The 576,716-nt window shown below is 36.1% G+C and overlaps 3 long non-coding RNA genes across 5 annotated transcripts; 2 read left to right on the forward strand and 1 right to left on the reverse strand.

Annotated features, from left to right (window-relative positions):
• The first annotated feature begins 13,914 nt into the window (after positions 1–13,914).
• On the forward strand, positions 13,915–148,474 carry LOC108396156 (uncharacterized). Of its 2 annotated transcripts, XR_005061839.2 has the most exons (4): positions 13,915–14,070; positions 14,588–14,877; positions 72,552–72,628; positions 148,275–148,474. It is a non-coding gene; the product is annotated as an uncharacterized lncRNA (long non-coding RNA). The 2 variants fall into 2 exon arrangements; XR_001852878.3 differs by lacking the exon at positions 72,552–72,628 and having other exon boundaries at positions 148,275–148,473.
• Positions 148,475–154,910: 6,436 nt separating this feature from the next.
• LOC108396155 (uncharacterized) lies at positions 154,911–223,977 on the reverse strand. Of its 2 annotated transcripts, XR_001852877.3 has the most exons (8): positions 223,464–223,977; positions 223,140–223,294; positions 219,080–219,124; positions 216,765–216,855; positions 214,009–214,126; positions 204,191–204,303; positions 158,835–158,955; positions 154,911–155,738 (listed from the first exon to the last, which is right to left on the reverse strand). It is a non-coding gene; the product is annotated as an uncharacterized lncRNA (long non-coding RNA). The 2 variants fall into 2 exon arrangements; XR_001852876.3 differs by lacking the exons at positions 154,911–155,738; positions 158,835–158,955 and adding an exon at positions 179,015–179,888.
• Positions 223,978–231,869: 7,892 nt separating this feature from the next.
• LOC140845001 (uncharacterized) lies at positions 231,870–239,531 on the forward strand. The gene is made up of 3 exons (XR_012123622.1): positions 231,870–232,839; positions 235,620–235,743; positions 238,921–239,531. It is a non-coding gene; the product is annotated as an uncharacterized lncRNA (long non-coding RNA).
• The last annotated feature ends 337,185 nt before the right edge of the window (positions 239,532–576,716 follow it).

Below are 576,716 nucleotides of genomic sequence, written 5' to 3' on the forward strand. Positions count from 1 at the left end.
TCTCCACCCGCCGGGAGCCGGGGGGAGGGGCGCTCGGGTCCCGCCGGGCTGGGGCTTGTATCTTACCCCCTTCACAAGGCGCTGGGTTCTTGCAGGTGTGGATGTGGTCTGGATGTTGTCCTGTGTCCTGTGGTCTCTATTTTAGGAAGATTTTTCTTTGTTATATTTTCATAGCTCTATGTGTTTTTGGGAGGAGATTTCCACTGCTCTACTCACGCCGCCATCTTGGCTCCGCCCGCCAGATGTGTTTTATCCATTAATAGGAATTGAGGTATATAGGTATTTAGTGTGAGGACTTATGCAAGCTGACTAGGAGTTTGGTGTTTAATATCTGCTCTAGGTGTAGGTGCTAGAGGCTTCAAATTCCTCTAGTGTCTGTGTGTTTGTCTCCCTATCTGATGTTGGACTTCCCTAGGTATTCCTCCTTTCAGAGTTTGTGTCTTGCTGATCTTTCAGCTGTAATCCATTGTTGTTATCCTGGAGCCCTGTTGGTCTGGGAGGCGGAGTATTCTGTGATCCATTTATTCAATCTCTTTTACACAGCTGTGTCTTGGGGCTGTGACATTCAGGAGTGTTTTTCCAGGGGGGTAACTTCTAGCCCCCACCCCCACCCCCACCCCCAGCCTCCTACACCTTTTTCCTGGCTGTTATGTTCCCAATCTATTTCCTTGAGTCCTGGACCCATGTTCACTATGTTTTTGTCTTCATAGGTAAAACTGGAAGGTTAGCAAGGCTGGAGCCAGAGGATTGTCCATCTCCAGTGGGTGAAACATCTTGGACATCTCTAGTCCCCTGGAGTGCAGGCCTTTATTATGGAGAAATATCTGGTCTCATTTCATGATAGTTACTCTTTTATTCCCCTGGGAAAGTCATGAAGATGATCTTTCTTAGATCTTCACCATGAGAGCCTGGTGAGTGTCTCAGTGGCAAAACCTATGAAAGAGCATCAGCCCAGCCCCAAGACTATACCGCCTTCAGAAGTTTCTCACTCTCCAGCCAGTTCACCCTCAGCCTCCAGCAACTGCTCAAAATTACATTTAAGTATTCCTATCAGTTTATGGCTTCAGTGGGTTTCTGCTCCAGATAAAAGAACCTTGGCTGTATTTCTCTGGATGAGCCTGTTTCTCCAGTTTTCAGAATTATAGTTTGTCCTGAAATGTCAGTTCTCTGATGGTTTCAAAAAAATAATTTTCAGTTTTCCTAGGTTTTACTTATAATATGGGCTAGGAATGATGACTTTATGCTCCTTACTCTGTTGGAGTTGACACTGGAATTCTAAAGGGATAATTTTCATGTGGCTGGAACATAAGTATGAATAAGGTAAGGGAGGCAAGGCTGGAAAAATAGGTGTGGTCACACTTCTCCAGGGCCTTTTATGCCAGGCTGAAAATTTGGATTATATGCTGCAGACCAGAAATGTGCAATTATGGAAGAGTTTAGCTGGGTAGTGACACAGCCAGAAGGACTGCACTGGTGGCAGAGTGCTTCCTTGGGGACTGGAAGCACACACATGATCTGGTCAAACTTACACAATGGCATAAATGCACTCGGCCCATTTAGATGTCTTAAGTTCATTCAGCATTTTTGTTTAGTTGTCATTTCAACAGGATGCATGCCATTGTTTACTTAAATTGGACTCAAAAGAAAGCTTTTTGTGTTGTCTTTTTCCTCACTGCTTTCCCAATGAACTGGGCATAGCACATAGTTAAGTAGCAATTGAACTGAGTGAACTGAATCATTCAGGAGTTTCAATGCAATTTCAGCCCAAACTTTGTCCAGCAGTTATGTTGGAAGAAATATAGGTTAGAGATGAAGTTATATATTATTTTCTATAAGCCTTACAAAGTCATGTTAATACCATACTTATAGGTAAAAAGGAGGCAAAAAGGGGATAGTCCCCGCCCTATTACTTTTGGGGGGATTATTATGTATAAAGCTATAATGAGAGCAATTTACAGCACCATATATATGTACATTGTTAAAGCAACACACGATGTAATACACATGAATCAGCAGTTATGAGGTAGTTATACATTTTCTCAACAAAGCTCAAGACATCATGTGTCAAAGGCTAGCAGACTTGACCTAGCAAGCAATGTGCTGGTTCCACTGGTGAGTCATGTACTGTGCTGGACACCCTGGATAAAAATATGAATGTCATAGACTTACCTTATACTCGAAATCTGGTGGGTAGGAAGGCATGCAGTATCTGTAATAGCAATCAGATTGTGATATATGAGGAAATAATAACAAAGATGATACAAGCAATGTAAACACTTCCTTTGAGTTTCCTATATAGCCAAGATCTGTGTGAAGCATTTCATATACATGGACACAGTCAGTCTTTACAGCAACCCTGATATCACTGCCCCCACTTTATAGATGAGAAATATGAGACTCAGAGGTCTTAAGGGTTTTTCCCAAGGTCACAGTGAGGAGAGGAGCCTGGAAAGGAAATGAGATCTTCCTGGCTCCAAAGCTGTCCCTTCCATCTGTTCACACTACATTAAGGTATGTGAACATGGAAAGCGTGATTTAATTCTATCTGGATGAGTCAAGAAAAACTTCACAGAGAAGGTGGCATTTAAACTAGATTTTGACAGACGAGTTTGGATACCGCCAGGAGGAAAATGAAGAAAGGAGCATGTAAGACAGAAGAAAGAGCAAAAAAAAAGGTATGGAAGGGTTCAAAACTGGTGAAACCTGAAGGACGGGAGGAGTACTGCACATGGATTTGATCTGTGGGTAAAGAAATCTGGCCCGAATGGGGCTGAAATTTAAAAAGGTAAAGGGTATTTCTTGCCACGTGAAGGCATGAATTCTCAGCCATGAAGGGATTTTAGCACAGATTCGTTAGCAACCTGAACAAACCTGAGTTTCACCAAGGCTATGTTGGAAGCATGTGGAAGGCAAAAATGTAGGGAAGCAAGCCTGGAGGCAGGGAGATCATTTTGAAAGCTGTTATGAAATACAGGAAAAAGAAATTAATGACCAAATTCTTAGTATGAAGTCAAAACAATTTTTATACACAGGATCAGAATATTTTAGATTCATTTATAAGAAAAAACTTTTAATTCCCTTGGGATTTCTAACAATTCAAGCATTTAACTATGAACTGAAATGGTTTCAATGCCTGGTTTACAGTAAGAGTTCATCCCAGGCTCAGTGTTCTGAATTCTAGAGCCATGGCCTCCTTTTTCTTCTGAATTCATCACAGGAGGAAAAATAAAAGCAGAACAATGTTTCAACTAGTCATGCCCAGGGTATTTGTCAATGTTCATTTATTCTATGAAAGAATAATTATTCAGTTCCTACCATGCATTAGGCACTCCTCTAGTCAAGGACATTTATCACAGACCTACTAGAAATCAAGCACTATGCTAGGTGTTAGAGATAAAATGATGAACAATACAGATATGGATTTGGCTTCCAGAAGAGTTGTTATCTAACAAATTTTGGATGTGTTAGGAAAGTGCCCAACTTTAACTGAGAAAAAGCATACTGAAGTTTACAAGAAATACAGGGTCCAAATCTCCATTTTCTGAGATTCCTTCCAGAGCTGACCTAATTCTGCATGTATATATCACGTCTTTTGTGTCCAAACCAAACTACTGCTCTCTTCTTCTTTTTACTATTTTCTTCAGGATTTTCTCCAGTTGTGGCAAGCTTTTGGCCCATTAGTTTGCTATGTAGCTCATACCTTGTTCCAAGTTACTCAGGCTATTTACTATCATGCCCTGACTGACATGGTCCCAGGATCTTCTTGTAAACAGAAAACTCCCTTCTCTTCTCTCATGTAGACCCCTGGTTCTTGGCACTAGACATTTGCTCTTGATGGTCATCCTCAGACTCATATTATTGTTTTTTTCTAAATAACACTGGAGCTCAGGATCCTTTGCTTTGAAAGCTAAAATATGCCTGCTAATCATAATATACTTTACACTTATTTTCTGTAAACTTAAGTGCATTATTTCCCCCTATAATGCTGCAATCTTAAAATGTGTTTAGAAAGAGTGGTTAACAAAGCTCACTTTTGTGGCAGAAGGAAATCTAAATAATTCTCTTAGGTTTAATCCATCTCTTTGAAGTTCTTTACAAAGCATGGACACATATCTTAATGATTAAGCTGGAAAGGATCTGAAAATGAAGTGTAGTTTGAAGTTAGGGTGGGAGGTTTGGGTGAACTCCAGACATTAACTAGTAAGTATCAATGAAATAGTCCACAGGACTGGCCAGGAGGGACCTCTTCATTTCTGGAGAGGGCCATGATGGAAGTGAGGGTTAGGGGGAGCAGAGTCTGAAGAAATGGATGAGCTGATTCTGTGTCACAGGGAAGTGCAGGTCCCTCAGCCAAGACCTCTTTTAATTGGCAAGTGCTCTGCTTGGGATTGCAGTGGCCTCTCATCAAGTGAAGGCAGACCATCATAGCTGGGCCATCTGCTCCAGTTCCTCAGCAATGGCACTTGTTCAGTTCCTACCTTTAGAACCTGCTCCTATTGATGAGATAAACAATATGTTTGAAGCACCAGAGATGCTGTGCAGCTTAGCAGAGAAATGATGTTTTATGAAGTGTCATCCTGTGCAGCCATCTGCAGAGAATCACATTTGACCATCCTTGGGGACTATTCCATTTATCCTAGAATTCTGATTCCATCCATTGAAAGCTGTCATTTTTTCTTGGTTAAAAGATAGCATACTCCACTGCCTCTTTTCTTAGAGAAAAGCTTTTCTTTTAAACAGTGATTCATGGATAAAAGAATTATTAGAGATGAATTATTAATGGAAATCTGATATAAAAAATGATAATGCTTGACACCCTAACAAGTTAGTTATAAACCTGTTTCCTGCCTTTTGTAAATTAATTATTCAGAGCTGTAAAGTATACTACCTTAAGATTAGCTAGAAATTGAGACAGTATAAATAAATATGTCATAAAAGGAATTTTATTAGTTCTAACACATAATCTAAAATATTCAAAATTTTTAATTTATTCAAAATGATATAATGAGACATAGACAATATTTAACACTGACAATAAGTACATCATATTTTAATTCCCTTTTGTATGTTTATTTTTAGAACAGATATTTTCTCAAATAACCATACCATTATTATACCTAAAAAAATTAACAATAATTCCCTAATAACTTAGAATGCCCAGTATATGTAAAATCTTCTCAAGTAGTATCAAAAATATATTACTACAGTTAATTTTCTCATGGAAAGTCCGATCACTGCATATGGTTGCTATGCCTCTTATGTATCTTCTTAAATATTAGTCTAGAATAGTCCTCCCTTTTCTTTTTTCTCATATGCCATTGGCCTGTTGAAGGAATCGGCCTAGCTGTTCTAAGGAATGTCCTGTATTCTGTACTTACTTCATATGGTGTAATTTAAAGTGCTTCCTGATGCTCTACTTATTGAAGAATAGACTTAGATATAAGTCTTGATTAGATCACATTACATTTTTTCCCCCAAACCTCATAGATGATACTGTGTACTTCAGATTCACATCTGGAGGCATATAATATCTGGTTTTCTCATGCTTGGTAATGCTGAATGACTATTGACCACCTAAATTTTTCTCCTAATAGTGTTAATGCACATTCATGATAACTGTTTATGAAGTATTTTTATGAGAGCTTGCAAAATGGTGAGTTTCTAATATTTGTCATTCATTTGCTAGCTATAATTACTCTGTATAGAAAAGCTGCCACTCATCCACTAGGTCAAAAAGGATATGACCTATGATGGACTTGGTTTTAAACTTTCTATAAGGAACTCTGCTCCTTTTAGTAAGAAATGGGAAGTAGAGATCACAATCTGAGTTCTAGGAGTGCTCATTGCTCCTGACTTCCCAATGCTTCCAGAACTTTTTAGTAGATAGAACTAATCAATATACAGTTCAAAAATGAGAGAGATGAAAAAATAATTTTACATTAATATTTCTAATTTAATTTTGAGGTGTAGGGCTTTTTACTTCTTGCCCTTGCACTTTCCACCTTTTCCCAGAAAACTGGTTTAGTCTGCGCTCCATGAACAATCAGCTTCCTGTCATAATGCTGCTTTTCTTGGGCATACAGAGAATCTTGCCTTTTCTGTACTGTCTCACTTTGTGAGGTTGGTATTTGCCACAATTATATACAGTCCAGAAGGTTTTAGGAACATTCACCATATTTGTGGGAATGCTGTAAGTATGGAAGGAAAACTCATTTATTTTTTTACTTTTTCTATAGTGTTTTGTGATGCAAAATTTTTGGTTTTAGTTTTATGTAGTCAAATTTATCAAGTATTGCTTCTAGATTTTGAATCAGAAGACAATATTTTCTACCCTCAGCCTGTAAAGGAATTCATCCATTTTTTCCCCCACAATGTATGTGGTTTCTTATTCTGATCCACTTTATATTCATACAGGTATATAGTGTGAAGAACAGGTTTAGTTTTATCTTTTCTCCATATGTCTCCTCAGTTGGCAAAACACTGTTTATTAAAAAATCTATCTTAGAACTCTGCTTCTGGATGGTATGGACTAGCTTGTATGTGTATGAGACAAAATAGAAGCAGATAATAATCATACAAAGTGAATTGTTTGCAAGTATTACTGAAATATCATGTCCTTGAGGTCTTAGAAGGCCCAGTTACCAGAAAGCAAGGAAATACTTTGAGATGAACCAAATGTTTGCTGTTGTCCTTGCCTTTGAGGAATTTGCTAATGTATAAGTGCCCAGGGCTGAGAGGCTGAGAAATCAAGCATAATGCTGATTAAAAGACTGAGATCTTGAATTTACAATTTAGTGAGCTTTGAAAAATATATACTGTCTTATAACTAAAACTTAAACAAGATATAGACTATTTCATCACACCAGAAAATTCTTCTTGTTTTCAGTCAATACTCTGTAGAAACAGCTACTATTATGATTTCTTTCACTGTAGATTAGTTTTGCTGGTTCTTGAACTTCTTATAATGGAATCATATGGCATTTACTCATTTAGGTCTTTATTATTTTGCTGAACATAATGTTTTTATACTAATCTATGCTGGTGTTTGTATCAGTATCTTTTTCTGTTTTAGATTGGCTAGTTTACTTTTGGGGAATAGAGCTCTATCCTAAATTATAACCCAGGTGTGTAAAAAGTGAGAGGAAGCAACTGATGAGAAACCTAGCCATAAGAATGTTCTGTAACTCTGAATTGCCAAACTCAAGGGAAAGATTTAGAAAAATATGATAGGCTTCACTTACAGGGAACTCAGTTTTCTCAGCAAATGGATTCAGTAATTGGAATTTTTGTTCATTCTTTTCCACTGGGAGTGTGTGGATGAAAGTTAATTAATGTGCTAAAGTGGTACAGTATCTTTGAAAATTATAACTTGTTAAAGACCCAAATTGCACTACATCTGTGTAATTTGGGTGATGATATGGGAATGGGTAAAGAAAACCCTGCCCTACTGGATCTGTTCCCTCTGAGGTTTCAGGTCCCAGATTTAAGATTACATAAACTGAGAAGGAATAAAATGGAGGAAGGCACATACTACTGATTTATAACTAATGTTTGTAAGCCTAATTGCACAACTTTATGTATAAACTTCATCTGTGAAGCTACTGGGGACAACTTTCAAATTTGCATACTCAAGATGAATTCCACTGTCTCTAAATCTCCATCCATGTCATTATGATTTCCTATCTCTAATATTTTCAGGAGTTGTTCAAGTAACTATTGTAGAGTAACAAACTATCCCAAACGCAGTAGTGTAAAACAGCTATGTTAAAATACTCTCAAATTCTGTGGGTTAGGAATTCTGAAAAGATGCTATGGGGATAGCTTGTCTCTGCTCTGTAATATCTTAAGCTTCAAATCACTGGGGGTGAGGTGAATCGTGAGTGGGGACCAATGTCTGGAACCTTTGTTACTCACAGGTCTGATGTCTGGGTTAGGGTGACTCAGAGAGAGGCTTAGTCAGGACTGTCTCCGTAGCTTCTCTCAGTATTGTGGCTGGGTTCTAAGAGGGAGAGTCTTGAGACCAAGCATTCCAAGAGAGCAGGCAGAAGCTTGTGGTCTTTATGACCCAGCTGCACAAGTTACATGTCTTCACTTCTTTCACACTCTTATCTTCAAAACAGGCAGTAGGGCACCAAGACTTAGGGGAGAGAAAGGACATAGACCACACCTCTTGATGGGAGAGTGTCAATGAATTTCAGTCATTAAAAAAAACCCACCACATCTATATATTAAAAAGCAAACACAAATAAACAAAAGATGGTATTTTATTAAGCAGACTTGCTTGGAGGAAAGGTTATGCATTGGTTTCTGGCCCTTTGCTGTTAATAGTAGTAAGCCCTGGATAATAGGTTTTAGATTAGATTCTGCCAGTGAAGCATTTGCATGGTATTTTTAAGTTGGAAGAGAGGCCATTTTTATGACCTGACAATGGTGAGCAGATGGCAAGTCTGTGCTTTAGTGCTACTGTCACTGAGTTTGTGGCAATTTCCTTAAATCTCTACAACTTCCTAATTTCCTAAAACCTAGCAGTCCTTTCCCCTGCCTTTTTCCTTCAGCCCTTCCATCAGTACTGTAAACACTAATTCCTTGTATTAAATTCCTTCATCTTTGAAATGCCTAGAGAAATTCCCATTTTCACAACTGACCCTTTAAACTGTATTATACGTCTATGTATTTATATTATTTACACTGAATCAGGGGATTCTTCGGCAATTATCAGTTTCTAGTGGTCAGACATATTCCACTTCAGAATCGGCAAAAAATTACCCTTTTTATATGATAATAGCTAATTTTATTTACTAAAGTGTTATATTTTGAAGATATGCAAATAATTAATTCAAAATAGAAAATAATTTTTGCAATCAAATTATTGAGTCTAAGATAATTTTTAGTGAGAAAGAAGGAAGAAGAGAAGAATATTCTGACAATACCCTATTTTGGGATAAAAAATGCCAGGAATACAAAGGAAAGCCTTGTATAATAATAAAAATAAACCCCTAAGGGATGTGATCTATACTGAATAAACTATATCAAATACTCATGGAATTCTGACATTTAAAAAGACATTTGAGATAGTGAAGAAGAAAATGTGTTCTAATTGAGTTTGTTTTGTCCTTTTTTTGGTGTTTTCTTCTATTAAGAGTTTTTTATCAGAGTATTTGTCTACATTAAACTTAGAGGCATACATATCTATGACACTTCATCTATATTTATAGAACAGAAAGTGGTAATGAGATATTTCAAATATTTCATCAATAAATACATATTGAATATGATATACAATATACAAGTACACTGCTAATTCTGTGGGAGTCAAAGATAGAAACAACACTGTCTTTGCTCCTTAAGGGCATGTTACTGTTCCAGCAATTTCAAAGAAATAAGAAAAGGTTAAAAAAGATTACTGTCAAGCTTGAATTTAACTGGGAATAGGGCAATGCAAAGATAATTTTGGGTAAAATTTCCACGATTACTGTCTACTTGAAGGAAGTTCCAAAAAGTAACACATTGTTCTTGATCCTCTTTATATCTAGACCAATTTTCAGTTGAAAATTTTCAACTTGGAGTTTGCCAGGCAAATATCCCTTTGTTAGTTGAGACAGTTTAGCTAAATTTAGGCATCCTACTTTGATAACTATTATGCATCAAACGCTTTTCCCTGTGATGTCAGCTTACAGACAAATCTGAACCCAGGGCCTTGAAAGCATTACCTGCCTCGCTGGTTAAGAACATGGGTTATTATTGGTTTGTGGGTCATTTAGACCACTTGGATTCACATTGCTGCCTGACCACATTCATAATCCTTGCTAATTACCTTACTAATAAATGCTTTTGATCATTGAGAGAATTGAACAAAGACTGTTAAAGGTTAGGAGAATTTTACATTGCTCAAAAACAATTTCCAAATTCATGTTTGCAGAATGATATTTGTCTTTACAGGACAATGTTAACAAATTTCTTGGAACAATATATCTAAAGCCAAAGATAGTCTATCATGCATTCTGGGTAAAACTTGATTTGCATCTATCTGTAGGTCTTCAGGGAGACTTACAGAGACATACAATGTAAGCAAATGGACACAATAAAGAATTATAAGGGCCCCAATAAAAGTCATTATGAAGTTGATTAGGGGCACAAAGCAAAGCTGTTGGTGACTGGATTCAAGAAAGTCTTAAATAGAGGAAGTGACAAAAAATATGTCTAAAAATGAATAAATAGGGAGAAATAGGGGGAAAAGAAATTGTACTCAGAGGGAACAATATGTGCAAGAACACAGGGCCATTTGGGAGCACTGAATACAGAAATTGAATATACAAAGTAAGCAGGCCTGGAAGAAGAGGTGCCCACGACAGGAAGAGGTCCTGAGAAAGGAAAAGACCAGACATGAAGAGCTGGTGTGCCTGTCTTGAGTTTCACTTTGTATTAAAAAAGAGAGTCAGAAATGATCTGAATCATCATCATATAGAGAAGCCAAAGTTGTGTTTTAGAAAAGATTGCTCGGGCTGCATTAAGGAGAATGCATTAGAAGTCTACTGCAAGATGGCTTGAGATAACACTAATGTAGTCTACACAAACGTGGTCCAAATGGCCTTCTTTAAAACAGAAGGTGAGGGGGCACTACCTTCAGGGACTTCGCCAGTCCTTTCCACCTTTCACCATGTGTGTGGTGGGTATGTGTGTCCACAGAGAAAATGATTCAGGTTATGGTGCAGTTCTGGTAGCTGCTTCTCTCTAAACATAGTTCAGACCCCTGTGCCTGCCTGTTAATACACAGCATAGACCAGTGTGAAGAGAACAGAGGGGAGGAAGGAAAATGGAGTATTTAAAAGTAAAGAAGGGTGGAATGGTCAAACATGAATTATACAGATTCCACGGTCTTCCATTTTGACAATTCATGAAATTAAAAAAAAATGGCTAGAATATATATGAACTAAAGGTTAACAAGATTCAATGTGGAGAGAAATCAATAAATGTAGGAGGATCAGAAAAAAATCTACAGTAGGAAAGAAAAGCCCAATGTACCTGCTGAGGTAGGTCAATCTAACTTAATTGGTGATGCCTTGAAGAAAGAGATTTTAAGTAATGATTTGGAAAGAAAGATTTAAGAAGAAAAGAGGTAATTAGAAATATGCTATGTTTGCCAGCAGGAGACATTGCATTGATTTCTCCTTAATGTTAACAGGTTCCTCAGAAGAGTTTCTGGCTTAAAATTTGGAGGACATGTTATGTTTTGTGAACAAACCAAGAGTTCTGCAAATTTGTTAAATGATCACGAATGACTCAGGACTTAAAAAATGCCAATAGTAGTTATAAAGAATTCAAAATGGATGAATTCAAAGACAGTTTCATTCACAAGTGTCAGTGAAATGAATAGAAAGTCCTTTTATGCATGTGTGAACGTGTGAGTGAGTGTATAACTGTTTTGGTAATTGAAGTTGAAAATGAAACATAAAAAACCCAGGTGCCCAGTTGTGAGTTAAGGAATTCCCAAGAATATAGCTAAATTGAGCATTTAATCCTGGGTACAGTATATATATATACTGTCCAACACCAATCCCATGGGGCACTCAGAGGTGGGAGATGAACTACAGCATCTCGGAAACACTATGAGGACCCATTAGTGGCAGATATTTTGCAGAGCATGTTGAGGGAAGTAAAGGCTTCCTTTGTGTTTCTAGGAAGCCTTTACTTCCCTCAACATGATATATATATATCTGAAGATATGTATATATCTTTAGAAATCTCTAAAAGCCTGAGTTTGGGGTGAAAAAATTTTATGCCCATGAAGTTGAATGTTTATATTTTCTAGAAGTGATACATTCCAGGTGATGAGCTACACTAATCAGACTCATAGAAGCATAATGAACAAACCAGAGTAATGCATAAATTTATAATGAGAAATTTAGCTTCCAGGCACAGTGGTAGACTTGTGTCAGCTGATCTGCTTAGTGGGGGCAAGCTATATAGGAAGGCAACTGATGATCAGATAACTTCTTATTGAACTGGAATAGGAACAACCAGAACAAGGGGTATAATCCAAATGGCTGGAGTTTTAAGGGCATGATAATTTAAGATTCTTAAGTAATACAAATAGACCAAAAAACACCAAACCAGGATTACTGGTTCTTTAGGATGTGTTCTTCCCTGAATGAAACTAAGGATGTGGTTATAGATACTCTCCTCTGGGTTCTCTTTTGGGCACTGTGCAGACTATTTCCCTTTCTGTTTAGGCGAATGTTAGAAGGAAGGAGAGGAAATCCAAGATGTTTTTGATGAATTTAGTACAAACTAGAGAGAGGGAAGAGGTAGGAGTTTCCTGGGGCTAGCACTAAGTTAAGCTTGAGGAATCTGAGGAAGTTATAACTTCAGCAGTTTTGTCCTGAAGCAAGAATGATGACTCAAGTCTCCAGGGACAGGCATCAGGGATCTAGAATTTCTTCGAGCTAAGGGCAACATGGCCTTGTGACAGTCGGCAGCTGTGATGCCAGTGATTTTGACCTGAAGCCATAGAGGTAGATGTGGAAGAAAAAGTCTTTTTCTGCTGGAGAGTGAATGAAAAGCTTGAGGGTTAAAGGAAGATGAGAAGAAGGCATAACAGCCTGGGTCAGAAAGAAATATTTGAAGAAACCTTGAGTAGGTGAGCATCTGTAAGGTTTTGATTAAAGTTGATTTTAATTCTGAACAATGTGGACTATTTTTAAAATTCCTGAATTTCTCAAAGTCTGTGTGTTGAGCTCCTGCAAGGAAGGGCAAACCTGGGCAGGAACCGGAACATCAAAAGACTGGCCCTCCTATGAGTGACCAACAGTCTAACACACACAAGTCTCAGGTTTACAGAAACTTCACAGGTGACATGACCTTGTGTGGATATATCTCCATGTGGGGCCCAGGGGAGATGGCTGCATGAAGTACTTGCTCACCTTTTTGAAAACTGATTTTTTGTTTAACGTAGTCCAGTGGGACTTGTGAATTCTGAGTCCCACTGGCTATCAGAGCCAGGTGATTTGAGGATCTGTGCCTTGCATGGGAGCTACAAAAGTTGCAGTGTTAGATGTGTGGACAAGCTCTTTCTAGGGAAAAGCTGGAGAACTGGTTTTATTTTTGGAGCTAGCCAGAAGGGGATTTGGAACAAATACTAATGGTGGTGTAGGGATGAAATCATCATGCCCACATTACCATAAAGTAGGTTTGAAACCCCATTCCAGAAGCTATTTTCTCTATTAAAGGGATCAAAATAGATCTCAGTTCCCATTGGAGCAATATGCAGAACTCATGTCCAACACCAATCCCATGGGGCACTCAGAGGTGGGAGATGAACTACAGCATCTCGGAAACACTATGAGAACCCATTAGTGGCAGACATTCTGCAGAGCATGTTGAGGGAAGTAAAGGCAATTATTAAAGCTAGTACTTAAATTTAACTCTGAGCAGTTTTCATAAAGAGACGATGAATAAGTACTGCAATAAAAGCCAACCTTTTTTTCAGCCTAGACTGGTATGAATAAACACAGCATGGGGCCCATAAAAAGGCTTAGCAGGGCCTGCATGTTGCAAGGAGAGGAAACCATGCTGGATTAGAGCTCAGACTCCTTTTTAACACCCTGGCAAACAGTTTTCATTAACCTTTTAGTGGAGAGGCTCTGAATGTGTATTCCAGACCTCCGACTATAATAATTGCATGTAAGTGTGCTTAAGTTAGCAACAATAAATTGCATTTATTTTTAATTGCATGGTATAGGTGAACCATTTTTAACAAATTTCTTCATCATTTCCCAAAGTCTTAGTTAAAAACAGCAACAACACAAACAGCCACAACCTTTGGTACTGATCTGATGAGAACGCAGATTGAGCAACTTGACTGATGATTGAAATCAAGATACTGGATCTCAGTGGAATAAACTAGAGAGGACACAACAGCTGCAGAATGTTGTTTCTTTCTCAGAGTGCTACACATTGAAAAGACCGGGCTGTCAGGAGCAGCAGTTGTCCCAGCACCACAGCTGGGGACCTGTGAAGGGCAGTGGAGGATGGACCTAGATCAGAGCTAAGGTCAAAGTAATGGGTTGAATGGTGAGTCTGCTGTATTATGCATACATGATGGAGGCGTATGGGCTTTCAAATGTGTTTCCAGGGTTCAAGGCACTGAAAGGTAAATAATCACCTCACCCCTAAGACATCCACTACCAGCTTTCACCTGGTTTGCATAGGGTTCCCACTCATCTGCTGGGTCTGGCTCTTTTTAGCTCTGGGTCTATGTTTCTGGAAGCTATATAAAGTGGTGGCTATCAACAGGTCCTAAAAACGTCCATTCCAAACCATACCTTTCTGGGGGGCTGAGGATATGGACTCAGGTGCAAAATCTGAAGTCCTCAGATTTTACCACTGAGCAGGGCTGGGAAAGCTTGGTCTGACAGCAGATGTGAGTTTTTATAAAAACTGCCAGATGCCACTGATAGAATAGGCCAGTGTTTGGGAACTGATTATTTACTTCTGGTATCAAGGGCTCAAAGCCTTGCTATTTATTATTAACTGTATTCTATAAAACCTTTTGTTTACAAATCACTTAAATTGGTTTTTTTCTCCCAAGGGCTTCTGATTAACTCACAAACTATGGAGGAAAGTACAGCTGAAACAGGTTAAAAGACTGCCCGGGGTTATGTGGCAGGACTGTGAGGATAGAGCTGTTATGAAAACAGAAATCCCTGGAGCCGCCTCGTAGCCCGCAGAGCCGCTGTGCTGCTGCACGTCTCCGTGCTGCTCCCTCCAGCTCAGCTTGTGATTCCTAAAGTAACTCTCGCCACAGGCAGTTTACAGATCATCTATTTGGTGTCCACAACTATAAATAATCTCTTGGCAAAAATGAATTTGAGCTGCACGGTAAGTAATAGAGTTAAGATGCCTTCATTTGACTCTTGAGTATGGTAAAAACTGGTTTTCTTAAGCCTCTCATATTCAGTACAACATCTCTGGAGGCCTGTCATACCTCGAGAGTAGTCAAGGAAGGAGAGTTTGTATTTGAGTGAAAATACATTCATTTCCGGCCTTGGCTGACTGGAATAATGGCCTGGGAAATGGAGGCATGAGACAATGAATTAAGACAATGCCCCACATTCAGCTTCTCTATGTGACTCTACCTGCCTCCTTCAACAGGTGTGCCTTTTGTGACTGACTTTATTTTAAATCATTAAGGTGAATGGAAAATATCAGGAAAAGTTGTCATTCCTATTAGCTGTTACCACAGTTTGGAATATACAGATACGTGGAGGTTTTTAATCACATAACTGATGAATTTTGAGGTGCTCTGTTTCTACGTATGAAGTGTGAAGAGATAAGCCTACTTTTAAGGCTGGTGTAGACGGTTACCTTATCTTATCTGAATAGTCAGGAGGCAGTATTACCCTGAAACCTGGGAGCAGGCCATGCCTAGTGTAGGACACAGCTTTGAAGTATTTACCCTTAGTGTTCAGGACCTTCCTACTTGTCTGTCTTTATCCCCCTTCTGTCTTCATCATGCCTCTGGCTGTGCGAGCCCTCCATTTTTAAGTCCTACCAAAGCACGTCTTTACCTGAAGCCCTTCTCCTCATATTCCAAGATTGCTCTTCTGTTTTCTAAGTCTCTGCTATTAAAGTACTCATTACTCTTGGGATAGCTCAACTGGAGTTTAAGAGGGAAGTAATTTAAGGCAGCCGGTGCACTCTCCATAAAGGACTTAATTGTTAAGCTAATTCTCTTAAGAGTTATTTACCTTTCAAAATGGGCTTGTTAACCCAAAGGAGTCTTGATTTGGGGGAATTTCACACCTGAGAAGAGGAATGAGGCACAGTCGGAGTGTGGAGCAGAGAATTTAGGGCAGTGGGATCCTCTCCCTCCTTGTTTATCATATGGGCTTATGCCTGAGGTTAGATAACTGCAAATTTTGATCAAATTGATCATCGCTGCCCTGTAGAATAAGCTCAATTCAAATAGATAATTTTGTGATGACAGATGATTTAATAAAAGGCACCGGGCTTGTTGGTCTCCTTCCCTGCCCAGAGACGGTCATGCATCTTCATAAAGTAGATTATTTGTTTGGACTCTAAGACGCTCATAAGTGTTCTGCTGCGTGATGTGGTATCCTTCTCACCTTGCCTGAAGTTCACTTTATACATCACTAGGGGGTTATAAAACAAATAGAAATGACCTCTGTGTGTAATAGTGGTTTTCTGTCTCTTTTTCTGCTGGTTCCTGGCTCAGTTGATGACACTCTCTTCAGTGAATCAGATTCTATAGGGGTGAGATATAAAACAATTCTAGGCTATGCTTTTCTCACAGCTGGGGTAGGACGGCAGCATATATTCAAAAGAACTGGCTGAGAGCTGTCAACTAAGGGGAGGTGGAAAAAGGAAGGCTGATGGCAAACGTCAGTCAGTCCTTTCATAGCCCCACAACAGGGACAGGCAGATTTGTCTGAGGTGAAATGGAAAACTTTTGGTGTTCAATTCATTATTCATATTCCCTTGAGTTTCTGGGATAACCAATAAAGAAAAAGACCAATTTGGTTTCCAAGAGCTTGAGAAAAGTTATGATGTTTGTGAAGCCAACAAGCCTCATGGGAGACAGGCAATTAGACAACTAAAGATTATTTTAAAGCTATGCATATTGGCTAGAAGACATATATAGGTTACACAAATCACTTCTTAAATTAGTCTTCCTTAAATATTTCCACCTCCAGACAATATTGTTACTTGAGAGGGTGTAGAGGAAAACATTTACAAAAGAGATAGGAGGAGTCAATGAATTTGACCTTCACTGGAACGTGTTTGTCCCAGCAAGTCCCCATCCATGTTTGCCCTGTGAGCTCGTGGCACCTTCCGGTGTTCAGTTCTCTCCCATAAGGCCTAGGTGTTTCTTAATATCCTGGCAGCAACCGCATGGTTTGTATGCTATCTTATAGGCAACAATAATAGGTCCCATGAATGCTGAAATTGCTTAAACCTTAGTTACCTACTCTAGGAAAGTGAAAACCACTGGTTAGCTTTGCTTAGTGGATGATGAAAATAAGACCTAAAGTTGTTTGAGGCTAGATGGCAGAGAAGTTTATAACTGTTCAATTCTGAAGAAAATAGGGGCAGTAGTTTTAATTGGTGGAGATTCTAATTCAAACCGTAGCTACTTCAGGTAGTTGTCCGGGATGGGGTTCCTAAAATAAATCTGTTGCCCTACACTCTGCTACAGAACTGCAGGTTCCAGGAAGACAAACTCTGTCCTGCAAGAAAAGCTCATGGCATAGCTTCAGGTTTCTGAAAAGCATGCTCACACCTGGTGGTCACTGGAAGAAGTGTTTGCAAACTTGCTCCACCAAAGGCAAACGTGTGAGGCTGCTTCCTGCCACGTCTCCCTCCGCCTGGGTCTCCAAGCTCCTCTTTGAATGGAAAGGCCTTCTCCAGGGTGGGGACAGACACAAGCAGTCTGGGAGGAGGGATAACGGTCAGAGTACAGAGCAAATGACATTTCCTTCCTGTGCTGCCTGGCAGACTGCCTGCTTGGAACACACACGGATAGACAGTTGTCACACGTCTTAATTACATGGAGCACAACTGTAGATGACACAGAAAATATATTTGCTTCTCTTAGAAAATATTGGATGGAAAACATGTTAACATCAATCTCAACAAGCCCACGACTCTTGTGATATGCTGGAAACAGCCTATGGAGTTAGTATCTAGACAGCTCTGCCATGTGCTTGGGACTGCCCTTACTTTCTTTTCCTCACAGAGCTGGCACCATCTAGGACCATCACAAGTGCTGCCTGAAATCACAGTCAATGAACATACCTCCCACTATGGTCTCCACTCACATTGTCTTAAAAATTTTAAACAAAATCATAATTGGTTATCCTTCAACTCAAGGAGAAAGAGATTTTGTTTATAATTACATGTTGCCAGGCATTTTGATGACTTGTCTATTCCTAGACCTAAAGCAGGCCTAGTAATACTCTTTAACATTTGCCTTTCCTCACAGCATTTGCGCTGAGATTATCTTGTTTATTGTTTGTATGCTCCAAAGGATTTTAAGACTCATGGAGGCAGACACCATGGCTGTCTTATGGGTCACCATATTCTGGGAACTGTGGACCATTTTTGGTCCACAGCAGGCAAAGAATAAATAATATTGGTCCAATGAAAGAAGGAATAAAGCCGGAAGAATCATCCTGTACCGAATGGGGAAATGAGTGAATGACTGTAAAGCTATTGTTTCTAATCTGACCGATTTGTCCTAACCTGACTTGACCTCTTCCAGGAGCATTTAACCCAGTTTATCATTCTTCCGTAAGAAGCACCCTCTGCCCTTGGACTCTGTGCTAAGACATTGCTTTGTCCTTGGCTGATCCTCAGATTCTTTTGCCAGTTCTTCCTCTACTTACTCTAAATATTGGGGCTCTCCAGGACTCTGTCCTGAGCCCTCTTCTCTTTCCTACATTCACTCTCCAGGTGGGATATCATTATTTCCTTGGCTTTAATTACCTCATATGTGCTGACGACTCTCAAATATATCTAACTAGCCAGGATGTCTCCTACATACTCAACATAAACATGCAACTTCCTGCTTGATCTGCTTGTGAATACCTCACAGCTTTCTTAAAATTAACAACTCAAACTCTTAAAATCTCATCCAGTCATTCCCCCTAACCAACCAGCCAGCCAGACACAACATGACCACACAAAACAATAATCAAAGAAACCAGTCCTTTCCCTATCTAAACCAGCTTCGTAAATGATGCCGCCTGCCACACCATAGTTCAGATCAGAAAACTAGGAGTCATTCATGAGCCATCCTTTCCTTAACTCCTGTAACTACTCTATCTGAAATATCTTATTGTTTCTAACACCAAAATATATCTGGAAGTTTTTTGATGTTTCTCCAGTGCTGGTGGGTTTCCTCCCACCTTAAATAATGCTGTACCACCACAGTGCCCACTCTTGACTTGCATCCTTATATTCTACACAGCAGCCAAAAACCAGAGGGTACCATGCTCTGGCTTAAAGCCTTCCTTGGCTTCCCACTCCTCACAGAGGCATGCGAAGCCCTGAAGGATCTCATCCCAGTCCCTGCCTCACTCACCATGCTTCAGTCATGCTGATCCCTTCTCTGTTCTTATAATTGGTTAGCTCTTGCCAGCCTCAGGATTTTCACCCATGTTTATTCGAGCAAGAATTCTTTCTTCTGCTCATGACTGGACTGAGTTCATCTCATCTACTCATGTCTCAAGAGACTCTTCAGACATCCATGTAAGGAGTTCCTCCCCCATACTACTGCTGTAGTCTCTTTCTCTAGACCCTGCTCATTTGAAATCTAATGCTTTGGTAATCGTTAGAGCTATTCACTAGATAATTTTGACCTTCTTTGATCTGAGCATATTGTGGTGGTGTACTTCTTAACTGTCCTTGAATTCAAGTATAGCCGTGTGACTTGCTTTGCATAATGAAGCATAAGTAGGAGGAATAGAAGCCATTTATGAACAGAAACTTTAAGGCCGCTGTGGGCTTTGCCGCACTCACTTCCCACTGCCGTGGAGAATGTAGGAAGCACATGTTAAGACAAAGCCTCTATCACCCTGAGTCCCTGAGTGACAGAGATGCACAGACCCTTCCTGCAGACTTGCAATGAGCAAATTGCATGAGCCAGGAACAAAGATTCGCTGATGGAAAGCCACTGAGATTTTGGGGTTGCTCATGACCACAGCATACACTCGCTTGCTTCATTTTTTAATCATCTTAGTCCCACTAGACAATTAAATCTGTAAGGGCAGGAACCATGCTTATTTGATTCATCAGTGTATATTAGTAAGTAACTAAGTGCGTAACAATAGGCTCTTTAAAAATAATTTTGAGTGAATGAATGAACAAATGAAAGTTTTCTCCCCTTGATTGCTAAAGGTGACTCAAAATCATGTTACAAATATTTCCATGAAGTTATTAGAGAATAGTAATGTTAGCATGTATTTAGATAGTACTTTGTAAAATGCCATAAAATATACTCATTTATCCATTTATTCCATAAAAGATATCCACTTAATCTCCAATGTGTTAACATTTGGTATATGTGGTAACCGCCAAAAGTTCACAAAGTTATAGATAAGGGCAGTGGTGGTCACTTGAATGGATTGTTAAGGCTGCAATATAGTGTGTATGAAATAATTAATTCCACGTAAATTCTTTAATATATATGCCACCATTGCTTCCCTGTTCTTCCATGCCGACTGTGTAGTGTAGGAGCACTTCTGCTCCTGATCAAGGGGAATAGGACACCTCCTCTTTCAAATGATGGTAACAGGGTTGTCACTGAGTGGTTCAAGGATGGTGGTAGAAAAGGGAGTAAGCCTAGTGCTTCGGTTGGGTGAGAGAGAGAATATTAAATTAAAGTGCTGCTATTACCAATAAAGTTCTTTTGCCAGGATTATCTCAGCTGCTTCTTAAAATAAAAGAAAATCATAAAGTTAGGATTTATAAAGACTACTATATGGCACATAGCACAGCTGAAGCTCAAACCTTGACCTCTGCCTCTAATCACTCCTATCAAATATTTTGGTGACAATACCTAATATTTTACACGGATTCATTTGATAGAAATAGCATTCCTATTTTACAGGTTAGGTAATTGTGGCTCATTTCCTGATACCATACCAGGTATCCCAACTCTTTTCTACATTAGGGCAATCTTTTCAGTTAGAGGTACTTTCTCAGGAGGAAACATTAGCCTTTGCTGGTATTAATGATTATGAAGATCTTGGGAAGCGATCAAACCTAACTTTTCTCTTTTGAAAAAAGGTGATGATAATAGTATCTATTTCACAAAAGGGCAAGTAGAATGATGAATGTGAAAGTATTTTGTAAAATGTAAAGGAGTCTATAGTTTTTATTAATACAGCAATGTGTTAAATATAGAGATAATAATGACTATCTCGCAAGCTTGTGGGAAGTTTAAGAAAACTAATGAGATTATATTTATAACACACTCAGGCTTCTTCACAAATAATTGGTATATAATGTCATGCATAATTAATGATTAGCTATTTAGTTTGTATTTGTATTCCATTTAGGGAGGCAGTGTCTTTACTGCTTGATTTAAAAAATGGATTTGAAAATGATCAGATTGAGAAATAATTATTAATTTGATAGACCTCACACCTGGGCATACCAATAGTAGAATTCCTAGAATGTCATATTATCTTTGAGATAGTGGGCTGAAAGAAAATCTAGTTCTTGTCTCATATTTCTCAAGGATCTGTGAATTTAACAAAGTAGTCTCAGCTAGTTCAGCATAGTAGAATAGAACTGTGAAGCTGATTGTTAACCTTGTTCGAGTGACCAAATTAAAGTCACTATTTTAAAAAGGGAACCTACATTAACTGGAATAAAACTTAGAAATCCTAGACCAAGTCTGTATTATGCTGATCAATAGGGAGAGTTATGAACACTAAGAAGAGTTGGCAAAGGATGTTCTGAAAACCTTCTCTTTGTAGATATGAAAGAAAAAAATAGGTAAGATTTAAGAAGTTTTTATATTCAATTTTACATAGAATAAGCTGTATTAATGGTCTCTTATAGTCTTCTGATTTTCTAATCTTCACTATTTAATAGCTATTCTGTGTAAGGTACTGCACCAGACTCTGTTTCCTCAAAAAATTGTAGCATACTGTTTACAATTTTAAAGTGATCTTTCTGAATCTATAGACCAGCTTAATAGGATATGCATGTATAAGGACAGCTGATAACACATGATAGATAGTGCTAAATGGATAATATGGTAAATAAATATACTATGAGAGTTTGAAAAAGAGACCCTTCTTTTGAAGGGTGTGATTATTATTATTGAGTTGTAACTGTTCTATACTATAGGCACAAGTTGTCTATCAAAGATATTATTTGTAATTATTTTTTCCCAGTCTGTGGCTTATTTTTTCATTTTTTCTACTCATTGAAGGACAAAAGCTGCACTTTGCTGATGTCCAGCTTATCAATTTTTTTCTTTTGTGAATCATGCTCTGGCTATTGTATCTAAGAACTCTTTGTCTAACCCAAGGTCATGAGGATATCTTTCCTATGAACTCTTTTGAAGCTTAATAGTTTCAGCTCTTACATGTAGGTGCATTATCTATATTGAGTTAATTTTTGTATGGCATGAAGTAAGAGTCTAAATTCATCTTTTAACATGTGGACATTTAATCATCACAGCACTATTTGTGGAAAAGACTATTTTCTCCCCATTGAATTGCCTTGGCACTTTGTTAAAGATCAATTAACCATGAATGTAAGGATTTATGTCTGGACTCCCAATTGTTTTATTTTGATTTATGTATCTTTTCTTTTGCCAGTACCACTCTATTTTGATTACTGTATAATTATAGTAAGTTTTGAAATGGAAAATATAAGTCTTCCAACTTTGTTACTCTTTTTCAAAATGGTTTTGGCTATTTTCAGTCCTTTGCATTTTAATATAAATTTTAAGAACAGCTTGTCAATTTCTGCAAAAATGCCTGCTGGTGTTTTGATAGAGATTACTGTACAGATCAATTTGAGGAGAATTGCCATTTTAACAATATTGAGCGTTAGCATAGAATGCTTTTCCATTTATTCACATTTTATTTCATTTTTCTCAACAATGTCTTATAGTTTTTGGTATATGGGAATTGTACTTCTTTTATTAAATTTAATCGTAAGTATTTTTTTTCACTTTTGAGGCTGTTGTGAATGGAATTGTTTTCTTTAACTTCTTATGTGGGTTCATTGCTGATATGTAGGCATGTAATTGATGTTTCTAGGTTTACCGTGGCTCCTATGACCCTGCTGACCTCATGTATTTATTCTACAATTTTTTATGTGGATTCCTTAGTATTTTCTACATACACAGTCATGTTGTTTACAGATAAAGATGGTTTTCCTTTTATTTACATTGCTTTATTACACCATATTGGACCTCCAGTATAAGATTGAAGAGAATGACTGAGTGAATGAACATCCTTGTCTTGTTCTCAATATTAGGAAAACCATTCAGTCTTTTACATTGAATATAATATTAGCTGTAGATTTCAATAGATGCTCTTTATCAGATTGAGGAAGAACCCTTATGTTCCTAGTTTCTTTAAAGTTTTTTCATGAATGTTTTTCAAATTTTTTCTGTGCCTACTGAATCATTTTTTTGTCATTTATTCTATTAATTTTTTGCAGTAAGTTAAAATTTATAAATTATTAAAAGAAACCAAATGGAAACTTTGTAGATAAACAATATAACTTAAAGGAAAATTTTACCAGGGGCCTCAGCAGCAGATTTAAAATGGTAGAAGGAAAAAGCACAGCAAATTTGAAGAAAAAACAAAATTGGAAAGAACAGAAAAGGAAAAAATGAAGAAAAAGCAACAGCACCTCAGAGACCTGTGAGAAACCATGAGTATATGCATAATGGACTCCCAGAAGAGGATTTTCTCTGGGATTATCATTGATTTTAAGCAATTTGATTATGATGGGCCTGAATGTGGTTTTCTCTGTGGTTCTCTTCCTGGATGTTTGTTCATTTTCTTCACTCTACAGGTTTACATTTTTTCATCAAGTTTGGACAACTTAGGTCATAATTTCTTCAAATCTTTTTTTTCTGTAACCTCAAAACTCTCCTGAAAGAACTTCCTTCCAACTACTTATATGTTAGAGTGCTTGATATTATCACATATGTCACTGAATCTTTTTATTTTCTGTTGTTAAATCTTTAAGCTCACTAATCTTTTTAATTCTGCTGTTGTGTTTAATTTGTTGTTAACATGTACAAATATTTTTTAGGCATAATGCTTTTTCAACTCTCAAACTTCCATGTGGTTTTTTTAAAAAATGTCTTCCATTTCTCTCCTTAATCATATTAGGTGATAGCCTTGTACAGATTGAGCATCTTTACAATTACTCTGTAAAAATCCTTGCCTGCTAATTGCATCACCTCTGTCATTTTTCAGTCTGTTTCTATTGACTGGTTTTTCTCTTGGTAATAGGTATTTTCCTGCTTCTTTCATGTCCAAAAATATTTGATTGGATGCTCAAGATTTTTAATTTAACATTTCTGAGTTGTAAATTTTGTGGTATTCAGTATTGATCTTTGGTTTGGTCAGCAATTAAGTTACTTGTACGTGAATTTGATTCTTTTGAGGCTTGTTGTTGAACTTTTTGTGGTACATCTAGAATAGGATTTACTTTAGTGTTAACTTTTTCCACATTATTAAGACTGCATCCTTCTGGAGTTCTTACCAGAAGTCCATGTATTAGTGGAATCTTTCTAGTCTGACTCATAGAAATTCTAGTCCCATACGAGCTCTGCAAATTATTTAGCCTACAATCCTTAATTATTTTCCTTTTTTCAGCAGTTGTTTTCTCTACCTCATGAAATTTTATCTTAACCAATCACAGCCAAGGACTCAATGGATATTGAATTTGTAGAGCTCTGTTTCCCTGTGGCTCTCTCCTCTGTGGTACACTGTCCTATAAAGTTTAGCCATATTGGCCTCCCTAAACTCTAGTTTTTGCCTGCACGTTCACTTTGGTTCTGGGTCACTTTGGGATCCCTTACCCTGAACCGTGGACCAGAATTGCCTCTAACCTGAAAGCTGGGTCTGACATTGGCCGACCTCACTATTTTCCCTCCTCTCAATATTCACAGTCTTGTGGCTGTTTTCTGAAGTATGCAGGATTGCTTAATTTAGCAAATAAAAATATAGGGTATCTAGTTAAATTCTAATTTCAGATAAACAACAAACATTTTTTTTAGTATCAGTATGTCTCAAATGTTGCATGTCATATACTTATACTAAAATTGTCTGAAATTCAAATTTAGCTTCACATCCTGTATTTTATCTGGAAATCCTGAAAAACAGTTGTTTCATATATTTTTCACAGCTTCTAAATGTTTACTGTGGGAGGACATTCCTGTAGCAGTTACTCCTTTATGCATAGAAGTCTGGATGTCATTTGTGAATATTATACATTGTGAATCTCACTTTGCTGATTTTCTTGAGTTTGTTGTCTTCTTTTAAAGAATGTTGAAATTTATTTATTTTTAACAGTTAAGTAACTTGTGGCTCAGCTTGATCATTTTGAAGCTTGCTTTTTTCCTTTTACAGATTTCTTCTGGTATTTCTAGAGTAGCCTGTATTTTAAGGCTGGTTGATTTCACTATTAAGATGTGACCATTCTGGAGTTTCTATTGAATGTCTTAGTTTTCAACAAATTTTCTTTACTTTGCCTAGTCAGAGCTCTAGTATCCCCCGCCCTATATGGGCTCTGAGAATTGTTCAGCTCCAATTTGTCTGGTGTTTGTTCTTTTCCTGCCTCATGGAACTTTACCTTATAGAAACACAGCATAATATTCAGCCAAAGATACAAGAAGATCCCTATGCAGATAGTTGGAGTTCTTTCTTTGCATAACTCCCTCCTCTCTGGTACTCTGCCCTACAAATTTTTTTTTTCTTGTCAGTCATGATGGTCAATTTTAATTTAGGTGGCAGGGTTTTTTTTTTGAGAGGGCATCTCTCATATTTATTGATCAATGGTTGTTAACAACAATAAAATTCTGTATAGGGGACTCAATGCGCAATCATTAATCAACCCCAAGCCTAATTCTCAACAGTCTCCAATCTTCTGAAGAATAACGAACAAGTTCTTACATGGTGAACAAGTTCTTACATAGTGAATAAGTTCTTACATGGTGAACAGTACAAGGGCAGTCATCACAGAAACTTTCGGTTTTGATCACTCATTATGAACTATAAGCAATCAGGTCAAATATGAATATTCGTTTGATTTTTATACTTGATTTATATGTTGATCCCACATTTCTCCCTTTATTATTATTATTATTATTATTATTTTTAATAAAATGCTGAAGTGGTAGGTAGATGCAAGATAAAGGTAGAAAACATAGTTTAGTGCTCTAAGAGGGCAAATGTAGATGATCAGGTGTGTGCCTATAGACTAAGTATTAATCCAAGCTAGACAAGGGCAACAAAACATCCACGGATGCAGAAGATTTCTCTCAAAACAGGGGGGGGTGAGGTTCTAAGCCTCACCTCTGTTGATCCCCAATTTCTCACCTGATGGCCCCCCTGTGACTGTGCCTGTCTTAGGTTGTTCCTCCCTTGAGGAATCTTACCTGTCTCTGGCTAACCAGTCATCTTCCGTGCCCTACAAATTTTAGCCACCCCAGCTTCCCCAAATTCCAATCTCTGTTCCCTTGACTCAGCAAGGCTACCTGACTATGCCTGTAGAGTACCTGTCTCATACTTACATTGGTAACCTCATATCTATTGGTTTCTCAGTTGAAAGTGAAGCCAGAAAGAGCCCTATGCAAAATATTGTTACATGTTGTCTTTCATGCTCCATGCTTTAGGCAAGTGATTTCTTACTCTCCAGGATCCAGCATAGTGTCAGGATCAGAATAAATGTACAATAAATGCTTAATGATTATAAGAACAAATTACTAAATGGCAAGGCATGGGAGTGGAAACTGGCATTTGGTTCCTGATTTGCAGACAGTAAATTGGACATTGCTTGTGGACTGCTGAAACGAATGTGAATAGGGATCACATGTTCAAAGTGGTGCTCTTTAGAATTGTGATCTGGAAGATTTGCTAGAGAGAGCCACACTAGTGGATGTGTTCAAATGACAAAAACAGGAGATGGGCAAATGAAAGATGCCCCAGTGAAGAATACTCAACATATCACAAATACCAGTTTTAAAAGCTGGTTTAGGATGGACTTGATTCTGACACTGGGTGAAGAGGGTACTAGTCCTGAGTGTCCTATCACGGTATAATGAGAGCCAAAGACCATTTGCTGGTTTTGCTGTGGAAAGTGTTCTAAAAGCCAGTGGAAACTAGGGCTCTGTAATCTTCAAGATTCCTTCCATTTCAAATATTCATTCATTCATTCATTCATTCAAGTATTTATGATTGCACCTGTCCTGTGTTCCAGCAACTGACTAAGTGAAGCGAAAAACATGGAAACTTCCCCCTTGTATTAAAGGAGAACATATTATAGGAAAACAGATGTATAAATGACTAATTGCAATGTGGTAAGAAAATTCTTGGTTGAAGTCTTTGTTTTCCCTTTGATGGTCACTGCTGGTGCAGGAAAGAGAGGCCGTAGTTTTAAGTAGAGCCTGTGTGGTTCTGAAGTAAAACTGCAGTGTGGTATGTGGATTAGACTTGTGTGCTGCCATACTTTAGAAACACTTGAAGTAACTCTTAAGAAATCAGCACAAAAAGGACAAAACTGAGCTGGAGGGTGGTGAGTATATACTACTAACTATTGATGTTTGTTCTGTATTTGTTAGAAAAAACGTGTCTAAGTCACATTAATTATCATACTATTTAGTATTAATCTGTGTAAGGTTAACTGACTTATTAAAAAGTTGATTAGATTAATGCTATTTTCATAATGGCTATATTCATTTGAAAAATACCTTATTTTTAGTAAGTAAAAAAAAAATGGCCAAAATACCTTGCTTTAGACAGAGTATGAGGGTACATGTCATGGGCAACAGTGGGTTTGCCCCACCCATTATGTAGGCAGCATAACAAACAGTTCATGGAGTAGTGCATCTTTAATTTAGTGTGAGGATTGTTTTTCTGAGTTACTAGTTAGTCCAGTATATTTTGCTGTCATTAATGAGAACATTGGAATTTCTTTTACTCTAAAAAAGTTTCTTTTCTTTTTCCATGAAGTTTGTTTATGTTTTTCATTAGGAAATTAAATATTAATTATACAAAGATTGGGAAACCAAACAGTGAAAAGGATAAATAGCCATGTTTTCTACCATACAAAATAGTCACTATTCATACCTATATCCTTGCATTTCTTCTCTGTTCATATTTATGCATTTTTATTATTTTACTGGTTTGATATTGTTGAGATTATAGTGCCCAAAAAATCCTGTATCTTTTTTCACCCTCACTGTTTTTCACATATGAAAAGGCAAATACCTAAGAGTTGTATCATGCCTTTCACATCTCCTATTACTAGCTCACTTAGCAGAAGAAGAAGAAAGGGGAAAATAACTAAAATGAATTCTGTACTTGTTGTATCATGTGCCTCTTTAATTAATTCACTTAATTACCATAACAACCATATAAGGAATATGTTCTCTCTACTTTAAAGAAATGATACCTTAGAGAAGGACTTGGCTGAGTTTATAGAGTGATCTCATAAGGGTATATACTTGAGCTCTGAACCCAGGACTGCAGGACTCCTAAAATTGTTCTTACACATCTCAACAAAAGCAAGAGAGAGAAGAAGAATGAAGGAACCAGTGCGGGAACTATGAAGTGGTTGGCAGAGGTGTAATGGGATTACATGGTAATAGGCTCATTTCCAAAGAACCAAGCTTTCTTCAATTTAACCTTCTTGACCTAAAATTTAAGAAAATGCAATTTGAGCAAGGGGAAAAATGGGAAGGAGAAGTAGTCCAAATTCTACTCCCATAAAATTTCTTTTTTAAGCTTGAATTATATCTTTACACTCTCTTTGGAACCTGGTTATTTTAATAAGCACTGTCCAGTTGTGTTATTTCGAAGGAAAGCTTTTTACATTTCTAATTAGTCTTTATTTAAAAAATACCTGTCATCTTAAGGACCTGTGAAGATTTATTTCTCCAATCTATAAAGATAAAATATTTTCTTTCTTTAGGCTGATTCTGCTCAGGTACAGTCATCAGAGGTAATTTAAATGTTATTGTTTTATTGTTGGATGGTCTGAATGTTAGTCTGGGAATCTGAGTTGGTAATAAGCGATTTTCCTGAAAATGTAACTGAGAGATCAACCAATCCACCGTGCATATCTTAAGAATTTCAGAGAGAAGTGAGGTGAAGACCATGCATCTTTTCTATAGAATGCGTTAGCTTGGATTTCTGCATACAGAGGAGCTTTGAATAGTCTACCTCCAATCAAACCTAACATTTATAAATATCCAAAAACCCAACCGATGATTGCTTTTGCCACAATCATCCACCAAACAATTTTTGCTTTTTAAAAAAAATCCTAACAATTTTTATGTGTCAGTCATAGGACAACTGTGATAATCTTCTATAGGGAAACCGAATAAGATATTTCTTGCCTCTCTCGTTTCCACTTATCCAACTACTTACAAATGTTCATCATTTTTTCAAATTCATTCTCAGTTGATTGTTTTCATTCCCAGCAATCATTGTTACTGTAAAAATTTGTTTTTTATGTCAATTGCCTCCTAACTGGTCTTCATGGCTCCCAAATTTCCCTTTGTTTTCCTCATACTCAATGATGGCCAAGTAATCTTTATAAATCACCACTTTGATCAGCTTGTCTATCTGCTAACTGCTCTACGGTCCCTCCAGTATTACTAACCTGGAAGCTGCCAGAAGGTGGGTGCTTGTCCCAGTCCTCCTGGGACAATGTAGGGTATGTAGCAGAACATGGAAGTTTATTTAGTGATGAAGAGTGAATGTCCACTAAATTAGTGGAGGTAGGAGGTTGGGGAACCTGTCTAGCTACACATGGATTTTCCTATTCCTCAAAATTTCAGGTAGAAACACTAGTGCTAAGGACTGCAAAGAAGAACTTCCACAGGTTAAGAGCACCCTTCTGCAACTAGTTACCATCCCTTAGTTCTCAGCTGGGGGTGATTTTGCCCCCATAGGCTATTTAGCAATGTCTGGAGGCACATTCGATTTTCATACCTCAAGAGGAAGGGAAGCTTCTGGCATCTGGTGGCTAGAGGGCTGTGAGGCTATTAAATATCCTGTAATGCTCAGTCCTGTCTTCTCAAACAAGAAAAGGTCTTAACCCATAGTGTTAACAGTGCTATGGTTGAGAAATCTCCTGTAGGATTTAAGGAAGCCCTTTGAGTTCTTCTCTATGTAACTTATGTAGTCAGGTGATAGAAATCAAGAAAAAATTCAGAAGAGTAAGGAGTAATAGGCTTAGGGGCCCTTTTCTCTTCTCCTTTTCTTTATCTCCAAGTCAAGTGAGGGAGGCTCCAAGAGAAACTCTCAGCAATGTGAAGGTGGTTGCAAGGTGGGAAAATGGCCTCTCCCACCCTAGCTGGACTTCTGCTGTGCTGCAAGGACTATTTTACTCATTTTATTCTGAGACAAGAGTAGGGTAAGAGGATAGTTCTTGGAAGTGCTTGGCATGCATTCAGGGAGTTTTAGCACCTACGTGAATAAGGAGGCTGCTATTTGGCTTCTGCCTGGAGAATTCTAAACTCCGTGGAACTGTCTGTGACAGCAGGCCAAGAGGGGAGGGCAGCAAGGAGCAGATGGAACCTTCAACTTTTGGTTGGAGAAGAATCACGAGTGTTTGGTGGGCTATGTGAGCACCGTAAAAGGTAAGTGGATTTAAGAAATGTTGATGGAACCATGCCCATGAGGATCACCTGCCTGGGCAAGGAGTCCTGGGCAGTGTGCAGTTAGAGAAGCATTTGCTGGTAGCAGGAGATGGATAGTGAGGTGTTGTAAGAGGTCAGGTGATTATTGTTTTGTTGATAGAGGACTTGGTATTGTAGGAAGGTCACAGCAGGGCCTGGGGAAGAGCTGCAAACATGGTCTAGGCTTCAGCCACGCTGAGGGAACCAAGAGTCAGATGAAAATGCTCCTTTGTCCTTGTTTCCCAGCCCCATGCCTCCTCCTGAGGGCCCGGAAACAGAGGAGTAAGATGTCCAGCGAAAGAAAGGAGGGGAGAAGAAGTGAAAGAACTCTGAGTCAAAGCCCATTCACCCCACGGGAGGGTCTGGGTCACAGGTAAATCTATAGGAGGGCATCTGGGACCCGGTGTGGAATGGCAGCCTTGGTTCGGAGCGGACTGGGCTGTGTGCTCTCTGACGGTGACCTCTCAGTTAGCAGTGGGGGTTCTTCTTTCCCCTCATGAATGAAGGTGACCGGAAAGCTGAAGGAATCACGCAAGGTGCTGCCTGGGACCCGAGAGGAGATCCAACAGGGCTCCTTTGCAAGAATCATTTGGAAGACAAGTGTTTCTGGCTTGTTTCCCATACAACTCAGCCTTTTTAAAAACTCGGTTATGTTAGCCTTTGTTGCAAACTTCATAAAGGCCAATATCGTGCTTGTTAAAACACATTCAAGCCCCAAATCATTTACTCTTTTTAAGAGTCCCAAAGATAATAATCATTATTCCCATTTGAAGATGAGAGTTTCATAAAGTTTAAATAACATATCATAATAAAGGGGGTTTAAGGTTTTCTCCAATAGCTAATAATTAAGAAACTATAATTTCTATTAGTTTCTGGGAGATTTGAACAACAGAATAGAATTTTATCATCATCATTAATAAGGAGTTACTTCCTACATAGAAATTGATAGGTGGGTATAAACATAAGAGCCATCATGCTTGCTCTGCCATTTGTTGTGCTGTACACTCCTAGCCACAGGTTCCAGGTGAGCACCTGAGATTTTGCCCTTCTCTAACAGATTTAGAAGTTCTTAGTTTACATATTGGTATTGCTGTGAACTAAAGCATCCTGTCCTGGAGTACTGAAACTGTCTCCATTCTGAATTATGAAATATCTTGACAGTTGAGTGAGAAATGAGTTTTCTGAGTTGCATTGAAAGCATAGAAGAACTCATTCAGGTGATGATCTGATAATTTAACATACACAAGCCGATGCCCAGTTCTCCACCACCGGTCAATGTGTGTGCACATATATGTGTGGCTGTAGAAGTTCTAAATGCAGCAAGTTAGGAGTTAATCTTTGTTAGATTTTACTGTTTTCATTCTTTGGATCTTAAAACTCCCAGAGAGCTCTGATTCCAGAGGTGAAATGAAACCACTTTGCTACTTTCTGTTTTACAAATCATACTAAAATGATCATTAAATAAGCATGTATGCATCCAAGGATGTGGTAAGATAGAAGTCAACACTCATTATGCCAGAGTCTGAAATCTAAATCGGGCTTTTTTTAAAGCATTAATGAGGATACCATTATTTATAACTGTTCATCTCCCAGGGATGAATCAATACCGCCGAAGTATGCAAACCTCTGTTTGCAGTCTCAAATGAAGCTTTCAGGACTCAGTGCTGTTTCTGTTACGGTTTTTATTTTTGTTCTGCATTTAACATCTTGAGAACTAGACTCCCATAAACTGGGAGACTGACTTCATTCTGAGTATCAAATTTACCATTCTTGCTGATGAGAAAAAAGATCTTCTCATATTTCCTTGTCTCTCTCTTCTTCCATGATTTTTCTCACCTTTATTTACTCATTTATTTATTCATTTGTTAATTCCCTCACATCCATTCTGAAATTCAATCATTTGTTCAATAAACCTTTATTGCATTTGTTTAATGAGTAAATATCTACATAAGGAGAAACTCAGAAGACACAGGACTGTTCAGCTCAGTCAACAAAACTGTTGTAAAGGATTTATGCTTCTTGGAATCAGGAAGTTTGATATTCTTGACTTGCAACTCTCTTTCGGATCCCTTTTAGATTAGTTAGAAGTGACACCAATCTGCCACACTGTACAGATAGATTGCGGGTGTCACACTGATCTCTCCGAATCTAGTCAAGCACCGAATCCCGTTGATTCTTCAAGTTAATGTCTTGAGAATATCTTTCTCTGGGCTCACTGCTACTACCTTGTTGAGACATCTTCTATTGTATAGTTATTACAAGAGCTTCTTCATTGAATTTGACACTGTGAAGTCTTCCCCACTTTCATTCACTTTACAAAGAGTGATATTTAGACAATAAAAATTGTGCAAGTTGTTCCCCACTGAACCACTTTTTAATAGCATACCACTGCCTGGGTTGTGAAGCCCTAAATCCACAGATGTGTAGGTCCCCTCGTGACGTGGCTCTGCTGTCCCCTACAGCATCCTTGCTCAACACTTTGTCATATGTTGTGCTCCTAGGTACAGAGAAGGACTTACCGTAAAGCAAAAAAAGCCATACTCTTTTGTTCTGTTGTGCCTTGGACATCCCCTTTGTTTCCTTGCAGCACCCCTCCATTCCTTCCAGTCTTTACCTTGTCTGTGTTCAGCCATTAAGTTTTCAACTCAGACGTTACTTCCCTCTTGGCCTGAGTTGGGTTTCTGGTTTTGTGCTCCTGCAGTGCTGCACTTCCTCTGGCACATCATTTACTGTGCACTCCATACTCTGTAGTCTCAGTTGTGTGTGGCGGAGGCTGTGTCTACATTTTCTTTTTCACTGAAGTCCCAGTATCTGACAAATAGTAGGTGCTAAATAATATTTGCTAACTTAATGAATTTTTATGAACCTAGTACTTTTGTGGATTTCAAGCCTAGATTGGAGAATATTTTAGATATTGATAGGTAGATGTACACACACACACATACCACATACACCCTCCTACCTATTCCCTGGCTATTACATTTTGTGTACCATGCTCAGGGACCTTGGGTAGAATGCAATACAAGCCTAAGGATTAGATTGGAGAGTAATTCTTTACTTCATTGGACTGTTAATCCTACATGCCTGTGGTGATAAACCCCAGAAAATCTGGATAATCCTATATAGTATTCAGAGAGCGCTGGAAACAGCCATAAATACTATGTATCAAACTGTCGAATGCCATTATCATTTAGACAACTCTGCAGTCCCTTCCAAATTATATTAGGTGATTCTTGCTTCACAAAGTCTTTGCAAACCTTTTCCCATTTTTCCCATTATTCACTTCACATTCTATGTTCTTGCTCTATTTAACTTGCCCCCATCTCTCCCTTCTCCTTCCTCGCCTTCATTTATTTTTGACACTTTTCCCCTTTCCTTTGATGATCTGGCCTTTAGGAATCATCCTGTCCAAAACTGCTCTTCCTTACTTTTTTCTCATGCCCTTCCTTCCCTCCTTGCATTTTTGTTTTTTTTTTTGTTTTTTTTGGAGATACTTCTGTTTCTTTCTTCTTTCTCTTCCTTTACATTGTCTTCTCTCTGTCTTCTTTTCCAGTTCAAATCTCTGCTCCTAGGGAGCACAGTGAATGCTTGACTCTGTGTGTGTGTGTGGCAGGATGGGGTGGGGTATGGCCACAGGAAGCCCCCTGTTCTCCTGTGCAGCCCTGTTTATTCCAGACGAGCATCCTTGTGACTCACAGGCAGGGAAAGTAGTTGAATTTCTACAAATAAGCAAATAATTCTGGGAAGTTCCCAAATGAAAGCTACTGCACTGCCAAAAGGTTTCTGTTTACCACACAAAACAAATGTTGTTACTATTTCAATTCCAAAAAAGCATCTTAAAAGCATCCTTTCAAAAGAACATTGTTCTAGCCTTTATGTCTAATTAGATGTAAAGAAAATCTTTTGTTATTTTTGTTACACAATTTAGGCTTGGCTAATAACCAGAGATAAATAATAGTTTACCCCCGCTGGGTTCTCTAGCAGCACTCTTCTGAATAAAATAAGTGCACGTGTGCAGTGCAAACCCTGTGGAAGGCCTTTCTTTTCTACACTTGTTTTCTTTTATCCTCAGCCTGATTCATTTCACTTCACAATAATTCTCTTTATTTTTCCTTGAGTTTTGCAGCATGACTTCCATAGATATTTGGGGAAACATAACCTAGTTGTTTTCTTACATCCCTCATTTTGCATGTTTTCAACTATAACATGCCCCGAGTCTGTTAGCCTCTTGAGTTGTAACTCAGTTGTGCTATTGAGACTGGGCGGGAATAGGTGGTAAAGGCCGACTGGAGAGGTGGGTGGCCCATGCTATAGTACTGGCAAGGTAAGCTACTCTGGTGGCTGGGGGTTTGTTTGGTTTTTTTCTCTCCATATACGTGATATTTTTTTTCTCTTTCTGAAACTAAGGTAAATTTCCCCTGGCTTGTGCCTTTGTTGAGTTCCTTTACTCACTATGCCATTTGTTCTCTCTGCTTACACAGTTTCAATTTTGTTTTTTTACACAAGCAACACATTGTGTCTGCTCTGAGCAATTCCAAAAAAGCATCTTGGGTTTGCTGGGGCTCTGATATTCAAGTGCTGATAGGAGGGCTAATATGTGGCAAGCACCCCAAAATCCTGGGCTAGATACCACTGGGAGTTAAGGAGGGGTGCATTTTAGCACATAGCAAAAAGTCAGGGGACCTGGGCTTTTGTTCTGACTTGACCATGGCCACGTGGCCTTGAGCAAATCTCTTGACTGATCAATGTCTTTAAACTTTTATCTGCTTTACCTAATTTGCATTCTCATTATGGAATCAAATGACATGATGCTGTGCCTGATATTTTTGAAGAAAATACTTAAATATTATTTTAACATAAGTTTTGTGCTTCTGTAAGGGTAGAATTTATATTATATGACCCTCTGTTAATTGCAGAGTAAGTTGGCTTCCACTTTCCTTTTGAGAAAGAAGTGGCCTAGCAGAGCCCCGTGTGCCCCAGGCTGGCTGGACGCTAGCATTGTTTCTGCGTTGTTTTCTCAGAGTAATTACTTAAAATACATCTATTGTGCCTCTTCCCCAGATGAAGAAACTAGGGCTCCAGTAAATTTTGGAAATGGTTCATGAATTCACAAGTAAGTGGCAGAGCTGGGATTGTACCCCAAGGTTGTTCAATTCCAAGGTCAATGCTTTTTGCATTACACTAACATGTATACACTCAATTGTGAATAATTCCTTATTCACCTGCTAACTCTATTTTCGCTCTGTTTTTGCTGCTGCTCTGAATAAGACCAATCCATCAAAATAAGTTTATTTAGCCATAGTCCTTTCTTTATTTTTCCAGAATCTTTTTACACTTAGTTTCTTTCTCCTTAGTGCACCAGCAAAGTGCCCTTCAATGAGTGGAAATAGTAAAAGCAATACTAGATCATTCATGTTAATTTCGTACTTCCTAGTTATAATTATCCCTTATAATTATTTATTCAGGTAAAAAATTTTTTTTATCAGTATTTACTCAGGTAAATACTGCCTGAAAGTGTTTGGCAGTATTTACCCAAAGATGCACTCCAGCCATGGCAATTTACTTGTTGAAGTAAATAACGATTTAAAGGAACAATTTAATCAAAATTGGAGGGTTTAAATCTACTTTAATTGAATATTATTTTATAAACACTAGCTTGCAATACTGTGCTAGGTAGAGGCAAAAATAATGTGTAAATTTAATGTTTATAGTGTGCTGGGTAAAGTCAAAATAATGTGCAAATCAGAAGGAGTAACAAAAATCTCTAAAAGCTTTATATCATTGTTATGCATTTTTATTTCAGATTTGCTAAGGGAGTCCCTAAAGTTCTCATTCTATGTCTGTGAATAGAATATGTCTTCTTTAAATTGATGAAATTAAATTCCTCTAGATAACTATTATTTAATGTGTTTTTTTTTTCCTTATTGTATCACAGGGGTTAGCAATGATGATTTCCAACTCTGCATGATTTGTGGGGCAGAGATTTTTGTTGTGTTTGCTATCTGGCTTCTCATTGATTCTAGGTGAAGTGCTAGAGTGGCTTGTTAATAATAATAAAAAGAGATGTAACCGCAGTCGTAGAAGTAGGAGTAAGAGTAGCTGTTGTAGTAGTAGAAGACAGCATTGAGAGGGCCCCTAGTGGTTACATCTGTGGACGCCTGTTCTTGGCTCATTGACAGAGGAGTACTAACTATCCTGAACCATGCTGGAGCAATGAGGTGTGCTTTCTCCTCTAATTTGAAACTTGGAATGGAGAGAGAGAATGCATTTGTGGTTGTGCACCATTAATGCTGATGGTACTAGACACCTGCAGCTGTGGCCCCTATGTGACCCTAATTGCTGTGTATCCTAAGCATTGATTCTCAAATTCTTCCACCAACTGTCATTCAGACACTCTGCCCTGCCCTCCCCTTTTAGAGTTAATCTAGCCACTTCATTGATTGCAACCAAAAATATCTTAACTATTCCAGCAATTATAACACTATTGACTTTTTTAAAATAAGTATTGGCTTACTCCATATTCTGTTTCTACTTATTTTCTCAGGAAATAAAATTTCTACCTATTAGATTAGGAATCTGAGGCTGACAGAAGTTAAGTAATTTAGTTAAGACTTAACTTATAGTAAGAGTCTAAACCTTTATTTCTGATCCTACACTGATGATCTTAGCATATATGCTATATTCATTTAAGGTAGTTTATGCTAGCAAATGTATGACAACAATTGGCATTAGAAACAGAAAGGAGAATATAAAGGAGTTGTATTTGTTAGAGAAACACGGGCAAGGGAAAGGGAAGATTAAACAAGTCTTATAGAATGGTAGGGAACATGGAATGGAAAATTCACATTAGCTCATGGGATGAATTTCTTGACCATAAGATTTGTAAGCAGGGGAATAAGTTATTGAGGAGATAGTAAAATTAAAAGCTCTAATAAAATATTAAATAACAATTAATATGAGCAGCTTATGTAAGCTTTAATGTAAAGGCAGGGAATTGGAATTGAATTCAGCCTTGAGAACTGCTGTGGACTCTTACAAGCATAAAAAATTTAGTAGCTAATAAAATTTTTTAGCACAATAAGGAGATGTACAACTTGTAGTTTTACAAATATCAAAATTATTTATTTTACTCTAAGCATGGATGATCAGAAGTAGCTGATTATAAAGAATGAGATTAAATGAAAATATAAATTTGTTTGCATATATATAGACATGGAATCAAAGTATTTGAGAAATACCGAAACACCCTCAAACTGAAAGTGAATAAGTTCTTTTGCAGTTTTTCAAATGGGGTAATAGAGATTCTTAAAACTGTGCAAATAACCTTGATCTCAATCCTCTTTAATATTTTAAACCATATTGAAAAAAAACCTAGAAAAGACTGCTGTAATCCCCAGAGATCACCATAGTTTGACTAAGAAAAATCAAGTCTCTATTTTCTCACTTCTTTTTTGGGGACTTCCTAAGTTTGTGCCAGGAGAAGGCCAGTGATGTGGAATATAATGATCATAGCAATGAAATAATCAAATGGGAAAATATGGCCAATATTCTATAAAATTGGGAATATCGATTATCATAAAAGTATATTATGAGGCTCTTAAGTACAGAAAGAAATCTTTAGTGGATTTCCACCTAAAACATTAACTGTTATCTTCAGTCCAAAAATGTCATTAAATGATTGACATGCTAGTTTTAGCATATATTAAATATTCATATACATGATACATGATTTTCTCTCTTGACTCTATTCATCTCTAACACAAACTTTGTAAATGGAAGTTTACAAATAGACGTTATAATACATCCAGCTAAAATACCCCACACATAAACATATAACCCAATGATTTTCATAAAGTTAATTCACTCTTGTCACCAGTGCCAAGATCAGTTGGTAGAACTTTGGTTTGTTTCTATTTTGGGGTTTTTATGCATAAATGTTCATGTCCAAGTTTTTGTGTGGACATATGTCTTTGTTTTCTTGAGTACATACATACCTAGGAGAATTGCTTGGCCCATGGTAATGTTATGTTTAACCTTTTGAAGAACTGCCCAACTTTTCCAAAATGGCTACACTCTATTACATTCTCCCCATCCATGTATGAGGATTCCAGTTTCTCAAATCTTTACCCATACTTTTTTATTTTCCTTTTTTTCAATTGTAGCCATCCTAGACAGTGTGAAGTGGTGCTGCATTTTGGTTTGGATTTGCATTTTCCTAATGGCTAAGGCTATCGAATATCTACTCATGTGTGTATCTTCTGTGGAGAAGTATCTAAACAAATCCCTTTTCCATTTATTCATTGGCTTGTCTTTCTATTGTTGAGTTATAGTAGTTCTTGGTATCGTCTATATACTAGATCTTTACTGGGTGTAATTTGCAAATATTTTTTCTCATTTTCTGAGTTGTCTTTTAACTTTCTCGATTGTATTCTTTGTTGTACAAACCTTTCAAACTTTGATGAAGGCTAATTTGTCAAACTTTAGTTTGGTTGCTTATGCTCTTGGTGTCTAATATTCAATAAACTATGGCCTAGTTCAAGGTCATGAAGATTTGTACCTGTGTTTTGTTTAATAATTTTATAGTATTAGTTCTTCTATTTAAGTCTTTGATCCTACTTTGTTGCATGATTTTAACTCTCTTAACTGATATGTATAATATATACTATTAAATAATAGACTTTTATTGGAGTATTTAGTTTACTTATATATGTGTTTATTATTCCTACCATCTTATTATTTATCTTTAGTTAGTCCACTTGTTTTATGTTTCCTTTTGTCCTTTCTTGCCTTCTACTTTTAGTATTTATATATTTTGTCATTCTGTTTTTCTTTTTGACTAATTTGTTAGAAATCCTTTCCATTTTACTTTTCTCCTAATACTTTCCTGGTTAACCTGGATAGGACAAAATGCATTCTAGCTTATTGCAGTCTAATGAAAATGACTTCTTTGACCATTTCTTTGATAATGTTAGGACCATGAGACACCTCAACTTCATTTACCACCTGCTGCCCAAAATTTGTGTTGTCATATATTTCATTTATACATATTAAAGATATTGTGATGCTCTTTTTTTAGTTGATATATTTTGATATAATTCATGTGGTTACTATTTCCATTGCTTATTATTTTTTCCTAAACTTCCATGTTTCCCCCCCCGGGTCCTTTTTCTTCTGTGTGAAAAACTCCTTTTATCATTTCTTTTGCTGCATATCTGGTGAATACACATTTTCTCATTTTTTGTTAGTTTATTTTGCCCTCACTTTAGCCTAGTGAGGATCAAATGATATTACCAATCCTCTCTTCCCTTCTACTTATTCCCTCTAGCTGTAGAAGCAGCCCACCTGAGGGAGGTTTTAATTCTGCTGAGAAGATACATTTCTCCCGTGTCACTTTCTCATGGTCACAATCTCATGATAACAAACATCATTGATGTTTTGGCCTTTCAGTAGATTCAGTGTGAGTGAGTAAGAGAGACCAAAATGGCTATCTTTCAACAACAGGTATCGTCCTCCCCTGGTATAAAAAGAGAAGAAAGAAGTTGGACAGTGGTCAGGAGTGTTACTTCAGTAAGGGGACTCCACATGGGAACTTGAGGAACGAGGGGAGGAAGTGGTCCTCTCCTGCGCTATTCAACGCACTGTTAGCTCTTGCTTCTCTCAACCCATTTGTCTGAAATATTAAGCCTGTGGGAGTCTTGCTGCCATTTGCAAGAGATGTCTCTCCTAATAACTACCAATTGCTCCCCTGAGGATCAAACATTTGACTATTAACTCCAAAATTTCACCACTTTATCAAAAAAATTTTATCACGAAGTATGTCAGCATCTTCTCATGAAAATGTTAATTAGAACAATGCATTTCCTACTTCTTAGGGAGAGTGGAATGCTTCCTTAGTCTGTACACATTTGTCTGAGGAAGTGGTGGAAAGAACTGAGTAAGAGCAGGGGAAACCAGAATTGTTTAGTGTTGAGAAGAGCAGACTGGAAAAAACAATTGTATAATAATGGGTCTTTTAAGTTCCTTAAAAGCTATCATATGAAAGAGACAATTTATTGTGGGTAACTAGAGAAGGCAGAATTAGGGCAACATGATAGAAAGTTCAGGGAAGTAGACTTAAACTCACTAAATAATTCTTTTTTTTTCAAAAGTAGAGCTGATAAAAATGGAAAGGGCATACTTGCAAGCTACTCATCTTGTATTTGTACATCATCATTTGATATATGTGGGCAGAGGCTGAGTAAATCAGGAAAGCTAGAGCTGAAGATATGGCATGGTGTGGGCAGTGGACTGCATCACTCAAGAGTCCTCTGACTTCTGATCATATTAGGAGGTTGTCATGGTAACAGAACATTACACAAGTGCTGTTCATGGGACACAATCATAAAGCAACCTATTTGTTCTTCTGCAGTTCCTTTCCATCTGCTTACAGGGGCTAGTTTTACTCCTGACCCTGAAATGAAAACTTGGGCAGGCAGCAAGATTTCTTTGTTCACCTTTAGGAAATGCAAAGGTGTACAGTAACTTCAAGTTGAAGAAAAAAGCTCCAACATTCTCTTCCATGTCTCTTTCCTCCTACCTTGGGCTTTTGCAAGTGGGATGCCTGCTATCAGGGGGAAATGTCAGCCACCTTTCCTTTAATTCACCATTCCACCCTTCTTTACCCATCTTCTGAAGGAAGATTTCTGAATTCTTTGGGGTGGAAGCTGGGAGGGTAATGAAGTAAAGAGAGCTGGAACAAAGTTATTTGACGGGGATGGTTGTGGTGATCTGGTTTTGACATTTGTTGAATGAGGCATATCCCACAGGCATTCTTCATCCTGTGAGAATTGGCCCTGGCATTGCCCTTTGGAGGGCAATAAGATCAGCTTCAGCTTCTTGCTTACTCCTTCCTCATTCCCTAGGAATCTGGGGATACCTTTATCAGCCCTCTGTTGATATCTGTCTTCATCTTTTTAGTGCCCTGTTGATAGGACATGACAGGCCCATCATCAGTTTTGCCTCTGCTATGTATGCAGGCCATGTCTGGCCCTCAGAAAACTCTCAAGGATCCTTTGTTTCCACAAATTCTGGAGTTAGTTACTTATCAGTCATAGTCTTCAATTTTGCTTTCACTAGCTCAGGAGGTCTGCCTCCTAATTAACAGTTCATTGGTCTGCAACACTTTAGGAGACATATACGAAGCTGTCCACCCAAGTTTTAAGGCAAAACCCCCACCCACTGGGGGTCAGGAAGACTAGAATACGTCCTTTCCAAAAAAGAGCCTCATGTATACCTTTTCCACAATTTTCATTCTTGGCCCTTTTATAAAACTGAAATGGAAGTAAGAAATCTTTTATACCAGGAGTCTCATATATATTCTTCACACACCTGTTTTTGAAAGTCTTATGGGAAACTGTATTATAAATGCCTTTGGTATCTAATATCTGAGTCATAGGGTCATAGTAAAACTTCAACTTTAATACTTTGTTGTATAATTGACTGGAAAATACTGGAACATTGGCAAAGAGGGGTTAACCCAACAAAGATGATGAGGTAGTACCTACCAATGCAGGAAATGACAGGTCACCTAGGATTATTGCAGATCCATGAGTTTCAAATGAAAGGTTGAAGTTATACAGACAATATTTTCTTCCCATAACAGCACAGCACATTTTCCAGCTTCCTAATAGTCTCCGCACTGCTGCCCCAAAGATGTCTCAAACTCAACCTGCTCAACGAATGATCTCTCACTTAATCTATTTTACCTTCAATAAATGTGTTTCTTTTCCTAGAATCTCTCTTTGAGCTAAAAGCATCACCAACTACTTTAAATTTAATGTGATGGCTTTAAATTCTTAGAACAGAGATAGGAGGCCATGGGAGAAAACATATAATTTTCTAGGATGTAGTCCTGCAGGTGCACCGATGGTAATTCTCTTTGTGTCACTAGACTGAGGACATGGAACTGTATTGCTACATTGTCTAGTATCTAGTTGCCAGGTAACCAGTTGTTACATGATGATCAGTATTGTTTTTTACAGACCTAAGTCATCTGCCAGTAGGGGGCAAAATGGTCTCCCTTATTCTACATGTTATTGAAATTGCCTATTTCAACTTTTCTTCCAACTGTATGACATGCAAATATATGTGTATACAATGTGCTGGAGCAAAGTACATCAAAAAAATTCTACCCAGCTACATAAGCATATTCCAATCTACGGAGGATGAAGCAGGAGAATAACATTATTTTCATTTTTATGAAGCCATGTGTAGGGTCAGTGGACTAATAAATGAAATCTGAATTATTCATCAGTCTTCATGTCATTCGTATCTTTAAAAATCAATGCTGATGGAGTAGTAGAAATGCGTCAACTCTCACCAAACCAATATAATTGTCTCCTTCCTTCTCTCTCTTTCATTTTAACCATTTACTTTTATTTTGGATTTTGGAATCTGGATAAATTTCCATACATTGCCCCTAACAACTGTAACACACATTAATAATTTATGGACTTGAAGTGTGGGAGGCATTTGTGAAGGAGCAATTCACATGCAGTGTAATCTCACAGAAGTAACCTCTTATTTCTCTTTAGGTAACTTAATCAGAGACTAACATGAATTTTCTATTTAAGAAGGTATCAGTGAATTCTTTGGGCTCTGTTGGGCAGGGATGAACAGGGCTTTGTATGTACTTTTAACAAACAGATTATTTGCTTTCTTTTTTGCTTTTAATACAAATATACATGGAGAAAATGGAGTAAGGTGATTTATTGATTAATTTCTTTCCATTTTCACTTTTTTGCCTTTGCTTTCACCCCATAGATACATTTTTCTTTTTTTCCTTTGTACTTTTAAAAATTGTCCATAATAAATGCTCAGTATTCACTGAGCGATTCTTTCTCCTTGTGTTGCATCAAAACATGCCAAATTAAAAAGAATATTCATGGCATTGGAAAGATTAATCCTTGAGGAGCTGAAATGTTATTTCCAGATTAACTCAGTTTTTTGAAAGCTTACTTTCAGGAGCAGCTCCAAAAGAAAGAATTCTAATTTATTGAATTAGCAAGAATATGAATAGAAGAGGGGGAAATCCCTTAATGCTCAAGCACTCACTGATTTTATGTTGTGAACTTAGATTAACAATAAGTCTAGATTTTAATGATGGTAACTGACATTTATTGCATATATACTATATGGCACATACTGTTTCAAGTATTCTACATATTGTACTTAATTTGCACAACAACCAATGAGAAAAGACCTATGCTTACGACTCCTCTCTTCCAGATGAGAAGTCTGAGACACAGAGGGGGTAAGTGACTTGCCCAGGTTCACATGGCTTCTAAGTGGAGGAGTCTGATTTCACCCCAGTCTGACTAGAGGGGGGCTTGCATTAAAGGCTGCTGCTCCTTGCTGCCTGGGCCCTGTGAGTCATGCAATGATACAGTCCTTTCCTTCCCAATTAAACAATGTGAATGTCTGTGTAGGATATTCTTCAGCATGTAAACTGGAGTGTTCCATTATGCTGCACTCTCTGTGTCTGAGGATGAGTAATATGCCCATGAGTGGCACTTTTGTGCAGTCTTTAAATGTTCAAGATCTATATTTATTGGGTGTGGGCCTTAGGAGTTATCATTTTCATAAGTTCTCCAGGAGATTTTGGTGCAGTTCCTCTGCAGATAAGCTTCTAGGAACAACTCCTTTAAATCAAACCTATGCAAGAATATGCCCATATCTGCACAACAACATAGAAAACTTTGGCAAGGAACCAAATGGCACAGATGGGTGTAGGTTGTAATTAGTGTGACTAGAGCTGCCCTCTAAAACATTTCATCACACTGTTGGTTCCAGAGCAGCATGTCTTGTCCCTGGAGGGTTGAAGGGTGGACTGCCTATTTTCTGGTAGCTCAGCTCAGCTACCAGGACAGTTCTGTTCACAATGGATATTTGTTAAATGATGTAATAATACTAAACACAAATTTAGCACTTAACATGTATGACAGGTGACATTCTAAATGCTTTACATGCATTCACTCTCTTAATCCTCTCATCCTTCCAATGTGTTAGGTAGGTTCCTTCTTCTGCCCTTTTTTTCTCATCAGGAAACTAACAACAGAGATGTTAAGAGCAAGTAATGAGTAGCAGAACTGGGGTAAGATTGACTATGAGTTCCAAGAAAATGTCTCAAAATGATAGCTTGAAGCAAATCACTACGCTCATCTTTCCTCTGCCAACCAAAAAATGAAGATAGGGATTTTGTATCATTGCAGTTTTAAGACATATCTGTCTAGATTTAATAACTTCCTCCTGAGAGGCTTCATCCTTTCTCTCTGTCTCTCCCCACTCTCCATTTCTTTTCTCCCTTTTTTCTCTTTTTCTTCTGTTTCCTTCTTTCTCCTTTTGTTATAAGCAAACATGCTTATTGAGGCACACACATTTAGTAAAATAAAAAGGGAAATGATTCTTATCCAAATACATTCTTTATAATCAACATATTTTAAATTATTTAACATAAACATAACAGTTTAAATATTAGCATGAACTTCTAAATAAGTTTTTGAGACAAATATCCATATGAGCAGAGCCATCAGTTTTGCTTGGTGAGTAAGAAAGAACTGTGATTTTCTGTACTTGGCTACCTGTGTACCTCCTAGGAATATTCGAGATTGGAGGAAGTATTAGGGCTTGGTAAGTAGTTCAACTTGCCTGGAGGCTGTTTTAGGCTATCGCCTCTTATATTTTTAATATTATAAAGGACATAGTGACTGGCAGGTAAAAATTTTTCCACTGTTTTAGAGAGAAACAATAAAACTATTCTCTTGAGCTTCTAATCATCTGGGTTTTCTAAAGCAACTCTATGGAGAAAATCCTTGAGCAATACCAGCTGTACCTCAGATTGTGATCATCAAAGAATAGAATTTCCATGTTCCTCAGGGTAGAACTATGGCTTTTATCTCTGTAGCCTTTATACTGAAGACAGTGGCTGATGTACTAGGAGTAAGCAATAAGAGATGTTTTTGTTAGACATAAATAAATGAATTTATTCACCCAATTTCCCAAGCAATAATATAGCAGCATTTCCAACTCTTCCCTAAACATCTTAATTTAAACCCTCATCTTTTCTCAAGCAGGCCAGTGTTTCCTAAATTTCAGTAGTATATGTGTCAACTTTTAGGGAAAAAAAATCCAACAAACACTAAATGTCTATTTAAAATTATTTTTATCACATTACATAATACTAAGCATATACTCCTGTGCTTAGAATTTTTAATTAAACCTCAAATCAAATCAATTAAATAAAAACAAAACATCAGAACAGTAGAATTTGAGGTACTTTTCTTGCTGAAATCAAAGTGCTAAAGGAAGCTTTACTATAAAAAATTTACTATATATTATTCAGCCATAAGAAGAAAACAAATCCTACCATTTGCAACAGCATGGATGGAGCTAGAGGGTATTATGCTCAGTGAAATAAGCCAGGCAGAGAAAGATAAGTATCAAATGATTTCACTCATACGTGGAGTATAAGAACAAAGAAAAAAACTGAAGGAGCAAAACAGCAGCAGAATCACAGAACCCAAGAATGGACCAACAGTTACCAAAAGGAAAGGGACTGGGGATGATGGGTGGGAGCAAGGGATAAGGGGGAGAGAAGAGAAGGGCCATTAAGATTAGCATGCATAATGTGGGGGTGGGACACAGGGAGGGCTGTGCAACACAAAGAAGACAAATAGTGATTCTACAGCATCTTACTACACTGATGGACAGTGACTATAATGGGATATGTGGGGGGGTACTTGGTAAGGGGGGGAATCTAGTAAAAATAATGTTCCTCATGTAATTGTAGATTGATACCAAAATAAAAAAAAAAGGAATGAGGAAAAATTGAAAAAAAATGTACTATCAAGTACCATGTTTTACTTATTGTTCACTTAATTCTTTTGACTCTAAATGTTTAAGTCATCATTTATATCACAGACACCATCATCATGACCATTTGAGGTACTTTTTCTTAACAATAGTATTTTAACCACGAAATATTATTTTGATGGGTTTATCAACTTTGATGGTGTATGACAGAATTCATTAGTACCAAAATGTAATGGAAAGTTCTTTTATTGTATATTTACTGATAACCTAATTGGTATATATGATGATTGGAATTGTACAGTTGATGCTACAGCACTTTGTTACATTTAACACTACTATATGCTACATGTTAACTGGATTTTCTTGTCACCTTTTCTCATTTGAAAATCTGTCTCCGTTCTTACTTGCCCTTGACAATTAAAATAGTACATAGTTTCTCTCTACTGCATGGTTCTCATGATATCAAATCTAAGCCCCATTTTATTAAATTACTTAAGAAACTAAAACCTTCATCTATAAACAATGTTTTTAAAGCAACTGCAAATTGTAATGGCAAAAGAGAATTTTACCTTATTAATTTGTAAAAGAACAATAGGAATATGTGCTGTGCCTGTGACCATTGTGATCATTTTGACATTAGAAATATAAATGCAGCAGTAGGACTCCAAAGATTCTTTCATAGGCTTAAAAAAATAGATATATTTTTAGACTTCTCAGATATCTAAGAATTTTCCACTTTTAAAATCTATTCTGGTTTGGGCAACTTTGGCCATCTTGTCTCCCCGTTTGTGGTTTTGATCCCATTGTTTTAGATTAAGACTTAAATTATCTATCTAAATTGCCAAGTCTGTTCAATTCCATTGTATTATTTAAAATCCTTCAATAGTTCCATCTTGTCTAAAAATGAAATTTAGAATTCCTTACATAACCTACCAGACCATGATCTGGCTCCGTCTATCTTTTAAATCTCATCTCCATTCATCTCCTTTTGAGGGACCTTCATGCCATACTTCATAAATTCACCTTGCTTCTTTCTATCTCAATTCCTCTCCATGTTCTGTTCCTTCTGCCTTAAATGCCCTCTCCCTTCTCAAACCTCCCCTTCCTACTCCACATCTCCAAAAATTTGTCCCTTCGAAATTCCAGATTGGCTTCCTCAGGGAATCTTTCCTTGTCTCCATCAGGCAGTTAGGCTACCTTTGTGTTCCAGTAGTAGCCTGAGAAAGCTTTCCTCTCATCAACTGTATTGTATTATTCCCATTTGTGTCTTCCTACATACACAGATGTCCTAGGAGATGGTGACTTTGTATCTAGAGTTTAAATACTAGGTCAGTGTTGACAAAGGAATGGCAGCAAGCACCTCCCTCCCTTTTTTAAAGAAACTCTGCAGTAAAGAGAATTTGATGTGTTCTTAAGTGTTAATTAATTTCATGCCTTTTTATGACTTAACCTTTCCATTTTTACCCTGACAGGCCCAATAAAGTAGCTGAGAGTAGAGGTTTGGGATTCAAATACACTTAGATTCAAACCCATGCTCTTTCACTGCTTCTCTATAAGACCTATGGCTTGTTTATTTTTATCTATTGGTTGTGTAAGTTGTTTTAATGATTAAATGAGATGACATAATGGCTAGTACATAGTAATCATTCACCATGAGTTAGCTATAATTCGTAATAAGTATTCATAGATAAATTTACAAATCAAAGAAAAAAATCGCTTGGCAAACAATGACTTGGAACAGAAAATAAGACTACCATTCCAGAGATGGCAGGAAAATCCTTTTTGCTTCTTTGGCATTCCAATTCTGGTCTGATGACAAACTGGAAAAACAAGCTATGGATTTATTTTGTGTTACTTAATCAGTCAATTCTTTTACTCCTCTCCCTAATAGCTTCCCTAAGACAAACTCACACCATTTTTAATTCTCTATGTACAATAGTCTGTAGTGTTAAAATTAACAAGTAATTAGTTAAGAAAATATGTCTTTTGTCCTCTACCTTTTGAAAAGATATAATGAATCCCTAGTGTTTTTATGACTTTTTCTCAGGAAGTGAATCCAAGGTGCATGTAGAATGTATCCATTTTAAAAAAGAAGAAGATACAAAGTTGTTGTTCCTCTCTGCCTTATATCAAGAAGGTGTCATTTGGAATCCTGGATGAATCATCGTTGCTGAATGGCAAGATAATGGTCTTATGTTAGTAAAGAGAGAGACATAAATGATGTGTTACTAAGTAATAACAGAAGATTGCTTAACAGGTATGTGAAAATGGCACTAATGCTTACAGATACGAATGCAGTGTGACAGCAATCTGTTAGGACATGGTGCTACTTGTAGGATGCACATATGCTCATGCAACGGATATATTCTCTATGAGTACTGTGTGTCCATATTTTTGTGGGATTTATAAACATGGTATAATAATAGCTTCTGAGCATTCTAGTTTAACATTAACATTAGTTTAATACCTTATTTCTTCTATATAAAAACAGTGAGCTAGATAGCCATAGAAAAGAACCTGAGAGATCAAGGGGCATGTGTGAGGTTACACCAGTAAATAATGATGGATAGATTTGCCTTATCCAACTCTGTGTTGCTTTTTTACTATATAACAATCTGTTTCTACCATATAACAATCTGTTCTCTATACAAACACATTTGGAGTACATAAACTTACAATTGCACTGAGTCATGTTTACTCAAGAACTAATATAAAGCATTTTCCTCCTTTTTTACTCCCAGAAACATTTGTAATTTGGTTTTTCCTGATGACCAGGTTGCTTTGTTCTTCTGGAAGGATATTATTGGAATGCAGGACAAATCAATTTTCTATACTGTGTCTCTAGATTTATGACATAATACTCAGATGTGCTTAATGCTCCATAAATGAATGCTTTTTGGTGATGGACAAAAATGATGAAACCATTGTGTGGCTGTATTAAGACATAATGGTGGCTTTATAAATATATATATTTATATATATGTATGAACCGAGAAGTTGATTTTTTTCCATTTGTTTTCAAGATACTTATTTTCCCATTCAGTTTTTGTTTTTGTTATTCTTGAATTTGATAAACATGTCTTAGTTTCTCTTATGTGCAAAATATTGGGCTATCCCTTGGGAACTTTATAAGGAGGGCTAAGATCAAGAGTTTTATAGTCTAGTAAGAGATACTGATACATAAACTATGCAATACTAAGCCAAATGAAATGAGATTAAGTACAGTATTTTATTGCAACCCCTACAAAACTAAAACTACTGTGTAACAATTTACATAAGACTTATGATGATGCAGTTAGTGAACTTTGTTTCATAGATGAAATTTTAATAGTAAACTATGTTTGGACACATTAAGACAACACAAGTCCAAGGTTAGTTCAGAGAGAGAAATTTACTTGTAGTAAAGGCAAGCTCAGTGTGTCATTTCTGTTGTGTTTCTAATCACATGGCATATGAGTCAATGCTTTTAAAAATTTTGGTTATTTTGGGGGTTACTAGAACTATTAAAATATTTACCTCTTTAACTTAGTTTTTGCATACTTTACCCATCTAGCTAACAATAGTTTTACCATATATATATTATTTTTAATGTTGAGAATATAATGTAATTATAACCTATTCTCTAGGGTTTGGTTTTGATGGTAATATAAAATGGACAAAAGTTAAACATCAAGTTTTTCTTTGCAAAAATCATGTGACTGCACATGTGAAAGGAGATTAGGTATAAATGGACTTGCTTTTGCAGGACTCTTTAAGATCCGTGGTTAATTTCACCGTGCTGTTTGCTTTCTACCGCGCAGTCTTAACTCCATTCAGCAAACCTTTGTTAAGTGTCAGGCACCAAAAACAAAAAAAGGAGCAAAAGTGAGCTTCAGTCATCAAGGAATTCTTTGGCTGTCATTGAAGGCAGAAAAATAAATAAATTCGCAGTAGTATCAGGACAGATATAATGGAGGTATTGTATAAAGAGTTGAGGTATTACACAGAGAATCAACCACCTTGGTGTAGTAAGGAAGGATAGATTGAGGAACGGTGCAGGGCTGCACAGGAAAGAAAAAGGGCAGGTTTAAACTGAATTTTAAAGGCTGACTGCAATGGCAGAGATATGGAGAAAAAGTATTTTAGGCTCAAAAGCAAGCACAATGACATGGATATTGTGACATGGGAGAAAAACTGAAAAGTGTATTTATTTTGATCAACTTTCTACATGTTTGTGGATAGAAAAAATTTTTTATTCCATTAGAGTCAAAAAATTACTTGATTTCCTCTGGAATCTTCAAAAACATAGTTCAAGCAAAATCATAATTCAATGGGATTCTTTTGATCATAATGCCAAGAAAATTTCTACCAGGCCATTTCATCAAAAGTGGGGATAGGTAGGACTAGGGAGAACCAGGCTTCCGTATTACAATCATGGTAATGTATCACTTCTAAAAGTTTTCCGTCTCTTATTGGTCATTTTTTAAGAAAAATCTGTGTATCAGTCAACTCATAAGGAATATTATTTAAAAACTCACATGAATGTGTCTAAAGCTAATGTTTTAATCTATATTTTTGCTGGCTATATTGCACCTCTATTTAATAAGCAATGGAACCAAGTTCAAATTTAGATTTTGCTTTGCCCTGTTAAACCTACAGTTATTTATGTCTCTGACCCTCAATTTCTTCATATGCCCTTAGAAGGAATGATGCATATCTACTGACTTGTTATTAGGACAAAGTGAGGTTTTCTTACAAAGTACTAAACAGTTGATATTTGGTAAATACCTCTGTTATTTCTTTTGTGACATGGGAGAAAAACTGAAAAGTGAGGTTGAATAATGTGTAATAAAAATGTGTAATAAAAGTGCTTGAAGTTACAAATTGCTATAATGTATTATAGATTTGTGGGAAAGTTTGGGTTCCTATGGCCAGAATCCTCACTGAACTTAAACCTCTTGATGATGTAACTGGCCTGTTGCTAGGCTACCGCTTCCACACCCATAGGTGATAAGCTATTATTGCACTAAACAGAGAGCTCGGCCCAGTGTTCTGGGCGGAGGCAGAGATGCTAGTGTTTGACCTACTACCAACAAGCCGGGTAATAAACCCTTTCACCCTAAGGAAATGTCCTACTGTCATTTCTTTGGCCACACTGAATCCATAGTGACCTTGCTGGGGGCTGAAACCCATTGGCAAGACAAGAAACTTTCATAACTTCTTTTCTCTAGAAGAGACTTTGTTCCCATAAGCAATTTGTTTTTTGCTTTCTCACAGCTTGGGGAAAGTGAATTCATTGGTTTGTTTGCTTGTTTGCTTAGGTATCATATGAAAGTTCAGTCTCGATTCATCTGTTTCTATATCCTGAAATAGGAGTATATTAGACCCAACCTTGCTATACTCTGGCATTTTATTCATGACAGAGAAAAATTCATCATAAGACAGATGTTTCTTGGATCCCGAACAATCTACTGAAATTTCAAAATGACCTCCTAATAAGTAAACTTCCCTGGAAGTTGTCCTCCCTGAAGGAGCCCAGCAATAGAGCAATCCTAAACTTTATAATAATTTAAGGAAATAGTATGATGTAAGTATTTATTTTAGAAAGAAAGTGCAAGAGGTGGGGGAAGAAGAAACAGTACTCTAGATAATTTTGTTATATGGTATAAATTCACAAACGAATCCATTTTAAGTGAATTTCCTTTCCAGTTGTCTTTTAGGACTGAATTGAGGCAGATAGACAAGGTGTGAGAAGACACTGGCTGGGTCACCTGAGACGCCTTGCTTTTCAGTTTGTTTATTAACAAAACATAGATTTTTCACAAAAGTTTTGGAGAAAGAAATAAATGACATGACACATCAGAAATACTTAACAAAATACAAAACACAAAGTCAACTTAATAGCTTTTGGTAAAAATATAATCTGGGACAAGAAGGTGAAATTTCTCATTAAACTTAGAAATTAAATACAGTCAAGTACATACTTGTCAAACTGTATTATCAAATTAGGATAAAATGATTAAATGAAGCAGTTGTTCTGATTAAAAGATAAAGAAGTGTGGAGTGGGAACATTGGTTGAAATGAAATAGTGGCCTTGAGAGAAGAGGTTAATTTTGTTCTCATGGTTTCCACTGTACACCTGAGTTTAATGACTATTATATATATATACAGCAGCATAGAAAACAGGATTGGAGGCAAGACACCTGTGTTTATTAAAGTCTCGCCTTTAATTTTATTACAACTTTGGGTGAATCAATTAATTGCTCTTCATCTGAGAGTTCTTTTTACTTGTGTATGTATCTTACCTCCTCAATAAGTGATTGCTGATTTCTGTCATTCATAGAAAAAGATACTGAGTAGGAAAACCTGGGTCTCTCCTCTGTGTTTCCTTCACTATTCACATAGAAAACTTTACTTCTGACACTGCTGGTCACCAAATGTGTGGGTTATTTTTCTCACATGGAGCAATTCTGTGACATGAGCAGGGTGTCCTACAATTTATCTTAAATCTGACACTATCTACCTGGAAATGCCAATCACAAGTCCAGGTTGTTACCTGTGTTTCTGACTTACTAGATACAAATCTGAAGTTCCCATGACCTCTTCCTGGGGTTCTATTGATTTGAGAGGGTGGCTCACAAAACTCAGGGAAGCATGTTTGCCAGTTTATCAAAGGATATGATAAAGGATACAGATGAAGAGCCAGGTGAAGAGATGCATGGGATGAGTCTGGGAGGGTCTTGAGCATAGGAGCTTCTGTCCGTGTCAAGTCGGGTTGCATCGCCCTCCCTGTGTGCTGTGTTCACCTGCCTGGAAGCTCTCTGAACCCTGTGCTATTGGAAGTTTACAGAGGCTTCCTCAAGTAGGCATGATCAATTATTAATTCCATTTCCAACTGCTCTCCCTCTTTGGAGAGTGAGCGGGTGGTCTGAAGATTCCAAGCCTCTAATCATGGTTTGATCTTCCTGGTGACCAGTCCCGATTCAGGAGCCTGCCCAGAGTTGCTTCAATAGAACAAAAGGTGTTCCTAATGCTCTTATCACTAGGAATTTATCAAGGTTTTAGAAGCTCTGGGCCAGGACAGAGGTGAGGCCATTTAGGGGCAGGGACCAATATATATACTCTTTCTATTATCTCACAGGTACGATCTAATAACAAATTCATGGTAGTAATGGTGAAAAACATTTTACTCTTCACTCTCAACTGTCCTCAGTGTTTAGAGTCTTCCAGTAGAAGATTAAAAAGAACCGCTATTATTTCGGTGCTGCAGCAGCTTATCGCAGTGAAAAAATATAGCCCGGGAGTCAGGCATAGTCTAAGTGAAATTCAGGCTTCCACATTTTCTAAGAACTGGGCTGGTTACTTGATTTACTTGAGGCTTCACATAGTATTACCTTCCTTTCTTGTTTGGCGTGAAGACTAAAAATAATTCTGCAGACACAGCAATGCATGATTTTCATCCCTCCTCATTTCAGTGAACATCATGAAGGCCTTTTTTGGATGCCTGCTCGTCGAGCCTAGTTCTTCAGATGCTGCATCACACTCAGTGAGCCCTTAGTGAACATCTGTAGACTTGAATACAGATCTTTAAGGAGTGGAAGAACCTGGTGTCTGGGATTCCACTCAGTGCGAGGCTGTCTAGCTGGTGTAACATTGTGTTTAAGACACTGGCTGTGTCACCTGAGGCACTTTGCTTTTCAGTTTATTTATTAACAAAACATAGATTGTAGTAATACCTATTTCATAAAGGTTTTGGAGAAATATATGACATTATACATCAGAAATACTTAACAAAATACAAAACACAAAGTCAGCTTAATAGCTTTTGGTAAAATAATCTGGAACAAGAAGGTGAAATTTCTCATTAAGCTTAGAAATTAAATATAGTCAAGTAGATACTTGTTAAACTGTATTAGAAAATTAGGATAAAACTTGAAATGAAGCAGTTGTTCTGATTAAAAGATAAAGCAGTGTGGAGTGGGGACATTGGTTCAAATGAAAACGATAGGCTCTTCATTACAAAATAAATGATATGGGTGAATTAATCCTAAGTGAAATTTGAGTCAACAGGTCTCTCCAAAAATTTATATCTCCTAGATATCTCCTCTTAATTCTGGAATCCTATTATCCAATTGTCTGCTTGACAAATATGGAAATCTAACAGGCTTCTCAAACATCACATCCAAACTAAAACTCCTGATTTTGTCTCCCACACCTGTAATTGCCATGGGCTTTCCTTTCCTGTTAAAAATTTTAAAAAAGTTGTACTCTGTATTTCTTTTCCTTTACTTGTATACTTTGTTGATTGACCATCTCCTCTCACTAGATTGGTTTTAGACTTAAAAAGTAAGGGGTTTTATCTGTTTTGTTTCCTGCTGTAACACCAGTTCCTAGAACTACTATAATTTATAGGCGCTTTCAATGAGTGTTTCTTGAATGAATACAAGAGCCCAGAATGTAGTTTATTTGCTTAAAGGAATGCATTTTTTCCTAATTCTTGCTATAGCAATGTGAGGGCACAAAGCAGTGGTGTTGACTAAAATACTAACATGTGGAGCTATGAGGAAAAGGAAAAAGGAATGGGGTTATTGGGCCTACTGTCTGTGAAATAGCATAGCATGATTATCAGAGGATTATTAACACATGTTGTCCAACTCTGTTGAACCACATGTGGATAAATAATTTTAAATAAAAAAAGATAGGGTATCCCTTTTAGGCATTAGGTAGGCAACATGGGGTGTCTATACATTAGAATCTCTGAAAATTTCTTCCCTCCGGCTCTAGAAGACGGGTTACACATTCAGCTTTCTTGATAGGTTTTGGCAGGGCCCTGCCTGGAGGCAGGGTTATGTACTTGAATTCCGCAGGAGCTCTCAAGCCTACGGCTCCTTGCCCTGTGAGTCTGTGAATTAACACATCTCTTTGAACAAACTTGTTTGATAGTTTGTGAAAGAAAACAGACTTAAAGACTAGTTTAATAAAATTTGAAAGCATGTGAAAGATCTATTTTTTAATAGAGAAGTCAGGAAAATCTCCAGAGTCGAAGAACAGTTACATCCACAGACAAATTGTTTCTCAAATCTGATCTAACGAGTAACATGTTCTTTTCTAAATCTGCCAGTTTAACCAGTTGGGCAACTAAATCTAATCAGGTGCAAGTGATTTAGAGGAACAATGACTGGAAGTGAAACATGGCTTCCAAAGGAAATGGATATTTTTGCCATAATGGTGACATTTATAGTGACATAGATTTAGACATATATTTAACCTAGGCTGAATATGAATGTTGCCGAGATGTGAATCAGCTAAGCTCTCAGACAATCTGTAAGCTGGAACACTTCAAAGGGCAGGATTGTTTCTTAATTTTAGTAAGCATTATTATTTCTTCTACTTTGGCTTTGCTGCTTAATCTGCTTGCCCTATATGCGTTCTGTCTCTGTGTTCAGGGCAGACTCTCCTCTGGGTGATCAAAAGGAGGTTGCTGTGATAGTTTTCTCTCTGTTCTGGCTATAAGACAATTTTTAAGAGTGCCTGAATCAATCTTGTCCACAGGGATTCATGTCCCCTAGGGCCACACTGCATCTCTAAATTGAAATGTCTTTGAGTGAAAAGACCCAAGAATATTCTAAAAAAGGTCTCTCATCTAAATTCTAATTTAGTGTGCTGCTGTAGACACCAGTTTTGGGTGAGCCAGCTCAGCATGTGTCCCTACTATTTAATGTCAGCCCAAGACTATTCTTAGCCTTGACACCTCCAAACAGTTTACCAGAATGAACAGATTTCTCCAGCCCATCACATTTTCTATCCATTGAGTTGCAGATGGAAGATAAAAAGGATACATATATGAAAGGGAACTGGTACACGTTTCCCCCACCCTCAGGAGCTAATCTCAGCAACGGAGCTAGCGTCAGTTGCATGTGAAAATAGGCTTTTATTTTTTTATTTTTCCCCCTGTGCTGGAAAATGAGACAGGGATGACAATAATGTATCTCTGCCAGTTTTGGGTACTTTAGCTTTCCAAGTTGGCAGATATTTACCATCAAGGAAAGACTTTCTAGCTAAAGAGGAAGGACAACTATAAAAAGATCCAAGTAAAGGGCCATTGACTTTTTTGGAGGAGAGGAAAATCCATTTTCAAATAGGAACTAATTGATGATATTGAGATATTGAGTGTGAAGGAATTATTGGCGTATTTTCTAGAGTACATTCTAAGAAACACTGTGCCCACAGACTCTCAGTGAAGGAAGAATGGAAAAACTGGATGGATGGCTTTTCCATTTTTGTCACTAATAACTCTTCAAGCTCTGACAAACCACTTCACAGTTTTGTGTTGTTTTTCTCTTTTGGGAGAAAGAGGGAGCTGCCTGTCAAGTAGAATCACAGAAATATCAGGACAATATCCAGACAGCACTTGAGGCGGGGCTGTCATGGAGGAACCAGCGCTCTGGCTCCCACTCAGTCCCCTGCCTCCTTTGTTAGTCCCTGTGGGTGGGAACTGGAACTTTAGCCCCTTGCCGCCCAGGGACAGGGGGGTGTGGGGTGGGAGTGGGGGTGCCTGATCAGGCTTCAGAGCAAAACAGAGCTCTAATAGATGCTTTTTGCTAGGAAGAGTTAGAGGGGAAAAAAGTTGAGATAAAAATGATTTTAAAAAAAAATGAAAGTACAGGATGCTCTGGGAGGGGTGGGGTGGCCAGCAGAGGGATGGACAAAAATTTTAAACAGAGAGGAAGAAAGGAAAAAATGGAAAACCTGGGTCAAGATAAGAACTGTCGAAGTAATTTCTGGAAAGATTTTCACCGTCTTGGAATTGGAAGACAATTAAACCCCTACCCCCACCCACAGGCCCTTTCATTTCAGAAGCTGCTCACAAATCAGCAAATAGGGGTCTCTATTACTCAAGAGAAAAACGTAGGCTGAGAGCATTTGAAACCACAGACTTGATGTTTCGGAGCTCTTGGTGCAATGAGTATTTGTTCCTGAGTCTGCATAGCATTAGCACTGCTTCATAGATTTACAGCTCAGAGAGTCAAAGAACCAGCCCAAGACCAGCACAGAGAGGTCAAGAGTGCTAGCTCCTGTGAGGCCATCCCCACAGTGAACTGATGCCTTTTCCCTAGCAACTCCACATGAAGTGTGGTTACAGCCTTTACTTGGGCTTTTCTGTGTATTCTGATGCTGAATCCCCAGGGATTATGGATGTGGAATTATGAGATCTCAGCAAGATTTTTGCATTTACATACTTATGCCTGGCTCTGCATTCTAATTCAGTCTTTGGGTTTTCAGTTAACTGAGTTTACAAATCAATCAGGTTTGATGTTTCTAAAATATGCAGGAAGTTTTAGAATGAGGTGTTTTATTTTTAATAGAGAAACAAAAATTTCAGCCAATTCCTTGTTAACACTAGGAAATTAATAATGTAAAATGTGAGGGAATCAGATTTCCAGGAAATATCAATACAAATTAATGCCATTTATAGGATCCCCATGTATATGTATACATGAAGTCACGATGAAAAGATAGATGATAGTAGAGAGATTATAAGAAATACACAGTTTCCTCTTCAAAGTCAGAGATTGCATATAGTTCCTCATGTGTTTGAAAAAGTATAACTATCTTGTTATATGGGAAAAAATGTTATTTCACTCACACCAAGTTGAATATTTTACTACCACAGCCTTATGAACAGTTTTTCTAACATTTGGACCATGTTGCATTTGTAAAATGTCACTACTAGTTATATGCAGATCTTGCACACAGATGACTGAATTCTGTTTAAGTGCCCAAAAGTTTCAGAAGCCTTGTAGATAAGTATCTTTGATTTTTCTGTCTATACACTTTTTTTTTAAAGGTTCACACTCTTCACATACCACACCCCCAAAAACTAGGCAAACAGAAGAAAAAGACTGAACTTAAAACATAAAACTTAAGTTTGGAGATGGGACCCGGATATGTGGCTAATCTGTGAAGCTACCTGATAATAAGTTTCTTAAAAAAAAAAATATGGAGAACACTAAGATACAGAAGAAAAAAGAGCCATGTAATAGGAAACCTTAATTACATTTTTAACTATTTAAACTCTAATGCCATAAATTCATCATACCCTACAAGGCATAAACAAAAGTATTACACTGTGGGGGCCAAAGGTTTTCTCTAGGATGCTGTAAACCCTCATTACTTTGGGCTTGTTCTGATTTAGAATTGGTGATTTACTTTAATGGGCTTGGTGCTAGCTCTGAAAATCCTTTTTCTCATAGAGGAAACTATGAAGAAGACTGTAAAGTGGATGCTAAAATTCTTAAAACAAATAAAAAGGAGAAAAATGTTGGGAGGCAGAAAGTGAAATGTCTGACATTGGTTGCATTCCTGTGGTGGAATTGCAGTGATTTCCTGTTATTTTTCCCTGTTTTTATACAATGTATATTATTTGTAGTGAAGACACACATTTAGAAAACCAAAATATGTAGAGCTTTTTGGGTACTTTATAACAGAACTGTCCAGTTATTTGCAAACAATTGAAATATATGCATTGAAAATTATTCTGATCTGTCATAGCAGTTTTTCTTACTCTACCCCATATGATTGAAATCATTACAGCGATTTTTCTCAAAAAATGATAAACACACTCATTTTCTCCTCAGTAAATATTAATTTGAGAATAGTTCAGTATAGGTCTAACCCCACATGAAGCGTGTTTTAAAGGGTGCTACCATCTTGGCCAAAATTGAACCTCATTGCAAGGATATTTTAGGTTTCAGGTATGTGTTTTAGGTATGTGTCTCTTATTAAGTATAAACTTTGTTAAATCACAATAGAGATTTGGGATTATTTAAAACATATATTTCAATATAGGAATGAATGTTGTTTAATGGAAAGCTTAGAACAGTGCAGGGCACCTAGTTCATCATAAATTAGTGTCTATTGGAGTGGTTTTCTTATTTTATTAACTCATTTTATTTTCAATCCTCACTTTCTCATTTCTATAACTTATGTATGTGTTTTGTGAACAGTGAACTATTAATAGATGTATATGTATTTTGAGTCACCTCAAATATTATTTGGTATATAGGTATTTCTAACTAACTGCCTAACTGGATTTATTAATTTATGATGGGAATTTTGTCCTAGAGAATATTGTAGTTTTTTTGTGTAGTGGAACCTCACTTTTTGTCATTAAAAGGTTGGTGTCATGCTTAGATGGGCCTCCACTTTAGAATCATAAGACTAATGATCTATGTTTTCTTTTAGTACTTTTTGTGTTTCATAATGAGATTTTTTTATCCATCCAGACTTCATCTTTAATATTTTATGACACAGGAATTCAAGGTTATTATCCAATCGTTACCCAGTTGGTCCTCCTCATTGTGTAGTATGGCCTTTCTACACTGATTCATGCCACCCTGTATTTTATACATTTCCATATTTTCATTATTATCTTCCACTGGTGTACCTGTTTATCTGACCTTAGTGGGTGCTTTCTAAATTGGGTTTTAATCTCGCACTATCTTTCCAATAGGTGTGAGTGAAATGGCCATCTGGAAAAACCAGGTAAGGAAAATGCAAGCCTAAATAGATTATCCCCAGTAGCTTTGTGCTGAGTTTATGGATGGTTGCTTTGTTTCTTGCTTGTCTTTGATCTTAAATAGATACTCATTCTCTTAAAGCTGGTATGTGAAAAGACATTTGTTTCTGACATATGTCCAGACCAGTGTGCATAAGCCTTGGGTAACCATGATGCTTCCCCTGGCTGTGACTTGGGTGAAGGATGGGCTTATTACAGAATGTCACTGGTGGCTCTAGTTACCTACCATTTGGAAGTGCTGGTTCTGCAAATTTAGAAGTTGAAGAACTGCCAAGCTATGTGCAGAGGCTGTAAGAGACCTGAAGTTTATGGTGTCAATTTTGAGTTATGCAGGTATTTCGGAGATTTATTTCAAGAAAGGTGTAAATAAAAGTAAAAATAAATACTTAACTTCCAAGAGACAGAATTTGTATCCGGGCATCAATAACTTGAAATTTTAAGTGGAAATGACTGTTTGATTATTTTACATTTTAGACATTGTGAACCTAAATGATTTATTTATTCCTTGATATGTGTGCTGATTCTTCTGTCAAACGGAAAGATGGATACTTTCTTTTGTACAAGTTTCTTTTTATAACCCTATACTTAGCTCAGATTCTCCAGTGAATTTGGGATGTGATTAAATCTCCTGTGGAAATCTCAGCTCTGCCTGCTGTAGTTCCAGGATTGTTCCCCTTGTGGGACTGCTGAATGAGATCTCTTACGTAGACATCATTCCCAGAGCCACTGAGGAAAAAGGGCTTTGCAGTAAATGCTTGATTTTCTGATAGATGATTTGAAACAATAATTTAGTTACACAAGAATATACAAATAGACCAGTAGAATGATGTAGAATCCAGAAGCAGACCTAGATACAAAATGACACTTAATATATGACACCCTTCTCTGTCTCCAGTAGGTAGACAGCATGAAAGATATAGAAACCCTTTAAAGAAGACTGAAATGCTGCAGAGCTATTCCAGAACAGAAAAAATGGAAAACCTCCCAAGTCGTTCTAAGAGAACATTATCATTTTAATCACAAAATGATAAAAGAATAGTTAAAAGGGAAAACAATCTTGTAGGCTAGTTTTGCTTATGAGAAATTTTAAATAAAACATGGACAAATCGAATATAATAGTTCATTAAATTATTACATCTTCAACCAGTGTTTATTCCAGGAATTTTAGAATTCAGATCTCTCAGTTCCCAACTCAAAGCATGGGGTTTTATGAGGCACCTTCCCTTCCCTGATGGGCCCTGGACTGTAGTCTTTTGTCTCCTGAGCCCTGAAATTTATCAAATGCCCCACTAAGCTTCTCAGCCTCTCAGATCCCTCTTCTCAAGTAGGCAGATGCCTGCAGGGTAAAAATGCTACCAAATGCCTACGTGACCTTGCTGAGTTTTCTTTCTTCTCCCAGATGTTGGCCCTGTAATTCTTAACTGCCTTTTTAGCTTTGTAGTATCTTTGAACAGATTTAAAATATATGTTGTCTAGGTTTCTTGGTGGTTCTCAATGAAAGCATCACTTCACCTTATCTAGTTGCTTTTTAAAGGAAGTGACCACTTTATTTCTTTTAAATCTCTCCTCCTCCCTTATTTGTCAAAATTAAAATCTGTAACTCCCTAATAGAAACACAAGAATTTTAGAAAGCTCTTACGTTTCTTGGTCTTGTTTCTCATCCCATTGTGCTGATGATGTTTTTAAATTTGGGGGCTTTTATACCTACGTTTTCTGATTTTTCTTTCCCTTGGTCTTAGCTACTTTTAAAAGACCACAGCAAACATGCTAGATATTTAGTCACTTTTGCTTCATATATCTCCTGCAGCAATTGTATTTATTTTTCTTCTTTCTTAAGCACTTTATCCAGGACTTTTTTTTTACAAGAGGGTATTTATGTAGTAAAATTCTGAGGTTGTTTTTATAGATTTTTATCATTGCCCTCCATTTGAATGTCACTTTGGCCAAATATAAAATTTCTGGTTCAAATTCTTTATTCTCAGTATTTTGAAAACATTACCTCATTGTCTTCTTGCATCCAGTGTTCTGATTCTTTAAATGTGGTTTGCTCTTTCACACTTGAAATTATTAAGATCATTTAATTTTGTCATTAATCATCTTAAATTTTCTATAATTACATATGAGTTGAAAAACATTTTTATTTATGCTTTGGCACTCTATGGGCTAAATCTGTTTTATCTTTTTTTTAATTATGGGAAATTTACTGTTCTATTTTAAAATTTTCCTTCTTTCTCCTTCTATATTCTTTCATTCTGAATCTCTTATCTTCTGGATACTAGCACTTTTCTTCTATCTTCATTATCTCTTCATCTTTTATATTGTCTATTTCTTTTTCCTTCACATTTTGTTCTTGGAGAGTTCTGCAGTTTTTTCTTCAAACTGCTAATTTTTTTCTCATTTTAGCATTTCACTATTTGTCTTATCTACTGTATTACTTGTTTCAGCAAAAATTTTTTCATACCAAGTATTTCTACCAGAATCTGTTAGAAATATATTGTGTTATTTTATAATTTTAACATCTTCTTTTATCATTTATAGCATGTTTAGAAAAACTCATTTTAAATTCTGGTGCACCTGTTCTAATTTTAGACTTTGCTAGATCCACTAATCCAGTGTATGTTTTTTATTTCAAAATACTCATTTCCTCACATGTCAGCTTTTAGATCTGTAAGCCCATTTTCTCCTGGGCTCGTTGTCCACTCTGATAGGCCGTGTGTGTGTGTGTGTGTGTGTCTGTCTGTGTGTGTGTGTGTGTGTGTGTGTGTGCGCGCGGGGTGGGGGAGCTGGGAGCTCAATTTTTAACCAGATGAGCAGGACAAGGGGTAGTGTTAAATGTGCCCTAAAAGAGAAGCTGGCCTTTGGAAACCACATTCAGTCACCCCTCATCCCACAGAACTACTCCTCAGGTAGGGCTTCATTCTTTGCTCTAAAAGGCAGAAGCACAATTGAAAGGAAAAACTTTTAACTGGGAAATTGCAGTCTTAGGAATTCCAGGGGGACAGAACGGGGAAGCAACTGAACTGCCCTAGGCCAGTCCTTCCTTTTAGTCTCTCAACTCCCCCATAATACAGAGCTCTTATTTTTCCTGTTTTTTTTCTCCTCCTGACAGCTGCACTGTTGAGAACAAGTACTGCTTCTCATAAAGCAAAGTTGGAGGAAAAGCAAGAAAGAATGCCAACACCTCCTTTTGCGGGCCCCATGGCTCCCAAGCTGCCTCTACTCCAGCCCAGACCAATTAATACAGCTAGCCCATTCTCCCAACCCACCTCTGCCCTCCACAAGGCTTTAAAAAATTTTCTTCCCAAATGCGGTTTCCCTCTGTATTTCTCCGCGGTTAATCTCAGGGACAGGAGCTGGTACTCTTGCTAATTCAGCATCTTAGTAGGCTGTGTTTTGTTTCATAATGTCTCATTCCCAAACAATATTCCCTTTTCTTCTTTCCCTTTATTTCACACTCTTCTTTCTCCTTAATTTTTTCTACCATAGTTACTGTGCCTTTTATTCTCATTAAGTCTCCCTGTTCTGGTTTCCAGTGTGTGATCCTTCTCTTATCAATCCACTCTGCTGGGCTCTATCTGTTTCTTTGCATAGTCCCGCTTCTTATTTCTTGCGCTTCTGTTTCCTCTTGTTCCAGAGGTTTCTGGTTCCCATTTCATTCTTTGCTCTTTCTTCTTGGCTTATTCAATAGCTATTGACCCCAAATTTCTAAGATGCCTTTTTCTTGCAAGATTAATCATCATTTTACATGAAAAATTTTACTTGGTTAAGACCCTTAGAGATAAAAATCTAAATATTAGTTCATCATTGCTTCTCTAGGATTTTAATGCCTATTAAAATGTTAACATTTAATAGATTATTGATACAAATTTATTGGAAACACAAATGGAATGAATGAATGGCAAAGAAGATACGTGCAGTAGGGAAGAAATAAATGATGACCTTTTGAATAAACATCATATAAATGGCCATTTTCCTTAAGTTTTATCTGGTTTTAAGCATTTTTGTTTATCCTGTCCGTGAGACCTGCTATTGAATTATTTTTTAAACTATCCATAAATGGAGAAGTTATTTGCAATTTCAGGCTGTCTAGATATCTTAAACTCTGATTCATGCTCTTCCATTGTGATTTTTTTGTCACAGCTGTGGATCCATTCTAAGAGAGACACACAAAATCTGTACTATGCTAGGTCCAATAAAATACAAGACCTTTGGATGTGGTTAAGAAATTCCTACCATCAGAGATATAACAACACCTCCGTCCCTGGAGAGGGACTCTTGCCTCCTAACTTTGATATGCATTGACTGTCAGATGTTTCTTTTTAAGCACTTATGCTAGTTAATGTATGATGTTCTGCAGCCTGCCAGCTTGTTCTGTACTCTGTGAAACAGTTGATCTTGAAAGATGTCATTTTTTCTCATTTTTTGACTAGTTTTGTTACGTCAGCATTGATGTATTTTGCACTTTTGACAATCTGAATTTTTTAAAAAACAGATCACATCTCAGAAACTTTAAATTAATGAATTGGATGCTATAAGCAGATTCATAACTTATGAACCTCTCTATTTTCTTTTCTTTCCCCATCTCATCTATTTTCTCTTTTCTCCTTCCTGCCCTCCCAAAGTATAAATAGCTATATCTGTATTTTATCTACCTTAGATGCAAATGTTCATAGAGATGCACAATTGAAGTAGCTAGTTATAATGCCTTCATTTAGTATCCATTTGTGGTATATATTTTATTTCTGAGGCAGGAATCTTGTATTTACACTGAACTTAGTTATGATGAATTAGGATGAGCAAAATTAGGTTGATGTTGACTGTGACCTTCTCAAGTTTAGTTGTAGTTTTAGGCCTGTTCATTGTAATTTGAATGTGCATCCAATAACATCGTCCATGTAAGTTCATCTTCACATCAAGGAGGAATCATTACTTGAAACAAAAGGACACTTCAGAGGATTAAGGACTGACCAGCTCTCTGTTTGCAAAAAGCTAGCCAGAAGTAAGGTACAGAATCAGTGCTGGTTGCACAGATTCTGTGTTGGATAAACCTGCATGTGATTCACTTTCTACTGCTGGGTTCTTAGTTGAGCTTGGGCAAATTGAGTGATTCTGAGCTTTACGTTTTTGGGTTTTTAAAATCTTTACTATAAAGGTAAAAAAATACCCCCGAAATATTCTGAAGATTATACATATATGTACATATATGTGTATATATGTAAATATGCATGAAACATATAAAGTGTTTAGCCCCGAGGAAAGTATCAATACATGGCAGTTTGATTATTCTTGTTGTCTTGATGGTTTATCATTATATAGTTGGCTTTTAGTGCCACTGAAAACTAAGTAAGCATGAGCACTAACTTAAATCCAGACTCAAGTTTACTGAATGAAAAAAAATATAGACCTTAGGTCAGATACTATTCCCCTCCAGCTCTATTAATGATTTTTAGTTATTCTCGGATGGACAGTGTTCTTGATGGAAAAGCAGAGATCAGAATTCAGCCTAGGCCTAAAGAAGAAAGTGAAAGTAGAGACATTATGAGCCATAAATAATTTTATGTTGTATTTCATGTGATTTTGAAATAGTTTCATTAAAAACATCCACAGAGAAACAGAAACATAGAAAAAAGGGGAAAAAAAGTTGAAGTGGGATGAAGTTTTTACTGATTTTCATTTGTCTCATTTTTCCCTTTTCCTCACTCTTCCAAATTATAGAAAGTTCTATATCTGCAGTTGTCTGTTTTAACAATTGTGTTAATGGTAACTAATAGAACTTGGGTTAGGTTATGTATTTTATCATTTTACTAGTTTAGGCAGGTGAGATCAGTAAAAATTCTTATTGAGTAATTGAAAGTACAGTTAAAAATATCCAATAATAGCTTATTTTTTATGAGGTTATTTTTCAGAAATCTTCAGACTCACTGATTTTTGGAAAAAACAGGCAGTTGAGATCTTTCTGTCATTTGTCATTTCTCAGTTTACTACGTAAGTAAAAAAGAAAATTCTGTCACCCAAAGGAAGAAACACTTAACTTTATGTGAATATCCTTCCTTTCAATATTTTTTTTCAAAATACATACTTTCTAGAGCTTCAGGTTAGACTTTTTTTTTCCTACTAAATGTAGATGAGACTAGTAGTAAAATAATCCTGTTTTGTAGTTTCAAAATTGGGAATAAGCTGTAGGTGTTGTTTTGTAGTCTGCTTGATTTGCCAACAATATATCATGGACATCTTTGTAAGTCATTATATATTCTTCTAAGACACCATTATTAATGTCCTCAATAGTCACCCATTGCATGACAGTGCCGTAATTCATTTAACCAGTAGTGTTGGCACATTCTTGGTGCAATAATATTGGGAATATTGTAAATGGGGTCATTTGGAACAATTTATTCGTATCTGCATTTCCTCTGTAATTCTCAACTTGATTTATCTGCAGCCTTGAGAAATGGAACAGGTTATGTTTTGCTCTGAGTATGTTGAACATAAACTTATGCTCAAGTCTCAAACTGTGTATGTACATGTGTTTCAAGATGTACCCATGTGTGAGGTGGAGGCAGAGGACAGGTTGGGAGTAACTTATGACCATAGTCAGAGCAGATAAAGATAAGAGCAAGAACATATTTCTGCTAATCCTTTCCAAGCTTCTAATTTGATCACAGTTTCAGGTTGAAATCTTGCAATGAAATACCAAAAGTGTATGGCTGTAGCTTTTTGTCATGAAGATATTTTAGAAAGGGAAGAGACAAAAATAAAGGAACTCTGAGTTTAGAGAGTAACTTCTTGTAAAGTTATTATTACGTGGAAAAGGAAATTATATTCAGCCCCCAAATCATTTTGCTCTACTAAAAAATGGGAACTCTGCCTGCTCTCTTCTATTTTAAATGCATAGATTTAGCACTTGCTTACCTTCTGGAGGCAGTTAGCAACCAGAAGCATAATCTCTCTATAAACACAATGAATGCTATAGGTTCCACAGTTCTTTTCTTTGGCATTTTCATCACATTTTCTCTTTGGCATTGAAACATTATCACAGATGAAAGAAAAATTGTTCAGGTTTTTCCTTTTCTTTTTCTTCTTCTTCCTTTTAGATCAACTTCAAAAAAAAATCAGAGGGGAAAAGTTAGCCTTGTTCAAAGGTACAATGGCATCCAGGGATGCACAACTTTTCTCCTCTAATCACGCTTCTCTTTCTCTGAATGTTCTTGGCTAACATTTCCAGCCAAGAGCCTACACTTGCTCATCGTTCTCTAAGCCCCAAGCAACAATCAGTGTGTACTCAGGCGGCAAAGCCCTGGCCTTTCCTATCAATTCTTTTGACAAGAATGTTGTCAAGTCTCGTTTGTTCTTTTCTGAGTTGACGAACTTATTTCAGGAGGCTGGTAGTTGTATTTCACATCTGGCTGTGATGAGACCATGGGCCTTGAGGCTCTGCATCTTCTCGAGTATTTGAAGAACCTTTGCAGAGATTATGTGAGATATGCTTTAATGACTGCCAGCATAGTACACCCGTTCTCCATTGTCCAAGTGGTGCAGAAAAAGCCTCTTGCATGTGGTGGAGAGGCTTTAATATGCATGATAACTTCTGCTCTCTAATTTCCCTTGCTTTTTTTTGGTGAGTGGATAACCATGCAAGAGAGAGAGAAGGCAGCTCTTTTTTTGAGAGTGTCTTCAAGTAGGTAGCTTTTTGCTACCATTGGCTAGATGGCTGCCACAGAGCCAGAGGAATATGTCATGGGCTCTCCAGGTTGCCATGGACTCAAAATATTGAAAATTCCTAAAATGCTGGCAAAATTGAAGATCCCAATGGTGACGATTCACCTAGTTCAGTTAACAAGCATTTATGTGCAATGCCCATATATTAGAAACCATTTCAGGTGAATAAGGTCCTAAATTCAGTGGTGTCTAGCTTCCATCAGTTTGATAAGATGACAAGGGCAAATACCAGACAATCTCAGTGTAAAGTGGTGAGTCTCTGATGAAGGAATAAATGGAGGAGGGTTCTCAGCCAGTTTGGAGATTAAAGAAAGATATCCCAAAGGATGTGATTATATGATCTTCCATTTTTGCTTCTGAGATTTTTCACTTTGGAAGTCAGAATCTGTTTTTTCATTTTGGTGTGACTATATTGAATTTCAATTTCATATCTGAACACAGCCTATGTGACCAAAAGAAACCTGTTGTGGGGCTACAGGAGTGGTTGGTTGAGAGACAATTTGCATTGTTGAGAGTACATACTTTATGTCAGGCATTACTTAGGAATCCTTTAGAATTCAGGAATTAAGCAATTCTCTGAATTTTATTAGTTCTGGGACCTTAGAAACTTAACTAACTTCTCTCATCCTCCTTAGTCTCATCTGTTAACTGGGGATAATATCACCTTCTATACAGAGCTGTGGGGTAGAGATGAGTCTCCTAGCAGTGTGTTTTCATATTTTGGGGATTTCTTGACAGAGTTTTTATTTTATACATGTGAAGGGAAACATTACCCTTTGAATTTCAGGTGAGTGATATCTCTGTAGCTCATGTTACATGCTCAAGTAGTATCTTTCTTCATCTCATTGTTTTATCATTATTTCTTAAGAATCTTATCTGTATCTTGGGTTCCATTCTGTTTTTGTAATGATGACTGTACTCCTTTATTGCAGCATAAGAGTAGCAATTAAAGAAAGCACATCAGACAACTAGAAGCATTAGTAGTATAGCCAGTGATGATAGTACATGTTTGGGTCAGAAATACATTGTAGGCAATATCCACAGTAGGATGTTGGATAAAGGCATTAAGGCTTCAACCATCAATTTTGCAGAAAGAATCCACTTAGGAGGAAAACGTGCTAGTACAATGGCAGATGAGAACAGTTCCACAAAGTGATGAGGTTGAATAGGTATGGTGGTCCAAGTCAGACACATAGCTGAAATCCTGTCTCTGCTGCATACTCACTGTCTCTTCCGAAAAATCCAAAATTTTTTACTTAGTAATATGTGTCATTGAGAGTTTTATTTAGGATTAGAAAAATGGAGTGCTTGTTTTCTGCTGCTTACACTTTGTTCTTTGTCGTTATGGTGCCAAATGAGGACTCATCACTATGCAGCAAAGTGACGTTTGTCTGCTTACTGACTGCTCTGCCACTCAGATTTCCCATTTAGATCCTTTCCATTTGGACTTTTTGTGTGGATTCCTAATTTTATGTGTGGGTTAAGGCATTTGTAATACCATTGATTACATGTTAATTAGTCCTCACTTGAACCCAATGCGTGTGTTTATACAAATTAAATGCTTGCGAGGGCAGTCCTGATTCAAGTAAAAATAAACAAAAACATAGTGCCAATCTTTCTCTTCATGCCAATTGAATGCCATTCCTGGCTCTAGATTTTTGATCTTGCAATTTGTAATTCTGAAGCATTGTCTAAAGATTACAGTTCACTTTTAAATGCCTTTTTAATGTAATGATAAGACATATTCATTGGATTGCACTGTCCTTTCATTATGGAGATAATTATTTGGTGTTTAGTCTACCTGTGTTATCCCATTTTCTCAGCACCTTTTATAGGGGTTGGGAGAGGAAAAAAGGGATTGTGCACAATTGTCTTCAGCATTTATTTAAAATTCCATGAATGTTGTTCAAATGTCTGGTTAATAAACTTAAGAAAAAAAGCCCAAATGATTACTTTTCCTTCTTCTCTTAAAAGGAAAAATAGGAGGAAAGAAAGGAAGTAGGAAGAAAAAAAGAAAAGAGAATCTTTCTTTTTAACATCTAGGAACTTTGGGAATTGGACAGAAACAGAGTCCCAAGCCATTTGATTTCTTAATGTGCCATTTAAAATAAAATTGTATTCTCTAAATCTGTTCCATTCTGTTATGCCTTCTTTTATTCTCCTAATAAACATGACTAGAGCTTTAAAAAATAAATATATGAAAAACGTGTGACCTGAAAATCTGAGATAATATGTAAGGTGTATTTTGCCTAATACACAGAGTTTAGGTTAATTTTGTATTATCGGTGCACTTTGCCTTTTCTAATGTGTCTCACTCCAAGTACTGAGCAATTAAGCAGTTCACATTTTGTTTGAATATCAACAACTACATGTGAGCTTAGCATCCACCAGTTGTCAGACAGGGAACAAGTTAGGAATTTCAGTGTTACCTGAAACTTCAAGATTTTATTCTGTTGGTTTAAGAGTAAAACATTGCTTTTTAAAAATAAGTAATAATGTTTTAAAATGCAGGATATAACCATCTATTACAAAGAAAACCTACATACTTCAAAATCATATTAATCTGTATTTAAATTCTGACTGGCATTTCTTTGTATTGGTTTGAGCATGTCACCAATTCTCTAAGCCTCAGTTTCCTTTCCTGTAAAGGACAAAAGTTGTTTCCTCAGTGGGTTACTTGAAGGATTAAAAATAATGTGTGTAAATCCCCTAGCACTTTGCCAGGCAAGCCATAATGGTAGTGGGCAATGTAGTGTTAGTCATCTGGTAATTAGTAGTACTGTTAAGTAAATGGAACTCTTTTCTCTGAGTTTAAAAAGAAACAAATCTACAAATACAAAGAACTGACCATCATTAGTTGTAAAATCTTACATATGGAATCAACTGAAGCTTGGAAGAGCCTTAAGGGGGTTTAATTTTAAGAAGCTTACCCAAACAGACCTGTAAAGAAATCCTCATTGCTTAATCCTAAATGTCCTAGCCTCTTAATGAATCTGACTTAATGCATGGAACCTAATTATATTAGCAGCCTTTAAATATATGTAACTTCTTACCACTGCCAAGTGACAAAGTGTGTGCCTTTCCTCACTTTATCACATGTCCAGTAATATTGGTCATGACAACTCATATTATTCCTTCCAAAACTGGAAAAGACATGCGGAGAGAGGAAGAATCTTAATCTGAGTTTGCATGGAGGAAATTTGGGGAAAAAAATTAAGTGTATATTCTGTTCATCTCTGATTATTTTCAGGTATTAGTAAGAATTTGTTTTCAGATAGTTTTAGAGGAGTAAAAACAAAGAAATAAATGGTACCAGACCTAAAAAAAACATGGCAAATAAAATCATGCTATACCTTCAGTGTGGTTGTTTGACCACAATGCTATCCTGTGTTTGAGAGCATCTTACTTCGTCCCACCTTCCTTCCCTCCCTCCCTGCCATCTGTCAATCAGGAAATGTTAGTGTCTACACATCAAGCATTATTCAAGGTTCTGGAGATACTGTGATGATGAATATGGCAGAGTACTTGCCTTAATGAAGATCATCCTCACTTGGGGGAAACACGTTATAAGACCCTCTACTACATTGTGCTGTTAGGTTGCAGTAGGCACTGTGTGTTAAGGAAGTATACAGGTGAAACCCCTCATTCAGGGGGAGTGTATCTGTGCCTTTTGCCGTAGGACTTTACAGTTCCTCCTTCTAAAGGGCAATGCATATTTCATTGCCTCTTGAATTTGAGTTTGGCCTTGTGATTTGTTTTTGGTAACAGAATGGGACTGGTGATTTATTTCTGAAAACAGAATGAGCTAGAAACCAGCCTGCCAGTTTCCAGCCTCAGCCTTAAGGAGCCTAGCATGTTTCTGCTTGCTGCTGTGTACCTGTGCCATTTCGGGAGTGATACATGCCCTGATTAGCCTGTTGGTCCCAGGAGTAGGATGAGAGATGCACGAGCAAGTTCAGCTAATCCCAGCAGAGCTACTCAACTGAGCCCAGCTTAGATCAGCCAATACCCATTTGATCCACAGAGGTATGAGCTAAATAAATGTATATTTTAATAGGCTGCTAAGGTTATCTGGTTGGTTGTTACTTAGCATTATTATATCAATAGTTCACAGATATAATCAGTGAGTTAAGGAGATAATGTACAGGTCAGAACCATAGTGTAGAAAAGACCACGGTCTGGAGAAGTCTGAACAATGCTATCATCCATATCACTGAAAGAGCCTGATGGGCCAAGATGCCAGCTGGACTTTGACCAGATAGTGCGTATGATACGATTTAAACAGAGTTAAATAAACATTGGGGATTGAACCCCTTTATGTGTTATTTTTTTAAATATGATGACCCAAACCGTAAGTGTATGAAGTAAACAGTAATCAGGGAAGAGAAACACATGATCTCAGTAGCCCTGGCTTCAGGAAGGTCTGGGAGGACGTCTGGGGAGGACTCTGTATCAGACAAAGGATGTACTCACAGGAAAGTGGTTGCAGTTTGTCTGCTACACTGATTTCCCTGAGCCTGTGAGCTTGTAGATTTTCTGTAGACCTTATGGAATCTCCCACTGACAGACAGGGTACACATCTCAACGTTGCTTTACCTATGTTACCTCACCTCTTATACTTACTGCCCACTGATGCATGGTAAAAGGTCATAAGATTGGGCAATGGTATAATTTATTCTTCCAGTACAAGGATGTCTGTAACTGGCAAGGGTTGCAAAATATTGTGGCAATTTTCTATTTGCTTGGACCTTGTCTTCCACTAAGGAGACTGTGACACAGCCAAAAATGTTAGGGGAGGGAGAAGGAGTTGTCAAAGCGTTTGACTTTGAATTCTCATTCCCTTGTCTAATTGGTCAAAATAAATTTCAAATGTGAACGTTACTTGGAGACTTTCGTAATTCTTTTGCATTCCAAAATAGTCTTGTTTTTCTGTGAAATCCCCTTGCCTTTTCCCCAGGCCTCCTTTACAACATTTCTCACTTTCCATGTTGTGTCATGCTTTTCCTCACTCACAGATTGTTGTCTCCAAGAGAACAGAGCCCATGCCTTATCTACTGGACATCATCCAGTGCAGTTCCTCATCCAACACAGGGTGTGTATGTGTGCAATTAATACCGGTATTTAATGGAATTCATCTGCCCCTCTGTCAAACCTGCAGTGGACCCATATGCCACAAAATCAGAACTTAATTTTATTTCCTGTTTCAGTTTGGAAGCATTGTTTTCCACCATTTGTGGAACAGTTTTTCTGGGGAGAGTGAGATAACGAAATCAAAGTGTAATTTCACTTCTGATTCAATTTGGGCTTCCTCCCTGCTTATAGACTCAGTTCAAATTCATTCTGTATACTGTTTCCTCCAGAAATTTGGACTTGATTTAACACATTCTAAAGTAAGAGATTCAAAAACTGCAATTTCTCATCATAGAGGAAAAACACAAACCAGTGAAGACTTGATAATTTGCCCTGCGCAAAGAAGATGCCTGTTATGGAAAGCAAAACAAAGTGTGAAAAATCTAACATTTAATTTCTTAAAGGAAAGGCTATACTTGTTATTGCTGGCAAAATTACCCAGACATGAGGAGTTGTGACATGTTGCATCAAAATGTATATTAACGCCCTTTTATTTCCATACACAAAGGCATTTAAGTGAAGTCATTCATTCAAAAGGAAGATTCCTGGCAAAAGTCATATAGCTCTATTATTTTTGCACTAAAAATTAGGAAAATTCTGACTTAATTTAAACATTCTTTTCAATGCATTTTGCTGTTTTCAGCAGCATGATTCTACTGTAAAATCCATATCGATGGTTCTTAAAATTTCAAGGACATAAGCTTCAAGTGGAATGTTTGTTAAAAATGCAAGATTCCAGATAACACTTGAGATATTCTCTATTTGCCCAGGAAATGACATTTTTTAACAAGTACTATGGGTGATTCTGTTATAGGTTGTCCATGAACTGTACTTTGAGACAGGCTAAATTTCCTATAATACATGTGAGTACAGTTAAGACCATTATCTGTTGAAAGGGACTCCTCCTTGATTAAGTATCTGACCACTTCCTTAGTACAGTAGTAGCTAGTATATAAAGAGACCTCCTGAAAATGGTATAAAAGTATGGAATTCCAGAAACCATTTAGCTAGAAACTGTTTAGCTTCTAGTGTATCCAAAGAGGCAAATAAATTCCCATCTTCTGTCTTCCCACCAGCCATTTATTGTAGCTTTGATCAGATAAATTTTATCTTATTTTATTTTAAATAAACTCTCTTATATAAAATAAAGTATTCTTAGCCTAAATTTGTTTGAAAAAAGGTATAATATGACAGTATGGTTAGCAACTAATATTTATTTATTTATTTATTTTGTTTAAATATTTATTTATTTTGTTTAAAATTATGAATACCCCTGGGAAGAGTGTGTGTGTATATACACACACACATACACACTCTTTCATATATATATATATATACTATAAGAAATATATATATACACTAAAAAGTATGTATCAAAAATATATTACCCCGGTGCCATGAGGTCTTATTTTTTGATATTATCAAGTTTCTTGCCATATATTTTTGTGTGTGTTGGCAAATTGGCTTCGAGGCTAAAACTCAGTACAGGAGATCCTCAATTAATTAATTATATTCTAAAAGTAAATATATACAAACAAAATAAGTAACAGTTTGCCATAGAAGAGGGAAGGAAGAATGTTTCTCTTAAAAGCTAAATTGAAGACTATCTAAAATGTGAAAAAAAAGCTGAAAGAAATATTTATTGAGCACCTAGTAAGTGTGAGGGGTTGTGGCGAATAGAGATAACTTCAGACCAAATGCCTCAGTGTGTTTAGAAGTCAGAGGGAGATTGTTTGAGACTTTACACCATTTACCAGGCTTGGCACCCACTTAGCCTAGCTCATTCAATGCTCACAGTCATAGCAAAATGTATGTAACATGATCTCATTTATGTAATGCAAGTCATATTTGTTTAAGCATGTCTCATTAATGTATTTCCTATATATGATTCGATATATATTTTGGCAGTTATATTCTGGTGCAGCGATGTCAGAGGATGGAGCTATTCTACTTTGGTTTGAATCTTGGTTTCGTTGGAGTTTAGCTTCATGCCTATGGACAAGTTATTTAATTTCTCCAAGTCTTAGTTCCTTCACTGGTGAAATGAAGATATTTATGGTCTATAAAACAGGGTAGCTATGAGAGTCAGTGAGATGGTCTGATTAAAACATATGCCTAAGTGTTCTGTACAAAACAAATACTCCATAAATATCACCATTATTTTACAGCTATATAGAAACCCTCCCTGGGATAATTCACAGAAATTATTGACAGAAGCTTGCCCTGGGAAGAGGATTGTAACGAGTAGAAGAGGATGAGGAATTTGAGGAACACTAAATTATTAGTCTTTAATGTCTTTGTTTAGTAACATCAGTATCTTTGGCTTTTGCAATATGAAAACAATACATTTTAAAACATCAAAAACATTTTTAAATTCAAGATTATTATGACTATAAGTGATCATCTAAAAATCTTATAAATCAGTCTTCTTAGGATTATATTATATCAAAATACACCAATGCTTTTCTGTAGGTATCTAAATTCTAATTAGAGAACCTAATTTTGGATTTAATTTTTGATGTTTATTTTATTTCTCACACTGGATTAAAAGTTTCTTTTGGACATGGGTGATATGTATCCTGCATATCTATACACAATAGGTACTTTGAGAAACATGAGGACCGAGGATTATGGGTTCCAAGAATTTATGTTTCAACATCGCTGCCATTGAACTTGGAATTCATTAAATCATGATAAATAGAGATATTAAATTTTTTGACATGGTTCCAGAATTTGCTTATGTTTCCCTTTCACTCTATTTGGATTCTTTAGGTTTTGTTGTAGAGTGATATGATAGAAGGCATGGGAAGGATGAAGTATCAACTTAATTAATTTATAAATTATTGGTACTGTTAGTGTAGTCAAAGCACTTGACTAAGTTAAATTATTTAGTGAGACAAGAGAGAAACTTGGGAATATGTTAATTACAATGAGATGCATCAATAACATTTCAATGATATAATACAGGTAATGTTTAAAAAGTGCACAGTTGCCATATGGGTGGAAAGAAAAAGTAGTTAGGCTCTCTCAGAGGAGAGAGATTTCAGTGGAAGCAAGTGAAGACTTTCAGTTGATTTTGATGTATGGATAGGAGAGGAATAAATATGGATGGGTAGGGAAGGCCTTCTATGAAGAGAGATGATGAGGGTGAAGATGCGAGTAGAAGAGGGTATACAAACTACCTGCTACTTGTTTCCCTTTTACTCTGTTCTCCACGATCTACATCATAGCTGGGGGATGGGCAAGTACTTGTGCAAAATGCATATTCCTAGGTCTCACTGCCAGCCTACTGAATCAGACTTTCTGGAGCTTGTACTTAACTTTTTCATTTGGTCCTCCAGTACTCTGTGAACAGTTACATTTGAGAATCTTCAATTCCCTAATTTTTTTATGAATAATAAAGTTTGATAACTATTAGGTTAAATACATCTGAGATAAGTATATATACCATTTAGTAAAAAATTCTCACAGATGCCATTTCTCAGTAAATCACATGACAATATGACTATTTTAAATTTACTCATTCTTCCTTTTCCCCACTGTCTGCCAGTTTTGTCACATCTCCTTGGAGAAGAGTTCTCTAATTTCTGCTCAGAGGCCAAATGCCATCAGACTAGCACTCTGTATGCGTGCAGGATAGCAAAGTGGGCAGGCATCTTTCAGCTGTTCTGCAGAAGGCCTCATTACTAATTATACTGATTTCAGCTCCATAGCTCATAGTTGCTCTACAAATCTGCCAGATACAAGGTTGGCACCTCTCCAGGGCGCTGATGGAAATGGTGACTTTCACCTTTGATGAAGTCTTCTCGTGCAAATCCTGAGCTCTTGTTTTCTCTGCTATGGCATGTTCTTTAAAAATGATTCCATCCGCAATCCATCCTCCGGAAGTCTGTCAAATCTCTATCTGTTTATGGTGGTCACTCCATGGCTATTACTACTGTATATCCGTATGTGCACATCTCAACTCTAATTTCAGTGGGATTTGGGCTGAGAGGATAGACACTGTACGCCCTCAATCTTGAACCTGAAAATCAGATCTTCTTTTAAATTATTCAAACTTTATTGATTTGATGGATGTCAAATGGACTCTCACTATGTAGTTCACATGGCTTTACTAGGGAGGCTGAAAGTTTTATTACTTTAGTCTTTCCTATGTATTAGACTTCGGGAGAGGCAGATCAGCTTCATGGCTGACGCAGGCAAAGCAGCTGTTCACAGCTACAAAAAAATATGTGTTGCCAAGATCAGGTTTCACAAAGCCTTTCTTTAAGGATTTCTATTCAGACAAAAATCCTTCTGTATAAAGGAGTATTTCTAAAAAACAGAGAAAGAGTTTCTTTTCCTAGTTAATATAATGTTCTCCTCTTCCCTTCCTAAAATTCTGTAGGCAGTCTTAATGTTCTTTGCAATTCTTTCCTTTCTAGAGCACACAAAGCAAGTCTCTGGCCTGTCTAATCCTGGTGAGTCATCTTAAATTCTGAATTAGTTGATCCCCAATCAATATATTTTCAATGGCCAGCTCCAAAGAAGTATCATTTTCTTATGTGTGAAAAGAAACCTGGCTTTTGTCATGTAGATTCTGGAAGCAAATTTTCCCAAAGTAAAGGGCAACTACATCCGGCCAGAGTTCGAAAGACTTGAGATCATCCTTAAATTCTTTACTTCCCTAAGACTTCCCACCCAATCCATTAGCACGTTCTACCATCCAAATATATCCACAATCTCCCATATCCCCTCTCCTCTGACTGTACCTTTTTTCTGTTCCCATCGTCTTACATCCTGATTAGAGTAATTAGAGTCACTGTGTCCAAGCTAGCCTTGCTACCATACGATTCTCCATGCAAGAGCCAGAGTGAAACTTCAACAGTGTAAGTCAAATCACGTCATCCCTCTTCTAACACGCAGCCGTGCCCCCATTCCATTGAGAATACAGCAGCGTGCAAAATCCTACAGTATCTGGTGCTCCATTCCCTCTCAGTCTTCTCCCCCTCCTCCCTCCCTCTCCTTTAACCGCTGTTCACTCTCCTTTGAAAACGAGGCGTGCTCTGTCAGTTTTGCACTGGTTATCTCCTCTACCTCGCTCTCTGATTTCAAGTCCATGCCCAATGAGAACCTTCTCAAGGTGGTCAGACCTGACCATTTCTCCTTAACTAGAACTCCCCAAGCCTCTTCCCCGACATGTTCAATTCCCTGACTCTTCTATTCATCTCTTCTATTCACTAAGATGATTGACACTTTATCATCTTCGAATAAGGACAGGAATTATTTTATTCACAAATATGTCCCCATTGTCTGGAAGAGAGTCTGGCAGATAAGAATTCCATGAATGTTTGTATAAATGTGGAACCAGATATTTGATATATATCCTACAATAACCCCAAATACCTTTGCTAGATAGATGCGTATTAAATTTTTTTATTTCACACACACAAAAACAGATGTACTGTCATTTTATGAGCTCAACAGAACTTTTGCCTCTGCTCAGCAAATCAAAGTATTTATCTGACCAATGATGATTTATAACGTTGAGATGCCTTTCACTTGAAAAATGCTAAGAAATAGTGGGCGGGGTTTTTGGTACTTACCAGAATAACAAACTTCCATGTAATAATAGTATTTTTGAGTAAATGCATATATTGAATTAACTTTATTGTCACATATGTAAAATGTATTTTGTAAAGCCTTGGACACATGTCATCTATTAACCTGTATGTCATAGTGTTTAAAGCATAGTAATACAAGAAGAACAAGATTGTTACTTTTGATAAAAAAGGAATAACTTATTTCCCTCTTTCTACACATATCATTTGATTCATGCAAAAAAGCTAGTGTAAAAAAATAAAAAGAATTGAGAGTATGTGGTTAACATTTGGATAGACAGTTTCTTGAAGCTAGAAATTATATTTGGTAATTACATGCCCTCAATTTTTATTCAAATAGACTAAGTGGCAATTAAGCACTTTGGATTTCAAGATTCAAAATGCAGTTTTGTTGAAATACCTCTGTGTGTGCATTTGTGTGATCCTTTCCTATTTCTGTAAATTCTCTTTTCTACTATTCCATCAAAAGCTTTTTCCATTAATAAATAGAATCAGCCCCCTAAAATAACAGACCATCTCTTCCACAGAACATGTAAATGACAGTGATGGCACTTAGAAACTTGATGAGGCCACGTCAGAACAGATATTGCTCTCTGCCTGTTTTCAGTTCTCTCTTTCTCCATATTTATATTACCAGAATAACCCTACCTAACCATGTCATATGTTTATCTAAAATCCAATAAATACCATTTAGTTTTTATTTTAAGGAATGCCACTTAGTTTGAAGAAGATTAATACAGGATAAACCAGAATAAATTATATGTACCTTTAAAGATATATTTACATTTTAGTAATGTTTACTAGACTCAAGTGAACACTTCTCCTTAGGTAATAACCTTCAAAAAAGGTATTTAGAGTACACAGCTGTTAGAAAATGTTTAGACTCTAACAAAAAATATTCCTGTGACATGAATTTGCAGGACATCACAATAAGTATGGCAGGGCTGAGAAAACACATCTTTGTTCAGTGTGAAGAGATCTTTCATGACTGTAATACAGTCTGGGTGTCATGCTCATGATATGTTATATAGATGAGCTTTTTATTCCATGATTCCACTGAAAACTTCCACTTATAGTTTAAAAAATCCTTGCTAGAGAAAAATGAATATGGCTGAATTGAGGGATTTGTTCTGCCATTCATACACTGTGAGTTTGCATTCAGAACTTAAAAAGAGAGGAGAAAAAAAGAAGTGGATGGCTGAGTATGATTCATTCCCTTTCATGGAGCTGGGAGGCACCTTTATTTGCAGACAACCATTTAACTCTAAGACTTGTGGGGCCTTAGCAAGAGCTGCAAAGAAATGCTAGTTGAGTGGTCATATCAGTTTAGACATTTTTATTCCATTTCTGTGTTAATACTATACCCATCATATATCATATTTTCAGTCCTATATTGTATTTTACTTTCTTTTTTTCCAACTTTTTTCCATCTCTGGTCTGTCCCAACCTTTGTCCCTCATCATCTCCACAATCTCCTTCCCTAGCTTATTTTTGTACTCTTCATCTTCTTTTAGTCCTAACTCTCCACATTCCTTCTCCAGCTCTTTGTTTAACCTTCATGTTCTATTATTCACTGCAGTAGCTTGGGTCGATCTTTGGTGTGTCCCTCCCCATTCCCACATCCAGGTATTTGCTGAGTCCAGCACAATGTAACTCTGCGATGCCTCTCACCTCTGTTTTCCCCTTGACTTTCCTTTTGGCTGTTCTAATTTATATTTTCATTACCATTTGCTGAGAATGATGCAGTTAACTTCACAGATGGTCTTTTGTCTCTATTGTCTTTGCCTCAAGAACACAAACAAAAAAGAATAATAAAAACCCTTTTACTTGATAACTAAATAACTACTGAACAGGATACATAACCTTCAGCTGTCATTCAGCCTCTTACATGGGACAACTTATCTTTTAGTTTTTCAACTCTCTCTCTCTAATAGAACTTCTCTGTTTCCCCAAATTCAGTATATTTGAGCTTCCACACCATGGAAATTTTTGTTGTCTATTTTTCTGAGTCAAAATTGTGTTCCTCCTTCCAAGGCTTAGTTCAAGTAATAAATTTCATGCTCTGCCATAAATATGGGCTGGACTTGTCCTTCAGTCTCTCACTACATTTGTGGTGCCTCTCTGAAGCCATGTGTAATGTTTTGTTTTGTTTTATAATTCCTTCAGTTCTTACCCAAACCTTCAATTAGAGTAGACAGTTCAAAGCCAAGCACTGTATTTGCCAACTGTTGTTTTTACCTTCTTTAACTTAGTGCTGTACCTTTTACTAGGAGAGAACTCAATACATTTTTATTTGAATTAACCTGCCGTGATTCAGTCCTAGATCCATGACGTTAAGTCCATGTCACTTAATGCTTCTGGCTTCAGGAAAACTCCTGATGGCCACTTTCACACCCTGGAGTGTTAAAAGACCAAGGCGATGGGGACGGACAGTTTTGGTCTCTTCTCAGATTACTCAACTTTGTTCAAAGTTTGTGCTAAGTTCTATCACTAGTGGTTCACAATCACAGAATTACTAAACTGATAGACTACCGAGGTGTTCCTCCAGCTAAGTCTTTTTGCTAGGGCAGTTTCTGGCCCTAACAGGACACTAAATTCGCTTATAGATTAGATCCATCCTATTGGGCCCAGTAATACCCTAGCTCCTGAGAGACAGGCAGAGTAGCAAAAGAGTTTTGACATTTTTGCACACAAGACTGCTATGGGTTTTAGCAGGAAATTTCAACAAATTCAAAGAGTATGTGCTCTACTGGAGTTCAATTTTTTGTTCTTATTCTTCAGGATAATCTGTGAAGCACTATGTTTCTCATTTAAAAAAATTCTTTTGATATAAATGTATATACAGTAATATTTGACCCTTTCATTAGTACTTTGTGATCATCAACTTAAAAAGAGAGGAGAAAAAAAGGAAGATTACATGTATCTACAGGCCATTAAAAATAAGAAAAACAGCTCAAAAAATTAAAAGGCATTATGGCATAGGTATTGCAGTAAAGGGGAAATGTTACAACTTGGACTAGCAATGAGCGAATGAGAAAAAACTGTCTTATTTAAAAAAGAAAAGGAAAACAAGGGACAATTTATTTTTCTCACATTTGACTAATTAGTTGTCAATCTTATACCTTATTATACTTAAATCAGATGTCAGACCTGTGTGTAAAAAGACATTTGATTGACAGGTCAATTTTTTACACATGGATGTGATGTTCTACTCATGTTTAACTAGGTATTTGATTGACATATGAAAAGATCAATATATCCTTGTATTTCCACCTAAAGGTTGGTATTATTCAAAAGCAAAGTGGAAGATGGTCAGCAAGCATTTAATTATGCATTAATAGCTTATTTCTTTTTTTTTTTTGGTTACTATATAATGGTCAGGAAATCATTTTTACTTTGGAATTTAATTTAGAGCATCTCCTTACAGTATCATATGAGAACTATACTTAACCACTGAAATACATATACTATAGACCTTGATCCCAGAGTCATTCTTATATATACTAAGAATCTCATTATACTATAACTTGCTACTCTATAGATTCATACAGTAAACATAAAGCTCTGTTCTGAAGTAGAGTAGTCAATCAAATGGGGAAACAATAACAGACTGAGACTTGCCAGTAATTCAAGGTTACCATTATATTTCTTCATGGTTATCATTTTAAATTGTATTTTAAATGCTAATCACTAAGTAAGTCATATAGATCACATTGTTTTGAGTAACAATCTAGTGTGTTTTCATTTTATTTAAACTTGGATACTTTCAAATTATTTTCTAAAGCAGCAAGACATGTTCTAAAGCTTGCCAATGAGTATTATACTAAACGTTATGCACTGGCTAATAAATGTTGACCTAAACAAAATTAAGCATGTTTCCCTAGTGCTGAACTTCTCAGAGTCTTTGAAATGCTAATATGAGCTGCAACTATCAGAGTGTGGGAAAGAATACCATGTTCTTCAAACTTCTTTGAGGCAAACCCTTTCTGGGCAGCATCGAGTGAGGGCAGAAGAGATTTGTTCAACATTCTTCAGGAAGTACTGCTCTGAGCAATTTCTCTTTTATTATTATAAGTATATTAGGATTGGATAATTCTATAAATATTTCTAGAAAAATAGTGCAGTTTGGGAAGATGTATGAAACATGCCCTTTTTCTTTTCATATGTCAAAACGTGATATACTTTTTTAGAACCAGGATTTCACTTTTATTAAAATGTGGGACTAGTGAAGGATGCCTGTTTATGATAGTAAAGTACTGACCATAGCTAGATTTCTAAACATAAGGAATAGTTCAGGAGATTAGGCCAACTATAATATGCAGCAAGAATAGTATGTAGCAACCAAAATCAATATGGTGAGTTATATTTTATTATTATTATTATTTGTTTTTTATCTTTTACATTTTTATTTACTTTTAGAATTACTGGATATGTTTAGAGTTATATTTATTGATACGAAAAGATGGTTCCAAAATATTATTGATGCAGGCAGGTTACAAAATGGTGTCTTCAAGATGATTTTCTATAAAAATGTATATAAATGTGCATGGAAAAAATAGACATATCAAATTGATCTTGGTAGTTTCTCTGGGTGGTGGAGTTTCAAATATGACTTAAAATTTCTTTTTTGTGCTTATATTTTACAATTGACCTACAGAAAATTAAATGGCACCAGATGACAAAGGAATACAAAAGTTTAAAAAAAAATAACATTATCTTGAACTTTAAGCTTCCTAAGGCAAGGAACTTCCAATTCTTATGACCTTTACCAGAGGCTGCCTGATGGTTAGAGAGCTCAAATCCTGCATGTTGAACTGGACTAAACTGAACTTACTTGGATGATGGCCCTCCTGATATAAAATAAATTGAAAAATAGAAATGTTTCCGTAGGTTATGAAATGTACCCAAAATTTAAAAATAGACTACCGGACACTGATCATGGTTGGCAGGCCATGATTTCCTCATTCCTTGATCTCTGAAAAGTCTGTGACATTCAGAAAAGAAGAAGGAAATGTATGAAAAATAGAGGGGAATCTTTTGCAAGTAGTTTGTGTGGGTTCATTAGAAATTTCTAAAACAGATTTATTGATGTATAATTGATATGCACAAAGCTGTACATGTTAATGTGTTCAGTTTGCTGAGTTTGGACACATGGATATACCCATGTTACCATCGCCATAATGAAGGTAAATAAACATCCTTTACCTCCCAATTTTTCCTGTGTCTGATAGGCAATTTTAACCTACATACAAGGTTATATTACAAAATTAATTTACAGCGATTTGAGGATTTGCCTATTCACAATTCCTATTGACACTATATTTTTAAACACTTGTGCATTTGAAATCAGTTGGTAAAATTTTATGTCAATACAAATACAGTCTTTCAAGTCATAACCACAATTTTTTTCAAAGTTTCCCTTTCCTTTCAGATCTTAGGATCAAAGAAAAGATTCAAAAGAGTTCCTGCCTTCAGGTAGGATTATGTTACATCATTAGTGACAGAAATCATGAATCTAACTTTGATCCCTAATTAGTTTTACTCCCCCAAGTGAATTATTCTGTCCTCATGCTCATCCCTGATGAATTTCCTTCTGGGCATTCTAACCACCTCCTTATAGCCTCCTGTAGTCTGGCATCAAATTCTGATTCAAGCCTCACAACCAGATTATGGTGTCAGGATCATTGATGAGCGGAAGCATCTTTGGTCCACACCCAACCCTGTAAAGAACACACTATATCTGCAATTCTCTCCCTTCCCCTGTAACCAAGATTGTCTTTGTGCCAGTCATAAACACATTTGAATAAGATTAGGAATAGATGATTCCACACATCAAGATGAATAAATTCTTGTCATATCAGTATGCAAGACATTGTCCTATTTTTATTGCTTTAACTAGTGCAAAAATTCATGATGTGGCACTTACTCCATAATCCCTCCAACCTTTAGGACAGTCCAGAACCATGGGCAAACATATGGGAGATCTCTGTAATCCAACATCTGATAATCCTGCTAGTTAATTCAGACCACTGACTCTTGTAAATGAAAATAAGGTTTATGGAACGTCTTAGTTTTGTGTCTTAATTATTTCAAATTTAGAGATCTGTGGGTATTTTTTTTTTTACAATTCAGTGAGTACTTATATGTTTTATATGATGTCCACAAGGTTTTTGAGAAAATTTTATATCAGTAGAAATGCTGCCAGCTTTGACTGAAAGAAACTAACATAGTATAAAACAGACAGTATAATTGAGAGGCCATTGTATCTGGAAATTCTATGGTCAGGAAGAAGGCAAAGAAAATTACTTAGCTGAAAACATGTTCTAGCTTTCATTAAAAAGGAAATATGACTCAGAATGTAGAACCAAGAACCCAGAGGGTGGACCTGAGAGCCATGGATAATTATTTTTGGCTGTGATAGCTAACCAAGAAACTGCCAACATTTTTCCAACTGGATTTGGAATTGCTATGAACCAGTGACTACTTTGGTTCACTACCTTTGATGACTACCATTTTCCCCTTTTTGAACAGAAATGTCGTAGTAGATGCAGTGAACAGACTTTAAGGTGGTCCCAGGACTCTTGCCTCCTGGTTATTCATTCCTTTGTGTGAACTGCACCCAGAGTGTGAGAAGCTTCCAACCTGTAGGGTAAGGAAAATACATGGGATGTGACCTCTGTGATTATGTTATTTTTAAAAAAACTCTTCTGCTAGTAGCTTATTTCCTCCTTCTTAGCTGGATTTGAAGAAGCAGCGTGTCATGTTGTGACCTGCCATATGGAAGTCTATGTAGTACGGAACAGTAGGCAGCCTCCAGGGGCTGAGGTGACCCCCTGTGGTGAGTCCTACGATCATGTAGCTGCAGGGAAGGGAATTCTGCCAGTGTCTGAGAGAGATTGGTAGGAGAGCCTTCTCTAGTTGGGCTTCCAGATGAGAACTCAACCCTGGTCAACACCTTGTTTGCAGTCTTGCAAAGGGTCCTTTTAACTCATAACCACCTCCCTTATTCCCTGTGTCTTTCCCCTCTATTTTTGTCCTATCCTTATTGCATTCTAACATTCCATATATTTTCTTATTAATTTTATTTATTCTCTGTTTTCCATCTAGAATGTAAGCTTCACCAGGATAGTGATTTTGTTTGTTTTATTCACTTTGTGTTTCTGCTACATGAGAGCCTCTCCATAAATATCTGTGCAATGATTGAAAGAAGCAGTTTTTAGAGCTTTGTTACTGAAACTGACCCATAGTTTGCCTTCTAATTTCTTGAAAGGCAAGGTAACATTTTTCTAAGGAAATTTTAAAGCCTGATTTAGTAAAACAATGTTTTTCTTTTAATAGTAATTGTAATATCCTCAAAATCACAGTCAAATTCATAGCATTAATCCCTGTATGGTTCAGGTACATTGTTAGAGTACAGGAGTTTAATATTTGTTGTTAATGAACATATACCTTGAAAGCCAGAACTATTTTTTAAGTTTAGATTTTTTTCATGGATCCTCCTATATGCTATTAACTATTTTCTAATTAATAACTATGGGCTAATGTAATAACTATTTTACAATTAAAAAGAAGAATTTGAGGGAGATTTCTTTGGCATATCTATTGCTTCATTTTTACAGAAGCTTGATCTACTAGGTATATTTAATTTTTATTTCCATGTGACATGTTTTCTATTTTATGACTATTTTGACATTGTTAGGCTTATGAATCAGTTCACTAATATGAATTTGCCCTAATGTTTATTGATTTTATTACAGTACACTTACTTTATTCCACATATTTCCCATTCTTTTTCTTAAAGCTTAGTTTTTCTCCTACTTGCCAAAACAACTCATGCCTGTTGTAAAAGGCAAACAATACAGAAATAAAAAAATAAAAAGTAATAATTGCCCTTATTCCTACTACACAAAGAAAGTAATTAACTATTTAACATATATGTTATTTATACATTTATATGATTTTCTACCAGACACATGCAAACACATGCTATTGATATTTTGTATTTTCACATAGGTATGTGTGCCTTGATGGATATAGTACTGTTTATTTATTTATTTATTTATTTATTTATGAACATTTAACATGAGCTCTACCCTCTTAAGACATTCTAAAGTGCATAATGCAGTATTGTTAGCTGTAGGGCAGTGTTGCACAGCAGATCTCTAGGACTTATTCATCTTAACTGATACTTTAATACTATAAAATTTGAAAGTAATAATAAATAACACATTGAAGAAATTGAAAGTTCCTTTTATATTGATGATTATCATCAGACCTGGATGCCATTTCAAATTTTACAGATGCTGATTTTATTTGTATGTGATTTTGTATATAAAATATTTACCTACGGTTATACATCTATTGAAGGATAAGTATTAAACTATGTATTTTGAAAGGCATTGAGATAACTGAAAAAACAGGGTGTCCTATGGTATTTGACACTTGACTACTAGGAGAATCATGAAGACTGGAGAGAGGGAGAGTGGGCATAAAATATAAAGAAATCCCAACCTCTCTTGTAGCAATAGTCTTTATATGATGAGTGAGAAGAAGTAACTTAAAACTAACATAGCCATGAGCAAGTCATCCCATCTTTTCCTTCGTAAAGATACATGTCACAATAGATCAGCATTCTTCCTCTGTTTTATATAGTCACTGTACATTTTTTCCCTCCTCTCTTCTTTGGGACTGCAATTACTTCAGAGAGTAGTTGGAGAAAATTGTAAGTGTTTTGGAACATGCAGGAATAAAGAGTTCAGACTGCAGTGAAACCTTTAATAACTTGTGAATTATGTCATCTGTGAAATAACAATAGATGACAAACTCAGCTGGGAGCAGAATAAAAGCATCCTTTTTTTAAAAGAAAAAAGGCCCATTTCCCTTTATGATCAGCATTAGATTTTCAGTGTTCTTTGTGCAAAGTTTCAGTGCACCATCAAGTATATCTTAAATATGATAAAAGATCTTATCTTAAATATAGTCTGGGCTTTAAGTAACAGTTACTAATGTGTAGTACCTACCTGGGTGGTCTCATGTTGGGAAGGAATTTCGTTCGCATGTACCTGAATTGTTTTATTAAGGCACTAACTATGTCTGCCATATGTAAACTAGATTTTCTGAGAAACAAAGAGGTTTCTTATCAGAAATTCACCATTTTCTTTATTGCTAATACTGCCCACTTGATATTTAAAGATTTCCTTTTGCATGACTAAAAAACATCTCCTACTTGAAATCTCTGAAACAGATCTCTTTACACCCCAAATCAACTTGACAGCAGAATTCAGTGAATCTTTAATATTTTGTTTTCAGAAATATTTCCCTTTGTGTTGAATATGAAGTTCAACTTTTAAAAGTAATATACATGGAACATTCTAAGACATTCTCATTCTTTTAGATTTTAATTATCAGACATTCTCACTGCCTAAAAATATATTTCCTTTATTTATAGTTATGTGCTCAGTCTGGCAGTTAGATTATACATATCTGTTAGTACTATGTGGAGAGTAAAATACCTCATTGAAATGGCAGGTTAGAAGCAATCCAAGTCATGTAATATAGTAAAAAAAACTTATGCTGGTATGCAACAGACTTCAGCCTTCTTTGTGTTAAACATTCATCACAAACTTGTGTGAGCTTGATTTTTTTTTAAAATCTCAATCCAAATAATCTGTTCACTGTTTTGAGTCCTATCTTTTTTCTTCTTGGGAAAAATTACTCCTTTTTCCCATGAAACACTAGGGTCTGTAGTATATGATGCAATTTACTGCCTCTACTCTATAATTTCATGATTAATTTTCCAAATTCAGTATTTTGCACTATGAATCTTCAAGTAGCCATGTATAAGTCTTAAAGAATACTTCTAAAGGGTTCTATTATTTAGAAAATAAAGAAAATTTATCCATAATTCTAATCAATCAAGTTTATATAACGGCATTTATTTTTTTAACATGTTCCCTTCTTATCTTTTTCTCATGTAAATCTATTTACATACTGTCACATTTGTATCCTGAGCTTTGATTTGGCAATGTTTAACATGCATCATACTATAATCTTTATAATGATCAGTTAACATTTTAATAACTTCCTTTTGATTTAGCATTATCTAATTAACCCAAGCTTTATAATAATCACTTGAAATGTTTTAATTCCTGTTTAGTATTCCATATAGTGGATAAACTGTAGTTTAAGGAATCATTTCCCTGATGTTTGTTATTTAGATTTCTTCCTGTTTTCTCCATTATAAATTATGCTCCAATGAATAGCTTTTCATATCTATAGACACAGATACAGCCAGAGAAAATGACAATGTGGTAAAGTGCTAACATTTGGATAACTCAGGTAAAGGATACATAGGAATTCTTTGAACTATCTATTCAACTCTTCTGTAACTCTGAAATTATCTCAATTTTTATAAATACATTTGAATAAGTGGAATTAGTAGATCAAATGTTACACGTTTTGAAAACGTTCTTTTTATATTGTCATTTTATATCAGTAAGTGGTACAGCAGTATATGAATAACTATTTCATTGCTCATTTAGCAAGTAATCTATGAGCAATCCATGTAGAGAATAGAATACTGCTCTTTGCTAAATTCATCAGCAAGTTCTGCATTAGAGATGGAAGGCTGTGGCAATGTCAATACTGTTAGAGGTAAGGGGGAGAGGGAGAGATACTGCATTTAGAGGCATATCCTTGTCAAAATTTTTTTCCTGTTATTTTACTCCTATAAAAGAACAAGAATGGAAATGACAGTAAATTGCTGTGGTTTTCCTGTCTGCACTCCCCACTCTCATTGGTGAGTTTCTGTTTGACATATATGCTCTGTTAAAGTAACTCCATCATTGTTAGAAAGATTTGTAACATTCTATATGCAAAGTTATAGAATTAAATACTTTAAAGCTGGAAGGAGACTCAGATTCTCCAAACCAAATCCTGCAATTTACAGATAAAAATATGGAACCAGGATTAAAGAGCATGGTTAACTTATAAAACGAATAATCAATAAAGCCATTTCTACAACAAAATTGTCTTTTTAAATATTCCTGGATTTTTTCTATAAACGTCATTATCTTAGTAAGTCTATAGAATGAAAACAGATCCTACCATTTTCATGTAAAACTTCCTGTCAGTTACTTTGACTTTCTTTTATTTTTTGGTAGTTTTTAGGCAAACAGTGGACTACTGAAATTATCCAAAGTTCTTGAGATAAATATGTGGAAATGTACACAGGCAAGTGTGCATCCTGGGCAAACATTGTTTTAATTATTATTTTGAAGAACAATGCATTTCACATCAGAAATATTTGCAACTTAAGAATTTCATCAGAGACACTGTATATTCAGCAAATGTATATTGACTGCTTATCATGTACCACTTGTTGTTCCTTCTAGGTGCTAGGGACTGGGGACATGGCATAATCAAAACAAAATCTAGCTTTTGTGCAACTTACATTTTATTGAAAATTTAGATTTAAGTGGGAATCAGTTTAATGTGAACTAAGTTGCTTTTGTGCATAATTGAAATTAATTATGGAGACAACTTCCATCATCTTTGTCCTGAGGAAAAAATCTATAAATCTTTGGGGATCACAAGTGTTAGGATCACCATTCGCAGAAATGTAAGCATGAGAAGGAGAGATTAAAAATATCCTTTCATGGTATCCAGGTGTACATTTTATAACTTGACATTTACCAGGTCAGCACTAAAAAAGTGCTAATTCGTTCATTCATTCACTCATTCCATTCATTTTTAGCATTTTGAATTCCTTCCATCAGCTGTTTGGGAGTGTGGCTTACTGTCTCCTAGCCAAAAAGGAGGATATTTTCACCGGAGAGTCTTTTGGTGACTGAATGCTTAACTCAAGCAGATTTACACCTCTGCTTAATGACTCCAAATTTATACCCATACACTACACACTGGATAGTGGTTTTTTCTAGAGCCTCCACTGTTTTGCTTTCCAGAACAATTGTGGCAACAGGCATTTCTGTGCTCACAGGCACAAGTATATTCCCAGAATAAATCCTTAGGAAAGATTCTAACTTGGAAGGTTTATAAATTATTAATTTAATAGATATTGTCAAAACGTCCTCCAAAGGATTTGCATCAGTTTACATACTGAAGAAAGTGCTGGTTCCTCCCCAAGCTTGCCAATAGCGTATGTGCTAAAACGTTGTCCTTCTTATAATTGAAAGTGGTTTTCTAATTTTAATTTTAATTTTAATTTGTTTTACTTTTTATTTATACAATTATAAGTAAACACACATGTCTCTCACTTGATATTTGAAGGGATCTAGATTTTATACTTCTGGATAGTTAGGCAGCTTTGGGAAAAAAGTAGTGTTTTTAGCTTATGAATGTGGGGACTGTATTTCCACTTCTGTTAGCAAAAGAAACATTGTCAAATTAGAAAAATACAAAGTCACTCGATGTTAAGAATACTTTGAGCACATCTCTCCCCTCTTTGACAAAAACCCTTATTTTGGGTATGTGGATATTTCTATTGACTTTGGTTTCACTGAAGTATGTGGGTGTTTTGCTTCCATGAATGAGAATGAGATTAGTTCATTTAAAAGTATTGCTTTCTGTACACAAAACCAGTCTTTTAATTTTCTTGCTATCTTATGCTGAATCAATGTACTGAGGCTGTGGAACAATGTATGAAACTTTGGGATTTCCTGGAGGTGATTATTTTCTGAGAGAATTATATTCTACTTGGCATGTACCTTCTTTTGGGGGAAAGTTTAGAATAACTCTTTTGACTTTTTGAGTTAGGGAGTGCCTTTCTTTTGCACAATTTGAAGTCTCATCTTCAAGTAATGACATCTGTTGTATTCTACTATATACTGTTTTGGTGGCAGACAGCTAACTACCTCGAGAGTAAGCTAAAATACACAGGATACAGATATCATATGGATTAAGTTGTGAATCTTTTAACTAAATAACAATTACAATTTAATATAGTTCATTACACCATGTTTAAAGATAAACATTTATGTCTAAAATGTACTAATTGGATTTCATGTCTCGTTTATGGATTTTATGAATTAATATGAAAAATGTATTACAGTATTAGCTTTAGATGGCAATTGCATTATGAAGGCTACTTTTCTTTTTTTTTTTTTTTAATGGTGCAAATTATCTTATAGTCTGTAGAAGCCCAAAATGGGTCTTACTGGGCTGAGATCAAGATAGGGCTATGTTTTTTTCCAGAGGTTTTTTTTTTCACATTCCACGGCTCATGACCCCCTTCCTCTTGTGAAACCAGTTAACCTCTAACCATCCTTCCATAGTCACATTTCCCCGTCCCCCTAAACTCTCTACTGATGAAGGCTGCTTTTCAATAAATTTAATGGGGTTCATATCAACATTCAGTGACAGGAATTATTGAGATTAAAGGTAGCATTTTGATTGACAGCCAGAAATCAAACTCAATGTCATTGTGACAAGTGGCCACCTCTGACATTTTGGGGTGTCGCATGGATGACATAGCATTTTGCCATAATATCAGTGATAGCAGAGGAAAATATGTTTCTTTTGATCCAGGTGTTTTTGAAGTGAATTCATATTTACCTGATTAATACCTTCATTTTCTCTTTTGGTCAATGCCCTCTGTTTAATGTTCTTTTTTTCCTGATTAGCAGGAATTTTCAAACTCTACACTGATATTAACTGATCCACATTAACTGATTTTTTTTCCTTTGGAAAAAGAAACATTGGAGAAAACATAACACTTGTTGGATGTTTTCAACGTACAATACAAAGCATTACATTTAGCACTTAACTCACTTCACAGATGACAAACCTAGGCCTCAGAAAGTATAGGTAACTCGTAAATGACTCAACAGTTATGGTGATGGAGCTGTGATAGAAACTCATGTGTTGGACTTTAAGAACCAAGCTCTTAACACTGTACTATGTTACTTCATTCAGGCTAGTTAGTGGGGAAAGGTGGCCAATGGCCAGCTGTTTGAATCATGAATACAACTATATAAACTTTTTTATCTTCTAGTACATTTCAGGAACCTCCTGATTTGTAACTGGGGCAGAGAATCACAGTAATTTACTCTTTTACTAATCTTCTGTGTGGTGATGTCCTTGGAATTTTTTCACAAAGCGAAAGGGAATTTGCATTTATCTGAGGTTCTTCTACATAACGGAGAAGACCATACTATTATGTATACGAGTATGTAGAAGACTGTGCTATTTATGATCACATTTTAATCCTCATTTTAAATCTGTGAAGTAGAGATGTAGAAATTTAGGCTTATTAACTTGCCCAAGCCTGACAAGGGGTCCAGGCGCAGGTCTGACATTCAGTTTTCCATGATGCCCATGGATGACATAAAGTGAATCAATACATAATCATTTGTTCTATAGAGATAAATATTTTAAAAGGGCTTGACTGTTTCTGTACTTGCCCCAAATCTAAAAAACAATCAGGTGTTTTTAAATGCTTGCCTCAAATATAAAAAACAGTAAAGTTTTCACTCACTTTCTATTTTTGAAGACATTTTAACTTGAGTTCTTAAATGGGAAAAATGTGGCATTTTTGCTGGTATCTTAAGATTTTAGAAAATACAGAAGCGATGATCTTATGACTGTGCCTTTTCCCACCAGAGTGGACCTACTTTTCAGAACCAAAATATCATTATTTTTACTAGTGAGAGATTTGAGGAAATGTTTTAGGTAAGAGAATAGCCTATTTTGACACATGTCTCCATTATTCCATTTCAGATATGCCTCAGGTCAAACATATTCTTGCAACACCATCTTTCAAATAAAAGCCCTTTGCAGAATACCCAAAGAAGAATTTGATGTCATGTTTCCCTAAAGCTAATACCAAGGAGACTTTATATTCTGCTTAGATATCTGTTCATGAGGAGAAATGGGCTAAAACCAGGTCTAAGCTTGAATGTTAACCACATTATTTTAAGATTTCCCAAGAACTACAAGCAAAGGAATTATAAATTCTCAGGTGATTAGAGTTTGAACTTAATTTAGTTTTACAAATTTAAAAGAAAGAGATATTCAGTTAGTTTTTATGGAGGAGCTTAGTTTTTATGACCTTGTCATTCACATTAAAATAATTAAGCAGTCCAATTCCATCCTGGTAGGACTTGGAGATAAGAATCATTACCTTTCTGTCACTTAGAACTTGAATATCTGGAACAAATGCAGCTTTCTCTGTACAGTCTCAACCTATTTTCCTTCAACAAGAATTGCTCTGTTGCGTGGCTATACCAGGTTTTTGAATTTGTTTAGGAAGTGTGCTGTATTTACACCATTTGATACATGTTGTCTCAGTGATGGGACAACCATTCAGAAATATCCTCCTACCACAAGGTTTGTGAATTTCAAAGACCCCCATATTGTTTTCTTAAAATAGAAGATTTTCATGGAAGAAAAAAAATTAAGATGTAGTAAGTTTGAGATGTCGGTTTAACATGTCCTATTTGGATACAAATTTTATTAAGTGGGGTATTAAATGGTTTTCCCCATCCAGGATAACCAAATTAGAAAACTCCTCTCCTACCTTACAAAAGAAAGAAATCGGTGCTTCAATAAGCGTTTTGCATGACTTATTTTATTTCTTCATTAAACAATACTATGAGATAGGAATCGTTATCCACAGTTTGCAAAGGAGCAAGCCGCAGCTTAGTGAAGTTCTGTTAACTTGCTCAAGGCCATAAATAAAAGCAGCAATGTTAGAATCCCCAAATACTGAATAAATGCTTAGTAAGATAAAAGGATAACAAAGAAACTGGGTCACGTTTATCTTATAGTATATGTAAATCCAAGACACAACTTTATATTGTGAAGTGGTGGTATAATTTGTACCCCTAGGCCTTCATTCATGTTGAGAATATGCAAGCGAACAGAGGAGAGACAAATCCAGATCAGTCTACAGGCCCATTTCCCCGTTTGTTTATGGCAGTTTAATAAAGACCTGGCTTAGCTGAGTTGTGTTAGTTTAGTGGAAGGTTGAGCTGATACCAGAGACCTAGCCCTGGAGTCCCTCTCCCAGCACCACCCCCTCTCCCTCTCTGTTCTGGGTGACCGAGCCCGTTGTTGCGTCATTGGATAGGTTCTCCATGCCCCACTGGTTCTTAAAACATGTGACATTTTTGAAGGGCAGGGCCCCTCAGTCGGACAGCAGCCAGCCCAGCTGTGCTTACCTTAGAGCATATGTCTGGGGAATAATGAGGGACTTGGTGGAGAGGGGGATCAAGTGTTCTCTGTTCTTTCTCTCTTTATCAGTTTTAATCCAATAACCATTAGTTAACACTTACACCATGTAGTTTATGCAAACATGTTCCTTATGCATAGTACTAGAATATCCTGTACCATTTAAAACAAAGCTAATGGTGAACACATCTTTGTTAATTTCATAAGCAGTTGCTTTGGATGAGAATTATTTGAAGCTGAACTGTGTAAAGTGTATTGTTATCATTCATTCTCATATAAACATTTTGTTTTCTACTGAATTATATCCCTTAATCCCCCAATTGTGAACCAAGTTTACTCAGGGCCAGCTTCATCAAAATCAACCCAAAATTCAGAAGAAAATGTTGTGTCATACACTGAAATTATTCCATGTGAATCTTCTGTGTTCAAAAGAAAATCTTTAGGCACGTAAAGGGAGTCCCACAAGGAACTGAAAATAGGCCATTTCACACCAGTGCATTTCTTTCTCTCTCCCTTTTCCTCAGAGTACTTAACATCTTTTCCTCTCCCTCCCCAATCCTTCTCTCTTCTTCACTCTTTTTACTTCACTGACTATATGCTTTTCAGGAAAGCACAAATATGCAGTAAAAATTATTTCCCAAACTCAATGTAATAGAAGCTTCATGTCAATGAAATAAATCTTATGATGTGGTAAAATGTTGTATTTATTATTTTTAAGTTCATTTAACTATTCTTAGTGACTATGTCATTTTTCATTTCCAAGACAAATATTCAATTTTCCAGACAACTAATATTTGGGGTTCTTATATAATTCCATGCTGATTTGTTAAGGTAGATGTGGAAAATACACAATTCATAATAGGAAGAAAGCCTATCTTCTTTCACTTAATTTCAAAGGAATCCATAGTGACTTTTTTCTCACGTTTTAAATACCCCAATATCATATTAGGAAAAAAAACATAATCCATGAAACATAGAACCATAATTTGAAATTAATAAATAAACCTGGTATACTCATCTGTTGCTATTATTATTATGTTTGAAGCCTTAAATTCCTGCCATTTATTACTGATACTGCTTATTACCACATAGTAATGTTTTAGTTGATCAGTTAAATAAGAGTTTTAAAGGTTAATAATATCAGTCCTGTAAAGGAAAGAAAGGCTGTCACATGCTGTTGGTAAAACTGGAATCTGATGAAACCTATTGTCAAATGAAATCTGGCAACATTAACCAAATTCAAAATATATATAATAAAGTGCACCAAGATATAAGTATACCAGTGTGGTCATAGCTCTCTTTGTAAGAACAAGCATAATCACAATAAGTTACTGTAAATAAGGATCTTGTTAAGTCTGGTATGGTACATCTCTGTGATATAGACATTGCTGAAATGTAGATATGTATATATGACTGGGATAGAAACCTTCCAGATATATTATTAAGTGAAAAGTAGGATATAGAAAAGTGAATATAGTATGATCATATTTTTATGGTTTAAAGGGTTTTTGTGCATGTGTCTAGATAAATGTATGTGCCATATGCATGGAAACTTTCTGGGTTTACAGGCAAGTAAATATTAATCATGGCTCCCTTTAATAAGAGAGGGACTTTAGGGTGTGAGGTTACAGAATTCTTTAATTTCTCATTATATACCCTGAGCATTTATCATATCTAGTTATGTGTATGTATAACTATTTTGTTTTTTAAATATGAAGAGGCTAATGAAATTATAGGCTGTTTTGGTATGAGTATACCAATAACTGTCCTTTGAAAAGTGTTAATTTGTGGCTGACATTAGTAAAACATTGCAGTAGAAATCCAGAACTTACTATGCATCCTCTATATAAAAAGGAATCCAGAGTTTAAACTAGATGCTCAGGATTCCTGGAGCAAGTTTTAGGATGACTAATTGGATAAGCAGAGCTCAGTGACAGAAAGTAATGAACAATTCCAAATGTATGTTTGCTCAGGCCAGACCAGCCAGAGCAATTCAACGGGGTAGATGGGATAATGGCAGAAGCCATCTCCTGTTCTCCATGCCTCCTCCTCCTCTAGGCAGGCCCCTGTGAATGCTTGCCCAGGCACAGCCCTCAGTGGTCTCTTGGCCATGGGAATGTGTCCACTGTCCCTCGTTCAGTGCCCTGGTGCTCACCATACGGAGTGCAGGCCATTGCCTGTCCCAGCCAGTGCTGTGGCCTCAATTACCTTTACTGTCATTACCTACACCAAGAACTTGGGGATATAGTATCTGGATTTTTCAGTGTTCCCCGATGAAATAGGAGTAAATGTACTTTTTTTTTATCTGTTTTGAGTTGGGCTAGTATTTCCGGAAGAGAGTTCACAAAATAATTCAGATGCTACCACACTGTGAAACACTCAAAATATTTCTTCTCGTCTGGCATCATCCCTTTTCTTCCCTCTACACTAAAACCAAACTTGCATACCATTTGCTCTCAGTGTGAATTATACTGCCTGAGAGGTTAGAGGTGAACTTGAATTCTTGGCATGTCAGCTCTGCAAATCTGCTGTCAGCATTAATATGTCTCTCATTAGATTTATTGTACTTTCCTAAAAATAAAATGGCAGCTATTCTGTCTATACAAACAGAATGGAGCATGTCCCCTATTCACATGGCTTCTGTCACTACCTGGATGCTGATGTTCCTGAAGGGCTGTAACTGTTTTCTGAAGTCCAAAGCAGAAGGTTATTAATCTAGATAACATGAAGACACCCCACATTCAGCATAACTTAACTTGGAATCACTATTTTTCCTTAGGATAGTAGCAAAAGGTGCACGACTTTGGGGTCCTGGGCCTGAATTCTGGCTTTTTCATTTTCTAGCTGCATAATGTGGTGAAAGTGTGTTATCCAGTGTCTTTCTTATTCATATCTGAGAGCTGGTGCCAAAAATAAAAATAATAATGACTGTGAACTGTTTAGAATACACTACTTGCCCCTCAAAGAATTCTACAAAAATGTGGAATTTGAGTGGTTAATATTCCTTCTTATACCTATTAAGTGGTCTCACCCTATACTGGTATTCACAGCTAGAAACATTTGAATATTCTCAGATTCCTTCCTTCCATCTTCTAAATCCAGTCTATCATAATGTATTCACCAGCCAGCTCTTCCTCTAACTAGCTGTGTGAGTCTAGGCAAGGTAATTAACCTCTCTGTTCTTCAATTTCTTCATTGGATAAAGTGAGCTTTATCCTAGTGCACAGGATCATTGTCTTACTATGATACGATGTTGTAAATATGTGCCATTGACTTTTTGCCATAAAAAAGCTAAAAAAATTAGCTCTCATTTACTTTTAAATTGGACATGGGACCATAAGAGAGTATCACTACATTCTTATTAGAAGGCCAAAATTAAAAAGACTGACCATATCAAGTGTTAGGATATGAAGGAACAAGAAACCTTATTTACTGCTGGTGGGAATGTAGAATGATGTAACAACTTGGAGAGTAGTTTGACACTTTATTACAAAATTAAGCATGCATCTGCCATATGAGCCAGCCATTCCACTTCTAGATATGAATGCAAGAAAAGTAAAATTTATGTCCACCCAAAAACTTGTCATTAATGTTCATAGCAGTTTAATTAGTATTGGCCTAAAAAATGGAAACAATCCAAATGCCCATGAAGAAGTGAGTAGGTGACAGATGAATATATGTACATACTAGGGTATATCCATACAGTGGAACACAGCTCAGCAATAAAAAGGAATGAATTCTTGATACACACAGATACATGGATGGGTCTCAAAATAATTATGTTGAATTACCATTTCAGACATAAAAAAGGTACTGTGTAATTTCAATTGAGTAAAATTTTAGAAAATGCAAGCTACTATATAGTAACAGCATAAAACATATCTCACTATCCACAAAACATTCTTTGTGCCTCTGTAAATCTGCCCTTTAACACCTCCCCATCATCCTTTGCCAGGCAATTGCTTATCTGCTTTCTGTTGCTACAAGTATTTGTCAAGTGATTTTTAACCTCTGTTTCATTTTGCCACATTTTGACTACTGACAGAGTAGCTAATATTTTTATCACAATTATCTGACTTTTTTATGAATAAGAGAGCTAATTTTCTAAATAACTAATACATTTCCATAGAATTTTAGACATAAGAAAGTAAACAGCAAAATTATGAAAGATACATGCAGGATTTACATGTTTTAAAGATCTTTTCTTTTTCTTTAAAGCCAGTTATCAGGGGAGAGTTGTGATGCTTATTTCTTGAAAATAATTTTTGAAAGTTGAAATGGATGACATATTCACTTAGAATCCAAGAATTATAGCAAATCAACCATTTTTCTTGACTGTGTTCCCCAGTGGACATATACCCAAAAACAAAACAAAACTTGTCCATGGCAGCATTACATTATCCAAAGTCTCTCAGAAAATTAGTGGCTGAATTAGAATTAAAATGTTACTTATAAATAGAATTAAAATGCTACTTTCTGAATTTATAGGATAGTGTCATGCTACTTCTCATATATCAACATATAGTATAGATTGTCTTGGATTTAATATGCAGTTAGGAAATTTTGAATGTATGATGAAAGGACACAAATCTGTTGTTTGAAGGCTGATGAAAAATGTGCATGCATGTCTACACAACATGCAGCCGAGAAGACAAATCATTTAATTGAGCTTGTAACATGTATTTGTATGATTGGAGTGAAATCTCCTTATCTCTTACCTAAAGAAAGGCTGCAAAAAGTCACTTTAGGAAGAATTGTGGAAAATAAGATAATAAATTTTATGGGAAGAAAAGGTAGAGGAAAACAAAGTAAGAATGAGCAAAAGTTGCAAAAATGCTGTGTAGAGATTGGTCTTGCAGGGGAGCAATTAATAACCATATGGTCAGAGAATTAGCTTTGAGTCCACAGATGTATGGAAATGGAAGCCACAGAGATCATTTTAGATGCATGAATGGAACAAAATGTACAAATAAAGCAAAGCAAACTCATAGAAATAAATATACACTTCTGCAAATCAGAAGACCAAATAGAGACATATTTGAACATAACAAGGACATTAGTGGTTTAGTGAGTGGACTTCAGGAGATATTGACACATGTCATGGAATGGAGCAGTTTTATAATCACTTTTATTTGTGATTCAAATTAAAATTAAGAGGAAGCAGGAAAATTGAAAAGGATTGACTTCTCTATATCCCTGACTTTCAAGCTTTTCATTTATGTGGGAATTTATTTCTAATGATGATTAGTTTAGATTCAAGCTGGGTCATGCTTCCTTAGCAACATAAGTTACTAAAGAGTAACATAGGCGTTTTCTCTAGTATCAGCCCAAATATTGCCTAAAAAGTTCCCATATATCATTATATCATAGAGGATTCAGTACCTTAGACATATTAGCATAGGTATTAATTCAGTCCTTTGCATTGTCAGGAATGCTGATAGTAGGTTCGGCTTTGATGCGTTATGGCTCTGTCCATGTGGAGGGAAATAAGTCGGCTGCTGATTGGTGCTGGTCCATTTCCATCACAAAGCACAGATTCTCTCATTCCCTTTTGACTTTGACTCTCATCCTTGTAATTAAGACTCTTTTGATTTTGTTTGGCAACTCACCAGCTGCAGCAAAAGAGGGCAAGCCCAGAAAACTGGTGCTCTCACAGTTTCACAGGGTCCTTGATTAAACTCCGTTTAATTCTGAGAATCTTAATCAAGGCAATTATCTGACTGAGGGTGTCCGCGTCTGCACTTGCTCCTCTTGTGGGTTCCTGCAGCAGCTGGAAGGTGTTTGAGATGTGACAGCCCTCCACAATGGGCCCACTGAGGAGGAGCAGCATGCGGGTATGAGCAATTCTATTTAGCATAGCCCTGAGTGTATGGCTATATTGATTTGTTTTTGAAACCTTCCAAATGTGTACAAAGCAGGCTGCTTATTTTGTGCCAAAAGACCAGATTAGCTAATTTGCGATAATGCTGAATTCAACCCTTTAATGTATTTATCCATAATTCTTTTAATTTTTCTACTAAAATGTACTAATTACTTACCCAGCATACTCACTGCTTTCCCAAAAATACAAGAAATTCAATCCAGAGATAGGCCAGAGGGCATGCTCAGTTCATGCATCAGGTTTATGCCACTTCAGGTTTATGAAATGCTAAACATTTTAACTTTGTTAACTTGCCAACATTTCAGAAAGCACAAATAAAAATAATTTGTAATGTTAGAAATGTTCCTGTCTGGGAAGTTTAAAGTTCTGTTTGTCAAAACACTTCAGAGAACTAATGTTAGGTGTAACTACGGAGTTTAGCATTTTGTTATGTTAAGAGTGTTCTGTCCAAGAAGGTTCATGTGGGGTTGGGGGTTCATAGATTTTTCTTAAAAATAATCCAGACTTTTCCCTTTGATTATACTTCATCAGTGAATTGATTCGCCAGAGCAATGATGTATCTTCCTTTCTCCATTTTTTTCCACTAAGGCCTTCAGTTAGTGGGTGGAGAGATGAAAGCTGATCCCCTAGTCAGAACATTTCAGAATAGGGAGGCCTAGGGAGCCTCCAGTCCTGCATTTCTCACCTTCTGTTTTTCTTTTTTTGTTTTCCAACTTGCTGAGCTCTTCCATAATATTCTAACATCTAGTGAGCAATTGCAGAAACCTCTCATTATCTTCAAGCTTAGTATGAGTTAGTTACATAGCTTAGGAGCTGAATATTTCATCACATATCAGTAAGCTTTAATATTGTAAGTTTAGTGTAATATTCAATATTATATTATATACACATATTATATTACACATACATGGCATATACAATTACATTAAGCCTCTTCCATCTGTTAATTTACATTACATAAATAAAGTATTTTTGGTAACAAAGAAATATAAAAGGCTGTATTTTTTTGTGTTTAGACTAGACATGTTTTGATCAAGATAGCTGCAAACTGCCTTCATGGCCTCATGTTTGGAATTATTCAACAAATTTTAAAAATACAAGTTCCATATGTTATTTTAGATAAATAGTAAGTTCAAAATTCTTTTTGCAAGCATGTCTCCTCTAATAATGTACTGCCAGTGTGAATCATTTTGAATTCTAATTTTTGAATCTATCTTTAATGTATTTATTTCTAATAAATAAAAACTCCAAGAGAATAGCAATGTTAATATGTGTTTGTTTAAACATTAGAATTACCTTGGTGTGCCATATAGGAATTTGCTAAGATGCCTTCAATTTATGAATCTGGCTGGGATCATATTAATTGATATGAATTTCCAGCAGGGTGTCTCTTCTGCATTTTTCTCTGACTGGTTGCTTTTCAATATTGGAGTTCTTCTCACTGCTTCTTCTAAACAGTTGTCCATTTTTGGTGTAAAAATATATGACTACAGACAAAAACTTCAAAATTATGTAATAGATTTAAAAAGTAAACTGGAAAGATAGGCAACATCCGTGATAGCAGCTTCTGCAAGCAGGAAGATGAGGTAGCTTGTGGGTAAGGGAAACTGTTGGTGGAAGTACTTTATTTCAAATATTTTAAAAAGCTTCAAGAAAATATAACAAAATCTTAGTGATGGTTGGTTCTTAGCGGTCTGTTCAAACTTCTAAAAAACCTTTTTTCACTGGATTTGCTTTGAAGATCTGTCCTGATAACTTTGAGTCAGTACTATGAGAAAATGGTTGTGTTACTTAACACCTTTGTGTTTCAGTGTATCACTGTGCTTTATAGAGTGATTGTAAAGATTAAATGAGATAATATTTGGAAAATGTCTAGCACAGTGCCTGGCCCAAGTAGCAAATCAAACTATTAGTTCCTTATCTTCCTAATGTTCTTATCTCCCTCTTTCACCATTATGCTTACAAAATGTCCTAAATCTCTAGGGCTTCTTGATCCTCTAATTCCTTCCTATGGCATTTGGTCTCCCTGGTACTCTCCAATAGTACATTCCAGAGAGATGCTAGTTATCTTCTCCCAGCATCTTGAAATCTCTTCTCTATGAGAGGTCCAGCAGGAATGGTAAAATCCTCTTTCTCCATATACAAGACAGTGAGTCAGAATACTTTGAAGACCAGTGAGTTTTTTTCATCCAATGAAAAAAAAGAAACAACCATTTAGAAGTTGATTTTTATGTGTCCCAAACCAATAATTCTTCATGTCCAACTATTTAATTTCACTTTTCACCTTTTCTACAGCAGAGTATTGGCAATGCCTGGGGACCTGAAACAGGAAAATATAAGAATGCTAATGGAATAAGGAGAACTTACATCAGAAAGTCAGTGCAACACCAGGATATTTTTTTTAGTAGTAGAAGACATGTATTATGTAACTACTTGAACATAAACCAGTATACTCTACTTTGAATACATTCTTATCACAATTACATTTACTAATACACAAAACAAAAGCCTGTTCATCTTACAGATTACTGGAAAGATAAACTTTTATGTTTTAGTGGGAGTCTCAGGATATTTTTCTTTCTCTCATATTTGTGAATTTTCAAATTTTCTATAATTGAGCTTGTGTTCCTTATGTATAGGAGAAATTGTGTGAATACTTAGAGTAAGAAAATGAGTAGCATCTTAAACGACACATTTGTGCACACAATCATAGGAGGTGTCACTCATGAAAAACAGCAAGGGGACTCAGTATGGTGCATATAGATGAACTTGGGTGCCACTGTCAGCAGTTTTTGCTAGAGATCCTACAAATCTATAAGAAGGCAGTGACGGTTCTTCGAATAAGCAATCAAGGTTATTTCAGCAAGAAGCTGTCCCACAAACACCTCCAGGATGCCTTTGAAAGCTGGAGGATGTTGATCAAAGCAAAGTCTCTTGTGAGGCTTCAGAGACATTTCAGCAAGACATTAAAACAAAACAAGGGAACTGACATCAGCGTAATTTCCCACCCTGATGTGTTCTGTCCTATTGGCACCAAGCCTGTGATGCTGTGCCTGCACAAGGATTTAGATGACAAGGCATTGCTGTTGCCATAGCAAACACAGCATAATATCTGTTCATGTGAACTCCATGGTCCACAAATACCTAGGAAAGAAAGCACCACATTTACTAGGATTAACTTCTCTTCTATGGGGCCAATGGAATTCACAGTCACCTCCATGGCTGCCTTTAAACTTTCCCTTTCCCCAAGGAAGGGCTAAAGACAGGTTATACAATAACACTACAGAATTAATTCTGCTCTCTATCAGCTTTCCACACAGGCACAAACAGGACACCCCAAATTGCCCATCTCTATCTTAGCCTCCTGAAGAAAAAAGATCACTGTGTTAACTGGTAGTACTCAGCAAGGCAGAAAGACATTGATTTTGGAAGGCTAAGTCTTAAAACTCTCTAATGAATAGATTTGCAAAGGTGAAAACCATTTTCCTATCCACATTCTATAGGAAATATTTAAAATGTTATGGAATTCTGTAAACAGAGACCAGTACAGTTGTGCATTACAATATTCTATCAAAGCATAACATTCTAAACCAGCCAAGTCTCAGGATATAACATGGAATATAAAGTTATTTCAATACCCATAAAATAAAATCTTTAGTTTTAAAATTCCTATTTCCATTATCTCCTGCCTCACCTTTTAATTGTTTCTCCGTACAGAAAGGTTATTAACTCTGAAAGCAGAACATACTGACCATCCAATTACGGCACACTTGGCGTGCTTACATAACAGGAGAATGGGGAACCCACACTCAGTGCTTGCTCACCCTCTTTCTCTCGGTCACACACGCACAACCCTGACTATTTATGTGTACCAAAGAGCTCTCTGATGGACCTAGCCCTCTTTCCTTTTCTTGCCCTTCTTATCCTCTAACATGTGGGAACAGAATCAGAAGGCTGAAAGAGCTGGATTTCAGGGGCTCTTTTCCATGAAATCCCCGAGAACCACTGGGCACCAGTGCAAGAGCACAGCTGTGGCTCGTTACACCTGGAAACCTAGAATCATGTGGGATTGTCCATGTGATTCAGTGAAATCTAGTCTGTTAACTGGGTAGAGGGAAGAAGATACACAAAGTAGAAGAAATTTGCAGAACTTCAGTGGTCCTTTATTCATAGACAGTTGTACACACTGATGTGAGACACTGGATCAGAATTTTGAGTTTTCCTCGGGTTCTGGCTGGTAACTTCAACACATTGGTGTTTTCTAGTTGTGACTGTAAGATTCAAAACACTTCTTGATTTGGCCTCAACCTGTATTTCCAAACATCATACTCACCTGCATGCTTTTCTCATAGTGAACTACAGGCTGTCCCAATGTGCCCGTGCACCTTGTTGCTTCTGACCCTTTGCCTGTTCTGCAGTGTTCACTCCCCCAGAACACTGTACCAGTTTCCCTTCTGCCTGAGCAGCTTGCAGCAGTAGCCAGTGTCCTCAGTGAAAAGTGCAAAATGTGGAATGGTTTTGATCTGTCTTGCTCATGGATGTTGATTATGCCATTATGATGCACTTGGTGCATACTGATTTTTCTTATATTGAATTCTATCCATCTCTAAACTGGGTAAGGGCCAGAACCATTTATTATTAGACATATAAGAGAATGGATCCTGGAATCACATGGACCAGAGATGATATTTAGCTTTGCAATCTAGAGGCAAAATTGTTAACCTGTCTGAGCTTGTTCCCTCATTTGTTCCACAGGGATCTATCTCATTTGGTTGTGGTGAGAGTTAATCATAAGGGGGAATTTAAAGTCCTTAGCACGGTGGCTGACACAAAGCAAACACTTTAATTAAATACTATTGTACTGTCCATTTCACCTCAAAGTGCCTACCACAGGGCTAATACTGAATTCTCAACAAAAACATATTAATTACTTAATGAATGAACAAATGAAAATGTCTTCTTTTAAAGTTACTAAAGTTTCTTACTCGATTTTTTTAACTTTATGAGAACTCAGGGAAAGCAACCAAAAAAGTTAGCTCTGTGTGCAACAAATAAGCCTGCTAAACACCCACCCACCAATTGGGGAGCATTGTTAATGGTGACCTGGGTGGATTTTCTCCTGGAGGCAGTTCCTTGGAAGAACAAGGAAATGCAAAGATATGCAGAGTATCATCCCACTGAGACAAGCTTATTAGTGCTCTCATCGACTCCACCAAGAAGCACACCTGCTAACACTCTGTCTGGGGGCCCTCCAGGGCGCAGACAGCCTCAGATGTGCAATAACAGCCCATGTACACAGCTAACCAGTTCATCAGCCTGGGAATGGCCCTCATTCAACCCACCTGTCCATGTTTGGGCTGTGGTGGCACAAATATGAGACAGGAAAATCGGGCTTTATATTTGAAAGAAGATGATTTATTTATGTCCCTTGGAAATATGTCATTACAATAATTGAAGAACATCCTGAAGATTGAAAGTAAACCAGAACAGGAATCCTGCATCCAAAGTAAACAGACTTGCCCACAGAGAGAGGAAGCTCCTTGAAAGTATCCTTGTTTATTATTCTTACCTTAACTTTGAAAGTACTCATGTCATTTCCTATCATAACTACAAATGGGTGCCCATGGTATTTCTTGAGCTGGCAATGGTGTGCCTCAGAACTGAAAAATATGATCCCCCTCTCAATTTATAATGGAGGAAACAAAATAACTTTCTTAACTTAAAACGAAATGCAAATACTAGTTGGGAGCACCCTTCTTCTTGTGATTTAGGAAAGATTATTTGAATGATAATTCCATAATCCAGAAGTCCAAAACCTGATCCAAGATTTCTGAGACTACCTGAGAATATGATTTACTGATCCCGTTTGTTTTTGAGCTCTTGCTTTTTGTTTGTTGTGGGGTTTCCTTGGCCCCCTGTGAAGATCTCTGGGCTGTGCATGAACCCAGATGTGAAACTCTGGACTCTGCTGTTTTTTACAATACTTAGTAGTTTTAGATTTACCATTGATATAGGAGTCATGAGGAGGGGGGTCACCATCCATTAAAAAAAAGTTACATTTCATATTAAATGCTCCGCTTCTTAAAAAATCCTTTTTTTGTCATACTGCCACCAAAAGTAGAGCCCACACTTCCTCCTCCTCCTGCTTTTCGCTGTCTCTCTAGTTCCTTTCTCTTCCTCCTTCATTTTTTCTGTATTTCCTCCTTTCTTTATCCTCGAACACACAACTACGACAAATAGCTACACAATTCCCACAGTGGGGTGATCTTGTGTAAGTCACTTGCCCTCTATGCCTATCTCATCATATGTAGAAAGGAGGAGGGAAGAATTCATTCCTCATAAAAGTAGTTATGATGATTAAATGGATTAATATGTACAAGCACTTAGAACAGTTCTTGGCACCAAGTAACAAAAATGTTTATTAAAAAGTCTTCTTTTGTTATTGTTGCTTGGACTCTCTCAGCGCCATATCTTGAATCTCCAGTGATTTATCAAGATGGTTTCCAGCAAAACGATTCTTATTCCTTAGAGGAATTCTGGTGTTAGCTGCACAGGGAATACTGGTTTTATGTTACTAGAAATATTTTCATCAAAGAAATAATTTGTACAATTGTGGTGTCTGCTATTATGTTCTTCTATCAAGTGCTAAAATACTGTTAAGGAACACATATTTTCAGATGAGCTAGTAACCAACTTAAGCACTTTATAATTTTGAATCTATAGAACATGATCCCACTGGACTTCTGATAATTAGACAACGGACATTGTATAATTTCTTTCTGTAAAGTTTATTAAAGGAACAATGCTTTCCAAGTTCAAAAGCAATACCCAAAAAAGTTTTTTTTGTTTGGGCTCTACACATAAACATTATCACCCAAAGCAAAAAGATTTTTCTTGTAATGTTGAAATGAAGCTGTTAATAATTTCAGCAATGCAGGGGCAATGTTGAAGACCTATAGGCCATTTAAACACCTCTATAGTAGAGTGCTTCCTTCAGCGAAATGATAAATAGAACTATTTAAGGCCATCTCCTGGGTGAGGGATAGCAGATAAACAGTAGTTCCCCGGACATTTTAAAACAAAAACTGAAGTAAAAGGAGGTATTATTGAAAGTAAAGGAGAGGGCCAGAAGGGCAAAAACTGAGTAGGCAAAGATTAATGACAAATTATCTAAGGACCAAGAAAAATGAAACTGGGAATCCAGACCTCTAGCTGCTCTAATTGGCTATCAGCATTACCCAGTACCTTGTTAGAAATGCAAATTCTGGACCTGTTCATGTCTCCTAAATCATACTTAGAATCTTTGTGGGAAGGATCCAGGAATCTGCATTTTAAGAAGCTCTCCCGGTGATTCTTAGGTCACTCCAGTTTTAGCAGCACTGAGGAATATGCATTTTTGAGTTTCTCATATTCTCTAAAATACTTTAAGTGAAAAGTCTGAGAGTAAACTTAATTTGGCATTTTAGTCTTTTTATTTGAGATTTGCTGTTCAGTCTCCTTGACTAAGTTAGCATCTCCTTTAGCGTACCTGCTCTGGGAGTAAACTGGTCACATAAAAGACAGTCATTTCATTTGGAGCTCTAGAATTATTTGAATAAACTATTAACAGGAATAAATTAATTTCCATCAAATTTAACATTAGACATGGCAAGCACTGAGCAATTGAATCTCATTTCTCTAAAATGATGCTATGTCCCCTTTATTTATCTGTGACATTTTTGGCAATCTAAGTGGCATCTGGATGTATAATCTATAGGATGTATAAAATAATTGAGACAAGAGGATCATTTTACCAACGTGCCTATAGATGCAGGTCTTAATCCAGGTAGACAGAATGGGTGTTTCCGTAGGTTGGTGATAGTGCATTAAAGGGACAGTGTGGAATGAGTTCCCAATGCCAAAATTAGAGCAATTTTTATATATTGAACAACAAAACTAGTGTATGTCAGAAGCAGGAATTTCAAAATATCTTCTTACTGGAATCTAAGTTTGAATGAAATGATATAGAAGTCATTATTTATTTTGAAAAGGAAAATGTAGCAAAAATAGACACTTTTGAAGATGTGAATGCTTAGCATTTGTTAAGCACTACATTAATATGTATAAATTATACATATAATTAATTCACATGTAATAAAATAGTATGAATTATGGATTTCAAATTCAAATGCTAAACAAACATTTCATATACTAAGATTTTCCACTTTTTTCCACAAAATTAGACACTCAATCTTTGATGTGTCTGAAATATTGCCATGTGTATTGCAGTGGATGTAGAATATGAGATTTTTTTTCAGAATAAAACTTAAAAATATCTATGAACCATCCTTAAGATTAAAAAAATGCAGGAACTAATCTGCAATTTTCCTGAAAAGGTGAGATTGTAAAGGGATGGAATATAAACATTGCAAGAAAAAAAAAAAAGAGAAATTTTGGTCAAAATAACCTCAGTTAATAAGAAATCATTTAAAATATTCCAGGAATATATATAGATGATTATTTCAGTCTGCCGGAGTCTAGAGATGATGTATGGCATTTTTTATAAAATTATAATAAAGGTCAGTTTAGATTTTCATTATATTCCTTATAAACTTATTGGGAATGAGTCATAAAACTGAAGCAACGTAACAAAATTATCAACATATTGCTATTTATTTTTCTAAAGAATGCCACATTACTGATAGTACTCTTTCACTAAAACTAAATAACAATCATGTATATCAGTGTAGGAAATAGTGTCTATTCCATCCACATCCTACATATTAAAAAATAGTTACAGAAAACTGCTTTCCAGTTTCTTCCAAATTAAATGATTTATTTTCAGTAAGATTTTTCAATTCATAAAGTTCACTTTCCTTTTCTCTTTCTCTTTTAGGAAAGCGTATAATTTAAAAAGTAATCTACATTGTTACTGTAACTAAGCAATAGAAGTTGTTACTATAAGCAATAGAAGAGAAAAAGTCAAATTATGTATGCACATTAAAAAGGCGGAATGATAGCAGACAAAATTGAAATCAAAAGAAACACGACATTTTCAATAAAACTATCACTTATATTAGAATTTAACAAACAAATAGAAATTAGAAATCTACCAAGGATATTTGTTTTCTCATTCAATGTAGTAGTTCTTTAAAAAAAAAAATCCCTTAAGTGTTAAGTAAAAGCTGATTTAAAAGTTTTCTGACTAAAATTGTTTGAAATCTTTGGCCAATGAAATCTTTGGCCAATGAAATCTTTGAATTGGTTCATGGGTTCTTGTGATATAATCCCAGTCGTCTTTGATAAATTTGTTTCCTGGTGTGACATGCATTTCTTTCTTTCACATGGAATCAGACAATATTTTCCCTCAGTAGTCCTGATTCTTTTTAATGGTGTATAGTTTTTAGAGACTACAACTGTGGTAGGAATTGCTATGAACAATTTTTTTGGGAAGTATTTATTTAAATTTTCAACAGGGATTTTGTTTAGTACTTCAGAATTAGTACCTCTTTACTTTTATTTGCTCACATCTGAACTGGTTATTGTCATTTTTAAGAATTCCAGTTATATAAAGATTTATTAGAAGATTGAATGTTTTGTTAGGGTTTTTCCAGTTTTTTATATTCTTTTGTGAATTGCCTGCTCATGTTACCGGTTTGCTGCATTCTTTCTCCATATACCAAGAAGAGAGCCTCCTGTCTCTCATAAAACAAATATTTAATCTGTGCCACACAAAAGATATATACACCTACTAGGTCCTAGTGATAGAGGTGAATAAAACAGAAATAATTCCTGACCTCTTGGGATACAATTTTAATGGGGATACTAAAACCTTTATTATCTCAAAACTACTCATATAAAATATAAAATCGGCAACTATTATACATAACTTTAAGGATAAATAAAGAATAAAAGTCTTCAACTTGGATAATATTTAAATCTTATCTTTATTTCAGTATAGCTTATACCTATATCAGAACATGATGTGATTTGGGATTCTTAATATTTTTAAGGACTGATAAGTAGTCCCTGAAATTCAAGTATTGGAATTTCATTCCTTTGAGTATAGTAATACTTCCTATTTTGAAAATACATATTAGATAGGTTTAGGTATTATGGTACAAATATTATTACACAATCATTATGGTAACAAAATAATAATGAATATGATATTACTCTGCATTGCCATATAGATACATATGCTATTCTATTTTTTAAATAATATTTAGTATATTATAAAATTATTTGAAACAGTTATGTTAACCATGGCAGAACTGTAATACGATGAAATGACATTTATTGTGAAAAAAATCTTGCTTATCTAATCAAACAATTAGAAATGCATTTGTTGGTTTATATCATGCAATCTAGCATGCAGCTTGGGTCTTAGTCATGATTTTCAACATCCTAGTCTATTGATTCTAAAATCACATTCAGAAGTGGCAAAAGTCATTCATCCAATCTTTAGACATAAAATATTGGCATTATTTGTATTTAGGAATCGTTATGGGGCTAGTTTGGAAATTATGAGTAGATGGAAATAGATGCTTTCATTAAAAAAAGGAAACCAGCTGAATATAGTACAGGATTAAATGGATAAATAGTAGAAAATTTTCTTAAAGGAAAGCCATGTAATTTTTATAGAGACCTGGACTAACACAGTAATCAAGACAATTTGGTACTGGCACAAGAACAGACCCATAGACCAGTGGAACAGAATAGAGAGTTTGATATTAACCCATGCATATATGGTCAATTAATATATGATAAAGGAGGCATCGATATACAATGGGGAAATGACAGCCTCTTCAACAGCTGGTGTTGGCAAAACTGGACAGCTACATGTAAGAGAATGAAACTGGATCACTGTCTAACTCCATACACAAAAGTAAACTTGAAATGGATCAAAGACCTGAACTTAAATCATGAAATCACAAAACTCTTAGAAGAAAGCATAGGCAAAACTCTCTTGAATATAAACATGAGCAACTTCTTCATGAACATATCTCCATGGGCAAGGAAAACAAAAGCAAAAATGAACAAGTGGGACTATATCAAACTAAAAAGCTTCTGTACAGCAAAGGATACCATCAGTAGAACAAAAATACATCCTACAGTATGGGAGAATAAATTCATAAATGACATATATGATAAGGGATTGTCATACAAAGTATACAAATAGCTCATGCACCTCAACAAACAAAAAGTAAATAATGCAATTAAAAAATGGGCACAGGATCTGAACAGACACTTCTCCAAAAGAAGAAATTCAGATGGCTAATAGGCACATGAAAAGATGCTCCACATCACTAATCATCAGAGAAATGCAAATTAAAACCACAATGAGATATTGCCTCACACCAGTAAGGATGGCCACCATTCAAAAAACAAACAACAACAAATGTTGGCAAGGTTGTGGAGAAAGGGGAACCCTCCTACACTGCTGGTGGGAATGTAAATTAGTTCAACCATTGTGGAAAGCAGTATGGAGGTTCCTCAAAAAACTCAAAATAGAAATTTGACCCAGGAATTCCACTCCTAGGAATTTACCCTAAGAATGCAGGAGCCCACTTTGAAAAGACATATGCACCCCTATGTTTATCGCAGCACTATTTACAATAGCCAAGAAATGGAAGCAACCTAAGTGTCCATCAGTAGATGAATGGATAAAGAAGAGGTGGTACATATACACAATGGAATATTATTCAGCCATAAGAAGAAAACAAATCCTACCATTTGCAACTACATGGATGGAGCTGGAGGATATTATCCTCAGTGAAATAAGCCAGGCAGAGAAAGAGAAGTACCAAATAATTTCACTCATCTGTGGAGTATAAGAACAAAGCAAAAACTGAAGGAACAAAATCACAGCAGACTCACAGAACCCAAGAATGGACTGACAGTTATGAAAGGGAAAGGGACTGGGGAGGGTGGGTAGGAAAGGAGGGATAAGGGGCATTATAATTAGCACACATAATGTAGGGGGGGCACAGGGAAGGCAGTATAGCACAGAAAAGATAAGTAGTGCCTCTATAGCATCTTACTAGGCTGATGGACAGTGACTGTAATGGGGTATGTGGTGGGGACTTGATAACGGGGGGAATCTAGTAACCACCATGTTGCTCATGTAAGTGTATATTAATGATACCAATAAATAAATACATAAAAGAGACCTGTTCTAGAATGGAGAATGTTAAGAAATTTTGTAAAAGATTGTCCATCCCCACTCCCACATGCTGACCACCATGATTTACACTGATTATTACAGGGTTATTTACACTTTTGAATGAGTTTTAACCACATAAGTTGGCAGGGAATTGTTTATATGTGTGTGATAGAAGCAAGGTGCACACTGAAAGCATATAAGATGATCCCCAGAATATAGATATTAGAAGATTATTTTTCTTTTGCTATTTGACCTAATAATATTCAATCAAATTATTCTTGAGGCAAAAAAACTTCAAATCCTCCTGTAAGTGATGTAAAACACTAAAATATGACCCATTGTCATGTGGAAACACACAATTCTATAAACTGAAAAGATGGAAGAGGATTATCTTAAATATTAAGCTTTTACTACTTTCTGTGCAGTCATCAATAAAGATCTATTTTTGTATGTATGATTGCACAAATCTATTACTTATAGTGAAAGATAAGTGATGCTTTCTTCTCCAAATCATCAGGCTAATGAAAAATGTGTTTTTAAAGGTTTTTTCTTAATGCTCTGCAGTGGGTTCAGAACTGTGCTACTTTCAAACTATGCTACTCCCTGCCCTCCAAAAGCACAATCTTGACTACATAAAAAATAACACTTAAAAATGTCACTTAGTTTTTGAAACTTCATAAACCTGTAGAAGAGTATGCCATCTAATACCTGAAAGAGACATTAAGTATCAAAGCAGCAGCAAACGCAAACAAGGCAAGTGTTGATTTTCTAATGCCCAGTAATGCTGGTATTATTAAAAGTGCAGCAAGTGAAACATTAGCAGGCAGGATTTGAATGATCACTACCTACAGCAGAGCTATGATGAAAGGAGATGGAGATCTGGATTACAACTAGTAGAATGTTGCATTGCTCAGGCAAACGATGATAGGGAGCAGAGAAACAGCAATCATATTATGAACAGAGAGAGGGGCACATGTTAGCACAAATAGTTCAGGCAGGAAATGGTATCACTGTATTATCAGTAGGCTCCTACTGGAGTGTAAAAGCATTGTAATCTTTCAAAATATACCCTTTAGTAAATAGACACTAGTCCAAGCCCTTGACTCACACTCCAGCCCATTTTCTGAAACCTCCAGATTTCCCTATAAGCCGAAAAATGTGGTTTCCAGGAATATTAGCAGGGACATCCCAATCCTATTTAAACACTAAGGCTAACATCCTTCTGATGCCTTGGTGTCCATGTCACACAGACTGTTAAATATTTTTTGTGTCACTATTGTCTTAAGGAATAGATGTGGATGTCTTTTCTATTTATCCTGCATAGCAGTTGACATGCACTTTGAATATGAGGATGCATGTCTCTGTTTCAAGAAGATGCTTAGCAACATCCATCTAGTGATTTTTTTTTTCCTTTCCATTTTCTCTTTTTTCTTCTTTTGCAACCCTGACTGGACTATTTTTTAACCTGTGAATCTGTTCTACATGTCTCTTAGCAGGATTTTCACATTTTTAATAGAGCATCATTTTATATTATTAATATGACACTCTAATAATATGTACAGTAAAAAAGTTATTTTGATTACTTTATTATTTCTGCTCCTACTAGAGAGAATCCATCTTCTGGTTGCTTTCATTGACTACTTCACTACAAGGTTTACTCATGTGTTTTGAATTGCTCATCAAAAAGAAAACCTTTTCCTTCCTCTTTTCATTCTTCCTCTATCTTTTCTCAAACTCTAACAATTTTGTAAACGTTTTACCTTTCTGCCGAGAGGTCCCAGTCCAAATCCAGTCATTCATTGGTAGCTCAGAGGTCTTAATTAAGTGATAAGTTGCTAAGTTGCAGCCACTGAGAATTAGTAGTTTTGTCTCAAGTGTTTATTTGCCAGGGTGTGTCCACTACCTTCTCCCCTTGGTTTTCTGCTTTATATAGGCAGCCGTAAGTCAGGGTTTACATGAGAGGTTGTCTCCTGGCTCCTTCAGTAGGTTGAGAGGGGAGGCCACAGCCGCATGTTCCATGGAGGGAGTCTAGGTCTGATCCGCTTTGTCCTCCTCACATGAAGAATTTTTAACCTCCATTTTCCTGTAGGACTAGAACTTTCAACTTGAAGTCCTATAGATCTGCTTTTCAGGACAGATTACTCTTTGTGTCCCTCTTTCAGTATGGGACCATAGCAGTACTAATCTTCCCATGTGAACACCAATATTTCAGTCTACTATCAATTTATACTTTATCATTTCTGTGGACTTAGAGGAAGGAAAGATGGGGCTTTTATTGGTCACAGTTCCAGCAGGAAACAGATGGCACACTCAAATTAGGATAATTCAAGACAAGTTTTAAAAAGGGACCACTGAAAAAGATGTTGTTAGGATATAGGGAATCTAAACTGATACTGTCATATTCCAGAGCTGGTTTGCAGTAGGGCCCGAGGACCTGAGGAAAGGGAATGATCAGTGGGGGCAGATGCAGAGAGGACAAGGTTGCCCTTTGTATGGACACAGAAAACAAATCCAGCTGTATCCCCTTTCCTTCATACAGACACACGAGTTTATGAAATGCTTATTTGGGGTAGTTTTTGCAATTTGCATCTTACCCCTAACACCGGTTTATGGATGGGTCCTACTTATGGATCCTTAATATAATGACACATGAAGGAGAGACAAGCTGTGTAAGCTTTTAATCTAATTTTTGTGTAATGTAATCAGAGGTCTTTTACAAATATATTCTTTATAAAAATTATTTTTCTATGGTTTCCTTTTTCTGACTTATGCTTTAATCTGTTAACTTCTATTTTCCTTTGGGCTTTTTCCTAATGATTTTTTTTCTATAGTAAGTAATTATATAATTCACTTTTTTTTGGCCTTTTAACATTAAATCTTTCTGTCTTAAAAATATATATAATCTATGCACAATACATTTATACATACATGTTTACATGCTATTGTACACACATGTGTATACATGTATATTTTTGTGTGTATATATATATATGTACATGTATATGCATGTATACATTCCTATATGTACAGTCAAGGTTTATTACAAGTAACTGATTCCTCTTGTCTTCTTTCCTACTGCTTCCCATCTCTAATCACTCTGATACCATTCTCATCACTTTCAGATATTTCTTCTTGTATTTAATTGATCAATTCTAAGTAATGTGGTTAGATTGTTACACCTGATTTTTCAATATCAGACATAATGACATAATTATTAATACCTTATCATGAAAAGTTAGGATTGACTCATAACACCATCTTCTATGTTTCTACATGCATACATGTCATACTCTCACACACACACACACACACACACACACACACACACCTGCCTTCCCCTAAGCCTCTCAAAAATATTATATCTAATATTTTGGTTGAATTCATATTAATTGCAGTCATTATTATGACTATATAAATATGATTTAATGCTAAGCTGCATAGTAAACTATGCCAACATTTATTTCTTGTATAACTTAATTTTCCTATAAAATAAAAATGGTCTTGTTTTCTCTTGTGACATTTTTCTATGGATATATCATAAAATATTCCTCAAAGCTCTTTGACAGGACAAACTCTTCTCATTTAGGTCAAAAACATCAATAAACTGAAAGTTCCATATTCTTCTCCAAGATATCCCTTCCAGAGCCTTCCATATTTCTTCTCCAAACAGGATTTGTATTTTGGTAAGCCTAGAGCATTTATCCCATGATTTCTCTTTGTCATATTTTAGGGACTTCCTTTGCCTTTTTTTACTGTTGATGGCCGTTTTTCAGGGATCTCATTTCTTTCACTTGCTAGATTTACTCTTTCACTTTACTTAGTATCTGCTCCTATAGTTAACATAGAACAGATAAAAGGAGGTAATATTTTTTATCCTTTGCAGACTAAAAGAATCTCTATTCAACCCTCTGATTCAGTGTTTGGTTATATACAGAATTTTATGTTGAAAAATAATTTTCCTAAATAATCTTGAAGTGGTATTCTCCATTATTTTCTATCTTCTATTATTGCTTTTGAAAATTGGAATGTACTTTTCTAAGTTTTGTATCTATCTGCTATTTACCTCTGGAAATCTTGATTTTCTTTATGATGTTACAGAAATTTTCATTGATGTGTCTTATTGTTAGGTCTTTCTCATTCATTATGTTGGCATTGGACAAAACCTTTAAATTTAGAGATGCATGTCTTTCAGTTATGTAAGAAAATCTTATGTAATATTCTTAATATTTTTCTCTCACCTATTTTCTTCATGTTATATCTTTTTTAGAACATGTGCAGTTGGGGATTAGACTTCCTAGGTTGTTCTTTTAATTTTTTTCCATATTTTTCTGATTTCTCTGAATTTTGTGTTCATTTTCTATGAGATTTCTTCAACTCCATTTTTCAACCACTCTGTAAATGATATTTGTTTCTGTTATCATATTTTTAAAAGCTATATATCTTTTTGAGAGCTATATATCTTTTCTTCCCTTAAGGTTTCTTTTTTAAGTATAGCATCTTATTCCTGTTCTCTATTTCTGAGAACATTAAAGGTTTTTACACATTTGTTTCTATTTTCTTGTCTCTATTTTCTCTGAGCTTCTTTTGGGGATATTTTGCTGTTAACTTTCATTTTTGAAAGTTGTCAAATGTCTAGTGATATTTGGCTATTTATTAATGATATTATCAATAAGGCATAAATAAAATGCTGTATATTAATAAAAAATTAATAAAAGGTTTGTTTATCAATGAAGCATACAACATGGGTTGGAAGTCCTGAGCATATTGGTGACACAGGATGAATGACAGGCTCCATTCTCAGATAATCAGATAGGAACATGGCTCTTTTATTAGGCTATTTTCACAAATGCCTGGATATTTTATCTCAAGCTGTCCGGTTTTTTTGGAGAGAAAACCAGTCTCCGGTCTGGCTGGGAGGAAGGCATAAACCTATCTGCTGATGGGCACTGAGCTCAGAGGAGGAGATGGACGGCCATGGCAGGTCCAGAGTGTATGTGGACAGAATTACACTACATCTCTGTTTTCAGAGTGGTACCTTATTTCTGCCTTCTGTTGTGGCTGGTTACATGTGCTTTATTCTCTAACAAATACATATATACACTTTTCATTTCTCAATTATTTCTCAATAATGCTGGAAAATTTTTTGAAAGTTTTGGAGGATGAAGGGCCCTTAAAGACATGGGCAGTGCATCCTATCTTATGCCCTTGGCAGAGGAAACGGAGGCCTTGTGTATGTGTGGACTTACTACTTCCATTAAGTCACCTAAATTAATACATTAGCTCCTATTTATGAGTGCTTAGTGGGCCTTTTACTTTCCATGCTGGTAAAGCCTGTTTATTTTTGAAAGAGAAAAGACCTATAGTTTTACCTTCTAAGAACATTATCTGCTCATGGTAAACCCTGGTGTTCTAAACCATTTTTACTGACAAAGATAAGAAGAAAATCTTTCAGTAATAAAGAAATTAATTTTCATAAAACATGATAATACAGGGTTTAATGTTATTAACTGAGGGAAACAGTGACATATAGGTAGAAAGTGTCCCAAGTAAAAATATTGCCACTCACCAAGCCAACTCATGCAGTTATTTTGATGCAGACTTTAAAGTTATTTTATGTTGGAGATTTTACTATAAATGACATTGTTTGATAGCTAGATATTCTATGAGTTTTTGTTAATTTTTTGTAGGGGAGGAGCGTGGTTTACTTAGGCATTTTGGTTATACCTGCCTTAAAACATCTTTAGACTAAAAGTGTTGTAACTTTGCTTATGACATAAATCCTTGGGCATCAATTGCATATGTAAAAGAATCAAATTTGTTGACAACTAGGGATATAGATTGAAATTTTGATATATAGAATAGTCATATTTTCTTTATCTAGTTAATTAACTCCACTAGCAAATTATCATAGGAAGAATGACTGCTAATTTAAATCCAACATTATTTATATATTCAGGTTTACAGTTCCTGGACATATGGAATCTGTGTAGAGTGCACAGGATATAGGTCATAATTTGGAACACAGGACATTTTGAATAGTTGAATTGAATTTGAGGGGTCTGGCTAGGAAGTTAGAGACTGGGTTGGGCACCCCCAGTGCCACCTTGGTGATTTGCTAGCAGGACTTGAGAACTCAACATGAAGTTGTAGTCATGGCTAAGATTTATTGCAATGAAAGCAAAATCAACATAGGGAAAAGGTATATGGCCCCAAATCTGGAGGAAACCAGGTACACTCCCCCAAGACTTCTCTCCCTATGGAGTCACTAGGAAGTGCTTAATTCCTCCAGCATTAAATTGTGACATGTGGCCTATTAGGGAAGCTCATAGAGACTCAGTAGCCTAGGTTGACAAGCAACTTTGGCCTGGCATGTGTGAAAGTTTGAGACCCCCAGAAGAAAAGCAGTGGTTCAGCATAAACCATACAGTTTGTACAGTTTAGGCACAATGAGTCAATATAATCAGTTAGGAAATGGTGCAAACCCTCATGAAATCTAAATTCTCAGATGCAACACAAGGACCAACCCTGCAGGCAGGCCCTTCTAAGGACAGCAGACTCAGGCTTGTTTGTTAACATTTTTCTGAAAGGAAAAAAAAAAAAAAAAAAGCAAAGTAAGGAATTAAATTTCATCCAATGTCTCTGTTACAGTCTTCAATGGGCATTTTTACATACAGTAACCTTTTAATTTTCATGAAATCTCCCTGAGGTATAATGGCGGAAGTGCCGGGCTAAGAGGTGAGGAGATGTAATAAGAAGCTCCCTTTGCCCCCGCCCTTGATTGCCTTAAGACTCTCTTTATATATTATGGCAATGACAAAAGTTTGGAACTATCACTCACTCCCACCCAGTGTGCTTCAGGATTGATATCCTGATCTGGGGATTCATTTTCTCCTGTGACTGCATTGGGTCACATAAATTTTTCCTTGAAAATTTTAAGTTGGTTTCTGCACTGTCTCCATCCAGTACAGAGGGCATGGATATTCTGGGTGTGGTTTCTAAGTTTCCTGTGCTCTTTCTTTGCTTTGAGACTTCCCACAGGGAATGTAAACACACAAAAGGTAGTTTTATATTTCTCCTTGGAATGGGTGCATTTGGTAAGTGGCAGAGAAGTCAAACACATATGAATGTGTTTAATTTGATGAACAACCAGAGCCTGTCCATTGCACAGGAAGATGTAGCTGGGGTCAGTCATCTGCCATCCCCCCTTCCCAGTTTTCTTCTGATAAGCACACAACCAGTTCCTATGGGGGATTTCTTTCTCCTTACCTTTCATATGTGGTTCAAGGAGGGTCTGACATTTATACTATATTACCTCATTGACCAGAGTTGAGTCTATGCTCAAGGTAAACCAATCAGAATCCATTTCTGTGCTGCTGAAAGTGGAGTGGGTACGAAGAACCTATTTCTCTATGAAGGATTAGTGGAAGGAGGTGAGCTTTGAGGCTGTTGACGGTAAGTAGGAGGGAAGGAAGAAATCTGGTGGAGAAAAGCCGAGGCAAGAAATAGCATGCTGTTCCTGTCTCCGTTCTGCTCCATCCTTCTCACGTTCATGAAACCTTTTTATGGACTCACTTCAAGTTGCATTTCTGCCTCTACAAACCACATGACCCTTTCCACTAGAAGGGTCTATTATATCTAAAGAATATTCTCGGAGAGAAGAAAATTGAACTTAGAGTCCAGGCTCTCTCATTGAAGCACTGGGGAAAGTTATTCTAGGAATACATATTCATATGGAGCCAAATGTTATTTGATAATGAATAAGAATGCTTGTTTTCTAAACTTAAGACTGGAACTGATTTTAAATAGAGAGAATAGGCATAAATCAATACCATAGGCTTGGGCCTACACTACCTAAAATATCTTGGGACAAATTCCTTTTGTTTGGAAGTCTAAGTCAGAAACTTCATTGCTGGCCTGCCTTAACTAGTCCACCTGGTGCTGAGGAGGCGGTCAGATACCAGACAGCTTTTACCCTGTGGTATTGGGGCCCTGTCTTTCCTATGAAAAGTCTGTGTCCTTGGTAGGAACTTCTGAGCATGTGCCTTAAAAATCACAAGAATGCTTCTCAAACAAGATGAATGTCTATTTTTATTCTGTTACCTTTATGATCTTTGTTTAGTATCTATCTCTATGATAAATCTGGAATTTGTTTTGTTGCTGGGTGTAGGAATCTAAGTACTAACAAGAAGGAAATTCAGGCATGAGTATATGTCAAAAAGTATTCTGAATATTTGCTTTCAGAAATATTTAAAAATATTATTTCATATGTTCTCTCCTGAGATCTGAAAGAATATATTGTACAACTCTTTTCTAAGTAATAGGAAGAAATTACCCAACTTTCTTCTCATGTCTATTAATTTGGAATATATCATACAACAATGTGTGTCTGCCTCTTGGGAACATATTGATGATGATTATTTCCAAAGAATGTTGGTTTTTGCAAAGTGAGTAAATATTCTTTGGCTCTATTTTTTTTCTTAACAAAAAGAGTTGGTAAATGCAAATTGTGTTTAAGTGGACATCAATATTTTACTGGGATAAATGCTGGAAGATTTAATTTCTCTTGGAAAATTACAATCATATGATATTTTGCACTGATTAAAGAGAAATTTGATCACTTGGAAGTAATAGTAAAAATCCATCTTTAATTTCATGCATTTTGGTGAAGAGTCAAGCAGTTTCCATGCCATGTTTATGGGAGTTTTCTCATCTGAATGACAAATCTGAAGAGGCACACTTTAATACAATCAGAATTGTGCAGATAGCTTTCCATTCACAAACTCAGAAATTTAGGTGGTCAGGCTGAATTCTAAAACTGTTGTCAACAAGTAAATGTTATTCCAGTTGCTAATTTTGCTTTTGCTTTTATTTTGCTATATGTTCGTTCTCCCTCAATTTCCTAACCCAAATTACCCTCCTTTCTGTTAGTTTCATTGAGCATAATGGACCACACTCTCTGCCAGTCTGTGAATGATTTATACATAATTACATTTTCACAGATCCACGTGGATGAAATCACAGAATAATGAAGTGAGATTATGGGCAATAAGAGTTTATTTCCAAACTCTTTTGACCTCTGTGTCCTTCTGGAAGCCACTCTCTATGGCTGTGCCTTTTCCTAAGTAACTTGGCGAACTGCCCTCTTTCTTAACTGATGTTCAGGAAAGCAATTTCCCCTGTAATGTACTGATGCCAAGTAACTGGAGCTGGTTGCTGGGGGACGTTTGTGTGTTTGCATGGTGCACATTTCTCCCCTGACGACTGCTGTCATATCGACTCACTTTGATAGTCAAAATAAGTCTTTTAAAATGTTTCTCTCTACACTCCAGACTAATCCAAACCTAAAACAATCAGGCTGACTTTGTTTGCCTCTCTCAGCACCACAACATCAAGCTCGCAGACAACACTTCCAGCTTCAAGAATGATTACCGTTGCTGAAGATGTGAAAGCCTGATAGAAGGGAGCTTAGCTTTCATAAAAGAAATTGTCTCTGGAGGGCTTAGAGTGGCTCGGAAAGGGCTTGCCTGGGGAATCAGGAAGACACTCTCAATGGCACAGACTCGAGTTGCTATTTCACAAAGAGCTTCGTTTTCTCTTTTCTCGCTCTCTCCACCCCCGCTAATGCTGGCAGAAATACTTGCAAAGTTATAGAATGAAGGTGAACAGGACAAAATTAGTAGATTCCTGTGAGTCATGACAGTTTCAACACAACCCCTAGCTGTTCTTCATGTTAAATTATAGTGTGGGGTAGTTCAGCGTGTACTGAGATGATTAACCCCGGGGAAGGCTCACCTCCAAAGGTGGTACTTTATGTCACTGTGCAACATAAATTGAGGGAGAAATAGAGACAGGGTAGGGGCCAAATGATTTGAATTTATACCATTTTCATCTCATTATCTTAATGTATGGTACAGGCAGCAGACTTACTAACTTCAAACCTTCCTTTTAGTAAAAGGGACTGGGCTTCACAATGCCAGTGCTCAAATGACCCTAGACACCTTTCTTAAAGACCTGATATTAACTATGGAGTCTTGGAATGGCATTTAAAACAAAAAGAAGAAGAAGAAGAAGTATCTTTCTGGAATCAAAATGATTTCTTATAGTCACTGGAGTTTAAGAAGAAAGGATAAACCGAACCTCTCATACCTTCACTACTTGAAAGAGACTGTATTGAGACAGAAAGGAAGAATTTTTGGTTTTGTTATCTTAAAGCAGAGTGGGATGACTTCTCGATAGCAGTAGCTAACAATTCCTGAGCTCTTACTGCAGGCCAGATGCTGTGCTAATTGTTTATATAGGCATACCTTGGATGTATTGTGAGTTTGGACCACCACACAAAGCAAATATCACAATAAAGTGAGTATCACAGTGAAGCCGAGTCAAATGAAATTTTTTGTTTCCCAGTGCATGTAGAAGTTCTGTGTACTCTATATTGTAGTCTAGTAAGTATGTGATAACATAATGTCTAAAAATGTACATACCTTAATTAAAAAATACTTCATTGCTGAAAAATGCTAATGATCATCTGAACTTTCAACACATTATAATCTCTTTGCCAGTGGAGGGTCTTGCCTCTAATATTGATGGCTGTTGACTGATCAGGGTGGTGGTTGCTGAAGACTGGGGTGGCTGTGGCAACTTTTTGGAATAAGGCAACAGTTTGACCCATCCATTGAATCTTCCTTTTATGAATGATTTTTCTGCAGCATGTGATGCTTTTTGATAGCATTTTACCCATGGTAGAACTTCTTTCAAGCTTGGAGTCAACACTGCTGCTGCTTTATTAACAAATGTATGTAATATACTAAATCTATTCTTGTTAACATTTCAACAGTCTTCACAGCACCTTTACCAGGAGTAGCTTTCATCTCAAGAAACTACTTCCTTTGCTCATCCATAGAAGCAATTCCTCATCCCTTGAGGTTTTATCATGAGATTGAAGCAATTCAGTCACATCTTCAGGTTCTAGTTTTAATTCTAGTCCTCTTGTCATTTCCACCACATCTGCAGTTACTTTCTCCACTGAATTCTTGAACCCTTCAAAGTCATCCATGAAGGTTGGAATCAACCTCTTTCAAACTCCTGTTCATGTTGATTTTTGACATCTTTCTAAGAATCATGAACATTTTCATGGCATCTAGATTGGTGAATTGTTTCTAAAAGATTTTTCAATGTATTTGCCCAGATCCATCAGGGGAATGTCTATCTATGGCAGCTATAGCCCTACAAAATGTATTTCTTAAATATTAGGTCTTAAAAATTGAAATGATTCCTTGTCCATGGGGTGCAGAATGTATGTTGTGTTAGCAGGAAAAGAATGTTAATCTTGTTCTACTTGTCCACGAGAGCTCTTGGGTGACCAGGTGCATTTCAAAAGGAATCTTTTTTTCTGAGCAGTAGGTCTCAACACTGGGCTTAAAATATTCAGTAAGCCATTTTGTAAATAGATGTGCCATCATTCAGACTTTCTTGTTCTATTTATAGAGCACAGGCATATAGATTTAGAATAATTCTTAAGGACCCCAGGGGTTTCAGAATCATCAATGAGCATTGGCTTCAACTTAAAGTCACCAGCTCTATTAGCCCCTAACAAGAGAGTCAGCCTGTCCTTTGAAGATTTGAAGACAGGTACTGACTTCTCCCTAGCTAAGAAAGTCCTAGATGACATCTTCTTGCAATAGACAGCTGTTTCCTCTGCACTGAAAATCTGTTGTTTAGTGTAACCGCCTTTCTTAATTATCCTAGCTAGATCTTCTGGATGACTCACTGCAGCTTGTACATCAGCACTTGCTGCTTCACCTTGTATTGTTATGTTATGGAGATGGCTTCTTTCCTTAAACCTCATGAACCAAGCTCTGCTAGCTTCAAACTTTTCTTCTGCAGCTTCCTCACCTCTCTGAGCCTTCATAGAATTAAAGAGAGTTAGGGCCTTGCTCTGGATGAGGTTTTTGCTTAAGGGAGTGTTGTGGCTGGTTTGATCTTCTTTCCAGGCCACTAAAACTTTCTGCATATCAGCAGTAGGCTATGTTATCATTCATGTGTTCATTGGAGTGGCACTTTTAATTTCCTTCAAGAATGTTTCTGTTGCATTCACAACGTGGCTAACTGATTAGCCTAGGAGGCTTAGCTTTTGGCCTATCTCTGCTTTCAGTATGCCTTCCTCACTAAGCTCAATCATTTCTAGCTTTTGATTTAAAGTGAGAGAAGTATGATCATTCTTCTCACTTGAACATTTAATGGATGTTGTAGGGTTATGAACTGGCTTAATTTCAATGTTGTTGTGTCTCTGGGAATAGGGAGACCCAAGAGAGGGAGAGAGGTGGGGAAATAGCTGGTAGGTGGACCACTCAGAACATACACAACATTTTTTAGTAAGTTTGCCTTCATATATAGGCATTGTTCATGGCACCCCAAAACAATTACAATAGTATCATCAAAGATCACCGATCACAGATCACCATAACAAATACAATAATAATGAAAAATGTTGAAATATTGTGAGAATTACCAAAATGTGATACAAATGAGCAAAGTGAGCCAATGTTGTTGGAACAATGGGACTAGTTTGACTTGCTTGATGACACGTTGCCACAAATCTTCAATCTGTAAACAATGCAATACCTGAAATGCAATAAGAGGAAGTGTAAATAAAGGGAGGTGTGCCTGTATTCCTACACAGTAGACTCACATCCACTCTATGAGTTAAACATGTACTTATTACATCCATTTTGTAGATGGGGAAACTGAGGCTTAGAGAGATCAATTTCACTGCTAATGAGTGGTGACACTTTGTAGGATTTTTTCTCTCTTACTAGGGAAAAAAGTGAGAGCTGTCCTGACCTTGGCAATGTGAAATCTTTGATATAAGTGGGAAGCAGGACACTGTGGTTTTCATCTTGCTGGGCTGAGCACCCTAACTAAAATGGGGCCCCAGTTGTCTGAGGCAAGCTCAGCCAGCATCAAACACCACTTTTGTTTGGCTGCAGATGAGAAGTATGAATGCATTTGTTTCTGTTTGCACCCTTTTCCAGCTGAAAACCTCCCTTGTTAGCTGTCAACAATGTCACTTCCACGTTTTCATGTGATGGGTTTCTACTGCTGCTTATTTTGAAACAGAGGTGATAATTAATCTTCCCACATTCAAGCACTGCAAACATATTTCAATTTCAAATGAGATAAGGCCCAAGCTGAAACACCCACACTTATATTTTAGATAGCTTTGTGCCATGCATTGTAACTGGCCTGAATTTTCTCTGTGGCAGTTACATTACCAATGATGAGTGTGGAACTATTATTTCTAAGGGGCAGTCTTGGCAGAATAAGGAGCTGACACATTAGCAAAAGTTGGAATGAAGAAAGGAAATGGGAACCAGGTTGATGTTAGTCTTTTTAGCTGACCCTATATACTTCCCCTCCTTCCTCCACTTGTCTTTAAATAGAGGCATAATTTTGAAACTCCCTGTAGCACCAGGTAAATACATCTCTTCCTTTATTCACTGTCACCCATTTTGAAGGATGGATCTGGTCACAGGATATTAAAATCAGGACTAAGGCCACATAGTTTATATTTGCATGTGGGTATTGGGATACTAATTTCTGGATTGGGATTTTAGTAAACATTATGTACAGGTGACTTAGTATCACTAGTTAGGATAGGTTTACCTCAAGTCATAAGAGTAGACAATAAGAAATTTTTAAGGTGTTACATTGTGCTGCCTTCTACGGAACTTCAAACAATACTTCTACATATATGTATGTTACATGGTTCATTTTTTTTCTCATGGGATTTGGAGGGAGAAGGGAATTGTGGGGTATCATGATTGGTGCACATGGTGTGTGTGGGGTCACGGGGAAGACAGTGTAGCTCAGAGAAGACAAGTAGGGACTCTGTGGCATCTTACTACACTGATGGACAGTGACTGCAATGGGGTATGGGGTGGACTCGATAATAAGGGTGAATGTAGTAACCACATTGTTTTTCTTGTGAAACTTTCATAAGAGTGTATATCAATGATACCTTAATTTAAAAAAAAAGAAATCACAAATCCCACTTGTAACACTAAACTATGAGAATGTTATTATTTAGGTGTTCTTAAAGAGGCCACCAGGGTTCTTGGATCATAAAACATACAGTTCTTTACAGGCACACATTATGGGCTTGCATATGTCACAGGGCAACCATGAAAAATCTATCCCTATTTTTCTCACTACTTTGTGTTTCTTCTCATCTGTTATATGCTTCCTGGCTGAAAGTGGCTTCTAGCATATCTGCAGCCACTCACGAGTCATGCATGGTGCTTGTCGAGGTTTGGGGATCCAGCAATCCGTAGCAACCCATAGCAGGAATTCTAGAGAATTTCTGGTAAATAACTTTTTTCTTCATATTATAGATATACACACATACATATATAGATTTATGAATATTTATTTTCCAAAACAAAGATGTTCATTTACTTTAGCAACCATAACTGAGTGAAACAAAACAGAAATAGAAAGCAAAGGAAAGGGGAAGGAAGCAAAATAAAAGTCATGTACTGCCTTGCCTTAATTTTCCTGGGACCCAGTATTTCATCTGTCCTGCCTCTAGTAGATTGAGTTTTATGATATTCATTTAAAAAATATATTAGTAATGATTTATTTAGGTATTAGGTTTTTAACTTTCTTAAAAAAGAAAGGTAATTCTAAAGAAAAAAACATCCCATTTGGGAGAGTTTTTATTAGCATCTGCAGACTTTGATTTCTACACCTAGAGAACACTAAAAAAAAGGGATGATACAAGGGGACAGATAAATAATGGAGTTTGGGACACAGTAGGCAGAGATACTAGGTTTTGATCTAGAATGACCTTCTCAGCATAAATTTGGAAATTTGAAGATAAATTGTAAAAGTGAATTGAGAACTTGAGAAGTTAATATAAAAATATGTAATCGACAAGAGGGGACATTTAAGGGATAATAATAATGGCTAACAGACATGGAGCATGACTTTTATGCCAGGGATTGTTCTAAATGCATTGCATGAATTAACTCATTTAAGCCACAACAACCCTGGAAGGTAGGTATTGTGCCTTCTTGACAGACAAAAGAAGAAAGGAACAACAGGTTCAGTAAATGCCACAAAATCATTCAGCTAAGAAGTGTTAGAGTTAGGGTTTCAAACTCAAGCAATTATTCACAAAGCCCAAATGTCAGCAATACAGGGTATGGTAGAAAAAGAAGACAGGTGAGCCACAGAACATTGTGAGATAAGTCACAGTGATGAGCTAAATGAAGTCAGGGAATTTGGAAAGAAGAGAGCATCGCTTGGAGAGCTATTAGGAAAATCTGAATCACGTAGTTTCTCAATAGCCAAGACAGAAAAGCATTTCATAAAAAGTAAATTCAACCGTGATGGGAGATCAAGGAAAATGAAGACCTAGTAAGGACCATTAGCTCAGAAGTGTGGTCTTTGCAGGAAAGCTACTCTGGAGCATCTTGGATTGAAGAAAAGTGACCTTTTCAATGGCCACACCGCCAATAACACAATGTCTGCAGTAGTTTCATAGAACTAAAAATTCTAGTAGTTGTAAGCAATTAAAAGGATAGCCTGGTTTGGTGGGGAAGTGCTGAAAAGAAGGGAGGCAATAAGTACATGGCCCATTTCTTTGTTTCTTTGTTTCCACTTAAAAGTTAGCAATGCTCTCCCTGAAAACAGTGTAACAAATAGCAACTTTCCGTCCCTCCGTATCTCCCTTTTCCTTTTCCTTTATTTTTCTTCATTGCTCCAGATATTGCCTGGAAATCCTTTCTCTCACTCTTCTTTTGTGACTGAACTTTAAACAGCTTGGTTTGTATTTCAGAGGAGCAAAAAAGAGAGGGAGGAAACAGGGGACCTGTTTTCTAGAAAAGATAGTTAATGTGTCTGTAACTATTTTCTGCATATGAAAGGCAAAGAAGGATGAAGACTGTGACATCACCAGGTGATTTTATGCTCCTTGTGAAGAACAGAGGAAAGTGGATTTTAATCTGGGTCCTCTGGGTCTGGAGAAAGGATATCCATCTTCCTCGATCCATTGACATGATATTCTGGGTATTTCAAAAACATTTGATTGGTTACTGAAGGACAAAGTAAAGAAGTATGGAGTAGGGACTGAGGTGATTAGGAGGCTCTGCTGCAAGTTAAAAATCATCCAAAAAGTGTTTTTGAAGAAATTAAGTCACTCAATTCAATAGCAGGGTACAAATGAATGAAGAAAATATTAATGCCATCTTGGAAGATATGTTCAGTATGGCAGTCCTTAAGCCAATTTTACTTATATGCTTAAGACTGTGACTAAAGACCTAGAGAACTGTATTGTGATTATCTGCCCTACTAGATAGAGTCGCTCAATAGATGGGACTATTTCTTGTCACACTGGAATTCCTGGTACTTAATATGAGTGATTTTCACTAAAGTACCAGTATAGGCAGTGTGTAAAGAATATGGAGCTGGATAGTCATAGCTCAGCCTTCATCAGGAAGCCCAGTTTAAGAGGGACACCTGGCTGTTGTCCATGACATTAGGCGCATCTTCATATTCAGTGTAACATTTCATAAACTCCCAGCAATTTCTGAAATGTGTCACCTAATCTCTTTGTAAGAATGAAAATACAAGGAAAATATAGCAAAGCAGCAAGAGAACGAAAAAGAACAAGTAATTCCATTTCTAACTTCAATTCTTATGCATATATTGGGGAAAATTACTATGTTTGTCAAAGTCAGAACAACAAAATGATTCACTAGCTTAACCTTTTTCACTTAAATAGAATGTTTCCTTCCTCTCTTTGTGTTCATCTTCAACCAGAGGAAATTAATTAATCTGAATGGCAAAATAAAATAGTGCCTTGCACTAAAATGGCATTGCTTATTGATAACATATTTTCAAAGGCGTGCTCCAAAAGTGTTTTATTTCCACTATATACTCTTTAGAAGACATTTTCAGGTGATCAAATACCTCATTTGGACTTTTTCTCCACCTTTCTCAGTGAAGGAGCTAGTAAACAAAATTGGTTAATGGAGAATAGAGAATGCAGGGAAATGACTATGGGAACAAGGCAAAATAACATTAGGCAAAGTAGGGGGAAAAGTTTACATCAGTTAGTTAATGATGTTCCGAATCTACCTCCTTGATTTGCATGGCAGTCCTGTTTCAACTTTGACTGTAGCAACTAGTAAATAATTGCTTGCCTTAGAGACTTGCAAGATACGGCCAAAGTAGCTGGGCACTAAGGATATTTTCCCGTGCACACAGTTACATGCTATCATTTACCCCAATAAAATCCACAGGGTAGCATCTGTAAGTCTCCAAAAATCACAGCCCTTCCCCAGGGAGAACCCACAAGGAATACATTTTTAGACCTTTAAATGGTAAGAAGTGAATAATTGAATTCATTTCTAGATGCCTGTGGATTTGTACTGCCTAAGGTTTTCTGGGTGGATACCAACAATATTCTTATGTATATATGAGGAGAAATAATATTTTTGGTAGTGTTAATTATAGAGTTTACATGAGTTACAAAAATTTTACCTGGAAAAAAATGAGGCTGCTGCACTTGCTATTTCTGGAGTTTTCCAACAGTCAATTTTGGATCAGTTCTGAAATATTTTCAAAACATCAAAGATGGCAAAGAAAAACACTGCTAAGATGGAAATGGGTATCATAGTTTCTTTAGTTGATTATCAGTTCATATATTAATTTGCTACTAGATCTCCTAAAGATTATTCTGAAACTCTTAATCTATAGTATTTGTTTACAAATACATAGGAAAACAATAAATGTCTCAAACACCATCTGCCTGTATTTTCCCTGAAGGGCTTTGCATATTTTCAGCAAGAAGCAAGTCTAAATATCTTGTAATTTTCATCAAAATGTTTCATAATTTCACAGCAGCTCTGCTAATGAAGTACAGTATGAGCCCTTATAATAAGCCAAAATGATTCCAAATTGAAGACAGTGCCTCCTAATATTGTGAAAACATAGCGAGAACTGCTGGGGAGCAGGAGAGTTGTTTCCTGCTTTGGGCAAAGAAGAAGGCTTCAAAGGAAATTTCATTTTGAAAGGAGAATGAGAAAGTCTGATATGTGTATCCACCTTAGATGAAGTTCAAGGAACTCAGAAAACTTGGAGAAATGAGTCTGAGAGAACTCTTAATATTAGCTGTGAGCACTGAGATCTAGCAACAATTTTGGAGAGAGATACCAGATCATTTCCTCATCTGTAGTGTATGAACATCAGTGTTGAAAATCAACATGTAGATACCTGAAGAAAGGAACACTGGACATGGCAAAATTGGATCTGAAATTAATTTCCTGGTTTGCCACAGTCATAAATCTGAGCTTTCAGCACAGAAGGGAGATAGGACAGAATATGAAGGCTTATTAAGGCTGGATTCATGCCATCAATATTAACTGAAAGTTCCTCTGACCAAATGGCAACACGAACACAAGGTCACTAGCAGTTACAGCCCAGCCAGTAGTTCTAATGCACTGAGTGCCTACTATGTGCTTAGCACTGAGGTGGTTACACAGCATCACATCCTCAGGACCCTCCTTCAGGTTGGTAATTACTACCTTTGCAGTGAAACCTGAGGTTCAGAAAAGGTGAGTTATTTGTTTAATGACCCAAAGCTAGCATGGGACAGAGTTAAGAGAAAGACCTCTGACACATCGTGTGTTCACTGTACACATGAAATGGGCATTTTGTGTTAATTAATTTGAGTATGTAATGGAGCATGAGTACTGAGAGTAAGCGAGGAGGATATTTTAGACATTATTGGCTACAAATTATTTATATTATTTTAATTATCTTGATGTATATATACAAATGTTAATAGCACACTGTAATTTGTATCTTTCTGGATCAGTTTGTTAGGACAAAGGGAAAAATAAGGTAAGGGCCATTATAATCCAGTTTACATGGATCACACAGGTTACTGGTGTGGGACAGAGGATGTCCGTGAATGTTTCAAACGCTTACTCCCTAAATTTTAGCTGAAAGTCTTCTGAGAAAGATGGTGATCTAATCAGTCAATAATAACTGTCTGTCTATCCGTCCATCCACCCATCTATCTGTATCACCTATCATTTATCTAATAGAGGTTTTCATTTGCTGAACTTCCAAGCCCTTAATTCTGTCCTTTTCAGCAATACATTAAAATTACCTTTAGTGATAGTTAAATAGTTCAATACAGCAAAATAGTGTATGTCTGGGGGGAACTGAAGTTGGAGCAAAATCCATCTAGTCCAGTGGATTCTGGACTCTTGAGTGTATACCAATCAGGAAAATTAAATAATGATAACTCCTTATAAATATATTATGTATTTTATAGACATACACAAATAGATAACTTAATAGAATGTAATAATAAAAAGTGTGAAAACTGTGATTTTTTTTCTAGCCCAGTGGAAGCTTTTCACTCTTTCCTCCACCAAAGGTTTGCATATGCCACTTTACAGACCACTGACTCTAATCTGTTTCATAATTAAGGACAGAAGATACTGGTTTCATAATTTTATTTATATTTAAAAATACAACAGGTTTATTGTCAAATCTTTCTCTCCTCTCAAGGTACAATTAAAGAAAAGCTTTCTAAGTATCTCACTATTGTGTCGAATATTCCACTCATAGGTGGTGGGTTAGGGATGATAGTTATTCTCCAAACTGAATAAAGGTAGACATTACAGTTAAAGTTGGAAAAAAGACATTAATTAGCATGAGATACTATATTTTGGATCACCATAGAAGGAAGCATAAAGTGAGAAAGCCGAGACACTTGCAATGTGTAGGAACTATATACATTCCTATAATGAAATCCTGAAAATGGGCAGCTTGAAGTAAGAAACAGAACATTTGAGTTGAGCTTCTAAGAAGAGAAACATCTATCCCATGGTGGGAGAAGCTTCCAATCCCATATTGTTTGGCTTAGTAATTTAATAACCAAACAAATCATGGGAAGAATATTATCACCATCGTTAAAGATTTGCTGATCGTTCTCTCTATAGATGCACCTGTGCTTCCAAAACTAGGAAAACTCAATAGCAATTTCAAACATGTCAACATAAGAGCTAACTGATCTTCCATAAAAAATTGTTATTTATTCTTGTTTTTATGTTTATTATAATTGTTTTTATTTATTATGATTATTAACTATGAATCAGAATAATTTAAAAACTCAAAGTGATTTTATAATGTGCAAAATCTTCCATGGAGTTTTAAATGCAGAAATATCAGAGCTAAATGGTTTACTTTTTCATGGGAAAAGTTAGTGAAATGTGCTGCTTCAGTCTGTGATGGAAATTTTGCACATGCCATTCTCCAAAACCATTGCAAGCTCTAAATAAAAGATTAAGTACATGCCAGCTGCAGACCGAAGTGCTGAAAGAATCAAAAGCCCAAACAGTGGGAAAATTGTTATGTTTGAAATGTATACACAGAACTATCCCTGCCATAAATAAAAAAGACAGTAGGCAGCAAAAGGCAGAGAGTTCAATTGTAATTATGTTAAGGGAAATTAAATCTCTTCCAATCTTTTACTAATGCCGACTTCACTTCCCACATTCTTGAACCTAGTTTGTTAATAGTGATGGTGGTGAAAATAATGGTATTATATATAAGAAATGAAATTCAATGAATAATCGTGTCTAAAAGAATAAATCTCATTCTATTGTTAATGAAGATGAGCATAGAATACAGTCTAAGGAAGGAATTTTTAATAGGTGTGAAATATCACACGGCCTCCTGGGTTTAGATTTGATTTGCCCATCTCTTTCCTCATACACCCTGTGCATACATCCTTGTCACAGTACTTACGAAATCGCTGGTGTAGGTTTATGTGTCCATAACCCCTATCAGTTTGGGACTCCCTGAAGCTGAAACTTTGTTTCTGTAACACACAGCAGAGGCAGAAACACAGGAGAGTGGTGAATAACTGCATCAGTGTTGGGGTAAAAAAGGTCAACAACCTTTTGCTGCCAAAAACTTCAACACATATTTGTTCAGTGCATTAAATGGATTTCTCCAAATGCATTCTGAAGAACTGAGAACATACAAGAAGGGCTGGCTTCTATCTATCTGGAACCAACTTTTGTACCAATTCACTCAAAGCACATAAATACATTCTTTTTTGCTTTAGAGGAAAAGAGACTATCTTGAATATCTGTGGTTTAATTCAGTTCGGCTGCTTCTGTCATCCAAAGGCATTTTGTTTGAATATAGAGAACTGAGAAGAGAGAGAATAAACAGAGGTTCACCAAAATCACATTGAATAATATCAACCCATCAAAGCAGGAGTATGAAATACACGAGAAAGAGAACTCCTTGTCTGAAATATGATAAAACGATTGAATTGTTTGAGGTGACTTGAGTGGCACTGTCTCAGACTGAGAAACCATGGAAAGATCTCCAGCTTCCTCCTGAATCAAGTAAGATGGCTAAATAAAGTCAGTTATAAAGGGCAAAAGAATTACCCACAAATTTAGGTCTATTACGGCAATACAAAGAAGTCACTCCATTGAAACAAAATATAAGATAACATGAAAATGAAATCTAATTGTCAAACTTCAGTAAATATTGAATTGTGACATGCTGTGGATACAAAAAAAAAGCAAAATGGCTCATTTATATTTTACATATCACAACGTGACTGGTATGCCATAAGTCTTCTGAAAGTATTTCATTATGTAAGAGTTAGGGTCTTTATAAAACATATGAAATTTTTAATATAATTATATAAAAGTGGTTAAAATTAAATTACCAAGAACTGATTACAAAAATAATATCTACTTTCATAAAAAAATGTCAAAATACAAAAAGAATAATACATACCCACTATGATTCTATTAACTGTGGAAAATTCTGTTAACATTTTAGGGTATGTTTTCTTTCAGAAATAGATGAAAAGTAAGCATACACATAAAATTTATACAATATTATATAATCTAAAAATCGTGTTGCATATTTTGTGCCTGCCATTTTTATTCAATATTAAATGGTGACCCAATTTCTTGTATATTATTAAACATGTTTAAAACATTATTTATTTATTTATATTCTCAGATCTGTCATTTATGAATATATTCTCCCATACTGTAGGATGTCCTTTTGTTCTACTAATGGTATCCTTTGCTGTACAGAAGATTTTTTGTTTGATATAGTCCCACTTGTTCATTTTTGCTTTTGTTTCCCTTTCCTGGGGAGATATGTTCATGAAGAAGTTGTTCATGTTTATGTCCAAGAGATTTTTGCCTATATTTTTTTCTAAGAGTTTTATGGTATCATGAATTACATTCAGGTCTTTGATCCATTTTGAGTTTACTTTTGTGTACAGGGTTAGACAATAATCCAGTTTCATTCTCTTACATGTAGCTGTCCAGTTTTGCCAACACTAGTTGTTGAAGAGGCTGTCATTTCTCCATTGTATGTCCATGGCTCCTTTATCATATATTAATTGACCATATATGCTTTGGTTAATATCAGACTCTCTATTCTGTTCCACTGGTCTATGGGTCTGTTCTTGTGCCAGTACCAAATTGTCTTGATTACTGTGACTTTGCAGTAGAGCTTGAGGTCAGGGAGCATAATTCCCCCTGCTTTATTCTTCCTTCTCAGGATTGCTTTGGCTATTCAATGTCTTTTGTAGTTCCATATGAATTTTAGAACTATTTGCTCTAGTTCATTGAAGAATGCTGTAGGTATTTTGACAGGGATTGCATTGAATCTGTAGATTGCTTTAGGCAGGATGGCCATTTTGACAATATTAATTCTTCCTAGACAAGCGCATGGGTTGAATTTCCATTTATTAGTGTCCTCTTTAATTTCTTTTAAGAGTGTCCCATAATTTTCAGGGTATAGGTCTTTCACTTCCTTGGTTAGGTTTATTCCTAGGTATTTTATTATTTTTGATGCAATTGTGAATGGAATTATTTTCCTGATTTCTCTTTCTGTTAGTTCATCGTTAGTGTATAGGAATGCAACAGATTTCTGTGCATTAATTTTGTATCCCACAACTTTGCTGAATTCAGATATTAGTTCCAGTAGTTTTGGAGTGGATTCTTTAGGGCTTTTTATGTACAATATCATGTCATCTACAAACAGGGACAGTTTGAATTCTTCCTTGCCAATATGGATGCCATTTATTTCTTTGTATTGTCTGATTGCTGTGGCTAGGACCTCCAGAACTATGTTGAATAAAAGTGGGGAGAGTGGGCTTCCTTGTCTTGTTCCCAATCTTAAAGGAAAAGCTTTCAGCTTCTAGCTGTTAAGTATAATGTTGGTTGTGGGTTTGTCATATATGGCCTTTATTACGTTGAAGTGCTTGCCCTCCATACCCATTTTGTTGAGAGTTTTTCCATGAATGGATGTTGAATTTTGTCAAAACTTTTTCAGCATCTGTGGAGATGATCATGTGGTTTTTGTCCTTCTTTTTGTTGATGTAGTGGATGATGTTGATGGATTTTTCAATGTTGTACCATCTTTGCATACCTGGGATGAATTCCACTTGATCATGATGGATGATCTTTTTTATGTTTTTTTGAATTTGGTTTGCTAATATTTTGTTGAGTATTTTTGCATATATGTTCATCAGGGATATTGGTCTGCAATATTCTTTTTGTGGTGTCTTTGCCTGGTTTTGGTATTAGAGTGATGCTGGGCTCATAGAATGAGTTTGGGAGTATTCCTTCCTCTTCTACTTTTTGGAACATTTTAAGAAGGATGGGTATTAGGTCTTTACTAAATGTTTGATAAAATTCAGCAGTGAAACCATCTGATTCAGGACTTCTGTTCTTAGGTAGTTTTTTGATTACCAGTTCAATTTCTTTGCTGGTAATTGGTCTATTCAGATTTTCTGTTTCTTCTTGGGTCAGCTTTGGAAGGTTGTATTTTTCTAGAAAGTTGTCCATTTCTTCTAGGTTATCCAGTTTGTTACCATGTAATTTTTCATAGTATTCTCTCATAATTCTTTGTATTTCTGTGTTGTCCATAGTGATTTTTTCCTTTCTCATTTCTGATTCTGTTCATGTGTGTAGACTCTCTTTTTTTCTTGATTAGACTGGCTAGGGGTTTATCTATTTTGTTTATTAACTTGAAGAATCAGCTCCTGCTTTCATTATCTCTATTGTTTTATTCTTCTTAATTTTATTTATTTATGCTCTAATCTTTATTATGTCCCTCCTTCTACTGGCTTTGGGCCTCATTTATTCTTCCTTTTCTAGTTTCAATAATTGTGAGTTTAGACTGTTCATTTGGGATTGTTCTTCTTTCCTGAAGTACGCCTGTATTGCAATATATTTCCCACTTAGCATGGCCTTCACTGCATCCCACAGATTTTGTGTTGTTAAATTATTGTTGTCATTTATCTCCATATATTGCTTGATCTCTATTTTTATTTGGTCATTGATCCACTGATTATTTAGGAGCATGTTATTAAGCCTCCATGTGTTTGTGGGCTTTTTCATTTTCTTTGTGTAATTAATTTCTAGTTTCATACTTTTGTGATCTGAGAAGCTGGTTGGTACAATTTCAATTTTTCTGAATTTACTGAGGCTCTTTCTGTGTCCTAGTATATGATCTATTCTTGAAAATGTTCCATGTGCTCTTGAGAAGAATGTGTATCCTGATGCTTTTGGATGGAGTGTTCTGTAGATATCTGTTAGGTCCATCTGTTCTAATTACGTTGTTCAGTGCCTCTGTCTCTTTATTTTCTGTCTGGTTGATCTGTCCTTTGGAGTGAGTGGTGTGTTGAAGTCTCCTAAAATGAATGCATTACATTCTATTTCCCCTTTTAATTCTGTTAGTATTTGTTTCACATATGCTGGTGCTTCTGTGTTGGATGCATAGATATTTATAATAGTTATGTGCTCATGTTGGACTGACTGCTTTATCATTATGTAATATCCTTCTTTGTCTCTTGTGACTTCTTTGTTTTGAAGTCTATTTTGTTGGATACAAGTAGTGCAACTCCTGCTTTTTTCTCCCTGTTAGTTGCATGAAATATCTTTTTCCATCCCTTTACTTTCAGTCTGTGTATGTCTTTGGGTTTGAAGTGAGTCTCTTGTAGGCAGCATATAGACGGGTCTTGTTTTTGAATCCATACAGTTACTCTACGTCTTTTGATTAGTGCATTCAGACCATTACATTTAAGGTGGTTATCGACAGGTATGTACTTATTGCCATTGCAGGCTTTATATTCATGGTTACCAAAGGTTCAAGGGTAATTCCATTACTATCTAACAGTCTAATTTAACTCACTTCATGTGCTATTACAAACACAACCTAAAGGTTCTTCTTTTTTTTTTTTCTCCTTTTTCTTCCTCCTCCATTCTTTATATGTTATGAATCATATTCTGTGCTTTTTGTCTATCCCTTGGGTGACATCTATTTAGCTTTAGGAATGCTTTCATCTATAGAAGTCCCTCCAAAATAGACTGTAGAGGTGGTTTGTGGGAGGTAAATTCTCTCAACTTTTTCTTATCTGAAAATTGTTTAATCCCTCCTTCAAATTTAAATGATAACCTTGCCGGGTATAGTATTCTTGGTTCAAGGCCCTTCTGCTTTGTTGCATTAAATATATCATGCCACTCCCTTCTGGCCTGTAAGGTTTCTGTTGAGAAGTCTGATGATAGCCTGATGGGCTTTCCTTTGTATGTGATCTTTTTTCTCTCTCTAGCTCTTTTAAAAGTCTGTCTTTATCCTTGATCTTTGCCATTTTAATTATTATATGTCTTGATGTTGTCTTCCTTGGGTCTCTTGTGTTGGGAGATCTGTGCAGCCCCCATGGCCTGAGAGACTATCTCCTTCCCCAATCGGGGAAGTTTTCAGTAATTACCTCCTTAATGACACTTTCCCTTTTTCTCTCTCTTCTTCTTCTGGTACCCCTATAATATGAATATTGTTCCTTTTGGATTGGTCACACACTTCTCTCAATATTCTTTCATTCTTAGAGATTCTTTTTTCTCTTTGTGCCTCAGTTTCTTTGTATTCCTCTTTTCTAATTTCTATTCCATTTACCGTCTCTTCTACTACATCTAATATGCTTTTAAATCCCTCCATTGTATGTTTTGTTTCAGATATGGAATTTCTTAGTGATTGAATCTCTGACTTAAATTCATTCCTGAGTTCTTGACTATTTTTCTGTACCTCCATAAGCATGTTTAAGATTTTTATTTTGAACTCTCTTTCAGGCAGATTGGTGAGTTCAGTTTTATTAGGAACTTTTTCTGGGGTTTGTGAGATTTTGGTCTGAACCATGTTCTTTTGATGTTTCATAATTCTGTGTGGTTCCCACTAGTGCCAAAAAGCTCCAGTCTGTGGAGCTGCTCAGCTCCTGGAGTGAGGCTGGGGTTCATAGGGGAGCAGAGCTGGTGTCTGGTGGGAGGAAATCTGTTTCCTGATTCCCATCTGTGGTGCCTGTCTCTAGTGTCAGAGCCAGTGGGCCAAGCACACAGGTGTAAGCCTCTGTGCTTTGCATCTACAGCTGTTGTAGGCTGAGCCTCCTTCTGGCTGGCCTGATGCCAGCGCAGTGATTGCCAGTTTGTGAACCAGTGCCGGCAGGCCAGGAGGAAGGCACAGCAGGCTGCATGTCACAGTGGGGGGCCTCGGAGCTGACTAGGCAGCCAGAGGGATGGGGCTACTGAAGCTCCTCAAAGTTCCCAACCAGCTGGGCAGAGCTCACCCAGACAACCTTGTTCAGCTCTCCCCTCCCCCACAAAGCAAACTCCGTGCAAACCCCACTCCTTCAACAGCCCTCTCACTGCTAGGAAGCCACTCAAACCGGCTGCCTTTCCTTTGTCCCAGAGTGGCTGGGTGTGGATCTCCTCCCCCACAAATGGCTGCAATCTGTCTCTCAAGCACTCCACTTGTCTGAGCTCCCCAACATCCAGAGCACCATACAGTGTAGGTTTCTGCTCCCAGTGCAGACCTCAAGGGCTCGGTGTTCAGTTCTAGGCTTGGACCCTCCCTCCCCGGCTCCATTTCTCTTCCTCCCGCCAGTGAGCTGGGGTGGAGGAAGGGCTTAGGTTCTGCCTGATAAAGGCTTTCCTACATTACCCTGTGTTCATGAGGTCTGCAAGTCTGGTTCAGCCCTCTTTCTTGTTGCTGTTTTAGGGTTAGTTGTAGCAATTAACTGTATTTTCATACTATTTGTGGTTTTGTGAGGAATTCTCCGTCTCACCTCTCATGCTGCCATCTTGAATCTCCCTCTAAAACATTATTTTTAATCACAGCAAAATGTACCATCGTATGACTCTATCATTTATCTACTCATTTCTACTGTGAAATTTACATTTGTTTCCAAATTTGTGCTATTACAGTAGCAATGAAAGAGATGTCCTGACATACAAACCTATGCCACATCTCTGATTATTTTCTTGGGAAACATTCCAAGGATAGGAATTTTTAGGTCAAAGGATTTAACAAGTTCTAAGGCTCTTTGTACATACTGTCAAATTCCCTTTCAGGGCACCTTTATGTAACACCCCTTCACTTGAATTTATTATGAAAAAAATTCAAGTACAGATAAATGTTTGAATTTCTTAAGGGTGAAAAAAATGAATGTCCAAATGCCCTCAAACTAGCTGAAACAAGAGTTAATTTGCTCCATGTGAAAATGTATATAACTTTTTTTGGTTGAACCATTTTGAAAGGTAGTTGCAGAGACATCATGTCACTTAACCCCTAAATATCTCTTCAGCTTGCATGTCCTAAAAATATGTACCTTCTATTCCATAATCACAGTAACATTATCATAGTTGAGAAATAATGCCTCATATCTTCTGTTTTCCAGTCCATATTAAAATGTCTCTATGACATCAGATTGTTCATGCATCACATTTGTTACCTTTCTTTAGTCTCTGTTAGCTATCATGTTGTTACTATATTTCTTTAGGCTCAGTTAATCATTTTTTCTCTATTAATTATGTATTTCTGTGTAACAAATTACCCTCAGACTCAATGGCTTACCACAGCAAACACTGGCCGAGCTCAGGGTCAGTAGGTCAGGACTCTGGGAGCAGCTCAGCTGGGTGACTCTGGCCCAGGGCCTCTGTGGGTCTCCAGTCTAGGTGTGGACAGCAGCCATCTGGTGGCTCTGCTGGGGTGAAAGGCTTCTCTTCAAAGTTCATTCACATGTCCACCCATGTAGTTGTTGGTAGGCATGGTGTCTTCACAAGAGGCATCTATTGCTAACCACATCAGGCTCTTCATAGGGCTTCTCAAAACATGGTGGCCGGCTCCCCCACAGCAAATGATCAGAGAGAAAGAGAGAGAGAGGGAGGGAGGGAGGGAGGGAGCCTGAGATGTAAGGGAAGCTGCAGTCTTTTCATAACATAATACCTGAAATGGAATCCTATCACTTCTTTTGTATTCTGTTAATTACAAATGAATCACTAAGTACAGCCACAGCTAAAGGGTAAAGAATGAAGCTCCACCTGAGGAGGAGGTGAATAGCAATGAATTTGTGAGCATATTATCTTTACAAGCACTGCACTGACCATTTGAAGAAACCGGAGTGGTTACCCTGAACAAGACCCTCAGTGGTGCGTTTGTTCTCAGAATGTCACAGAACACCAACATCGGGTGTAACTCTGTGACTATAATGAAACAGGACAAAACAAGATCATGGCATAATCATGGTGGAACACCAAAAATAGGGGAAACAGTGCAAATCATAAAAATGACCAAGTATCCCTGTCTCCCATGTGTCATGAGTGACTGACTGCTCCTTCTATGCTAACTATAGTGAAGTCTAGTTAGTTTCTCCTGCCTCCTAAGTAAAAATTAAGATACCTAATCATTAATTTCCCCTGGCTTTCTAATAGCACTCAATCCTGAGAAAACTGCTTCTTAGAACATTTCCCCAAATTATCCAACAGAGCCAAATCCTATAACAAGTCATTCCCGATACCCTCTCATTGAGACAGCGCATGGTTTCCTCTGGTGTACATACTTCTTTGCTGAAGTAAATAGCAAAACTAATCTTGTCTGACCACAGCTTTTTCTGATTATCTTCAAGTGTAGGCATCAAGAAAAGCTTATAATTTCTTAGTGTAATTTTTATTTTTAGAATATATTCCAGAATGCCAATTTTGATATATATATCCGTAAGTTAGATCTCACTAATTAAATTGTTTAGGTCTTCTATATCCTTGCTATTTTTTTTTTTTGAGCAGGGAGTGGGTATCAAAATATCCTATTATGATAAAGTTTTATATATTTCTTCTTTCATGATCTTCAGTATCCTCTTTGTGAAATTTGTTGCTGTGTTGATTTGAGAGCAAAGGGCATATAAATTCATAAATATATAAATATAATTTATAATTTAATTTAAATTATATTCATAATTGCTCAGTCTTCATTGTGAATTGTAGATCTTGTGTTATGGAACATTGTTCTTTGTCTTGCTTACTGCTTCTTGCCTGATTATCAATACAACATTGCAACCTTTGCATTACTTTGGTTGAATTTTCCCATTATTCCTTTACTCATGTTTTTAATTTGCTTTGAGTACTTTTTTCCTTAGATTTGTCACTTCTGTTCAGCATGGAGTTTTTTGAGCTATGACTAGTAAATCAGTTAAAAAGTATTTTTAAAAGGAAATGTAGGCCTATTTACATTAGTTAATGTGACTGATGTATTTGGTCTTGCCTCATATTGTTTTAAGTTGAAATTACTAAATGCATTATTTTTACCATGTTTCTTTCACTATGTGAGATGCTTTCTCTTTTTTATTTTTATTTTATGTTTCTTTTGATATTTACAAAGTTTTATATTTTTGTTTTAGTGTTTATTTTCATATCAATAACTATAAAATGAACACAGCCCCTTCTTTCTCTACTTAGGCTTGTATTTGTTTGTTATTGGCTTTGATTATCAAATTGCTTCATGTCCATGACCTTTGTCATGTAATTTTATAGTACTCTTCTTTTATGTTGGGGCACACTTGCATTCTTCCCTGCATTTTGACTTCAAGTTTGGCTATGTGACTTTATTTGACCAATAGAATGAGACTAAAACAATAGTATGACATTTTTAAACCCAAGCTCCAAAAGGACTTTGGTGTTACCATGGGCTCTCTTGCACTTCTCCCATTGTCATGAGAAGAACATGCCTGTCTAGCCAGAAAGTCCCAGGATGCAGAGGAGATACAGGTGGAGCAAAGCCCAGCTGCCTTAGCTGAGCCCCCCACCTCATTGAGATTTCCCCAGGAAGCACGCAGATGGAAGAATGAGACAAGCTGAGATCAGTAGCATTGCCCAACCAAGTTTAGCAGGTTCATGAGAACATGAAATTTGTTTTAAGCCACTGAGATTTGTGGTATTTTTACATGATGCCTTATTATGCAGTTAAATGATACAGTTTTTCAGTTTTAAATGATATCCTTTGGCTAGCATCTATGTGGCAATCAATGACTTATTCTTTCTCTCTCTTTTCTTTTAAAAATCTGCATTATTTCCATATTACGATATAGGATTTACCTAGTATCTTTCCACTGTTAACCTTTCAAATTTATTTTAATCTTAGATTTACTGTTAAGTATTTATGTTATTCACCATTAGTCATTTTGCTATAGTTATTCCAATTCCGTCTTGGTTGTTTAAAGTCTCTGTGGGGAAAATGGAAGTTCCTATGACCAGGATCCTCTCTTGACCCTAACCTACTTGTTGATGTAATTGGCCTGCTACTAGGGTAATGCTTCCACACCCGTAGGCAATGAACTATTACTGACTGAGTCACTGTATGAAGAGCTGGCCAAGTGCTCTGGGTGGAGACAAAGATGGAGGTGGATTATGGACCTGCAGACTGCTGGGTGTGATCCTAGTGCTCCACCTACTGCCCTGAGAATAAAGCCAGGTACAACCCTTTTTCCCCCAAGAACATTCTGTTGTCATTTCTCAGTCTCTCACTGAATCCATAGTGAACTTGCCCAGGGCTGAAACCCTCAGGCACGACAGTTTGCCTCTAGGATGTCTCTCAGGAAGAGCTCATGAGTCCAAAATTCCCAGTTTTTCATGTTAAAACTGTATTTTTATAGCCTTGAATATTACTTTTTTCACTGATTCTTTCTTTGATATTCTTAAAAATATTGTTCCACTCCTTATTGCATAGTATATTTTTATTGAAGAGTTATATACCAACACTTTTTTTTGCTTGGTAATTATTTCATATTTGATGGTTGGCCAAAAGGTTTTTTCTATAACTAAAATGGTTAACTATAATTGGTCTTATAATTGATGGAACTGAATTTTTTCCCACATATTTGATGGGAACTTTCAATATGACATTAAAATCCTCTCTTATTTCAGTAAAGTTCCCTTAGAGTTTTTTTCTAATTTCTTAAGTTATGGTTTTATATTATACATTTCAATTATTTTGTTTTTCTTCTTCAGGGACTCCAGCTAGATAATTAAAAGATCTTCTTTGCTTGCCTTTTATATGTATAACTTCCTTGCAGGTCCTTTACTATACTTACAGTCATATGTCCCTTGTCTCTCTTGGATCTGGTGATTTATTTTTCCCCTTCTGAAATGATTTTGTTAAGCCTCTCTCAGTAATTCCCCACTAAAAATAGAATCCAGTCTTTCCAAGGCTGATGCCAATCAGGCTCTACCTTTGATGGGCCATCACCACAACCCCACTGTATACCACACCCTGTGAAAAATTCCCTGCCTCTCTCTGAGGGTGTGGGCTCTGGATCCAGTTCTGTGGGTATCAGGTATTCAGGTGATCATGTGCCATCTTCTAGACTTGGTCAGGCATGGGTGTTAACAGATGCTTTGATCTCCTTGTACTACTGTAGTGTTTTTGGAGGATGTATGGAGGGATAAATTATAACTAGTCCTATCTGTCCTGCAGAGACCTAGAAGCCTCACAGACATTTTAATAATGACATTATTCTGTTTGGTTAATTTCAAAATCAGTAAAGATAGCTTTTGCAATTGATCTTAGTAAACTATGACATATTATTTGTACCACAGTTATTACTCAATTGAACTCTGAAAAGATATTTTAGACATGATAGAATTGTACTTGTTTTTGGCTTTTTCTTCACATATGATATTTTCTAGGCAGCATTTGTCATAGTATAAACTTTTGATGGCACAATCTATATATCACCTATGGTGCTTTAGTTTATACAGAGTGAGTCTGCTAACTGTATAGTGGTGAAGAAAATGGTGGTAATTCCTTTAAAAAGTAAAAATTCTGCCAAGTAACATTCTGTGAAGCAAGTCTTAAATAGTATGGTAAAATTATCCTCACAAAACTATTTTGTGAGTCTGTTAGTGACTGAAATGTTATTCAGAAGTGCATCACAGACTCCTATTTTCTATGTTCAGTATCCCAGACCTTTTCTGAGAGCGCAGAGCGCATTAAAGTTGTTAGGCTATCCAAGGAAACATATATGGTAATTTAATCATATGTACCTGTTCTCATCCAGTTCTTTTCACACAGGCAGAAATTTGATCTTTGCTTCTCACTTGTGCTGAAAACAATGTTAAGGAGGTCCTAGTTTGCTTTACAAGAATCATATTTTTACTACTATCAGTTTGTATGATAATGAGAGTTGGGGTAGAAAATTGTGATGGTTCCTTTATGTTTTATAATAACACAAACAACATGGAGATGTCCTTAAAAGTTCTATGTTGCTAACATGTTCTATACAGTGTGTCTTCCATCAAGGTACTAATTTCCTTCCTTTCAGTGAAAAGAAAAAAGAGAACCTATAAAAGTGACATTTCCTTATACCCAACTGTTAAGTTATCAAAGGAAGCAAAATAAAAAGAAGAAATAAAGTACAGTGTATAAAGAGAAAAACACACAGAGTGATAATGAAATGAAAAATTATAACAACTTGGAAATTAGTAAAGAGAAAAAAGATGACAACTAAAATCCATGTGAGCTCTGTGAGTCGTGTCAATGTGCTGTAAACAATTATTGTGGTTGGAGAGATGTTATACTTAATCACTAAGCCCAGGACTATCAAGAAATATAGATGTAACATTGAAGCCATTATATACTGTGGCTCCTTGCACTAAACAACACCTAGAAATAGGTGCTCAATACATTTTTTCCACTATAATATTAAACTAAATATTAGTAAAACTAATTCCCCAATCGCATTTTATGGTAAACATAATAGATTATAAAATTCACGATAAATAACCCAGGCATTATTCAGTTTATCTGTTTTTAACAATCACATTGATGACTTAAAGAAAAGAAATAGAAGAAATACACCAACATAAAGTCATCTGTAACTCAAGTGATTAATGATATTCATTAGGTATCAAGGTATATGATTTGTAAAACCAAGGTATGTGATTCAAAAAATATTTCTATGATCACTTATTTATTTTGTCCAATAAATATATATTGAGCACCTATCATGTTTTAGAGATTTGTCAATAGGGACATAGTAACAGCTTAAGCAGACTCATTTCTTAGACCTACTCAGTGGAAAATTTGTATAAAAGAGGAAAATAGATACACCATGAATACATAAACAAAAATATCCCTATATAAGGATACTGGTATATGTACTGTATCACCAAAAACCTACCAATAAAATTTTAACATATCCAAGGAGGGCAATTTAAGGATTAACTAAATTTTAGTTCCTTATTTTCTGGTTTTAGATAGATATTTTTCTTAGGAAGCAGTTTAGCATTTCGATTTTGTGATCAAAGAGAAATGCACTCAAATTTCGATACTGTTTCATCTACTAGTTATCTTATTTTTAGAAATTTGTTCAGTTATATTGAGCCACATTTTCTCCATTGTGTGAAATTTTTCAATATATCCCTTTTATTAGATTTATATTATGATTAAATGAGCTAATATGTATAAAGAAAAACTGATCCTTAGTAAGTCTTCATTATTAGCTCCCTTCCTTTTGTTAATGAAGGCAAGAACATATGATATTCTAGCAAAAGAAAAATGCCATGTTCTATTTATTTCACCCAATTCATTTCATCCATAGAAGTGAAATGCTTTCATGCTAAATATTACATGTTTTAAGAATTACCTTTCAAAAGTTCAGTGTAGCAGGCTTTTATCAAGTAATTTTGGAGTTCCAAGAGTACAGGTAATTGTAATCCATCAAGTTCAATAAATCTCAATATTCTATGCAAATAATCTTAATTCAAATCCCATGTAAATCACACTATTCCTTTTAAGTCATGAGCTACTAAAAGTCAGGGATCATCTCTCTTTTGCTCTATCACTAACTGGCATCTAGAATACATCCAAGATAATGAAATAATATTCTCTTTTCTCTCCAGTTATATAGATATGGATCTAGATTTACAATCACTGATTACATTGCATTTCCCCCATATACTCCAGCAACATGTCTATAAATTTTTATAATAGCCTATAAGGAACATTTAGGAGAGAGAAACAATACTTGGAGTTTTACAGTAAGTTATTAGCAAACCAGATACCTAAATTGAGACCCACGATGTCCTACTGTAACAGGTTGCTAGTGCCTAGCCCTGTTGGTAGACAGCGCTGGAAGCTTGGCCTAGAAGATATGTAGATATTCTAGATTTGTTCTTTTAGGCTTGGTGCCTTGTCAGGAAGACCTTTAAGCAGTTCAGATGGTTTAGGAAGGGGCAGTAAGCTGAAATAAAGCTGACACATATATGGCAGATGAGAATAAAGGTAGGCAAGGATCTGGATGGAGAACATTCATAGACACTAAACAATCCAGTGGACGGCATGCAGAGAGCATGTGAAGTAATGATCATACAGATCCTGGTACAGAGGAAACATGCTATCCCCACCAGGAGGATTCCTGCTGGGCATGGAAAAAATGTCTGGGCAAGCTGACAGTTTAATTCTATAGGACGGGCTTTTTGTTACATGCATCTTCTTAGGGAAGCCAAATATTCAGACATAACTGGAATGCTTTGAGCTAAACATCTAGGTTGAGGAACAAAGCAATTATAAAACCTGCTAAGTTCCCTTACCTTAATACTCTTAGCCAGAAATACTCAGGGAATTAAAGAGTTATCTGCAAGATCAGTTCCATTTCTAGAATCTTGAGGGCCTTCTTCTAGTTTCTTTCTTTTTTTTTGTTAAAGGTGTTTTACTTTACTAAAATCTCCATGACGGCACAGACTGAAACTTTCCATTCTCACTTTTTATTATGAGCATCTTGTATGATGATGTTCGATGTAGTCATTGCTCAAAACTTTTATTAAATAGGATAATTATTTTTGACAGGGAAAATCTCTTATCCTTTGTATTTTCTGCATCTAAGTAGAAGTCTTGGGTTGGTTTCAAGGAGTTCAAAATGGCTTTTCTGAGTGTGTTTAGGTTATCATAAAACACTGAGACACTAATCCATCTTGTTATTTGTATAAGTGTTCATGCTTTTTGACATGAAAACTGCACATGGGTATTCTGATGTATAGGAAGAACGAGGTGCACTTATATCTTACTTGGTAACAGTATAAATGCTGCTTATGCTGTTAGATGCTAAACACTCACACACAAAAAAGGTAAAAACCTTAAAACCAAAAGTCCAAAAGAACTCTTAAAGGATTTCTATTCTGCCTCTCTAAAAGAAAGGTGTTTTTAATTGTGTTTGAGAATTGTCTTCGTGGTGAAAGGAGATAAAAGCTGGAAAAAGAATGGGGCATATACAACATAGGCATGGGTGTCATCTCTTCCTGTGAATTATATCACTATAGGGATAGGAGGCAGACAGGAGGGCAGATCACACAAGTATTATAGTAATGTTTAAAATTCTAATTTATTTCAATCTCCTTTTTAAATACAGATTCTTTTCTTCAATCAGAAAGTGAGATGTCATGCAAACAAATTAGGAACCAGATGATGCAATTTTTCAAAAAGAAACAATTGCCACAGACTAAATAAATGCATGGATTCACTAACATAGTTGTCTTGTGTGTTTTCTAGTTACGCATCTAACTCATCTTCAGCAGGTATTATTTTTTTGGTGGGAATTCCTTATACACTGTGGTTTTGAATCCAAAGTGTCCCTATAAGGCATTTTCAAAGTTTTCCTTTCAGAGCCTAAGTATTTTTTCTGGTTCCAGACCAGTTTTTGTATTAAGCTTTATCCTGGGATGAATAATATTAATTCAGACCTCATACTGACACAGACCCTTGGCGTTTTTCCTCAGATGACCCTATTTCCATCTCAGTATATGCAGCAGTTAGCCAATTTCTCCCACAAAAATCAAATGCACAAGTGGTACACAAATAAAAAATGGGCATACAACTCTACATATTTCTTTTTGATAAGGGATATTTCAGAAGAAGGGAGTGGGGAACCTTACACACAAGATACCTGAGGTAAGAGCTCTATAGGCAGAGGGCACTATAAATGTGTATGTATTTACATGTTTATTATATATATGTATATGTATTTGGAGTGTTGGAGAAGTAGCAAGAAGCCAGGTGTGGCTACAGCATAGTGGGAATGAGTGTGAGGATTGATTAGATGATGCCAGAAAGGTAGTAGGAGCCAGTTTATATAAGATCTGGTATGCCATCCACGTATGCTAGAATGGAAGCAGAGTGAGAAGATAGTGGCTTAGAGGAGGGTGGAAACAGCAGAAATGGTGAGAAATTTTCAGATAGTGGATACATTTAAAGTTAGAATTGGTCATGGGCTTTGAAAGAAAAAGAGGGTTTAAAATTAGGAGTTTTATAGCTATGTGACCTTGGGCTAGTGTAACTTTAACTTTTGTAGATATATTTCATCATGTAGAAAATCCATTTTACAGTAGCTACCAGCTACATGAGTGAGTGGTATTAGGCACATTTTAAATGCTCAGGAGCCACACATACTGAATATTTCCATCACTGCATCAAACTCTACTGGCATATGCTGAACTAGAATATTTCTAAAGACCATTCTACTCAAAACAATAATTGAGTAATATTAGTGGAAGCATAGTGAGTTTATATTGTTCTACTTGCCAGTTAAGTCATTTTGGCCAATAGGCAGTCTTGTTTAGGTTGACAGTAAATGCTTACAGAATTAAATCAAACTGAGACGAGTAGAGAAAACCCTATGTGATTCTTAGTGGCCTGAGTTGGGGGCCAGCAGTTACCACAGGAGAAAGGCGTGGGGAGGTATGAGACATCAGAAAGAGTGGTCAGGGCTTGAAACTGGTTATGGGAAGTTGAGAAAGAAGTGGAGGACAACTGTAAATTTACAGTCTTTGTGGAAAGGAGAAAAATGGGTTAGAAGAAGGACCAGTAGGGGGCCAGAGGGAAAGTTGTCACACTTACAATGCAGGCATGCACTCTGAATGCTCAAATCCCATCTTCAAGTTTTACTGTGTTCAAAGAGACAAGGAAGACTAGAGACGAAGAAAGAAAGAAATGAAACAAAGTTATCGATTGATTTCATGGAGATCATCATAGTTATCTGGAATTGCTCTTACTCTAATGTAGTTCCCAGAAAATACATTTCCTCTTATAATGGGGCATTTGATATTCTACAAAAGAAACGTTGAGGTCAGCTAACAGATCTCACTTTATTTCAAAAAGGAGCAGTTCAGGCCTTAATAATGACTGTAGTAGTAACAGGATGTAATATTAGCAAATAATTACAACTTCTTCCTTGTTGGACGGATAGCTTTTCAACTACATAAGCCATTTCACTGCTCCTGTTTTATCACACCCTTGGCCTCCATATTAAGTAAAGTAAAAGCTCTAGCATTTACCCATGTCCAGCCTTAAAGAATATTCTACCTTAAAACTACAAACAAAAGGACTAAATTAATACAGGAGATCTTTGCCTACACAGTCAAAATGAGACTAAGGGATGGAAGAAAGCTGAGCAAAAATGTTCTCCATTTTCCCTTCATTTTTTGGATTATTATTATTTTTCCTGGTTCCAGACCAGTTTTTGCATTGCTTTTTCCTAAGACTCAGGAAGTGAAATATTTTACAGAGGCTACCTGGTGAGTTCATGTCAGGACAGAAGCTAAAACTAAATCTTTTTCACATCCACCTACTCAAATAATTTGCTACTGAACTACCTAATCAATGAGAATAGATGTCATCATCACTATCCCGCTTCTCTGAGAGCTCACCACATGTTAGTACTGTTCCCTTCCAAGTTTTAACTCTTCAACTAGTTCCAGTCCACTTTTTGAATTAACTCCTTATGCGTTTCTCATTTTATTCTCATAAAATGTTATGAGGTAAATTCTGTCATTATAAGAAATTTTTAGTTTTTAGGGATAAGAAACCGAGGCATGGATGTGGGGGCTAAAGTTTAAGAATCCCCGTTCTGTGTATTTTTCTGCATATATTCATAACCTCATAATTCCCTTCACTCCATTTCTCACAGTGTTTACTATTTCAGTAATAATAATAATAATACTGTGTCCATTTCCTGAGCAGAATAAGGCATCTTCCCTAAGCCCAAGGAAGAACTTACATGCTATTGATTGACATTTTATCTAAACCAATTGCCACACTCTGTGATATGTTTTATAATATATTTTTATCAAGTGCATATATTAAATATAATAATCAACTCAGTAGCTGGGGAGGTGAGAAAAGTGCCTGTGAATTGTGCTGTGAAGGAACATTTACAGGGCTGAAAAGTGGGGAGATCCATTCCAGACCCCAGAAATGTGAAAATATGGCCAAAAGTAGCTTAATGTAGCAAGGCAAGCATTATAAGATATTTGGTGAAAGAGATGAATCTGGAAAAAATTCTTGGTGTTTATATATTTGTCTTCTTTAAAGTCCTTTGTCTTCAATTATTTCTGTACCCCTCAAAACACCTAAGAAAATGTATATATTGTATAAAAAATTGTTGAACTAAACTGAAAACTGATTGAATGTGACTATTTCTGCACAAATGTACAAGGTTATATGGGAATATTTTAGTCTAGCAAACAAGGAAAAGCCTTGGAATCCTTATACTAGCTTATGCATATTAGCAATAAATTATGCATTTCCACTTGGCATCTGTTTACTAAATAATTCAGTAAATTTAAATTTCGTCTAAATATCTTTCCCCAGTAATTTATAAAATCTCCTGACAGTCAATGAAGTGAAATACACCAAATTCATTTTCTCTTTCTCCCTCCCTCTCTTCCTATTCTGTCTTCTTTGCTTTGAGCCACCTCTCCACACTCCAAGAGATGGTAATCGCAGGTGTTTGAGATACAGTGAAGATGTTATTAATTTATTCTGTGTTATGTAACAATATGGAACATTTTAGATGAGTGAAATACATGATTCAGATGTTTGAGAGCCCTGTAAAGTTTTTAACAGAGCTCTAATTTTTAGAAAAAGACTGTAAGTCGCCTTCCTTCTTTGCCATATGCTCCCCAATCCTTTATGCTGACAGTGCCACAGAGGCTGTGGAAAATGCTTTCTCCCTGAGATCAAGCAGGGCTCTCTTGTACTCTCCATTTCTATTGTCTTGATAGCACAGTTCTTGCACTTACCAGGTGCTTCTTGTCATCAGTGTCTCTGAGTGGAAGCACACTTGGGGAATTGAGTGTCAAGTAGTTTTCAAAGGAGCCACTGCTTGTGCCCTAATAGTGATGAGAGGGCGAGACCCAGATGGTAAATATTAAACAATGGGGGAATTCTCCTTGCTTGTACTCTGGCACAGATTTGTAGTACTAATAATCGGCTTTAATTAATAGGTGGCTGTGCTTGAAGTCAGAGCTCTGCCAACAACAAATTACATACACATCTTATTAAACCTTTTACCGCTGGTGGCTCTTTTCCTGCAATAAGGCACTCATCCTTTGGTATGAGCACCAAAAACATTGCCTGACCCAGCAGAGATGCTAAAGAAATATTTGTTGAATGAACAAATGTACAGTCAAATGAGAGCTGAACTCTTCTAAATCTTTCTGTGTGATTGTATTCTATTACTTATGTAATAATAATTTTGCCAAGTTTGATGAGGATGGTAATTATAATAATGACAAAGCAAGTCCCCTGTGTTTTAGGGTGCTTTGAAATTTGCAAAACTTTTTTCGCATATATTGACTTAACCAATTTTTATAGAGGAAGGTAAGAGGAATTGACATCACTTACATAGAGCAGGTGGTTAGTATTGGTGACTCTCATCCAGGTGGCTGTCCTTCAGAGGCATCCAGTTCTGGTGCTTCTTTAATTATACTGAACTGTGGCCATAATGGTTTTTCCTGAATCTAAGGTATTTAGGAGCCAAGGAGGTTTCATGATGTTAAACATGTAAGGTTTTAAAGAAGGCAGTAGGAGAAAAGAGGGTATCATAAAAAAATACTGTCTACTTCTATGATGTCTTGTAAATACTATGCCAAGCAAATACACTCCTTGATTAACTTACATTATATTACCAGGAACATACTACTGGGGACAGACACAAAAGAATAAAAGCAAAGTTACATCTGAGAGCAGTGGTCATGGAGTGCAGTGTTCTATCTCTGGCAGCTTAATTAATATTGGAGAGATAACTTCTTTGCTCTTAAAAGTTTAAAGCATCCTTTTCTAAAGTGTATTATGCAGCATAGAAACTGGTGTAGCCAAATGTGATCATTATGGAAATCCACTCTCTTTAAGGAAGAACTGGGGCTGAGCTACAGAAGTGTGGAGAGCAGACTGAGGTCCTCAGACTGCCTTCAGCTCTCAGCTCCTGCAGGGGGGCTTCAACTGTGGAGAACCCCCTTGTTGGTTTTCCTCATCCAGTGACTGATGTATTTCCCTGGCACCCAGAACTCCATCTCAGTGTCTACATCAGAGAGCACAACCCACAACAGGAAAAACCTGATCCAGGTTTTACTGTGAAATTCTTAGAGCCTATCATATGCCTTTGTGCATAGTGTATCTCTAAGCCCAGATTGCTGGGCAGCATTTCCCAAACTTTGATAGTCTCTTTCATCTCCCTAGGAACATTTCACAGACTACTGTTCTGTGGAAAAGTAGGTTAGAGAATCAGCTCAGCAATTCCAACAATCCACTGCACGTTAATTTCTCAGCCATGGACTCAGATAAATATTTTGAACATACTACATTTCACTGTACCACCTGTTGGGAAGTGCTGGGTGTCTTGCTAATGGGTTTCAGCCCCAGGCAAGTTCACTATGGATTCAAAGAGAACAAAGGAATGACAGTAGAACATTCTTGGAGTGAAAGGGTTATACCCAACTTTATTTCCATGGTGGCAGGTCAGCCACTAAAATGCCATTCACTCAGAGCAAGTCTGCATGCAGCAACCCGGTCTCTGCCTTTGGGCCTCTCTGCTCGCACAGCCATCCTCTCGGCCTCTGTCCTCGGTGCTGCTACCACTCCAGCCTCTGCTCTGCTCTTCTGCAGCCTTGCAGCAGTGTCACCATGTCACCCAGAGCACTGGGCAGAGCTTTTTATATGGAGTCAATAGCAATGTATTGCCCACACATGTGTAGTGAGCTAGCCAACCAGGGCCAGGTGAGAATCCTGGCCACAGGAACTTTCATTTTATCCACAATGGGTAAAAATAAATATATATATCTGACTTTATTTCCTATATCTGTATTTGCAAGCTCAAGGGATATCTTCATCCTATCCCTCTCCTATTTCTCCAGGATGAATATAGATTCTCTGTAGGTGCTTCTCAGATTCCAAGCCCACTCCCTTCCCCACCCATTTCAGCACCACTGAACTATAGCTATATTTACTTTGTTTACTGTAATTACTTTGATTTAGCTTTGTAAATTTTAATTTCAAGCTTACAGAGAATTACAAGAATAATATAAAAAAATTCATATACTCTTTGCCCAGATTCACCTACTGTTAATATATTGCCACATTTGTTTGGCACATGCCCTGTCTTTTTGTATATTGTATGTAAAAAAGTTTTGACCAAGCAAAAATTGTGAAATGTCCTGAATTAAATAACAGAAGGTTCTGAGAATAAGGAAGAGAGACAGGGGAAGGTCATCAGACAATACCAGACAATAGCCACTGGCCATAGTGTTATGCATTGAGTTTTTCCTTGGTCCTTGTCCCCCTGCAACAAAGAAAAACAGAGACACAATAGTGAAGCACAGTGAAAGTTTTATTTGAAAACACTCCAAGGGAGGAGCAGGCCAGAGCCAAGGTAGACAAAGGCCTTGCTCACAGAAGGCTTATATATTGTCTTCTGGTTAGGAGGCACCTTTTTGACCGACAAGGTGGGGTTATTTGCTTTACAGGTCTTTCTATAGTCATCTCTCTCCGTGAGCATGTCCTCCCCCCATGCTGAGGTGTGATCTGGGCAGTTCTTAGTTCTGTTTGATCATGTCCCCATTGGGGAGGAAGTTATTTCCCTATAAAGCCTTTGTTGCCCTCACATGGGGTCCCCGACCTGGGCAGGGCTTGGGCAGCTTTTTCTTTGAACCTTACCTGGGCATCTTTTTCATTGAGCCTTAACTCCCCCTTTTTTGGCTGCTTACATCTGTCTTTCTAGCTAACATTCCTAACAATAGCTAACCAGAAATCCCAAGTTCCTGGATGAAGACACTTCAACAGTCATCTAGACTACCACATCCCCTTTGAATGAGACCAGTCTCTGACCATCATCAGCAACCAATCTACAAGCCTTCTCTATGGGCTAACCACCTTCCCTGGACTTTCCTGCCTCTGGTTAGCCTGCCTGCCTTATCTGTAGCCAATGTGAATGTAATGAACTTTCTTTCCTTGAGGCCCCTCATAAATGTGCCCTGTTTCTTGGATAGTGGACAAGTTGTTTCAGTTAACTGGCCTTGCTGCTGGTATAGCAGAGACTTCCTGTCCCAGGACTCAGTATTTATCTGGCTGCATCCATAAAGGTTCAATAAACCCGTTTATTTTAGGGATCTCTTGGTCTCTAGAGTCTTTGATTTGTCTGCTTATACATGTATGTGTGTATATAATTTTTTTCTTGAACTATTTGAGAGTAAATTGCTTATATTATGGTTTTTTACCTTACATACTTCAGTGTGCATTTCCTAAATATAAGTATATAGCAATATAATGATTTGTAAGTGTAATTCTGGAGGAAAGGGTTTTCCCAACCCAGGGCAAATCCCCTGTGAAACTGGTAAAACTGAAATAAGTCAAGGGAAAGGATAGGTTGGGAGCAACCATTTTTTATTGCTCACAGCTTGCTCAAATCCGCTAGCTGGGCCCTGGCCCATCAGTCTCCTCTGGTCGCTGCTCGCGCACAGCACCTCTCCACTTCCCATCTGCTCCTTCTGGGAGGAACTCTGTTGGCAGGTCTGTGGTGACAGGCAGGCTCCAGGCCAATTACCTACCAGGAATGAAGGGAAGGAGAGAATGGCCATTATCTTTCCACCCCTTTCCCCAGAGGTTGCAGGAGACTCTGCAGTGGTAAACACCTATTGATATGTAAATGGCTAAGAACAGACAGGAGATCCTGAAAATTCTGCAATTTACCCATAGTAAGTATATATTTGGTCATTCAGATGACCAAAATGTATTTCTCAGATACATTTGACCTTTATTCACAATTCCTGAAAATGTTTCAAAGCCATTAAGGTGAAATGGATGTTTTGTTATGTCAATGAGGATACTTTTGAACCTGCACCCAAGGGCAGGGGGTAGTTGCCAGGAGAGGAATCATGTGATTAGAGGGTGGAAATTTTCAATCCCACCCCACCTCCTACCTGGGGTGAGGGCTTGAGGTTGAAACAGCCAATGTTCAATGGCTTAGTCAATTATGTAATGAAACCTCCATAGAAACCAAAGAGAAGAGCTTTTTGCCCTTTTTTTCTTTTCCCCTTTCTCAAGAGCTTCCCTGCTTGGGGAACCAGAACACTTCTATGTGCCACTCTGCTGTGCCCCAGGCTCCATGAGGTTGGAAGCTCTTGTTTAGGACATGCCCTATGTATTTCTTCATCTGGGTGTTACTCATTTACCATATCTTTTAATAAATCAGACTGTCCCTGAGTTCTGTTACCCAATCTAGCAAATTAATCAAACCTGAGGAGTTAAGTGGAACCTCCATTCTGTGGCCTGTTGGTCAGAAGGATAGGTGACAGCCTAGGGGCTTGTAGCAAAGGGGCACCTTGCTGGTGTCTGAGAACTGCCTGATGGTGTGTGTGTGGGAACCCTCACCACACACACCCTTTGAAATTGGTCTCAGAGCCTATTACACATTCTTTTGCATACCCACAGTATAGTTCTCAATTTGACTAAATTTAACGTTGATCCAACAAGTTTTTAATTTACAGTCTCTAAATTTTGTCAGTTGATCCAGTAATGTCCCTTTATATTAAGTGAGAAGGTCCTTCTTGGATAATAACACTATATTAACTGTATGTGTGTGTTTGTTTTTTAAATATTGAATCTGGAGTGACAAAATCACCAGCTGTTATTTCTTGAAAAGTTGGTGTATGCCAGCACTTACACATAGATAATCTCATTTAATCCTCTCTCTAAGGCTATACAGTAGTATCCCCATGCCAGAAATGCCAAAATGAGAACTCAGGGACTTGAAGTGATGAGGCTAGGTTCAGAGAACAAGTAAGAGATGACTAATCCATGCATCTAGCCCTCAGGGACTTAGTCTTATTATCTTTGCCCATGGCACAGGCTACACAGGTATAAAATTTTCAAAATTATTTATTATGAATTTACAGCTAGATGAAAAGAGAGTACCAAGGTAAGGCACCAGATTCTGCAACTCCAGACTTAGCGGTAACCTGCAGTTAGAAGAGGCTTGTATGCCATCTTCTGGGTGTGTTGGAATGTTCTGGGATGTAATGAATTTATTCCCTGGAAAATCTCCATCAAATTGTGTTTCTTGGATATGCCTTTATGTTTTATGGAGAATTACATTTCTTGGACACTGGATTAGCGTGGTGTATTTGTGATATTCATGTTTGTACATGCTCCAGCCCTATGGATTATGAAATTCCACTAAAGAACCCAAGAAAGAGGAAATAATAAAATAAAATAAATTGAAATTGGCATTAGGAGAGAAAAAAAACTAATGAGACTATTACAAGGGGTAAAACTTCTTGAAATGGAGAGCTTTTCATTTTTGTAAAAGGCATCATTAAGTATTTTAATCATGTGTACTCAAAACATAATATCCAAGAACCTTTTAAAAGAGGGTTTGATCAAATTTTTATATTATTTTTTCTCAAAGAATGTAGAAATATGAATTAGCAACTCTTAAAGTATGTGTGTGTGTGTGTGTGTGTGTGTGTGTGTGTGTGTGTGTGTGTGTGTGTGTGTGTGTTTACTAGGGTAGTTTGTACAAAGCACCATGATTATTGACGAGGTGACAGTGTTAGTGTTGACTCAGCCAGGGATTAGTTGATCAATGGGAGCTCTCTGAATTTCCAGAAATTCCCCTTCTGCTCTTGTGTCCAATCTGGGTTTGCATTTCCTTACATGAGTCAGAAGCTTTGAATTCTTTTCTTTCTATTCCAACTCAGAGTACTGTAAAAGTGAGTGGAACTACAGTCATTTCTCCTCCACTGCTCTGAATATGAGTAAATTGAATTCACAACCCCCCACCCCCCATTGTGCACCTCTGGGGCCTTGTCCCTTAGAAACAACACTCAGGAGCCCTTGTTTTTGAGACTGTTTTTCCCACATTCAGATCGGGTACAGCAGGGGATGGAAAGAAGCAATTTTCAGATCCCATGGTGTGCTGGATTAAATTACTCCACAGGCCGTATGTCTCACAGATCTACTAGAGCAGATTAAGTGTTTTGCTTCCTCTTTGCATTTAAATATTTTTTGTAAAAGAAACAAAATGTTAATGTACACCTAGTAGGCAAGGAAGAGACAAACAAACAAACGTTCAGTTAGCAAAGGAGCATCCTGAATATTTCCTTTCAGTGCAGGTCAGCCAGCACTAGATGAATTTGAAGATGAAAGGGTTCAAGCCAGCTATTCTGGGTGGATTTCATTAACTATTTATATGTTCTATCGAGGACCAAGAGTGACTAGCAGGTCTGGGGGATTTTGTGGTTGTTCATTTGTTCTAAATTCCTTTCTAGAGTTTGATGACCTAGCGTATTGGAATTAAAAAAATAAATATACTAAAAAATTGCATACAGATGGAAAACATACTTTGGAGTTAAAAAGACGTGGCTTGTGATTCCCCAGCCATATGAACTCTGACATGATATTTAATACTTTAAGTCTCTATTTTTCTATAGTAAATTGGGAATAATTTACTATGTACTTTTGTAGGTAATAGTAATATAAGTTATTGTGTAATCACTACACGCCTGGTTCTTGATTGTCATTTCATCCTCACACAGCACACTGAGGCTTCTTACAGTATTTTAGAAACAAGAGAAATTAAGGTTTAGTATTGCATCCAGGGTTATACAGAGAGACTGGAATTTGAGTCCTGTCTTGTTACCTCTTGAGCACGGGTTCTCAACTGCAGTTTTATACTTCTACTTCTCTGGAGAATGAGAAGAAAGCCTGAGAATTCTTGGTGTTGGAGTTGTTCCTTTTCTCAGATTTAAAATGGTAGAATGCTGTCGGGGGGAAAAGGTGGAAGGAAAGTTAATAAAACCGAGGAAGATTTTGAGATTGCTAGATGTTCTGTTATTCCTTTTTTTTTTTTTAATGGCAGGAGAAGGGAGTAAAGAGAAGTTCATCCTTTATAAGGAAATAAATCTCAAATAGCAATAAAGCATTTTCTCTGTGGCTCTCGTGGCTTTTCAAGGTAATTGAATCTAAAGTGAAAACAGAACCATATTATAAATAGAAACTAATAGACTAAACAGAAATAGAGTTTGGAATTTTTTGAAGAGAAATACATATTGATGGAATTGAATGTGTTGAGTGTTTCTATTCTTACAGACAAAGTCAACCAATCCATGGAAGGGTTCTCCAGTGTGGCTGCCTCCAAAATTAGCATAGTTGTAACACATCATACTTCAAAAATGAACCTGATCGAGTTGTTTAGACAGACCCTTCCTGTGACCACCAGACCCTTTGGTAGCATAAATGCTAAGTCTAATTTTTTGATCAAGAAGTCTTCCCAACATTGCATAAATTGGAAGGATATTTACCCCTCCTGAATACGGTGTCTGGGCTTCTCTTTTGCCTCCCATATTTAGCTCTCACCCAGATTGTGTTATGTCAAAAAATGTAAAACTTCTCTTCTGGTTGCCCTGAAGAGATTAGCAAGGTCAAATGTATACACCTAATTAATGGAATGTGAAATAAACACTCTTCAAGGGCTCTTAGCCCTATGATGGGGTAAGCTGCCAGCCAGGATAGCGTGCAACTGGAGATACAACTCAGCAGAGCATCTTCGAGGTTCTGCACAGCAGCAAAGGAAGTACTAAGTGAAGAATTTTAAGCCATATGCAGATTAGACCATTAGTCAAAGAGGTGGTTAAGTAGGCAGAGACACTGACTCTGCATATATAAGGATTTTTACTTTACCACCAGATATCTTGAATCTTCCTTCACTTTAAATTTAATAATTGGGTTGAACTTAGATAATGGCAAAAATCTGACATGACAAAAATTACATGACATTAATGTAACGTTAAATACTCAAATAGTGAGTATTGAAAGTAGCGCACATGGCTCCTTATCACTCATGAAGCACATCTGGATGCCCCTGGAAGTGTTCATCACCCACAAACGAAGTGCACAGCACATGCTAAGTGCCCTTCCCTGCCTCTTTCTGTTCCCCAGCCCTGAACCCAGCTGCCCATACATTTGGTTGAGCACAGTCCTCCTTAGACTGAAATCCAGCTTCCTTTAGCAAAGTCCCAACTGCCTTGTTTGATGGAAGCTGGCCCACCTTCTGCACTCAGCTGCTGCTGGAGGATCATGCTGAGAGCACCCCTGAGGAGCAGCGAGACTGAGTAGTGCTTACTCTGCCTGCTGCCTGTGAGGATTTCAGGGTGCTGCATCATTCCACTCTCCAGGAATTCCTTGATGAGGCTTTTTGTAACAGGTTTTTACCAACATAGGTTTTCTGTCTGCCACAAGCCCCACCCAGCAGCTCCAAACACACACTGGCTCAACATCATGTGCCACACCTTTCAGGCATTTGCAGAACGTCAACATGAGCTCAGATCACTTCCACCAAACGTCTGTTCTGCATCCTTCTAAGACCACCTTAAAGCCAGAGTAGTGCTTTCAAGAATTAGCAAGTAAAAGCAGCTCCTCCTATCTGTTCTGTCCCATAAAGGATCTCTTGTACTTAACATTCTGTGAGGAACAAGAACAATGGCAGTTGCAAAGCCACATAACTTGAAACGGGTTCAGGTGAAGGAATACTTTCTGAATTGCTTCTATTATAGCATAGTAAGCAGTATGTCACCAGAACCCGACAAGGTCAGGAATAATCTCATAATTTACACTCCAGGAGAACCACAAAAGCATTCTGAGGTTGAGAGTTCATGGGAACAGAGAAATAGTTTCACTTATAGTGATCCGAGTAAAAGGGCTATAAATCACTGTAGATGTTAGCAGATTATTTTCCAGAGTATGTCAGTTCACTCAGATAACATTTATTAATAATAATTTTCCTAAGTATAAGAAATTGTGTGAATAAAAACTAAAATTAGATATTACTCATAATCCAACCACCTCAGAGCAACTATCATAGATATATTGAGAATATCCTTCTAGTCACTTTTTTCATGAACACATAATTATTTACAAAACATTAAGATATGTTGTTTGTAAGTGAAGGTTCTAGTAATCAATGCCAGTGTATGGGGAGGGGGTTCTCTACACCACCAAGCAATTCTCCGATGCCAGCCGGGTGTCATATAATTCCATTCAATGCTGAGCCTATCTACCTGGAGATAGCCTCAGATTCCACACAGTAAAGACTCCGTTCCCCAAGACGGCCCACCTCCAGATGCAGTCATAAACCCAGGTTATCACTCGTGCTTCTGATCGAACAGCCATTGATTAGAGGTTCCAACAACCCCCTTCATGGGTTCAATGTGCTAGAGTGGATCATAGAATCAGAAAAACATCTTACTTATGAGATTACAAGCTTATTGTAAAAGGATATAACTCAGAAACAATCAGACACGAAGAGATGCACAGGGTAAGGTATGGGGAAAGGGCAAGGAGCTTCTAGGCTCTCCCTGGGTGAGCGTTCTCCCCCCACCTCCACGTGCTCACCAACCCAGAAGGTCTCCAAACCCAACCCTTTTTTTGACTTTTTATGGAGGCTTCATCACATAGGCATGGATTAAATCATTGGTCTCGGGTGGTGACTGAACATCTCCAGCCCCTATCTCCTCCCCGGGTGGTTTGGAAGGAAGGGGAACACAAAGTTACAACCTTCTCATCACATGGTTAGTTCTCTGTCAGCCAGCCTTTGCGTTAGATTACCTAGAGGTTTTTCAAAATCCATTAACATAACAAAAGATACCTTGGAAAAACCCAAAAGTATTAGGAGCTCTCTGCCAGGAACAGTGGATGTAGACCAAGTGTGTATTTCTTATTATAAATCACAATATTACACTAAGCTGTAAGTGTTGTGGACATTTCCCTTTCATATTACTTTATAATAGTGCTATGAGCTGAATTGTGTTCCCCACCCCGAAATTCAAATATGAAACCTTAACCCCCAATGTATCTGGAGAAAGATTTGTGATTCCAAAGTAGGGAAGAGACCTCTCTCCAGAACCTGGCCCTGTGGGCATCCTGACCTCAAACTTCCAGCCTCCAGAACTGTGAGAAAATAAATTTTCTGTCATTCAAGTTACCCAGTTTATGGTACTTCATGATGGCAGCCCAAGCAGGCTAAGACCAATAGACTTCATTTATATATAGTTTCTAGTCATCTTTGATCATCTCTTTCCCTATTTCCTTTTCTTCCCTTTGTCCCTGACTGCCACACTGTCCTGATACTTAGGTGCTGCAGGCATTCTTTTTCTCAAAGAACCTTCCCCAAACTGCTTGAGGTGATGAAAAGGCAATCATGGACCTTGCAAGAAAAGGTCTTGGGTGTGAGTCTCTGGTAGATGAGATATGGCTGTTTGATATGGCACCTAAAATATGAGAATGAGTCTCTTACATCATAGATGGTCAGGGCTCTATGCTTTAGAAGCATAGCTGGCAGATAAAGGGAAGGGGTTAATATGTTAAACTTGAATCATATTTGTTAGGTGAAGTATGAAGAAATGACATATACATTGTGGAACATGTGAGAAAAAAATGAGAGTGACTTCAGTTGGGAAATCACAAATGGTAGGACACAAATGGTCGAGCTTTCTAAAACCTTCAATCCTGCCTGAGATGATGGGCTACAGAGCCAAGAATAGTCCTAAACTACTTTTCTAAATTATGATTTTCTTATCAACAGACTACTGCCCTATTTGTATTTCAAATACAAATATTTCAAATAGTGAATTTCAATACATATTGAAATAAGTTTGCTTCCCTTGATTTACATCAGGTGGCATTGAAGGCGAGCAATTTCCAAACTGCTGCAAGAATGGGCAAAAGAAAATCATGCTAAGATTTTAAAACACCCTAGAATAAGGTACAAAGCAAAGTTTCTCTTTAGGATAGTTGGTGCATGAATTAGCAGTAGGCACTTAAAGTATCTGTTCCTAATCGCAGTGTTTGTTTCTCAGTCTTATGTCATGAAAAACATGAACACTGAAGGAAGTGTGGAGAGAAAAATTCACTGTGCATAGGTCCTAGTTCATGAGGAGTCCTTACTCTGGGACTGAAGCTTCTAATGGGGATATCAAGCCAGAGTCTGCGTCCTCAAAAGTCGAAATGGAGGAAAGAGTCCCAGGTTGTTAAGCAACTTTTCCAAGATCACCCAACTAACAATAAATCCAGAGCAGGATTAAAAACTCCAGATGCCTGAGTTTAGTTTTCTTTCCACTCCACACAGTGACAACCATAATGATCCATATGCATAAGGGTGACAGTTTCTGTTCGTAAGATTTCAAGTCTCCATTTATTGAATACACCTAATCCTTAAAACAAAAATTGGAAGAAAATCTAAAAATAAAACTGACATTGCTTTTGATTTCCACTCTCCCTTCCTTCTCTTTTTCTTTTGTCCCTATTTCTTATACTAAAGACAGTTACAGAGAATGTTACTTTCTGGGGAAGTATATACTACTTCCAACTCCCTTAGTGAATATTGGTTTAATTCTTCATCAATTAATTCGGCCTCATAAGCACTCCAGAAGGAATACAAATAGCACCTGTATTTAGAATTGATTTTTTTTTTCCTGCAGCATCTTGGCAGGGAGGGGAAGTTGAAAGAGTGGGACTATTTGGTAAAACTCTTTGCCCTTTCCTTTCTGTAAATGTTGTCTTTTATGTAAATGTCAAGTCCAAATTATAGGTGAGTATTGACAGAATTGCACAGACTATCTGAGACCCATTACCTCCTCTGGCATTTGTGCTGCTAAATTTGTAATGAGTTGCAGGTGTTTGTGATTGAATTTTGTGTTGCCTTGTGATTGGCTCACTGCTTCACAGTCCATTTAGGCTATGCTTTTCTGTGGATGTTAAAATTCTGGCAAAAAAAAGCTTCAGTTAAAAGATAAGGTAAATAGGAATAGTTTTAACATAGAAAGGTCTGTGTGGTTTACAGCAGTGCTGATTTTCACATTAATCTATGGCAACAGTCACCAGGTAAGGAAAACATCTCAAAGATAACAGCAAATAAAAGTAATGGTTGGACATATTTCACTGCAGATTCAAGTTGGAAGATACCATTTAGACCATCTTCTATGCTGGCAGTTTCAGCACTTCAGTGTGGATGAGAATTATCTTTGATCCTTGTTTAAAACAAGGTAGTTCTGTCACCTCCTTTACTTTCTCCAAAAGCCTGTCTCTCAGCTCAGTAGGTGTGGGCACACAGGCCAGAATTTGTATATTAAAAAGCAAGATCTTAGGTTATTCCTAAACAAATGTGTCATGTACAACTCTTTGAAAAGCACTATGTGTAGTTCACTGCCTTTGCTTTATAGATGAAGAATGAAGACCTGAGGTCATAAAAAAGAAAGCTACTCATGTTTCCTGATGATTTCCTGGAAGATGCAAGCTTACTCAGATAGCTTCATTCCTTCTTCCGTGTTATTGTTGTTTTTCTACTACATTAAAACCTACATCCACAAGTTTGAATGGGGGCTGCCGACGTTAGCAAATTGCACCAGATTAGTACAGTGGTAGCATACACTATACCTGGTCAATCAAGTCTCTACATATAATTTGAAATGCAGATTTATGTATTTTATGTGTGTGTGTGTGTTGTGTTTGTAGTCTGCAATGAAAATAATATGGAACAGTTCATAGAATGTTTAATACAGTAAAGATACTGTGTCAAATACTATTATGAATACAGAGACTCCATAACTTTTAGATTTCTGAAGATCTTTTTCAGTGTCTTACCTAACCTCAGGATCATCACTAATAATAACCACACTAGTGGCAACAATTTATGAACACTTGCCATGCTCTTTTGATGAGCATTTTACATATATTATTATTTCAGTTTATTCTTATAACAGCCTTATGAGGCTGGCACAATTATTGATTTATACCTCCTTTTCACAGGTGAGAATTAGGATTGGAGAGTGCAGGTAGCTCCTCTAAGGTCAAAGAGCTAATAACATGTGAAACTGGGATTTGATCCCAATACTCTGACCTCCCAGTGTCAGAGTCTTTGAGAATCAATGACCTGATACCTGCCTGCTGTGGATACGTAGGAACCACTGCAGTAGGACCTCCAGATAGCTCCTTGTCAGGGAGTTCTGCTTGTAAAATGACAGCGAGACAAGCACTTCCCTTATTTGCTTCACCTCATTCAGCACTGCATTTGCAGAGGATGCCCTTGAGCAGACAACTGGCAAGTACATAAACTCTTCTCTGCAGTTGGATAAGCTGCAGCTTTGAGTAAATAAACCTATTTACTAATGTAGGTATACGTGTATGGATCTATTTCTTATTTCCAGGGTATGTGCATAAAGTCAGCAGAAACACTAGCTGCAACAACAGCAGCAGCATGCCAGAACACAAATCATTTGCTGCATTTTCTTAACCCATATTTTAATTTGGTGGTGACTTGTGCTGAATTTTAATTTTTCCTAAAGCCTTGCTAACTTATATAATTAGAACATTTGCATGATCTTATGGATATATGTTAGATACAAGTAGTGTTGACTGACTGCCTGTTTAAAGCCTGGTATGCAATAAGCATCCAGTAAGTATTTGTCAAAGTAAACTATGCATTAGGCCATGTAGAACGTGTCCACATAAAATATCCTTGTCAATCATGGTCCTGGCAGGAAACAAATGCTCACCTAAGAAAGTTTAGCTAAAGTTAGCCAAGGGAAGAATTATCTACAAAGGTTTGGGCATTAAGGCATCCCAGCACTAACAATAGCAGGGAGACCTCTGAAGGGGAGCAGAATATGTCACCCTGAAGCACGCTGCTTTAGCACATAGATTATTATGAGGTGAAGTTAATCAAAACCTAGCAAACTCAAGAAAAAACCTTTACCTCTCCCTGAACTATGCAAAAGAACTTAGACAGGAGGCCTGACCCAGAAATGGAGCTACTAGCAGCAGTAACTGTGAATCTGAATGACCATCTGTATAGCAGGGCAACACCTGGTCTTCTGTGGTCCTGTGAGTTACCCTGCTCCCCTTTGGAGCCTGAGACCCCTGTTCCATCCCTTAAATCAGGATGTCACACAAGCCTCAATTACCTGACTGTCTCTGAGTACATATTTTTATGGGGGTTCCTGTATGTATGAAATATAAAATTGTTTTTCTCCTGTTAATGTATCTTATGTTAACTTAATTAATAGACCAGCTAAAGCACCCAAAGGGGTAGGAGGAAATTTTTCTGCTTTTATACTTCTGAACGGGCAAAAGGAAGGGATGGAGTAACCAGTGCCTGATAAGACTTGGGACTTGAAGAGAAGAGGAGCTGCCGGGCAAAGTGTTACCCGGTCAGGGGGGAGGAAGCCATAGTGTAATGAGGAGAGGATGCGGGCCTGCCAGCAGGAGCAAGCTCTGCTCATTGTTGAATCTCCAAGAGAAACATGAGGGAAAATGAATCTAGGTGGTAACATGTCAGGGGTGCCAGCTGTGGCGAGGGGCAGGGGAGGGCAGGGGATGGGTCTGCAGTGGAGACAAATGGAGACTAGGCTTTATATCATTTTGTGCCATCTTCTCAATAGTAATGTGTCGTAGTGATTATCTCTGTTTAAAAGACAGAGAAAATGACTCTGGGAAATAAAGTGAGTAACTAAAGCTCGTTTAGAAATGGGTGGAGCTACGAGTGAAGTCTTTGATCTACAAGGACAGTGGTCCACACTCCACTGCTGAATAGTATTTGTATTTATTCAATATTATGAAAACAAACATGTATTATGTCAGCCAGCATATAGACATTGGGGAAAAATTTACTTAACAGGACCAAGTCCATGGTGTCATTGAGATTATTTTCTAGAAAATGAAAAGACAAAATACAACGAATGGAAAAGATGATTTCAGATAGTGATGCAAGCTGTAAAGACAGCTATGTGACTTTCCTAGTGGCTGGGAGAGGGCCTACTTTAGTTTGGGTGAGCAGGGGTAGCTCTCTGAGGAGATACTCTGGAAGCAGAGACCCGTAGGGTGTGAAGAGGCTATGAAAGGGACAGCTTTTAAAAATCTGACCGAAAAGTGCTCCAGGCGGAGGGAACAGCAAGTGCAAAGGCAGAAGACACAGCAGGCTGGTGTGGTTACTTGAAGAATGGCATAAAAAGGGCAACGGGCCCCGTGTTTGGCCTGCGGTGAGGACAGAGAACGGGAACACGGGCGGAGGTGGCGGGCGAGCAAGTGCAGGGAGGGCCCTGGGATGGGTTTGGATTGCATTCGGAGAGCGACAGAGCTCCTCTGGAGGACCTCGAGCAGGGGAGTGACGGGATCTGCTCTGTGTTTTCAAAAGATCACTCCGGTTGCTCACACCATTGAGAATGGGTTGCAAGAAGGCAAGAGAACAGGCACGGAGGACAGCTGGGGTCGTGGCTGCGCATGTGGTGAGGAGTGAATAGAACTGAAGTGGGTCTTTTTAAATACAAACATTCTGATGTGAATGGCAAAAATAAATACAAAGAGAGAGAGAGAGAGAGAGAGAGAGAGAGAGAGAGAGAGAGAGAGAGAGAGAGAGAAGCAGAATGATCCCTCCAGTTTGGTAAGTGACTGGGAGAATGGCAGTATCAATTTACTGAGATGGGGAAGACAGATGGCGGTGGGTGAGAAAACGAAGGTTTCTAATTGGCGCATTTTGTGTCGGCAATGCTTATCAGACATCCACTATGTATTCTACACACATGGAGAGGTCAGGGCTAGAGATGACATCTGGAGCCAGTGGCGTACGACAGAGTGTAAAGCCACATGCCTGGGTTGAACTGGATTACCTAGAGGCAGTCAGAGATGAGGAAGCTGAACACAAACGGACTCAAACTTGAAGTGCTTTTTATGTACAGAATTCTTTTGGTGCCTCAACTCAAACTAATGGCTAAGAAAGATTTCAGTTCTTGCTAGAATGTATTTAGCCAGTGGTTTTCACATTTACTTTTTTGGCATCAGGAATCCTTGGCAGGCCAAATCTTGTAAAGAAAAACACTATATAAAATATATTGAAAAGTAAATTAATTAAACTGGATGATGGATACAGGGGGTTTTATAATGTATAATGTTCTCACTACTTTAGGATATGTTTACAACTCTCCGTTTTAAAAAAAAAGTGTAAAAGAAGTTAAGAGTTGAACTGTTCTATTTCCTCCACAGGATGGAGAATCACAGGCCAGTCTGTTGATCTCCTTGGCTGTTCTTCTATTGAATTCTGATAATTCCACAGAAAAAACTTTAAAATTCTTCTTGTTGATAAAATATTTTTGAAATCTCTGTGATCCGATAATCAGTTATGAGTAGGAAATACTGCATAATTACTCACCATGGAAAATCCTTTACAACTGTTATCTTATTAATGCTTATGACCATCTTGTATGATGGGTACTATTAAAATCCCCATTTTGCAAATGGAGCAACTGTGGCTTGAAGAGGTCATGTAATTGGCTCAAGTTCAAGTAGCTGGTAATTGGAGGAGCTGTGATCCAAGCTCAGGCTGCTTGACTTCACATTAATAACTTCATTAATTATAGCAGTTGACAGTCAAATTAACTTCGACAACAAAAAATAACAACTACAGATTCAATCAGTCTGTTATTTAGGATGAGAATTTTCCAGTTAAGGATAATAAAGATGTTAGATCCTCTGTGCATTTCTTTACATGATGAACTTCCTCTGTATTGCGTTTCTCAGAGCCACACATGTTTATTCTTTTCTTTTTCTGTTTAGAAATACTAGTACTGAAAATGAATGTCAGAGTAACAGTAACTGGCATTTGCTCCTAACCTACTGACAGCAGAATATGGAAGTTCAAAGAAATGATTAACTAACTCAGTAATGCACTAACCATGTATAGTAACACCAATTCAAAGGCATTTGAACTGGGTTGCTTTTTCTTGACTAGACTATTATCACTTTATTTTAGCTGAGATTTATGTCCAGATCAGGGAAAACTTTGATCCTGATTTTTTTTGGAGATCAAAGTTTCACATGTAACACTGTGCTTTACAAGGTTTCAATGCAATGCAAATTGTTCTAAGGTATTAAACTAATGAAAAAGAATACTTTGAATTGGAGCTGAGAAATATAACTTAGATCTGCAGTTTCTCCAACACTATATTGTACACAATAATCTAGTTAAAACAATGAAAGAAAAGTGAATTGACTGTAACACACCTCAATCTACTCTTTTCCTTTTTCTCTTATCTTTTTGCTTCTAGTTTTTAAGAGACCAGTTTGCTTGTGTGTGTATATAAGTAAATTTGTTTGTGCATTTCATTATTTTCTCCTAGCTTTTGTTGGGGGAAAAGAAAAATGTCAAATCTATTTTCAGTCTTTCTGTTCTTGTCCTTTTGATTGCTAAATGATGCAGAATATACATTATTATCTTTTAACATAGGCTCAATTCATGTGTAAGATATAAGCAAATATTATAAACATTCTGTCACTTCCAACCTCATAGTTTCAGCCAGCAGAATAACTTTTTTTTTTTTTTTTTTTTTTTTTTTTTTTTTTTTTTTTGAGAGGGCATCTCTCATATTTATTGATCAAATGGTTGTTAACAACAATAAAATTCAGTATAGGGGGGTCAATGCTCAATGTACAATCATTAATCCATCTCAAGCCTAATTCTCGTCAGTCTCCAATCTTCTGAAGCATAACGAACAAGTTCTTACATGGTGAACGAATTCTTACAGAGTGAATAAATTCTTACATGGTGAACAGTACAAGGGCATTCATCACAGAAACTTTCGGTTTTGATCATGCAATATGACCTATAAACCATCAGGTCAAATATGAATATTCATTTGATTTTTGTACTTGATTTATATGTGGATCCCACATTTCTCCTATTATTATTATTATTTTTATTTTTAATAAAATGCTGAAGTGGTAGGTAGATGCAAGATAAAGGTAGAAAACATAGTTTAGTGCTGTAAGAAGGCAAATGTAGATGATCAGATGATCAGGTGTGTGCCTATGGACTAAGTATTAATCCAGGCTAGACAAGGGCAGCAAGACATCCACGGATGCAGAAGATTTCTCTCAAAGCAGGGGGGGTGAGGTTCTGAGCCTCACCTCTGTTGATCCCCAAATTCTCACCTGATGGCCCCCCTGCGACTGTGCCTGTCTTAGGTTGTTCCTCCCTTGAGGAATCTTACCCGTCTCTGGCTAACCAGTCATCTTCCGGGGCCATACAGGGAAATGTAAAGTTGGTAAGTGAGAGAGAAGCCATATTGTTTGCAAAGGTTAGCTTTTAACTTCTTTGCAGATTTATGCCCTGTGGCTTCTATGCCCAGCACTTGTCTCGAGGTATCTTTACCACCTGGAGGAATTATGATACTCGGTAAATTCGATATGAGGCACGAATTCTATTTAAGGTTTGTAATTAGGAAGGAAGAAGAAAAGCTATAGATGTAGCATATGAAGGAAACTTGGGAGGATTGATTATTTCTTTGACATATCTTCTTGTATAGTACCTTAAGTATGTACAGGTTTTAAACTACTAACTAATTTGCACACACATATTAACATAATAGGAATACGGTGACATAAACAAAGCAAATCTATAATTACCAGCCATCTCCAGTGAAGCCAAGAAAACCATTTAGGCACCCTAGGCATTTGTGAAAATTTATCTATGATATGATGGATATTTTCGAACTGTACTTGAACCATCAGACAAATTAAAGCAGCCCATTTCTGGGATCTGTTCACATCCCATATGTTCTTTTAACCATAGATAGTCTATAGTCATGAGATTTTGGGGTGCTACAACTTGCACCCCTCCCAACTCCTGGTTGAGTTCCAACAGTACAGATCCAGTCAAATTCGTTGTCTCACTGTATGCACATGCCAGCCTAGACATCTCCCTCCTCCTTCTTATGGCAAGTCCAGGAGACGGTGGGCTGGATGCAGCCACAACCGCAGCATCGTCCGGATCCCTGTGGAGGCTTTTTGATGATCATCCCCCGGCACGAGTCCTCCAGAGAGTGCTGATGCCGGAAGCTCCTCCTCATATCGTATCTTAGTTCATTTTCTGGGTATCCAAGCTAGGCCTTGATCTTCTGCCTAGAAACAAACAGACCCTTTGCCCACACTTTGACATGCCCTCTATACCACTGTGCAGAACTCATTGGAGGTCAGCACACAGTAACTGCTTTTTTTTTTTTTTTTTTTAATTAAGAGAAAGGAATATTATCAGAAAAGAGTACCTCCATAGCTGATCATCTGACACCCTTTAAGTGATCAACATTAAGGATATTTAAAGCATGCGTTGATCTTTGATTTACCAATAGTTTTATCCTGTTAAGGAGTAATCCCCCTTTTCTTTCTTTCTTTCTTTTTTTTTTTTAAATTTTTAATCTACACTTACCTGAAGAATACTATGTTTACTATGCTCTCCCCTATATCAGGTCCCCCCTAACAACCACATTACGGTTACTGTCCATCAGCTTAGCAAAATGTGGTAGAGTCACTACTTGTCCTCTCTGTGTTGTACAGCCCACCCTCCCCTTTCTCCCTCCCCCCCATGCATGCTAATCTTAATACCCCCCTTCTTCTTCCCCCCCGTTATCCCTCCCTGCACACCCATCCTCCCCAGTTCCTTTCCCTTTGGTACCTGTTAGTCCATTTTTGGGTTCTGTAATTCTGCTGCTGTTTTGTTCCTTCAGTTTTTCCTTTGTTCCTATACTCCTCAGATGAGTGAAATCATTTGGTATTTCTCTTTCTCCGCTTGGCTTATTTCACTGAGCATAATACTCTCCAGCTCCATCCATGTTGCTGCAAATGGTTGGATTTTTCCACTTCTTATGGCTGAGTAGTATTCCATTGTGTATATGTACCACATCTTCTTTATCCATTCATCTACAGATGGACATTTAGGTTGCTTCCAATTCTTGGCTATTGTAAATAGTGCTGCGATAAACATAGGAGTGCATCTGTCTTTCTCAAACTTGATTGCTGCGTTCTTAGGGTAAATTCCTAGGAGTGGAATTCCTGGGTCAAATGGTAGGTCTGTTTTGAGCATTTTGATGCACCTCCATACTGCTTTCCACAATGGTTGAACTAATTTACATTCCCACCAGCAGTGTAGGAGGGTTCCCCTTTCTCCACAGCCTCGCCAACATTTGTTGTTGTTTGTCTTTTGGATGGCAGCTATCCTTACTGGTGTGAGGTGATACCTCATTGTAGTTTTAATTTGCATTTCTCTGATAATTAGCGATGTGGAGCATCTTTTCATGTGTCTGTTGGCCATCTGTATTTCTTTTTTGGAGAACTGTCTGTTCAGTTCCTCTGCCCATTTTTTAATTGGGTTATTTGTTTTTTGTTTGTTGAGGCGTGTGAGCTCTTTATATATTCTGGACGTCAAGCCTTTATCAGATCTGTCATTTTCAAATATATTCTCCCATACTGTAGGGTTCCTTTTTGTTCTATTGATGGTGTCTTTCGCTGTACAGAAGCTTTTCAGCTTAATGTAGTCCCACTTGCTCATTTTTGCTGTTGTTTTCCTTGCCCGGGGAGATATGTTCAAGAAGAGATCACTCATGTTTATGTCTAAGAGGTTTTTGCCTATGTTTTTTTCCAAGAGTTTAATGGTTTCGTGACTTACATTCAGGTCTTTGATCCATTTTGAGTTTACCTTTGTATATGGGGTTAGACAATGGTCCAGTTTCATTCTCCTACATGTAGCTGTCCAGTTTTGCCAGCACCATCTGTTGAAGAGACTGTCATTTTGCCATTGTATGTCCATGGCTCCTTTATCAAATATTAATTGACCATATATGTTTGGGTTAATTTCTGGGGTCTCTAATCTGTTCCACTGGTCTGTGGCTCTGTTCTTGTGCCAGTACCAAATTGTCTTGATTACTATGGCTTTGTAGTAGAGCTTGAAGTTGGGGAGTGAGATCCCCCCTACTTTATTCTTCTTTTTCAGGATTGCTTTGGCTATTCGGGGTCTTTGGTGTTTCCATATGAATTTTTGAATTATTTGTTCCAATTCATTGAAGAATGTTGCTGGTAATTTGAGAGGGATTGCATCAAATTTGTATATTGCTTTCGGCAGGATGGCCATTTTGACGATATTAATTCTTCCTAGCCATGAGCATGGGATGAGTTTCCATTTATTAGTGTCCCCTTTAATTTCTCTTAAGAGTGACTTGTAGTTTTCAGAGTATAAGTCTTTCACTTCCTTGGTTAGGTTTATTCCTAGGTATTTTATTCTTTTTGATGCAATGGTGAATGGAATTGTTTTCCTGATTTCTCTTTCTATTGATTCGTTGTTAGTGTATAGGAAAGCTACAGATTTCTGTGTGTTGATTTTGTATCCTGCAACTTTGCTGTATTCCGATATCAGTTCTAGTAGTTTTGGAGTGGAGTCTTTAGGGTTTTTTATGTACAGTATCATATCATCTGCAAATAGTGACAGTTTAACTTCTTCTTTACCAATCTGGATTCCTTGTATTTCTTTGTTTTGTCTGATTGCCGTGGCTAGGACCTCCAGTACTATGTTAAATAACAGTGGGGAGAGTGGGCATCCCTGTCTGGTTCCCGATCTCAGTGGAAATGCTTTCAGCTTCTCGCTGTTCAGTATAATGCTGGCTGTGGGTTTATCATATATGGCCTTTATTATGTTGAGGTACTTGCCCTCTATTCCCATTTTGCTGAGAGTTTTTATCATGAATGGATGTTGAATTTTGTCAAATGCTTTTTCAGCATCTATGGAGATGATCATGTGGTTTTTGTCTTTCTTTTTGTTGATGTGGTGGATGATGTTGATGGATTTTCGAATGTTGTACCATCCTTGCATCCCTGGGATGAACCCCACTTGGTCATGGTGTATGATCCTTTTGATATACTGTTGAATTCTGTTTGCTAATATTTTATTGAGTATTTTTGCATCTACATTCATCAGGGATATTGGTCTGTAATTTTCTTTTTTGGTGGGGTCTTTTCCTGGTTTTGGTATTAGGGTGATGTTGGCTTCATAGAATGAGTTTGGGAGTATTCCCTCTTCTTCTATTTTGTGGAACACTTTAAGGAGAATGGGTATTATGTCTTCTCTGCGTGTCTGATAAAATTCCGAGGTAAATCCGTCCGGCCCCGGGGTTTTGTTCTTGGGTAGTTTTTTGATTACTGTTTCAATTTCTTTGCTTGTAATTGGTTTGTTTAACTTTTGTGTTTCTTCCTTGGTCAGTCTTGGAAGGTTGTATTTTTCTAGGAAGTTGTCCATTTCTTCTAGGTTTTCCAGCTTGTTGGCATATAGGTTTTCATAGTAGTCTTTAATAATTCTTTGTATTTCTGTGGAGTCTGTCGTGATTTTTCCATTCTCATTTCTGATTATGTTGATTTGTGTTGACTCTCTTTTTCTCTTAATAAGTTGGGCTAGAGGCTTATCTATTTTGTTTATTTTCTCAAAGAACCAGCTCTTGGTTTCGTTGATTTTTGCTATTGTTTTATTCTTCTCAATTTTGTTTATTTCTTCTCTGATCTTTATTATGTCCCTCCTTCTGCTGACTTTAGGCCTCATTTGTTCTTCTTTTTCCAGTTTTAATAATTGTGATGTTAGACTATTCATTTGGGATTGTTCTTCCTTCTTCAAGTGTGCCTGGATTGCTATATACTTTCCTCTTAAGACTGCTTTCGCTGCATCCCACAGAAGTTGGGGCTTAGTGTTGTTGTTGTCATTTGTTTCTATATATTCCTTGATCTCTATTTTGATTTGTTCATTGATCCATTGATTATTTAGTAGCATGTTGTTAAGCCTCCATGTGTTTGTGAGCCTTTTTGTTTTCTTTGTAGAATTTATTTCTACTTTCATACCTTTGTGGTCTGAAAAATTGGTTGGTAGAATTTCAATATTGTGGAATTTACTGAGGCTCTTTTTGTGTGCTAGTATGTGGTCTATTCTGGAGAATGTTCCATGTGCACTTGAGAAGAATGTATATCCTGTTGCTTTTGGATGTAAAGTTCTATAGATGTCTATTAGGTCCATCTGTTCTAGTGTGTTGTTCAGTGCCTGTGTGTCTTTACTTATTTTCTGCCCGGTGGATCTATCCTTTGGGGTGAGTGGTGTGTTGAAGTCTCCTACAATGAATGCATTGCAGTCTATTTCCCTCTTTAGTTCTGTTAGTATTTGCTTCACATATGCTGGTGCTCCTGTATTGGGTGCATATATATTTAGAATGGTTATATCCTCTTGTTGGACTAAGCCCTTTATCATTATGTAGTGGCCTTCTTTATCTCTTGTTACTTTCTTTGTTTTGAAGTCTATTTTGTCTGATATTAGTACTGCAACCCCTGCTTTCTTCTCACTGTTGTTTGCCTGAAATATGTTTTTCCATCCCTTGACTTTTAGTCTATGCTTATCTTTGGGTTTAAGGTGAGTTTCTTGTAAGCAGCATATAGATGGGTCTTGCTTTTTTATCCATTCTATTACTCTATGTCTTTTGATTGGTGCATTAAGTCCATTTACATTTAGGGTGACTATTGAAAGATATGTACTTATTGCCATTGCAGGCTTTAGATTCGTGGTTACCAAAGGTTCAAGGTTAGCTTCTTTAGTATCTTACTGCCTAACTTAGCTCGCTTATTGAGCTGTTATATACACTGTCTGGAGAGTCTTTTCTTCTCTCCCTTCTTATTCCTCCTCCTCCATTCTTCATATGTTGTGTGTTTTGTTCTGTGCTCTTTTTAGGGGTGCTCCCATCTAGAGCAGTCCCTGTAGGATGCCCTGTAGAGGTGGTTTGTGGGAAGCAAATTCCCTCAGCTTTTGCTTGTCTGGGAATTGTTTGATCCCACCATCATATTTAAATGATAGTCGTGCTGGATACAGTATCCTTGGTTCAAGGCCCTTCTGTTTCATTGCATTAAGTATATCATGCCATTCTCTTCTGGCCTGTAGGGTTTCTGTTGAGAAGTCTGATGTTAGCCTGATTGGTTTTCCTTTATAGGTGACCTTTTTCTCTCTAGCTGCCTTTAAAACTCTTTCCTTGTCCTTGATCTTTGCCATTTTAATTATTATGTGTCTTGGTGTTGTCCTCCTTGGATCCTTTCTGTTGGGGGTTCTGTATAATTCCATGGTCTGTTCGATTATTTCCTCCCCCAGTTTGGGGAAGTTTTCAGCAATTATTTCTTCAAAGACACTTTCTATCCCTTTTCCTCTTTCTTCCTCTTCTGGTATCCCTATAATATGAATGTTTTTCCTTTTGTATTGGTCACATATTTCTCTTAGTGTTGTTTCATTCCTGGAGATCCTTTTATCTCTCTCTATGTCAGCTTCTATACGTTCCTGTTCTCTGGCTTCTATTCCTTCAATGGCCTCTTGCATCTTATCCATTCTGCTTATAAATCCTTCCAGGGATTGTTTCACTTCTGTGATCTCTTTCCTGACATCTGTGATCTCCTTCCGGACTTCATCCCACTGCTCTTGCATTTTTCTCTGCATCTCATCCCACTGCTCTTGCATTTTTCTCTGCATCTCATCCCATTGCTCTTGCATTTTTCTCTGCATCTCTGTCAGCATGTTCATGATTTTTATTTTGAATTCTTTTTCAGGAAGACTAGTTAGGTCTGTCTCCTTCTCAGGTGTTGTCTCTGTGATCTTTGTCTGCCTGTAGTTTTGCCTTTTCATGGTGATAGAGATAGTTTGCAGAGCTGGTACAAGTGACCGCTGGAAGAGCTTCCCTTCTTGTTGGTTTGTAGCCTTTTCCTGGGAGAATAGCGACCTCTAGTGGCTTGTGCTGGGCAACTGCGCGCAGACAGGGCTTCTGCTTCCTGCCCAGTTGCTTTGGGGTTTATCTCCGCTGTTGCTGTGGGCTTGGCCTGGCTGGGGCTGTTCCTCCAAAATGGTGGAGCCCCGTTGGAGGGGGAGCAGCCAGGAGACTATTTATCTCCGTAAGGGGCCTCTGCTCCCTGCTGCCCAGGGGGTTAGAGTGCCCAGAGATCCCCAGATTCCCTGCTTCTGGTCTAAGTGACCTGTCCTGCCCCTTTAAGATTTCCAAAAAGCACTCTCCAAACCAAAACAACAGCAGCAACAATGAGAGAGGGAACAGAAAGAAAGAGAAAAGAAAAAAAAAAAAAAGGAAAAAAAGGGGAAAAACAAGCAATTTTTTTTTTTTTTTTTTTTTGTCCTCAGGTGCCGGTCCCAGGCACCCGCTCACTGGTCCTGCTGCCCTGTCTCCCTAGCACCAGGGTCCCTGTCCTTTCAAGGCTTCCAAAAAGCACCCACCCACCGGTCCCTCAGGGAAGGAACGCTCAATATTCTTTGTCCTCAGGCACTGGTCCCACGCACCCGCTCACCAGTCCCGCCGCCCTGCCTCCCTAGCACCGGGGTCCCTGTCCCTTCAAGGCTTCCAAAAAGCACTCGGCAAAAAGAGAGAAAAAAAAGGGGAAAAACGCGCGATTTCTTCCGTCCTCAGGTGCTGGTCTCAGGTACCCACCCACCGGTCCCACAGGGAAAAATGCGGGATATTCTTTGTCCTCAGGTGCCGGTCCCAGGCACCCGCTCACCGGTCCCGCCACCCTGCCTCCCTAGCACCGGGGTCCCTGTCCCTTTTAGGCTTCCAAAAAGCACTCACAGAAAAGAGAAAAAAAAAAGGGGAAAAACGCGCGATTTCCTCTGTTCTCAAGTGCCGGTCTCAGGCACCTGCCCACCGGTCCCGCAGGGAAAAACGGGGGATATTCTTTGTCCTCAGGCGCCAGTCCCAGCCACCCGCTCACCAGTCCCGCCACCGTGCCTCCCTAGCACTGGGGTCCCCGTCCCTTCAAGGCTTCCAAAAAGCGCTCGCCAAAAAGAGAAAAAAAAAAAAAAGGGGAAAAACGCGCGACCTCCTCCGTCCTCAGGCACCGGTCTCAGGCACCCGCCCCCAGGTCTCGCAGGGAGAAACGCAGGATATTCTTTGTCCCCCGGCGCCGTTCCCAGGCACCTCCTCACCGGTCCCGCCACCCTGCCTCCCCAGCAACGGGGGCCCGTCCCTCTAAGGCTTCCAAAAAGCGCTCGCCAAAAAAAAAAAAAAACCGCTCCGGTTTCTCTCCACCCGCCGGGAGCCGGGGGGAGGGGCGCTCGGGTCCCGCCGGGCTGGGGCTTGTATCTTACCCCCTTCACAAGGCGCTGGGTTCTTGCAGGTGTGGATGTAGTCTGGATGTTGTCCTGTGTCCTGTGGTCTCTATTTTAGGAAGATTTTTCTTTGTTATATTTTCATAGCTCTATGTGTTTTTGGGAGGAGATTTCCACTGCTCTACTCACGCCGCCATCTTGGCTCCGCCCCCAGAATAACTTTTTAATCATGATAATCACAGCTGAATTTCAAGTATTCAGTTGTGAAATAAAGTAGAGAAGCCCTTCCCATATAAAATAACTGTATTATTACTCTCTCTGAACATTGGTTTTGAAATAAAATTATATGAAAAATGACATCTTTCTAGTCTAAATGATTGTGGCTTCTCTCTCTCTTTCTCTCTCATTCATTCCATGCTGTTCCTCTCTCCATTGTCCATCTGTTTTCCTCAACCTGTATCTTTCTGTCTTTTCCTTCTTACCTCTTTCTTCTCTCCACTGGGGTGTTAAGTGCTGAAGGATAGACTTAATTAGTCACAGTAATGATTCAAAATTACTCAAAGAAGAAACTATGTTTCAGTTATTCATTTTGAGTAACAGTATTTCATATCATCTGGTTATACAACTGTTATTTACTGGGTGTATGCTTGGAAGAGTATCACATTGAAATAATGAGAAAGCAATGCTAAAATTTCCAGAGTTAAAATTTCAAAGCTGCACTTTGGATGTAAACTACAAGAAAGCAGATCTGAAATTCTCCTTCTGACTTAGAAGTCTAAACTAAAGTAAATTAGAACTAGGAAAGAATATTAATACTTACAAGCAAAAGGTAGGTTACAATTTTATCCCAAAATCTTTGAAAAGTTTTGCTTATAAGAAAAAAGGAAATGGTATCCAAATATCTGTAGAAATTTATTTTTGTAGTTTGGTGAGAATGCTCTTTATGCTTCACAGACACAGCTGGGGAAAAGTGAGTCCACTAAACCCAGGAAAATCAAACCAATCTCCTTCAAGTTGGAGAGAGACAGATATAGCCAAAGGGTAGGTGTGTACTCCTTAGCTTATTAGGAGTAATTTGGAAATGGCTTCTTGGGAGCAGTGCAGTCTTCCTGTCCAAAGCATGTAGTCTGTTCTGGATGACAATGAAAAAATCTGAAGCTTAAGGAAAACTCACAGAATTAAATTGCCCCCATCACGCAGAGTCAGTCAATAAGATTGTAGGAAAAAGAACAGAGTGAAAGTCCTCCAAACAATATCGCCAGCTCTTCTCTATTAAACTCTTGAAGTATCTTGTAAAGTGTCACCAAATACATGCTGAGTCCTCCGAAGATCAGTTTGAGAAGAATTGGTGTCGTTACAATATTGTTTTTAATCAACTAACATGTAATATAACTTTATTTATTTAGTTCTTTAATTTTCATTATCAAAAGCTTTATAGTTTTCTACATAGATATGATCCTCTGTTAGAATCATTCCTGGATATTTAATAATTTTGATGCTAGGTTTGAAGGTTTCTGTTTTACAATGTTATTTCTTTTTTGTTAGTGGTATATCAGATAAATTGTGCTGAGCAAACTTGTTAATAATTCACGTTAGTCACATGTTGTGGATTCTTTTGGATTCTGCAAATAAGAAGTTTCATTTCTCCCTGCTCGGATCCTTGTGCCGAATGTTCATGCTTGTTTGCTTTGCCTGACTGCCTTGCTGGGACCTAAGCCCAGCGATGAAGAGGAACAGGGGTTCTAGGCCCCGTGCTTCGTTCCTTATCTGAAAGAGAAAACATTCAGTACTTCCAACCAAATATATACAGCATAGATTTTTGTTGTAGATTTTGTAATGTGTGGTATAGACTTTTTCATAGATTTTAATGCCCTCATTAAAGAAATTCCTTTCTATTCTTAATTTTTATGCATTATCTTTTTTATAAAAATGTACTGACTTTTTATCAGATGTCTTATCAAGCAACAGAACAGGACTCTGATATGGCAGATATTTTGATACTACCAGACTCGGAATTTAAAAGCTGATAGAAGATTCCTATAATAGTCACCTGTGCTTTAACATCATTTATATGCAAATATTTTAAAGAAAAGTAATTTATTTAATTGTTGTAAGACTGTCCAGATTTAATATATCTTTGAGTGTCAGTTTTGTTCATTCTCATTCCTAAGAATACATCCTTAAAAATCTGTATTTAAAAATTTATTGCAGTTAAATTACTTATAGAATATTAGTTTTAATAGATACAGTATTTTCAGTAATGTCCTTTTAAAATTCTCAGTATCATCTTTTGTGCCTTTATTTTTGTTCTAGGAGGACATCCATTTTATTAGGTTTTTCAAATACCCAATATTTGATTTGATGATTGTTGTATTATATACTTCCTTTACCTGCATTTTTATCTTTAATGTTTCCTTCTTCCTAATTTCTTTGTTTTGGTTTGCTTTATATTCTAACTTCTTGATTTGGGTGCTTAGCTTATTTGCCCTGCCTTTTCTATTTTTTATTATGTGGATTTAAGACTATAATTTCCTTCTAAACATAGACTTATATGCATCTTGATTTTCATTTATTGAAGGTATTTCCTAATTTTCATTTTAATTACCAGTCTGACCTTAGATTATTTATATATGTCATTTCTAACTTCTAACATATGGTCATCTTCTGTTTTTCTATTTACATTGACTTTAACATAAGTCAAAAGACATTTTCTGTACAATTTCAATTCATTGGAATTTTTCACTGAAATATGACTTAGCATATTGTAAATATTTAGAAATATTTCATATGTGCTTTAAATTGATATGTATTGTGCCATCATATGTATTGTATGTATAACAACTAGATCGATGCTGCTAATGATCTAATAACCAAGTTCTGAAACAGTAAATTTTAAAGGTGGTTTATGAACTTTACTCTGTCATTAGGAACACATGAAAACTGGGCGCTTGGTGGTATCCTACATGTTACACCAAGTTGAGAACTTGTAGGAGTATTGGATTCAAGATAAATGCTTCTGTACTGAGCACCTGAAACTCACTGTTGAATTAGTTTATTGGGTAATTTATAATTGATGAGTAGACAGTAGTTAATGTGATATACCTGACCCTGAAGAATTTACATAAAATTAGTTATTTTGCACAAGTACATCCATTAGTAATTCTTTTGGAAAGCTTCCATAAGGAATAAACTATCTCCTAGGAGCACTGCCCTGTTTCTTGGGTACAATTTTTCATACTTACAGGTAAATGTTTCTGCTGCCTACTTCTTGAAAGACCAAACTTCTAAGCTGTTCTAAGTGCTATTTCTCAAATTATCAACTTGAACATTTCCCAGAGATTCTGATTATACCTTTAATCCATTCCTTCTGAGTTCAGAATTAGTTACTGAATGTTTCCACCCCTCCAGAACTATAAAACACTTGTATGTTTTGGGCTATAGGTATTTCAGAAATTTGATGCACACCTTTCTATCTTTTAGGAATTCCTAACATCCTAGGCCCACCAATAGTATTGTGTTTCTCAGCACCAAGTATTTATTAATTTTAAATAATTGTTAAGAATTTTGGATTGTGTGTACCCTAGGCATCAATCTTGATCCATTTCCTAGGTTTCCTTTGAGTCTTTCCTAGACTCTTTTAATGAGAAGTAGAGAATTTTCTGTTTATAAAGACTTAGAGTCCAGGGGAAAGTACAGCATGAATATGCTATCATACAGTTATTCAAAGTGGTATTGGAGATTATAATATGCCACCCTCAAAACACTTCTTCCGCATATGGATTATTTTGAGCTGAAGGTCATTGAGAATCAACAGATGCACGGAGAAGACTTCTCAGACCTTCCCGTATCTGCTTAAGAGCAGAAACTTCTGAGAAATGAGGATAAATCCTCTCTCATGGAGAGTTTTATTGCCATGAGAAAATGGAAAGCTCAGCCCTGAAATGGGCCTGCACAGACTTTTACTAAGTAACCAGTATCTTCTGCTAGTTGCCCCCATATATTACCTTCCCACAATTTACCACCCCCAGAAGTTCAAAACCCTTTTTCTTTCCACTTCCTCATGAAATTTATTGTCCTTTGTCAAAAATGTCCTATAAACCTTCAGGTCTGATTCCTCTTTGGGGTTTTTCATTTTATTTCTTTGAGGCCCTCATATGCACATGAAATAACTCTTTTTTCTCCTGTTAGTCTATCTTTTGTTAATTCAGTTTTCAGAGCCCAGGGAATGAACCTAAGAGAGGAGAAGAAGTGTTTTCCTCCCTCAGGAAATAACTTCTTTGCCTATCAGGACCAGGCCAAACTTGTCCCAACCTGATCCCAATGTGGGCGCAATCGAACAAAATTCAGAACTGCCCAAAATACGTCTCATCATAGGAAAGGACATGCACACTGAGAAGGATGGCTGTACAGGTGGACCTGTCAATCAAATAACCCAACCTTGTCAATCAAAAGGGGCCTCCTAGCCAGAATGCAATGTATAGACCTCCCCTCTAATGGATCGAAGCCTTTGTCCACCTTGACTCTGGCCCACTCCTCCCTCAGAGTGTGTTCAAATTAAACTTTCACTGGCTTCACTTCTGTGTCTATGCCTTTCAATTCTTTGTTGCAGTAGGACAAGGACTGAGAGGAATAAACTCAACCAGTAATAGACAACTGATGGTAGCAATGGAAGTAAGATAGGGAATTAAATGATATATTTAAGAGTTAGTGGGTAGATCAGTTTGTCTAGAAGGAAGTTCAAGAAACCAAGTAGAAAATGAAGCTAGTAAATTGGAACCATGCTATGTAACTTGAACCATGTAACATGCTTGCATAAAACACATAAGCAGCAAAATCCTTAACTTGTCCTTACAAGGGTCTATATAATCTGGTCCCTGTCAACTGCGCAGGTTGAATTTCTGTTTTTCCCCCTTTATTATATGGGCTTTAGCTCATTGGCCTTGTTTAGGTTCCCCAAACATGCTTTGCCCCTTCAAAATACCTTCATGACTTTTTATATGGTGCTCCCTTGGCCAAACTCTACTTTCAACCCTTTTATTAATTTTCTTGCAAAGCTAATTCTTCACATAAGAGCTAAATTTTTACCTTCCTAAAAAACAGTTTCTGATTGAAATTACTTCTGTAATAGTTCCTTAAGGTATTTATCTCCTGACAGAAAAACAGATAGTTTGCAGAAACTGTGGTTGTCTTACTCACTGCAGATTATAAAGAAATCGAATTTCAACTGAAAAGAATTTTCTGTAACATCAATGTTAAACCAAAGACATATTGATAACTAGGACAATAAAAGCAAACAAGGATTTGAAAACCAACCTCCAATTATATAGTTATCTCCCATGTAAAATAGAGTGATTTTTACTTCATTTTCAAATAAAAATCTGAATATCTTTTACAATGAATTTTACAAATATGTTTCAGCTTTGTGGAGTAAAAGACACTGAATTTAGAATTAGAAGATCTGTGTTCTAATTCCTACCATTAATTGGATAACTTACCTATTTCATGCACCAGTGTCATTGTTAGAATGTGAGTTTATATAAAACCATGTAATTCATTTTGACATTTAAAAATGTTTTAAATATATTTAAACAGTATTTTCAGCTGTTAGTATTATTATCACGGTGTTGAAATATTTAAGAAATTGTAATTATCCCATTACAATTTAGAGTTTTGTTATCACAAATTTCCTCAAACATTTCTGTTTTTCTCATGCTTTCTGAAGGCCAATATAATTTTGGGTTAATAAACACTTTTTATATTTTTAGGTTTAGTATATTCCTGATTCTTACTTAAAAATGTCTTCTCTGAACCTTGACCCTTTCAAAAATGCTGCCATATTATTATTTTTGTTTGTTTGGGAGTTATTTTTGGAGCCGTGGGCACATATTCCTCTGTTGGCATATCCATGGCTGGGAAAGTGAATCAGATCAATCCTAGGCATCCTCATGACAGGATCCTCTTTTAGAGAATCAGAAATACCTACTCTATATCCAGACCATATTTCTGGTAAAGACACTGGCTTTTAATAAATGTATGTTGGTAAAGGTGTGTGTTGACCTAGGTTAACAACATTTTTTTCAGTTATTTGCTCAAGATAAGGAGTGTGTTTGTACACATCAACAGCCAGAAGGAAAAAGATGTTCTGTTTCTCACTAGAGTCCCTTCAATGAGACATCAATCATAGTATGTTAGTCAAGTTGTCAGTATCTGAATTAATATTGAAATAAGCATTACGTTTTACAAAACAATAAAGACAAGCTGGAGAGGCCCCGGTGAGGCACTGACTTTAATCTTAGATTAAATATTCATTTTGGCTAACTAAAAAGAAAAACATCTTAAAAACAAATAAAAAAAGCTCTTGCTTTTCAGGTCACTCCTCTAAAGGATCAAGAGAGGAGAGAATGACACTGTTCTCTTTAAATGCTACCTTAGTGTTCATAGTTTGCAAATATGGAGCATTTATTGTTTGATTTTTTTTGCCTTCCTTACAACCTAAATTTGGCAGAAAACCTACAGCATATTCTCAGGGAAAAAGAAAAAAAAACTTTAGACATTTCAACCATCTGCGAGATATACCTATCAAATTATTCATTTCTCAGGCTGCTTAAGGTTATTTAAATTCATAGCTTTTCAAACTACTGACAAGGTTTGCACACTGTGAAGAAAATGAATATTGTTAAGGGTTAAATGGACAGCTTCACACTTTAAATGCATTATAAATTCACCCCAGGCACTCTTCTACTGATTTTTCTCTTTATTATTTTATTTTACAATCAGGGACTCTTCATAATTGTGGACCACGCTGACAATCTGCATGACAACGGAAAGATTCAAACAAAACTGACTGAGGAATAGGACAATAGTTGCTCTATACCTCCAAGGAAATAGCTTTCAGTTAAATTTTAGATATAAAAACAATGCTTCCAGAAAGAAAGATAACCAAAGTTGAATCTGCCTTTCGTCTTCCAGTATGCAATTTGCATGACTGCATGACTTGACAAGAAGACTGGCAAGATCACCTTTGGAAGTGGTCATCATTAAAATGCAGGCTGTCTTTCAAGAAAAATTGTCTCCCAGAAATCAATACCTTAAAAACCCTTGTGGCTAACTGTTCTGCCAGACACTTTCAAATTTTTATAGTGCTGAAAATAGCATAGAGGAAGGAGCGGTTTCATTTCTTTGATTTCTTTTTATCACATTCTGTCAGTCTTCGGTCAAGTTTCATAATTCAAAGACATACATTTACCACCAGGTGTAGTTCAAAGAGATGTTGACCTTTGATTTACAAAACCCCTTAGATTTACTCTATGCTTTTCCTGAGAGGTTCTCCCTTTCCATACATCAACAGAGTAAAACAAACAAGGCCTGCTGAGTTCAGAATGTGACTCAGGAAGGCGCTGGGCCTTGCTCCCCCTGGTGGCCAAGGGTTCATACTTCAAAATCCTTCTTTTTGTTGATTGGTTTGCAATATTGGTTGGGTGAGGAGAGATTGCAATGTATTTCAATAAACTTTGATACAAAGGGGCAATCATGCTGTGAATTTCTGACAAGTTTTGCACATTTGTAAATAATTATACTTGGGCCACAGGATTTGGATTATAGGGCCACTATAATAATACCTTGCTCTTTCCTGATAGACAACACACTTTGACAAAAAAAATTATGATCCCAAATCTGAACTAAATGAGTCAACTTAAGCCTGTTACTTAAATTTTCTGAGCTTTGATTTTTCTTATCTGTAAGATAAGGCTAATGTTTTTATCTAGGTCATAAAGTTCACAGGTGCAATAAATGAGACAATGTATTATAAGGGCTGAGATCCATGATTTTGTAATGCTGGAGAAATGACATTGAAAATAAGAGTTGTGAGAGGATAATTGATATGATGATCTCATTATATCAGTACAGATGATTCAATGATAGCTGATAGTTGTCAGGATAGTTCTGATCAGTTCTAGGTAAAATAGAGTTAGATTCTTGATTTATGGATGATGAATATCGTTTATTTATTGTTAGTCCTCAAGTTCAGATATATAGAATGTGGAAATTGTTTTTTTTTTCCTTTTGTCCATAGAAACAAGATAAAAATTATAGAGTCAAGTCTAGGCAAGCTCATTCAAGTCTGAAACTAAAATGCTCTCCCTTTGCATGGAAAACAATAGAAAATTGCGAGGTTATAATAGCACTTGTTAAATCGAAATGCTCAAATTGTATTGTAGTAGATAGTAGATATTGTTATATATTGTTTCAGTAAGATTTGGATTACTTAGAGGACGACAAATAAACAAAAAAAAAGAGACTTCTACAAAGATTGTGGACATTTGGCCACGTGGAGATTAGAGGCTGTAGGGCGTGCATTGATTTGGCATCAGATGTTCTGAGTTTGGATTCTGGTTCCATCACTTGCAGGTGTTTGTGACCATTAGAAGATTCCTAAATATCTGTGCCTCAGTTTCCACATCTGCACTAGAGGAATAATAGCTTCCATCTCATAAGGTTTTGCAGAAGATTAGATAAATTCATATTTTAAGTGTATGGGAGATAACTGACAGCCAATGATAATACTAGCTAACTGTATATATTTCCTCCATATGCATGGCCTGATGGATGTTTGATGACATATTTAACATTTAAACAATACATTAGTTGAATATTCTTAAAATATTTAGACCTGAAATTATGGTTGATAATTAATGCCGAGATGATGAGAAGAGAACAAATAGATGTTCTATTCCACCCTTAAGTCATAACAGAATGCTTAATGTAAAGCAGTAAGGCTTCAGTTAGACACAAAGAGGATTTCCTAAACCTGGAATACCTTGTACATTGACATGGATTATTGAAGGAGGTAGGAGAAATTCCTTCTTTGAAGAGTTTTAAGAACTGAGATGTTAAAGGTGAAAAGGGTGCTTTTGAAGCTGACATATCAGAAGGCTCAGGTAAAAAGATCAGACTATCCTCCATTGCTTTTTACAAGCCATCTTCAGCAACACAGAGCAGACTGAAAAGACTTAGGCCTTAGAACTATTCTCCCCATATCATAGGGCAGATACTGGAGACACAGACTTACGTGTAGATTCAAAACCAACAGTCAGAGCAGAATGTCAGGACAGTGAGGAGTGGGCGGCTTCCTCCTTGAAGTAAATGGCATTACATGACTGCAGGCTGGAATGGGAAGCAGTGTTTCTGTAGTACTTAACATTTTTATCCCACCTTTATTCTCTCCCAGACTATCAACAGCTTATAAAAATGCACTTGATTCAGCAAGATGAAAGCAAACTAAAAATAATTAGGTGAGCCTTTCTGGACATTGGGGAGATGAACTTGTTAGAGGGAGTGCGGGATGAGATTACTGCAAACAAATATTGGCTGTGCGGTTCTGCATAATTGGTAGAGGTGGATGCTGGATTTTTCTAATGTCTATGAAAATGTGGAAAACATAGTTACATAACTCAGGTGTCCAAAAATAAAAACAAACAAGCCAATAAACAAAAGTTACTGCTTCAGATAAAGTACAATGATTCATGTTTCTAGGTTCAAAGAGAAAGTCTTCCTCTGGATCCTCATAAAAAACTCCCTGTGTAAGGTGGTGAAGAACAGCCTCCGCTGCAGTCTCCTACTGCTTGCAGAAGCAGAGTTCACAGAGCTGGCTGACTCTTGTAACGTCCTTCAGGGTTGGCTAATGGGAGCCAAAATAAGCCAGCGTGCCATGGTAACAATAACCTAAGCTACCAGACAGGAACTGGTGTGTCAGCAAGTACCAGGCTCCAGGATTTGCCTGTCTTCCCTGGTTAGGAGACTCGTGAACAAAGCAGAGGTGAAGTCCTGAAGGCATTAGGGAATTTCTCAGGTGGTAAAAATAGGGACTAAAGTAGAAGACAGATGACAGAGAACCAGTTATCCAGATTGGGGCACAAAATGAAGTTGGTGTCCGCGGAACATTGTTGAAATCCAGTTACAGACCCAAGAGACAAGGTCAGAGTCAGATCACACATGACAGATTCTGGATGTGTAGATCCAAAACCATTGGCTGGGAAAGATCTATTAAGTCCATTCTGATGCAAGTGAGAGAAGGGCTAGAATAAACTTCAAGGCTGAGTTTGAGCAACCCTGCTGGAGGAGTGACCACAATTATTTTAAGATATGATATTACTTGTTCTGCCTTTCTCTCAAATCTAAAATCTCAGCAGACTCAGAGACTATTGTAAATAGACATGAACACATTAAAATATTTCAGAAGGCAATGTGAAGTTTCTCCTCTGTCATTAAGCTTGTTTTGACTACATATTTTGAATCTCCAATAACTGATAGAACTCCAAGATGGGCTGCTCTCTCGAAAAGCCTCCAAATTTCTCATAGCTGTATTTCTATTATGATTTCAATTCACCTTTTAAAGTCCTTTAGTCTTTCTTTTTGGTACATCATTACTTCCCTTCCTTTCCACTTTTTAAAACATTGATCATATTATTCATGCTTACAATACAGTACCATTAATGAAATGGTCACATTTGAAAATATTACTTCATCTGTTTTCTATCACATTCTGTATAGTCATCCCTGATATTTTAATTATCCTCAGGTGCTTTAGTAAATTGTGGCAGGCTGTGCAGAAGATAAGTAATATGACCCAGTAGGTACAATAAAGAAAAATAAGTTTATCTAACATATTGAAAAACTCTCTCTTCTGAGGGCTAATTTAACAAAAACAAAATGGAACACTCAAATATCTCTTTTGGAATTGTTGTCATTACACTGGTGACACCAGTAGCAAGGGAAATCACTTTATGCTTTAGAAAACAATTCTCTGCTGCTACTTTTTCTTCTTTGTGCAGAAAACTCCCCTGAAGGTATACAGATGAGGGTGAAGTTCAATAACATTTGGAGTTGCCTGACTTGGTGTCAGTTTGAAACTTTGGATTTCTAAATAAAATTGACAAAGTCATTTATAGAAACTTCACATTTTTATCCTTGGGACTAATAGCAGCAGGGAATAGAAGCATCTAAGCAGCAAGAGAGGAAGAAAGGTCCCCTGATGCGTTGTGATTTTTAAATGAAAATAATGGGAGATGAAAGCAAATCTTCATTTTTGTCTTGTTTGTGATGCCTAATAATTATGCTCGAGGAGATAAAAATACTCACTGAAAAAAACATTAAAAAAATTCCATAGGCTAAGCCAAGTCAATGCAGGCTTGACTACATTTCTTTTTAACCATTTTAGAAACAGACCTTCTCTCAGCTCCCTGAAAATAGCTTGAGATGAGGTTTTTTTTTTTCCTGGTAATTCATTTCTTCAATATTGAACAGCATTTTAAAATTACTACTTCTATGTTCAAGAAAGACACTGTGAAAGAAACAAGGAAAAAAGATGTGGAATCCATTTTGTCTATAAATAAAGAACAATAATTTTTTACTTTTGCAACCCAAGTACTTAGCATACTATGTGTCATAAAGTAAGCCCCCACATTTTGTTGAATTATAATGAAAAATCTCAGTTTGGTAAGGGACAGAAATAGTTATGATATGCTAAGAAGAATCTGTAATAACATGCATGAAATGCGATGAGAACACAGAGAAAGAAGTTCATTACTCAGGTCAGGGAAGGCAGCCCAGGTAAGTTGATGGCTGAGCTGAGTTTTGCAGAAGGTGTAGGTGTTTATCTATGAGGAGAGGGAAGGAAAGGACAGGCCAGAAAGGACCATGATATGCGAGATGCTGTATTGTAAACCAATCTTGTGTTGTGTACATCACTGTCTTAAAATTTAGAAGGTTATCTTCTAGAATAAAATAAAAACAAATGACAGCCTTGACATATTTGAAAAAAGATGAAGGATGTTTAGAAAGAATAAATGTGCTTAACAAGTACTACAGTATTTAAAGCATCAAGAAAAACACAAACTAAAACAAATAAGATGGCATTTGCAAGTACAGACAAGAATTTTGAATTTTAAGTCTAAGATCCATTGGAAAAGGAAATAAAATGTGAAACCTTTCTGGAAGACATTTTGTCAAACTAACTTATATACCTTAAACATATGTTACCCAGATATTCTACTTCTAGGATTTAGCCTAAGAAATACAACCAAGGTATGCACCAATATTTATATAGCAACACCTTAGATATTTATGTATTTATGAAAATCTGTGTGCACAGAATATCCAATAGTAACAATGATCAAGAAATTTGAATACTTCATCAGAAACTAAATAGCACTTAAACATCATGTTTTTGAAACGTGATGACAGAAAAAATTGCTCAGAATATAATATTAAGTGAATATAAAGGATACACACAGCATATACATGACGACCTCAATGTGTTGAAAGTCAATATACCAATTGCAACAGCCACTCTATTCAGCCAACAGCAATGGTCTTGGCTTTGGATTGGCAACCAAAGTCATGAGGACAGATTTGGTTCCCTCGGACTAACTGGGATTAATAAAGGACATGCAGCAGGTAACACAATACACCCTGTATACCTAAAGACCAAAGATTCTCACTGTGCCCCTGAAACTCTTCCGTTCCCTCTGTGTACATCTCACTCATCCTTTGTCTTTGAGTTGGGCTGGACTTCTAACTACTGACTGATGTTCTGGGACTTAGAGTCTATGCACTATGAAAGCCTGCCACCTTATTCTTTCTTCTTGGGACTCAGCTGCTAAGAAGCTACATGGAAAGCATCATGTGGTGAAGCAGGGTGCCAAGATGACAGCTCCAGCTGCATTTCCTGCAGACATCAGCATCAACCACATGACTGTCAACCCCTCAGCCTGAGCTGAGCCACCCCAGCAGGCACCACACAAGACAGATGTGCTTCCTCTTGACCTGTCCAGAGAGCAAGTCAATGATGCTGATTTAAACCGCTCAGTTTTTTTACACAGCTGTAGAAAACCAAAACAAAGGACAATTCCATAGTGGAGTTGAAATCTAAATATTCCTTTGTGTGATTTTTGAATGTCCCATCCACTTTATCCACTTTGCATTTGGGATCCGAATGGACACATAATTCTAGGCTGTTTGGGTGGTAACCACCTCGTTCAGGGTGCTAAGAGATCTGTGGTACCTTTAGCTTCTATGCCTTATAGTTATGTGGTCTCCTGAGGGACACATGGCTAACTTCCACTCTCTAGTAATAAGCACATCTCATAGAGACTATTACTCAATAAGCAATCTGAGCAATAGATTTCAGGTGCTTGATCCTGTACATGCTATCTTGGCCAGATTGTCATTTTTCTGGGGTCTTGTTATATGCCAGTAAATTCCTTGAATTCCCATTAAAACGAGTATTCAACCAAAGGGCAAATCCTCCAGTGTCTTAAGGACTAGAAGGACCACATAGCTACCACTTATCTTTTCTTTCGACCTATCTAACTAGATATATTGAAAAAGACCAGAAGGATATATATGAAAATATACATGCCACAGTCATCGGGTTGCTCAAGAATTTGTATTTTGCTTATGTTTCCAAATTTTCCATTTCTTTAATATAAAATCACAGTAAGATCTAGGTCACATTAGGAAATGTAATGGCAGGCAACTTTTAGGCTCCTGCAGGCTTTTACAGAGGGACTTCTCTAAGTCAGATTCCTTTTTTCAGGAGGGGGTGCCACTTCTTTTCCTCACCTTGTTCTTCTACATTGATAACCATCCAACAGTGAAATGCTCCTAGGCTTTCGCCCTGGCTCCTATTCCCACCTGTAGACAGTGAGTGAGTCACCAAATCGGTAGTTTAAGGAAACATGTCAGGCATGCATACATAGCCTTTCTCACACAGCCATTTCTTCAAAGAGCCAGGACAGCAGGGAGCATTCTGATAAGCACCTCCTTGCTGTAAGTTTGTCAGATTAAGCCCCACTATATGGGAAGGGCTGTGGTGATCCAGTACTGCTTATGATGGTGTAGACATGTTTATTTATGAGGAAGTCAAAGATTGCCCATATCTAGTCAACATTCTTCAATATAGACTTTAGCTGTGGTGCGCTTATGTTGTACTGTCCATACAGAGAGACTTTGGACAATGAAAGAGGGTGCCAAATAGAATAAACAACTGTTTACTGTTTAGGCAATTCCAACTTTCACACCAGTAAAGTTGATTTATGAATTCTGTCTGATTTGGTCTGATCGCTTATAACTCTATTGAATCAGTCCTTTGATGGGAAGAATAGTGCTAATTAGGACCTCTTCAGACCCCAACGTTGATAATTTCTATAACTTTTCTAGCTTTTGTAGCAATGCTGTCTAACTGTAAACTGCCTAAACTTGTCAGTGTGAGAAAAAAAATATGGAAAACTATACACCAAACTGTCAATACTGCTTTTCTTTGATGGGTAAGATGTGAGGCTTATTTCAATTTTTATGTATAAATATCCATATATATATATACATATACACATGTACAAATATTTGGGTTGGAATTTTGTTTTGAAGTTTTACAAGTATTTCTTGGATAACCAGGAAAAGGAAATTAAAGAAAAATGCTTATGAAATCCAGTGAATATGCTTATTATGTCACAAGCATTACATTATCTCGCTTAATTGCATTAACAGCCTATGAAGTAGATCTTTTTTTCCCCTGTCTTATCAATAAAGACACAAATCCTAGTGGTATTGTGCCCAGGGAACTGTGGAGACAGAATTTGAACCTATGGAACCTAAGCCTGTGTAGGCCCACGGTCCACGTGGGTAACTGCGGCATCACACTGCATAGGCTGCCTTACTGTTCCATCCATGATGGCTGATAGCTGAGTTGGGAACTGATAGCCCATTTTCTCATTTTACCCCACGCTCTGTGGCCAGTTCACATGTGAAGATAGTGCACCTGAGCTCAGTTCTCAGCTCAATCAGTGAGCATCCATTTCTAGTTACCAAGAATATCTAGTATTATACTTTCACAGTAATAGAGCTACAGTCACACTTACCGAGTGGCAATTTTACCACTTGGTTTGGGTGCCTTCTGTATAGGCCTCATGTGATTCATTTGCATATCTTAGACATAGCATTCTACACGTTGAGCCATCTCTCAGTTTTGTAATATTCAGCACATTTTCTGCTATTATTGTTTTGCTTCATAACTTACTGTGGAATCAATAGATATGTGGATGCACCTGAGTACAAGATGGATTAAGCACATGTACTCTATTCAATTGTGTGTGCTGACAATTGGAATTAAATTTCACACCAAATCTTGTTTTCCATGTAATAGCTCACTTATCTTTTTAAGAGGAAATTTGCTTATGCTGAAAAATGGGCTATGAATGAATTAGATTTATAGAGGTCAGAATGAAGGTCTATGAAAATGGCTGTGTGATTTTTTTTTTACCTGTACCAAAGATGTTCTTCATTCAACTCTAAACATATTCTCCTTTTTAAAAGTGTATGAGTTTTATTTAAAAATAAATCCACCCTAGGAAAATATGTATTGATTTAAAAATATTAGTATTTTAATTGGCATTGTATTTGTTTTGGACTCAATATAGAAAACTGATCCTACTCTGAAAGAATGCTGTGTAGAAATCATCTCTGAAAGTGGTGGACATCAAGAAAAGCAGCTGGGGAATTGAGGTTGCCTGAATGCCATATCAGCTGTAACACAGATGCTACCTATTGAGAAGAGGGTTTGGGGAGGCCTTTCTAATGACTGAAATGCTTTTTTGATCGATCTATACTTTGATTTTTTTCAGTATAAAGTAAAGGTGATAATAAAGGATCCATTCCATAGGAAAACTCTGAAGAAAACTCAGATTCTTTTGAAAGTCCTTATGATCATTCATGTATAGCACAAATCTTCATGAATATATTGATATTAATTTTTTTAACAGAAATAATAAGATACTTATCCAAATATTGTAGTCCCGTTAACTGATTTGTCTAGTAGGTTTAAATATGGCCAGTTGTTAGATGTAAAAAAATTCTTTTAGGTTTCCACTAGAGATTCTGACTAGTGAGCTTTGAAATTAATATTATTTTTCTTGAAGTGGCAATTTATTTGTTTAGTAAACAGAAATTGAATGCATACATTTGTTGTGTATTAGTGTGGAAGACAGAGTACAAAGAAAGTTACCTCGTTCCCATAGGAGTTCATTATCTTGTTGGGTGTATAAACATTACTTTGTCAGGAGAAAAATGGATTCCTTATGAATGAAAACTGCTCTGATTTCTCTAGGTTGAAGTAAACTGAAACTCTTTTGTTTCTAGGGTGATCAGGTAACTAGAGAAAAATTGATACAGAGTTTTCCTCATACGCAGTTCCTACTAACAAAGAGAAAACTGAGTTGCACATATGGAATATAAAACATTATATGTTCAAGTAATAAAAGTTCACCTAAGTGCCAAACAGTTACAGATTTACAAATATTTTGGCACTATGAGCTAGGGAATAGATGGTTTACAGAAAATGGTCAATTGGTGTTTTTTCCCTTGTACTCAAATTATATTTGTGCTTCTTGTTTAGGATAGAATTTTTAAAAATATGAATAAATGAAAGCATTCTCTTTCTTAGAACATTTTACTTTAGTCTTAGATCTCAACTTTAAAAAAGAACCTTGACATAAAAATTGTATTAATAATTCATGGACTACATTAATGGCTGAGTTAAAACTTTAACAAGTTGGTGTTACAAAACTGTCAAAACCGTAACAGCCCTGCCTTCTTTAATTTCAGCTGCTTCTGATGAAGCGTAGGGAAATGCCTTATTGGTGTGCAGTGTTACCAATTATCTGACAGAGCCAGAGTGTATTTCCAGCTAATCAGAAATAAGAGTGTAGAATTAAATCTCCCGTGTGAAACTCATCATTTACATATTTATGATTCAGAAATGATAATAAGACTAATGAGAAACTCACACACTGCCTTTAAAAGTCAAGTCAATCTTACAGTTAATTTTCAGCAGATAAAGCTCCTGACACATAGCTGTTGAAAGATGATGTCTGCTGATAACAATTTAGTTTAATTAAACATTACAAGTTATTTGTGTGGACTTATATGTACTTATATAAGGGGGATTGTTTTTAAATGGCCTTCTTTGGGCTAGCGGGAGATGCAAGGTTAATGGAAATGGGTGTAACACAAAGAGTTTATACAAATACACTGCAGTGGGGAAAATGGTGATAATATATGCATGTGCACACATGCCTAACCCCAGCACTACTTTACATATGTCTGGAAGAATCAGAAAAGAGGTGACCAGCTGTAGTTTGCAATGGGTCTTTAAAGCTATTAAGAGTTTGGAGTTGTATGTCACATATACATTTCTGAGTTGAGGCACTTTGCCGTGTGCTATGATTATGCTCATTAAGTTGCACTGTCTTCAGAGCCAGGACATTTGAATATGTTCACGGCTGCACACCCACTCTCCCTAGAAATGCCTACACAACTCATCAAATTGCTGATGTTGGCAGATGACCCTTACTGTATATAATGTGGGTTTTAGTTCTCTGTGGGCATTGCTAAATTTGTGCAAGGATTTTGGGCACACTTTGTGTAATCTAGTACTGTCAAAAACCTCATTTTCAAAGTACACTTTTCTTTCCCTCTAAGATGGCTTTAAAACAATTTGAATTGGAAGTTTTAGTGCCATCGAGTGTGTTTATTTCTAGTTCGCTTTCTTTTTCAACTCCTTTCCTAAGAAGAATTTTTGCATTTAATAAAATACTGCTGTGCAGAAAACAATGGAGACTTGGGGGTTTTAAGCTCTGCAGAATGCTGTTGAATACCTTATTGTCATTAACATTAATTTGATGGTAAAGCAACAATAAAAATAAAAAAATAACAAAAGCAACACCAACAGCATATATGGCCAAGGGAACAGTAGAGGGGCCAATACGGTTCTAGAAAAGGAAAATGTCATCATGGCTTAAACAGAACCTCATATCTGCATTGCTGTTTTAGAAAAGTAATAAGTGGTTAATAATAATAATACACATTATTACTTACCTATTATTTCACAGTTTCTTTGGGTTGGAAGTCTGAGCAGAGCTTGACTGGGTTCCCTGCTTGGGGTTGCCGCTGCAGTCGAGCTGTCAGCTGGCGCACTGGCCGCCTCTGAGGCTCAGGGTTCTGTTTCCAGCTAATACAGTTATCGGCGGTATTGAGTTCCTTATGGTTGCAGGACTGAGGCTGTAAACTTCTAGAGTTTATCAACAACGTCCTTTTATGTGGCCTTCTCCACCGGCAGTTCACATCTTAACAGCTTGTTTGTTTGAAATCAATAGAAAAGTGTTGCTCTAGTCCAGTAGGAGAGTGTCTAATATAACATGACAAATCATGCAGTGTACCAACTTTGCCATATTCTATTGGTTAGAAGCAAGTCACAGATCTTGCTCTCACTCAAGGGGATTATACAATTTGTGAACCATTGTGGGTGGCCTTAGAATGTGTCCACCAGTCCACCATAATCACTGAGAGGCAGCATAGAATACTAGTTAAGACTAAAAGCCCCAGCTCACACAAGCTCAAACATCTCTTGTGTCATTCCTGGCTGAGTGACATTTGGAAGGTACTTAACCATTTTGCACCTTATTTTTTATCTTTAAAAGAAGGGTAATGATGAGATGTGTGCCACTATTTTTGTGAGGATCAAATGCATTACTTCATTTTACAACATGGAACACTGTGTGGCACGTAATAAGTTCTCAACACATATTGCTGTTGCTGACTAGTATGGTGAAATAAGCACTTTCCATTTCCACATTTATTAGGGAAGAAGAACAAATCACACTGTTACATAGATGAAGACTGTGACCTTTGGGTGAAATGACAAAAGTCATACCTTACCACTAGATTATTTCCTTGACACTGTCAAGATATTCATGCTTCTAATAATTGAGATCATTATTCATATTATATCCTTATATCCTTACTTTTGGAGAAGGTGTTCTAGTGAGTAAAGTTTATGCCTTGAAACCTCTTTACCTCTAAATATCAGAATGCCAGATAAACTTTTAAAAATAAATAATCAAAATGACCCAGGTAGACTACAACAAAATCATGTTATAACAGCCAGAGAAGAGATGGAAAATTAAACAGCTGTCAAGAAAGAAGGGACTCTACAACTAAGAACAGGGAGGGATATTCAGACAGTTTGGCTTATATGCACTAAAGAGTACTTGAAAGCAAGATGATCTGAAAGTATTTAAAACAGAGGGCTGAAGCCAGGCTAATGTCTTAGAACCTGGGACTGAATTTGTACTTCTCCTGCACCCCAACCCCCACCCTCAACTATGAGGAAAAATAAAATCTGTCTCTAATCTCTACATAAGAAATGAGTTAAAACACACACACACACACACACACACAGAGGAAGTAGAGAAGCAAAAGAAAATATAGAGAATCCCTTTCCATCAGAATCTGAAAAAGCACGCTTGATGGCTCTGTGCATAGCTCTACAACCTTCCCAATAACAGCCCAAGACAATAGGAAACCTGCACTGGAGTTACAAGGTCTGGTTAAGGAAAAGCAGCCTGAAGGGATAGTAGAAACAACTGTAGAACCATTGCAAACAAAAATGCTAAAAATGAAAAAATATAATGCCAAAAATGACAAGCAGAACACGAATCACTGCAGTGAAAAACAATTTCATGCAAACATTTTAAGAAAGCATAAAATAAGTGTTTTATTATAGCCAGTAAAATAAAATGAAGACATGACTTCCATAAAAAGTACAAAAATTTGCAATACAGACAGAAATTAAACTATAAAAGGTTAATAGACATGTATTAATTTAAAATAAAATTGTACATTTATAAAAAAATTAGGATAAAATTTAGAGTGAACATTGTAACATGGAAGTGACTAAACTGGAAGTTATTACTAAGGCTTTCTAAAGACAAACCATAAAGAGTTTGAAAAAAGCATGGTAAGATTTTTCTAAGTGCAAAAGAACATTGAGGAGACTTGAAAGATAGACTGAGAAGTACTAGACTTTGCCTAATAGGATATTTGGAATAAGGAATGGCAGAAATAATGGAAGTATATAGTTGAAGAATAATTGCTGAGAGAGTTTTCTAGACTTAAAGGGAGACAAGAATTTCCAGTCTAAAAGTTCAAGTACTGAGCTGCATTTTTTAAAAAAGAAAAAGTAAATCTATATTAAGAAACATTATAGTAAAATTAGAGAAAATGAAGACAAAAGAAATAAAATTAAAATCCACTAGAAAGGAATAAATAAAATAAAATAAAATTAATAAAAATGTAAACAAATGGGTATTACAAGCAACAGTAATTACCGAAAGAAAATGATGGAGTTGCTTCAAGTAATGATAGTTACCTACTACATTGGACTTAGTCCATGTTCTAAATAATTTGTCTCTCTTATGAGATAGTTACTATTATTAACATTATAAAAATAGGAAATTGAGGCCCTGAGAAGTTAAGAGACTTTCCTAAATCTGTACAGCCATGAAAAGGTGAAGCTAACCAACTTATGCTTTACAACCAACTTAATTATTATTTGAAGGGGGCTAAATCAGTATTATTCAAGATGTCATAACAGAAAGAATTAGTACCCTAAGTTGCTCAAATAATTTAAGAGCACCGTTGTTTAAAAAAATAAGTGAACTCAGCATGCATGGCATGTGAGAACAGGAACACAGGGTATGACAAATGATGTCAGTAAATTTGATTAACTTTAAATTTCACATACAGGCTGCAAAAATGACTATTTCCTGAGTTTGAAAAAGTAAAATAAAAATTCTAACATATTAAGTTGTGTTGATTGGGATGGTAGTTGTAATAGGTAGATTAAGCATGGCAAGGTTTACTTCCGTATTAGGAGGAAGTAAAAAATGTTAAATAATTGACTTTCTGAGATAAATATGTCAAGAATTTATATTAAAATTGTATTCTAAAAATATATGTATATTTTAACTTACATATATTACATATTATAGCTTGCAACCCAGTAAATGGATAAAAGAAGAAGATGGGTTGTAGACAATAGTATTAATTTAATAGTAGCAGAGGAGAAAAAAAGTAAACATAAAACAGAATAAAATGGTGGGAAAAGATAAAACTGTATCATAACAAAAAATGTTAAAGAATTATATACACCTGCCAAAGCACAATGACTTTTCTGATAGAAAAAAACTTATCTAGCTACTGTCTATTTTTAAGAGACACATCACAAAGAAAACTACACTGAAATGTCCCAAATAAAGAAAGGGGCAAAGATGTAGCAAACAAAAACTTCTTAGAAGAACACTATTATATCACTAGAATAATAGACAAAATTAAAAATTAAGACAAAAGTATTAACATAGATAAATACATATCTGGCATAATAATCAAAAGAAGATTATGAAATGTTATGTAAACGGCACAGTCAAAAAAATTAATCACAATTGCAAGCATTGCTGGTGGAAATGTAAACTAGTTCAACCATTGTGGAAATCAGTATGGAGGTTCCTCAAAAAACTAAAAATAAAAATACCATTTGACCCAGGAATTCCACTCCTAGTAATTTACCCTAAGAATGTAGGATCCCAGTTTCAAAAAGACATATGCACCCCTATGTTTATCACAGCACTATTTACAATAGCCAAGAAATGGAAGCAACCTAAGTGTTCATCAGTAGATGAATGGATAAAGAAAATGTGGTACATATACACAATGGAATATTATTCAGCCATAAGAAGAAAACAAATCCTACCATTTGCAACAAGATGGATGGAGCTAGAGGGAATTATGCTCAGTAAAATAAGCCAGGCAGAGAAAGACAAGTACCAAATGATTTCACTCATCTGTGGAGTATAAGAACAAAGCAAAAACTGAAGGAACGAAACAGCAGCAGACTCACAGAACCCAAGAATGGACTAACAGTTGCCAAAGGGAAAGGGACCTAGTGGGGGTGGCAGGGGTTGTCATAGGAAGGGAGGGATAACAGGAATAAGGGGCATTACAATTAGCACACATAATGTAGGTGGAAGGGACTTGATAATGGAGGGAATTTAGTAGCCACAATGTTGCTTATGTAATTGTATATCAATGATACCAAAATGAAAAAATTAAAAAAAAAATTGCAAGCATTACAATCTCACTAGGCACTGATAAATCAAGCAGATAAAGACATCCTTAACCTCAACATATTTTTATACAAGAGTATAATTTCAAAGCAAAGATTACCCATAAAGCACATCCTTAACCATAAGGCAATTAATATGGAAACCAACACTTAAAAGTTCAGTTAAAAAATAAAGTGTTTCAAAACTTTCAAAGTGAAAACTTAGTTTCTTTGAAACGCCACCTGTTTGATTTTTTTAAAAATCTAAATGCAATATTTTATATTCATTCCTTTTCAATTTCATCTTGCTAAATACTTGGCCCTGTGTTTCAACCTGACAAGATCATCTTAGATATTAACTCTAGAACTGTTGTAATTTTTATTCCTTCATGATTGGTGTCAGTTTTAATATTAATAAATATGTCTTCCATACATTCCTTCTAGTCATAAAATGGTAAATCTGTTAACACAAAGGACAGAGACTTAAACTCTTAATGTATCTAATTAGTGATGGAATAATTCATTAACCCTCCAGATTATAGAGATTTATATTTTAATTACCTTTTTTTATTATCTAATACTTTATAAGGTAGTAGCAATGCAGCTTCTCTTTTAAGCTTATGCCCAGCTATAGACCTAAACTCTTTTACTGATCCATAAAACACAGAAAACACTGATACATTAAAAAAGGAAAAAAAAACTTTGCTCTCTTTAAGAGAGCAAAAAGAAATAAGCAATGATACATGAATCCTCTGACTTGCAAGTGTAACATGTTTTGAGGCATATAAATTTTTCTTTATTGATATCAGCTATAAGAAAGAAAAAAGAAAATTTCTTACAACACTGACTCTCCACTCTCTCTTGTCCCTACTCATAGGATAAATATTAACCTTAAATTTCACCCCTAAGGAGTGTCCTCAGACAGCTAGATACATTAGTGAAGGTCAAGAAAGAGGACATTTTAATCTAGAAAACAATTTTGTGGCTTAATTCTCAAATTTTCTACACCTCATTAAGATAGCTATACCTTAAGAGGCAAAAATAATATTCATACAAGAAGTGGTCCACTCATGATCATGGAGGGAAGTGTTCCAGAAGTACATTGCATTCTTTAGGTATAAAGGTATCAATCCTCATGGGGCACTGGAGTGTGAATCAGAGCAAGATCTTACAGTCTCTGGGCATCAGTTTTTCTCATTTGCAAAATAATGGGTTTGGAAGAAGTTAGGTATAAATTTTCTTCTCGCTCTGATCTTTTGTTGGGCTATGATCTCCTCCACCCACCTCATCTGTTCAAAGTTTGGCTCCCTTAAAACTTAGAAAAGCTATTCTCTCTATATATCTTGTCTATCTAGAAAAAAAATTTTTTCTTTTTTTAAAAACTACTTCTTGGCAGAAATACCTAATTTGTTTCAGAGTTAAGCTTATGCTGCCCTTTGTTTCGTTGGCTCAGGCCTCCCTTTTCACCGATGTCCCTGTTGTGTATCTACTCTCTGCAGCAATGTTTTTGGTCAGCTGGTTTTCTTTCACTTTCTTGATGGAAAATTCCTGTCTAGTCTTTTAGTCTTTGTGGGGCATACTAAGATTTCCTTTTATTGCTTGAATCTTCTTCATGTGGGATGTTTTCTATTGAAGGTAAGTCTTTAGCCAAATGCAAATATTCCCTAGTGCAACTGGCTACATGACCTCAGTCTTCCTCAGGCATATCCTTAGCCTACAGTGCTCTGCTGACCCTGCAAAGCTGTTTAAAAATCCTTTCTTTTAAGCATGCACTTCCAGAGTGAAGTCATTAATCTTCTTCTCAACTTTTGCTCATATAAATTAAAGGATACTAACTGCCTGACATAAGTGTTCATGTCCTTGCTGTAGTGAGGTGTCATCCTTTGAAATACATGGAGTTTTTCTAGCCAGTCATTTCACTCTTTAATGTGCCATGAATTGGTGTCAAACAACTAAATCTATTTAATGTCAATTGTCATTTGGGAGATTTGTAGATTCTAATTGATTCTAAATTTAATATATTAATCAGTGGCAGCTATTTTTTTATTGCTAATGGAATGTATACCTTCTTTTAGAGGGGTAGTGACATTTTAACTCAGTGTTAAAGAATAAGTAGTGATTCCAACAGTAGAGGGAGAGAAGAATGTCAAGGTATAATATAGAAGTAAAAATAAATATGTTGTGCTTGGGGTGAGAGAAATTTTATATGTTTAAAGTGTAAAGGATGTTTGGGGAAGTATTATATGAGAAGGTTAAAAAGATAAGCTGGTATTTCTATTTTTAGTTTTTTGAGGAACCTCCATACTGCTTTCCACAATGGCTGAACTAATTTACATTCCCACCAGCAGTGTAGGAGGGTTCCCCTTTCTCCGCATCCTTGCCAGCATTTGTTGTTCCTAGTCTTTTCGATGTTGGCCATCCTAACTGGTGTCAGTAGATGAATGGATAAAGAAGATGTGGTACATATACACAATGGAATACTATTCAGCCATGAAAAAGAACTACCATTTGCAACAACATGGATGGAGCTGAAGGGTATTATGCTCAGTTAAATAAGCCAGGCAGAGAAAGACAGGTACAAAATGATTTCCCTCATTTGTGGAGTATAACAACAAAGCAAAACTGAAGGAACAAAATAGCAGCAGACTCAGAGACTCCAAGAAGGGACTAGTGGTTACCAAAAGGGAGGGGGAGGGGAAGGCATGTAGGTAGGGAGGGAGAAGGGGATTGTGGGGTATCATGATTAGTGCACATGGTGTGTAGTGGGTCACAGGGAAATCAGTGTAGCTCAGAGAAGACAAATAGGGACTCTGTGGCATCTTACTGCACTGATGGACAGTGACTGCAACGGGGTATGGGGGGACTCGATAATAAGGGTGAATGTAATAACCACATTATTTTTCTTGTAAAACATAAGAGTGTATATCAATAATACCTTAATAAAAAAATTCGACTGGTAAACATTACTAAAGATAGACTCTTTAAAAGTGTTTCTTATTGTTATAGTGAAAAGACAATCATTTCAAAGATATATTTGAGGAGAGTAACATAATCGATTTATGTTCTACATGATCATGAAGAGGGTGAATTGGAGAGACTGGAGGTGAGGTGAAGTTAGAAATTGTGAACTGATGTAGTGACAAAGGAGAGGACAAAAAAATGCTTTCGGACTCCAGAACCACCTGTGATGGAGATGACAGGGGTGGTGAGGGAAATAGAGAGGGTGTCCAGTGATTTAGTAAAGGAGTAGATGGTGGTGTTATCAGCATGATTAGAAATCTGGGAACTTGAGGGAACCAAGGCGGAGACCTGATTTCAATTTTAGGGGTGTTGAGTTAAAAGCTGCAAATAAAAATATGAATCTTAGGGGAAAGCTGAGATGTAGAGGTACGGAGTTTCTGAAAGGTGGTTGCAGACCAGACAGTCCTTGTTAATAACTGTGTCTCTAAGATGAAGGACAGTCTTTATGGATACAGAGTATATGTCACTACCGTTAGCAAAGTTACCTACATTTACTTATTAATACAAAGACAACTATATCTGTAAATACAGTGCCTGGATGTTCATTTGACTTGTAGAATGCAGTTATTTCAGGTCCACAGTATTCAAGTGTCCACAGCATGGCCTAATAACACAATTGCACAGTTACTTTTCACCACAAGGCTTAAAATTAATTAATGGGAGGCTTTATTACAGTAGTCCCCTCTTATCCAGCGGTCATAGGTTCCAAGACCCCCCAGTGGATGCCTGAAACCACATAGAGTACTGAACTGTATATATACTATGTTTTTTCCTATGCACTTACAATACATATGATAAAGTTTAATTAATAAATTAGGCACAGGTCTCCACCTGCGCATGTGAGACCCCAGCATGCTGGCTACCCAATAAATGCTCTTGCAAAAAATAAATAAATAAATAAATAAATAAATAAATAAATAAATAAATAAATAAATAAATAAGGCACAGTAAGAGATCAACCGCTAATAATAAAATAGAACAATTACAACAAATACCATAATAAAAGTTATGTGAATTTGGTTTCTCTCTCTCTCAAAATATCTTATAAACTCACCCTTCTCATACTGATGCAAACGTCCACGTGAAGAGAGGAAGTGAGGTGGATGATGTGGGCTTTGTGACGTCAGGTTAGGCCTTCTGACATGAAGAAAGAGGATCATCTGCTTCCTGACCGCAGGTAAGTGAGACATGGAAAGCAAAACCACACATAAGGGGGGACTTCTGCAAATATAGTCAGAGAGGTCAAATTTATATGTTACAACCATCTCAGACAAAGGTATTCTTAGTTACTTTTTGTATTTCAACCAAGACATTCTGGTTTGGGACATTTTGATTAAGTGTGACTGAAATTTCTTAAGTGAAAAAATTAGTGTTTCTTCCAATATCTGGAGATTTATCATTTATTTTTAGACTGGTGGGAGTTTCTGTTTCTTCAGGGTGCTTCTGTGCTTCAGGTGCCCACACCCAGTCTACGATTCCCTCGCGCCTGTGCCTGTCTCCATGTTTCTTCATTCCATTAGATCCCAACGTTTCTCCCATCCATAAAGGAGTAGCAGTAAGACTTGTAGTGAGGGAAACATCTGCATTGTTTTTGACCTAACAGAAATGACATTGCATTGCTGGGTGTGCAGCATATTAACGGTACTAATATCACTAATTCACATTCTTAAAAATTCCTTCGCCATTCCTTTCCTCAGAAGCTTCACACAACTCCTCCCGCCATGCAGAATCCCAGCCTGCCAGGATACTTGGTTCGTCTTCTACCATCCCAACCTTGTTAGACCACAACCGCTTATCCAAAATCATACTCGTCATACTTGTGTATTGGCAGGGATATGTTTTTCTAGCTACTTTTTTTGGTCTCATCTCAGTCCTTAAGCATATACCCAGATAGCCTCATCTTCATACCAAATAAGCACATTAAAGTATGTCTCAAAAGAGACAAATTTTCTACCTGAGAAAAATTCTGGAAGTGAGCTCTTAAAATAACATTTTCCCTTAGTTCTAATATTATTAATTATTTGTCAGCCTTATAATATGGCAAATTATAGTGAATACAAATTATCTCAATCTATGAAATTCTGTTGGGTTTTGTTTCCCCTTAAATATGCTCACAACTAAAAGCTATCACAGAGGTCACTTAAATAATTGCTATTTTATTTTGTGGGAATGAGGTATATTGCAAGAAACATTCTCTAAGCAACTGATGTAAAAATGGTAATTTAGTTTCAAGAACAAATTCTATGTTTCATAAAATTGCTGTAAAAGATAAAATATCTTGAAGTTGCGACAGAGATGTGTATTTAGGGAATGACACACAAACAGAAATTATGTCCTAGAAAGCATGAAGTCCAGGAGTAGAGCAGATGTGAGAAATGGTGAAGAAGGCATAGAAGATGGAACGATCCTGCCTGAACCCATACCATTGGCAACTGAAAGCATCATGGCTTTGTGTACTTTCCATCTACTTGAAATATTTTGTAGTGTGAAAGAATCTGAATTATTCCCTGGCATGAGTGCTATTCTATCTAAAAAGAGATGGGGACATCATGGATGACCTTTCTTAGTGTAAGAACGTTCTGTACCTTGGAGTATCTTGTCAATCTATTGAAGGAAAAAAATTAATAAACCAGACAAAAACTGATAAAAATTAAAATCTCTAGGGAGAAATGTAATTCCATAAATCCATAGAGACAAGTCCTCTAAAAAGAAGAGATAGCCCACTCTCAAAAAGAGGATAGCAGTAAGGAATAATCCTGGAGCTCTAAAGGTAAAAGCTCAAATGAAAATGTGAAAACCACTTTCTTACAGGTAGTATCCATGATACTGACTGCCCAGTGCCAAAATCTCTTTAGGATTAGAACACATTTTAACTTCTCCAGGAAACTATTTTTTCTGTCTGTTCTGCTTGGACTTGACTAACTCCAAAGCCATCCAGTTTACCAAAACTTACTTTAATACTATATTCATGTAATGAATTCCTATTTTGTTCCAGGTATGTATGACTTACTTTTAATTTTCATAATCTTATGAAAATAAGAGTATCAATAACTAAAGTAAGATTTCATTGATATAACTTACCAAATATTATACAATACTAACCATGTGCATGAGATTTGAATCTAGATCTATCTGGAGTTAAGTCACATGGTCTCATATGTTCATAACTTGCTTAGCCTTGGTAGACTAGAGAGCTAGGATATAAAAGGAAGAAAGAATGTGTTAGGGATGCATGAATTTTAAGGTCAATTACGATCTCCTGTTTTGCAATATTTAGATTTTCTGCTATGTAAGGACTGGAAAATTTCTTCACTCTAAGACATTGAGGCCACGAATAAGTATCACAGAGTGATACTATGGGCAGGGTTTATGCAAATGTTTAGGACTATACTGAGCTCTTGCTTTACCTAGCATTTAAGTAGACAGAGTCTGTGGAGAAAGGGAGACATTTTGTGGGGTGAAGGACAAGTTCAAATATATGTAAGAATGAAACTCTACAGATTTGATAGCATCAGCAGTGCCAGACTCTTGAAGAGAAAAAGTAAATGGTCACTTCGTTTTTTTATGACCAGCTTGCTCTCCTCTGAGGATATTGTAATGGGACTTTAATTATATATCCATACTTGATACATACAGTAGCTAGAGATTTACGCAGTAATCTTCATATGTTATTCCAACGGGAGCCTTTGCATTTCTTCATTATAACCCTCATCATGATCAGAATCAACATAGCTTCTAATATTTTATTAAATTAAATACAAATTATGGACAGCATTGTTTGAGTTCAATGCATTTTATCGTGTTAATGTTCTCTAAGATGCATGAATGGTAACAACCAAATGTGTATCAAAAATCTCTATTGCTTCTTAGCAGAATAGAAGAATTTGTGAAGTTTTGTAAAATGTGCTTTTCAGGCAATTGAAAGATGTTTATAGCAGTAAGTTCAAAAGGCATATGTTTAGTTTATGGTTTACATGCATGTGCAAATCACTCCATATCTAAAAAGTTCTTTAAAAGTTTTTGGCAAAAAGATCTATTTTCTTACCTTTAACCTTAGATACAGGAATCATATTCTTCCTAATTTGGACAATAAAATGAGTTCAGGCTGTAGCATCTATTTATGAGGTTTGAGTATCTGTTGAAGATAATGTATGCATAAAATTCTTAAGATAAGGAAAAGATGTTTAATCTATATTAGAGGTTTTTATAATAGTTTGATACTGTATTTCACTGCCTGGTAGTATGCTGATCAGCACTGTTTATAAATATTTAACACAATGGGGCAAAATTAACTGCTTTAGAATAACAAGGATTTTTTTCTCTTTTGCTGCTCTTTTATTAAGTTCAATCTGTGTGCTCTGGTAAAGTAGAAAAGATATTTTTGATCTTCTAGAAATAAGTACCATTTCTTTTCCCATGAGGCAAATTAATTCAAAATATTATTTTTCTCTGTAAGTTTCATGCTATGCTAATAAGCAACCAAATGTCTACAGTGAGCCATTAGAGTTATTATCTGTTTTTATTCATTCACCAAGCATAGACTAGGCAGGGAAAGAGGTCCAGAAATCTGCATAGGGGTCCCGTTGAAGCTCTGTCTGAATGCAAGTCTGTACATGCAGAGGGCAAAACCTAACTCTGTTGGATAAGAATGATTTGTGAGGAAAGGACATTTAATAGTGTTGCTGAATGGAAAACAATTCCCAGAGCAAACAGAGTCGGCAATCACTTAAGTTCCTCCCAAGCCAGAATGGAGAAACCTCACTGACTTTATAGGGAATTAAGTAGAGACACAGGAGCCCACATGAGGAAGTGGAGATGCATTAGCTCTAAATGAAGGCTAAATTTGATTTTCCCAAAACAAAACATTCCATAATTATGAAATGTAACTAAAGAAGTGTTCAGAGGGATATCTATAGCATTTATAACTTAAATTAGAAAAGAATGATGTAAAAATGATTGGTCTAAACTTCCACCTTAAGAAATAACTGTATTTCAAATACAAAAAAAGAAATAAATAAAAGAAATAGAAAACATAATTCAATTGGAAAAAATATCCATGGCCTCAAAAGTTGATTCTTAGAAAAGATCAATAAAATTAGTAAATGTCTAGTTATACTAAATCTATGGAGAATAAAAGAGACACAAATTTTTAAAACAGTAATGAAAGAAGAGATCACTATAGATTCTACAGACATTTTAAAAACGAACAAGGTGGGGAGGAGTTACAAAGGCACATAGGGAAACTTTTGGGGAATGAAGTCCATATTAGGCTGTTAGGACTCAACAGCATGAGAAAGTCTGATGTAAATGTTCCTGGTTGATGGTTTGTTTGTGGTTGGGTTCTGGTTGCCCATTTTCACTACAAGTGTTTTATTTAATTAGTTGATATAAACATTACTACATTAGAAATTGCTTCATTTCTTTTGCTTATTGCTGTTTTCAATAATAATGTTCATTGGTACTTATAAATTCCATAATACTTGTGATTTTTCATTTATTGATGAATGTCATTTCTCTAGTGCCCTTTGACTTTTGCTGCTCCTCATTTACACAGAGAGCTCACCAAAATCAGAGGCTAAAAGTAATGTTGAGGATGTGAGTCAATGAAAGCCCATCTCAAAGTCAATCTCTGAAGTGCATGAATTAACAATTCCTAGGATGCACACTGAAAAAAGAGATCCCTGGCTAACTGCAAACTGACTGAATCCGATTCTCATAATGGCCAGAGAATCTGCATTTTTACCAACCTCCCTCCAGTAACACTACAATCACAGAGGTATTGGTCAGAGAAGCTGGCCTCTGGAACCTACTGATAGCAAATAAATGGTTATCAACAACCCCCTTTTTTCCAGAAAGCTGCCACTGTGATAGTAGCTTTTTAGATATTGTGTCTAGAAATGTCGTCTTCTTGCTTTCTTTTTAAATATTTATGTCAGGTGGGTAGAACCACACACATTCTGCAGAATGCTTACCCAATCCAGTAGCTTCAGTCACCTTCAGAAATCAAAAACAATGCCATGCAGTTATAGGCTATTTTTAAAGACCAAGAAAAAACAAGCACTAAACTCAAGCCCTCGAATTTCCCCATCTCACCTGGACCCTCCCCTCTAAAAGGTCTTTTCTTTGTGAAATTTCACAGGCAGAATAGCAAGCCATGAGATCTCAGGTTTACTTTGAAGAAGAAACTTTTCCTACAGCTCTAATTAAAAAGAAGTTTCAAACCTACAAATTAACAGTTTTAATATGCTGTTCCTGGTGATTAACTGCTTCAACTTAACAGGCATTCACTGTTAACACTGCAACTGTTAATTTTAGCGGCTTGATTTTTAAATTCCAAAAGGAGTAAAACTAGTTCAAAATGATTCCTGTAATTTTTACCACTGGCCTGACAATCTTTATTTAGAAATCCTTCTCAATAACATTCTCCTCTCAGAAATTTTCTCTCTTTTACCTAGAATAGAATAGACATTTAGAAGCAATTGCTCGATTTTTTTTTCTTTTTTTGGACTCTACCTCAAAATTAACTGTGCATGTTACTATGCCTCTGGAGATTGGATGAAGGAAACAATATTTTAATTAAAAAATCTCCTTTTTTAATCAAACACTAGCATAAAACTACAACATATTGTAGTTCTAAAAATAAATAAATTTAAAAAATTGGTCCACAGTATAATCAATTTATAAAAGTGGCTATAAGATCATATGATAAATTAAGTTTCTAGAAATATCTGAACTATGTAAGGCCAGCTTTATAGAAGCTGACTTCTGACTTACAGTTTTACCTGTTCCTGATGAAGAGTTCTTGATTATCAAGGATGATATCAAATACACAGATAATCCAAAAAATTCCTTCAGCCTCTAGTTTTAAAGCTTCCCATAAAGAAATCCCTCTTTAAAGCTGCTAATAAGCTAATAAGCAGCCAGAGTGACTGATTTAAAAATGCATCTCAGATAATTATATCTCACGTGTTTATATTAAATACCATTTTCTTGTATCCATTCTCTGTCATTTTAATCTCTCCATCATTTTCAACCTATTTCCACCCATCTCCTACAGGAAACCATTTTCTTTCATTTGTAGTTTATTCCTTCTGTTTGTTTCTGTTTACCCTTTCTGTTCATTTCTTTGTATACAAATGAGCAATATATACATCCATGTTTACAAATCTTATACATAATAGGTATATTTGTATGCTTACATAATTATGCCTATATTATTTTACACATATATAATACACATTTTATGTACTATATATACATATATTTCCTTATCTCTATTTCTTTCTTACAGAAAATATAAAGGTACATTCTTTTGCCCTTTGCATTTCCCCTCTAAGAATAGATATCTTGAAAATTCTCCATATCAGTTGACAGACATATAATATACATAGTTTATACTTTTATATAGCTGCATTGTACTTTGTTTTATACACTATAGTTTACTCAACACTCTTCTATGCATAACCATTTAATTTCCAATATTTTGCAATAACAAACAATGCTTTAATGAATAATCTTTGGCAAATATATGTTTCCATACTGTTGGAAGCACATCTGTAAGGTAAATTCAAGTAGAACTTAGGGTCAAAAAGTAAATGTATGATTGTCTCCCTACAATTACTCTAGCAGAAAATTCCTAAAAATTTAGTGATTTTATTATTGTTTATGTTTTAATATTTGCCAATGTGGTATCTTAGAAATATCTCATTATAGTTTTTATTTACATTTATCTATGTATGTTTGAGATTAAATATCTTTTCATATGCTTAAGAGCCATTTTAATACATATCTTTGTGAATTGTTTGTTCATGTCTTTGCCCATTTTTTTTTCTTTTTTTCTGTTGGGTAAATCTGTTCCTACCTCAATGTGTAAATGTTCTTCAGATAGTAATGATATGAGCTCTTTATATGTGATATACAGTGCCAAAATTTTCTCCTTTAGTCTTTCCATTTTCTTTTGCCATAGTTAGTTGTCTGTTTGGCAGCACTGTGGTGGAATGAAGGTGAGATCTTAATCTCTGCTCCAATTCTTGCTGAGACAGTCAATTACTACCATGAATCTCAGAAGATAATAATAATAATACTGTCCCTGCCTGATCTCACAGAGCTCTCAAATGAGCTTATGACCATAAGAGCATTTAAAAGAACTCTACATAAATATTATGTTATCCAAATAGTATAGCATATGTTTACTTACCTTTAAAGCATCTTCACATTAAAAGGTAATCCATAATAGATAAAACAGGGGACAGCCCTTCCAAAGTCACCCTTATACCAAATTTGAAGTTAATACATATGCTACTTTATCATCCTCACATATTAGAAATTGCTTTCATCACCACATTGATTGTTTTTCCATTTACCGTTTCTTTCTGTTATGTTAACCATTTTTGTCAAGTTTGGCTAGGCTGGTACTTCCTTATCAACGCTATATATCCCACACTGGGAGGACTTTACTCCTTGTCCCTGTCAAGCAGCTAATAGTGTGAACCCTTTTCATTTTGCCAAATTCTGACTCATTAAAAACTGGAAAAAAGGGCAACAGTGTAGCATTTTGTTAAAATGAGTAAGTTCTAATATTGGAAATAGTTTTGTGTGATATAATAGAAAACATATATATTGGTCTCTGCCCCTAGATTCTGGCACAGAGCTCCTGAAATCCTTGAAAATTCCTAAACAATAAGGGAACTAGAAGCATCTTTTGTTCTATTGAGACAACTCTGGGCAGGGAGACCAAACCATAATTAGAAGCTTGGAATTTTCAGACCACCCCCATCCTCCAAAGAGGGCAGGCAGCTGGAAATGGAGTTAATAATTGCACATACCTACTTGAGGAAGCCTCCATAAAATTCCAATAGCACAGTATTCAAAGAGCTTCCAGGCCGGTGAACACAGCACACGGGGAGGGTGATGCAACCCGACTCAACAGGGACAGAATCTCCTATGCTCAAGACCCTCCCAGACTCATCCTATGCATCTCTTTATCTGGCTCTTCTTCTGTACTCTTTATTATATCCTTTAATAAACTGGTAAATGTAAGTGTTTCCACCTGAGCTCTGTAAGCTGCTCTGGCAAATGAACCCAACCTGAGTAAGTCTGTTTGGAGGAGTTGGAATCTCTGATCTCTACTGGCCAAGTGGTCACTGGGGTCTGAAGCAGGAGGTAGGGGGCAGGGTGGGTGACAGTCTTGTGAGAATGAGCCCATAACCTGCAGAATCTGATGCTATCTCCAGGTGGTTAGTGTTAAATTCCCGGATACACTGCTGGTGTCACAGTGAGTTGCTTGTTGTGGGGGGAAATCTTCCCAAGTTTGGTGAACAGGATTTTCAGAAGTGAAGTGTTCTGTGCGAGTAGTGAAGGAGACACACAGAGAAGAAACAGCAGGGAAGAACTAGTTTCTTTCCCACCTTGGAACTAAAAGACTGGGTTGTTTTTCTTTCACTTTTGTTGGTAGTCTATCTGTGGGTACAGTATTTCCAGAATCTCTCACCTGGCCTTAGTCCCTCTCTGTATCAATAGGTGTTTACAAGGGGTGGAGAGAAGCGGTTCTCTCCTTAGTCTATTTCCACATCAATAGGTGTTCCCAAGAGGGCAGAGGTGAGCACACGCTGGGAAGGAGAGAAACGGCTTAGCTAGTAGCTGCCAGGAGAGGGAAGAATGGGGCCAGGCTTCTTGTAAACCATAAACGCGTTTCTCCCACTTTAGTTTTTCCCTCAACTGATTTCGGCTTCATTGGTTTCACTGGTTTATTTGCCCGGGGCTGGGAACACGCTTTCCTCCTGCAGCTACACTATCCAAAAGTCAAAAGTATCCTGACATTTTTGTAACAGACTCAATATAGTACAGCTTTAATTTCCAGAAGATCTCAATGTTGTCACTGGTTCGGACCTGTGAAGTAGACTTTGGCAGCCCTGAGATTTGTTTTCTTTTTCTCCCTAGATAACTAATTTCTATATATTTCAGGGTAGTTTCTGTTCCTGATTGTTAAATTTACGTGGCCAATAATCATCAGTATTACTTTTGAAAGTAGATGCCTCCTATGTTGCACTGGCAAAGCTTTTAAGCAGCAATGTTGACATATCTGATCTAGTAAATTAGCACATGTATGAAGTAGGCACATCGGTCAATAAAATGAATTTGCATTCTAATGTACATCCTGATATATAATTTCTGTAGAAAATATCATGTGTTACATTTGTTTTATATTCAAAGCATTAAACCCCAATATTTCTTTTCTTATTGTAACAACATTCCTGATCTGTGCTAGAAATTGCCATTCAGCAGGGAAGAAGGAAAGAGTCACAGGGAAATAAAAGGAACAGAGTTGGAATATCTTTTTGATGAGTAAGGTAATCTTATTTTTTTGACCCAGTTAGGTATAGAAAATAATGATTCTACATACACAACTCAAGTTATTAAATTCAACTGATATTTGTTCTCCTTTCTGGAAAAACTGGAGTCCATTCTTCTAGAGTAAGACCTGTAAAAACTATTAAAGTGATCAAAGCTTCAAACACAAAGAAAATCTTACATTAGCACAATAAAAATATAAAAGGCATGATAAATTTAAAATATAAAGGATTTACTGTTAGATATAGGACAACTGGGGCTTCAGTAAAGGACACAATTTGAAGTTGACTCATAACATCCCTTCCTGAGAAAGTAGGTCAATATTCTTTTTGCAAAGCAATGACTTAGGAGCAGGGGTTTGTTCTCTTGTTCACTACTGTATCTCCACTGCCTAGAACATTACCTAGAACAGTAATCATTCAATTAATAACTGTTGAATTCCTAAATCATTCCCTAAGTGAATAAAGCGCTGGGAGAATAATGAAACTTACAGATTACAAGTAAAGCATTGGCAGAACTTACCAATTATTCTGTCATTTGGAGGATCGAGGATTGGAGTTCTGATTGAGCTAAGACAAGAGTTTTTCCATGCAGACATCCCTTTTCAGTGGCAGTCAGCATCCCGTGGTGGTATCTGCACCTGGGATTGAAAGCCAAGGATACATCCATCAAGCCAAACTTGCTGTTTGCAGAACTTGGTTTTAAATAAAACTTTTCCACTCTGAGTGGCCATTTTAAAATTTTCCCAGTGGAGCATAGTCCTCTCTTAATGAAGCAGACATTCTCCGGTTAAAGACACTATTACATTAGGGAGAATGTAGAAAAGATCAGTCTGAGACATAGTGGGGCCCGGCACAGATCAGAGGCCACACTGAAAACTAAATTTGGAAAGCTGCTCACTGCCTGAGCAGCTTCAGCACAGGCCAGAAATCATAAAGAGATAATTTCTCTTCCAGGAGAGCTTGTTCTCCCAGCTCCTTGTCCCTCACCCCGCCAAGACCGTTGGGTTCCTGAAGTGATAATACAGAAGTATATTGCACAGTTCCATGGTTTCTGATCTGACTGGTAGATTCCAACATCTCAGAGTAAGAGACCTAGTGAAAACCCACTCACACTATTTTTGTCAAGTATCTGCCCAAGTATCTGCCTGGGATAGACTTAGTTTCAGTTAAGGAGAAATAGACTTGAAATTTTCTTTAAACTTTCTTTAAACAATGTACACAATTTAAATGGAAGGAATATACATAGCCCTTGTGAGGTAGGGGAACAACTATTGTATAAAGAATGTATGTATGAATTTTGTATGTATGTATACATGTAGGCAGAGTTGTTAAAAACCCTTGTCCATCTTCCTTATCTTTGCAAATACTTGATTAAGTAAGGCATTTTTTTCCTTCAATGTTCAATGGTTTACTGATAAATTTCTGTAATGACAATTGTTTTTTGTGTTTCAAAAACAAAACTATAACCTGTATTTGGTGTTTGTGAATCTGTACCTAAATGAAAGCAACTTAAAATTAAGAGTCTAGCAAACCTTTTCTGGGAGCTCACTATAGGACATTATGTCCTGTGTCTGATAAACATGATGAAACAAATAATTCTAAAACATAAGTATTGTATTGGCAAAGTAACACTGAGTCAGCTTTATAAATCTTACAGTAAATCAGGGATCCATCACTTTAGGTGTGTGCTTTTTGAATTATGAGCCATTTAATATGTCAGCATTTTAGTGCAAATGGGACTAAATGGCAAGGGGTTCTGGACAAGTAAAGCCTGGAAAGTAATTGGTTTTATATGACATAAGAAAACTATTTTTAATATGAAAAAATTGCCTGGCATGGAAATATGGCTTTTTCTATGGACATGAATGTAAAATTGGAGTTGCTTGAAGTTCACTAGGAAAGCATCTATAACTATATTGTGGAAACTTTCCAAATATTTCCCATGTCAATTTTTATATTTTTTTACTTTTATTGTCCAAATTCATCACTCTGACAAGAGTTAAATAACTTTCTTTATCACTGTCTTTCCAATCTCAAGCAATATATGCATCTGGAAAAGTCAGTCATTCTCAACGATCTATACTATTTCATGATGAGGTTGACATTCCCAATACAGATTTTTAACTACTGTGTAGTCATTGCATCTCTTCACTGTACAAAAAAAAAAAATTCATTTATAAGCAATCTTTAAAATTAACAAACAAGACTTACGTTAAATAATAATTTACATAGATCATTATTGCAAAGCAGTGTATTTTTTGAGAACTAGACCTAAAAGTGAAAATAATTTATCTACATGTATGTGTTTGTATCTACGTGTATGAGAGAGAACGTGGCAAGTGATATTGGAAGTATCAATGGTTTGGCACCAATGGTGCACTGAACCCACTTTGACACAGAGGCACAGATAGGCATCCTACTACATTACTAAATTCACTGCTAAAAGATTTTTTAGGTTTCTTAGGATTTTCTATATAAACAATGTTATATGTGAATGATGATAATTTTACTTCTTCCTCTTCTCTGTACTTAGCTTTTATTTCATTTTCTTGCTTATTGCACTAGCTAGAACCTCCAGTAGGAGGCAGATTAGAAATAATGAGATTGGATCTCCTTGGTTTGTTTATATAAGGGATGAAGTTTCAGTATTTTACCATTAAGCAATATGTTGATTCTGTTTTCTGAAAAAAGGAAATTCCCTTATTTATTTGAAAACAATCATGCAATTTTCTGAACTTTATTACATCATTTTTATGCATCTGTTGTACTATTTTTTTAATGTTAAGCCAAATTTACCTTTTCCTAGGATAAATCAACTTGATAATGATTCTTATATTTGATATGCTTCTGGGTAACATTTGATAATATGTTTTCATTTTTTGTATCCATGTACATGAGGGACGCTGGTCTCTAATTTTTCTATCTTGTAATATCTTTGCCAGACTTTGATATCATGGTTGTTTCGGCTTCATAAAACAGCTTGAAAAAGACTTCCTTCTTTGATACTTTTTGAAGAGTTTTTGTGAGATTGGTATTATTTCTTTGAAGTTTGATAGAATTCACCAGTAAAGTCATATGGCCTTGGCATATTCTTTATTAAAAGTTTTTATAATGAATTCAGTTTTTAAAATAGATATAGTAGCATATGTATTTTTGCTGCTTTTTATTTCTCTTACTCTCTAGGGTTTAACTTTTAGCTTAGTTTCCAGAGTCCTAGACTGGATTGTCAGAAAAAAAAAGGGAAGGGAAGAGAAAAAAGAGAGAAACAGAAATCACCTTGTTAGTTAGGGGTGATACTCTGTGGTAACCTTCACCTTGAATCTGTACTGCCCACCAGCAACTGGCAATGATTTCTTGGAGAACAGTTCTAAGATATAAGGAGATATGTCTAATTATTAGTCCAGCATGGTTTTACAAGTGGCATTCTAAATTTACTTTATACAAATAAGTCATTTTAATCACTGGGGTATCACAGTATTTCTGGTTATTCAAGAACATAAAAAAGACTAATACATTTGCCCTCTGTAAAGAGGGGATTCAAGGGAGCTACCAGAGGTAGGACAGACTCACAGGTATTTTAATATTTGTCTAGGACTTATCTTAAAAAAACTCAGCATATTTAAAACAATGAACCAAGCAAAACATGCATCCTAAATGGAGATGTTGGTCACAATAGCTGAGGAACTTCATTGAAAATAATCAGACAAGGCTGATCCACAGCATGTGCTCTATGCCTTGCCTCCTGAGTCTTACTCAGAGCTGGCAGTGCAATTTTTTTTTTCTTCCAAGCTTGACCCATTTGTGCATGGTGCTGATAATTATTTCAGTCTAAATTCAGTATTTTAAAAAGCCTCCCAAGTTTTGCATAGTGCTGCATAAAGCAATCATTAAAAGAGATACAAGTTTAAGTATGAACTTCTTATGGGAGATCAAATAATTTACATGATGAAATATCTGTGTTTGAAGAGCTGCACTTAAGAATGTCTGAGGTATCCATCACTTGTAGTCTGTGGCCTTTACATTTCTTGGATTAGCTACTAAGCCAGGAAACAGTTATACACTGTATTGATTTTTCATGTGAAACTAGCAAAAATTATTTCTTAGAGTGGGTCATTTATTTTTAAATGGGGCAGAGCAGTTGTTGCAAAAGGCAAAAGTCGAGTTTGGAAAACTAATAAGTTGAAGAAAAAGAATGAAAACTTCCAAAAGCACAGAACTTAAACTATAATTGAGAAGCTAAGTTTTCCAAAAGCCTGTATGGTAGTAAATAAAAAGTTATCTATGTAGCCCCATATAGTCTTTTAAAATTAATATGACCCTTAATTTAACAACTTGATATAAATATTGAAAAAGGCTTATTTTAAGCTATTCAAATTATTTTGTCTTTACCTCAATAATTATAAATATTACATTAGCATATCAAACCATAACAATAAAATCCAGTGAAAAAATTATGATTCACAGTGAGGTAGCAAAATCATGAGTCATGTAATATGTACTAAGATTGACCACTGGCTATTGGCTGAAAATTCAAGAGTTTCATTAATTTTAGTTCTTTGCTGTTGAGAAAAACTATGCTAAATATTCCAAAATAGTCTAGATTAGGGAAGTGTCATTAACTCAAAAGTTATCCACATGATTACTAAGAAAAACTTACTTTATATACTGAGACATTTTAATTAAATTCCTTGAAAAATAGAAATGAGGGAATAAATAATTTAACAGTAGGTAGATGAATTAAGATAGTCAATAAAAGAAAAAAATGAAATATGGTTATTAAGAGTCATGTTCTTGTCTGACAGGGAAATTAAATGCTGATTAGTGCTTTTAAAATTAGGTAAAACATATTCCCTAGCAAGACTCATAAGGAGATATGAATACATGCATCATTATTCTATAAGTTTGTCATTTTGGGGAAAAAAACAATTATGTATAGATAGATCATATAGATACAGGTACAGACATAGATATAGACATACACATATATGCAAGATATATAAAATAAGAAGCTAAGAATCTAATTTCAAAAAGTTAATATATATCCAAGCAAAAATAACCTCTGGCTTACAGAAGCTCTTTAAAATATTTGGGAAAATAATTACTAATAAATTATTATTTAATGGTAGTTATAAAATTCAATCATTTTAGCAGTTAGAACTCTAAAACATTCAAAAAAAACCATAATTTCTGTGACATTCATATTATTCCAGATTGTTATAAACATTTTCCACAAATAGTAAAATTGTGAAATTAAATGTATGTAAAATTGAACTATTTGTCAATAAAAAATTACTATTTTCATCTTTTTCATTTTATATACATATTTTAAAGCAAAAAAAATGAAATCAGCAATAAATTATTGTGAAACATGACCAAAGTTAAACTTGTTGAAAAATGATTTTTATTAAGAAAGGTAATAATATGATTAATGTATCTACACTTCATATGAGAAATTGATGACTTTCATAGAAGCTGAACAAACTTCCTAATTAAAATACAAAACAAAGATGAACAAAATAAATTGTGTTTAACCAGGGATAGAAAGATCGATCTTAAAAAAATGAAGACAGTCTTAAAAGGATGCAACTTACTGCTTGATAATGAATCAATAGAGATCTTCCCACTGAAGCCAGGATCTAGAAAACATTAAAACCTATATCATGACCACTATGGAGGGAATAATAAAATGAGAGTTTTTTGTATACTGTAGTGAAAAAATACACTATTAATATATAGGTAATATAATTGCTCAGAAAACTTGAGGACTAACTGTAAACAATTTAGAGGTAATGATAGAATTAAGATACATAATGCAGAGATGAAAATAACAGAAACCAAAATGCTGAAAAATAATATTTTACATATGGATATTAATTATTTTATATAACTATAATAATTTAAGGAATAGATCACTGATGCAAAGATAAGCATACAGATAATTAAAATAGGAAAGGATGTCTCCCCTAAATGCTTGATTAGTAGATATTAAAGATGACATTTCAAATAAGTGAGTATGTCTGGACTACATTTTTAATCAGTGGTTGAGAAAATAAATTAATAGGTAAAATAAAGTGATATTTTTCACACCATATAATGTATTTTCTGGGTTTACCAATTATTTTCTTAAGTGTAGAAATATTATAAAATACTATGAAATATGTAAAAGAAATGTTTTTTATTTATTTAATATCAAGGTAATTAAGGACATTCTGAGCATAAAAGGAAAGAAACCATAAATTAAATATCTGAATGAGTTAGATACACGTAATTTTAAAAATTGTGACCAAATGCCAAAATCAATTTGATGGGAGTGAAAAGTAGATGTTTTTTCACATATTAATAGATAATAGCCTTAGGAAGTAATGCTAAGGAAATGTTTGCCAGCTTGCAAAATAAATTTAAAAACAGCCAATTATTTGCTAAAGAAATGAATACTAAAATATGTCAGTATTTTTCATCTATCAAACTGCAAATATAAAAAGGCATATTTCATGGTGTTTAAAACCAGTATCTTATATTTTGTTTTATCAGAGACTACGTTGGTTAGTTTACACATTTGTCTTACATACTTCTTTCACAAATCCCACCTCTAAAATGGATAATAATAACCTCATTTTAGATGAAGAGAAACTGAGCTTGGTAGAGTTTAAATGACCTGCTCATAGTCACACAGCAAGTTGCAGAAAAACATTAGGGCCCACACCTCACTCCCAAATTCTTATTTTTCCATATGCTTCTACCATCCCCTTATTGGTTTTCTTAATGAATGCATAAGGGAAGCAATGATCAAGTGGTATGGGTTCTGATTTGTACTGCTAACTGTGAATCCTTTCACCGTTTCTTTATCTTAAAATCCTATTTCAGAGCAATTAGAATAACAAAATAAAACAGCAAATTCATAATGTGAGAAGCCATGAAGGATGCCATCAGCTGATCAGAACCCTGTGGGGAATTTCTGAAACTTTGACAGTTAATTAGATTTAATCCAAATCTTATGGAACTGAAAGACTCCAACATGATAGAAATGAAAGTCGGAATTAAAATAAAATAAAATAAATGAATGAGACTTCTTGAGACAAAAACAGGTTATCTTCAGGATTAAAAGTAGCAGGGGATGGGAGAGGAATCAGGGGCCATAGAATCATTAGGTTAAGGAATTAAAGGGCTATGCATCTAAAATGGATTAATATTCCATGCATCTCAATGTTAAAACATTCAACACATTTTCTCAAGTGAACAGAAAATTGTGACACAGATCACTTTCTGAGGCTGTATGGGGGCACAGAAATGTTAGATCCAGAGTTAAATAGCAGCCATCACAAAAGATGAGAGACCCTTCACTGCCCAGACCAGCCTATCTGAAGACTATTCCATTGGCCATATATTATGTTCTTGCTCCCCAATTTTGCAACCACAAGAATGGGAATCAGGCTGCCTGTAACAGATGTAGCCCTCACTGATGAAACTAGAGAATTTCATATGAGCTTGGGGAAATATGCTCAAACTACAATATCGATTAATATAGACCTTTACTGTTAGACAGGGCCCCACAACAAAGATCACCAAGTATTAAAAGAAATCAGCATCATGAAAGGGAGAGAGAACCAATCACAAAAAAAGAGAAAAACTATTGTACAGAAAAAGAGTGTATATATCAAATAAATAAAAGATTAACATGTGATTCAAATCTGCTGAGATTATTGAGAAATTGTCATATCCACAAAATAGTAAGTTGCTGTTACATAAAAATGAAACATTTAGAGAGCATTGAGAATTAAAAACATGGTAGGTGAAATTTTAAAAGCAAATAGCTAATAAACAAAAAACTTGATCAGGCTCAATATTAGGGTAAACAGCCAACGACTGAATCTTTCATTTGGAGTCAATAGATTATATCATAATATGCTGTGACAAGATACAGAATTGAGAATATGTAATATTATTAGAAGTTGACAATCTGTCTAACAGCAGTTGTAGGAAAAATGACTAAAGGAAATGGAGAAGAGGAAATACAAAAATAAATAATTTTTCTGAGCTGTATAAAATAAAACCTCAGGCTTCGGTGTTGGAGGTGTTGGTGAAGGGAACCTACACACCTAGTGTAGAAATTTAGGAATTCCAAAACTAGAATGCTTCTTAAGTGTTTCCCATGAAGAAAGCAAACAAAAGGTGATTATTGTCAAAGAGGTTAGAATTAGACTGGCATCAGGATTTGTTGTCAGGACATTTAAAAAAAAATAGACAAATAATTTTAAATTTCAAAAGGAAATTGTGAATGTATAATTTTATGTATTTCAAAAATTCACTTTTGAGGGCAAGTTAATGACCTTCTTCAACTTGCAGGTGGCTAGAATGTCTTGCAGAAAAATCTACTTCAACAAAAGTTTTAAATGTTGGTCAAGAACTACTGAACTCATAAAGTATGAAAACCGAGTTGAGCAAAGAAGTCAGCAAAACTTAGAGTTAAATATATGGAAGAATTTCAAGTGTGACTGTAAACCTTAGAACAATAAAAAAATTTACATCTATATAAATAGAAGCATATTGAAAATATAATAAAAACAAGAAGTTATACTCTAGAAGATTTCAACAAAATATGGGATATTGGAAGGAAAAGGAGAAAATGACAGCTTGCAAAAAGTATTTTTATTTGGAAAGAAATGTTATAGTTGCTGATTAGTTCTCCATGTTGAGAGAGAAATATGTTTAAATATTAAACAAATGTTTAATATAAATGTTACATAACTAATGCTGGAGTCACCATATTAGTACTGGGTCACCTATCTCAAGACTATTTTTTTTGATACGAGAAAAAGATAAAGCTCTGTCTTTTTAAATTACCTATTGCTATATGTGTGGGACCTAATTTTGACTGACATAATTTTCTTTGGGTGAAATACATAAGCTCAATATGTTTTTTTAAAAAATCATTTAAGATTTAGCTTCAAACTTCAAACTAAACATTTATTTTTTATGATAACCTTTACATGTAATAATAGATCATTTTTCCCCTCCTGATTGTTTCTTGTATCCCATTTTCTACTGGGATCCCATTTTCTTGTACCCAATTTTCTATATTTTTCTTTCTTAAAAAATGCATCCTTTAGTAATGATTAAATGTCCATTGTCTTTGCAGTTCTGAAAAAGATCCATACTTTCTCCTCCCTATTAATGGTAGTTTAGTTATCTTTATATCTACAAATGCATAAAATATTCATTTAATTTTTTTCATCAGCACTTTCTCTTCTTACATTCATTGCACCCATTAGGAAAGTTGCAGTCAATATGATTTACGTAAATTGTCTGTTACTTCTCATTAGGAAGTTTAATAATTTTTCTCTTTTACTGCAGGTTTCTAAAATTTTGCTATCATATTTCTAAAAGTAATTTTTGGTTATTTGTCCTGTTTGGGACTTGGTGTGTCCTTTCCATTGTAGGATTATGCCTTTTAAACAATATATATTTTTTTAATTTACCATTTTTTGTAAGGATTTTTAATTCTGCTCTCTTAAGTTTCAATTATATCGTATATATTATCAACTATGATTGATAATATAAACAATACATTCTTTTATTTTTTTATAGGATTAATGTTGGGGGATGGGTAACCAATTGGCCTAATCCTTCTTGAACAGGATTATCTATACTTACATTTATACTTGAAGTAGAAGTAGATCACCTATATTTCCAGTAAGTGGATAGGAATGATGAACCTTCCATCTGAAAAATGCTTCATCTTGACTTTTGTCCCAAGGTAACTTGAACTGATAGAGTGAGGCAGCCCAACTGATACAAGCATAGAAATTCTGGATAAAATATAGTAATTTTTAAAAGAGATAACTTTTTAACTTCCTTAAAGTAATGTGAAATTTCAAGTGCTAAAAAGAAAGATCAAAATCAAAACTAGTTTAGAAAATGAGGGCTGGTAATGTCTATAGCCCCTAGGGGTTACGGATAAGGAAAGACTTTAGTTACCAATAGCTGAAGCTTGAAAGCCAGAGAACTGAAGGGAATGCTCAACAGAAAACTTGTGAGTAGGGGCTAAAAATCTTGCTCTTTCTTGAGAATCAGTACAAAAGCTTGACTTCAGGCCTCAAAAGTCACCTGTGAGGAATCAAGTTGAACCTGATGTGGAAGGAAGGAGAAAGTTAAAAAGTAAAATATTAGTGAATTCAGGGTCATTGACTCCTTCAGAGTCAAATCAAACAAAGAAAGTGCTCTGTGAGGGCACTGTGAGTTCCCAGGCAACATCCACCCACATTAAAAGAGAGATACACAAAACTTCACAATAACAACATTACAGTTTACACAGGGGAATCCGTCAACAGCCTACAGATTCAGTAAACTGAACAAACAGAAAATCAGTATTCCAGAAATGGAATATCAGAAAATTCTGAAAAAGCAATCTAAAGACTCAAAGTCATCATTGATAGCTAATGATCTAAGGCTATCAGTGTCTTACATTGTTTGGTGTTCAATTTCCATAGATCTTGCCCATAACAAAATAATTTAGTTTTGAGCCATCTGAATAAAATATATTTTCACAGTTACTATTTTTTAGAATAATATACTAATTATAAAAAATATATTAATATATCAATGTAAAGATAAGGTTCATGAGTTTGTAGTAAAACTTCTTAGGCAAAGAAAATAGAAAATGACAGAAAATTATCTTCATGCTTTTTGTCCCAAGGAGGAGGTCAAAACAATTTCTTTTCCTGAAAACCTCAACATAATATTCTCACCATCCACTTTACTAATATGGATAAATAGGTGAATTAAATTATCTGACCATAAGTAGTAGATGTTCACACCATTAAAAAAAACTGCTTGAGTGTGAAAACTGGTCACTTTTTATGAAATGTATCAAGTTTATATAGAGCAGGAATTGTCTCAAAGTTTTATGTTACCCTTTTTTTTTCTATTTTGTATGTTAGATCTTTGTGTCTGTAGTGTTAATTTAAATATTTAATGATAAAGCAAATTGATGTATGAGCAGAGAGGCTTGTATAACATTAGGTGGTATTTAATAAATAGGAAGCTGATCAAGCAATATTATTAAAATCAAATTTTATTTTCTATCCACAAAATCAGTTAAAATATAGAGAAGATGATTTCTAAACAAGATATTCTTATGTTTTTCATAAAACAAATGAGGCAAGAATGAATTTGGTTGGTTAAAGGGCTAGAATATTCAAATCAGAACTGCCAAATTCAGAAGACAGCTGACAAGTACCTTTTTTAGAAAAACTGCAATGTGTAGTAAAGGCATGTTTAATTATGATCCAATACACATACTGACAAACATATACATGAATTTGAAACTAATTTTTATAGTACTTTACTTATCCTTATATATATGATACCCTCTAAAAATCTTTTCTCTATCCTATTTCATTTAAAAAAATGCTTACATGCTGATTATACACACCCAGTTGACTTTATAATCTACTAACAGGCCTCAATAAATCAGTTTTAAACACCACTGATCTAACTTAATCTATTATTTTACAGATAGAAAACTAAGATCTCTGACACAAATTCATGTCTTAAGCACTAATGCTGGAACGTGGCAAAATCCATTTTTAAAAAATTTTTATTTTATTGCTAGTCCCTTTATCTTTCCCATAAGATATTATTCTGCTCCATTTGAAAGCATAACCATAATAAGAATACATGTAATTTAATTTGACCATTATGTGGAGAAATTTCATAATATACTTCTGAAATATGAGGGGCTGACCTCTTGCAGATTAATAGCATAAAACAGTATTTTGTGGAAAAGTTAAGTCTTTTGCATTTTCAACTCTAGCCACTCATTTCAGATGAGGGCTGAAGTCACTGAAAGTTATATTCCAGGGAGTCTACAAAGTCAGAGGTCAATCCAATTGCTTTTTGCAGTTTAAACTGTATGGCTTTGACTCAATCCCACTTCTAAGAAGGACAAGCTTAGTTCTGACATACTAACTGCACAACTTCTCTTTTGCTCAGGAATGTATTCAACATTTGTTTAGTTCTTATTGTATGTCAAGCCAAGAACTATACAGACAATAATGACCAAGACATAGGCCCTATCCTACAGCAGTTCATTGCATTTTGGTAGAAGTCTTGAATTTAGACCAAGTTGCCTATAGAGAATTTTCCCAAATCCCAGCTTCCTCCAAATGACCTGGTGCTTGATTCCCCTGGTGTGACACAGTTTGTCTGTGTGTTGGCTACTCTCCAGGATTTACTTGGAGAAGAAATCATGAGATTATATGATTAGGACTATATTTATTTATTTCATAAAAGGATTGGGAATGTTCTGAGTGAAAAAAATACTGTTCCAATGACACGAGGTATTGTAGTGGAAGTGGCATTATGGGTGTGGTTATTATGGGTGTGGGTCTACATCTACTAGATTACTTACTATAAGGAATTTAAAATCAGGATTAATTTTTGAGGGGAGTATAAAAATCAACAGGAAGAGATTGGGTGATTCTGTGCAGGTATATCTGTAAAGAAAAATGCATTCAATATGCCTCAGGGTATGAGCGATCCCACCACTATTCCTATTCCAAAACGGTTTTCAGACTTGGTAATAATAAAGAAGAATGACAAGACAATATTGTAAGAAGTAGATAAAGTTACCAGTGGGGATCTTATTAAAGATAAAATATTGAGCCAGTCATATAAAGAGTAAAATAAAGTGACAAAATAAAACTTCAGTATGGATATAGAAATATAATCATACAGATATAGATGGAAATTTAAATTGAGAAAGAAGATAAAATGATCAAAAATGATAGAAATAAAACCTGTAAAATAAGTTGATGTCATCTAGGACAAAGAGCGTTATAAAAAGAAATGGGAAAAATTGTTCAAAAGTTGTATAACCAAACCAGCTAACTGAGGAAACTAAAAGAGGATGGAGGACAGGAGGACAACACAAAGCCGAGGAGGACCCTAGCTGTGGACAAAATTACACGTCAGTGGCAATGGTATCATTATCTTCTAAAATCTGGTAACTTGTGGTGGGTTTTCTTGGGGAAGAATCTAACAATGGTAATGACAGCCACATTCTCTCTTGCCTCTTTCTCCTCTTTTTTTGTGGTTATCTTTTTCTCTATTTATTTAAGGTTTGTATTGAAAACTTCTCTTTGCGAGTAGAAATTCAGTCCAATTGACATATATCCATTTGGTGCCTGCCATTTAACAAGTTGGGATTATGTTCAAATACAGCTGATTCAGTATGTCTGGGGTCAAACGAGATTTCATGTTTTAACAAGCCGTTAGGAAATACAGATCCTGCTGGTCACTTTGAAAAGCAAGAATCCAGAGTTTTACATTTGGTATTATAAGCATGAGTTGCAAAAACTAAAAATTAAAGTTAGTATGGCCTGAAGTTCCTATTTTCCTTTCCTAACAATACTTATTCAGGCAGAATGTAGCAAACATACAAAGGAAACTAAAAAGCTAGGCATAAAAGTATTCATTTAAAGAGAATTATATCATGATTCCATGTAACCAGAGTTACTCTTACACCACAGAACCTTGCTCTTTATTATTCCTAATTGCCAGAAAATATTGCTTTTTATGGAGCCCTCTTAAGGTAGTTATTTTTCAATGCAGTAAACTCTTTTTTAGTAGGGGACAGAACATCGATGATCAAAAAAGGAAATAGCTCCAGTATTTACATTTCAGAATTCTCTAACTGCTGATTCTAGTTAGGTTTGCAAAATATCATTAAACAAATTATACAAGAAAAAAAAATTCAAAGAATCAATTCAATACAAGAAATTAACTATGGTATTGGCTTTCTAAGCATTAAGTTTTATGGAGCTAGAGATTTGTCTGATCCTAGAAAGTTAACCATTCAACATATGCCATAACTGAGTCCACAAGACCAGCTAAATGATGCAACCGGAAAACAGCAGGCAAATTCATAAATTCTCTGTTTGTACTTCCAACCACAGACACATTCTTTGTCTAACTAATAGGCTGTGAATATATAGTCCATTACTGATCATTAACCTATGAAGCAGGTCTTGAATCACACAAGTAGGTTTGAATTTCACAAGTTGCATTTCACATCAGGGAGTCAAGATTATTCACCGCTTTCATATGCTAACACCTGTGATCAAAGTATAAAGGCTGATAAACTAGCATTTAGCTCTTTGTATAAACACATAAGCAGAAGGATAAGTCACAAATTTGCCAATTGCTCTCCCTTGCTGAGAATATTAGCTGATATTCATAACACACGCACATGAAGCCTTGAAAATGCTTGTATGCTTTTTCGAAGCAAGATGTGTAACATTTGTGGTGACCATGATCAATTCCAAAAGGAGGAACTGAGCTCAGTATTTAAAATAGCATCGTTTTCTTCACTGTTCTTTATTATGGCATAATGGAGGCTCCATATGAGGAAGCCAGACATTGTTTGGCTCGGGTGTGCATCAACATTGCAGGTACAGTGTCTGTTCTTTCAGTTCGTGGAAAATGTGGATTTTGATTGTTTTTACCAAAATTGATATATTTATATCTCCATTATTTGTTTCATGTTTTATATAAAACTCTAAGAATAACCATCATAGGATGCATCCTATTAATAGATGTGGAAGTCTTTAATGGATTTAAAGATTTTTGTGGCATAAATCAAGTAAAACCCCTCTTTGCTTGATTACAAAATTGAAACTCTTCAGTTCTATATTATAGATCTTTACATTATGTATAAAGAGAATAAGTAAATCAATTATGTATGATACACAAATAAATCATAAACTTAAAAATCATATATTCCTTATATTATTATTTTTGTATATTGCTTATATTATTCAAAAATCTTTATATTATTGGGGTAATTTGGATACATTTCATACAAAGTTAGCCAGCTGATTTATTATAATTTTCTGTGATTGATTGATTCAGATATTTACGATACCAACTGATACTGCATATTGAATTAAATTGAGGGAATCTGACCCCAACTGACTCTGCTTTTTCCTAGCCATTGAAGTGACCATTTAAACTTCATATTCAAGTATTGCTTCACTGGCAGATAGATGTTTAAAGCAGAAATTATGCATCCTAGGACTAGATTAACTCCCAGGCGCCTAAAAGAGCTTTCTTCCAATTTATTCAATAGGAAAAGGATTGCCTTCCACAAATGATGCTGGGAAAAGTAGATATTCATATACAAAATAATTAACTTGATCCCTTACCTTATGCCATATACAAAAATTAACTCAAACTGGATTAAAGATTTGAAACTATGAAGTCCTAGGAGAAATTATAGAGGAAAAACTTCATGTTACTGAATTTTGCAGTGATTTCTTGGATATGACACCAGTAGTAGGGGCAACAAAAGCAAAAATGGCTGAGTGGGGCTACACTATGCTTGAAATATTTTGCACAAACAAAAGAAACAATCAACAGAGTGAATAGGCAACCTACAGAATGGGAAAAAATATTTGCAAACCATATATCTGATAAGGAATTCATATACAAAATATATAAAGAACTTCCATAACTCACTAACAAAATCCAAATAATCCAATTTCAAAATGGACTAAGAACCCCAGAGAATACTTACAAATAGCCAACAAATATATAAATAGATATTCAACATCACAAATCATCAGAGAAATGCAAATCAAAACCACAATGAGTTATCACTTCACACCAGTCAGTACAAGTGTTGATGAGAATGTGGGGAAAAGGAGCCCTCATATACTGCTGGTAGGATTCTACATTGTGCAGCACTATGGAAAGCAGTCTGGAGGCTTCTCAAAAAACTAAAAATAAAAATACCCTATGACCCAGCAATTCCACTTCTGTGATGTGAAGGAAACAAAATCACTAATCAGAAAAGATTACATGCACTCTTACGTTTATCTCAGCATTATTTACAGTAGCAAAAACATGGAGACAACCTAATTCTCATCAATAGACGAATGGATAAAGAAGAAGTGGTGCATATACAATGGAATATTACTCAGCCAGTAAAAAGAGTGAAATCTTGACATTTGCAACAACACAGATGGATGGACCTATAGGGTATTATGCTATGTGAAATAAGTCAGACAAAGGCAAATACTGTATGATTTCACTTACATGTAGATTCTAAAAAACAAACAAATGAACAAACAAAACTGACTTAAAGACATAAAGAACAGACAGATGGTTTCCATGGGGTATGGAGGTGGGGAATAAGTGAAATCAGTGAAGGGGAAAAATTAGTGAGAATGTTCTGTATCTTAATCTGGGAGAGGGTTACATACTGTATACACATGTCAAAATTCATCAAAGCTTACACTAAGATTTGTGTATTTCATTGTATGTATCTCAATATAAAAAATTAAAAAAATTAAATAATGAAAGAAAGCAGGATCTCAAAGAGATATTTCAAACCCATGTTTACTTTGCAAAAGCCAAGAGGAGGAAGCAATTTAAATGTCCACTGAGGTGCATGGATAGATAAAATATAGGATACATACAATGGAATATGATTTGCCCTTGAAAAGATGGATATCTTGTTATATGCTACAACTTGGATGAATCTTGGGACATTATGTTAAGAGAAATAAGTCGGTTGCAAGAAGAAAACACTGCATTTATATGAGTTATCTGTGGTAGTCAAATTCTTAGAAATAGAAGCTAGAATGGTAGTTGCCAGTGGCTGAGGGAAAGAGTTGTTCAATTGGTATAGAGTTTCAGTTTTGCAAGGTGAAAAATATCTAAGGATCTATTGCACAACAAAGTATATATACTTAACACTATTGTAGAGTACACTTAAAAATAGTAAGGATGGTAAATTTTGTTATGTATTTTTTACATAAAAAATAAAATAGAAAGAAAAAATTATTTTACTGTCATATATAAAGGTCATCATCAGGTGGATTTATTTGGGGAAAATTAATGAAATAACATTAATGTCTAAGAAGCAGATTATTGTCTCAAAAAAAAGAGCGAACCTTCTACTTATATATCTGTATTTCCTCTAAGAGAAATAAAAGTGGAAAATAACAAACATGATATAAAATAATGAGTGAGGCAGAACTTCACAGAAAGCCAAATTAAGGTTATACAGTTTAAAAATATTAAATTAAATATTGGACATATCATTATAACTCTGTGTGGCCTGATAATTAAAGTAAAAATTTTCAGTTTGAAGAAATTTGAAGACATAATTGTTATGGTGCTCTAAATTCCTATGTTAGCAAAGAAATTAGTGCATTTAAAAAATACAAGCCTTTTATCTTTGATAATTTTTTACTTAGTTTAGCTCAAAATGGATATTTGAAAGACATGAAGAAATTGAATTATTCATTGTCCCCTATAATGCTGTGAGAATACAGAGAGACTTAAAAAGTGACTTAAACTATGAAAATGAAAAAGAAGTAATGGACTTGAATGCAAAGCATACTAATTATAGAATGGTATATATGAATTTTAACTAATAGGGTACACATCCATTAAAATTATTTAAGATTCCAGTAATATTCAATTAATAAGCCTTTAATGCTCCATTTCATCAGGCTTAGGAAGATAGGATGAGAGGGGAAATAAATGATAAAGTCTACTGTTTTAATTCTTCTTTCATTTTACTTCTATTTTTCCTTTGGAAAGGAAAATAATTTTTGATCAGCAGGAATCTGAGTTTCATAATAGCTACAATTGGAAACAAATATGTGAGGGGGTATAATTTTTCTTCAGAATAAAAACCAAAATTGCTTTGCCAGTAAAGCATTTCAAAATTAATTTTTACACATAGTGAAGAGACAAACACTGTATTTTCTGAAACTGCTAAATGCACTTAATTTAATATAATATATAATAATAGTTCAACATACATGTTTTGACATTAAGAAATCTTAATTTATGGTAATTTATATTTTTGAAGTGGAGAGGAAATATTTATTTTACAATATATTAATATTTTGTGAAATTTTCATTTTATAATATTATAATTGATTAGTATCTTCTGCAGAGTGTGTGGTGGTTTATTTACAGAAACACCCTATTTATCCCCTTGCTAATAGAATGTATTATTCTATTCTATTAGCTAATAACTAATACTATTCTATGTATAAAGTTCCTTAATACAATTTACTCAATTAAAGATCAATTCATTTCTTCTACAAATATAAATTTTCTAGATATGGAATCATATACAGTCTTTTGTACTGGATTTTTTTCACTTAGTATAATGTTTTACAGTTCACTTGTACTGTAGTTTAATTTAAGACTCATTCCTTTTTATTGTTGCATATGCCACATAACTTGAGATTTTATCAAAGATGTGATATTATGCAATAGAGATTCTCAATTCTATTATATTTTTCCAAACAGTATTAGTGTTTTTTTTTTATGGATCTGTATCAAGTTGTTTTTCTTTTATTAAGGTATCACTGCTATACAATCTTATGAAGGTTTCACATGAGCAACATTGTAGTTACTATAATGTTTTTGTTTTAATAGATACTGAGATTAACTGGACTCAAAATGCAGAGTGTCATGTCTGTGGTGGTCAGAAGCCCAGAACTCACTTCAATTCTCTAAGACGTGCAAACTGCTTTCAATTTGGTTTGCGCATACGTGGGTAAGGAGAGACTCTCCTACAGAAAGAGGGCCCGGTGACCTTCAAGGTACTTGCCTTTGTCTCCCTCCCACTGCAACTGGGGTCGCCTTCAAGGTAAAGCCCTGGGGACAGGAGCAACTTACTTGTGATTGCTGATCCTTCCAAATCTGCTGCCCTCCTTTCCCTTTCTTTTGGTCTCCAGAGACCTATGTAATAAATTATTATTATTACTAATATCATTATTTTGTATTTTACACAGAATTTACAGCTGTTATTTTTCAGGAGAATCTATTTGTGAGGAACTAATTCCTGCCTATCAGGAGCAGGAACGGTGAATAAACATTTAACCACAAAAATAATAAAGAGAATCACTGGGCAACAATTTTTCAAGTTTTCATGAGAGTGATTATTACTGTAATAACAAAACAAAACAAGCAAAAAGAAAGAACAAACATCAAACAATGCAAACTGAGTTCTTTAATTTGGAGAATAATGGAGACAGAGTTGGTCAAATATTTTTTTAAATGTCTGGACCCTAGCATATTTTCATGTGTGATGACAATAACAACAACAGTGAATGTTCCTCATGATCTTTTCGTGTTCATGTGATGCCCACAGAGAGCATGCCTGAGGGATAAGAGGTAGTCACACTTTTACTAATACATTATTTTGCTGAAATGTTTTTGCTAACGGTATTTTTCTTAGGTGTAGTATGCAGCCTGAGGAAAAGGAGAAGCATCGTTCAGGATGACGAAGTGACATTTTGGGACCAAGTATGAGGAGCTAAGGGTGAGGAGATTCTAGGAAGGGACCAGACAGAAAGAGATTAAAGAAATTTGTACTGTAGTCTAAGTCTTTTATCTTTCTTTATGAAATTAAATGGTTTGTGGTCTTTTAAAAAGATTTATACCACATGTAAATGTGTCTGGGTCTTCTTTTGAAGAACTGGGGAGAGGGACTACCTGTCGCCCATGATACCATATTCCCTCTAAGGTAAAGCTGCTTTTATTACTCTGTGTGTTCCTGAAGGGACGGAGATATACAGAGGGCAGCCCCCTTCCTCACACTTTATCATTTTTCTGTTAGTGTTGCTTCCTTTCCTCTCCCTCTGTCCCAAGGTCTTTCATTCAAGGGAATCAGAGTTCACATTTTGGGTGACATTCCCCATTTCTGGCAGGAATGACAAGGAGCTGAAGAATTCAAAGTCCTGGGGGTTAAGATCTAGAGTGTTTGTAAGATAAACATGATGAGAATGGTTATGATCAAATATTTTGGGGATATCTGATCAAATTAATGGTTATTAGAGATCCTGGACTAGGCAAGAAGAGAAAACCATAAATTTAACTGCATTAATAATTATTAATCTTCTTATAATTCATCTAACTTATTCAATACAAAAATAATTATGCACTCAACTAAATGTTTCAGGTAAACTTTACATTTAAAGCATTATAATAGAAAATTCTATAACCCTACTATCAATTTTAAGAAATTTTTGGCTCCCTGTAGGATGGCTGCTATTTATTATCAGCAATCGTATAGTCATGTCATTACTGTCTACTATTATTAACACCCATCTGTGCCCTCATCCCTGGCTTTAACATCGTGTGCCCCCTTAAGAGGGTTCATCTGAATGCAAGATTAGAATGACTTGTGTTGTGGTTCTTTAGTACTGGTGTCTCCCCTTTCCTTCTTTTACTTCTTTCCAGCATCTGCTGATGGTAAATTCCTGAATGTGTGGCTGGACTTTGCCCCTATTGCTTTGTTCCTGGTGTATGCATTTTTTGGTTCCTGTTTGTCTAACAGACTTGTTGATCTGCTGCTTTAACTTAGCCTTATTCTTGATATATTCCTTGATTCTGGCTTCCCTACCTGCTTTTGATTCAAAGCTTTTTTTTTCCAGAAACTAAATCTTCCTTCATTTCTCAAGGATTTCTCAACTCTTCTTTTCCCAGAAGCTTATTCTGCAGTTGCCACTGATAAAATGAACCTCAATGATTAAGTGCCTACTGTGTGTCCAGTAGTGAGATAAATGATAATACCCAGAATGCAAAGTTTACAGTGTTGTGCTACCAGCCTCAGCATGACACTCTCCCTGATTCTAATGAGCTATGTGTTTGGTAACAGATTTCATCATTTCACTAGTTGCCAAGTGTCTCATGCTTTTACCTACCAACAATAACCAGTTTTTCTTTACTATCTGCTAGCAATAATTGTCTTCAATGTCAATCACTCTATCCTGAATTCCTAAATACATGGTATTGTTATTACTGTAATTATTGCTATTATTGCTATTGTATGTCATCTCTGAATGCAGAGGGGAATTCTGAAGAAGGAATATTTTGAAAAGGATGTTACTGACACTTCACTAAAGGGAAATGAATTATGCTAAATGTGAGTCAGAAATTTTGAGTCACAAAAAAGGAACAAATTGTGTGTGCCTTGTTAGAATTTTTTCTTGCTAGTAATTATAGTATCACTCCTTTTCCTAGCTGCCACGGAATCAATAAGATGAACCTGTTAGAACCCATTGGATGTAGCCCTGTTGCTGGCCAGGCAAATTGAAGAAACAGGGTAAATGGCAGGCAGTCATGCACAGATCAGACCCTAGATCTTTAAATTTTCAGAGTCTGCTCAGAGCTAAAATACCTGAAGAGAACCCATTTGAAGTTGTAATATTTTGTCATTTGACAAGATGCACACTCTCTGGAAACACGATCTTCAATTAAGACCTTCATACTTGATGATATGTGAGAGAGCAAGCACAGGAGAGGAACCATATTAACTTCTAGGTGTTTCAAGGAACATTTATGGCTCACCCGGTACTAATTATAATATGATTTCAAATGTGTTAAGTTAACATTTCATGAAGTCCTTTTCATATGCCAGCCTTAGCAGGTCTTATTTTTGCTTCCTGCCTATTTCCAGGCACTGAGATAAGTAGTTCATAATGCTTCTTTTCCTTTTATAACTTTTTAAATACGTGTGCACTCAAGCATTATTTCTTAACTGGATCTGTATTGCTCCCCTTCACAATTTAAGCTCAGGTATTTTAATTGTACCATTTCCAACATATTCAAAATACAAATAGCATATGAAATGTGTCAGTCTTCACATTGAATTTATAAATAAGTCTGGTCATAGTCAAATAATTTCACACATTGCCCAGCATAAACATCAATTTAAAATATGAGGCTCATAAATAAAATGAAAACTGTTACCCAGTGGATCTAAAAACAGTTATTATGTCAGAGTGAATCTTTGCACCAGCTCATGGTCTTCCTACACACTGCTTTAAATGTGAACCTCTAAATACCAAGGGCTCTGCATAATAATTCTTACTATGCTAACTCATTGGCTAATTTAAATTGGGGAAACATCATCTACCTGAAAGAAATTTAACCTTATGGTAAAGAAGATAATTGTGCTTTTGTAAAGGATGTCAAAAAATACCAGGAGACGATGCATTTTCTTGTTTGAAAAATAAGCAAGGCTTTTATGAGGCCTCCTAGAGTGCCCCCGGTCCAATATTATGGAAGTATAACCACAGTCTACTGACTCTCTTCAAGGATTGGGAAGCAGTCTGGCAGATGTCAGACTGAACCAAACCACAGACAACTGACCATTCACTGCACCAACTGTGGGAAACAGGACTATACTGATGGAGGTTCAGTGTACAAAGAGATCTGCAGGGTGAGTAACATATTTTCAAGAAGAAAGCACTATTCTACATTCTCCCAAGAAAAAGTAGAAATAAATATATCTTATTGCTACCATGGGGTTTGCATTACCTATGCAGGAACAAATGGAGACATTTTTAAATGTGCTGGTGAGGAGCTGCCTGCATGTCAACCCTCAGTGGCCCCATGTAATGCTGCCTATATAATTTTTTCAAAATCTTTATTATTTTTTTATTTTTTTAAATAAAAAAAATCTTTTAAATTTATTTCTACAAATTGACTTTTAAAATTATACCAGTAGTGAATTTTCTACCTGGGGTTGCTCCCGTGTTCTCTATAGAAGGTCTGTGTTTTTTAATTGTTTGGCAATGTCTCTCTTTTAACTTTTCAAATGATTATGGCTTGACTAGTTGCAACAATTTTTCTTATGCAAATTTCCAAAGTCACTCTGACTTTAGCAGCTATGAAAATAATGTTTGTTGTCAGTTTTGGTGGTGGTGGTATTTCTTATCTCCTATTCAGATACTAAAAATCTCTTATTTTCTTGAATCATAGAATTCCACCAGATTCTTCCCTAAGAGTCAAAAATTACTAATTTTTCTTAAAACATTATAATCTCTCTCCAAAGCATCCATATGGTTCTTTCTCTAAGTTCTGATTACTTCTATACTGCAATATCTTAATCTGAAAATGACATAGTACTTAGTTCATGGGGTTTTTTTTGTTAATATATATTAAGATTTTAGTATAGTAAGAAACTTAACTTTTTTAAAAACAGTTTCTTCTGATTTCTCTTTTACATTACTAAATGTATAGTGAATATTACTGCTCTCTCTAAAATGTTCATCATTTGAGGTTTCCATGCGCCAGACACTTAAGTATTTTGCAAAAATTTTTATTTGTATTTTCTCAGTGGTCATGTTGTGTCGATATAATTTCCATCTAAGAAGGACTTTTGAGCCTTGGAGATGCTAAATAACTTGCCCGATGTTCAGTGGTTAGTAGTGGCAGACCCACAACTCAAACCAAGGTCTAGCTGTCCTCTAGGTCTGGGTTCTAGATCCTAAGTGCGTATTTTACCATCACCTAATCCTTCTTTAGTCAGCATATAAGCACTTTGATTCTATTATCTGTTTCACTGACCTAGATATTTTCAGGGTTGATTGTACTAACCAATGTTTCCACTGATGATTATATTTATTCCATAAGTGAAAAAACCTCTGTTTTTATTTCATGGAAACTGTTCTTTCTCCTTTTTCTAGAGAATAGACCACAGCTATTATCTAAAATCTTGCTTTCTGCCACTGTTACTAAAAAGAGGCCACATACTTTTCTGCTGTCTTTGCATTTTTATATTGCTGAATTTAGCATGATTGGTGCTAGATTTTGTTTCTTCTGCTCACTCAAGCTTCCTTGTAAAAACATGGCTCTCAGGGACCTGGCTCTGCAATCCTGTTTGTAGTTGATACTTCATGAGAGAATAAACTCTTAGTGCTAATGTTGGGTGAGAGGGTTAGGGCTACTGGAAGTATTTTGAAGTGTAAGTTCAAGTTAATTCTATAGTTCGTGGGAAAGGTGCAGGGAGGAGTCAATGACTCAGCCTCCAAATAATGACTCCAAACTCTAATCCAGTCAACCAGGCAAGGATCATTAACAGCATTTTGCCCGGTTTTGCAACTGAGGAAGTGAGAGAATACAGACCTGAGTACTGCCTTTTGAATAAGCCCACCCACCCTCTCAGAGAGACCTAGGTGTCATCTTACCTAGGCTTCAAGCATCCTCCAGAGGACACGTCAGCAAGCCACAAGCCCACCTTTCCCCTGACCCCTCCCCCAAAGAGCCCGCCAAATTCCTGGCCATAAAAAGCCTCTTGACCTGTTGGAGAACCCTTTCCTTTGTTCTGTTGGCCAGAACAGAGGGTCCCTCTCTGGTTCAGCAATAAACCTGCTTGGACTGTGGAGTTCGCATCCTTTCTTCCCTCTCAAGGAGTATGACAGGTGATCCAGAGTATTTAGTCCCTGGGATTTCAAACACTCAATTTTCAAAAGAATTGTCTCCTCAGACTTAAGATGAAAACAGAATGCTCTTCTAGAATCACTGTGGTTGGAGTCAATATGGACTGTCAGGTATTGGATGATTCTATACCACCCAATATAACAGCAGTAAGGATTCTTAAAGCAAAGATTCTCAAATTCTATACCTTGAAACCCTGGCCTCAGAATCACCTGAGAAGATACTTGTACTGAATCAGATTATTCTGGGTTGAGTTAAAAAATCTTTTAAAATTACCCTAAAAAATATTTTGCAATTCTATTGCATACTGAAATTTGAGAAAGAAAAATCCTTTGAAAACATGGAATATATTCAATTATTTATTTTCTCTCTGGAGATATTATAATTATTTTAAATGTTTATTAGGATTACAAAAAAAAAAGGATTAAAGAAATTCTACTTATTCTTTTGTTTTCCAGGAAATCTCAACAGGAGAATTTTATAGTAAAATATTGTGAAGTATGAGAACATAGTATTCAGTACCTTAAATGGTGTCTTTTTATTTGCCCGTAATGATCTCTTGTAGAACAGACCAAATTCTCTGACCTCACTCACAGGAATTCACTGCTCCGAGTGTTTCAGTCAGCTAAGCAGACAAGAGAAAATGGGGAGAGCTGAAAGAGTTGTTAATTTTTTTGCCATATTCATTTATCATTCAAACAATAAAAAGCAATTAAAATCTTCAGTTTAAAAACAATTGACCTATCAGAATCTTAGGAACATCTTCAAGTAGGTGTCTTTTTATGTGGAAATGCAATTACATTGTTTTTAAAACATCTTTGTTTTAAAATATCTTTCTCTGATAAATTGTGTGAATATAAACTCTGTTGTAGAATGTTTCCCACATTTTGTAATGTAGGTATTTTTATAGCTACTGTGTTGACTAACAATTTCAATGGAAACCAAAAGGCTTGTTTTAACCCTCCTGATTTTAAAAAATGTATATATATGTATATGTATATGTATATGCATATCTATATGTTACACATTACATAATATGATAATTCATATATTCCCAGAATGATATAATATAGGAAAATGGAAGCAAGGTTAAATGTCTTTTGTTTCTGAATTTAGGTTTTAATTAAAAGACAGAAGTTTGACCTATTTGGTAATGATTAATGGCTTTGTGTTGTAGGAACCAAGGCCAGGATGCCCCAAGATGTGCCCCAGTGGCATATTGATTACATTGAATTGAAGTGACTGCAGAAACCGCCAGAGCAGGAGGAATCCTATGACCCTCCGGTTCCTCTGCTGAAACCAGGAAATAAATCTCCTGCGAAAAGTACCCCCCCTGCACCTGGAGGGGAGAAGGCGTCCTTATCACCACTGACGGGGAGGAATTCAGAGCCTTTGCAGAGGCTGAATAAACAATCTTGTTACTAATTACTAATCGGCTACTCCAGCCCAAATGTTGTTTAGAATTCCTTACTAATTTAAACCCTCAAAGATAAGTCTTCTTTGTCCTGTCAGTTCCTCACAGATTTATTGTCTCTGTCTAAACTGCCCTGCCTTGGTCATTTTTTTGGGTCTCAATTTCATTACTGGGCCTCCATACAGACGTAATTAAATTTTGGTTTGTTTCTCCTGTTAATCTGTCTCATGTCATGTGATACTTAGGCCAGTTACAAGAACCTTAAAGGGTAGAGGAAAATTTTTCCTCCCCTACAATCTCTTTCAAATCCATGTCTATTTTGGGTGTATCTGACTGACAGAAATTTAGGTCACATGCTATACCTTAAGGACAACAATAGTTGGGACAAAGAGTTACCTAGATTGATATTAGAAAGGTAAAACTCATAATATGGGAAGTTGCCACAATATGAAAAGGCTGTTTAAAAAATATAGGGTAAATATTCATTAGAACTGTCTCATCACAGTGCCTCTTTGTCCACACGTGTTTCTCAAAGGAATTCTTGTTTTCTGAAATTAATGTATTTCATCCCAGTGTCTTTCTGCTAATCTACCAATTTGGTAATTTTCTTATTTCCCTCCATGTTATGCCTCTCACAAAATCCTGTGTTCCTCACTGTGGGTAAAATTGCAATATTTCCAGAATCTCTCACCTGGCCTTAGTCCATCTTCATATCAACAGGTGATTACAAGGCTGGGAGGAGCAAGGATGTACCTGGACTAGAGAGGTTTGGTGGAGTCCCTTTTTGTAGCTGGATGATGAGAGACATGGGGAAGCAGAAGTGGATGACTGTAAGCAATAAACAGGTTTCTACCACTTAATTTCTCCCTTTCACTGATTTCAGTTTCAAAGGTAATTTGCCCCAGGCTGGAAGAAAGATTTTCCCCCCAAAGTTACACTCACTGTATTTCTACTGGAAGTTATATTTGAAATCTATTTTAACTGGAATCAAAATTATTAAATTGTTCTAAAATTCTCAATTCTCAGTTTATTTCACTAATTTATATGATTAGAACAAATAGAACAGATCAGTTTCTTACAGTTTTTCACTAATTGTGTAGTTTCATCTGTCCTTTCTTTTTTTCTTCCTCCTTCTCTCCCTCCCACTTTCCCTCTTTCTTTTTCTTTCTTCCCTTTCTTCCCACTGGCTTGGGGTTGATCACATAATTGCAACATTAGGGGAGCAAACTAAATATTTATGAACATCACTAAACAAAATAAGTGATGTAGTTATTGGAATTAGTTATATTTCTTCTAGTGAATGTGATAAAATGAGAAAATATGGCATAGCTAAACACTGCAACAGAGCTCTATGGTTATTATGGAATTACAGCTTGAATTCTTAACGTTTCAATTTTATTCAGAGGTTAGTTGCTGTAAAGAATGACTAAAATGTTTCCACCTAAGGTGTGGGGGATTATCATCGTGGAGTATGATGTCTCATTTTTATAAAGAAGAAGATCTAGTCACTGGATAAAAGAGGGGATTTATATATGTTTGTGAAACTTTGAAATAATGTATGATGTACAAAAAGACTTGGTATTGAAAAAAGTCATAAATAACACAAGTTCTACTCTAAACATTTTATATTTTGGAGACATAAATAAATAGTACACTAGAGACAAGAAACAAATATCAAAATTAATTGCTCAAGGGATTGGATGAAAGACATGTATTTTATTCATGGAGTTACAGAAGCAATGATTGGCCCATTTTCCCTGGTTTATAGAATTTAGAAAGGAGGACAGATGATAGTTATTAATCTCACTGAAAGTGAGTAGTTCAAAGATTATAAAAGAGTAGAGGTGACATCAATTTAAAAAGAAAACTATTAAAGGTATTTGTCATAGAACCAAACATTCAGATAAAGTCACAAAATCTTAAACACACTGATCAATGGAAAATCAAGCTAAAGTCTCCTTGATATGAAAAAGAAGTTAACGTTGAGCAATTGAGGCATAAAAGTTGGTTAGGGTGCTTGATTCTCAGCTATATTTTAAAGAGAATATTGCACTGTTATCTTGAAGCATATTCTTATCTATTTAAATTGTTTATTCTAGAACATAAATGATATGTTATAACTCTGATGAAAGAATAATTTACTTACTACCTATCTGGTGTGTGTGTATGTGTGCCTGTCTGTGTGTGTGTGTTTGTGTGTAAGTGTATATATTCCTTTTTCATAGCTCAATGATATTCTTATGATCAATGGTAAAAGCTATTGATTTATAGAAAATGGGAAATATTGTTATACTTTACATAATCAGAATTTTGTTTCCTACTCTATAAATTACTAAAATTGTTTTAGATATATTTTAATAGGCACAATTAACTGAAAAATAATCCATTTTAATAAAAGACAAAAGATCAGTGGGAACATAGGGTAATACATTTAACATTTGATGTGCACATTTCTTCAGAATTTGCATATTTTGTATTCATTAAAACAAGTATCTGAACATCAACCTCAAAACACTTTTCATTTTTTTTACTTGACTATCAACCATGATAAAGACTGATATATCAACTTATGTTGACCTAAAATACACTGGAAAATTATACCCTGTTTTCAGAAGCATGTGCCCATGGGTTCCTCATGTAATTAAAGAAGACACAGACTAATCTGGTGAGTAGTCAGTTGGGATGTCTGATCATCCTCAAGCTACCAAAAAGCCACAGGAGAGACAGATCACATAGTCCCTGAAGAAACATCATCCCGTAACAGGACTGTGTTGCTTTCATGATCTCCTGATGTCATTCCACTTTAACATATTACTACTCCTGTTAACTTGAGGAATGGAAAAAAATTAACATGACCTTTATTGAGACTGCTTTTCTTTTCTTTACTTTTTTAAGGTGGTAAATCCCATACTGTCAGAAAGAAATGTTAAATATTATTTTGATATTGCAGTATTTGCCTGCTCTGTGAAGTCTTCTCCAAAATGTTTGATACTTACAGACCTTTTACCTTTTGCTACTGGAGTTTGACAAACATCCACCTGGAGCAGGAAAAACTTCCACCCTGAAATCTTAAGTGGGACCTCTGACTCCCTCCTTCAGCCTCTTCCAAATCCTCATAGGAGTAGCTGTGTTCTAACTGTTGATTCTAAAAACAGATAAAATGAAACAAATTGACTATATTATATGCTGGAGCAGAAAACAAATCATTTTGTTTTAGAGGGGGTCTTGTGTGTGTATGTATATATATATACACATACACACACAAGATATGTATATATATACACTAAACACATACAAGAAATATATATCCATATATACACACACACACACACACACACACACACACACACACACACATATATATATATATATATATATATATATATACACACACATATATCTCTCTCCACTAAAACTGAAGTCATTAAGGATGAGGAGTTTCTCTTCCGTGGTCCAGTGTCAGGTGTCCTGGGTTCTGGGTTCTGTAAGTCGCAAAGTTTTAAATGTTGAGCATTCTGCTTGGGACTTCAGAATCTAATCTGTCAAAGAAGATTTAAATTTTAATTACCAGATCTCTAAGTTACTGTCTTAATTATATTGTTTGTTTTTTCCAAAAGAACCACTAATTCATTAAATATTTATTGAGCATCTCCTATACACCAAATAATCTTCCATGGTCAAGGGGTAAAACAGGTAATAAGGAGATACTTCAGTTCCAGTGGAGCATAAATTGTTAAAAGGAAAAATCATCTTAGTACTTTTTTATAAATAGTAATGACATTTGTTTTTAAAAATATTGTATTCGATTCCATATGTACAACACAAAATTATTTTCACTTTTATTTCCAAAGCACCTTCAATTTTTACCACCACCGTTTTCATAGTAACTACTATAATAAAATCTGAGACATACAGCAGTATGCCTGGAAATCCCAGTATTTCCTCCTTCTCCCTGTCCTACATGCCAATTTGATACCTGTTTCAAAGTTACATCATCCTAACACTAATTTATTCATCCTGAAACTAATTAAAGCACTTCAATCGTGTGCCAGTCATCGTTTATAGTGTTGGGGAGGAAAAATTTTCCTCAACCCTTCAAGGTTCCTCTATGGCCTTGAATCACCTGCCTCTGATGGTAAGGTGCAGGGAGAGTATCTTCCCATGGGAGACTTGTTTCCTGGTGTCAAGGTAAGGGGAACAGAAGAGGGTCAGAGAAACCCTCCTGTTTCTTGCTGATTCTCCAACTGTTTTCATTCAAAGTAATCTATGTGCCAGAGTGGCACGTTTTGGGGATGACTGCTGTTGGTCCCTATAATGGCTTCAATTTTTCTCCATTCTTGCTGTTTCTGACCTCTGCTAATCTAATAACGTCCTAATTGGTTTCCTTGACAGTGCATCCTACACACTACAACTTGAAAGAACGTTCTTAATGTTTATCCCTGGTTATGTTGTTCCCTAACCTACAAAGCATCAAGGTTTCTTAATTTCCTAAAGATATAGTTCAAAATTGTTAGGTTGGTGAAGAAAATTCACCCCACCTGGATGCCAGTGGGCTATCAGCATTATCACATTATCTCTGTTGGAAGGCTAGAGTTTGGCTATATAAATACAAGGCAGAATGAAATAATGTATTTTCTTGCTGAATCATTTGTAGGAACTGGTACAGAAGTAGTTTCTTCTGGGAAATGTGCTAGGGACATGGTTCTAAAATGTTTGTAGTTAGAATCCCTTTGGACTCTCAAAAGTCTATGAGCATTATTATTGCATAAAAATATAAACTTTTGTTTATATTGGTTGTATCAATCAACTTATAAAGTATTCAAGATTAAAACCTAGATATAGTAAAAATATTTAGTTATTAATTCACTTAAAAATAACTATAGCAAATCCATTACATGTTAATATAAATAACATTTTAATGAATTTTAACTAAATTTTCCCAAACAAAAAAAAAAGTAAAAAGAAGAGTGACATTTTTATTTTTAGATCTCTAAAATGGCTGGCTTAATAGACTAGAGCTGAATTGTCATGCCTGTTTCTACATTCAATTTGTTGTGATATGTTGGTTTAAAGTATACTAAGAAAATTTGGCCTCACACAGATATATAGTTGGAAAGGGGAGGAGTATTTTAATAGCCTTTTCAGATAATCCAGAATATTTATCCTTAATAATGCATTAAAACTTGATTCTTGGTAGTTTCTTCAAGGTTCGTGGTAATATAGTAACTGGAACCATATCAATGAGCTTGTTGTGTGAGTTAAGAGTCTAATAGACAAATAATGTCAATATTATTATGCAAATAATTTTTACCTGATGAACTGCCTGAAAGGGACTTGAGAACCATTACATAGGAAAAAAAGAAATAAAGTGAGGCATTCATCAGAGTGATTTGGATTATATACACTTCAATTTCAGAAAAAGTATCTTCTTATTTCTATACTACATGACCAAGAGTGGCATGAAACCTCTCTAGGCAAGAATAATGATGATAATAATAATGCTAATTTCAAAAAGTTATTATATTTAAATGATGAGATAACATAGGAAATGGTGAAGTGCTTGGTCTATTGTAAATTATTGGTGAATGTTATCTATTATTATTATTAATGAATTCTTAATATGTGAGAGAAGTTGAAAATCAACAAATGACTGAAACTGAGTAACAATGTAGATTAAACAATCTTATGTGTATGATCTGTGTTTTGGAAAAAGGTTTCCACTTTCTTGGCTAAAAACTCTGAGCTCTAGGGCATCTTTGGGAATAATAAAGTTTCCAGAGCATCCATATGGCCCAGTGTAGAACTGACTTATCACAGTAAAAAAGCTTCAGTGAAAGGAAAATGTTAGTATGTGTGCAAAGACTTTGCCTCAAATAGAAATAAAACAAAGCAAAATATGTTTATGCAGTTATGAGGAACTAAACCAAGAGAATGAAAAAAAATATCCTCAATTGAACTGACTGCAATGCAACTGAATTGAACAGTGTCTTGTTTGAGAAAAACATTTTTCTATCCTTTCATTACCACATGCAGTCAATAGTCCCATGTGATTAACAAAATCATCTTGAAATACTGGCATACATGGGACACAGATGACAAATCAAATGGCATCTTTAAATTCCCACCCCTCATCTCATTTAAGAGGAAATGCTGTTTCTCTTGGACTCCAGTCCAGCTAATCAGGCGGCACATTTCCTATCACGTCTAACACCTGGCTGACTCCTGTGTGCCAACTGTGCCCAGCGCAATGATATGTCTGCAAGTAATTATTTCTATCACCCACATAAGAGCAGGGGATATGAGACTCTCACAAGCTTACCTTTTACACAGACTTCATTTTTCATTCTAAATGCCTGTGTGAGTTGGCCCATTAGACTCACCTGAGTCCCTAAAAGAGAAATTTCTTTAAAAAAATTGCAATTGGAATGAGAAATACTAGATAAGGAAAGTATCCCCACTTGGTTGAAAGTACCCTCAATCTTTTCCAAAAAGCAAATATATACATATAACATTGATAATCACATTTTTTTCAAAGTGAATGAAGATTAAGGACAGCTGTATTCATGCCACAATGGCTTGCCATGTTCCTATGCTTTGAAATGACGTTTTTCACAGAAAAAAAAATATCCCATGAGCAAGAAACTGCCCACAACGCTGTCCTGTGCTTACTCGATTTGACCTGATTTTGGTGTATGTGTGAACTTTTTTTCCTCTTTCTAATATATACATTATAGAAATGTAATAGATAAATTGATACATATATATATATATATATAATATTTTTGGAATTAATATAATGGTACAAACTTAATTCCTCCACCCTGACATTATAATTTTCAAATGCTTTTCCTTTTGCTAACCTTTGTGTTCAGATATAGATTAAATTATCTTTTTTAGGACCTTTGGGTATTTAGATTATGATATCTTTAGAGTCTTGCTCTGGCATTCAATCAATGCATGCAAGAGAATATGTTGTATCATATTTAGCAGACTAAGCTCTCCAAGGAAAGGATTAGTGAATAGTTACTGAGTACATTTTAAAAGCAGATTCAGTCTGTAATATCTATGTCTATTCTTGGAACATATAACCAGATATATTCAAAATACAGATGTAAAAAGGAAAGATGTCCTAAATAAAGTGTATTCATCTGATATGTATATTTGAAAAGACTTGATTCTTCCCTGCTTTCACATTTTATTTTTATATTTTAATTGGAACTTTGCATAATTTAAAAGTGAGATGGATAATCAATACAAAGATCAATTCAGCACTAAATTCATGCATGAGATCACTAAGGTTTTCTTGGGATAGTGCTGCATAAAACACATTTAGTGTCTCCAATTAAGGTAATCTGTTAAAGTATATTTTAATAATATGTAAGGAAGTATAAATATATAATATATAATGAAAATCAAAGGAAAACAACATAGTCTTATGTGAAATTGTATAATTTTATGTAGTAATATTAAATTACATGTATACAAATAAATTGAAATTTTAGAAAAGAGAATACCAGTGCCTTGTAGCCTCCCACCATATACCTTCTAGCCTCTTGTTCTCCAAATCCTTCAGCTACAGAACCACGAATCCAAGAGCGTTCTCACCTTGATTTATTTTTAAAGAGAGAAAGTAGCCTCCAGTTTGAGGCAGACATGTAATAGGAGCATTCTGCTGTTAATCACATAGGGAAAGACCATTTTGACATTAGCTACTATCTTCTCTGACCATTAGAATTCTATATTCAATGACAGGAGAAGAAATTCCATGACAACAAATGCCATCAGCTGAGTTTCATCTCAGGAATCACATCTCAGGAGATTTGAGTACTGAGACTGCACTCCAATTTGAAGTAGATGCCCCTTCTTTTCATATGTTATACACACACAAAACCCATATTTATAATAAAATTTCATTTTGCTTTTTATAAAATCATGCTAGGGAAGGAGAATTTGCTAACCAATATTCTAGTTTTGTTGGACTAGGGTACAAAATACAAATTCAATGTATCAAAAAGCTATAATAGCTATAGAAATGGAAACTAATTAGTGGTTTCCAAGGGTTAAAACGGGATACGGTAGGAGGAAAGTGGATGTGGGTATTAAAGGGCAATAAGAGGCATTCTTGTGACTTTGGAAGTACTGTTCTTTATCTTGACTGGTGTGGTGGATGCACTATACTAATCTATACATGTGATAAAGTTGCATAGAGCTAAACATACACATATTCATACAAATACAAATCAGTATAAGTAAAACAGGATATCTGAACAAGATCAGTGGATTGTATCAATGTTGATATCCCTATAGTGAAGTTGTAGTGTAGTTTTGCAAGATGTTATCTTTGAAGAAAAATGTTATTGTTGAAGGAAAAGAGGACATAGGATTTGTCTGCATCATTTATTACAACTGCATATGAATCTATAATATCTCAATATAAAATGTCTTTTAAAAGCATAAAACTGTTCTGGTTTCTGATCTAGGATGCAAGGAGCCTGGAAGGCCTCATTTCATCTTCACAACAAGAAAAAAGCTGGGTAAACTGAAAATCAGCAATTCTTCTTAGGTCCTTCAGAGAATAGAGCTCATATGGTGAACTGCTGCCCCCACATTGGTAAGACAGATAGGCAGATACAGAAAATCACAGCTTACAGAGTAGAAGTCCAGGGGTAGAAACCATTGCTGAAGCCAGTAGAGGGTTAAGAAAACTGAAACTATAATGGATGAACTGCTGGGGGATTTATGTGGACAAGCTTGAGAGTTGAAATTCCAGGAGAAACCCAGTTATAGGGGCCCCATGCTTTCCTGAAGTTTACTTTTAGGAACTCTACCAGGTTCTTACAGTGCACATCAATTAAAAAATGTCCTTATATTTCCAGAAGGGAAAAGACAAAAATAGCCATTTTGAAATGTCCCAGAACATTCTGTTCTTAACCAGCCCTGCCCACAAGGGAAACTGTTTTATCAGAGTTTAACTGACAGGGGTCCTACCAGAGTCTAACTAAACCATGGGAAGGGAAAAACACAATTCTAGCACCTTCTAGTCTTCCAAGTGGTGAAGGGAAATACCCAATTCCAGCTGCCTCTGGCTTTCTTATTCATCTAAGGGAACAATAAAACAAAGCTGAGAAGCAATTAGGAAGGTCACAGCCCACAGACAGAGAATGAGACCTAATCATAAGAATTCAGAACAATTCCCATCCCCTCACACCTACCACACGTCAATGAAGCTCCTGGAAAATAATGGACATACAACTGAAGGAGCCGAACATCTCAGAAATCATATAAGGAGTCTCTAGGGAAATCCAGGGGATTAAAAAAACTAGGACACCAGAGGTGTCCTCTGACACCACAGCTACAACAGTGAACAGAGCTTGACTCCTAGCCAAATAAATATAAAATCTCACACTGAAGACCCATACACCTCAGTTCCTTTTACATGATACATCATGGCTTGCTTTCAACAAAAAAATGCAAAGCATATGAAAAAACAAGAAATACAGTCTGAGGAGACAAACTAATCATCAAACCAGATTCAGGTAAGACAGAAATTTAGGAATTATCAGACTGGGAATTTAAAACACTGATGATTACAATGTAAAGGGCTCTAATGCTATATCACAATACCTATGTAATGTCATTCACCTCACTTCATCACATCATGTAGACATTTTATCATCTCACATTTTCACAAGAGGAAGGGTAACTACTTTCTAAGAAAAAGTAGGCAACACAAGAGAACATATGAGTAAGTAAGTAGAAAGATGGAAACTCTAAGAAAGAATCAAAAGGAAATGGTAGAAATCAAAAACACTGTAATAGAAATTGATAGACTCATCAGGAGATGCACAAGATTGAGAAAAATGAACAGTCAGCTTGAAGAAATGTCAATAGAAAATGTCTATGACTAAAATGCAAAGAGGAGAAAATGATGGAAATAATGGAACTAAACACCCAAGAACTATGGGACAGCTATAAAAAGTTCAACACATGTTATTAGGAATACCAGAAGAAGAAGAAAAAGAGAAAGCAACAGAAAAGGTGTTTGAAGTGATAATGGCAGAACATTTTCCAAGATTTATGACAAACACCAAACCAAAGATCCAGGAAGTTCAGTAAATACCAAGCAGGATAAGTACCAAAAAAAAAAGTATTTACAGTAGTTCTTCCTTATCCATGGGGAATACATTCCAAGACCCCCAGTGGATGCCTGAAACTACAGATAGTACCAAACTCTATGCATACTATGTTTTCATATGCATACATACCTATGATAAAGTTCAATTTATAAACAAGGCACAGTAAAAGATTAACACCAATACCAATAAAACAACAATCATACAATATACAATAATGAAATTCATATGAATGTGGTTTGTTTCTCAAAATATCTTATTGTACTGAACTTACCCTTCTTCTTGTGATGATGTGAGATGATAAAATGCCCATGTAATCAGAGGAAGTGAGGTGAATGATATCATAGGCATTGTGATAGAGCATCAGGCTACGACTGACCTTCTGACAACCCATCAGAAGGAAGGTATATGCTTTTGGACTGAGGTTGACAGCAGGTAAATGGAACCATGGAAGGCAAAACCACAGGTAAGAGAGAACTACTGTAATTAGACATATATATTCAAATAGGCGAGAATCAAAGACTAAGAAAATGTGAAAGAAACAAGAGGGGGAAAAACACATGAAATACATAGAAACAAGGATAAGAATTACTTTGGGCTTCTTTTCAGAAACTATGCAAATAAGAAGAGAATGGAGTGAAATGTTTAAAGTGTGGAAAGAAAAAACTGCCAGCCTTTAAGTCTGCATCCATTGAAATAACACTTCCAAAAGTAAAAGAGAAATAGATTTTCTCAGACAAAGAAAGATTGAAGGAATTTGTTAAATTTGACTTGCAAGAAATATTAAAAATGTTCTTCAGAGAGAGGGAAAATGAGATCAATCAGAAACTCAAATCTACATAAAGTAAGACCATTAGAAAAGGAATACTGAAGGTGAAATAATCTTTTGTTTTTCTTATTTATCTATAAAATGATAGTTTATTCAAAATAATAACAATATACTCAGTGATTATAGTTTATGAATAAGAGTAAGTATAATGAATGACAGCAATGCTATAAGAAAGGAAGAAATTGGGAATACTCTTATATGGTACTTACACTACACATGAAGTGCTATAATGTTATTTGAAAGTGGATTTGAACTAGTTAATATGTTAGAAACTATGGAGAAAAAATTTAAAAAATTAAGAAAGAAATATAGTAGATATACTAATAGAGAAGAGAAAATGAAATCATGTAAACTGCATAATTATAGCCCTAATAAAGAGAGATACAAATATCTTCAATAAAATATGAGCAAACTGAATTCAACAGTATTTTAAAACAATCATATAACATGATCAAGTGGAATTTATTCCAGGGATGCAAGAATGGTTCAAGATCTACAAATTAATACAAGTGATACAACACATTAATAATCTTTTTTAAGAATGTATATTTAAAAAAGAGGAGACAAAACTGTAGAAAACACAAATGAAAGAAACAAAAAAGAAGGACAATGAATAGAAAACAGAAACAATGAATAGAAAACAAATATGGAAGATATTAATCCTTTAATATAACCACTTTAAAAGTCAATGGTATAAATATAACAATAAAAGACAGAAGTTGTTAAAGTGGATAAAAAAACAAGAACCAGATATATATTGTTTACAAGAAATTGACTTCAAAAATAAAGACACAGGTAGTAAAGGGATGGAGAAAGATAGAACTGCTAACACTAATCAAAAGAAACCTAGAGTAGCTACATTAATTTCATGAAAAGCAGAATTCAGATCAAGCAATATTATCAGAGGTAAAGAGAAGTAATACAAAATGATAAAGGGATTAACTCTTCACAAAGCTAACAATCCTTAATGTGTATGCCTCTAACAACAAAGTACCCAAGTACATGAAGCAAAAACTTATATAACTTCAAGGAGAAACAGACAAATTCACTACTATGGTTGGAGACTTCAGCACTCCTCCATCAATAATTGAGAAATCTAGCAGGAAGAAAATCATTAAGAATAGCTGAACTGAAGAGCACTTTTACTCTAGTGGATTGAATTGACATTTATAGAATACTTCATCTAAAACTAACATATTACCCATTCTTCTCAAACTCATATGGAGCATTTACTAAGATAGACTAAATTCTAGGCCATGAAACAGACTGTAATACATTTAGTAAAGTAGAAATCATACAATGTATACTCTCAGATCACAGTAGATTTAAGTAGAAATCAATATCATAAAGATCACTATAAACAAAATAATTAAGAATTAAACAATGCTTCTAAATAACTTAAGGAACAAAGAAGAAATCTAAAGAGAAATTTAAAAATTTTTTAAGTAAGTGAACATGCAAGTTATCAAAAACTTACGAGATGCAGAAAAAGCTGTGCTTGGAGGGAAATTTGTTAAATTTCTTATATCAATAACCTAAACTTCTAGTTTAGGAAACTAGAAAAAGAAGAGCACATTAAAAAACAATCTCAAAAAAAAACATATTAAATCCAAAGCAAAAGAAAAGAAATAATAAAAATTAGAACATAAAATAATAAAACTGAAAATAGTACATCAATAGAGAAAATGAACACAATGAAAGATAGTTCTTTGAAAATATTAAAAACATTTTAATTGAATTAAAACTTAAAAATTATAATCCATGCTAGGGAAAAATAAGAGAAGATACAAATTACCAGTATCAGGAATAAATGAGTGGTCATCAATACTGATTCCACAGATATTAAAAGGGTAATAAAGGAATACTATGAACAATTCTATGCTCACAAATTTTATAATCTAGATGAAATAGACCAACTAATTGAAAGAGACAAGCTACCAAAACTCATTCAAACATAATCTGAATAATCCTGTATCTTTTGAAAAAATTGAATCAATAATTAACAACCTTCCAAATCCACCAAAGTACCAGACCCATAGGGTTCACTGGTGAATTCTACTAAAAACTTAAGGAAGAGATTATACCAATTTTCTTCAGTGTCTTTTGGAAGACAGAATCAGAGGCAATACTTCCTAATATATTCTGAGGCCAGGATTACTCTTATATCAAAACCAGCAAAAGACATTACAAAGAAAGAATAGTACAGACCAATATCTCTCATAAAAAGTAGATGCAAATCTCCTAAAAAATGTTAGCAAGTTGAATCCAACAATATGCAAAAAGAATTATGCACCACACAAAAACTGGGATTTATCTCAGATATGCAAGGATGGTTTAGCTTTTAAAATTCAGCAAATTAGGAGTAGTGGGAAATTTCAACTTGATGAAGAATATCTACAAAACATGTATAGCTAGCATCATACTTACTAATGAGAAACTAAATACTTTCCTGCTAAGATCTGGAACATGCGAAGGACATCCCCTACACCATTACTTTCCAACAAAGTACTTCAAGCTCTAGCAAGTACAGTCAGACAAGAAATGGAAATAAGACTGGGGAGGATGTAATAGAAAAGCCTTTATTTACAGATTATATGATTTTTTCTGCAGAAAATCCCAAAGAGTCAACATTCAAAAACCTCCTGAAACTAAAAAATGATCATAGCAATTTTTCAGGATACAAAGTTAATATACAAAAAAAAATTGCATTCTTAAATACCAGCAGTAAACAATTGGAATTTGAAATTAAAAACATAATACCATTTAAATTAGCACCAAAAATATGAAATACTTAACTATAAATCTAAGAAAATATTTATAAGTTGTATATGAGAAAAAGCACAAAATTCTGATGAAAGAAATAAAAAGTCTAAATAAACAGATATTCCATGCATATGGACAGGATGACTCAATATTTCATGATATCCATTCTTTCCAACTTGAGCTATTGATTCTATGCAATCTTAATCAAAACCATAGTAAGTTGTTTTATGGATATAGACAGTTTCTGAAGTTCATATGGAAAGGCAAAGGACACTGAATAGCCAAACAGTATTGAAGGGAGAGAACAAAGTCAAAACACTGATGTTTCCCAACTAGAAGACTTAATATTCAGCTACAGTAATCAAGAGTATAGCATTGGTGATAGAATAGACATAGAGGTTAATGGAACATAATAGATTTTACACATTTCCCAAAAACGAATTCAGAATGGATTATAGAGCTAAATAGACAATGCCAAACTATAAAACTCTTAGAAGATAACAGAAGAAAACCTAAGTGACCTTGAGATGATGAGTTTTTAGATAAAATACAAGAAGTATGATTTATGGAAGAAAAAAATTGGTAAGTTTGGCTTCATAAAAATTGGAAACTTTTGCTCTGTGGAAGACACCATTAAGAAAATGAAAACACAACTCACAGATTTGTGGGAAAATGGAAGCAGAACTTACAGACTTTGGGAAAAAATCTTAGCCAAACACACATCTGATAAATGACTAGTGTCCAAAATACACAAAGAACTCTAAAACTCAGCAATAAAGAAAATGAACAATCCAATTAATAAATGGGCAAAAGATATGAACAGATACCTCATCATAAAGATACACAGATGGCAAATAAGCACAAGAAAAATGCTCAATATCATATGTCATTATGGAATTGCAAACTAAAACACCAATGATATACCACTATACACCTATGAGAATGACTAAAATACTAAACACTGACACTGCTGATAAGGATTTGGAGCAATAGGAACTTGCATTCATTGCTAATGGGAACAGATACTTGGATGGCAGTTTTGCAATTTCTTGGCAAGCTAAACACATTCTTACCATAGGTTCCAGGAATTATAATCCTTGGTTCTTACCCAAATGAGTTGAAAACATATGTTCACACAAAAGGCTGCACATGACTGTTTATAGCAACTTTTTTTAGAGTTGCCCAAACTTGGAAGCAACCAAGATATCTCTCAGTAGGTAAATGGATAGATAAACCATGGTACATCCATACAACAGACTATTACTCTGTGATAAAAGGAAATGGGTTATCAACTATGAAAACCTGCAGGCATTTTAAATGCACATTGCTAAATAAAAGAAGACATTCGGAAAAGGCTAAGTGCTGTATGATTTCCACTGTGACATTCCAGAAAAGGCAAAAACTACAGAGATGGTTAAAGCATCAGTGGTTGCTTATAGTTTGAGTGATGGGATGGAATGAATAGGTGGAACATGGGATTTTTAGGGCAGTGAAACTATTCTGTATGATACTGTAATAGTGAAGGCATGTCATTACATTTGTCAAAACCCATAGGATGCACAAAACAAAGTAAACCCAAATAGAAACTATGGGCTTTTTAATAATAATGTCAGTATTACCTCATCAATTGTAACAAATGTACCACACAACGCAAGATGTTAATAATAGGGAAAAGTATGTGGGGTTGGGAGACAAAGAGGCATTTGTGAATTCACTGTACTTTCTGATCAATTTTTCTATAAATCTAAAATGGCTCTAAAAAACAAAGTCTATTTATAAAAAGTATAGTATCTTAAATTTCACATTAATTAAGTTAAAGGATTATACCTCAGCAAATACTTGATTACACATACCAGAGCTCTTTATAATGGAATATAAGATCCTGAGGAAAACATTATTTTTTTTATAACATCTTAACATACATAAACAGATTAAGCATAACTGTAAATCAAACTACTGCCAAAAAAAATAAAGGCTTGATAGTTACTATTGTGGATACAGAAGAAAAGGTAAGGTTTTTCAAAATACACATCATATTTTTAAATTACTACTAATCTTCATGTTGAAACATTCTCTCAAAAAAACACATTTAGTGTGATAATTTAAAAAATTGGAAAAATGGCTTAAAAACATCACATATGGTATATACAAAAAGATTCAAAAACGCATTTAGTTTTATAAAGTAAGATAGACATTTTTATCCCTAAATCTTTCATGAAAAGGTGGGGCTTCATTTCACAGAAGCACCAGGTAAAAGCATATAGATTTAAATGCAACACATTTTCTCACAAACTACTTAGTTTCTTTTCTACTTTTTGTGGACCAAAAGAGATGCCATTTACTGAGAATTTAATTTATGCCAGTCTCTAGTGCTAAGTAATTTATGTGATTTTTTTAGTTCATTATCACAAAATTGCTGAAATATGAGTTTAATTGTTTCCTTTAAGGAGATGAAAGAGTTCAGTGAATGTGTGAGCATGAGATTTGAGTCTAATTTATTTGGCCTTTCAGAGGTTGTATGCAACCATTATTTTCTGCCTCCTTAGTAATTTATTTATTTAATAATAATGACCTATCTTAGGTGCTTCACGTACAACAAATTACCTTTTTGGAATTTTCCATGGCTTAAATTTTTTTTGTACAATAAATGTCAATAAAGCTACAAACCCAAATCTGGTTAAGAGATTCCAGAAACAACCACTACTTAAAAATAACAGGTTTTGTAGGAAACTTGGTTTCATATCATTATTATGAAGGACGTAAATTTGGCCTGTGACTTCACTGTACACAAAAATCTGCAGGTGAATTAAGGATGTGGCTATTAGAATTTTTTTTATGTCAACTTTTAGAGGAACATAAAGCAAGTATTTTTTGGACTTAGGGTAATAGTCCAGGTATCCATTGCTACACAACAAACTACAACTTAGTGCTTTTAAATAGTCATTAATTATTCTCTCTCGTGGCTGGGTAGTTCTCACTTGAGATGTGGTTATGTTCAAAGGGCAGATCGTAATGGGCTGAAGTTTCCTGAAAGCTTGACTGGCTAGACATCCAAACTGGCTCACTGACCCAGTCAGAGACAGATTCTGATTTGGTAGAGAGCTCCGTACAGCTATCTTCCGGAGCGCTTACAGATCACCTCTCCATGTGCCTTGGGCTTCTCAGAGCCTAGTGACTGGGATCAGGAAATAGGTACCCCAAGTGGGAACACACCAAGAGACTCATTCTGGGCCCTAGAATGTCGTCACTGCTGCTCAAAAAGTCACTCAGAGAAACCTAGAGTAAAAGGCAGGGCAGTTATATTCCACCTCTTGATAGGAGAAGGATGGCATCACATTACAGAAGAGATGAAGGATAGGACTTCTTGTCATGTTTATCTTTGGAAAATGCAATATGCCATTTAGGCAGATAGAGAAGGAGTCCTCAACTTAGATACAATAAATGGACTAATAATAAAAGAATATATACAATTACAGTAAAATTAAAATTTTATGTTCATGATGGTATGATCACATTGGAAAATTATTTGTTATTATTGTGAAAAGTACCCCATGTACATACCCTAAAACTCAGCAATTCTTTATATAGATATTTACCTTCAAAAGACGCTGCACATTAATAGTTAGGATACATGTCCAAGAATGTTAATAGGAGCCTTGTCCATAATAGCAAAAAGCTTGGGAGAAACTGAATGCTAGCTATTAAAAATAGATAAATAATTTGTAGTGTATTCATTTCCACAATCAAATACTATAGTAGTGAATGAAGAAATAATGGTATTGTATTAGTGTTAATATTGAAAAAATGCAGTTAGGCCCAAAAGACTACATAGTATGATATTACTTTTAAAGTTCAAAAACAAGCAAAAGTAAGGAACATATTGCTAAAAAGTTTAGTAATCAAACAATATTTTAACATAAAGTTAAAAATAGAAATCAATATTAAAAAGTCAATGGTAAACAAAAATATCAAAAATCTAAATAGAGGTGAAATCAGATTATGCAGTAGCATTTCAAGCCACATTGAAGCCTGAGGCAAAGAAAAATCTTTAAATTGCTAAATTAGATGCTAAATTGGTAAATCTTACCCCTTCCTTTTTAAACATAATTCATGGTATGAATGAGATTTTAGAACTTGCTTTTGACACAGCAAGCTTACTCCTAGGAGTCTGTTATGAAGATGCTTGCTTATGTGCACAAAGGCCTATGTACAGTGATCTTCTTTGCCGGGTGTAGCATGATCATCATTGACACGTAACATATCCTTCAATATGGAAGAAAATAAATCACAGTATATAAAACAACATCCAAAGGATATTTTAAATAATAAAGTCCAATATGTGAATTCTATTATCCCACACCTTTTAAAAATGTATGCATACAATGAAAAATTAGTTGGAAAAATCTACATCAAACTTCTACCTATGGGGAAAAGATGGACAAAGGGGGAAAGAGAGACATTCCTATTTCTCTTCAGTGACTTAAATCTCATTGGAACATTTTACAAAGAGAATCTATTACTTGATAATTAAAATGAATAACCCTAAATTAGCATTATAAGCAGAAGAAATTGCAAATAAACCTATTCTAACTAGAAATACTGAATTAGAAGCTGTTTTTTTTCTTCCACTGATTACTCAAGATCAAATGACATTTTATGAAAACCGTATTATTAACTAAAACCACCTCATTTACTACATTTGGTTCTATAGTAGAAAAATTCAAGACAGCTTTTGGCTAGGTGCAGCTTTTAAAAAGTGAAGCAAAACTATTTGTAAGTGTTAGGATGTATTTAATAACTTTGACAGGTCTGTATCTGGCCCAGGAGGTGAGTCCTTTCACTCTGTACCAGTATTTGCAAGTCTATGCTGATAATATGATTATCTTTTAAATAAATCAAACTTTTGACAATATCATTTTTCCTCTAAATCATTTCAGTCAAAGAAGTCAGAGGCCTAAATCTGAGAAGGGAAAAATCCCAGTTGACTTGAAGTCTTTTTGTAGTATGGTTTGGATAGACCCATAAATTCATAATATCAATTATTCACTCAGCTAAGAATAACAAAAACAAAAATCTCAAACTTATATTTCCATTGAAATTCTACAGTTGTATTGACACACTTTTAATAAGATAGAAGAAAATATATATAAAGATATAAGTGTGAGAAAATAACATGAAAATAAGATGCAAATCATTCTATTCACTCAAATTTCTTTTAGGAAAGGAATTTCTACAAGTATGTACAAGGAGAAATACCAGTCTAAGCATGTGGCAGACTACTGGAACTCCAGTTGTTTTACATATATGACAAGAAGAATTTCCTTGCTTCTATAGCAGTTCATGGATAAAAATAGGAGGATGGGAAATGAGGATCGAATTAGTTAGATGGGATAGTTTAGAAACTATATGATACAATTATATGCAAAGTCACTTTGCCCAGGGATATGAAAACATTCTCTCAAATAATTATCAAATTAATTTCCATGAAAGAATTGATAGGGCTGGATTTTACAACCAGATTGATCTGGGATAGAACAGAGGCAGCAAATGCATTTTGAGAGGAATTTCCTGGAATTCACAGAACCTACAAAATAGTGTAATGTCAATTCATATCCAGTTTAACCAGATTTCTAAAGGCCAGGGGATTCCCAGACAGTATATGAGTTACTATGCTATTAAAAATGTTTATAGACTATGCACATATATAATCTTCCCTCTACTTAGCATTAGAAAATTCTGAAGTAATATGTCTATATCTAATTAAAATAACTACATGATTCCTGGACCATCTCCAAATATATGAGTATGTAAATTTAAGTAACTGTTATCTGAAGTCCGCAAAGCTACATGGTAAGAAATGAACACAGATCAAATTGAGATAATTAAAAGGAGGATTTAGTGGATGCCTGTGACACAATTTATTATTTCCTGGGAAGTTGCTATCTTCATCTCTGGTCCTTAACTGTTTTATCTGGATGGTAGCATTCTTCCTGAAGGACCAACACCCTCCCTCTGTGGCCCAACAGTATGGGACAACAGTCATATTGACTACTTATTATGTTAGACACTGTATAAGAGTTTTGTAAAATTATCACATTTAATTATTGCAGCATCCCTGTGAGATAGGTAATCTTTCTCCATTTTGCAGATGAGGAAACTGAGACTGGGAGAAGTAAAGTAGTATGTGCGTGGGCACACAGATAAACTGCAACAAAATAGGAATTCAAACACAGAAGCTCTAAGTGCAAACTTTTGTTGTTATTGTACTGCATGGCACATCAATGCCTAGTATGTGTCAGAAAAAACGTCAGAGGAGGCTAAGAGCAGTCACCATGGTTTTAGGAAACTCGGTGGCCACCTGATAAATCTTAAATGTTTCTAGTATATCCCACAAACATGCTAATTCATGCTGAACCCTGAAAATTACTCCTTTTCAGTGTTGTCCCATACTGTTGGGCCACAGAAGGAGGGTGTTGTTCCTTCAGGGAGAATGTTACCATCCAGATAAAACAGTTAAGGACCAGAGATGAAGACATCAACTTCCCAGGAAATAATAAATAGTGTCACAGGCATCCACTAAATCCTCTTTCTAATGACCTCAATTTGATCTGTGTTCATTTCTTACCATGTAGCTTTGCAGGTACCATGTAGAATCCAGAGTTCATAGGCTGGGTGGAACAGCCATATGTTGGACCAGCCCTATGTTAACAGCCTGTCCTGTCTATCAGGGGCAGTTTAACATTTTTAGAAGTGTTATACTAAAAGTACATTTCATATCATACACCTATATTATATTTATCATCCATTATCTTTGTCTCTGTTTTTAATTTTCTGTTATTTATCTATCCACCTAATTATCACTTACTTTTTTAACACATTTAACTCAAGTTTGAATCTGTACACACCTCATTCTACCCTCCCCTGATTCCTAAAAGGTAACAGTGGCTGTTCTTAGGCTCATATTTCCATGCCATCCAGCTTAATGCAAACATAAATAGAAACGAGGAACAGAGGCCAGAGAACAAATGAAAATGTTTGGCTTAGAAACATTTCCTTTGGTCTGAGTCAACTGAACTGTATTTGGAGTGAAGTTTGTGTTGAGAACATTCATTTCAACAGCAAAGAATACTTTGTTCTTTTTTATTCAATGGTGAAAGAAAGGGGGAAATAACACATTTCTTGCTTTTTTATAGACCATCAAAACTTAAAGTCTGTGCACTCACAGGTATAGATCTTAGGTTGGCCAGCTGTTCCCTGCACATGGATAGCTGGGTAATGATTCCCTGGGTTCCGTCAACCTAAAGCACACTTTAAAAAATGTTGTCAGATTAACGTGGCACCTGCCCTGTCAAATATGCCTCCAGCCATCTGGAATGCAGCATAACCAAGTCCTTGACTCAATATTTCATTTACTCCAGTTTTGCTGGAAGGAGCTTAAAAAATAAACACTTAAAAAGGGCTTTCCTTAAAAGAAGTAAATATTTTCATTTTGGGAAACCATGCAATGCCATCCAAGATGTCATGATTCATTTAAAAATGTACAGAATAATGAGGTATCAACATTTGTGATGTTTTTCATAGTACATTTTTTTCACAAATGCTTTCTAGGCTTTGAAATATGTTTTCAGTATCTCTTTGCATAATTTCTCTTTAATTTCATGAAACATGTGCAACTGTACTTTAGATAAACTTTGTGACTACTTAAAAATATCAGTTTCTACATATGAATACTGCAGATATTATTTTAAAACTGTATTAAATATAGTTTTTTAGGACAGGGGTGCATATAAGAGACAGATATGACTAAAATTTATTAGTTCTAGCTTAGGTAATTATACTTTCATTAAGTATTCAGTAAAGATAGCCACATTTATATATAAATTAAGAAATACACATTTCTGATACACTCTCACTGTTTTTGTAGGACAGAACATACTTTATCATTTTACAGTGGAACATTTAAGGGAAATTCTGTTACTTGAGGTTAAATAAGAAAAAATAGTTAAAAACAAGATTCATTTGTTGGTCATATTACTTGTATTTATAGTATGCAATTTTTCCTTTGAAACAGAAACCCTCAAAAATATATTTTTGGTTTAGGTGCTAATAAAAGTTTTCTTTTGGTACAAAGAAAATATGGGCAGTCGCATAAACATGTGAAAGTACAGTAGATATTGTAACAGGGTGAATGGTGCTGCCTCCATTCTAATTCAAATGGCTGCTCTTCAGCTAATTAACTACATGAATTAGCAATGAATAGCATGTATGGTAACTAGAGGTGAACATACACATGTCATATGAACTGTGTGCTCAGGACAAAAAAAATACTTGAATCAGGTCCGCTATAGAGTTGAACACCATAGTAATATCACAACCAGAGAACAGTATGTATTTTAAGTTACCTTCAGTGAAGCATTCTCACTTTCATCAGCTGTATTTCAACCAGTCATCAGATTCTGTGGATGGCTATGATGTTATTAGAATCCTTTTTTCTTTCTCCAGTCAAAATGTTTTATCTACTTTTTGTCATTTTCTTGCTTTGGGAATAATTTTACTGTCAATTCATGAGAACCTTGAAATATCATGAAACTTTTGGAAAGCAGAGTACTAATAATTAAAATGTAACCAGAAGTACCTCTGCAATATCATTTGGATGTGCAATTTCTTCATAGAACATATGTGAAGTCAAGGGGAAAATTCTAAAATGCATAGAGTTTTGACAGCAAATATACACACTACACAGCACCTACTTACATATGTCACAGGGGTAGCTTCTGTAACTTACAAATACATTGGATAATGAAATACACAGGGGCATGAAGCTATTAGGTAGTACAGACTGTCATTTTTCATGTTAACAGAGTATTTTGTCAGCCCTATGCAGCAAAAACTCTGATGTGTAAAACAACATTGCTAACAGATCCGTCACCCTCTGTCCTTCCTTTTTACTTTGCATGTACATCTCACAATTCTCCAAAGGGCTTGCATCCCCATTTAGCCCTTCATGAAATCCCTGAGCTGCCTTTGTCATCTGGAGCCTCCATGCACAGCTGTGAACACCACATCTTTCATCTCACCTGATAGGTAGGACTTCTCCAAATCCCAGGTAACTGTTAGAAGACTTGAGGACTGCTCTGTGAGAAGGGACTCACAAGAGCAGAAGGATACTCTGCTCTCAAGGGAGGCCACTGAAAGAACAATCAATCGCGTGAATTAAGAAATTTTGATGAATAAATAATTCATACACACTAAATTAATTAACCAATTTCTAAGTCAGACTTAGTATAGATTTCTGGAGTTAGCTAGTATTGCATCAATCGAAATGTAATCATTCGGTTTTGCTTCATAGGATTTTCAAATACAAAATGACAGCACTGCATTGATGGCTACCATTTAAAGAATATAATAGCCAAAACCAGGTGGTTGGGCACTCACTTTCTGATGTGCAAACCAAAGACTAAAACAAGTATTTCTTCGTAAACTCTCTGACCATTGTATTTCATAGTGTTGACATTTACATAAATGGATGCAGTGTCGTTGTTGAACATATACTGGGATGATTCCATAATCCTGTTTTAATTAGATGGATGTTGTGAGCATGGAAAAATCACAAGCTGCACTCCCTGTGGTGATGCCATACTGGCAAGGAATCAATCACCACGGCTCTGGTTGCCATAGAAACCAATAGCTCTTGCACCACCATCTAAGTGGCAAATGATTGGTGGTGTACTCATAACACAGGGAGAGCAATGAGTTTTTCTATCCTGTCCAGCAGCTGTGCCAGAGAGTTAATTAAAAGCAGAGAACATGAAATAAATCTAAATCTGTGAAGAAATGAAATGTACAGTACAAATTGAATTCCCGTGTCGAACAGAAATTAATATGCAGTGCAAACCACAGAGCTGCCTGAACAAGCAGCAACTGGGAATCTTGGGAAATGTTGCCTCTGAGGCAGTTAGAGCTGACCTGTGGAGAGGGCACCTCCTTATCTTATTACCTAAACAAGCACTTTGTTCAGCATTTGTGTTGACTGATGCATGCAAATTGCAGCCTCAAATGTTAAGAGTTCCCCTTTCTAAGCAGGAAGGACAAAGCTTAACTAAGATTTAATTAACAAACTGTTAGCAACTGCAGTTTATCAGCTGTGAACACAATGTAAGTAAATGTTTCTACTCCTGTACCAGAATGCACCAGACAACCTCTGTGAAACTCAATGTGTTTTTATTGATAAGCCACAAATTCAGAATTCACATTTCAAACATTGCAAGCCGAGGAGCAAGTACCTGAAAAGCTTTTCCAAGAAGTGAGAATCTCAACACAGAAAGTTTATTTTATTTTTTCCATAGGAGTTACAACAGATCAGGCATGAAATATTTAACAAGAGAACCACGATTTCTTGGTTCAGTTCACCCCATTCCAGGACTCTGGTGTTATCGTTTGGAAAAGTTAGCATTCAAGCAACTGGTTCTTTTGTGAAGCCAACCACTCCCATTGGGCAAGCAGAACAACCCAGGGCCACAGTGTGTATCTCTTCAGCTGCCAGGTAGTGTGAGTTTGCAGGGATCAGAGGAAAGAATAAGATCTTTGATCATGTTGTTTACCTTTCAACCCCAACTAGGAGGATATCAGGTCCTCAGGGAATCAGCATGGCTGACTGACTACTGAACAGCAAAAAAAATGCTTGTAGGACTTCAGAGTTTATATCATTCTGACATATTCACATGCACTTACCCATCTAATGAAATGCTAGAATTTTCCTTATATCGAGACATATTTTCATCTAGTTAATTTTCTATTTTTGATGGCAATTGAATTGCTCACCCAAGAAGAATTTTCAGAATTCCTCCAATTACCCATTTGAAGTGTATTTTCCAGGGTGATAAAGCAAGAAAGCAGAGACCATGTTGCTGTGAACTTGTTTGTGATGATATGTCTCTAGGAATCAAATTTTTATATGTAGTTAAGAATTATTTGAAAATATCACATAGATATTCATGACGTACGGAACAAAATTCTGGAATAGCTTTTTCAGGGGGCATTTGTGCACTTTGCAGACCTTAAATAGGCTTCCAATGACTAGTAGAATCAATGCTATTGTAAGAGAAACACTTCAGTTTGACACAAGGTGGGAGGGATGAATGAAAATTTTTAAGAAATAAAGGGAAGAGGAGTTTCCAATATTATTATAACTATATATACCATTTTAGACTTTGAATATACTTAAGTTAATTATACTACACCTATTATCATCTCTGAGTAGAAATTGTTAATAGGAAAGCCATCTGATGTCTTCTTGGGAGTATCTGAATGTATGAAAAACAGAATTTTTATGTATGTGAAGTGTACAGAAATACTGAAACATGGTGTCATGAGAATATACAAAATAACAAAGATTTATATAATTAATGAGTAAGGCCTAGAAATTTATATGGTAAATATAATATCTTCAGGTATTTTAAAATGGAAAAGTTCAGGATTTCACAGATTTTTAAGTCATTCAAAATATTCCTTTAAATTCACAGATATAGGAGGTTTCAAGGTAAATGTGTATTTTCAAATATTTTCTGTGGTTAGAACCTATATGCTCTGGTATTAGGATCATATAATGAGATCTTAGTGATCATGAGATGTTAATCTCTATGGTTAATAATACTTCAGATAAAAATCTTGAATTCATATCCTTTCTTTCTAATTTTCATTGTCCTGACTTATGTCCCTATAATCTCTGATTTGGATTCATATTATTGTCATCTAATCTATCTTCTCAGAGAGCCATTTTCATCTTTTGGTGGGGAGAAGGGGATTTATATATACAGTTTGATAAAGCTTTCCAGGTGTTTTGAGAATTGTGTTACTTTTACTTTTACCCATCACACCCAATTCAGAAACAAAGCTCTAGAGGACTGGTTCTCAAACCTACTTATCAAAATCAACTAGAAAACTTTAAAGAGAAAGAGAGGGAGAAGAGCAGATTCCCCCAAATACTGCATGCCCTGGCCTAGTGGCTCTGCACACAATTCTACAGTTTTAATAATTTTCAGAAATTATTAAATCTAAAGTACAAAATCACTTTAGAAAAAGAGGCATAAATTTGGCCCTAATCAATTTTGCCACCTATTGATCTTTTGCCCATTTTTATTGATGACCATTTCATCTGGTGAGAATTATGATGAGATTTCATAATTTATATAAACATTGCTGATTTTGTCACCTTTCTTAGTCAATGTTTTTAACCATGTTTCCCTGATAAAACAGCCCTCCTTTTTATATGCTGGATTATACATTTGCCCTTCTCAGAACTTCTTTTGACTTGTACTTTTACAACATGTACAGGTTAAATGTGACTTAATTTTATTATCATTATTTTTATTTATTACAAGATCCTTTATATAAAGAACTTAGTTGTAAATATCTTTATATCTAAATACCAAGGAAAAATATCTTTGCTTCTTCTGAAAATAAGACATACGCATTTGTAAAGAATGTTACCGTACAGCTATTTTTTCTCAATATCAAGAGAAGCCCCAGAGCAATTTGTATTACATACTAACTTGAAGTATAGGTATTTCAGAGGTATTTCAGGTTTGGTTCCAGACCACTGCAGTAAAACAAATATTGCAATCAAGTGATACAAAGGAATTTTTTTCCCAGTGCAAATAAAAGTTGTTTACACTATACTGTAGTATATTAAGTGTGCATTATGTAAAAAAAATACAATGTATATACCTTAATTAAATAACACTTTATTGCTAAAAAGTGCTAACTTCATCTGAGCTTTCAGCACATGGTAATCTTTTCGCTGGTGCAGGATGTTGCCTTGATGTTGACAGCTGCTGACTGATCAGGGTTGTGGTTGCTAAAGGTTGGGTTGACTGTGACAATTTCTTAAAATAAGACAACAGTGAAGTTCGGTGCATCAATTGACTCTTTCTTCCATGGACAATTTCTCTGGAGTATGCAATGTTGTTTGATAGCATTTTACCCACAGCAGGAGTTCTTTCAAAATTAGAGTCAATCCCCGAAATAATACCAATGCTTTATCAACTAGGTTTTATGCAATATTCTCAATCACTTGTCATCCTTTCAACAATTATCAGAGTCTTCTCCAGGAGTAGCTTCCATCCCAAGAAACCACTTTCTTTGCTCATCCATAAAAGGTAACCCCTCATCCGTTCAAGTTTCATCATGAGATGCAGCAACTGAGTCACATCTTCAGGCTCCATTTCTAATTCCACGTTTCTTGCTGTTTCCACCACATCGGCAGTTACTTCCTCCACTCAGATCTTGAACCGCTCAAAGTCATCCATGGGGATTGGAATCAACTTCTTCCAAACTCCTGTGAATGTTGATATTTCGAACTCTTCCCATGAATCATGAATGTTCTTAATGGCACTAGAAAGGTGAATCTGTTTCTAGAAGATTTTCAATTTACTTTGCCTAGACCCAGACAACATTAATTTCATTGTACATCTCCAGGAGAGCTCTTGAGTGAATTGGTGCCCTGTTAATAAACAGTCATATTCTGAAAGGAATCTTTTTTTCTTAGCAGGAGGTCTCAACAATGAGCTTAAAATATTCAGAAACCATGTTATAAACAGATGTGCTGTCATCCAGGCATTGTTGTCCCACTTACAGAGCACAGGCAGAGTAGATTAAGTGTAATTCTAAGGGCCCTAGGAGTTTTGGAATGCTCAAAGGGCACTGGCTTCAACTTAAAGTCACCAGCAGCATTACCTTCCAACAGGAGCTTTTGAAGCTATAAAGACAGGTACGGACTTCTCTCTAGCTAAGAAAATCTTAGATGGCGTCTTCTTCCAATATAAGGCTGTTTTATCTATATTCAAAATTTCTCATTTAGTGTAGCCACCTTCATTAATTATCCTAGCTAGATCTTTTGGATAATACTGCAGGTTCTACATCAGCACTTGCTACTTCATCTTGCACTTTGGTGTTATGGATAAAGTTTCTTTCCATAAATCTCATAAATCAACCTTTGTTAGCTTCAAACTTTTCTTCTGTATTTCCTCACCTATCTCAACCATCATAGAAGTAAATACAGTTAGGGCCTTGCTCTGGATTAGGCTTTGGCTTAAGGGAATGTTATGGCTGTTCTGATCTTTACAGATGACTAAAACTTTTTCCATATCAGCAATAAAGCTGTTTTGCTTTCTTATCATTCATGTGTTCACTGGACTAGCACATTTAATTTCCTCCAAGAATTCTCCCTTTGCATTCACAATGTGGCTAACTGTTTGACCCAAGGTACCTAGTTTTTGGCCTATCTCAGCTTTTGACATGCCTTTCTTACTAAGTAATCATTTCCAGCTTTCAATTTAAAGTGAGAAATGTGTGACTCTTTCTCTCACTTGAATGTTTAGAGGCCATTGTAGGGTTATTAACTGGTCTAATTTCAATACTGTTGTGTGTCATGGAATAAGACAGCCAAAGGAAAGGGATAGAGATGAGGGGATGGCCAGTTGACAGAACACTCTCAGGGAACACATAACATTTATCCATGAAGTTTGCCATCTTATATGGGTGTGGTTCGTGGTGCTCCAAAACAATTACAATAGTAACGTGGAACGAAGACTATGGATCACAGATTACCATAACAACTATACAAATGAAAGTTGTGAAATACTGTGAGAACTACCAAAATGTGACACAGAGACACAAAGTGAGTAAATGCTATTGGAAAAAGGATGCCAATAGACTTGCTCAATGCAGAATTGCCACAGTTTCAATTTGTAAAAAAAGCAGTATCTGAGAAGTGTAATAAAGTAAAGTACAATAACATGAGGTTTTTCTGTAAAAGACTAATATGATTGACTTGCAAAATAAGTTTGTAGAAAACCTGCAATTCTTAACTACCTCATCACACAAGGTAAAAAGAAGTTAGGAAGTAGGATGTTAAAGGATGATTCTTTGGAGATTTGGTTGTGTGAGACCCAAACCATAAGTGGGTTTCTCCATTCATCTAGACTCAAAAGAGGAAAACTTTAAGGAGATCTCTTGGAGAAATTATTATGTTTGACCCCCAAATGTGGAGGCAAAGACAACTGATGTTCTACCAGCCTAGGAAGTCTCAAGGATCACCCTGGGAGGCCACATTAGTCCAGATGTTGTCAGAGAAAAGTATGTATGAAAGTTTTCTGTGGACCAGGTGCAAATCAAATGGAATAAAGGGCTGGTATGGGGTGTCTTAGAGACTCACCAATAAGAGCATGTAGAGGGGCAAGGGTCAAGATAAAGTAGATACTTCTTTAATGGAAGAATAAATATACCACAAGATACATCTTCTTTTCCCAGTGATGCATGAGTTCTGAGAGCCCACAGAATGTCTTACAAGAAAATCCATCATTTTGAAACATCTGTATAACTCTGAGTTTGACAGATAATTCATTTTAGTGAAGTAAAAAAGTCTTTGTCCCCCTCTTCTTTTCTCCAGCATTCCTACCTCAACTGACCTTGGAGCCATGTTCACCCTTAATATTTGAGGGACCCAAGTAACATTATGTATCTAAAGAGTTAGCTATGAAAAACTCTTAAATAAATACAAACTGTTCTCTTACCTGATAAATTTGCCTTCCTGACTATATGAGTGACCAGAGTTGAATTTAGAATTCTTGCCACCTTTTTAGTTCATTACTGGAAATTAGCAGTATACAGAGAGTACATATTGGCCTCCTGATTTCTTGGGAGAGCCAGCAGCCTGTCTCCCTTGTCTTCCTATACCTTCTCCTTTCAGTGCTAAGAAAAGTCTCACAGATACATATACAAATACCCTAGTCCAAAGGGCCATGTTTTATCCACACCGCCAGGTCACCTTTGGCCACCCCCCAATCCAAGGAGTGCTTACCCAAACAGACTTCCCTCCTGCAGGAAGGAAAACCCTATGGAAAAACTCTGTACAGTCCATGGAATCAGACTTGGCATCATTTGGGCAAAGAAGGACAGGGTCCTGGGTGCTCCAAGCACAGTGAGACTAGAGGATACTTGTTTTGAAAAGATAGTTTTCCTTGATCTGGATAATCAATCTGTCCCATGTGGCAGGGCAAGATTAGAGACAGCTAACATGGGACTATATAAAGCATAGTGTCCAGAGAATGAGCCCTTAATCCTGGGTCTAAGGGTAATACTGTCTGGAATAATCAATGACCACTATTAGTATAATTAAAAAAAAGAAAAAAACACAAGGAGGAGAAAGAGAGCAGAAGGTAAACCCTGTCCTCTCTCTCATTGCATAGGGCTGGCCTATGGGTTGTGCAAAGTGGTGAACAGAGTAGCTATAACTTTGGGAAAGTTTGACATATTAATTCCTTTAAGCACTTAAATTACTAGATTAGACATTTAAATTACTGACTGAATGACCTTTTATTATTACTAGGTGGTGATTCAGAATTAATGAGATTGCCCCAAATTCTATTCAGGAGAAAGAAATTGCTACACAGAAAAACAAAACAAAACAAAACAAAACAACATATTGCTTATATGTGAACCTATAAGTCCTGCTTATTCAACATATTTATTATAATTTTGTTCTTATAAATAATGACAATTCTTTTAGCTAATCATACCACACACACCCCTTTTCTTTTTTTTTTTTGCTTCTTGGCAATCTCAATGTTGTTAGTTTATTTATTATATAATAATGTAATAGGAGGAGGAAAAGATGGTGGCATGAGTAGGGTGGCAGAAATCTCCTCCCAAAACCATATGTATTTTGAAAATACAGAAAATACAACTATTCCTAAAAGAGTGACCAGAAGATACAGTACACCAGCCAGGCTTGATCTGCAAGAACCCAACATCTCATGGAAAAGGGTAAGATATGAAGCATTGACCTGGTGGGGACCCGAGCAACTCCCCCACCCCAGCACACTGGTGGGAGGAAAAGAATCAGAGTGGGGAGGGAGTGGAAGCACAGGACTGCTAAATAACCAGCCCTAGTAATCTGCACTGGGAGCACAGACACATTCCATGGTGCTCTGGATATCAGAGAAATAGAAAATCAAAATCTGAGACTAAGACTGCAAACAGGCTCCCATAGCTGGCTGCCCTGGTACAAAAGCAAAGCAGTCATTTAAAAGTCTTGAAAGGACAAGGGTTTAACAGGTGGACAAAATCATCCCAGCACACTCAGCCCAGCGAGCTGGGAATTTTAAGGAACTTCAGGCACCTTAACCCCATGGTTGGCAACACAGCTCCAAGGTCCCTCATGGTGATAAGCAGCCTGCTGTTCCTCCCTCCCACAGGCACTGCAAGAAATTGGCTGACCCGCCATTGCTGCAGAACAGCCTAGGAGCAGTCCCACCTACAGCAACCACACAGCTTAACACAGAGGCTTCTCCCTGTGCATGGCTAACCATCCCAGACCCAGAGGCTGCTACCTGCATGCGGTTGACTGGTACAGACAGTGGAGATGAGTGCAAAATCCAGAAGGCATGAAAGGGCTCTGTTCCAGCAGCAGAACACACAATGCTCACCTGCAACCCCCACCTTTGCCCTAGGCAATCCTGAGGGCCACCCTGCCCACAGCTGCTTAGGGGATTAACCCAGAGGCTGCTCCCTGTGCACAGTTGACCAGAATAGACACTGGAGATGGGAGCAGAGTACAAAAGGCATGAAGGGTCTCTGTTCTTGTGGCAGAACATGAGCCACTCATCTGCAACCCCCACCAGTGCCCTAGGCCATCCTGAGGGCTGCCCTGCCAAGGACAGCTTAAGAGATTAACCCAGAGGCTGCTCCCTGTGTGCAGTTGACTGGCACAGACAGAGAAGACAGGCACGGAGACCGGGAGGCACAAAGGGGCCTTGTCCTTGTGGCAGACATATGCACTGCTGGCCTGCAACCCCTGCAAGCACTCCAGGCCATGCTGAGGGCCGCCCAGCACACAACAGCATAAGGTATTAACACAGAGGCTGTTCCCTGTGTGTGGTTAATCATCACAGACAGCAGAGACAGGCAAGGTGACAGGCAAGCAGAAAGGGACTTTGTTCTCCTAGCTGACAGATGGGCCACTTGCTGGCAACCACTCCCATTGCCATGAAAAGGCAGAGGAACCTTGTTCAGTCCAAAATCCCTCAAATACAGATAGAGGGCTTGTTGAGACAGAAATCACCAATGTTCCTGAAAAAGAACTCAAAATAAAGGTCATAAGCATGCTGATGGAGCTACAGAGAAATATTCAAGAGATAAAGGATAAATTCAGAGAGAGATAACAGAAATGAAACAAACAATGGAAGGATTTAAGAGCAGACTGGATGAGGTGGAAAAGACTGTTAATGGAATAGAAATCAGAGAAGAGTAATACAGAGAAGCTGAGGCAGAGAGAGATAAAAGGATCTTTAGGAATGAAATATTAAGAGAACTGTGTGACCAATCCAAATGGAACAATATTCAAATTAGAGGGGTACCAGGAGAATAAAAAGAAAAAGGGATAGAAAGTGTCTTTGAATAAATAATTGCTGAAAACTTTCCCAAGCAGGGAAGGAAATAGTTTCTCAGACCATGGAAGTCCACAGATATGCCAACACCAAGGAGGACAACACCAAGACATATAATAATTAAAATGGGAAATATCAAAGACAAGGACAGAGTATTAAAAGCAGCCAGAGAGAGAAAAAGATTACCTACAAAGAAAAACACATCAGGCTATCATCAGACATCTCAGCAGAAACCTTACATGCCAGAAGGTAATGCAATGAAACAGAAGGGCCCCAAACCAAGAATACTATATCCAGCAACACTATAACTTAAATTTGAAGGAGGGATAAAACAGTTCCCAGATAAGCAAAAGTGGAGGGGATTTGCCTCCCACAAACCATTTCTACAATGTATTTTAAAGGGACTGCTCTAGATGGAAGTATGCCTAAGGCTAAATAGCTGTCATCAGAGAAAATACTTTCCACAGCAAGGAAAGTAGAACAATGAAATGCAAAATAGTATCATCTATCCACAAAAATCAATCAAGGGAAACACAAAGAGTACAGAATAAAACACCTAACATATAAAGAGTGGATGAGGAAGAAAAAGAAGGGAGAGAAATAAAGAATCATCAGACTGTGTTTATAATAGGGTTTATAAGTAAGTTAAATTAGATGGTTAGATAGTAGAGAAGCTGCCCTTGAAACTTTGGTAACCATGTATCCAAAGCCTGCAATGGCAATAAACACATGCCTATCAATAATCACCTAAATGTAAATGGTCTGAATGCACCAATCAAAAGACACAGAGTAATAGAATGGATAAAAAAGCAAGACCCATCTATATGCTGCCTACAAGAGACTCACTTCAAACCCAAAGACATACACAGACATACACTAACTCTAACTGTAAACTTATCCTCCCAGTATACGTTATGTTACCAAACACATAACGCTAACCCTAGCACTGGCCTCCTGGACCTGTACCCACACTGTCACCCACCCTTCACCATAACTCTGAATTTCAGTCTTGCCCTTGCCTTCACATCAAAGCCAGACCCAAACTCTAACCATGACCCTATTTTCCCCATACACCATACTGAACACCTAACCCTAACCCTAGCCCTGGCCCTGGACCAGACACCTCACCATCTGTATTGACATCATCCATGCCTCACAAATACCCTGAACCACAATAACATTCTCACTCTCACAACAGAGGGGGAACCTAACTCTAATTGTAACCCTAACCACCCCATACACATTAGTGAAAACCTCACCCTAACCCTAGCCCTGGTCCCTGGACCTGAACCCTCACCATCCCCATCAATGTCACCCAAGCTTCACCATGACCCTGAACCTCAATCACGTCCTCACCCTCCCATCAGAGCCTGAACCTAGCACTAATCGTAACCGTATCCAACTCATACACATTAACAAACACCTAGCCCTGGCCCCTGAACCTGACCCCTCACCTTTAACATTGATGTCACACAAGCTTTACCATGACCCTGAACTTCAATCTCTTTCTTGTCCTCACATCAGAGATGGACCCTAGCTCTAACTGTGAACCTATCCTCAATGTACACCTTACTGAACCTCTAACCCTAACCCTAGCCCTGGCCTTTTGACCTGACCCCTCACTGTCAGCCTAGACATTACCAACACCTCACCATGATCTTTAAGCTCATTCTCACTCTCGCCCTCACATTAGAGCCAGACCCTAACTCTAACAAAAACCCTACCCTTCCTGTATGCCTTACTGAAAACCTAACCCTAAATTGAGCCCTGCTTCCTGGCCTGACCTCTCACAGTCACCATCGACATCCCCCATGTCTCACCATAAGCCTGATCCTAAATCTCACCCTCATATTCACATGAGAGCCAGACAATAAATATCCATGTCCATATCCTCTCCCTACACTTTTCTGAACACCTAACCCTAACCCTAGGCCTCGTCCCTGTACCTAACCCCTCACCGTCAATATCGACATCACCCATGCTTCACCATAACTCTGAACCACAATCTCGACCTTGCTCGAACATCAGAGCCAGAATCTTACTCTAATCATAACCTTATCCACCCTGTACACAGTACCGAACATGTAACCCTAACCATAGCCCAGGCCCCTGGACATGACCCCTTACCTTCACCATCGACATCACTCAAGCTTCACCATGACTCTGAACCTCAATCTCATCCTCGCCCACACTACAGAACCAGAACCTAACTCTAATCATAACCATATATAGCCTGCACACATTATTGAACACCTAAACATAGCCCTAGCCCTGACCCCTGGACATGACCTCGCACCATCACCATTGATGTCACCATGCTTCAATGTGACACTGAACCTCAATCTCATCCTCGCCCTCACATCAGAGCCGGATGATAACTCTAACTGTAAAATTATCCTCCAAGTACCCCTTACCAAACACATAATCATAACCCTATTCCTGGCCCCTGGATCTCAACCCTCACTGTCACCCAGGCATAACCATAACTCTGAAGGGAAATCTTGCCCCCACCTTCACATCAGAGTGAGACCCTGACTCTAACCATGACCCTATCCTGCCCGTACACCTTACCGAACAACTGACCCTAACCTAGCCCTGGTCCCCTGTACCTGACCCCTCACCATAAGTATTGACATCACCCATGCCGCATCAAAACCCTGAAGTTCAATATCGCCCTCACCCTCACAACAGAGCTGGTACCTTACTCTAATTGTAACCCTATCCACCCCATACACACTAGCAAAAACCTAAACCTAACCCTAGACCTGACCTCCAGTCCTGACCACTCACCATCACCATCAACATCATGCAATTTCACTGTAACCCTGAATCTCAATCTCATCCTTGACCTCACATCAGAGCCAGAACCTAGCTTAAGTGTAAACCTATCCTCCCCATACACCTTCCCAAACCCCTAATCCTAACTGTAGCTCTGGCCCCTTAACCTGACCCCTCACCATCAGCCTTCATGACACCAATACTTCACCATGATCTTGAAGCTCATTCTCACTCTCACCCTCACAGTAGAGCCAGACGCTAACTCTAACTGAAAACCTCTCCTTACTATATGCCTTACTGAACACCAAACCCTAACCCTAGCCCTGGTCCCTGGACCTGACCCCTCACCTTCACCATAGACATCACCCAAGCTTCACTGTGACTATGAACCTCAATCTCATCCTCGCCCACACTTCAGAGCCAGAACCTAACTCTAATAGTAACTGTATAGACCCTGTACACATTACCAAACACCTAACCCTAACCCTAGCCCTGGCTCCTGGAACTGACCCCTCACCATCACCATCGACATCCTCCACATCTCACCGTAAGCCTGATCCCCAATATCGCCATCACCCTCACATGACAGCTGGACAATAAATATAAATGCAAACATATCCTCTCTGTACACTTTTCCAAACACCTAAACCTAACCCTAGCCCTGGCCCCTGGACATGACCCCTCACAGTCACCATCGATGTCACCCAAACATTACGGTGACCCTGAACCTCAATCTCATCCTCACCCTCATACAGAGCTGGACCATAACTCTAACTGTTAAACTCTCTTAACAGTACACCTAACCAAACACATAACAATAACTCTAGCCCTGGCCCCTGGACCTGACACTATACCATCAGCATCAATATCAACCAAGCTTCATCATAATCCTGACCCTAAATCTTGCCCTTGCCCTCACATCAGAGCTAGAACCTAACTCTCATCATATTCCTATCCAACCTGTACACAGTAAAGTACACCTAACCCCAACCCTAACCCTGGTCCCTGCGACTGAAGCATCACCGTCACCATCGACAGTACAGAAGCTTCACCGTGATCATAAACCTCAATCTCATCCACATATCACATCGGAGATGGATCCTAACTCTAACTGTAAATCAGTTCTCCCAGTATACTTTACCAAACACCTTACCATAACCATATACCTAGCACCCTGGACCTGACCCCTCACTTTCACCCAAACTTCACTATAACTCTGATGTTCAATCTTTCCCTCACCCTCACATCAGGACCAGACCCATATTCTAACCATGACCCTAACTTCCCTGTATACCTTACTGAACACCTAATCCTAATGCTTGCCCTAGCCCCTGGACCTGACCATCACCATCAGTATCAACATTACCCATGCCTCACCAAAACCAAACCATGAACCTCAAAATGAACCTTGCCCTCACAACAGAGCCAGACCCAAACTCTAACCGTGAACCTGTGTACTGCAAACACCTTACCAAACACCTAACCCTAACCCTAGCCCTGGCCCTGGGTCCTGACCCCTCACCGTCACCATCGATGTCACCTAAGCTTTACCATTTCCCTGAACCTCCATCTCATCCTAGCCCACAATTCAGAGCTGGAGCCTAACTCTAATCATAACCTTAGTGACCCCATCCACATTACCGAACACCTAACCCTAACCCTATTCCTGGCTCCTGGAACTGACCCCTCAACATCATCATCGACATTGCCCAAACCTCACCATAAGCCTGATCCCCAATATTGCCCTCACCCTCATATGAAAGCTGGACAATATATCTAACCACAAGCATATCCTCTCCATACATCCAACCCTAGCTCTGGCCTCTGGACATGACAACTCACAGTCACCATCGACATTACTCAAGGTTTACCATGGCCTGAACCTTAATCTCTTCCTCGCCCTAATGTCAGAGCCACACCATAACTCTAACTGTTAACCTATACTCCCAGTACACCTGACCAAACACGTAACCCTAACCCTTGCTCTGGATCCTGGACCTGGCCCGTCACTGTCCCTATTGATGTGACCCAAGCTTCATTATGACCCTGAAACTCAATCACATCCTCACCCTCACATCACAGCCCGAACCTAACTCTAATCATAACTGTATCCAACTCGTACACATCAATGAACACATAACCCTAACCCTAGCCCTAGCCCCTGGATGTGACCCCTCACCTTCAACATCAATGTCACACAAGCTTTACCATGAACCTGAAAATCAATCTCTTTCTAGCCCTCACATCAGAAATGGACCCTGGCTCTAACTATAAACCTATCCTCCCCATACACCTTAAGGAACCTCTAACCCTAACCTTAGCCCTGGCCTTTTGACCTGACCCTTCACTGTCAGCCTAGATGTCACCAACACCTCCCCATGATCTTTAAGCTCATTTTCATTCTCGCCTTCACATCAGAGCCGGAAACTAACTTTAACCGAAACCCTATCCTTCCCGTATGTTTTAATGATAACCTAACTCTAATCTTAATCTTGCCTCCTGACCTGACCCCTCACAGTCACCATCGACATTCCCCATGCGTTATCATAAACCTGAACTTAAATTTCACCATCATACTCACATGAGAGCCAGACAATAAATATAACTACAACCATATCCTCTCCCAACACTTTTCTGAACACTTAACCATAACCCTAGCCCTCATCCCTGTACCTGACCCCTCACCATCAACATCGACATCACCCACACTTCACCATAACTCTGAACCTCAATCTTGACCTCACCCTAACATCAGAGCCAGAACCTTACTCAAATTTTAACCCTACCAACCCTGTGCACATTAACAAACACATAACCCTAACCATAGAACTCATCCCTGGAACTGATGCCTCACCATCAGTATCGACATCACCCATGCTAAACCAAAACCCTGAACTTCAACATCACCTTTGCCCTCACAAAAGAGCCATTACCTAACTCTAATCATAACCCTTTACACTCTGTACACATTAGCAAAAACCTAATGCTAACCCGAGACCTGGCCCCTGGTCCTGACCACTCACTGTCACCATCAACATCACCCAACTTCACCATGACCCTGAACCTCAATCTCATCCTCGCCCTCACATCAGAGCCGGACCCTACCTCTAACTGTAAACCTATCCTCCTGGTACACCTTACCAAATCGCTAACCCTAACCGTAGCCCTGGTCCCATAACATGACCCCTCACCGTCAGCCTAGATCTCACCAGTACCTCACCATGATCTTGAAGCTCATTCTCACTCTCACCCTCACATCAGAGCCAGACCCTAACTCTAAATGAAATCCTATCCTTACTATATGCCTTACCAAACACCTAAACCTAATAGTAGCCCTAGCTCTTGACCTGACCTCTCACAGTCTCCATCAATGTCACCCATGCCTCACCATAAGCCTGATCCTAAATCTCGCCCTCACCCTCACATGACAGCAGGATAATAATTCTAACCAAAACCATAATCTCTCCATACAATTTTCGAACACCTAACCATAACCCTAGGCCTGGCCCCTGGATATGACCCCTCACCATGATGATCGTCATCACCCAACCTTCTCTGTGACCCTGAACCTCAATCTCATCCTCACCCTCACATCAGACTGGACCATAACTCTAACCATGACTCTATCCTTCCTGTACTGCTTACCGAACACCAAACCCTAACCATAGCCCTGGCCCCTGGACTTGACCCCATACCTTCACCATCGATGTCACCCAAGCTTCACCGTGACTCTGAACCTCAATCTCATCCTCACCCACACTTCAGAGCCAGAATCTAACTCTAATAGTAACTGTACAGACCCCATACACATTACCGAACACCTAACCCAAAACCTACCCCTGGCTCCTGGAACTGAACTCTCACCATCACCATCGACATCCCCCATGTCTCACCATATGCCTGATCCCCAATATCACCACCACCCTCACATGACATCTGGACAATAAATCTAAACACAACCATATCCTCTCCCTACACTTTTCTGAACACCTAAACCTAACCCTAGCCCAGGACCCTGGAAAAGACCCCTCACGGTCAACTTCAATGTCACCCAAACTTTACCATGGCCCTGAACCTCAATCTCATCCTCCCCCTCACGTCAGAGCCAGACCATAACTCTAACTGTTAAACTCTCCAAATAGTACACCTAACTAAACACATACCAATAACTCTAGCCCTGACCCGTGGACCTGACCCTTCACCGTCAGCATTGACATCAACCAAGCCTCATCATAACCCTGAACCTCAATCTCACACCTGCCCTCACATCAGAGCCAGAACCTAACTCTAATCATAACCCAATACACCCCGTACACATTAATGCCTAACCCTCACTCTAAATCTGGCCCCTGGGCCTGACCACTCACCATCACCATTGACGTCACCCAAGCTTCACCGTGACTCTGAAGTTCAATCTTATCCTAGCCCACAATTCAGAGCTGGAGACTAACTCTAATCATAACCGTATTGACCCCGTACACATTACCAAACAAATAACCCTAACCCTAGCCCTGGCTCCTTGACCTGACCCCTCACCATCACCATAGACGTCGCCCAAACCTCACCATAAGGTCCCCAATATCGCCCTCACCCTCACATGACAGCTGGACGATAAATCTAACTGCAACCATATCCTCTACATACACTTTTCCGAACACCTAATCCTAACCCTAGCCCTGGCCCCTGGACATGACAACTTACAGTCACCACCGATGTCACCCAAGGTTTACCATGGCCCTGAACCTCAATCTCATTCTCACCCTAACATCACAGCTGGACCATAACTCTAACTGTTAACCTATACTCCCAGTACACCTAACCATGCAGATAACCCTAACTCTAGCCCTGGCCCCAGGACCTGACCCTTCACTATCAGTATCAACATCAACTATGCCTCATCATAATTCTGAACCTCAATCATGGCCTTGCCTTCACATCAGAGCCAGAACTTAACTCTAATCATAACCCTATGCACACTGTACACATTAATGAACACCTAACCCAACCCTAACCCTGGTCCCTGGGACTGAACCCTCACCATCACCATTGATGTCATACAACCTTCACAGTGTCCCTGAAACTCAGTCTCATCCACGCTCTCACATTGGAGCCAGACACTAACTCTAACTGTAAACCAGTCCTCCCAGTATACCTTACCAAGCACCTAACTCTAACTCAATCCCAGGAGCTGACCCCACACTGTCACCTACACTTCACCATAACTCTGAAGTTCAATCTTGCCCTTGCTCTTGCCCTCACATCAGAGCCAGACCTAAACTCTTACCATGAACCTATCTTCCCCATATACCTTACCGATTACCTAAAAATAACACTAGCCCTGGTCTCTGGACCTCTCCCTTTACCGTCAGTACCGACACCACCCATGCCTCACCAGAAACCTGAAATTCAATCACATACTCACACTCACATCAGAGAATGAACTTAACTCTAATCATAACTGTATGCACCTCCTACACATTAATGAGCACCAACCCTAACACTAGCCCTGACCCCTGGACCTGACAATTCACCTTCACCATTGACGTCACCATGTGTCACCGTAAACCTGAAACTCAGTCTCGTGCTCACCCTCACAACAGACCCAGAATCTAACTCTGTCTGTAATCCTAACCTCCCCGTACACCTTACAGAACACAAAATCCTAACCCTAGTGCTGAGTCCTGGACCCATCCACTCACCATTAGCATCGATGTCACCCAGGCCTCACCACCACATTGAATCGCAATTTCACACTTGCCCTCACATCACAGCCAGACCCTAACTCTAATCATAACCTAATCCTGTCTGCACAGCATACAGAATAGCTAACCCTAACCCTAGCCCTGACCCCTGGAACTCACCCCTCACCGTAACCATTGACATCACCCATGCCTCACCATAACCTTGAACCTCAATCTCATGTTCAGCCCCACATCAGAGACACACCCTAAGTCTATCCTTAAAGATATCTTCCCTGTACACCTAACAGAATACAAAACCCTAAACCTAGACCTGACCCCAGGACCTGAAACCTCACCATCAGCATCAACTTCTCCCATGCCTCACCATAAGCCTGAAGCTCAGTCTCGCAATCACTCTCACATCACAGCCAGATCCATACTGTAACTGCAACCCTATCTTCCCCGTACTCCTTACCAAACACCTAACCCTAACCATAGCCATGACCCTGGACCTGACACTTCACCTTCACCTTTGATGTCACCAACGACTCACCTTAACACTGAACCTTAATCTCGCACTCACCCTTACATCAGAGCTGAACCCTTACTCTAAATGAAACCATATCCACCCCATACACCTTACCGAACACTGAGCCCTAACCCTAGCCAGGGCCACAGAATCTGACCCATCACAGTAAGCATTGACATCACCCAAGCCTCACCATAATCCTGAGGCTCCATCTTGCCATCCCCCTCACATCAGAGTGGTATCCTAACTCTCTCATTACTGTATCCTCCCCATATACTTTACAGAACACAAAACCCTAACCGTAGCCATGGCCACTGGACCTGACCCCTCCCCGACACCATCGACGTTACCTCATGCCACACCAGAACCCAGAACTTGAACCTTGTGCTCCTCCACATATCAGAATTGGACCCTAACTCTAAATGAAACCGTATCCTCACCGTATTACTTATCGAACACCTAAGCATAACCTGAGCACAGGCCCCTGGACTTGATGCCTCACTATCACCATTGATGTCACCCATGCCTCATTTTAAAACTGAACCTCAATTTTGGAGTCGCCCTAACATCACAGCTGGACCATAAACCTATCCTGTCCATACAGCTTACAGAGCACAAAGCCGTAACCCTAGCCCTGGCCCCTGGACCTGAAATCTCATGGTCAGCATCAATGTCACCCATGCTTCACCATAATCATAAAGCTCAATCTAGCCATTGCCCTCACATCAGAGGAGGATCCTAATTCTAACCATAACCCTATCCTCCCCATACACTTTACTGAACACATAAGCCCAACCCTACCCCTGGCCTGTGGCCTGACACTTCACCATCAGCATGGATGTCACGCTTGCTCACTGTAATCCTGAAACTCAATCGCGCACTCACCCTCACATTATAGCCGGATCCGAACTCTATCTGTAACCGTATCCTCCCCAAATAGCTTACAGAACACAAAACCCTAACCCTAGCCCTGGCCACTGGACCTGTCCCATCCCCATCACTACTGACATCACCCACTACTCACCATAAACCTGAACCTCAATCTCACGCTCGCCCTCATGTCAGAGCTGGAACCCAACTCTGTCCGTAATATTAACCTCAGCGTACACATTACAGAACACAAAGTCCTAACCCTGGCTTGAGTCCTGGACCTATCCACTCACCATCAAGATTGATGTCTCCCATGCCTCACCATAATTCTGAAGCTCAATCTGACCATCGCCCTCACATCAGAGCCATATCTGAACTCTAACTGTAATGCTACCTTCCCCATATTGTTTCCAAACACCTAACCCTAACCCTAGCCCTGACCCCTGTAACTGACACTTCACCTTCACCATTGATGTCACCCATGTGTCACCTTAAACATGAACCTCAATCTCAGAATCGCCCTCACATCAGAGCCAGATCTGAACTCTATCTGTAGCGCTAAATTTCCCATATTACTTACTGAACACCTAACTCTAACCCTAGCCCTGACCTCTGGACCTGATAATTTACCTTCACCATTGACGTCACCCATGCCTCACCCTAACACTGAACCTCAATCTCGCACTCACCCTCACATCAGTGCTGGACCCTAACTCTATCCATAGCCGTATCCTCCCCATACACTTTACCTAACTCAAAACCCTAACCCTAGCCCTGGGTCCAGTACCTGACCCCACACCGTCACCATTGACGTCACCCACTCCTCAACAAAACCAGGAACCTCAATCTGGCGCTCCCACTCATATCACAGCTGAACCCTAACTCTAAAGGAAACCCTATCCACCTCATACATCTTACCGAACACCTAACCATAACCCAGCACAATCCCAGGGACCTGACACCTCCCTGTCCCTATCAATGTCACCCAAGCCTACCAGTAACACTGAAGCTCTATCTCGCCCTCGCCCTCACATTAGAGGCAACCCCTAACTCTAACCAGAACCCTTTACTCCCCATACACCTTACAGAACACCTAATCCTAACCCTAGCCAAGGCCCCAAGATCTGACCCATCACAGTCAGCATTGACGGCACCCATGACTCAGTATAATCCTGAAGCAACATCTTGCCATCCCCCTCACATCAGAGCCATATTCTAAATCAACTCATAACCTTAATCTCCCCATATACCTAACAGAACACAAAACCCTAACCCTAGCCGAGGCCACTGGACCTGATCCCTCCCTGTCACCATCAACGTCACCCATGCCACACCATAACCAAGAACCTCAATCACGCACTCCTCCGAACATCAGAACTGGATCCTAATTTTAAACAAAAGCCTATCCTCACCATACACCTTACCAAACACCTAACCAGAACCCTAGCACAGGCTCCTGGAACTGACCCCTCAGTGTCACCATCAACATCACCCATGCCTCAGCATAATCCAAAACTTAAATCACATGCTCCCCCGCATGTCAGAACCGGACCCTTACTCTAAACAAAACCCTATCCTCATCGTGCACCTTACTGAACCCCTAACCAGAACCCTAGCACAGGCCCCTGGACCTGACCCCTTAGTGACCGCATCAGTGTCACCCATGCCTCACCTTAACACTGAACCTCAATCTCAGACTCACCCTCACATCACAGCTGGGCCCTAACTCTAAACATAACCCTATCCTCTCTGTACAGCTTACAGAACACAAAACCTTAACCCTAGCCATGGCTCCTGGACCTGACAACTCACCTTCAACATTGACATCACCCATGTGTCACCATAAAAATGAATCTCAATCTCGTGCTCACCCTCACAACAGACCCAGAACCTAACTCTGTCTGTAATCCTAACCTCTCTGTACACCTTACAGAACACAAAATTCTAACCCTAGTGCTGAGTCCTGGACCTATCCACTCACCGTCAGCATAGACCTCACCCAGGCCTCACCTCAACACTGAATCACAGTTTCACCCTCACCCTTTCATCAGAGTTGGATCGTAACTCTAATCATAACTGAATCCTGTCCATATAACATACCGAACAACTAACCCTAACTCTAGCCCAGATCCCTGGACCTCACACCTCACTGTAACCATTGACATCACCCAGGCCTCACCATAATGTTGAACCTCAATCTCGTGCTCGACCTCACATCAGAGCTGAACCTTAACTCTAAATGAAAACCTATCCACCCCATACACCTTACTGAACACCGAACCATAATCCTTGCCAGGGCCCCAGGACCTGACCCATCACAGTCAGATTTGACATCACCCATGATTCACCATAATCCCTAAGCTCGATCTTTCCATTGCCCTCACATCAGAGCCAGATCCCAACTCTACTTGAAAACGTATCCTCCCTGTATACTTTACAGAACACAAAAACCTAACCCTAGTCCTGGCCACAGGGTGTGACACCACCCAGTCACTATTGACATCACCTCATGCCTCACCATAACCCAGAACCTCAATCACGCCCTCCCCCACACATCAGAATCAGACCCTAACTCTAAACAAAACCCTATCCTCCCCATACACTTTATTGAACACCTAAGCATAATCCAGGCCCCTGGACCTGACCACTCACTGTCACCATTGACGACAACCATGCCTCACATTAACACTGAACCTCAATCTCGGACTTGCCCTCACATCACAGCCACACCCTAACTCTAAACATAACCCTTTCCTCTCCGTACAGTTTACAGAAAACGAAACTGTAACCCTAGCTCTGGCCCCTGGACCTGAAGCCTTGTGGTCAGCATCGATGTCACCCATGCCTCACCATAATCATGAAGCTCAATCTAGCCATTGCCCTTACATCAGAGGAGGATTGTAACACTAACCATAACTCAATTCTCCCCATGAACTTTACCAAACACATAAGCCAAACCCTAGCTCTGTCCCATAGCCTGACCCTTCACCACCACCATGGATATCGTGCTTGCCTCACTGTAATCCTGAAAATCAAGTGCGCCCTCGTCCTCACATTATAGCCAGATCCGAACTCTACTCATAACCATATCCTCCCCATATACCTTACAGAACACAAAACCCTAACCCTAGCCCTGGCCACTGGACCTGTCCTATCCCCATCACCACTGACGTCACCCACGACTCACCATAAACCTGAACCTCAATCTCACGCTTGCCCTCACATCAGAGCCGGAACCCAACTCTGTCCATAATATTAACCTCAGTGTACACATTACAGAACACAAAATCCTAACCCTGGCTCTGAGTCCTGGACCTATCCACTCACCATCAAGATCGATGTCTCCCATGCCTCACCATAATCCTGAAGTTCAATCTTGCCATTGCCCTCACATCAGAGCCATATCCGAACTCTAACTGTAACTCTACCTTCCCTGTATTCCTTACCAAACACCTAACCCTAACCCTAGCCCCAAACCCTGGACCTGACACTTCACCTTCATTATTGATGTCACCCATACCTCACCTTAAACATGAATCTCAATCTTGCAATCACCCTCATATCAGAGCCAGATAAGAACTCTATCTGCAGCACTAGCTTCCCTGTATTCCTTAACCGAACACCTAACCCTAACCTTAGCCCTGACCCCCGGCCATGACAATTCACCTCCACCATTGACGTCACCCATGCCTCACCTTGACACTGGAACTCAATCTGAATTCACCCTCACATCAGTGACAGGCCCTAACTCTATCCATAACCGTATCCTCCCAATATACTTTAACTAACTCAAAACCCTAACCCTAGCCCTGGGCCCTATACCTGACACCTCACTGTCACCATCGATGTCACCCATGACCCACAATAACCCAGAACCTCAAGTGGTTGCTCCCCCTCATATCATGCAGAACACTAACTCTAAATGAAACCCTATCCACCCCGTACACCTTACCGAACACATATCCATAACACTAGCACAGTCCCCTGGACCTGACACCTCCCCATCACCCTTGACATCATCCATGCCTCCCTGTAACACTGAAGTTCTATCTGTCCATTGCCCTCACATTAGAGTAGGATCCTAACTCTAACCATAACTTTATACTCCCTATACACTTTACCAAACATGTAACCCCAACCTAAGTACTGGCCTGTGGCCTGACCCTTCAACATGACCATGGAAGTCGTGCTTGCCTCACTGTAATTCTGAAACTCAATCACGCCCTAGCTCACACATTATAGCCAGACCCTAACTCTAAAGGTAGCACTATCTTCCCTGTACACCTTACCAAACACCTAACCCTAACCCTAACCCTGGCTCCTGGACCTGACTCCTCACCTTCACTATTGACGTCACCCACGGCTAAGTGAAAACCTGAACCTCAATCTTGCGCTCGCTCTCACATCAGACCCGAAATGTAACTGTGTCCATAAAGCTAACCTCCCCATACACCTTACAGAACACAAAATCCTAGCCCTAGCGCTGAGTCCTGGACCTATCCACTCACTCTCAGCATCGACATCATGCAGGCCTCAACTCAACACTGAATCACAAAATCACCATGGCCCTCACATCAGACCAGACCCTAACTCTAATTATAACCTTTTCCTCTCTGTACAATGTACAGAACAACTAAGCCTAATCCTAGCCCTAGCCCCTTGTACTGACCTTTCACCATAACCATTCACATCACCCAGGCCTCATCGTAACCCTGAAACACAATCTCGAGCTTGCCCTCACATTAGAGACACACCCTAACTCTATCCATAATCCTATCCTCCCCATACACCTTGGAGAACACAAAACCATAATCCTAGCCCTGGCCACTGGACCTAAATTGTCACAGTCAGCATCGATGTCTCTCATGCCTCACCATAATCCTGAAACTCAATCTGGCCATCGCTCTCACATCAGAGCCAGACACGAACTCTAAATGTAATCCTGTCTTCCCCGTACTCCTTACAGAACACCTAGACCTACCCCAAGCCCCGACCCACTGACCTGACACTTCACCTTTACCATTGATGTCACCCATGCCTCACCTTAACACTGAACCTCAATCTCGCACTCACATTCACATCAGATCTGGACCCTAACTATCCATAACTGTATCCTCCCCATACACTTTACCTAACACAAAACCCTAACCCAAGCTCTGGACCCTGGACCTGACCCCTCACCATCACCAAAGGTCACCTATGCCTCACCATAAACTAGAACCTCAATCTCGTGCAGCCCCTCACATCAGAGCTGAACCCTAACTTTAAATTAAATCCTATTGGCCCCTAACACTTTCCTGAACACCTAACCATAACCCTAGAACAGTCCCCTGGACCTGACCCCCACCATCACCATTGAAGTCACCCAAGCTTCCCCTTAACCCTGAAGCACTATCTTGCCCTCATCCTCAAATCAGAGAGAACCCCTAACTCTAACCAGTATACTATACTCCCCATACACCTTACCGAACACCTAACCCTAACCCTAGCAATGGCCACAGGACCTCCCTGTTACAGTCAGCATTGATGTCACCCATGCCTCACCATAATCCTGAAGCTCTGTCTTGCCATTGGGGTCACATTAGATCCAGATCCTAACTCTACTCATAACCGCATACTCCCCATATACCGTACAGAACACAAAACCTTAACCCTAGCCCTGGCCACTGAACCTGACCTCTCCCCATCACCATCGACATCAGCCATGCCTTACCATAACCCAGGCTTGGTGAGGGGTCAGGTCCAGGGAACTGTGCTAGGGTTATGGTTAGGTGTATGGTAAAATCTAAGGGGCAGATAGGGTTCCATTTAGAGTTAGGGTATGGCTCTGATGTGAGGAGGAGCTCAAGATTGAGGTTCTGGTTTATGGTGAGGCTTGGGTAACGTTGATGGTGATGGTGAGGGGTAAGGTCCAGGATCCATGGCTAGTGTTAGGGTTTTGTTTTCTGTGAAGTGTATGGGGAGGATATGGTTATGGATAGAGTTAAGGTCCAGCTCTGATGTGAGTGTGATTGCCAGATTGAGGTTCATCTTTAAGGTGAGGCGTTGGTGACATCAATGGTGAATGTGATGTGTCAGGTCCAGGGGTGAGGGCTAGGGTTATGGTTAGGTGTTCAGTAAGGAGTATGGGATATATAGGGTTACAGTTAGTGTTCAGATCTGGCTCTGATGTGAGCATGATGGCCATATTGTGCTTCAGGATTATGGTGAGGCATGGGAGATGTCGATGCTGACGGTGATGGTTCAGGTCCAGGGGCTGGGCTAGGATTAGGGTTTTGTGTTCTTTAAGGTGTACAGGGAGTATTGAGTTACGGATAGAGTTAGGGTGTGTCTCTGATGTGAGATTGGAGTTCAGCATTACAGTGAGGCATGGGTGCTGTCACTGGTTATGGTGAGTGGTCAGGTCCAGGGGCCAGGGCTAGAGTTAGGGTTAGTTCAGTGCATTATACAGAGAAGATAAGGTTACGATTAGAGTTAGGGTCTGGCTGTGATGTGAGGGCAAGTTTGAAATTGTGATTCATTAGTGAGATGAGACCTGGGTGACATTCATGGTGATGGTCAGGGCGAGGTCCAGGACTCAGCACTAGGGTTAGGATTGTGTGCTCTGTAAGGTGTATGGGGAGGTTAGGATTGGACCCATCTACATGCTGCCTACAAGAGACTCACTTCAATCCCAAAGACATACATGGACTATAAGTAAAGGGATGGAAAAGATGTTTCAGGCAAATAATAGGGAGAAAAAAGCAGGCATTGCAGTACTTGTATCAGACAAAATAGACTTCAAAACAAAGAAAGTAACAAGAGACAAAGAAGGATGTTATGTAATGAAAAAGGGCTCAATCCAACAATAGGATATAACCATTATAAATATATATGCACCCAACGCAGGAGCACCTGCATATATGAAACAAATACTAACAGAATTAAAGGAGGAATTAGAATGCAAGGCATGCATCTTAGGAGACTTCAAAATACATTCACTCCAAAGGACAGATCAAACAGACAGAAAATAACTAAGGACACAGAAGCACTGAACAAAACATTAGAACAGTTGGACCTAATGGACATCTATAGAAGATTCCACCCAAAAGCAGCAGGATACACATTCTTCTCAAGTGAACATGGAACATTTTCCAGGATAGACTACATACCAAACCACAAAAAGGGCCTCAGTAATTTCAAAAAGATTGGAATTGCACCCACCAACTTGTTAGATAACAAAGGTATAAAACTAGAAATAAATTGTACAAAGAAAACAAAAAGGCTCACAAACACATGGAAGCTTCCCAACATGCTCCTAAATAGTCAATGGATCAATGACCAAATTAAAACAGAGATCAAGCAATATATGGAGACAAATTAAGACAACAGCTAATGCCCCAAGTTCTGTGGGATGCAGCAAAGGCAGCTTCTAAGAGGAAAGTATATAGCAATCCAGGCTTATTTAAAGAAGGAAAAACAATCTCAAACAAATAGTCTAAAGTCACAATTATTGAAACTGGAAAAAGAAGAACAAATGAGGACCAAAGTCATCAGAAGGAGGGACACAATAAACATCAGAGAAGAAATAAATAAAATTGAGAATAAAACAATAGAAAGAATTAATGAAACCAAGAGCTGGTTCTTTGAGAAAAAAAAATAGAAAAACTCTGAGCCAGACTCCTAAGAAAAAAAGAGAATCTACACACATAAACAGAACCAGAAATGAGAAAGGAAAAATCACTATGGATTCCATTGAAATAGAATGAATTATTAGAGAATACTATGAAAAACTATATGCTAACAAACAGGATAACCTAGGAGAAATGGATAACTTTCTAAAAAAATAAGACCTTCCAAGACTGATCCAGGAAGAAACAGAAAACCTAAACAGACCTATTGCCAGCAAAGAAATTGAACTGTTAATCAAAAACTACCCAAGAACAAAACTCCTGGCCAGATGGATTCACTGCTGAATTTTATCAGACTTTTAGAGAAGACATAATTCTCCTTAAAGTTTTCCAAAAATAGAATAGGAAGGAATACTTCCAAACTCTCTCTATGAAGTCAGCATCACTCTAATACCAAAACCAGGCAAATACATCACAAAAAATTAAAACTGCAGACTAATATAACTGACAAACATAGATGCAAAAATACTCAACAAAATATTAAAAAGCTGAATTCAAAAATACATCAAAATGATCTTCCATTATGATCAAGTAGGATTCATTCCAGGGCTGGAGGGATAGTACAACATTTGAAAATCCACCAACATCACACACCACATCAATAAAAAGAGGGACCAAAACCACATGATCATCTTCATAGATGCTGAAAAAGCATTTGACAAAATTCAACATCCATTGATGATAAAAACTCTCAACAAAATGGGTATACAGGGCAAGTACCTCAACATAATAAAGGCCATATATGACAAACCCACAGCCAACATTATAGTTAACAGTGAGAAGCTGAAAGCTTTTCCTCTAAGATCATGAACAAGACAAGGTTGCCCTCTCTCCCTGCTTTTATTCAACATAGTATTGGAGGTCCTAGCCACAGCATTCAGACAACACAAAGAAATAAAAGGCATCCAGATTGGTAAGAAAGAAGTCAAACTGTCCATGTTTGCAGATGACATGATACTGTACATAACAAACCCTAAATAATCCACTCCAAAGCCACCAGACCCAATATTTGAATTCAGCAAAGCTTCAGGACACAAAATTAATACACAGAAATCAGTTGCATTCCTATACACTAGTGATGAACTAGCAGAAAGATAAATCAGGAAAATAATTCCATTCACAATTGCATAAAAAGAATAAAATACCTTGGAATAAACCTAACCAAGGAAGTAAAAGACTTATACACTGAGAACTACAAGACACTCTTAAGAGAAATTAAAGAGGACACTTATAAATGGAAATTCATCCCATGCTCTTGGCTAGGAAGAATTAATATTGTCAAAATGGCCATCCTGCCTAAAGCAATCTACAGATTCAATGCAATCCCTATCAAAATACCAACAGCATTTTTCAACAAACTGGAACAAATAGTTCCAAAATTCATATGGAACCACTAAAGACCCTGAATAGCCAAAGCAATCCTGGAAGAATAAAGCACGGGGAATCTTGCTTCCCAGCTTCAAGCTCTACTACAAAGCCACAGCAATCAAGAAAATTTGGTACTGGCACAAGAAGAGACCCATAGAGCAGTGGAAGAGAATAGAGAGTTCATATATTAATACAAGCATATATGGTCAATTAATGTACAATAACGGAGCCATGGGTATACAATGGGGGAAGTGACAGCCTCTTCAACAGCTGGTGTTGGCAAATTGGACAGCTGCACATAAGAGAATGAAACTGTCTAACTCCATACACAAAAGTAAACTCGAAATGGATCAAAGACCTGAATGTAAGTCATAAAACCATAAAACTCTTAGAGGAAAACATAGGCAAAACTCTCTTGAATATAAACATGAACAACTACTTCATGAACATATCTCCCTGGGCAAGGGAAACTAAAGCAAAAATGAACAAGTGGGACTATAACAAACTAAAAAGCTTCTGTACAGCAACGGATACCATCAGTCGAGCAAAAAGGCATCCCAAAATTTATGGGAGAATAAATTCATAAAGGACATATCTGATAAGGGGTTGACATCCAAAATATACAAAGAGCTCATGCACCTCAATAAACAAAAAGCAAATAATCCACCTAAAAAATGGGCAGAGGAGCTGAACAGATTTCTCCAAAGAAGAAATTCAGATGGTCAACAGGTGCATGCAAAGATGCTCCACATCACTAATCATCAGTGAAATGCAAATTAAGACCACAATGAGATATCACCTCACACTAGTTAGGATGGCCACCATCCAAAAGAGAAAGAACAACAAATGCTGGTGAGGATGTGGAGAAAGGGGAACCCTCCTACACTGCTGGTGGGCATGTAAATTAGTTCAACCATTGTGGAAATCAGTATGGAGGTTCTTCAAAAAACTAAAAATAGAAATACCATTTGACCCAGGAATTCCATTCCTAGGAATTTACCCTAATAAGGCAGGAGCCCAATTTCACCCCTATGTTTATCACAGCACTATTTACAATAGCCAAGAAATGTAAGCAACCTAAGTGTCCATCAGTAGATGAATGGATAAAGAAGATGTGATACACATACATGACGGAATATTATTCAGCCTTAGAAGAAAACAAATCCTACCATCTGCAACAACATGGATGGTGCTAGAAGGTATTATGCTCAGTGAAATAAGCCAGATGGAGAAAGACAAGTACCAAATGATTTCACTCATCTGTGGAGTATAAAAACAAAGAAAAACCTAAAGGAAGAAAATAGCAGCAGACTCACAGAACCTGAGAATGGACTAACAGGTACCAAAGCAAAAGGGACTGGGGAGGATAGTTGGTAAGGGATGGATAAGGGGAGTAAGGGGCATTATGATTAGCACACATAATGTAGTGGGGGGTGAAACTGGGAAGGCAGTATAGCACAGAGAAGACAAGTAGTGACTCTGTAGCATCTTACTACATGGATGGACAGTGACTGTAATGAGGTATGTGATGGGGACCTGATAATGGAGAGAATCCAGTAATCACAATGTTGCTCATGTAATTGTATACTAATGATACCAAAATGAAAAAATAAAGAAAAAACAAAAGGCAAACTAGACCTCAGGCAGGTAAATGACCACAGACCCTATATACCCCAGGATGCCTGCCAGGCCCAGAAAGCTGAATTCTTTTCTTAATTACTCTCTGGGGAGAAGAGGTGGAAAACTCAAAGCCCCAAATACCTGCAAGGTGAGGAGTCTAAAAGGAGATCTTTTCTGTAATAAACTAAAATTCCAAAGGACACCTGAGAGTAAACCAGAATTGGACCAACCCATTTGCAAAATTACAACTGGGGTTCCAATGTTTGTCAATCTTAACTCAAGTGCCTGTCCAAAGTACTTGAATGCCTTCAATTAGTTTAAGGGAGTAAATGGACAGAGAATGGCTAGTGTTTCCATGTAGAGTTCCTTCCCTGAAGTTCTTAGGAAATTTGTGTGTCTTTTTGAGTCCTGGAAGTGTTCAGCTGGGAGATCTGGAAACCAGGAAGGGATGCTCTGGTTCTCTTGTGGAGGTAGAGCTTGTCAAGGAATATGGAGGTTTTACTGGTTTGAAAGAATTTGGAAAAAATTTCAACTTTTTCAAATTGAAAGCCAGAGCAGAAAGTACTGACACCAGAGCAAAAGACAGGATGCCCAGAGTGAAAGGATCAGAACCTAATGAGTTTTGTTTATAGCTGTTGCTATGCTAAGAGTGTGTTTTTAAGTGTGTGGGTTCTCAGCCCTTTGTGCTGATAGTGAATCATTTTGGAAGTAAAATAAATTTTAATAAGCTTATTTGTACAGTATATTTTACACAAATTTTATATGTGATAGTCCAAGAAATATCAAGTTTTGGAAGCAAAATAAATCCTTAAAATGGCAATTCTGATACATGATACTATGTAGGTTATAGTTATACCTCTATATTTATTATATAGTTATACCTCTACATTTGTTGTTGAGCTTTGCTTTCATGGGAGAATTGGAGTGGTTTTTCCTGTTTTTCAAATTTCTCAGCTGGTTTTTCTTGGGCTTGGGAGGAACATAGGGATTTCCTGGGAGCTATCGAGAAGGAGTTCAAATATGGAGGCACTAGTCATTCTCAGTCTAGTTCCACTTGAACTATATAGGTTATAGTTCTTTGTAAATATTTTACCAGAAGAAATGCAGAGAATATGTGAATATTAACACTAAATCATTATGTTGTACAACTTAAATTAATAAATGTATGTCAACAATAACTCAGTAAAAAGATATGAATATTGTCATACACACACAAAAATAACAGTAATAAACTAGATTTAAGATAGCGACATGAGAGGTGAGACAGAGAACTCCTCCCAAAACCACATATAACATAAAAATACAGTTAATACAACTACTTCTAAAAGAGCAACAGGAAAGAAGTCTGCGCCAGCCTGTATACACCTTGAGAACAGAGAAGTCCTCATGAAACAGTAATGAATGAAAACCTTGATCTGGTGGGACCCAAGTCCTTACCCCACCCAGCTCACCAGTGGGAGAAAGAGAAACGGAGTGGGGAGGGTGTGGAAGCCTAGGACTGCTGAACATCCAGCCTTGGAGATCTGCTTTGGGAGCACAAACCTATATTGAATGGTACTCTGGAAATTAGTGGTGTTGGAAAGCTAAAACAGGCAGAATACTTGTAGAAATTGAGATTCCAGCCTGTGGAGGACAGTGATACACATTCGGCTCCTCTGGGACAAAGGATAGGTGGGAGGTCTGAGAGGCTTCCTAGCAGTGAGAGGGATGCTGAAGGGGCAGAGTTTGCACGGAACTTGCTGTGCAGGAGAAGGGATAGGTGGACAAGGTTGGCTGGGCGTGCTCTGCCTTGCAGGTTGGAAACTCTCAGGAGCTTCAGGTGCTCCATCCCCCTGCTGGCTAATCAGCTCCAAGGCCCCCCACTGTGATACACAGCCTGCTGTGCTTTCCTCTTTGCCTGCTGGCACCAGCTCGTGAATGTGCAGTCCTTTCCCTGGTGTCAGGCCAGCCAGAAGGATGCCCTGCCCATGGCAGCTACAGATGAAAAGCATAGAGGCTTACACCTGTGTGTTCAGCCAACTGGTTCTGACAGTGGAAATAGGCACTGCAGCCAGGAAGCAGGAAACACCTCTTTCCTCTGCTCAGGCACCAGTGACGCTCCCCTGGGACACCCAACATCACTCCAGGGGCTAAGCAGTTCCAGAAACTAGAGCTTCTGTGCATACAAATATGAAATGTCAAAAGAACCTGGTGCAGACCAAAATCTCACAAACACCAGAAAAAGGCCCAGGTGAAACTGAACACACCAATCATCCTGAAAGAAAATTCAAAATAAAAATCATAAACATCATACTCGTGGAGGTACAGAAAAATATTCAAGAACTCAGGAATGAATTTAGGAAGGGTCTCAATCATTAAAAATTCCATATCTGAAATGAAACATGCAATGGAGGAATTTAAAAGCAGATTAGATGTAGGGGAAGAGACAGTAAATGGAATAGAATTTAGAAAAGAGGAATACAAAGAAGCTGAGGCACAGAGAGAAAAGTGGATCTCTAGGAATGAAAGAATGTTGAGAGAACTGTGTGACCAATCCAGAAGGAACAATATTCACATTATAGGGGTACCAGAAGAAGACGAGAGAGAAAAAGGTATAGAAAGTGTCTTTGAGGAGGTAATTGCTGAAAACTTTCCCAATCTGGGGAAGGGGATAGTCTCTCAGACCATGGAGGTACACAGATCTCCCAACATAAGGAACCCTTGGAAGGCAACACCAAGACATATAATAATTAAAATAGCAAAGATCAAGGATAAGGACAGACTTTTCAAAGTAGCTAGAGAGATAAAAAAGATCATATACAAAGGAAAGCCCATCAGGCTATCATCAGACTTCTCAAGAGAAACCTTACAGGCCAGAAAGGAGTGGCATGACATATTAAAGGTAATGAGACACAAGGGCCTCAAATCAAGAATACTCTACCCGGCAAGATTATCATTTAAATTTGAAGGAGGGATTAAACAATTTTAAGATAAGCAAAAGCTGAGAGAATTTACCTTCCACAAACCACCTCTACACTGCATTTTGGAGTGACTGCTATAGATGGAAATGTTCCTAAGACTAAATAGCTATCACCAGGGGAAATAAAACCACAGTAAAGAAGGGAGAACAATTAATTACTAAGCAAATTCAATAACAAATCAACTACCCCCAAAGTCAATCAAGGAATGAGCAAAGAGTATAGAATATGATACCTAATATATAAAAAAAGGAGGAGGACAAAAAGGAGGGGAAAAAAAAGAACCTTTGGTTGTGTTTGTAATAGCATACTAAGTGAGTTAAGTTAGACTGTTAGATAGTAATGGAATTACTCTTGAACCTTTGGTAACCATGAATCTAAAGCCTGCAATGGCAGTAAATACATACCCATCGATAATCACCCTAAATGTAAATGGTCTGAATGTACCAATCAAAAGACACAGAATAATAGAATGGATAGAAAAACAAGACCTGTCTACATGCTGCCCACAAGAGACTCATTTCAACCCCAAAGACATACACAGACTAGAAGTAAAGGGATGGAAAAAGATGTTTCATACAAACAATAGGGAGAAAAAAGCAGGCATTGCAGTACTTGTATCAGACAAAATAGACTACAAAACAAAGAAAGTAACAAGAGACAAAGAAGGACATTACATAATGATAAAGTGGTTAGTCCAACAAGAGGATATAACTATTATAAAAATCTATGCACCCAACACAGGAGCACCTACATATGTGAAAAAAATACTAACAGAATTAAAGGGAGAAATAGAATGCAATGCATTCATTTTAGGAGACTTCAACACACCACCCACTCCAAAGGACAGATCAACCAGACAGAAAATAAGTAAGGATACAGAGGGACTGAACAACGTATTAAAACAGATGGATGTAACAGACATCTACAGAACACTCCATCCCCAAAGCAACAGGATTCACATTCTTCTCAGGTGCACATGGAACATTTTCAAGAACAGATCATATACTAGGCCACAAAAAGAACCTCAGAAAATTAGAAAAGATTGTAATTGTACCAACCAGCTTCTCAGACCAGAAAGGTATTAAACTAGATATAAATTACACAAAGAAAATTAAAAAGCCCACTGACACATGGAGGCTTAATAACATGCTCCTAAATAATCAATGAATCAATGACCAAATAAAAACAGATATCAAGCAATATATGGAGACAAATGACAACAATGATTCAATACCGCAAAATCTGTGGGATGCAGTGAAAGCCGTGTTAAGAGGGAAGTATATGGCAATACAGGCCTACCTCAGGAAAGAAAAACAATCTCATATTGAACAGTCTAAACTCACAATTAACAAAAATAGAAAACGAAGAACAAAGGAGGCCCAAAGACAGTAGAAGGAGAGACATAATAAAGATTAGAGAAGAAATAAATAAAATTGAGAAGAATAAAACAATAGAAAGAATCAATGAAAGCAGGAGCTGGTTCTTTGAGTTAATAAACAAAATAGATAAATCCCCAGTAAGACTTATCAAGTAAAAAGACAGTCTACACACATAAACAGAATCAGAAATGAGAAAGGAAAAATCACTACAGATACCACAGAAATACAAAGAATTATGAGAGAATACTGTGAGAAATTATATGCTAACAAAGTGGATAACCTAGAAGAAATGGACAACTTTCTAGAAAAATACAACCTTCCAAGACTGACCCAGGAAGAAACAGAAAATATAAATAGACCTGTAATTACAAGCAAGGATATTGAATTGGTAATCAAAAAACTACCTAAGAACAGAATTCATGGACCAGATGGTTTCACTGCTGAATTTTATCAAACATTTAGTGAAGACCTAATACCCATCCTCCTTAAAGTTTTCCAAAAAGTAGAAGAGGAAGGAATACTCCCAAACTCATTCTATGAGGCCAGCATCACTCTAATACTAAAACCAGGCAAATACAACACACATAAAAAAAATTACAGACCAATATCCCTAATGAACATAGATGCAAAAATACTCAACAAAATATTAGCAAACCAAATTAAAAAATACATCAAAAAGATCATCCATCATAATAAAGGAGGATTTATTCCAAGGAAGAAAGGAAGTCACAGCATTAAAAAATGCATCAACATCATTCACCACATCGACAAAAAGAAGGACCAAAACCACATGATCACCTTCATAGATGCTGAAAAAGCATTTGACAAAATTCAACACCCTTTCGTGACAAAGACTCTCAACAAAATGAGTATACAGGGCAAGTACCTCAACATAATAAAGGTCATATATGACAAACCCACAGCAAACATCATACTTAACAGCGAGAAGATGAAAGCTTTTCCTTTAAGATCAGGAACAAGACAAGGATGCCCACCATTCCCACTTTTATTCAACATATTTCTGGAGGTCTTAGCCATGGCAATCAGACAACACAAAGAAATAAAAGGCATCCACATTGGCAAGGATGAAGTTAAACCACCCCTGTTTACAGACGACATGATATTGTACATAAACAACCCTAACGAATCCCCTCCCAACTACTAGATTCAATATCTGTATTCAGCAAAGTTGCACTATACAAAATTAATACACAGAAATCTATTGTATTCCTATACACGAATGATGAACTAGCAGAAAGAGAAATAGGGAAACAATTCCGTTCACAATTGAATCAAAAAGAATAAAATACCTTGGAATAAACCTAACCAAGGGAGTGAAAGACCTATACTCTGAAAACTACAAAACACTCATGAGAGAAATTCAAGAAGATATCAATAAATGGAAACACATCCGGTGCTCAAGAATAGGAACAATTAATATTGTCAAAATGGCTATTGTGCCTAAAGCAATCTACAGATTCAATGTAATCTCTATCAAAATATCAACAGTATTCTTCAACAAACTAGAACAATAGTTATAAAATTCATATAGAACCACAAATAACCTGAACAGTCAAAGCAATCCAGAGAAGGAAGTATAAAGCCAGGGGAAATTACGCTCCCTGATTTCAAGCTCTACAACAGAGTCTAATCAAGACAAGTTGGTACTGGCACAAAAACAGACCTATAAACCAATGGAATAGACTAGAGAGCCCAGATAGAAACCCAAGCATATATGGTGAATTAATGTACGATAAAGGAGACATGGATATACATTGGGGAAATGACAGCCTCTTCAACAACTAGTGTTGGCAAAACTGGATAGCTACATTGAAAAGAATGCAAGTGGTTTATTGTCTAACCCCATACACAAAGTAAACTTGAAATGGATCAAAGACCTGAATGTAAGTCATGAAACCATAAAACTCTTAGAAGACAACATAGGCAAAAATCTCTTGAATATAAAAATATGAGCAACTTTTTCCTGAATGGGAAAGGGAAAGAAAATCAAAGATGAACAAATGGGAATACATCATTCAAAAAAGCTTTTGTATAGCAAAGGACACCATCAGCAGAAAAAAAAGGCATCCTACAGTATGGGAGAATATATTTGTATATGACATATCCAACAAGGTGTAACATCCAAAATATATAAAGAACTCACAGGTCTCAACCACCAAAAAGCAAATAACTCTATTAAACAAATGGGTGGAGTATATGAACAGACACTTCTCCAAAGAAGAAATTCAGATGGCCAACAGGCACACAAAAAGATGTTCCACATCGCTAATTATCAGGGAAATGCAAATTAAAACCACAGTGAGATATCATGTCACACCAGTTAGGATAGCCAATATAGAAAAGACTAGGAACAACAAATCCTGTCAAGGATGTGGAGAAAGGAGAACCCTCTTACACTGCTGGTGGGAATGTAAGGTAGTTCAGCCACTGTGGAAAGCAATATGGAGGTTCCTCAAAAAACTAAAAGTAGAAATGCCATTTGACCCAGGAATTCTACTCCTAGGAATTTACCTGAAGAATATTATTTCTAAGATTCAGAAAACCTATGCACCATGTTTATTGCAGCACTATTTACTATAGTCAAGATATGGAAGCATCCTAAGTGTCCACCAGTAGATGAATGAGTAAAGAAGAGGTGGTTTATCTACACAATGGAATACTTTTCAGCCATAAGAAAGAAACAAATCATACCATTCACAACAACATGGATGGAGCTAGAGGGTATTATGCTCAGTGAAATAAGCCAGGCAGAGAAAGACAACTACCAAATGATTTCACTCCTCTGTGGAGTATAACAATGAAGAAAAACTGAAGGAACAAAACAGCAGCAGACTCACAGACTTCAAGAAGGGACTAGCAGTTACAAAAGGGGAGGGGTATGGGAGGGCAGGTGGGGAGGGAGGTAGAAGGGGATTGTGAGGTATCATGATTGTTGCACTTGGTGTGTGTGGGGTCATGGGGGAGACAGTGTAGCTCAGAGAAGACAAGTAATAACTCTGTGGCATCTTACTACATGGATGGACAGTGACTGCAATGGGGTATGGGGGGGAACTTGATAATAAGGGTGAATGTAATAACCATATTGTTTTTCATGTGAATCCTTCAGAATAGTGTATATCAATGATACCTTAATAAAGAAAAACAAGACAGGAAAAAAATTAATATAATAAACTGATACTTATTATATCACTCTTGTGGACTCAATGCTTACATATCAACTTTTTTCTGTTTTTATTTCATGTTTCCATATATATTTTCCTAATTCTAAGGTTGTTCATGTTTCTATTTTATTGTAGTGTACGTGTTTTCATAAGCTGGCCAAAATGTTTTGGGATAATCATATATGTTTACATGATTATATGATCTGAATGTGACAGATCAGAGAAAAGCAAGATCAAGAGAGGCTGGAACCAGAGGAACTTGAGAACAGGCCACCAGAATTATCTAAAGCATCAGGGAAAATTCATGCATCATTATGCTGAGGATACCATTTAATGAGACACCCCCTTTCATTAGTAGGTTGGATGTGACAGGTAAATATAAACTGTAGTCAGCATATTTCTCCATTTAGCAAATATTTGTTGAGAGCTTATTCTGTGACAATCACAGCATGTAGATGAAACAATTGGTCCCTCCACCACTGACTGGGGCAGACAGTGGCAATGCCTGCTTCAGAGGCTTATGACCCGTGTTCTTACACAGGGCCCAGGCTCAAAAGTACTGTGCCCATGGTTTAATGTTCTCCTGTTGCTGCCTTGAAATCCCAACCATTTATGAACAAGAGGAATTTAAATTTTGCCCCATTATTTATGTAGCTGGTCCTAGGTTGTGGGCTGCATATTCTAAATTTTTGCCTGTCTGCAGATTCCCCCAAACACTCTCATTTCTCATCTGGATCTGGCATGCACATTTTTTTGTGCCTGTGAATGGATTTAGGCCTCTTTGTTAGGGCACAATGCTGGCCCATTATCTTGTTCCTATCAGAAATAAAGAAGAACAGTTTGAAAATGTACACAAATCCTCTCCTGTGTCAGCAAGACTCCAGAGTGACTTACTTAAATGATTAGTTTGTAATATGCTTCTGTGTGAGAAGAACAAGTCTCATAGGAAAAAGCATTTTGCAAATTGAAGAAATTGTGAAGTCTGTTCCTAGAAATCTGCAGAGATGGCACCATGTGCTGTTCTTAGTATCCTTTCTTGACCTCTGCTGGGTTGTGTTCTCTAGCTATATTCTTGATCACAGAAATTTGAAACATTAGGAGACATGAAATTCTCCTTAACATTTCTCTGCTATTCAGTTTTCTGTTTTTGTTTTTCCTGTTCAGTTTTAACTAACACGCACTGGACACCCACAAGACCTTTAGTCTTGTTATCTTTCTATGTATTTCTCCCTTGCTGGGTCTGACATTTTTCTTTGTAGCCTCAATACCTACTGCTGGCAGGACCTATAACCCAGAAAGTATTTACTGAATGACTGAAATAACCTTCCCATGTTCAGGACTCAGATGAGTGCTTTACATGTGCTATTTTATGGAATTAGATAGGAATTATTTCATTCTACTCTGTAAGCTTTTATAAAATTCAGAAAGCTACATTTGATCCCTTGTAATGCTCTCTTTGATGTGATTGCAATGAATATTTTCTTAGCGGTGCAATTCCAGCCCATCAAGGCCCTTCAGAAATAGGAATGGTGAGAGGAGGAAGTCAAACTGTAATACAGGCTGAATAAAACCTCCACCAGCTCTGCAGAGTTCTGAAGAGTGTCTCACGACTGATAGAATACTCTTATCTCATTCTATCACTGGAGGCAGGCCGCCTCAGAAAGGACTTGTCCTTGACACTGGTCTGTGCAGCTGAGGCAGACCCTGAAGGGCTGGAAAGCTGAATTCTGCCTCCCAACTGCCCTCCTTGTAGCTGGGCAGCAAGTTCTTCCATAAAATGAAATCTGGGTGACACATCCCCATGTCCACCACAGGTTTACATCATAATATCTTCTGGTCTAACTTCCTGGATTACACAATCAGAATAATTAAGTTTTGAAAAAATAAAATTATATTTATATAGTGAAGTGAGGCATTTAAAACAGGTGTTCCCTCATAAAAATTAGAGCAGCAATTTTTTTCTGTAAGGCACTGTGAAAAAGGTTTCACAATATACTTCCTTATTCTAATTATGGGTCCTTTCAACTTTATATTGTCTACTTACCAATAGTCTGAGTGAGGCACCTGTAAATATAATATTATTGCATTACCGACTATGTCATGGTTCTCATGATCCTGGATGGTGTCTGCTAGACTTCACAGACTTTTGACAATCTTTTTTGTTGCCAAATAGAAACATGGCTGGTTTTATTAGTCATAAAGAGATGTAATATTTGATCATCAATTTTATTATTGCTTCTATTATTCTGTTCTATTATGTTTACTTAACCTTATTATGTTATTACAGAATGTTTTTTATTTCCATAATTAATTTTAAAAATTGTTTGAGACCTTTTATACAAAAACCCCAAACACTTTAATATAATGAACTGTGTTCTTTCACAGCTATATCCCCAGTACAGAGAAAAAAATATTTATTAAATGACTAAAAATAATTTGAGATCGTATTAATTTTTTTCCTCTTGGTATCCTTCCTTCATCTAATATCTTTGGTAGCCAAAAATATTACAGATGGTATTAATTTTGTTCCATTTTTGTTATGTTTTCACCTTTTTTTTTTTTTGCTTTTATAACCAGGAAAAGGAAGCTTATATATAAGTAAATCATTTGTGTCTTTTGCTCCCCTTCCCTGATGGCAAAACTAAAATTTACAACTTATTTCCTGACAAAGAAAAATAAAGTATACCTGGGATTCAACACAATGTACTAATTCAATATTTTTATTTTCCACTCTGTGCTTCCTAAATATTACTGATTTGAATGCCTCTACTTTTGAAAATTGTTTATTTTAGCTTACTTAAGAAAATGTAGGAAAAGTAAGGCCAAAATCATAGAAGACAAAAGGAATAAAGCCAAGGATTAAATGGGGTAAGAAAAATAAAAAGCTTTAAATAAAATCTTATTAGGCGAATAGTAACTGAACCAAAATGTCAGTGTAAGCTTCCTGATAGCTTGTGTGGAAAAGGCAGCACCTTTTTCTAACTAATTAACTATTAGTAAAGTTTTAGCTTATCAGGAGGATCTGGTCATATACTTTGAAATTTTCATTATATTAAGTAATTCATATATTTAACAAAGGTTCATTGACCAGATACTGCAGGTAAGGAAAAAAGTTAGTGGCTTAGGCAGGAAAAAAGGAAAAAACAAAACAAAACACAGGGAATGCAACTGCCAGTGAGGGAGGGGTTACGGCAGATGAGGGAGATGACTCCAGGCCTACAGCCCTCATTAACTTCGTCTCTGAGGTGCTGGCCTTTGTTGCAACAGTGTGCATGTTACAAAGATTTGTGTTATATTTTAAGGTCCTTGAAGGCTGCTTGATATATGCTCTTTGATTATGAAAATAACACAGATGATATATTTAGTTATTACAAAGACTTTCTGCTTAATGTCTGTCTTCCCCACTTTCCTATGCTCTGCTCTCTCTCCTTACACAATCGAAACTCTATAAAGTCAAGAGGTGCATATTTGCTCATGCCTGATCTTTAGAGAATAGAACAGCACCTTGTTTCACAGTAAGACCAAATAAATATTCCCTTTGGTATTGACAAATTGACTGAATGAGTGACTATAATCTTCTCTCTAAAGTTCAGCTTCCAAGCATGATGCCTTTAACTTGCAGTTATAACTCCCATTTGCCTTTAATAACATTGATTTCCTTAATCACAGTTAGCTGCATCCTAATATGCAGTGTTTTGGGGCATTATTTTCTATTGGCTGCTCAAGTTTAAAATTTGTATAGACCATCTACATACCTGTTAGAACAAATTTAAAAGGAGGGTTGCATATTTTCATAAGAAAGCTTCCCTTAAAATAGAATTACCATTTGACCCAGGAATTCCACTCCTAGGAATTTACCCTAAGAATGCAGCAGCCCAGTTTGAAAAAGACATATGCACCCCTATGTTTATTGCAGCACTATTCACAATAGCCAAGAAATGGAAACAACCTAAGTGTCCATCAGTAGATGAATGGATAAAGAAGAGGTGGTATATATACACAGTGGAATATTATTCAGCCATAAGAAGAAAATAAATCCTACCATTTGCAACAACATGGATGGAGCTAGAGGGTATTATGCTCAGTGAAATAAGCCAGATGGAGAAAGACAAGTATCAGATGATTTCACTCATCTGTGGAGTATAAGAACAAAGAAAAAACTGAAGGAACAAAATAGCAGCAGACTCACAGAACCCAAGAATGGACTAATAGTTACCAAAGGGAAAGGGACTGAGGAGGGTGGGGGGGGGCGGGGATAAGGGCGAAAAAGGTTCATTACAATTAGCATGTATAATGTAGGTGGGGGGTCATGGGAAAGGTAATATAACACAGAGAAGACAAGTAATGATTCCATAGCATTTTACTATGCTGATGGACAGTGACTGTAATGGGGGTATGTGGGGGGGACTTGATAATAGGGGGAGCCTAGTAACCATAATGTTGCTCATGTAAGTGTACATTAACAATACCAAAAGGAAAGAAAAAAGAAACCTTCCCTTACAGCATCTCCCATTTTCATTATAATCTGAATATTCAATTCTCTTTGATCCCTATGATCCTTAGATCCTTACAAATGATATATAAGTTTTAAGATGTCAGCATAAAATGTAAAAGATGTCATACCTCAGTATGCAATTGTAGTTTCAAATATTTTCTGAGCATAGGAGCTCTATCAAAAGAAATTCCATGGGAAGGTCTCCCACCTAAAACTTTAAGAGTCTCTCACTGAAAGCATGTAAGGAGAGATGTGTGACTACTCATCCCTTATTCTTATTTCTTCTTTCATCTTTTTCTTCCTCTTCCTTCCCTCACTCTATCTGGTAGTTCCTGGTGTAGTTCCTCAGAAATGTATGGTTTCTAAGAGTTAGAAAACCACTATAGAATGTAAGTTTTGATAGTTAATATGAAGTGTGCCTTGTCATGAGAAGGTTGCACTAATACACCTGACATGACAATCATGTTAAAATCTGTCCCACAAGAACATAGCAACTTCTAATTCAACTACTGTTGTACTTAGAGATGTTGGGAAATAGCTCATTTCAGAAACTGAAGAGAAGCAGTTTGGCTCAGCACATTAAGCACTTGGAAGGCAATTCATGGACTCGGGGCTTTCAAATTGTCCTTTTGCTGATGTGTTTCACACTGGGAAAGTCACTGCTTCTCTTTATCTCAGCTTACTCATCGATAAAGTAGCACATGATTATGCTGACACACCTCATTCTCACAGGATGTTTCTTCATTAGCACTGATAATGCACTATTTCATTTAAGTAACCAATGAAAAATGTCCTAAAGAACAGGTAAAAGTGGGCTCATTTGTAGCTAAATAATACTTTGAAGGAAATTTATGCTGAAGGGCTTCATGTGTGCAAGAACAAAGCTGGCCAATTTTTAGGTAAGATTTCACAATAAAAATAATGTTCAGTGAAGAACAAAGCAGCTTGAAATAATTTTAATTTTACAATAAATTGGAGAAAGGGCCAGAGTTAGGGTCTAGGGCAAGAGGTGCGAGCAGCAGCTGGGATGTGTGCTACCATTCTAACAAGACAAGTATGTGCTGCTCTAAGGACCTTGTAAAGAAAGACGATGTTTTGTTTTACTGAAAGTTTGAAAAAAATGTCTTGCTAGTTCTGCCTACTGGAATGTGACAGCTATAAACAAATGTCTATTACTGTAAAACCAATGTTTAGGATGTTGCTTTTGACTACTAGTAAATTGAGTCACCTAATTATTTGCTTGAGAAGAAATAGCTATCCCAGCTGCAACAGAAAACACTTAGTAAAAATGAAAAAAATTTTCCAACTAAAATGGCCATTCATTCAAGGTAATCACGTTGCATGCCCTAAGCAACAGTTCAGTGCCTTGTTCTCGTCATGTGTAGACAATCTTGGATTAATGCCTCAATTTTCTTAGAGAAGAACTTGAACCTCATGGAAAGTCACTTGCTTTAGTTCAGAATGTTTTTCTTAAATTCCAATCACTTTGCATTTTTATCAATTCTCCCACGAAGTGGCTCAAATCATTTCACCAAATGATCTTACAAGATGAGGTGAGTTAACCATCTCTGGGAGAGTCATTAAATTGGAGGCCACTAGGGCACCATTTGCTCAGTTGAAGTACTATTCATACAGGCTCAAGGAGTCAGTGTGCTTACTAAAGTGCTCACAATAGAGTTTATTCGCCCAGAAAAATCTTTCCCTAAAACTCATTAATTCTTTTAACATGCTTGCAAAGCCAAGTATATTAAGAAAAAAACTCAAATCTTGATTCACTGGATAAATTAAAGATTACTCAAGATCACATTTTATTACATTAAGGGTCAGGTCTGGGAAGACTCTGATGGAAGGGTAAGTACAAAGATCTGAAAAGCACCAGAGGTGGATGGAAGTCTTGACCTTGGTCAACTTCAGTTATTCTGTACATGTTGACCATTATGTGCCAGGATGAGGATGCAAAAGTGACCCAGACAAGACAGTCCTTGCCTTGAAGTAGTCCACAAAAAAATGGAAAATACACTGTAATGTTGGACATGTAGCTCAGTTTCTCCCTTCATACAATGGAGAAGATAGTATATACTTCACAGTTACTGCAATATAATAATGAAGAACACATACGTTAGTTGAGTCAAAGATAGTCCTGAACTTGAATCCAGAGTCTACCCATATCTTGACTCAGTAAGACTATGGACAAGTTACTAAATTGGTCTAAGCATGAGTTTTCCTGTCTTTAAAAGCAGGACCTGTATTACTTAGCTGAAGTGGTTATTGTGTGGATTTGATGTGCAAATACACAAAGTATTTAACACTGTATAGACATATAGGAAGCTACTTAATCATATAATTAGACTTAGATACACACAGATTTTATATATATTGAAGTCTTCAGTCATGATGAAATATTATTGCTCCTTTTGCATTTAACATATAGACAAACTATCAATATATAGCAACCACACAAACATATAAAAGATACTTTGAAAGATAAAAATATTAAGAAAATGTAATATTCATAGTATGGACAAAAAACTATGTATTTAAAGGACACGAGTTGCTTCAGTTAGGCACTTCAGTTACTTCTAAAGCCTTACAAACTGGCAGAGAAAGCAAAGATCACTTGCTGTTTCCCTACCAAGGTTACATGCAATCTTCAATTTTGTATGAGATAAAATAATTACAATTGTGTCCTCCTATAAAACAAGAGAGCTATTTGATAATATGTTAATAATGAACACTCACCTGACATACAAATGTAATGGAAATATTTACATGGCAGAAAAACCTTAAGGTGCCTCCAGTGGTCCCTAATTACCCAGCATCTGTTGTCCAGGCCCTTGTCTAATCCCTTCCCTTTAAGTGTGGAAAGGAACTGTGACTTGCTTCTAGCTAAAAGTATATGGCAAAGATGAATAAGTTTTGTGGATATAGTTAAGGTTCTATATCAGTTGATTACATATTATTCAAAAGGGAGATTATTGTACATGGGCGTAACAATCTGTTGAAAGCTCTCAAAAATGGGAGTGGGAGTTCCATGAGGCCAGAGATGCTATCACTAGGCTCGCAGAAAGTAGACTACCTTGTGAGAGAACCTATGGAGAGGGTCATGGACAAGGAACTGCAGGTAACCTGTAGGAGCTGAGAGCAGTCTGGTCAACAGACAAGAAAAAGAAAAAGAAAAAAAAAGAAAAGAAAGCCATAGTCTTACAACTACGAGGGGATGGATCCTGCCAACAACTGAAGAGAAGCTGGAAGTATTTCTTACCCCATTTGAGCCTCTAATGAGACTGCAATCCCAGGCAATACCTAGACTGCATCCTGACAAGACCCTTAGGCAGAGAACTGATGTAAACTGTGCCTAGACTTATAATCTACAGAAACTGTGAGATAATAAATGTGTGTTGTTTTAAGCCACTAAGTTTGTAGTCTTTAGTTTTACAGCACAGAAAACTAATATCTTCTGTACACAGATATGTTTTGAATTCAAGGGCAGAAAGATAAAGCAATACAATAATTTAAAAATAGTCCAATGCTCTGGTTTTATAGATTGGGAACACTGAGAGCCTGAGGGGTTAAATGACAAAGCCCTTGTCGCCAGACATATAACAAAGGATTTTGCATGAATCAGTAGTAATTTGGGCTGTTGTTCCATTTCTCCATTCTATCTCTGTCCAGGATTTGTGAATACACAAATATTTTACAGCAAATCACACACTCCTCTGCATTACTCCTGATTTGTCCTGCTCTACCTATGAAACGTCTATAATAGTATAACATCCCTTAGCTCATCATCTTCCATCCCCCACTTCACGAATCAAACCTCACCTGCCCCCCTTCCTAATCCTTCTGAACCTTTAGTGAAACCATTGCTTCTAATCTCAAAGTCATTCTAAAGTATTAAAGGGTTACTATTATCTCTCCCAGAGTTGCTTCCATTTAAAAAGCAGTCATGAACATACCATGTCTCAATTTCCTGAAATAATTTCTAATATTAGAAATTTCACATTGTTGGGAAAGTGTTTTTGGAGAATGCATTAGAAGTTTTTGGACAATACTATTAAACCACTTCAAAATTTAGGTTGATCTAGTTGCTAGGAAGTCACTTTCAAAAGGTAAACCAGAAATAAACTGGCTACCTGACAAAAACAACCTTTTAAAAACCAAATTCTTTAAACGTTATAGGTACAGATACTCTCTGGATCTTTCTATTTTCAGTGTAGAACATGAACTGAATCTAAAGTGCTTAGCCTGGCTATGGAAACTCCCAGGATACATGTTGTTTAAACTGTTTTTGCTGGTCCCCCACTATTTTTAATGATATTTTCCCCTTACCTGAACAACCCAGAGGCTGAGCAAATGCAACCTAAATCCTGTGGTTCTTTTTAAACTCAGCTCGAATTCTCAACTTTCTCTTTCTGCTTCTTTCCACCCCCCACTCAGTTGCCATGTTCAACAACACTTCAAAAGTGTGGCTGGCTTCATTTCTGGGCTTAGATTCTGTTTAAAGAAGAAGTTAAATTGGAATCAGTTCATCACCCTTGGCTAGGATTTTCAACAGAATTTAAAACTGAGAGGAACCCCAGCCACATCTAAAATGATACCAAGTATATCAGCTGGGTGCTTGTTTTTCAAAGGCCGCTTCAGCCCTGGATAAAGCATCTTGAGCCTTCAGACGCACAGCTTCATGGATATCCTGTGTACTTGTAGTATTTTTATTTTATTTTTCTTTAAAAAGAAAGAAATGAGCTTATTTTTCCATATTTTTCTTTACATGGTGATACTTTTATTAAAATTAAAGCAAAAGGAGAGAAATGAGTACTAGAAAATACATAAGCACAAGAGATCCCAAAATTAATCTTTAATTTATTTGGAATCAGGTCAGCAGAGGCAGTACTGAGAGCATAAACAGTAATCATCAAATAATCCTGTTGGGTAGAGAAAGTATGAACTACTACAAAACTCCTTCATCCAGTTGGCTTAGCAGGATTATTGTTTTGAAAAAGCAGAAGTCCTGTTTCATGTCTTCTTACTTTATCTCTTGCTTCAAGCTTTGTCTAATATATATCTCATGTTTAACGGCCTTGTAATCAGTTTATTGAATATATTATTTTATCTTCTGGAAGGGTCATGATATGTTTCAAAGGACTTTTCATTTGAGATGAATATTGAATGATGGACAAGTGTTCACTATAAAGTGGGACTGGAAAACTCCAAGCAAAGACAGTAGCATGAACAAAAGCACAGTCATGAAACAGCATAGAATATTTGTGGAACTGCATGCATTTCAGAATGGCTGGTGTATAGGGTGGAGGCAGAGGTGACCCACTAGGAAATGAAGTTAAGAAGCAGGAAGAAGGACCTTAATACTCAGTTTAGACAGGCTGACTGAATGTGGGGAATGACTGCAAGTAAAGGCAACACAGACTCAAGGACTGTGAGGGCAATTTGAGAGTGCAGTATGTCAGATGAAATGTAGCTGGGAGAATAGGCACAAAAGCCAAGAAAGACTTGAGGTGAACCAAGCTTAAGGGATGATTGGAGGAAATAATGATAAAATGGACAGTGAAGTCAGTATTCAGGGATATGATAAAGTGAAACAAAGAATGAAGCTCTGAATAAATGAAATCTACCATTTCAGGAAATTAAAGCTGAAAAATATGGAGATCGTACCAGGTGATTCACTATTCATCACCTCACACATGGAAGATGGCAAAGATCCTCAAACGTGCATTTGTAAGACCAAAATGGTTCAGCGGAAAGCCCGTGGCTTTTGAAGTCTGGACCCATGTTGATTTTCCATCTGTACCTCTGTATCTGTGGGACATTGGGAAATTATTTAACCTTTCCAATCATTGGTTTTCACATATACAAAATGAACTGTACCATTCAGCCTATATAATCTTATAAATTTAAATCAATTTATGTAAAATATTTGTTACAATTTTTGGCACTATTGGGTGGACAATAAATGTTAATTTTCTTTCCTGTAGGAATTGACTTGAGGTATGTTTGCATATGCAGAGCTTAAAAGAGGGTTTTGTAGTAAAATAAGATTTAATGTGATGGGCAGGAGAATATACATACCACCAGAGTCAAAAAGGAGCCAAAGACTGCGTTAAGGGTAAGGCCAATCGTGCCCACAGAGTAAAATTTAGCAACATAAACCTTAAGACAGGTATGAAAGAGACATGAGTAGAGAATCTGTCTCTTTGATGATTAAGGCCTTTGGTCCTTCTAGGCTGGGTATATAAAAGGTGTTTTTATGAGCTTACCCCTCCTATCTTTATAATATGGCACTATTTGAAAAAAATTTCCTATTTAACCCAATTATGAGCAATTCAAGTAATGATTTCAACCATCAAGACATTGCACTGAAATACTTTGTAACACATTTTTCAGAACTTAATCTGTGAAAGTAATTAGTGAAACAGCTTTATTTCAATATCTTTCAATTAAACCTACTGCTCATTATCTGTGTTCCTACTATGTACTAAACACTGCGTGAGATCCTATGGATAAAGGATGCAGAAGATGTAGCTCATTCTCTCAGATCTCATATTTTAGTAGCCTCTTCCTATTCATGTGGGTGTTTCTCATCATGGACCCATGGAATATAGCAACTTTATATACCACTGTGGGTCATACTGGGACAAAGGTAGAATGGACAAAATATCCTACTATTTTACATTATTTTCCAAAACCAGTCAACATCTTCTCTTCAGGAAGTTTATCTTGAACTATATCCAAGTGTCAAAAATAAGAAATAATTTGACTTCCAGAATTTATTACTTATTTTCAGTGCAAGAAATTATTTTAGTAGATCAAAAATTCTGGTATCAAGAAAACCTTGTTTCAGAAATACACTCCAGTTTTCAAAGGTAGATACTGTTTCTTGCTCTACTTTTGCAAGTGTAGGACTAAATTTTCCAAGGTAATTCACCAAACTTTGCTCAATAACCCTTCTCCAAGACTAGTAAGGTAGAATGATAAAACTCTCTCTTACCTCCAAATGTGCACTTCTCCTGCCAAAAACCCTTGATTTATTTTTCTATCTCATTTCCCACACCACAATGCTATTGGTTTACCTCTCTTGAAATTGTTGCTGAACATAAGCTTAAGTGCAAAACAGAATAAATTCACAGTATACAGCTTTCTTAATTTCAACTATATTCAACTCTCTAAGCTCAGGATAGCCTATACCAATTCTTTCTTTTATCCCAAATAGACCTTTTGGGGAGTACAGAAAGACAGGGGATACCAATAAATGCAAGGCCAATAGTTTTAAATTTTTGGCCACATAGACTGATAATCTAAGTTAAAGCAAACTTCATTTGAAATGCAATAGTGCACCTTCTACAAAAATGAAATAAAAACATATTAAGGTAACCAGTACTTGTGGTTAGGTCTCATGGGAGATTCCCTGAATGGGAGATATAAATAAATGTACCTTAATTTAAGATAAATAAGAGAGGGACATCTGGGAGAACTATCTCCATCCTATTTTCTAATACATAAAATGAAAGTATGTTTACAAGGATCCTCATCTGTTAGACAAAAGTATAAGAGCTTTATGACTCCTGTAATTTGGGGATTTGGATACTACTTCCATATCAAGTAGGTTGCCTTTTCATTTAAGATGGTCATAGAGATAGTGGCACTTCTCCATCAATTTTCTGGGTAACAATAAGTTATTTCAACTTAAGTTGATATGTTTTATCTAAGTTTTTCATCCAATCTTTCCTGTGAGGCAAAAATGTTAAGAATATACTACTAGCATAGCACAGAGAAGACAAGTAGTGACTCTATAGTATCTTACAATGCTGATGGACAGTGACTGCAATGGGGTTTGGGAAGGGACTTGATAATATGGGTGAATGTAATAACCACAAAGTTGCTCATGTGAAACCTTCTTAAGATGGCATATAAATGATACCTTAATAATAACAATAAAAAGAATATACTACTAGCAGCTTAGTATTTTGCACGTATTCCTACTATCTCTCTCTCTCCAAAAAAATCTGATCAAGGAGGGTGCTTTGTATTAAGATACTCAAGTGGAATAATAACATTTAAAAGTACAAATAATAACAATAAAAACATTTAAAACTTTGCAGAGTAGAGCTTAATGTATTTGGTAATTAAATTCACAGAGAAACAAAGATTTTTTTACCCCCCAACCTTAGAACTAATTCTAATCCACTGAAGAAACAATTACTCCCTGGCCTTATAACAATGCATCTTCCAATAGTGATATCAGTGAAGAGAGGAGGACAATAACGTAAACAAGCAAATGATTCAAAGGAAGGAAACTGGGAGAAATTTTAACTAGTTGTGCATTGGAATAACAAACACACACACAAGAAACCAAATAATTCATGTAGAATTCTGAAAGATGAGAAAAATAGAATAACCTACACTCTAATGACAATGATAACTATTAAATAGCTTGCTTAGTTGAAACACTGTGATTTGGGAATTGGCATGACATGTTTCACTGATGCATTTATGGGAGATTAACATTTTGTTGGGTTACATTGACAGCATGATGGGAAAATTCAGAAGATGATAGCTGTCCCTAATGGATTATTTATTATAGCTTACCATACATTTCAATTCAGTAGACTTATGCATCTGGACAAAGAAAAGGACATGAAATCCCCAAAGGACACCTAAAACCCAAAGGGAAAACACAAATTGGAGTATGTATTAGGTCTGTTTTTGTATGGATTTATATATATGAATGAACAAAAATTCAGACTAACCTACATTTCTCATGTCCATGGGTTTATTAAGGGATACACATTATAACATTGATAATCTTTGCTAAAATATATATTTATTAAAGATAATTTAGGAGAGCAGAGTCAGGAAACAAAAGAGGCATGAGAAGTGAGGAAGTCACCTCCTCCCAAAACCACATAAAACAAAAAATATAGCAAATACAACTAATCGTGAAAAACTGACCCAAAAACTGCAGAACAGAGTGCCTATACCTAAGAAAAGAGAAGACCTCACAGAAAAGGGTAAAGTAGCAAAGTCACAGTCCAGTGGGACCCAAGCCCTCCTCCCATACCAGCCCACAGGCTGCAGGAAGAGAAATGAAGCAGGGAGGGGGTAGAAGCCCAGGACTACTGAACACCCAACCCTGGAGATCTACCCCAAGAGCATGAACCCACATTACATGGTGCTCTAGAGATTAAGCAGGGTTGGAAAGTAAAGACAGGATGAATACTCAAAGAGACTAAGATTGCAGCTGCTTTTGGAGAACAGGTATGCACAATCGGCCCTCCCTGGGAAAAAAGAAAAGCAGGCAGTTTGAAAGAATTCTCAGCAGTGTGAGGGGTGCTAAAGGAGGAGAGATCACACAGAGTTCACTGCTCAGAAGAAAGGGCAGGTGGGCAAAATCACTCCAGTACACTCAGCCCAGCAGGTTGGAAACTCTCAGGAGCTTCAGATGTTCCATCCTCCTGTCTGGCAACACAGCTGCAAGGCCACCTACTCACTGCCTAGGCAGCCTCCCCACTACTTCCTCCCTGTAGGCACTGGTCCCGCACACGTGCTTTCCTCACCAGCACGCCAGGTGAGCTGGAGGGTGGCCCTGCCTATGGCAGCTACAGGGGCATAACATAGAGGCTCTTCTCTGTGTGCTTGGCCCCATGGGACCTGGAAGTGGAGGCAGGCCTTACAGCCAGGAAGGCAGGAAAAAGGTCTTTCCTCTAGGCAGGTGACAGTTATGCTCGCCTGCAACCCCTGCCATTGCTGCAGGTACATAGAAGCTCCAGAGAGTAGAGCTTCTGTGTATGAGAGGGTACCTCCTACACAAATCTATTATCCCATAAGAAACATTGAAAAGAAAATGAAGAGATAAAGAAGTTTAGTCCAAATAAAAATTCAAGAAAATATGCCAGAAAGAGGGCTTAGTGAAACTGAAATCACCAATCTTCTTGATAAAGATTTCAAAATAAAAGTCATAAACATGAACACAGAGCTACAAAAAATTATCCCAGATCTCTGGGAGGACTTCAAGAAATAGATAGAAACTTTGAAAAATGCATTATTTGAAATCAAACATACAATGGAGGGATTTAAAAGCAGATTATATGAGGTAGAGGAGAAGGTAAATGAAATACAAATGAGAGAAGATGAAAACAAAGACACTGAGGTGCAGAGAGGAAAAAAGATCTCTAGGAATGAATGAATAATAAGAGAGCTGTGTGACCAGTCCAAATGGAGCAATATTTGCATTACAGGGATACCAGAAGAAGAAGAGATAGAAGAAGGGATGAAGTGTCTATGAGGAAATAATTGCTGAAAACTTCCCCAATCTGGGGAATGAAATAGTCTCTCAGGTCATGGAAGTGCACAGATCTTCCAACACAAGGAACCCTAGAAAGACAACACCAAGACATATAATAATTAAATGGCAAAGATCAAGGACAAAGACAGAGTATTGAAAGCAGCCAGAGAGAGAGAAAAAAGATCACTTATAAAGGAAACCCCATCAGGCTATCAGAAGACTTCTTAGCAGAAACCTAATAGGCCAGGAGGAGTGGTATGATATATTTAATGCAATGAAACAGAAGAGCCTCCAACCAAGAATACTCCACATGACAGGATTATCACTTAAATTTGAAGCAGGGATTAAACAACTTCCAGATAAGCAAAAGTTAGGGGAACTCACCACCCACAAAATGTCTCTACAGTGTATTTTAAAAGGACTGCTCTAGATGGAAGTGCTCCTAAGGCTAAATAGCTGTCACCAGAGAAATTAAAACCACAGTAAAGGAAGCAGACCAATTAATTACTAAGCAAGCACAAAATCAAATCAACCACTGACAAAGTTAGTCAAGGGATATACAAAGAGTACAGAATAAGACAACTAATATATAAAAAATGGAGGAGGAAGAAGAAGGGGAGGGAAAGAACCTTTAGATTGTGTTAGAAATAGCATAATAAGTGAGTTAAGACAGACTGTTAGATAGTAAGAAAGCTACCATTGAACCTTTGGTAACCACAAATATAAAGCATACAATAGCAATAAGTACATATCTATCGATAATCACCTTAAATGTAAAAGGTCTGAATGCACCAATCAAAAGACACAGACTTACATAATGGATAAAAAACCAAAACTCATCTCTATATTGCCTCCAAGAGACTCACTTCAAACTCAAAGACATACACAGACTAAAAATGAAGGGATGGAAAAGATATTTCATGCAAATAATAGGGAGAGAAAAGCAGGAGTTGCAGTACTTATGTCATACAATTAGATTTCAAAACAAAGAAAGTAATAAGAGATAAAGAAGGACATTACATAATTATAAAGGGGTCAGTCTAACAAGAGGATATAACTATTATAAACATCTATGCACCCAATACAGGGACACCTAAATATGTGAAACAAATACTAACAGAATTAAAGGGGGAAATAGAAGGCAATGCATTCATTTTAAGAGACATCAACACACCACTAAGTCCAAAAGACAGATCAACCAGACAGAAACTAAGTAAGGAGACATAGGCACTGAACAACACATTAGAAGAGATAGACCTAGCAGACATTTACAGAACACTTCACCCAAAAGCAGAAGGATACGTATTCTTCTCAAGTGTATATGGAACATTTCCAGAATAGATTACACACCAGGCCACAAAAAGAGCTTCAGTAAATTAAAAAAAGATTGAAATTGTACCAATCAACTTCTCAGACCACAAAGGTATGAAACTAGAAACAAATTATGCAAAGAAAACAAAAAAGCCCACAAACACATGGAGGCTAACAACATCTTCCTAAATAATTAATGGATCAATGACCAAATTAAAACAGAGATCAAGCAATATATAGAGACAAATGAAAACAACAATTCAATAGCCCATAACTGTGGACACAGTGGAGGCAGTTCTAAAAGGAAAGTACTAGCAATAAAGGCTGTTCAAGATTGTTCAAGAAAGAACAATCCCAAATTAACAATCTAAACTCACAATTAATGAAACTAGAGAAAGAAGAACAAATAAGGTCCAAAGTCATTATAAAAGGTACATAATAATGATCAGAGCAGGAATAAAATTGAGAAGAATAAAACAATAGAAAGAATCAATGAAACCCAGGAGCTGGCTCTTAGAGAAAATAAACAAAATATATAAACCCTTAGCCAGACTTATTAAGAAAAAAAGAGAGTGTATACAGATAAACAGAATTATAAATGAGAAAGGAAAATCACTGTGGACATCACAGAAATACAAAAAATTCCTAGAAAATACTAGGAAAATTATATGCTAACAAACTAGAAAAATACAACCTTCCAAAACTAACTCAGGAAGAAACAGAAAATCTGAACAGACCAATCACCAGCAATGAAATTGAATTGGTAATCAAAAAATTACCCAAGAACAAAACATCCAGACCAGATGGCTTCACCACTGAATTTTATCAAACATTTAAAGAAGACCTAATACCCATCCTCCTTAAAGTTTTCCAAAAGTAGAAAAGGAGGAGATAATACAAACTTATTCTATGAGACAGCATCACTCGAATACCAAAACCAGGCAAAGACACCACAGAAAAAGAAAATTGCAGACCAATACTCCTGAACATAGATGAAAAAATTCTCAAGAAAATATTGGCAAACTGAATTAAAAAATACATCAAGAGGATCATCCAACATGACCAAGTTGGATTTATTCCAGGGATGCAAGGATGGTACAATATCCAAAAATCAATTATTATCATATACCACATCAACAAAAAGGACAAAAACCACATGATCATCTCAATAGATGCTGAAAAATCATTTGACAAAATTCAACATCCACTCATGATAAAAACTCTCAACAAAATGGGCATAGAGTGTAAGTACCTCAACATAAGAAAGACCATATATGACAAACTCTCAGGCAACATCAGATCAGCAACAGGCACATGAAAAGGTGCTCCACATCACTAATCATCAGAAAAATGCAAATTAAAAGCACAATGAGATATCACCTCACACCAGCTAGGGTGGCCAACATTCAAAAGACAAGGAACAACAAATGCTGGCAAGGATGCAGAGAAAGGGGAACCCTCCTACATGGCTAGTAGGAATGTAAATTAGTTCAACCATTGTGGAAAGCAATATGGAGATTCCTCAAAAAACTAAAAATAGATTTATAAATTGACTCAAGAATTTCACTCCTATAAATTTACCCAAAGAAAACAAGATCCCAGATTCAAAAATTCATATGCACCCCTATGTTTATCTCAGCACTATTTACAATAGCCAAGATATGGAAGCAATCTAAGTGTCCTTCAGTAGATGAGTGGATAAAGAAGATGTGGTACACATGCACAATGGAATATTATTTAGCCATAAAAAGAAAACAAATCCTATCATTTGCAGCAACATGGATGGATCTAGGGGGTATTATGCTCAGTGAAATAAGCCAGGTGGAGAAAGCCACATACCAAATGATTTCACTCATTTGTGGAGTATAACAATGAAGCAAAACAGCAACAGACTCACAGACTCCAAGAAGGGACTAGCTGTTAAAACAGGGACAAGGTTGGGGAGGGTAGGTGGGGAGAGATGGTGAAGGGGATTAAGGGGCACTATAATTCGCAATCACAATATAGGTAGGTCACAGGGAGGGCAGTATAGTATGGAGAAGACTGGTAATTACTATACAGCGTCTTACTATGCTGATGGACAGTGACTGCAATGGAGGAGTGAGGACTTGATAATATGGGTGAATGTTGAAACCATAATGTTATTCATATGAAACTTTTAGAAATTGCATATCAATGATACTTTAATTTAAAAAAAAGAAAATTTGGGTCTTATATAAAAATTAGAAATTAATAATCTCATAATCACTACTTAGTAGTAACTGTTATTACCTTTTTTAAATGGTTTTGAAATGTAACATACACACAAAATAAATTGTGAAGCAACTTCTCACAAATTCTCAACAAATAACTGATGTAGTTTATATGTAGGTTGCATAGCTCTGTCACTTCTTGGTAAGGGGAGAGGGATAACTTTAAGGGATGTGTTTTCCAGTGGTTTCCAAAGTGTTTCCAGTGGAATTAATCTCAGTCACTCACAACCTAATAACAGATACTTTTGACTATCTTCCATTCACTTTTCTATTCCTATACTGGTGGTTCCTTTGTCTTGTAAATAAACTGCTGGCAACTGAAACCTTGTATCAAGGTCTGGGTGATTTAAAACTGAGACAAATATAATAATAGAAAAAATTTTTAAATGTTGGCTTTTTGAGAAGATTATTAAAACATGCATGACTTGAAAGATGGATGAAAAAGGAGATAAGATATAAATACGAGTATGAATTTAAGAAGATTTTTCTAAAAATTATAGATATTAAAAAGACAATAATGCAATAATATGATAAACTTTAAGACAGCAAATTTGTCAACTTAGATGAAGTGGATATTTCCTAGAAAAATAAGCTTATTTAAATTAACACAAGAACAAATAGATAATCTGAATAGTCTTACATTGGTTAAAGTGGGGTTGAATACATAAATTAAAAACCTTTTCCCAAAGGAAACTTTAGGTATATATAGCTTCACCAATAAATTTTATGTACATACATTTTTTTAAATTATAAGTTTCAAAAAGTAATACCTTTCCAACAAAATGTTGATACACAAATCAGAGTAAAGCATTACCATAAAAAAAATACATGTGTATCATTCATGAATATAATATAAAACATCTCATGTAAAAACACCAAATACACATTTTAACTGATTGAATCCAGTGATACATAAGAAGTATGTCATGATTAAATTGGATTTTCTCCAGGAATGCAAGGTTAGCTCAATATTTAAAAATCAACAGATGTAGACTACCATATTAAGAATACTAGGGGAAAATCAATAATCTGAATAGAGACAGAAAAGCAAATGTTTGGTTCCAGTATATGGCTTAGTCACATGAATCCTGTGTAAGTCAGGTTATGAGACTCCAGACCCATGCTCCAAGAACTTCTACTTGAGAAAAAACCGTCCAAATGGGTTTTACAATTTTATAACATATATCCAATGTTTGTAATCTTAAACTAGTTAATTAATTTGCTTGTTTCTTAGTTCTCCACATGGACAAATTGCAATCCACAAAATTTGTCACTCCTTGAATTCACAGCATATCATCGTAAGGATCCAAATTTTATAAAAGATACGTTAAGACACTTTAAAATATATACATACGTATGTCTTTATTGCTGTGATCTAATTTTTACTAAGGCCTGGACTATGATACATAGAGATTAATGATACTGTGTACAAAATATAGTTTTAAATAGTACAAAATTTTATGGAGAAGTTTTAAGCAGATAATTTCAGATCTTGAGCTCTATGTGTACTTAAAGGTTTCAACCATAATTTTAAATTCAGCAAATAAGACCCATCTTCATCAGTGTCTTACATTTCTTCTTATGTCAGCTAGAAGAAAGCTAGAGGAAGCCAGCTGAGAATGAATCAGTGTAAATGCCATGCATTTTACAACACCTAATTTGGTTCTCCTTTATGCTTGACATAATAAATCCTAAGAGTATTGCAGTGTTTTGAAATGTTATGTAACTCAAGCAATTAGACTTCCTACAGGTATAGTTAATCTACTAAGAGGGAAGGATTTGATTATTTCCTTCCATAAAACATGTGTATACAATAAAACATAAATATAATTTAAAAATATGCAAGTATTATTTGCAGATCTTTTAAGTTCATAGTGGTGTGAGTGAAATAAAGAAGTATGAAACTGAAAGTACAATATTCCCCACCAGGCACTGCGATTTATCCCATTGGTGTTTCACAGTATTGTGGTAATATGTCTATAAGAACACACATGCACCATGCTTAATTCATATGTTTGCATACTATCTTCCCCTTTAACTTAGGTAAACTTTATAGATACAGTGAATTATGTTCTTGCTCTCACTGCTCTTAACTCCCAATTTGGTACAAAGTAAGTATCAATATATTTATTTTGAGTGAATAAATGAGGGAAGAATTTTTCTATTTTTCAAAATTATTACACTAAGATGCTCTCCAGGACTCCAAATTATTAGGATGATGTTTAGTTAAAAATCACCGAGTCTTCTTCTCCCCAAAATAAGTTTCTTTTGTTTCCCAATTGTGTACCATCAAGAAAATGCCAAGAAATTAAAAATATTGATAAATCATACTTAAGTAAGTAATCTTGCAATTTGTTTGACTAATTCAAGTGTTGAAGTAATAGATGTGTAGATTTGAGCTGAGATTACTATTTATTACAAAAGTATATTATCTTTAAACAGTAGGTGAAAACATAGACATACCATTTATGTCTATGATGAGAAAGACAGGGAAGGTTTTGGGGAGAGTGAATAGAACATTGCGGAGGTGTGGACTGAATATGTAGGCAATCATTAAGCAATCAAGTTGCAAAGGTGAGTTGGGTCATTTTTTGAGTGTCATTCTAGGAAATGGCAAAACCCTAAAAATTCTGAGAACGGTGATACATAAAAGCTGAGTTTAATTGTATTAATCTGGAGAATGTGTAGAATTTGTAGAATACTAAGAGCCTGAAAGCAAAAAGAAATGTATTTTATTTCAACCATAAGGTGGTACTGAACCACCTTAAAATTGTTAAAATTAACAATATGACAACAATAATGATGAAAAAGTAGATAGAAGATCAAGAAAATTTAACGAGGCATGACCAATGAATAGAGTACAAGAAAAGAGATTTAAGATCTGCTTAAATATAGGAAAACAATTTGGCAAAGCATTATTAAATATTTGTTTTGTGATTTAATACATAATTAAACCAAGCTATATATTTTGTTATGATTTGGTACCTTATTCACTGCCATACATATATTTCAGTGAATTCAGACATTTCTGTTTTCACTTTAGAGCTTTTCAGTAAAAATGTATAATATTTTATTATTAAAGTATTTGGACATGCCATGGCCTTTGTAAAAACTCTAGTTGCTGGGGTCATCTATCACAGACTTTCCCTTACTTAGTTGCCATGAAGAAGAAAACTTTCGGGAGAAAGGGTAGACTTGAAAATTATTCCAGTATTCTCCTATTTGTTGCCTATTTTCGAACTAATTTCGTAAAAATTTCTTTCCTTTTTGGGATCTGCATACCATCCCATTCTCTGTGCTGGGCAAAACATCCTTTCTTTTAAAACTTCATCCAAAGGTGGAATGTGCACTTACAGTGTACTGCACATAAATTTTTTAAAAAATTCCTGAAAATCATGATGTGGAAGAATCTGTTCCTGCAGAGTGCCTGACCTGTGCACCCAGAAACATTTCTTAAGTCACCTGAGGCTATTTTAAAGTCCATTTGCAAGGCCACTGTATACTGATTTAAACGGTTCTCTTTTTGAATCATTAAAGTTGGGATTTTCACCACAGAATGACTTTTTGACACCTACACACAATTTGGCTATGGACTTAAATCCTCTACTGGCAAATCATATCCTAAGTGATTTTTTTCAAAAACTATATTTCTACTAATGGTTGAAAAATAAAAAATACATCAAATTTATAGCACGTAATATTTCTAATGTGAATGGACTCTAAAACAGCCACAAGTGACCAGTTTGACATTTACAATCTGTGGTATTTCCAGAAACAGATCTTTGCTTACTGACTATCGGCAGTATGGGTTCTTCAGATAAACTAAACATCACATGTGGTTCAGCGGAAGTGCACACCATATACAGTGCCTGTACAACTGCTTTCAGATGATCATATGATCATTGAATATTCCTTTTTTTTTCCAGATTAAGGATTAGTCTGGCTAGGATTACATAGCAGATAACAAACTACATCCTAACCAGAAAGTTATTTGAGAACCTTTTCTGGCTTTGGCAGTGATCTACTATATGCTGCAGGCTTACCGTGACTCTTAAGCAGGTCATACATTTTCTTTTATACTCAGCTGAGTTGAACTAAGATCAATTTTTAAATCACACTGCCATATTACCTCCCTCCACAATTCGAGAATAAGTGAATAATTGTTTGCTATTTTTGAGAAAGCCTTCCAGTTATACAATCTGGGAAGGAGAGTCTAGGCATACTTATTCCTCCTTAAGTGTTAGGCTATAAATTAAAATTAAACCAAATCATTTGTGTAAAAACTCTACACTCCAGAGAAAAAGACTTATTTTATGTTTGTAGAGGTTATCTAAAAGAAAAAGAAAATAACCATAAAGAAAACCTATTGAAAAATAAACTCCAGAAGAACAGTTTTTGTATTTTAATCTAAATGCTAACATGGTATATAAAAACCATTTGGAACACACATTTAATGAGGAAAGAATATATTAGAAGAGTACCATTTGCTATCACTATTATTATTACTAGTATTGGTAAATTTCCTAGTTGAGATATTTATAATTTTTTTCTATAAAGTATATCCAGTACAGTAAAGTAAGTGAAGGGTAAATGGGATTTCTCTGTATTATTTTTGCAACTTTCAGTGACTCTAATTTTTTCAGAATAAAAAGTTCAGAGAAAAAAAATTACATTTAGGGATACCAAAAGGCAAAGATAACATTGATTATGTCATGGATTTTGCCTATTAAAATTCTGACAATTTTCTTAGGTTACACTTTTTACACAGAGTAAAACTGAACTGTTTGGAATTTATGGAACAGTCAGCAGATAGTTAACATAAATTGTTAATGATGGTGATCAAGTTAGAGTCATCTTCTTTTCTTCTTAATAATGAAAAAGATGCTAGTTAATAGTGGTTTCTATTGAATAAAATGGTGAAAGTAAATGTTTTTCATAATTCCTACAAGAAAAATAATGTGTAAATTGAAACTCATGAATATTGGAAGGAATTAGTGGGGAAGAGTTCTTAGAAAAATCAGAACCCAGAGTGGAATTCAGTGCATTCACTGAATTTTGGAGCCAGAATTTGCTTGACAGAAGGTTCAGATGAGCATATTTAGGAAAACTACTTCACACTTATTTCATAGCTTTAATATTTATGTTATCAAACAAAAAATTATTGTATATTAAATTCAAAGATGCAGATAAAATATGACAATGACAATAAGAAACTAAGGAAAGCAAAATAAACAAATTGGAAAGGGGAATTAAATTCATGAATTTGAATGCAAAAACACAGAATAATTAATAATTAAAACCAATAATAATTTGTTCTTACAGTAAACAGTTTAAATGGATAACCCACTAAAAACAATACCAACAATTTTTTAACTAGGCATGGTGATTGTACAGATCATTTGGAAAAATAACATGTAAAAATAGGTAGAAAACTCTAGAGAAGAATGATGGGAGTTGAGTAGCTCAGTTAGATATTAACAAATAATTAATCATTGTAGCAATTCAAGAACTTGGTCATGTCACATGAAAATAATTTTAATGACCTTTATAGATAATCCAGGGACATTTTAAAAAAAATGTAGTTTAATATATGATAAAGTTGGCTTTTCAATTAGTAGTGAAAAACTGGTTTACTTAAAAAGAAAAAAATATATATATATTATGTATATATATTCTTGGAACAAGTGGTTAGCCATGTGAGAAAGCATAAACGCAACTTAATGTCACTCTGTATGCCAAAATATATCGCAGGTGTTGTAGAAATTTAAATTTAAAATAGTGGAACCATGAAAGTAGTAAAAGAAAAAGAAGGGATGTTTAATATTCTTGGAATGAAATCCCTGAAGCCACAGACAAACAATAAAATGATATGACTGACTAGATAATAGTGGAAGACTTCTGTATAGCAAAATTATTCTTAAAACAAAGTCAAAAGGCAAAAGGCACCCTAGGAAAATAATTTACAATGCATTTTGCAGACAAAAGGCTCACATTCTGAGAAGAAATACCTTTCATTATCTGATCCATAACTTCCTTGCCAACATCAATTTTTAACAAATCTGCCCTGGGTCACTCTATTCCAATATCATTATTTGTTTTCCTTAAACCTTCCAAACATCCTACAATCTCAGGGCATTTCAATGACTGTTGCCTCCAACTAGAATGTGTTTCTTTCAGATATTCACATAAACATGTACCCATGCATCTTTTAGTTTCTGTTAACATGTCCCCTCCTCCGCTATTTTCCTGATTATTATATCTATATTAATATCCTTGTCACTCTTAAATTTCCTCCTGCTATTTCTTTTCACAGTACTATTACTGTTAGACATCATTTATTTATGGTCAATCTTTGCAACTATTTTCAAAGGTCTTATGAATAGGGGCATCATGTTTTTATTTATCATAATGACAAAAATTAAAATTTTGGTGCACACAGACTTTTAGAAGATATGGGAAAAAATTTCTTTAAAGAATGATGTAGAACACTGTCAAATGAATTCTTTTGCCTTTAATTGAGAAATTACAGATCTAAAAATTCATCTAACTAACATAATCACATGTGTATGTGTAGCTCTAAGAGTAAGGTGGTTCTCTGCCATGGGCAAGGTCACCAGGAATCTAGTGGAAATGAAGAGGACAAGGGGAAGGGCAGGTTGGGAGAAAGGGTTTTGATTGCTCACAGCTGGCTCAGGTTTGTTTGCCAGCACCTGCTCTGTCCATCTCCTCTGGCCACACTCACTCTCTCTTCCCCTGCCCACCCTTCTGGGAGGAACTCAAGCACCAGACCAATTACATACCAGGAATGGAGAGGAGGAGAGAATGACTGTTTTCTCTTCACCCCTTTCCCTGGCTGTGGTCCTGTCCGTGGCCTATTGATATGCAAAGAGTGCCAGAAATTCTTGGTGCAAATTTCCATTTACACCACAATGTGCAGATATATGTTAATTTTAGTATTACTAGTAATAATAATAAAAAATAAAAATGCTTATTCAGGGCCAAATGAACAAATTAAACATCAAAAATGGTATATCACATAGCATTGATAAAGTTGTAGATTCATAATTCTGTTGCAAAAATGAACAAGGTGAAGCAAGAAATGTAACAAAAATTCCAGTGTGTAGAATTTGATTCCATTTATGTAATCAATAAATGAGGTTGACAGTTACCATTTTGCAGGGAGTAGAAAAAGCTATCTGAGGTAAGAGAAGGACCTAATTTTAAATTGCCCCTTTTCACTATTTAATCATTTTATACGTCTTTGAAACAATAGCAACAACCACAATGAAAGAGCCTGACAGAGAGAGCAGAGAGTATGCAAACTAAGGTTGGGCAGTGACCAGGCAGGTGAAGGGTCAGGAGTCTATGAAGAACCTACCTAGAGGAATGGGAAACTGTTGAAGGGATTGCATTTAACATGAAACTCCCAGCCAATTTTGGAAGAGCCGGGACTTGAGAAGTTCTGGTTAAGTCTTCTCTCTATCCCAAACAAGATTATTTAAAGGGGTTGGACAAAATGACTGAAAAACCTAGTAACTGAACAAACTTAGCCAGCTCTACATAAGCATGCTATATTAACTTCACTTGGTAGTATCATATCTATGTTGGAGAGCGGATTTTCTAAGTAAAACATATTCTTAGATTTAAATGTATAAAACATTATGTATTTAAATTAGATATGAAGTACATTGATATAATCCTGCTTTTCACAGATGGGAGCTCTCTTTGTGACCTCTCTAACTTGAACGCCTAGGAGGTATACAGTTATACAATGGGCTCATTTTTGTGTTTACTTTGATACATTAGGAATTTTGTCTAATGTGAAATATAATGGGGACTGCTATACTAACTTGCAGGCTTTCATTTTCCCATGTACTCTGAAAATATTAGAAATATGGATGGAAAAATGTATGCTATCAGAGTAGATTTTTTTAAAGCTCAGTTAATAAAGGATATTGTGACAGATGACATGGGTAATTCTAAAATTTTGCTTTGGGAAATTCTAATTGTTTCTTTTATTAAAATTAAGAAAGTAGGTGAATCTTTAAAGGAAACTACTAGCTTTCTCTTTTTTGAAGTAATTTCATTCTACTAGTACATTCTATTATGCTATACATTATGGACTATTGAATAAAGGTGATGCTAGAAGATATTTTTCCCAAAATTATTACTCCATCAAAGATATTTTGAAATTCCTTTGATGTTCATATCCTTTCCATTTTTATTTGTCATCCTCTTAAAGTTACACTTGGATTATTAAACAGCTTATTAATGGGTAGTCCTTCTACTCCATTGAACTCATCCAAGATAGCTAAAACTGTATTTCATTTCTGTGATAAAGCATCTTAAATGATGCCCCCAGTGGTCAAATGATAGTCTCAAATCCTTTGCCTGCCCCTGAAAGCCTTTAAGATTGTATGTATTATAACTGAATCATCCTACATACAGCTAATTAGAGGAAAAAGGTTCCAGCTGTGGGATCTGAGACCTGGAACTTGATCTTGAGAATGGGGCAAAAGGTGGAGGAACTAAACTAGAAGCAGGCATATGAAATACACAGATTAGAATGTCAAATCTGTTATTCTTCCACCTGTTAAAAAATTGGCAGACACCGTGTCAGGGGTCGAAGTGGAAAGCATGGGAAGGGAATAGGGGTAGTAATCTGCACAAATAGTCTGTCCTGAAGTGCTGGTAAGGGTGGAGGGAACTTAAAACACATTAATGGGATTGCTCCAATGGGCTAGTGGAAAATTACAATGGGAAATCAAGAAATTTTATCAGATGGTCAGAAACAAAACCATTTTAGAAATAAATGCAGTATTTGGGTAGTACTTCAAAATTTGTATTTTATTTTTTCTTCTATAACTACATGTAATAAAAAATAGCTAATACTTTGGTGAAAGTTAGTTATACTATGTGCTTGCATGCATTATTTCATTTCCATCTTCAAAATAGTAATACGAGGTAAGAACTATTATTATCATTAGTTGAATGACATGCCCAAAGTGACACTGTTAGTGACACTGCTGAGATTAGAAGCCATGTTTTATTGACACCGGAGTCTAGTCTCTGGGCTCCTAAACTACTTCTATCAATCACTGTTGCACAATCTCAATGCCACACAACTACAAATACATTAATAGAAAAAAAGAAACCAGAAACCTAATGCTTATCTATAGAATTGCATTGGTTTTTCTGAATAGGAACTGAGACCGGATCTGTATTTTTCAAAGACATACTCTGAGGAACGGTTGTTTGCTTTGTGAATCCCCCTTAACCCTCAGTTCAGTTTGTGCCCAGGTTAGACAGTTACTTCCAGTGTATGCTGTTCAGCTGGCTAGCTAATTCCCACCTCTATTCATTTAGTTTTGATTGGTCTACTTTACACTTGCTAAGTTCTGACAAATAATATTTTTGTTACTTGAGCCATTTTGCTATCTTATAGAACAATCTATTTTACGTAATGAACAATAAAGATGTTTGCAAAGTAATTTTATCTCTTTCATCAAAGAAATCTGAAACATTAATTTTTCTTAAGTATGTGATGGCAAAACATATAAAATAGAAAAAGGGTAATAGTAATACTCATTTCATTTGCTCTTATTTAGTATTCTAATAAGGAAGGAAATATTATTCTATCTTTAGTGCTTAGGTCTTTATATTTTAAAATTGTTTTCAATGCTTACCTTATAGATGGGGAAATATTTTAGTTATATTTTACATTCCTAACAATTACAAAATATTAAGGCTGCAACGTAATCATTACATTACACTGGATTACTTGGTTTTGGTCTGCTGAGCATTAATGTAGTTCTAAATGTTACTAGTTTTTATATCATAATAATGAGCTCCTTTGTTTTACTATGCAAAATTACCTTTTTATTGATGTGCTGAGGCAGATACCTACAATAGAAGATCACCAAAGTAAAACGAGATTTTGTGATTCAACTCTCATGTTTGGTTTCTTCAGTGATTTTGTTATCTCACTTTCTGGCTGCAAGTGTTTTTGTAAGTAAACAATTGGATTAATTCAGAAGCCTTAGAGCTCCTCACCCATTACACATTCACAAGTCAATGGCATCAACAAGGTATATTGTAAGGATGTATCTTTCTCTTAGAGATGGAAAGGTGTAATTTAATACTAAATTAAATTAACCAAGAAATTCTGTTTCACAGGATCAAAAAGACAATTGAATGAGAAAAGATATGTGAATGGGGAAATAAATTAGGGACTTAAAGTGCATAGAATTGAATCCCAAAATGAAAAGTTTGAAACTGACCCACAACACTGAGAGTCGTTAGAAGGTTTTAGAAAAGAAAGGATTTTTGAGAGGGAATAAAAGAGATGATCTGAACTGCAGCACACTATTTTACATTACCGACTCCTTCCCGCACCACCCGCCTTGACAACACACAAATGAACTGGTAACATACTGCTGATGGATTCCTTCTACTATATTATCACAGAGAGCCAAACATATGCAGATTTGGAGAGCAGTCAGAATGGTTCCCATACCCGTACCTGAACAATACTTGTTCCTAACCAGTTTACTATACCGACTTTTTGTGTCCTTACCCTATCTACTCTTCTGACAGAAGACCCGATATTCTAGTAATCATTATTAGATGTCAGGAATTAGTTTTGGATTAGTAAAGAAATTAGTTACAGTATGTATACGGAAAGCAGCAATATGGATTATGTGTGGGAAGAGATAAATTCTTGCTTGAGGGATAATGAGGTGAAGGAATCTTGTAAAAATTCCCATAATATGGTTTTTATTTTCTTTGAAAAAAAATAGAAAAATGCTCAACTGTGCAGGAAAATGGCTGTAAAGATTGAGAAGAGTGGAAAAACTTTAAGAAAACATCAAAGGCAAGGTGATTAGAGAAAAATGTAATCAAGGAAAAGTAAATGGATCTTCTGGTCATTGGAATCTGCAATTGTATCTATATGATAATACTAAAATCTAGGTTTTTGCAGTTTTCCATAGCAGTGCTCAGGAACAGGGAGGCAGAAAAGGCAGGTAAGAAAACAAATGTAAGAATTAATATTATGGAATATAATCTGGCTGAAATGAAGGAAGAGGATTTTTGGGTGAAAAGGAGATTACAGAGGGAGTAAATTAGGGAGCTGAGGTGAGGAGAGGACGAGGGAAACCAAGTATTGGGAGAAAATGTGGGGTCAAAAGAGGACCTCTGGAAATTCTCTTCTCTTTGAGAATTTTTTAGAAATCTTCACTTTGTCATGAGGTATCTTTTTATACATATCTGGATTTGATATGCTAATATTTGGATGTGAATTTGGTTGTCTATGTCTATGAGGGATAATGTTCTATAGTTTTCTTGTTATGTCTTGCTGGTTTGGTAATACGTAATGCTGGCCTTAAAGAGTGAGTTGACAAGTATTGCCATGTCTTCAATTTTCTGGAAGAGTTACATAGACTTGGAATTAATTTCTTCCTTAAGACATTTAGTAGAATTTACCAATAACATCACCTGGGTCTGAAGTTTTCGTTTTAGGAAGGTTTTACTTAGAAATACAATATATTTAATAGAATAAGGCTATTCTTGTTATTCATTCTTGATTGAACTTTGGTAGTTTGGGTCTTTTAAAGAATTTGTCTGTTTCATCAAGGTTGTTGAATTTATTTCTATAAACTTGTTTATAATATTCCACTATTATCCTTTTAACATCTGTAGAACAATGTTCCTCAACTTATTTTAATCATTCCCTTAAGGAGTCTTTTTAGATCTTTTTTTTCTAATCACCTCCCCCATAAAATTTTAATTCCACAGACATGCTGTATGTCTGTTTATATATTGTATATATCTGTGTTTTATACATAAAAAGAGTAAGATTTTTTTGCTTCTCAAATCAATTTTACCCCCTTGGGGAAATACCACCTCCACTAAAACTGCATGCTACAGTAGTCTTTTCACTTCTCTCATTCTTGATATCAGTCTTTTGCATCTCTCTCTCTTTCCTGATTAGTCTGTCTAGAGATTTAATCTAGTTTCTCTGTTATTAGCAGATAATTTTCCTTAACATTGAAACTTGGGGAAATTTTCAATCACAAGCACATTATTTTGATTTCTCAGGAATAATAATGGTAATATATATTTGCTTTTTTATTAGCTTTACATTTATTTTTTTCCTTTCTCTCAGATGTTTATATATTATCTTATTGATGGATTATCTGTGTTTCTTCTGTAGTTTTTCTCATGTTCACTGTGTTATTAACTGCTTCAGAGATTCTTATTCATTAGACATTTGTGAAAATTATTAAAATTCACATTAAGCTAAAAAACTAACTGTGGAAGTGTCATATATATAAAATGATTTATCTTTAATATTCTTTTGTTCATTTTATATAAGATATAAAAGGCATTTTATACAAGGAACAGTGGTGTTCTCTGTCCTTCAAAAACTGCTATCATCTTATATTCATCATTAATAGATTATAACAATGTGCTGCCCATCAGGAGTTACAGAAAATAATAATATAAAAATTAGAACAGTAATAACCACTACCTTCATATTGTACCTTAGCACTTACAGAATAATAACTTTTCGTAATTAATTGTCACACTCTAGATTAGTATGTTAATATCATTCTTTTAAAATATATACATAAGGACTTGAAGTTTGACTATAAATGCCTATATGGCCCTTTATTGGTAAGCTTAAGAACAGATGTATATAAATAGACAAAGTATGGTATCTGCAATCCTAATGCTTAGGTTTGTGTACATACTTTCTTTATAAGTAGGGATTGGTTTTGTGCCTAGCTCAAAAAATATATGTAGCTACTTCAGCAACAGATAAATACTAAATATTTCTCCTAAAAGCTTTAGAATCATTGCTACAAAGGAGGAAGGTAATATAAAACTTCTCCTGCTATCTAAAGTCTAACTAATAGCTGATTTTATCATCTTCTTTTGGTTAGAAATTGATAGAGAAATTACATCACATATTTGGATTAAATGATGAAGAGGTGGCTAAAGCTCATTTTGACAGGTAATTCAAAATTTTGCAGAAAATATGAATCTGATCCAAACAAAGACACTATTGGAATTTTTAGGATCCCAGGACTAAAGATCTGTATGCCACATCACTATCAGAGAACTCCAAACTTCTGAATTTCTTTTTTTCAGTAAATGTCAAATATGGAGGCTATCATGGAAAACTATATAGTTTAAAAAATAAAAAGTAGAGTATAATGTAAGGAGAGCGTGAAAATCAATAGCCACTGAAACAAGTATTCTGTAAAATCCTTTAGAGCATTCCCAACTCGTTGGAGAAGTCCCTAGCATAGCCTCATAGACCTCTTCTGATCTGTTCTCCTGCCATCCACCTTTTCAGCCTCCCATTTTACCACCTTCTAATATGCATTTTATAATCTAGCTATATCAAGCAAATAATGCTAAAGCTCCTATTTTGGGGCCAGTGCCTATACTAAACATTTAACTAACATAAAATTCATTTAGGTTAAAGTACAAATTCCTGGAAATGAGATTGCAATATAAAAATTCTCATTTGTTTATGTAAGATGACATTACGTTGTTCATTAAGAGAAAAAAATGTTCATGTGTTGAGGATATGGTTTTGGTAAGGAAGGGACAGTGAAGAATACCAATGGAAAAGTTTGTTAGTTGGAAAACCTTGGGCAAGTTTTGTGGCCTTTGTAACCAAATTTCTCCTTTCATAAAATATGTAGATTTAAATGAGCTAATACTAATAATTTGCTGAGAGCAGTACCTGGCACACTGTGAATACTATGTAAATCAGTCATTAAATATTGTTTCCTAAAGCTTAGCATTATCACAATTTGTGCATAGTCTAGAAACCAAGGATTAAGTATTTATCCTAAACACCTTATAAAATCATAGGCTAATAGGGTAATATTTATCTATATTCCTCTCTCTGAAAGAGAGTTTTAATGAAAATCTAACACAGCAAAGACACTGTTACAGACTAACATGAACCAAGTATATGACATCAAACAACCTCCAAATCTTGGTGCTTAAACCACAAAGGCTTATTTCTGAATTTTATTTCATTTCTGTTACAGGTCATCAAGGGGAATCTGTCCATCATAACCACTCAGGGCCCTGGTCTAATGAAGCAGCCATTATCTTGAGTTTTTTAGGTTTGCGGTGTTAGAGGTAAAAAAATACCTTGGAAGGTTTTTCCCTGTTCCATCATTCCTCTCAACACACTGGCTACAATTCAGGCATCTGGGAGTTCCGTCACCCATGTTCCCCAACCAAATATCTGTGAACAGCATTAATAAATATCACAGATGTCTGGCGTGTGGACAGTGAGGTGAGTATGGGAATAAGGGAAGGAAGCCGCCAATAGGTTGAAGTGGACTGATGCTTTAGTTCTGGATTTGTACAGCATTCCTTTTCTCAGTCCTGCCTACCACCAGCATACACACTCACACATACTTTATGCAAGGCAGCTTTATAGATTCAATAATCTATATTTTTTAGCTAGATAGAAAAAAAGAAAAACACCAGTTTTAATCTGGTATTTATATATACCCCTAAATTAGCCAAAAGTTGCAGCCCTGTCAACTGGAATTATTGTCACAAAAGCTTACAGTATTTATCATCAGTTACTCCTTGATTTATCCTATAAATAAAATCTGTAGAACCTTTATTTCTCTACTGGGCCAAGGAGTGGCTACTGGAATGTCATACTGCCTTTGCATTACAAAAAGCCCACTGTGGACAGGGATAGAAGTAGTTTCATTAAACTGAACTAAAAAAGAAAAAATAAAAGGAAGGTCCTATGCATGTATCAGCCTTCATCACCCCTCACCTGTCCTAGCATGAGACCCCATACCTCCTCAGGACCACCAACTACCCTGACCAGGTTGCCTATAACCTTCTGCTCAAGTTGTGCCTATTTTGGGCAACTCCTCCTCATTTCACTTTGTTTCAGTTGTGTGAAAGCTCTAAAAAGGAGAGAAGGAATTTCTTGCCTGTCTAGGATCCTGAATCCACATAGGGCCAGGACCCAATTACTAACACACTTTGGGGACATATAACAATGGATTGGTCACTATCACACAAGCACAGATGTGCTGCTTTTGCTCAAGCGTTGCCCTTAGTAACAAAGACATTTTTTTCCCAAGCATCTTACATGAGAACAACTACTGGAGGCAGAACTGGTCCTATTTAATTAACTTCTTACTTCCAAACCACAGGCACAGGAGAAAATAATGAAAAATCACCATGAAGCAGTTGGTGACCACCTACAGATTTTTTTGCAATATTTCTAAATGTTTTGTTTCCATGTGAAAGCACTTCCTCCTTTAGCATTTCAGTTATCAGAGAAATTCAATCCTGTTAAAATAAAGGAAAATAGTAGGAAAGTGTTACATTGTTGAATTTTTCATTGAATGATCTTTTTATGTTTATTTTTATGCTTCCCATTCACTCTATTTCATTCAGTTGCATATGTTTCCTATTTTCTTATAATACCCTGGATTCTGCTCTACCTACTCAGTTTCCATGCATTTATCTTTCCTCTCTAAATAACCATTTGTATCATTAAGGTAAGGCAGCAGAGTGAAGAAATTTGATGTTTTTACCTCTCATCTTAATGTCAGAATGCAACTTGTATTCAGCTTATTTACATTTGCTCATTTTTCATATTTATCCAATGGAATCTGAACAGAACACTGACATTTAAAGAGCTGAAAACTAATTTTGACGATGCTTACATTGGAATAATGCATAGTGCTTAGGTTGCATCAAAAGAGTGGTATATCAGTATACAATACCCTTATTAGTGTTTTTACTTGTTTGCTAGTTACATCGATATACTTGATAAGTTGCACAAAGACCCTAAGAAAGTCTCCCTTTTCATCCTCCCTTTTTCTCTTTGCTGCAGAAATTATAATGAATAGCAAAAAATGCAGATCAACACTTAAAAGAAATGAAAGCAGTTAACTTTCTGTTGGTGCTATTTACTGTTTCTGAATTTTTAGTTTTTGTAAAATAAAAACATTTAATAAGAAGAACTTTATAGAAAACTCAAATACTTGATAAATTTTCCCTACAAATTCTTCTATCTGTTGGTATCTTGAGTCATGTCTATAAACAAAAAACAAACTATACCTCCATCTGTTATGATAAAGACAAAAGACAAGAGTGATATCAAAACATAAACAAACTTTTGAAAGTGAGAGAGCTGTTATGGATTTCCTGTATATGGGGACAAACTTCCATAATTGTCCATTCATGGAAGCTAAATATCTTCTTGTGTCTGCAAAACTTGGAGCAAAACCAGGTTATTTAAGATAAGTGTGCACAAAATTCCCCAGGTAACAGTATAAACTGATGGAAGGGAAATGGGGATAAAATTAAGGTGGTCACACAAACTTATCAAAAGATTCAGTTAAGGTTGAAATGATTAATTTCAGAATGTAAATGTAACTCAGAATTATCATGACAGGAAGCTATATTGATAGTTTAGGGGGAAATTCAACATATGAGGATAATACTACCAACTATATATACATGGCAAAATTGTAATCATGACAATAAAGAGAATGTTTTTATTCCTTCAACTGAAATTGATTATGCATTTCATGTATCTATGACTTTTTATAAGCTATCTCTCCGGCTAGATTCTTTTCCCTGATTTATCCATATAGGGAACTTATACTTCACCTTCAAAATCAGTTCAAATATTAATCCTTTGGAACCTCCCTGAGCCCAGGTTAGAATTGATTTCTTTCTACACTATGCTATCACTGAAATACACTTATTTGTTTACATTTCTTGCTTACATTTCTTGCTCATCAACAGTGAACTCCTACTTGAAAGTGAGGAATTCTTCCATTTTGTTTGTATATATTACTTGTTCTAGTAGATGTTAGATATGATGTAAATGTGTCCTAAATGAATGATTCACATGAATTTCATCATTATAATTCATGATAACTTCTTTCTGGTAGGAAATAGCAATCAGGACCAATTGTCTTCTTTCATTGCTTCCGAGTTTAAGATGCTGAAAGCAGTGTTTTGCATATTGTGTTGACAGGAGGACACACATCCAAGTCATTGTAGACAGTTTGACAAGACAGGGGAATAAGGAGATTGATGGCAGAGAACAGTTTACGTGAAGTTAATGAAAGAAGGTGATGAGGAGAGAAAAAACAGAGCATAAACCTCCAATTGTAGTTAATTCTACCGCGAAGAAGGCAGTCAGAAAATAAATTAAGGAAAAAGCAGGTTTGGTAAAGTTTTGTACAACAAAGAGAAAACCTATTATTTTTGGAAGACCGAAGAGAAATATTGTTTGGACTTCTCCATTTGTTTCCTACTCTAACTGCAGTTGCTGCCAAACTTGGGAATGCGTCTGTTTTCTAAGGAAGCTTTCTAGACACTGCTTTCTGCTGACTCACCCACCCTCATCACTCCGCTCCGTAACAAACTCTCCCATTAGACTGTGAATTACATGAAGTCAGTACCCTGGCTTTATCTTTCTTTTTCCTTGTCAGAGAACCATAATTTATTTGAATAAATATGTAGAATTGTGATGATTTTCAGATAAACAGTATTTTTGGTATTAGCTGAATGGGAACTGGTCTCATTTACATGAAAATCTATGTAGAACATTACAATTTTAACAAGTTCTATTGGCTTCATGTTAAGAGCAACCAGTGTTAATGCAATAATTTGAGGAAAAAAGAGCTATTTACAAGGTTTAACTGGGGAAGTTCTAGATATACTCATAAAAATTGTTTATTGTAATCTTCTAAGAATTCCTGATAGGCTAATAAGTTATAATAAGAAATAATGAAAAAAGTTATGCTCCCAAAGATGTTCATTGAAAAATTATCTTTAATAGTGAAAATTGTAAACAAACTAAAATTTCAGCAAAAGTATAAACTGATCAATTATTCCACATTAACTCAATGAGACATTTATATAATCATTAAAAGTATATTTTGCAGACACAGGAAAGTTATTATTAAACTTAAAAGGAAAACGTGAACTGGTAATTGCAAATGCTATATGACTGCAATTATGCTAAATATATATGCACTAAGTGAAGTGGATGGGATAAAATATTATTATAATAATAGTTTCAGGATGGTAGGATTATGGCAGCTTTTTGATTTTTAAAAATCATCTTTAATATAGTATTTTATATAAAGGCAAGAGAGAAAATTTGAGGTTGTGTTTTTTACATCTTAGGAATTTAAGTATGATGATGTTAAAGCAAGAAAAGCGGTTCTCCTTATAAAAGAGTTTACTATGTAATTCACGTATTCAGCATTTCTTAAATATTTACCAGCACCCACTCTGTCCCTTGAGCCTTTCTATTTTTTTTTATACAAGTCACGTCTTAGAACAACACAAATCTTGAAACTCTATAGGTCAGAAGCCTAAAAGCCAAGCTCAATGTCATCCAGAGCTTCAGAAAAACCACTGAAATATGTACGTTGTCAATGGCCAATCGAAATATGTTGTGGTGGCAGTGACCACAAAAGGCAGCTTCTGTCATCATTGTTGACATTTTTAGCAGAGGTGCCAAGGATTGAAACAGCTTGGAAGATATAAGGCAGAACCTAATGAACTGGATTGTTACCACTAAAAAGCCAATGGAAAAGGCAATATGGGAATTTGGTAAAGCAGAGACTGGCAAATACAGTAAAAGGGTACTCACTCATCTAAAAGCAGCCCTCTGGCCCCAAAGACTTACTTGAACTTTTAGCCTATTCCAGTGTGAGTAACTTCCCCCCCACCAAAAAAATACATCTTTTATAAATGTTGGGGAATATACCAATTCTGTAAGCCAGTCAAAACTACAAGCAAAATCCAAACCAGTTTTCATCTTTAAGTGATTTAATAATCATGAAAAAAATAAGTGTTCAGAAAATCCTTTTACAAGGCAAGATGAAAAAATAATTAACTGTAAAACATTAGTTACAATATTTGCGCTCTACCTCTAAATTGGACTCAGAAGTACAGAGTAATTTATTGATTCCTGTCTTGTGACTTTCCTCTAATTATGCAGAAACAAGGCACATGGGCTGCTTGGTGGTGGTGGTGGGTAGTGACGTGAGTGCCTACGTATAGGTGAGTGTGCCGTCTGTTTATACCTGCAGGGCTCCGCTTCAATAGGCAGGGCCTAGCTAGACTTGAGAGGGGCCAGTACTACTATTTTTACCTTTAAAATCCCCAGATTCTCCTTCTTAGCTGCCACATTCACATTTCCTTACATTTACAACAAATGGTCAACAAAACTGCAGCCCCATGTCAAGCCAACCCCTCCCTTTTCTCTTCATGTCAGCGGCTGTAGTAATTGCTGACACTGTCATGCTTTTACTGCTTAAGAGGAAACCTGGGGTTGTGCTCTTGGAGAGGAAATAGTAAGAAATTTGATTAAAAAAATAAAAGGGCAAGATTAGAATCCTCCAAGCATCCTAGAAAGTAAGGCATTTGGAGAAACATGGTCCCCAAATCCTTGTGGACATCAACCTAATTATAAAGACACTGAGGACTTGGGGCAGTGGTGTCCCTCCTCTTCAGGAGCAGTGGGAGCCTTTGGCTTTGAACAGCCCTGTGCGGTCTTGTGGTTCAAAAAGAGGGTGAAAAAAAGTATGTGTGGGAATCTGTGGGAAGAGTGAGCTTTAGTACTTTGTCTTTGAACACTTAGAGTAAGGACAAGAGCTCTCACATGGCAACCAGATGTATTTTCTCTGCTTAACTCTGTCTTTTCAGCCTGATAGGCGCCTACTGTCTTAATTAGGCACCTCGCTCTGCACAGAAAAGATGGCACAGCAGTGCCACTTCATGTTTATATATTCTGCTCAGTCCCCTTTGGGCAGTAAGAGCTGTTTTTTATACTAAAAATGATTTGTATCTTTTTCTTTTTCTTAACCTTGGCTCTATAGTCTGCTAGATGCCTGCAGTGGTACGCACCTCACCAGAGGGGCCGTACCTCATAGCCGGACAACTCTTTATATTCACTGCACCAGGAATAAAAACAATCAGGATTTAGCTCTTTTACTATCACCTTATAAAACCTGACATTCAGATGGTCAAGCATATTCAAATGACTGCAGATAAAAACAAAGGGAAAATATATATGTGTATGTATGTGTGTGTGCATGTGTGTGTGTGAGACTTTTCTATTCAAATTAAAACACACAGCTGGAAAAACCCCTCAAAACCTGTGAAAACACTGCATGGCAAAAATCTCCCCCACTTTGCAATGAGATCAACATTTGCAGACAGTTCTTAGGTAAGAAAAGGAAGGAAATGAACTTGTTTTTGATGCATGTCTGCTCTGATCTGAAATGTCTTGACATACACTTGACAGCTCTGGCTATCTTTGACTTTTGGGTCATGCTCTTATCTTAATCCCTTATGCCATTCAGTGTTTTGCAAAGAAAAGCATTCACAATTTCAGACTGCATTAGAGAAAGCTAGGCCTCTGGTGTGAATACAATACAACATTTCCCCCTTTGACTTTTGCAGATTGCATCGCATTTTGGAGTTGACAGTAATTTCCAGGAAGCAGCAGAGAGACTGGGCTCAATTCTCATAAAGAATGAATTGTGCCATTTTAAAGTTATCCAAATGCTTTAAAAGTGAGCCACTCTCCTACCTGACAGGTGTTAGACATGTTACCATGAGAAAGCTGGGAGGGCTGTGAACAGCATTTAAGCCTCAACTGATCATTTCTATGAGCTAAATTATAATGACAGAAAACAAAGGAAGTCTAAATATAATGGAAGACAATGTTAAATTGTGACTCTATGTGCCTCCAGATTTTATTCATCTATCCAGAGTAATCCAGGGGTTCACAGGCTTTTAGAGGAAGAACAGTACAGCCCACTTCAGGTATTAACAGATGAGGATAAAGCCATCTTTCACAACAAATGTCATAGGTGTTTTAAATTAATGTTTTAAAAATGACTTGAATGTTTTAAAGTACTGCATAGTGGTTAGATGTTGTTGTTATGTGTTTTTGAAGGCTATATTTATACATTTATACATGGTACTATGAGCTAGGAAGCCCAGGGAGAAAAAGAATAATGAGATGAAAATGAACAGTTAGTTCTAGTGGAAGAGAGGAAACAGACTAGCAAACTGGTCCAGTGGAAGTTCCCACGAAAAACTTGGTTGATTAGAGTACAGTCTTTTACCACTTTTGGCGAGGGCTCTTTTACATTTCCTGTTTTCTCTTTGAGCGGATTTGAAGAAAGCTTCTGTATTACATGGGTACTTATTTATACATACACCTGAACAAGTTTCTAAGAAACAGGTAGAAGGCAAATGCTTCCCTGGTTCTGATGGTGGTCACTCACCCACGGACCCCTAAGCAATCCTACAGCCACGTGGATCTGCTGCAGTATCCTGGTGGTCAACATTTCGTCTACACCTTTGTCCCTACCTTGGTTATATAAATTGACATCATGAACGCTGACTGTTGAAGGCAGGAGAGTGTAAAGATCATAAGTACAAATTTGGAGCCAGACCTTTTTTGGCTCCAATTCTATTTCTGTTTCTCAGTAGCTGTGTAACTTTGGGACAATTATTTAACTTCTTTGTCTCAGGTCACTTGTCATAAAGAATTTTGATAATTGAACCTATTTTATGAATATTGTGAGGATTAAATGGTAATTTATGAAATTAGCCCATAGCAATACCTATTTAACTGTTAGTTTTTATTTTTCTTCAAATGACCTGGTAGACAGTATTTCCAGATCTCTAGTGAGATAAAGCTGAATATCTATGAAAGAAGCAAGATCTTCAAGACAATGAAAAGGATAGAAGGAAAAGTCTAGGATGGAGTCATGACTTTCTAGGTTAAAGAGATGATTCCACTTAACTTTGTATTGTGCCAACCTCACCCGCAATATCTCCCACTCATCCAAATCATGAAAAATACTAATTAATGCTTTTAAAAAATGAAACAGATGCCTGTAGAGATAATACATATTTTACTTTTAGAAAAGGGAAGATCAGTGAAAATTTTGTAAGCTTAAAATTATGATTCAATTTTAAATCAATTATTTACATCAAAGCTCAGCACAATGAAATCTTGCGGTTAAACTGGTATTTGACATTGGGAGTTATTCTGGGTCTAAAGATGTTATGGGAAGCTGATAGGTGTAGGTAAGGAGCAAAGAGAGTAATATTGTTTATGTCAATTTTTTATTTTTGAATCTAATTTTTTATAGAGAATATTTCAGAAATTTGAAAATATCTCTTGAGGTATACTTATGGGTGGATTTCCAAAAGTTCAGTGCTAGAAGTAAATGAACTAGAGCCATAGCCAAATTAATTTTTTGAGCAAAGGAGCATGAATAGATATGTGGGAGCTTTAGTGTCCCATGAGGAAAAGAAAATAAATAGTTTTAATAAGATAACCAATCAAAGCAACTGACCATTTGCTGTGATACTGTTGTTGCCTATGGTAGAAACTGATCTAAAAAACATCAGAAATGGGAGTATAATGAAGAGGGTGAGAAGTAGAATTCTGAGACTTAGCAAAGAAAATGTGAGTAAACAAAAGAAAAATGAAAAACTAAAACACCCACAATAATCCACACTCACTTCTAATACTTTAAGATATTTCATAGATAAATTTTAACTTTTGCCCACATGCACAAATGTAGCCTTCAAATAGAGAATCCAATGTGCAGTCTCTATTATGTAGACTGCCACTAGAAACTATAGCTAAACTGGCCAAAATAAATATAAGTAAATGCTTTGAAAAAAAAGACTTTTGACATTGCATCTAAGGAGGAAACATATATGAGTATTGGCTTGGGTCTTGACCATTTTTTCAAAACATAAAATAGGAGTATGAAATGCAGAGTACCCATGTAGAGAGCGCCCATCATTTGTGTGTTTGCTTTCCTCCAGAGCTTTGCTTTGTACTGCAGGGATTAACATTTCTCATGCCCCACCCCCCTCTGTTTTCTAGTTTCCTGCTAAGTGTGGCCAACAGGTGGCAATGGGAGAAGACTGTAAAACAGGTGGAGGTGGATATCCAGGGTGCCTCCCTTTTCTTCTCCTTGCTGGACTCTTCCTTTCTCTCTCCTTCTTTAATATTTCCAGCTCTCAATTAATTACTAAGCAGATGCAAAATGAAATCAACTACCCCAAAGTCAATCAAGGGATAGCAAAGAGTACAGAATATGATACCTAACATATAAAGAATGGAGGAGGAAAAAAAGAAAGAACCTTTACATGTGTTTGTAATAGCATACAAAGTGAGTTAAATTAGACTGTTAGATAGTAAGGGAATTACCCTTGAATCTTTGGTAACCATGAATCTAAAGCCTGCAATGGCAATAAGTACATACCTATTGATAATCACCATAAATGGAAATGGTCTGAATGCACCAATAAAAAGACATAGAGTCACTGAATGGGTAAAAAAACCAGACTTGTCTGTATGCTGCCTACAAGAGACTCATTTCAAACACAAATACATACACAGACTGAAAGTAAAGGGATGGGAAAAAGATATTTCATGCAATCAATAGAGAGAAAAAAGCAGGTGTTGCAGTACTTATATCAGAGAAACTGGACTTCAAAACAAAAAAAGTAACAAGAGACAAATAAGGACATTACATAATGATAAAAGGGTCAGTCCAACAAGAGGATATAACTATTATAAATATCTATGCACCCAAAACAGGAACACCAACATATGTGAAACAAAAACTAACAGAATTAAAGGGGGAAATAGAATGCAATGTATTCATTTTAGGAGACTTCAACACACCACTCACTCCAATGGACAGATCAACCAGACAGAAAATAAGTAAGGACACGGAGACACTGAACAACACCCTAGAACAGATGGATCTAACAGACTTCTACAGAACTCTACACCCAAAAGCAGTAGGATACACAGTCTTCTCAAGTGCACATGGAACATTTTCCAGGATAGACCACATAGTAGGCGACAAAAAGAGCCTCAGAAAATTCAAGAATATTGAAATTCTACCAGCCAACATCTCAGATTACAAAGGTATGAAACTAGAAATAAATTACACAAAGAAAATGAAAAAGCCCACAAACATATCGAGACTTTATAATATGCCCCTAAATAATCAATGGATCGATGACCAAATAAAAACAGAAATCAGAGGCGGAGCCAGGATGGTGGCGTGAGTAGAGCAGTGGAAATCTCCTCCCAAAAACACATAGAGCTATGAAAATATAACAAAGAAAAATCTTCCTAAAATAGAGATCACAGGACACAGGACAACATCCAGACCACATCCACACCTGCAAGAACCCAGCGCATTGCAAAGGGGGTAAGATACAAGCCCCAGCCTGGCGGGACCTGAGCGCCCCTCCCCCTGGCTGCCGGGGGGGTGGAAAGAAACCGGAGCAGTTTTTTTTTTGGCGAGTGCTTTTTGGAAGCCTTAAAGGGACAGGGACCCCGTTGCTAGGGAGGCAGGGTGGCGGGACTGGTGAGCGGGTGCCTGGGACCGGCGCCTGAGGACAAAGAATATCCCGCATTTTTCGCTGCGGGACCGGTGGGCAGGTGCCTGAGACCGGCGCCTGAGGACGGAGGAAATCGTGCGTTTTTCCCCTTTGTTTTTTTTTTCTCTTTTTGGCGAGTGCTTTTTGGAAGCCTTAAAGGGACAGGGACCCCGGTGCTAGGGAGGCAGGGATGCGGGACTGGTGAGCAGGTGCCTGGGACGGGCGCCTGAGGACAAAGATTATCCCGTGTTTTTCCCTACGGGACCGGTGGGCGGGTGCCTGAGACCGGCACTTGAGAACGGAGGAAATCGCGCGTTTTCCCCCTTTTTTTTCTCTTTTTGGCGAGCGCTTTTTAGAAGCCTTAAAGGGACAGGGACCCTGGTGCTAGGGAGGCAGAGCAGCAGGACCGGTGAGTGGGTGCCTGGGACTGGTCCCTGAGGACAAAGAATATCGTGCGTTTTTCCCTGTGGGACCGGTGGGCAGGTGCCTGAGACCAGCACATGAGGAGGGAGGAAATCGCGTGTTCTTCCACTTTTTTTTCCTCTTTTTGGCTAGTGTTTTTTGGAAGCCTTAAAGGGACAGGGACCCCAGTGCTAGGGAGGCAGGGTGGGGGGACTGGTGAGCGGGTGCCTGGGACCGGCGCCTGAGGACAAAGAATATCGCGCGTTTTTCCCTGCGGGACCGGTGGGCAGGTGCTTTTTGGAAGCCTTGAAGGGACAGGGACCCTGGTGCTAGGGAGACAGGGGAGCAGGACCAGTGAGTGGGTGCCTGGAACTGGCGCCTGAGGACAAAAAAAAAAAATCGCATGTTTTTTCCTTTTTCTTTTTTTTTTTCTGTTCCCTCTCTCATTGTTGCTGTTGTTGTTTTGGTTTGGAGAGTACTTTTTGGAAGTCTTAAAGGGGCAGGACAGGACACTTAGACCAGAGGCAGGGAATCTGGGGATCTCTGGGCACTCTAACCCCCTGGGCAGCAGGGAGCACAGAGGCCCCTTACGGAGATAAATGGCCTCCCCGCCACTCCCCCTCCAACGGGGCTCCACCATTTTGGAGGAGCAGCCTCAGTGAGGCCACGCCCACAGCAACAGCGGAGATAAACCCCATAGCAACTGGGCAGGGAGCAGAAGCCCTGTCTGGACACAGCTGCCCAGCACAAGCCACTAGAGGTCGCTATTCTCCCAGGAGAGGAAGGCCACAAACCAACAAGAAAGGAAGCTCTTCCAGCGGTCACTTGTACCAGCTCTGCAAACTATCTCTATCACCATGAAAAGGCAAAACTACAGGCAGACAAAGATCACAGAGACAACACCTGAGAAGGAGACAGACCTAACCAGTCCTCCTGAAAAAGAATTCAAAATAAAAATCATGAACATGCTGACAGAGATGCAGAGAAAAATGCAAGAGCAGTGGGATGAGATGCAGAGAAAAAAGCAAGAGCAGTGGGATGAAGTCCGGAAGAGGATCACAGATGTCAGGAAGGAGATCACAGAAGTGAAACAATCCCTGGAAGGATTTATAAGCAGAATGGATAAGATGCAAGAGGCCATTGAAGGAATAGAAGCCAGAGAACAGGAACGTATAGAAGCTGACATAGAGAGAGATAAAAGGATCTCCAGGAATGAAACAACACTAAGAGAACTATGTGACCAAGCCAAGAGGAATAATATTCATTTTATAGGGATACCAGAAGAAGAAGAAAGAGGAAAAGGGATAGAAAGTCTCTTTGAAGAAATAATTGCTGAAAACTTCCCCAAACCGGGGGGAGGAAATAATCGAACAGACAATGGAATTACACAGAACCTGCAACAGAAAGGATCCAAGGAGGACAACACCAAGACACATAGTAATTAAAATGGCAAGGATCAAGGATAAGGAAAGAGTTTTAAAGGCAGCTAGAGAGAAAAAGGTCACCTATAAAGGAAAACCCATCAGGCTAACATCAGACTTCTCGACAGAAACCCTACAGGCCAGAAGAGAATGGCATGATATATTTAATGCAATGAAACAGAAGGGCCTTGAACCAAGGATACTGTATCCAGCATGACTATCATTTAAATATGATGGCGGGATTAAACAATTCCCAGACAAGCAAAAGCTGAGGGAATTTGCTTCCCACAAACCACCTCTACAGGGCATCCTACAGGGACTGCTCTAGATGGGAGCACCCCTAAAAAGAACACAGAACAAAACACACAACATATGATGAATGGAGGAGGAGGAATAAGAAGGGAGAGAAGAAAAGAATCTCCAGACAGTGTATATAACAGCTCAATAAGTACATATCTCTCAATAGTCACCCTAAATGTAAATGGACTTAATGCACCAATCAAAAGACATAGAGTAATAGAATGGATAAAAAAGCAAGACCCATCTCTATGCTGCTTACAAGAAACTCACCTTAAACCCAAAGATAAGCATAGACTAAAAGTCAAGGGATGGAAAAACATATTTCAGGCAAACAACAGTGAGAAGAAAGCAGGGGTTGCAGTACTAATATCAGACAAAATAGACTTCAAAACAAAGAAAGTAACAAGAGATAAAGAAGGACATTACATAATGATAAAGGGCTCAGTCCAACAAGAGGATATAACCATTCTAAATATATATGCACCCAATACAGGAGAACCAGCATATGTGAAGCAAATACTAAAGGAAGTAAAGAGGGAAATAGACTGCAATGCATTCATTGTAGGAGACTTCAACACACCAATCACCCCAAAGGATAGATGCACCGGGTAGAAAATAAGTAAGGACACACAGGCACTGAACAACACACTAGAACAGAAGGACCTAATAGACATCTATAGAACTCTACATCCAAAAGCAACAGGATATACATTCTTCTCAAGTACACATGGAACATTCTCCAGAATAGACAACATACTAGCTCACAAAAAGAGCCTCAGTAAATTCCAAAATATTGAAATTCTACCAACCAATTTTTCAGACCACAAAGGTATGAAAGTAGAAATAAATTCTACAAAGAAAACAAAAAGGCTCACAAACACATGGAGGCTTAACAACATGCTACTAAATAATCAATGGATCAATGAACAAATCAAAATAGAGATCAAGGAATATATAGAAACAAATGACAACAACAACACTAAGCCCCAACTTCTGTGGGACGCAGCGAAAGCAGTCTTAAGAGGAAAGTATATAGCAATCCAGGCACACTTGAAGAAGGAAGAACAATCCCAAATGAATAGTCTAACATCACAATTATCAAAACTGGAAAAAGAAGAACAAATGAGGCCTAAAGTCAGCAGAAGGAGGGACATAATAAAGATCAGAGAAGAAATAAACAAAATTGAGAAGAATAAAACAATAGCAAAAATCAATGAAACCAAGAGCTGGTTCATCGAGAAAATAAACAAAATAGATAAGCTTCTAGCCTAACTTATTAAGAGAAAAAGAGAATCAACACAAATCAACATAATCAGAAATGAGAATGGAAAAAATCACGACAGACTCCACAGAAATACAAAGAATTATTAAAGACTAGTATGAAAACCTATATGCCAACAAGCTGGAAAACCTAGAAGAAATGGACAACTTCCTAGAAAAATACAACCTCCCAAGACTGACCAAGGAAGAAACACAAAAGTTAAACCAATTACGAGCAAAGAAATTGAAACGGTAATCAAAAAACTACCCAAGAACAAAACCCCGGGGCCGGACGGATTTACCTCGGAATTTTATCAGACACACAGAGAAGACATAATAGCCATTCTCCTTAAAGTGTTCCACAAAATAGAAGAAGAGGGAATACTCCCAAACTCATTCTATGAGGCCAACATCACCCTAATACCAAAACCAAGCAAAGACCCACCAAAAAAGAAAATTACAGACCAATATCCCTGATGAATGTAGATGCAAAAATACTCAATAAAATATTAGCAAACAGAATTCAACAGTATATCAAAAGGATCATATACCATGACCAAGTGGGGTTCATCCCAGGGATGCAAGGATGGTACAACATTCGAAAATCCATCAACATCATCCACCACATCAACAAAAAGAAAGACAAAAACCACATGATCATCTCCATAGATGCTGAAAAAGCATTTGACAAAATTTAACATCCATTCATGATAAAAACTCTCAGCAAAATGGGAATAGAGGGCAAGTACCTCAACATAATAAAGGCCATATATGATAAACCCACAGCCAGCATTATACTGAACAGCGAGAAGCTGAAAGCATTTCCTCTGAGATCGGGAACAAGACAGGGATGCCCACTCTCTCCACTGTTATTTAACATAGTACTGGAGGTCCTAGCCACGGCAATCAGGCAAAACAAAGAAATACAAGGAATCCAGATTGGTAAAGAAGAAGTTAAACTGTCACTATTTGCAGATGATATGATACTGTACATAAAAAAACAATAAAGACTCCACTCGAAAACTACTAGAACTGATATCGGAATACAGCAAAGTTGCAGGATACAAAATTAATACACAGAAATCTGTAGCTTTCCTATACACTAACAATGAATCAATAGAAAGAGAAATGAGGAAAACAATTCCATTCACCATTGCATCAAAAAGAATAAAATACCTAGGAATAAACCTAACCAAAGAAGTGAAAGACTTATACTCTGAAAACTACAAGTCACTCTTAAGAGAAATTAAAGGGGACACTAATAAATGGAAACTCATCCCATGCTCATGGCTAGGAAGAATTAATATCGTCAAAATGGCCATCCTGCCCAAAGTGATATACAGATTTGATGCAATCCCTCTCAAATTACCAGCAACATTCTTCAATGAATTGGAACAAATAATTCAAAAATACATATGGAAACACCAAAGACCCCGAATAGCCAAAGCAATCCTGAAAAAGAAGAATAAAGTAGGGGGGATCTCACTCCCCAACTTCAAGCTCTACTACAAAGCCATAGTAATCAAGACAATTTGGTACTGGCACAAGAACAGAGCCACAGACCAGTGGAACAGATTAGAGACTCCAGAAATTAACCCAAACAAATATGGTCAATTAATATTTGATAAAGGAGCCATGGACATACAATGGGGAAATGACAGTCTCTTCAACAGATGGTGTTGGCAAAACTGGACAGCTACATGTAGGAGAATGAAACTGGACCATTGTCTAACCCCATATACAAAGGTAAACTCAAAATGGATCAAAGACCTGAATGTAAGTCATGAAACCATTAAACTCTTGGAAAAAAACATAGGCAAAAACCTCTTAAACATAAACATGAGTGACCTCTTCTTGAACATATCTCCCTGGGCAAGGAAAACAACAGCAAAAATGAGCATGTGGGACTACATTAAGCTGAAAAGCTTCTGTACAGCAAAAGACACCATCAATAGAACAAAAAGGAACCCTACAGTATGGGAGAATATATTTGAAAATGACAGATCCGATAAAGGCTTGACGTCCAGAATATATAAAGAGCTCACACGCCTCAACAAACAAAAAACAAATAACCCAATTAAAAAATGGGCAGAGGAACTGAACAGACAGTTCTCTAAAAAAGAAATACAGATGGCCAAGAGACACATGAAAAGATGCTCCACATCGCTAATTATCAGAGAAATGCAAATTAAAACTACAATGAGGTATCACCTCACACCAGTAAGGATAGCTGCCATCCAAAAGACAAACAACAACAAATGTTGGCGAGGCTGTGGAGAAAAGGGAATCCTCCTACACTGCTGGTGGGAATGTAAATTAGTTCAACCATTGTGTAAAGCAGTATGGAGGTTCATCAAAATGCTCAAAACAGACCTACCATTTGACCCAGGAATTCCACTCCTAGGAATTTACCCTAAGAACGCAGCGATCAAGTTTGAGAAAGACAGATGCACCCCTATGTTTATCGCAGCACTATTTACAATAGCCAAGAATTGGAAGCAACCTAAATGTCCATCGGTAGATGAATGGATAAAGAAGATGTGGTACATATACACAATGGAATACTACTCAGCCATAAGAAGTGGAAAAATCCAACCATTTGCAGCAACATGGATGGAGCTGGAGAGTATTATGCTCAGTGAAATAAGCCAAGCGGAGAAAGAGAAATAGCAAATGATTTCACTCATCTGAGGAGTATAGGAACAAAGGAAAAACTGAAGGAACAAAACAGCAGCTGAATTACAGAACCCAAAAATGGAATAACAGGTACCAAAGGGAAAGGAACTGGGGAGGATGGGTGGGCAGGGAGGGATAAGGGGAGGGAAGAAGAAGCAGGGTATTAAGATTACCATGCATGGGGGGGAGGGAGAAAGGGGAGGGTGGGCTGCACAACACAGATAGGACAAGTAGTGACTCTACAACATTTTGCTAAGCTGATGGACAGTAACCATAATGTGGTTGTTAGGGGGGACCTGATATAGGGGAGAGCATAGTAAACATAGTATTCTTCATGTAAGTGTAGATTAAAAATTAAAAAAAAAGAAGGAAAGAAAGAAAGAAAGAAAGAAAGAAAGAAAGAAAGAAAGAAAGAAAGAAAGAAAGAAAAGGGGGATTACTCCTTGATAGTATAAAACTATTGGTAAATCAAAGATCAACGCATGCTTTAAATATCCTTAATGTTGATCACTTAAAGGGTGTCAGATTATCAGCTATGGAGGTACTCTTTTCTGATAATATTCCTTTCTCTTAATAAAAAAACAAAAAAAGCAGTTACTGTGTGCTGACCTCCAATGAGTTCTGCACAGTGGTATAGAGGGCATGTCAAAGTGTGGGCAAAGGGTCTGTTTGTTTCTATGCAGAAGATCAAGGCCTAGCTTGGATACCCAGAAAATGAACTAAGATACGATATGAGGAGGAGCTTTCGGCATCAGCACTCTCTGGAGGACTCGTGCCGGGGGATGATCATCAAAAAGCCTCCACAGGGATCCGGATGATGCTGCGGGTGTGGCTGCATCCAGCCCACCATCTCCTGGACTTGCCATAGGAATGAGGAGGGAGATGTCTAGGCTGGCATGTGCATACAGTGAGACAACGAATTTGACCGGATCTGTACTGTTGGAACTCAACCAGGAGTTGGGAGGGGTGCAAGTTGTAGCACTTCAAAATCTCATGACTAAAGACTATCTATGGTTAAAAGAACATATGGGATGTGAACAGATCCCAGAAATGGGCTGCTTTAATTTGTCTGATTTTTCTCAGACTGTTCAAGTACAATTGGACAATATCCATCATATCATAGATAAATTTTCACAAATGCCTAGGGTGCCTAAATGGTTTTCTTGGCTTCACTGGAGATGGATGGTAATTATAGATTTGCTTTGTTTATGTCACCATATTCCTATTATGTTAATCTGTGTGTGCAAATTAGTTAGTTATTTAAAACCTATACATACTTAAGGTACTCTACAAGAAGATATGTCAAAGAAATAATCAATCCTCCCATGTTTCCTTCCATATGCTACATCTATAGCTTTTCTTCTTCCTTCCTAATTACAACCCTTAAATAGAATTCGTGCCTCATATCGAATTCACCAAGTATCATAATTCCTCCAGGTGGTAAAGATACCTCGAGACAAGTGCTGGGCATAGAAGCCACAGGGCGTAAATCTGCCAAGAAGTAAAAAGCTAACCTTTTCAAACAATATGGCTTCTCTCTCACTTACCAACTTTACATTTCCCTGTATGGCCCCGGAAGATGACTGGTTAGCCAGAGACGGGTAAGATTCCTCAAGGGAGGAACAACCTAAGACAGGCACAGTCACAGGGGGGCCATCAGGTGAGAATTTGGGGATCAACAGAGGTGAGGCTCAGAACCTCATCCCCCCTGCTTTGAGAGAAATCTTCTGCATACGTGGATGTTTTGCTGCCCTTGTCTAGCCTGGATTAATACTTAGTCCATAGGCACACACCTGATCATCTGATCATCTACACTTGACCTCTTACAGTACTAAACTATGTTTTCTACCTTTATCTTGCATCTACCTACCACTTCAGCATTTTATTAAAAATAAAAATAATAATAATAATAGAGGGAGAAATGTGGGATCAACATATAAATCAAGTACAAAAATCAAACAAATATTCATATTTGACCTGATTGTTTATAGGTCATAATGCGTGATCAAAACCGAAAGTTTCTGTGATGAATGCCCTTGTACTGTTCACCATGTAAGAATTTATTCACTATGTAAGAATTCGTTCACCATGTAAGAACTTGTTCATTATGCTTCAGAAGATTGGAGACTGACGAGAATTAGGCTTGAGATGGATTAATGATTGTACATTGAGCATTGACGCCCCATACTGAATTTTATTGTTGTTAACAACCATTTGATCAATAAATATGAGAGATGCCCTCTCAAAAAAAAAAAAACAAAAAACAGAAATCAAGCAATATATGGAGACAAATGACAACAATAATTCAACACCACAAAATCTGTGGGATGCAGTGAAGGCCGTGCTAAGAGGGAAGTATAGTGCAATGCAACCCTACCTCAGGAAAGAAGACCAATCTCAAATGAAAAGTCTAAACTCACAATTAATGAAACTAGAAAAGGAAGAACAAATGAGGCCTAAAGTCAGTAGAAGGAGGGACATAATAAAGATTAGAGCAGAAATAAAGAAAATACACAAAAGTAAACTTGAAATGGATCAAAGCCTGAATGTAAGTCATGAAACCATAAAAGTCTTAGAAAAAAACATAAGCAATAATCCCTTGGACCTAAGCATGAGCAACTTCTTCATGAACATATCTCCTTGGGCAAGGCAAACAAAGCAAAAATGAACAAGTTGGACTATACTAAATTAAAAAACTTCTGTACAGCAAAGGACACTATCAGTAGAACAAAAAGACATCCTACAGTATGGGAGAATATATTCATAAATGACATATCTGATAAGGGGTTGACATCGAAAATATATAAAGAGCTCACACATCTCAACAAACAAAAAGCAAATAATCCAATTAAAAAATGGGCAGAGGCTCTGAACAGACACTTCTCCAAAGAAGAAATTCAGATGGCCAACAGGCACATGAAAAGATGTTCCACATCACTAATCATCAGAGAAATGCAAATTAAAAGCACAATGAGATATCACCTCACTCCAGTTAGGATGGCCACCATCCAAAAGAGAAAGAACAACAAATGCTGGTAATGGTGTGGAGAAAGGGGAACCCTCCTACACTGTTGGTGGGAATGTAAATTGGTTCAACCATTGTGGAAAGCAGTATGGAGGTTCCTCGAAAAACTCAAAATAGAAATATCATTTGACCCAGGAATTCCACTCCTGGGAATTTACTCTAAGAATGCAGGAGCCCAATTTGAAAAAGATATATGCACTCCTATGTTTATTGCAGTACTATTACAATAGCCAAGAAGTGGAAGCAACCTAAGTGTCCATCAGTAGATGAATGGATAAATAAGAGGTGGTACATATACACAATGGTATATTATTCAGCTATAAGAATAAAACATATCCTGCCATTTGCAACAACATGGATGGAGCTAGAGTGTATTATGCTCAGTGAAATAAGCCAGGCAGAAAAAGACAAGTACAAAATGAGTTCACTCATCTGTGGAATATAACAACCAATAAAAAACTGAAGGAACAAAACAGCAGCAGACTCACAGAACCCAAGAATGGACTAACAGTTACCAAAGGAAGTGTGATGGGAATGATGTATGGGAAGGGAGGGATAAGGGGGGAAAGGGGCATTACAATCAGCATGTATAATGAGGGGAAGGCAGTATATTCAGAGAAGACAAGTAATGATTCTATAGCATCTTACTATGCTGATGGACAGTGACTGTAATGGGGTATGTGGTAGGGGCTTGATAATGGTGGGAGTCTAGTAACCATAATGTTGTTCATGTAATTGTACATTAATGATAGCAAAATAAAAAATAAAAATAAAAATAGAAAAATTCCATCTCTCTCTCTTCAGATAGCACCTCTTTCATACGATTTTATCTTTGCATATTGTGTGTATCTTTTTTCTTTTTAAAAATACCTTATTCCCTTCTCCACATTTCTAACTCATTGTTTTCTCTTTGAATATTCAGATCAATGTTACCTCCCCTTAAAAGCTTTCTTCAGTTTCATCTGATGGACTTAATCTCTCTTTCTTCTGTGAGCTTATAGCCTTGTCCAGTTGCCCTCTTTAGAGGTTATCTATTTTATTTTGTTGTCTGTAATTAGTTGTTTTATGTGTGTCTTTTCCACATATTATATTGTATTTTATGTTATACATGTTGGTACCCTTGGTACAAAAGCAATGCTTGGGACATGATAAGTGCTCTACAATTGTTGTGAAAGAAAATAATGAGAAAGGAAAAAGGAAAGAGGAAAAAATATGCAATATGAATGTTCTAGAAGGAGAAAGATTAAACTCAAATTTCATTTCTAAGAAGGAAAAGTCAAGACAAAAGATAGGGAGTTTTCTATTTAGGTGGAATAATTCAAGCTAACTAGAGATCCCCACTGAAAGATGAAATGTATGCAGGCAAAGTCAAACTTTAAGCTTGTTAGTCACTGGTTTGCTATAAGGCATGTGAAAATGTGAGATACAAAACAACTTAAATAAGGTCTTGAGTAATCCTTGGGTATCATTAAATATCATTTTCTTTTTTTCCTTTCCTTTCCTTTTTCTCCCTCCCTCCTTCTCTTCTTCCTTCCTTCCTATCTTTTCCTCTCTATCTTCCCTGTCCTCTCCCAGTCTCTGTCCCTCCCTTTCTTCTTTCTTTATTTTTCTTTCCTTATCATTTTCCAGAGAATAGAGGGAAATATCCTGGGGAAAAGTACAAATTAATGGATAAATTATGGATTTCCAGAACCTGCAACAAATGAAGTTCCATGAAAGCAGATTCTAAGTTTGCAAAAGACACTTTTTTTCATGTTAAAGTTTTCAGAACTCTGGTAAGACTAAAAATAGGTTTTATTTTGAATTACATAGCAGGAAGTGAACTTTTGTAACCACTGAAAAGTAAATATGAAAAAGTGGGAGGTATGTCGAGCCTGTTTTCATAAACAGGGATATTGAAATTCAAGGGTTTAAAATAATACCCAATACTGTCAATTGTCTCTTAAGCCATGTGAAAAATTTAAAACATGCATAAAAAACTTGTGGCTGTTTTAGATGCTTTACACCAATTCTCTCAGTTTAAATTCTCTTCCCCTCAGGCCTTCCTCAGGCTGCCTATGCATCTCATTCAAGTTTCAAATTAAGTATCATCTCCTTTCCCACCTTATAACTCAAGGGTGTATGGCTCATTCATCCCAAACTCAAAGATAGAAAGATTATGATTTGCCTTGGATTTTTGTGGTTAATATGGCCTCTTACACAATAGAACAAATTTTTTTAAAAAATAGATTGAGCAAGGTCACATGATTGTGTGTTATTTCATTATATGCTTATTAACTGGGCCTCTTTTACTTTTTAACTGGTCTAAATATCTCAGAAAGGTAAAAGGAAAATGAAAGAATAATATTTTAATTTCGTATCAGTCTTATGTTAAAAATATGAAATATTTGACAGTTGAACTCTGTAATATCCTGGAAAGCTGCTCCTTCCTAATGTCATATCAAATGAATATATGAACAAATGAGAATCTGTAACTTCATTTTGAGCGGAAAGATGAAATTTACTGCTTTAATTGCTGGCTAACATATGAGAAAAAAACAACAATAGTCACTATATACATATTTATTTTTATATATACTCTATTCCTTTTAGACAAGCAACTGTGATTTAGCTGTAAGTAGCCTATTATGTGATTTGAAGATATCAGAGAAAATGGTCAGCTTGGAATATAAATTTTCACATGCTTTTATGTCAAGAGAAAAGAAATGAGGTTTTTAGTTGAGGTTACAATATATTGGGCTCTTCTATAAGTTAAGTGTCAGGAAACAGTGGACTTTCACTCTAATGTAATGAAAGTTTTCTTTAATAGACTATCCATAATATTAAATCCTGGATTTGAGGGACTATAGTGTTAAGTATCTAAGACATGCTCAGTGATGGAATGAGCTTCCTGTGTGGAATAAATAGTGTTTGATTAAATCCATTTTTTGCTTACAGGATAAAATATTGTGTCTGAAAAAATTAAATTTCCTCCACAGCCCACACATTAGCATAATGTGGATTTTCCAAGCCACCTTTATACATGAAATAATATAAGCTGTAATGAATGAAAGCAAGTATAGGTTATTTCAGTAGCAATTCTCCAGTGCTTTCTAGAAGCTCTGACAGCAGATCAACTCTTTGTGGCTAGAAAGGTTGATGACCCAATAGGCTGTCATGACATATTCTCTCAGATGAAAGAGTGACCACAGGAAATTGAAAGATGTCCACAAGAAGATCTTTATTACAATTTATCATATTGATAAAGGCACCAAGAGTTAAGTTAGATTATTTCCTCTGTGAAAGGACCCATGAAGAAAGTTGCTTTTAATGCAAGTCAACCAGGGTCTAGATGTAGGAAAAGAAAAAAGGAGGGATAGTATGAACAGATCTTTCAGAAATGTGGGCACACACACACACAAAACCCTCATAACAAATTTACTTATTGAATAAATTGTGTTTCTCAGCAACAGAACAAAGCTGAATATTTATGTTTCTACCATATTTAATTATAGCCAGTGATGTACCTGCTTTCCAAACAGCCTATATTTTATTTTAAAAATTAGGTTTACTGAGGTTTAGTATATATGGAGTAAAGTCTAATCTTTTTGTATTCTCATTTTGATTAATTCTGACAAATGATCACAGTTAAGTTACCATTGCCACCATCAAGATATAGAACATTCTCATTATCCACAAAAAACCTCTGAGCTCAATCCCTTCCAGAATGCCACATAGACTTAATAATGGAGTATGCAGCTTTCTGAATCTGGCTTCTTACATGTATTATAATGCACTTTATGACATTATATAGTTGCATGTATCAGTAGGTCATTGTCTTTGATGCTGAGATGAGGTATATTCCATTCTGTTAATGTGCTGCAATTTGTTTATCCATTCATGAATCAATAGATAATTGGAGTGTTTCCAATTTGGGGCAATTACAAATGAAGCTTCTGTGTACATTTGCATGGAAGATTTTTGGACATATGCCGTCATTTTTCTTGGGTAAATACCTAGGTATATGGTTTTGGCTTGTATGGAAAGAGAATGTTTTACTTTATAAGAAACTTTCAAACTGTTTTCCAAAGTGGCTACACCAGTCTGTATTCCCACCAAAAATGTACGTGAGTTACAGTTGCTCCACATTCTCAACATCATTTGATATTTTCAGATTTTATTTTTAATGTTATCTTAGCCATTCAAGACCTATGACTTGGTATCTCATTGTGATTTTAGGTTTCACTTCTCTAGTGATATGATGATGAGCATCTTTTTTAATGTGCTTATTTATTGTGTTTTGTGTGTTTATTTGAAGCATCTGTCCAAATCTTTTACCCATTTCTTGAGATGTAATAGTTCTTTATATATTCTGGATACCAATCCTTTATCAGTTACATGTTTTGCAAACATTTCTGTTGGTCTGTGGTTTTTTTCTCTTCTTAAAAGTGTTTCTCAAGGATCAGAACTTTTGATTTTGATGGAGTCCAATTTATCATTGTTTTCTTTTATGTTTCTTGCTTTTTGTGTTACATCTAAGAATTCTTTGTCTAACCTAATGGGACAAAGATTTTCTATGCTTTCTTCTAGAAGTTTTATAGTCTTATGTTTTAGTTTCAGGTCTATAACCGATTTAAGGTTTTGTATACAGTGCAAAATATGGATTATGGCATATGTGGCAATAACGACTCCAGGTTCCTCCCCAGGGACTGTTAAGGCTTTGACAAATGCATGTAAAAATCCTTCATGAGGATGGATTCTCAAGATGGCAGCATGAGTAGGGTGGCAGAAATCTCCCAAAACCATATATACTTTGAAAATACAGCGAATACAACTATTGCTAAAAGAGTGACCAGAAGATACAGTACACCAGCCAGGCTACATCTACATCTGCAAGAACTCAGCATCTCACTAAAAGGGTAAGATACAAAGCTGTGACCCAGCGGGACCCGAGCACTTCCCGTACTCCAGCTCACCGGCGGGAAGAAAAGAGTCAGACTGGGGAGGGAGTGGAAGCACAGGACTGCTAAATAATCAGAACTTCAGGCCCCCTAATCCCCTGGTGGCAATGCAGCCCCAAAGCCCCTCATGGCGATAAGCAGCCTGCCGTTCATTCCCCCCAACCCGCACTGCAAGCGAACCTGCTGATCCACCACACCTGCAGAGCAACCGGGGAGGAGCCCCACCCACAGCAACCACACAGAGGCTTCTCCTGGCACCCGGCTAACTGGGCCAGACGCAGAGGCTGCCTCCTGCCCGCAATTAATTGACCCAGAAGGCAGAGACTGATGCAGAGTCCAAAAGGCGCAAAGAGGCTTTATTATGATGGCGCACACATGCTGCTTGCCTGCAACCTCTGCCAGTGCCCTAGGCCATCCCCAGTGCCATCCTGCTCACTGCAGCTCAGGGGATTAATGCAGAGGCTGCCCACTATGCACAGCCAACTGGCACAGGCAGAGGAACCCAGTATAGAACTGGGAAAGCATGTAGGAGCTCTGTTCTCACAGAGAACACATGCTGATCTCCTGCAACCACTGCCAGTGCCCTAGGCCATACTGAGGGCTGCCCTGTGCACGGCAGCTCAGGGGATCAACTCAGAGCCTGCCCCCTGCACGGCCAACCAGCAAAGGCAGAGGAAACCAGCATGGAGTGTGTAAAGCCCGTAGGAGATCTGTTCTTGTGGCGAACATGTGCTGATTGCCTGCAACCACTGCGAGTGCCCTAGGCAATCCTGAGGGCTGCTCTGCACACGGCAGCTCAGGGGATCAATCCAGAGGCTGCTCCCTGTGTGCAGTAGCCTGCACAAGGCAGCAGAGATGGGCAAGGGACCAGCAAGCAGGAAGGGACTTTGTTCTCCCAGATGACACATGCGCCACTCACTGGTGATCACTTCCATCACCATGAAAAGGCAGAAGAACCTTGTTCAGTCCAAAATCCCTCAAACCTGAGAGAGAGGGCCTGGTGAGACTGAAATCACCAAGCTTCCTGAAAAAGAATTCAAAATAAAAGTCATAAGCATGCTGATGGAGCTCCAGAGAAATATGCAAGAGCTGAGGGATGAATTCTGGAGGGAGATAACAGAAATGAAACAAACAATGGAAGTATTTAAGAGCAGACTGGATGAGGTGGAAGAGACAGTTAATGGAATAGAAATCAGAGAAGAGGAATACAGAGAAGCTGAGGCAGAGAGATAAAAGGATCTCTAGTAATGAAAGAATATTAAGAGAATTGTGTGACCAATACAACAGAACAATATTTGCATTATAAGGGTACCAGAAGAAGAAGAAAGAGAAAAGGGATAGAAAGTGTCTTTGAAGAAATAATTACTGAAAACTTCCCCAAACTGGGGAAGGAAATAGTCTCTCAGACCATGGAAGCCCACAGATCTCCCAACATAAGGGACTGAAGGAGGATAACACCAAGACATATAATAATTAAAATGGGAAAGATCAAAGTCAATAACAGAGTATTAAAAGCAACCAGAGAGAGAAAAAACATCATCTACAAAGGAAAATCCATTACGTTATCATAGAACTTCACAGCAGAAACATTACAGGCCAGAAGAGAATGGCATGATATAGTGAAAGCAATGAAACAGAAGGGCCTCGAGCCAAGAATACTGTATCCAGAAAGATTATCATTTAAATTTGAAGGAGGGATTAAACAATTCCCTTATAAGCAAAAGTTGAGGGAATTTACCTCCCACAAACCATCTCTACAGCGTACTTTAAAGGGACTGCTCTAGATGGAAGTGCTCCTAAGGCTAAACAGAGTCACCAGAGAAATTAAAACCACAGCAAAGAAAGTAGACAAACCAAATACTAACTAAAGGCAAAATAAAATCAGCTATCCACAAAATCAGTCAAGGGAAATATAAAAGAGTACAGAACAAAACAACTAGCATATAAGGAGTGGAGGAGGAAGAAAAAGAAGGGAGAGAAATAATCATCAGACTGTGTTTATAATAGCATAATGAGTGAATTATGTTAGACAGTGAGATAGTAAAGAAGCTGCCCTTGAACCTTTGGTAACCATCAATCCAAAGCCTGCAAAGGCAATAAGTTTCTATTGATAAGCACCCTAAATGTAAATGGACTGAATGCACCAATCAAAAGACACAGAGTAATAGAATAGATAAAAAAGCAAGACCCATCTATATCCTGCCTAAAAGAGAATCATCTCAAACCCAAGAACAAACACAGACTGAAAGTGAAGGGATGGGAAAAAGATATTTCATGCAACTAATAGGGAGAAAAGAGCAAGTGTTGCAGTACTTGTATCAGACAAAATAGACTTCAAAACAAAGTAAGTAACAAGAGATAAAGAAGGATATTACACAATGATACAGGGGTCAGTCCAACAAGAGGATATAACCATTATAAATATCTATGTACCCAACACAGGAGCACCCGCATATGTGAAACAAATACTAACAGAATTAAAGGAGGAAATAGAATGCAATGCATTCATTTTAGGAGACTTCAACACACCTCTCACTCCAAAGTACAGATCAACCAGACATAAAATAAGTAAGGACACAGAGGCACTGAATAACATCCTAGAACAGATGGATCTAACAGACATCTACAGAACTCTACATCCAAAAGCAGTAGGATACACAGTCTTCTCAAGTGCACATGGAACATTTTCCAGGATAGACCATATAGTAGGCCACAAAAAGAGACTCAGTAAATTCAAAAAGATTGAATTTCTACCAACTAACTTATCAGATCACAAAGGTATAAAACTAGAAATAAACTGTATCAGAAAAACAAAAGAAAACAAAAAGGCTCACAAACACATGGAGGCTTAACAACATGCTCCTAAACAATCAATGGACTAATGACCAAATAAAACAGAGATCAAGCAATATATGCAAACAAATGAAAAAACAGCACAATGCCCCCACTTCTTTGGGACACAGTGAAGGCAGTTCAAAGAGGAAAGTATATAACAATCCAGGCCTATTTAAAGAAGGAACAACAATCCCAAATGAATAGTATAAATTCACAATTATTGAAACTGGAAAAAGAACAAATGAGGCCCAAAGTCAGAAGAAAGATAGACATAATAAAGATCAAAGAAGAAATAAATACAACTGAGAAGAATAAAACAATAGAAAAAAAATCAATGAAACCAAGAGCTGGTTCTTTGAGAAAATAAACAAAATAGATAAAGCGCTAGCCAGACTTATTAAGAGAAAAAGAAAATCTACACACATAAACAGAATCAGAAATGAGAAAGGAAGAATTACTACAGACACCACAGGAATACAAGGAATTATTAGAGAATACTATGAAAATCTATATGCTAACAAACTGGATAACCTAGAAGAAATGGACAACTTTCTAGAAAAATGCAACCTTCCAAGACTGACCAAGGAAGACACAGAAAAACTAAACAGACCAATCATCAGCAACGAAATTGAATTGGTAATCAAAACACTACCCAAGAACAAATCACCTGAGAAAGATGGATTCACTACTGAATTTTATCAGACATTTAGAGAAGACATAACACCCATTTTTCTGAAAGTATAACAAAAAATAGAAGAGAAGCGAATACTCCCAAACTCATTCTATGAAGCCAGCATCACTCTAGTACCAAAACCAGGCAAAGACACCACAAAAAAGAAAACTACAGACCAATATTCCTGAAGAACATAAATGCAAAAATATGCAAAAAATATTAGAAAACCGAATTCAAAAATACATGAAGAGGATCATACACCATGATCAAGTGGGATTCAGCTCAGGGATGTAAGGATGGTACAACATTAGAAAATACATCAACATCTTCCACCACAAACAAAAAAAAGGACAAAACCACATACTTTATCTCCATGGATGCTGAAAAAGCATTTGACAAAATTCAACATCCATTCATGATAAAAACTCTCAACAAAGTGGGTATAGAGGACAAATACCTCAACATAATAAAGGCCATATATGACAAACCCACAGCCAACATCATACTTAACAGCAAGAAGCTGAAAACTTTTCCCCTTCTATCGGGAACAAGACAAGGAAGCCCAGTCTCCCCACTTTTATTCAACATACTTCTGGAGGTCCTAGCCACATCAATCAGATAACACAAAGAAATAAAAGGCATCCAGATTGGTAAGGAAGAAGTCAAACTATCACTGTTTGCAAATGACATGATATTGTATTTAACAAACCCTTAAGAATCCACTCCAAAACTACTAGACCTAATATCTGAATTCAGCAAAGTTGCAGGATACAAAATTAATACACAGAAATCTGTTGTATTCCTATATGTGAATGATGAACTAGCAGAAAGAGAAATCAGGAAAACAATTCCATTCATAATTGCATCAAAAAAGTAAATACCTAGGAATAAACTTAACCAAGGAGTACAAAAACTATACCCTGAAAACTATAAGACACTCTTAAGAGAAATTAAAAAAGACACTAATAAATGGAAATTCATCCCATGCTCTTGGCTAGGAAGAATTAATATTGTCAAAATGGCCATCCTGCCTAAAGCAATCTACAGATTCAATGGAATCCCTATCAAAATACAAACAGCATTCTTCAATGAACTAGAACAAAGAGTTCTAAAATTCAAATGGAACCACAAAAAACCTCGAATAGCCAAACCAATCCTGAGAAAGAAGAATAAAGCAGCGGGTATCTCACTTCCCAACTTCAAGCTCTACTACAAAGCCACAGTAAACAAAACAATTTGGTACTGACACAAGAACAGACTCATAGACCAGTGGAACAGAATAGTGAGTCCAGATATTAACCCAAGCATATGTGGTCAATGAATATACAATAAAGGAGACATGAACATACAATGGGGAAATGACAGCCTCTTCAACAGCTTGTGTTAGCAAAACTGGACAGCTACATGTAAGAGAATGAAACTGGATTACTGTCTAACCCCATACACAAAAATAAACTCAAAAATGGATCAAAGACCTGAATGTAAGTCATGAAACCATACAATCCTTAGAAAAAAACATAGGCAAAACTCTCTTGGACATAAGCATGAGCAACTTCTTCATGAATATATCTCCCCGGGCAAGGGAAACAAAAGCAAAAATGAACAAGTGGGACTATATCAAACTAAAAAGCTTCTGTACAGCAAAGGACACCATCAGTAGAACAAAAAGACTTCCTATAGAATGGGAGAATATATTCATAAATGACATATCTGATAAGGGGCTGACATCCAAAATATATAAAGAGCTCATGCACCTCAACAAACAAAAAGCAAATAATCCAATTAAAAAATGAGCAGAGGATCTGAACAGACACTTCTCCAAAGAACTTCAGATGGCCAACAGGCACATGAAAAGGTGCTCCACATTGCTAATCATTAGAGAAAAGCACATTAAAAGCACAATGAGATATCACATCACACTAGTTAGGATGGCCACCATCCAAAAGAGAAAGAACAACAAATGCTGGTGATGGTGTGGAGAAAGGGGAACCCTCCTGCACTGCTGGTGGGAATGTAAATTAGTTCAACCACTATGGAAAGCAGTATGGAGGTTCCTCAAAAAACTCAAAATAGAAATATCATTTGACCCAGGAATTCCACTCCTGGGAATTTACTCTAAGAATGCAGGAGCCCAATTTGAAAAAGATATATGCACCCCTATGTTTATTGCAGCACTATTTACAATAGCCAAGAAATGGAAGCAACCTAAGTGTCCATCAGTAGATGAATGGATAAATAAGAGGTGGTACATATACACAATGGAATATTATTCAGCCATAAGAAGAAAACAAATCCTACCATTTGTAACAACATGGATGGAGCTAGTGGGTATTATGCTCAGTGAAATAAGCCAAGCAGAGAAAGACAAGTACCAAATGATTTCACTCATCTGTGGAATATAAGAACAAAGCAAAAACTGAAGGAACGAAACAGCAGCAGACTCACAGAACCCAAGAATGGACTAATAGTTATAAAAGGAAAGGGACTGGGGTGGATGGATGGGAAGGGAGGGATTAGGGGGGAAAAGTGGCATTAGGATTAGCACACATAATGTGTGGTGGGGGTGCACGGGGAAGGCAGTATAACACAGAGAAGACAAGTAGTGATTCTATAGCATCTTACTATGCTGATAGACAGTGACTGTAATGGGGTATGTAGTGGGGACTTGATAATGGGGGGAGTCTAGTAACTGTAATGTTGCTCATGTAATTGTTCATTAATGATACCAAAAAAAAGTCCTTCATGATATGTAAAATCCTCATCAAGTGGCTACTGAATGGCAAATTAAGATCCTACATATCGGATGCTTGAGGGAATAGATTTATTCTGTCAACATAGATTCTAATTTCTCTTTTCTCTTAATTTTATTTTGATTCCTATTTACATTTTCTTGGCAGAAGTACTTTAGTTCAAAAATTCAGAATTGTATGTCAGTGAGTTGAATCTATAACTTGCAGTGTTTTTGATACATCTATCATAATGTTTGTAGGAACTTTGAATCACAGTTTGGACTTTTCTTCAAGAAGCCTATGAAACACAAAGTGGGTCTAGTATAAAGTTATCTTACTTGATTGTTAGGATGCTTCAAAGAAAGGATATAAATTAAAGTGGTTACAAACTCATTTAAAGAAAACATACATACTATACATTTTTATGGAATTTCTTTTTTTCTGATTTCAAAAGTAACTCATATTAATTTTAGAATTTTAAAAATGAAGTACTTAATTACTGTTATCTAGAGGTAAGTTGTTTACTTCTTGTGTATATTCTTCCAGTATTTTCCTAAGCCTATATACAAATATGTGTATTTCTCATAAAATGATCCCATTGTTTATTTAATAAAAGTAAGCACATTCATGTATGTGCATGTGGTTGTAAATTTGCATTTGATATTGATGCATTATATTGTTTTACTTTTTTCTAACTTACAATCTTTAGTTAGCAGCACTCCTCTATATGAAATATATATTCACAAAAAATATTATGAAGCTCTTTAGTCCTGTGACTTCAAATATGTGTTTTTATCTTCTCAGTAAAGAATTGATTAGGGAATGTTTTGATTAGTCTTCCAACAGTTTCTAAACCACATGCAGTTAAGATTTCTAACAAAATCAAAATCATACATCACTGAGATGGTCCTCATTTTTTGTTTTAGAAATAACTCTGGTATCATAAGTATAGCTTCGTAATAGAGTGGCTGGCCTTATAGCCTGTCTGGAAAAGGAGCAGAAAATCCCATGGCTATAGGTAATCTGCAGTCTGGTAGTATATGTATTTCCAATTCATATTGCCAACAGGAGAATGATACGTGGTTTAGAGTAATGCAGACAGTTACATTTCCTTATGGAGATAAAGTACTGTGTCTACTCCAGTGAAACATGAGTGAATTATACATCTAGTAAGGAGAGGGTTTTTTTTTGTTTTTTGTTAATTATTCAGTCACATAAACATTTGTAAGTCATACTCTCATAGACTTAAATTATTTTGGTTTTATATTGAAAGGACAATGTTGAAAAAGGATCAACTATTACTTTAATTCACCATCACAAGTCTGCTAAAAACCTTCACTTTGTTTTTCTTTAAAAGTAAACCAACAGAAAAATTCCCCACAGTAAAATATATGATCTTATTCATTTGTTTAATAAAAGAAAAGGTATATATATATGTATAGATAAAATATATATATAAATAAAATCATTGTAAGATTATACATTAGGTTATAAAATTATGGGTAAATTGTGGATTATGATATATTAAGGAATTCATAGAACAGTATTGGAATCAACGACTTTGAGAATCATTTAAAGTGACTTTTTCTCAATTATGGAGCTAATTTAAATTAAAAAGATAAATATTTGTTTTGTCTTCTGACTCATAAAATAATATTATTTAGTGACTACTGAAGGTTGATTTGCTAGACTTTTAAAGAGGCTGGTATTAAAGCTGTATTTGTCAGGAAAAAATACAACAGAATTATGAATTGAGATGAAGCTTCTGATTATGTACTTGATTTTAGTTAAATACACCAGTGGGACTTTTCTCATAATAAAGTTGGTTGAATAATTGGTAGTGGAATTGCAAATAATACTCTATTCAGAAACCCAATGAAAACTAGTAAAATCAGAACATTCTGAGATATTTCTTTAGTTAGAAAATCATATTTTGTAACATATAAATATCAAGTTTTATCCAAAGTTATTTTTTTTTCCAAGAAATAATAGTTATATTATCACTTTCTGGAAACCATCCTTTTTACGAAAGGGAGAGTGCAGTTACTTTGAAATATGGGCTCTGGTTACCTATGGCCGGTTTATAAAGAATCTTAAATAAAAATTTTTTTAAAAGTAAAAAACACCACCACTCATTCAGCCAATACTGTGATGAAGGAAAAGGGTTATACTTAAGCTCTGCATTCTATATGCCTACAGTTAGGCAGAAGCATTCAAGGATAAGGACTCAAGATGGCAGGCTTTTACTGGAAAAGCAGTGAGGTGAGGCTTAATAAAAATCTGTATCTAGATTGCATTTAGTATAAACAGTAGTATACTCAATATGGCTTCTTTATAAAGGAGAGTAGAGGGTGTGGTTCTTTATACAGTATTGGTCATGATGTTGAAAAATACTAGGAAAAATAAGAGTATGAAGTGGTATAATTTCAATCCCTAAAACTATCTTTCTTACTTTATCTTTCATTCACAATTCACATAAACATAAATGTGCCAATTGGTTGAAATGTATGAAAAAGCAAGAAATAAAAATACCATTTAGAAATTAATAAAATGTAAAACTGTTGTATTGTATAATTTCAACATATGTCATTTCTGGGGAAAACAATTATGGGGACTTGGAGTAACAGAGGAAACAACAAATGAAATAAACGCCTTTGGCAGTCCCAGTAAGAAATTTAGTACCTATTGTGGGTCAGTCATTTTCTAGATATGGGAGATCTAAATATATATGAGCACTATATATGAATAAGCCTAGAAACCTCAAAGAGAGAAGACATCAAAGAAACACAGAAAATGACAATAGGAAAGCAGGATATACTGAGTATTACTGAAAAAAGTAGTCAAGGAGGTAAACAAGGTTAAAGACCATAAAAATCAAGAATGGAAGGGGAAATTAATAATTAATATCTAATGTAGGCAGTATGCTAGATAATTTCACAAAAAGTTCTGTATGAATAATAACCATACTTTTTCTCCCAAAAATAATATATATTAATTATAAAAGTTTTAAGTAATACCACAATACTAAATTTAACGAATCCCATAACCTTTCAAATATAATATTTGATGATAATCTTTCTAGATAGGGTGTTTGTGTGGTTTGTGTGTGTAGAGTAGTGAAAGACAGTGACAAAAACAGTTTGAGAGCAAAATTATACTATAATTGACATTTTCACGAGTAAAAAGGTAACTAAGTATATTTCTTTTTAGTATTTCAACAAGAAAAAGGAATGTCTATCTGGAAAAACTGCTTTAGTTTGGACTTATTTTTATGAGTGGAAATATTGCTTATTGCAAAATGAGAAATTTTAAATGAAGAAAATATTTTCTTCTTTAAAATAAAGAAACATTTTTAAAATGAGCATTCTTCCCCTAATTTTAACTACATCTCTACAAACTAGACAGTTTCCATTTTCTGTGCTTAATGATGAGGACATTTGTACATGTACCTATTTCCCAAATTCACTCACTGGAATTTCAACTCTCATTGTAATATTACTGAATTTACAGTGTCAGAAATTATATTTACATTCAGCCATTTAACTGTAATTCAACTAGTTTTTCTTCTTTGTTCTGTATTTAAAGATATCAATACTCACCACTGCAATTTTAACATTGCTTCCTCATTGCTGAGTTCCGTATTTTAATTATCAGACCAATTTTTCAAGGTAGGGTCATGGATATTTTATATGCTGAATTAGTAAATGTTTAAGAATATATTCTCTGTGATCTTGAATATCTTGGCTAGGTATAAAATTACAGAATCACTGTCTGCAACAGAATATTGTATATTGTATTCTACTAACTTTTGAGATTGAATGATAATGGAAGAAATCTGAGGGTAATTTTTCTTCCTTCTTCTGATGTTTTAAAAATCTACTTTTCTCCCCACTAATAAAGTTTATTAAGCTAAGCTTTATTGTAAACTTTAGTTTAATGTTTATTTCCCCATCTTTTTTTATGTCAAGAAAGTTTTCTTCCTTGGGACATTTTAGCATTTTTTTTCTGTTTCATATTTTCTATTCAGCACAACTTATGTCAATGTTGGGTCTCCTCTTTTTGTCTCTCATATTTATCATCTTCTCTATAATAAATTACTTTCATTTACTCTCCTTTTTATTTTCATGATTTTATTCAACAGATAAAGATTTTATTCAAAGATAAAGATTTATTTATCTTTATCTTGGTGTGTGCTGGGGATAGTAGGTATTTAGGAGAGATATTAAGGGATAGAATATATTTAGAGTAGTATATGGTTATAAAAATATATTTTATTTTCTTATCTTAAGGACACATCTCTACATAGTTGGAGTTCATCAACAAAAAAGAAAATTGACAAATAATCTCTGCTATGGTGTTACCAATGTTGCACCCTCTTAACCCTATTTCACCTCTGCCATCTCTGCTTGCTGAGAGCCAGGTCAGAAACAATAGAAATGACTCATTGACATGGCTATTTCTTTAATTACCCCTTCTTTGCTATTCTACTAAATTAATTTCTGTCTCTTAAGGTCAAACTCTACCTCTCTCAAGAATTTATCATATCAATTCACTTCCATTTTTTCTCTGCTTAATGCAATCTAACTTTTCTCACCCTTCCACTGACAGTGCTTTTGTGAAATTATAATTCTAAATTCAAAATCTAGTAGGGAATCTTTAATCTCACTCTTATTTGACCTGGTGTACCTCTGGATAGGAAAATGAAACAAAAGAAAACAAAACCATCTCTATTCTATATTTTCTATCTTAATAGTAGAAATATCCTCTGTTCACTTAAAACTGAAACCTAAAATTCATCCCTGATTCCCAACTTTCCATCACTTCCTCACATTAAAAACCTGTTTTCCCAACTCTGTCAATTCTATCTTCTAAATATTTCTTGTCACTTCTTATCTACCAGGCAGACTATCTTAAAAGCAACTGCTAAACACAAGTGGGTATGCATGCCAAACATTCACACACACACACTGAGCAAAGTTCAAGGTTGATTAGTGTGCTCAAAACTTTGCAATCAGGAAACATACAAAGAAAGTTAAAATTCAGCAAAAAGTTTTGTACTTCATAGTTGAGAATGGCTTGCTTTGTTTCTTACATATATAGGGAGGGGATAGTGCAACATGATCTTTTCAGTTCTTAGAGTCTGTGAAGGTATAAATTTAACCTGCTTCTCTCAGTCCTCATGAAAGATGTCTTAGTTCCTGTACATTTTTCACCTGGAAAGCTCCAGGAGAATTTAATCCATTTCAGTCATTCTCCAGATGGCTTCCAGTGTCTGTAATTACAGCACAACTATGATCTTATTGTGTTGATATTTGAAATCTTTCCATATCACACATTTCAGGATAAAATAAAAGCAAAATACAACCCATTATTTACATCCTTCTTAATTTGACCTCTGCTATTTATTTGCCTTATTTGCATGCATACTACCCTCTATTAGTCACACTATTTACAATTCTCTAAAAGGATCATGCTTGTATCATCTCCATCTTTGGTAACAGTTTCCTCTATCTGGACTGTTTTTGCACTAGTTGTACTCCTAGAAAGTCCCAGCTCCCTCAAGATTTAATGTTTCAGTTTCTAAATTTTGAAATTCCTTAATTTCATTCATCTCACACAGCAAAATTTACTTCTTGAGTTCTTTGAAATCAGAGTTAAGTACTGCCTTCTGCATGGTCACATTTCACTTTATGTATCTGTGTTATACAATGTATTGGTTTCCTATTGCTGATGTAACAAATTACCACAAACTCAGAGGCTTAAAACAATACAAAAGTACTATCTTAGAGTTCTCGAAGTCAGAAGCCTAAGTGGGTTTCATTGTGCCAGAACCAAGGTTTGGCAGAGCTGTTCGCCCTCTGGCGGCTAACGGGGAAGGATCTGTTTCCTTACAATTTCCAGCTCCTAAGGGCTACCTGGTTCTTGACTACTGCCCCTTCTTCTACTCAAAGCCTGCAATGTAGCATCTTCAAATCCTTTTGTGACTCTGACCCTCTGCTTGTCATCAAGCGTTTCCTAAACTGACTCTGTCTTCCATTTACAAGGACCCTAGTGATTACTTTGGGCCCACCTCAATATTCCAAAATATTCCTTCTGTCTCAGGATCCTTAATTTAATCACACATGAGAAGCCCCTTCTTTTGTCATGAAAATGACATATACCCAGTTTTCAGAGAATAGAATATGAATATCTTTGGAGTTCTTCAGCCTACCACATACAGTATTAACTGGATTGCTATTAAATGTCTTTCTCCTTCAATCAACAGTAAAGAGCATTAAATTATTCTGTTAAATTAATTAAACAAGGAAGCTATTAGACTGATGTGGCTCTAATGCCTAGGTGGCCTATGTTAGCAAACCAAAATTTAAGCCTGTAAATGCAAGGTTACAAAATCAAAAAGCTAAGGACAACTAATCATGAAGAGCTAACTAGTCTTTAAGCTCTAGCCAATCAACAGTTTCTTCTTTGCTTGCTTTCTTTCTCCATATGTCTTTTCCCTTGCTCTTATCAGCAAGTGTTCCTTACTAATTTCAACTTGTCGATGCCTGATTCTAAGTGATTTTGCTCAAATAAACTAAAAATTTTTTAATTTGTCATCTTCAACATTTCTGAGAGTCACATTCATCAAAATTCTTTGGGTGTGCTTCTAAAGATTACAGTTCATGTGTCAAATCTCAAATTTACTAAATAAAATCTCTACCTGAGGCCCAAAAACCTTTATTTTAACATATTCTGCAATAATTATTATACAAACTAAAGTGTAAAAGTCACTACTAGGATCAAGAGACTATGTGCTATTTTTCATCATTTTATCTTGAGCTTCTAGCACAGTAGTATCTGATGCACATAGACCCAATAAATATATGAGTAAATGACTGAATGCATGAATGTGTTAGAGAAACTTTAAAATTATTTTCAACCACAAGATTGATTCTTTGATTGTAAGATGAAAGAAAAGGAAAAACAACGTTTTTTTTAAAGAACATAGATCAGGCAATTCTTAAATTACCTTCTGGCTGAAATTTGCTCATATGTATAATTCATGGAAAAGGAATCTTCAGGAGAGTTCAGTTTGGAAAGGGAGATGGCAAAGCAATGTCTGAATAAGGTATAGCCATTGTCCAGCATTGTCACCCTCCTGGCTGGAAAATTTAGAACAGAGTCACAGAGAAACCTCAGGCTGACGCATTTACTTTCAAGCACTTTGTCAACAAATTATTTTATGAAATTGGAGATATGAATGTGAAAGTGATTTGAAAATCATAAAATAGTGGATAAACATAATGGTTTATTTATTAGAGCTGAAACAAAGTTTTAAGCTTGTATTCCTTCTGTAATTGTCCCCTGTTCGGATAAGTCACTAATGCTGCTCCCTGTGACAACCATAGAGGTGTGCTGCACAAATCTCTGTTCAGGATGGAACTCACTGTTTGGTTGCAAGGAGAGCAATTATCTGACAACTTTCAACTACAACACATTCAGTATCTACCATGTTCTTCTGGAGAAGCTCCCAGCCAGGGCAGAGCTCCTACAGCTTGGCCAATCCCAGATAAATTGGGCCTTGTACTAGGCAATCTGCTTCGGAAGGGTTCACTGGTTTGGGTGAGATTTGTCAGATCTGAATTACAGTCTGATGCTCTTGCCCAATTTTTCTTTCTTTCCTCCTTCCTTTGACAGGTGTCAGATCTTCACAATCTGCAGGGTTTCCCTGTTTCATCCAACTTTATCTTCCACAGGAATTACCTCTCCTCTCCTCCTTAAAAAAGCTATTGCACACCTACATTTGTCTCATTGTCTGCTTTCTGAATAACCAAACTGACTCACTCCACTACCTGAAACATCTCATCCCACCTTCCACTCTAATAAATCAGGCCTTACCTTGATTTCTTAACTTTGCTCAATGCTGGCCCTGCTTTTAGTGTGTGAGACATGCGGTTACACAGAACCTTGTCTATACTCATATGTTAGGTTTAATGCTTTTCTGGTGCCGTCTTGAAATTCTTAATAATTTTTTAAAATGAGACTCCACATTTTCATGCTGTAGTGGGCCCCCAAAACTATGTAGCCAGTCCTGCATCACTTTCTGATTAAATTTTTTTTGTAAGACTAAAGCAGTGTTCACTCTTTTCTCATGAACACCTTAGTTCTTCGAATCTTTTTTTTTTTTTATGGTGGTTTCTAATGTTGGCACCTCTTTTGTATTAAAGTTACATCATTCTTTCCATTTAATTTTAATTTGGGTGGGGGAGTTTGTACATGTCTTATTCCCTTACTAGACTACATAACCTCTGAGATAACATTTGAGCCTCCTTTTCATTGCATATAGAATCATCAAGGAAACATGCATAAATGTCTGTAAATATTTTCTGAATAAATTACACAGAATACCTTCTATGTGAAAGGGGAAGGCACAGATTCAGCAGGACAAGCTTACTAATAAAGTAAAACTCAATGCTTTATAACCCTTGTACTCTTTCCTTCTACCTCATGAGGTAGTGAGGAAACCTTAACTTTTCCAATTAACTGAAATACAGTTTCTTGTGAGTTAAACACTCTCATTTCAGTTTAAAACAGTTTATTTGATATAATTCTCAATTCATAAAAGTTCTGTCCAATATTTCTCTGTCTCTCCTGGGAGAGTTTACTGTCCTTACAGAGTTAAGAGAGCAGCCCTAATAAACCTAAATAACAACAATGCAAATTTGCATGGGCCATACACTATACGAATCTTTTTTCATTTATAATATCCTTTGTTTTTCATAAAAATTCTGTAATGTGCCACTATTGGTATTCTCTTGAAGGAGTGAATTATAGTTTAGAGAGGGTAAACAATTAGAAAATAGAGCTGGAGGACTGTAACCCAAGTCTAATGGTCCCAAACCAGGATCTTAACCAGTACACATCTATCTCTGATATAAATGTTTACCTGATATTCATTTAGTAAAAGGTACTGCTTTCTCCACAAGTTTGTTTTTTTGTCCAGACACAACTGGGAAAAAAAGCTTCAAACTGCCCACTGGAGTCAACACATGAGAGAACACGAGACAGATCTCAAACAGGAAACTTAAAAGAAAGGCATTAATTAACTGGCCATATTTCCTACTCTCAGACCATCAAAAGCACCACATTCTTCCCTTGTGCTCAAATTACCTGAAAGACTTATCTACTGAAGACAGAGCTAGTCTGAACAAATGGCCACAGCCCTGAGAGCTTCCAAAGCTGATATGCAAAGATGGCTGCAATTCAAACTAGTCAATGCAGATGGTGCTGCAGGAAGCTTTCAAAGTACAAATTAACCCATTTATTATGCCTGTGATAACCAAAGTAGCATGTTTTCCCTTGTATAACATTTCTTGTGTTTTCCATAAATCATGGGTTAGCACTCCTTTTGGATTAAAACTAAAAGTCATTCCTAGGGCTACAAACGTTTTGGGTTGAGTAGAAAAAATGTACTACTGGGCCTTGCAACTTGGCAGCTAGTCTCTTCAATTATACTTTTTAAAGTAGGACAAGACTCTGAAAGAAAGAAGAGCTTCCATTCTGAGTCCTGCAGTGGGACCAGATATGCTGTGGGACCACTCAGAGGCACATTTCCTTAAGCGAAAGTGTGTTTTTGTAGATGGTGACTTCTGGTCACTTAGTGCTACTACCAAACAATTAGAATCTCTTCTCTGGTTCCTACAGGCCAGCTATCTAAAATTAAGTCAGAATTGCACATTTTTGTAAGGACAACAGACTTGATTTAAAGGGACCATGATAACTAATCATTCCTTCTTAAAACATGCCAAATTGGCCATAAACGCAGTGGAACCTCAGCCTGTGTCTTTAAAGCATCATGATTTTTAGTTTTATTGTTATATAAAGAATCCCAAAATTTAACTGTTTCTTTTTTACACAATAGTGGAAAATGGTGGCTCACCTTTCCTTGGATTATACAATGTCTTCTTTTAATACACTAAAGGAACACCTTTCAATTTTGAGTAAGTGTAGGTTGTTCTTGCCTCCACCTTCCCACCCACTTTGAGCTAGAGTCAAAAAGACTTTCTATATGTAGGCTTAACCCTTTGTAGTATGAGGAGTATGCAGGCTAATCATAATGCAGGTTAAAATCTGTCAAATATTGGTGATGTTGCATGGTTCAACCTAGTAGTATTCAAGGTACTCCTGAACTATACTTTTCACAACTGAGCAGATGGCCTCTTGAATTAGTCTAGGTATCAAAGATCCAAGATGTTTCTGGGATGAGCTATATGCAGATATATGCCCAACAAGTCAGACTTTCCTCATCTGGGTACCATGTTTTCCAGTGATTCTTGGATTTCAATTTTCCAGAATTCTTCATTTATGCCTTTTAGTTCCTTCCTTGATGTATCTCTTACAGTGTAAATTATACTTAATAACAAATCTCAAGCATTTGGTAGTGATCCAGAGTTGTCCCGGAACATTTCTGTCAAAACTAACAAATACGAACATTTTTACAAAGTGGGTGGCCCTTTTTTATGGCAGCCCCTTGAACTACAAATTGGATTTAAAATGTAGGTTGATATTTTTCATTGATCTGTAAAGTTCTGTTAGAAACAGATAAGAATTAACAATCAGGTTGAAATAGGTACTGTATTCAGAACATTTCAAAGAATCAGTTGATTCCATTTTTCTATAATGCCACATTTTCTTTTCTGTTATGCACTTATTATCCTAACATATTCTTTGATGTACAAGTTCCTGAGCAAAAAATCCACTATTAAAATCAGGTAATGTTAATAAATTTATCAAAACTTGACAGCAATGAGGGAGACAGGGCCAATGAGTCTTCTATATAACTTGTCCCTATTCTTAAAACTTCGTCAGGCAATTTTAGTCTAAAAGCATTTTAAGCTTCTGAAAAACAAAACAAAGCAAAACAAAAGAAGTGTAACTTTTTTTTTGCCCCAACTTCAGTTGTTTTGGTCATATACATATTCTCTTTATTCCTCGTTTCATCTAACTTCTTTTCCTTCTCATTCTTATTCCACTCTCTCTACTTCTTGCTGAATGTGCTCCCTATGTTTTCTCTCCATTAATTTAATGATGAATATCAAACAAATGTCATAAACCAATTCCATACAATTTCTTGGTTAGAAGCATGCGGACAATTTATGAAATATTTAAGAAATATCTTTTCCTCTTTGAATTTCGTTTTACCATTGCTCACTGATGTAAAATGAGAAACATCTAACTCCTCTAAATAGTATCTTAGGAAAAAATAGTTAACCCAAATTTAATGGGCAAATTTTATTTCAGTTTGTTCTTAAAAAGTTTTCTCAGTGTTATGTTTGACAGCGTTATGTAATGTCTTCTGAATCTGCTTCAAAGCAGTGGTAGTTCATGTAAAGAGCAGAGATCTGAGTGCAAATCCTAAGGTTATTTCCCTTCCTAACTGATGAACTTTGGCTAGTGATCTTCTCTAGGTGGACAGTATAGACCTGGCAACATTCTTATGAGTATTAATTGAGGTGACACAAATACAGTTCCAGAAAACCTACGTGATAAAACAAGTTATTTGCATGCATGTTGCAGATAGGGTTAAAACAGTTAAGGAGGAAATGAGAGCTAGTGGTTTTTTGATTTACTTATTTCTTGTTTGAGTTGTAAACTTTGATTTCATGATTGAAGATACAAATTCTATTATTTGGGTAGTGCTTTAAAACCCACAAAATCATTTTACCTATCATTTCTCTCATTTTATTTAAATAGACTTACGAAGTTGATCTGTAAATATCATTCTGATTTATTGGAGAGAGTGGATCAGAGTGGTTACATATTATAGCTAGTGACTGGCAAGCTTAATTCAAAAGCCAGGTCTCTTGACTTTTGTTCAAATCCTGTTTGTAATACACAGTGTATAATGAAAAACTAGAAATAACATTTATTACAATATACAGTAGATGGCACTGTTTCATGGCTGTCAATATAGCATAATGATTAAGAGCACAGACTCTCCAGATTTTGAGTGTGCAAGTCCCAGCTCTGCCACTTACCAGCTGAGTAAATTTGTATAATTAACTTGTGTTTTTGTGCTCCTAATTCTCTCATTTGCAAAATGGGTATAATAATAGTTACTACTTCATTGGGTTGTCATGAGGATTAAGTGACTTAATGTATGCAAATTGCTTAACATAGGGCTTGGCACATAGTAATTGCTATATGTGTTTGCTATTATTGTTATTATTATTGTATGAGCTAGAAACTATTATAATAAGAGCAAATCTGATGTTGGATAATGGAAATCCATTAATATGAGCTATAATCAGATATCTCATTTTTATTTATTTTAATCAATGATAGATGTATATTAGCCACATTGTACAGATGAGGAAATTTATGCTCAAAAAAGTAAAAAAAAAAACCTCATTCAAGTTCAAGCAACTAAAACATTTCAGAAAAAGGTTTAAATGCAAATCTGTTTTTAAAATTTACATGATTTGCACTATACCACATTATGTCACTTAGAGATAACCTAGTATTTTACTTTTCACATGAGAAAACTAGGGCCAAGGGAGAATACCTATGAGTACTACCTAGAAATGATGTCTAGGTAGTAACAGGCCTAAACTAGGACCCAGAATCCTAAATCAGAGTTCAGTGTTTACATGAAACCAAGCTATGACATACATAAGTGTTTTGTTCCGGTTTAATTGTCCATGATCCCATGTTATTGTCACTGCTTTATATGTTTATTGTAAGGAATAAGGAGAGAGAAGCATTTTTTAAATTAATGAGGTATTTGCTCTCTATATCTACAAATCCAAATGAAATGACAGGTAGACTGATACATAATTCATAGAAGCTAACAAATTACAGTGCATTTGCAAAAATGACCTGTTCTTTCTACTTATTTTCTGTGTGGTACAGTAATGTCAAAAATAACATAGTGATAAATACAGACAGCATAGTACAACAAACAATATTGGGATAATGTATTGATGTAACCCAGGCCAGAAATGCGAGCAGAACAATAAGGGGGCTCACATAGTTTTAAAATGAAGTCAAAGGTCAACCAAGCTTTATTTCAGCAAATATTATTTTCTGTTTTATTTTCTTTTAAGGGCAAAGATTCATATCTGTATTACTAGAAAGACCAATGAGATACTCCAAATTCAATCCTTAAATCCTAGCAAATGAACACTGTTTAGGCTTTCAAGAATCACATCAACATTTTAAGTACACAGATTTATACCACTAAGCTACATAGCAGTTACTATATAACTGCAATTACTATAACCCCAAGGGTAACATTCAAAATAGCAGATTTCCTGATCTGCTCCTCGAAAAGACTGAGTAGCTGTGAGGGAAAAGACTGAAGTCGAAAAAAAAATCTTTCCTCTCTCAAGGTTAAGGGGTGCAGTTTGAACTTATCAGTGCTTCTTAATCCTGAGCTGAGAAACCATTGAGGGCCTGGCTAACAAGGTAGGTTACAGATACCTCAGAGAAAATTACAGGCTCTCGGATATTGGGGGAAGAAAACAAAAATAAACATAAATAAAAACAATCTGATAATAAGAAAAATGCTTTAAATGCAAAGGTATGCAGGGTCCATGAAAGCAAATATTAATAATGTTTGTAATAAAGATAAAGCATGGGATCTTTGCCCTCTTCACATTAGCCTGAATGACACCTGGTTGAAGAAATGTCAACTGATATTCTAAGCTGTAGACTAGGATTTCCACATGTATGGAATGTGCTATGTGTGGATATTCATTTCACTATTATTCTTCTCCATGCTCCTTTTTGTTTAAGATAATATTCTGTACACAGATCAGAACTGAGAGCCTCTTGGCATTACACAAAGACAGGATGGCCATTGATTAAATCAAAATTCAAATACTAAAAAGAGGACATTATATAGGTACAGGGGAGGAAAATAATTTTATCTCTACCACTCTAGGTTTTTGCCTGAGACCCACCTGTAATAAAAGATAAACAGAATAAACAGAAGTATAATAACATGTATACCTCCAGTATGCATGGGGGATACCCAGGAAAATTAAATCCCCAAAATGGCCCCAGCTATCACCTTACACACCATTTCCAGCTAAAGACAAAAGAAGATACTGGGGAATCAGGGGCCAGTTATGGGAGGTTTTGAGACGAAGCACAGTAAAAGAGGATATGGATGTTATACAAATTTAAGTCTCAGCCTTCTCCATTGATAAAAGAATTGCTAGAAATTTAGTTATCTTCTTCCAGGTACAGAGGAGACACCCTTACATATGGAGGTTTCCCTTATAAATGTGTATGTCTCTTACAAACGGCTGACTTCACTTAGGTTTTCAGAGTTTTTACTATGTCCTCTGTTTCTTAAAAATAACCAGCTCAAAATCATTCTTATATCAAAGAGGAATATTTTGGGGTGGCAAATTGTGTTCCCTTTCATATGCATGCATTAAACACATGGTAATTATTTGACATATTATAACAAATCCTTTCAAAATAACAAAGACACGGGTTCCAAAATTTGAAACTCTAAGGTCTGTTTGGTTACATCCAGAGTCATAAACATGCATTCCCCATGAGAATATGAATGTCTTCAGAGGCAAAAATCATACAAAAAGTGTCAATCAATAAACATTAAGTGATATTTTTTATATTAAGAGAAAGTGCTAGATAATGTGAGTAAACAGTGATCTAAGTTTCCTCCTTTCCTCTTGAGGATCTACCAGTCCTTTGGAAAGATACAACATATGCATTAAAAATAAGGTTTAGTGAAACAAGGGGCAACAGCCAGAAGTCCTACTGCTAGATCCTCTAAGGTAAAGAAAATGTTTTGGAAGTTAGGGATAGACTCTAGAATGTTTAGTTTAGCACTTCCAAACAATAGGGGAATATATAATGTGTGTGGGGTTTTCCTTTGGGTGAGATGGTATATTCATTTCCTATTGCTGTTATAAAAAATTGCCTCAAATTTTGTGGCTTAAAAACAATACAGACTTTTTAAAAATTAAAATAATAAAGTAAAAACAATACAGATTTGTCCTCTTACAGTTCTGGAAATCAGAGATCCAAAATGGGTCTTACTGGCTAAAATCAAGGCATTGGCAGAGCTAGTTCATTCTCAAGGCTCTAGGGAGAACCCGTATCATTGCCGTGTCGGCTTCTTAAAGCCGCCTTACTCTTTAGCCCCTTGGTCCCTTCCTGTACCTTCAAGGCACATCATCACAGTCTCTGCTATGTCACCACAGCTCCTCTCTGATTCTCTTTCCTCCCTCTTATAAGAAGGACCTTTATAATTACATTGGTTTGGGGATGAAAAGTGTGGGGGTCAGATTAGATGTTTTTAATGAAGTGGATAAATAGGTGCAATGAGAGAAAGAGGGACAAAATATATATTGTGGCCAAAAAGACCCCTTGGCCTTTGTGTATGCTGTTTGTATAGGAAAAACAAAATGTCTTAAATGCCTTAAGTTTTAAAACATGAATCCAGTTGATTGGTCATAGAATTAGAGAGCTTTCCATATTAATTTTTCGGTTCTCTTCTCCTTCTCACTTATAAACCACCAAGGACACCGAACAGGGATATTCCTGATTTTGCAAGGTAGTTAACACAACAGGAAATTCATTCCTAGAAGAGTGGGTGGAATCTTTATGGGAGACTAAGAAGAGTAAGCAATATATAGCTCTTCCATCACTGAAGTCTCAAAGCTATTTTTAAAAGGCCAATAGCCTGAAGAGAAATTTTTACCTTTTCTTCAGTTTCATCAGTGGCCTGGGCTTTCATTATTACTGTTTGGTCTGATCATGATGTTTATACAGATTTTCTAACATAGCCTAAAAGCCATCCTAATTGCTAGCCCTGCATAACTTTCCACGTTACTATTTAAACAATAATGACCTTCAGACTGGATATTTTCTTAGCATTAATGACCATTGGAAAGCATTGGTGGTCTCAGGTGAAGGTAGTGGCCATTAATCAGGCTTCTAATGGCCAGAAAATGCATGACTGGGAGGTCATTAGTATGATTATAAATCATAACAATGTAAAGAAAATGGCAAAGTGTTCAAAAGTTATAATTTGAACATCAAGTTGCCATGGATACTGTATTTTCCTAGATACAGGAACCCAGACTAGTAACCAGAGGAAGACAATTCTCAATTCCTATTATTCCACTTAGGGTTATAATTGCTGTTTGGATACAAATATTGGTCCATAGAATCTGAAACAACTAACATTCTTGCTATATAAAGGTAAAAAGAGCCTTTGGACTGAAAAGCGCCTAGAGAGGTTATTCATTCCAGTTTCTACCATTGTAATTATGATAGGCTGAACTACTTTAATGTCTTCTTAATGTTTAAGTATCAAAGAAGGAACATATAGATATCTTAAGTAGGGGTGTATGTAGTTTTTGTAGAGTCTGAGGCTCATAGAATTTTGGGATATCTCTTAAAAGAAAAGAAATCTAAATTACTCCTATAAAATACCCATTTCACCAGGGCTCCTGACACAAGGAGGAAATGGAACAGAGACAAGTATTTTACTGATTGCAATTAAAATACCTTCCTCATGCAAAATTTACAAAATCATATGATTATATAGCACATTGCAATAGTCTTTCCCAATGTATAAGATGAAGGGCCTTTTCAACCTAAGGCTTGATGTGGCTCACAGTAAATTCTCCCTGGACTCTTCTGTAAAGAATCCTAGAAGTTCAGACAAAGAAGGAGGCCAACAGATCATCCAGAGCAACACTGTCCCTGTAGATGAGGAAACTCAAAATGTCTAAGTGAAGAGGCTTAGGCTAAGTCTCCTGATTCACACTTTTCTGCACGCAGGTTCTTTAAGTCTTACTGGCTTTTACAGGAGGGGGACTGACTGGAACCTAAATGATATTCTTTGTGAGTTTTTAATGGACTACAGAGGCAGATCCAAAGGAGTGTATTTGCATGAAGCTTCTGGATGGTATAAAGCATCATAGAGAAAAATAGATTAGCTTATTATTAAATTTAAAAATGGATTATGTGGTGAAAACCACTAGCTGTTAAATTCAGTCTCTCTGCCCTTCTTTCACAGTAAATGAAGTGTGGCTGGAACAACTCCCAAGCAGATCTGCAGGTCCCAGGCCCCTCTTAGAGAGAGTTATTGCTCTGATTGCTGGGGGTCACTGACAATGAAGAAATGCAGAATTTCTCTTTTAATTTCAGTGTGCTGTAACATGCAAGGATAATTACTTGGTTTGAAAGAGGAGAGTCTGGGCTCTTGTACTAAATATTTAAAGACTATCTATTCCTCGTTTAAAACTGCTAATCAATAGATGTTTTCCTTGGTCATTTCAAAACATGTTAGCATACATTTGAAATATTCACTTACGTAAATAATAATGTCTTAAAAATCAACTGTAAAGGCATGGGTGTCCAATAAAAACCAAACTGTGATACTACAGTTTATTGGATCATTAGTGTTAAATTTTTAAAGATCTTGGTTTTGATTTTTGTATTAACACATTGGTCTTGCTATAATTTATTAATAAAAGGCATAAGTGAGCTGAAAATATTTCCAAATAATGTTATCAAATCATCCTTTTCCAGCCAAATATAAAATAAATAGGCCTTTATGTGAGCATTCCACTATTATCCCCAGAATCATTTTATTTTAGCATGTGAAGTTCCCTCTCTCTACTGATATAATGTACTGATTTTTACTTCTTGATCAAAATTGAGTTTGTTTGGACAGCATTTCTTGTTGGAATAAATACTGATATTAACCCAGAGGGAAGAAAGTCGATGACTGCATCATATACCTCCAACCATGGAAACCAAGTATTCGGACTTCTATCTGTCAGCTGCACATCAGACTAGAAGGGCTGTCCAGGAGATTGGCAGCTCTGCAGGGCTTGTCTAAAGGGAAAAGGGCTAATACACTTATGAAAAATTTCAGGATAAAATGAGAATTAAAGGGTGAAATGTGATTCTCAGATGCCTGAGAATATCTCCTAATGACTAAAGAAACAGAATTGTGATTTCCAAAAGGATTTCTAGGAAAGTCAAATTTCTACTCCCTTCTCTTTGGCTGCCTGTTTCCTGTGGTTTTGAAACTGGCCCATTTCTGAATGTGACTTTTTCTGAGATCAGATTTTCAGAGAAATTATTACCTTGTACCTTCTCAGTTTTACATTCCATTCCAATCTAATTTATTATCTATTCCAATTAACTCTTTCCAGGTAGACGGTAACAATGACTGAACTCGGATCAGAAAGAATTATTTTTCAGCCACAAATTCATCAGACTTAAAAGTCAAGTCCTGTACGAAATAGATCCTTTGAACATGATGTTCTTTACTTATTTTGGATTAGTGTAAAAACTAGAACTGGCTCCTGCTAATATGAGATAGTTATTTTTTATCACTGTCGCTTAAATTGCAGTGACATTTTTTTAAAGTTCTAACTCCAAGGACACCAACCTGTGACTGCCGGGTTCTGTCTAAGAAAGCGCAAAATAGGCTATCAATAGGCATAAACACAGAGGCTAGTTAATGGAGAGGGCAATACAGCTGCCTTGACACCCTAAGGATCTGGGTTTAAATCAGCTGAGCTCCTTGCTTCAAGGAGTATAAAGTCAGTCCCTGTCTGTTTTCTACACTTTGAATACCATGACACTATTCAGCATAATTGACAAGTTACATCTTCAAGGGGACTGTACTTTAGAGTTTCCTCTGCATGTTTAAAAAATATCCAAACACCCACACAATTCTGATAGGTTTTAGATACTTACTGTATAATAAAGTGTCTGAATTTTATTTCAGCTTGACTTGGCTTCTGAAATGTTTCCACAGCACTCAGAACAATGAAAAATTTTTGGCATGTTGCTGGTATCACACCTGGAGATTCATGAACACTCTCAGATACTTGAGCACTTTGTCTTTGGGACCTTTAAAATGTGGTGATGATACCAAATCATAAAGTTATCTTTTGGTTTGTGGAATCATTGATTGGAACTTACTGAGCTGTTGAAAATAATAGTAATATATCTCCAAAGCAGTAGTTCATTATATAAAATGCTCATTTACACTGGAAGAATCCAGATGCTTAATTTTGGAATACAATGATCAACCAGGCCAGCTTTCCATAGAGGTAACTGCAGAAATTACATATTTTTATATACAATCTCTCCATTGGACTTTATTGGGAGGGTATCCTTTACCTGTATACATTAGATTCAATGCTTAAATAGTCTGTTTGGGGAGATTTTCTTTAATGACTGTATTTTATTGGTAATATTTCATCATTTGCCTGATATTTTTATGAAAGTTTTTAAATCATTATTTCCACTAAGCCTTTCCTTTAATTTATTTAAACTAATTGTCTTAAATTAAAAATCTTCCTTCTACTACCCACTATGTATTTGTTCATCTTCATCTCAATTGTCCTTATGCTCAAACATTAAAATACATAGTATCATCTTAATAAATAATAGCCATAAACAGAGTTCTCCAAGATTGCCGATCATGACATGGCTTCTCCCTGTGGCATAGCTTAGAGCAGTGCTTCCCACAGCAGCAGTATGGACTCTAAGCTGACGAATCCTTTGCTGTAGGGGCTGTTCTGTACATTGTAGGAGGTTTAACAGTTTCTCTGGTCTCAATCCCCTGATGCCAATAGCATTCTTTACCTCAACCTCTGTTCTGAACTGCTAGCAATATCTCCATATATCAGTAAATGTTCCTTGAGGAAAAATTGTTTCAACTGGAAACCACTGGCTTAGCATCTGCTGTTCTTTGTGTTATGAATGGCTTTTCCTTTGTCTTGCTCAGCTGCATATGACTGTTCATGCATTATGGAATCATCTTGAAGTGTCACCTCCTCCTTGAAGCCTCAGTGCAATCACACAGGAATAGATATGGGCTCCCGTTATTCTGTTTCCTTTTAAGGTGGCTTCATATCTCAAAATTCCTGGCACAATACATTTGTCTTTTTCTGCTTGTAATAGTGTCTTTCTGTCTTATTTCTTATTCTACTTGAATGAAAAATTAAGGGTAAATATATTGCCTTTTACATGATATATCCCTACATTCTACCGTAATCCCTGGTATATAAGGTATATAATAGACATTCAATAAATGCTTATGGGAAAAATGATGAAATAAATGACTAAATGAATAAACATGCATGGGATATTTATAATAAGACAACTCATAAATATATTGACTTTTGTACAGAACACTTGATGGGAAGAAATATTTCTTAAAATCTTTTTTTCCAATTCTGTACTAAGGGGGTCTTGAGGTCATGTAGGAAATTTACTGGGGAGAGTTCAGTGTAGATATAAAAAGTCATTTAAATTTTTGTAAATGAAAAATGGATTCTATACATTAAATTCTTACAAGTGCTGTTTGATGGGATTATGCCTTCACAAAAGACACTGGTCGGTAACATGAATTTATAGTTTCTTTATTCTCTAAAGCTGAGGTGCCATTAATATTTGTTAATGATAATGAAATGTAAATTCTTGAACAGAAATATCTTCTTTCTTGCCATTTTCTCATAGACATTGATGAAGAGTTTTGGAGATAATTTTTCTGTTTAATTTGAAAATTTCAGTGCCTTTTATGCAATATATCATTGTGGTAGGCTAAATAATGCTCCCCTCAACTGTCCACATCCTAACCCCTGAAACCTGTGAATATGTCACCTTACATGGCAAAAGGGACTTTGTAAATATGATTAAGTTAAGCTCTTGAGATTGGAAAATTATCATGGATTAGAGGGCCCTATGTAAACATAGACCCTTATAAGAAGTAGGCAGGAAATCAGAGAGACAGAAAGCAATGTGACATGCAAAGAAAGAGATTTGAAAATGCTAAGCTGCTAGCCCTAAAGACAGAGGAAGGGCCCAAGGATGATGGTAGCCTCTAGAAACTGAAAATAGCCGGGAATATAGGAATGCTGACACCTTGATTTTAGTCAATGAAACTGATTTCAGACATCTGACCTCAGAAACTGTAAGATAATAAATTTGTATTGTTTTGAGCCACTAAGTTTGTGGTAGTTTGATAACAGAAAACTGAAAAAATCATCCTGGGAATTTTAATTTATTCTTGGTAAGAATTTTGTGTTAAATGTGTTCCTATATATTGTTTATATATCATTCTTCTATTTTCAAGCCATAAATTTTGCTCAACTTTATGAATATGCTAAAAATATTCATTCCTCCATTCTTCAAGTAAAGTGCACTTGGGATGTTTTCAAGGTTCAGTTATTCCTTCAATGGTGCTATGAACATTCTTACGTGGGTCTTGACGCATATATGCAAAGCTGTCTACCTGTGCCAAAACCATCTGCTCGTCATTTGTCTGAAGTATAAAATATTTATATGAATAAAAGGAGACTTATTGTGAGGAATTGGCTCACAAATTATGGAGGCTGAGGAATTCCACATCTGTCCTCTGTAAACCTAGGAAAGCCAGTGGTATAAATCAGTCCAAGTCCAAAGACCTGTGGACCAGGGGAGCCAGTGTCTACCTTGATGCAAATCCTGATCCAAGGATGGATGATGGGATGAGATGTCTCCGCTCAAGCAGTGAAGCGAGAAAAAAAGAGTGAGTTCCCTTTCTTTGTGTTCTTTTCAGACCCTCCATGACTGGATGATTCCCACCCACACTGGAGGTGGGTGGGGAGGGCAATCTACTTCACTGAGTCCTGCCAATTAAAATGCTCATCTCATCTGAAACACCCTTAGAGATATACCCAGAATCAGGTGTAACCTGGGCACACCATTTCAGCACCATCCATTTCAGCAAGCTAGCCAAGCTCCACATAAAATTAATCTTCACATGGTGTTTCAGTACATCTATAGAAATGGAAAGAAATGACATCTTTATAACATTGAATATTTGAATCTTCTTTACTGTACCGAATATATTTTTATGCTTTTCTATAGAGAACTTACACATCTTTTGTTAAATTTATTCTTAGGTACTTTTAATTGCTGGTGTAAATAGTACATTTTTTCTCACTTTGTTCCTAGCATTTAGAAATACAATGGAGTTTGAAACCAGTAACCTAGGAAAATCTTGTAAATTCTAACAATTTATTAGCAGTTTATATAAGAGTTTATATTTTTATATATGCAGTATTATATTCTGTAATACTTTTTCGTATTTCTTATTCCTGACTTAATGAGCTGCCTGACTAGAAGTTATAGTAACAGGAAACCTTGTCTTGTTTCTGATCTCAAAGGGAAATCTTTGAACACTTTAATTTACATATGATGGTGCTGAAATGGCTTGTGCTTTATTGTGTAATAATTTGAACACAGAACAACAGAATTTCCTTACTGATTCAATGTGGCAGTAAGTGAAAAAAAACACTAATAAAATATGACTCCATAGATAGGTGGAATGCAGTTACTAACTAGAAGGATTGGAGGAAGGCATAAAGTCAAGAACTCAGTTTGGGGCATGCTAAGTTTGAGATGTATATTAGGTAGGCAAATGAACATGTACAGTAATCAGCTGAAAATAGAAGCCTTGATTTTAGAGGAAACAAGTAAGAGAGAGAAAGAGGTGAATCATCAATGTTTAAAAGCTATTTAAAGCCATCAGACTGCTAGAAATACCAATGTATAAATAGTGGATCAAGAAAAAGTTGTAAGAAATTTTCTTTGAATCATTCTACCATTAGAAGTTTGAGGTGTTGAAGAGAAGCAGCAAAATTTGGAAGGAAAGGCTTAGAGACAGAAAGAAATCCAGAAGAATGAAGGAGGTATTTTTGAAGTCAAGTAGAAACTATTTCAAGAAGAAGCAAATTTGCTTAATCTCAAATAATTATTCTATAAAGAATACTTCAATAAACATCCTTATATCTATATCACAGCTCATCTATATAAGGGTTTTTTTTTTTTTGGTGGACTATAATCCCAGAAATAGAATTTTGAGGCAAAAGCTATGTTGGTTTAAAACATTGACAGGTATTGTACAACTGATACCAAAAAAAAAGTGGGGGATCACGCAAATTTACATTTCTATCTCTAGTATAAGAGAATACACAAAGAGAAATATACATCTTGCCAGAGAAGCATTTCAATAAAAGAAAAACTTTGGGAGGTTATGAAAGTCATTTACAAACCTTGGTTGGGTCAGACATCTTTGCTTTTCAACTGAGTCAAAGAATGAAAAGCACCATTAAACAGTCAGTTCTAAAATCCAGCATATAACCAGGCATATAATTGGTGCTCAGTAAAGGAGACTTTTCCTATAGTAAGCAAAAGAATAATATTGGAAGCCAACTGGGAGAGGAATATTATGATTATCTAAGAGATTAGACATGATCAAGAGAACTGCAGATAAATCATGTCTACTTCCAAAGCTATGCGTTTCTGATCTTCAGACATCTAATTATCACTTCCACTATTTTTATTTTATCTACATATGACCTGTACTTCTAGCAATTTAATGTGTTTACAATCAATTCCCTTTCTCTTTTGCTTAAATCTACTTTAGAAGGAAAATTAATGTCACTATTGTGAATGGAGAGAAAGTATCACTTTCCATTAAAGGAAACCGCAATAAATATAATCAATATATAAAGTGATGTTAAGTTTAAGGTTAATGCTATTGCTTGCTAAAGGCTTTGAACTGCTCATAAAAAGGAAATTGCCAAGTTTAGGTAAGACTTAAAGGTGTATTTGTTTCTACATGGTATACTTAGTAAAACTGTAAATGCATGAATTGAAAAGTTATAGTCTGAATTATAACTTGTCATAGATTGTATGTTTTATTCAGAAAAGTATCCCACTCGATTAGCAAAGGAAAAATAAGTCTTATCTCTACTTTTTCCACTAGAATTGTAATTGCTGTTGGATATGAATGTTAGTTCACAGAACTCTAAGCAAACTTCAGTGTCCATCTCATGAAACTATAATAACAAGAATTTTGGTCCAAAAAGAGCTCTGAGATTCAGATATTTTTAGATCTCCTCTTTTTCTAGGAAGGGTTATACTTACACCATGTTACTATCAAAGACTTCTAGTAAAGGACCTTTTATTTTAAAGTTTATACTTTTATAAATAATTTCAAAATATTTTTATAGCTGAGAAGGGAGTCCAGAAATCATCCAGTGCAGTGACTTCACGTTTCAGATAAGGAAACTAAATCTGTGGACATGCTGGTGGGGGTCTGAGAGTGGGACCGCCGCATACAATGTGATCAGACTGCAAGTCTGTTCAGAGTTAGCATTTCCTGAACATAGAACTCTCCTTTATTGTCTATTTTTGCATTTTTCTCAAAGACCTAGAAAAATATATTACTTCGATTGCTTTAAAAAAGAATAGGCAGATGAGTGCATATTTGCATTATGGAGATATTTTCCCTAATGTGGAAATTTTAAAGGTAGAGACTGTAGCCATGTCAGAACACAGAGAAAAGATGGAGTGACACATAGAGGAAGAGCTAAGGAAGAACTTCATGAAGACACAGTTGTCTTCCATTATGCTTTAAATGCTAAGATATGCTGACTTATTGCTCCACAAATAGATTTTGTGTGTGTGTGTATGTGTGTGTGAATTAATTTTTTTTATATAATACATATGTAGGGAGTACTTATTATGTTCTAGGCACTCTCTTTTTAGCCACTGAGTAGACTGGATCTCATTGATCCAATCAGAAAGGTCAGTGGTAGATTAGCAGTGTCTATTAATTCCACTTTATGGTGAATCCAGAAATAATTGCCTAAACCAGAGTCGATAAATGAATTGGTACCATGATGCTTAGGGGACAAAGAACTGAAAGGGCAGAGTATAATATAAAAGAACTTTATCTAAAGTCCCATAACACTCATATCTTACATACCTCATCTTTTGTTTGTTTTACATTAATGTTATGCCCAATTGAGGAATAGCTTTTGCCAGGATATAGTTATAATAGCCATTATGACTTCTACCTCTAGCTAGTCCCGTAAATTTTTCAAATTTCACACATAGTAAATGCAACTAAAACTAAACAAAACAATATCCATGAGAATTATTTTTTTAATAATTTTAAGCATAACAATATCTTTTTTGAAGCCTGACCTATTTTCACAGGGGTAAGAGTATATAATTTTCACATTTAATATGGCAAACAAATCTCCATATTCCCCTACTGGAGAGATTCAGCACTTTCACATTGATGAAGCTTCGTGCTATGATGCAATCCCCATCTGATTACTGCTCTGTCTGGATACTAACTGTGTTTTATTTAGAGTTGTGCTAGCTATTCAGAGTGAATAGTTCCGCTCCAGAACACAAATGTGATAATAATAGAAAGATACCAATTTTTTTCTTGAATCCATCTATTTTCTCTATTGTGATTCAGTTTTCAATTAAAAATTTATTTATTTGCAGACAATTCTTAAAGCTCTTAGTAAATTTATTCCTGAGGAAAAATAGCACACAACCTCCCAATGAAGTAATCAGTGATACAGAAAACAGGCATGATACAAAATAAAAATCAATTTATTAAAAATATGAAGTATTGACTACAGATAGAACAACTTCTATATGGAATCAGAGTTGCACATGAACACCCAATTATTTTGTGCTGTGTGTGTGTGTGTGGGCATGTGTATGTGTGTTTATTGCAAACTGCTTAATGTTGGAAGCCTGAGGAGAGCTAAGAAACGCTAACTCCAGACCCTCATAGAGGTTTATTTTATCAGTGAAAAAATAGTTTGTCCTTCTTCTTTTTCTGGTGGCAGTCAGCCAGTTAGTATGATTTATTGGGGACCTATTATTCACTAAAACTGTTGGTTCAGGGAGGATATTGTGATTCCTGTTTTCATGTTGTGAATGTTAAAAAATTCAGTTTCATTATTTTTTAATAAATAATATAGATACTTAGAGTTTCCTGAATACAGGTTATAAAATGTATTCTACTTTATGATATTAACTACATTCATATATATAAAATTATTAATATATCAATTGCATGTGTGTAATGAATATATACATGTATATAAAAATATTAATAATGGTTTTTCATCGAGTGCAGTGTTATGAGTGGCTTTTTTTACATTTTTTTACTTGCTGATTTTAAAGGACATTTTAACTCTTATTATCATATTAAAACATCATATTTTATATTTTTATTGTTCTTTGTGGAGGAGCATAATTTAACTCATGAAAGTGAGCAATTTGTTTCAAAAAGCAAGATTAAAGATCCAATTTTAACATGTATTTATAGACTGCCTCAATACTGCTCATAAAGTGGGAGAATCATAATTCTGGCTGGTATTTCTTTTTTTTCAAGTCCAAGAGTAGCAAATATTTGTATCATCATCATACATGGCAACCTATGAGGCCTGGGTTTCTTCTATAGGTTTTACCATAAATCCCTTGGTTTGATTTATACATTCAGACAGCTGATAGAAATCTCTTACCTAGAGTGAGATTTAACACTTTCTAACTTAAGTAACTTCATCACTCTCTTCTTTCAGAAAACACATTTTTTCCCATGACATTTCTTATACTATTATCTTCCATCTTTCACAGTTGTGTATTAGAAGGCTCTGTTCATTAAATAAGGGAGCTTTTTGTGACTTTGTCCTTAATCCTTACCTTCTATATTTCCCTTCCTAGGATAACTCACCCCCTTCTAGAATATGGATCACCATTACATTCCCTATTTCTGTGGTTCAGATTATCTTTGGTGTATTTACATACCAACTGACCATTCAAACAGTCTACCTGGAAATCTCATGGGAATGTCAAGGGAATTTCAAAAGAACTTATGCAAAATCTATACCTTCTTCAACTTTGCCAAACCTCCATTCATCTAGTTGATCAATATATAGTTCCAGTACTAGTCCTTGGCTTTTCTAAACTTTACTCACTCAGCAATGCTTAGATCCTTTTGATACTACTTCCCAAAGGATCTTCAGTCTATCCATTGTTTTCCATCCTCATTGCCACCCCCAAGTCCCAGCTTCAACAACTTCTTTCCTATACTGCACAAATTGACTCTAACAAGTATCTTCACATCTACTTGTCTACTTGTGACTACTTCCTAATCTTCACATTTTGAGTCTCCACAATAATGATCAAACTATCTTTTAAAATTGCTAATATACTCTCATAATTCTCTTGATACAAACTAACCAATGACCTCCCATTGTCTTGGAATAAATTCCAGAATCTTCAACATGGACTATAATATTCTGTATGGTACAGATTCTACCTCCTTCTCCAGCCTCATCTCCTTACATTCTATTTAACATTTTTTCCATCTCAGCTCTATTGGGTTTTTCTCAGGTTCTTGAACATGCAAACTTTCTCAAGGTCCTAGGATTTCATACCTGTAGGTATTTTTCCCTAATGGCTAAATATTTATCCTCTGTCTATTTAACTAATTCATAATCATTTGATTCAAGTGTTCATTTGTTTATTCAGGCAAAAATTGTTGAGCATCTTTATGTATTTGGTACAGTTACAGATGTTGGGAAAATAGTGTAGAGCCAAGAAACCAGTTATCGTTTCTTGACCCACAGAATAAGGTTGTGACAACCATATTAAGGACACAGCAATTTAATAATTTCCACAGCAATTTAATGCTTAAAATAATTGTATTAATTATATTATTATTTAATATCTATATTTCAACTAAATGGTGAGCTCCAGGGAGGCAGAGATCAACTGTTCAGTTATTTTTTCAGATACATTCATCAATATTTTTTAACTGTTACTAATATGCCAAAGGAAAACCTCCAGGATGATATCCAAACTCCTAGCCATTGTGTATAAAGCCACTAAAGTCCTAACCATAGTTTCTCACTTCTCTATTAAAACTCCCTGCATTTTAGCCATAAATCACATTTAGTTCCTTAAACCCACCCTGTGTTTCTTATTCCCAGCCCCCACACAAACTGTTCCCTTTATCCTGAATACCTCTTCCCAACTCATTTCCCTGAATTCCTACTTTCTTTCAGTCTTTACTTTATAAGTAAATTCATAAAACAGTCCATAAATTGTGAGTCTAAGTTGTCTGAAAAGCCATGAATAAAGATAATTCTGAACATCTGACTATAAGAGAAGAGAACAAGATGAAAATGCTCTTGATATTTGCATCACATCCTAGTACGTAGCACACAGCTCTGTGAAGAATGGGAGGAGCTGCCTTGAGTAGATGAAGTAGATGTTAAACATGGTACTTGAGAGTGCCAAAGGAGAATGAAGAGAGGGTTCCTGTCCTCAAAGAATCCACAGAGTGGAAGAGATAGAATGGCTAATACACAGAATGCTGGTCATATAAAAAATGATATATGTTAAAAGGAAATATTTAAAAATGCTGAAACACATACATTTTTATGGGTTATTATAAAAGGTTTCATAAAAGTGACTCCATTAGGTAAGATACCTGTGAGAGTCGTTGAAATTGAAGAATAGGAGCAAAGCAAAAACAAAAAAATATATCCATAGTGACTTTCAGCTGAGAGAAGAAGAAAGAAGAGATGGTAAGAAAGAAGCATATTTGCGGGAAAAATCTGCATTCACTCCATACTCGGTTTTCTTGGGCCAGAAGCTTCCCTACAGAGTTGTGGAGGCTATCCTATAGTAAGGGAGAAATATAAAATACAAATACACAATTAGGCACAAACAAAATATTCATTAGAATGAGGAAAGAAATTACACAGCCTACAAAATACCACAAATGTTGCAAAATTCAGAAAATAACAGTATTTTTGAAATAAATAAGACAATCTACATAAACTGAAATATGCAGATTTTAGTATAGAGTTTGGTTAATTTTGATAAATCTATAAACTTAAGTGATCACCAGCCCAGTCAAGATACAGAATATTTCTATTAGCTTGTAGTTTCCTGATGCCCCATTCTAGTTAATTTCCATTTCCAAAGACAATCACTGTTATAATTTCTATAATCATAGATTTTTTATCTTGAGCTTCACAAAATGAATCATTCTATATGATCTTTTCATGTATGTATGATCTCTTTTGCTCAAGAGAATAACTTGGAGATTTATCCATATTGTTATATGTATCATTTGTTTTTAAACTTGTGTTTTATTCTCTTCTAATAATGTGGCACAGATTTCTTACCTATTCTATTAAGAAACACTCGCACTGTGTTCCTTAATAGTATCCAGTTTAGGCTATTTTAAGTTAAGATGCTATGAAAATTTTTTCACTTATCTACAAGTCTTTCTGTAGATACAAAACCTAGGAGAGAAACTAATAGGTCATAGGGCCAATTTACATTTAATTGTACAAACATCTATCAAACTAGCTTTAAAAGTAGTCATGTTATTTTACATTCCCAACAGAAACTCGTAGTTCCATATTTCTCAAACCCTTATTATTCTTTTAAATGTTAAGTAATACTGAATTTTGTTTCTAATTTACATTTCTTTGAAATTTATTGATGTAGCAATCAGTGCATAAAAAAATGCTCAACATCAATAGACATCAGAGAAATGCAGAACATTTTAATTTTCAATTGGTAAAATCCACTTGATATTTTGTCTTTCATTGTTCATGTTTTTGCACTGTTAAAGAAATTTTTCCCTACACTGAGATTGGTTACATTCTCCCATTGAGGGAATATCTGATTGCTCCTATATTTGGGATATTATACGCAGAACTGCTATGAACACTAGTAGATGTTTGTAAAGATTTTCGTACATTTGTATATTCATATACAAAACTCCTTTTTTCCACCTTAAAAGTCTTATTTCTGTTGGTCAGGGTACATGATTATTTATTTACCATGTGTAAATTCCCAGAAAGGACATTACACTTCAACTAATTTTTTTTGTGTGAATTATCTATTCATGCACATTTTAAAATTGAATTGTTTATTGATATCTACATACTCTTCAAGTATTATGAAATCAAGTCGTTTTTGAGATACATGTATTAAGAATTGTTCCATAAGTCTGTGGTTTGCTTTTTCATTTTCTTATCAATGTCTTTGATGCTCAAAATACTTAATTTTGGTGAGGATCAATTTGTCTATTATTTCTTTATATTTGGTCACTTTTTGTCATATCAAAGAAACTTTTCCTGTAAGATTAAGAAAATATCTATGTTTCCTGAAAGGGGCACAAACATTTGGGTTTTATGTTTATGTCTGATATCCATCTCAGATATTTGTGTTTGTTGTAAGGTGAGTGTCAAGGTCAAACTTTTTTCCCATATGGATCTACAGTGGCATAAGCAATAGTTTTTTGAAAAAACAATACCATATTTATTGGAATCTCTTGGAGCATTTGACAAAAATCAATTTTCTATCAATGTGGGAGGTCATTTTTGGACTCTTTATTATGCCTTACTGATATGTTTATCTATTAGCTAATAAAACATTGATTTAATTACAGTCAGCAGTTTTTTTGTTTCATTTTATAGTAGACAACTTCAACTCTATGAAACAAGATATACCATCTTAGGAAGTTTTTAAGAAAATTCTAGGAAAAATACCAACATTAAAAATATTACCTTTATTAGAAAAATTGTGGCCAATAAACTGATTAAAATAAATGAGTATGTTCTGTTTCTGGCTTTTTAAAATCTCAGATAATCAATACAAAGTTTTGACCACTTGTTATAATTTACATATATTATTATAAATTATTTTATTTTTTATTTTCTTAATGAACTATTTTCTATTGAGAAATTGCCAAACTGTTTTTTATTGTTTCTATACCACTTTTATTTCCACTAACAATGTACAAGTGAACCAATTTTTCAACATCCTTACCAGCATTTGCTATTTTCACTAATTTTTTTTCGAGCCGTTAAAAGTGTATAATGATATCTAATTGTGGTTTTAATTTGCATCTCCTAATGGTTAATGGTACTGAATATCTTTTCATGTATCTATTTGCATGTGTGAAAAGGATATTCTTTTCGTGGAATACTGTTCATATATTTTGCTCATTTTTTAATTGGTTTGCTTGGCTTTTTTACTGTTCAGTTTGAAGAGTGTTTTTTCTATTTTAATACTAGTACTTTGTTGGGTATGTGGTTTGCAAATATTTTCTTTCAGTTGATTGCTTGTATTTTTATCCCCTTCACAGTCTTTTTCAAAGCAAAATTTTTAGTTTTGATGAGGTTTTATCATCTGTTCCTTTTATGAATATCAATTTTGGTGTCAAGTTTAAGAACTTTGTCTACTTCTGGATTCTGAATATTTTTACTAATTTTATCTAAGAAGTTTATAGTTTCACACATACATTTAAGTTCATGATCAATTTTGAGCTAAGGTCTGGGATTTATATTGACGTTCATTAAAAAATAATTATTTTGTCTATGAATTTCCAGTTGCTCCATTTGTTAATATGGCTATTCTTCCATTAAATTTGTTTTGCTCTTTTGCCAAAATCTGTTGGGAATATTTGAGTGAGCTCTCTGCTGGGTCCCACTAGCTCCTGTGGGGAAGGGGAAATGATGGGTATTAGAGATGAGTCACATCATCTCACACAAGCCCATTATATCTCATACCTGCTTTGTGAAGGAAGAGGCTCAGCTCACCTTGACTCCTGCTGACACACTACCTTGGTGTGGGAACTAGAACATTTCTTATCACACTGTTCAGGGTACAGCAGTTGGACTCCCTGCGTGATCTGTCAACACCACCCGACTGGGGAAATCAGAGTGACACTTCTTACTGTCATGGAGGGGAGGGGTATAGCTGGGATAGACTATCTGCTTTCCACTTCTCCCCACTGAAGTCATGAGTGGGGGTAGCTTTTCCATTTGTATTTGGGCACAATAGGGTAATTATTGCTCAAATGTTTTCTGTTCTGTGAAGTTACCCTATTCCTGATCCATTGATTAGAAGAAACAGGCTCTTCTTGAAGTTTTTTCTATTATTGCCAATTGGTGGTTATGTTGGGGTGTTCCAGGACATACAGAAGGCAAGAAGGAAACCCAGGGAACACATTGCCATGCTGATGGTCACGTCCTGAAGTCCCTGGGCAGTCTGCCTTCTTTTTACTACCTTCAAAGTGTTACTTTTCTTGTTTGTGCTGATATCCAGGATTTTTTAGTCATTGAGAAGGAAGAACTGGGAAGAATGGTGCTACTCCATCTTAGAACTGGAGACCTCCAAATACATATTTTTTAATACTAGAAAGCATTTATATTGTCTATGTACATATTAATATATATTCAATATTTGTTAAATTTAAAAAATGTGATTAAGCTTAACATATGTTGTATTTCTCTACAGAAAAACAGACATTTGTAATACTTTGGCTCAGTCTTTTTTATTATTTAACTATTAATTTATGTTCAGAAGTTAGTAGTTAAAACTTTGTAATTTTATCATCACCTCTATCTTGAATATATTTCATGTGATGTTTTATGTTTTATTACAAGGCTCTAAGTACTATGTCTATGGGAGCATTAATTGCATATGCAGTACTTCCATTTATAAATATATGATTCCTCTGATACATACAAATATCTCTGGCAATCTTAAATTTGTATTACCTGACTGTGTTATAACTTATCAATTCCCATAACTAAAAGACATAGATTCCATGTAAACATATATTTTAGATTATTCCCTATTTCATTTTGTTGTTGTTGTTGAAATGCTTTGGAAAATGACCTTGTGCATACATATGGGAGGACAGATTATTCTTTTCCATGTTAGTTTTTTAAATACGTAGATTTATTTACCCATTCTGAACTTTACATCTATATCAGACTAATGTTTTGAAATTTTTCTGATCTTTTTAATGAACTTTAACTGTGGTATTTTCCTTCCTGTAAGGTTGAGGATACATACATCTGCTATATAATTGTTTTCTCACTAGCTGTTATTCTATTTATAGTATATTGCAACAAAAATTGGCAATTCTTAAAATAATCCTTAACACTTGCAATCTCATGCTGCATTTGCAATGATCCTTTTAGAAAAACCATAAAAATAAAAATATAGATTAGTAAATTATAAATGATTATAAACCCTCTGTAGACCCCTTATGATTTCCTAGGTCACATTTGGGATCCCAGACTAGTTTCTTTTTATTCTTTATTTTCTAGCTGTATGTTACAGATATTTAAATTTCTTTCTCTCTTCTGTAGAACTAGCATCTTTCCTCTTTGAGGTTATTTAAATAAGCCCTTTTCAGCAAAAGGGTTTAAATACTAATTAATTAACAATGGAAAATATTCAGGGAATAACAAAGAGCAGTGAAAATGGGATGAGTTTCCCAAATCTTAAATGGCCACCCCACTTTGTGGCTCCTGTTGTTTCTTCCTTATGTCTCTCTTTGAATAAGCAGAGAAATCATTTGTTTCTTGTTTCCTCTATTCTGTTACCATGGGGAAAATTGACTTCTACTCCTCTCCTCCTGAATTCCTCACAGAGTCAATTTACCTTTCCTCTAACAACAACAAAAAAATGGTACTGCAAAAATCCACTTGCTGTTGTGGTCCTTTGTTTAGTCCCTACTCAAATTACAGAAGTATTTTGGCAATCTCAATATACTTTTTATTTATTAAGAAAAATAGTCGCTCTAGGCTATGTTTTTATAATCCTATTAGCATTTGTAATATTTGGGAAATGGAGAAGGCACTGGTAATTGGAGAGTTATTATATAGCATCATCTGTTTTCCCTCATGATAGAAATTCTGCCAAATATTTGCAGAATGGAATACTACATAAAGAATCTCAACTTTTGAGAACTGAGTTATATTTGCTATGAAGTTAAGGACATTTTTCAAGTATTTTATCTACTAACCTGCAAACATACTTTCCAAGATTGAAGATGAACCAAACAATGCACTCACACTGTTGAGCATTTATAAGATTTATATAAGTAAAACACTTTTAATCATATTCAGTTTAGAATACTCTTTCCAACTGAAAACATTTAAAAAATATCAATGTAATCCACTATATCAATGTAAAAATCATTTGATGCAGTGAAACATTTGCTAACATTCAACACCCATTCATGATAAAAACTCTGATCAAACTAGGAATACATAGGAATTATCTCAACTTGTCAAAAGCATGTACAGAAAGACTACAGCTAACATTGTATTTAATGATCAAAGACTAGATGCTGTTCTGGAGAGACTGAGAACAAGATAAGAATGTCTATTTTAATCACTCTTATTCAATATATCACTGGACGTTCTAGTCACTGAAACAAAGAAAGGATAAGAAGTAAAAGGCACAAAGTTTAGAAAGGAGGAAATAAATCTGTCTGTATTGGCACATGACAGTTTTTTATGTGAAAAGTCCAAAGGAATATATAAAAAATATTCCTAGAACTAGTAAGCAAGTTCATTGTAAGGCAGGATACAAAATCACATGAAATATTGCATTTCTATATACTAACGATTGACATGTGGAAACAGTTACAAGAAACGTAACATTATTAAAATTACTCCAAAGAAAATGATATAGGTTAATAAAGCATATAGAAAATATATAAACTTAACTAAATATGTACAGTATTTATATTGTGAAAATTTCAAAATTCTAATAGAAAGAAATTAAAACAACCTAAATAAATGGAAAGGTATATTGTGATCATGGATGGGAAATAAAATAATTAAGGTGTCAATTTTCCTCAAATTAATTAATAGGTTTAATATAATTCTTATCTAAACTTGGGTGGTGTTTTTTACAGACATATATAAAGTGATTACAAAATGTGTATAAAAAAACAGGACCTAGAATAGTTACAACAATTGGGAGGAATAATCAACCTGATGTTAAAGTCTATTGGGTATAGTATTCAAGACAGTGTAAGTTTTAGAGAGAAATAGATACATAGATCAAGGGAACAGAATAGAGAACTAAGAAAAAGACCCAAACATTTCCAACTTCTTTTTGACAACTGAGTAAATGCAATTCAATAGAGGAAGAATAGACATTTTAACAAGCGAAGCAATTTGAAATCTACAGACAAAAAACAACCTCAATCTAAACCTCAGACCTTCACTCAAAATTGATCATTGACTTTAGTGTAAAACTATAGAACTTTTAGAAAAAACTTTAAGAAAATCTTCAAGAACAAGATTTAAATGAAGAGTTCTTAAACTTGACACCAAAAGCAAGATCCATAAAAGGAAAAGTAATGATTTTTGAACTCATCAAAATTTTTTACAAGTTTGCTCCATTAAACACCTTGTGAAGAGGATGAAAAGAGAAGATACAGATTGTAAGGAAATATTGTGAACCATAAATCTAACAAAGGACTAATGTCTAGAATATATGAAGAATTCTCAAAAATTCAATAGTAAAAACAAGAATTCTTTTTGAATATGGGCAAAGATATGTCATGCATTGCCGGTGGAACTGTAAAATGATAAAAGACTAGATGCTGTTCTGGAAAGACTAAGAACAAGACAAGAATGTCTGTTTTAATCACTCTTATTCAATATATTACTGGATGTTCTATTCACTGAAACAAAGAAAGGTGGCAGCTACTCTGGCAAAGAAGATGCTAGTTTCTTACAAAACTAAACATTTGCATACAAACCAGCATTGCATACTTGGGCATTTATCTCAAGGAATCAAAAGATATGTTCACACAAATACCTGAATACAAATGTTTATATAAGCTTTATTTGTTATAGTCCAATACTGGAGACAATTCAGAAAGCCTTCAATGGATGAATGGAAAAAAAAAATTGGTACATCCATATCACAGAATACTATTCAGCAATAAAACAAAACTTTTCACACACACAACTTCGTTAAGTCTCAAGGGATTTATGCCAAGGGTGTAAATACAGTCTCAACAGGTAACATACTGCATATCCCATTTATATAATAATAGTCTCAAAATGACAAGACTAATCAGATTGAGAACAGATTAAGGCTGCCATGGAGGGAGGATGGTGGCTGTGCCTGTAAAAGTATAACATGAAGGACCTGTGTGGTGGAACTGTTCTGCATCTTGACTGTGGTGGATACAGAAACTTACACATGTCATAAAATTGTACAGAACTAATGACACACACACATGCATATAAAACTGGTAAAATCTGAATAATATTGGTAGATTGTCAATCAATGTCAATTTCCTGGTATTCTACTTATGTAAAATGTTACCTTTGAGGGAGACTAAGTAAAGGGTATGCGGGATCTCTTAGTGCCATTTCTTTAAAATGGGCTTGAATGTATGTTATCACAAAATTTTAAAAAATTGTAACAAATAAATCATCAAAAAATGTGTACAACTATATACTGTTTTGGTAAAGGGGAAAAGACCAAAGCTAACATCAATAAAAATCAATAGTTATCCTAGGGAAATATATATTTGTACCTTTTAAATGTCTCCCATTCATCTTTTCTGCCTCATCTGGGCTAGGTATCATGCTCCATAAAGTCCCCTTGCTTATACTTTCATCTTCCGTGCACTCTCTCCCTTCATTATATTCACAAGGCAAAAATACAAGTCTTAGTTATGTCCAACTCTTTAAACACTCTAATACATGTCGCTCCTGCACCTGAGAAGGTTATGGCTAGATGAAAACACAACCCGAATGACTGGATTCTCTGTACGAGAATGACCCCAAGCTCACATGTGCCTGCAGTGCTGCCTGTACAGCTTCCATCTTTCCACTGTTTATTCACTATGCCCATCTCCCTGTTTTGTCATTTCTCTGCTTCTCTCCTGAAAGTCAACAGTCTCTTCTCTGCCTGTTCTCTAATGTGATCTTGTTTCTTATTTCCCTCATGAAATGAAAGTAACAGGAGAGAAGTTCCTCACTTTTCCAAACCCGCTGACATGACTTCACTTGTTTCTACTTATTCTTATGACAGAGTATCTGATCACATAGCCAAGACCAGCATTCCTTTTGGGCATTTGCATTCCTTCCTGATCACTGAGGCTCCCGCTGAAAATTTCCCATCTACTGAATAATACAAACACACTGTACTATCTTTCATAGAGAATATCCTCTTCCTGGACCTCCATATTCTCCTCCAGTTACTGACATTTCTCTACTGTCATTTAGAGAAATATTTCTCACAAAGAAATTCCCTCTTTCCAGTTTTCATTTACGTCTACTCTCATTAGATACTTACCCATCAATCAACCCAAAGTGCTCTTGTTAATATTGTCAACATCCTCCACATTTCCAAATCTAATGACTGGTTCTCATTTTTAACCATCAACAGCATTTGATACTATTAATACCATAGTTTTTAAAATACTTTCTTATCTTTATTATTGTCTCACAGAAAATAATCCCTATAGACTTTCTTTCCATGTCACAACTTCTTCTTAGGCTTTTTTGTGGTCTCTTCCTTCCCTCCTATATGACCAAATACTGGGGTGGCCCAGGGCTCAGTCCTGGGATCTCTTCTTTCTCTATCTATATATACCTCTCAGTGACCTGTTCTTGGTCTCCATATGTGTTCCAAATATCATGTATATGACTCTTAATTATATATTCATTCCTGCATCTTCCCTGAATTCCAGATGTATAAATGCAATTCCCTCCTTTACATCTTCTTTTGGATGTTTATCATACATCTCAAAGTTAACATGTACAGCAGTGAATTCTTGTTTTCCTCCAAAAATCCTGTTTCTTTTTAGTATCTCTTAGGAGACAGCATCTCGACTCAGTCTTGTTGTTTAGACCAAAATTTGGAGGCATCATTGGTTCCTCTCTTTCTCTTATGCTCTACATCCAATCTGTAATCAAATTCTGTAACTTCTACGTTCAAAATGTATCAGTACATTAAACAGCACCAATTCTTTTCCTAAAATTCTCTTCTAGGCCATCATCATATTTTATCTGCTTATGTAATAACATTCAAACTTATTTCCCTATTCTCTTTTTGTTTTTGCTACTATAGCCTATTCTCTACAACAAAACTAGAATGATCCTTAAAAATGTGCATCAAATTATCTTTATTCTCAGGGTAAGAGTAGGCCAATCAATACTCATGCAGAGCTTTAGCCTGGCTTCACATCATACCACTGAGATTTTAAGGTTATCTCATCCAGCACTATCACCTACTCTAGTTAGAATAAATGAGATTTCTGTATAATTGATCAAATAAGCAGACACAAATTTAGTAAGACTATAGATAAAATTAACTAAATGGGCCCATGTAGAACACTGTCTCCAAGAACTGAAAAATAAGCTTTTAATTATATACAAAACACTGACATGATTTGATAATACTGTAAGTTATAAAGACAATCACAAGAAATTCAAAATATTGAATTCATACATTCATTGGTCTGGCACTTACACAAGAAATAAAAAAAAGATGATTAGAAGTTATGCAGACATTTGGAAATTAAGAAATACATTTTTAAGTGTACCCTAAGTCAAAGAAATAATAATAATTAGAAAATATTTCAAGTTGAATTATAATGAAAATATTACATATAAAAACTGGTGAGAAGTGACAGCACTGAAAAAATGGAGGAGGGAACCTCAGGGCTCTGATCATTCACATACACAAAAAACTAATAACTGGAAAAAACTTAGAAGCAACCTTTCCTGAATCTTGGATCTTAGTCAAAAACTTACAACCAGCAGAAAGCTTAAGGAAGAAAGTTTTGTGGGAAGAGAGCACAATGGCATTTGAAATGGCCCACCCACCACCTCCCACTTACCATGCTGGTGGCAGCTGTTAAGATCGCAGTCCACGTGCATGGAGCAGGTTGCTAGTGCCAGAAGGAGCCATCTGGGCTCCTCTCTCAAAGAATTGTGGTTGTGTGTTTGGAGCGGCCTGGTGGGCCCCTCAAGAACTGGCATAAGGGCTTGCTTTGTTTCATCTGACTTGAAATTTTCCCAGAGCTGGAGTGACTTCCTTGGTAGTTTTTGTCAGAAGCATATGAAGGCAAGTACTAGCTGCAGGCGCCTGCAACAAGGAATAACAGTCAGGACAAGAAATAAACAGACTTCCCAGGAGAAAGCCTACAAAGGAAAGATGGGGGGAAAAGACACGTGAAGAATAACATATTTTAAGAGCTCATTTCTATACTGGGGAATGGAGAAGTCCATGTGCATAAGCATGGCCGAATGCATGTTCAGAAAAGACATGAGTGGACCCTAAGCTTTTACCTCCCACTGGCCTTCAGGTTTCATGCAAATAGGAAATAAGGCTAAGGCAGAGTTTTAAAAGGCCTGGCTAGGTGTTAAAGAAGTGAACAACACAGAGCCAGTCTGTAAAAACTGGAAGAGGAGTTTTTCTTTTTGTTTTTCTGTCTTTTTCTTTCTCGGTTCTAAGCATTTAAGGAAATTGTTAAAACAGTAGCTGACCACTAGGCTAACAGAACACAGACTTCAGTAGCCATGTATGGCAAGGACTTCAGGATTTACATGAAATAGTTTAGAAAAGACATGAAACAACAACAAAACCAACCATCTCCCACATATCACGTACAAAAAACATTCTCAGTTGTATGACAGACCTTAACATAGAAAGCAAAACTGAAACACATTTAGAAGTTAATGCAGAAAACGTCTTCCTTTTTATTGGAGTAATAAAAGATGTTTATTAGACGTGATATAAATACTAACATAAGGGAAAAGACCAATAAATTAATTCACCTAAGTTGAGAACCAAAGCACAGTACCAAAGAATGGAATGTAAATGCAAGCCACCAAATGAGAGAAGATATATTCAATGTATATAAATTTGTGAAACATATTCATACCCAGACTAAAATTTTTAAATGTAAACAACAGCAAATTCCTGTAAAAAACCAATAGGTGACACACTGACCTGACAGTTTACAAAAGAGGACTCTCAATGAACAATCGATATAAGAAAAGATATTCAACAGTATTAATAAAGGCGAAATTGTAATTATCGCTACTATAAGGTATACCTATACACCCACAAATTCAGCATAGTTTACCAACTGATGGAAAAGATGTAGATCATCTTAAAAATGAAGCTTTAAATTGTTGTAAATTTATAAACAGTTTGCCACTATACAGTTAAGTTCATGATGAGTATATCACATGACCCAACGAGTTAAGAGTCTTAGGTGTTAGCACATGCACTAGAATGTCTGTACACAATTTTCACAACAGCATTGGTAATAATAGCTTAATGCTGGGATCAATCAATCCATATATCCATTAACAGTACAAGAGATAAATAAATAGCTCTATTTTGACATAGAACTAGTTTTCAACATGAAGATGAGCTACATCCAAAAACAGTGGATGAAACTTATCAACATAAAATTGAACAATAGAATCAACACCTAAAATGAATTTGTGAATGATTATATTTTACAAAGGTCAAAAAGGCAAACCTAAGTTAAATTATACATAAATGCATAACCAATGTTAAAACTGTACCCTAAAGCAAAGAAATGACTAGTAATAATGATAGATTAATGCACAGTTTATTTGGTTGTTAACTATCGTACTGTTAGTTTAAGTGTACGTATAAGTTATGTGTTTTTGTTATATGGTTTGTATAGTTTGCATTGTAATTAAAATCACTATCAAAATGCAAAAATAGCTCTAGGTGTTAGGGAGGGAACATTTGTTCTTGCAGGCATATTGTCCAGGCAGGGTGAGGCAGTGGCTCTGGCCCCGCTCAACTATATAATGTAGGTGCATAGAGAACACCTGGAGACTGAGAGGTATGGGCTTTTGAGAAAAGCTGTGCCTTCTTAGCCATCCCAAGTATAAGGGGTTTATTATTATCTTGAAGCTAAACCATACCCCAGACTGCTGTGGCCTGGGGATGTACCTAACAGCAACACTAGGCAAATAAATGCAACCCTTGCTCTTTTATATTTGGTATTTATCCCACCCATCTCTCTCTTCAAAATTGATGGAAAAATCATTTTTGGAAACCACTTAAGATTATATTTTTAACTTCAATAACATTGTATTATGTATGGAAAGAAATATGGTCAGTAAAGAAAAATAGGAAAATAGAGAAAAGCACACAGAACACTAAATGACAAGGTATTCACAACATGCAGAGTGTTGGCCAAGTAGTATGCAACCCGGAAATCATCAATATATATTTACACATTATTATTTTTATTATGTTAAAAAATGCCTATATAAAGAGTTCAAATCCTTGGCATTGATATGGCAAAAAATATCTTGGCTTATGACTTGCCTTTAACTTGCACAGTGGTTTTCAATGCAATTTTTAAATTTAACATTTTCATGTAATCATGTCTATAAAAAATTTAAATTATAGTCTTTAATTTTGGTGCCATGTTTTGAGAGTCCTTGCTACCTCTAATTTACAAAGCTATATAATTTTGTCTGGGATGTTTATAGGTTACATTTTCATTGGATGTTTATATTCAATATAGCAGGAGTCTATTTTTACTTATTTTTTAAGGAAAGAAGGTTATTTTATTTTTAAGTAAAAAGAGTGACCAATTATCCTACACCATTATTTAAGTAACCTATCCTTTACAACTCATTTCAAATTCTATCTTTGTTATAATGTAAGTGTGGATGTTTACCTTTGCTTTTGACTTAGTTTATACATTTTCCCATTAATAGAACTCTATTGTTGCTTGAATACAATAGGCTTTAATTATTAGAAGCCTATCATATATTTTAAAGTGTGACATATCATTTTATTAAATTTTTCCTTCTTTCTTGACTCACTCAATTTACATTGTCAAATTCCAAAAAAATCCCTTTGTGATTATATTTACAATTGTATTTCCATTTATGATTGTTTAGGAGAGAGAGGATCACTTTGTTTTTTATTTTTGTCATATTTCCTTGATTATGGTAGGTCTTCCATATATTCAAGAAACATACTAAGTATCTTACCTCGTACTTACTCTAAAATTAGCCTTAAATATTCCTTGATGAGCTTATTAGTATTATTTCAGTTTTGTGTGTTTTTAGATATTAGATCTTCTTATCCTTTTAATTTTATCATTTGATTTTCAAAAAATTATTGCTTTGAAATTATTTCTTAAAAACACTACTTTTAGAATGTTTATTTTCCTTATAGCACTCAGATTACTTAGTATCTTATTTACTCAAGTTAAACATGGGCACACATATCTCTCCATTAGATTTACCAGCTTCTAGGTGAAAACCTTAAAGAAAAAATTCAGCTTTTCCTCAATATAAACTGTTTTCTATTATATTACCTATATCCTATATAGTATCTGTTATATTTGATTATATTTAGGGGTATGCTTCCTTGTCTATCTTTCAATAACAGAAATCTGTATCTTGGCTTACTGTCTTTCTTTATATTGATCACTTTCTGAGTGCTGTCTTAATCTATTGTTTTCCAGTGAGTTTTTTAAAAAATAACTCTTTAATCATATGCACATAGGTGAATAAAGGGGCCAGTGAGTTTTTTTAATGGAAAAAAAGTTGTCAATAGTTATAAAATCCACGTATTTACCTCCTTGCTTTCTTTAATTCACTGTAGTCAGGCTTCTACCTGCTGGACTCCACCAAAACTGTCCTTTGCAAGATGTCAGTGAGCTTCTTGCTACTGAATTTGGTGGAAACATTTTTGTTCATCTTACTGTTTCTCTCAGCATCACCTGAATTTTAACGTCCTCCTCATTCTTGAGGACCATTTTTATCGTTGTGGTTATAATTATTTTATCACTATATTTCTCATTTCCTTCCTTTCTGAGTATCCTGTATGAGTTTACTTTAGCTCTTTTCCTTATTTTTAATTTTAAATATTAGTCTTAGCCTGAGTTTTCTCCAGAAAGCAGACCCTAGGCTTGCATGCAGGTAGTTTAATTTGGGAGGTAACTTCAGGAAACAGGAATAAGAGGCTAGGAAAAGTTAAACAGGGAAGGACGGAAAGCCAAGACAAGGATACAGCATTGAGCTGCTCAGAACTGTGAACAAGTGAGGAGCAATCTTGCTAGAATCCTTCGAGGTGCTCCAGCAAAAGAAGCCTCAAAATTGTTATACTCAAGGGATAGACTAAGGGACAATTTATCCATTAGCTCTTTTGTTGGTCAAGGACCCGTGTGAGTTGGGCAAACTTCCAATTTTGTAAAGTGCTGAGCATTCCCAAGGCATCCACTCTCCTTAGTCAGAGAAGTCTTAGGACAGGGAGGAAGAGATGAGTGTGTAGCTGATCTGACGGGTATCAGCGTGCACCTCCAGGAGCAGGTTGTGGCTGCACTGAACACATGTGAGACAGGGGCAAAGAAGTGCATGATACAGCATTCTAGTACCTCTTTGACTCTGTTCCACACACTCTCCTTTGAAAACTCTCAGTTGGCCCCTTATTGTGAATTGATAGTTTTCTCTACCCTTTCATAAGTTCTACAACTATGTATGCCCCTTGTTGTCATATATCTGCTCATGGATATTCTGCAGACACGTGAAACTAATATTCAAAAGGGACTTGCAATCAAATAGTGAGTACCAAGTACCAGGCTCTGTTCCACATTTTGATAAGGAAGACATTAATAAAAGAGACTCAATCTCTGCCTGCAAAAGTATATATTTTAGTAGAAAAGAGATTCAGTTGAAATAGTAATTAAAGTATAGTGAAGCAAACTGTTAGGAAGGACAAGCCAGAGAAGGAACAGAGAAGGGTATTTTATACTTAAATCACAGAATACATGAAGGGTTAAAGCCAACAACAAACATACTGCAATTTTCCAACAAGTGAACAGTGGTGTGCTCAGTGGATGCGGGTAGAAGTGGGGATCTGGTAGTTAGGGGGTTACTTAATGACATGAGAAAACCTGAAAAAGAAACCTTCAAAACAGTCTTAATACATGGTATTTAAGGTTATTCTCATATGCAAATCAGATTATATCACTAACTTGAACTTCTTCCCCATCTCCTCAAAATAAAGTATAAACAACTTGTAGGATCAACAAAGTCCATTTATGTTCTGGGCATTGCTTTTTCCTTTTCATTCTAACCTTTACCTGTCCTGGTGAAGTCTACACTTCCATTCAGATTGAACTATTCTCATATCCCTGAATGCAAAACACCTTCTTAAATCTTCACGGATTTTTGTGCATTTTGTTCCTTCTGTTCATATACTAGCTTTATTCGTCCAGCTCATGGCCCTCAAAACTTCAACTCACCTTGCATATTCACCCTTTAGATCTCAGAAAAGATATTACATCATAACTTCCAAAATTTGGGATAGATACTCAATCTCTATTTTCTCATGATATCTGATATTTTTTCCATTTAAATACTCTTCAAATTTCATTATCTCTTATCTGACTATTCTTCATTATATATACATGTTCCATGGCCAGAGATCATAATATTTTCATTAATTTTTGGCAAAATCTAGAACACTAAATGACAGCAGTGTTAAAATAGTTAAGTGTTCTTGAATAAAGGAGCTTCTCAGTGTTGTTCTTCATACCACTCAATAATTTTCTATAATATTGATTTAGCCAGTTAGGCTTTATAATGCATTTTCATATTGTCAGGGCATATTTATTTTATTATATTGTTCATTTACATCATTTATGCCCATGAGGGTATTATTGGCCTCTCAGCAAAGCTCTCTTTCATCTTAATATTCCATTTGCACCATTTATCTCATATTTCAGAGAGCCAATATACTCTTGAATCTTGGGGGGAGTACAAAGCAGGAGTTTTCTAAAATTTATTTCTATTCCTGCTATAACATTTATTTTTGATCCTCAGTAGATAGAATCTTACAATAACTTTTTTTCTATATGGAAAAAATCACTATAATTAATTCCCAACAAATAAATGACAAACTCAGAAAGCATATTTAAAACTCAATCAAGAGTGTTCTGACAGTCACTGATAAAGTGGTTGACAACCCAATTAAAAATAGTTGGGGGATCTGAAGGTTTAATTCAGAGAAAAATAAATATAAATAACTTTCAAATGGATGAGCAGATACCCAATATGAGCATAATGACAAATGTATTAAGATGATAAACAACATTTTTCACATATCAGATTATTAAAGATAACATTTTTTATTTCTGTGAAAACCAAATGCATTGATTAAGGTTTATTTGGTAATAAGAACCTTAAAATATTCATGGTTGTATTCTTTGATTTTCAACATCAGTCAGAAGTTTGGATATCTAGTCTGAAACCACTAATTCAAAATATACCACAGAGAGCCATTTATGATTTTACATTATTAAAATGCAATGTTAGTTCAGTAACACTCTATATGAAATAGGGATTGAGGCCTTTCAAATAAGTCTATATCCATTCAATCATATGACCTCCCACAGAACCTGTCCTTTCTACCTCCATGCTTAATATGGTTCTTTCCCTTGCCATTGCTTTAGATCAAGGCCTCATCATCCCTCTTGGAGAAAATGTAGCTTCTGCTCTCATCATCCTGTCTTAGTTATCATTATATAGACTGAATACTGCTTTTACATATCATTTACCACTATGCAATAAACATAAAGACCAAATTCTTCTGCATGGCATTCAAGGCTCCACAGTTTGAATCTCATTTTCTGCATGACAAGCCTATTCTTTTCATCAAGTCTACACTGCTCTTTCAAAAAAGGGCAGCTTTCCTTTCTGCCTCAATGATTCTGGACGCTTTTCCTTTGCTTAGAGTTCCTTTATATTCTCTGTAAATTACATAATTCTACTCATCTGTTATTTATGAGTAAAAAAATAATCACTCTTTTCTCTTCCTTCTACAGTTTCGCACACCATGACTTTGTAACGGAATTTATTTTTTCTGCCTTTGATTTCCTAGAGGGAAGGTATATATATGTACTTAACAATTTTATCTCCTTCACTGATACACATCAAATATTTGCTGAAAAATAATCCTTTGAAATGAAAAACAGGTATAATAGGCAATTTACTTTTTGTCATTTTGCAGCTTTATTCATGTATAATTGAAGTACATTAAACTGCACATACTTAAACTATGTAATTTCATGAGTTTTAATATATGTATAAACTCTTAAAATAATCAAGGTAATGAACAGCTTCAACCCCAAAATTTCCTCATGCCTCTAATTCTTTCCTGCTCAATCTTCTCAACATCCCCAGGAAGCTACAGGTTTATTTTCTGTCTCTTGATTAGTTTTCATTTTCTTAAATTTTATTTAAATGGAATAATATATATATATATACTCTACTTTGGTTTCTTTCCCTCATCATTTTTAAGAAGATGTTTCCATGTGTCAATAACTAGTTTCTTTTTATTGCTGGGTAATATTTTATTGTATCAATACACAAAAAATGTTTATCCATTCATCTGTTGTTTCTAATTTCTGTATTGCCAACTAACAACTGAATAAATGTACATCAAACACATTAGGCAATTTGCATAAAAACAAAGCATGATAAAATAATAGGGTAGGGACTTAACCTCAAGTCTTCTAACTTCAAACATTCTGGACATGCATTAAAGTGAATTACCACAGGGAAACTTCATTCATAGTTTAACTGTTATTTTGACTTTTTGATTCATGTTTAGACTATTCTGCCTCCTTTAATATAATTCATTATGTAAAGCATTTCTTAGAAACAATAGTGTATAAATCTTAAATAGCACATAAATTCAATCTGTATCCTAAGAGCCATGAATATTAAATATAGTCAACAATTTTACACGAATCTTTTTAGGGAAAAATCAGTTATTTCTTGTGTAACAAAATACTTCCAAACTTAATATATCTCATAACATACCAGATATTGATTGTCAAAAATAATCATTTTATTTGTCCATGAGTACGCAGCTCAGCTGAAATGGCTTACTTCTTCTCCACGTTAATGTCAGCTGAGCTCACTCATGTGACCATAATTTGGGCTGAAGGAATCAAGATAGCCTCATTCATGTGCCAGACCCCTTAACCAGGCAGTTCAAGGGCTGGACCTTCTTTCCTCACATTCTTTCATCCTACAGGCCCTCTTTTATGGAGCTCCTTTCAATCTCCAGACCATTTTCTCCAGGTCTTTGGAGACTCTCCAGGAGACTTTAACAGTATGAAAATAGAGATTTCCATGAGTCTTAAGGCCTAAGCCCAGAACCAGCATAACCTCAGTGTAACTACATATATTATTCAAAGCAAGTCAAAAATCCAGCTCAAATTCAAGGGAAGAGGGGTGGATAGACTCAACCTCTTGATGGAAGAAATGCCATGTGTCACTTTGATGGTCATGTTTGCACATAATCTGTTAATAAGAGAATTAAGGGAGTTATACCATCAGGGAAATGGATGTTTAGATTGTGTTATGTTAACAAACAGATGAATAAATATATCTAAATGAGGACTGTTTCTTTTACAGTATTCAATTTGGATATAATAATTTGAATTTTAATACCATATGAATTTCTCAAAATACTGAGAATTCCTAGGTTATACATAAAGTGTTGTTCCCTTATTGTGACCCTCCATTATGTGGTTAAACCAAAGCAAGCAATTAAAGCATCAGACACCCCCAAAATATCATCAGTGTGAAAAAGAATATGCTTTTGAGGGAAAGACTCAGGAGAAATGTGATAGGACTTATTCATTTTTTAAACTCTTTTTTTTCTTTTGCTAGAGGGAGTAAGATTTGGAATTTTTGTAGAAAACTTCTAGCAAACAGATAGAGTTTTCTCTGACTTACTCTTGTCCGATGGAGAATGAAAACAAGATGATGACACTGAGAAAGAAATAACCGTACTTTTTCCCTTTATAATTTAACTCTTCCAAATATGTATTTTCTGTCTCTGGTCTGTGATTTAAAAAAAATAGATGAACTAAGCACCCAGAGGAAGACAACCAGAAGAACAGGGCCAAAGGGCTACGAGGAAAGAGCCTAATCAGGTGTAGCCAGAAATGTTTAGAGAACTGGAACCAGGCCTCAGAAAGCATGGAGCAAAGGTATGTTAGGAAGCCATGGAGAAAGAATACATATATCTTGGCCATTTTTTGAAATGAAAGAGGATCTTTTTCATATTTGGAACTGATAGCATGAAATATTTTCAGTTTCTATGTTTTATCCACTGGACTAACACCTGCTACTTATTTTTGAAATAACTTTCTTTCCAAAGACCCATATTAAAGGCGCTAGTGGGCAGACAGTACCAACTCCTACTCGTCCCGCATGGCAATCATCCTCTGCTGTCCCAGGTAATAGAAATAGGCTGGCAAAGACAAGTTCTCAAGAAGAGCTAGGACTTACGTAACAGAGAACATTTGTTGAAAGCATATACCTTAAATGTGGACCTGAAGAAAAATGTCTTAAACCAAATTTAGTTAATTTAAAACATTAAACATTTTTATCTACTTGGATAAACTTATTCTTAATGAAAATTTATGTATTTTATTTGTTTTTGACTTTCAACCAGGATTCTATGACCCTGAAGAAGTAAAGCCTCTCAATCTAAGAATGATGCTCTCACACATCCTCCTCAAAAAATAAAAAGAGGCATGAACTGACACCCCTGCTTGTTTAGGCTGAAATGTTGCATAAAAAGAAGATTCACATACTTCATTTATTCTTAGGGTGAGCTTTTGAACTAACATCAAATTTAACACCTTTGGAGACATGCCCATTCATACAAAAGGCAGAAATATTGGCATATAGAAGATAAAAACTTGCAAGATGGCACAGTGCCTAGAGAAAAACATTAGAAAATCTGGGCTCATCCCCAAATTCATTGCTGACTTTCTGTATAACCTTGAAGCTTATCACTTAACTTTTTCAAAGCCTTGTTTTCCCCAACTCTATAATGTAATACTTAAGAAACTAACTTATTTTATTCATATGTCTTGTAAGAATATGCAAAGTAAAATGTGCATAAAATGTCTTATAAGGATACACGAGAACCTGCAAATACTGGCAGCTTCAGGGGAGTGCTCACTGGTTGCCAAATGACAGGGATGTAAAGGAGACATATTTCTCACTGTATATCCTTTTCTCCTTTTGCATCTGTACCCTGTGCATTTCATTGAGAAAGAGAGAGAAGGGAAAGGAAAGAGAGGGGAGGCGAGAACTGGTGATCAAAGTGGAGGGAGAGGAGATAGGAGAGAAGAGGAGCAGAGAGGAGTGAGGAAGGGAGAAGGAAGGGAGTTTTGGACCCATTTACATGCACAGACAATCTCAAGGCTTTGGCTAATTAATACTTTATTCAAAAATATTCATCTTACTTTGAATAAATAAGATGTTTATAATATGCCTTATCCTTAATGTCATTTGTGATGACTTTTTTCATGTTACATTTTAAATACTGCCTCACTCATTTTATCAGTGTATGTTTTTTCTGCTTCTTATCATCCATCCTTAACCCAAGAAACTGGGTAAGCAGGTGCACAGTAGCCCATGAAGTAATCACCGTGAAATGAATAGGAGTGATGGCAGACTATGATATGAATATAGAAGCATCTGTTATCTGTTAATACAATGTGTAAGGATTCTTTGGAATCCTATGCTGGCTTGGGTTGGGAATTAGACATGCATCACTTCTTAGCTCTCAAATGGATCATGCCATTCCATGAATACAAACTGACTCAGATCAACTCATTTAAGAGTAGAAAAGAAGGCAAGATGATGAACAGAAGCATATTTAAAAGGTGAATTTGACTGAACAGGAAATGCAGAGGGGGAGCCAACATATGCTGCAAGTGTTTTATGTTTGGATGTCAATGGGGGAAAAAAGGTGGTGCCTGCAGCAATGAGCAAAAGTAGGAAACTTTTTGTTAAAGGTACTGATTTAGCCTGTGGCCTCTAAATTCGACTGAGTATGGGAAATGTATGGTTGCCTGCAGCAATGAGCAAAAGTAGGAAACTTTTTGTTAAAGGTACTGATTTAGCCTGTGGCCTCTAAATTCGACTGAGTATGGGAAATGTATGGTTGCTTGGAAGGATAGATTACAAGAAAAGGAGTCTTTTGGGGGCAAGAATTTTAATATAGAAGCCACTACACTTCAAAGACAAGCACCAAATTTGAAATGTTGCTGCACTGAGGTTCACATGTGTGTGAGATACAAGCTCAGACATCCTCAAGCTTTTGAAGAGGAAGCAACAGGGGACAAACCAAGAAACACATCAAAGTGCCTGCCCTGAATTGCTGGGGAAAGGTGAGACCGCAAGTGGCTCTGTTAATAGTACTCCGTGCACTGAGGCCACAGACAGTGAATTGCTTGGAACACAAAGGGCCTTCTCATTAACTTTCTGCTTCTCCTTTTGAAACTTCCCGGTGGGCAGCAGAGTTCTTTCAAAGAGTTTGCACCCTTCCCTTCACTGAGAATCGCTGGAGGTGCGGTGACTGCAGTTTCATGTGTTGATGCTTTACTAGGAGGGAACATATTGATATTTTTTCATGAAACTTCCTTAAGAAATTTTCAAATGTTTTAGACAATCCTTACATCCCGTGACATGAGGAAAACTCCAAACCCTTCCTTGAACTTTCATGCATCATTGTTGCAATGGTTCATGCAGTATTGTTATATCCAGGCCCTCAGTCTGTGCAGTGTCCTTTTGAAAGTGCTTTTAAATGTGACATCCAGCAATGTGACCATTTAAGAAGACTAGGAATATTCAGTACTCAGTAAACTTCCATGGTGGGACAACCAGTTGTCTTTAAGGGCCATCATAAACATGGTGTTTCTGAGTTGCACTTATTCATTTATTATTATTGTATTCATGGTTCATTTCCTGGAAACCCAGCAGCTGCCTCATACTGTCCTAATGCTACCATAGTGATCAAATATGAAGGTAGTTTCTGCCGTCAAAAAACTTAGAAAAATCCTGATACGGTAGTGACTACATCCCAGGCATTCCATACTAACAGAGGTTGCATGCTTTCTAAGTGCTCCAAAGGCTTCAGTTCATCTTCTGAACTACCTCTAATATACTCCTTTCTCAATTGATCCACCTTATCACCCACCTCACCTCAGATTTCTTAAACATATGTGATCAAGTTATACTCTCAGTTACAAAGAAAATATGGGTAAGTTCCCATTGGCTATAAAGAAAAAATGCAAACGCTCTAGTTTTGCTTATACCCTAGTGAGATCATGGCTTTTCACTCTAGGCTTTCTCACCATATGGTTCTGAGGCAATGGGAAATTTTGTTTTCTTCTTACTCATCTCCTTTATTAGTGCTGTATCTCCTTCTGGAATGCTCTTCCTACTGTGTCCTTCTGTGTTCAATGACACAAACCTTAATCATCTGTCCAGGCCCACTGTAATTATCCTTTCCTCTTTATAGCTTTCCAAATACTTCTCCCATTCCCCCCTGAGAGTATTTGCTCCTGCACTTGTATTCCATTTCACTTTAAAAGATAAAGCCACATGGCTGTTCTATAGATATTTATTTTCCTCTAGTTTTCACCATTGCCTATTGAGCACCTTGTAGTCACAGTTACAATGGCTTATTCCTCTCAATAAAATTAACATATATTGGATCAGTTAAATATATTTGTGTCTATTGACTGTAGCTATGTTTTCAAAAATCAAAGTGGATCATTATCAATTTTCTTGTAAATCTGTAAGCTTTACTTATATCAGTAAAGGCTATGCATAGTGAATTAGGATAAACCAATATTTTTAAGAAGTATTGTACAGAAAATGAGCATTGTTACTTTCTGAATGAAAATGTATTTCTAAAATGTTTCAACCACACTGTGTCTCAATTAAAGAAAATGGGTGAAAGTATGAACAAAACAATCCAGAGTTAAAAGGCAAAGCAAACTGGCTAAAAGAAGTGGACATCAAAGGGTTTCTACCCTCACTGCACGGTACTGTGTTCTCACTTATCTGTTCGCCTGTTTTGATTGACTCCATAATTTTGCCTGGGGAGTCAACAACTTTTAAAATACAATTGGCTTTAACACTCAACTTATAAATTATAAAATATTCTAAATCTAGATAAAACATAGCATATAGTTAGATAGGCTGGCTTACTTTCCCCAATAGTTTATAAATATTTATTAAACTGATATAAGATGCTTAAAGATTTTCTTTAATGCTGTCTACACTAAAATCAGTAACATTATTTTAATCGATCTGCGGTTGAATATACAATGTTCTTCACTGTTAATAACTTACATTGTTGATTATTGAGATTTAATATTCAATGGCCTTAATAATTTTAATAGGGAAAAGTAACATCTCTAGAATTTTTAGTATTATCTAGGCACATAGGGGAACAACATTGAGTGAACAGATGCAACATAAGGATTGTAGTACATTGCAACCACTGAATACCCCAGGGAATGTCTGAGCGTGTGTTTATGTGTGAGAGAGTGTTTGCGTCGCAGTTCTCAGTGCTTCCTTTTCATGTCTTCCTATTAGATTTTCTGCATTTTATTTCCATCCATGCCATGTTAATCCTGATAAATGTCAATGAAATGATAAGTTGTTTTCTAGTCAATCATGTGAATTTTTGAGAAAGGTGTTAACAAAATGCCAACCCACACTTTTTAAAAAAAGTATATTATTTGTAGATTGAGTCACCCATTTGCCTTAGTATTCTGATGGTAACCATGACTACCCTGTATGATTCTAACTGTCCAATATCTGCTCATCTCATCTCCTTCCCTTCCTATTTACCTCAAGGAGATGCAAAAAGCCATTTTGATAAAACAGTGAAAATAATAAAATACTATAGTCAGAGGGATTATAAAAATGAAGGACCCTCTTCAATTCCCTGCATCTCAGGGATTATTTGAAGGCAATAAAAACTCATGCTTTTCAAACATGATATAAAACATTACCATAAGAAAAAAGAAGCAATAAGACAGTACTTATATCAAATGATGAGTAACTTGATGCATTCAAGGTACACATCAGAAATAACTGACCAGAAAAGTAAAGGACAAGATCCCTTCTAGAGCCTATCCATAAATGGCAAGGGCATCAACTGATTTTTTTATAAAAAGCCTAAAAACAGCAAAAAGAACAAAAAAGCAAATTTCAAGTAAACCAGTACTAAACAGACCTCACTTTACAGAAAGAGCTCCTCAAGGAATGATACAATTTAAAGGCAGAGTCCCTTGCACATCTCATAATTCAATTTAAACACTGAAAATGAAGTCAAAGTAACATCAGGTTTCATAACTGTTCATATAATAGATTGAACCAGTGTATATCCTGAACCAGCTCATACTTAAATCCCTGTAAATATCAAGACAACCAAAGAATTTAGTGTCTTGAAACATTATTCACTAGTCCCTCGATTCAAGTTCTGTACCTTTTATTGGTTCCGTTACTGTGAGTACATGATTTTATCTATTTTTGCATCAGTGTCTAGACAGTTATATTTCTATATGTTCTGCACATCTTTGATTATAAAAGTAATTTATGAATCTGTCCAGGATGGCACAATTATCTTACATTTGTCTCATATTACCTTCTTTAATCATTTAGGAAAGATAAAGCTTGGTTCAACAAAAAAGATAGGAAAAAACATAGACCTACATTTGCCAGATTTAGCAAGTAAAATTATAGGATGCCAAGGTACATTTAAATTTTATATAAACCACAAATATTTTTTTAGGTATAAGTACATCCCAAATATTACATGGGGCAATCTTACCTAGTAACCCTACTTAGACCTGAAATGAAGCAAGAATGAAAGCAGTTAAGTGGGATGAAGCCATGGGTCTGCTGGCGACTGTGGTCTGGAAATAGGCTGTATCAAGGATTTCAGTGCCAAGGGGATAAAGTTGAATGAAAGTTTCAGTAAAAGCAAGGTCAAATTCATGTGGCATGAAGAGGGGAACACAGAGTTCAAAAATGATAAGCCAGAAAGATCCACATCAAAATTAGCCACCAATTGTGAAGGAAATAAAGACATATAATGCTGAGATTAAAAAGAACACTGTATCAAGAGTTGGTATATGAATTTTATCAAACTAATTTAGTTTAACATCCAAAATACTATGAACTATTTAGAATAACTATGTTGCTTAAATACATACATACATATCTATATCTATATATATACACACACACAAACAAATTATATTAAAGAGTAGGAAATATTAAAAACAAAGAGAAATAAAATAAAAAATAGATTTAAAATGAATCCATTATGAATATACTAAAGGTCTTTGAATTATATACTTTAAATGAGTTGTATAAAAATATTGCAAAACTTTAATACTTTAATCTAAGAGCCAATTAAGAATGTTCCTAAATATCTTGAAAATTATATGTACATCCACATATTGTGTATATAGTGTTCTGTATATATTATATATGTTGACACATTACATATATATACACACACACACACACACATATGGAGATTAAGAGAGAGAAAGGACATGTTAGTGAGCTAAAACAATTATCCCAGTATGCATGACAGACAAAGAGATTAAAAAAGATCAAGGATCACTTATAAGCCACTTAGAAGGGCATTTAGGTTGTCACTGATATCTCAAAAGCAGAAGGCAGTGAAATAGTATCTTGAACATTCTGAGAAAAGTAACTGTGAGCTTTGGATTCTATACACACACCTATGTGTCTAAGGAACGATGTGGCAGAGAATGCTCAAATCTCACCAAAACCTTGTCCCTTCTCCTGAGCACATAGTTAGGTTATTTTCCCTTTGTTTGCTTGAAATGTAGTGGAACCACATCTGAGTTCTAGTTGATGAAATGTGGAGAGGGCTTATGTAATCACTTCATGGTATAATGTGTGATTGAGAAATCCTCTCTTCTTCCTTATGCTTTTATGAAGTGAAGAACTTGGACATCTTAGCAAATATTAGAGAAACATGACAAGAAGGAATATCCAAGTGACTAAATTTAAGGCTGCTGCTGAATACTTAATTCTGCTTAATATGAATGAGAAATAAACTCTATGATAATAGCCCAATGAAATTTGGTTTTTGGTTTTTATATCAGCAGACATAATAATAAAAACACTTTAGGACAAACAAAAGCTATGTTTATACCCAAAAGGCTCACACTAGGAAGATCTAAAGGCTATACTTTATTGGATATAAAAAAGAAGAGTAGGAATGAGCAAGAACATCCATAAATATATGGATAAATCTTTACAAACACTGACTATACGTAACACTAATACCTGATACAGAAATATGCAAGCTTCATTTAAAAAGTAGATGAAATATCATATATAAGGGAGGGTGAAATCAGAATAAAAGCATTTGAAAATCTTTGTGCTATTTTAAAGGAGGGTAAAAATGTGATTATACATTGTTAAAAATGCATGTTAAAAAGTCTGGACTACTGCATTATTTACAATAGCCAAGACATGGAAATAACCAAAGTGTCCATCAGTAGATAAATGGATAAAGAAGATGTGGTACATACACATAATGGAATATTATTCAGTCATAAAAAAGAAAGAAATCCTGCCATTTGTGACCACATGGATGGACTTAAAGGATATTATGCTAAGTGAAATAAGGTAGGCAGAGAAAGACAAATACTATATGATTTCACTTATATGTGGAATCTAAAAACAAAACAAAACAAAATGAACAAAACACCAATAAACTCACAGATGCTAAGAAGTGATTGGTGGTTACCATGGGGGTTTGGAGTGGGTGGGTGAAATAGATGAGGGGATAATAGAGGCACAAAATCTCAATCATAATATAAATTAGTCATGGGAATGACAGTACAGCATAGAGAATATACTTAATAGTTCTATAACATCTTCCTGTATTGACAGACAGTAACTACAGTAGTGGATTGAGGATTTAAGAATGTATATAACTCTTGAATCACTTTGTTCTATACTTGAAACCAATGTAGTATTGTATATAAACTGTATTTCAATAAAAAATTATAACAATGAAAAAAATATGGACTACTAAGAAAAATAATAGAAATAATGGCTAAAAAATCTACACAGGTAAATGGAAAAATGGAAGAAAAAGGAGAGTGACAAAGAAGGAAAGAAAAAAAGCATTGAAATAAAAAAGGAAGAGAAAAACAAAACTGACTCAAAAAAATTAAAATCACATAATAAAGTAGGAAAATAAATCTATGTGCAATTGTAAATACAAGTTTAATCTCAAGATTGAAGAATGAATTTTTTAAAAATCCATCTATATATTATTTATGGAATGCACATAAAACAAAATTTACAGAAATAATAAAAGCTAAAGAGTATGTACATATGTTATGTCAAGAAAATCCTAAACAATATTCTATAAGAGATAAATTGATGTTACAGAGATAAAAAAAGAACTAAAGGTGAAGCCTGTCACTTAATAATGAAACAAAGTTTTAGTTCACAAGATTGATTCAGTTCACCATGATAACCTAAATAAAGCAATTGTTTAACCTTATTTTTATAGAAAGTGGTCCCTTAAAGTTGGTGAACATACATAATTTTCCAACATGCATGCAATATTAAAATGATTACAGGCATGGCCACAAAGTTCATCTTACCAAATTTCAAAGGAATTATGTTTTTGAAATGATACTATTAAGCAACAATGCAATCAATTTAAAATAATCTATGTATAAATTTAAAAACATTTCCAACAGTTTATGTCTCAAGAAGTCATATTTAAATTACAAATGTATAGAAGTGAAAAGCTTGTGAGATACTATTAATGCACAGAGGGAAATATGAAAATTCATAGAAAATAAGAGGCACAAATCAATTTGCTAAACATATAATTTAACAAATTAAAAAAGAATAAGAAATCAAAAGAAAGTAGAAGAAAATAATCACAATTAGATAAGAGAATAATTTAAATTACATATTACATAATTCAATTACACACATCAGAGACAATCAACAGTGAGAAGATTAGTGAAAATAGTAACTTGTTGCAAAATTAAACAGGAAAACAAGAGAAGACACAAATAAATGATATGAGAAATTAATCTTATATAGCCACAGATGCTATAGAGATTAAAATAAGTGGGTATTAGGAGTGAATATTCATATCTACAATAAGAAAAAAAGGTTTAAAGTATTTTTAAAAAAGGAAGTAATTGAATCAGAAAGTATAAATCTTCCTTCAGTGAAAACCCTGGGATCTGATGAGCTTATAAGAGTTTCACCAAATATTCAGAATAATGTAGTTTCAAAACTACAAATGCTCTTCTAGAAAATACAAAAAGAAGAGGTATTCCCCAACATTCTCACTTACATTACTTGCAAAAACCTTCATTGCCAAACTAGAGAAGCACACATAGGATAGGAAAATTACAGGGCATTTTCACTTGTGACTGCAGGTACAAAAGATAAAGAAATTCTAAAGAAAATATTATAAACTTAGTATAACACTATTTATTTTAGCTGTGAAAATTTATTATTAGGTAATTATTGTAATTCACTATTAGATTAAAGGAGAAAAACCATATACTCTGTTCATTAGATGCAGGAGAACATTTAATAAAACTCAAAACCAACCATGATTAATGATGACTACAAAAAAATCCTTTTAGCTAAACAGGTGTAGAAGTAAAACAATTTGTGTCTACAAAAATCCTACACTAAAGATACCACGTGGTGAAATACCAAAATCATTCATTTTAAATAACAAGACAAGATGCCTCCTGTCTTTTCCTTTTCAACCTTCTACTAGAAGCCTAATTAATTAAAAATTAGAAATAACAAAATAAGAATTAGAAAGAAAAATTACTTGCAGAGAATATGCTTTTCTATGTAGCAGACTCAACATAAATTATTGATAGGCTTAAAAGAATATTTAAAAGGTTTCTGGATAGATAATCAATATAAAAGTCTTATCAAAACAAAAAATTGGAAAATTTATTTAAAAAAATAAAAATCCTACCATTTTCAATGGCATCCCAAACTGTAGCTAATGCAAGAGTATATTAACAGAAGATGTTCAAGCTCTTTAAGATAATTTTAATGAGAAGATGTTAGGAAAAATTTAAATTAATAAATTAAAAAATGTGTTAGATAAAAAACCCTCAATACTGTAAAAGTATCATTTCTTCCCAAATTATTCAATAGGTTCAATTTGCTTCAAAGAAAAACTTCAACATGTTTTTTTATGGTTCTTAAAAAGCTGATTCTGACATTTTTATGACAAAGGAGTAAACTAACAATAAAAACATTCTGAAGTAGAACAACTCCTACTGAAACCCATAACAAATAACTTGGTATATTATTAGTGCAGAGTACAAAGAATCAACCAGTGGAGTAGAATAGAGACCCTATAGTCAGAACCATTCATTTAAAGAAAAAAATTGGATTTTAACTGAGCAGCCTTTGCTGAACAATGGGAGAAATGTACCATTCACTATGTGGGAAAGAATGTGTACATATATGAATAGATAAATAAATATCCTTACCTCAAAATGTATACAAAAACCTTTTCTATGTAGATTAAATATTTAAATGTGAATGACAAAGGTATACAAATATAGAAGACTGTGTGTGTATGAATATGTATGTAGACACTACAGACATATATTCATAATCTCATGATCTTATGAATCTCATGATAAACATTACTTAAATGGGAAAAGAGAGGAGAAAACAAGGTAAACAGACAAATTTCTATTAATTTAGGTATGTCTGAATGTCTTAGAATTATATTTTTCCTGTTCTAATTCATAATTAGATTTTGAACATTTATACTAGGGTATTTACTGCTATTGGAAAACATGGGTTATATTTTCTACAAGTGTATTTTCTATGTGTTACTGAGTTATAAAAAAAACTACAAAAAGGAGGGCAAATTAAGTATAAAATAATCAAATGAAAATAAATTATACAAAACAGAGTAGAAATTACATAACCAGAAAAAAAGAGCATAACAATGGAGTTAATAAAAAAAATCTGAAGCTACTTCTTATCAAATTGATAAACCTCTAGCCAGACTGATCAGGATAAAAAGAGAGAAAATACTAATTACCAGTATGAAGAAAGAAAAAGCTCAGTATTGTTAAGATGTCTGTTCTCCCCAGTTAACAGCTATCTTCAACTCAGTACAAATCAAACCTAGCAGATTTGCAACCATCTACATCTACATTCAAGCATAATGTAATTTTAAAATGTATAAAGCAAAGATCAACAGAACTAAAAGGACAACTTAGAGAAATTTAAAACTGGAGTGTGGACAATTATATATTCCTGAACAATTAATAGAAGATATAGAAAAGTAACCCATAAGAATATTGAAGACACAAAAAAATACTATTGGTGAAATTGACTGATATACAGAAATCAATTGGCTGAAGCACAAAGACATTGGGAATAGAATTTTAAAGATTTACAACAGCATAAAAAATATCAAGTACCTTGGAATAAATCTATTGTACTGAAAATTACAAATTTTATGGAAGATATTTGAAAGGACTGAAATAAATGTTGGGATAAATCATCTTCATGGATTGGATGATTCAACATTGTAAAGATTTCAATTATTTCCAAATTGGTTTTATAAATTCAACACAGATGACTTTGACTGCTATTTCAGAGATTACATGCATAATATTTAGGGGCCTAATGGATGTAAAGTAAGAGGAAAAGGGATGTGATGAGATGACTGAAGTTTTAAATCTGGGTGGCAAAGAGAATATAATGTCATTGCCTGATATTACCCGTCCCTCTCCACACTTTAGGTAACCAAGTGCTGGTAAATAGAATTAGTCACATAGTTTCTTCTGAGCTTTCCATACAGATGTCCAAATTATTCTGAGGAATTTTGGAGTGGGACAAAGATTTAGAGGTAAAAAATCTCTAAAAACTGCTACCCCACTGACCAGTTAGTAGAATTTGGTTGCAAATCCAATCCATATTTACGGCAGGTTTTGCTTTATAAAACATACCATCAATCTAAGTTCACCACTCCATTCATTTTACTCACACCTCAAATAAACCATCAAATGATTCATCAGGACTTTGCTAACAAAAACACACAATCTAGTTGTAGAGAAGAATTTGGAATTCTCAAGTATAATTGTATCTGTGAATAGGTAAGAAATTTTTCAAACTAATCAAGTAAACAATGGTTGGAAGAATCCAAAACTGATCCATTAACCAAGTTATGGGAAGACACTGAGGAAGTTCTTAAAAATGGGGATTAGGCAGATAGAGTTTTTGAAATCTATTTATGCATATATGACATTCTTCTAACAATGCAGCTTTTTACTTGTAAGTAGCAAGAATCCCTAAGCAACTTTGGCTTTATTGCTCACAAATCCTTTCCATCTATCATACCTGGATATTATATATTCATTTATATCACATAAAGTTGTCTTTTATTTAAAAGATGATTCACAAAATATCCATAGATTTAATTTCTATGGATATGATATTTTGTTGTATAGCTGAATGTGTTAAGTATTTGGAATTCCATTTTTACATTTAAAAGTCAACTGTATTGCCCAGAAGTTTATATGAATTGTTTTATTCTTTCTTAATCTTTTCCACATTGCAGATGTAAGCAGGACATCTGAAAACATCAGGTTTGACTACAACTGCTTGCTGCATGTCTTTCCTAAGTATTGATGTTACACAAATTGTTCTCATTTCAGAAGGAGAGAAGATGCCAGGTAAGAGGAAGGAAAGATGGGAGAATTCTTTAAGCTGCTGAGACCTAATAACAAAGACAAAGTAAGAGAAGCTAAAGATTCCAGCTAGTGACAAACTACCATCTCAGCACACTTCCCTGGAACAGGCTACCCTCTCCCCTCCAGTCACTCAGGTAAAAGTCTCTTTTCTCTAGGGCTGCTGCTGGCCTATCAGAATTGTTCCCAGTGGAATTTTTAATTTGTTCACAGTAGGAGGTATTCAAGCTCAAAAGCTATATATGTATGTATCAATAATTATATTATATATAAAACAATATGTTTTACGGCTTATCCAATATATATGCATGCTACTTTGATTAAAGTGCTTTATAATTTAATATTACTAAATCCACGGTACTTTCATAGGTTAATCCATAAAAATTTTTTATATCATTATGATAGAACTTTCATGGCCAAAAGCACAGGCAACCACAATCTACAGTATGATAATAATTGATTATAGTAATGAGAAAATTATTTTACAATGGATGATTATGAATTTTATATTAATATGTAATCCTTTAATAATTAATATACAATTTATTAGGTTTTATAATATACAAAATGCTTTCTCACCTGCTCTCTCATTGGATTTCCAGCTAATCAGGTACACTTTATGATAATTTTATAAATTTCATTATATACAAATGTAGATAACAGCATTCAGAGAGATTTAATGGCTTGCTAAAACATCACAGCTTCTAAGTCTCTGAATTAAAGCCAGGTTTCAAAACTATACTCATCCAACATGCACTTTGTTTTTTTTGTACTGTGTTTCTATGGCATAATGAAGACATGAACAGGTCTTTAAATTTTATCTGTAGGAAGATTAACACTGCCATGTCAAAACACTCAGACCTTTAAATTCCATTTTAACTCAAAAATGGGGTTGCAGAGGATAAATTAGACTGGTTGGTAATGGTGACATATTCTGATCATTTTGTAATTTTAACAATTACCAGTAGCTCTGATTCTTTCTTGGTCCTTTTTCCACACTAAAATATCTGAGGCTCTTGAGATGTAGTAAAATTTGAATGTAGGGAGAAAATAGATTCGTGAGTGTATGTGTTATTCACAATGCTCTGTACAAAAATATCCTTAATGAAAGAGGATGAGTTTTTCACATCAATACAATATGACAGAGCATTTATGTAAATATATCCATTGAGTGTTTCCATTATCAGACTTTTCTTCATTGGTTCATGCAACAATATCAACTTGATACCATAATGAGTCCAAAAGAACAGTTTTAAAGTATGCTTTTCTTTTCCTTGAGCAAATAGAACTTAGTGACATGCTTTTTTATTACAACAGGATATTCCTAGACCCTCCAAATATCCTATAGCCACCCCCATTCATAAAAATAACGGTAAAGTAGACTAGAGATAGTGGAGATACAGAGTATAGTCTTTTGCCTCATTCAGTGTGACATGTCAGCAGAATAAACACATGCAGTACTAGTTCTGCAGTTGGTTTAAACACTAGCACAGTTATTTTATCGTGAAATTTTCCTGTAATTCATGGATTCACTTTTTATTGAGGAACAAGGTACTGTGAGCTATGTAGACTTTGTAAGATAGAGAAGACAATAAGCGCATGACTGGATTATGGCATAGATTATGGATTTTATAATCTTATAAAAGAAAATAGTACAGCACACAAAGTAAAGTGAACCAAGTTATTTAAGGGTGGGGATCAGTGTTTCTCAAAGGAGGATGTATGTAGGCTGTGTCATGAAAAGCCAGAAAAAGGAAGTAGCATGACCTTGGAGGCACTGAGGTTAAAAACAATCTAAATCTGTTGTTTTCTGGGAACTGTACGTAAGTCACTAAGCCTGGTGTGTATGTGTGGTCATGACAAGAAGCAAAGTCCAAGAGATCAGCAGAGGTCAGATCACAGTGCTGTATGGTGGGCTTAGGACTTTAGAGAGGGCAGAACAGACAATCTGAGATTAGTCATTCTGGTTTCAATGTGCAGAATGCAATGGAGAGGAGAAAATGGACACTGAGAATCAACATTCAAGCATTTCAACAGCACAGGTAACACATATCGCAGGCCTGAACTCAGGAGGTAGCCGTGGGTATGGGAAGCGAGGAAGGAGATAGAAATATCAGGACTTAGAACCATGAAATCACTCAAGTGTTCATGTAAGTGGCATTTGTAGTTTTGAATTTAAACAGAACATTGTGGACAAAATTCTAAAAAGGATAAAGTTTGACTTCATACTTCCTCCCACTTTCCAGTTTTCTAATTTTCTTTTGACTTGCCCATCCTGCTTCCCTGAGGTTACCCCTAAATACTCAAAACCTTCAAAGACTTGAACAGTGACCTAAGCTCATAACTTTCTCCCCACTAATCAATGTAGATATATTCTTTTCCAAATTTCTCCTTTATGACAGATGGAAATGTTTAACAAGCTAAATCAGAGATTTCCAAGACTGATTGCACATTAGAATCACTTGGGTTGCTATTGAGAAAGAGTAAAAGTGATAGCTAGAGAAATGGGACATATAGCTAGAAGTAAGATTTACTTTAAAAATTTTTAAATATTAATTCCCCAGCAAGTCCTTGTGTTTTTAATGTAATTCTGACCACTAAAGTTAATGCAGATTTACAAGATAGTTTAATACCTTAGTTACCACTATGTGCCCCCATAAGTCAATTTCATTGTTAGTGCATTATTATTTATAAGGAATACATAAGTTCTAAGAAATATTTTGTGAACTGAGGGAAAGCATCTTATTAAGTTTAAAGTACCAGAAATGTAAGCCCTTTATTGTTAGGCATTTTCTCCATGTAAGTAGAGAGGGTGTGTTGGCCTCTGCTGCCTCACTTTGTCCTGCATTATTGTTTCCCTATGCTTTCAGTTTTAAGATCATCTGCCCTGTCTTTATTGCTAAGGCTTACTTTCTACAGATTACCTTCAGTGTCCTCCATTCTTACCTCAACTGGTTTCTATCTAGAGTCCTTTGTGTAAGAAGCTGGAAATACAATTGTGATATGGAATACAGAATTAGTTTCCTATGTTTCCAGAACAGGTAATGCATGTGTCAAGGATAATTCCTCAGAGAAAAGCCTAATCTATTGCCATATTCAGCTGAGGTCTTACAACAATAAAACCCTGGTATTTTAAAACACTATCAATATAGTCTGAGGGAAACAGATACATGTTATTATCATCATCATTTATAGCAACCTCTACTAGCCTGCAGAAGAATCTACTTACTGTTCAACTGTCTACTAAGTATATTTTCCCAATGCAAGTCAGTCACTGGTAATTAAAGGAAACTGAACTTGGTCTGTACACTTAACTCAGTTTTTGAAATAAATGCTAGCAAACTTAAGGCCATGGCTTTTACGTTACATGGGAGAGAAAGGAGGTATCATATTTAGTAATGGTCAACTATGTTTCTGCTATATTCACAGAAACCCTGAGTAATATTATTACCCTCAGTTTATCAAAGAGGAAACTGGGGCAAACAGAATAAATATATTTTTCTAACATTGCACAAATAATAGAGCAGTGACTTCTGAAGTTTCTCCGACTGTAAATACATGTCCTTCACATCAGACATCTACTTAGAGGCTGAGGAATAAACTTGTTTTAATTCTATCCCATCTCTTGGCTGTGCTTGGGATCATCTGGCCTCCATTCTGATCTCACCCTGCTCCTTCAATCTCTTCCTATCCTACAGCCAGATAGCCTTCTATTTAGGAATTGCAATATTTGCTTCTCACAACTCTGGGGGTGGGCACTACAAAAGGGGGAGGAGAGAAAACTATCATAATATGTCACTATTATCCATATTCCTGCAAGATTCCCTCTAACTCCCCTTTCTCTGACTCAATACCTCTTCAGCAGATATGCTGATAAAACAGTGTTACGTTGCAATGCGGACATGAACCATCCACTTTCAGCTGTCTATGACAATGCCTAAGGCAAAGTAAGTATGAAGCCTTGAACACAGAAGCATTTGTATAGTCATGAAAATAAGTGGTGTAATATAAATTAGCCAGCTACTATATCTGAGAAAAAATTAATTTTTTTCTGTTTGAGAAATATAACGTTTTTTCTGCTTATCCAAATAAACATGGGAATGTAGATGGCTACATAGATTTGCCGTCAATGTATTTATTTCATGTCTAAGTAACCTTCTTCGAAAGCAATGAGCTAAATTTTAGATATGATAGGATTGGACCCACTCATACTAATTAAACTGTTGATCATTTGTATCTCAATAAAAATATGCATAATCTTCAGGTATTTGTAAATCCTCTAAGGACTCAGGAAAGTCATGATGAATGTACTTAATAAACGGTAATTAAATTATAAGAGACAGAAAAGGATGAACTATCTGATTCTGAAATTAAACTTATCAATTACTTGAAGTAGTTTATAATTATTTTATTGAGTTATCAGATACTTATCTGCTTGACTTTATATTTTATATTACCTCTTCATTCCTTAATTCATTCATTCATTTAATTATCTAACAAAAATAAATATCTGACCTATAGCAAATATACTTCCTGCATGTTAGGAACTGTGGTAGGTGCTGGCAATAGAACAATGAATAAGACAGACATGGTGTTATGCTCACAAAGGCTAGAGTCACAGAGAAAGAGACATTAAAGAAATGGTGATGTAAAAAAAAATACCATTCTAATTGTTAGAAGTGTCATGAAGAGCACGAAAAAGGGGAAAACCAAATCCCTGTTAAGGTTGTTGGACTGTTAAGTTTTGTGTATGAAGCCTGTGATAGGTGCTGAAGTATCTCAGAGAAGAAAGATGATATAGTCAAGCAATTAGTGTAATAGATAAATATTAGTACAAAAAATAAATAGAATGCTGAGTGATCAGCATTAGAAAGAGTTGTGTATATGACCAGGCAGGCACTTGCAAGAGGAATGCTCAACTGAGAATGAGAGGAATGGGATCCCTTATGGGCATCTGAATGAAGAGTAGTAGTTAGTCACGCAGAGAAAACTCAGCAAGAGGCAGAGAGGTAAGGCAAGGCACAGTAAATAGTGAGCTGTAGTACAAGTGCTATTCATGGTGCTGGCAAATAGCATGGCTGGAGAGGTAATTTCTAAACGCTCCCAGGGAGAGCCAAAAGTGTAACAGTCTTCATGGCCTTCCTGACTGTGGATGCCAGATGCTATTAGTCTTGCCATATAATCAGAGTTGTACCCTGTGCATCCTAATGCATGGGTCCCAGAGAGCAACTTAAAGATGGGCTTTTCACAATGACTCCGAATTTTGTAGCGTGTTTAATCTTATCAGACACTCATCTTGGTATAGCAGCTATTTTAGTGCATGGAAATACAGAGCATTTGCCAGTTTTTCCCCTTGAATGTAACAGCTACTTACTGCCACCATGTGGACGTCTTTAAGTTTATTTAACGTGAGTATCTAACACGTAGGTTCTTTTAGACCCACAACTGGAATGATGAGGGAAAATCTGGTGGGTTTTTCAATGTGGATCATTGGTTTCCTCTGTGAGCCTCAGATTTAAATCTGTGGTATTAGATCATATATTAGGCTATTGCTAGCTCTGCATTTTAATGTGTTCTCAGGGAATTTGTGCTTATGGTTCAGTTTGTTCTGCTATTATTAGTTGTCTTGCTTTCTTAGCATTTTATACGACATAGGCTCTTCTATGTAGTCTAGCATCACATGCTTAGCAGCTCGCCATTCCCATATTCTACCTGTTGTGTTCATCAACAAAGAACTGATTTCTTGAAAATCTTTATTTAGTACTATTCCTCTGATATAATTTTAAATCCATTTTCTTTCCTGTATTAAACTGTTTTATCATAAATTCCCTTTGTCACATCCTGTGTCATGTACAATCTCAGTTGTGAGAGAAACATAGCTAGTTGAACCTGAGGCACTCTATGACTGCAGGTTTAATGTCTTAAAGGTTATCAGCCCTAACTGTAACTTTAAAAGTACAAAGATGAAAAATTAGACAGTTTATGGCCTAAAACTATAAATGTATGCATTCTGTTTATTCTAGGACCTGAATCTTGAAACTGCAGTTAAATTAAGTCTACCTTATCTGGGCATCCTTCTACATCCATGCTGCACATTAGAATCACTGGGAGCACTGTGGTGCTGGCATTGGTAATTTCTAAACACTCTCCAGGTGCCTCTATTGTACAGGTAGGGCTAAACCATTATTCCATACCAGAAAGTTTCTTTAATTTTTGACATTATAAAAACAACGAAAAATTTGAGAATAATTGGGCTCAGAATATTTAATGATATTACATACGGCTCAATACTCAGTTAATGGAAATGTGTAAGTATAAGATGCAGTGAGATGAATTTCCTACTTTTTCTCCCAAGAAATTGGAGAAACCCCTTAGGTAGATGTTGGTAGAAGAATGTATTCCATTCAAACATATTCTGTATTTATCTGTTTATGTTATGCAGCTTCTGCTGTATTTCTTCACTGAGTTTCAGTATCATGGCAACTTAAGAGTTAGAGAAATTGTTCAGTATATCAGGGCCCTCATTTCTACTTAAAAATTTATCTTTCTTAAGCCAAGCAGAGAAAGACAAATACCAAATGATTTCACTATATGTGGAGTATAAGAACAAAGAAAAACTGAAGGAACAAAACAGCAGCAGAATCACAGAACCCAAGAATGGACTAACAGTTACCAAAGGGAAAGGGACTGGGGAGGATGGGTGGGAAGGAAGGGATAAGGGCGGGGAAGAAGAAAGGGGGTATTACGAATAGCATGTATAATGGAGAGGGAATGGGGAAGGCTGTGCAACACAGAGAAGACAAGTAGTGATTCTACAACATCTTACTACGCTGATGGACAGTGACTGTAATGGGGTTTGTGGGGGGGACTTGGTGAAGGGGGGACCCTAGTAAACATAATGTTCTTAAAAAAAATAAGAAAAATGAAAATAAATAAATAGATTGATAGATAAATTTAAAAAATTTATTTTTCTATAATTCCACACTTTCATTTTAACTAATAGAGGGCATCTACCGGTTAGGTCTGCTTCTCCAAAATGAACTTCAAACATGTCATTCCTGCTTTTATATAACTGAGGCATCTTTGAGCATATTCCAAATATACATTTCATATTCAGTGCCCTTGGCCACACATGAAGGAGGTTATCATAACAATTCTTCCTTTTGCAAGAATTGTAACTTCTAAATTTCAGCTTGAATATGAATTTCCTTTTCTAGCCCATCCTATAGGACGAAACATGGTTGCTATGATATTGTCTGTGTAACATAATTTTGAGTTATCCATGACTGCAGAGAAGCAGTCTCACTATTTAAACATTTTACAGTCTGATGTGTATGGAATGACCACTAGATTTTTCCATTTCTAGTTGCATATTAATAGCAAATAGTATGTTGTTTACCTTTAGAATAAATGCCTCTTTACTTATAGTCCTTTAATTCCTCCTCCCATGTGTTTATGTCATCCCAGTTTGATCTTGATAATTTCAAGACATTCTGGTAAACTAACTCATATAAAATATTAGCAAAGAATTAAGCATTTCTCCTTCCAGTGGCATAATAGACTCTTAAGAAACTTTGCTCATCAAAAGAATACTGAGAGTAGGATGTACTTTAGAATGGCCCGTTAGTTAAAACAAGGAGAGTAAATATTTTGTGATGCGATTTCATTCCCAAAACTTGTTAGAACACTTTATTTAGTTATAAAGCTTACCCTGATCTAACTCAAAGGTGGGTTCTCAAACATTTATAGATCAGCTGAAATATGACATGTGCTAAATAAGAACCTGTACCATACAGCCCTGCTTTTGAGGACATATATGTAAAAAGGTAACTCAAAAGCAGTGTGACAGAGATGTGGCTCAGGTTTATAGGGGTGCATGTAAGCACAGAGCTATGCCATCTAGAGTTGGGGAAAGATTATTAGAATATACCTAAAGTGGATTTTAAAAGACGAATAGAAACAACTTCAAGGAGGAGAAAGATTATTCAAGTGGATGGATCCATACGGCAAAAGCAGAGAGAGGAAAGTCTGAAAGACACACTTTCAGGGGCTACGAAATTACTGAAATATAAAATGCAAGACATCAACTTGCTAAGACGAGGCTGCGGAGGAGCTTAAAAAAGTCATTGGCCATATTAACTCTCCTGAAATGTGATCTCTTGCCAACTAATTTTTAAATTGTGCCATGTGGTAACCTCTCCTAAGACATCAGCAATCTAGTGAGATGTGTTCCAGCCCCTCTTCTTCAACTAGACTAGCTCACTTTCTAGTTTGATATTTATATACATGGATAGCTAATATTTTCCTTAAGCAAAGCCTTTTGAAGCTAAAACCAAAAAATTCAAACCTATACTGTACACAAGTAGGAGCCAGATTTGTTTTTTCTTTTACACCAGAGGATTATCATGATCAGATTTAGGTTCTAAGTAGATCCCTCTGGCAGTCTTTATGGATTATTCATTCAATGCCAAGACTAAAGGCTGGAAGATCAGTTACTAGCAGGTGAGGCCGAGAATATTAAGTGACATCCCTAAGTGGCTGAAATTATAACAAAAAAATTAAGATTAATTTGCTGAGTAATTGCTTAATTATATCTCTGTAGTATCTCCTTTCTTTTGTTTGATGAGGGATATGCCCCTAGTGAAATCATAATTAAAGCAAGGTAATAGACATTTGAATGCAATATGTTTCTATATTTACAGTTCTCAAGGTATCAAACTCCCCTCACCAGTGACCATACTTATCTCTGACTCCTAAACTGTGCTTTACACAGTGGTCTGAGTACTGCTTAATCCCATTTGAAGGGCTTGAGTTGTGGCTGGCTGGGGCAATGGGAGAAACTGCACAGGTGTTTCCTGCACTTAGCAGGCTAGTCTGGGATCTTCACCTGGCTCAAGGGTTCCAAAGCAGCCAAGAATAAGCCACAATGCATAAGTGCTTTTAAATCCTTTGTGTCAAGTTTGTTAATGTCCCATTCACCAAAGTCAAGTCACATAGTGAAGCCCAGATTCAAAGGCAGAGGAAAAGTTTCCACAACTTTACACGAAGAACAACAAGGTCACATTGTAAAAGGGATGTATTCAGAAATGAGAGGAATTTATGACCTTTTTTTTTTTGCATTCTGCCACAGAGCAAGTTTTTCTCAAATATTTCATTTGAAATTACTACCTTATAAATGCATATAATTGTCTCTTTGATGTTTCTGAGAGTACCTTAATATGCCTTGATATGTTGGCAGTAATATCACTAGTATGGAAGCGCTGATACTCACAGACTGTTGTGACTTGAAATGGCTTGTCTTGATTCCTTCATATTTAGTTCAGTCTGTGGTGTGGCTTCCACAGTGGCCACCCTTAAATCAAGGACCATCAACAGGCAAAGATGAGTTTATTCTTTTTGAAACGAACTGGATTATGTTTAGATTGAACCTACAACCTTGGCTTTATCAAATAGCATGCTCAAAACAACTCAAGTAGCTGTTCTAGGCTGACCATACCTATAAATTATGATTACCATAATTCTTGACTGTGATCTGAGACCTTTACTCACAATCACAGGATGGCATGCATACAATATTCTCTTTTAAAAAAAACCAAACTGGCTTCTTTACTAGGATAAGTCTCTTTGATATTCTGTCTTCAAATTATACTGTGTTCTAAATATATGATCATCTAATTTCCACCCCTTGCCCTCAGCCTAATTTCTGAATTCATGAATACTAAGTGATCACAGGATTAGTAACCCATTGAACATTGGACCTACAAAAAATCTTAGGTGTAATATAATCCAAAGTCCTAATGTTTTGATAAAGAAACTAAGTTTTAAATAATTGATTTATCAAAGTCACATAGATACTTAGGGAAGGTGCATATTTCTAACTTGGCTTTCGTGTTTCCGGTTCCACTGCTTTTTTTCCCCTAAAGCACCAGGCATCCTCTTTTGTTTTCAGTGGTATGGCCAGAAGTAATATATGCATCAAGAGTGATTTGTTGGTAGTATAGCACAAATATATATATATAAACTAGTTTAGTCTCCCAATAACCAACTCCCAATAACCAATTTTATGTACTCTGGTTTTCCAATAGAAGATGTTTCTAAGGCATGGAAATATTTGTTGCTTATTTTGTTTGAAGCTTATAAAATTAGTCCTTACTTTAAGGCCAACTTATTTCAGGGCATGTATTTTAGTCAGATTGGAAGTCTTGTAGGATTTTCTAAGATCTTATGTATAGTTTGATCTCTTAAGAGGCTGAGTTTTGTTAAATAAAACAAATGAGACTTTCTGTACTACAGGTATTGATGCCCATCCCATGTAACATACCTCAAAGTGTCTGAGATCCAATTTTTATTGATTGCTTCATTGGAAAAGTGATAACTATGGAGAATTATTTTAAGAAGATATAGATCACCTATTCCTCTAGATAGCCTACGACTCATTATTATTGGATCAATCTATACCAACTAAAAGGTAAAGGTTGGACCACCTAATCTTAGAGCCTTGCAGAATTTCCTCCAGTAATTTGCATTTTAGTGAGGTGTTAGATTTCTGGGAGCATTACTATAATATGCCTTCTTCTTGTACCCTGTCAGGTGATTGCTCATTATCCCTTATGTAGCATAGTACCCTTTTGGATGAGCTCTGTTTAAAAGAAATATTTTAGAGCTAACTCCAAGAAAAGAAAATGATATAGTTTCTTTGAATGACTAATTAGATGCACATGGCTAAATATGCTTCCTTCCTTTGACTTTCAGAAAACAGCACAAAATAAGTGACTCTGCTGTATGATTTATGTAAGTCCTTAAGGCACATTCAACTGTGTGCATTGTTCCTCTCTCCCCAACTCAGTCTGTATTTCCTGATCTATATTTTTACTTCCCCAAACTTGATATCCTATTTTTAGTTTTAATTCCTATAGGCTGTTCCAAGTTCACTGTAGAATAAAGCAAAACTTAAAAATGTTGATTGAATAAATGAATGTATAAATACATACATAAATGCATATGTTTTGAATAATTACTACAGCCAAACTATTTTCTCATGTTACTATGTTTTCTCCACAGTCTTATAAAATAGGTAGTATGACTTTAGACTAGGAAAATGGAGTTTAAAATAGTTAAATTGCTACTGAAGTTCAGATCAGTAAAAAAAAAAATCACTAAAACTCAGGGCTCCTAATTATAGTACAATTCTCAGTTTACTGTGCCGTGATGCTTGTAAAATATCCCGTGAATTAGAGATAAAATCAGCTGCTGAGATTGCATTTTTTCACTAACATAAATCCTCCGCACACCACTTTGAATAGAAGGTCTAGTCCATGGGTTTCTTCTTTCTATGCATATAATTAGATATATTTAAAAATTTTTAGGACAATATGCAATATAATGTAAATTTTATTCTGCTAGTTCTGTAGTCAAAGTTGATTTTATGGTGTATGTTTCTCAACATGCCAGTAGAAAATATGGTACCATCATGGTTTCTACTGTTTTTGTGGTTTTTGTTCAATTTACTGATTTATTCTTTAGTCTCTAATCTAAGAAAATTGTATTTGTCTTTTAGTTTAGGCATCAAGTTCTTGCTGATAAATAATAATAACAATGTTGATGGTGATGATAATAATAGTAGTTACAGTTTTCCATGTGCCAAGTTTTAATCAACCTAACAACCCATCCCAAGCAATCTGCCTTCAGAAGACATGCACTTATTTACCTTGTTAAATTCTGTCTCTATTGCCATTATTGCTTCTGTAGTTGTTTAACAATTGTTTATGCTGTGATTGATTTCAAGAAAGGAGCATATTCTCATTTCATGAGATAGGGGCTCATTTAAACTCCATCTGATGTATTGACCCTTATATTCCTCATTTTTTGTTGTCTAGTGGTCACAATGTCTTTATAAATATTGTAAAAGTCCAATACTACATAGGCTTGGAGGAAAGAACTTGGAGAAGCTGTACAGCTTTTTGTATACCTTTGTTAATAGAAAAGTACCTTTAAATTTCACTGAATTTTATAGGTCGACTCCATGTTTGACAAAAGGTAGAGTTCCAGCGAACAGTCAAGCTTCACATTTTACAAAGCATCTAACAGGAAGAAGGTACATAAAACTGTTGAAAGCTGACTGGCTATCATTTAAAAGTCCCAAACTTTGATGTGAAGGAAGACACAGATTAATCGGAGAGACAAGAGCACAGGATCTCAAATGTGGACTAGGTAAATTTTCAGACGATTCATATCTGATTAAAGAACTGTGTCTTTGAAAGAAAACTTTATATAAGTTATAATTTGGGAAATCAAAACTTGTTATTTAAAATCCTATTTTCTGTAACATAGGATCTCTTATTTCTTGATTACAAAGAATTTAAATCATAAATGAGAGGATAAGGATTGATTTAAAAGTTTGAGTTAAAACCAAAAATACAAAAATGATTATTACAGTGATATCAATTACATAAACAAATATTGAGAAAATGCTTGGAAGGAATTTTCTAACTTGTAAAAAAATGAGATTTTTTTTCTAGAAGGTAGGATTATAGTTGACAGTTGATTGTTTTCTTCTTCATACTTTTCTAGTTTATTCACTTTTCCTATAATACTTGCGTATTGTATTTATAAGCAGAAAAAAGTTAATGCCTACTACATTAGAAGAGATAGGAATTTCATAGACTAAATTTTACAATTACAAGTCAAGAATCTGCTATTTCCAGAAACAGCTCATTTAATATTTTAAATAAGGTGACGATTTTATCTTGATTTCACACTGAAACAATCGCATAATTCCCTTCTGTATTTATTTTTGAATTAATATGTATTATGAAATATTTTAAGTATAAAAATATACAGGGACATAGACATCCATGTAGCCACTACCAAAGTTTAATACATTTAAACATTTTGCCATCTTTACTTTATTCATCATAAAATCTTACAGATAGATATGAAGCCTCTGATCTCCTGTCCCTCATTCCATTTGTCACCTGCATTATTGGTTCTCTACGAATTACAGAATGTCTACAAAATGTCTTTCACAATCTATTTAGAATAATGTTGTATCTCTTCATTTGGTATGTAGACTCAGCACCAAATAAATTACCTTATCCTCGCCACATAATGATGTAATTATCTTATATGCTACATCTACATATGTGGAACACCCTATTGGATAATGCTTTCAACTGTGAAATGTATTTTAAAGACCTTAAAAGGAAAATTTTGAGGTCAGAAGATTTTCCTCTAGCATTTGTTTTTGAACAGGTGTGATGACAAATTATCCTAGCTGTCCTTCATCTGGGAATGTGGCTTCAGCCTCATTCCTGAAGGATTTTTCACTGGATATAGAATTACAACATAATAGTCCTTTCCTTTCAATCCTTAAAAAGTATTGTACTATTTCCTTTTGGTCTCCAGGAGAAATATGTTGTTATTTGAAATTTTTCTTCTGTTGGTAATATGTCATTTTTCTGGATGCTTTCAAGATTTTTTTCTCTATTTTGTTTTCAATACATATATATTTTTACTATGATGTGTCTAGGCATGGATTTCTTTGGGATTCTTCTATTTAGGGTTCTGTTAACCTATTACATTCATAGGTTTATGCTTTTGCCATACTTGGTTAGTTTTCAGATATTATTTCTTCAAAAGTTTTTAGCACCCTACTCTTTCTATCTCTCCTCTGGGGCCAGGATGACACAAATTTTCATCATTATTATTGCTCAAGAGTTCCCTAAAATTTTGTTCATTTCCTTTAAGATCCTTATTTTTCTCTATTGTTCAGATTGGAATATTTTATTGATCTATTTTCAGATTCACAGACTAACATCTCCACTTTACTATAGAGTCCTTCCAGTGAGTTTTTTATTTTGGTTATTATATTTTTCAATTGATAATTTTCATTTTGGTTCTTATTTATATCTTCTACATTTTTGAAGTTACATTTTATTTTAAATTTGTCTAAAGAGTGTTCATGGTTGCTCACTCAGAGTGTAAAAAGTATCTGCTTGAAAGCATTACTTGGTTAATTCTAACATCTATATTATCTTATCATTGGCATCTGTTGATTATTGTTTTATATGCATGTTGACATTTTCATAATTCCTTGTATGCTGAGTCATTTGGATTGTATCCTAGACTTTTGAATAGTACATTATAAGACTATGGATCCTGCTTAAATCCAATGGGAAATGTTGATATTTTTGGAGGCACTTGACATGGTTAGACTCAGACCGCAAAGTCCAACTCAACTCTGTGGGCTATGTTTCAAATGTCACTTCAGTTTTCAAAAAAGGGTGTCCTGTTATTCATATGAGAACCCCATGTATGCCATCCAGAGTTCAACCTGGAAATAGTGTGGAGGTATATACATTAGCTCAGTTTTCCAGTTTATATGTCAATTAGGATCAGATACTTACATTTGCAGGTCAGAGATACTTTGAGGGTTCTGGCTTTGGAAAACTAGATGCATTTTATGTTGCAAAGGAGAAAATGAAAGAAGGGAGACATATTTGGTTTCTATGTGTAATGAGAAGTCTAAGAAGTTAAATTTAGGTCATGAAAGCATGAGAACATGGGTGTGTTGAAGAGACATGGAAGTGAAAATATCCATTAAATGACTGAAATTAAAAATTTGTATCTCAAGAGAAATCAAATTGTTATTCTTATCCTCAAGGAACCCAGGTTCCTAGAACTATAAAGAGTTGTCTTTTATTCCCAAACTTCCATGTTAAAGTTTGTAATTTGGAGCAAGTATTTTCATATGTGCTTCAAGCAATTGATTTGTAAATGGCCATAGTAACATTTTTTCTGATCACTTTTAGGTCTTAATGAGAGGCTTTCTATGCTTGACAATAACAATTAATAGACATTTCTTTGACCATAGCCCTTTGAGGAAAAGAAATATCCTGTCCTATTACAACTGTGCTACTGCTATGCTTTTGAACCAAATGGTACATATTTTTGTAAGAGCTGGAGGAGTTACTGATTATGAATCTCAAGGGCCCTTGTTCAAATTTGGCTCCTTTGAAGTGCAGGACATACACACACACAGCAGGCACAGTTATTGGATGAAGACCCTGCTGAGTGGTTAAGTCTCTGCTTGCTGTGTCTAAACCATTTGGCAGACGCAAGTCTTCTATTCCTTCATAAGCCTAAATTTGTTCCATTTGGAAAACAAATAGTAGACTTCTATCAATGCAGAAAATCACCCAATCATACTTATTGGAAACTACAAAAATCATACAAGGGCATGAATCAATTTAGTATCTGAAGTTTCAGTTAGGATTACTGAGTGCCTATCCAATTTTTTTCAGAGTATGTTTAAAAGATTAGATATCAAGAAAGATGAGCACTGTGGCAAATAATAGATAATGTACTTTTAGCAGTGAATACTTTCAAATTTAATATATCTTATTTGGTCCTACATATCTCTGTACAGAAGTTAGGAAAGTCATCTTCCAGAGTGATACAAAAAATATTTTTTAAATACAAATCTGACCATATTTCTTCCTTGCCTAAAAGAATTCAATAGCATCTTTTTTGATATTTTTTTAATTGAAATATAGTTGATACACAATATTATATTGGCTTCAAGTACACAACACATTGATTCAACAGTTATGTACATTATTAAATCCTCACCCCAACTAATGTAGTTACTATCTGTCAACATAGAAAGATGTTACAGAACCATTGACTATATCCTCTAGGTTGTACTTTCATCCTCCATAAGGCCTAGTGGATAAAATCCATCTTTCTTTGTGTGGTATATAATCTTTCCATTCAAAGATCTTCATTATCACCTATGAGACTGTTAGTTATACAGAATATCATATTCTTACTCAGACTTTGCTAATTATCATCTTCACTGGAACAAAACCTCAGGAAATTCACATGCACACTGAAGAAGAAGTACTAGAGAAAGTACTATGATACGGGACTCTCATAAACTCTCCCCATCTCATATTTTTTGCCTGATATATAGTATCCTTTGTTCACTTTCCTCAACCATGCCTGACTGTCCTGCAGCCCAGCTGACACTAACTCCATCTTTCTCTGAACTGTCCTTTCCCTTTGCTGTGCCTAGGCCTTGTATCTCTTAGTCATTTGACAGTCACCTACGCCTTCATGCCATGATCCAATTTCACTTCACCTTCCTCTGAAGTAACTACTCTCTTCAGCTTCTATACTGCTCTGGCACCTCTGTTACCACCCCAGCACTGTGCTTGCACATGAGGGAGGCAGTGCAGCACATGGTGCTCAAGGGCTTTGGTGTCACAGCCTCAAGTTTGAGCTGCCACACCCATTAATTATGTGACATCATTAAACGCTCTAAGTTTCCATCTCTTTGTCTACAATGTATAAATAGTAATAATGCATATCTCATTGGCTTATGATATTTAAATCAGGCAGTGATACAAGGCACAATGCATGTCACACAATGAGAACAGAATAAATGCTACTTCTAACCATGACTTTGAACTTACATGTCTATTTTCCCACTAGACAGTACAGACTATGAGTTCTTTAAGGGCAAATGCTATGGGTTAGCCATTCTGTTAACCATTCTCACTCTGATCCTAGTACAGAGTGAGCATTTAAGTGAGGAAAATGGCAAGTGACTTGTCCAAAAATATACCATAAAAGTATGAACAGCATCAGGACTAGTATCCATGTCAACATATTTCTAGTGTGGACCCATTCTGTTGGCTTTGTATGGTACAAAAATTCATATTTTGATATGGTTGCATGCTCCCTATACACTATTGCATACAGCAATATACACATGTATACATTTATACCAACACATCCATACACTCTCCAAAAGTTCTAGTATGGATATTTTAGAATTGTCTCAAGGAAAACAGACATTATACATATTTGGATGAACTGACAAAATGGCTGCAGATAGAAATAAACACATGTCCATAAAAAACAATAAAAGCTAAGGATTCAAAAAAATTCAGAAAAATCCAGAGGACTAAGCTCAGAATCAAGCTATCAGGGGCATCAAAGGCCATGCCAAATTCAATGGATAAGGGTTAGATGCAGGTTAGGATTTCAGATACAAGATAATAAAGATAGGATAAGAATGAGGCAGGATGAAAGCACAACAGGAATAAGAAAGATACGGTCCTAATATATCACCATTATTTAATGCTCATTGTGTGGTCTGATTGGAAGTGGTGCTAAACCAGTTGGGATTGCCAAAACTGGCAAGTGATTATCTAACTTTATTTTTCTGTCTCATGCAGACCTCAGTTTGTACATGAACTTTGCTGGCCACTTACATTGGACAATGGGAGGAAGACTTGAAGACGAAAGTGAAAATAAGTTGATTATTTGCTGACAGCTCTTACAAAATACTAAATATAGATGGATATGGAAATTATTTAAAATAGTATTTCCTGAACACACCTCACTGACTCTTCAGCCCTGACTGAGACAGGTAAGGAAGAATCCATTCTTTCTATCACCATTGTTTCTAACTGGCATTGTTAATGTACTGTGTCTTAGAGAACTTTTAATAAAAGAGTTTAGGTATACATATTTTTCTAGCAGCCAGGTATACTTCAATCTTAACTCTTCTTTCTCAGTAAGATAATTTACCAATACACTCAAAACTGAAAGATTAATAATAATAGCTTACATTTACTAAGGAATTACTAGAAATCAAAAGTAGCTGGATTTTCTTTGGACAGAGTTAATACATAACTTTCTAGTTTGTCTTTATAAAACCTGACCTCATACTAATCATTCCAACTCAAATTCAGGACCACAAACTTTCAATTAATCTCATCAATTCTATATATCCTTTTTTCCAGGCTAAGAAATCTAAGAACCCAGCTATATAACATAATTCATTCACTTAATCCCACCTTACACACACAATAAATAGCCTCAGAATATTAATACTAACACCAGTACCTACAATATAACTACTGAAAAGAGTTTAAGGATTTTCATTCTATTATTTTCATTCTCAGGATGTACAGATGAATTATCATATCTTAAAATCATTTGAAATAACTTATTTCTGTGTGGTCATGCCACCAAATTAAATGATAGGCTTATTTATTGAATTATGCTTTTATTTTCCAGACTGCTTATGTACATTTATTTTGCTGTAAAATTATTCAAAATATGTATATGATTCCAAAGTCAAGTCTACAAATCAATTAAATGCACAGAAATCTAGCTTCTTCTCAAGACCAACTACCTGTTTTTCCTCTAATATGTAACTGCTTTCTCCCCGAAAGAAAAACATTTCTGCTTTTGGCTTTGTTTTTTCATTCTTTAAAAAAAAAGAGTAATGCCTGCTCCACACAAAGACACACATTTGTATCCTTCCTTTTATTAGGTAAATACTAGTTTGTTATATACATCTCTGTACATCTTATTTTGTTGCACGTGATTTTTTTACATCTAATTTTCTACAGTGGGCAAAATAAGAATTTAACTCCTGTTAGTAGGTTGATGTGATAATAAACTGAAATAATGTGCAAATAGAGCACACCTAGAGCCATGTAATAGTCATTCAGTGACTGTTAATAAAAGCTGAATATGGAGGGAGACTTTATGTCTATTTTTGACATGGCTTATGAGAAATTGGAAGGGATAAGTAGTAACTTTGTCCTCATATTTGGTGTGTGGTCTTGACAAGTCTGACAAGGGCTACAGGGTATAGCCCCATCTGATAAAATTGAAAATTCTCAGGAACCAATCAATCCAAGTGTGGATTTTACAAACTGTATGAAAGTAGATCAAACAGATAGCAAAGAATCTTCTATATCTGGTTTCTGCAATACTTCCTCTGGCCAAATTATAACCTTTAATCTGTCAAGACATGTATCATGAAGAGTTGTCAGACTTAGAGCTGATTTCTTGGCAATAAGATTAACCTTTTCTTTTCAGATAAGAATGCTTCCATCCCTCAGACATGACTGGCATTTTCTACTTCTCTTAGCATTTGATTTTAAGTGTTCAAAGAACTCATTAATTCTAATAGAGAGAAGGAAGGAAGGAAGGAAGGAAGGAAGGAAGGAAGGAAGGAAGGAAGGAAGGAAGGAGAAAGGAAGGAAGGAAGGAAGGAAGGAAGGAAGGAAGGAGGAAGGAAGGAAGGAAGGAAAGAAGGAAGGGAGGGAGGGAGGAAGGGAGGGAGGGAGGGAGGGAAGAAATCGATGAAGACAGGTGGAATGTAGGCAAGGGAAAATTCATTGATTACTTTGGTCAACATGTCTCATTCATTCGTAAATTGGCCAAATAATTCTTACTGTGGACTTGCTCTAGTCAGGAACGAAATCAGATATTAGAGATATGCTGGTGAATGAGATAGACATGGTCCTACTCTCAAATTGCTTATATTCTAGTGGTGACCACACACATGAAACAAAATGAACAAAGATTGTGTCAACATCCCTTACAAAGTTCTCTTGTAAATTTTTGATAGTAATCAAAATAAAATGTAATATTACTTCAAGGCCCTACTTTACCTTGTCCCTGCTTAATTATCTGACATCGTCACTTACTGTTCTCTCATTCCCTTTACTCCAGACATCCTGCAGACTCAAATATGTCAATGTTATTTCCACTTTGGTGTATTTTCACTAGGCTAATTCCTCTTCCTTGCATGCTCTTTCCCTAGATCCTTACATGTAACACTTCTTCACGTCTGAAGTAGGCAAAATAATGTCTATGTCCTAATCCCTGAACCCTGTGAGTATGTTAGCATACATGACAAAACGGGCTTTGAAGATTTGATTAAGATCAAGGACTTTGAGATTGAGAGTTTATCTGAAAAAGAAATGATGATGGGCATATGTCAGAGAAATATGATGTGATAAAACTTAGCACATTGGCTCCGAAGAATAGAGAAGGGGGCCACATACCAAAAAATATGGGCAGCCTCTAGAACCTGGAGAAAGCAAGGAAATGAATTCCCCACTGGGACTTTCAGAGAAATGAAGCTCAACTGACACTTTAATTTTAATCCAAAGAGACCCATGTCAGACTTCTAACCTACAGAACTATAAAATAGTAATTCTGTATTGTTTTAAGCCACTGAATTTGTGGTAAACTGTTAAAAAAACAGTAGAAAACTAATACAACTTTAATTTTCTGAATCATATTATTTCCTTAAATAGTCCTTTTGTAATATGTCTACAACAATCCTTACTCTGTTACTCTCTAATCCATTTGCCCTGCCTCTTTTTCTTCTTAACAACTAGCACTGAGATTATATTCTCTGCTAATTGTTTTTCTCTCTTCACGACTGAAGATAAGCTCAATGAAGGCAGTTATTTTATGCATTATTCTAGACACCCACTACCTAGAACAATGTCTGGCCTATGCTAAGTGGCATTCAAACATAGGTTATTGAATGAATACTTTCAAGTATTTAAGGATGAGTATAACGTGGTCTAATGGTACATAACAAGAGTAACCACCTAGTCTAGAATTCCAGAGAAGTGTCTCAGGTCAGTAAATTTTAAACTGCATCAGGTATTTTAATTATATACATATATGCTGTCTCCCACAGTGGATTATTATTCCAATGACAGAAGCTTGGGTTTGTCTGTCTCTGTATCCCTAGCCCATAAGAGGCTATAAGGCAATGCTTATTAAATGAATATGTACTTGCATGGCAATTTTTGAGGCAGCTATAGAAGACATTGATCAATTTTTGTTTTTTAAATGCACTTAGTACCTTGATAGGGTATGAAATAGTTACAGGGTTTCCAGTTATTTATGATGAGACATAAGCTTGTTGAAACAGTCAGGATTTTTTTTCCAGAATAAACAAACACACAAATATATCAATGTCAATATGTTAGAAAAAAGGAATACTCTTCATTCAGATTTTCCTTGAAAATAACATCAGAGATATTTGTTTTGATATTTTGTAAAAGAAAGAATTCAAGTTGTTCATAAAAGATAAATAAGTAAAACTAAGGCTGCTAAGATTAGACAGAACATGTAAACCAACTCAGTAATAACTACTTGGTTAACAGTTTTCTGGAACAGTTGTCAATAGGTTGACTCTTTTTACCAAGAAAGGCATTTGGGATTGCTGTGACCTGTTTGGCCCCAGCTGGGGCATGTGTGTTGAGTAGTTATTTTTGCAATTTTCTTCTATCACATTGCCAGTCTTCATGTTACTGATGGGCTAAACTGGGTTCTGCATATGAGCAACTGTGAGAGTTCTTTCCTCCGCCTCCTCATTGCTACTCTTCTTGTTTTTTTCCATTTTCTATTTACTATAATTTCTGTGCTCCATATTAGGTTTGTGCTTGTTAATGCTGTCAGAAGGAAACTCATTGTTTATTTTTACCATGCATGGCAGTCATTAGCAAAATTAACTGATTTGTATTGACTTGATAGTGTTTTGTTAATCACGTGTTTTGTGACTTATGTTCTCTGATGGCACCATGTAGCTAGCTGTTCTTGGGTCTGTGCTATTTTTATTCACATACACAACAAAAATCATTTTCAAAACACCAACCAAATCTTCTCAGATGTGTACCATGTGTAATAATCTCAAAGTCATGCTGGGGACTGAACACTTTTACAACCATGATGCTGTTACTTGGGGGTTTTTTATGCTACATTTTTGCAATTACTTATTTTACTAGTTTGGAAACAGCTATAAAAATAAGTTCTTATATCTAAAATGTCCACATAGTAGAAAAGTTCAGAGAGTCTATTTTACTTTAGTGTATGGATGGGCTCTGACATATACTCACAGAAGAACATCTTGAGTATCAAGTTAATTGTGGGGACTTGAACTTAAATACCAGTTTCATAGAAATGAAACCTGAATTTAAAGATCTTAAAAGAAAGAAAATGTAAGTTTCCATATGGTATGATCTGACATTATTCTTCTGCCCTCCAATGGCTGACCATTGTATTCAGTTACAGCTTGAATGACTTTGAATGATCTGTGTCCTCCTCCCCCATCTACCTTGCACTTATGTGTATGACCTTGTTTCTTACCACTTATTCAGGTTCCCTCACACCAGTCACACTGGCTGCATGTATATTTGAATACACTAAGCTGGATCCTTTGTTAAGGTATGCATATTTTCTGTTTTTCCTCTAAAGAACAGTACTCACTAAGATATTTTCTCACTTTCTCACTTATTTCACATCTCTGGTCAAATGTCACTGAGAGATGTTTTTTATATAAAATAAGTACATAGCCTCAGAGTATTTACCTCACACTCATGAAATATTTTAAAAATCACCTTTATTGAAGTACCTACCCTTCACATATGATAAAGTGCGTGATTTTAATTACATAATATAAAATTTTAATGTATAGACCATTGCGATAAAACTATAATAAAAATATAGAACATTTTCATCATTTCTCAGGAAGTTCCTTTCTGACCGTGCTCATTCAAACAAGCCCACTGATCTGTGTTCTGCCAATATAGATTAGTTTTGCCTATTTTAGAAATGCATATTAGTGGATTCATATAGTTAATTATTCTTTGTTAATTATTCTTTTTTATCTGGCTTCTTTTAGCCAACATGTTTTTAAAATTCATCCATATTATTGTGCATACCAGTAGTTCTTTTTATTGCAAATAGAATTCCATTGTATGGATATACCATAATTTGTTTATTCATTCATCTGTTAGTGAGCATTTGGATTATTTCCAGATTTTCACTATTATAAATCATACTTTTATGACATTTGTGCACAGGTCTCTCCTTGGACTTACCCTTTCTCTTGGGAAAACATGTAGAACTAGAATTGATTGTCATGTAATAATTAATATGTAACAGTCATTTCATTAAACTATTTTGGGGGGTAATTCTAGGTTCACATACTTATAAGAAATAATATAGAGATATCCCAAGTACCTTTTAGCCAGTTTTCCCAATGATAACAATGCACTACATTACAACCAGGAAATAACAATGATAAAATCCATCAACTTTGTTCAGATTTTACCAGCTTTATATGTACTTACGTGTGTGTGTGTATTCAGTTTATGCAATTTTATCACATGCTTAGGTTTGTGTTTTTAGCACTATATTCAAAACACAAAACCATTTCATCACAAGAATCCCTCGTGCCACCTTATTATTGCCATGACCACATCCCTTTCCCCATCTCAACTCTCTGACCTTGGTAACCATTAGTCTGTTCTTCATCTGAACAATTTTGTTCTTTCAAGAATTTTGTATGAATAAAATCATACAGTATGTAATCTATTGCTATTGCCTTTTTCCCTGTGTATAATTCTTTTAAGATTCATACAAATTGTTGCTTATGTCAAAGTCTGTTTTTCATTACTAGTCATATTCTATGACATGGATATTCTACAGTTTAACCATCCACCGACAGAAGAATATATGTTGTTCCCAGTTTATGCCTATAATGAATAAGGCTGCCATGAATGTTTTTGTGTGAACAGTTTTCATTTCTGTGAGATAAATGTCCAAGAGTTCAATTGCTAAATTGCATGGTAGTTCAATGTTTAGTTTTATAAGAAGTGCCAAATTGTTTTCCAGAGTGGCCTTACTATTTTGCTCTTCCACAAACAGCGCATGAGTGATCCAATTTCTCCATATCCTCCCCAGCATTAAAAAAAATTTCAGCCATTTAGATAGGTATGCAGAGTTATCCCACTGTGGTTTTAATTTGCATTTGACTAATAATAATGTTGTATATCTCTTCATGTGCTTATTTACTATCTGTATATCCTCTTCAGTAAAATGCCAGTGTATGAATTTTTCCCATTTAGTATTTGAAGTGTTATTTTATTGTTGAGTTTGAGAGCTCTTTATATATTCTAGGTACCAGTCCTTTTTTGGCTATGTGGTTTGTAAATACTTTCTCCCAGTCTATAGCTTATTCTTTTCATCATTTTAACAGGATTTGTACTGAGCAAATGTTTTAAATTTTGATGAGATCAAATTTATCAATTTTTTTCTTTTATGGGTAATACGAAATCAACTTTAAGAGCTCTTTATCTAGCTCTATCTAGAGCCTGAAGGCTGGGTCCTTTTTTTTTCCTAAAAGTTTTATAGTTTTATGTTTTATATTTAGGTCTGTGATTCATTCTGAATTTTTTTTATATAGGTTGTGAGCATTAAGTCAAAGATTTCTTTTTTTTTCCTTTTTCCTCTTCCTCTGTTTGTTCTTCTCCTTTAGTATTGCTAAAAACCAGTGTTCATTATTGCTAAATAATAGTGTTGCAATTCTGGGTTTTTTGACTATCAATATAAACTTTTGAATCAGTTTATTGATATACACAAAATAACTTGCTGGGATTTTTATTGGGATCGCATTAAATGTATAGCTCAAATTGGGAAGAATGGACATCTTGACAGCATTAAGTCTTCCTGTCCATGGACATGGAATACCTCTCCATTTGTTTAGTTCCTTGATTTCATTCAACAAAGTTTTATAGTTTTGTTCACATAGATCTTGTACATATTTTGTTAGATTTATAACCAAGTATTTAATTTTTGGGACACTAATATAAAATATACTGTATTTTTAATTCAAAGTCCACTTTTTCATTGTTGATAAAAAGGAAGGCAATTGGCTTTTGTATTCACTATTCTCTTTTTAGATCATTGTATTTTCTCTTAAGTGGTCTCCCTACAATCCTTGATCCTCTTGTAATCTATTTTTTAAGGCAGGCACAGAGTGATACTGGTAAAACTTAGATTGGAATCCATCAGTCAATATCCTCATCTCAGTCAGAGTAAAATCAGTCAGAGTCAGACCTTATAATGACCTACCAAATCCTACATAACCTGACCCTATTTCGCTATCCTGTAAGATTTTGATCTTTTTTCTTTTTACTCTCCTTTTATTATATTCTAATCTAATATCACTGATCTGCTATGTGTTCTTCAAATTACACCCATTCTGTGTACTCAGGGCCTTTCTTCTCAATGTTCTGTATGTTTGGAATGAACTTCCGCCAGCCACCCATTTGGCTTATTCACTCACTTGCTTCAAATTTTACTCAAAAGCCAATTTCTCACTGAAGTGTTCTGGCCATCCTCTTTAAAAGTTCCACCCCTACCTCCCAATCTTTATATATCTTGTCTCTTACCTACTTTTTCTCCTTAACAATCTCCATTACCATGTGAACTACACGTCACTTATCTATCGCCTCAATAATGTTGTCTAACAAATAATTACAAAGTCTCAGTGGCATATGATAATGAGTATTTATTTTCACTCATGAGTCTATGGGTAGCCTGGATGGTTCTGCTGATTAGTACTGAAATCAGTTATTTTGGCAAGGCTCACTTACCATTTGGGTCCTACTGCTGGTTTGCACAAGGGCATCTTGGCTCAGGATGGCCTCTCACCTTGTTCTCATGGGAGAGGCAGAGTTCAGAGAGAAAGGAGAAATGTACAAGACTTCTTCAGGCCAAGGTTTAGAACTAGCACTACTGTCACTCCATCATATTTCATTTTACAAAAAGGAAACAAAAATTAAAATCTAGCCCAATTCAAAGGTTTGTGCAAAGCCATACTGCAAAGGGGTTTGGATTTAGTAACATAATCGAAGCCAAAAATCTGATCAATCTACCATACTACATGCTTACTTATATACCTTGCTTATCATCAGTCACCTCTATCAGAATTTAAGCTCTAAAATAGCAAGAATTTTGTCTCTTTCATTATATGCTTTAACCAAAATTTCAGTAATTTACCTGGCATCCAACAGGAACTCAACAATTATTAATTAGTTAAATAAATGGATGAATAGAGACCTCTTTGTCATCTACTGCCCTATGATCTTGAGAGAGATTTTATGCTCTTCAAGGTCAAGTACTCTGCCATTAATTTTTTTAAAATTTCTAGTACCTGAAACAAAGCTAGACATATAAACAGCAGGTAGTAAATGCTTTTTTTATTAATAAATGAATAATAAATGATAATAGGTCCCTGATGGGAAATGAAAGGAAAATCTCCTTCTAATGGTATTGGCTTGTTCTTTTAGATAAATTTTTCCAAGTGTTTTCCTCTTATTCAAATAACTTTTTGGGAATAGTCTTTTCAACACAGAATGGAGTTCACGGCTTTTGAACTAATTTTGGCAGCCTTCAGGTACATGTGACATATAAAGATTAGAAAGCAGCATCTGCACAAAGCTATGTAGGAAAAATATGAGCATCAAGATGTGCTATGTCCACTTAATTGGGAGATTAAATATAATTGTAGAAATTAAACTATAATTTGGGTTCCAGGACTATCCCTTGAGTTTCATCATGATTAGCATGACTCATCCATAATTGCTTTTTCCAAGATGATTTTGCCAAACTGCCAGATAGAAAAGCCTATTGGCTTGGTTTAAATCCAGGCCTCTCACAGACAAATTACCTAGAGAAGTATCATTACTTCTATTTTAAAGTTACCCTGGAGATAATTTCAATCTTACTCAATAACTCCGTGATTCTCATGTTAAAGGAAATAGTTTGGAAAAAGCGTATTTAGAATATTCCTCTATTATTAGCTTCTTAGAAATTAGATACTTTTTCATAGAATAATTTTAAAATATGAGTGTTATGTATGTGTACTTTAGAAAGACTCACTGCTATACATTTCTTGATTTCTAAACTTTAATGTTTACATACTTTAATGAAAGTTTATTTAAAAATTAAAATATTATTTACCTATATAATCTTAGAGAATTACCACATCTGAGTAATACTACATAAACTTCTGAAACTAATAGAAGTATGTGTTCTAATTCTGTTCCTTGTAAAATCTATTTGTCAATCTGGACTTAACTTATATTACATTAAATGAATAAGATGAATACATTTTTGAATATGCCCTAAATTTTTTTATAAAGGATTTAATTCTATTTTCCTCTAAATGCTTTCTTAGTTTTCTATATCTCCTCCTGGTCTCTGCTTAAGTTTAGTAAAAAGATTTGTGGTACAATTTATAGATTTCTTCATAAATCCAGTCACTTTTTCCTACCATTATGAGGAAAAGAAATTAAGCCTAAAGTTTAGTATTGATGCACATTATATTTTATTCTCTATACTATTTATCCTTAATATCATGTAAAAGCTGATATACTTAAATTTTGTAAATCTACATTTACATTATTTGATGGTTATTAATAGATTTTTCTCAATATATTCCCAAATCAATTTGTTAAGATGGGGGAAAATACCACATGACACATAAGTTGAAAACATATGGGTGACTATAATGCGGCAATAATATTTAAAATAACTATTGTCCATAACTATAAAAGTTCTCTCAGTGAGAGACTGAACAATTGGCATGTAAAAAGGATCACAAGAGAACCATTGCATTTAGAAGTCAGTTTTAACTGACTGCCAATGTTTACTTTAAAGTTGTAAAAAGGCAGACTTTAAGTTTACTTTAAAAATATAAAAAAGCAAAATTCAAAAAGGACGGAGTTCATCTGACTGCACTGTGACAATGGCATAAACATGCAATATCTTATTTAGGCCAATAGCTAAGTTCCTATTTCATGGAGCTAGACATTCCAAGACAAAGCAGAAAGAGATGTGTTAAATATTAGACTTGCAAATTTCAGAATACATAGTGTCAGTCTAGTGATGTTAAAACATCCATTTAGAATAACTCACAGAGTAACTGTAGCATATTACAAAATGGGATCATGAATATGCAATCAGCAAATGGTTCTGGAACCTGATCACCATCTCTGTCAATTACAGCAGTTACTGTCTGATGGTACCTTGGCACTTTGACAGTGATTATACCTTTACATGATGTATTGCAGATATTATGCTTCAGTTGTTTACAAATAGAACCATATCTTACTCTTTCACTGTAAGAACAGTGTTTTAAGTAAGGAAAATATTCTTCATAATAAATCTTCTACTTAAGTCACTCACGCATGATCAGACTAGGAATATTGTGAGATGCCACTGCCACATGACAAACACAAGCTCCTAAATCCCTCTTCTTATTATTCTAAAAAGTGAAGAAATGTGAAGCTTTTTCAAGTTAACTGGAAAGAAACTGTATAAAGGATTAATTCACCGTATAGTGTTCATCACTCTAGAAGACCAGGCCAGTCAAAAGACAAATCCATTTTTCAATATGAAGTGAAATTCTAAGATAGAGCTATGGGTAACAATCAGGGCAAAATCATCTGGATGAGATATAATTTGACTTGTTATTTTATTGCACCAAAAATTACTTATTTGTAGGTATCAACGTTGTCTAAAAATGCAACTTCAAGTGGTTTGCTTAGAAAGCATTTTTTCCTCCAATGCTTAGTTGTCTAAATTTCAGGTAAAAGTATCAGGGAAGCTGAATTATCAGACAATTTTTCTCAGTTTGCCATTTAATTTTACCTATGTATTTATATAAATAAAAACTTTACTATTAAGGGTGCTACAGTGATGCAAACCTATTCAGATACTTCTAAATATCTAGATTTTTACTACCCATTTAGATAATAAACGTGAATGTTAGAATTAATTGTTTGTAATTTTCTACCTACATAAAATTTTACAGATTTAACACTATATGTTTAGCCATTGATTCAGGAAAGTTGGAAATTCATAGTTATGAAATACTATAACTAAAATAAACTGGAAATCATATTCTTGAAATCACTTTATTCCTATTACCTTCCTGGGTAAACATTTTTCAGATAAGAATGGGATTTGCTACAGGTCGCATAGCTAGGGTCAAAACCAGATCTTCAAATTAGAACTCTAGTTTCACAATCAGACATCATTAATCAAACCATAGTCTTTTCTATATGTTTCATGAACTGGTATAAAGGAATGGTTACTAGAAGCAGGAGAGATAAAAAGCCTAAGTAAGTTATGGAATTGTGACTCCCTGATGAAACTAAAGCCTTAGATCTAAACACAGAATTGTGGAATGATCTAGATCTTTAAACATCCCCTCACATAATGGGATATTCCTCCTAGACAAGGTGAACTAAACTGTGGAACAGGACATTAAGTAAAACCTTAGAAAAAAAAACAGATTACAGAATTTCTAAAAATAAGTGCTAGCATTTCAGTTCATCTTTTTCTGTAACATTTCTCCACAGTCTACCTCCATTAGGCTATAGAAGAGATTATATCACACAAAATAACCACTCACAAAATAGTGCTCACTTGGGGAAAATGGTTTCACATCCACTGGGAAGAAAAGTAAAAATACCCAGACTGCTTCAGAGAAAAGAGAATATAGAAGCCGCCACTCAAAGGAGAGTAATACAAAGGATGGTATGGCAATTCTGCTCCATAGGTATGAAATAGGAAAAATATTAGAAAGACCATAGTATGCAAAATGCAAACAAAATGCCCACCTCTGAAGAAAATATTCACCTCTGAAGAGTTGAAAGTTAGCCTAATCCCTTCAAATTCTAGAACAACTTTATAAAAATAATACCATAATATTAGATTTCAAACATGAGTTAAAAATAAATATGAGATTGCAGACTCACAAAAACATAGAAAGTCACCAAAGAAAAATAGTCCCAAACTGACAAATAAATTTGAAACAGCAGCAAACAACATAGCTACTATTGAAATTTAGAACTTTCATAGAGGAAAAGATAGAAATAACTCTATCCAATATAGGCAAAGAGATTAAGTCACTTAGAGAGAAACTGATAAAAAGTAATATAAGTAAGTCTAAGGAAAATAGGTGTGTCTAAAGTAGAAAACTCATCAAATGAAATGGAAGATACAAAAAGGAACCCCAGAAGACAACACCAAGACATATAATAATTAAAATGGCAAAGATCAAGGATAAGGAGAGAGTATTGAAAGTAGCCAGAGAGAGAAAAAGGATTACTTATAAAGGAAACCCCATCAGGCTATCAGCAGACTGTTCAGCAGAAATTTTACAGGCCAGAAGGGAGTGATATGAAATATTTAATGTACTGAAACAGAAGGACCTTCAGCTAGGAATCCCCTACCTGACTATATTATCATCTAAATTTGAGGTAGGTATTGAACAATTTTCAGAAAAACAAAAGTTGAAGGAATTTACCACTACTATGCCAGCCTTACTGGATATGTTAAAGGCACTGTTGTAGATGGAAATGCTCCTAAGGCTAAATAGCTTTCACCAGTGAAAATAAACCCACAGTAAAGGTAGTAGATCAATTAATTACCAAGAAAGTATGAAATTAAAACAAAGGAAAAGAAGCAAAATCAATTACATACAAAATTAGTCAAGGGATACACAGGAAGTGCAGATTATGACACCTAATATGAAAAGTGTGGAGGAGGAGGAAGAAGAAGAAGAAGAAGAAGAAGAAAAAGTACCTTTAGATTGTGTTTGAAATAAAGTAATCATCAACTTAATATAGACTGTTATATAGTAAGGATGCTATCTGTGGACCTTTGGTAACCACAAACTAAAGCCTACAAAAGATAGACAAAAAAATTTTTAAGAGAAATCTAATTAAAACACTAAATAAAACCGTCAAATAAGAGAAGAGTATAAGATAGGAAGAAAGGAACAGAGATGATAAATAAAAACAACCAGAAAACAGTGAATAAAATGGCTATAAGAACACACCTATCAATAATTAATTCAAATGTAAATGGACTGAATGCACCAATCAAAAGACAGAGTGGCAGAACAGGTAAAGAAATAAGACCCATCTACATGCTGTCTAAATAGACTCATCTCAGACCGAAGACATACACAGATTAAAAGTGGAGTGACAGAAAAAGATATTTTATGCAAATAATAGGGGGGGAAAAGGCAGAAATAGCAGTACTTGTATCAGACAAAATAGATTTCAAAACAAAGAAAGTGATAAGATACAAGGACATTACATAATGATAAGGGGTTAGTCCAACAAGAGGATATAACCATTACAAATATCTATGCACCCACCATAGGAGCACCTAAATACATAAAACAAATACTAGCAGAATTAAAGGGGTAAATAGACTGCAACACATTCATTTTTGGAGACTAACACACCACTCATATCAATAGAAAGGTCAACCAGACAAAAAATAATAAGGAAACAGAGGAATTAAACAATATATTAGATCAAATGGACTTAACAGATATCTATGGAACATTCCACCCCAAAGCAGCAGGTTTCACATTTTTCTCAAGTGTACATGGAACTTTCTCCAGAATCACATACTAGACCACAAAAACAGCCTCAATAAATGCAAAAGGATTGAAATTGTATCAAGCAGTTTCTCACACCACATGGCCTAAAACTAGAAATAAATTACACAAAGAAAACAAAAAGACACACATATGGAGGCTAAACAACATGCTTCTAAATAATCAATGGATAAATGAACAAATTAAAACAAAAATTAAGCAATACATGGAGACAAATGAAAACAAAAACACAACAACCCCAAATCTGTGGGATGCTGCAAAGAAGTTAAACTGTCACTAATTGCAGATGGCATGATAGTATACATAGAAACCCTGAAGACACCAGCAAACTTGCAGGATATGAAGTTAATACACAGAAATCAGTTGCATTCCTATATATTAACAGGTAACTAGAATTAAGAGAAATCAGTAAAACATCTCCATTTACAATTGCATCAAAAAGAATAAAATACATAGGAATAGACCTAACCAAGGAGATAAAAGACCTATACCCTGAGAACTACAAGCTACTCATGAGAAAAATTGAAGAAGACACCAATAAACGGAAAAACACCCATGCTCATGGATAGGAAGAATTAATATTGTTAAAATACCCAACCTGCCAAAGCAATCTAGAGATTCAGTGCAATTCCTATCAAAATACCAACAGCATTCTTCAATAAACTAGAATAAACTGTTCTAATATTCATATGGAACCACAAAAGACCCAGAATAGCCAAAGCAATCCTGAGAAGGAAGAATAAAGTGGGGGGGGGGTTATGCTCCCCAACTCCAATCTCTGTTACAAAGCCACAGTAATCAAAACAATTTGGTACTGCACAAGAACAGACACATAGATCAATGGAACAGAAGAGAGAGCCCAAATATAAAACCACACATATTAATATATGATAAAAGAGCCATGGATATACAATGCGGAAATGACAGCCTCCTCGACAACTGGTGTTGGTAAAACTGGACAGCTACATGACAGAGAATGAAACTGGATTATTGTTTACTCCACACACAAAAGTAAACTCAAAATGGATCAATGACCTGAATGTAAGTCATGAAACGATAAAATTCTTAGAAGAAAACATAGGCAAAATTTCTTGAATATAAACATGACTAACTTTTTCTTAAATACATCTCCTCGGGCAAGGAAAACAAAATAAAAAATGAACAAATGGGACTATATCAAACTAAAAAGCTTCTGTATGGCAAAGGACACCATCAGCAGAACAAAAAGGCATCCTACAGTATGGGAGAAAATATTCATAAATGACATATCTGATAAGGGGTTAACATCCAATATATATAAAGAGCTCATGAACCTCAACACCCAAAAAACAAATAACAATTAAAAAATGGGCAGAGAATCTGAAGACACTTCCCCAAAGAAGAAATTCAGATGGCCAACAGGCACAGGAAAAGATACTCCACATCACTAAAGTGCAAATTAAAACCACAATGAGATATAACCTTACACCACTTAGGATGGCCAACATCAAAAAGACTAGAAACAACAAATGCTGGAGAGGATAAGGAGAAAGGGGAGCCCTCCTACACTGCTGGTGGGAATGTAAATTAGTTCAACCATTGTGGAAATCAGTATGGAGGGTCCTCAAAAAACTAAAAATTGGAATACCATTTGACCCAGAAATTCCACTCCTAGGAATTTACCTGAAGAAAACAAGATCCTAGACTCAAAAAGACATATGCATCCCCCTATGTTTATCACAGCACTATTTACAATTGCCAAGACACGGAAGCAGCCTAAGTGTCCATCAGTAGATGAATGGGTAAAGAAGAGGTGGTACATACACATGATGGAATATTATTGAGCCATAAGAAGAAAACAAACTCTACCATTTGCAGCAACATGAATATGGAACTAGAGGGTATTATGCTCAGTGAAGTAAGCCAGGCGGAGAAAGACAAGTACCAAATAATTTCATTCATTTGTGGAGTATAACAATGAAGCAAAACTGAGGAAACAAAGCAAAAGCAGACTCACAGACTCCAAGAAGGGACTAGCAGTTACCAAAGGGAAAGGGGATAGGGGAGTGTGGTTGGGGAGGGAGGGAGAAAGGGATTAAAAGGTATTATGATAAGCATGCATGATGTAAGAGGAGCACAGGGAAGGCAGTATAACACAGAGAAGACAAATAGTGACTATAGCATCTTACTATGATGATAGACAGTGACTGCAATGGGGTATGTGGCAGGGGCAGGATAATATGGGTGAATGTAGTAACCATAATTTTGTTCATGTGAAACCTTCATAAGAGTGTGTATCAATGACACCTCAATAAAAAAAAGAAAAAGAAATCATCAATGCCAGATGACAAAGAAATATTTACTAATGTTGCTCATAATATTGTACTTGAAGCCTTAGGTTGTACAATGAGCCAGAACAAAAGTGTAAATAAAACTCATGATTGGGAAGGGAGAAATAAAAGTCTTTCTTTGTAGATGGTAGGATTGTCCATGTAGAAAATAAATAAATAAATTCCAAACTCCTAGAACTAGTGAGTATAACAAATTTGTAGGACATAAGATTAATATAAAAAAGCTAACAGCTCTCCTATATACCAGCAATGAACAATTGGAGTATCAAATCTAAAAATATGTCATTCACAAAGCATAAAATTTTAATATTTAGTTATAAACAGCAAAATATGTACAGTATATTTGAAAAACTGTTGAAAGAAATCAAAGATCTAAATACACGGGGAGATATTCCATGTTCATGGATAAAAAGACTCAATATTATTAAAATAGCAGTTTTTCCTAGCTTGATCTGTAGATTCAATGCACTCTCAATCAAAAAGCCAGTATGCTATTTTATATATACCAACAAACCAGTTCTAAAGATTATTTGAAAATATACCAGATTTCAAGACTTACTCTAATAAGTAATCTAATAAATAATAAGTTATACTAATCAATACAATGTGGCTTTGGCAAAAAATAGACACTTAGATCAACAGAACAGAATAGAAAGCCCAGAAACAGACTCATACAAATAAATTCAACTGATCTTTGACAAAGAAACAAAGACAATTCAACAGAGAAAGAACATTTTTTTTCAATGAATGGTGCCAGAGCAACTGCATGTTTCTTTGGGGGGAAAAATCCACCTAAATACAGATCTCGCACCATTGCACAAAATGTACCTTAAAATGAATAATAATGTAAATGTGAAATACAAAACTGGAAAACTTGTAGAATACACATGAGAAAATCTAGGCAATGTTATTTGGTGATGAGTTTTTAAATATAACACCAAGTACATGACACATGAAAGAAAAAATGATAAGCTATATTTCATTAAAATTAAAAACATCTGCTCTGCAATAGACCCTGTCAAGGGAATGAAAAGGAAAGCCACAGACTGGGAGAAAATCTTTGGTAAACACATATCAGATAGAGGATATTTACTCAATCTGTATATACACAAAAGAAACCTTAAAACCAACAGTAAGAAAACAATCCAATTAAGAAATGGACAAAATATCTGATCTGACACCTCACCAAAGAAGATACAAAGGTAAGAATAAGCATATGAAAAGATGCTCAACACTATTTTTTCTAAGAAATTGCAAATTAAAACAATGAGTAAAATCCAAAAAGCTGACATTACCATTTCCTGGCAAGAATGAAGAGCAATGAGAACTCTTCATTATTACTAGTAGGAATGACAATAGAACAGCCACTTTGGAAGGCAGCTTAGCAGTTTCTTACAAAGCTAAACATAGTTTTACTAGATGATCCCACAGTAATGCTCCAATGTATGTACTTAACTAATGTGAAAACTTACATCGACACAAAAATCTAAATGTATACTCGTATAGCAGTGCTAATCATAATTACAAAAAAAGTGGAGCTATCAAGATATCCTTCAGTAGATGAATGTTAAACACAGTGTGCTATATGCATACAGTAGAATATTTTTCAGAAATTAAAAATGAGCTATCAAACATGACAAAGGCATGAATGCACTTTAAATGGATTATGCTAAGTGAAAGAAGTCAGTTGAAAAGGTTGCATAATGTATGATTACAGTGATAACATTCTGGAAATGGCAAAACTATATAGAAACAAAAAGATCAGTGGTTATCAAGGACTGAAAGGAGAGGGGAATGCTGGTAGGTGACACAAGGGATTTTAGGGTTGTGAAATTATTTGGTATGAACTATACATTTGCATAATATCTGAAATGACTGTAATGACACTATACATTCGTAAAAATCCATGGATTTTATAGCAAGGAGAGTGAAATTCAATATATGCAAATTAAAAAGAAACCATTTAAAAGATTGGGATCTTCTAAGAGCGAATGCAGGAAGTAACAAAATAAGCCAGCTGTATTATAAATGTACAAAACAAACTCACCTAATGGTGTGGGGGAATAAGGTACTGAAGTCACTTTGGAAGTGAGTAGAATTTTTAAAAATAAAGACCAAAGAAACTATACATAAAGTCTTCTACTCTTGTTCATTAAGCTGTTTTCCAGAGAGTATACATTAATGATTCTGATAATTGTACATACTTACTGAAACTGAACCATCAGGTTAAATGGATGGCAAATGGTAGGTGCTGAATTTCTCATTACTGGAGTGGGAGTTCACACATAAGCAAGGAGAGCATGCTCAAATGATCCATGTGGTAATGGATTAGAATTGAAGTTATCAAAATGAAACTATATTTAGTTTATATAAACATGTTTATACATCTATATATCTATATCTATATAAATATAGACCCACAGTTGAATAAATACATATAATGCCTACTCTTTTAGCTGGGAGGTCCCAGAAGCAATGACACTCCAAAACAATAAGCACATCCACTATTCGGATCTTGGTTTCTAATACCATTCTCCCAAAAGAATGGGAGGGAGGAAAAGAAAATATTATAGCTAAGGTTCTTTAAATATGTGAGGAAGTAAAATGTTATTTGAATGTAGGTTGTGATATTTTAACAATGCATATTGCAAACCTCGGAGCAACCAATAAAAACATAAACAAGAGTTATAGCTAAGACACTAATAATGGAAATAAAATGGATTCAAAAATATTAAATTCAAGAGAAGTCAGGAAAAGAGGGGGAGAAAGGAGGAAAAAAAGAACAGATGGAACCAACATAAAACAAATAGCAAGACAGTAGGTTTAACATACAGCCATATAAATACTAAATTATATGAAAATACAGTGGACCTTGAACAATGTGGGGATTAGGGACACAGATCCTTGCACAGTACAAAATCTGTATATAACTTTTCCCAAAACTGAGCTACTAATAGCCTACTGTTGACTGGAATTACTCATGATATATAAACAGTCAATCAACACATATTTTGCATGTTATATGTATTATATCTTATAATTTTACAATAAAATAAGCTAGAGAAAATAAAATGTTTTTTCTTCAAATTGTCTCAAATTTCCAAAAATTTTTCAAATATATTTATTTTTAAAAATTTGAATATAAGCAGACCTGCACATTTAAAATGTATGTTGTTCAAGGTCAACTTGTGGTATGATAACTCTGATTTAAAGTCAGACTAACAAGAAAAATTAAAACACCAAAATCCAACTGCATACCCTTTAAAAAAGACATAAGTAAAAAAGTAAAATACTTGACAAAACCAAAATAGATACATCAGTGAACAGAGAATTGCAGTGATAGATAGATAAATACATATATCTGTGTATCTATATACACAGATATATGTAATAAAAGAAGTGGGATAAGCTATTAATAATAATTTCTATGTCTTAGATATGGGGATGTCAACTACAATAGTAGTTATTTTATTACTTTGCTGTCACTGAAAATTTTATAATAAAATTAGAAAAAGCAGTCAAACATATGTCTCTGATACAAAAACATGTGTAACTCTAAAGGTGTACACAAAAATCTAAGGATTTAAACCCATGGTCTAATCTTCCATTTAAGAAGTTAAAAACAGAACAGAAAAGAATTTAGAAGAAAGCGATAATAAAAATGGGAGGAAGAAAACAAGAAACCAGAAACAAAATCTCATCAAAGGAAAAGTTAGTTCTTTGAAAAGATAAATAAAATTGATAAACCCCTGTCTATATGATCAAATAAAAAGGTAAAACTCAATATAAAGAATGAAAAGGGGACATTACTAAAGACTCTATAGGTATTAAAAATTAAAAGAAAATATTAAACTTGTTATAACAATAAACACCAAAAAAAGATGAAATGAAAAAAATTCCTTGAAAAACATGATAACACAAAGCTGACACAAAAAGAAAATTGAATGGTCTTGTATCTATCAAAATATTGAACCCATAATACAATCTATCAAAAATTTTGAGCTCATACGACCTCACTGGTGATTTATCTAGATAATCAAGTAAGAAATAATACTAATCTTATACAAACCCTTTTATAGAAGAGGAAAAGAGGAGATACTTTGCAATTCATTTTTTAGACCAAAATAATGTTGATATAAAATCTTGACAAGGAACTCACATGAAACACAAGTATAGGTGACTATCTCTCCTGAGATTTACCACCACTAACAAAAAAATATCCTGAAGTAAATTCTAGAGACTAGAATCCATCTGTATAAGAAAAGGATAAAACATCATGACAAAGTAGTATTTATTCCAGGACTACAGATTGTTTTAACATTCAAATACTAATAAAAAATTTATCACATTAAAAAATAAAGAAAGGATATATGATCATTTCAATAAAATTCAATACCTATTCATGATTAAAACATACAAGCAGTAAAAGTAAATTTCATCTGATAAAGATTATTTACAAAAATCATTAGCTAACCTTATATGCAATCATACAATATTGAATACTTTCCCACTGTGTACAGAAACAAGATATGGAAGTCCACAATCAGTCCTTCTATCAACATAGCACTGATGACTTAAGCAGTCAAAGAAAAAGAATTACAAGCTCTCGGGTTTGGAATGTGTGGTAGATTACATTAATGGTCCAAATTATTCACATATCTGGGCCTTTTGCATGTCACTTTCAAGTTCTCATCCAGTGCAGGCAGAGGATGACTATGATCTACAGCCATGTGATATGCTTTGGCCAGTTGGCTCTTAGCAAGCGAGATAAAACCAAGGAGCTGGAACAGTGCCGTGCAATCGGACTTACTTTCCCTTGCAACTCGACTTCACGTGAAAACTTGCTGGGTGGACATGAGAAACATGCAGCTGAGCTGCAGCACATCTCAGCAAATAGCTAGCCAACTCCAGGCAAAGACCAGAGAAAAAAAGCTGAAACCTTTGATTTTCAAACTCAAGTTCTAAATATGTATTAGGCCACTGAGTTTTAAGGCAGCTTTCTTGAATATACAGCATTATTAAAGAAATACATAACTAACACAAGGAAGAAAAGTAAAACTATTTTTATTCCAAGATGATATGTTTCTGTATTTAGAAAATCCGGAATCTAAAAACTATTATAATTCACAAACAGACTGAGGAAATTGGGTGGATCCAAAGTTAATACAAAAAATTTAGTTGTGTTTGTATATACAAAAAATGAACATTTGTAAATGAAATTTGTATTCATGATACTGTAAAACTATACATACTTAGCTATTCTAATAAAAGATACATTACACTTCTGTACTGAAAATTACAAAGCATTGTTTAGAAAAATTGAAGAATACTTAGATTATTAAAGAATTGAATGAAGGTTCAATATTATTAAGATGTCAAATAACTGAAAATTGATCTGTAATTTCAATGCAGTCGCAAATGACATCTCACCAAGTTTTTGCTGTAGGTTGAGTGATCTTACAACTTACATGTAAATGCAAAGGTCCTAGATAGAAAAGCTAATTCATCTTAAAATACTAAAACATTAGAGATCTTACGCTCCTAATTTCAAGACATTGTAAGGTTACATTTATTAAAAGGAGTTAGTTGCACAATGTTAAACAAATAGATCAATGGAAGAGAAAACACCTAGAAATATATCCACACACATACAGTCCCCCAGTTTAGTTACCTGATTGGAGGATTGGATGACCTTTTCTAGAAGTGAAACTAGAATGATTTGTTAAAAAAAGGGGAAAACTATGAATCTTAATATTTCCCTCATACTATATTCCAAAATTAATTTGATCTTATACCTAAATATAAAAATAAAGTAATCAAATTTCTGAAAGAAAAATAGGAAAATGTTCATGACCTGGATGTAGGCAAATTTTTCTTGAACAACAAATATAAAAATAATAAACTGAAGTGAATTAAAATTAAGACGTTCTATTCCTCAAAATCATGACATTTACAATACAAGTATCTGATAATGGGTGTATATGAAGAATGAATAATACACTCCCAGAAATCAATAAGAAAAAGACAAAGAATCTGAACTAAAAAATGATGAACAGTCACTTTATAAAATACTATATTCAAGTGACCAAAGAGAATATGAAGAGTAACTCAACATCATTACTTATATGAATTTGAAAGGTAGGGGAAAATAACCAAGTTCTGTTTTGTCATCCCATCCACAGCTGGTAGCCCTTTAGCAAGACCTGACCCTGGATTCTTAGCCTCTATCAGTGTCGAGATAGCAAAAACCCCCATGGAAAAGTGGCAAGATGTCTTTACTCACTTCCCCACTTCCTGGACAACTTGCAACTCTTCTCTATTGTTCCCATGGATCCATCCTTAAGTGGGTCTTTTGTTCCTAAATCCTATGAAATGTGAAAGAATTCACTTACACTTTTCAAGGTTTGGGCTTAATTCTTTAATCTTTTGCCTATCACAGCTTTAGAATTTTAAAAAATCTTGAAGGAGAAATCATCTCTATGCTTGATTCCTCTCAACTCTTCAATTTATTCTTCATTGTGGGATCATCGAAAGTTCCTCTACCTTTCTGTCCTCTGCCTGGGACCCCTCTGGAAGGATCCTCTGCCTGTCCAGCTCTGGATTCTAAGCCCTCACTGAAGATGAGAATGAGCTCAGGGAGATGCCAATCCTCAGTTTCCATGGTAAAATGTCTTTTTTATCGGTAATGTTTACTCCTCTGGTCCTCATTACTTCCACAGCTCAGTGACAGTTTTAAGAGTTTGTGTGTGTGTGTGTGTGTGTGTGTGTGTGTGTGTGTGTGTGTGTGTGTGTGTGTGGTTTATTTCTTCTAGTTATTTTCATCAGAACACTCCTCTTTCTTCTTTCCTTCCTCTGAGAATTCCCACACTTGATAATACAAAACGTTTGAAAGCATTTGTTTTAATACCAAAACCAAAACTATAATGGCCTCTATCCCTTCTTAAGGCCACCTGAGCCTGCATAAAGAGCTATCTTTCCAGAGATCTATGCAGCAGCTGAACCATACAAGAATGGGAATTTGCTCTAAGTCATTTATACTATAAATCATAGAGAATACCTTATTCCAAAATCAATGTGTTGCATCCATTTTGGTGAACTGAGCATAGAGAACTGTGACAAACAGTTTTTTGTAGCTAAAGATAGAAGATTATGAAGACTGGTACTAAGAAATGCAAGTGACAGCCTGCAGCTTCATTACAAATACCACCTGATTAAATCATTGTTAGGGGCCGTCTGTCTTCAGTACTCATGTGTGCTATATCTTAGGCTGAAGTGGGAGAAAATTAGGGACTTTTAAAAATGAAAACTGATTTCATAAATTACAGCCCAGAAAGTAACAAAAAGAGCTGTCATGCCCTTTAGCAGCTTTTCCTTTAATTTCTGCAGAATCTTTTGTCTTCGACCTTTGAGCCTTGCTATCATCTCTATTGTACTCACAGCAGGGCTTTTTTCTTCAGAGCAAGTGCTGGAAAAGACACATGATGATTTTTGTGCCGATTAGAGGGGAACTTGCCTGTACAGATAACTCATGCAAGACCATAAGTTAGGCAAAACAGAAAATATGAAAGCCCAAGAAATGTGGAAACCAAAGAACGACTATTAACAAAAATAAAGTTATATCATCACACTGTATAATATGCACGTGAAAAAAAAGACCTGTCCTATTGATCTGCCATCAGAAAGCCAGTTATGTAAAACTGTGGCCAAATGTCAGGTCTTTGGATGGGTAGAAATTATAGTGTCTCAAACACCATATTTGAAAGAATACCCCATAAATATAGAGAAAATTTTGTGACTAATAATTTCTTAAAGGCTTGTGTAAAAAAGGTTTTTATTCAAGTATATCATTTGTTTTATTTTAAAATGTATATTTTCTTCATGCCTATAAAATATAGCAAAGTAAAAGAGAAAGTGTGCATTGTTGCTTAAAACCTTCATTCATTCAGTTATGCAAGTATTCATTTAACAATCATATCACACATATCTATGCATCAGGTATGGTAAGGAATACAAAGAATAATAATAAATGCCATCTGCCTAGAACAAATTTAGGTAACATGTTACATATGATGAAACGGATTTGTTTTATTAATGAAATGTGTCATAGGGAAAGTCTGAGATGCACAAGTATCGTGATATTGGTTATTATGATATATAAAAGGTTTTTGTTTGAGGAAAAGTGTCATCTCAGTTGTTTTTATGAATTATTTAGAATAATTGAGTAAACTAATAATGGACTTAAATGAGAGAGACAATTACAAGGAAGAATGTAAATAAAAACATTACTTCAAGACACATACCCTAAAAATACTAAACTAAAAAAAAAAAAATCATTGATAGTGACTGTCTTTTCCGGTACTTTTTTGTGTATGCATGTGGATATACAGATAGAGGAATGGATGTACAGATGATATCTTCATTGGCTATAAAGAGTTGGGTTATACTTGTTTTCCTTTAAGATCTGTAGATGTTAATTGTCTAAAATATTACTGTGGAAGAGTAATAGGTAAAACTCTAGACTTCAACACCCCTCACCCTATGTCAATTCAGTTTTCTTCCTGCATATATGAAGAATTCATTTTTTTAAAAAGTATTCCTTAAAGGTTCAGTAATGTAAGGAATAAATGCTTTAGTTTGCAACATTCAGTATCAAAGTTTTCTGGATCACAATGTTCTTTTATGATCTCAAAATACAGTATTTAATCATTTCAGGATTATATATTATTTTATTTGACCTTTTAATCCATTATAATTTCCCTTTCATATGTTTAGATCTCCAATCCAGGATACAAACTAATTCATAATATATATTTTATTAGTATCCCATTAATTTCTTGTAATTTTAAACATGCACTCAGTGAAATTATCTCAAAATTTCTTCTGTTGTAACAATTCAATTTTCCTTTTCCTTAAGTTATATTTTCTTTAAGACTGGACTTTTTCCCCTTATAATGGTATATTCCTTTCTTCTTTCTTAAATTTAATTTTTATTTCAGTGTATCAGTGTTTTTCTTATATTTCTCTGTTGACCCTGCCATCTTCTTTCATCTTTGTCATTTTGAACAGTTTTATTTTCTGTTTTAGTGTGACTTTTGACTGATTTTCTACTGTATTTGATGCCCATTTTTCTGTTTCTTTGAATTTCAGTCTGAAGACAAATAAGGCTTCTTTCTATTCCTTTCCCTACCTGGAGGGTATGTAGGTATGCTTATCTGGGAGTTTTTTGTGGCACACTATGAATTCTGAGGTATTGTTAAATGCTGTGCATCAAGGCCCCCTCCACTTGGGGAAGGAAAGGCCTCTGATCGCACCCAAATGATGGGAGCGAGTGGGTAACCACTGGTTTGGCTTTCTTCCCGGACAAGAGGGCACTGGCTACTTCCTTCTCTCACTGTTCACTTGCCAATTTTTATACCTTCTCCCTAACAACCATTTCCATCACTACCCAGTAAAACAAAGAACAGATAAAAATACATAAAGAATTTCCATTTGCTTCTCTGCAATTTTGGAATATTCCTGAGAAAGTTCAAGATTTTGTAGTCATCATTTCAGCTTCAGGGGAGAGGTGAAGTCTGTAAACCAAAGCCGCTACATTTCTCAGCTCTTCTCCCAAAACCATGTCCTATCCCTTGCCCAGTTCTTAAATGGTGTTGCTGGGGAATTTCATTCCTTTTTTCCCTTACTTTTTCATTTATTTTGTAGGCATTTGGGGAGGGTGGAGTCATCCTTGAAGTCCTCTCAAGAATTCTTTTATTCAAGTCATTATAACCAAACTAAAGACTTTTTGAAAATGGTTAATAACAAGCCATGGAAGTACAATGATGTATCAGTTACTAAATATTTATATTAAAAATAAACACATAAAGTACTAATAGCATAGAATAGAGTTCTCATATTAAGAAACTAGAGAAAACTTTCAGTTGAATGAATCAGAGAAATTAGTTTCCTATTATTCAGGCATCTTTCTATAATAATATCAATCTCCTATCTTTTTGAAGAACAGGCTACAAATGACTATAAATAGAATATATAAAAAATAAAGTTATACTACAAAATTCCTGAACAAACCCAAAATATGTTCATGTAATTTGTAAGTTATAGCAGTCTGAACCTGTAGATACTGAAGGAGCAAGACTTAACGGAGAAATGACGAGAGGTAGGAAATGCTATGTTTATGAGGTCTGTACAAGCGCTGCAGGAAATATCTTTAAGAAGAACAAAGGACTGCTATATAGATTAATATATTTTTCATATCTAATGCAGTCTATGTCAACAAATGATATTTGAAAAGGGAGAAACTTAAATCACAAAATTAAAGAATACTTTTAAATATTCAACTTGAAAAGTGACAAAACTAAATTCAAACCTTATCTGTGAGACCAGGTTACTCTGTTTACACTTTCTGAGCATCTGTATCAGAAAAGATAAAATGGAAATAACGATGCTTATCTTACAGAAATCTGGTGAAAATGAAGTATGATATAACTGTGAAGATCTGAGCACAATACTGGCATATATAGACAATAAATCATACCATATAATAGTAGTAAGAGTAGTAGTTGAATTATTTGTAGCTATAACTTCTTGTATTAATAATATTCCACCAGCTGAATGCAGTCAATAATTTTCATTTTCGGCCCAATCTGTCAGCAAGGGCTTGACTAATGAATAGTGGGAGTTACAATGTTGCAGATAGTGGGTAGGGTTAGAGTCTACCTAGTTAAAATACTGTGTATTGTGACCCATCTTTGTATAGAATATGAATAATTTAACTACTTAGAAATTTACTTTTTAAATGATGATTATAAGTCATAAACTAAAATCTACTCCCCATCTAAGCAGACTTTGATCTTAAAAAAAATAATCACATGTCATCCTGGATATTTCAATCCTAATGAGGATGCTCCCTTGGATTAGCAAAAAGTCAGAAAGCAGAATTAAGTAGTACTCAACTTTTTGCATGTTTACAAAGACCTTATCTTTTTTCAAAATTATAAACTAGGTCGATGCAGAACAATATATGCTATTGACTTTCCAGCCATAACTTTCATCCATTCTCTTTATAATACTCTGGATGGAAGCCAGTTGTTTTGAAATTCAGAATATAGAGTCAGTCACGGGCAAAACTGTGACAGAAGTCAAATTTTTTTCTTGCTCTAACCTTTTCTCTTCTAGTTTTGACCTATTTCACTATTTTCTATTCCTGTATATTTCCTCAATAGTATTTAACAACCATTTAGTCCAATAAGTTGCCCCCAACCTGCTCTTCCTAAATCTCTTTACTTAGCATTCTTATACTGCCTATTTTCTTCTTCCTCAATTTCAGAACTTGTTGAGATTATTCTCCCAGAGCCTTGTACCTGATTTTCAAGGTAATAGCTAGCTAATTAAGTAATTTATTAAAATAGCTCTTTTTGTTATCCATTTTCACTTCATCCCCTTGTAAGCTCTATGATGTCAAGAAGCTTGTCTCATGTTATAGGACCTAAGAGATAGCATAAGTCATCTATCACTAAATGAGTAAAGTCGCACTTCTTTCCTGCTTAAAATTTTCTAATAGCATCCCACTTATTCCCAACAAAGGCAATATCTTTAAAATTACCTGTATGCTCTACTCAAACGGGGCCCTTTTAGTTTAACTGACCTCTCACTCTTCTCCAACTAAAATGCTGCCTAGGTCATTGCTAACACATGCCATGCTACTCCTCACTCAAGACCTTTGCCTAAAATGCTTTCACCCAGATAAACCCATGAGGTAAATCCTTTTGTTATCCCCAGTTGCATACATGAGAAAACAAGACTCAGAAATACATATAAATCTCAAGATCATGCAAACATTAAATGATGTGCCTATGGACATAAAATAAGCCTGTCTGATTCAGAAGTTCATAGATCTTCTGTTGCACCATGATAATAACTCTGATGTGTTCAATCAAAGGTTGATATATAAATGACTGAGTCACGTGGCAGAAATTCAGAATGTTACTTGATTGTTGCTTCCATCTTGCAGATGGCCAATGGTTTCTTAATAGTAGTCCAGCCTGTACATGTCCAGATAAAAATATTAAATTACTTATATACTGATTAGAAGTTCCCCGTGGTCATTTTGTTTGTTTGTTTTATTTATTTTGTTTTTGTTCTGGGCTAGGTTATGCCATTTCTTTCCATTTCTTCAATTAACGTATTTTTTCTACTGATATGTTCTTATGAAGGGAGAAATGCTTTATGATCACTCATTAAAAATATCATTATGCTAGAAATACTGGCACTCCAAATCTTTTTAAACTAGAATATATGAATGTGATGCAGAATAATATTTAAGATTTCAAAATGTTTTGCATATTGATTAATACATGCCAGAAAAGCAGACTTGTTTTGGTTAGAAAAGTAAAATCATAGATATTTTGGATATTCCCCAAAATAAATGCCTCACTGCCTTTATCATGGGTAGAATAAAATATGATCACATTAGCTTTGGAAAGGAGAATGTTTTTTCTCACTTGAGAAATTATAACTGTTTTATTAAACCATAGCTGTTTTTCCATCAGTCTAAAATCTTAATAATTCCATTTTTCACAAACTGTTTCCTCACATGGGTACCCAAAGGATTCTATACATAGCAAATGGTTTCCATGTTCACAATGGAACAGTGGATTACGATGTAATATTACTTTTTTCCTTTCTGCCATGTTGTTGTTATTATTGTTCTAATAAGATATTGTCCTTGGTTTTAATCTCACAAAATACCCAGGGAAGTCTTAGGGGTTTTGTTAGTTTATTTGATTTGATTTGGTTTTTCTATCTGTCAGCAAACCATGTACCCTATCATACTTTTCTTGAAAATAAAAATAAACTCAAAAGGTATTTTTTATATATATGTACATTTTCTGTATTAGCCTCTTCTTTCAGGTAAAATTTGTACAATGAAATGTATAGATTTTAGGTGCTCAATAAGTTTTTATGGAAATATTTACTTTTGTAGCTCCCAATCAAAACACAGGATTCATGAAAGTTTCCTCATACTATCTTCCAATCTCCATACCACACAGGTAGCCACTGTTCTGATTTTAATCACAATCACTTTTACCTGTTTTTTGAACCTTATTTAAATGGAGTCATAGAGAATGTATTCTAGTCTGTCTAGCTACTTAGACTCAACATAACATTTTTGCAAGTATTCTTTTGTTTTTGAACATTTTATTGTTTCCAGTTTGAGCTTGTAGGAAATTAGAATATTCCACCCCAAAATATACCACGTTGGCATAAGTATTATTTTGAGCTGGAGGCAAATGAGAAACAACTGATGTATATCAAAACCTTCCCATACTTCCCTTATTTCACTAAAACAGAAACTGCTGAGAAAAGACTGCCATTAACGCCCTCTCCTAAAGAAGTTTTATGGGTGTGAAGAAGAAAACCCCTCTTCATCTTGTTATTTCACTATATATGTATTGTTCTTTGTTAAGATGGTATAAAAGCTCAAAGTTCTAGCCGCCTCTCTGAGTTACTCATCACTGAGGTTTCTCCTATGTGATGTGTGCTGCTTGTTAATAAACTCGGTTTTCTCTTGTTAATCCATTTCTTGTCAGTCTAATTTGCACATCCCCAGCCAGTGAATCCAGGAGGATAAAGGGGGGAAAAACTTTTTCTTCCCAAACAAGCTATTTTAAGTTGCTATAAACATTTTTATACAAGTCTTTTAAGGCACATATATATTCCTTTCTCTAGGGTAAATACCAAAATGTGACTCAAAGTCTTGGTGTATGTTTATCCTGAGGGACTAGCAACAAGTTGCCCAAAGTGACTGGTCTATTTTATACTCCCACCAGCAATATATGAAAGTCCCACTTATTCTGCACCATCATCAACATTTATGGGAATCAGTCTTTTGAATTTGAGTTATTCTTATTGGTGTGGGAAAGCATCTCATGGTGGGAAATACATTGCATCTCCTTGATGACTATTTATATTGAAGACATCTTCATGAACTTACTGCAATTTGTATACCTCCTTTTACAAAATTTCTTGTGAAATTATTTGGGATTGTTTGATAAGCCAAACAAAAAATAAAAATTTCTTTTTATATTCTGGTTACAAATCCTTGTGTGTGTGTGTGTGTGTGTGTGTGTGTGTATGTGTATGCATGCATAAAATTTTTCTTCAAGTCTGTGACTTACCTTTTTCATGGTTTTAACAATATTTTTGATAATTAGAAGTTTTAGTTCTTCATGGATTCTAGTTTATCAATATTTTATAGTTAGTGTTTTTATGTCCTCAGAAAAATCTGTACCTACTCCAATTTCATGAAGGTATTATCCTATGTTTTCTTCTTGAAACTTCATATTTTAGCTTTTACATTTAGATATACAGTTTTTCCAGCACACTTGTTGAAATTCTTCACCTATGTATGGATTGTTTGGTCTGTACCGTTGATCTATTTGTTCATAAGTCTGTACCTTACTGGCCTGATTATTGTTACTTTATACATAGATTTGAAACTTTGGCAGTTAATGTCTTCCTATTTTGTCTCTTTTTTAAAGTCTGTTTTGGCTATTTAAGATTCTTTGCATTTCTATATAAGTTTTAGAAACAACTTTAAATTCATGTTAGGATTTTGACTCAAATTCCACTGAATCTACAGATCAATTTTTGAGATAAAGTAATCTTCACAAAAAACTGAATCATCTAATTCATGAATGTGGTGTATATGTGTGTGGGGGGGTGTATTTTAGAGCATTAATTCTACTTCAGCATTTTTTTGTAGTTTTCATTATATAGGTATTGTAGATCTTCTGTTAACTTCATTCCTAAGTATTTTGTTTCCAATGATACCATTTTAAATTTCAGATTCCAATTATTTGCTGCTAGCATACATAAATGCAAATGACTTTCACATATTGTACCTTGTATCTTATGACATTGCTAAATTTGAGTATTAGTTTTAATATTATTTTCTGGCATACTTAGGATTTTTCACAGAAGTAATCATATTGTCTATAAATAAATATATCTTATGTTTCCATTTCCAATATTTATTTATTTATTTTTATTGCTTTCATCTGCTGGTTGTGACCTCTAGTACAATGGTAAATATAAGTAATGAAAGAGGGGACATTTATTTTTTTTCCAATCTTGGGGAAAAGCATTCAATAATTCATTATTAAGTGTGATGTCAGCTGCATATTGTTGTAGATGTACTTTCTCAGGTTGAGGGAGTTGCCTTATAAATCTAGTTTAATGAGAATTTTATCTTGAAATGTAAAATTTTGTCAGATGCTTTTTGTAGACTTTTTGGTGTGATCATATGATTGTTCTCTGTGGAAAATATTGGGCTATTTCAAATGCTAAGCCAACCTTACCTGTTCTGATGATTCAACTTTGTGATAATATATTTTAATTTTTCTTCTATAGGGGTCTTTTGATGTGTGTCAAGTTTTCTTGGCATGTAAATTCCTAGTCTCAGACTTTCAAATTTAGTTAAGCAATATAAACTGTGTTCTAACCTGTTTCCAGAAGGTACAAACTTCACTTAGTGCATCAGAAAGCGTGGTACTCATCACATCCCATCTACTGCCCCTCCACTTTCTCCAGCCCTGAAATTATGAGGGACTATATCACCAGTATTTGTACTATATTACCACTCACAGGTGGCTGTGGGTAGAAGCCACCTATGCCATTTTCAAGCCGAAGCCTGAAAGAGCTGATTCCCTATCTCATTTACTGCTCCCCTGCAACAACGAACATGAAGTTCTCATGCTCCAGAGGGTACAGTTATAAGATGATGGTGTTTTTCTAAGCCTACTTCTGAAAATCTATAAGGAACAAACCCACCAATGGCTCACATTATATATGTGCCATCAATAGAAAATAAACTTAAATCCATGAAACCACTGAAGCTTTAAAGTTGTTGGTTTCTACAGCATAGGGCAGCCTATTCTGACTAATACATTATTGAACTTTGGTATATAACATTTCTATCACAAGTGAAATTAAGATAATATATACAAAGATCAATGAAATATTTTTATAATACATGGCTAAGAGATGCACATTCCATAAATATCAACAGCAGCAATGCATGAGACCGAAAGCATAACAATAGAAATAAAATAATTGTAATTGCTAACAATCATGAAAGTTCAAAGATCTTACTTTTGATTCAGTAGTAAAGAAAATTCCTCCAAAAAAGCAAATTAAATTATTTTATTTATTTTTTCACTCAACATATAGTTACTGACTATTAAGTATATTCTAGAATATTCTATGAACAAAACAGTTATGTCTGTGTTATCACTTATGAAATACTTAGTGATAAATCCTTTAAGAAGGAAATAACAGGCTCCAAATGGAGTCATTTGCCTGCAAGACAGCAAACCAAGGCTTCATTGCAGTTTCCCCACTCCCAGGAATACAACCTTTAACTGGTCAATCTGGAATTACTTGATCATCACCACGGAGGTAATCTACATGATAGGTTTCCCCCTGCCCCTACCAAAGGAAGGTGACCTTGTCTGAAAGAGTCCTTTCTTTTGTTTATGACTTCCCTGCTCCAACCCCTTTCTACCTTTAAAAACCTTCTATTTTGTACAGCTCTTCAGAGATCCCTTCTTTTTTCTAGATGGGATGCTGCCTGCTTCATGAATTATTGAATCAAGCCAGTTAGCTCTTTAAGTTTACACAGTACATTTTTTAAACAATACTAATCCATCCACATTTAAATGGAGCTCAGCAATCATGTATAGGGACCATATGGATGCAAAGAACCTACTCACAATTGGCTTCACTGTTCCCCCCTTTAAAACCACACTTCTGAGATAGGGAAGCAGCAGGGAGTAACCCCTGCCCAGTTAGAGTAGAGTGTGGGTCCTGGAAAAGGACATAGTCCTCAGGAATGTAGAGGAATGACAGGGTGCTTGAGGTTTGAAAGAATGTAACAATGTACCCCTCCCCACTGGGACCCAGTGATATGGAACAGTTTGCTGACTGTAGTCACGTAGGCCCATTAGCTTACAATAGAGATAGGTTAAAACATAACTAGCATTCTGGCTGAACCTATAGGAAACTAACAGCTCCCTGTAACAGGCATAAAACCCTAGACACCAGGACCCCATAGCAGCCTTGCCCCTCCCTGCACCTGTGGGGAGTTCCGTACTTTCTCTTATCCTGAATAAAACTTTCTCTGTAAATCTACGTTGCTTGTTCACGAAGTTCATTCTTCGACTCTGCGAACAAGAACGCCAACATCACTTTGAAACCTTTCACCATTTTATCCCTCTTTCTATAAGCAACAGTCCTAAAGCCTAATGAACAGGTCAAAAGGCAGGGATTCAAAGGAGGAAGAGAGACAACTGTTAGCACTTCTCCACTGTGTAACCAGTTTTTTAAAAGACAAAACAGGACTGACTCTAAATTGAAACCTGCATTAAAATGAGTTGCTTTTTGGAGGCAATTATCTCTGCCATTTGGGAAAGAGTACAAAAATCAAGTATAAACTTGCACAATTTTTTTCTTCTTAATGACATTTACATGAATTAAACTACCAGGCTAGGGAGAAGATAAATACCTCTGCTTAATAACTAACTCGGGTTGAACTTCCAGTTTCAATTCTAGCTCTAATCCATTCATGGAAAAAGAAAGGCAACACTTTCAGAAGAGAAAATGCTCAAAGATACATAAGTGTTCTTAGTGTTAGTGTTCTATCCATCTTATCATGGATATATTTGAAGGTAAAGAGGGTCACCTGGACCTGCCAGAATGCTAAAGAAAAGGTCTCAAAACGTGGGTAATGTAAGATGGCTAATGCAATCAAAGCACTCTGGCCTCCAGTTTTCAAATTACAGACACTGCTTCTGTTTTGATTTTGTTAGCTGCCTTGGTGAGGTCACTGTATATGTATGAAATCAACATTGTGCTTCTCTATTTGTAAGCCACCAAATGATGTTGCACTTGCTAATTCATGGACTATTTATCTTGGTGTTTACGCGCCAACAAAATGATGGCTGTTTAATTATACTACAAATGAGTTTGCCAACCAATTGTATGGCAGATGTTATTTACTCCGAGAACAACTGTCAAAAGACCAAAGCAGTACATCTAACATATCAAAATATACTGGGTTGTGTAACATTTCACAGGCAGCCTCTCCATAATGCAACCACAGGATTTGCATTAGGGTAATGATGGGACGGGCAGCACTGTTGAGTATAATAGTCAGAAATCTGCTTGTCAAAGTAAGTAGAATTAAAAGAGACATAACTGATAATGTTCTACCTGGAGTGGAAATAGGGAACTGCCAACAAACACTTAAAAAATCCTTCAAATTTGCTAAGTGTTATGTATTAGCGCATTCACTGAGTCATTCCGTGCTGGCAGTGGGGAAGAGGAAACGCCCATCTTCTGTATTCATATGGTAACTGAGCTGCAGTCAATGAAACATTTTTCCCACCAAATTTATGATGCTATAAAGGGGGAGAGAATGCCGTGAGCTGGATGGTTACTATAATTTGGATCTAGGAAGCATGCTACAATAAACTTTTTCTGTGTGTTGTTTAAACTTTTGTAAGCTTGTGGGAGCATTTTATTATGCCTAACACTTGCTTCAAATAAAACTTGCCAGAGAACACTGCTGTGGCCCTCTTTATGCAGTGTACTAGTATTGTGCCAATGTTTTTAATAAGGAGAGAAAATAAGAACTCTTAAAAGTTTAAAGCCCAATAATCCAGGAACTAAAAATCTGATTAAACAAAATAAACTTTCTACAATTAAATGATTCAGTGGTAGATAAAACAGAAGCAGAGCCCAAGAATTGACTCTTCCCAATTTATTTTGCATACTCCAACAAATCGGGGGGATGTCTCACTGCTTAGCAGAGAGGTATTGAGGCAATAGATGGTACCTCATTTCTTTCAGTGAAAAATTACAATCCATTGAGAAAGATAAACTACTTGACTTTCTTATTGGGGATAACTTGAAGGGTTTTCCTCTATGACCACATCTATTGCTTACTTTTGTATAACATACTGGCTTCACAAAGTGAGAAGTGATTTATACACCACGGAATGTATTCCCATATATGCAGTCTGTTATATCTCTCATTTCTGCCCACTTTGCCTAATTCTGGAAACAAGTGAAATAAAAGCCTTGTTTAGTCGAGTGACACGGCCTACTAAGGGTTTTGTCTCTTCTGGTTTTTCATGTAGTAGGAACCTTGTGTCTGAGACACAGGCATCTGCTGACTTAGAAAAACAGTCTAGCAGGAAAATGAAGCAGCTAACAGTATAGCTGAGGGAAGCTATTAGATTTTCAAGCATTTATTTTATATTCCAGCCACAATAATGAGGATTTACTTAAGCCAAACTCATACCTTGGCTTCCTTATTTCTCTTTTTTTCTCACACGTGTCTCTCATTTATTATTATTTTATGACAGAGACATAATTTTTAAGCTACTATAATTTCTATCACCTGAAATTATTCTGGGATAGTATGAGAAGGAAGTGACTTTTCCAATTTTACAGAGCTACAAGATGCTACTTGAGTGAATATTAAAAAGACATAATTATGTTCCTGATACACTGAATGAACCTGCCACTTATAAATCATGTTCTTGCCAAAAGAAATCACGGCTTCACAATCATCTTACATAGGCCACTGCATTTCTCTGCAATTGCTAACCAACCTAAATCTCCTCTTACCAGATGGTGGTTTTTTGGCCAACTTCATTTCACATAAACATGAACATATTGATAGCTACAATATCTTTTCCTTTTCACTCTGTGCCCCTTCTTATAGGATTCCATATACAATAATACATATGCTTACATATGTTACATAGTACATCCATGGACTCTAGCATAAGGCAACTGTTATAAGAAAGCCTACTTGAACTTGAAGATAAATGACAAAACCCATATTCTTGGCCAATTAGTTTCAAGACCCTCTACCACTCAGTCTTAATCTACCTTTGACTCAACTAATAGTAGCACACTGGGGATTGCAAAGAAGTGTGCACAATCCCACCTACCAGACATTTTACAGCTAAAAACTGTGAATATTAAGATAGAGTCTAAGTAGCCAAATAGGGTGCATCTTCCTGAAACACAAATATTGCCCAAATTTAGGAAATTTGGGCTCAAATTTGGGAACTTAAACATTTTCATTACTGAATACTATAAGACAGCATTTAAATTAAAAATATTAAAAAAAAATTTTTAAACAAGTATGATATATGGTCTTACTGAAATAGAATATCTAGAGGTGAGCAGAGGCATCTATTTTTTTAAGTTCCACTTATATTTTGATGTACAATCTAGTGAAGAACACAAAATTCAGATAAACATTTATGAAAAAGCACAAGGGTGAGGTTAACCATTGAGGGAAAGCTGGGTATAGCATTACTCTGCCAGTTAGAACTGTCTTGCAGCAGATGTCTGAGGAGAGCTGACTACTGAATGTTACCAAGTATATATACCATCTCCCCTTTGATCCAGTAAAAGTGATGCTGGGTTCTTCTTTAAGGAGTTGAAGAATGAACTTCGCAAATGCACAAAGTAGGCAAGCAAGAAAGAGGCTTTTTATTGATAGAGAGAAGATACAGAATTCCCAGGCATATGCTGGGAGGGGCAAGGCTGCCATTTATGGGCTCAGGTCCAGGGGTCTTATGCCTGTTGAATCTATGAGGAAGAGAAGCTGTTTGTTTTCTATAGTTTCCCATGAGAATGCCAGCTATATTTTAGCCAATCATACTAAAGGTCATTTCTATTTTTAACTAGTATGCCTTGGTCAAGCCAGTTGAGCTACAGTGACTTACAGTCAGTAAAATGGTTATTTGTTACAGGAGGTTCAGTGGGAACTTTCTTATACATTGTTGCATTGTTTGAGCTGCAAGTCTGTTTTTCACATTCCCAAGGGGCTTCCCCCTGTTCTTTCCCTGTCTCCAAATCAATTCCTCAAGAGAATACTAAAGACAGTTGGTAGAGATAGAAGAGTATAGAGTGGTATGATATAAACCTAGGTTTAAATATTTTCTCTGATTTACTGGTTGTATGGCCTTAGTTAGCTTATTAAGAGTTTCTGAGCCTCCATTTATTTATGTTTAAAATAGTAATTACTGCCTACTTCAAAAAGTTGTAGTAACTGGATAATAGTGTTAAGTTGTCTGCAAATTAAAATTGTTTTACATACACAGTGTAACAAAACTGTTTCTATATTAGTTTTAACCTGTATCTTGGGGTTAATGTGGATAATCCTAATCAGGAAAACATATTTCAGGGATGTTAGCTAGCATTTAATCAAGGTTTCTGGAAGACTGTCATTCAAAAGGGTTAACCCATGATGAGGTTGGCCTTCTTCTTAACTTTCCTTCTTTTATGACTGCCTGCAAATGACCATGGGTCAGGTGTGTTCAGCAATAAACTAGGGGCAACTTAGAAGTAAAATTTCTGATTCTGATTCTGACCATCAATGAGACTACAATTCATTGAAATCTCTAAACACCTAATTCCAAAATTGGATGCATATTAAGTTATTGGACATTGGAATAATATGGCTGTGATGAAAATAGTACCAATAGGACATAAGGGCTCTTACTCAATTTCACGTTACTGAGCACTCAGGTACTGGGTTTTGATAGATCGTGAATTAGGTTGCAGTTTAATTCCTGGAATTCACAGTAATTAATAGCCTGTTTGAACTGACACTGTCATTAGAAAACAAGCTGTGTTTTCCAAGCTTTGTTTGAATGAGATCCATCATGTATTTTGGAAGTTTTGCCATTTTGTTAGTATAATCATGTGAAAAATCCACAGAAAAAAGACATAAGACAATACACATAAAGAAATTGTTGTTTATTCTTTAAGTAGATATCATTAAGAACAGAATATTCTTCTACATATGTGAGGTGTAATGGACATGTATAACACACATTCATTCAAGAAGGTAAATCATCAGGGGGTAGAAACATAACCACCAAAACCTCAAAGGAAAAGTTTGTTTTCATTATAATGGTAACTTTAAAATAATCAGTGCTGTTGCAAAGGGTGATCAAGAGAAAGAAGCAAAATTTCTTTTCGTGGATATTTAATATGGAGTTTTTAAAGGATACTGAAACATTAGCTGCAAAAATAGATTAAATCACTTTTATGTATTACTGTTTTTCTCAAAATTCTCATATATTAGCAAGAGATGGGATCCATCAAGAGAGAGGAAGGAAGCAAAACAAATAGTTCGTATGAAGTCACACTTCTTAAATTTTACCTGCTTTTACTTCCAAATGTCCATCTGATATCTACTGTTGAAATCCACAGGCAATCCCCATGTCCAGCAGGTCCAAAAAGAAATTCACTCTTATTTCTGCAACTCTGAACCTAGGATTCATCTTGAACACCTTTTCACATTCTTTAAATCTAGCTCCATTCCACATTCAGTCTCCAGGTCCTATTGATCCAGCCAATTTTACATCTTCAGAGTATTTTTCTCTCTACTTTATTCCTTGCCACTACTTTTTCAGATCCTGATCATTTATTGAATGGATTATCGCTAGCAGTTCCTAATTTGCCTCTCGGCCTCAGTCTCACCATCCATACTCAATCCTTCCATCTCTTCTGGTCACCTGACTCTTGCTTATTAACAACAAAGAGAAGTGTATCTGGCAGTCACCACCCAAACCAAAAGGTAAAAGGTGGCATCAGCAATAGTGGGATGATCTCGTGATGCAATGCAATGAAAGAGTGCAGCTGGTAGTCTTCTTGCCAAAATTATATAATCAAATTAAATTAATGAGGAAAGAATTTTTCCGGTTCAGAACGTGGGACCCTCTCTAAAGGAATTAGCTGTTTTCTTTCCTGCAAAAAAGAAAGAAATCAGTATCAGGAAAAATCCTAATCACTATACAGCAATCTGGTTGTTTACCAAGGAAAAGGGGCATACAACTTGTTGTCCCTTTTTTGTTGCTTATACTGCAAGTTATTGAACATGAATTGTATTTTGTAAAAGGTATTGGGTTAAAAATCTTCAGAGATATGCTGGGTGTTTGGCATGCCGTACGTGTTGTTTGGAAGGAATGCATCACTGGTAGCTTCTTGTGGGCAGAATGCACTGCAAACATTACCCACAATGAATGTTCCGTCACAGAGAGGACCGGGCTGGAGCATCTGTTAGACTCTTTTATGACAGATCAGTATATAGGTAATGTTGCCAGCACGGGCTTTCTCCATTATAAAACAACAATCTTCGGTAGAATTAGAGCCACTAAAAGCAGGGCAACAGCTTGCTTTATGAAAGATGCTACCTTTTCTGCAGCCAAGAAATCACCGATCTGATGTTAAGCTCCTACTGTTAGTCTTTCTTCAGCTGAGCAGGTGGCAACCATTCCCTGTTCCAGTTCAGCTCCCCAAGGTTACAGCTGTGAACTTGGGTAATAGCTGTGTTTTTTCTCTGCCAGCCTTAAAAGTCTTCAGGGTAAAGCTTTTTTTTTTCTTTTTCTTGCTGCTCATTGAAAATCCCTTCTGGAGCAGATGTGCCTCTCTCCATCTTCTGTAGTTTCAGTTTTGGATTAAGCTTAGCATTTTCTGTTTATTCGTGGCTGTATTTTCTAACTGCTGTTGGCATATCCAATTTTGAAGTTAGTTTTTGTATATCTGGTGCCTCTTTTCATGTCTCGAATAAAAAATATTCATGGTAACCTTGATGTCAAATAGCTTATGCCCTGAGCATCATAAACCACTGCTGTTTATATTGTAGTGTGTTTGCTATTGCCACACCAGTCTGGGTTTTACAATTTGGACAACAGAGACCATAATAACCCTTATTTTTTACTATTCTGTATACATTCTTTGTGTGCATTTCAGGATGTCCAGCCCCTGCAAAACAGCTTTTCTAATTCAATCATTTCTAGAATTCTCTAAGTGCTGTTTCTCAGTTGCTCTTGAACAGTCCTGTTAGTATGTAGGAGGCATCATTTCTTTTCTCTCTGGTTTTGACCTCCTTCAGGAGCATTATGCATCTTTATCTTTGGCACAACTCCCCCTGCTGATGTGTGAGAATCTCCGCAGGTTTCCAGGTCATACCAGTGTACTCTCTGGAGCTCCACTGCAAAAGGCAAACTGTCTACATGAAGAATATCTCCCTCATTACCTCCTTTCTTCCTTCATTCCTATCTACAATTACTAACCCATTACTACTACTGTAAGGCTAAGTAGTGGAGACAGAATAATGGACAAAACTGGACATAGAATAATGGATAAGAATGACATAGACATGGCCTCATGCATTTGATCTATCAGGGATACAAACATTAAAACAAACAATCACAAGCTTGGTGAGTGATAGTTGAAGGATTACAGGGTATAATGAAAGCAGGTACATGCCCCTAAGCCTAAGAGCCAAGAGTCAAAAATGGCCTCCCTGAGGAAACTGAGAAGTCAGACATGAGACCAACTCAGCTAGGTAAAGAAGAAAAGGTAAAATATTCCAAATAGAAGGAACAGTATAAGTTCAGTCACTGCACCTCTTTAAGTTTGTAATCTGCTTCTAATGTGCTGAGGTGCATATACCATATTTCACAGATATTTTAGTAAATACAGTCATAAAGTTCTGCTTGCAATAAAGGAGTTATAAAATGAATACCCATAGACCCATCACTCATTTGTCAGTTTGCTCAATTCATTACTGAAGATGGTGTATTAAAATCTCTCATATAATGGTGAAATCATCTGTTTATTTTATAGTAATTTTCCACATGTTTTAAAACCATGTTAGAACTTCAACTCATTTGAATATTTATATAATCCTCATAAAATTAGTCCTGTACTTTTCCAGTAATAAGTTTTAATTTAAATTTCTTATCTAAGACAAATACAGCTACATCGAATTGTATTTTATATTTGATCTTTTGTGTCTCTATATTTCGGATGTACCTAATGTAAACAATGTACTGGAAAATTTCCTTTTTAAAATTAATCCAAAAAATAATTGTCTTTTACACTGGAGCACTTAGTCCCCTTACTATTCCTACTGATATATTTGTATAAATTCCTACTACTCTATTTCAGTGTTTTTGCTTATATCATCTTTTCTATGTGTTTTTTTCTTTTGAACTGTTTCACATTTTGTTTTTGTATTCTATTTTTTTCTGTTGTCACTTTTGATGGCACCCTCCCTACTCCATTTTGTTGGTGTTAACCTTAGGTAATTTATCATACATACTTAGTTCAATAAAAAATAAAGGTATCTTTCATCTCTATTTTTCTATAAAGTACCTATAAAATTGCAGTATATTAAATTCTTTAATGTTGATCATTCCTTTCCCCATTTAATTACATTGTCATTATGTCTTCTAATTTTTATTTTATATAATCAAGCAATAATTATGACAATATTATTATTGTGATCTTATGTATCCAATGTTTGCTTAAATTTAACAACATATTTATTAGTATTGATGGCCACAATTTCCTGTTTCTCTTTGAATCTTAGAAATTCAATCTGAGGCAATTTTTCTTCTGCCCTAAACTTAACTTTTCAAAATTTTATTACAAAGAATCTATTAGAACCCAGAAATTTTTGTATTAAAAAATAATATCTTAATTCTGACCACATTTTCTGAAAGATACTTTACTAGGTATATATCTAGTCAATTCTAAAGTTCAAAGTAACCCTTCCTCAACACAATTAAGATACTATTTTATTAGTTTGAAAGAAATTTAACTATCAATATAATTTATCTACTGTGTAGGTTCTGCTTCCTTTCTCTTTTGTTGGTTTTATAATCTTTTGTCTTTTGATTTCTATTAGTTCCCTGTGATTTGTCTAGATATGTATTTCTTTTTACTTACTATTATGGGACAGTATTTGGCTTTCTAGACCCGAGGTTAGTGTAACAATCCTGGAAACAATCATAGCCATTATCTTTTCAAATATTGTTTCTATTCCACACTCTAAGATTATTTCATTTTTCTCATTTAGTAGTCTAGGTATTTTAACTTCTCTTTCATGTTTTTCTTTTCTTTTTCTCTCACGATAACCTGGATAATTGCCTTTGATCCCAATTCCAGTTCATTAATGTTCTTTTCAACATTGAGTACTCTGCCATTTAATACAAACTTTATTTTTTTAAATCTTTGTATGTTCTTATTTCTATAATTTCCATTTGATTCTTTAGCAAACACAGCTTCTTAGTCCATGCTCATGCAGGAGCTCTTTTATTTTTATTTTTTTGGTTTACAAAATATATTCACATTATATTCTTTAAATAACCCCATTGCTAGAAACATTTGCATGTTTGATTCTGACATTTGTTTGTTTTCCTGTTGATTCAGGTTCATGCATGGATCTATAATTGTAAATTCATCTATTCACTAAATTTATTAACAGCATTCAAATCATTACTTGTGGCACCTTTCCTGGTCACATGTGGACATGTGCAGAGCCCCAGAAATTTTGAGTCACCTGACAAACACACATTTCCAGCTAAGGTAGGGCAAGGTGAAATCTGCCTTCTTATTTCAGCTTTACTACTGTAAACAAGTATCCATTTTGCAGTCTGTTTAGTGCCAAATTTTTCATTTTCGTGCTTTTGTGTGTGTGTTTGTGTGTGATTTCACAGTCTAAGATGGCCCCTAAGCATAGTGCTGAAGTGCTGTCTAGTATTCTTAAACACAAGACTTTGGTATGTGTTAGATAACTTAGTTCAGCCATGAGTTAGTCCTGGCCACAAGGTTAATGTAAGTGAATCAACAAAATATTTCAAATATGGTGCCTTTAAACAGAAACACAGATAATGAAACGTGATCTATTGATTGCTTGATGAAAACATTGTGACTTGAGGCTCACAGGAACTAGCCTGTTATTTCCCCTAGGAGCAATGGTTCAGTATTTGCTAATTCAGTGTTTGCAGCAACTTTATAGAATATATATACCATAAATAATGAGATCTATTGCATGTATGTATTTTTATTTTGCTATGAGTTCATATTCATTGGACTTAATCTATTGAATTATTCCATGGAAAAATTATATTTCTTCAAAAATGGTTTGTATTTTCCTCTGCTAGTTGCCTGGTAACAATATAATCCCAGAATGGTTTGAAATAAAGCTATCTGCTTGAGGTTTTATAAACAAACAGTTTGAATGAGTTTAGGTCACACATAAATAGTGAACAATTATTTATGTTTATAGATTCTCAAAAATAGATTTCTTTTGTTTTTTGTACTTTGCCTTCTGTGATGAAACCAGTTTGGGAAACTTAACTAGCCTTTTCTTAATATTTTCTCAGAAGGTATAGCACTTTGGAGGTCCCAGATTTATGTGAAAGCCTGCTATTCACTTGCTTGGCTTGGCTGAGGGATTTCTTATCTCCCACAATCTGTATAATTGTATAATTATAAAAATTGAATCTCAAGGTTATCAGTCTTGGCAGATTCCCTCAAGAAACATTCTGACTTTGATATATGTTTCTACCCCAGAATTCCCATTTTTGTTTTCTTTTTAGATTTGTAGATTTGTTACTAAGTGTAAGATCAGGACTAATGTTAAAAAAAGGTTAATATAAAATGTTTAGCTTCCTTACTTCCTCAAGAGATGCACTCCATATAGTAGAAACATAATTCCCTCTTTTCAGAAAGTTTATAATTTCAAGCTAGGATCAAAATTTTAAAGTAGGGAAAACTGTCAGCATAGAGTAAGATCTCCCACTAAATCCTTTTCCCTATGTTTCCTAGATCTGTGACTCAAGGCAATTTACATAATTCTTTGATTTCTATTAACTATTTTTTTCAAAATGAGAGTAATTTGGGGTAACATGAGTTATTACAGGCTACCAAATGAGATAAAGCATATGAAACCATATTTACAGTCCTGCTACACATTTGTATATTAAATAAAGGAAGAAGTGTGATCCAATAAAAACTTTTCAAATAACCAATATTTGAATATTTTCATCTGGGAAAGTTTCAAAGAATAAAGTTGAATGGTCATTTGCTTTTTTCAAGAAAGTTAGATAAAACTTTTGCTTCTTTCAAAGACTTAGATGCACTTTATACCTGATTTCTGTTTTTAACATAAGGAGACTCAAATTATAAATATTCTCCTGCTCACATTGTAAGAATGTTGCTAACTTAATACCTAAATTTCAGTACTTGTATGTTTGCTATCATGGTAACTCAGGTTTCTGCTAGATTATTGCTAGACAGAAAGGCAGAAAGGAGTGGGATGAAAAGGAGAAAGGGCCCCACAAAAGTGATTCAGGGAGCAGATCAGATAGAGCCAGAGAGCCAGAAATGACTCAGAGAGTTAATCAGATGAAACCATAGGGTCCAAGAGTGACTCAGGAAATGTCCAGGGTCTCCCCAGGTAAGAAACATTAGAGGCATAGGCACAGCCCAGCCCCTGTCCTCATTTCACCGATCAGAACAGGCCTGGAGAGCTAAGCGCTGTCAATCAAGGACTGCTCTGCCCCGCCAAAAGCACATTAAAGAAGCCTCAGAATGAGCATGTGGCCTGTCTCACCTTAGGCAGGCCCGCTCTGTTACACTATGCAAAGTGCATTCAAACTTACTTTGTTTTCTTGATTTTGGTTTCTTGTTGCACTGTATCTGACTTCCCTGTGACACTAAGCAGAGTTCCTTCCTTCCTAACAGTTATCAGTAACAATAATTATTAGACTAAGTCATATTTATTGAAATAATGGTAATATTAATAAGTGAATGGCAATGCCAAGATGGCATTCACTATTCAACTTTTTAAATTTTCAATAAAAAGGGAATAAATATTGCACTGTTATATTAGAGTAGATTAGGCTGCAGTACAATTAGAACTTAGTGTGTATGGTAACTCAAGCAAAACAGAATCTATACCATACAATCCAACATGAGTTTCCCTAGCGGTACATTGCCTTTCCTCCAGGCAGTGATTCAAGGAGCCAGACCCTTTCTATCTGGTTGTTTCAGCATCTCTTAAGAGATTTGTCATTCAAACCATAGAAGAGAAAAGTTAGTAGTCAATGGGCACACCTTTTTAAAGCCTCTAAACTGTTTTTACTCACAACACTTCTGATACTGATGCTGAGGTTCTTGTTCATGAAGCCAAAGAATGAGCTTCACAAACATTCAAGGTAGGAGAGCAAGGTACAGGCTTTTATTTAGAAATAAAGTGAGAGGAAATTGCTCCTGGCTCATACCAGGAGGGGACAAGAGAGCCCGGGGTGGTGTGTTGTCTAGGGGATTTATAGGCAGTTGAGGATTTTTGGGAATTGAGGGCTTAGGGTGTGGACTTGTACCATCTGCTCTGCTCTCAAGGTGGGCTGGGTTGTTGTGTGGTTGCTAGGGCTGTTTACAGTGAAGTCACGGGTTATGCTGAGATACACTTGCGGAACACTCAAACATTCCAGGCCAACTTGCTCCTGGCCTTTTGAACTTCAACTGATCTCACTGAAGGTGTCTATATTCCTAGTGTGGTATCTTTTTTTTTTTTTTTTTTTTTTTTTTTTTGAGGGCATCTCTCATATTTATTTATCAAATGGTTGTTAACAACAATAAAATTCAGTATAGGGGGGTCAATGCTCAATGTACAATCATTAATCCATCTCAAGCCTAATTCTTGTCAGTCTCCAATCTTCTGAAGCATAACGAACAAGTTCTTACATAGTGAACGAATTCTTACAGAGTGAATAAATTCTTACATGGTGAACAGTACAAGGGCATTCATCACAGAAACTTTCGGTTTTGATCATGCAATATGACCTATAAACCATCAGGTCAAATATGAATATTCATTTGATTTTTGTACTTGATTTATATGTTGATCCCACATTTCTCCTATTATTATTATTATTTTTATTTTTAATAAAATGCTGAAGTGGTAGGTAGATGCAAGATAAAGGTAGAAAACATAGTTTAGTGCTGTAAGAAGGCAAATGTAGATGATCAGATGATCAGGTGTGTGCCTATGGACTAAGTATTAATCCAGGCTAGACAAGGGCAGCAAGACATCCACGGATGCAGAAGATTTCTCTCAAAGCAGGGGGGGTGAGGTTCTGAGCCTCACCTCTGTTGATCCCCAAATTCTCACCTGATGGCCCCCCTGCGACTGTGCCTGTCTTAGGTTGTTCCTCCCTTGAGGAATCTTACCCGTCTCTGGCTAACCAGTCATCTTCCGGGGCCATACAGGGAAATGTAAAGTTGGTAAGTGAGAGAGAAGCCATATTGTTTGCAAAGGTTAGCTTTTTACTTCTTTGCAGATTTATGCCCTGTGGCTTCTATGCCCAGCACTTGTCTCGAGGTATCTTTACCACCTGGAGGAATTATGATACTCGGTAAATTCGATATGAGGCACGAATTCTATTTAAGGTTTGTAATTAGGAAGGAAGAAGAAAAGCTATAGATGTAGCATATGAAGGAAACTTGGGAGGATTGATTATTTCTTTGACATATCTTCTTGTATAGTACCTTAAGTATGTATAGGTTTTAAACTACTAACTAATTTGCACACACATATTAACATAATAGGAATACGGTGACATAAACAAAGCAAATCTATAATTACCAGCCATCTCCAGTGAAGCCAAGAAAACCATTTAGGCACCCTAGGCATTTGTGAAAATTTATCTATGATATGATGGATATTTTCCAACTGTACTTGAACCATCAGACAAATTAAAGCAGCCCATTTCTGGGATCTGTTCACATCCCATATGTTCTTTTAACCATAGATAGTCTATAGTCATGAGATTTTGGGGTGCTACAACTTGCACCCCTCCCAACTCCTGGTTGAGTTCCAACAGTACAGATCCAGTCAAATTCATTGTCTCACTGTATGCACATGCCAGCCTAGACATCTCCCTCCTCCTTCTTATGGCAAGTCCAGGAGACGGTGGGCTGGATGCAGCCACAACTGCAGCATCGTCCGGATCCCTGTGGAGGCTTTTTGATGATCATCCCCCGGCACGAGTCCTCCAGAGAGTGCTGATGCCGGAAGCTCCTCCTCATATCGTATCTTAGTTCATTTTCTGGGTATCCAAGCTAGGCCTTGATCTTCTGCGTAGAAACAAACAGACCCTTTGCCCACACTTTGACATGCCCTCTATACCACTGTGCAGAACTCATTGGAGGTCAGCACACAGTAACTGCTTTTTTTTTTTTTTTTTTTTTTAATTAAGAGAAAGGAATATTATCAGAAAAGAGTACCTCCATAGCTGATCATCTGACACCCTTTAAGTGATCAACATTAAGGATATTTAAAGCATGCGTTGATCTTTGATTTACCAATAGTTTTATCCTGTTAAGGAGTAATCCCCCTTTTCTTTCTTTCTTTCTTTTTTTTTTTAAATTTTTAATCTACACTTACCTGCAGAATACTATGTTTACTATGCTCTCCCCTATATCAGGTCCCCCCTAACAACCACATTACGGTTACTGTCCATCAGCTTAGCAAAATGTGGTAGAGTCACTACTTGTCCTCTCTGTGTTGTGCAGCCCACCCTCCCCTTTCTCCCTCCCCCCCATGCATGCTAATCTTAATACCCCCCTTCTTCTTCCCCCCCCTTATCCCTCCCTGCCCACCCATCCTCCCCAGTTCCTTTCCCTTTGGTACCTGTTAGTCCATTTTTGGGTTCTGTAATTCTGCTGCTGTTTTGTTCCTTCAGTTTTTCCTTTGTTCCTATACTCCTCAGATGAGTGAAATCATTTGGTATTTCTCTTTCTCTGCTTGGCTTATTTCACTGAGCATAATACTCTCCAGCTCCATCCATGTTGCTGCAAATGGTTGGATTTTTCCACTTCTTATGGCTGAGTAGTATTCCATTGTGTATATGTACCACATCTTCTTTATCCATTCATCTACAGATGGACATTTAGGTTGCTTCCAATTCTTGGCTATTGTAAATAGTGCTGCGATAAACATAGGAGTGCATCTGTCTTTCTCAAACTTGATTGCTGCGTTCTTAGGGTAAATTCCTAGGAGTGGAATTCCTGGGTCAAATGGTAGGTCTGTTTTGAGCATTTTGATGCACCTCCATACTGCTTTCCACAATGGTTGAACTAATTTACATTCCCACCAGCAGTGTAGGAGGGTTCCCCTTTCTCCACAGCCTCGCCAACATTTGTTGTTGTTTGTCTTTTGGATGGCAGCTATCCTTACTGGTGTGAGGTGATACCTCATTGTAGTTTTAATTTGCATTTCTCTGATAATTAGCGATGTGGAGCATCTTTTCATGTGTCTCTTGGCCATCTGTATTTCTTTTTTGGAGAACTGTCTGTTCAGTTCCTCTGCCCATTTTTTAATTGGGTTATTTGTTTTTTGTTTGTTGAGGCGTGTGAGCTCTTTATATATTCTGGACGTCAAGCCTTTATCAGATCTGTCATTTTCAAATATATTCTCCCATACTGTAGGGTTCCTTTTTGTTCTATTGATGGTGTCTTTCGCTGTACAGAAGCTTTTCAGCTTAATGTAGTCCCACTTGCTCATTTTTGCTGTTGTTTTCCTTGCCCGGGGAGATATGTTCAAGAAGAAATCACTCATGTTTATGTCTAAGAGGTTTTTGCCTATGTTTTTTTCCAAGAGTTTAATGGTTTCGTGACTTACATTCAGGTCTTTGATCCATTTTGAGTTTACCTTTGTATATGGGGTTAGACAATGGTCCAGTTTCATTCTCCTACATGTAGCTGTCCAGTTTTGCCAGCACCATCTGTTGAAGAGACTGTCATTTTGCCATTGTATGTCCATGGCTCCTTTATCAAATATTAATTGACCATATATGTTTGGGTTAATTTCTGGGGTCTCTAATCTGTTCCACTGGTCTGTGGCTCTGTTCTTGTGCCAGTACCAAATTGTCTTGATTACTATGGCTTTGTAGTAGAGCTTGAAGTTGGGGAGTGAGATCCCCCCTACTTTATTCTTCTTTTTCAGGATTGCTTTGGCTATTCGGGGTCTTTGGTGTTTCCATATGAATTTTTGAATTATTTGTTCCAATTCATTGAAGAATGTTGCTGGTAATTTGAGAGGGATTGCATCAAATTTGTATATTGCTTTCAGCAGGATGGCCATTTTGACGATATTAATTCTTCCTAGCCATGAGCATGGGATGAGTTTCCATTTATTAGTGTCCCCTTTAATTTCTCTTAGGAGTGACTTGTAGTTTTCAGAGTATAAGTCTTTCACTTCCTTGGTTAGGTTTATTCCTAGGTATTTTATTCTTTTTGATGCAATGGTGAATGGAATTGTTTTCCTGATTTCTCTTTCTATTGATTCGTTGTTAGTGTATAGGAAAGCTACAGATTTCTGTGTGTTGATTTTGTATCCTGCAACTTTGCTGTATTCCGATATCAGTTCTAGTAGTTTTGGAGTGGAGTCTTTAGGGTTTTTTATGTACAGTATCATATCATCTGCAAATAGTGACAGTTTAACTTCTTCTTTACCAATCTGGATTCCTTGTATTTCTTTGTTTTGTCTAATTGCCGTGGCTAGGACCTCCAGTACTATGTTAAATAACAGTGGGGAGAGTGGGCATCCCTGTCTGGTTCCCGATCTCAGTGGAAATGCTTTCAGCTTCTCGCTGTTCAGTATAATGCTGGCTGTGGGTTTATCATATATGGCCTTTATTATGTTGAGGTACTTGCCCTCTATTCCCATTTTGCTGAGAGTTTTTATCATGAATGGATGTTGAATTTTGTCAAATGCTTTTTCAGCATCTATGGAGATGATCATGTGGTTTTTGTCTTTCTTTTTGTTGATGTGGTGGATGATGTTGATGGATTTTCGAATGTTGTACCATCCTTGCATTCCTGGGATGAACCCCACTTGGTGATGGTGTATGATCCTTTTGATATACTGTTGAATTCTGTTTGCTAATATTTTATTGAGTATTTTTGCATCTACATTCATCAGGGATATTGGTCTGTAATTTTCTTTTTTGGTGGGGTCTTTTCCTGGTTTTGGTATTAGGGTGATGTTGGCTTCATAGAATGAGTTTGGGAGTATTCCCTCTTCTTCTATTTTGTGGAACACTTTAAGGAGAATGGGTATTATGTCTTCTCTGTGTGTCTGATAAAATTCCGAGGTAAATCCGTCCGGCCCCGGGGTTTTGTTCTTGGGTAGTTTTTTGATTACTGTTTCAATTTCTTTGCTTGTAATTGGTTTGTTTAACTTTTGTGTTTCTTCCTTGGTCAGTCTTGGGAGGTTGTATTTTTCTAGGAAGTTGTCCATTTCTTCTAGGTTTTCCAGGTTGTTGGCATATAGGTTTTCATAGTAGTCTTTAATAATTCTTTGTATTTCTGTGGAGTCTGTCGTGATTTTTCCATTCTCATTTCTGATTATGTTGATTTGTGTTGACTCTCTTTTTCTCTTAATAAGTTGGGCTAGAGGCTTATCTATTTTGTTTATTTTCTCAAAGAACCAGCTCTTGGTTTCGTTGATTTTTGCTATTGTTTTATTCTTCTCAATTTTGTTTATTTCTTCTCTGATCTTTATTATGTCCCTCCTTCTGCTGACTTTAGGCCTCATTTGTTCTTCTTTTTCCAGTTTTAATAATTGTGATGTTAGACTATTCATTTGGGATTGTTCTTCCTTCTTCAAGTGTGCCGGGATTGCTATATACTTTCCTCTTAAGACTGCTTTTGCTGCATCCCACAGAAGTTGGGGCTTAGTGTTGTTGTTGTCATTTGTTTCTATATATTCCTTGATCTCTATTTTGATTTGTTCATTGATCCATTGATTATTTAGTAGCATGTTGTTAAGCCTCCATGTGTTTGTGAGCCTTTCTGTTTTCTTTGTAGAATTTATTTCTACTTTCATACCTTTGTGGTCTGAAAAATTGGTTGGTAGAATTTCAATATTGTGGAATTTACTGAGGCTCTTTTTGTGAGCTAGTATGTGGTCTATTCTGGAGAATGTTCCATGTGCACTTGAGAAGAATGTATATCCTGTTGCTTTTGGATGTAAAGTTCTATAGATGTCTATTAGGTCCATCTGTTCTAGTGTGTTGTTCAGTGCCTGTGTGTCTTTACTTATTTTCTGCCCGGTGGATCTATCCTTTGGGGTGAGTGGTGTGTTGAAGTCTCCTACAATGAATGCATTGCAGTCTATTTCCCTCTTTAGTTCTGTTAGTATTTGCTTCACATATGCTGGTGCTCCTGTATTGGGTGCATATATATTTAGAATGGTTATATCCTCTTGTTGGACTAAGCCCTTTATCATTATGTAGTGGCCTTCTTTATCTCTTGTTACTTTCTTTGTTTTGAAGTCTATTTTGTCTGATATTAGTACTGCAACCCCTGCTTTCTTCTCACTGTTGTTTGCCTGAAATATGTTTTTCCATCCCTTGACTTTTAGTCTATGCTTATCTTTGGGTTTAAGGTGAGTTTCTTGTAAGCAGCATATAGATGGGTCTTGCTTTTTTATCCATTCTATTACTCTATGTCTTTTGATTGGTGCATTAAGTCCATTTACATTTAGGGTGACTATTGAAAGATATGTACTTATTGCCATTGCAGGCTTTAGATTCGTGGTTACCAAAGGTTCAAGGTTAGCTTCTTTAGTATCTTACTGCCTAACTTAGCTCGCTTATTGAGCTGTTATATACACTGTCTGGAGAGTCTTTTCTTCTCTCCCTTCTTATTCCTCCTCCTCCATTCTTCATATGTTGTGTGTTTTGTTCTGTGCTCTTTTTAGGGGTGCTCCCATCTAGAGCAGTCCCTGTAGGATGCCCTGTAGAGGTGGTTTGTGGGAAGCAAATTCCCTCAGCTTTTGCTTGTCTGGGAATTGTTTGATCCCACCATCATATTTAAATGATAGTCGTGCTGGATACAGTATCCTTGGTTCAAGGCCCTTCTGTTTCATTGCATTAAGTATATCATGCCATTCTCTTCTGGCCTGTAGGGTTTCTGTTGAGAAGTCTGATGTTAGCCTGATTGGTTTTCCTTTATAGGTGACCTTTTTCTCTCTAGCTGCCTTTAAAACTCTTTCCTTGTCCTTGATCCTTGCCATTTTAATTATTATGTGTCTTGGTGTTGTCCTCCTTGGATCCTTTCTGTTGGGGGTTCTGTATAATTCCATGGTCTGTTCGATTATTTCCTCCCCCAGTTTGGGGAAGTTTTCAGCAATTATTTCTTCAAAGACACTTTCTATCCCTTTTCCTCTTTCTTCCTCTTCTGGTATCCCTATAATACGAATGTTTTTCCTTTTGTATTGGTCACATATTTCTCTTAGTGTTGTTTCATTCCTGGAGATCCTTTTATCTCTCTCTATGTCAGCTTCTATACGTTCCTGTTCTCTGGCTTCTATTCCTTCAATGGCCTCTTGCATCTTATCCATTCTGCTTATAAATCCTTCCAGGGATTGTTTCACTTCTGTGATCTCTTTCCTGACATCTGTGATCTCCTTCCGGACTTCATCCCACTGCTCTTGCATTTTTCTCTGCATCTCATCCCACTGCTCTTGCATTTTTCTCTGCATCTCATCCCATTGCTCTTGCATTTTTTTCTGCATCTCTGTCAGCATGTTCATGATTTTTATTTGGAATTCTTTTTCAGGAGGACTAGTTAGGTCTGTCTCCTTCTCAGGTGTTGTCTCTGTGATCTTTGTCTGCCTGTAGTTTTGCCTTTTCATGGTGATAGAGATAGTCTGCAGAGCTGGTACAAGTGACCGCTGGAAGAGCTTCCCTTCTTGTTGGTTTGTAGCCTTTTCCTGGGAGAATAGCGACCTCTAGTGGCTTGTGCTGGGCAGCTGTGCGCAGACAGGGCTTCTGCTTCCTGCCCAGTTGCTTTGGGGTTTATCTCCGCTGTTGCTGTGGGCTTGGCCTGGCTGGAGCTGTTCCTCCAAAATGGTGGAGCCCCGTTGGAGGGGGAGCAGCCAGGAGACTATTTATCTCCGTAAGGGGCCTCTGTGCTCCCTGCTGCCCAGGGGGTTAGAGTGCCCAGAGATCCCCAGATTCCCTGCTTCTGGTCTAAGTGACCTGTCCTGCCCCTTTAAGATTTCCAAAAAGCACTCTCCAAACCAAAACAACAACAGCAACAATGAGAGAGGGAACAGAAAGAAAGAGAAAAAAAAAAAGGAAAAAAAAGGAAAAAACAAGCGATTTTTTTTTTTTTTTTTTTTGTCCTCAGGTGCCGGTCCCAGGCACCCGCTCACTGGTCTTGCTGCCCTGTCTCCCTAGCACCAGGGTCCCTGTCCTTTTAAGGCTTTCAAAAAGCACCCACCCACCGGTCCCGCAGGGAAGGAATGCTCAATATTCTTTGTCCTCAGGCACTGGTCCCACGCACCCGCTCACCAGTCCCGCCGCCCTGCCTCCCTAGCACCGGGGTCCCTGTCCCTTCAAGGCTTCCAAAAAGCACTCGGCAAAAAGAGAGAAAAAAAAGGGGAAAAACGCGCGATTTCTTCCGTCCTCAGGTGCTGGTCTCAGGCACCCACCCACCGGTCCCACAGGGAAAAATGCGGGATATTCTTTGTCCTCAGGTGCCGGTCCCAGGCACCCGCTCACCAGTCCCGCCGCCCTGCCTCCCTAGCACCGGGGTCCCTGTCCCTTTTAGGCTTCCAAAAAGCACTCGCAGAAAAGAGAAAAAAAAAAGGGGAAAAACGCGCGATTTCCTCTGTCCTCAAGTGCCGGTCTCAGGCACCCGCCCACCGGTCCCGCAGGGAAAAACGGGGGATATTCTTTGTCCTCAGGCGCCGGTCCCAGCCACCCGCTCACCAGTCCCGCCACCGTGCCTCCCTAGCACTGGGGACCCCGTCCCTTCAAGGCTTCCAAAAAGCGCTCGCCAAAAAGAGAAAAAAAAAAAAAAGGGGAAAAACGCGCGACCTCCTCCGTCCTCAGGCACCGGTCTCAGGCACCCGCCCCCAGGTCTCGCAGGGAGAAACGCGGGATATTCTTTGTCCTCCGGCGCCGTTCCCAGGCACTTCCTCACCGGTCCCGCCACCCTGCCTCCCCAGCAACGGGGGCCCGTCCCTCTAAGGCTTCCAAAAAGCGCTCGCCAAAAAAAAAAAAAAAAAAACCGCTCCGGTTTCTCTCCACCCGCCGGGAGCCGGGGGGAGGGGCGCTCGGGTCCCGCCGGGCTGGGGCTTGTATCTTACCCCCTTCACAAGGCGCTGGGTTCTTGCAGGTGTGGATGTGGTCTGGATGTTGTCCTGTGTCCTGTGGTCTCTATTTTAGGAAGATTTTTCTTTGTTATATTTTCATAGCTCTATGTGTTTTTGGGAGGAGATTTCCACTGCTCTACTCACGCCGCCATCTTGGCTCCGCCCCCTAGTGTGGTATCTTTTCACTAGAGAATTAGTGTGACCTTGACTTTGAATAATGCTTAACAGTTTCAAGAGGGACTTCTTTACCCATTGCTGCATTGCTCTGACTGTAAATATTCCACCCTGCTTTTCCCAGACGCCCTCACCCTACTCTGACTACACCCACAGTCCCTGTCTCAATACCAAATGTGTGATGTTTTTCTAATACCAGAAAATTCTCCAATTCTCTAGACATCATCTGAGTGCCATACAATTCAGTTCAATTCTGACACTAATTACATGGAGTTAGCACAGATCACACAGATTAAGGGTTCAGTCCCACAAGACTCCGGCAACTTCAGATGCCAGTTGCAAGTCCCAAGTTGTCAACTGCACTTCTGATCAACCAACTTTAAAACAGGGATTCACATGACCCTCTCCTCAGGTTTAATAATCTGCTAGAATGACTCACAGAACCCAGGAAAACACTTTACTATTAATGCTTTATAACAAAATGTACAACTCAAAAACAGTCATATGGAAGAGAATGCATACAGCAAGGTATGGGGAAGTGACACAGCTTCTAAGCCCTCTTCAGGCGTGTCAACCTCCCAGCACCTTAATGTGTTCACCAACCAGGCAGCTCACTGTACTCTGTCATTTAAAGCCTTTTATGTAAGTTTCATTAAGTAAGCATGATTGGTTAAATCATTGCTCATTAGTGATGACTTGATCTCCAGCCCTTCTCAGGAATTAGAACTGGAATTGGAAAAGTTCAAAGGTCAAGGGACGGAGATGAAGGTTCCAACTCTCTAATCATGCCTTGGTCATTCTGGAAACAAGTCCTCATCCTTAAGCTATCTAAGGGCCCACTAAGAGTTGCCTCACTAGAACAAAAGACACCCTTATCATCCTATCATTTAGGAAATTTCAAAAAGATTAGGAACTCTGTCAGGAACTTGAAACAAAAACCAAATATATATTTCTTATTGTAACACAAAGCTCTTAGGCCAAAACGGTGCATGTAACTTCTACTCATATTTCTTTGGTTAGAACCCAGTGATATGGCCAAACCCAATTATAAAGTAATCTGGGAATTTTCACCTATCTATGTATATCAGAAGACAAGAAATTGTATGCTTTGGAACAACTAGTATTTTCTACAAAATCAACAATAGGTAATAGTACCTAGAATTAAAGCAAAATTCTCTTTTACTACAATATCTGAAACAACACAACTATTTTACTATATACTCCAAAGTTAAAATAAATATACAATACATATTAATTATTAGGAAAACGTATAGGGCTATAGCATAGGTGATCCTCCTAAACCTAGCCAAAGCAAAGCCATTTTGATAACAATACCATTTTAGAACAAGTTGCTGCGCTGCACTCCTGGAATGCAGTTCCAGGAACAGGGAGGAGCTCTCCCCACCGTTAACACAAGGGCAAGGCACAAAGAATGCAGAATTGTTTTGTGTCTGAAGAGAAACATCCAGATAAGAAGAAGGAACTCCATGATTACCAATTGACAAATGCCTACTTTCCAACACAAAGTTTGCATTCCTGCAGGTAGCACCCTGTAACTCCTGGGGGGTAATATGTTCCCAGCCCAGGGCAAATAAACCTTTGAATCTGAAATTAGTCAAAGGGAGAAATAAAGTGGGAGAAACCCATTTATTGCTGACAAGCTGTAATCTACTGCTCGCCCATGTCTCTAGAGACGTGGCTGCCAAGGTCCCACCAAGCCTCTCAGGTTCCATTGTGCACTCACTCTCCACACCCCTTGTTATCACCTACTGATACATAGGTGGACTACTTCTCTGCACCCCTTGGAAACACCTACTGATATGGAGACGCACCAAAGCCATATGAGAAATTCTGGAAATAATGCAATTTTACCCACACACCCTTTTCCTCTTCCCCAATAAAAGTTAGCCTATGGGCAAAGGGGGGTGGCAACTTCAGTACAGTAGCCACCCAATGCCCGCTGCTCTGTTGAGTAACTCCTTAATAAAACTTTCTGACTCACTAAACTGGACTTGTCTAAGTAGTTCTTTGGCCCACATGGCTCCCTCACAATTCAGGGGATGGTGTTTCTTTTATGTCCCTCTAGGAAATTATTGTAACAAGGGTAAAAAGTAAGTGTTCTTCATCATACTTAAATTTCTGCTTATTTAGCACATGAATAGTAAATTTAGTATATATAATTTATGTATCATAGCAATGGTTGCTGAATGATGTTTCTCTATTAGCTCAAATATATGCATTATAGTATTTACTTCTTTAAGTGATTGTAAGTGAAAGCAAAATCTGGTGTGCTAAGACCCCCACCCCTTAAGATCCAATCACCACCAACCAATGGTAACCCACCCCTTAAGATCCAATCACTAACACAGAACACACCCTACCCCTACTACTTAAAAACGCGCTTCCTCACCCACGAGCTGCTGCTCCCTCTCTCTGGGGGCAGCCATTTTCTCTTTCAGACAATAAAATCTCTTGCATGGACCCATGCCTCCTGAGTCATTCTGGGTAAGGAGAGTCACAGCGAGATACCCTTTCATTGGTGCCATGACTTCGGATGAGGTTCTGCCATTGACTTTGCTCTTCCTCCAGGACTCTGAGCTGCTCTGGGAACCCTCACTGCCCGATCCTCCTCCATGGGCTCACCATCCATTTCAGAGTCATGGTTGATCCCCATAGTCGACCCTTATCTGCCTCCCCATGGTGAGAATCCTCATTCACTGAGGCCTGGTCTCCCTTTATCTACTCATTAACTGCTGGTACCAGGTACCAAGCCTCCTCAGTGTTTTTGCCTCGGCCACTCGGTTAGAAGTGGTGACAGTCCCCTAACTGTGTCTGGTCTTCTCTGCAACCTTCTCAATCACTCTGAGATGCCTCAGCGACTTGTGAACAGTCTCATTCTCACCATGGAATCTGGCCCCTCCATTCCCACAGATTCACTGCTAGGGTGCTTACTTAATAATCTAAAACCCCTCCACATCACTCCAGACCTCAAACCTTTTAAGCTTATTCGCTACTGTAATGAGATCTGGCCACAATATACCTTGGACAATCAGTCTAAATGTATATTTAATAATATATATTATTATATATAATAAATGTATATATAATAATATATATATATACAAAATAAATAAAATTCTCTGCAACTTATACAACTTCTGTGAGTGCACAGGAGAAATGTAAAGAGATCCCATATATCCAGGCTTTCTCCTACCTCTGAACCGAGCCTGCTCTCTGTCTCCCTTGCAATCTTAAACATCTTCTCCTGGCTCTAAAAAACTTCACCCCATCACCCACCAATTCCCACCATGTCCTCTGACTTTGACCATGCTGATGAACATCCTCCCTACCAATCTCAAACCCCTAGCGCTCCCCGTCAACCACCAGTTCTTCTCCCACCCCAAATTCCTTCTCTGCAAGATCAAAATACCAACCCTTCCAGCTCCCCTAGTGCCATTGCAGGAGCTACAGCACCTCCTCCTCCTCCACAACCAGTTCCCCTTCCCTCACCCAGTCCCGCACCAAGCCCTCCAGTCACTCACTCTTGAACCCAGATCCTAGCCCCACTATGGGAAGTAGCTGGTACAGAGGACATCGTCCAGGTCCATGTCCCTTTCTCTCTCTCCAACCTATCTCAAACTGAGAAAAGATTAGGCTCTTTCACCTCCAACCCAGCTACTTACATAAAAGAGTTCCAGTACCTAACTCAGGCATATGATCTTACCTTTCATGATATTCACATGATCCTATCCAACACACTTCTGCCCAAGGAGCATAGGCGAGTCTGGGAACAGGCTAGAACTCATGCCGATGAGGTTCACCAAATTACTCCAGCTCATCCAATTGGTGCTGAGGTGGTTCCTGACCAAGACCATAATTGGGACTATAACACGGCAGGGGGAGTCACCAGTGGAGATCAATTCATCACCTGCCTCGTGGTGGGTTTCAGGGAGTCAGCCAATAAAGCCATTAACTATGAAAAACTCCAAGAGGTTATTCAGGATGAAAATGAGGATCCCTCTATTTTCCTAGACCGCCTCACCAAAGCTCTTTTACAATATACAAACCTAGACTCTGCGACCCCAGATGGGAGACAATTATTAATGACCTATTTCTTCACCCAGAGTTTCCCCGACATTAAGGCTAAACTTAGACATCTAGAGAAGAGACCCTTATCTCCTCAGGCAGAAGTCCTGGCAGTGGCCTTCAAAGTATATAATAGAAGAGATGAAAAGGCCCATAAACAAAAATATCAAATGCTGGCTAAGGCCTTTCAACCTACCCCAACCACTGGTGCTCTGGATATCCTCACTGCCTAAGAAACAGCCAGGAGGACCTCCTGGTCCATGCTTCAAATGTGGTCAAACAGGTCATTGGGTCAGAGCCTTCCCAAATCCCCAGAAGCTCCCGGGTCCATGCCCTAAGTGCCATCAGGAGGGACACTGGGCTGTTGACTGTCCTCGCACACCAAGAGGTGCCAGGCCATCCAGCTCTAACACTCCACACATAGACCTTCTGGGTCTGGCAACTGATGATTAAGGGGGCCCAGGACTCCTCCACCCAACTACTACCATCACTGTACAGGAGCCCAGGGTAACCACTGTGGTAGCAGGTAGGCCCATCTCTTTCCTTTTGGACACCAGGGCCACCTACTCAGTTCTGAAGGAGTTTTGGGGACCTATCTCCCTCTCACAGTCCTCTATAGTTGGGGTAGAGGGCGAACCTTATCAACCTTTACAAACTCCCATGCTTCACTGCCTCTTTAAGGGCATTACTCTCTCTCATTCCTTTTTAGTGATTCCCCATTGTCTGGTTCCCCTTAAGGGAAGAGACCTTTTATCCAAGCTAGGGGCTCTTTATCTCCTTTACCTTTGGCCCACGCCTCACCCCGGACTTGCCTTCGATCCCTTTTCTACTTGCTCTCCAAACCATTCCAAACCCACCTTCCTTCCCTTTCTCCTTACCCCCTTGCCAAGTAAACCCCACAGTCGGGGACACCTCTACCTCCTCTATCGCCACCTGCCCATCCATAACCATCAAACTCAAAGACCCTACCTCCTTCCCCTCACAATCTTAATAACCGTTCTACAAAAGGGCCTTTTGAGACCAGCCAATTCCCCTTACAACACCCTGATACTGGCTATCAAAAAACCTAATGGCTCTTATGGGATAGTTCAAGATTTAAGAATTATCATTGCAGCTATTATTCCAATCCATCCAGTAGTCCCTAACCCCTATACTTTATTGCCCACCATTTCTGCTTCTACCACTCACTTTTCTGTCCTTGACCTCAAAAATGCATTCATCACAATTCTCCTCCATCCCAATGGGACCACTTACACCTTCAACTCCAAAGACTACAAATCCTCCAGTAATCTGCTCTACAACCCAAACAGGACCTCCTTACAGCTGCATAAGGTAGCATATGTGCCCTACTCCAAGAACAATGCTGCTTCTACACTGACAAATCTGTTCTTATCTGGGATGGCACAAAACACCTCTGTGAACAAGCCTCCAAACTCCTAGAAAACTGCCCTAACAATCCATTCCCTTACCCCTTCAATTGGCTCCTGCCCCTCCTAGCCCCTATTACCTTTATTATCATTATATTCCTTTTCCTTCCCTGCTTCATTAACCTATTCCAAAAATTCATTCAAAATCAAATTTCAAAAATTTCTAACCATACTGGCAACCAGTTACTCCTCCAGGGCTATCAAGGCCTTCTCATGAAGAATAATGAAACCAGCTAGATGACATCAAGAATCATCTCAGGATGCCCGCCCTTCCCCAACTCTACAGCAATGGCATTGCTAATCCCAGAATCTGCACCCCTTCCAGCAGGAAGTAGCTAGAGAATGAGATTATATACCCAGTTCCCAGAGGCCCAATTAAGAAAAGAAAAAGATGGGAATGAAGGCAAATTCTGGGCCGCTAAGACCCCCACCCCCTTAAGATCCAATCACCAACACAGAACACACCCTACCCCTACTCCTTAAAAACGTGCTTCCTCACCCACAAGCTGCTGCTCCCTCTCTCTGGGGGCCGCCACTTTCTCTTTCAGATAATAAAATCTCTTGCGTGGGCCCATGTCTCCTGAGTCATTCTGGGGTAAGGAGGGTTGTGGCGAGATACCCTTTCAGTAAATTCTTAAAGAAAAGCTGTTTCATTGAGTCCCCTGACCCAGGGTGTACGTGAATAAAATAGTAGAAATGTTTCTAATTCTTGGTAGCAGAAAACTAAGTAAATGTCCATTTAAATCAAATGCCATATACCAGGCCTCAGCACAAGATTTTCCTGGGAGCAAGAGTTGTAGTATGACAGCTAAAGGAACAAGTTTTAACAATGACATGTCGCTTTGTCGGGGATGTCTTTGTAATGACTAAGAAGCAGGTTAATAAAATGATTAGAATGAAGGCTAAATATGACAAAAATACAAAGCACTTTCCTCATGTCATTCCTCAGAGACATGTGGGTGGCAAATATTATCTCTGTTTTATAGATTGAAAAATGAAATAGTTTATGCACTTAGAGACATTTTAAGACATTCTGATTTTTAAACAGGTGTAGGGTTTCCTTTTATAGATACCAAACAGTTATTACATCAGCTTTAGATTCCTGTAATATTTCAAAACAAAGCACATCTAGGGTTGTGGAGATAATCAAGGTTTCATTCTGTCATATTTTCACAGATCCTTTAACTCCTTTTAGGTACTAAAGTGGTGGACAGAAGGGAGAATGTTATACCTGATACTGTAAAGAGAATTTGTAAGACTTAGAGTTTGTTTTTAAGGAATTTTTATAATACATGAAACTAATTCTTGGCCATTATAAAATTGGAACCCTAAATGGGTACCTGAAACATTTACCATTTGTATTTTTTTAGCTAAATGAAAGTATATCCAGGAAAACCAAATCTTTACTTACTATAATAAACTAGAAAATGGAAAACTCATTCCTCAAAGTCCCATATTTAGCTCTAAACTAACTCCACCATTAAATACTACATAATTCTGCATACAATTAATGGAACTCAAGGGGGGCCTACTGGATTAAAACCACAGGGCTCGGGAGTCAACAGTTATGTAAGCGACACATCCTAACAGCAATGGGTTTGTCTCTGAAAGGTATGGGGATCCTACTAGTCTCATTTCTGAGCATTGCAATCTTCTTTTACACTTCTGTTAAGGTTGTTTTCTTCTACATTTTTCTCTCCTAGACAAGTTTAGCTCAATCCATATCTACAATTGTGAAAGTTAATAGTAATCTTTGGAATTGGAAAGAGAACTACAGTACTTTTTATAAGCTCTACAGGACAGAAATATTTGCTATTCTCTGTATCTTTAATTCACAGAAAGTTCACCAACATTCTGTAAAACTGAAAGAGATTTATACAAGAGTTGCCAAAAATGTCACTTGCTTTTGTCAGTATCTCTCAGGGAATAGACAGAAATGAGTTCAATCAAAGTTAATTACTTTACTCTCACTTTTAGGGATCAATTATGTGACTATAAAACTTCAACAAAAAAAGGATGTGTATTAATAGCAATTTATATATGGCAATTTTAAGACAAATTAAATTAATTAAAAACCCAATTACATTATCTTTGTTGGCCTTCATATCCCTTCTGAAACAATTAGTAATCATCCATCTTAACTTAAGAAATGATGCAATTTAGTTTTATGACATTTTGTGTGGAATGTCCTTTATGAATATGAAGTTTAGAAATTTGACATAATTTTAATAATAAATTATGTGTTGCTTTGTATAAAATGGAAATTCCCAAAGTAAAAACTTTCTCATATATATGATAAGGACTTAAGCCCTTGATATTAGCTTCATCTGCTTAAGGCTAGTAATCATCAACTAAATTATTTTCATGAGCAAGTGAATCTTTAATAAACTTAGATTTCTGGATTCTGTAACCAATTTTTTCCCAAGCAATACTTATTTCCCTCCTTTATCTGTTGCAATTAACTCCAAGGACTTAAAGTTTTACTTATTACAAACTGTGGATGACTTACTTGGATTCAATCGGTAACATTTATGTCTTAGATATTTACTTGTCTTACTTCCGTAATTTGTATTGGAATTCTATATCAATTAACAGTTAGGCACGAAAAACTGGTTATAGTAATTGGCTAATACCCATAGGTCAAGTGACTCAATATTTATTTTAAGCAGATTTATAAGAATTTTTTACCTTTTGATATTTTCATCAGCACCAAATGAGCTGACTGATACAGTCTGTGATGATTTAGAGTAAACTCACCCCTAGAAAAATATTGAAGAAATAAAAGTTGGTTTTACATTCCTATACTTTATCTTCATTTTGCCCTTGGATGAAATCTCTAAACTTACTGCCATGTTCCTCTTATTTGGATTTCTCAAACATTTCTCTTTAACCTCTTTATCCAGAGTGAGATCAGTCACCCTTCCTCTAACTAGAGCCAGAAGTTGTTCTAAACTTGGTGAGGCTATAGAAGTTTATCTGCAAACTTCCATGGCTCAGTCACAGAGGATGATTAGGAGTTAATAAATGGAGTAGAGAGATGGACATTTCAGCTAGAGGTGGAAATATGTGAAATATAGTGTGTTTGGAGTAACAGTAAGAATTTTGGCTTACAGTATATGAAAATAATGATGACAGCTTTGGTAGCTTTACTTTCAAATATAAGGAATAATAGTGTATCTATATATAATATTTCATTTTATGATTGACAATATATAATCATATGAAGGAGGAAAGAAGAAAGGAAGGAATAAAGCATAATGAAAGGAGGAAGGAAAGAAAGAAAGAAGAAAGAAATTATAATTGTGGATAATCTGTTTGGATCCAATTAGCAACATCCATGTCTCAGATATTTATCTGTGCTAATCTAATTTGTGTTGAAAGACTATAATACAGAAGGAAGTATGGTAGAAAGGAAAGACAGAAGAAGGAAGGAATAAAATCCTGTAACCTGTAAGAGTTCCCCCAAGTCATATGGTGGTTCAGCTCCCATAATCAAATATCATCAAATCCAGTCATACAATCCCAATCCATTCTATGAGACCAGTATTACCTTGTTACCAAAGTCAGGCAAAGATATCACAAGACAAGAAAACTTAATATCAATATCCCTCATGAATATAGATCCAAAATTTCAAAAGAGTATTAGTGGAACCCAAAATATATGTCTTTTTTAAAAGAAGAGTGTAATTTATGACCAAGTTTGGTTTGAAATCCGAAAATCAATTAATCCAATATACCATAATACATAGAACAAAAACCACATGAGTATCTCAATAGACACAGAAAAAGGCTTTTGACAAAATCCAACCCATTCAAAATTTAAAAAACAACCAAACAGTAACAACAAATCTCTTACAAACTTGGAATAGAAGATAACTTTTCCAGTCTGATAAAGGGTTTCTACAAAATGTCTATAAAACATATTTAATGATTAAGTATTGAATGTTTTCCCTTAAATTCAAGTTGAAGGTAAGCATATCTGTTCCGAAATTGTCTATTGAATATAGTACTAAAATATCTAGCTGGGGCAATTAGGCAAGAGAAGATAAAAGGCATCAGGACTACAAAGGAAAATATAAAACTTTTTATTTGTAGATCTCAAGATGCTGTATGTAGAAAACCCTAAGGAATCTACACACAAAAAAAATTAATAAACAAGTACAGCAAGGTTGCAAGATACAAGACAATATTTAAAAAATCTATTGTATTTCTATGCTAGCAATGAGTAATCTGAAAATTAAAATGAGAAAATAATACAATTCACGAAAGCATCAAAAAGAATAAAATATGTATGAATAACTTTAACAAAGAAATGCAAGAATTATAAACACGAAAATTTTATACCTTTCCTAAGGGAAATTAAAGAAGATCTAAGTAAACAGAGAAACATCATATATCTTCAAGGGTTAAAGAATCAATGTTGCTAAGGTAGCAATTCTCCCCAACTTATGTGTGGATCAATGTAGTTTCTATCAAAATCCTAGAACAAGTTTTTTGTTTGTTTATTTTAACTTGTCTATTTGTTTTGTTTGCTTGTTTATTTCCAGGTACTAATTCTGCTTCCTTAGGATGAACATTTCAAGTGCTTCCCAGTAACCGAGCTTTACTATATTAAGACAGAGTTGGCAGACTATTTCTGCAGAAGCAAATAATATGCATTTTAGGCTTTGTGGGCCTATCATAATTACTCAGCTCTGCTGACATAACACAAAAGCAGCCACAGACAAAATGTAAATTAATGACTGTGGCTAGATTCCAGTAAGATTTTATTTATGGACACTGAAACTTGAATTTCATGTAATTTTTATAAGGCATTGAAAATTCTTCTTTTGATTTTTTAATCAATTAAAAATATTAAAAAATCAGTATATATATTAGTATACATACATTAGTAGGTGTGTGTGTGTGTATGTGTGTGTGTGTATATATATATATATATATGCCTTACACAAATAGGTGGTAGGCTGGAATTGGCTCATTTGCCTACTGTATCCTAAGACACAATCATGATTATAAGATAATCCTTTTCTAAAAGCATAAGAACAGACTTTTTTTCCTCACAACTGTTTATCTCTTTTTTTGCATATATTTTCAAAATACAACAGGAAGTTACAGAATCTTAAAACTTTTTAAATAACAAAATTAAATTTTTATGGCAGGCTATATGGATGGTACCAGGTGAGCAACTTAACCCTTTAACTCCACACACATCTTAGCACTAGACTCACTGACTAATTTACACAGAGTTAGCAATCCCTGCATAATAGACTCAGGTTCATTGACATAAAAAAGCCCAGGGACTGGATGGTGCTTAGAGATGACTCTTCTGAAATATTTAGGTAATTCTTCTGCAGCTTTCCTAGCACAGTGTTTTGTTTTTCTAGCTTTCTGACAATATCTGTAATTTGCAATATCCTAGTACCTGGTGTGAATGTCTAGCTCACAAATTGTTTTAGTTTTCAGTAAATATCTGTTCAGAGCTTCCTTCCCACTGCAATCGTACCTTCAATAATAGTCATGTGGTCTTTTGTGCCTATACATAGTTCTTTCTAGTTTTTTAGTATTTTTATTTTTAAAACTTACTTGGTGAGAACATTTAAAATGAAATTAACAGGTTTTTAAGTGTATAATAGGGTATTCTTATCTACAGGCACAACACTATACAGTAGATCTCTTACAACTTATTCATCTTGCATAACTGAAGTTGCAAACCTGATTACAACTCCCCATCTCCCCCTTCCCATAGCCCTTCACAACCACAATTGTATTCACTACTTCCATGAGTTTGATTATTAAAGATACCTCATATAAGTTGAGTCATGCAGTTATTTGTCCATCTGTGACTGGCTTATTGTACTTAGCGTAATGCCCTCCAGATTTTATCCTGAATGTAGGTCAAAGTCAGCACCGTAAAAGACATATGTAATACTGACAAAAAGTCCACAGATTTCTGGACTAAGGAACCAAAAGACAGAGTTTGGGGTAGCCATGGCCTTTGGAAATTATTTAGACTCACACAGCCAGAGAACTAGGGAAAATAGCAAATTGCCTATATAAACTGTACCCAAAATTCTGGCTAACACCATACTATGTATGCAAGGAGCAGACTCAAAACAACTCAGTTAAAGATAGAACTGAACTGAGATTGGAGTGGCCATCCAGTGTAGGGGAGGGGAAAAAAAACTCTTTTGAGGAATATAACACAATCCAGAATCCCTGTAACATAATATTTACAATGTGTAGGACACTCCAAAATTAACCAAAACACGATGAGCCAGGCAAATGGGACCCAGTCTCAAAACCAAAAATCAAAACCTTAGACTGACACTGAGATAACTCAGATGTTGGAATTAGTAGGTAAATATTTTTCAGCAGATATTACATTATACTAAGTGAAAGTAAAGGAAAATTTACAACTGTAAATGAAAAGATAGAAAAACTAACTGCAAAATAAAAACTATTACACAGAATCATATAGAAGTTTTAGAAGTAGGAAAATACTTTAATTTAGCACTTAAATTAAAAATTAACTTGACAGGCTCTACAGAAGAATGAAGATTACAAAAGCAGTACAGAACTTGAAGATAAGTGAATAGAAATAATCTAATCTGAAGAACATATAGAAAATAGATTGGAAAAAACTGTAGAGGATTCACAGTCATATAAAATAATAACAAAAGTTAAAATATGCAGGTAGTTTTAGTTCCTAAGAAAGACGAGAGAATGAGGAAAAAGATATTTGAATAAACAGTAACTGAGAAATTCAAGAATTTGGTGAAAAATATACTTACAGATTCAAAATGTTCACATCTGCCTTAGCACAGAACATTACATTCTGAAATGTTGTTTTTTTACCATCTGTGAAAATAGTTTCCTCTCCTTCCTTACCAAAATAGGAAGCTCATCATTGATGGATTAACTTGTGATATAGAAATCAGATAATTAAGCTTTATTGTATCCTACTGAAGTATTTGATTGGCAAAATTGTCCTTTCTTTGATTAACTTGAAAGAAACTCAACATGTCTTTGAAAGCACTGAACGACATGTAATAAGAATAAGGAAGGTTATGGTTACGATAACATGACTAAACATTATAAATGCTTGTCTTCAGAAAAACTAAGACTTGACTACTCCTTGGGGAGACACTACAGACTGTAGTATAGAACATTACAATGCAGAAATTGGTTGGTTATAAATATTTAATGTATGTTAAAGACAGAATAAACTAATTTTTTTAACATATAGCTTGTTCTTGACCTTATGTTGGGCATTTATTTTTACCTTTCTGTATTTAATCCTCTTTTTTCAGGAGAGAAAAGTGAGATTCAGTGAGCATAAAACAGCACAAATAATGGCAGCATTAGTCAGTCTGACTCTAAAGACTCTAATTTCTCACACATAATAATATAAAGAAGAAGAAGAAGTGAATATATACTTTCTACAAGGAAAATAACAACAATTTAGCAATGTCATCATAGATTGAAGATTGGCAGAGTATAGAAAATGCTATGACTAGAGCACCATTTTAAAACCTGACAATACAGGAAGCATATATGTGTTCTTAACAAATCTGTATTTCTGTATATTTTGTTTTTAGTACTGTTGCCCATGAGACACTACAGTGGTCTCCATAATACATATATTTCAATATACAGCAAATGATTTGCTTCACAGTTAATCCAGTACCATAATGCATAGTTACATGCTTCCAAGGTTTTATAAATACCTGATCAAAGCAGGAATATATGTATTTAAAAGTTAATTCTCTCAGTGGAGAAAGACAAATACCATATTATTTCATTTATTTGTGGCATATAAAAAAGCAAAACAGAAGGGACCACACAGCAGTAGACTCATAGACACTGAGAAGTGACTAGTGGTTACCAAGGGGGAGGGGTTGGGGTGGGTTGTGGGGGAAGGAGAGGGGGATAAAGAATAAAAAAAAAAGTTAATATTTTAATATGAACTATTTTCTCAAGCACTTAAATCATAAATTTCAAAGCCTATTCATTCCCTGGTATTAATAAATCTGGTTAAAGTTATTTCTTTTTCCTCTAAAACAGGAATCTTACTCTTACAGAGACTCTGATATGTTTTACTATTCAAGAATGAACATTTCCAGTGTCATTACCAGAAAAGCATAGAAATATTTGGGCAGAATATGTTCTGTTTGATCATAAGTTTATACATGACTAGAACACAAAAATAATATTTAACTTTCATCTCTGAGTTAAGTGAAGTGGAAACTGTGCAATTTTTTCTGTCAATGCTTACTAGCTTTCCTGACTCTGGAGTAGTTCTTCCATAAAATGGGCTATATAACTAAAAGTAGAAGTTTAAAGGTAGCAGAAAAATTAGACAATCAAGCCATAACATTTTCTTTGACAAGCTGAACTTTTAAGAAAGATGCCTTTTGAACCATGAATATTTTTGCGTAGATGAATACTAATGTGCATGAATATCTAGTAATTTTAAACTACATCACTCTTTAAAACTTTGTATAGGAAACTACTATTTAAAACAGGGAATTTTGGTCTCAACTTTTAAAAGCATCAGTGTATTAATCAGAATCAATACATTACTTTTAAAACTTCAGTCTCTAAAATATTTTAAGGTTTTTCTCTTTGAAGAATCTATTTTGAAAAAAAGAAAAAATAGCATGTGACACCAAGATTGATTTGTTAGAAATAAGTACTGCAAAAAAAGTTGATGTTAATGGTATGAAAGTGATGAAGGCATTAGACACATTAATGTACATGATAATAATTTTCCTATTTTTTATTTCACCAATATCAGTTAAAATGAATTTTATGAAGTATATGGATAAACATGACTGAAGAATAAAAAGGGATTGTGGGAAATTGGTGACAGCCATGTCATAATTTTTAAATATCCCTGAGTCCCCAGTAAAAACAGACCCAGAAACTAAATAGAAAAGCCAGATCCTATGGAAAACCATTATAGTGAAATTAGGAAATGAGGTACTCCAATTAATCCCAAAATATAGTGAATGGGAAAAAATAATAGCTAGCAGTCCTGCCTAGTATCAGCGTTCTTGGGGGAGAAAGCAAAGAAAGCAATAGAGATTCTGATAGATTTAAGAACAATAGAAACCCAAATAGCCAGCAAGTATTTACTAAAAATCACAACAGACCAGTTTATATACAGCAACTAAAACTGGGAAAAGGTTTACTGACTGAAAAATTGTGTAAGTATGGAGGTTTATGAGAAGCTGTGATGGGTCTGGAGTAGCCTCTCAAAATTGGACATCCATGGCTCATTCAGAATAGCAAAAAGACATTAACAAAATGGTAGAAAACATGAAAAAATGTTAATCAGGATTACAAAAATTCCAAAATGAGATAACACATTCAGAATATAAGTAGAAATGAAGGGAAAGGTCATTTCAGATGTGAAAACCGAACTAAAGGGAATGCAAAATAAATAAACACAATGTATTAGAGATGCAAGAGGAATGAATAGTGAAAAGGATAAATATCTTTAAAATTAAAAAGAAATGAGAAAAAGTAAAGGATTTGAGATAAGAAACAATTGCTAAAAATAGTAAAAAAAGAAAATCCAAAATGGGTAACACCTATCTCTGAGGACAGATACCAGAACAAAGAACATAATAAACACCAACTCAACTATGATTCCAGTAACTTTCCGGAAAACAATTAGAATAAAACTGAGGTGACGCCAGTGAAAATGACTGGGTGGTGAGCTCCAAAAACCTGTCCCTCCACAAAAGAAGTGAATAAATTGGTTAGGATTGTCAGAGCATCTTTATTGGAACTCTGGAAACTAATCAAGGGTTTCCAGCAACCAGAAAATGTTTAATCAAGAAAAAAATAAACATCTGAGTCTAAGCAAAAAAGATTAGTCGATTTTTAACTTGCGGTGGTCCCATCACTCACTCTCCAGCTGTGCAGCAGCCTTGAGAACAACAGCCTCCATTCTCAGTAGAGATTATACATTCCTAGTACTAGGGGGAGCAAAATGAAACTTACTCTCAAAGAATTTTGGCTCTTCATTTTCAAATAGCTTGTGGTTCCCTGCAGAGTCAGTTCAAAGGCCTTGCCTTTATTTCACTTCATTCTGAACTTTCCTAGGACTGAGGTGGCTTCCTGAGAGTGTGTTGTCAAAAACATTTAATGGCAGTGCGTTAGCCATTGCCATTTGGGATAAGAGACTAATCTAAAGCTTGGGTAGAAAGGCTAGGGAATGAGATTCTTCTAGGAATAAGGGCTTTGAAAAACTACCTACATAGTCCTGGGAATCAAGAATACCACACTATGCCCAGGGTTGGGCATATGATCAGAAAAGGCCCAGGAAGGCCCTAGTCTCTTATCTCTAAATGACCTTCAGGCTCTTCAAAAGTATAAGTGAAGCATGGGATGAAGTTGAGAACTAATTGCCTGAGTGTGAAAGACATACGTCAACACACAATCAGAGTATAGCTGCAAATATTTGGATTTTGTTTTGTTTTGTTTCTAGATGTTTAAGGAAATCACTGTCAAATCACAAGTTGAAGACAATGATAATGAAACAGGGACTTCAAGACCCACATATAACAAATAATACAGACTTTACAGAATTAGTATGGAAAAGTCCCTGAACAATGAAAACTACAAAAAGCAGAACAAAATATCCCTGGGGAGTGGGAAAATCTGATCCTAAGAGTTGCCACTTTTTAATATTCAAAATGTCCAGTTTTCAATTATGAGGTATGCAAAGAGACACAAATGTATGACCCAAATACACAAGAAAAAAGAAGAAATTAACAGAAGTTGTCCGTGAGGAAGCCCAGACATTAAACTTACTAGATAAAGATTTTGTCAACAAATGTTATCTACAAGAGACTCACTTTAAATTCAATGAAATAAATAGGTCAAATGTCAAAAGATGAGAAAACATATTTCATTCAAACAATAACTAAAAGCAAATTGAAATAGCTATCCTAAGCTGGAATGGCTATACTAATATCAGGCAATCTAGACTTTAAGTTAAAAATTATTCTAGAAGACAAAGAATATTATATAATGATAAAAGTATCCATCTATCATGAATATATATAGTAATTATAAACATAGGCAGTAACAACAGAGCTTCAAACTATATGAAGCAAAAACTGGCAGAATTGAGGGAAGAAATCATTCAACAATAATACTTGTAGAATAAAATAACTAGACAAAAGATAAACAAGGAAATACAGGATGTGACAAATGTAAAACTATCAGAAATAACAGACTTCTATACAACACTCTGCCCCAAAGCAGCACAATACCTGTTCTTCCTAAGTGCACATAGAACATTCTCCAGAACAGATCATGTATTAGGACACAAAACAAGCCCCAGTGAATTTAATAGGATCGAAATCATACAAAATATCTTCTCTTCTTTGCTAACACTGGAATGAGATAATAATCAGTAATAGAAGGTAATATGGGAAAGTCACAAATATGTGGAAATTAGACAACATAATCTTAAACAACCAATGTGTCAAAGAAGATATTAAAATAATAGAAATGAGAAAATACTTTGAGATGAATTAAAATGAAAACACAACATGTTAAAACTTATGGGATGGGGTAAAAGCAATGCTCAGAGGGAAATTATATCTGAAAATACTCATTTAAAATAGAAGAAAATATGAAATAATTAATCTAAATTTTTACCTTAAGGAACCAAATAAAGAAGAGCAAAACTAAACCTGATGCAAGAGGGAAGAAACAATAAAAGATTAGACAAGAGATAAATGAAATAGAGAAGAGAAAAAATGATAGAAAAACAAAATTAAAAGTTCATTATTTCATCAGAGTAAATACGAGGATATTACTACCAGCCTTACAGAAATAGAATGTACTATAAGAGAATACTATGAATGATTATATCTCAAAAAATCAGATAACCTAAATCAAATGAGAAATTCCCTGAAATATACAAACTACCAAAACTGACTTGCTTAATAAGATAAAGGAAATCTGAATAGACCTAGTAAAGAATAAAGAGATTGAATCAGTAATCAAAAAACTTCCAATACAGAAAAGCTCAGAACAAGATGTTTTCAATGGTGAATTCTACCAAAAATGTAAAGAAGAATTAACACCAATCCTTCTCAATTTCGTTCAATAAATAGGAGGGAAAACTTCCCAACTCATTCATGAGGTCTGTGTTACCTGACTCCAAAATCAGACAAAGACATCACTAGAAAAAGAAACTACAGACTGATATTGCTTATGAATATAGATGGAAGTATCCTCAATAAAATACCAATAAGCTGAATTCAACAGTATTTTAAAAGTCTTATACACAATGATCCAATAGGATTCATCCCAGGAAAACAAGAGTGGGTCAGCATTTAAAAATCAATAAATGTAATACACAACATTAACAGAATTTTTAAAAAACCACAATTATCAAATACAGAAAATGCACTTGACAAAATCCAAAAACTTTTAATAAAAATGTTAAATTATATACATATACAATACCATAAAAAATAGTAAAATACTTACAAATAAATTTAAACCAAGAATTTGTAAGATTTTTACACTGAGAACTATATAATACATTGTTAAAATAAAATTTATGGTACCTAAATAAATGGAAAGATATTGTATATAGTTGTGGATCAGAATATAGTTGACCCTTGAATAACATGGGGGTTAGGGAGGCCAACACTTGTGCAGTCAAAAAAAACTTTTGACTCCAAACACTAAGCTACTAATAGCCTACTGTTAACTGAAAGCCTTACAGATAACATAAACAGTTGATTAGCACATATATCAGATGTCTTACATACATATTATGTACTGTATTCTTAAAGCTAGAAAAAGAAAATGTAATTTTAAAAATTATAAGGAAAAGAAAATACATTTACAGGTCTGTACTGTAGTTATTGAGAAAAACCCATGTATAAGTGGACCTGCACAGTTCAAACCACATTGTTCAACAGTCAATTCCACTTAACATTGTTAAGGTAGCTATTGTCTCCAAACTGATGGAACAGTTCACTACATGCCATATCAAAACTGCAATTACCTCTTTTGTAGAAATGGACAAAGTGATCCTAAAATTCATATACAGAATTGCAAGAGACACAGAATAGCAAAACACTTTTAAAAAATAAGAACAAAGCTGGAGGATTAACACTTCCTTAACATTAATAAGGTTAATAATTAATATTAACATTAATAATGTTTATTAGTATAAATCAACATTAATCAAAATAGTGTGGTATTAGTATAAGGATAGATATATAGACCAAGAGAATAGAATTTAAAATACAAAAAATTGGCTCCAGTGGTCAACTGATTTTAATCAAGGTGCCGAGACCATTCCATTTGGAAAGAACAATATTTTCAAGAAGTAGTAACTGGGAGATCTGGATATCCACGTGCAAAAGAATAAATCTGGAAACTTACCTCCCACTATATGCAAAAAGTAACTCAGTGTAAGAGCTAAAATAATATCTTAGAAGAAAACATTTGAGAGAAAAGGGCACAAACTGTTTTCAACTCAAGAACTCAGGAAATACTTTCCTGTGAACCCTTTCTGAGAAACCAACTATAGAATGAGCTTCAGACAAGAGAAAAAAATAAAAATATATCAACATAAGCTCTATGATGAATATTACATGTGTATTTATTATAGGAGTAAATTAAATGAAGGTTAAAAGAATCTAGCACTTAATCTATATGCTCTAACTGCATGTGTGTGTGTGTGTATTTGAAAACATAATTTATATATATATATATATAGCCAGATCTCCAAAAGTTTAGTCCATTTGGGTAGTTTATACTTTTCCCAGAAATTTTCTCATTTCACTTACGTTTTCAAATGTACTGACATAAAATCAGACATATCATTATCATCTATTTTTAATATTTACTGAATACTTAGTTTCATCTCCTTTTAAATTCCCATCTCCTTTTAAATTGGACTTACTTTCTCTTTCTTAGTCTTGCCCAAGGTTTATCATTTTTATTACCCTTAGCAAAAAACCAACTTTTACCTTTAATGACACCTATTGGATTGTCCCACTAATTTTAGCTCTTACCTTTACTACTTCATTTCTTATACTTTCTGTTTTTGCTATTAGTTGTTTTTTTAATTTCTTAAGTTCAATGACTTACATTACCTTTTATTCTTTCTTTTATTTCAATAAGCATTTAGGCTATAAATTTCCCTCAAAAAATTACTTTATCTCCTTCTCAAAGCTTTGATAGGTATTATTTTAACTATTATTAATTTTCCAATATGGGTTCTTATTTGGGCCTACTTAGACTCCAGATTTTTTCACATGTGATTTTCAAGTGGACTATTAAAATCTAACTTCTAGGTCCTCATGGATTTTTGATATCTCCATAAGTAAAGCTGACTCAGCTCTATATATTCTTTTTGTCATTTGTGTCCTTTGAGGAATTCCGTCACATTCTGCCACATATTTGAAAAACACTATATTATGTTACACATTTTATTGGTGCTTTTTCTGAAGTTTTCCTGTGCATGTTATCCATCATATTACCCAAAATAGAAGCTCAGCACTTATTCCTATAAATATTTGTGATACTCTACACTTCTAGAGAGCAGAGTTTGTTCCTAAATGGTCCTTTTTTCCTAACACAGTACACTATATTTTGGATTGTGAATAAATGAATGAATGTGTGTATGTTTATAAGAGCTTGGCAAGTAATTAGAAACCAAATTAAGAAAATCTACATAATACTATCAACTAAAGCTTACTTATTTTATAATATGAACATATGCTTAAGTTCTCTATCATTTTCAAGAAAAATTCTAGAATCAGATTTTATTAGTATTTTTTTACATAATAAAAAGCAAACCTGTCTAATTCTTAAAATACCTTAAAGAAGGCAACAGTCACTCTAGTTTTAGCTTTTAGACTAGACAAAAGATCACAAAAAGACTTTTATTCTTTACAAGTACAACTTTAGTTGTTGTGAATTTCTACCTTTATCAATAATAAAACATCAAGGATACCTACCCAGTTAGGAAAATAGAGAATGATACTTTTCAATAGCTGTATCACAAAGTTTATTTAAAATACACACACATCCACACCCACACAAACATCATGCAGGAGAAAGACATAATTTCTTCATTGGAATCTGCCCAAAGTACAAATTTAACTCTTTTATGTTAACCTAAATACTACCATGGGACTTTTAATGAGTATAATTCTTTATGTCTAATCTAAGAGGTGGGATTCCCAACCAGCTCAATTCACTAAGACCCCAGTGAGGTTGTGATTCACCACTGAATACATACCACCTAGTGAATCTCTCACAAAACACTTTCCTTAGCTTTAAATCTGACAGATCATTTGGATATAATTGCACAGGTGGAACATTTCAAGTTCTGTCATTCCCCCCTTCATCATCAGACTCCATGCTAAGAGAATCTTCTTTTTAAATCTCCTGTTTCATCCCCTTCATTCTTGCATCCACCTGCCCTTCTTCCTCTTTTCTTGTCCTGCCTTTCTATTTCCACAATACCACATCTCTTTTTCTCTTTCTCCATTTCCTTCTCTGCTATTCTCTACAGTTGTTTGGATTTAGTATTGAACTTCTTGCCTCTTTTTCCTTATTTAGGTTCAATTTAATCGACTTGGTGAGACCAAGATGTCCTGCTAAATCTTGCTTCCTGTTGTCAGGCTGAAGGAGAAAAACAGGATAAATCTCAGCTTCAGTGGTTAAAGGTGTAATTTCCTTAGGAGTTTGAATTTGATCCCTTTAAGTTTTGAAATAAAGGCACATTTATTTCAATTCTAATTAATCTGTCTCCACATTAGTCAGAGTTCACTTCTTCCTAGAGCCCAGAATAACTTCTCTCTACTTGATACCGTCTTTGGTCACTGTTTATGCTCTTTCGTGTCAAAGTCACAATGTACTTGCTTCCATTTACCACCGTTAGTCTCTCTTGCTTGTTTTTCCTTCATAGTTTCCATGCTGAGCAACGTTTTCTGGATAGGCCAAATCTTTTTTTTTTTTTTTGTCTCGTACAAGACTAGACACTCTGGAACTAATTATGGTAGTCACAACTTCTCTAATGGATATGATCATTTTGAGCATGATGTGTGATGTTTCTAGGAGTCTTCCAAGAAATGAATTACTACTAGTTCGGTCCTACTGTTGTTATTGTTCAGGTGCCACATCCCTGCAGCCATTCTAAAGAGGGTTCATTTTAGTATATGGTTAAAAGTATTTTGTCCATTTTCTTATGTATCATCACTTTATAACATTAACTGAATATCTACCATTTACCAAGCATTGTTCTAAATACTTTACAATATGATACCATTTAATCCCCACAGAGACTCTGTGAAATTGGTAAAACTATCCATATTTTATACCTGCAGAGGTAGAAGAACAGGGAGAAGTTTGGAGTCACAAGCCACCTGAACCCTGGTGGTCTAGCCGCCAAGTCCTCACTCTGAATCACTATTCCACAGCTGCCTGCTTCGATAATCTTGACGAGCCTGAATTTGGGAATTTCACATTTAAATAGCAAGTGCCAAGTGCTTTATTATTTGGTTAGTTGCCCTTCTTATCAGCCCTGAGGAATACAGAAAATATTGTCATTTAATTTTATGGCTGGTGAAAATTAAGCAGTTTGATTCTAGTTTTCCTGATGTTCCCCAGTAATGACTTCCAGTCTGCTGCTTTACAGACCAGCAAACATTTCACTTCTCCAGATAGCATGAGACATTTGGGCTGTATTAATAGAAGTGTAGTCATGGCATCGTTATTAATGCAGTATTTTTAAATTTTACATTAGGAAAAAATAAAAATTGGAGAAGTTTATGGAAAAACTATTCAAAACAGTATTACAAACTTACAAATAAAACTGTAAATAAAAACAGAAGAGTAAAAATATTGCTTATGTAGATATTCCCAAAATATATTTAACTAACACTTATAAAACACCCACTATTTGCCAAGCATTGTGCAAGATATAATGATAAGACTGGCATCAATTGTAAAGGTACTCCTTTCAAATGGCTTTATGAGTGTCACTTGTATATACAACTGGTCACACTCAATCCCTTCTCAGGGATGGGGTTGATAATGAAAAAGACTCAAAGAATCATTATGGATGTCATTTAATAAATAGAACACAATGTCCTCTTCAATGTCAATTCTTATCTCAGTGGCCCCTCAAACAGAAGAGGAAGAGACACAAATATGATAGAACAGGAAGGAAAGCAGTTAAATGTAAATGGAAATTGCTATGGTGGCCAAAATAAATAGTGGAATATTAAAAAGGTCAGATTCATTAAGCCCTCTATTAACCAGCTCTGTCAGAGATGTTCCCACTTCCCCACTGACTACTCCCTGTCCAGCCTTGCAGATAGACTTTTGATGGCAGACCTCAGCAGCATTCTCCAAATACTTGAGCCCATGTTTAATTTAAGACAGAGTGCAAGAGATTTAAATCCCAAAGTTATTTAGAACTAGCTGTTGAGAAGATGACTTTGAAATTTTCCCCTCAAGATCCTCATTCCTATTTGCTGCAATCCTAGAAGTCTTACAATGGCTGATTAAGAAATGATTCACAAGCTCCCCTATTCCCAGACACTCAAAGGACAGGGCAGAAATACACTACTCTCCCCAGTGAAGCTAACAACAAAGTGCCTGGAAAGATTGTTGATAGTTTTATCAAATGGTTAAGGCAGTTTTAATTCCTTGGACTGTTTCCTGCTTGCTCATCAGTAAATAAGTACAACTTGGACAAGCATGAATTTGCAGTACCATTGGCAGAGGGAATGTCAATACATTTGTTATTCCAGAATTTAAAATCCCTGAAATATAATTCATCATCTCTATCTACTTAGAGAAAGGCAGATGGAGGACTGAGAAGATGGGAAGTTGAGAGAGGTGGACAAAGGTTTAAAAAATAAATAAGGGCTTTCTTAATTTGTGAAACTGCTGTGTATCTTAGTTGTGACCCTGGACATACCTCATAACGTGACTGAGACCTTCACATCTCTCACTTCAACTCAACCATTTCACTTCACTGTGGCTAAAATCCTCAATTTTTAGCATTAATAAATCCCAGTTCTTTAATGTATTGTTCATAAAATATAGTTTTTAAGCCCTTCCCAATCACTCAGACATGGACTTACAAAAATAAGATACTCAGCACAGTAAAAAAATAAGCACCCTCTCTGTCAAAGGCAGTCACGCCTGTCAGAAAGCTTCTGTGTTGCCAGGGTTTGGCCCGGAACCCACAGCAGGGCTGCAGCGCCCTTCTGCTACACAAATACTTTCACAGAACACCAGCACAGCAAAAGGCCACTCTGACTATGGTGGATTAAGCCATAAACAAGACCACTTTGTAAATATTACCAGAAATGACCAAATATCCATTATCCTAACTAATATGAGTCCCTGATGGGTTTTTTTTTGTACTTTATCAATTATGACTTTAGCCTCATTTTATTTCAACTTCTCAATAAAAACTAAGATACTAAGATACCCAATCATAAACTTGACAATAAGATAACAGCACTTTGATATAGGATCTAAGAGATTAAGATAAAGCAATAATAATACTATTACTCTTACTACTATTTTTATTACTAATAACACCATAAATTAGAGCTAATATTAATTAAGTGCTTGGTCTGGATTATGGCAGGCCATAGACATTTTACCTATGTTATCTTCTCAATGTACACGATTTATGAAATAAGTATAGTTATAACCATTTTACAGATTAGAAAACAGAATGGCTTTTAACAATAATTAACCCAAGATCACTAAGCTAATAACTAAATATTGGAACCAAGATTCAAAACCCATACACCAAGATTTTATTCACTTACCTGACAGCAGTGAGTGGGGCTGACATTTTTGAAATGATTGTGCCTAACCAAAAGAAGGGTGCCTTTTGAAGTTTGCCCGACCAGAGGGTGTGCATATTGCAAATCCTGAAAAAAGGTATGTGTGCCAACTATGAATTCTCTTAATACAGGAAGAATCCATGCCAGTCCTGGCTTAAACATCCCTTCTTTGAAGAATTTCCATAAAGTTTGGGTAGTTTTTATTATTTCTATTAACTCTCAGTTCCAAATACATCTGCCAATTCTTGCATGCCAAGTACCAACTAAAAGGTTGTTCTGTATCAGCCAAGCTATAATTTCGTTCCATCGCTCACTAAGATCCCACAGTCTCATCAGAAGTTGGAAATATTGGTACCCAAATCTAGTGTGTAATCAGAGTTATTGTTTGTCCCCATGATTTTACTCTGGCTAGGAAGATGATGCTGCTTTATAAACTTTTCCAGTCCACTTTAGAAATTCAGATAATCTTCTTGGTGATTTGTATTGATGAAAAAGAAGAGATTATAATCCAGTCATGCTTGTTAGAAAAAATTAGGAGCAAAATTACTCAGCAAATATACATTTCCTATCGTGAAAGTCTACAAAATTACAAATACTATAAAATTACAAAAATAAATAGCAAGACTTCCATGTACCAAAGACCCTGGGTAAAAAGCCAAAGCTAGTGTTAAAAAAGACTACAAGTTCTTTGGAATCCCCCAAATTAAACAACAACAACAGTAATAATATTACTATTGCTTGATCATGGTCCCTTAGAGCCTGTATCAAATGGTGTTTTGCCTTGCTTTTATGCTACTGTCAACTTTATGATTGGGTATCTTAGTAATTTTTATTGAGAAGTTAGGAGGAATGAAGTGAGACTGAAACTGTAGTTGACAGAGGAGGAAAAAAACATCAGGGACTCATTAATTAGGATAAAGGATATTTGGTCAATTCTGGTAATGTTTACAAAGTGGTCTTGTTTCCTAGGGAAACAAAAAAGATAATCTGTGTAGTTTCCTCTTTCCCCCCAAAAAAGTCAACAAGCTCTGTTAATAGTTTCAAAAAATAACTGAAACAAACAATGTCAATTTCTGAGAAAAAGAAAGAATTTAATTGGTTATTAAGATACTAACAATTATTTGCCTCCCATTTTGTTCCAAATGGCACCAGGCTGAAAGTTTTAGGAATTGAAAACATTTTCTCCAACTATTCCTGGACCTTGTACAGTAGAGCAGAGGACTCCGCCCAGAGTCTGAAAGCAGCAGTACAAATTAGTGTAGCCCACAAGCCAATGACATAGGAGAAATGAGAAATAGTGCCACAGGCAAGTGAGGCATGATTTTGTTAAAGGTGAACACACCATGTTAAATGTCATAGGAGGACAGATATGGAAAGTGTCGGTATGATTACATAGCTTTACAAGTTTTCATTTTAATGTATCTCTCGTCCATTTACTGTAAGCTGAATGAAGACAGGGACCATGTCAGCCTGGACAGTTTGTATTATAATTCTTTAAGAGAATAAATGAGAGAAGAAAATAATAAAAATCTATGAGCTCTCTTGTAATGTACATTTATTATTTTTTCTGCCCACCATTCACTCTACATTTATCTCACAGCAAGAATTCCATTTTCCCAAGGGACCTAAAGGTTTTCTACTCTCAACCCACATGTTTCAGGTGAAGGTAACAAACCCAACCCTCCATCATTTAAGGCATGTTATGGAGTCTGGTGCAAACTCATCAGCATATTCCATCTCTCTAGGTATAATAATTTATTTGGGGAAGAGCACATGACCCAAAGAATATCATTGAAACTAAATCCCAGGGATTTGGGGTGAAATATTTTAGACTAGGATTCTTAGTTGTAAGAACACCTATATATTTCAAAGACTATCACATGGTAAGTTCCTCCCTGATAAAAAAGAGTCACTAGAGATCAAGAGATAGTGGCCACACACACACACACACACACACACACACACACACACACAGACAGGAAGGAAAAAGATACAGAGAGTATTTTCTGGAGACATTGATTTGTGTCGGCCATTCTTGACGTTTGGCTACCTGAACAAATAACTTTTTCATGCTCAGTCATATTGAATTGGGTTAATTTAATTTATAACTAAAGAAGTTAGTAACAAACTCTTCCTTGTACAGATAGAGAAACTAGAGTTTAGAGATGGGAACTTCCCTAGGCTCAATACTTTGTAGTTAAAGAATTGTGACTAGAAACATGGCTCCTAATTTTCAGATCTTTCTACCCACAGCAGGCTGCCTTTATTAAATAATGCACTATGCTTATTAAACACATGGGGCAGTAAGAAAAGGGATAGCTATCATTCTATATTTAAAATAATGCAACAGAGTTCTTGGAGAGAAGAGTCAAAAAACCACTTCTACAAGATGTACCCCTTTTACTCAATTATGTGCCTCCAAATAATAGGCAGAATTTGAGTCTCTGAGTTCATTTGGCCATTTAGCTTTCTGCTGAGGCTTCCCAAAGAAATGTCAATTGTGCCCAAAGGGTAGTCTAAGAAATAAATTGAGTAAAATTACTCATTTAAATACTTTTTACCAGAAACAGCACTTGTCCATTCATCAGGTAATTTGTAGTAATGTTTAGTAATTGATAGCAATTTCTAGTAATTAAACGCTGAGACATTTCTTCACTTAGTATTGGTTTCATTTAGTGAACCTACTACTAAGAAAAAGAATTAGTGGTTGATGGCCATTTCTGGTGTTTAAATGCTTTACTAAGCAAAGGAAGTACAGAGTTAAAGAGGAAGTGGCTAATGTACAGGGTTGGATTGCCTAAATGGTTTTGTATTGAAGTAAGTATTCTCAGATTATATGATTAATTAATATTGGGGTTGAGTGAAAAGAAAATACATAACTGGAATAAATTGGGCCCATAATGGATATAAATTTCCAGCTAATTTATTGCCTTTTGTGTTAACTCCAGACTCTCTATATTTTCTAGAGCGATAAAATAATTTAAATCTATTGAAAGATTTTATGAAACATATTTGAGCCCATTGTGCTAATTGTCATTGTGATAATTTATCAATCAGTAGCTCAGAATTGAATTTTTTCTTCTTAGAATGGAATTTCCTTTGCAAATCAGTTTCATTTTAGAAGATCAATGAGTAAACTCATAGCCATAATTATATCTAAAATACATCGAATGATCATATAATTATTAAAGAGTTCTATAATTGCTAAAAGTTTTAATAATCACTGAATTGACTTAATTCTAAGTTGTAATTGACTTAAAATACCATTAATCTATTTTATATAAATGTATAAAACAAATAAATTTTAAGTGAAGGGTTTGCAAGCATATATGTCATAAAACACAGATTTTCAAAGTTGGGTATTTAATTTTCCCTTTGAAGTACTGACCACTGGATCTACCTTTATCTCTGTTTCTATCTTCTTGGGTCCCCCCTCCTCCCCATTTCGAAATCTCCCATTTTCTGGTCCATCTGGCAACTCTATCATCTTGTGGATTATTGTTTATTGTCCTACTTCTCAGGGTTGTTTTATTTTGCTTTTTCTTTTGCAAAAGTCCTTTGCAGCCCTACAGCTCTAAAAATTTAAGTGTTATTATGTTGAACGATCAATATCTCATCTTGAGAAGTTCACGTGGTCCCAGAGGAGCAATTTTTAGCGTTCAGTCCTTCTAAGTAAAGAACAAGGAATTTACATATTAGCAATTTAAAATCCTAAGAATTCTACATTCTTAATCCTAAATCCTTCAGAGATGAAGCAATCACTATTTAATAGCAAGTGCCAGATGTACCCTACATTAGTGATTAGGGATGGGTATAGAACTTTTTCTTATAGACCCTTTTCATAATATGAATATTCGTGATCTGGGTAAATCATTGAAATCATCAATGTAATTCTTTTTAATCTCTAAATATCTGAAAGAAACTAATATTTTGGTACCATCAGTAAACTGGGATAATTTTGAAATACAACAAACAGAGGAAAGCTTCATTCCCAAATCCTTGAACTCTTGAATTCTCCTGGGTTATTGATCTATTTAAATGCATGATGCTTGAGCTAACCATCAAAATGTAATGACCTTTTTTATCATTGAAACCAAGCAACTCTATTTAGGTCAGGAGAAATCTAGTTATGTAACTGCCTTAAAAAATAAAATACATATATAATTAAAAACATGGTTAGCTCTACATAAAATTATGAAGTAAGGAAAGTTAGCTTTAAGTTTCTACCTACTTTATGCAACCTCTTTTACAAATCACTTTTCTTTTCCTCCAATAACTCAGAGATCTACACTGCTCAAACACAGCTAGCTCCCTCCCGCACCATTCTCTTCCTTTTGCAATACTGTGTATTCCAAAACAATTTCTCCTTTCTTTCCAAAATACATAATTTGGAAGGACAAGTAATGTATTTTGGTAGGAACAGACATATCTTTCAGACATGGGTTTGCCTTTTCTACCCTAAGGGCCTCAGTAAGTCTCACTATCTGAAGATTTAAGGAATATTGGGTACCAGACCCCACAAAACATAATGACTGACCAGGGAACCCAATTTATGGCAAAGGAGGTACAAAGCCCAGCTCATGACCATGGGATGCGCTAGCCATATAACATACAGCACCACCCAGACACTAGTAGAACATGAGAACTGAAGTGCCAGCTTGGAAGCAATGCTTTATGAAGATGGAACACAGTCATTCAGGCTACATTTATATGTAGCTGTGCCCCCAGTATGAAAAATACATGAGTCTAGGAATCAAGAGCTGAAAGTACAGTAGTGGTCTTACTGAAATCAGTAACCCACTGGGGATGTTTACTTTCTATATGTTCAGTTCTGGGATCTGTAAGTTTAGAAGTCTTGTTTCCTAAAGAGGAAAAACTTTTGCCAGGGGATACAGCAAAATTCAATTGTCAGCTGTGACCGCCATCTGGGATCAGCAGGCAAGAAAAGAAGTCATTGCACTGGCAGGGGTAATAGACCATTACAATCAGGAGTGGGGGCGGGGGGGGTTGTGCTACACAGTGAGGATGGAAAGAATATTTTGGTCCAAGTGATTCAGTTGGTTACCTGGTGCTCCTTTGCCTAATTATCATGCATGCTAAATTGTTTCAGAGTTTGGTTTCTGGGGTACCTGAGCTGCATATATGCCAATGAAAGTAATGATTTCTGTAAGTATCCCAATCGATGAAAATATATCTGATTCATTTAGGGAATAAGAGCTTAAGCGTTTGTGAGAGTAAATGGAAAAAACCAACAACCCTAGCCAGAGAGGAGTACAGTGACAGAAGAATACAGGCTCAGAACCCTCAGACTCTAGCAGAGCTGCTAGTGGGGAGTAAGTGGAATATAGAATGGAGAGTGGAAGAAAGACATGATGGATATCAATTGTACCCTCCCCACCACCACCACCACCACGACCACCACACCCCAGACCAGCTGCATGAGCAGTAGTTACAGTTTCTCACTAACCTTCTTCTTACAAGTTTTCCCCATGAAGATATATCTGGCAGAATCCTGAGAGCAGCTTCCAGAAATTTTTTGAAGACAATCCAAACAGGCAAGAGGTAGATTCTGGAGGATCCTAATATGTTGCTCAAATCCTACTTCAATGAAGAACTTGTTTCCCTCGCAGCTGAGTGCTGCCAGTAGTCAGTCTTCAGCTGTCAGCCCTGTCAAGGATTAATTGCCTCAGCTGCAACGAGCTTACTGGCCAAAGACGTGCCCCTCCTGTGAGTAACCTGCATCCAGACTAACTGATGAGGAACCATAAAGTTTAGGCCACTGGTTCAACTTTAAACAACTCTGAGGGCAATCCTGACTCCAGAACTTCCATGTTATCAACTGAGGCTGTCACTGAGCCTGAATGATGGCTCAACCTGTTTTTTCTGCCTAATCACACTTTTTCCCCCTCAGTTCCACAGGTGTTGATTACCAGGACACTCCTTAGTCATCACCCTGCATGCTAAACTCTGTTTCAGGCTAGCTTCTGAGGTACTCACGCTATGCACACACCAATGAAAGTAGTAATTTGCAGAAGTGTCTTACTTATGAAAAGATATCTTCATTTAGGAAATAAGAGCTTAGGTAACAATCCCAATGTATCTCTTGAATCTTTTAAATAAGTAATAAATCCCTTATAAACTCTTTAACCTTCTAAATGACTCTACTTGATGACTAACATTCTCTTTAAAGATGGTATAGGCCTTATGTGTTCACTGCTAAGCTTAAAATGTTTTCAGTGGCTTTAACATCAATTTAGATGGCTACTGAGTTCTTTTCAAAGGTTTTTTATTGTTCTTCCCCACCCCCAAAGGGGCAGGCCTTAAGAAGTTTTAATATCACCAGAAGATCAATTGATTTTTGCACTTATAAAATATTAAAAGATTATCTAATTTTGTTGTAGAAAAAAAAAAAGCCCTTACATTTACAAAGCCCGAGCACTTGTCAAATATGTTACTATTTGAGATACAGCAGAAGCCAGTTAGTTAAAGATACAGATTCTGGATTCCATATCAGACTTTGAAAACCAATTCCTTAGGTCATTTCATTCCTAAAATCCTGTTGTTTGATAAATTCTTTTGTAATTAATGACTTTTCCATTTCATCTCATTTTTTAGTTCTAGGTGTTTTTTTTTATTGAAGTAACTATATGAAGAAAAGAATACTCATATAAACAGTGTGTTTTATCAAATTTTACAAAGTAACATAATTTTTAAAAATGACCCAGATAAGTAGGTGAAACATCATCTATATCCCAGAAGCCCCTCTCAGGCACTTTCCCAGCCAGTACTGACCCTCTCCAAGGACAGTCACTGTCCTTACATCATCAAGTAGTTTTGCCTATTTGGAATATCACATAAAAAGAATCTTGTAGTGTGTATTCTTTGTATCTGACTTCTTTTGCTCAACATTATGTTTCTAAAAGTCATCCATACTGTTGAATTTATCACTACTTTGTTCATTTGCATTACAGTGTACTATTTTCTGTATGGCTCTTCCACAAATTTTTCTTATCCATTCTCATTGTGATATTTTTCAGGGAGTTGTTTTCAGTTTTTAACTGTTATTAAGAAAGCTGTTATGAACATTCCAGTACATGTATTTTAGTGTAAAATGAACTCATTAGTCATGGGTACATAGCTAAAACTGAACTCATTGAATTATAGCCGACATAGAAAGTTTAAACTTTATTAGATACTGAACACTTTTGTTAGGCATTTTTTCCAAAATGATTTCTCAGTTCTATATTCATACAAGTTCCAGTATCTCCACATTTTCACCCACACGTGCATTTTCAATCCTTTTAATTTAGGTATCATTTCCAAGAGATGATAGCCCCACCACTAAACCCACAAAGTGTTTATTGTGTGCACCATGCATTTAATATTTGTCCCTTACTGACTTGTTATTTAAGTATAATGTCAATTATTTGAAGGCAAAAACACATCACATAAAATAACTAACATAGATCAAATATCTATTATTGGCATGTATGTCCTAACTGACCTAAATGAGATAGGTAATAATAACAACAGCGTCATTTATTGAGAACTTATGTGTGCCAGACATTTTTCTAAACATAATTCATGTTTTAACTCATTTAATTTTTATAGTAACCCATTTTAGAGATAACAAAAATAGAGGCATAGAGAAGTTACATAACTTAGCAGAGTTCACACAGAAGTAAATAGCAGAGTCAAGTTGGAACCCAGACGTCTAGGTCTGGAGACTGAACTCTTACTATCTTCACCATACATTCTACATTAATGGGTATTCTACATCATACATCCTTCACTGTACATGCTACATTCTAAGTTAAGGCTTAAGGAACTCAAGTGATTTTTCCAAGTAGCCAGAAAATGCTAAAGTGAAGATAGGAGTCAGCATGGTCTGGCTATAACTTCTGAAAACTTGGTGTTCTACCACTCCCCCCTTGAGCTGTGGTAATACCTGTAGTACTTACTATACATCTCAATGCATAGTAAGAGGGAGCTCATTGATTACTGAGTAATTTAAAAATGTATATACATAACATGTAGAAAGACACATGAAAGGACAGTAAAAAGCAAGGAAACAAGAAAGAGAAGGAAAGGAAAACAATCTTCTGTATTACAGCCACTGATTAGGTCAGGATGGCCGATAGGTTTCAGAACTTCAATCATTTGGAAGTTACTGTCTGGAGCTCTAAGATGAGGATTTTTCAGTCCCACTAAAGTTTAGAGGGAAGAGAAATATTGATACAATCTGGGACTGCAGGGTATAGGGAATCACATTAACATATACTCCAAGTAGGGGCCACATTCTCATTAAGGAAGATATACTAGAGACTTTCACAAACACTACTTCAAAAATGGCATAAGGATTCTTAGAAGTAGATTTAATTATTCCCATTTTTCAAATGAGGAAATTAAATGAAATCATTGAAGCCTTGTGTCCTCTTACAACCTAATGATAGAATGAGGAAATACTGGCAAACAACTAGAAAAATTCTATTTATACATTCAGTGGGAACAAATGCCTGGATGACTGTCCTAGACGTTCCAGAGGGTTAAACTATCTAATGATTATTGTTTTGTGACTGTCCCTCTTCCTGACCCTAACTCATATTCTTGGTCCCAAGTAAGTTCAAGTTCAGGCAGATTCCTTTCAGTTTCCAGAAAAGGATGCAGAGAATCAAAATGAAAGAATTTGCTGTTTCCTCCTCTCAAAAAGGAAAAAATGTACTCTTTTAGGAAGTTACAGCTGTCCTGACAAAGGATTACTGGTGTTCAGTTTTAGGATAAAATAGTACTGTTTTCCAGGTCACACAGACATCCAGATTCAGATACTTTATTGGTTCATAAACATTTTTTTTAACAATTAAAAAAATTTTTTTTATTAAGGTGTGACTGATAAACACTTTTATGAAGGTTTCACATGAAAAAACAATGAGGTTACTACCTTTACCCATATTATCAAGTCCCCACCCACACCCCAATGCAGTCACTGTCCATCAGTGCAGCAAGTTGGCAGAGATCCACTATGTCCCTTCTCTGTGATACACTGTTCTCCCCGTGATCCCCCACACCATGTGTACTAAACATAATACCCCTCAATCCCCTTCTCCCCCACTACCCACTGCCTCTTCCACACCCCTCCCATTTGGAAACCACTAGTCCCTTCTTGGAGTCTCTGAGTCTGCTGCTGTTTTGTTCCTTCATCAACTAACCATTTTTTTTGTAGATAATTATTTTTTATTGAAGGGTAGTTGACATGAAGTATTACATTAGTTTCAGGTGTACAACACAATGATTCAACATTTATATACATGTTAATTCTAGCTACCAGCTATCGCCATACAAAGTTGTTACAGTATTTTGACTATATTCCTTATGCTTTACATTAGAACCCGGTTACTTATTTATTTTACAATTGGAAATCTGTACTATTTTTTTTTTGACAGGGCATCTCTCATATTTATTGATCAAATGGTAGTTAACAACAATAAAATTCTGTATAGGGGAGTCAGTGCTCAATGAACAATCATTAATCCACCCCAAGCCTAATTTTTGTCAGTCTCCAATCTTCTGAAGCATAACGAACAAGTTCTTACAGGGAGAACAAATTCTTACATAGTGAATAAGTTACATGGTGAACAGTACAAGGGCAGTGATCACAGAAACTTTCGGTTCTGATCACACATTATGAACTATAAACAATCAGTGCAAATATGAATATTTCTTTGATTTTTATACTTGATTTATATGTGGATACCACATTTCTCTATTATTATTATTTTTAATAAAATGTTGAAGTGGTAGGTAGATGCAAGATAAAGGTAGAAAACATAGTTTAGTGTTGTAAAAGAGCAAATGTAGATGATCAGGTGTGTGCCTGTAGACTATGTGTTAATCCAAGCTAGACAGGGGCAATAAAACCTCCACGGATGCAGAAGATTTCTCTCAGAATGGGGGGTGAGGTTCTAAGACTCACCTCTGTTGATCCCCAATTTCTCACATGATGGCCCGCCTGCGACTGTGCCTGTCTTAGGTTGTTCCTCCCTTGAGGAATCTTACCCGTCTCTGGCTAACCAGTCATCTTCTGGGGCCATACAGGGAGATGTAAAGTTGGTAAGTGAGAGAGAAGCCATATTGTTTGAAAAGGTTAGCTTTTTACTTCTTTGAAGATTTATGCCCTGTGGCTTCTATGCCCAGCATTTGTCTTGAGGTATCTTTACCACTTGGAGGAATTATGATACTCGGTAAATTCGATATGAGGCACGAATTCTATTTAAGGGTTGTAATTAGGAAGGAAGAAGAAAACCTATAGAAGTAGCAGGCGGAAGAAAACATGGGAAGATTGATTATTTCTTTGACATATCTTCTTGTAGAGTAACTTCAGCATGTATAGGTTTTAAACTACTAATTAAATTGCACACACACATTAACATAATAGGAGTACAGTTACATAACCAAAGCAGACCTATAATTACCAGCCATCTCCAGTGAAACCAAGAAAACCAGTTAGGTACCTTAGGCATTTGTGAAAACTTATCTATGATATGGTGGATATTGTCCAGCTGAACTTGAACAGTCTGAGAGAAATCAGACAAATTAAAACAACCCATTCCTGGGGACTGTTCACATCCCATACGTTCTTTTAACAGTAGATAGTCTGTAGTTGTAAGATTTTGGAGCGTTACAACTTGCACTTCTAATTCTTGGTTGAGTTCCAACAGTATAGATCCAGTCAAATTTGTTGTTTTACTGTATGCACAGGCCAGCTTAGATATCTCCTTCTTCATTCCCATGGCAAGTCCAGGAACCGGTGGGATGAATGCAGCTACAGCTGTAGCAGTGCCTGGATCTTTGTTGAGGTTTTTTGATGATCATCTTCTGGTATGAGTCTTCCAGAGAGTGCTGATGTTGGAAGTTCTTTTTCATATCGTATCTTAGTTCATTTTCTGGGTAGCAAAATTAGGCTTTGATCCCCTGTATAAACACAAACAGACCCTTTGCCTACACTTTGATATGCCCTTTATACCATTGTGTAGAACTCATTAGAAGTCACCACACAGGAACTGCTTTTTTTTTTCTTAAGAGAAAGGAATATTACCAGAAAAATGTACCTCCATAGCCGATCATCTGACACCATTTAAGTGATCAAAATTAAGTATTTTTAAAGCATGCATTAATCGTTGATTTACAGTTAGTTTTATCCTATCAGGGAGTAATCCCCCTTTTCTTTCTTTCTTTTTTTTTGTTATCATTAATCTACACTTACATGATGAATATTATGTTTACTAGGCTCTCCCCTATACCAGGTCCCCCCTATAAACACCTTTACATCAGTGTCCATCAGCATAGCAAAATGTTGTAGAATCACTACTTGTCTTCTGTGTGTTGTACAGCCCTCCCCTTTCTCCCCCCACATGCATGCTAATCTTAATACCCCCCTTCTTTTTCCCCCTCTTATCCCTCCCTACCCACCCATCCTCCCCAGTCCCTTTCTCTTTGGTACCTGTTAGTCCACTCTTGGGTTCTGTGATTCCGCTGCTGTTTTGTTCCTTCAGTTTTTCCTTTGTTCTTATACTCCACAGATGAGTGAAATCATTTGGTATTTCTCTTTCTCCACTTGGCTTATTTCACTGAGCATAATACCCTCGAGCTCCATCCATGATACTGCAAATGGTAGGATTTGCCCTCTTCTTATGGCTGAGTAGTATTCCATTGTGTATATGTACCACATCTTCTTTATCCATTCATCTATCGATGGACATTTAGGTTGCTTCCAATTCTTGGCTATTGTAAATAGTGCTGCGATAAACATAGGGGTGCATCTGTCTTTCTCAAACTTGATTGCTGTGTTGTTAGGGTAAATTCCTAGGAGTGGAATTCCTGGGTCAAATGGTAAGTCTGTTTTGAGCATTTTGATGAACCTCCATACTGCTTTCCACAATGGTTGACTAATTTACATTCCCACCAGCAGTGTAGGAGGGTTCCCCTTTCTCCACAGCCTCACCAACATTTGTTGTTGTTTGTCTTTTGGATGGCAGCCATCCTTACTGGTGTGAGGTGATACCTCATTGTAGTTTTAATTTGCATTTCTCTGATAATTAGCGATGTGGAGCATCTTTTCATGTGTCTCTTGGCCATCTGTATTTCCTTTTTGGAGAACTGTCTGTTCAGTTCCTCTGCCCATTTTTTAACTGGGTTATTTGTTTTTTGTTTGTTGAGGTGAGTGAGCTCTTTATATATTCTGGGCATCAAGCCTTTATCGGATCTGTCATTTTCAAATACATTCTCCCATACTGTAGGGTTCCTTTTTGTTCTGTTGATGGTGTCGGTTGCTGTACAGAAGCTTTTCAGCTTAATATAGTCCCTCTTGTTCATTTTTGCTGTTGTTTTCCTTGCCTGTGGAGATATGTTCAAGAAGAGGTCACTCATGTTTATGTCTAAGAGGATTTGCCTATGTTTTTTTCCAAGAGTTTAATGGTTTCATGACTTAAATTCAGGTCTTTGATCCATTTTGAATTTACTTTTGTGTATGGGGTTAGACAATGGTCCAGTTTCATTCTCCTACATGTAGCTGTCCAGTTTTGCCAGCACCATCTGTTGAAGAGACTGTCATTTTGCCATTGTATGTCCATGGCTCCTTTATCAAATATTAATTGACCATATATGTCTGGGTTAATGTCTGGATTCTCTAGTCTGTTCCATTGGTCTGTGGCTCTGTTCTTGTGCCAGTACCAAATTGTCTTGATTACTATGGCTTTATAGTAGAGCTTGAAGTTGGGAGTGAGATTCCCCCCTACTTTATTCTTCTTTCTCAGGGTTGCTTTGGCTATTTGGGGTCTTTGGTATTTCCATATGAGTTTTTGAATTATTTGTTCCAGTTCATTGAAGAAAGTTGCTGGTAGTTTCATAGGGATTGCATCAAATATGTATATTGCTTTGGGCAGGATGGCCATTTTGACTATATTAATTCTTCCTAGCCACGAGCATGGGATGAGTTTCCATTTGTTAGTGTCCCTTTTAATTTCTCTTAAGAGTGACTTGTAGTTTTCAGAGTATATCTATCACTTCTTTGGATAGGTCTATTCCTAGGTATTTTATTCGTTTTGATTCAGTTGTAAGTGGAGTTGTTTTCCTGATTTCTCTTTCTGTTGGTTCATTGTTAGTGGATAGGAAAGCCACAGATTTCTGTGTGTTAATTTTGTATCCTGCAAATTTGCTGTATTCCACTATCTGTTCTAGTAGTTTTAGGGTGGAGTCTTTAGGGGTTTTTATGTACAGTATCATGTCATCTGCAAATAGTGACAGTTTAACTTCTTCTTTACCAATCTGGATTCCTTGTATTTTTTTGTTTTGTCTGATTGCCGTGGATAGGACTTCCAGTAATATGTTAAATAACAGTGGGGAGAGTGGGCATCCCTGTCTAGTTCCCGATCTCAGAGGAAAAGCTTTCAGCTTCTCGCTGTTCAATATAATGTTGACTGTGGGTTTATCATAAATGGACTTTATTATGTTAAGTTACTTGCCCTCTATTCCCATTTTGCTGAGAGTTTTTATCATGAATGGATGTTGAACTTTGTCAAATGCTTTTTCAGCATCTATGGAGATGATCATGTGGTTTTTGTCTTTCTTTTTGTTGATGTGGTGGATGATGCTAATGGACTTTCGAATGTTGTGCCATCCTTACATCCCTGGGATGAATCCCACTTGGTCATGGTGTATGATCCTTTTGATGTATTTTTGAATTCGGTTTGCTAATATTTTGTTGAGTATTTTTGCATCTACGTTCATCAGGGATATAGGTCTGTAGTTTCCTTTTTTGGTGGGGTCTTTGCCTGGTTTTGGTATTAGGGTGATGTTGGCTTCATAGAATGAGTTTGAGAGTATCCCCTCCTCTTCTATTTTTTGGAAAACTTTAAGGAGAATGGGTATTATGTCTTCCCTGTATGTCTGATAAAATTCTGAGGTGAATCCATCTGGCCCGGGGGTTTTGTTCTTTGATAGTTTTTTGATTACCACTTCAATTTTGTTGCTGGTAATTGGTCTGTTTAGATTTTCTGTTTCTTTCTGGGTCTGTCTTGGAAGGTTGTGTTTTTCTAGGAAGTTGTCCATTTCTCCTAGGTTTCTCAGCTTGTTAGCATATAGGTTTTCATAGTACTCTAATAATTCTTTGAATTTATGTGGGGTCCATCGTGATTTTTTCCTTTCTCGTTTCTAATTCTGTTGAATTGTGTTGACTCTCTTCCCTCTTAATAAGTCTGGCTAGAGGCTTATCTATGTTGTTAATTTTCTCGAAGAACCAGCTCTTGGTTTCATTGATTTTTGCTATTGTTTTATTCTTCTCAATTTTACTTATTTCTTCTCTGATCTTTATTATGTCCCTTCTTCTGCTGACATTAGGCCTCATTTGTTTTTCTTTTTCCAATTTCAATAATTGTGACATTAGACCATTCACTTGGGATTGTTCTTCCTTTTATAAATACACCTGGATTGCAATATACTTTCCTCTTAAGACTGCTTTTGCTGTGTCACACAGTAGTTGGGGCTTTGTGTTGTTGTTGTTGTTTGTTTCCATATATTGCTGGATCTCCATTTTGATTTGGTCATTGATCCATTGATTATTTAGGAGCGTGTTGTTTAGCTGCCATGTGTTTGTGAGTCTTTTTGCTTTCTTTGTACAGTTTATTTCTAGTTTTATGCCTTTGTGATCTGAAAAGTTGGTTGGTAGGATTTCAATCTTTTGGAATTTACTGAGGCTCTTTTTGTGGCCTAGTATGTGGTCTATTCTGAAGAATGTTCCATGTGCACTTGAGAAGAATGTGTATCCTGTTACTTTTGGATGTAGAGTTCTGTAGATGTCTATTAGGTCCATCTGTTCTAGTGTGTTGTTCAGCCCCTCTGTGTCTTTACTTATTTTCTGTCTGGTGGATCTGCCCTTTGGAGTGAGTGGTGTGTTGAAGTCTCCTAGAATGCATGCATTGCATTCTATTTCCTCCTTTAGTTCTGTTAGTATTTGTTTCAGATATGTTGGTGCTCCTGTATTAGGTGCATATATATTTATAATGGTTATATCCTTTTGTTGGACAGAGCCCTTTATCATTATGTAATGTCCTTCTTTATCTTTTGTTACTTTCTTTATTTTGAAGTCTGTTTTGTCTGATACCAGAATTGCAACACCTGCTTTCTTCTCTCTGTTGTTTGCATGAAATATCTTTTTCCATCCCTTGACTTTAAGTCTGTGCATGTCTTTGGGTTTGTGGTGAGTCTCTTGTAAGCAGCATATGGATGGATCTTGCTTTTTTTTCCATTCTATTACTCTGTGTCTCTTGATTGGTGCATTCAGTCCATTTACATTTAGGGTGATTATTGAGAGGTATGTACTTATTGCCATTGCAGGCTTTAAGTTTGTGGTTACCAAAGGTTCAGGGTTAGCTTCTTTACTATCTTACTGTCTAACTTAACTTGCTTGTTGAGCTATTATAAACACAGTCTGATGATTCTTTATTTCTCTCCCTTCTTATTCCTCCTCCTCCCTTCTTCACATGTTGGGTGTTTTGTTCTGTGCTCTTTTTAGGAGTGCTCCCATGTAGAGCAGTCCTTGTAGGATGCCCTGTAAAGGTGGTTTGTGGGAGGCAAATTCCCTCAACTTTTGCTTGTCTGGGAATTGTTTAATCCCTCCTTCATATTTAAATGTTAATAGTGCTGGATACAGTAGTCTTGGTTCGAGGCCCTTCTGTTTCATTGCATTAAGTATATCATGTCATTCTCTTCTGGCCTGTAGGGTTTCTGTTGAGAAGTCTGATGATAGCCTGATGGGTTTTCCTTTGTAGGTAACCTTTTTTTTCTCTCTGTCTGCCTTTAATACTTTGTCCTTGTCTTTGATCTTTGCCATTTTAATTATTATGTGTCTTGGTGTTGCCCTCCTTGGATCCATTTTCATGGGAGTTCTGTGTACCTCTGTGGTCTGAGAGGCCATTTCTTCCCCTAGTTTGGGGAAGTTTTCAGCAATTATTTCTTCAAAGACACTTTCTATCCCTTTTTCTCTCTCTTCTTCTTCTGGTACCCCTATAATGCGGATATTGTTCCATTTTGATTTGTCACTCAGCTCTCTTAGCATTCTTTCATTCCTGGAGATCCTCTTATCTCTCCCTGCATCAGCTTCTCTGTGTTCCTCTTATCTGTTTTCTAGTCCATTAATGGTCTCTTGCATCTCGTCCATTCTGTTTTGAAGTCCTTCCAGAGCTTGTTTTATTTCGGTATTCTCCTTCCTTAGTTCTTGCATATTTCTCTGCAAGTCCATCAGCATGGTTATGACTTTTGTTTTGAATTCTTTTTCAGGAAGACTGGTTAAATCTATCTCCCCAGGTTCCTTCTCAGGGGAAGATGTAGCAGATGCCGAAGCTGTCTGGGTTAGTCTTGTCTGGATCATATTTTTTTGCCTTTTCATGTTGACAGGTGCTTTTGACTGTCAGCTGGGGGGCCAAACTTTTCACTTGCTTCTGGCCTTTCTTTACTGGGACAACTCCGACCCCTAGTGGCTTGTGTTGGGTAATTGCATGTAGACTGGGTCATTGTGTCTTGCCGGGCCGGTATGGAGGAAGCTCCCTTTCTGAGTGCGGGGCCAGCCTTAGGCTGCTTCTCTGCTTTCGCAGCACCCGGAGGGGTAATGGATGGGGGCCTGTTTGGCTGTTTACCTCCATGAGGGTTCTCAGAGCTGTTGCCCAGGGCGTTAGTGCACCCGGTTTTCCCTTTAATTTCCAGCCACTGTGCTGTGACCTGTGTTTTTTCCATCCAGCTGTTATGTCCCTGTCCCTTTAAGACTTTCAAAAAGCACTCACTTTTCTTTGTCACAGGGGCATCAGCTTCGGAACCCAATCAGAGGTCTTGCTGCCCTGTTTCCCTAGTTTCCAGCCCTCCACGCATGCACTGTGTCTGCACTCTGGTGCATATGGCTGGGGCTGGGCGTTTAGCAGTCCTGGGCTCCCTCTCCCTCCCTGCTCCGACAGCTCTCCTCCTGCCAGGAGCTGGGGGGAGGTGTGCTCGGGTCCCGCCAGGCCGGGGGTTGTATCTTACCCCTTTCACCAGGCACTGGCCTCTCGCATGTGTGGATGTAGTCTGGCTCTTGTCCTGTGTCTTCTGGTCTCTCTTTTAGGATTAGTTGTATTTGTTGTATTTTCAAAAATATATATGTTTTTGGGAGGAGATTCCTACTCTCCTACTCACGCCACCATGTTGGCTCCTCCTCAGTTCATAAACAATTTATGTCTGTGTTCAATATGACTTTTTAGATCTTAGGAGTATTCCCTGGTACCTGTATAAAACCCCTTCCAATTTTTTGTTCAATAGACAGTCAACTATTCTAGAGTGATTATCTCCTCCTTGCCAGTTGCACAAATCTTCAGGAGGTAGCTTTTGTAAGAATGGAAAACTTTTGTTCCCTACCACTATCCCTCAATACTCAGTAATCCTGAGCACCAGGAGTGTAAGAGAGCAATTAACTTCTGACAATGGTATAAATTTAAGCCTGTTAAAAAAAGGATTATTAATATTCCCTTGGATTATCACCCTGACCTAACTTATCCAACCATAAAGTACAATAAAACACAGACCTGTAATTTTGTGGCTCACATAAAAGCCCAAGGAAAGAGAGAAAAAGCAGAGAGATACAGAAACATAAGAACATAGTATAAAATGCTAATAAAATGAAATACATTAATCATATTTTAAGAGTTGGGGCTTTGCATTTTATTTTAAAACCAATAACTGCAACAATACTATAATGATTGTGGTAACTTCTTAGAGGCCGTGACTCCTCACAATGATGACATTGTGCCCATAAGAGACTGGTCATTAAAATCCCAAAAGCCTCAGCTCTAGCTTCTCTCTGGCTTTTAATTTTTTTAATGACCCTTTCTGGGTGTCTCTGATAGCAAAAATAAATAAATCCAGAAATATTTAATTATGTCATTGCAATTTAGTACCCTTATCAGTCTAGGAGATAGTATTATGGCTGAAGAAGTGTGGTTCTCTTACATTTTTTTTAAGGAACAAGAGAAATCCGACAAGTCATGTGAAGAAATGGAGATACACTGGGAAGAACATCAGCGTTTGAGGGTTCAGTTCGAATATAAGTTTTGCCACTAATGAGCTGTAGGATGCCAGAAAATCTCAACTTTTCTACACTTTTCTATTTCCTCATCCATAAAATAGAAAGAAGAATACCTACATGATAGGGTTTGTATCTTTACCCCATAGTAAGTACCTAGTATATTTGAATGATGGAGTAATTACATTAGGTAATTATGTAAGGCATACTAAGTACTTGGCACATAGTAAGAACTGAATAAATGGTGGTTGCTATCTTTATTATCAATTACTACAGTTTACTGGTGTTAGATGGTCAGCAATGCTTTTATAAGGCAATAAAGCTTTTTCAAAAAAAATCAAATCACACATACAAAGAAAAAAATGAGGGAAAAGATCAGAGTAAGAGTAACTTGCTTTGTATATACATTGCTGTAGGTTAATTATTTAACTCATGGTTTTACCCCGTTTAGTTTTTTTTTTTCTGTTTTCTCCCACTGCAGGATCAGACTGTTAATATCCTTAATGAGGCAAAGAAGCATAGCAGTATATCTGAGCAATTAAAACCCTTTCATTCAGACAGTAATAAAACCTGCAATTGTCTCCTTTCTGCCTGGAAGAACATCTTTATAGTTTATTGAGGAAGTGAGATTTTGATCCAGCTCTAACTCTTCTCTTCAGAAATCTCTGCACTTTACTGTCCTCACCTAACTCTCTGAAATGATTTTTTTAATGGAAAGGATCATGAATCAATATTATCAGGATATATCCAGGTTTAGTACATTTTCCAGGCACAAGGGTTATTTGTAACTATCCCAGTGAAACAGAGTCTCACTTTCTGCTTGTCATCAAACTTATTTTTTTCCTTTCTAAATATGAAACAAATAGGGTAGCATCCCAGGACAGCCATGTTTTTACTTTACTCTAAATGCTGCATTCTTTCCTGGCAGTCAAGTCACCTCCCTTAGTACACACACTCTTGGACAATCAAATCCTCACTTCTACTGGACATATTCTCACTGGCATATGTAATAATGGAATGGAAAAAATAAATTAGTCTCCTTTTATTTTGAGCTTTAACATTTATCATTGATTTGAACTGGGCAAGAGCCTTTGGAGTAATATGCACACTTCTACATTTTCTGACTTAAAGTGGGTCTAAAAAACTGCAAAAAAAAAAAAAGATCAGAGAAATGATATGAATTGATTAAAAGTTTAGAAATGAAGTTAATGAAGCTGGAATTCTGCTTCCAATTAAGAAGTTGAAAGAGTGATTTTGCAGTCTTTGAGTAAGGAATGTTTCAGAAAAGGGTGACAAGGTCCCTGTGTTCTCTAGCCACATAATAAGAAGAAATAGACTTAAGTGGCAGATAAAGGACTTGGTAAAGGTCATTAATAACAAAATAGGTTCTATGGGGATGGTTTCTATAGCTACTTGTAAGTGAACTAGGTTCTTGTCTGCCTCAGGGATTGTAGTAGATGTTTGCAGCATCTGACATTCTCAGATCACTTTTTTTTGGTACCATTAATACACATTTACATGATCAACATTGTGGTTACCAGATTACCCCCTTTGTCAAGTCCCCAACACATACCCATTACAGTCACTGTCCATCAGCATAGTAAGATGCCATAGAGTCACTACTTGTCTTCTCTGTGCTATACAGCCTTCCCTGGGCGCACCTCCCCCTACATTATGCATGCTAATTATAATGCCGCTTATTCCCTTTATCCCTCCCTTCCCACCCATCCTTCCCCATGCCTTTCCCTTTGGTAACTGTTAGTCCATTCGTGGGTTCTGTGGGTCTGCTGCTGTTTTGTCCCTTCAGTTTTTCCTTTGTTCTTATGCTCCACAGATGAGTGAAATCATTTGGTACTTGTCTTTCTCCACCTGGCTTATTTCACTGAGCATAATACCCTCTAGCTCCATCCATGTTGTTGCAAATGGTAGGATTTGTTTTCTTCTTATGGCTGAATAATATTCCATTGTGTATATGTAACACATCTTCTTTATCCATTCAGCTACTGATGACACTTAGGTTGCTTCCATTTCTTGGCTATTGTAAATAGTGCTGTGATAAACATAGGGATGCATATGTTTTTTTCAAACTGGGCTCCTGCATTATTAGGATAAATTCCTAGGAGTGGAATTCCTGGGTCAAATGGTATTTCTATTTTTAGATTTCTGAGGACCCTCCATACTGCTTTCCACAATGGTTGAACTAATTTACATTCCCACCAACAGTGTAGGAGGGTTCCCCTTTCTCCAACTCCTTGCCAACATTTGTTGTTGTTTGTCTTTTGGATGGTGGACATTCTAACTGGTGAGAGGTGATATCTCATTGTGGTTTTGTTGCATTTCTCTGATGATTAGCGATGTGGAGCATCTTTTCATGTGTCTGTTGGCCAACTGAATTTCTTCTTTGGAAAAGTGTTCAGATCCTTTGCCCATTTTTTAATTGGATTATTTACATTTTGTTTGTTGAGGTGCATGAACTCTTTGTATATTTTTGATGTCAACCGCTGATCAGATATGTCATTTATGAATATGTTCTCCCATACTGTAGGATGCCTTTTTCTTCTACGCATGGTGTCCTTTGCTGTACAGAAGCTTTTTAGTTTGATATAGGCCCACTTGTTCATTTTTGCTTTTGTTTCTCTTGCCCATGGAAATATGTTCATGAAAAAGTTGTTCATGTTTATATTCAAGAGAGTTTTGCCCATGTTTTCTTCTAAGAGTTTTATGGTTTCATGACTTACATTCAGGTCTTTGATCCATTTCAAGTTTACTTTTGTGTATAGAGTTAGACAGTAATCCAGTTTCATTCTCTTACATGTAGCTGTCTAGTTTTGCCAACACAGCTGTTGAAGAGGCTGTCATATCCCCAATGTATATCCATGGCTCCTTTATTGTATATTAATTGACCATATATGCTTGGGTTTATATCTGGACTCTCTATTCTGTTCCACTGGTCTATGGGTCTGTTCTTGTGCCAGTACCAAATTGTCTTGACTACTGTGGCTTTGTAGTAGAGCTTGAAATTGGGAAGCAAGATTCCCCTCTGCTTTATTCTTCCTTCTCAGAATTGTTTTGGTTATTCAGGGTCTTTTGTGGTTCCATATGAATTTTAGAACTATTTCTTCCAGTTCATTGAAGAATGCTGTCAGTATTTTGATAGGGATTGCATTGAATCTGTAGATTGTTTTAGGCAGGATGGCCATTTTGACCATATAAATTCATCCTACCCAAGAGCATAGAATGAATTTTCATTTATTAGAGTTCTCTTTAATTTCTCTTAAGAGTATTTTATAGTTTACAGTGTATAAGTTTTTTCACTTCATTGGTTAGTATTTTATTCCTTTTGATACAATTTTGAATGGAATTGTTTTCCTGATTTCTCTTTCTGCTAGTTCATCGTGACTGTATAGGAACACAACAGATTTCTGTGTATTAATTTTGTCTCCTGTAACTTTGCTGAATTCAGATATTAGTTCTAGTAGTTTTGGAGTGGATTCTTTAGGGTTTTTTATGTACAATATCATGTCATCTGCAAACGGTGACAGTTTGACTTATTTCTTACTAATCTGGATGCCTTTTATTTCTTTCTGTTGTCTGATTACCATGGATAGGACATCCAATACTATGTTGAATAAAAGCGGGGAGAGTGGGCATCCTTGTCTTGTCCCTGATCTTAGAGGAAAAGCTTTCAGCTTCTCGCTGTTCAGTATGATGTTGGCTGTGGATTTGTCATATATGGCCTTTATTATGTTGAGGTACTTGCCCTCTACACCAATTTTGTTGACTGCTTTTATCATGACTGAATGTTGAATTTTGTTGAATTCTTTTTCAGCATCTATGGAAATGATCATGTGGTTTTTATCCTTCTTTTTGTTGATGTGGTGGATGATGTTGATGGATTTTTGAAAGTTGTACCATCCTTGCATCCCTGGGATGAATCCCACTTGGTCATAGTGTATGATCCTCTTGATGTGTTTTTGAATTCAGTTTGCTAATATTTTGTTGAGTATTTTTGCATTTATGTTCATTAGGGATATTGGTCTGTAGTTTTCTTTTTTTGTGGGGTCTTTGCCTGGTTTTGGTATTAGAGTGATGCTGGCTTCATAGAATGAGTATGGGAGTATTCCCTCCACTTCTATTTTTTGGAAAACTTCAAGGAGAATATGTATTATGTCATCTCTAAATGTCTGATAAAATTCAGCTGTTAATCCATCTGTTCCAGGTGTTTTGTTCTTGGGTAGTTTTTTGATTACCAATTCAATTTCACTGCTGGTAATCGGTCTGTTTAGATTTTCTGTTTCTTCCTGGGTCAGTCTTGGAAGGTTGTGTTTTCCTAGAAAGTTGTCCATTTCTTCTAGGTTATCCAGTTTGTTAGCATATAGATTTTCATAGTATCCTCTAATAAAGCGTTGTATTTCTGTGGTGTCTGTTGTGATTTTTCCTTTCTCATTTCTGATTCTGTTTATGTGTGTAGATTCTCTTTCTCTTAATAAGTCTGGCTAGGGGTTTATCTATTTTTTTTTATTTTCTCAAGAACCAGCTCTTCAGTTCATTGATTTTTTTCTATTGTTTTATTCTTCTCAATTTTTTTAATTTCTTCTCTGATCTTTATTATTTCCCTCCTTCTGCTGACTTTGGGCCTCATTTGTTCTTCTTTTTCTGGTTTCAATAATTGTGAATTTAGACTATTCATTTGGGATTGTTCTTCCTTCTCTAAATAGGCCTGGATTGCTATATAGTTTCCTCTGAGAACTGCCTTTGCTGTGTCCCACAGAAGTTGGACATTGTGCTATTGTTTTCATTTATTTACATATATTGTTTGATCTCTGTTTTAATTTGGTTATTGATCCATTGATTATTTAAGAGCATGTTTTTAAGCCTCCATATGTTTGTTAGCCTTTTTCTTTGTATAATTTATTTCTAGTTTTATACCTTTGTGATCTGAGAAGTTGGTTGGTAGAATTTCAATATTCTTGAATTTACTGAGGCTCTTTTTGTGGCATAGTACATGGTCTATTCTTAAAAATGTTCCATGTGCAATTGAGAAGAATGTGTATCCTGCTGCTTTTGGGTGGAGAGTTCTGTAGATGTCTGTTAGGTCCATCTGTTCTAATGTTTTGTGCAGTGCCTCTGTTTCCTTACTTATTTTCTGTCTGGTTGATCTGTCCTTTGGAGTGAGTGGTATATCAAAGTCTCCTAAAATGAATGAGTTACATTCTGTTTCCCCCTGTTAGTATTTGTTTCACATATGTAGGTGCTCCTGTGTTGGGTGCATAGATATTTACAATGGTTATACCCTATTGTTGAACTGACCCCTTTATCATTATGCAATATCCTTCTTTGTCTCTTGTGACTTTCTTTATTTTGAAGTGTATTTTGTCTGATACAAGTACTGTCACACCTGCTTTCTTCTCCCTGTTGTTTGCATGAAATATCTCTTTCTATTCCTTCACTTTTAGTCTGTGTATGTCTTTGGGTTTGAAGTAAGTCTCTTGTAGGCAGCATATAGATGGGTCTTGCTTTTTTATCCATTCTATTACTCTGTGTCTTTTGATTGTGTGTTCAGTCCATTTACATTTAGGGTTATTATTGATAGATATGTACTTATTGCCATTGCAGGGTTTGGATTCATGGTGACCAAAGGTTCAAGGGCAGCTTCTTTACTATATAACCATCTAACTTAACTCATTTATTATGCTTTTATAAACACAGTCTGATGATTCTTTATTTCATTCCCTTCTTTTTCTTCCTCCTCCACTCTTTATATGTTAGGTGTTTTATTCTGTACTCTTTATGTCTTTATGTTTCCCTTGACTGATTTTGTGGATAGCTGATTTTATTTTGCCTTTGGTTAGTATTTGGTTGGTCTACTTTCTTTGCTGTGGTTGTATTTTCTCTGGTGACATCTATTTAGCCTTGGGCCTACTTCCAGCTAGAGCAGTCTCTTTAAAGTACATGGTAGAGATGATTTGTGGGAGGTAAATTCCCTCAAATTTTGCTTATCTGGGTATTGTTTAATCCCTCCTTCAAATTTAAATGGTAACCTTGCTGGATACAGTATTCTTGGTTCAAGGCCTTTCTGTTTCATTGAATTGAATATATCATGCCTCTCCCTTCTGGCCTGTAAGGTTTCTGCTGAGAAGTCCAATGACAGCTTGATGGGTTTTCCTTTGTAGGTGATCTTTTTTCTCTCTCTGGATGCTTTTAATACTTTTTCCTTGGCTGCTTTTAATATTCTGTCCTTGTCTTTGATCTTTGCCATTTTAAGTATTATGTCTTGGTGTTGTCCTCCTTGAGTCCCTTGTGTTGGAAGATCTGTGGACTCCCATCATTTGAGATACTATTTCCTCCCCCATTTTAGGGAAGTTTTTTAGCAATTACTTTTTCAAAGACACTTCCTATCCTTTTTCAAAGACACTTTCTATCCTTTTTCTCTCTCTTCTTCTAAAACCCCTATAATGCAAATATTGTTCTGTTTGGATTGGTCACACAGTTCTCTTTTATCTCTCTCTGCCTCAGCTTCTCTGTATTCCTGTTCTCTGATTTCTATTCCCCTAACAGTCTATTCCACCTCATCCAGTCTGCTCTTTAATCATTCCATTGTTTGTTTCATTTCTATTATCTCTCTTCAGAATTCATTCCTTAGCCCTTGAATATTTCTCTGTAGCTCCATCAGCATGTTATGACTTATTTTGAATTATTTTTCAGGGGGATTGGTAACTTCAGTCTCACCAAGCCCTCTCTCTGGTGTTTGATGGATTTTTGACTGAACAAGGTTCTTCTGACCGCAGCAATGGCAGGTCAGCTGATTTGCTTGCAGTGCTGGCATGGGGGAAGGAGCGGCAGGCTGCTTATCACCACAAGGGCCTTCAGAGCTGAGTTGCCACCCAGGGGTTTAAGCTGCCTGAAGTTCCTTAAAGTTCCCAGCCTGCTGGGCTGAGTGTGCTGGGAGAATTCTGTCCACGTCTTAAACCCTTGTCCCTTTAAGACTTTTAAAGCCCCTGCTTTTCTTTTGTCTCAGGGCAGCTGGCTATGGGAACCTGTTTGCAGCCTCAGTCTTGAATCTTGCTTTTCCGCTCCTCCAATATCCAGTGCACTATGCAATGTGTGTCTGTGCTCCCAGGGAAGACCACCATGGCTGTTTATTTAGCAGTCCTGTGCTTCCACTCCCTCCCCACTGTGATTCCCTTCCTCCCACCAGTGAGCTGGGATGGGGGGAGCACTCGGGTCCTTCAGGGTCACTGCTTTGTATCTTACCCTTTTCCGTGAGGTGTTGGGCTCTTGAAGATGTATCCTGGCTCGTGTACTGTATATTCTGATCCCTCTCTTAGGAATAGTTGTATTCACTGTATTTTCAAAATATATATGGTTTTGGGAGGAGATTTCCGCTGCCCTACTCACACCACCATCTTGAGAATCCCCCCTCTCAGATCACTTTTTAATCCTGTGGATATAGGATCAGTGCAGAGAAGAATGAGAACAAGAATATAGTGAAAAACAGAAGAAAAGGGGAAAAAAAGAGGAAAAGGGGGAGGAGCAAAAGGAGAGGGAACTGAACCAAGATTTTTCTGTAATTAAAAAAAAATGCATACTTTCCCTTGTGGCATGATGACAGAGACAGCAGACCACGTGTAAACATGGAGCTCTCTCTCTGATCCACTAGCCCAAGCCATATAGTCTTTGGTGAACATGGCATCTTAGACATCCTATTTCAGTCTGTTTATAGTAAATGCTGCAGGTCTCTGAAAAAGCAAGCAGCCCAACTCTGTGATATAAAACACCATACACCAACCAGACAATGAAGCTCATCATCACTCCTTAGGTTCAAAAGAGCTTGTGGCACCAAAAATTGTATGAACATTAAGAAAACACACACACAAACAGCATGTTTACCCATGCATCTATTAATATCAGTTCTGGACAGAGGATACGCCTTGGGAAAGCAGAAGTGCCTGAAATTACCAATCAAAAAGTAGCATCACTGACACCTCTCTTCCCTTCTAAATGTAAACAAACAATTCAATACCAGCTTCATAATGACCACATATTTTCAGCCACAGCAGGTTGCTGCCTAGTCCCTGCAGGAAAATGACAAATGAATGCTGTTTAATATTTTGCTTGAACAGTTTTTTCTTTTGGAAACTATCTGCAATATGATAATGAGAAGAGCATAGCTGCAGAGAGTAGCATTTTGTAAGGATGACTACCTTTCTAGGGCATATCATCTGATACATACTTTGTTTATCCAGAGTGAATTCAGTGGTTAAAATGATTAATTGAACACATTTTGTGTTACTCATACTAGCTCTTGCAAAGGAGGTGATTGCTATTTTTTCTTAGTGACTCACACAAAGACGCCAGCAGTACACTGGCAATAACAAAATGACATTGCTAAATTTAGCAGTTCATAAATCTTATAAGATGTCAGACACATCCCGTCTCCCCTCCCCCATGCTCCTCTTCCAGCACTTGCTCATATATGCAAAAGACATAAATGAGTATGGAGACAAGACAGAGACTTCCTCGGGGCACATCTGTTCCTTCCTCCCTCAGTACCTACCAACACCTCTGTGCACTCTGGAAGGAGCAATGTGTATATTTCCCAAATGATAGCTTTTACTATCCCATTAAGATGCTAAATTTGTCTGGTAAAAACATACAGAAGATGTGCATGTTTCCAAAAGAGCCCAATTCAATGAATTATTTTCAAGGGGCACTGTGGAAATGAGCACATTTCCTCCTGTCCTCCTGTGTTATCTATTCTGTGACATGAAATATGCAGTAACTTCACAGCCTCAGGAAACGAAAAAATGTGTTGCCTCTATCATTTTCTGTGGTTTACATAAGGCACTTACCAAATGCATCATGCCCTCCTGATGTCCTTTTGCCCATTGTTCTGAGACTCTGAAGGTACAACTGACCTCCAGAAATTTTACTAACATATGATTCACACAGATAATATATAAAAAAGGGAACAGAAGAGAATTAGACCTGTTGCAATAAACATCCACATGGTTAAAAAGAGAGATTCCTGAGTAAAATGACATGCAGGTATTGTTTTTGAAATAACTAATTTTAACCCGTCCCTCTCACAACTTCTTTACCATAGAAATAGTGCCACTGAATGAAAGAATATATAGTATTGCTTTCCATCTACTTGAAATGACTTTCTATAAATGGGAAGTATGTAATAACCTTTCTGTCCCTTCTCCATTTTTCTTTAACTACCCTGTTACAAATATACTGTGTTCAGGTCAATGACAAAAGCAAATGATCATTTAAAGGTAAATTTAATCAGCAGATGTAGTGAATATATCAAAAGCCCAAAACCATTAATAAACTTCTTTACAAAATACTGGTTTCCACTGAAGTTGAGATGTAGAAATACACAAATTTCAAGAAACACGGAGCTTTATTTAAGGTAGGGAATATACATTTTATGAATGTATGGAAGGATATGTCATACACCTCCATTTGTAGAATCTGTCCTTCAGGGGATTCTTGGTTACCCTCTCTTTCTGTTTTGTCTGATGTGCTTACTGTTTATATTACAACAAAGATAGTGTTCTATATGAAGCATTTGAACTGAACATCCAAGTCTGACTAGACTATCTGAGATACTAAGTTTCAAAGACCAAGGGTGTGACATACTATGCGTCATAAATGACTCAGCCAAGTATCTCTATGAAAGGCACGTAAATGCCACTGAATCCACTGAATGCTTTTGCCTTTTCATCAGTAGCACATCTGGAAAACTAGGAATTAAGATGAATATAAAGGCATCTGAGTCAAATGTCCCCTCTTGTTTAGGAAAATGAAGCAATCAGCTTTCCCATTTGGCTAGAGATAGTGGTTACTCCTTGATTGGGAAGCAATGAGGTTAGATTTTGCTTCTACAAAGAATCAGATGACTTGCAGACTCCCTTCTGAAGATCCACAGGGGATAAATAGAATTTCCAATTATGTTGGAAGACAGGATGTAGAGAGGAATAAGTCTAGACTCTACATCTTTAAGATATGGTTCTCTTGTTTTGTTAAAGTTGCTATTGAATTTATGCCAACAGTTAAACTAAAATTAGCGCCACTTCTCTCTACTCCAATTTTCTTGATCTTAAAACTTGAAGAAAAAAAAAGGCAATGTTACCATGAAGTTTTCTGTGTTGTTCTTCTTATATCTCAAGATGTACTCATCTATCCTATTTTTTATGGGTTTTAGATATTGATGGATCATTTCGAATCTAGGAACCATTGATCAGGTTCCTTTACAACAATTGGTTCACCCACCAGGATCTCAAAGCAATTTACTAAATAATGGTTTGAATGCTAGGAGTGCAGTGACTGTAAGTTTTTCCTTTTTCTTTTTTTCTTTTTTCGTGCTTGTAGTCTATGGTAATTACTGCTGTGAAATGATAATTTGGCTTTTCATTAGCTAGTAACAAAAATTCTTCCTCCTTCCATCCCTTTCATTCAGCCTGAGAGAGAAAAAATGTTGGCTGGGTACAAGAGATATCCAGGATTGTTAGCAAAACATCCATATGGTCTCTTTGTCAATAACCGACTTTAAAGGAGGAATTAAAATTTTATTTACAAGATCTCTGTTAAAGATGGTAATCCATCAGCTAGGTGTATGTGGGGTAGAGGGATGGAAGCACTGACTCAGGTCTCAGGTGTTGATGGGAAGCCAGTGTCACAGAATACAATGATATGACAAACTGGCCTACATTGATTAAGTTGGGCTATTTCCACAGCTAACTTTAATAAATTCACGGCAGCAGAAAAACTAAGCTGTCAGTCCAATTTTACCCCCTGTCCCCAGATATCACACTTGGCTCCAGAATTCTAGGAAAGCAGATGCTCACTCTGCCCTGCATTCAAAGTCACTATTTACTGGCATTACTGCAATTTATTTAGGCTACTCCAATCCCTTTGGACTCAAAGCTTTCAGAATAACCAAGGAAACAGACAGACGTGGCTTGTCATGACCAAACTCCTCAATAAAGGCGAAGGCAAAATGCCTTATACCTAAACAGATGTTGCAAAGCAAATGTGTGAAACCAGTGTAATTTTGTTTTCCCTTTTTTACTACCCATGGTGGATCCTCCTGAGTCATAGAAATTCCACACCTGCACGGTGCAAAAAAAAAAAAAAAAAAGGACTTTGGTCTACTATAGTTATAATGTACTTCATATAATTTTCTTCCTCTTAAATAAATTATAGCCATTTCTTCTTAAAAATGTGAAATCTGAGATAACTAAAAAGCAGCTGAAGGAGCTACTCAAATCCTAATCTCTTTCCTTTATAAGAAATGGGACCAACCAATGCCATTAAATGAACCATAAGGCAAAAAAGATGAAAGCTCATAATATTGAAAAATAAGACTTTATTCAACCTCATGCCAGGATCTGGTTAGCAGAGGAAGAATTTAGTTCATAGCATATCCCTGCTTTGTGTTGCGAGGCAGATATTACCTAGTATGCTTAGGGAAGCATGGAATTGATAATGCTTATTAATAAAAAAAAAGACCTAGAAGAGACTTTAGAAATAATCTAGAGCAACATTTCATCCTTATGATAAACAAGACAGGTCAGATAGAAGTTAGTGATCTGCCTACTAGAAAAATTTTACTTAAAAATCAAGCTAAGACTGAGAAGACTAGAAAGGCTAAAGGCTCTGGAGTCAAATGAAACTCTGAATGTGAATACACAACAGTCAAGGTCAAACTAGATGTCTCCATAGCCTGCTACCATTTCCCAAATGACTCTCTTTTCATGTACCATATAACTTTTTTATTTGCAATTTCTCTAATAACCACTTGAAAAATTGTTGTTGGTATGATTAAGGTATATTGTATTTAAAGAATTTGTGCACAGCCTTGGCATAAAATAAGCTTCAATAAATGTTCTCTTCCTTTACATTTGTAATGCTTTTGCATTGAGCTAGTTATGAATTAGGTTAACTTGAAGAAATCTCTTACTCTCCACTCTTCCAGTTGTCATCTGTAAATAACAAAACTGACATTCATGGCTACTCAGAAAATCAAATGAGTTAATATATGTGAAAGGATCAGTGCAGAGGAAAGCACTAAGGTAGAGTTCATTATTTCAAGTGGACATATGGCCATTAGCACCCCAAAATTGGAAATCAGGTATTTACATCAGTAAACTCAATAATAAGCTTCTGACAATAAGTTCAGAAAAGTTCTTACTAAACTGTTTAACAATACCAAAGAAGTAAAAATGTATCTAATAGTGAGCCTTTAAAAGCACAATGTAAGAACAATGTTGAGGACAAATAATTTTTCAGCAGTAGAATTTTTCATGCACAAAAATGTAGACCAAAGGAAAAAATAGTAATTGTGAAGGACTTTGCTATATAAAGTTAATTTTCTGAAGACAACTTGAGGAGTAAAATATTCCTAATGGTATGGAAAGAACCTGTAATAACAGCAAATGATCTAGTGTCGATAATTGCAGATCAAAGTAGAACAGGGAATACTCTGCTAATTATTAATTTAGACACTGTTGTCAATTGATTCACATAACTTGTATTTCACCCACTGTTCAAGAAATAAGCTTTTATCTTTTAAAGCCTTTTTTTCCCTCCCATTTCATATCAGTGGATGCCAGAACACAGAATCTTCAGGTGCATTTTGGAGAAAACCTTTAAGTTGTCCATTTTACTTTTTTAGTAAAGATTATGCTACATTTATTATCAAGTGCTGTAGTCATCCAAATTGCTTAGGGTAGATTCATTTTTGTTCTTGCTTTCTATCACTTATACAGCACCACTTATCTCAGAATAACGAATCTTCTATTTTCTTCCACTCTATATTCTTCATGAGGCATATTTCCATTGGTAGTAATGTTTTCATGCTATTGTCATCTCCTGACTATAAAAATGAAATTAGGTGCCAATGGAGCAAACTTTTCACTCTGCACATAAAAGTTAATAGCTTTTAGAACTCCATGCATTTCAATCAGATATTTTTGTAGCTAACATTAAGTTGGTGTCTTGGATGGTTGACTTAGAATGTCAGCTACCTAACACGATGATGCCAACTCAAGTAGAAAACTGAAGTGATAATTATCATTCATCAATAAGTACCTATGAAGAAACTGTAATTACAGGAAGAGGTTTAATCTTTCCCCATCTGAATGTACACTCAATAAGAATTATAAAATGTTATTCTTTATAGTGGCTATTAGTTTTATGAGGTATATCATCTTTGAGAACATTACAGAGATGAATATAAAAAATGGTGTTTTTTAATTTTCAAAGAAACTACAATGTAATTGTTACTATTAAAATTTTCTTAATATAATTTTGGATGTTATGACTTCTGTTGATTCTAAAATTTTTTTCTTTCAATGACATTAATGATATTTATCTCCCATCTCATCAGAGAAGTTCATGGAAACTGCATAGTCATTCTTCACCATGACTCAGCAGAGTTTTAGAACTTCTCTTAAAACTTGTTGATTCCTCATAGAACTATAGAACTGTCCTCTTCGTAGCCCAAATGACAAAAAGACAAATATTGTGCAATTACTGGTTTGTACCAGAAGACAATAAAGGACAGATATACATACACTCAGTGTTAACAAGAATCTGACTAGATAAAGAAATGAACTTAGATGAAGTGGTGGGTTATTCTGAGGTTGGATTAGGTGAGTGAAGGCTATAAAGAAGTTTTAGTGTAGAGACTATAAGGAAAAAAGGATGTGATATGACCAATGCATTTTGTGTTTACTTAAACTCGGTCTCTTTAATGTAAAACATACATAAAAAATGGTCTACAATTTACAAGTAAGTTCCCTCTTTTTTACAGGATACTGGTACTTAATAGAAGAGCAATCTCAGAAAATACTTAACTCAACATTTTTAGTAAACATTTTTTCATGTGTTCTGGAGTAAGAGTTGAGATCATTAAATTAGTTGACAACTATTTTAAAAGCCTTTTAAAAATAAAGCCAAAATGCTGTAAGAAACTGACATTAAAATTTTTTTCCCTTATAAATTATTTTAGTGCTTCTATATAAGCTCTATCGATCAGTGCTCTATAACACTATACTATTTACCTACATTTTTCATTTCCCTTATTTAAAAGAAAAAGTTTAATACAATGAAACATAAAAAGACCTGGGTTTCTGTTGAAATTTGTTGTTAGGAAAAAGTGAGGACTGGATTTAGGAATAAATTACCAATGACGAAGAGAAGGCAGGGATAAGAAAGAGGCCCAGCAAAGAGGAATGAGTCAGCCAAGAACACAAAGTGAGGACTGTATGTGGAGCAGAACTGAAGTGGGTCTCACAGAACATCCTACAGCCTGATGAGTCACTGGTAAGGGAGGCCTTATTGGGATGGAGGTGCACTAAGGTTCAAAATCATCTGAGAGAGAGAGTGAGGGAACTAGAAAGGACAAACAGCTAAACCACTAGAAAATTGTATTAATCAATGATTCGAACCATGTGGCTGTCAACAGTAGCTATACAGAGCCAAATTCATGATACAGTATAAATTATCTAGCCTAATTCCCAAATAAGAATGGGCCTTGATACATTCCCTTTTGGTAAAGGGCTCGTTTTCCCTGGCTGGCTTCCTTTGAGTACCATGTATTCAACTGTATTTGTTACCTGGATCTTCCCATTTTAAGTTAACAATACCTGAAAGGGACCTTTATCCTTCAGACATTACAGTCAAATTAGAAAGCTTTACTAAGAGTGGATGAAACTGTATTTAGGGAAGAATTATAAGCAGTCTACCACAGTCAATACAGAATGAGCTAGGGTTCACTGGAGCAACAATTCATCACAGGCAATATAACAAACATCTTAGAAAAAACCTCATTCACCTTTCCACAGGAAGCTGCAGTTGGTTTGGGGGCACATTAATGGTAGGGGCACTACAACATGAAGACAGATTTCATTTGTGTAACAAACTATATTTAGACTCATTCATATAATCCCTATGTGCAGTCACATATAATCACAAACTTGAAAACATATACAGTTAAATTCAGGTATTAATTTTAATCCCTAGCCAAGATAGCATAACAAATTTATCTCTATCATCACCCTGTTTAAATCACTTTTTCCTCACCTTGGCTTTGCATTATTCATGAATTTGCTCCAATGATTGAATACAAGTATGGTTCCAATTTGTATTCAAATCATCACTTCCTTATTATTTCATCTTTTATCCATAAATTTTAGTGTCTCTGCCATCGTTTTGTTCATGTTCACATTTTCACTTGATCAACTGAGTATCTGCAACATTAGCTACAATTATTCTTTGGTTTCTACTATACAGATCTAGGCAGCAGTAGTATTTAAGAAAGTGTGTATTCTTCAAAAGTGTTCTCTGCAAATAACAGTTACATATTTCACAGAAATGATTGTCCCCTTAACTTTGAGAACCACCCTGTGATTTCTTTGAGATAAAAGGGATGGATTTGTTTGGCAAATAAAGAACAGCTATCTGATTAAGTACAAGTCACAAAAATAAAAAATAAAAAAGTTCTCTATTGAGCAGACATAATTCTCTATTATTTGCTGTTTTTCACTGTGATACTTTCCCATGCCTGTACTAAAGAAGGCACTTTCACATAACAATCATGAATATGGGCCTGCCCTGAAATTCAGCAAGCCCTGAATTTTAATGGTGACTTTATTATATGACTCACTAGATAGTGTGTGCAACCCTAGATAGGTTATCAAATTTTGAAATACCGTTAAACTCATCTCTAAAAGGGAATAAAATCCCCATTACCAAATAATTTGTCATGGAGATTTTAGGAAAAACCACATGTAAAGCTCTTAGCACTGTGTGTGGTATATACTAAGACCTCAAGAAATGATAGCATGTGTTATTTTTTGTTGTCAGTGTTAGATCTTTTCCATCTATTATGTAAGGATATAAACACAGAAAATTATTAGCAATTTACAGAATTAGTGAAGCAACATCATATAACCATTGGTCTATACCCAAACAAATTCAAAGAAAAGGAAGATCCCCATTGGCATGCATTTACATAAAATTTGAGTCTAGCCCTAACGAAGCAGGAATAACAGGAGAATGTCAACAATGATAAGCCAGAGACACCCAGAGCTATGATAATCACTATGTGTAAGTGCAAGAGAAAAATTGGGCCTCTCTTCTGGATGACAGCAGGTACTTTATTGCCATGTCAAGGCAAGAATACCTTGAGTGGTCAGCATTCACAGAGGAATTCACAGAGGACAGAGGAATGGCTTCTTCCCCAGGTCAGGCATCAGGTAAAGATCACGATCAGAGCTGAAAAATAAGTACGAGTAAAATATGTGGGGAAACTGGGAAGAACTCTCCAAGCAGAGAAAAAGCAAGTGGGAAGCTGGAGAAGGTACTGGGTATTTAGCAGATAATCCAATATGGTGGAAAGAGAGTGCATGTGGGAATGTTGTTGTAAGAAATAAGACTATGGAAATAAGGAGTATTCTTGTATATTTAATGAGCTGCTCATCCTAGTCAGAGCAAGAGCACCATTCTCTAGACATTAAGAACCATTTTATGTGAGGAAGCATAGCTCAGTGATTATATAAGTGTGGGCTCCAGAATCAAACTGCCTGGGTTGCAATCCTGGCTCTGCTACTAACTAGTTGAATGATAGGAGCAAATTTTTTGAACTCACTTGTCTTATATAATCACATGTCCTTATATAAAATGAGGATAAAAATAGTACGTCCATCACGGTATTCTTAAGATATAAAGGATTAATACTTAAGAAGCATTTAAAAGAGTGTCTGAATAATAAACTGCTTTTGTTACTTTTTAAAAGGAAACAAAACAGACAAGGTTCAGAGGAGACAGGCTTGCTCAGTCCAACTATGTCATGAGAGCCATTTTCAAAGGGTCAGAATAGGGAGTGGGGCCTTCCTGACGCATGGAGAAGGGAGCTGAAAGGGCGTCAGCCCAGGGGGAGGGCAACGCTGAAAGTTCATTAGTGTTTACTCTTTAGTGGAAATGAGAACAGAGGGTTCATTCTTCTAAAAGGAAGTGATATGGAAAAAAGATCAGGAAGGTATATATGTATACACATATATATACATATTTATTTAAATGTCAAGCAGCTAAGAACTTGATAGGTTGTACACACTGTTACAGATATTGAGAGAATAAAAATACAAAGTCCCTGAACTTAAAGAACTTTGAGTTTGATTACTGAGCTGGGGTGAGGGCAGCAAAGTGCCAGGATGCCTAGTAATTAGGTTCTAGGAGGAAAAGGCAAACATCAAAGACCAAGAGAAACACAACAGGTGCCAGCAAATGCAAATGTCCCCCAGGCCCCAGCCCTGGTGATCTCATTCTTACTTTTTCTCTAGCATAAACCTAGGCACAAGGACACCAAGAGCAGAATTCCATTTTCCCAGTAGGTTGCTCTCTTTAACTTAGCTTCTCTTTATAAGAGCAGGAAAATTATTACCCTTTGCAACTAAAATTTTGATTCACTTGGAAGCTTTTATTAAGATTTAATTAATAGGAGGAACTTTACTAGACATTGGGAATGAACTAAACCATTGCCTAATTTTCATACTAAGAAATTCCTTTAAAAAAAAAGCCTTGGGTGTCCAAATCACTTAGGAAGCTTAAAAAATAAAAAAACATTTTAAAAGGATTCCTGTAGTGTTTATATATTGAAGCTCTCCAAAAGATATACAAACTGGAAACTATAAGACCAAAATGAATATTTTAAGACCATTAGCACATTGAGTTCCTTCTTAATTGTTCAATTTTATATATAGTGAAAATTTAGAAGAGCTTAAGTTTTTCATGAGATAAGCCCTTTTGAATTTGAAGTATTATTTTATTGTATCGTACTTTTAATTTATTGGTTAGTATTATGTTAATATATCCATTTAACTTGTACCATTTCTTGCAAATGCCTTTTATTTTTAACTCCCCAAGAATCTCTAAAACAAATGATAGTTCATAGGCAAGGCACTCCTGCTCTACTTGTCTAACCACAGATGAAAAAGGCCATTAAGTGGAGAAAATAATCATTAAAGGATCTTTTACAGTCGGTTGAGGGATTGTTATGATTGGGATGGGAGGGACATTAACTTGCACATTACTCAAAGCAAAGTATAATGATATATTTTACAAGTTAAATAGTCTCTGCATTTTACCAAGATCATTTTCAACAATATAAGGGAAAAAGCTGAGCAGTTTCAGAATATCTTTTTATCTAAGTGTGTTGGATTTAAGCAAAATTGATCTCTAATAGGTTTCAGGATTTGAGTACAAATGCCCACAGTGAACACAGAAAATCTAGTCAATATGCCAGCACTGTAACAGCTCCCTTCTACTTCTAGATCTGTACTTTCAGTTAGGATCCTTAGACCAGAAATCCTTTTCCAACACAAATGCCTACTCAGTACTCTGGCTAAAGCTCAGTGCAGACCTAGTCTGTGCTAACAGTCACATCATAACCCCTTAGAGGGAGGCTGAACAAGTATTAGCTTAGTAGTCAAGTGACTTGACATTGTTAAACGACTCTTCGAATGCTGTGTTTTAGTCTCTCCAGTGCCACAAACAGAAAAGGTATATGGCTACACAATAAGTGGTCTTTGGCATGTAAGCCTCTAAAATATAATTGGCATAATTGAAACCTCACAAACCCTTCTCTTCTGGTTCAAGAATATCCAGGGTTTCTCAAATGTGATTGTGCACAACCCTTAATATGCTCTTTGCCACCGACATCACTCAATAGCCTGCTCATTCACTAAGGAAACCAGCATTCAGAAAGAGAAAGAAACTTGGACAAGGTCATAATGCTAGTGATGAGTAAAGCTGGGATTTTAACTCACATTTTCTGACACCAGAGCCATCATTCTTTCCCCTACACTAACTTTCCACATTGACTGATACCTCAAATTGGACTTTATCTAAGGTTAATCTAACTTTACAACCAGTAGACAAATGGAATCATCTTCTCCTATCTCTGAACGCTGGTTCTATTCTGATTCTGTTGTGGTTGAAACGTTTTATTACAGCTGTCCTGGGACTTTACCCAAGTTTTAAATAACTCCAGCAATCAGCCTCATGTTCAGTTAATGAGTAAAGTTTAAAGGAGTGCTTATTATATGCAAATCTCCTTTCCAGTCTCAGTGGAGAGGAAGGAATATTTATGAACAGAATCATCAGTCTTACCCACATACACAAGTCGCATATACAAGGGTGTCAACCATGCCACTGTAGTAGTATAGAACTGGAAGGTATTTAATAATTTTCTGTGGCTCACCACCCCTTTCCAATCCATTCTACAAGCTGCTGCAATTTCATCTTCTGGTAGCCTAGCTCTACTGTGGTCACTCTGCACCTCTAAAACTGTCCTCCTTTGCTTCTGTTTTTCAGCCTTCACCCAATAGGTGTGAAACTCATTTACCATCCGTGGGGCAGTTGCTGGGCCTTTAGGAATATACATAGGTGTTTGCATAGATATGTATATAATACATATATATTTTAATGCTTGATGAGTACGAAGGGTGAGAATATCTCAGCAAGGTTTTGCATGGTTCCTCCTCTAAGATTCCTTTTCTTACCATATATCATTCTGCTGCCTACGCAATTTAGAACCTATCAGAGAGGGTTTAAAATGTAGCTTATGTTATAATGAGGAGCTTATTTTCTTATGCTTTCTCAGACTTTTTCTTAAGATGGATCAATAGGTAAGGAAAAACATCTGTTTATGGTGATTTTGTTCATGTACTTGTGGAGTAGGAAAGAAACAGGAATAGGAATTGGTGTCCTCTGAACATGGATTCTTAATATCAATCATACATCCTCCCTCTTAGCTCATTAGACATGTCTTCACTTAACTGCAACTGTGAAAAGAGTTAAGTTTCTATCTATAGTGGTTCCTGGACCCATAAAAATCAGGGAATATGGATAGATCAACATATCAGCATTAGTATGCCCAGAGAGGAAAATATTTGATGGTTCCATTTCCCTTAATCAGGAGAAAAAGCCTGACTTGAAACTACCAAAATACCATCTTTCTATACCAAAATAACAAACTCATGGAAATAGGCAATTCAAACATAGTAGCTAGAGACTCAGAAAGAAGAGAGGAGAAAGGGGAAATATGATCTAACTTCATATTCCTGCATAACCAAACCATAGCATAGCAAAGCAACCTGCTACTCTAACACCTTAAATTAGCATCACCCTTTCTATTTTACAAAATACAAAGGGTATTTTATATACATTATCTCAATCTGAATTTCTATTGCATTTTGATAACATTGTGATATCAGAAATGTCTGTATGCTTAATCTCCGGAATTTGTGAATATTTTTGTTTACCTAACAAAGGGCAAATTTGATTGCAGATGAAATTAAGGTAGATTATTTTGGATTATCCAGATGGGCCCAATGTAATTCCAAGGATCCTTAAAATCTGAAGGGAAAAGCAGAAGAAAGAGAGAGATATGACCACAGAAGAAAGACACAGAGAGATGCTATGTTGATGGCTATGAAGATGGAAAAAGGGGCCACAAGCCAAGGAATGTGGATAGTGTTTAGAAGCTAGCTAAGAAAAAGAAATAGATCATCCCTTATAGCCTCTGTAAGGAAATGCAGCACTGACTATGTCTTGATATTAGTTCATGGAGATCCATGTCAAACTTCTGAAGTATAGATTTTAAAATAGTAAATGTATAATATTTTGAGATAACATTTATAGTAATTTGTTACCACATGAATAGGAAACTAATACAATACCCTTGAAAAAATTTTTACACATTCCTCCTATTATAGCATCTGTACTCACACCTTTCCCCCTGTACCTTGGGGGTACTCCTTGAGGGTAGGGCTACCTTACTAATTTGGCACCTTTCAACCCAGAACATTGAGCACAGTATTTAATAAAAGAGTATAACTCCTTGCTGGCATAACCTCTGCTTTTTAGTCTGTGATTAACATTTTAGTTTGTTGAGTCAAACTTTCAGAATTTTGGCATTGTACTTTGGCATATCACCTCCCACTTTCTGTGAGTTCTAAGATGACCAAGTTCACATGCCATTCATTTAGTACTTGGTATATAGAAGAAACTTAAGACCTACACAATAAGGAAGGAAAGAAGGAAGAAGGTAGGAGTGTGCAAGCTATAAAGTTAAAGCATGACCATTTGGGGATATCATGATGGTAAATATTAAAGAAAGTTCAAGTTTACACCTTCATACAATGAACAATGGCTGCTTAGTCCAGAATAGGTGTTCTTTGTATACTCGCTTAAAGACTGTCTAAATTTGTTTAAATTTTTGTCAAATGAATGGATACCAAACTTTCTTAAGTTTAACTGACCAGCAGATTCAGGAGTACTGCATATTCTATTATCGATTCTTTCACTTTTTACAGGTGGATAATGGACGAAAGAATCTAAAGGAACATGCATGATAAGGCAATAGCATGACAACATTATGAAAATTGGAGACATTTTACCTCTTTGTGTAAGGACAATTTGCACTTTACTCTTATTTAAAAAGAGATACTTGTAATCTTATGTTAAAAGTGGGTAAGATCACCTAGAAGTTGTCGATTTTAGCATGAAAATTCCAATATAATGTGAATCATATATGCCCCAAGATTGTGCAAGAAATTACTTCCTTATGACTTAAGAATATTTAACATAATTAGCAATCACTGTGTCAAACCGTTTTGACACTTGGTGCCTGAACTCCTGCCTCTTAACTCTAGCACAAATGCTGATAAAATACTTCAGGTAATCTTCTTTACAGGAGATTATAGCACCAAATTTTTCCATTGCTTGAACTCTTCCTGTTAGTTTCACTTCTCCTCGGGTGTTCTATTGCGTTCTCTTTTTTTTTCATTTTAGCATGGAACACTGATGTTTTTTAAATTGCTGATGTTTTTTACCAGATAATCTTATAACCAAGTTTATACTGATCCTGAGGTTTTTATAAAACAAAGCTCTTTATCCACTAGCTGCAACTATATTTTCCTTTTTTAGTGATTAAAACTTTGAGAGCCATCTGCTCTCTCTTGTCTGCGTTGTATCCTTTTGGGTTTTGGCCTTACTCTTTCCTGCTGTTGGCAAACAAAAGGGAGCACGCCAATACATAGGGCTTCCCTGGAGTGAAACCTGTAAACCCAAAAGGGACACTCCCTTTTAGAGGTGGATTTAGCTTTAAATTACCTTTTCAAAGCAGATAATTCTCCAGGCTCCCTCTCAGATGGCTCTGCTGAGCTAGCCACTCACTGTTAGCATTACCACGGCTTCTTGAACTTGAGAACTACAGATGGTGAAGGCATATAAACTTAGTGGTAAGAAAATTAGACTTCTACAAGGATCCTAAGCAGCGTATATTATGAATGTCTCTCTCACTTGCCTCTTGATTGCAGGCACAACACACTAAAAGAAATCTACTCTGAGTTACACTTGCCCAGCTTAGTCTGTTCGGCAGGTTCTGAACACTAAAAGAGAAAACCTATTTCTTTCTAAGTAGGTTCACAGATCTGAATACTATCAATGAGTTGAGCATAAAGTATTTTCTTTTACTAATTTATTTTGTCACTGTGGTTCCTTCAGTCTCATTACATCTCTGTTCTAGTTTCCATTTCACTACTGTAGTCACAGGACTAACAGCAAAATTCTGTCTACCTCCTTTTGTTTTTATGTTGCAGTTTCCTGATTTTGCTGTCTCTTTTTCAAGCAGAAATTAGCATTTGACCCTGAAAATGTTTAAACATTAGCTTTCCACACACAAATGGAAAAGATGGAATTTCTCTTCACAGATTTCCACAGAATTCTGATTTCTCTTTCTTGAAGTTTTATTATCTATTTTATTAGCCATACAAGTTGTTTGACCCATCTTAGTCTCTATCATTTTAAAAATAAGCATAAGATTTGTTTTCATGTATTGCAAAGGAACTATGAAAATAAACATAGTCTAGTAAATTGAGATTTAATTAATATTTCCTTGTAGCGTTAGTATCCTCTAATGGGGAGTTTTGTTTTCTCAAAGTTTAAAGCCAACTACATTGGGAACTAAATATTTGCCATCATGGGCATATTGAGAGTATCACCATTTATTTTTAAAAGTTAGTAAATCTTTTTGGATGAATTTTCTTTATTTAGTTGCTTCTATTTAAAATGAAATTTAATCCCTATTAATGGTAGAGAAATATGTTGTAAGGGAAAGTGCATTTTTGTCACCAACATGATCCTCACTGTTACCTGTTCATTCTCCTCCCCTGAAAGGACTGCAATGGGGGGAGGCAGGTAAAAGGAGTCAACATCTATGTTGCACTACTCTTCAAAGAACATTTAAAAATTATTGTATCCAAGATGCACAATCCCAGAAATTCATAGGAGAACTAAATATCTAAACCACTGAACAGACCTCCAAAACAGCTGTGTGTTTCTTAAAATCACACAAAACAAAAGCACCTTTTATATTTTTTTGTTAAGGTATTATTGATATACACTATTATGAAGGTTTCACATGAAAAACAATGTGGTTATTACATTCACCCTTATTACTGAGTCCCCCCGATACCCCATTGCAGTCACTGCCCATCAGTGTAGTAAGATGCCACACAGCCACTATTTGCCTTCTCTATGCTACACTGTCTTCCCCATGATCCCCCCCACACCATGTGTGCCAATCATAATAGCCCTCAACCCCCTTCTCCCTCCCTCCATCCCCACCCACCCTACCCACCCCTCCCCTTTGGTAACTGCTAGTCCCTTCTTGGAGTCTGTGAGTCTGCTGCTGTTTTGTTCCTTCAATTTTGATTTGTTGTTATACTCCACAAATGAGGGAAATCATTTGGTACTTTCCTTCTCCACCTGGCTTATTTCACTGAGCATAATGTCCTCCAGCTCCATCCATGTTGTTGCAAATGGTAGGATTTGTTTCTTTCTTATGGCTGAATAGTATTCCATTGTGTATATGTACCACCTCTTCTTTATCCATTCATCTACTGGTGGACACTTAGGTTGCTTCCATTTCTTGGCTATTATAAATAGTGCTGCCATAAACATAGGGGTACATATGTCTTTTTGAATCTGAGATCTTACTTTCTTTGGGAAAATTCCTAGGAGTGAAATTCCTGAGTCAAATGTTTTTTGAGAAACCTCCATATTGCTTTCCACAATGGTTGAACTAGTTCACATTCCCATCAGCGGTATAGGAGGGTTCCCCTTTCTCCACATCCTCGCCAGCATTTGTTGTTCCTAGTCAATTCTATGTTGGCCATCCTAACTGGTGTGAGGTGATTTCTCATTGTGATTTTAATTTGTATTTCCCTGATAATTAGCGATGTGGAGCATCTTTTCATGTGCCTGTTGGCCACCTGAATTTCTTCTTTGGAGAATTGTCTGTTCATATCCTCCACCCATTTTTTAATGGGGTTATTTGCCTTTTGGGTGTTGAGGTGTGTAAGTTCTTCATGTATTTCGGATGTTAACCCCTTGTTGGAATGTCATGTACAAAATAATATACTCTCCCATACTGTACGATGCCTTTTTGTTCTGCTGCTCATGTCCTTTGCTGTACAGAAGCTTTTTAGCTTGATGTAGTCCCATTTGTTCATTTTTGCTTTATTTCCCTTGCCCGGGGAGATGCATTCAGGAAAAAGTTGCTCATATTTATATTCAGGAGATTTTTGCCTATGTTTTTTTCTACGAGTTTTATGGTTTCATGACTTACATTCAGGTCTTTGATCCATTCTGAGTTTACTTTTGTTTATGGGCTTAGACGATAATCCGGTGTCATTCTGTTGCATGTAGCTGTCCAGTTTTGTCAACACCAGCTGTTGAAGAGGCTGTCATTTCCCCACTGTATATCCATGGCTCCTTTATCGTATATTAATTGACCGTATATGGTTGGGTTTATATCTGGGTTCTCTAGTCTATTGTATTGGTCTAAGGGTCTGTTCTTTTGAACAGGATCTTTTTAACTTCTTTGGTGGCCCAGGTGACAATTCAGTGTCCTTACCTGGACCAACAATGTGAGTGAACTCAGAATCAGAATCAACTTCTTACCCAGTTAAACTTCTGGATGAGAACGTGCACCAGCTGATACCTTGATGGCAGCCTTGTAAGTCCCTAAGCACAGGACCCAGTAAAGTTGTGCCAGGACTCAGCCCCCAGAAACTGTGAGATAATAAATGTATATTGTTTCTTTAAGCCTCTGAGTTTGTGGTAATTCGTTCCACAGAATTAGATAATTGATGCAGCATTCCTCCCAGAGGGGAAGGCATGTGAAGGAAAGAAAGATACAAAAAAGCATGGCTGTCTTGTAAATATTTAAGTAGGTTGATAAAACTAAACCATAGAAGGCAAGGTGAAGGAGTAGGAGATCAGAATAATTGAGAACCTGTTGTATGCTGATGAGCGTGCCAATTGTTTTTCAGGCATCTTTCTACTGCCTCTAAAACCCTGTGAGTTTGGTACCACTGTCATCTTTATAAACTGGGAACTTGGTGTAGAGTAGTCTTCCTTACTGTCGTGCTGCGGCACATGCAAGCAGGCTAATGCTGTGCTGAGAGGTTGATTTCCATCAGCAGAAGGAACAGCATGGTGAGACTGGGGTGGCTAGCTACAAACAGTTTTTTCCATTTACCCTAGTGGGCCATAAAAAAACTCCATTAATTTCTGTGTGCCTTTATGTAAAAGAGTTTTAGAAGCACTTAAAGAAGCTAAGTAATTTATCTAAGGTTATCCATATTGTGAGTGAATATGAGATCCATAAGCCTAGGCATTTGACTCTAATCTTTGTGTTTTTTGCATTATATTGCAAACCATCTAAAACAAAAGATGAGCTTCCTATAGGAAGAGTCAATTCATTTAGGATATTTAAAGATATATATATATATATATATATATATATATATATATATATATATATGTATGTATGTATATCTGTGTATATATATGATGTAATAATTGAACTATATCATGAGGTAGGTATTGAATTCAGTGCTTCACACCTACTCTCTTATTTAATCCTCACAAAAAACTTGAGAGATAGGAAATAATAAAATATCCCAATTTTGGGGGCAAGGTCACCAATTTAGAGGGAGATTAAGAAATTTACAGAAGGTTTCAGAGTCAGTAAATAGTGGGAAATTGTTTAAATACATATCTTTCTAACCCTGTGACAATTTGCTTAATTATAAAATAAAATGACCTGGAAATGGCCAAAGGCTGAATGAAGTGTGGGAATCTACTCCACTAGTTGTTTGATTATTTGAGGGGATGGAGGTGGTGAGGTATATGGCACTATTGATGATAAAGTTCATTTTAAATTTACTAATAGAACTTAAAATCATAAACCAAGTAAAAAGCGAAACTCAGACTGGCAAAATGTCTTTTGCTTCTGCCTTACACGATGTGATAGCAGCTCAGGCTCATGACTCCACCGGTTATGGCTCTTTGACTTTGAGCCAGTTACCTTTTCTGTTTGTACTTTTATTTAATAATCAATAAAATGGAAATAATACTAGTACCTAACTCATGGGTTTTGAGAGGATTAAATTTTATATATATTCCTAAAATGGGCATTTTTCTTATTAAAATATGAAATATGCTTAGCCTCTTCAACAACTGGTGTTGGCAAAACTGGACAGCTACATGCAACAGAATGACACCGGATTATTGTCTAAGCCCATAAACAAAAGTAAACTCAGAATGGATCAAAGACCTGAATGTAAGTCATGAAACCATAAAACTCTTAGAAAAAAACATAGGCAAAAATCTCCTGAATATAAATATGAGCAACTTTTTCCTGAATGCATCTCCCTGGGCAAGGGAAATAAAAGCAAAAATGAACAAATGGGACTACATCAAGCTAAAAAGCTTCTGTACAGCAAAGGACATGAGCAGCAGAACAAAAAGGCATCGTACAGTATGGGAGAGTATATTATTTTGTACATGACATTCCAACAAGGGGTTAACATCCGAAATACATGAAGAACTTACACACCTCAACACCCAAAAAGCAAATAACCCCATTAAAAAATGGGTGGAGGATATGAACAGACAATTCTCCAAAGAAGAAATTCAGGTGGCCAACAGGCACATGAAAAGATGCTCCACATCGCTAATTATCAGGGAAATACAAATTAAAACCACAATGAGATATCACCTCACACCAGTTAGGATGGCCAACATAGAATTGACTAGGAACAACAAATGCTGGCGAGGATGTGGAGAAAGGGGAACCCTCCTATACCGCGGATGGGAATGTGAACTAGTTCAACCATTGTGGAAAGCAATACAGAGGTTCCTCAAAAAACATTTGACTCAGGAATTTCACTCCTAGGAATTTACCCAAAGAAAGTAAGATCTCAGATTCAAAAAGACATATGTACCCCTATGTTTATGGCAGCACTATTTATAATAGCCACGAAATGGAAGCAACCTAAGTGTCCACCAGTAGATGAATGGATAAAGAAGAGGTGGTACATATACACAATGGAATACTATTCAGCCATAAGAAAGAAACAAATCCTACCATTTGCAACAACATGGATGGAGCTGGAGGACATTATGCTCAGTGAAATAAGCCAGGTGGAGAAGGAAAAGTACCAAATGATTTCCCTCATTTGTGGAGTATAACAACAAATCAAAATTGAAGGAACAAAACAGCAGCAGACTCACAGACTCCAAGAAGGGACTAGCAGTTACCAAAGGGGAGGGGTGGGTAGGGTGGGTGGGGATAGAGGGAGGGAGAAGGGGGTTGAGGGCTATTATGATTGGCACACATGGTGTGGGGGGGATCATGGGGAAGACAGTGTAGCATAGAGAAGACAAATAGGGACTCTGTGGCATCTTACTACACTGATGGACAGTGACTGCAGTGGAGTATGGGGGGGACTTAATATGGGTGAATGTAATAACCACATCGTTTTTCTTGTGGAACCTTCATAAGAGTGTATATCAATGATACCTTATAAAAAAAAAGATCCCGTTTGAGAGACCAGCTCCCTCAGTCATCTCTTCTCTCTCCCTTCTCCCTCTAAACTCCAAGATGGTGGATAATAGACCAAATACATGACTTTCTTTGAATGGTGGTGTATTAAAGATAAATACCAACCACAGAGTTGCCTGGTGGAAGGTCAGCAAAAAGAAACTTTGGATGCCTGGACCCTCTGCCCAGGGGCTGAGCCTCTCCTCTCTTCCTAAATTCACCTGTACATGCACAGGGGAGGGCATGGCTTTGGGCCTCACATAATATGAGCATCTGGGGAAGATAACTAGACATGTAAAAGCTGCAAAGACCATTAAAGAAAGACACAAACTAAATAAACCATTTGAACATTGGAATGGATGGATCAATCATTTTAATAAGTGTAATATGTTAGAAGATAAGGGAAGATATTAGCAATATAAGCCAGGACAAGAAATCTTTTTAAAAACTGTTAGAAATGATGAATATATTTATAGTGCTGCTAAAAGAGGATATAATACAACTTAAGAATAAATATGTGAATTGGAAGACTAGATTAACAATTAAAAGGAAAGGAAAACTGAAGGAGAAAAATAAAAAGAGGGAAGCTATAAAATCAAAGCTAAAATATATGGAAAATACAAGTCAAAATGACAATATTCAGACCTCAGAAGTTTTACCATACAAAGGTCCATACTGGAAACAGTTTTGCTAGAAAGCTCAAATAAAATAAAAGAATGCTGTTGTAAAGGCTTTTGTTATCCCCAAAATAATAATAATCATAAAAGTGAAAACCACCGAACAGCGGGTTAGGTGTCATCTTATGTGCCTCCCTAATACCTTATATAAACCACTATCATAGGACTTTCCATTATGTTTCAGTATAATCTGTTCATGTACATGTCTCCTCTGGTAGTCAATAATATCTCTTAGAAGAACAGAGTAGGCATATTTTACCTTTGTCTTCCAAAGTTTACCCAAAGGTAGAATAATCTGTCACAAATTCTGGCATGTAATGGACATTCTTTATATACTGGTTAAATGGAGCTGAATTGGTTTGTTCCTGCTGCTCCACTCTATTGCTCCCTTACTTGATCTCTTGTGCCCTTCTGATTTTCAGTCCTCAGGATTTAGCTGGCTTCAGATAGTCATTTTGCTGTCTTTCTAGCTGTTTGTCCTGCCATTGGTCCTAAGGCCACCCCATTCTCTTACCAGTCTACCTGATCTTTTGATCTATTACATTATCTGATGATGAAAACATAGTAGATGCATGAGGGACATCATCCTGTTTTATGTGCCCACATGCTGACACTGACATTTACAAAAGTGTTAATTAGGAGTATGGATAAAAGAATGAAAGGAATGAGAGAATGAGAAACACTAGCAGACATACTGTATGACATATTGGGGAAAACATGCTGTCAGCCTTAGGAATACAACAGCTCCTTCCTCATGTAGACTTAGCCACAAAAGAGGACATACATGCACACCCTACAGAAACATTTTTTGGGAGACAAATTGGATGAAAGTCAGCTAATTTTTTTTTTAATTTTCTTGCCTTGTCTTTTTAGATTTTTAATAATTCCCCTTGCTGTTGATTAGAAAATAGATACAGAATTATCTCTGCAGTCAGCTTTGTGTTTGAAGTTCTCACATTGCTTCCATCTTTCTAAGCCAATAAAGCATACCTTTATCATGCCTCCTGGTGGGGTCATTCAGTATGTGCTAAATGGTTTAATTAAAATCTGTCCTCTTTCCCTAATGCCCATTTGGAGGAATACCTTTCTCAAAATAGCAATTAAATATATAACAATCCATTACTTGGGAAGAGAAAAGAATCAGCAATTGTCCCCTAAAGATAAACAAGTAGATTTTCAATTATCTCATTTGAAATCTTACTTTACAAATATATACTGGCATTTCTCTTTCCCTTTCTAACTGTATTGGCCAAAGTAATCCCCCAGTTGGGAATTTCGATCTTATAATAGAAACTGTTCTGTGACTATCATTAAATATACAGGGAAAGATATAATGACTAACAGAGATGTTGTCAACAGGAAAGGTCTATGGTATAGTGGACAGAGCAGGTTTTACAAAAGAGCCCTCACCAAGGCTATCATTGGGCAAACACTCTGCCACCTCTTCATAATTGGCATTATGAATCCTTATAAGATTTAATATTATTTCCATTTTATAAATGATAATGAGGCTTTGAGAGGTTTAGTGGTTCCCTAAAATCAGTTAGCTACGGAGTGGTGGAGCAGAATTTTAACCCATGTTTGCTGACTCAGAATCTGTGTTCACTATAAATATTTCCTTCTGTCTCAGAAGAAACCAATGTGTGCTTCAAGTATCTAATACGAATTCAGCAAGCCCAGTATATGTCACATGGTACAACCTCTGGCTGACCTTTGCCTTGTTTCTTTTTTCCCCCAATCCGAATTTTAGTCTCTTCCCTTTCACAAACTAGAGAGATGACCTTAAACAAGCAACAAAACCACTTTGAACCTCAGATGGGGTGGAATTTTCCTACTTTTATATTCTAAGATTCTTCCTCCAGGGAAGAGCATAGCAGTGAGAGTGTGCCTATGGTTGCTTACAAGAATTAGCAACATATCAAAGACTAGAGCCCACACAGAACGGGGCGAGTCATTAGGCGAGAAGATGGACCCTAATCTATGGGATAAAAGAGGTGAGATACAATGGTCAAAGTAAAGTACTAAGTATTCAACCCTTACATTATTGTAAGGATTTTTAGCCAAATTCTTAGCTTTCCTTCCTTAAATGAGGTTCTGATACAAAATGGCTTGATACACTTTGCGAAGTTTAATACATACTCGCTTCTGGTGGCACTCCCAAATCCTGTCTAATGTAGACTGGCAGAGCGGCACTAGTGAATCCTAAAGAACTGATACTTCTGCTAGATCTGTTATGGAGGGAACAGAAGACTTAATTCTCCAAGGCTGGACTCTCATGCATTTTCTACAAACAATAAATTCACTGTAAGTGAAGAGAAAACATTAAACTTTAAACCTATGAATATCTTTAAATGGCTAAGATATACACCAGAATTGAGTTGCCCTGTACTTACAAAGTCTATTCAATGATTGAAAATCACTTGAAATGGTATTCCAAATTCAGTGATTAATTTACAATTGTTCTGAGAATCTCTACTTTCGGCTGTTTTTTCTGTGGCTAATAAAGCAATCCTTGAATAAAGGAGCCTAGAATTCTCTCTGCGCAGGTGGCAAAAGCAGAGCCTTGCTGGTTCAGGTGATACCGGACTCCTGGAAATGCATTTTTTAACAGGCTTGGTTTACAAAGGGAATTGCTATTAATACCAGAGCACATTCGTTTTCCCAAAATAGCATCCTTCAAATCAAGAATCAGGAACATAATGAAAAACAGAGAGAAGGAGTGTAGAGGATGCAGCTTAGGGATCTGTCTCAAACAATACATATTTACAAGGTACAACTGATGTGGATTTAGAACCTTTGAGTTAGAGATTTAATTTACAAATGCTGGGGCACAGAAAGGAAACATAACTAGAAATCTACTTAAAAAGTTACCTGAGCACGTTTACCAGATGTAACAACAAGATGGGAAACAAGACAGCATGTGAGATGGCAGGTAAGATGCCACCAGGATCACATAGAATCCTCTCAGAAAAACAAAGGAAAGATCCTCCAAATAATAAAAAAAGTTCCCCTCACTCAACTCTGCTTCCATGGACATACCAAGGCAATAGAATCTCTCACACCAAAGTCCCACTTGCTATTTTGTCTCTTTCTTTTCTGCCCTTTCCAGCAGTAGCTCATGGGCTTCAGCCCTGTACCTTGCCTGCTTCTGGGTGACACCGCGGGACTGGAGCATGAGTGGTGGTTCGCCAATGTCCTCTTTTTGAAAGCACTAACGAGCTCCCTCCAATGTTACCGAGCAGCCCTGTCTTTACCCCCAACTACCAGCTTTTCTCAAAAATGTATTGTAGGGAAGGGGGTGCGATTAGAAAGCAGATGATCATCCTAAGAAAGGATTGCACTCATCACATATTTTAACACTCCCCCTCATTATAAATAGTTAAGTATGGATTTCAAGTATTAAGAGAAAGAGCCTTGCAGACTGTATGGAAACTCTCTTGAAGAGATTGTTTTCAGGAAAAGTGCGGCAAGTGCCTCATCTTCTCCCATAAAAGCCAGAGAAGATGATGACAGTCCAGCTGCTCGGCAAGGATTGTTCTCCCTTTATGGTCTCCCAGAAGCTTCCAGCAACATAAAGAAATTCATATTTTTATTGCCTCGTATTCTCTCAGCATGAAGAAGAATTTACGTTTCTTAATTGGATTTCTTTCTCTCGGCGCGAGAAATTGCGACTATCTCACTAGACTGTACTGCTTAGCAGCCCCGAAGAAACAGTTGCGTAACTTATTTATAAGGCAAGGTGTAGGGCAAAGTTTTTCAGTAAAGTCCAAGGGCTATTTAGGATTGCCTAAAATGCACTGCAAAAAGTGCAGTCTTGAGCTATACTCCAGAGCTACACAATCACACTCTCTAAGGGTGGGATTCAGAAATATGCATCTAAAAAGTTCTGTTTGCTTTTGTTTATGCATAAATTTGAGAATCACTAATTTAACAGAATGATAGAGATTCGGGAACCCATCTGAGAAACTATTTCTTTAACCTTTTTTCTAGGTTGATCACCATGAAATAGTGACTTGTACCTCCACTCTTTTAAGTTTTATGGTGATATTGGAAAGAGATGGACCTGAAATTCATGTAATTAGAAAAGCTCTGGACTTTTTAATCCAAGAAAGAAGCTTGGAGAGATTTCTAAGCCCACTCTTCTGTGTAACAGACACACCCGGTATCTTCTCTCTAATTCTGCAGGCACAATCTTATGCCTTCAGACCGTTTTCTAAAATGGGGCCCTGCTCTATTTCAAAGTGCCAGTGAACATGAGCATTGTTATTCAGGATCTGTCATTTATCACAGTTCTGGGGTTTAGTGATGGGACCAAAGTTGGACTGCCATTTGGGAGTCAGGGTATCACCTATCTCAATAAAAGCACCTCTGCTGATGGTCACAAAAATGTAGTCTAATCATAATTCTTGCTCCATATGCTGCTTAGGTACCTGTAGTTGTATGAAATCATTATATAGTTCTTGGAAGTATTAACTTGTTAAGCTGAAAACTCCTAACTTTTCCCTATTCATAGGTATCTCAGATACAGAGAACTGAGCTAATTGTGAAGCATAAAAAATGGTGCAGAAAATGTGTCAGGGACTACTGCATATTAGTCCATATATTAGATGTCCTATATATATTATGTCAATTAATTCTAGCCCTGTAGAGTGTATACTACTGCTATGTTCCACATGAGAAAGCAGAGAGGTTTTAAAAATGACATAGTTTTCCTGACGTTTTTATATGTGACCACGATAAAATTTGAGCTCAGATCTGTCTAACTGGCTCTAAAGCATGTGCTTTCTACAGACAGAAATAGTGAAAAAGGGGACACCAAAAACAGAGGGAAAGAAGCAGAGAGAGAGGTAGATATAAAAAAGAAAGACTATAGGAAGTTTTCATGGTAGGTTTTGCTGAAATGGAGAAGTTTCTAGGAGAAATCATGGTGGTAAGCCAAAATGCAGGGAATAGGGGCTACAGTATATATTTCAGAGGCCAAGTAAAATATGTGGTAATAGTGTCTATAAGATTCTCCTACTCCTTAAGAAAGAGTACAGTGCTGGCATTACATTCTGGCATGAACCCCACACAGCTATAGTGACTTATGAGAATGCCTTTATCCGTTAGAATAACAGAGAGAGAACAAAAATATCTACTAGCCATCTATTTTCACAAACAGAGTGTTTTGCAACCAAGTTCCTTTTCTGTGCATGATGTAAACTGGAGACAGTTTGGCTTCCATCCATCTCAATAGTGTCACTAAATGCTCTCAGTTTCACATTTTTTCTTTCCGGTAAAAAACAGTTACAGTGCCTAACAAGTAGAACTTCCTTTAAAATGTAAGTCTCCAAATAGCTTTAATCTTTATACTTAGAAATTTTCATTATGAAATGTCAAAGATACTGAACTACCAATCAGAGCCCATGACTTTTTTCTGTATCTTTAAAGAATGACTACAAATACAAAGGCTTCATATTTCAATAAAGGTATAGGTACTTCAAAATTTTCCTTTAGGCTTTGGGGATGGAAGTGAGGTAGAGCAATTTAACTAAGAGGACAAAGATGTGTGAGCTTGACTCAGTGGTAGCTGAATAAGTCTTACCCAGAAAGTTATGCTTCTAAACTTTGAATAAATATTTTATAAAATACCAGTAACATTTTTATAAAGACCAGATCTTTCTTCCTAAGAACACCATGGTATCTATGAGTAAAGTTTCTATAGTGACGCTTCACAAAATTTGGTGAAATGGGAGTCACCAATGGTACTGAGCTTAGAATTGGGTATTCCAAAGAGCCTAACCTAACATAATATGAATTATGATCATATGTCCAAGGACAGGACATCCACAAGGGGCACTGTATGGGGACAAAGCTATTACATAACTGATTATTCAGGAGCTAATTTACAAGCAAACACATCCTTCTACTGCAGTGGGCTATTTCTGACTTCTCTGCACTCCTAAAGTCCTTCTTGGTTGCATTATTGGCTAAATGAGGGTGACAGAACGGTGGAGCAATGAGGAAGTCAGTAGAACAAAGATCTATTTTCTCATACTCCAAAAGCATGACTGCTCACTTATTTATGTTATTATGGGGTTTCCATTAAACGCCTTCCACTAGATGGAAAGGTGAGAGTGGGTATATAGGATAAATATTAAAAAGTTTTGCTCTGCAGCTCTGTTGGATTAACACCTTCATGTTAATCCCTAGCATTCTGGCCACCTCACATTAAATTCTGTCGTTTCTGTCCATTTGACCCATATGTCACTAAGGAACAATCTCTCCGTTGGAGTGTCCATTTGTCCTTTTCCCTTTCTCCACACAATTCCCTTCAATATATTGTATTATAAAAGAGCATGTTCCTGAAAGTGTACATTAAAGTCAAGCAGAACTTCTCCTTGTCCCTTGACCAATTAAAATACTTTCCTATCATCATTAAACCCTCTTCCAAAGTACTTTTAAAAGACAGCCTGGAGAGAAAAATTGGAAAAGGGCATAACAAAGAAATTCATATAAGAAAACAAGTCAATATATTTGAATATTTATATTCTTGAGTAACAAAGAAGCAAACTAGAAACCATGATGAGGTTATCTATCACTCTTCACCTATCACATTGACAAACAGTAGCAAATGAAACTGAAAACATCAATTTTATTATGAACAAAATTCAGCTGGAAGGCAGTTAAGTGTGAGAGCCACTGGATGATAATAATCTAGGGATTAAGCAAACTTCCTCTTTCAGTTACACATAGTAATGTACCAGGACATATATACCCATTTTACAGGTAAAATCTTGCTCCCTGGGCAGCTATCTCCCAAAACAAAAATGATGGAATTAATCTGAGCATGCCTAGTGCATTCTCTCCAAATTCATCTGTTAGAGCTAAGTCACTGGTTGCCCAGGTGGGTAACAAATAAAGGAAGAGAAAGAGAAAAGGAGTATAACACATGGAAGGATACATTTACTCGGAAGTAAATAATCAGAATTTGGGGCAAGAATTCACCCCTAAAAATCCCACATACAGAAGTTTCTCCACTCAGTCTATCATGATTTCTGAAAATCCTGTAGTAGAGATTCATTCCTCTGAATTATGCCCTAAGCTTCTTTTTAATTTAAACATCTGTAGGAGGCACAGTACCATTAACTCCTTAAATCTTTACTATATTTGCAGAGATTGGAGCAGACTTGAAAGAGAGGTAAGAATGGAGAATTTAAAAGGGGACTAGATTTCTGGTCAAGACCAGATAAAGTTTGTAATAACTGGATCTCTAAGGTGAGTTCCAGTCTTGATAGTTTCCTTAACATCTCAGAAACTCGGTGATCTCAGTGTGTAAAAATCAGAGGGTTGAATACATTGAGATCTAGGACTCCATCCAGTCAGTACTAACTACCAAATATGTGGTAACTGGAAGTAAATACAGAGATGGAGGAGTAATCTGAGTTTCTGGGGGTAAGAATATGGGAAGAAGCCTAAAAGGAATGTGCAGCATGATGAGGTACACATAAGCATTTTTTACATTTCCTTTGACAATTTCAACTGGTTAAAGTTAAATGCAGATTTATTCCTATTTTGCTTCACCTATCAGTGTAAAAATAATTTGGAACAAGTGAACTATCTTCACCCATTTATCTTTGATGGCATGCATAACTTACTCTCATCTCCCAGGACATAATAGATACAGAAAATGCAAGTAAAAATTTTTATAAGTGTATATATTAAATATTTTTATGCATATATATATATATATATTTTTTTTTTTACTCCAGCCAGGATCAAAGTAGAATTCTCTTCAGTCTCTTCAGTTAGAGGAACAGAAAATGAAAGACCGAGAGAACAGACTGTGATGGAAGATTCATTATAAGCTGAAACCTGAATTGCTGTAATTACACACAGTTCATAAGTGCAAATGGTACTCATTTTGTGGCAGATTAAAAATTCGAGTGATGAGAAATACTGCTGAGCTAAACATGCCTGTTTAATAAGCCTCTCAGATCAACACTCCTGTTATCCCTTGACACATACACAAAAATTGTATCTGTAAGCCTAATAAAATCTCATTTGTTTTACCTGAAGGTCCTATGAACCACCTGGTGCCTCTCTTTGCACTTTTTGTTCTCTATTAACTTATGCTTAGTAGAAATTAAGGCTTTTATATGATCACTCTTTCCACTAGCTTTAAATTATTAGGTCTTGGAGCCAGCAGTCCAATATGAAACTATTAGAATAAAGTGTTGAAAATACCAAATGACATTGGCAGCTTTAGATTATAAAAGTTAGATTACAATAAGGGCTCTGATTTTTTGTAATGACAGGTTGTTGGAAATACTGTACAATGCTAAGTTATATTCACAGAACATTTGTTCCCAGTGTCAGATTTTGATCAGAAACTTGATGATCTTCTGGTTGCTAAATCTATACACTTTTCAGCATGTCAGTACTACTCCACATTAATCTAGAAGGTATTCATAGCTTTGGTTTATGTTAAATGATATCTCTGATGAAAAAGAGCGCCAATAGGAAAGTACAATGAATGTCATCCTATTAAAAGTACTGCCATCCAAGAGTAAGATAAGTTTAGTAATCAGAAAAAGAACCTGAGAAATTTCTTGAGACATAAATTTTGTGACCTTTCATTGTTAAATGTTTTCAGAAGAGAAAATTAGTAGCCAACTATTTTAGATATCTTATTAGAAAGCAAAGGAAATTTTTTCTTGAGGAAATCAGCCATGCAAAGGAAAAACCCACTAAGAGAAAGATGTGTAAACCAAGCAAAAAAAGGCTGCCCCTACTATAGGCTTAAATATGGTGCCTCTATGGAGAATTGCTCAGGAGTAGCAAGATATGACAAAAATATTTCCAGATTCTGTCAATGTATGCACAGGAAAAAGGGAATGGTTTATGTCAAGTATCCTTGTTAGGCCACCAAACTTCAGCTCATACTCCCTGTTCTGTTCTTTTAATTTTTTTCATTCTGTGTTGTCCTCTCTTATCTGGGATTTTGGATGTCCTATGACCTCCTCTACTCCAACCTCCTACCAACTCTTGACAATCAGGAAACCAACACAACTATGTAAGTACAGGCTTATATTTGGCTTATTTTTTCTACTAACATCTGTTGCTGAATCATCTTCTGTAACATCCTTGCCTTATTGCCTTCCAGAATATGAGCTGACACATAGAGAGCTCATTGCTTACCAAGACTGCTCACTTCTGATTTAAATAACATTAATACATTTCTTTTAAAAGAGTAATTCCTGTGTTAAACGAATACATTTATCTCTTTAGATTCTTCCCACAGGTTCTAGTTCTGCTGTCTTTTTTCTACATTATAACTCCTTTAAATTACTAAAGGTCAGATCTCCTTTGTCTGAGTTATTTTAGTTTTATCTATAACAAATATCAACAGTTCTTTGTACCATTCCTCATGTAAGATACCACCTGTTGTTACTGTGACACATCATGGTTTCTACTACAAGAACAAGAAACTATGCAAATTTTGAGGTGGTAAAGGATCTGAAATTGAGTATGGGAGGTAAGAGTGAATAGGTGGAAGGAATCCAGTTGATATAACAATCCTGAAGATACATTAATGTTGAGAACACATGGTCCAAGAAGATATTTTTAGACAGTGATCACTGGAGTCTATATAGATTTTTTGCTTTAAGGTATTTAGAAGCAGAAACTCTGTGGTCAGAAACTTGGTTTCAAGTGCCAGCACCACAACAGCACAGGTGTGTGAAGTTGGGACAACTTTGCTACCTTTCTGAGTATAATTATCTAAAAAGTGGGAAAATAGTAGCTAAGTCAAAGTTAAATGAGATAATGCATGCAGATTTACTCAGTAAAGTGGGTGCATAAGTAGTTCAATAAATGTTCATGCTTTATATTTCCACTAGAACAAAATTAATAGTTTTCTAGTGCAGACAGATTACTAAATGAAAAAAAATATATATGGATTTCATCATCTTTAACTGGGAGGAGAACCTAATACCTAGAACATTAATGAATATGTTCCAAGAATTCCACATTAGAATTTTTGGCTAAGAACAGAAGATTCTTAGTATTTATCAGTATCTTTTGGAAAACCTGAGAAAGAAGCAGTTTGAAAAATGAATTCAAATGACTTATCTGGAGTTCTGATTCCTAATGATAATAAACATAATTTTGAGGTAGTAGTTGTCAAAGATGAGATCAAAAATTTAGTAGCAGTGAAACAAATACTATTTTCCTGAAACAAAATTGTTAGATTGCATTATGAGCAGTAAGTGCTGATGGTTCAAATGTGAAAATCTCAAGTTTGATCACTTAAATGACTAGTAGCATCCAAGTTTAAGAATATATAAATATATATATATACACACACACACACACACACACATACATATGTTTAAGATCTATACATATGTTTAAATACAACATCTATATTTAACATAGATTTATAGTTAATGTATAAATAATATAAAATATATACTTATATATAAAAGTACATATATAATCATTAACAGGTTAAAAATGAAAAGAATGAAAAAATAAAATAATTCTGGGCATTAGAACTTTTAATAATTACTTGATACAATAGCAAATTATAAATACTCTGTGTTATAATTCCTCTGCTTCCATTACATTTTTGGAGTATTGATAAGTGAAGAATTTAACTTCTAATAACCAAATATTTACTGTGCATCTACCATGTTCCATGAATCACCTAATTTAAACATCCCCAAAATCATGGGATAAAACTAAAATTGCCTATTTGACAAATGAGGAACAAAGACTCTTTGAGACTGCATAGTTTGCCTAGATATGGAGCTAAATGGGTCAAATGGGAATCCAGGTCTAAGTCTCAAACCTTCCCCTTGTCATAGGTTTAGTATGGTTATTTTAGTCAGAAGCAAGACTGGATATTTACATGACCTGGAAAATTACTCTCAGGCATTCAAGTCCCACTTTTGCAAATTGTAACAATTTATGGCTTTCAACTTTATTGGAAATATTTTGAAACTCTTGAAATGTTTCAAAGTTTTATTATATAAAATATTGACAGAAATGCATTTCATAGCTGTTTTCCAAAGAGTTCTGAGTATCTTGCTAGATCCATCTTTGCTGTCTTCATGTTTA

This window comes from Manis javanica, chromosome 2, assembly GCF_040802235.1.
Source record: "Manis javanica isolate MJ-LG chromosome 2, MJ_LKY, whole genome shotgun sequence".
In the NCBI taxonomy this organism is placed as follows: Eukaryota; Metazoa; Chordata; class Mammalia; order Pholidota; family Manidae; genus Manis; species Manis javanica.